Here is a 576,716-nt window from a genome sequence, read left to right as displayed (position 1 = left end):
CGACACTAACTTTAAGACAAAGGTCAGCAGGGACAAAAATGCGACCACAGCTTCTCAGTCTATTCATGTCCGGGATTAAACAGTAGTTTTACAGAAGCTGCTGTATATTTTTTTTAGATGATGAAAAGTTAGAATAAACAGAATGTCTACGCTTCACAGGTTCAGTATAAAAGGGAATTATATCACGCTCAAGATGCACTATTGTTAATAACAATGGAGAATCCTGTTTTAATGGGTGAATGAAAAAACACAATAATATTGTAAGCCAAACAAAAGTTTTATACTTCCTCCATAAAGATATGGAAAAATGTGAAGCATAAAATGAAGCTGAAGCAAAACAAGGCTTGGATATTTCCCACACAAACACACACACACACACACACACACACACACACACACACACACACACACACACACACACACACACACACACACACACACACACACACACACACACACACACACACACACACACACACACACACACACACACACACACACACACACACACACACCTGGACTGGTTTGTTGGCAACAATAAAGGCAGTGATGCGTGTTGTGTGACAGTGACTAAGTGACTGTGACCCTCCAGACCCACAGAGACTCTGCCTGTTAGTATGTGGCATCAGTGCGAGAGCTCATTACTCATTCTGTTCCAATTGAATTTTAACCAGCGTATTTGTTGCGGGTGCAAATTCCGACATTTCAATAACCCATTTGAGGATTCAGCTCATTTGAATATAAGCCCGTGTTTATTGTGCCCCTCAATATTTTTGAAGGAAAGGAAATTTTAAGAAATAAAATTGTAAGAAATAAAATGGCAAATGATGATTTTTGTTCAAAAACCAAAATTGCGAACAAATCTTCAAACCAGGCATTAATACCGCACTCAATCTTCTTATCAAGCAAACTTATCAAGAAGTCAGCGATGTTAGAAAATAGATGAATGAACGGAGAATGAGTCACACTTCCTCCTGTATTGTCCTCCTCGTTATAATGAACTGAATTAAAATCACCTTCACTGAATGAATTATCCACTTGAAATCCAGAATTGAAGGTTGGTTCAGTTTAATATCTATAATTTTCTTATGTGTCTTGTCTTTGGCATATTGTTGCATGAGATAATAATAATCATTATTATATTATTGTTATAATAATAAAAATCATATTTTAGTCATATTATCAATCATATAATAGTGCAGCTGATTATTGTGGCTTTGGTGCAGATTAGTGACAGAAAATCAACGGAAAGGGTTAAATATTTAAGATATATAAGTTTAGTTTTTTTTGCTGAAAGTGACATCTGACCTTTAGTTGTTAACAGGATATTGTTTCCATCGTCTCTCTTCTTCTCACGTGTGCTGTCATATTTACTACATATTTATTATATGTATTTAAGTACGGCATGAAAGCAAAGTGGGCAGCTTTGAAAAAAGTGGAAAAAAAATGTGTGTGTTGCTATGGTAACCCAGAATTTGCTGTACTGCATTGCATATCGATGTCAAAAACTATGAGTGAAATCTAAAATCAGCACAATGTGGTAACGATCGCTCATTTGCTGTTTCTATCATCACTGATATGTAGATGATGTAGTTAACAATTGAAAATCAAAAAAATAATTTTCAAACGAAAAATTTAATTCTGAATGAAGTTACTCGTCTGTATCCGATTTGTATTTGTAAATATTTAAATAAAAAAGAATAAAAGAAGGAACCTCTAGTAAAATAAACTATTAAATGCAAACTCACATCCTCTCACATCTACACATGGTGAAAAAGACAATGTTAGTAGTAACGACAGTGGCTTTGAAGTAAAGACTCATCTATCATCTCAGTCATTTATCCAGCGAAATCTAGACAAACAAGAGAACACTGAGGTCATTGTGTCTATTCCTGGGCATCACTGGTTACCTTAAATAAAAATCTGATTACACAACGATTAAAATAACAGAAACATGCTGGCATTAAACACAATACATGTATTGCACTATAAGCAGAAAATAGGGGAAATCGCTTAAATATGGTTTGATATATAGTTTCATGGTTTTAGGAGTGAACAATTTTGAGAATATAATTGCATTTTTTTTCTGACAAATACTGCGATTGTGTATTTCCCCTTATTTGTTAAGTATAAACTCCTGGTCTGATCAGCCAAACAACACGTACACGACAGCACTTTGTAACACAAGTTAAGGGAGAAAAAAAAAAAGATTTGCTAATGTTGTTGTTTCAAAGTGTGATTTCTAACTGTTCAGCCCCACATGGGATGACTTTAATAATGAATTGCATCGTTTGGTGTCACATCCTCTCACTCGTTTACCGCTTCAGGACACTTTACCACAGCTCATCACAGACGTGTCACACTGCTCGTTTAACCTGTGGCTTTCCAGCCCCTTTATCTTCTTCAGTGATGACATCATCTGACGCGACTTAGCGCGTCATAAAAGTTGCACGGATGTAAATCTGACCAGCAATAAACAACCACAGAGTCTCAATCACGTCATTATTCACCTCTAATTGAAGTAATAATTTACAGTAAAACTTCGGTTATTAATTTTCTGTGTGACAATGATAATAATCTGGGACGTACAACAAAGTTTAGAGACAGTATGGCACAGAAATGTTGTTATTATTCAAATTAAAACATCTTCACAATAGTTTTGTGTGAAAACTCTTGTTCCACTGGCTGAAGTTTGCTCCTGCACACTTGAATAATTGACCTGTATCTTCACAAAAAGATGTTTAAATGATGAGTTTAAGATGAACAAATATGGTGAGAAACATCTTTGTTCATTATCATGTGGTTACCGAATATTGTGAAAGCTAAAATAAAAAAAATCTGATCGAATATTGAAGCAGCTGTGCGTGATGCTGACAACCAGCAGGTGCTGAAGGAACAGTTGCATGTTGTCACTACAAATAGAAAAACTACTCCACGAAAATCTATGAATTTAAGAGAAAGAAGGTGGTGGGTTTTTTTTTTGTTTTTGGGTTTTTTTGCAGTGCAGGAAAAGGTCTCGAGTTAAAAGTTACCAAAGAAAAAGAAGCATCAAATCTATTGTAGCATCGTGTTAAACGATACACGTCCTTATTTTGAGATGCACACACTTCATATATGGTTTAAACCACAAACACTTCAGGAATTTAACGTCATTCAACGTTATCCCATTCAAGCAATTCAGATACCACATGAGCTGTAGAGTAACTGAGGGGAAGATATATAGTATATATACAGAAGTATAAGGTGAGACAAATGTGTAAATGTGATCTACTGTTTTTGATTGAAACAGGTTGTGTGTATAAAATAAATAGTTTTAAAACTCACCTGTCTCGGTGGGGCAGGAAGAAAACTCCAGGAGCCGGTCTGTAGGCCAGACATAAACACACTTGAAATGGAATGCACTTTATAAGGACACGTTGTCAGGGATAATATTCAGATTATTACAATTCTAACAATTTCCCACATCACAGCTGAAGCGAATTTAACTGAACTCTCTGTGCGATACAGCTGTCAATGTCTCAAACACGTGGAACAAACTGTCACTGACTACATCACAGGTGAGGTCAGTAAATCACCTGCCTGGAGGGTGTCCCACTGTGCATGTCAATCATATTCAATGGCTTATTATTATTATTCTCAGAGTCAACAAGTCAGTTTGTTTTGCACAATTAGAAATTAACCCGTTATTCCAGAGGAATCTGACCTGTAATAATCCGCGGCAGCAGTCGGCCCAGGTGTCACTCAGGTAAAAAATCCCTGCAGGTAAAACGGAAAAAGTGTCCTTCAGCAGTCAGGTGATCTCGTCCAAGGCGTTCACGCGGAGAAACGAGGGGGGGATGCAAACAGTCAGATAAAATCCTCTTCATGTGCCTCGTAATCCGTCAGCACAATGTGATCCTTGCAGAGTGCCTCTCCTCCTTCACCACCTCCTCCTCCTCCTCCTCGTCTGCTGCACCTTCATCTCGCCTTCAGACTCATCCGAGAGCAGTTGGACCACCGAGCTAGTGCAAGGCCCGGTCCAGGCGTACCTGCAACGGGACAACAGGTAAACGGGGGATCAGCGGTCTTCCTCCAGTGCAGATGAAACCATTCTTTTGCTCCCTCTTCTCTCCTCCTCCTCACCATCTCACAACTCTGTCTGATGCTTTCGAGTGTCTCTGCCAAAGTAGCCCGGGCACAGCCGTCCTGTTTTGCCGCTCTTTGCCAAACACACAAACATAAACACACACACACACACACGCACATACACAGAAGGAGAGTGTTGTGATTTTTTTTTTTTTTTCTTCTCCTTCTTCTTCTTCTTCTTCAGCAGCCATGCTAACCCTGAGCCGGGGCCCGGTCTGCCTTTGAGATGCTCTCTAGCCCACAAACACAAGACGGCTTTCATTATCTTGCCCATTGCAGCACAAGGCCTAGCTTCTAAAAGCTACTGATTTCTTTCTTCCCTTAGCCCCCTGCACAAAGGGAGGGCATTTTGTAAATTACTTGCTCGTTTCAGACCAACAAAAGGTACTTTCATTGAACCCCCGCCCCCCCCACCCCCCCACCCCCCCCTCCCACTGCTCTGCCTCTATCCTCCCGCCATTTGATTTTGCTCAAATTTGATTACAAGGCTTGAAAAAAGGACGGGAAGAAAGGCGAAGAGGAAATAAGAAAGCCCCACAGATGGCGTGTTCATTCAGCGCCGTGAATGGCTTTATACGGGCTGCCTTTATACATGTGGCAATCCAAAGACGATTCAGCCGCTCCGCTAAAAAAAAGAACTTGACAAAATTATTGGTTTGGCGGCTTTTCTTACACGAGTGACACGGTGAACTCTGAGGAAGAAAAGCCTGCCTCCTCTTTCTCTCTTTTCTTTCACGCTCTTTGTCTCTGCGGCTCACCCTCTCTCTCTCTCTGGGTCGTACACCTTGATCAAAAAAAAATAAATGAGATGTTTGATTGCAAGAGAGAGATTGTTTGCTCGTGTGCATGTGTTTGCATGTATTGGTCATTAATAACCGGGTAACACTTTAGATTAGGGAACACATGTTCACCATTAACTAGGTGCTTACTAACATCCATATAAGTAGCATACAAGCCCCTTATTAGTAAATATGAAGGAAAATCTTAAATCATGTCATAATACAGGTAGAATAAGGTGTTAATGCATGCTTAATAATTACTAATAAAGGGCTATAGTAAGCACCTAGTTAATGGTGAATATGTGTTCCCAATAACTGCCCTGCCCTGGGGTTTACACTGGGTCACATTCCAAGACAACAAAGCAGCATATTCACAGGTGTAAAACTGTTCAGAGAGGGAATTCATAAAAAAAAAAAAAAAAAAACGAGGCACACTACTACAAGCCTTGGGTTTGATAATACACACACACACACACACACCTCTCAAATGAAACAGCTCAGACTGAACTTGAAAACATAACACAAAGCGTAGAGCATTCTGTTCTCTCAAAGGCTATAATCCTGTTTCCACAATGGACCACTCACACTCTGCACTTGTTTTCCTCAGAAGGATAATTATAGGTCTGTACACACACACACGCACGCACGCACACACACACACACACGGGTTTGCATAGCCATTCGTCTTAGGGCACTTGCGCTGACTTCCATTTATTCAGGCAAACTAACCTAAGATTATTCCAAATCTTAACCATAAACACAATCCACAATCCTTAGCCCTAATCTTAACCAGTTCCTCAGGAATTAGATTCTGCATCATTAGGACCAGGTTTTGGTCTCCATGAGGACTACTGGTCCTGACAATGTGTAGTGTAGTGTAGTGTACATCTACAGCTGGAACACACTCGGCACACAAACACAAATATGCAGCAGAGTGAACTGTGACTTCTTATCCCATTACCAGGTCATCACACTGACGGCCACTGTGGTCAGAGACACTAATGGACAGGAGTCAGTTCATTCCCCGGATTCAATGACGGGGTCTCAAACTGTGTCAGTTCCATCAGTGTGACGAAACGTTAGCTGCCGATGAGGTTAATCACACCTGCTCTGGACATCTTCCACAGGCAGAACTGTTATCATTGTACAGCTTCACTTTCTGTCTGATACGAGGTCGGACTCACACATTGTGCAGTGGCTGAACTGTCTGAGAGTGAGGACTGTGAAAGTGGTCCTCATATGGTTAAACTTGTCTAACATACAGGACCAGACAAAGTTAAAGCGGAACTAGACCTGAAGTTCCTATTATCGCTGTTTTTTTTGGTGTGTATCTGCGTCATTACCTTGTTTATGAAGCCCTGACGGTTCGAAACAAACAGTTCAGCCATTGCTGAGAACGTTGTGTTTTATTGTAATCTCGGGGCTCAACGAGATCACTGAAAATCCCGTAATAGTTACGTAAGCAGCGGTTCTCCTGAACAACCGATCGTCGTCCTCCGGGCACTAGTCTGGGCACATCTGGTTACATACATTGAACCGCAGAAGAAGAATAACGTCCGTTGTGGAGGTGTTTCACGAGCAACAGTGTCTTCTGACTCTGGGTCTGACTCCGGTTTAAAGTCATAAAAGGGACTGTGGCGGGGAGTCGTGAAGAAGCTATTTTTAAACACTGTTAAAACAATGTTTTGATAATGAGGAGCAGTGCATCCGCCGTTCCAGAGGGGGGCGCTGCGTTTCTGAGAACGGATGTGCTGGATAGTACTGGCCAATCACAAGACTCTGTCTTCTGGGGGTGAAAGTTCACTCTGAAATATCGCAGCAGAAAAACACTGTCAGAAAAGAGGATTTCTATCGGCTCGTTTACAGCAACTAGGAGGTTTTTGACCATAAAAACAAGTTAATATATGTAAGTAGACCTCCATAACTAACATTTATGTGCAACAGGACCACTCTATGTGACATTTAAGCAAACTGTCTAATGGCAATTTTCCTTATATAGTTCTATCATGACTCAGCTCTACTCGGTTTTGGGTAGCGGACACATCACATTACTTCAAAAGTAAAACATCATATTATATATTTTATATATGCTCGTTGTGACGCTCCAACTAGTTTGATGCTTGTGTCGGACATCACACTCATGACTCTTCCAGTGACGACTCTCTCACTCTGTCAGATGAGTGGCCGGCAGTCTGTTGATCACATTTTGTATCAGTTCAGCTTGCTTGGAATGTCACCAGAGCAGGTACTTTAAAGCTCACATAGAGTGGTCCTGTTGCACATAAATGTTAGTTATGGAGGTCTACTTACATACATTAACTTGTTTTTATGGTCAAAAACCTCCTAGTTGCTGAAAACGAGCCGATTGAAATCCTCTTTTCTGGCGCTGTTCGTCAGCCGCGATGTTTCAGAGTGAACTTTCACCCCCTAGAAGACAGAGTCTTGTGATTGGCCAGTACTATTCAGCACATCTGCTCTCAAAAGCGCAGCTCCCCCCTCTGGAACGGTGGATGCACTGCTACTCATTATCAAAACATTGTTTTAACAGTGTTTAAAAATAGCTTATTCACGACTCCCCGCCACAGTCCCTTTGATGACTTGGACACAGAGTCAGACCCAGAGTCAGAAGACACTGTTGCTCGTGAAACACCTCCACAATGGACGTTATTCTTCTTCTGCGGTTCAATGTACGCAACCGGATGTGCCCGGACTAGTGCCCGGAGCAAGACGATCGGCTGTTCAGGAGAACCACTGCTTACGTAACTATTACGGGATTTTCAGAGATCTCGCTGAGCCCCGAGATTACAATAAAACACAACGTTCTCAGCAGTGGCTGAACTGTTTGTTTAGAACCTTCAGGGCTTCATAAACAAGGTAATGACGCAGATACACACCAAAAAAACATTGTTAATAGGAACTTCCGGTCGAGTTACGCTTTAAAAAAAAAAACAAGTAGAGTTGAGTCAAACCCAGTAGAGAACTGTATAATGAAAAAGTGTCATTAAAGTACAGTAAATCTAGTAGCTATGTGTTTCAGAAAAGCAGCGCTGTGAGTTTAGTTATAATGTCAATATATAATATTCAAAATCTTAATATAGCACCTTAGAATAATGACATTAGCCTTAAATACAAAGTACAGCAGAAGACAATGGACATGACATTTGTCTTGTAGATACTTTGTTACGTTGTCACCCCATAAGAAAATGTGTCACTGACCACTTTTGCCAAATTTGAATGATGAAAAAAGTTGCTGGGTGTTTAAATCTTCGGTTTCAAAGATTCAGCAACAATCTCTGCTCTGAAACACACACCCATAGACAAGGGTCGTTAAAGGTGCATTATGTAATAAATCTAAAGCAACTGGCCATAAAATCCTCCTAATATGTCACAGAGAATCAGAAATAATGTTCATATAACAAACTGAACTCGCCAACAACAGCAGTACAGACAAAATATTCACATTAAAAAAATATTTTTTTGCAGACTGCAAATCATGTTTATGTTTTGAAATCATGCTTTGGCATGTTTGGCATCTACTAGTGATGGGATCCGCAGTTCATTTGAGTCATACTGAATCACTAGAATCCGTTCATTAAAATGATTTGTTCAAAAGATTCGTTCACCGAATCGTTCAGTGCTTAGCAGGAGCCCAGTGCCCTGCTACGTGACTCACATCCTCCCTGAGTGCAGTACGTTCGCGCCGCGGGTCATAGAGTGAGTGACAGCGCGAACGAGATTCACGTCCTCAGCCACAGCTCTCTGTGCGTCAGTTCGTTCCTCAGCCACAGTTCACCAGTTCTCTGTGTGTCAGCAAATCACGACTGAGTCAGTGACTGACAGTGCGAACGAATCAGAGCAGCACGTCAGACACAGTTCTTCTTACGAGTCACTCCCTCCCCGCTCAGCGCACGAGTGAGTGACGGTGTCAGTGAACGAGTGACTCACAGAACATGGCCGCCACGCTCGCTGCTGAGCTCAACTGAGCTAAGAAAGGAACGAATTGGTTCATGAAGTGATCCCAGTCAGTTCGTTCACTCAAATGATTCGTACTTTCGAACAAATCACTCATGACCGACACAACACTAGCACCTACTGCCATCTACCAATCATTGCAGTCAGTAGAGTCTCAGCTGCCAAGCAACCACGGGTTGCAAAAGACCTCGGTATTTTGAATTTGAGTGTAGTAACCGATTTTGATCACATTCTTACATATGTTGCCTTTAAAAGGAATCCCAGCTATGAAGATTTGTAGGCCCTAATAAGCCACAATTGTTCTCTTGTATTAAAATATGTTGTTAGAAACAAATAAAATAGTGCCATGGATTTCAAAATCTATAACATTAAGTGCGTATTTTGTCATACGTGCTTTCCACATGAAATGCACTCTGGGGGCGATGATGTATAATGGTTGATTTAGCGATTGACCTAGTGTTTGTGCGGTAATTATAAAGAAAATTCCACATTGTGCTGCTTTTGGATGCAATTTCCAGTCAAACGGCAACAAGGGGAGTGATGTGGACACTGCCTTCCTACTGACAAGATGAGGAGAAACCATTGGGAAGATGCCTGTGGACGGACACAACTTCCCAAAGTTCCACGGCTGTGTTCTCGACATTATTCTCCTGATGCATTTGAGGCTTTTAGTCGACCACAACTGCTGAAAGAGCTCACAGGAGCGGCTGGGTATAAATGAAGACTAAAACTAAATGCTTTTTCAACAATTTTCCCACATAAGGAGCACAAACGCCGTCGGGTGCGAGCAGAAAACCCACTCCTGTAACGTTAGGCGAACCAATCGGACACACCACTGGTCACAGAGGAAGCTGATAATTCACCAGTCAGTTAAGCAATCAGTAAGTGTAACATTACAGTGTTCTCCAGTCTGTTACTGAATGAGCTGATGATGTGCTAACGCTCAGCTAGTTGCTAAATCATTAGCAGCACAGTCAATACTTCATACACAAAGCTGTGTCATTCACACATGATTCAAGCCCTGAAGCTAGTGAATAACAATGCAGCCACATAACGTTCTGAAAAGCACAGTGAATTATTAACCCATTGACGCCAGGAAAGACTGCCGCACTTCTACCACTAGAGCCGGGAGCATGGCTACGTAATTCTACTATAGACGCCGGTAAAAGCGGATACGTCAATTTTCAGGGGGTATAGGGATTCTTCCAGACATTGTTTTGAAATTTCTCTGAGCAAACATGGAGGACTTTGACAGCGGACAGCAGTGATTTTGAGGAGTTCCTCGTCTTCGATGATGTCATCGCTGATAACTTTGATCGAGCTGAACCACGTATCACATTGTAATCATCTCAGACAACTTCTGTGTCTGTTCCTCAACGTGTCCAGTTATTGTCATGTCCTTTTCGGCCGCTAAATAATCCAACTGTTTGTTGTTTTTGCGACGATGAAGTCTGTTAACATTTATGCTAACGTGTTAGCGTAAAGATTGCTTAAAGTGCTAATGAGTCCACTCACATAGCAGAAGTGAGATCTCTGCCTGTCTCTGTCTTTGTTAAGAAGTACGGCCACAGTTGAGTTCATCTGCGTTTTTTCCTTGTCCATCATCATCCAACGGTGAACACACACACACACAGCAGCAGCAGCAGCAGCTGCAGCCTCGGCTGGAAGCATAAGTATCATGTCTTGTATGTGTGTTCTTCGTGACCGTCAGCTGATTGGCCGTGAAAACAACTAAAGCTCTGGAATGCGATATCACCACACCCTAACTAAGAATCAATATAATATATATATAAGATTTGGCGGGCCACATGTGACCGATGCTGTCACTCAGACAGACTAACCCTGGATTTCCACTGGACGCGGAACGGCCGCGGAACGGCCTCGGAACGGCAGCGGCGCGGTCGCCGTTGCAAATCGCTTCCATTCTAATCAATGAGAGCATTTCCACCAGACGCGCCGCAGCGCTATCGATAGGAATCAGTTAAATTTTTTCCGTTGCCGCTGCTGAACCTCGTAAATTTCAACGAAGCAGATCGCACCAGACAGGAAAAGCGACACAGAATCAAAGTAAAACATTTCCGCCCCCCTTTCAAAATAAAACACAATACGCAGGTAATATCGCCTGTCACAACTTCACATCAACATTACGTCGTGACCGCTGCTGCCAGGTAAACAGTCAATTAATCAGAGCGTCTCTGAGAGTCATAATGTACGACGAGAGACTGATTGTTGAAGTGGAGAAACATAAAATCATTTATGACACCAGATCAACAGTTCTTCCACGTCGGAGAATGAAAGAAGCTGTGTTGTTGTTGTTTACTTTATACACACAGTCTATCGCTGGATCTCGCTAACTCGCGTCCGTTCGAGATTATTGTGCGATTTTCCGTGAATAAAGCTGGCTCCCAAGGCTCCGCACCGCTGCCGTAACGGGCCCGGTGGGGATTGACGCCGGGCAGAGGACGAAGCAGAACCGCGCCGCGGCCGTTCCGCGGCCGTTCCGTGTCCAGTGGAAATCCAGGGTTAGACACGTCAGATGCAGCGGTACAGTGACCAGCTGTTGTGCACCGAGTTGTTACCACGCTTACACAGATCAACGTGAGTTGGATAAACAAGAATTGGAGGACACTCGGCCTTCTCATTATTCGCTGAGGTTCTAACTGAAGGCTGAACAGATGACACGTTTATGTCGCTAAACAGTCACAACAGGGTCCCGAAGCCCGCTACTGCAATTTTATGACGACACAACCCAGAGTGTATTGCGACGTTAATAACAATGGCGACCTAAAAGTTAAACTATTTTTTACAAATTTTATAAAAACTAAGACATCAAGAGGGTTTTTTATGTCACTTTATTATCACTGATACTAACATTCATCTTTTCAGAACTAAAAGTCTTCATAGCCGGGGTTCCTTTTAAATTCTGGGAATTTTCAAAATTGGAAGCTTTCTGTGGGAATGAACAGGAATGAACTGAGAACCAAGAGTGGACAATTATTTTTCAGACAAATTGGTTCAAAATTTGATACCGTGAGATAGGAAGAAACAATGCTGAGGATCTGTGGAGCACTTTACAAAGTTACTGCTAATACAGACCGACCTTCACAGTAAGAGCATTTACAGCACGCTATTCATGTTGCATGTAAAGATGGCGAAAGTGATTATTATGTCTTTAAAGCCTTGTATTTGTGGCCCTTCAAATGTTAAAGTGACCCACAGGAACAAGTTTGCCCATCCCTGATCTACAGTAAACATCAGCTTTTTAAACGTGAATATTGTCTGCTTTTTTTGCTCCATATAGGAAACAAATCCGATTAATGGTTTGCGGACAAAACAAGAAATCCGAGGTCATCATTTCCACCTTTGGTGAACACAGATCATGATTATTCAACATTTTTTTTGACATCTTAAGCTCTTGATTAATCGAGAAAATGATAAACAGATTAATGGATAATGAAATTAATCATTAGCTGCAGCCTGTGAAAATATTGTTTCAGCCTGTGAAAACACACGCGCACGAACGCACACACACACACACACACACACACACAGCTGTAAAACGCTGACATGACAGAATGGCAGCTCTTACAGCCTCCATATCTGGAGATAATTTGTACAAACAGCCATCATCACTTGCCAAACCACATTACATTTTCCAAAAGTCCACACACACACACACACACATAGTTTATTTGTATTTTTTTTAGTCATTTTTATTTTTATTTTTTTTAATGAGGACAATTTCATTCTGTTATTACTGATGAGGCCAGAGATTCCCTCAGTGGTCAGAGAACATTCATGATCAGCAGTTGAGTCTCCGTCTGCCAAAAAAAAAAAACCTGAAGTAATTATTCTCTCAAGATAAGAACGGAAAGTAGGGGTTTTTTTTTTAAGGAGAAAATAAACCAGAGATAAAAATGACCTTAATATTATTTCTCTCACTGGGTGTTTCCAATAAGAGTATTCCATCGAAAGGTTTGATAAAAGGATTATGCAGCCAGCTTTATGCGGCTGGAGTCAAATCTGGATATGGAAGGAGAGGTGTTTGATTGAATAATTCTTGTTTCCTTTCTGCCATGCTGGCAGTCCTCTTTGGGAAAAGTCAAAAATCAGCATTATGCCAGATTTAAACACGTCTGTCTGTCTGTCTGTAGAAGCCAGTCTGTCTATATACTACACTGCATGTCTGTCTGCTCACATGTCAAGTTGTCACACACAAAAAAAGGAATTTCCATTCGTTTTTTTTCTTGGTCCCGACTACATTTTAAACAGGCTTTGTGGCATATTGTAGTCGTAGCAGAGGTAGGACAAGGACAAGTGTTTTGGGATTTTCTTTTGCTTTGCCTACTTTTGCCAAGACAATGAAATAAATAAAATAAAATAAAATGCTGGGCCAAAAAGAATAAACCTCTAAAAAGAGTACACAGAACAAATGCGATCTTTCAAAATAAACGCTTCAGATTTAACTGAATAACAACAACAAAAACCTGCAGAGCTGCAACATAATTATGATCAATTAAACAGTGAGTTAGTTTTAAATCGATAATCGCTTTGAATGTTTTTTTTTATTTTATTATTATTTATTTATTTTATTTTTTTGAAATAATGAAAGCGAGTTCTCAGGTTTTTTAATTAATTAATCAGTTAATCGGGAAAATAATCGACAGATGAATCAATTGTAAAAATAGATTTTTTTTCAGCCATAGTGAACTTCTGTGCTACTTTTAGGTGATTCTATTCACCAAGCAGGTGGACATATCACAATTCTGCAGATATATATATATATATATGTGTATACGTGTTCATACACACATTCCCTACTCCAGGTAATTCAAAATTCAAAAAATGAAATCTAAGCTCTTTGTTCTAACTTATCTAAGAGGAAAACACACCCATAGAAATTGAGCAAAAAAAAGACAGCAGTTCAAAGTTGTGAGCCGTTTTTGGCCGAAACAACAAAAATAACAGCAATATGTGCCTGCTGTTATCAGTGTGTGCTGCCATTTAGCCTCGTGATCTCAGAGTTTAGAGTTACCATAACAGGGTTGTGACCTCACGCCCTGCAGTCATTACTTCAGTCGCCTCCAATCAGCTCCCAACGCCCTGATAAAGCCTCCAGGGAGGAAACGGGCTGCTGAAATAGAGGTGACATTAGAATTATGTGTGCGTGTGTGTGTGTGTGTGTGTGTGTTCTTGTACTTGTGGCATACTGAGGACCAGTGAGGGTTTTTAACCAACAAAGTGAGGTCATTTTTACGGAGTGAGGACATTTTGGCCGGTCCTCACTTTGTTTTCATTGAAATCTCTTCCTTAGGTTGCTATAACATGCTATACTAAATTTGTCAAAAAAAAAAATCTAATTTTGGACGACATAGTATAGTATGATTTTTTTTGTCAAATTTTGGACCAAAATGTTTTTTCAAAATGTTTTTTTCCCAAAATTTTTTTTCAAATTTTGGACGACATAGTATAAGTATGACGTTTTTGTAAAATTTTGGACCAAAAATTTTTGGTCAAAATTTTTTTTACATTTTGGTCGACATAGTATATGACGTTTTTGTAAAATTTTGGACCAAAAATTTTTGGTCAAAATTTTTTTTACATTTTGGTCGACATAGTATAAGTATGACTTTTTTTGTCAAATTTTGGACCAAAATGTTTTTTCAAAATGTTTTTTTCAAAAAAACTTTTTTTTAAATTTTGGACGACATAGTATCGTATTACGTTTTTGTCAAATTTTGGACCAAAGATTTTTGGTCAAAATTTTTTTTACATTTTGGTCGACATAGTATAAGTATGACTTTTTTTGTCAAATTTTGGACCAAAATGTTTTTTCAAAATGTTTTTTTCAAAAAAACTTTTTTAAAAATTTTGGACGACATAGTATCGTATTACGTTTTTGTCAAATTTTGGACCAAAGATTTTTGGTCCAAATTTTTTTTACATTTTGGTCGACATAGTATAAGTATGACTTTTTTTGTCAAATTTTGGACCAAAATGTTTTTTCAAAATGTTTTTTTCAAAAAAACTTTTTTTTAAATTTTGGACGACATAGTATCGTATTACGTTTTTGTCAAATTTTTGGTCAAATTTTTTTTAAAATTTTGGTCGACATAGTATAAGTATGATGTTTTTGTAAAATTTTGGACCAAAAATTTTAAAAATTAAATCAATAAGTTTTCCAGCCCTTTTGGCTCTGGGGCTCCACCTGCAGACATTTTATGGTACTGCAACCAGGCGTTCTTTGGAGATGTCATTCATGAAGTAGATATTTGTAATTGTGTTGATTTATAAAGTGGAAATGCTGGTCCTCACTTTGTCAGCAACCCAGTCCTCAGTATGCAGCAAGTACAAGAGTGTGTGTGTGTGTGTGTGTGTGTGTGTGTGTGTGTGTGTGTGTGTGTGTGTGTGTGTGTGTGTGTGTGTGTGTGTGTGTGTTAGTAATGTACATGCACACCTCTCTGTCACTGTCCTGTACTTATGAGGACCGACCCATCGAAAGTCAGTGGTTGAAGGGCTTAGATAGGATTAGCACTTTTTGGTTGAGGGTTAAGATAAGGATTCAGATTAAACAGTAGGTATCCTTGTTAGGGATGGGGTAAAAAAAAAATGAGGAGAGCTCCGAACTTCAAGGTTCAGGTTAAACATTAAATACAGTGGCAAACATTTGGGATTGACTGAACTGGATTTATAAGAAACCTGTATCTATCTTTTGGTCCAAGCAGGTTCACAAACGTCACTGAAGTTCAATATACATGTCAAGCGCAAAGAGCAGGACATACGACGTCCGGCAACGTCCGGTCAGTAATAATAATGTGTGTATTCTGGTGGGACTGTAGCCAAGATCATCGCAATTAAGATACTCGTTTTCTCAATTTAAAGATGTTAAAAGTGACTATTCCAAATTTGTTTCATATTAAATGTTTTGTTGTGGTTTTCCCTCATACTGACAATGACACAAGTATAACGGAGGCATCTTGGAGGCGCCTTGTGATTAAAATACCAAACTTTACATCTGTTTTCTTAACTGTGTATATGTGTATATATGTATTTGGTCCTTTGGAGGCGAGAGAAAAAAAAAAACATTTCATTCTCTGTGGATGTGGTGCTTTTGTCTTACAGATCATTGTTGTTTTTAATCATATTATTTGAGACAAAAACATTAACTGACACAGAAACACTTGTCAGATAGGTCAGGTGGTTTGTGTTTTGACAAAGAGCATTAAAATAAATGAAAATGAAACATTTTCCACTGTTCATCAACTTTCACATTATTTTGGGTGTTGATTAGGGCAACTGATATCAGAAATGTAAAGTGACAGAAAAACAACTAATAAAAGCAAAATAATTTCCAGTCTACCAACTTATCACATACTCGTGAAATATCACCTGTATAATATTTATCAGTGGAATAAAATAAAAACAGCACGTCTGTGACACTGCTCAACTTATGTAACAAGAGTAAAACGCATCTTCACAATTTCAGGTTACAATTTTAATTGAAAGGGGAATATAACTATAATTCAGAATAATATAATTAGAAAATAAAGGTGGCTCCAGAGGACGTTTTATACATCAAAAGAAAAACAATACAAAAAAATCACACATGTCTCTTCAAATCATGTCCCAAATGCAACAGGAGCTTCATGCCTATTGGTAGACATGAGTAATTCTTATGAAGTCACAGCAGCAAAAATGATTGGTCAGGAAAATAATCCCCTGAGACCAGGCCACAGCACCGACCTTCAAAACCTGACAGCAGCAAAACACTTATCACTAATGAACAGGACAGTGATATAACTCTTCTTCTTGACTTTTAAATTCAAATGGAAAGTTTTTATGTTAAACTGTCTTTAAACTGCAGGAAAAGATTCTCAAAAAACACACATGACAAGAAAACTTTGAGTGATTTAAAAGCAACAGTGGGAAAACGTTCCTGCCTCCTCGGTGCACAGTGTCGATTGCAAAGTCCAAGTGCAACTCACAAAACAGTGAAAAGGAAACTTAATATCGTTCCCCTTCATCTCACCAGGCAGCCTCAGTCTCCACAGTGACCAAAAAACCCTCTCTGTCCCTCAAGCACCGTCATTGTCATTCCCAATCGCTCCTCAGAATCATAAACAAACTCACAACTTTAAAAAAAAAAAAAAAAAAAAAAAAAAAGATTTCATTATATTCAGCCCCTCTCTGTTTATGCATTTCCCAGAAGGCATTGCCTTTTCAGACTCTCCCTCTCTGGCGGCAAAAGATGTCGCAGGAAAACAAACAAACAAACAAACAACAGCAGAAAAACAAAAACCAAACAAAAAGTCTCCTGAAATACCTTGCGGATGCCCAGAGGAAGGCGCTGGACAGACAGATGAGCAGATAGGTGTCCCCGTGTCGTCCTCTCTCACACTGCCTCCTCTCTCGGCGTGCCGTGGAGAGTGACTGCTCACAGCCCGCCTGGCATATCTAATTAGAGACGGGCTGTTGCCACTATCGGGCAGAGGATCTACCTCTCCAATCTCTCCTGACTCAATCTTCCCCATCTCTGATTTTCTTTTATATTTATGCCGGAATATTTAATTGTAGACAAAAGGTTACTCTGGGCTCTATTCATCGCACGCAGGCAGAATAATCTCCTTTAAAAGGCTTGACATTTAATGCTTTTCAAAAGGGGCTGAAAAAATTATATCCCCGCTTTTGTTAATCAATGAAGTAGAACTCCCCCGAACAAAAGAATTAAATTGCTTGGTTGGGTTAATAAAACACACAGAAATAGCTGCTTCCTGTGGGCTTTTGTGCCTGCCACTGGCTCCCCCCATATGCAACCAGCACTGTAATTCCATATGATTTCAAGGGGAAAAAAAAACTCTCATTTCTCCACACAGTTGGCTTTTTAAATCCTATTGAATGAGCAGTCTGTGAGGATGATTGGGACCTCATGCCTGAGCCCGGCTGTCTGGCTGCCCGGCTGTAGCAGAGCCAGGCTCGCTCCATTTAAAATGTGACTTCCGCTAAAGAGAGACAGCGAGTCCACTACAATTTACAATTTCTATACTGCCCGTGCTTTCGGAAAAACAGTGTAATTATGCAAATGATAGGGGCAATAATTAGGCCCTTCACTGTCCTATTGTGTTCGCCGCTGCCGTCGCGTTTCAGTCCTGTGGCACCAAGAGACGCAGCGGGGCATGTTCGGGTTTAAATTACTCCTTACAGACAGCCTGCAGTTGTTCCGAAGCAAACTCGGTCCAAAAACTAGCCATCGCCTGAGATCCATCACGTGTGACCATCATATGACACCAGCTGTGTTTACAGGATCAGAGTCAAAGCCCAGTCCATTCCGACTGAACACAGACCACAATCTGATCATTTAAATTCGTGTCCACGTAAATGACATCAGAACAAATCGGAATGACGAACATTTTCGGCATGTAAACACAGCTACTGTCCAGCAGGCTCTGGTTTATCTGTCTAAAGCCCAATTTATACTTCTGCGTAATGTGCTCTGCGTAGGTTACGCAGAGACTCTGCGTCGACGCAGAGCCTGTCGAAGAGCCTCTACGTCGTCTCCGACTGCACAAAATATTTTTTAAGTGTCCGTCACTCCGTCAAGGGACAACGGAGACGGCAAGAGCTGCGATTGGTCCTCAGGACAGGCCGAGCTAAGCTGCTCTATGCCGGCTCACAGTGAGCACCCGACCGCCCACAGAGGCGGAGCTGATCCCCGCTGATAACGCCGCTGACAAACTATAAATACGTCATATCTTAAAACACAAAACAAATGTTTAGACTCTAAATGGCCAATTTCTCGCCTCAAATGATCTTAAAACTGCGTTCCGTGACACAGAAAAGTGAGAAACGGCCACTGTTTCAACAACAACAGTCTTTCTCCCTCGGACGCCATTGCTCACTGTAGCCAGAAGCACAACAACCTTGCGCAGCGACCCCTACTGATCGGGCGGGAAATTGCAGCGCGTGTCCGTCACCACGACGCAGAAGTATAAAGGCTCAAGGCGTCTCCGTGGTGACGCAGACGGATAACGCATTACGCAGTCGGAGAAGTATAATGTGGCCTTCAGAGGCCATAAAAGCAAACGTTTTATTTTCCACACACGTGTCAAAATTCCTCAGCTCCACTCTGATCACATACCATGGTATATACATTAGAACTTCATTTCTGATTTCCACCAGAGAAAGCTTACATACAATACCGCTGGTGGTACACGCACCACAGTCTGAGAACCATGGATCTTGGTGGTTAGACGAACTGCACTGTATCCTAGTTGTATGTCATGCATGTTACAGTACGAGAGCCGCTGTATCCATCTATAACTGTTACAAAAAAGTGTCACCGGTTGCTTCTCTAATGTGTAATTTGCTTTTTTCCTGTTTTATATGACTGTACGTCGCTTTTTTGACAGTCAGTAAGACAAAAACAAGCATTGGACTACAGCGAAATACTTTTCTGATCAATTCTGACTAAATGTTTAGGAAAATTAAATTAGAGAAATAATATACAGTTTACTGAAACTGCAGATATGTAAAAAACCTGTAGAATGTAAAAAAATAATGTTTCCCAGTAAACTAAAGCATAAATGTTGTCATGTTTTGTCACAGTTGTCCAGGTGGACTCTGAGCAGATGAGTCCTCGACAAACACTTCACATTAAAACCTGTGACAGAAGTGAATTAAATGATTTTTCCTCCATCTTACAAGAAACTCTGACAGAGATTTGTGGTGGAGAGCAAAATGATGCAACTTAATGTTTCCTTAAGATTGTCTGAACATAAAAATCGCAGAGACTTGCCTGTCAATAGATGACTAGAAATGTTGGTTCAATAACAGCATCATTATTTACCTATCCTCTGATATGTCAGCACCACCACCACCCAAGATGGTTTATCTCATTATCATAACTTATATCACTCATTTCTCACTTTGTTCAGAATGCATACAAATAAGTTTAAAGGAATCATATTATACCCTATAACCCTATTTCTGCAAGTTAACCTAGTTCTCTGTATGTTCTAATGAACATGTCTGTGACATGCTTTGGTCAAAATACCTTAAGGATGAAGCTCCACAGCAGTTCAATCACCCTGAACAAAACAGCCCGGTTCAGAACGCTCGGTTTTGAGTGCCCGTCTCAAATGAGACGCAGGAAACTACGTCAGTGTCACTGAGGCTCCGAGAGCTAACTGCAGTTAGCATTTGGAAAAAGCAATCATTTGCCGACTCTATACCAGGCACATTGCCGTCATATATGAAAGGAATCAGTTTCGGCACACCATTGCAGACCAAGAGTTCTCTCAACGGGAAGGTTGTCTCTGTCAAGATCCAGTTCCCTCAGATCCTTAACCCTATGTTCCTCAGGTATGGTTTGCAACATGATGGGACTGTTACTCATCCATTTGGTCAAAGTGAATCCTCCTCTCTGGTATAGAGCAATTAGATTTTTTACCAGTAGAGCAGCTTCTTCTTCAGAGTACATGCTTTTGAAATAGTCAACATAGAAGTTCTCCTTAACGGTTTGAACAACTTCAGGTGGAAAGTCTGACTGGTTGTCATCTGCCGTTTTCCTCAGAGTGAAGCTGGCACAACTGGGGGAGGATACTGCACCAAACAGATGGACAGTCATGCGAAACTCAGTCACCTCTTTGGTCAGATCACCTCCTGGCCACCACAAAAATGAAGGAAATCTATCTCCTCTTCAGCCACTTTAACCTCATGGAACATAGAGTTTATATCACCCATGACTGCTACAGGTTCCTGTGAAGGAATGTTGCTGTTGCATCCTTTCAAAGGTCCATTAATGACCCAACCCAAAGCTGTCCTTATAGCGTATGGACCGTCCCCCTGGCTGTTAATGACCTCCCAAGGTTCCAACATCTTGGGTGCGTTGCTTCCAATCAACAGGTCTACATTTGCCTTGATGCTGTGGATTCGATCCTTTGACAGATATGGCCATTTTGCCAAATCTCCTTCAGTCATGATATTGTGTGAACTTACAGGCATTTTCTCTTGGGTGAGGACTTCTGGTAGATTATAGAAGATGTCGCTCTCCAACCCAGATACTTCCAAATCCGAACACTCATATGCCGGCACAACCTTTTCCTGTCCCATGGTTTGCAGCAGAAAGTGTGTTCTTCTACCAGCCAGATTGAGTCTTTTCATGAGATGCTCTGAACAGAAGGTGGCAGTACTGCCAGGATCCAAAAAGGCGTAGGTATTTATTATCCGGTCTCCTTTAATGGATTTGACTTGGATTGGCAAGATGGAGAGAAGACAATGAACCCTACCGGCCCCTGTATGACCACAGGTTTTATGATGTGCTGTTATGTTGCATGAGACTGTTTCGTTGGAGTATTCGTTGTTTGTCTTAATTTCTCCTGTCAATATGAAGCACACTTGGATGGCTTTGGCCAGATACACACCAAAAAAAACAGCGTTAATAGGAACTTCCGGTCTAGTTCCGCTTTAACTGTAGAGCCATTCTCACCCCTACTTCACTTATAGTTGTTTTTGTTTCAAAGTAACTAAAATGAATGAACTCAGTGGTGGATGTTAAACTGTTGGCTACCAACCGCCAAAAGTAGCTCCTTCTCCACTTCTATATCGTCACCCTGTTAAAAATAATTGTCTAGCTAATTTTTTCAAGCTTTTCAGGATACACAAAAAACTTCACCACTTAAAGGTGAAGTAAGTAGTTTATAGTGCCATCTAGAGGAGAGGCTGAAATTTTACAACAAAGAACTGCTCCTCTGCTCACCCCCCTCCCTTCCCCGAGCGCTACGGTGTCCTCAGCTGGTCAAATGTCGTCCTCGTCGTCTTTCTCCGTGTCAGCAGATGAGGTTCGTGAGGCGAGGGAGAGGGCGGAGCTACCGCGGCCGTAGCAGACGAAGCGGAGAGAGAGGAGGCGGGACTTCCGCTACAAGTAAAGAGACGCTTGATTTGTTCTCTCACGTTTGTCCTTACAGGCTCCGGTAGAAACATGGCGTCTTGGCAATGCAGTAGCGACCCGCGACCATGTTATTTTACATGACTTTTTGAAACACTACGAAAATGAAACAAATAATATTATATAGTTACTAGACAATGCAGGAGCACATAATATGTATACAAAAGTGGATTTTGGGTCATATAAACCCATAAATACTACACAGTGTCACTTTAAGTCACACACTTGACATTATTATTAAAGGGGTAAAATCACATGATCTGATCAACTGAGGATGTAGGCTATTTTTACCACAAGTGGCCGTCGTCATGAGGAGATGATTTAGGCAAAAAAAAAAAAACGTTTGACAAAAAATTACTTAGGCGATTATTTTACAGTGTGACGATATTGACAATTGTCTTCATCTGGAGGAGGCAGGGGCGGGGTCAGAGTCGGTTTATATGAAATAAATAAAATAAAATATTTGTATTATCTATTATGTTATTCTTTTACGGAAGCGTATTGCATTCACTTGAAAAAAAAAAAAACTCCTGTTTTTCTCAGTAATTAATTTTCGGTTTGATTTTTTGAATAATTTTTTTTCTGTTTTTCTGACTAATATTTTTTTCCTGTTTTTCAGAGTAATTTTTTTTTCTGTTTTTCGGAGTAATTTTTTTTCTGTTTTTCGTGCAAATTTTTTTTTCCCCTGTTTTTCGGAGTAATTTTTTTTTCTGTTTTTCGGAGTAATTTTTTTTCTGTTTTTCGTGCAAATTTTTTTTTCCCCTGTTTTTCGGAGTAATTTTTTTTTCTGTTTTTCGGAGTAATTTTTTTTCCCCCTGTTTTTCGGAGTAATTTTTTTTTCAGTTTTTCGGAGTAATTTTTTTTCTGTTTTTCGGAGTAATTTTAGTTTAGTTTAATCAAGTTTTACTTTGATCTGGGTTTAAGACACTGGGAGATAGTCCTGTCTTTAGATGGTATTATCATTAGTTTGTCGACTTAACGCAGGCACCTGAGGACTTTGTGGTTGTTCAGAAGGAAAGCCCATTCAGATCTACTAGACATAGCAATCTTTCTCCAGGATCAGTTGGACAGATATGGCTTCATGGATACAAGATGATGCATTTGAAATGCATTCAGGCTGGCTATGTGGTGACTCAAGAGACGATCAGGAGACTGCTGAAAATATTGGATGCACACGGTGTGCAGCTGAGGCACCGGAATCGCCTTCGGCGGCGTGTACCATAGCAAGAGTTCTCGATAATTCTGAAAAAAATTACTCTGGAAAACAGGGGAATAAAAATTTGCACGAAATACAGAAAAAAAAAATTACTCAGAAAAACAGGGGAAACAAATATTTGCACGAAAAACAGAAAAAAATTACTCTGAAAAACAGAAAAAAAAATTAGACAGAAAAACAGAAAAAAAATTATTCAAAAAATCAAACCGAAAATTAATTACTGAGAAAAACAGGAGTTTTTTTTTTTTTTCAAGTGAATGCAATACGCTTCCGTATTCTTTTACTGAAATTGTTGGACCCAATCTTTTTCTTTCTTTCTTTAAAAAAAAAAAAAAAAAAATTAAATATTGGTGAAAAAGATAAACATGCTAATTATAAGCAGGTTTCTATGCTGCTCTTTTTTTCCACATAAACGGCATAATAGTTTCTTCGGTCTAAATTTGGCGTCGCCTGTTTTTACGACACTTGAATGCAATTTCCGGCATAAACACACGAATGTCCAGATAGGAACGACAGGAGCTTCGTGAGAGGTCAATAGTTATGATCCGAATCTTCTGTGTCGAACACGGAACATAACGCACAGTCATGGTAGGTCGAATAATCCTGTTATTCTATTACTCAGTCGCCTGTCTGCTCAGGAGGCTGACGGAACCTTTAGTCATACATTAATGTTCATTCTGAGTAGCTAAGCTAATGTTAGCTCCCCCTCTATAATGTGCAGGGACGTGAGCAAAACCCAGTTCACATGTGGTTTAGTATTCTACGCCACGCGATAAACAGTTGGAAAGTAGCGGTTTGAAACACATATATATATATAGGCAGTGTTAGTGTTTACTTACAATATGCTGCAGTTTTGATTGTTTGTTGACATTGCAACAGTAGCAGCTAATCGGCACGTCTCCTCTCCTTTCCCCTCTGTCCTCTGTCCACCATGCAGGCCAGTTCCATGGTGGCCGTGGGTCTGGCGCTGGCAGCAGCCGGATTTGCAGGTAAATGCATAAACAATTTATTGACTTGTCCACCCCAATGCTCTCAGTGGTGCACTAACTAACAAGTGCAGTTCTCTGTGTGATTCAACAGCAGCTCAAATTCGTCTCAAAACACACACAACAAATGAGTTTACGTTCAGGTACGTGTACCTATTAAAGTGGCAGAGAGGCAGTCATACAGGTGAATGATTGTCAAACACGTCGGTACAGTCAGGCCGACTTCTACTGACAGCTCAACACTCACCTGTCACTTTATTAGGTACATCTTGCTCGTCCATTTTCAGTTAATTGTGACATGATTCAACTCAGACTCTCTTTTTTTTAAAAACTATTCTTTGTAAACCTTAGAGCACATGTGTCAAACTCAAGGCCCCGGGGGGCCAGATGTGGCCCGCCGCGTCATTTTATGTGGCCCGCGAGTGATTAATTGGTCCTAGAAAATCTGTGTTAAAATACGTCTATGCTGCTTTAAGGCGTGTGTTAACCATAAACTACATTAACTACGTTACCCGCAAAGTGGCGGCATCATTAAAGCGGAACTAGACCGGAAGTTCCTATTATCGCTGTTTTTTTTGGTGTGTATCTGCGTCATTACCTTGTTTATGAAGCCCTGACGGTTCGAAACAAACAGTTCAGCCATTGCTGAGAACGTTGTGTTTTATTGTAATCTCGGGGCTCAACGAGATCACTGAAAATCCCGTAATAGTTACGCAAGCAGCGGTTCTCCTGAACAACCGATCGTCCTGCTCCGGGCACTAGTCCGGGCACATCCGGTTACGTACATTCAACCGCAGATGAAGAATAACGTCCGTTGTGGAGGTGTTTCACGAGCAACAGTGTCTTCTGACTCTGGGTCTGACTCCGGTTTAAAGTCATAAAAGCAACTGAGGTCGGGGAGTTGTGAAGAAGCTATTTTTAAACACTGTTAAAACAATGTTTTGATAATGAGGAGCAGTGCATCCACCGTTCCAGAGGGGGGCGCTGCGCTTCTGAGAACGGATGTGCTGGATAGTACTGGCCAATCACAAGACTCTGTCTTCTGGGGGTGAAAGTTCACTCTGAAATATCGCAGCAGAAAAACACTGTCAGAAAAGAGGATTTCTATCGGCTAGTTTACAGCAACTAGGAGGTTTTTGACCATAAAAACAAGTTAATATATGTAAGTAGACCTCCATAACTAACATATATGTGCAACAGGACCACTCTATGTGACCTTTAAAATAGGTCTATGCTGCTTTAAGGTGTGTGTGTTAACCATAAACTACATTAACTACGTTACCCGCAAAGTGGCGGCATCATTAAGGTGTGTGAGCAGGTCTGCCCTGACCAGATACAGACTTTTAAAACTTTTAGTTTGTCAAGAAACACCGTCGCGGACCGGGTTACATCTATAATGCATCATATTTGTAACTTGAATAAGTAATAAATACAGAAAGTTACCTTTATTTTACATCATATTTAGTTACATTTATTCTGTATGACAATTACATCTGGCCCTTTTAGGGGGAAACCATTATGCTTATATGGCCCTCAGTGAAAACGAGTTTGACACCCCTGCCTTAGAGACACTAGTTAGTGCACCACATCAAAAGTCATGACACTTGTCAGAATGCATTGAGTTCCTTTGGTTTTTCTTGACTTGATTAGATATTTGCCCTTATGCAGTTCAATAAGTGTCCCTTTATAAAGAGGCTGGCGAGTGTAAATGTGGCATCTTATTTATCATATCAAAGAGGACTTGCTATAATACTATGGCTGATGATACAATACAATACAGCTCAATAGCACCACAAACTAACGTAGGAGTTGGTTGAATGAGTTGGATAAAAACACTCCATGTAGGCTAAATCCAGCTGGTTGTCAGTGTTGTATTATCAGCTCTACCTGCTTAAAGGTACAATATGTAGTATTTATGGGTTTATATAAACCAAAATCCACTTTTTTATACATATTATGTGCTCCTGCATTGTCTAGTCGCTGTATAATCGTTTTTGTTTCATTTTCGTAGTGTTTCAAAAAGTCATGTAAAATAACATGGTCGCGGACCGCGGTTGCATAGCCACTGTTAGCAGCGAGACGCCATGTTTCTACCGGAGCCTGTAAGGACAAACGCGAGAGAACAAATCAAGCGTCTCTTTACTTGTAGCAGAAGTCCCGCCTCCACTCTCTCCGCTTCGTCTGCTACGGCCGCGGTAGCTCGCCCTCTCCCTCACCTCACGAACCTCATCTGCTGACACGGAGAAAGACGACGAGGACGACATTTGACCAGCTGAGGATACCGTAGCGCTCAGGGCAGGGAGGGGGTGAGCAGAGCAGCAGGTCTTTGTTGTAAATTTCAGCCTCTCCTCTAGATGGCACTATAAACTACTTATTTCCCCTTTAATATTATGTTTTATATATGTTTCATAACACTGTAACATATTAGGGAAGATTAACAGGTGATGCACAACTCTTTGTTCAGAACCAGATTTGCTCAGCATCAAGTGTTGGCAAATCAGAATGTCATAGGTCGACTTAGGCAGAGTAATAACTTCATGACCACCATTATATTTGTATTATCCAGGTCGCTATGCCATGCAGGCCATGAGGCAGATAGAGCCCCAGATGAAACAGGCTCTCCAGAGCTTCCCCAAGACGGTAAGAAGAAAATCAAGCACACAAGTGAACATCCTGTTCTCCTCTCAACCTCTCACTTTAGAGGAAATAAAAGTTTTTTTTGGAAGTGAGCATCCATTATAGTGAGCTGTATATGTTGTTGTAGACTTTTGGAGGCTACTACAAAGGTGGGTTTGACCCAAAGATGACCAAGCGGGAAGCAGTTCTTGTTTTAGGAGTCAGGTATGTGGACACGGTTTCCCCAACATTGCTTCTCAGTAAAGTCTACCACTTGTTCCGTCTGGCTGCTTGTCCATCTTTGTCTCCATTCTAAAATAAAATGTTAGACTCACTACTACCCCGACTGTTTATTATGAAGATTGTTAACTGGTGTCACCACTATGTTTCAGTCCCACAGCCAACAGAAACAAAATCAGAGAAGCTCATAGAAAACTGATGATCCTGAACCATCCAGACAGAGGTGAGTGGAAGCAATAATGTTTTCCTTTACCGACTGTAGATGTACATTACTATTAGCTGTAGGCTATACAAAACAGCAGATATAGCTGGTTTCTCCGTGAGTGAATTCCCTCATTTGATTCCCCATGTACATGAACTTCAATATTGACAGTATTAAGAGGATAGACCTGGGGCCCGTTTCACAAAGCAGGTTTAGTGAAAACTCTGAGTCTGTTAACCCTGAAATGAGGGAAACTCTGAGTTTTCCGTTTCACAAAGGGAGGTAAGTCAAACCAGAGAAAGAGGAGTAACTCTAGCCTGTTTCACAGAGAGAGGTAACTTAACCTCTCGGTCAGTTACCATGGTAATATGCTCTATGAACCTAACCTCGGGACCAGGTTTTTCTCAACAAACCTTGATTTTCTCTCTGTCTCCGCCCTCTTTCAGACACACACGGTATTTGATTACCTCATTCATTCAGTCAGCAGGCGAGTTTTGGCGTAGTTTAGTTCTGCGTCTGTTCTGCGTCTACATTAGAAGTTATATTATTATTACTGTGCAGAGAATTCAATATTTGTCAGGAAATGATTATCAGACCGCGCACAGATGACGCTTATCTTTTTGAGCGGTACCGTTTCACGTCACAGTCCATTTACATAAACAACCTAATCCGTCCTTTAATTTCCAACTTTACCAACCGGAGTCATGCTCTCACATCCCAGCAGAAAGTGTGTGTGTTGTGCTGCGGTTTTTTTTTGCAAATGGGATTTTTTTTTATACAACGTCGGAGATGCAGAGCACTTGAACATGATATAAATGAGAAGTCATTTATGTGTGAAAACAGCATTATGTTGGGGATAAAACAACTGTACAGTCAAAACAGCCACTTCATATTTACTTTACAATGTAAAACATGATCAAAATGAGGTAATCCCATGAGATTATGCCGAGTGTTACGATGTTTTTATGTTTCATCTTAAGCTGCGCCAAGTGCGCTTCTCCCTGCACCTAAATTAAATAAATGAATTTACTACTCAAGCAGTTTCCCCCTGTAATGTTATTGTGATTGTGTAAAGGACGACATTTAAACTTACGCATTGACCCGAGCAGCAATGTTCTTCCACGCCGTCTCCCTCTCTTTTGCTGCTGCAGTGGTGTTACACTTCCTTCTAAAAACATGCTCAAACTCACCGTATGAGAGCATTAATATTTCCAACTCCACTGGGGTGAAGAACGTCACCCTCCGCTTCCCCGTTGTCATGGTGACTCGGCGAAACGGGGCTCCATTGATGCTGTCTTTTTATACTTGTGGTGCACGCGCTTAACTCCAGGTGAAACTACTCCGAGTCGATCAAACTAACTCAAATCAGCTGTTGTGGAACCGAAAACTCAAGAGTTTCCTTTCTCAGAGTAGATCAACTCAGAGTTCAGGGTTAGACTCAGAGTTTGTTGAACCTGCTTTGTGAAACGGGACCCCTGGTCATGTAAACCTTGTCCATATTTACCCGAGTGAGATCATAATCTGATTAAGCAGCGGTTATGAGACGTGGAGTATTCTGATATTAGTTGCAGCCTGCTTAATCAGATTATTGGAGTTATTGACGGTATGCAAATCACAGGTGTAAACGATCACTAAAAGGCTGAGATCTATTCATCTTCCTCAGTTTCTGGGTGCATGCTGGCTTACTGCCACGCTGTCCTGTCTTACATTAAGTGAACAGAGCCAAGTGACAATTGGATTATTCTAGAAATGAGCAAATCATGTTAATATAATCAAAACTAAGGTCTTTGGAGTAAGGTTGACAGATTATTGGTGTCCATATGAACATGGCTATTGAATGGTTTTTACAGTCGGTCTTAAATTGAGATATGTGGCTTTACACGAGTGCAGTAGTATTTCACAACTGTGTGTGTCTCACAGGTGGATCTCCTTACCTTGCTGCAAAGATAAATGAGGCTAAGGATCTGATGGACGGCCAGACAAAAAAACAGACTTGAAGATGCTGGTGACATGAACCGAGCAAATGCCACCTTTTTATAAACTGATTGTTTGCCAATAAAGTCGTACTGTACAAATCCTCAGTGGCACTCACTATTTATTTATTTATTTATTTTTAATCCTAATGTGTACTTTACAGCTAATTTACTTTGAATTGCATTTTTTAATCTGTAAATGTTCCGACATTATTCCACATTTGTAAATCTGTATATTAATTCTTGAGGTGCATTTAACAGTGTTTTTTTTTTTACAATTAATGTCATGTTAGTTTTCATCAGAGAGTTCGACACAGCTGGGTCTTGGATCTACATGAAAGATCAAGTTTATTTAAGAACTACGTGCATACAAAACATATTGCACATCAACCAACCAGAATATCCTTTAAAAAACATACTGGATGTCACAACACTCGGTAGTCCAAATTGTCATTTGTCTCCAAAGTAACCCCGAGGTGTCATGGTTTAGTGTAAAGAAAAACAGCTTCTTGATAATTTTTGTTTTTATTATTATTATTTTTTAAATACTGTACATTGTTTTAAATAAATAAAACCAAATAAATCATCCTAAAATGGAACAGTCAGGACCAGTTTCTAGCCAGTCAGTCTGTGGAAGAATCAAGAGTGACATTGTCATCAACTTGGCTTGGTTTTCCAGAAACATCTCAGCACCAGCGTTGTTCTGGGTTTTGATTACAATTCTGTAATAGTGGCCATGTTGGAAGAAATACTGATTTCAAAAGACAACAATATGATATTTGATTCAACGATTCTCATCAATTTCCAGGAGGGCCTGACATCACTGTCCCTTTTGTCATACTTGATCAAACTGCCCCATGTTTAGTGCAGAGATGTTTCCAGGAGACCCAGCAATGGTGGCTACATCCCTCTGCAGCACTTAACAGTAACAGGTCAGTCTCCAAACTCAACTAGATTCAATTTTTAGCCAACAAAAAAAAAACAGACAGGGTTACATTTCAGTGCAAAGAAAACAACTCTTCTATAGTTCGTTTCATCTCCAGACACTAATCACATTTCCTCTATGACCCAAGTGGTTGCATATTGAAAAACAAAGCAGCTAATGTCAAACTCCTCAACAGATGTATATATATATGTTACATGTAAAGGATAATTGGGCACAGTTGCCCCACAAACATTAAGAATAGACACACCTGATTTTAAAAATATTATGTCTCTGAAATCCTTTCTGGGACATTCAGTGTTAACCTGCACCTGTCGACAGCTCATCTGGTTCAACTGTGACGGACAAAGGCAACCAAGTTAACACAGAGAGGATCTAGGACGGTGTGCGGAGCCAGGCAACGACATGTTGAATCTACTCTCAAGGCACAACAGCTGATCACACGTATGGTAAACATACTGTACTCGGGGTTTCTCGACAAACCTATCTGCACTGTGGTACTGTTCATGCAGAACACTGAAGTTACAAACTACCTCAGATGGAACTAAAAAAATCCTGACAAAACAGGTTGTGGAAGCATCTTTTTCTGAGTACACCTTGTAAAATGTGGACTTTCATATACGCTAAAACGCTGTGATATTATTTAGACCAATAAAAACAGTACTGCTGCATTTACACCACAGTATTGGTTTGAGTGGAGTCCCAGTCTGCGTTTTTGAAATACTATGTTCAGTCCTAACTCTCAGTGAAGAGCGGGCCGAAAGATACTGTTAAGAGGAGCTGTTCGCGCCTCTGTGTGTGTGTGTGTGTGAATGACTATCTTTGGCAAGCTCATACAGGAAGAACTATTGTATAAAATGTAATAAAGTGGAAGGTTGAACATGTGTTACTGTGAGTTTGGGTTCAGACCACAAAAACTTGAGCAGTGAAAGAGATTTCAAATATTTGTAAAGTAAAAAAAGGACAGTGCTTTGTGTTTAAGATGTTTCCCCAAGCTGCTTCAAAGACGGGGACATTCAGTGCAGCCACAGAATCTCAAATATTTGAAATCATTTCCCTTTGCCGTGGTCTGACTAGGAGACTCCGTTAACCACAAGCTGCGGGTCAGAGTCGTCGTCGTACGACACGTGGGTTGGCCTCTTATTGGAAGACCTGGGAGTTCTGTCTGTACTGTTGCCTTCACCGTTGGGAGCGCCGCAGTCTTCGTTGTTGTTGGAGCCGTTGGTGGCCACGGTGTCCGTGGAAGGCTGCGGGCTGTCCTCAGCGATGGTGTCCACCTGACCCTGAAGAAAAAAGGGAAAACAAATTTAGGATAAGTTTTAAAAGGTCCAGTGTGCAAGGAGTGTTGCCATCTAAAGGTGAGATTTCAACGTGTGACAAACTGAGCGCTCATTTTTAAGTGCAAGTGGGAACTACAGTGGCCTTCATACATCATCTTTTAAAATAACTCTCTCTCTACTATTCCCTCCTCCTCCATTGGTATATGCATCAGGTTTATTTTTTCCCTGTCAACGCATATTCTAAATTTGAATATATATTTGAATATAAAAAAAAAACGGAGGTTCGATTGTGAAAATTAACATTTGACTGTGGGGGAAAAAAAGACATTGGTGGCTGCTTTGATGATGATTATAGTGGGCGCAGTAGATCCCGATCCTCAGTGCGCTCTGAACGCGTCTTTTCCTCCGGCGGGAATATAGTGAATAAAAAGAGATCGGCACTGGCCTCTTCACATGTGGACTCAGGGTAAAAGGTCTTTGTTGTCACATTTCTCAGAATTGTGTACCTTCATTTATTTAAACAACAGGCGGGCGAAGGGGCGAGAGGTCTACGGTCTTAAAAGTGTTACTTTTTACTTACTGTATGTATGTATGTTCTGGGCATGTTAAAACTGTACAGGGGTGTGATTGGCAAAGGGCAAAAAAAAGGAAAATATACGGTGCACCTACCATGAAGCAACTGCATTGTATTGTTTCAAAAATTAAAGTGCAGTAGCCTACATGGAAAAGAGTTAAACCATGTTAAAAAAAAGAAAAGAAAAAAAAAGTTCATGTAAATGCTCTTTCACTACTCACAGAGACTTTCATCTTGGCAGAGATGGCCTCAGTCAGTCCCACAATTTCCATCTTGAAGTGAAAGTGGTTGTCAAAGAAACACTGTTAGAGATTTTTCTTTTCAGTGTTTAATGAAATATACTGTTTAGTTTTAGAATCAATCTGTCATTATTTTCTCCATCCATCCATTATCTACCGCTTTTTCCTCCACCAGAGGGTCGCGGGGGGCGCTGCGCCCATCTCAGCAGACACTGGGCGATAGGCGGGGCACACCCTGGACAGCTCGTCAATTATTTTCTCGATTAATCTAATATTTTTTTGTTCATAAAATATAAAATGTTGATCAGTGTTTATCTGATTATCTTATCTAGCTTTGTGATTTTTTTTTACAAAGCTTGTATTAATTGTAAAAGAAATAAAAATTAAAAAAAATCTAAAATCGATTAATTCATCGTTGCAGCCCTACTGGTTACCTAAATGGTTCACAAATATTACATGATGACAGAAAAATCCTAAAAAATTATTTATAATATATAGTGCTGGGTGCGACGTCAATGGTAGAAGTGCGGCAATGCTTTCCCGGCGTCAATGGGCTAATAAACAGACTGCTCCAGTTCCACTGTAGGTGCGCTCAACGATCCTCTAAATTAGCTAACGGAGCTAACTGGTAAACGGTGCCTGGACTCTGGGGCCACGCCACGAAAAACTCATTTTCGGGAGGCAAGTAAACATGACGTTACGCGCGTCTTTTTCTGGTCAGTCGTCATGCGTTATAACGCCGTTAACGTGCCCAGCACTAATATACTTTTTTAATGAAATTATGACAGCTCCGGACCGGCCCAAAAACATGCGTTGGCCCACCGATGGCCAATCTATGCCTGCACGTCAGCTAAAATAACGGACTATGCTGCGAGTGAAACGAAGACTTGTGGTAGAGGCACTAAAATCTAAAACCGCTGCGCGGTATACCCGACCGCGCACCTGACCTGCGCACCCCCCCCCACCGCTTTATCCTACACATAGGGCCTAAAGGCCACATTATAATTCTCCGACTGCATATCCGTTATCCGTCTGCGTCACCACGGAGACGCCTCGAGCCTTTATACTTCTGCGTCGTGGTGACGGACACGCGCTGCAATTTCCCGCCCAATCAGTAGGGGTCGCTGCGCAAGGTTGTTGTGCTTCTGGCTACAGTGAGCAATGGCGTCGGGAGAGAAAGACTGTTGTTGTTGAAACAGTGGCCGTTTCTCACTTTTCTGTGTCACGGAACGCAGTTTTAAGATCATTTGAGGCCAGAAATTGGCCATTTAGAGTCTAAACATGTGCTGTGTGTGTTAAGATATGACGTATTTATAGTTTGGCAGCGGCGTTATCGGCGGGGATCAGCTCCGCCTCTGTGGGCGGTCGGGTGCTCACTGTGAGCCGGCACAGAGCAGCTTAGCTCGGCCTGTCCTGAGGACCAATCGCAGCTCTTGCCGTCTCCGTTGTCCCTTGACGGAGTGACGGACACTTAAAAAATATTTCGTGCAGTCGGAGACTACGTAGAGGCTCTTCGACAGGCTCTGCATCGACGCAGAGTCTCTGCGTAACCTACGCAGAGCACTTTACGCAGAAGTATAAATTGGGCTTAAGGCTTGGATACACCCTTGACAGATTGCCAGGTCATCACACTACGGTCAATTTCGAATGTCCAATTTGCCTAATCCCCAACTCTGTGGGACTGTGGGAGGAAACCCATGCAAAGACAAGGGAGAACATGCAAACTTCATCCTGACCGGGTCATGGACCTTGCTGCAAAGGCAAGAGTGCTAACCACTACACCTGCATTGCACATCCAGTCAGGCTGCTGTAAAACATGGTGGTGCAAACATACTTATGGGTAGTATATTCAAAGACAAACCTTTCATGGAAGAACACTTGTTTAAGTTTAATGTTGGTCTGCTAACTCATGACATTTGAATACTCACCACATCGTTGTTTTCCTTGGGGTCCGTCTGTCTGCTCTGAGATTCAGCCCTGGATATGTAATCAGCCACAGTCACTGCAAGGACATTGGGACAATAATGTGACAATGTGAGAAGTGCTGCTGAGCGCTGACCAATGCTGCTCTCCATGTTCAGATGTGTGACATAGCTCACTGTAGATTAGTAAAAACACAAACAATGGTAGCAAATGCAATCAGGAATATTCACACCCTGTGCACAAACCTTTTGTTTTGTTTCAGAAAGTTGTACAAGTAAATCATGACTGTCAGAAAGAAGAGTTTCACTCACTTACTGAAGCAGCATAATAAGGTTGTCGTTATGAAGGTTATTGGTGCAAATGACAATATAAATTGTACATTTTAGTAAACAATTATACTGCCTAAATAAGACAAATGCAGCTTGGTTACTCTGCAACATTGTGACCACTCTTATACAGTTAACTTTGTTAGAGTCATGTTATATTTAGGCAGTAAACAGTAGGGATGTAACGATGCATCGTGACACGATTAAAAATCGGTACAAATGACGATTCGCACCGGTTGACAGAAAAAATTAGAGTGCTCTATGTTCCTCTTTTTTTTAGAAATAGGTTACGTTATCTTAAAAAAACGACGGTAGGCAACAACTTTGAGATAGAGGATGCACCGAGCTGTTTAAAATCTCCTGTGTGGCGGCATTTTGGATTCCCTATAAACACAAATACAATCGGTCAGAAATGGACAGACAAAACCAAAACAGCATGTAAATATTGCAAGAGACTGCTAACATATAGCGGCAACATGCAGCAGCATATTAGCCGCCACCACAGTGAGAAGCAAAGTAACGTTACGCCGCCTCGTGAGCGAAAATTGCCGAGGGGGCAAATCACCCTGATGAGAGGCTTTGCATATCCTCTCCCCCGTAACAACGCAAGAGCGCAATAAATTACCAGGGCAATTGGTTATTTTATTGGAAAAGATTTGAGGCCATTTTACCAGGAGGTAAGAGCTCATGTGGTTGAGATTCTAAGGAGATATTTTACATATATTTTGTTGTTCAATATGACCATGTAAGTTGCACTGTCCTAGAGAAAGCACCTCTAAGATTTTTTCCTACAGATAAAAGATAACTTTTTTGGTCATAATTTGTCTGTAGCTCGTATTGATAAAAAAAAAATTGTGAGAAAATCGTATCGTGAACTGTATCGAGTCATGAGTTGAGTGTATCGTTACATCCCTAGTAAACAGCATTTTCTGTTATTTTAAACCAGAAACTCTACAAGCCACATGTAATTATTTAGAGTTAGCCAAAAAGAACAAACAATGACTACCCTGTTACATGATAACAGAGTAAACATTTGATCTGAATGTTTTCGTTTAGTATGTTGGTGACACATAGACAAACAAGCCCTGGAGCACAACATTTTCAGAAAAGCCATTCAGAGTATCAGCCAACACACTGCGGGTTGCCATGGTTACCTGGCTGCCTCTCCTCAGACAGGCGGAGGCGGCGACGCCGGCTACGGTTACGACGCTGAGGTTTAGCTTCTGAATCATCTAGGGGTGTTAGGTCATCACAGAGAGAGTGATTCGGGGCTTAAATTACTTTTCCTTTTTTTTTTTTTTTTACCTACACTGGCTTTTTTCTTTTTCCTTTTGGAAATGATGCACTGCTGCACATTCCAGACAACTCGGGCAGCTAACTGCCAGCTCTAAGAAAAAGAATTCAAAGCATCCTTGGAAAACAGTATCCATTATTCTACTGAAGGTCTGTGTTTCACGACTACATTCTGAAAAATGTGAGGTGCACATTGCTAAATCTGTATTGTATCTATAATGTCTTATAGTTTGTCATATTGTATTTGTTTTCCCCTTGTGTAACCTTGTTAAGTGACATGCTACACAAATAAAGATTCAGAATATCATAATTATAAATCATGTGACCTCCATACCAATTCCATTTTCACTCATTGAAGCGTTGTCTGACTCGCTCATGCCATCCATCAGGGTGGCATCTTCATCTGTCCTGCGCCTCCGAGACCTCCTGCGGCGGTTTGCGGGCAAGTTGGACTCGCTTGCATCTGTATCGGCTGTCTGGTCTGTCTCCGTGTTTGTCTCCAAGACTGCATAGGCATGGTTGTCCTCATGGTCCTGATGCCCTGCTGCAGAGTTATGGTTGGAGACATAAATGGGATACAGACATGTTAAAAAGTTGTCTTTTTTCTATTCTCCATGTCCTCTACAGCCCTGTTTGCAATGGCACACGAACCCCACTAATTATCCAATAATTAATTGGCACATTCAGACGGTCAATGTAGTGTCTGTAGTCTTTGACCCTGTAAGCCAATGAGTATTATCAGTTAATATTAGAAGTATATATTTGTATCTATTGCTGTTAGTAATACGATAATTGAATCATTTTATAATCCTTTTCACCATGAATGGGATACAGACATGTTAAAAAGTTGTCTTTTTTCTATTCTCCATGTCCTCTACAGCCCTGTTTGCAATGGCACACGAACCCCACTAACATCTGGCTTGGTTCTCATAGAGAAAAGGGAAAATCTCCAGGTGAAATGACTCTGCAGTAGTCAGAAATAACTCCAGCTCTGAAGAAAGAAAGTACGATAACCACCAGTATGATGTTAAATCCTGGCATTAAAGTGTTTTTTGCACAACATAACCATGATACAATGACCTCTGACTGTTAAAATATCACTTTACTGCTTTATCCAATAATTATCAGTTAATATTAGAAGTATTTATTTGTATCTATTGCTGTTAGTAATACGATAATTGAATCATTTTATAATCCTTTTCACCATGTTTAAAAATCGGATTTAAACAACCTTTCATATAATTCATCATTCATCATCCTCTGACTTCGAGAAGGAATTTGTTGTGTGGATTGTCACATCTTTGATTTTGACAGGATCCACAGGCAGCAGTGCATGGTAATCCATATCGTCCACAAGAGCAGCAGAGTGTCTTGCCGTTCACTGCGACAGTGAAGTTTAGTAGCAGATTCAGTTGGAGGCAGGCGTTCGGGTGCTACAAATGATGAGGCCGAAGCAACCTTCTTGCTGAAGATAATGTGCCACAATGTTGCAGGAGAGTTGCAGTGTGCTTGAATAAAGGATGGCATCCTTTGCATGCTCACTGATAGCATGAGCTAGTTGAGGCTTATCAGCCTTTCGGAAAATGTTCATGGCCTCAAAGAGGGCAGGAGGAAAAGGAATAAGTTCATAATTCATGATCTCCTGCAATGACAACTCGTCAGATTTGGAGACTACCAGGAGCCTTTGATATAGAAGAGAAGAGTCAGTGTTTCGATCAGGAGCAACCTTGATTGCTGATGTTTCTCCATGGGTTATTGCATTATCCTTTCTGCTGAAGGATATTGTGAGTACAGGCTGTCCAATAAGTTTTTACATAATTTTGCCTGAGTCATATTCATGCACATTCACACCTTCCTAAAATAAAATAAAATAAAATGCTTGTATGAGCTACTTTTCATGGAGAGAGTGGATAATAGTGTATTTTACCAGAGCTGTTGCTGTATCCTCTTCCACCTCTTCCCCTTCCTCCAGGGCCTCCACGGCCTCGGCCGGGTCCTGGCCTGCGCCGACCATCTCTCTGTGGCCGTGAGCCTCTCTCCCTGTCCCTGGAAGTTAGTCAGTTGAATTTTCAATGTCTTACACTGCAGATATGTGGACATCTAATTACTATTTATAAAAAAGTAATTCACCTATCCTGGTCCTCTCCAGCCAGTGACCAGTCACTAAGTTCATCCTTGCGCTCTGAATCAGTCTCAGAGGCATTGGACTGCTCCGAGTTAGTGCCTGATATCAAACAGGACAAACAATAATTAAATGTTCAATTGTTCACAAAGGCCAACATACTGAGGCATGTTGCACCAACTACTCTAACACAGATTCTGGAAACGTATAAGCTGATTTTATATATGATGTTAAAGGTGGGTACCATATCCAGTGTTGTAGCCGTGGCCTCTGCGTCCACGGCCACGACTGTTGTAGGAGCGGTTGGCATGTGAGGTGGATGAAGGAGCATTGGCATTGCTCTCTGTATTATAACCTCCTCCTCTCTCTCTGTCAGCCTGTCGGTGACCCTGGGTGATCTGACGCAACTGTTCATCGATTTGCATTCGCTCCAGACGAAGTTGCTCAACCTCCTGTGTGGGAAAAATAAATAAAAAATACAGAAAAAGGTTAATGTTACAGGGACAGCAAGAAACAATGTGTTAATTATTATAATTAATCACACTTTTGAGAAATAATTTTTATAAAGCTCAACACTGGATACACATCATCATAAACACACATCTACATCACATCGACAGTACCTTCTGTTGCTTATTCTGAATCTTGCTAGGATGGTATAATACACAATCTGTCTCAACTCTTCCTCTAGCTGTTGGCCCACCACCATGTCCAAAACACGCATACACACATACCACCGATTGTGCAAGTTCTCCCACTTGAAATGATGAGAGGTCTGCAATTTTTATCATAGGTACACTTCAACTGTGAGAGACAGAATGTGGAAAAAAAATCCTGGAAATGACATTGTAGGATTTTTTTTTATATACACATATATATATATCTATATATATATATCTATATATATATATATATATAGATATATATATAAATTATGGTGGAAAATAAGTATTTGGTCACCTACAAACAAGCAAGATCTCTGGCTCTCACGGACTTGCAACTTCTTTAAGAAGCTCTTCTGTCCTCCACTCGTTACCTGTATTAATGGCACCTGTTTGAACTCGTTATCTGTATAAAAGACACCTGTCCAAAGCCTCAAACAGTCAGACTCCAATCTCCACCATGGTCTTTTATAAGAGAAGAAAATCTGTAATTTGATTTTCAAAAGCCATTTATAGTTGTCAAACTAAAACATTTTGATATTGTACTTTTTTCTCTCATATACACATATTTATTTCAGAAAAAGATTGGCCTCTTTTATAGGCTAATTTTATTGAAGACTTTTTTGCCCCACTGTATATTGATGCATTAATACTGTATTGATGGCACAAAACGTCACACGTTTTTGTTCTCTCAAATGCAAGTCCACCAAGAGATATTATTAGATATTAGATTATTAGATATTAGATTAGAGATATATTAATATTATTATTATTTTTTATGGTGAATTTCATTAGGAGGAAAGTACCAAGTGCTAATAGGGGTGTTTTAGAGCACCCGCGTTTCACAGGTAACATCGTGTCTTCAGAGAACACCCCTTGTTTTCCACTATTTCGGTTTAGTCCAGCTCAGAGGGTTGTTGTCGCTCCGTGGCTAATGAGAGACGGACAGATTTGCGTTGCCATTAATTAGAAGTGAATTTTGAGCTTTTCATTTGAGGCTACAGTCAGTCCTCCTGTCTCATCCATGTCAAAGACATCAGCAGTGTGGCAGCATTTTTCAAAAGTAGATGACAGTAAAACAGTGGAACGCAAACTTAGCAAGCAATAGTTTGCTTTTCTCAGCTCTACTACAAACATGGCATATCTTTTAAAAACGGTAAGCTAAGGTTGCTCCGTCCGTTTTAAGTATGAACATATCAGAATTATTAGCATATTTCAACGTTTTAGTCTAATTGTTGATTGGTTTTATAACTGCAGGCGCACCCACTCGCAACAGCGGCAGCATCCCGCGGTCTATTTGTGTCTCAGCCGCGAAGCTGCGCTCCTATGTTCAGTCTCGCTATGTATTCCTCAACAGTTATTGTGCCGATATTACTAGTTGACATAGTACATTATTTTCGGATATCACGGGCTATGGTGTTGCGCAGATGAACGTAATGCAAAACTACTTGGATCACCTGCACTTCATCGCGACTGTACTCCATCCTCGTCATAAAGATCATTATTTTAATGTGACCTTATAGAAATTATCCAGTCTGCTTTAGATATGAAATGACCGGTTGGAGACGTAGAAGAGCAGGAGCGACCAACGGCGCAGGAGAGGGAGAAGAGAACAGCGCAGGGGTGGTGCGCAGAATGGCGAGTTTTAAGATTCACTGGCCGATTATTTAATTAATATTTAACTTAATTTCAAGAGTGACTTTTTGTATGACTCTATAGTTGGTGTTTAAGTATTGTTAATAAATGTCTTACAATAACATATATTAGTCATAATTAAACATTTCCTGTGAACTCAGGCCGCTGGTGGGCCTGAGAGGTACCACCGGGCAAGAGGTACCACCGGGCTTAGCAAGTTTTCTGGGGGAAACCCTGCTCTCCCACACATCATACCCACACACCCACACACACCCACACACACACAAACACACACACACACTACTTACATTTAGGTAAGATATGTGGTACTCCAGCAAAACCTGGACATTGCCAATGCTCTCCTTCGTACCAACAAAGGTGAAGGGGACCATTCCCTGTGTCAACAAAACACAAAAACACAGCCCACATGTTAGTACAGGACTGGAAGATAATCAGCTCATTTGTAAAGTGGTATGAAACTGGTGGCACTTGATGCTCTTCAAGTCACTTCATCAGTGGCAGTAAACACTGCAGAAGCAAGCTTACTTCTTGTCGGGGCTGTTTGGTGTCATTGTCTCCCTCTATCCTGACCCTCACCACACCAGACTTGTCCACAAGCTCTTGGATGACTTTACCATTCTTACCGATCACTTTGCCTGGAGACGCAACAGGGAAAAGATGACAAGGGGACTGGTAACAATGCAGTACAGTTAAAAATTCAACAAGCTGATTTACTAGTCAAACTAAAAGAACTTTGTATAACACATTACTGAATTCAAAAATGTCAATATGTCCTGCATAACCGACATGTGGCACCAATCAACACACAGAGAATGAAATTGTTTTCTGCGTCTCGTTAAGAAATTCGACAGGAAGCATGCAATCTACATACCAACAAGGTTCCTTGGCACCTGGACAAAATCCTCTCGAAATTCTAGGAAGTTTCTGGCCTTCTTCACTGCCTCTGCTGTCTACAAGTAAAAACAAAGACACTTCAGCTATTAAACTATAACACATTCAACTCACACACAGGCATAATAAGCCGTGTAAATCTGTATCTTTCATTTATTATTAGAAACATATGCATAGACTCCCACACCCGCTTGCTTTGATACACATGCAAGTTCAAATGTGTCGACACTGTTCCTCCCAAGACTTAGGATTTCCAAAACAATTAAACACTTAACACCACAAACACACCACCGTACCTCCCCATAAATCCTGAAAGTGCCAGTCTCCTCATCCAGCTCAATGGCAGTGACTCCTTGAACTTTCCGAGCTTGTTGAATGTTGCTACCATGGCTGCCGATGGCCAGGCCCATCAGATCCAGTCTCACCGTAAATTCCTCTTGGAAGGACGACACCAGCTGCCTTGAGCTCTAAAAAAAAATAGAATGATTTGTGGTTAGTTTATTTATTTTTTTAAAAGGTCACTCTTTTTGTTTTAAAAAAAAAAAAAAAAAAAAAATCATAGGAAGATATTAGGGATGTGAGTCTTTGGGTGTCTCAATTCAATTCGATTCCGATTCTTAGGGTCACGATTCGATTCAAAATCGATTGTCAATTCAACCAATTGTCGATTCAAAAATGTATACAATGCATAGTGTGTTAAGGCAAATTATGGCATCAAAACAATACAGTTTGTATAAGATAATGTGATTTTCAAATAAACTGATTCCTATGATGTAATCACACAAAGGCAAACTTAAGAAAAAAGTTGAGTTATTCATTCAAAACAAATAAAAACTTACTTACTGAACAAAAAAAACTTGCATAAATAAAAGCTTAGGCTAGCTGTCTTTTTCTCCCAGACGTTACAAAAATAAACTGTACACAAATAAAACAAACTGGTGTTTTGTGTGGTATTTCAAAATAGAAACTTCAATTGATATTAAGTTTATGATGAGTTTATTTATCGATTCCTAATTGTGGATGATAAGTAGGGATGCACCGATTAATCGGCCAGTGATCGGAATCGCGCGATTTTCACGTGATCCACCGAAATCGGTGACCGGCCGATCAGTCAGAATGTTCCGATTTTAATAAGCCGATCAAAATGCACCCGCATCACGCAGCATTGTGCATCGTGCACGCTGAGGGAGAGAGAGGTCATTTACTTATTTGTGTGTAGGTGCCATGTATATATGTTTAGACTTAAATAAACTACACATACAGCTAGTGATTCGTTTTTGTATTTTTAGTTGGATATTGGATGTGAACAACATGGTTCCATAACACTGCACTTTTAAGATGTGTGTGAATATTCCACAGCATTATTTAGTTCTATTTTATAGTGGTAATCTGTTCATAAAGTCACAGGTATTATGTTCCATGGTAGCATGTTCAAATGTATCATGACAATTGTTTTTGTATTTTTATATATACTTCTATTTTATAGTGATTCGTTTTGTATTTTTAGTTGGATATTGGATGTTAACTGATTGTATTTCTATGTTAAAATGTTCTATTAAAGAGAAAAGATGCAAAAATATATATCTTTCTGTATGCTGAAAAGTGGTTTAAAAAATTGGCTAAAATCGGTATCGGCAGGTCAAAAATCGGAATCCGCCCCAAAAATGGCAATCGGTGCATCCCTAATGATAAGAATTGCGATTCTTATGTGAATCGCAATTGAATAATAATAATAATATTGAATTTGAATAAAACAAAAAATAAAAAATAAAAAATATTTAATTTTTAATTTCTCAGAAACAAATCATACAATTACTACCTGCCATTCTTATTAACATGGTGAACAACTGACTTTGAAACTGCCCTGCCACGGTAACTGTCCGACACCCAATGTGATCATCACAGAACCTAAACCATGGTATCACAATCATCAACTGACCTCCAGGTGTTTTGTAGCCTCCTGGTTGCGTGACATCAGCAGCAGCTTTGTCCTGAGGCTGCGCAGATGCATGTCACTCAGCAAAGATACACGTTTCACTGTTGACTCATTGGTGGACTAAAAACACAGAGGCAATCACATTTCGATGATGACGTATAGAGACAGAAAATCACTTTGCATTGACCATACAATGACTATAGTTACCACAATCACTAGGTGGCTGGTCTCAGAGCAGTATGTGATGCGACAGGCTCCCACAGCTTTCTTGAAATCCTTGTGAGCGTTCTCACCCTGGCACCTATGAGACAAGATCCATTCAACAGTTTTTCATCCGACTTACAGCTAATAGAGAAATGTAAAGCTCTCCAAGTACTGGTTATATGCACATTCTGAAATACACTGTACAAGCTATAAAGTGTGTGTCACCAATGAAGCACATATTGTTGGTGTAAATGTACTGTACATACATTTCTTGTAGATCTTGAGGAACAGGGACAGTGCATTTGTGAAAGGTGTTCTTGGTGATGACCTTGTTGGTGTTTACTGGACGCAGGCGCTCAAAGGTCACTATCTCGTTGTAGGTGGCATCACAGGCCGCATACTCAATGACATAGAACTGAAAACACAGACGATTTCAGTGTGTGGGAAAAATATATATATATAATTTTTGCATGTAGAGAAATGCAGAAATGCACCTTAATAATATTATATTATGTATATATATGTATATTCTTGATAACATAAATATTGAGTCTGCAGTCTACAAAGCTGTTATTATATAGAGTACTACTCACATCTCCCTTCATCATGCGAACTTTAGCCAGCCACCAACCACAAGGCTCCTGTTCATTGGCTCTGGACAAAATCTGCCAGGTGATCAAGACAAAGTACGTTAATAGAGCATTGAAACATTAATAGAAAACAATCAGAAAGGAAAGACTAATGAAAACAAGAATGACGCATGTTTGTCCTCCTGACCTCCACGTCCTCGCCCTCTCCAATGTCCTTCTTGGCATCAGGGGGTGGTAACAAGCGGACATCGCTGAAGGGCACCTGGCGTTCTGGCTGCCAACTGAAATAATGAGAGTAGTTTTGGTCATATCGCCCAGCACTAGTTGTTCCAGTATACCAGTATCGGAAAGGCCTCCGATACTGCCGAAAAATGCCAGCATCTGTATCGGCGAGTCCTGGAGTGCAGGTAACGATCCGATACCACATAACTTATTAGAAATAGGAATCCGTTTACTGGTTAGCTCCGACTAGGAGCAAACGTTAGCGCATAATGTCGGCGGTTTGGCAGTATTTCACACTGGATGCTCCCACCAGTAAGACTGCAACATACAACATATCCAAAGAAGCAATTTTGAGGGATGTTGCAAATTTTAACACCAGCAACTTAATCAAACATTTGAAGCCACGTCATGCTAAAGAACATGAAGGAAAAGAAGGACCAACTGCAGCCTCAGTGACGCTGACGTAGTTCCCTGTGTCTCATTTGCATTTAAATAGACAGGCACTCAAAAGCGAGCATTCTGAAAAGATTGAACTGCTGTGGTGCTTCATCCTTAAGGTATTTTGACCAAAGCATGTCACAGACATGTTCATTAGGACACCAGGGAACTAGGTTAACTTGGAGAAATAGGCTATAATATGTCTACTTTAGCAGCAGCACTTAAGTTTTATCAAAGGAATTTATATCTAGATTTATTTCGGGTTTTTTTTCATATTTAAAAACGAAAATTATAACACATTGGAATTGGTATCGAGAGGAAAAAAATGGTATCGGAAAATCTCTACATTACAGCCATGTTTCTGAGCCTAAAAGGAAGTAGTACAATGTAGAATATTTTCCACCCTCTGCATTGCTGCTGTTTAAAATAAATAATAATAATAAAAAGGTAGACAATTCGACAAAAATTCGACACATTGGCCTCGACAATCGACTCAAAAAATGCTGTGCAGTTCTCATCCCTAGTAGCTGGAACAATAAGAAGGAAAACTCACTTGTTCTCAAAGGCAACGGTGAGCGAGTCATCGTGGATGTCTTTGACAAAGCCCTGCAGGACAAAGACAGACAGGTGTGAGGACATACAGAATAACGTGATGCATGACAAATGAAAAGCAACATATTTACTTTAGACTGAAGGAAGACAGACCAAAGACATATTTTACATTATGAACAGAAGAGCTGCATAAATGAGGAGTCAAATCTAAAAAAACTTTTGCATGGCTGTTGGTATAATACATTAGTTTTAATATCAACTGACTGTCAGCTGAACAAAACAAAGGCCTTTTCACACTTAATATGCTGCACAACAAATCTTTTACTCAAGGAGGGAAAAAATATTCAATACTTGCAGCCATGTTACTTTGTTTACTCTGTGCCTTCAGAGGGCTCATAAATCCCATGGTGAACTGGCAAAACACTAAAGAATGTTTTAATATTCTAACATATTCACCGCATCAAGTCAGACATGTTTTAGTACTTTGAAAAGTGCAGAGCAATGTCCTGATGTCTACAGTCAATAAATATGTCTTCTTCACATAGGTTAATATTTGATAGAAAACAGTCGTGACTCAAAAAAACACTGGTAAATGTAATTTCTGATTATCGTCAGAGTAACACATTTGGTTTCCTGTTACAAATATCAAGTATGAATGCTTTGAGCACCAAAAATCAGTCACATCATATTTATGAAGAAAGAGCAATAAATCAAAAGATCGAAAACCGAGAACGTGAACTGAAATCATCTGCCTGGCTAAGCTGACAAAACCGAGGGGCAGGGGAATCTGCAGCGGTATTCCAAGTGTGCTGTCTTGGTTTAAGCCAAATGTAGCATACCAAAAATGACTTGACTGGTATTTGTAATTCTAGAGCACACTGTTCAAGCCTGCAGCACAAGGAAAGCTTAACAGCTCCTCGACTACTCACTTGTACACAGAATTAATTGAATGCTGTTGTTTGATTATGTAAATAAATCAGTTTTCATAATATCTTCTGTAATGTGAAGTTTAAAAGAATCCTGATGTATATATTCCCCTAAAAGAAAGACAAGCAACTTTTTAGAAATGTAAAACTAATCTGTAACTCACTTCACATACAGACCAACAGAACTCAGACATGAGAATAAAGCAGTGTATGCCTGTGCCTGGCTTTTAAGTACATTTTGAGCCTGGGTTATGTCAATTACTTTCAATCACCATAAATACATTACTTTAGAACCAGGTGGATATATGTGTTAATGGTGTGTGAACAGTGTTGCGCTGAGTGCTTTAGCAAGGTTGGGAAAGAGGAGAAGATTTGTGAAATAAAGACATAGACAATGATGAATTTGGTCTTGTACACTTGTCAGCAGCTGGCTGACAAGAAGACAGTGGACAAAGTGACTCATGGCAGTCAGGCTGCAATTATTAATGTGTTGTGTTTTCAATAATAAAGACAGCCTTTCTGAATAATGTCGGGTTTCTTTGCTCCATATATCAAATAAATCATTAAAACTTAATCATTTTGGTTTGTGGACCAAAAAAAGAAATTTCTAGGTTTGTTAAACACTGATCAGCATTTTATGATATTTACAGACCAAACAAGCACTAAAGTTAAAATTATTAATCGATTATGAAACTAATCACTTGTTGCAGCTCTTGACACCACTTCATCTGGTCCAGTGATTCCTTTCTCACTTGACCAGTGTAATTGCAAATAGTCAGTTCAAAGAAATTATTATGTGAAGCAATGTCAGCCAATCTTACAGAAAAACAACAAATATAATGGTCACTGATGGACATGGGAAACCATAAAACAGTCAAATGTATCATTAACATGATACCAGTGGGGAAATCCTTCATCGATTACGAAAGAAAGAAGTAAAAGTGATGAGAGAAAGAGGGGAAGATGGGAGTGGAAGGAAGCAAGGAGACTATGAGCAGCAGGATTTAAAAATAGCATGAAAGTTTACGGTATCAGTGACCCTCTCCTGACGAGCCAGCTGGCCAGAATATCAGGATGGACAGGGAACAGCTGTCTCTCTCTCACACACAAAATAGCTCGGCATGATGTGGTATCAAATAATAGACAGTGACAGGCAGGCAGACATGCGTGCAGAGGGACAAGACACCGCCATTACTACCCTTAAATGTCACATACTTTACTGAGATATACATGTAGTCCCACTCCGGGGTGTTAAAATTGTCTGATGTGATTGAACAGACACCTTATTCGGTTTCTGGTCTTGTATATCACGCCGTTGTTTCACAAATAAACACACTCACTCCAACCCTATCTAGCAAGCTAACTTTTTGCCTCTGCGAAGGGGCGACCAAAACGTCAAAGCAATATAAGCATATATTATATATATGTAATATTCCACCGATCTAATACGACACCGTGTGTGTGTACGTGTGTCTGAGTTTAAATAAATATCGCTAAAACTTGCCACAAGGCTGTCACAAGACTGGCCAAAGAGATGCTAGCTTAGCATGCTAACTCTAGCTAGCATTGCTAGTGCTAGCTAACGGAAGGCTATTGAGAGGTTTCAGAGCGATTCGGAACACACCGCCTTTTCCCGCGAGGCTCAGACCAATATGCTGCATCTCGTGACGGGGGGTTTGATGGCAGAAGCCGAGCACAAACGCCAGTATTACCTTATAAAAAGCCCCGTTGGAGCCACGGACCTCCACCGCCAATTCTTCCATATTGGACACGCAAAGGATGCTGGGACGACAGGTGCTTCTTCGAGCATCAAGGGAAGAGAAGAGTGGGCAGGTGAGACGTGATGTGTGTGAAGCTGCTGCTGCTGCAGGGCCGGTTGTTTACACTTTAGGCTACGTTTACACTAGCACGGGTATTTTTGTTTTGTTTTAAAAAGGAGACTGTGCCATGCGTTTGTGCCTTTCGTTTACACGCAAACGGCGATTTCGCCTCTGAAAACGATTCTTCTGAATAGTGGAGTTTTAGGAGAACTCCTCATATGCTTATGATCATTTTTACATGTTTGCATTTGCAAATACAGCTCATATATTACATAGAGGAGCAGAGACCAGAGGTCAGCAATTTCAGAACTTCTTCTGTCATGAGAACAGACCGCGTCACCGTCAGCATCGCCGGTTTGTGTGTCCGACCTGGGTGGACTGCTCTCTGGTGGGAGAACTTTGAGAATGAGAGATTATTGTCCCAGAGGAGTGTGGTGTGAGAATTTTAGGACGTCACAGTCATTGCTGCTGTCACTCTGTCACTTGAAAAGTTACGCCCATACATCGAGGGTGAGAGGTCAGTCGTTGTTGTTGTTGTTGTTGTTGTTGTCGATGAGGATTCTGATTGGCTTGTATGGCTTTCTCCTCCTTCCCTACACTGCCGCCCACAGGCCTGGCGTAGTTATGACGGCTCTCGACAGCATTTTTATATGCGAATTAATATAAACGGAGACTTTTTTGAAAACGTAGCCTTAGAGTGCAAACATGACCTACTAGCTAATGAGGAAAATAGGGAAATACTGGAGTGTGACGACGACGGAGGTATTAGCTTCAACTGAAGTGAATACATGTAATTAAATGCAAATAATTTGAAGCAAAATCCAGATTTTTTTTCTTAGTAAAGTGTCATAGCACACCATAGTGACAACAGAGCAAATTCAGTAAATCCACTGACGTTTTATATTGTGTATACATTTTAAAAAATATGTTGTAAACATGTTTGTTGTTTCAAACTCATGTGACCTGGGGGCCACTACATTAAGGCCACCAGTTAAGTGGGAGGAAATAAAAACTGAATGAATAAATAATACTAAATAAATAGATAAATAAATACTCTTTGGTATGGATGGGTAATAGGAGTTTAAAATGATACCTCATATTATTTATTTATATATTATACCTCGTTTTCATATGGAACAATATATACAGTTCATGATTTACACACAAAATAGATTGGGGGGGGGGGGCTGCAAGGTTGACACGTCTGCTGGGCTCAAATAAACAATCATCAAAATGAGATAATCGATTAATCGGTTTGAGCCATTGTGTCAATAATTACTACAAGTTTACTGATTTTTCAGCTTCTTAAATGTGAATATGTTCTTAGTTTCCTTGCTCCATATGACAAGGAAAACATTTAAACTGAATAACAAGACATTTGAGAACATCAAAATTTCCAGGTGTGGTAAACACCGATCAACATTTTCTGACACTTTAACAACCAAGCAAGTACTCAATTAATCGATAAAAAGAATCAACAGCTTAATAAATTATGAAAAGAATCTTTATTTGCAGCTCTAGACCTTATATTTAATTTTCTGTGAAGCGTTTTAGTTGCTCTGCTCTATATCTTACAGGTGAGTGGATCTGGTCCAGTGATTCCTGAAACCACCATAAAATGATGCCTAATGCAGCTGAGAAATAATAAGTGATAGTAAGTGATAAACTAATGATAACCTATAAATTATTAATTATTTATTCATGTATTAATAACAACCTATGTTTCTATTTGGCAAACATTGACTGATTAGACTCTACTCTGAGTGTATGTGAGACAGAGTCAGCCTCTGCCTCATGTTTTACAAGCAGCCACTGTGACACCTAGTGGCCAACTGTGACCTATACTGCTTTCTGCTTCACACAGGAAAATAGACACAGATCTGGCTACATGAGACGACACCTAACACACCACACTTGGATGTGTAAATAAACTTGAAAAAAATGTATATCTGTGGATAGATCACACCATGATTTTAAATTATACACAATACAACTGAATTACAAGTTGTATTGTAATTCTGTAAAATCTGTAAAAACTGTAAAATCACTGAACAGATTTTGGATTTGGTCAATCAAAAAGTCCTCGATTGGGCTCAAATAATAATAATAAAAATAATACAAAAAAGCAAATTACTACATAAAGATAAGCCTGCAACATCAGGATTCAAACAGCTGTAAATGTCTCGATTACTTTGATGGGTCCTTAAACATACTATTATTGCATGAATATTAATTACTCTGTATAATATACTCAACAAAAATATAAACGCACAAACTTGAAATGGTGAACAAAAATAGAATGAATGACATTTGCTCAGATTCTTGATGCGTTTGTTTATGGAATTATTTGTTTTGCTCAAACCCAGTAGTCCAGTGTCACTTGGCCACTCCTATTGACTACAGTCTCAGATTGAGTATTTCAACTCACGAGAGTCATGGAGCATGGCAGAGTGGTGGTCAATATGCGTGACCAAAAAAGGGCACACCAAAATGTGGACTTTTATCACTTGTCAATATGCCACAGATGTCACAAATCATGAGGGAGCGTGCCATTGGCATGCTGAGTGCTGGGTTGATCGTTACAGCTTTTGCAACACAACTGAATTCACCAGACATGTCACCTATCGAACACCTTTAGGATGTTCTGGATAGGCGTGTCCACCAGCGGGTTCCAGTTCCAGTTCCCCAGAAAGGCCGCCAACTTCAAGTGGCTCTGCAGGAGGAACGTGATAACATCTCCCAGACCGCGATCGACAACCCGGTGATGTCGATGCGTTGTCCGTGTACCGCTCTGCGTGAGGCTAACGGTGGACAAACGTCATTGAAGTTTGTGAACTTGGATCATCAACCCCCATTGTGTTCTTCCTGCCATTACTCCAGGACTTTTATTTTGAAATTGATCCTAATGCTCGCAAATTAAAGCCACTTGAATGTATATATATATGTATATTCATATATATATTGTATATACTGTGAGTGCGATGCTGTGAAACATTTTCAGCCGGTAGCGTATATATTTTCTGTTTTGGAAAATATTCCTTAGAACCTTAATATGTGGTGATTACAGTAAATCCATTATCGGTAGGGGCCCCGCCTCATCTGGGGGCTGTGCCCATCGGTGGCCCACCCCCGGTTGGGTGGGGGTGGAGCTGCCCCTCTGTTCTGGTGGTGCTCGTGGGGCACCATGGTATGTCCCTGGCCTGGACGGACTGCCCCCTCCTTGGGCAGGGACCTGGCGAGGTCGGGGCACATAGCTCTGCCAGTCAGGAAGCTGGCATCCTACGGGGGATTGCTGTCTACCAGCAGTGGGGCGTCCGTGCCACCCCTTCCCCCTCCATTTTATTTGCACACTAGTTTCCAACATACCTCATATCTCATACCCCATATCACACACACATGCACACACACCACTAAGTCATCCCCTTGTGGGCGGGGGCTGGGGGGTGGGCATGAGTACTCTCCCGGTTACCCGAACCCGGCTCACTCCTTGGCCGAATTGGGGACTGGCTGTTTGGGTTAGGGGGCGGCTACGGTGGCTTGGGGGTATCGCTGGATGTGGGGGGATCGGGTCGCCTTCGCTCGGCTGGGGGGGACTGAAGGGCATTGCTGCTGTCCATCACGGCACACCTCCCTGAACTTGCGGTGGTGGGCGGCTGACTGCTTACCCGGCGGGGGCCGACGCTGGACATTGGCACTCCTGGATGTTTGGTGGGTCTGGCTGGGGCACCGCGAGGTTGGGCATGGCGGTTTCCCGGACCTCTGTCCCCACCTATACTTGGGAGCTCTGCCCTGGACTTTCCTGGTGGGCAGTGTGGGGGGATTCTGCCCTTGCCAGTGGTGGGTCTGGGCCTCTTCGACCTGCCTGGGTGTGGGGTGGCTTGGCCTTCGTCTGTAGCTTTGCCGCTCTGCCCCTGTGGGGGGAGGTGCAGGGCGGATGCGTGGCTATCCTGGGGGTGGTGGCCACGGGCTCCTCCTGCCCTGTGCGGCCGCTGGGTGCCCCGGGCGTCGAGGTCCTTATTGGCTTGCTGCTGGAGGTTGGTCGCACAATAACTCGGTCCCCCACTCAGATTCCAACCACATCTAATGACAACACCTGCAGACCTGCGCTCATGCTGTCTGACACACACACACACACATACAAACACGCACCCCACTACACTATAAGATAAATCTGAACTGATTTAGCTGTTAAGTGGACTCAATAAGTAAATAGATAAATAAAAACTGTTTGGTATGAATGGGTAATAGGAGTTTAAAATGATACCTCATACCTCCTTAACTCATTGGCTGCCAGCCATTTTCAGTGCAGAACTGCTAAATGTTTTACAGCATTTTGACTGATTTTCCAAGACCCGCAAAGGAGTGTGTTCTATGACTATGTAAACTATGTAGGTTATGTAAAAGTACCAAAAGAAAGAGTAGACTCTCTTCTTTCATCGACGTCATTGGAAGTGAAAGGTTGTACTTGAATTGACGTCCATAGAGAATGGCTGCAAAAACCTGTGGGTACTACAAACCTATCTTTGTGAGGACATTTTAACTTTGTGATGACATCTTGAGCTTGTGGAGACATTTTGTCTGGGCCCCACAACTTTGAAGGGCTTTTTTTTTTTAGGGAAATGGCTAGGGAATGCATTATGTCTATCATGTGTCCTCACTAAGGTATAAAAACAAGTTTGTGTGTGCATGTGTGTGTGTGGTGAAAATACGCTGCCCTGCTCTGAAGACATTACCACAGACACTCACAGTCTGCCCTGATAGTCAGTCCTCCACGTTCTGATTCAAACCAGTTTACCAATTCCATTATGCTAAGCCCGAACACTGGTTTGGGGGGAAATGATGAACGATTATGTGAAACACATAATCTCCATGCTGCACCATCACTGCAATATGACAGCCAAATTTCATTCATCCTATCCAATTTCTTTCCTTATTTAAGGGAAGAAAATTACTGGTCCCAGTAATCAGATATGTAGCGAGGCTGTGTGCAAGAGTTAAGCCCACTCCCATTAGGCTTTCTGCACACACACACACACACACACACACACACAGATACACATGTTCCACATGTCTGACCCTCCTCACTTCTCACATCCCCTTTCTCCCGCTTCAAGGACCATTATTTGGCTTTGATATATATTCTTCACAACATCATGCGTTAGCGATGCCAGTTTGAAACACACTGTTCCTTAAGTGGTTTAGAGAGCTGCAGACAGTTCTGTCTCTCACACACACACACACACACTCTTCTTCCTGCACAAATGTCCCGCCTCAAAACATTTTTTTTTATTATTATTATTATTATTATTATTATTTAAAAATTAGGTAAGAATGCAATTTTGTCATCCTAATCGGAGCTAATGGTGAGACATTGTGTGGCGTGGAATTATACTCATTCCGGCTTCTTTCTCTCTGCGTCTCCACAGACGAGCACAAACTGCTGAATTAAACATCGTGTAATTTATTGCTAATACACTCCTGGCATTATAGGCTCTTACAAACACACAGAGGTGTATTGAGCCTATGACTGTTTGTTCTCGTACACACATGTCCAATTTCCCTCCCCAATTGGAAATGCATTATAGATGTAATTGAAAATTAGCAGTACATCTTTTTCTCTTTTTTTTTCTCCCTCTCTCTTCCCCTCAGAGGGTAATTTATGAGTCCTCATTGTTCCCGTGTGACACCTCCAGGACCTGTTTCTAACAAGGAGCTCCTGGAGCACCACGAGGCTTTCTGCACAAACCCAGACCCCCGCAGCACTCTTTCTGCTTTGTCACTAATTGTGGTCTCCTCTCCACTGAATTGTGGTTTAGGTAAAAGAGCTTGTTGGCTGGACGCGATGAGGCTGCTGGTGACGTTCTCACCATTATCCAAGATACTCTTGATCTTTTCAAAAGCAGGAAATAGATTTTTCTCCCCCCCCCCCCCCCCGTTCAATCACACAGGGGGTGTTGGTGTGGCGGGGGGGGGTGAGTAATTTGCAATGCATCCATTAGTTCTTCATTAAAGCGAGATTAAATTGCACCTCAAATCACATCTGCCTTTCTAGAGTAAAGGGTGACAGTTTTAGGGCCAAAACTAATTACTAGTGCCAATGAATGAGAGAGCAAAACAGGGCTGTTTTTACATGAGATAGTGTGGCCTGTCATTATATTCAGACTAATTCCACTCTGCCTGCTCCCTTAATGAGACCAGAACGTCCTCACATCTCTCCCCCCCCTTCTCTTTCTCTCTCTGTATCTGCTTGTGCTCCAAATGTATACTTTTGATAGCACTTGGAGTTCGCATTAATTAATTTTTCTGTGAGACAAGTGCCAAATCTGTGATGTTCTGAATTATCATTTAGAGAGAAAGGAAAGAATGGACGGCGCGGACAGAGAGACAGACGGACGTGTGAACGGACAAACAGACAGATACTTACTGAGGCAGTGAAGGAGACAAGCTACACACATCTTTTTTGTCTATACATCATCCCTTCTTCTTATATGACATGTACGTATACAAAGTCAAACTCAAGAGACTTACCGTCTTTTAAATGAAATTACAAAACAAACTAAAAAATATTAAAATAAATGGGTGTGCTGTCTCTCTCTTTGAAAATGTCCTTTCTTTGGGTTTTACCTGTTGTTTAAAGGTGCATTATGTATTAAATCTAAAGCAACTGGCCATAAAATCCTCCTAATATGTCACAGAGACTCAGGAATAATGTTCATATAACAAACTGAACTCACCAACAACAACAGTACAGACAAAGTATTGGCATAAAAACAAAAATTTTGCAGACTGCAAATCATGTTTATGTTTTGAAATCATGTTTTGGCATGTGGCGCCACCTACCGCCGGCTACCAATCATTGCAGTCAGTAGAGTCTCAGCTGCCGAGCAACCACGGGTTGCCAGTTACGTCAGAAAATGAAACCTAAAAGACCTTGGTATTTTGAATTTGAATGTAGTAACCGTTTTTGGCCACATTCTTACCTATGGCACCTTTAACTCTACGGCCATAGCTCTCAAACTGTGGTATGTGTAGCACCAGTGGTTCACAAATCCTCTAATGGGGGAAAATCAGAAATACTGTTCTACTGAATATACCAGTGTTTTTGACTGGTGAATAAAATTAAAATTATATATAATTAGGTGCTATATACGTGTGTATTATATAAGTGTATTATTAATAATTAGCGTCATCTCATCTCTGGCGCCATCTTCGTGTAATTTCACTATACCAGTGTGTGAAGTATGTGAGGAAGAGGAGGATGATGAGAGAGTAAATTTTCTCATTCGGAATAAATTAGCTTCCTGTGAAAAGTCCATCGCTGACTACACCACTGTATTTAAACGTTGATGATCAGGGTGTTACTCTGAGAGCTGCGGTATTTTCTCAGGTGGTACATGGTATAAAACGTTGGAGAACCACAGCTCTTTCCAGCATGGTCAAGATGACCTGCTGAAGTTCAACCTGCGCATCAGAATGGAGAAAAAAGTGACTTTGTACACCACATGGTTGTTGGCACTAGATGATCTACTGTTTTTTTTCTTGCACAATTATACGGTTTAAAAAAAGATATCCAGTTGTTGATGCCAGAGGTCAGAGAAGAATGGCCCGACTGGTTTGAGATGATAGACAGGCAACAGTAACTTAAATTATCACTCCTTACAACCAAGGTCTGCAAACAAAACCGTCGCAAAACACATTGTCCACTTTATTAGGTACACATAATACCTGTAGTGAAGTGACCGGTGAGTCATTTGAGCCCTAAACATCCAACAGCTACACTCATCTGTTTTTTGTTGTTGTTTTTTTTCACTCATTTTAAGTCACATCACGTTAATGGGACATGATGCTCTGTAGTTTCAAGGGAGACGAATGCAAGCAACACTCCACAACACTATTTGTACAAATGTCATAGCCTCTTAGCTGCAGGACACTCTTGTGGAAAGGTGCTTTTGGTTAGATATGACACAAACAGATTCTTGAACTAAAAGGATCTGAATAATAGAGTTTGGCAGTGCTATTGTTGTGAGCACCTACACTACTATTAGTACTTTGTCTCACTGGACAATCAGCTTCTTGGTCATGTACATGTTTTATTCTTTTGAGTTATTATCAAAAAAAACAACAACCCACTAGTAAATGCACTGCAGCTCCAAGATTGTGTGAATATTTTTCCATTAATCCCGGCAGTTTAAAGCAGCTTAATTTCTAATTAATGTTTTTCACCCATCAGCAGAGCATCACAGAGCATTTTGTCAGCTTTTTTCCTTTTCTATGTTTAAACATACAGTACATACAGAGGGTATAAGAATGTACAATATAGAGTGTCTTATATAATTTTTTTCATCTGATGAAACTATATAAACACACCTGAGCAAAAAGTACTCAAAATGTTTGAAATCGGATTGAATTTGTGAAAATTGGAACTAAAGTAAAGTTCACTTGGCTCATTTTTATGTACGAAAAGAAAAGAATCAGTCTGTTTTGTGACTTCTGCACAAGTATTGCTATACTTTATATCACTATTAAAAATGTGATAGAAAATTAATCATAACTTTGTCTCAACGAAACATGCATTTTTAAAGCCTGAATATGTGACTTATAAACACACACCCCCAGGATGTCCATATAAGGGGTTGTGTATTATTCCCACGGCAAATTACCATGGGTGCACCTGCGGCATTGTTCTGTGCTGCCTGAGCATTAAGTCTTAAAAGCACCATTTGTTTTTCTTTTCGCAAAATTTGAAGGTTATATGCACCCCTCTTCTCTCCTCTGTTTCCGTTTCTGGTGGTGGTGGTGGAAGTGCGAGTGGCGTGAGTTTTTGAAGGGTTTTCTGTCCCTAGTCTTGGATTTTCTGGTGTTTTCTTCATCTGTTTAACTGTGCATGATCAGGTAAGTCCACTTATTTATTCACGTGTGTTTGAGTGTTAAATGTGACCGGGGTTTGTCCCCGTGTTGGCTTTTTGGAGGAATGGCGTCCTGCGAGATGCCGCCTCCGTCAATCCGGCAGGGAGTGAGGATAGTCCCGCCGGACTAAGTGGAGGAGGTTCTGTTGGCTGTTGGAGAGCAGGTAGGACACGACCATTCATCCCAAAACGAGCTGTGGGAGAATGAGCTCCGAAGGTTCGGGGAAATTCGCAAGCGGGTTCAAAATTTTAAGTTTAGGCTGTAATGATGCCAAACTGAAACACGTCCAGTCCCTGCGCCGACAGGCTTTCATGTTCCTGACTTCACCGAATCAAAATCTGTCATTCAGGGTCCGGCATGGTGACATTATGTGATCTACGCAAGTTCAGGGAGCATGAAATGTTTCGAGTGTGGAGATGTGGGGCACAAGCAGGTTGCCTGTCAGCATAAGCAGTGCTCTGACGGCGTGGCGGCAGGTGACTCCGCTGGTCCAGAGACTGCGGCGTACGCCTCTGCTTATCTGAGATTTTTCTTGGTCTGCCACTTGGGGCCTTAACTAGAACTTTGCCTGTGGTCTTCCAATTCCTCACAATGTTCCTCACAGTTGAAACTGAGAGCTTAAATCTCTGAGATAGCTTTGTGTATCCTTCCCCTAAACCATGATGTTGAACAATCATTGTTTTAGGGTCATTTGAGAGTTGTTTTGAGGCTCCCATGTTGCCACTCTTCAGAGAAGATGCAAAGAGGAGAAACACTTACAATTGACCTCCTTAAATACCCTTTCTCATGATTGGATTCACCTGTGTATGGAGGTCAAGGGTCACTGAGGTTACCAAACCATTTTGAGTTTCAATAATTAGTGCTAAAGGTATTGAAATCAACAAAATGATAGGGATGCCTAAATGTATGCACATGCCTAATTTTGTTTAAATAATTCTTGCACACTTTCTGTAAATCATATAAATTTTTAAACTATAAATTATTTCACTTCCCAAATATCACTGTGTTTTTCTCCTATATGATATATTTAACTGAAACGTATTATCCAAACAACCAATGATTTATAAAGGAAAATCATGAAAATTTACAGGGCTGTCCAAACTTTTGCATACCACTGTATCTCTCGGGCTCTGCAAAACTAGCCATCTGGCTAACGCACAAAAACCGAGTCCGAAATGCAGGCCGTGTCGAACCTGTTGCGGTTCTTAAAGGCCTGATAAAAGCCAGACTGCGGGTGGAACACACCTACTATAAAATGATGGCCAACTTAAACATTTTCAGTCAATTTTTTGGCTGTTGGGGGAGTTCTTTGTGTTGTTGGAGAAGATGGTGAGATGGCTGTGAACATTTGATTTCTTTGTTTTCTCTTTGCCCCTCAAAATGTTGAGGGAATGGAAACGTATTTTGTGTTAGTTTAATTGTTTAATAAAGGGATTTTGAAAAACCAAACCTCTCCTCTTCCTCCTCTCAGATCGACACACTCTCCTCTTCCTGTGCCATGAGGTTGAGGGTGTTTTAGATTAGTCTAAGAGCTGAGAGCAGCCGAGTCTCACAAACAGGATTTATCAGGTTGTCTCACAGCGGCAGCAAAAAGCACAGCCTGTTGGATCATCACATGGGGGCTGATGATGAGGCGCACGCTACATAACGCGCTTAGAGCAGATACACTGCGATTTGCAGAGACAGGAGAAGTGCAGAGTACACCCAACTTAACGTGCGCGCGTTTGTTCCCAGCGAGCAAAGTTGAGATGTTGGCATCTTTAAATGAGTCAACAATGTTTGCGAAAGCTTTAACTCGACACTGTGTGTAAATCTTTTAATGCACGTCACAGGCTTTTCAGAGTTGCCGACTGATTAGCCCTCTCAAGGCGATTTTTAGCTGTCCTTAAAAATATTTTTTTTCTTACATACAGTGCATTCCCCCCCCCCCCCACCTCCCCTTTACAAGGTACCAAACCTCCTTTCCTTGCAAAAAAATATATATGCACTAGCACTAATTTTTTTTTTTAAGCTGAAGTGAGATTTGGCTGCAGAGACCACGTTGGTTCCAGAAATTCAAACCTCATACCATTCCAGCCTGGGCTTATCCTAAGCTTGTTAGTATGTGTGATGCTGGCACTGATAGGGACCTTCTACATTACCATAATGCTGCTGAATTAACTATGATCTTCCTCTGCACCGGGGAAGAAAACCTGGTCCACACAAGTTTTGCAATATGCTGTGCAGGATATTATGATAACATGCTATAATAAATGTTTATAATCTACTTAGAATAGGACCCAGGGTTCAAATATGTTTCTATATTAGGCTTATTAATGCTCCCACAGATTTTCTGTTCCACCGCCAGAATGGGCGAGAAGAATATGCACACTTTGGGGAAAAAAATAAATAAAAGGCTTGAGAGTTGATGATTAATTTGAGCGGGGATTGTGCCGAGATGCATCACACAGCAGGGAGACCTGCAGCGGTTTGAAGATGCACCAAAACACAACTATGAGAGACATGTGAGGATGTGGTGACCAAAGTATCTTGTCACTTGTCAAACATGACTCTTAGTGAGTTTTACTTTACAGTTCATTCTCGTATATACAATCTATATTCATACTTTTGTTTAAAGGGGAAATAAGTAGTTTATAGTGCCATCTAGAGGAGAGGCTGAAATTTACAACAAAGACCTGCTGCTCTGCTCACCCCCTCCCTTCCCTGAGCGCTACGGTATCCTCAGCTGGTCAAATGTCGTCCTCGTTGTCTTTCTCCGTGTCAGCAGATGAGGTTCGTGAGGCGAGGGAGAGGGCGGAGCTACCGCGGCCGTAGCAGACGAAGCGGAGAGAGAGGAGGCGGGACTTCCGCTACAAGTAAAGAGACGCTTGTTTTGTTCTCTCGCGTTTGTCCTTACAGGCTCCGGTAGAAACATGGCGTCTCGCTGCTAACAGTGGCTATGCAACCGCGGTCCGCGGTCATGTTATTTAACATGACTTTTTGAAACACTACGAAAATGAAACAAAAACTTTTATACAGCGACTAGACAATGCAGGAGCACATAATATGTATAAAAAAGTGGATTTTGGGTTATATAAACCCATAAATACTACATATTGTACCTTTAAACCAAAAAAAAAGGGGTTTATTTATCATTTGCACATCGCCATTATATTCAGTCAACAGTGAAACATTTGAACTATAATAACAGGGATTAACGACCCTCATTTTCAGTTAATGTTAACAACGGAACCAGGCAGCAGAAAAGAGTGATAAAACCAGACACATAATCATACTAAACAAAAACAACACAATCGTACTGGAATGAGCAATAGTCTTGAAAGCAGGAAAGAGTCATTTATTATTATTATTCAGTTGGTAACACTTTGACATAAAATGTCTCCAAAGTCCCATTAAACTGAATCTAAATCAACATTTATGTGAAATGTTTTGGTTTGTTTAGACTGTACAATCTGCAGAAAATCCCCACAGGGGTCCCAACACAGATGCACAACACAAAACACACTGCTCTACCACCCCCCCCCCCCCCCCCCCAAGTAAAACACAAAAACAGTATCAAAAACATGAACAGCTTGTTCGTAAGTGGGAAACTAAATCTGATCTAAAACAAAAAAGAGGTGATGGACAGAGTGAAACATTCTTCAGTCAGTCCTCCTGTGACCTCCTTTGCTGGGTGAATGTTTCCGTACAAACACCACATAATAACGTAAGGCCTCGAACACAGCGGAGACACATTAGGCGATACACTCCTAAAGGATCCTTAATATAATGCCGGTCTTATTTTTTTTGATAAACAGTAATTTGGTGTCATGGATGACAGTAGGGAGTGAATGGGACTCTCACCCTCGGTCTCCACTCTTTCTCTTGTGTTGACACATATACATATCACACAGCAGGATTAGCATGACGGTGACTGTAACAAACGTCAAAAAAAAAAAATGAAAAGAAAGAATGGCTGTGGTGGTGGGGTGGTGTTGGTGTTGGGGGGGATGCTATTCTATAGTAGAGGTGCCCAGCCAGAAAATAGCATACTTAGACAACAATGGCGTGGTAAGTACCTTAGCAAGGATCAGAGCTGGCAGAGTGAAACACATTACAAAACAATGGCTGACTGCCTGCCTGCTTGGCTGCCTGTCAGGAGCTGCCATGAGCTGCCATGCTGTTATTTGTCAGGGGAGAGAAAAGAAGACAGAGACTCATCATCATCATCATCGTCGTCGGCGTAAAACACGGGTGTGAATGACTGGTCACAGTGAGTCTAAACCCCGGCCTGCAGATGCACCGCAGCTCCCATCATCCCCCTCTGGTAAAAGTATACGTGTGTGTGTGATGTTGTGCCATAAACACATGACACCAACACGGATGTGGATGTGTCTCACTTGTTTTTTCTTTGTCATATGTAATTTAGAGTAGAGCTGAAAATGAATTGTCGACTATTCTGATAATGGATTTATCACGTTTATTCATCAGTTGGTAACACCTCAACGTTAAAGTGTCTTCCTTTAAAGTCCCATTAAACTTCACATCAATCAACATTTATATCACATGTTTTATGGTTTGTTTCAACTATAAAAGTTGTAGAAAACGCTTATTTTAAAATAAAATATTTTTACCTGATTGTCTATCATTCTGGATTATTGGTCGGCACAAAACAAAACAGGAGAGGACTCGCTCCTGTTTTCCTATCATTTTTCTAGATCAAATAATCCAAAAGAATCCAGAAATTAATTTTTAAAAAATCATGAAAAACTAAAACACATGTGATATATATACTTAGAAAAAAAAATTAAAGAAACTAAAGTAGAAACAGCTAAAAAAGATTAACACTCCAAAACAAATTAAAAAAAGCACAATCCCATGTTTAAATAAATGAGCAGTAATCCTGCTGTTGAATTATCATAAAACGACACAGAGAATATCCAGCAATTATAAAAACTGTCCATATCATGCATTCAAAGTTACACATTTACATTCCAATATTTTGATAGGATCTAAATCAGGAAGTCAAATATATTACAGTCTTATTATTGGCCCCGGTAATAAGTAGAGATTGTTTAATGCCAGTTAAAAGAGGAAAAGGGCTTCTGTAAGTAGAGAATGGGGGGGTTCGGAGGGGGAGGGTTGGAGGGCAGGGGCGTTACTAATGATATAAGAGCGAATGTTGAAGCATCTCCTGGAAATCTGGTAGAAATCCTAATGTCTCTCCTGCGCGCGCCAACCCCCCCCCCCCCCCCACCCCCCCCCCCCCCCCCACCACCACACCACACACACACACACACACACTTTTAATGCAAACCAAATGAGCCTGCGCTGTAATAAGAAGCTTCCCCAGAATTAGTTTCCGTTTGCAGAAAATTGCGAGGAAGAAGGAAAAAAAAAAAACCCGAGTACTTTTATCTATGAATTTCACTCCAGCATAAGCAAAAAAAAAAAAAAAAAAAAAAAAGGCAGACCCTCCTCCAACATTATTTGGATGACGTTCCATCAGTGGCAGCAGCAAAGAAATAACATTGTGCAAATTCTATGCATGTTAATGATAAATAGGAATCCACCTGCTCACAGATAAAATGAGTTTAATTTCCCCCCCCTCACATCCACTCCCTCACCCCCCACACACCCGTCCCCATGTGCCTGCTTGGCCTTTCAGAAATTACTTATGCACAGCTATTATTAAAATACGACCAGAGCAAATGAGAAAGAAGTGCTATCTCTGGAGAGAGTGGCTGGGTTTAGACGACGACTGCCGCCGCCGCTGCTGCTGCTGCTGCTGCTGCAGGACTCTCTGCTTCACACAGTCAGCAATTCTTTCTCACACACACACACACACACACGCGTGCACATGTACACACACACACACTTTACTTCACCTCCCCACAGCTCTTGTTGCAGCTCTGACCCTGTGTTTACTAAATTAATCCAAATCTTTCTTTGGAGTGGTGAGTTTTTATATAGTATAATGGAATTTACAAGCTTTGTGAGACATTCGTCTGAGGGTGTGTGTGTGTGTGTGTGTGTGTGTGTGTGTGTGTGTGTGTGCACACTTGTTTTGTATCTGTGTGTAAAGTTGTTGTCAGAGCGGGGAAAATGTGCAGCACAATGTGCTCGTCTGTGCCTCTTCAGAAGGAGCCGCGGACGTGACAAATGGATGCCGAAGGCTGGGGGAAAATAACGGGCACAAACGGTGACTGGAATATTTAATTATATATATATACGTGTGTGTGTGTGTGTGTGTGTGTGTGAGAGTCCTTTCATCGCTCACTTTGGCCATGAGCACTTGTTTTTTCTTTCTCCACAAAAGTTTAAAGGATGTTCAGCTGTGCAGCCTCTCTCTGAACTTGAATGTCTGCCTCATCACCGCTCTGCTTCGGTGAGGGGAAGAGAAAAATGATCAAGAATTCAAAACGAGAACTCATTAGCAGGAGTCTCAAACTCAAATGCCCCCGGAGGCCGCTGAGTAATCTAGCCTGGTCAAGTATGGAAGAGTATTAGGGCCACATGTAAGAAAAAATAAAACAGCATGCATTCTGACTTTTTCCTAAGAATTCATTCATTTCAGGTTTTTTTTTACTTTCTCTCAAAAACATTTTTTTTACAAGTGGCTCTAAAATGATCTCAAAATGATATGAAAGTTTTCCTATCATGATATGGGAATTAATAAATATTTGATATTTCACAGGGGCCCACGGTTGGTGTAGTGGTTAGCACACTTGCCTTTGCAGCAAGAAGACCCGGGTTGCTGGGTTCGAGCCCCGTTTGGAACAACTTCGGAACAAGGGCCTTTCTGCAAGGAGTTTGCATGTTCTCCACGTGTGTGCGTGGGTTTTCTCCGGGTTCTCCGGCTTCCTCCCACAGTCCAAAAACATGCGATATGGGGATTAGGTGAATTGGTCACTCTAAATTGACCGTAGGTGTGAGTGTGTGAGTGAATGGTTGTTTGTAATGGATAATGGATGGATGGATATTTCACAGACTTTCAAAATAAAATCATCGGTGGAATAATGTATAATTTTTTTTACAATAACAATAAAATGTATTTATGACGCAAAATGAATCTCAATAAAAAAGACTCTGCATTTTCCTTCCTTCAATGAATGTCAGTCAAGAGCTATGACACCATTATTTATACTGTCGTTACAAGCTGTTGTTGTTGTAGTAACCAGCCACACACTTCAATGTTAAACAAACAGATTAGATAAGATGATCAACATATTTTAACTTCTTCTCCAGCAGAACTCCTCACACTCATATTAGTTTAGTTGATACACTTGTACTGCAAGTGGGCACTGACTGCATCCTCAATTCAGCTTTGGACCAGCACTGACCTTTACACTTTGACCTTTGAGTGTGCTGATGTCATCATGTTAGATAATGGAAAAATCATAATTCAACATACTTTAAACATGTTTTAATATATTAATCGGACAAGCAAATTATTATTCAACAATTTCTGATTTTTAAAAAAAGGAGAAAAACAACCAAACTATTTACACGCTGTATGTTCCACTACTTGTCAGTAGGGGGTGCTGCAGGAGGGCCACGTGTTTGAGAACTCTGCTCATTAGTGAAAAGAAAAATGTACATTTTGAAGTGAACCAAACACTCAAATTTCATTAAATGGTAAAAAAAAAAACTCTCAGAATCTTTTTTCTTGTAATATTATGACTTTAATCTCATAATATTGACTTTTTCTTATCGTAATATTAACTTCTTTTCTCGTAATATTACAATTTTATTCTCATAATATTATGACTTTATTCTCATCATAGTACAACTTTAATCTGATAATATTATTTACTTTTTTTCTTCGTAATATTTTCATTCTTTTCTTAAATATAATAATAAAAACAGACTATAGCTGTGAGTAAAAACACGACTGGGTTCACACAACAATAACATCGCTGTCAAAACCATTATGTCAACAACAATATTTTTACGTTCTGTAAAAGCAATAATGTTAAACACTGTGTGGAGTGAAAAGAATTAAAAGAAACATTATTAGCCGTTAGGGCTGTGATGAGTAAACTCCGGGGACACGGCGAACAATGACGCACAGACTTGTTTGCATTTTGTCTTGGGGGCCCCCTGCTGTGTGCATGCTCTCTAATGACTGCTTGCTGCGAGGGAAATGGCCCCCGGGGGGGAAGTTAAGACTCTAATAAAGCAGCTCCGCTCCGCAGTCCGTGCACTCACAGGGCAGCAATTATGTCAAAACAGTGTTTATGTTTGTGGCAGTAAAGAATAATGTCTGTCACGTGAAAAGTGGGCACTGTTTTACATGACGGCTCTTTCTGAGGTTGAAATTACTGTGGCGCTTTGTGATGATGTCACTGCCTCGTGTCCCCTACATGACAAATACTACGGTCATTATCATTATTATTATTACAGCATGGCGACTGAACGAGGAACTTGAAGACATACTATTGTGTTGACACTTCACCGTTCCATGTCTACAACATGTATTTTAACCTTTAGAACACAAGCATTAAGTCTGCTTTTTTTTTCCCCATTACTATGTTAAAACATACAGAGGCGATAAGAAAGTGCTATATAGAGTGTCTTATATCCTTTACAGTCTTGTATAAAGTACCTTAAAGGGATACTTGAAAAGTAAAGTACAGTATGTAACCAGAAAATGACTTTGGTAGCAGTTGAAGTCACTTTTTTTTTATAATATTACTTAAGTAAAAGTCTTAAAGTATATGACATTTACTGTACTTAAGTATCAAAAGACATTTTCTGATATATAATGTACTTAAGTTTAAGAAGTAAAAGTATTAAAACAGAGAGGAGTAAATATATATAAATGCAGACCATTGGTCGTAAAAAGTAACAAAGATAGTTAGAGGACATGTAGTGGAGTAAAAGTAAGGTGCGAGAAAATTAAATGACAAATTAAAGTACAGATACGTACAATAAAAAGTATTTATGTTATGTTACATTACAACACTTATCCTTTATTTCCACAAATAACAACCTACAGGCAATCTGATGAAAAAGATTTGTTTTGTGTGTGTGTGTGTGTGTGTGTGTGTGTATTCTGTGTACAACCAATAATAAGACATAATAGATTTTGAATAATAACAATAACAATCTGTTAATACAGAACACAGTCCTCAACACAGACAGGGTATATCTATATACAGCATATGCTGTATTCTATGTATATATTTGGTTCATTTATTATGAACGTGGCAGCAGGCGTGCCCTCTAGAGCGGTAACAACACGAGGAAGTGCTCTTATGAATGAAACAATTTGACAGTTGTTTTACCTTTCACATGTAATGTGTAAAACATTTAACGTGTGAGGTAAAAACGTTTAATGTGTGAGGTAAAATTGTGTATGTGAGAGTTAAAAAAAGGAATTATGGCCTACACGGCCCCTCATATGCTCTGCTGGCTGCCATCCATTATGTGGCCTCTGAAGCATAACATAAATAACAAAAAAATAAAAAATTCTAAAGGAGTGCCTTTCTAGGGGAGAATAGTGATGTATTGCCCTATGAGATACCCCTTGCAACACTGTTTCCTGTATGTGACCACATGAAATGTAGTCCCCAGGGCTGAGGGCAAAAAAAAAAAAAGGATTGGAGTGATTTGCTCTCGTCTAGTTGATATGTTATGTGACAGTGCATTTTCCTCTCAACCCGGACTCCTGTACACCTTTTATCTGGCGCTAAAGCAGGCGAACGTTACTTATTTTTCTCTTTGTTCAACCGGTGCTTTAAAGCGGAACTAGACCGGAAGTTCCTATTAACGCTGTTTTTTTTAGTGTGTATCTGCGTCATTACCTTGTTTATGAAGCCCTGACGGTTCGAAACAAACAGTTCAGCCATTGCTGAGAACGTTGTGTTTTATTGTAATCTCGGGGCTCAACGAGATCACTGAAAATCCCGTAATAGTTACGTAAGCAGCGGTTCTCCTGAACAACCGATCGTCCTCCTCCGGGCGGTAGTCCGGGCACATCCGGTTACGTACATTGAACCGCAGAAGAAGAATAACGTCCGTTGTGGAGGTGTTTCATGAGCAACAGTGTCTTCTGACTCTGGGTCTGACTCTGGTTTAAAGTCATAAAAGGGACTGCGGCGGGGAGTCGTGACGAAGCTATTTTTAAACACTGTTAAAACAATGTTTTGATAATGAGGAGCAGTGCATTTGCCGTTCCAGAGGGGGGCGCTGCGCTTCTGAGAACGGATGTGCTGGATAGTACTGGCCAATCACAAGACTCTGGAGGTGAAAGTTCACTCTGAAACATCGCGGCTGAAAAACACTGTCAGAAAAGAGGATTTCTATCAGCTAGTTTACAGCAACTAGGAGGTTTTTGACCATAAAAACAAGTTAATATATGTAAGTAGACCTCCATAACTAACATTTATGTGCAACAGGACCACTCTATGTGACCTTTAAAATGTTTATATGGTCACACTTATATTCTGTATAAAAGCAAGAGAGAATGTTGCTGAATATTACATGATTTGATTTGAAACCCTAATTTCTACACAGTTTTTTAATTATTCAAATGTGGCAAAGTGGTGACGAACACACATTTTCCCATAATATGGTGACAAAGTCAGGAGAGAGCAGAATGGAAACGCGTGCACCGTGTGTGTCGGATTATACGAAGCCCACAAAAATTGCTCAAGACCAGTTCTGAATGATGACATAAATTATTTTAAGAAGTTTGAGTGCGTGAGGAAGTATTTTGACAGCGCTGAGACAAGGGCTGGTGACAGAACTGAGAGTCTGACGATTGAATGGTAGGGAGGACTCTACATTTTTTTTAAATTCGTCATTACCCATTAACGCACAGGCAACCACGCCTGCTCCTATTCCATTACTTACCCCTCCGTATTGTCATGCTCCGAGAATTCAATGTAGTACCTTTTATTGTAGAAAATGAAAAATGTCATTCCCCCCCTTTTCTCTCTCTCTCTCTCTCTCTCTCTGCCTCTCTCCTAACACTAATTTAAAATGTCTCATCTCCCTCTGCGTGTCTGACAGTCTGATTGCCTCAGTGCTGAAGAAAGAGGCCTAAGAGGAGGAATCCCCTCTCTTTGTCAAAAGGAGACCAGGTGGGAGCGGAGGAGGCGGAGGAGGAAAATGGAGCGGGATGATTCACGAAAAGAGCCAAAAATCTGCAGCTTCATCAGAGTCGGTCAAGCAGGACAGCTGCTGCTGCCGCTGACCTCAGAAAACTATAGTGGAGAGAGACCCACACCTTCAAGGACTCAAAGGTCTTCTTATTTCTTTTCTCTGCGGCAGTCACACCACTTTCCACTCCATCTGTCATATCTTTTTTTTTCTTTTTTATTCTTTCTCGGCCACGTTTCCACTCTCAGCATATTGCAAAAGTGCAGGGTTAGGACTTAACCTCGCTCAGAAATTATAATAATAATAATAATAATAAAAAATAAAAAAACCTTCAGGTCCTCAGAGAAGGACAATAATAAAGGCTCCTGTGAGGCTCAAATACAGTAGAACGTGGACATGTGTTGAAGTGCTCAGTGAGCTGTACACACTTTGTTTTCAAGTAGTTTGGCCAAAAGAATAAACTGTGACCTCCTTTATGAGGCAAAAAAAAAAAGCATCAGGAACAGAACCTGAAATGAGTCTTTGGAAAATCGTTATTTTGTTTTCAGTAAAGACTATATTTTTATATGTAATATATATTATTTATTATATACAAGAATAAGTAGGTGGATATCGGGGGTTATGGAGCGATATGACTATAAATATGGCAGTATGTACAGATTGAAACAGAATGAATTATGGAGTGGTACGAGTATAGATAAACATGGCAATATACACGACCAGTCAGAGGTTTGGACACACTGACTGCAGAGTGGAGGCAAAAGGGCCAACAAGTGCTCAGCATTTCTAGGAACTCCTTCAAGACTGTTATAAAACCTTTCAGGTGACGACCTCAAGCTCATGGAGCGAATGCCGAGAGTGTGCAAAGCAGTTATCAAAGCAAAGGGTGGCTATGAAACATATTTGGAATTATTTCACACTTTTTTTGTTTACTACATGTGTTCAGTGTTCCTTCAGTGAGAATCTACAGTTTAAATTGTTGTGATAATACATTCAAATGAGAAAGTGTGTCCAAACTTTTGACTGGTAGTGCAAATATGTTGGTATGTAATGTACAGAAAACAATGATATGTAAAATAATAACAGTATATACTAGGGATGCAACGGTACACCCTGTTAGGTTCAATACGCAGCGGCAAACAACGCTATTTCGGTACGTTTCAGTTGGTTTGAAGTTGGATATTGGACGGACACTCGCTCTACAGCGCCACCCAGAGCAAGCGTCATCACCGTCTCGTTCACTTGGAGCAGCACGTTGTATTTGTAGCTGTAGTTTCTGTGAGTTGGTTAAAATTGTGTTAATTTTTGTTGGATAGCACTAAACTTTATTTCTATTTTATATGTGTGTGGTTTAATGTTCGCTGTTTCATTTGATCCGATCTGTGCACTATTGTTAAAATAAAGTCTGTGGTGTGATTAAATCTGTGCTTTTAATTATTTTTTACAATGCAATATTGCCTTTGCTAGTCTGAGTCTGTTTTGAAACCGTATCGATACCATAGCCCAAAAAACCGTGATACATACCGTACCGTGGGGAAACTGTACCGCTATACCTAGTATATACAGGTTTGCAGGTGTAAGATGAGATCAGCAGCACAACAGCAATATTATTGATATTGTATACGATAATGAAAATGCACTGATCATTAACCCATGCCTAAAGGATGGATATATACCCAATATTCACTGGTTGTATACAGACTCATTTTTAGAACTAGGTTTGTTTTGTTTTGCAAACAATTTTTTCAGGACAATTTCAGGACTGGTTATGCATACAACTAAATTAATAATACAATGCAGTAAAAAGAAATGCAATCATAACGACTATATATGATATGAAATAATAATAGACAAACATTATAGACTCATAAAGGAGGTTTTATCACAAATCGGTCGTATTGCATTACATTAGTTTTAGCTGGATGTGACGAATAAAGTGTGATACAAACTCAGTGTCACCGGGACTGAGTTGTTTCTGACAATAGTTACATTTGGATTACGTTTGGATTATCATTACATATATACACATATGTATTTTTATATATATGTATATATATATATATACATATATATATACATGAATTATGTTTATTCGATGCAAAATTAAATGATTCACTCAAACACACTGGCTGCTGCAGCATGCATGAGGAGCACACAACCACAGAATTCTGCTCTCTTTCTCTAAACTCCCACATTATGCCCATACCTTCAGACAGTGTTCTACTGCCCTCTCGTGGACCACTACGGCGCTGCAGGTCAAAGTTGCACCATTGTGCCAGTGAGTATTTCTTCTCGTGTCCAATTTAAAGTGTGAGAAGTGTTTGCGATCGCTCACCCCTGACTCACTCCTGAGTTGAGGTTTCTCAAAGTCTTTGGACAAAATGGATGAATGTTACATAATAAATAACCAAATGTGGAGAAAAAGGCTTCAGATGTACAGACGTGACTATGCAGCACCAAACACCATCTGTCTTCTCTGACCAGCTCCACAACAACAACAACAACAAGGAGTTGTGTAACTGATGCAGTGGTGGATCTAGAAAATTCTACATGGGGTGGCAAAGCGGGGGCAAGAGGTCTTGGCAGGGTGGCATGGGAGGACGGTACGCAAGAATCCCCAAATGTAAATGAGAATGAGGGAAACAAATAATGTGATTTACACTCACAGATCTGTCATTGTTCGCTCTGTTGTGATATGTTCAGATTTGCAATTTAATGAGTTACCTCGCAGTATAAGTTGCAATAAGAAGTGTTCACTCAGTGTAAAACCACCTTCATGTTCAGGGACATCCAGTGACCAATCACACGAGAAAAAAACTGTAACACAACTTGTGACTTGTGTGCTATAACAGTTTATAGCCAGCAGAAGGTGCTAAATGGTGTTCTGCATCATTCATAGAGACACGAATTAGTATTTTATAATATATATACATATACAGTATATATATATATATATATATGAACCACCTTTACAACCAATGGCGTCTTTGCATTACTTGCCCTACTGCATGAGCATGCATGCACGTGTGCAGCGCACACTTCAGTTTCGGCAGTGGGGCATGAAGTTCAGGGCCCCAGAGCGCTTCTCATTGGCTGATTTGAAGAAAGCGCGGGCACCATAGACATTATGTCTATGGCGGGCACGGCACAGGTCTCGCTAGCTCGCCTAACGTAGCAACGTAACATGGCAATTTGACGTTCCATTCTGGAGAACTGGAGAAACTGTGGCTGAAGACATGAATCTCGTCCGCGCTGTCACTCACTCACTGACCCGCGGCACGAACGTGCTGCACTCAGGGAGGACGTGAGTCACGTAGCAGAACCAGAAATGTTTCCGCGGGCCGCCATTGGCCCCCGGGCCGCACTTTGAGAACCAATGGTGTACATGGACGAAGAATATTTTTTTCTGCCTTTCTCAGCCAAGAAGGCACTTTCTTCAAATATTATTATATATATATGAAATGTATTATAATAATATACATTTCTACTACATAGAGAACCCAGTTTTAATAGACATTCATCTTTTAAATGGCTTAACTCATCCTGTAACTCAACCCTTAAACCACTTATTTCCAGGTTAAAACTATTGTATATGGTTATCTAGTAATATCATTCACCGATCCAGGTCCAACTCCTGGTAATTTTGTGTAAAGTATTTCGAATTATGTATTTTGTGTTAAAAATGGGTGTACGTACTGCCTTCCCTGGATAAACACCTCCCATTATATTTTAATTTTTGCATTGGCTGGCTCTTAACATAACGTAAAAAGATTGTTGACTATTAAGGCAAAATACAGTTATGAAAACTGTGAATGTGGGCAAAGCTATTCTTTCTGTTTGTGTTGTAAACTTCAGGACAAGACAAAATCTATTTGAGCTGCTGTAAAAACATGTCACTGAAAAACGGCGGCCTCTGTATAACAAGACTCATGGGGGGGCGCTGGTGCCAGACTAAGCTGACATAGGGCACAAGGATGTGTACACACCCTGGACAGGTTGTCAGTCCATCACAGGGCCACAAAGAAACAAACAACCATCCACACTCACACCAACAGTCAATTTAGAGTCTCCAATTTGCCTAATCCCCAAATCGGCAGGTTTTTTGGGACTGTGGGAGGAAACTGGGTAATCTGGAGAAAACTGCACACACAGGGAGAACACGCAAACTCCATGCAGAAAGACCCACGCTCCGACTGCGCCGTGAACCTGGGTCTTCTTTCTGCAAAGGCAATAGTGCTGCTATGAAAATTATATAAATAATTATAATATATATATTATATATATATTAATATAATATTAATAAAGAAAAATCCTTGCATAATCCACTGTCTGGTTTGGAGAAAGAGCTCTCAGGTTTATTACGGTCAGTGACCACCCCGGCTCGGCAGGGGGCAGTGTGGTAAAAAGGAAAAAAATAAATATCTGCATCATGGCGCATCCTGTGACAAGCTATTTACCGCGCATGCGCACGACGCTCTTCCTTTTTCCCGTGCAGCGGAGTCAATCCCCAGTCTTTGGCTCCGGTCTCCTTATCTAGGAGACGAAAAGACTGCAAAATGGTTGGTAATCAATCCCAATACGCGCATGTGTTCACAGCTGAGACGTCCATGTTGTGCGCGCCGTGGTCAGACGGTTGAAAAACATATCGCCGATGTTGAGATTAACTTAGATTCTAACGCTCAAGCCGGGCTCTGCTCAAACGTGGCCTAATGGCTGCTCTCACACACTCACCGCTTCTTGTAGTGTGTGTGTGTGTTTTGGCCGCTTTTGCTGTCGTATGATAAGTGACCGCTGAGTCCACGACTTCACGTCCCATTAAATACATTTTAACTGCATTTCACCAGCCTGGTTAGCTAACGTGATGCCGTTATTTTTCCAGTGGCAGCAGCTAAAGCTAGTAGCTCTGTGTGCAGTGTGTTAGCTCTGTGACAGTGACAGCCCGTCAAACGTGGTTTTCTGCTCAAGTTTCACATTTAACATCGCTGTCGCTCTGAATGTACTAATAAGTGTTCGTCTCCTGTAGGGTTTTGTTAAAGTGGTGAAGAATAAGGCCTACTTCAAGAGGTACCAGGTCAAGTTCAGGCGGAGGAGAGGTGAGAAAGACCGTCCTACAACATGTCAACATGCTTCTTTCATTTGTCTTGTTTGAAACTAAAATATTAAGCGTGTTTCGCCTTCTTCCAGAGGGAAAGACCGACTTCTTTGCTCGTAAGCGCCTGGTTGTTCAGGATAAGAACAAGTACAACACGCCCAAGTACCGGATGATTGTACGCTTTTCAAACAGGGACATCGTTTGCCAGGTGAGTACTGAAGTTACCAAAAACTTTTTTCATTCAATTAGTGATTAGTACAACACACACATTTGGTACACCCTCCTGTTGGGGGAATCAAGCATGATGGCCTGTGACCTGAACACTGGAGTGTCTTAACTGACAAATGGCCATAATTCTGGGCACTGGGAAGATTTTTGGTCCTTACCTGTGGTGCCCTTTATATATTGACACTGATGCACATTGGCATTTTTAAGTTAAATTAATGTGTCAGTTTCTGATTCACAGAGGGCTATCTTATGTGCATACAACAGGACTTATAAATGACAAACAACTGAAAAAGCTCTTAAAGCGGAACTAGACCGGAAGTTCCTATTAACGCTGTTTTTTTGGTGTGTATCTGCGTCATTACCTTGTTTATGAAGCCCTGACTGTTCGAAACAAACAGTTCAGCCATTGCTGAGAACGGTGTGTTTTATTGTAATCTCGGGGCTCAACGAGATCACTGAAAATCCCGTAATAGTTACGTAAGCAGCGGTTCTCCTGAACAACCGATCGTCCTGCTCCGGGCACTAGTCCGGGCACATCCGGTTACGTACATTGAACCGCAGAAGAAGAATAACGTCCATTGTGGAGGTGTTTCACGAGCAACAGTGTCTTCTGACTCTGGGTCTGACTCCGGTTTAAAGTCATAAAAGGGACTGCGGCGTGACAAAGCTATTTTTAAACACTGTTAAAACAATGTTTTGATAATGAGGAGCAGTGCATCCGCCGTTCCAGAGGGGGGCGCTGCGCTTCTGAGAACGGATGTGCTGGATAGTACTGGCCAATCACAAGACTGTCTTCTGGGGGTGAAAGTTCACTCTGAAATATCGCAGCAGAAAAACACTGTCAGAAAAGAGGATTTCTATCGGCTAGTTCTCAGCAACTAGGAGGTTTTTGAAAACAAGTTAATATATGTAAGTAGACCTCCATAACTAACATTTATGTGCAACAGGACCGCTCTATGTGACCTTTAATTAATGTGTCAGTTTCTGATTCACAGAGGGCTATCTTATGTGCATACAACAGGACTTATAAATGACAAACAACTGAAAAAGCTCTTAAACAGACATACTTTTGAGGGGCACATTTTCTTTTCTGTTCAGGTTTGCTGGATGTCATGTTTGTTATCTGCAGGCGCGCACACACACACGGTCTATTTAGTGTTGGATCGGCGTTCAGCACTGTTCTCCCGTGGAAAACGAGAGAGACTATCAACATGGATGGAGAGGGATACAATCGATTTGGTCGCTTACAATTTGGCGGCTCTCCACTGTGTGTGAGGCTGGGATGAAAATGATTGTCATCTTTTTCCAGCAGGCTAAAGTTGCTAAAGTGAGACCCATGAACTGTAGCCTGTGGGCTGCTTCACTGATGGATGTGAACGGATGAAATGAAAGCCGCTATTCCCTTTCCGCTTAGTTTGAAGTTACATATCGTAGTAGCAGTATATAGTTTAATGTCAAAATGCGTATCTGCTAGGTGGCTCTGTTGCTATGAGGCAGTGCAAAAACTTTATGTGAGCTGAAGCAGAGTTTTGAGAGTGGGGACAATAAATGGGTTGGATACAGTGCCATCACATCGACACGATAACGATGAGGTAAATGCGTCCTTTCTGAGTTATCTGCGTCAGGGATGAAGGGCTAACAACGTTACTATTATTGTGATAGAAGTACTGTCAAGTGTAGATGTGTCAGCTTCTGTTGTGATAACTTCATGTACCTGTGATTGTGTTGCAGATTGCCTACGCCAAAATAGAGGGTGATATGATCGTGTGTGCTGCATACTCTCACGAGCTGCCGAAATACGGCATCACCGTGGGCTTGACCAACTACGCCGCAGCCTACTGCACTGGTCTGCTGGTGGCCCGCAGAGTAAGAACAAATTTGGTTGCACATCCAACACCTGTGTAAATCTGAACACGAAGCAGAAATGAGGCTTGTGTTGATTCAAATTGTAAAAAAGTAGTCTGTTCATCTTTCTGTCCTCAGCTGCTGAACAAGTTTGGCCTGGATAAGGTGTACGAGGGCCAGGTGGAGGTGACGGGCGACGAGTTTAACGTGGAGAGCGTTGATGGTCAGCCAGGAGCTTTCTCCTGCTACTTGGACGCTGGGCTGGCAAGAACCACCACAGGCAACAAGGTGTTCGGGGCTCTGAAGGGCGCTGTAGACGGAGGCCTGTCCATCCCACACAGGTAATCCTGTCAAACTTTGCTCACCAACATTTGACTTGTGGCACTTTTCCACCAGCACAATGCAGCTTGGCACAGCAGTGATTTTGCTTTTTCCGATAGTGATAGTACCTCGTACTTTCTTGTATTACTGCGCTGGCGAGGTTCCAAGCGAGCAGAGCCGATACTACGAGTGATGTAATCAGACTGCCGTCCACTGATTGGTCAGAGTGTTGTCACAAGAAATGGCATGAGCATGATGTTCGACACAAGAATCGAAGCCAGCACTTGTACAAGTCTGACTGTGATTGCCTTACCAGGAATTAGCCAGATTATGTTGATGGCCATGCTGTACAATGCGTGTAATCCAGAGTAGGGATGGGAATGACACAGCGTTTTGAGAGTCAGTTGTCGAGGCCGACGTGTTGAATCTGACACTCTCCGCTGGCGGGGATGCGGAGGTAGTCTTTCGTCAGATGGCTCAGGTTTTTGAACCTGTGCTCGTTAGGTGTCCACCAGAGATCTTGACTGGGTGAGATGCAGTATTTATTTGTGTAGCGCTTGCGTTGTGCCCCCGTGCAAAACATAATCGCATGCTCGTTCGCACTGCGCGCACTGCACGCATACACCTGCTTGGATACACACGCACAGCCACTTGAGAACTGCTGTTGTCACCATGTAGGCCCACACACTCATCCTGCAAACCAGCCTTTGAGCGCCACGTACAGCGGTCGAAACTCTGTAGTTACCATAGCGACCTGCCCCCACCTGTTCCATCGTCAAAAACGAGCCAGTGACTCGTCAACGCGCACACCGTCATCTGAGGCTGCAATGAGCCTGGACAGCAGGCTCACCTTGTCGTGAACTTTGAGTTTGTGACATTTCAACTGCGTACATGGCAATTGTCGAAAAAGTCCCTTCCCTAATCAGAGGGTTCAATAAATTTATTGGTAATAAGCTCTTGGTGGGTATGGTCGTCTGGCATAATTTGTAGGAGACATTGGTGTGACTGTGGTCGGACTTTAACCAAAAAACAGTCAAAGATTTTAAGCTCCGCTCTGATCACATACCCTGGTATATTCAGTAGAACAGTATTTCTGTACCGCTGGTGGTACAGTACCACAGTTGGAGAACCACAGGTGTAGGTAGGCCTGGGCGATTAATCGATTTAAAATTGGATTTATTCGTTTGGACGTTTGGATATCAACATGGCAGCGTGCGCAAAGAGTGCCGTCACAGGAAGAGACGTGCAACACAAGGATCAAGCCGAACACTGCCGAACTGTAAATCATTTAAAGACAGGGAAATGTCTAAAATCTCAATATTTAACAGAGGAGTCTGGTCCGCGATTGGCATCACTGCTGTATTTCAGTCCAGAGTCTGTGCTCTGGTCACGGCGGACATACTGAACAAATATTTTGAATTAACTGACACTGAAAACAATTGTTTTACAAGTCACGAGACACTTGTTTGTGTGTGTGTGTAAAACGTCATTAAATTGCATAATTATTATTATTATAATGATAATAATAAATAGGGCTGTCAAAAGATTAAAAATGTTAATCAGATTAATCGGGTAGGGTAGCTGTGGATTAATCAAGATTAATTACCATTCGTAAATATGCCAGAACAATTCAGATTTTCTCCTTATATTGTTGTAGGAACGGAGAGATAAATAAAGTTTGTGAAAATATAAATGTAAAGAACAATAAAATACTGGAAATAACTTTTAAAAAAACCTATACAAACTTAGTAAAAAATAAACATTGCATTTTAAAGAACCCACATTATAAGACAATGTAAATAAATAGAAATAATAAAATACTATAAATAACTTCAAAAAAAAAACTTAAAAAAAAATTATACATTGCACTGTAAATGACTCGCATTATAAAGAAAATATAAAGTATAGAATTTAAATAGTTTTCTTGTGGTACTAAACTCACAGCAGGAAATTCCTCATCAGCATCTTTGAAGCACTGATTCTACTAGTTAGTGTTAGCGTCAGCTAGCATTCTGACGCTAATGTTAGCTGCTGTCTGTGTCCCCGTTAGACAATGACTGTTAATGTTACGATTATATCATTATCTGCGCCAGTAGCTCCACTTACAACTGTGTGTCTTTCTGTCTTTTTTATCCATCCTCTTTTTTTCTTCCTCTTCTAACGACCTGATTGATAACTCCTCTTCATTTTGCTTCAGCTTCATTTACAACTTGCAGAACAATAATTTCACACAGGTGAACGTGAGGTGACGTGGGGCCCCGTTAGAGAGGTTTCCTACTGAGATGTCATTGCAAATCAACCATTGTTGTTTAAGGGGGATGGAGATGCGGCTGCTCACTGATGCATTTAGGCTCTGAGTGTCGGGTGCCCCCCTATCGGCTCGGGCCCCAAGCAGTTGCCTGCCTTGCCTGTTCATAAACTGCACGTCTACCCGTAGCGCAATGAAAGTGCGTTAAAAATGAACGTGTTAATTCCAGAAATTCCACCGATTTAAAAATCGGATCTGGTATTTAAAGATAAATAAGGATTTTATTTTTAGGCCTTATCGCACAGCCCTAGGTGTAGGTAATTTAAATGGCGGCAGTAAACAGGGGATTAGAAACTGTTGAAATGTACCTTCTGTCTATTATGCCAATAATTCTCAGGATTTACCTCCTAATCATACTGCTTTCATCTTCCAGCACCAAGCGCTTCCCTGGGTACGACACCGAGAGCAAAGAGTTCAACGCTGAGGTTCATCGTAAGCACATCTTGGGCATCAACATATCCGAGTACATGAGCTACCTGATGGAGGAGGACGAGGACGCTTACAAGAAACAGTTCTCCCGCTTCATTAAGAACGGCGTTGCCGCTGATGCAGTGAGTCCACCATATGCATTATTCATTCACATTATCTTTCCACTGCAGATTATCTCATGCATTCACTTGGCATGTGTTCTAATTCAGTGGTTCTTGACACTTTTGAATCCCCACCTTGACTCGTGAACCCCACCTTAAAACCGTTTCAACTCGCTTTCAGAACAAATTAATGTTAAGCAACATGATGCATTCACGATTTGTTTTTGTGTTTTTCTCGTTGACTTGGTGTGCAGCCAGAACTCACTCTGACCCACATTGAGAAGAAGCTGACAGTTTTTAGAGTCTTATTGGCCTTGAGCTGGAATAATTTATTTGAGGAGCCACCCTCTAAAAAAATCCTAGCTAAAAGCCTGTGCAGTGCAGTGAAGTTGGTTTGAAGTTGGATATTGGACAGACACTCGCTCTACAGCACCACCCAGAGCAAGGCTCTCATTTACATCGTCATCACCCGTCTCGTTCACTTGGAGCAGCATGGTGCATTTGTAGTTGTCGTTTCTGTGAGTGGGTTAAAATTGTGTTTATTTTTGTTGGATAGCACTAAACTTAATTTATTCTTAATGCGTGTGGTTTCGTGTTTGCCGTTTCATTTGATCCGATGTTTAAATAAAGTTTGTGGTTTGATTATATCTGTGCTTTTAATTGTTTTTACAATGCAATATTGCCTTTGCTAGTCTGAGCAGTTTTATATTAAGATATCGAAACCGTACCGGTACCGTGGCCCCAAAACCGTGAAACATACCGAACCGTGGAGAAACTATACCGTTGCATCCCTAATAGACATTGAAAATAAACAGTCGGTTCTTTGTAAATGGTTTAATTTGCCACTTGTCAAACATTTCCATCAGGGGATGCAGCAGTACTCTTCTCTCACAGTTTATGTGTCACGGTTTTGTGGTAACGGTACGGTTTTGATATCTTAATATAAAACTACAGAGACTAGCAAAGGCAATATTGCATTGTAAAAATAATTAAAAGAACAGATATCGCACCACAAGCAATATTTAAACAATAGTGGACTATCAGAGCAAATTAAACGGCAAAAATAAAACCACACAAATTAAAAATAAATATTGTAGTGCAGTGCTATTCAAAACAAATAAACACAATTTCAACTCACTCACAGGAACTACTTATCACTACAAATACAATCAAATGTGAACATGACACCATGCAGCTCCAAGTGAAAGACGAGTGATGGCGACATAAATGAGAGGCTTGCTCAGAGTCGTGTTCTAAATGAATGTGGAGCCAACTTCAGTGTCGTGACGCGAGGAAGACGTTTACCAGAGCGAATGTCTGTCGAATATCCAACTTAAAACTAACTTCACTGCGGTGCATGACTGATGCTTGCAATGTAATGCTCGCACAGTGTGGTTTGTTTGACAGTCCTTTTCCCGTTCTCATCGTAGTTTGCGCTGAATTCAAAATAATCTCGTACTACAATTTTAGTTTAGTCGCCATTGTTAACACGCTCATCATATTGTGTGGCATGTAACTCGTCCAACGTCTAACTAGTGTTGCTGTTAAACTTAAAAGAGACGCGGGGCAAACGGGGCGTGTTCGTGTACGACGGCATAGAATTAAAGACTGAATAGATCGGCCACTATGGATTGGCCCATGGTTACCGAAAATGTTCTTCATTATCGGGACCGATCGGATCGGTGCATTCCTAGTCTTAAATAAGGAACATCTATCCATTTTTTCCTGAAAATTGGTCGTAGTTATTTGTGATAGTAATTCTAGATCGTTCTGTGGATGTGTCGACGTACCGATATGACCTATGAAAGTTTCTCCTTGGTTGCTCGGTTGACCTTTTTACCAAACGCAGGTAAACGTTAAATGCAAATGCAGGTAAACTTTAAAAGGCAATCTGCTTTTTTCCGTGTACTCCGTGTCGAGTCCCATTCACTGTCGCAAACATGCTGTAAACAATAGGGCTGTTCCAGTTTTTCCAAAACTCAAGTTCGAACAACTTTCTCTCAATAAGAGCCGACACTTGCACTCAACTGCGAAAAAACATGAAAAATTTGGCACACTATTGAAATGCAATTCTAAGTTTACTCTATTTATAGTCTAAGCCAGGGGTGTCTAACTCATTTTCACTGAGGGCCCCATCAGTTTAATTGTTACCCTCAAAAGGGACAGATGTAATTGTGATAGAGAATAAATGTAACCAGATATAATGTAAAATAAAGGTAACTACTCGTAACATATTGCTAAATAACCTTCTGCATTTATCACTTGTTAAAGTTACAAATATGATGCATTATAGATGTAACCCGGTCCGCGATGGTGATGCCGTCACTTTGCAGGTAACACGATCGCCATGCATTGTGGGAAATGTAGTTTATGGTCAACGCGCGCCTTAAAGCAGCATAGACCGATTTTTAAGACCAATTAATCACTCGCGGGCCACATAAAATGACGTGGCGGGCCACATCGGGCCCCCGGGCCTTGATTTTGACATATGTGGTCTAAGCTATTCCATCTCAAATGCCTTGCTACATTTTTGCTACACAGCATGTCATAGGGCTAGTGCGTTGAGAGCCTTAATGCTGTGTCCTGTAGTTGCTATGTGGGCTGGCCTTTGTTAAACTGCTTAAATTAAGTCATGGAAATGGTGCAAAATATTATGGTGAAGTTGTGAAAAGGTTTTGAAAATTAATTCTGTTGGGTTGACTTTTTTTTTCTGCAGATTGAGGAAATGTACAAAAAGGCTCATGCTGGCATTCGTGAGAATCCGGTCCATGAAAAGAAAGCTCCAAAGGAAATCAAAAAGAAGAGGTGAGAAAATACACAGTTCATAGTATTTGTCATTTAGTCTTTTTCTAAACAAAATTTGAAGTAAATATTATTGGGTAGATTTTGATAGGTTATTATCAGTCTAATGCCCTGACTGGTCAGGGTGAATTGTGACAGTTCTAGTATCAGTGTCAGATATCATAAATCTTTGGATATATTTGGGCATGCATTTATCTTATCTTATCTTAAACTTAAATTAAAAAATGTTTTGTGCAACCTAGGTGGAACCGTGCCAAGCTGTCTCTGACTCAGAGGAAAGACCGTGTTGCCCAGAAGAAGGCCAGCTTCCTCCGGGCTCAGGAACAGGAGAATGACGAATAAAATCCACTCTGTTCCTAATGCAAAGTTTGTCGTAATAAATCTTTTGAAAAAAGTGTCATGGTTGTTTTCTCAAAGGCAACTTTAAACACAGGCCGATGTTGGTCATCATGAATGATTGAGTTATTTCTATGAAATGTTTTTTTAATCTACTAATTTGACTCCTGTCCTCTTTATGATGTCCTGCTAGGCTAAAGAATGACTGTCCAAATTAATGTGTTATGGGCCAAAGAAACTTGAAGGCGATAGTTCAATTTTGAGTTATGGGGCTGCAACTAACTTTTTTAAATTATTCGGTTAAAGCGGACCTAGACCGGAAGTTCCAATTAACCAAATAACCAACCAATCCAATTATTGTTTTTTAATGTGTGTATCTGTGTCATTGCCTCGTTTACGAAGCCCTGAAGTTTCAAAACAAACAGTTCGGCCATTGCTGAGAACACTGTGTTTTATTGTAATCTCCGGCTCAGCGAGATCTCCCTTCTGTTTACGTAAACATCATTTCTGCTGGACAGCAGATCCTCCTCGTCCGGGGACATCCGGTACCGCAGAAGAAGAATAACGTCCGTTGTGGAGGTGTTTCACGAGCGACAGTGTCTTCTGACTCCGGGTCAAAGTCATAAAAGGGACTGCGACGGGGAGTCGTGAAGAAGCTATTTTTAAACACTGTTAAAACAATATTTTGATAATGAGGAGCAGTACATCCACCGGGGGCTGCACTTCTGAGAGCTGGTGTGCTGATTATGTCACTTCCGGGTATTGGCCAATCACAACACAGTCTGTCTTCTGAGATTTCAGTCTTAAGGCCACATTATACTTCTCCGACTGCGTAATGCGTTATCCGTCTGCGTCACCACGGAGACGCCTCGAGCCTTTATACTTCTGCGTCGTGGTGACGGTCACTCGCTACAATTTCCCGCCCGATCAGTAGGGGTCGCTGCGCAAGGTTGTTCTGCTTGAGGCTACAGTGAGCAATGGTGTCCGAGAAAGAAAGAGAGAACGACTGTTGTTGAAACAGTGGCCGTTTATCACTTTTCTGTGTCCCGGAACGCAGTTTTAAGATCATTTGAGGCGAGAAATTGGCCATTTAGAGTCTAAACATGTGCTGTGTGTGTATAGATGTGACGTATTTATAGTTCGGCAGCGGCGTTATCGGCGGGGATCAGCTCCGCCTCTGTCAGGACGCCCGGAGCGCACTGAGAGCCGGCACAGAGCAGCTTCGCTCGGCCTGTCCTGAGGACCAATCGCAGCTCTTGGCGTCTCCGTTGTCCCTTGACGGAGTGACGGACACTTAAAAGATATTTCGTGCAGACGGAGACGACGCAGAGGCTCTTCGACAGTCTCTGCGTCGACGCAGAGTCTCTACGTAGCCTACGCAGAGCACTTTACGCAGAAGTATGAATTGAGCTTTAAACACCATGGCTGAGGACAGCGTCAGTAAGGAGAGATTTCTATCGGCTCTTTTACAGCAACTAGGAGGTTTTTGACCATAAAAACAAGTTAATGTTTGGAAGTAGACCTCCATATCTCACATATGTACAACAGGACCACTCTGTGAGCTTTAATATGTAATTGTGAAAATTAACTAAGCCCCCTCAGTGTGCGCTGCCCAATGTCTGATTTGAAAAATGGCAAAAGACGTGGGTTGAAAGAGCGGTAGTGCAGATCAGTACTTCAGAGTCTTGGAGAATGAGTCTAATGCTGATTGGACGAGAATGATCTGAGAGGATCACTGATGCAAAATCACCAATGGCCATTTTGAATGTAGTAGCTGGTGTTAAACCAAAGAGGAAGCAGATCATTTTGTGGTGATGCTTTGCAATTAATCAATCAATAACATTTGTAATAATAATAACAAATGATACATATATGCAGGCTTTCACTTGGGGAAAAAAGGGGGGTTAGGGCTTTAGTTGCATTTAATTTGAAGCAAATAAAAAGACGATGCAACGAAATGTGCTTCCAAAAATCTGACATGTATTTTAATCATTCAAACTGCCTATCAAATAGTTAAGAAATAATTTGTAAATAGTAGTATATACTGGCTATTATTAGTTATGGCTATTATTATTATTACATTAGTTGGTGTGTATAAAAGGTCAATGAGTTACTGGACTCCTGACAGACCCTTGCATCTTTTATCCAGTCATGGGGAAAGCAAAAGAATTGTCAAAGGATCTGCAGGAAAAGGTAGTTGAACTTGTCGTTTAGTCAGGACTCCTTCTTCTTCTGAACGTGATGAGATGATTATGCAGAATAAGACTCAGTGACACAAGACTTTTCACCAAACAACCACATCTTTATTCTGTTACAAGTCAAGTGTCAATTCCAGGCTCTGCGTTCCCAAAAAGCTCTACTTCTCCCTGAGCAAAACCCCACATTTTTTTACCTGCTGCTCCTCCTATACGTCACCCTATGCCCTTATGCCCTTTATTCGACCAGAGCACATCAAAGGACAAATGCCTAACCTAAACATCCACTTTATGGTCAGCTGACGATCCATCTGAGCAGGCAATGCTCAGATAAAATCTACAGGCTTCCGTCGTAAAACTTAAGTACGAGTATGTGAACACAGAATTATAGTGTATAAGATACTTCAAACTCTATAAAACAGGAAACGGATATAATAAAATATCAAAGGAATTGAGAATGCCAATCAGCAGTGCTCAAACTCATTTCAGCCACAACTGCCAGGAAAATGGTTGGGGATGCAAAGAAAAACCCACAAATAATTTCAAAACGACAAAGAAAAAGATTGTTTTACGTTTATGTGTGGATAGGGCCTTAGTGCCGGTCCCAAGCCTGGATAAATGGGAGGGTTTGTTTTTCGGGGAGGGCATCCGGTGTGCTGCCAAATCAAATATGCAGATTGTGCATAAAAATAAACAAATATTGCATTCTGTGTAAATAGTTGAAACCTTGTTCTGTCTATAACCTCTATGTACTGCTGCCTCTCTTGGCTTGGACTGCCTTGCAAAGGAATTCATTGCTAATTGCAAATTTCAAATCAGCTCCAAATGTAGTTTGAATTTGATTTCATGTATGCTTTTCCTGATCAGACTTTCAAAAAAACAGGTTATGCTACAAATCCAATTTTCCCCGGCAGCCCTGGCCACGATTCATTCGTACCTGTTCACAGTTAGGAGTCTTTCGTATGAGAGATTTTCTTCCACAGCAATGTCTTAAGGTTATTCAGAATCAGCGAGTGTTCCATTTCCATTTGTTCTGCCGAGCCTCTCAGTGCGATGCAGGCATACAGCTGCTTCTCTAGCTCCTCGTGCACGTCCGACGGCGCTCCCTTCAGTATATAATCCTTCAGTGCTTTGCATGCTCTGGCTAAGTTTGGTCTGGTGACCTCTGGAGTGCAGCGGTTCTTGGTGAGGTCACAGGAAGTAAGGCAGTCTGCGCCATACAGACAGTCCTCGTCCACTTCGCAGTGCTGTTGCCGGATACCCTCTTGGAAGATGGCTTCGGGTACGATGTACTGCGTGTCCATCACCTTCAGGTCATGGCGGTCGTTGTAACCGAAAGCGGTGGCACTGACGTCACACATGAGGAAGCTGCCGAACGTGCCGTGGAAAAGGTCCTCGACCAGCTCCAGGAGTCCGATGGAGATCTTGGCCTTGTGCGGCCATGAGGGCGTGAACCACTGGTCCATCCTGCGGCGAAGACCTGCAGGGATCCACACCTCCATGATCCAGGGGAGACTGATCCCATAGAGTGGAGCATATGGCACCTTCTCCATCATATACAGGTCTCCACAGAAGCCCAGTAACTTTGGCATGTGTTCTCTGTCTCGCAGGACTAACGCCAACAGGATCTCGTTGAGCTGCAGCAGAGCCCATGCCGAGCGAGCCTCGGGCAGCGAGACACGACCGTCCTTATTGACATCTCCCACAGACAGCAGCTGGGTTGCCAGGTTTGCGAGGTTGGCCTGATCCCCCACTTTAACCTGTGAAGGAATTAAATTCAAAAGAAAAACTAGGGTTTCATTTCCAACGCAGTTTCCCCCCCTAATACAGTGGTATGCAAAAGTTTGGGTACCGCTGTAAATGTTCATGATTTTCCTTTCAGTTAAATATATCATATAGGAGACAAACACAGTGATAGTTGAGAAGTGAAATAAAGCTTATATGATTTACAGAAAGTGTGCAAGAATTATTTAAACAAAATTAGGCATGTGCATAAGTTTAGGCACCACATAAGAAACATTTTGTGCATCCTCCTTTTGCAGAAATAACAGCCTCCGAAAGCTTCCTATAGCTTCCAATTAGAGTCTGGATTCTGGCTGAAGGTATTTTGGACCATTCTTCTTTACAAAACATCTCCAGTTCAGTCAGGTTTGATGGTTTCCGAGCATGGACAGTCCGCTTTAAATCACACAACAAATGTTCAATAATATTCAGGTCTGGGGACTGAGATGGTCATTCCAGAACGTTGTATTTGTTCCTCTGCATGAATGCCTTAGTAGATTTTGAGCAGTGTTTAGGGTCGTTGTCTTGTTGAAAGATCCAGCCCCGACACAACTTCAGCTTTGTCACTGATTCTTGGATATTGTTCTCCAGAATCTGCTGATATTGAGTGGAATCCATGCGACCCTCAACTTTAACAAGATTCCCAGTCCATGCACTGGCCTCACAGCCCCACAGCATGATGGAACCACCACCACATGTTACTTTAGGTAGTAAGTGTTTTTCTTGGAATGCTGTGCTCGTTTTCCACCGTGCATAACGGCCCTTGTTTTTGCCCAAATAACTCTATTTTTAACTCTACTATTTTAGTTTCATCAGTCCACAGCACCTTATTCCAAATGTCCTTTAGCATACCTCAAGCGACTCTGTTTGTGGCGGGTGCACAGAAAAGGCTTTTTCTGCATTACTCTTCCATACAGCATCTCCTTGTGTAAAGTGCTCTGTATAGTTGAACGATGCACAGTGACACCATCTGCAGCAAGATGATGTTGTAGGTCGACTGTGACTGTTCTCACCATCCTTGGCCTCTGCTTATCTGAGATTTTTCTTGGTCTGCCACTTCAGGCCTTAACTAGAACTGTGCCTGTGGTCTTCCATTTCCTCACAATGTTCCTCGCAGTTGAAACTGAGAGCTTAAATCTCTGAGATAGCTTTCTGTATCCTTCCCCTAAACCATGATGTTGAACAATCATTGTTTTCAGGTCATTTGAGAGTTGTTTTGAGGCTCCCATGTTCTCTCTTCAGAGAAGTTACAAAGAGGAGAAACACTTACAATTGACCTTAAATACTCTTTCTCATGATTGGATTCACCTGTGTATGGAGGTCAAGAGTCACTGAGGTTACCAAACCAATTTTGAGTTCCAATAATTAGTGCTAAAGGTATTGAAATCAATAAAATGGGGTGCTTAAATTAATGCCAAATTGTGTTTAAATAATTCTTGCACACTTTCTGTAAATCATATAAGCTTTATTTCACTTCTCAAATATCACTGTGTTTGCCTCCTATATGATATATTTAACAGAAATTTCTTATTCCAACAACCAATGATTTATAAAGGAAAATCATGAAAAATTACAGGGGTGCCCAAACTTTTGCATACCACTGTAACTTGCAAACCCTCAGACTTAATTGGATAGTTGTCTTGCACTGTTCCTCCTGCGTTCCTGCTTTGTACCAAATGGGATACAGGCAGGCACTTGCTGAATGAAAATATATCATTAGGAAAACAAATGTTTGTCAAGAAGTTGCCTGAGAGCTGAGTGGGGAGTTTGTTGCATATTGTAAATACTATTGTATGAAAGCTAGTGAAAGAAGTGTTGGGTTCACAGCTAGAGAGAGACGCATTCAAATACCATTGCAAATGTCATCACTTTTTCAAGATCTACACGAGTTTGGAGGAACAGCTTCAACACGTATTCAAGAAACGTCTTAAATGTCATCACTTCTGCAAACACACCACCAAATAAATGCTTGTTGCTGCTGCCACCTTGTGATAATATTTGTTCCACACATTAGGGAAGTCACGTGCGTAGACATATTTGTTTTTATAGATGCAATCATCAATGAAGCGTTTGTTTTGCATCTTTTTTAATAATTACAAATAGTCACAATAACTGATTGACTTTTTATGATCAAGTGAATAATTGAATACTCATCCGCCATCTTTAGTACAGATTGTGTCAGTACCTCATGCAACCTCACTTAAATCCCCAAGTCTCACAAGTGCTTCTTGGTATGAGAACTTCCTAACCTTCAGGTGGCTGAGGATCATCTCCCTGAACCTCTCCACTGATGTGACCTTGTTAGGCTTGTTGAAGGCTACAGCCTCCTTCCTTGGCTCCATCTCATTTCCAAAATCATAACGAGGAGCCTCCGCCATCTGGCACTTAATGACACCCTCCAGGTCTCCCCAGCTCCCGGAGTAAACCTGAAAATAAGGTAGGTACAGGTGTGCAGCTGATTTAACATTGACCATACTGGAGAGGAGTGTTAAATTAAAAAAAAAAAAAGAGAAGAAAGTCTGACCTGGCTGTTTGGTTTGACAGTGAAGCACTTCCCTAGATAAAGGGTCTCTTTGTCACAAAGGCTGCTGCAGGCTGAGCCGTCTATGACTCCTTTTCTGTATTTGTCACACTAGAACACATAAATGGGTAAAATGATGAACTGTGAAAAAAGAAACTGGATTACTATGTATGATAGCGTACACGGAGAGTTTACATTTATATACATATACATAGATATGTGGGAAAACAAAGCGCTCACTATAGAGTCTTTGCAGTCGTGCCCACGACACAGCTCTGTGTAGGACGAGTACTTCGCGTACACGATCCAGCTGCCCACAAACACCGTCAGCCAGGAGAAGAACAGGTACTTCATGTGAAAGTAGGCGAATCTGGCCTGTTGGATAAACAGTGGACACGTTTTGAAACACAGATATTAACATCAGATATTAACATACACACATTTACTGTAAGATCCCCAACACAATTGGTGCCCCGTGTAATGGTTTTAAAGCGGAACTAGACCGGAAGTTCCTATTATCGCTGTTTTTTTGGTGTGTATCTGCGTCATTACCTTGTTTATGAAGCCCTGACGGTTCGAAACAAACAGTTCAGCCACTGCTGAGAACGTTGTGTTTTATTGTAATCTCGGGGCTCAACGAGATCACTGAAAATCCCGTAATAGTAACGTAAGCAGCGGTTCTCCTGAACAACCGATCGTCCTGCTCCGGGCGGTAGTCCGGGCACATCCGGTTACGTACATTGAACCGCAGAAGAAGAATAACGTCCGTTGTGGAGGTGTTTCACGAGCAACAGTGTCTTCTGACTCTGGGTCTGACTCCGGTTTAAAGTCATAAAAGGGACTGCGGCGGGGAGTCGTGACGAAGCTATTTTTAAACACTGTTAAAACAATGTTTTGATAATGAGGAGCAGTGCATCCGCCGTTCCAGAGGGGGGCGCTGCGCTTCTGAGAACGGATGTGCTGGATAGTACTGGCCAATCACAAGACTCTGTCTTCTGGGGGTGAAAGTTCACTCTGAAATCTCGCAGCAGAAAAACACTGTCAGAAAAGAGGATTTCTATCGGCTAGTTTACAGCAACTAGGAGGTTTTTGACCATAAAAACAAGTTAATATATGTAAGTAGACCTCCATAACTAACATTATGTGCAACAGGACCACTCTATGTGACCTTTAAGAAAATTAATAACATAATGAATTATTAAAAATAATATTCATATTTTCTCACCGATTACAAGGCTGAATCACAACATAATGATGCCTCGTGTGGCGGTGGATCACAACATTGGTATCTAGTATGCAGTTAAAATGGAGGGGAAGGATGTGACCCGCAGACAGCGGTCTACACAGTATAAATGCTTATAACTGCTTGATTACATTAATACAAACAAACGATAGTATAAAAATATGTATTTGTCTTATAAGAATTAGTACTATAAGTACTATTTTATTTCATAAGAATATCTATTAAAGAATGGGGAAAAAAATGGAAAATCCATCCATCCAATTTTCTACCACCCTGGACAGTTAAAATGTAAAATAAATTATTGTATATATTTATTTATTAAACAAAAAAAAAAAAAAAAAATTAATACAATTAAAGAACATGAAAACGTATTTATCCTCTAAGATGTATGTAATGTGATATAACATTTTTTTTTTTTAAATCCCTTAACTGACCAAAGCTTGCTTCATCAGGAAGTAGTCACAGTTTGCACATGTGCAAAACAAATCCGGTTTCCTATACAAATCCGGTAGTGACACTGGCTTCTGATATAAATATTTGAGGCTGGTTCAGGTGTAATGAGGCTGATTTGTGATGCACGATAGGGCCCCCTCTCGGCTTGGGAGCCCCAGACTTGCTTTTGCCTACCTTGTACTGTAGCACCGCCCCTGTCTGTTAGTACAGGAACAGTGAGTTGGCTATAAAATCAGTTTCAAACTATATAACAGATGACATCAATAATACCATTGTTCCCACATCAGCACTTCATCATTAATGGAAATTGCTGTTGACGCTAGAACAGATTCCAGGCTCATTGCTTTGTCCCTTTGATTTTCTTTCTAATTCTCGAGCTGATAAATACAGACTACTTAGATGCATAATGACATTCCCCTAATTAGAGAGCATTAGTGAAAGGTAATATACATTTGAGCACTCTTACTTTTTCCTGTCTATTAATGATTATTGCACTCAGTGCTTGACATTGATGGGCACCCCCCACCTCCACCCTCTGGCCCTTTCACATCCAATCTTTTTTATTGGCTTAAGTGTCTTTGCCTCCCTCTCTCTATATTTTTTTATTCATGTCTCCAACACTCCTTCCCATGGGATCTTTTCAATCAAACTTTATAGTTGAGCAGAAACAGAAGCTTGATTGCCACTCTGTAAAAATGTGGCCTTATTTCCAGTGTTGAAAAGAGAGATTTTCAACAACTGGAAATAAGGTAATATGTCGAAGTGTAATTTCTCTAAATGGATTGGACATCAATTTTCTGTTTTGACAGGACAGATGGTGCAGGAATCAAGATTTCAGACACTCACATGTGTCACACTAATCTTGTTTTAACTCCTTTTTTTTCTGTACACTTTTCACACATTTATTCAAGTAGAGATACTACAAAACGTTTTTGTAAGGGAAGTCTTGTACATAAACAAATGACAAATATGCTAAATAGTAATAGTCAAAGAAATTCTTCACAATTCAGCAATTTCAGATTCAGGATTATTGGATGAAATGACAACTAAATATCGGTCAAATAAAATTTAAATTCAAAACAATTAGGAAAGGCTCTCTGATAAAAGTATTTCCCTACTAGAAAATATGATTTAAAAGAAACTGATATTCTATAATAATGTACTATACCATCAACCTGCCCAGGGACTGCAGGTGGAAAATAGCAATCTGCTAAAACCTGGCACAATGCATATTTTCTTGTTGTGCAAGATTAATGTTTTATTGTGCATCATTGTCCCTGTCCTAAAAATACAATTACAAAACTACAATATAATTGCTGCTAATAACAAAAAGGTAAACCTGGTGTCTAAAAGAAAGCATTCAAGCGAAAGATTAAGCAATTTTTTACAGTTACAGCTTTCTGAAATGTCATCGTGCTTTCTGACCTTTTGACCTTAAGGGCCACCATAGGTATTTGAATTACATTTCTTGAAATGCAGTTAAAATTACATTAGCCAGTAGCTTAAGTGCAATCCCCCGTTTTTATCTTCTTATCAGAAAGTTGGCAGCCGCATATTGACATGGTAATTTCAAGTTCTTTCAGTTAAACATAGAATAGAATATTCAAATTCAAATGCTTCATTGAATTTACAATGTAAACATTTAATATGTGTGTAAAAGTAGCTTCCGCTTAATCTAACTGTATACATTTGTCAGTTCCATGTATTTCACAAATGATGATCATCAATGCAGCAGCCTTTATATCAGGTTCAGTCATCAAAGATACCTTAAAGCGGAACTAGACCGGAAGTTCCTATTATCGCTGTTTTTTTGGTGTGTATCTGCGTCATTACCTTGTTGATGAAGCCTGACGGTTCTAAACAAACAGTTCAGCCATTGCTGAGAACGTTGTGTTTTATTGTAATCTCGGGGCTCAACGAGATCCCTGAAAATTCCGTAATAGTTACGTAAACAGCGGTTCTCCTGAACAACCGATCGTCCTGCTCCGGGCGGTAGTCCGGGCACATCCGGTTACGTACATTGAACCGCAGAAGAAGAATAACGTCCGTTGTGGAGGTGTTTCATGAGCAACAGTGTCTTCTGACTCAGGGTCTGACTCCGGTTTAAAGTCATAAAAGGGACTGCGGCGGGGAGTCGTGACGAAGCTATTTTTAAACACTGTTAAAACAATGTTTTGATAATGACGAGCAGTGCATCCGCTGTTCCAGAGGGGGGCGCCGCGCTTCTGAGAACGGATGTGCTGGATAGTACTGGCCAATCACAAGACTCTGTCTTCTGGGGGTGAAAGTTCACTCTGAAATCTCGCAGCAGAAAAACACCGTCAGAAAAGAGGATTTCTATCGGCTAGTTTACAGCAACTAGGATGTTTTTGACCATAAAAACAAGTTAATATATGTAAGTAGACCTCCATAACTAACATATATGTGCAACAGGACCACTCTATGTGACCTTTAACTCTAAGGAGGTAACTCTAGAATATCCAAACTCTAACATGGTATCTTGTCTCATGTCACAACACAGGTAATATCGATATATTGCCCAGCCTCAATACAAAGTTTTTTGCCTTCAAAAAATGTGTTATGCCATGTCTCCTAATGCGAGTACACACGTGTTACTCATGCGAAAACATGCTTTGTGTTCTTTGTGAGAAAGAAAGAACATGTAAAAAGAAAATTGATCTCTATTGTTTTGTAGCAATTGTTTTTACTAACTAATCCTTACCAAACAGACCCACAGCAGGTTGAACAGCAGTGACCACACAAGGAAACGCTGCCCACACCTTCCATAGATTCATGCATCAACAGCAGAAACATTATGGATATAGTGCACCGTGGAGAGACAAATGTACGATCAGTCTTCCTTTGATCAATACGTTTGTGGCTTTCATTATTGCGCAGAGCAGAATTCCTATCTGTGGGGTTATATTTATTGACCCTTCTGCAAGTGCTCATGAGCCACAAACATGGCTAATGAGCTGATATTGATCGTGGCTGCTGTGACAGCTATTAATTAAAGACTGAGTGGGAACTGTGGCCATACGTACCCACTGAGGTGGGTAGAAAGAATGATCAAAACTGCTTTAAACTACAGTTTTGGTTTTGGTTAGGCTGTCCAAATGAATGAACGTCAGTACTGTGTCCTAATAACAAAGAATATCTGTGAAAACCTATGTGTTTTTGTCTGTGTGTGTGTGTGTGTCTCTATTTGACTGTGAGGACCATGTTTCAATCACTTCTATCATTGTGAGGACATTTCAACTTTAATGGCTTTTTGAGACTAAGGGTGAATTCCAATTCCTTGCTTAACCCTCAATCTCAAAAATGTGCGCTCCCTCTAGTGCAAGTGCTGTCCCGATTCTCAGAAAAATTAAGTTGAGGGGCGAGTTTAAGGGCTGTATCGCCCTCAATATTGAGATTTTCCCGAGACCACCCTTGAGGGCAAGGGCTACCCAGAATGCATTGCGTGTTTTCACATAAGAAAGATGGCGTCGAAAGCAGCGAAGCGAGTGCGATACAAATTAAGTATTTTCTTTGTTATTAGAGATATAAAAATGATGAAAACCATTGTATTATCTTAGTTTAGGCCCATATTATGGATTACTGACGTCATTGTTGCGTAACATTTATTTTTATTTTACGACCTTTTGTCAGTAGCCGGCCGGTGCGGACAAGCGATCGTTTGCTATGGTTTACTTTTCAATAAGCCGTGGTGTGTGGTAACTGTCAGCTGAATATTTGTATGAGTATCATCTTATAACTAACTGACAACCTAATAACTTGACTGAAATATAATAATAAATAAATAATCCTGACGTAAATGTGTTCTTCTTCTTCTTTTTTGGAGTTGACAGACTGGACGCAGCTTTCGCGTTATTCTGCCCCCTACAGTCTGAGGATGTATCTGCATTTAAGGGGTGTCCCATTTAATTTCCAAGTGACAAAATAACCCTCAACACTTGGTTTTGAGGGACAGTTTAGATTAAGGGTTGAGCTTGAGGGTTAAGAATGAGGGTTAAGATAGGAATTGGAATTGGCCCTCGGTTTCAAGGTTAAGTTTAGTGATTTGGTTTTGGTAAGGCTGTACAACATTAATGGAAGTCAACGTCTTGACCTAAGCTGCACAAACCTGTGTGTGTGTGTGTGTGTATGGAGACTTGTCTTCCTTCAAGTCTTTAGACTTCCAAAAAGCCAGTCCCCATAATGTAAATGATGACATTTTAAGGTGAACACATGATGTATGGAGTCATCACTGCACAGCTGCATGTGACTTTGTTTTACACAGGAAACACAGCAGTTGTTCAGCTTGATTCTTGTGTCAAACGTCTTGCTCATGCCTCTTACTGTCACGGTACGCTGACCAATCGGTGGCTGGCTGACGCATAGTATCGCCTCAGCTCACTTGGAACCTCGCCAGAGACAGGTACCAACAAAGTACCTGGTACCAGGCGAGGCCAGAGGCGATTCTATAGAGTCCGTAGGGGCCCTAAGCAAAAATTCCCACGGGGCCCTTCCTTCCAACCAGTGTTCATCACCATTATGTTATAAATAATCTGACACCAACGAAAAAAGGTATGAGTTCAAAATATTATTTTTTTTTCAAAATGAATGAAATAACATGGACAAGCCTTGTAATTAAAAAGTATGTGAACATATAAATGTAAAGAACAATAAACTGTAAATGTAAATATCTATCGATGCTGTCGATATGCATTACACTGTAAATAATCCTCTTCATTTTCCAACTTGCAGAACGATAACTTCACACAGGTTAACATAAGGTGGGGCCCCTTTAAAGGTCACATAGAGTGGTCCTGTTGCACATAAATGTTAGTTATGGAGGTCTACTTACATATATTAACTTGTTTTTATGGTCAAAAACCTCCTAGTTTCTGTAAACTAGTCGATAGAAATCCTCTTTTCTGACAGTGTTTTTCTGCTGCGAGATTTCAGAGTGAACTTTCACCCCCAGAAGACAGAGTCTTGTGATTGGCCAGTACTATCCAGCACATCCGTTCTCAGAAGCGCAGCGCCCCCCTCTTGAACGGCAGATGCACTGCTCCTCATTATCAAAACATTGTTTTAACAGTGTTTAAAAATAGCTTCTTCACGACTCCCCGCCGCAGTCCCTTTTATGACTTTAAACCGGAGTCAGACCCAGAGTCAGAAGACACTGTTGCTCGTGAAACACCTCCACAACGGACGTTATTCTTCTTCTGCGGTTCAATGTACGTAACCGGATGTGCCCGGACTAGTGCCCGGAGCAGGACGATCGGTTGTTCAGGAGAACCGCTGCTTACGTAACTATTACGGGATTTTCAGTGATCTCGTTGAGCCCCGAGATTACAATAAAACACAACGTTCTCAGCAATGGCTGAACTGTTTGTTTAGAACCGTCAGGGCTTCATAAACAAGGTAATGACGCAGATACACACCAAAAAAACAGCGATAATAGGAACTTCCGGTCTAGTTCCGCTTTAAGGAGGTTTGCTACTGAGATGTCATTGCAAATCACCCATTGTTGTTTAAGGGAGACGGGGATGTGCCTGGTCACTGCACATTTCAGTAAAAACAGCCCTCAGGCTCCGAGTGTCGGGGCCCCCCCCCCTATCAGCTCAGGGGGCCCCAAGCAGTTGCCTGCCCTGCCTGTTCACAAGCTGCGCCTCTGGGCTATAGCGAGTTGAGTCCAATCGAGCAGGAGGAAACGCCATTAGTCATCGAAACAAGACCCTCTTATCTCTCTCAACCGCGAACACCACTGTCTCTAATGAACTTTGACAGTTTTACAGTGCACAGCATAGACAGTGTGCATCTGCGGGATGCGGCATCACGGAAGAGGTTGCTGTGGCAACGCGGATGAGGAGGATGGTGTGTTCTCTGCGAGCATCAAGTGTACTTTATGATTCATTCGGTGAACGCTGCAGTGAAATGATCCGCTGCTCGTGCATCGTGGCATTAAAATGAAGGTGAGCTGATGAGAGATTATAAAGGCAGGATGCGTAAATAGACGTATATGTGTATTTGTTGATCTGATCTGAGCTCAGCTGGGTTTCACAGCAGTCAGTGAGTGAGTGGGTGAGTGGGTGGGTGAAATATGCGGGATTTTACCTGGATGCAAGGAGGCTTTCGGAATACGAAGCTCCATGGAAACAGACTTCTGGCCATGGTAAACGCAAAACATCTCCCAACAGAAGCCGCAGAAGAATTCTCAGCTCTTCTTCTTCCTCATCCTCATCCTCTTCTTCTCCTCCAGGCGACGTCTCTGTGCTCAGCCACAGCCCGGAGCAGCGGTTTTGCAGCAGCGAAACATCGGCGATGCTGAAGTGTTTCTGTCTCCGTCAGTGAGCCGCACCTGCGACTGAAGTCAGACTCACACTGGACACGATCGTCACCTTCTGACGGTGTCGAACCAATGACAGCAGGAGGAGGACGAGAACCAATCACGGAGCCGCTTTTATCCTTCTGTTCAATGATTGATTCACATTCTGCCTTAAGTGAAAGCTGCAAAATTTTCATCAATATTTAAAAGGTGCATTATGTAATAAATCTAAAGCAACTGGCCATAAAAATCCTCCTAATATGTCACAGAGACTCAGGAATAATGTTCATGTAACAAACTGAACTCACCAACAACAACAGTACAGACAAAATATTTGCATTAAAAAAACATTTTGCAGACTGAAAATCATGTTTATGTTTTGAAATCATGTTTTGGCATGTGGCGCCACCTGCAGTTGTCGACTAATCATTACAGTCTGTAGAATCTCAGCTGCTGAGCAACCACGCGTTGCCAGTTACATCAGGAAACGAAACGTAAAAGACCTCTGTATTTTGAATTTGAATGTAGTAACCTTTTTTGGCCACATTCTTACATATATTATATATATATATATACATATAACATACTGTTTTTCTCTCTGCAGTTCTCAAACAACCTTCCTTACTGTATACTTTAGACCCATTGTTGTTTATTTTATGGACATTGCTTTTTATTTCTCGAATGTTCTTAAACAACAACAGTTGTTTAAAAACACTGCTTGCAGTTTTTGCCTTAAATACTATACAATGTGTCACGATTATGCAAATATGTCATTTTCAAAATGTCTTAAGGTGATTTTGCAAAGTGTCATGAGCAGATATTAGTTTTAGCACATAATATACAAATGTAAAATAAAACTAAACATTCTTTTTGGGACAATATTGGCATGCATAGCTGCACAGCTGAACTCTCCACAGAGTGAACATTAGATAAAAACACAAAAGGCTGCATCCATGTCTCTGGAATATTAGATTATATCTATAATTCTAATTACCTTTTCAGAGTTTGCAAAGTAAAGAACAGTAACTGAGAGCAGTTGATGATTTTTAGTGGAATTATGTAATGCTGATTACCACCAGGCTCTCTAATGGGCAGATTTAAAACAGGAAAAAATCCTATTTCCATATGAGAACAAACAAATAAAGAAAATGCCAGACAAGGCAAGGGCTACAAATACAATTTTTTTGTTCTTCAGATGAAATGACACTGGAAAACATCTGCATTGATTTCACATTTCCTAAATGTCTAAATGTTATTTAATGTTCAATTAGTATCAATTAACCGACTTGTTCCACACTAACATCTATCACAACTGAATATGTGGACAAAACAAACACAGCGATGATACTGTAAAAAAAAAAAAAAAAAAATCCAAAAAGGAAGAACCTTTTTTTGTTTGTTAAATCTATAAATGACATAAGAAACTTGTGTTGTTAGCTTGTATTACAGGCTATATTCCTGTATTACAGTTTCAGTCATGTTTTTGGAGTCACTTGTGATGTACAAAATATGCAGATATTCAGAATTCCAAACAGGAAGGAAAAAGGTTCAGTACTAATCATGCCCTTATTTTATATCACCTTTAAAAACAAGTTTATTACGTGCTTTGACAGATAAAGCAAATGCAAGGTAAAGAAAAAAAGAAAGTGTTACAGCAGCCGAAAGGTAGAAAATAGAAATAAGGTGAGGAAAATAATAAGAAAAACAGCATAAATAACTATAGCTCCACTTTAAACAGTGTGCGACACCACAAATGTATTCTCACACATGTATTTTTTTTTACATATTAAGAGTACAACAGGCCACGTTTTAGAGCTGTAATTGCTAAGCCACGCCACAAGGAGGAGTGTTCACCCAGGTGAGCACTATGATGCAGCAGCACTGAGTGAGAGTGCTACATGTAACAAACGTCAACTTAGAAACTTGGCTTTCCTGCTTTTCCCAACTAAGATAATGAAGTAAACAGAACTATAGTCTACATGATTAATCTTAAAAAAAAAATTATATGTTCTAATGACTCAGTAAACGGAGTTAAGACAGTCAACACTTTTGACTAGTTTGATTAGACTGACTTACAATTAGGTTAATAATTTATTAATTTAAGTCTTAACAACTTGAAATGATTTCTCATGCGAGAAAATGCAAGTTGCTTTTTTTTTTGTTACAGTGTATAGACCAGTGTTTTTCAACCTTTTTTGAGCCAAGGTACATTTTTTTCATTGAAAAAATCCCGAGGCACACCACCAAACAAAATTTAAAAAAAAATTATACTCTGTAGCCTATATTAAATAACAATTTAGTCATTCTTATCAAAGTGTCTTGAATATTTATATCCATATTATTTGCAGATAATTCATTTTTTGTTTTCAAAAAATGTGTTTTTAGACCAATTAGGTGAAATTGGATAATTTCCCACGGCACACCTGACCATCTCTCACAGCACACTGGTTGAAAAACCACTGGTTTAGATATTGTGTGAACTCTGTGAATATTAAGTGCACAATGAACAACCCTGGCACTGGCACGATTTTTGTGGAAGCTTTTCCTGCCACCATGGTGGAGTTAATAAACTGAATATAACAGTAAATGAATCAGAAACACACTCTATACATTGTTAATGTGGTAAACGACTATTCTAGCTCCAAACGTTTGGTTTTTAATGGAATATGTACATAGGTGTATAGAGGCCCATTTCCAGTGTTCTAATGGTACATTGTGTTTGCTAATGGTGTTAGAAGCTAATTGGATGATTAGAAAACCTTTAAAAAACCCTTGTGCAATGATGTTAGCACAGCTGAAAACAGTTTTACTGGTTCTCTGATGAAAGCAAAGTTTGAAGGGTAAAATTATTATTTTGTATCTTGTCTTAAAGCGTAACTCGACAGGAAGTTCCTATTAACGCTGTTTTTTTAGTGTGTATCTACGTCATTACCTTGTTTATGAAGCCCTGACGGTTCGAAACAAACAGTTCAGCCATTGCTGAGAACGTTGTGTTTATTGTAATCTCGGGGCTCAACGAGATCACTGAAAATCCCGTAATAGTTACGTAAGCAGCGGTTCTCCTGAACAACCGATCGTCCTGCTCCAGGCACTAGTCCGGGCACATCCGGTTACGTACATTGAACCGCAGAAGAAGAATAACGTCCGTTGTGGAGGTGTTTCACGAGCAACAGTGTCTTCTGACTCTGGGTCTGACTCCGGTTTAAAGTCATAAAAGGGACTGTGGCGGGGAGTCGTGAAGAAGCTATTTTTAAACACTGTTAAAACAATGTTTTGATAATGAGGAGCAGTGCATCCGCCGTTCCAGAGGGGGGCGCTGCGCTTCTGAGAACGGATGTGCTGGATAGTACTGGCCAATCACAAGACTCTGTCTTCTGGGGGTGAAAGTTCACTCTGAAATCTTGCAGCAGAAAAACACTGTCAGAAAAGAGGATTTCTATCGGCTAGTTTACAGCAACTAGGAGGTTTTTGACCATAAAAACAAGTTAATATATGTAAGTAGACCTCCATAACTAGCATATATGTGCAACAGGAACACTCTATGTGACCTTTAACTGTATTTTCTATTCATTGTGCAACTCTTGATGAATTGAATAAATGAATAAAAGTGTGACTTTTAGGGGAAAAAAACAAACAAATTGTATAGGTGACCCCAAACCTTTGGACGGCAGTGTAGAGGATTTCAACAAATGAAATAAAACGTGATCCAGAAAAATAAAAGACAGATTCATGCCACAGAGAACACATTCCAGTTAAGTCTGGTCTTACACTGGTTTCTAAGATGAGTGCGATGGCTACAGCGTATGACTTAAATCATTTTGATTCTCATCAAACCATTGCACAACTCCTCGTGACTCCTATTTATAACTGTAATTGGGTCAACGGTACTTAGTAGAATCAATTCATTGTTGTTGTGCTGTTATAATGGGGACAAGTCAGTCAAACAGATGCAGGAACTCCCTCAACAGTCTTTCATAGAACTTGGGAACATGAGTTTCTCTTTTATTTGTATGAACATTATATTTTAGTTAGTTTTATTACTTTTCAGATTACTGTAATAAACTTTTGTATTTGATTTTATTTAATTCATTAATTAATCAGCCATCAAACTGATCAAATGAAACACAAAGTGCTTCACATACAAATAGCATCAAGCCAAACTTCATTAGCTGCAAACACAAGCCAGTATTTCTAATGGTGGCGCTACAATAACTGTCTAAAAAAACAACTGAAAATTGAATTTGGAAAATCCTAATAAATTATTAATATGTGCTTTATTTTTTCAACATGCAACATATACACTACCGGTCAAAAGTTTGGGCTCACTTAGAAACATCCTTATTTTTGAAGGAAAAGCACTTTTTTTTTCAATGAATATAACATTAAATGAATCAGAAACACACTCTATACATTGTTAATGTGGTAAACGACTATTCCAGCTGCAAACGTCTGGTTTTTAATGGAATATGTACATAGGTGTATATAGGCCCATTTCCAGTGTTCTAATTGTACATTGTGTTTGCTCATCGCGTTAGAAGGCTATTGGATGATTAGAAAACCCTTGAAAACCCTTGACTATATTTTCTATTTATTTTGAAATTTTGATGAATAAAAGTCTGACTTTTAATGGAAAAAACACAAAAATTGTATAGGTGACCCCAAACTTTTGACCGGTAGTGTAGGTGCAATCGTGAGGAAAACATACAAAAAAGTAGGCTGTAATCAATTACAGTCAATCAACAATCAACAATCAACCATCAATCAGTGACAATTGGAGACAAGCAATACAAACAAGAAATACAAAGTTCTGATTGGCTGATTGGTTGCTAATTGAAGACAGCTGCAGGAACGAATTATGCAGCGCAGTCTGCCTTCACATCATCAATTCATAATTACTAATTCATCTGCGGTGACTTTTTATCAGTTATCAGCATGAGAAATGTCGTGTGTGTGGCGTGTGCGTGTGTGAACTCGCAACCTGTCATTCTCTCAAGTGATCTTTTCTTGTATTCCTGTTTGGGTTTCAGCCACCGACACCCATTCCTGGCCTCTGATTGGCTGGAGTGGCTCTGTTTGGCGCAGTCTCTGCTTTCCAAAGAGATTGAGATTAAGACGTCGTCTGCTACATGTTACAGGTGTCAGCTTGGGTGGTATCTTTAAAGGGGAAATAAGTAGTTTATAGTGCCATCTAGAGGAGAGGCTGAAATTTACAACAAAGACCTGCTGCTCTGCTCACCCCCTCCCTTCCCTGAGCGCTACGGTATCCGCAGCCGGTCAAATGTCGTCCTCGTCGTCTTTCTCCGTGTCAGCAGATGAGGTTCGTGAGGCGAGGGAGAGGGCGGAGCTACCGCGGCCGTAGCAGACGAAGCGGAGAGAGAGGAGGCGGGACTTCCGCTACAAGTAAAGAGACGCTTGATTTGTTCTCTCGCGTTTGTCCTTACAGGCTCCGGTAGACAAATGGCGTCTCGCTGCTAACGGTGGCTATGCAACCGCGGGCCGCGACCATGTTATTTTACATGACTTTTTGAAACACTACGAAAATGAAACAACAACTATTATACAACGACTAGACAATGCAGGAGCACATAATGTGTATAAAAAAGTGGATTTTGGGTTATATAAACCCATAAATACTACATATTGTACCTTTAAATATCTCACACTGCCGCCTTGCAAAACAGGCTTTAGGCACCAACCCTTCTCCTGGATTCTCCTGTTGTTGTGACTGGGTCAAATCTTGCTGAATGTCTGGACATTTTTCAAAGATTTTGTGTAAAAACGAATACAGATGGTCCCTCGTGGATAACATACAGTGTGATCAGCAGGTCTTCTGTCTCTATACCGCACTAAACACTCTCACACTCTCCCCTCGAGGAGTAAACACAATCCTTATTTCCACACTGTATTTACAGACCGGCTGGAGCAGCTGAATCAAGGATCACTGGTATATGTGTTGTTGTTGTCTGGTCATGTGCATATATGGAGCTTCATGGAACACAGTCAGTTCATTGTAGTGAAATAAATGGGGATCACTCACATTTCTAATACCATAGCCTTATATGAGTTTCTGCTGAAACTGGATCACCCTGAAGTAATAGGCGTGCCTTCCTGTAATAGAGCTCAATAAATATAAATGTTCTTGTTCATCATCATCATCATCATCATCATTATTATTATAAGTAGTAGTATTATTTGTATTATAATTATTATAGAAAGATTATGATGAATTCTTTTTTTTTTTTTTTCTAATCAATGAAATACTAAGGCGATGAACATTCAGATGCTTCTCATAGCTTCCCTTCAAATGAGCATCAGCCATTAAAATCAAATTATTGCAAATAAACAAACACACAGGTGCTAATCCAATCAAATTAAAACATTAAATGTGTTTAGCTCAAAAGCTTTACAGGCAAAAACACAGCTTTGGGCGACGTCTTGCAACAAAGTGCTGCACCCAGCGAGCGAGGCAGAGGAGCAAGAAAAGACAAGTGAGCTTCAAAATATCAAACAGGAAAACCAAACGCAAAATCATTCTTTAAATGTAAATGTTATGACTGTCCATTTAATCCATAAATCAAATAGTATGTGACATGCTATTCCCTCCAAAGATATTGGGATATTCCACCCACCTGCACACACAGAAACAGGATGACATTATTCATTGTTCATGTGTCGGGTGTGTATTTTTTTAAGTACAATTTAAAATCAGGATTTTGTATTTTACTTGAGTACGTATTGACTCAAGTATTGTACTTAGTGACTTTATAAATCCTATACGTTACTGAGTAAAAATAAAAAAGTCAGCACAATGAAGAACTACAGGGGGAGAAAATATACACCAGAACCAGACGAATGATGATGTGATTAACACCAGAACTGGCGCGTGAACATAGAGGGCGTGGCCAAAAGTGACGTAATCCAAAATAGTTCTAAAATAGTTTTGGATTTCTGACCCCTTGTCCTATTTCTACGACCCTCACACCCTACGCAAAGTAACTAAGTACCTTTTACTTAAAGTACATGGACAAATGAACTACGTTTTACTTCTACTTGAGTACATTTTCAGAAGACTACTTTTACTTCTACTTGAGTAATATTTCATCAAAGTATTGCTACTTTTACTTGAGTACAATATTTTAGCACTTTTTCCACCTCTGGCTGCTTTTCAGATTTGTTGGTGTCTGAGCTATAGCCTTGTGTCCATTTTCAGGTTTTTAAGGTTCAAGTTTTAACTCCCCCCCAACAAGTTCTGATGGATAACCAAATGTATGGTATTAAATGACAACAATTACATGTTTTATCTTTAACATCTTTCTTTATATCACTACTATGTCATGAGCACTAATATGTCATATTTCACGATTAGTTGGCGCGTGTTATTTTAAAATCCTTTCCTCGGCATGAATAGAGGCAATTGTTTTATTTGATTTTCAATCCTCAGAGAGAAAATAAAGCCGATAGAAAGCTGACTTCTGTTCTCCCTGAGATCTTCGATGTGAGAGCGTAAAAACGATCAGTTTCGCTTCAAGGCTTTGTCAAAACCAGTCTTGTGACTCTCCTGAGAGGCGCTGTTTTGCAGACGCGTACGGGGGTCAGAGTCTATAAAAGAGACTCAGTACAGTAAGGTTTGTGCGACAGAAGCAGGAACACAATTTTGTTTGTTCTGAGGATTCAAAAGTGGAATGTAACTGGATGTAAATTAATTTGGAGCGACTCCTGTTTAGCGTCTTATCATCTCTAAGGCTGTCAACGCGTCCGTTTGGTGTGGTGCATTTTGCAAGCGTTTTAGACTCTTCGCTATCGATATGAGTCGGTATAACAGCGATCTGACACAGAGGGAACAAGAGCGGCTAAAGATTCGCCGAGACAGCGACACTAAAGCCGCCGAACTGGTCAAAATGCAGAAAATGCTGCAGCAGACCAAAGACCTGTTGGACAAGAAGACAGAGACAAGTTCAGAGAAAATGGACACCCAGGAGAACATGGGTCAGTAAAAACCACGACACTTACTTTAGATGCTTGACTACACCCTCAAATGTAATTGTAAAAAGTTGTGTTATTGTTTTTTCCGCAGTTGAAGATCTGGAGGAAAAAGTGCGCTCCTCCCGGCGACACAGGAGAAACTCCCTCCATCACACGCAGATGCTGGAGAGCCAGATGAAGACGGTGAAAGGCGAGCTGGTGGGAACACTGGACCATCTGCAGGAGCTGAGGAACATCTTGCACCGCTCACAGCAGAAGGCCGAAGAGCGCAAAGCGGTGATGGAGAAGCTGGCAGCAGGACTCAGGTGAATCCTCTGAGCCCTCTGCTGCTGCTGCTGCTGCTGTAGATCGAACGCACCGTGTTTTCTTCTGACCTGACATTGTCTCGCATTCCCAACAAGACCATGAGAAGTGAGAGAAACCTGAGCTGCCAAATACATTTAGCATCTCTAAAGACTATGTTTAAAATCCTTTTCATGGTATTTCAGAATCTGATTCCGACAAACGATTACTAGTATTTACTTTACTTTATTTCCCTTTTGCTTCATGCAATTCGAAAAGGTTTGAATTTGTTTTTGTCCGTCTTTTGTTATTTCCTATTGTGCATGTTTAAGATAAATTGCTGCTGCTTATTTATCTGCAAAAGACACCATTTATTTTAAAGAAGCAACCTACAGTTCTGTGGATTACTATTTATTTTTCAATTGTGATGTTTATTTAGGGCCCACGGTTGGTGTAGTGGTTAGCACTCTTGCCTTTGCAGCAAGAAGACCCGGGTTCCTGGGTTTGAGCCCCGTTTGGAACAACTTCGGAACAATGGTCTTTCTGCAAGGAGTTTGCATGTTCTCCCCGTGTGTGCGTGGGTTTTCTCCGGCTTCCTCCCACAGTCCAAAAACATGCGATATGGGGATTAGGTGAATTGGTCCCTCTAAATTGACCGTAGGTGCGAGTGTGTGAGTGAATGGTTGTTTGTCTCTATATGTGGCCCTGTGATGGACTGGCGAACTGTCCAGGGTGTTCCCCGCCTATCGCCCAATGTCTGCTGAGATAGGCACAGCACCCCCTGGTGGAGGAAAAAGCGGTAGATAATGGATGGATGGATGTTTATTTAATCCTTGTTGAGAGTCAGCAATGGTTAGGATCCGTATCATCGCCCATATATGTTCCCTCTTGGTTTCTCCCTGGTTTAGGATTCAGGCCCATCCATCCTTAGTCCCCTAAAAATGATGTTCCAAAAAAACCTTCCAAAAAACAAAAGTTGCTGATTTATAAAAGATAGTATTAAAATATTAAAGAAAATATTAAAGTATCAAATGTATTTATCCTTCAGGACTGTAGGCTTAATAAAATTAATTATTATTTTTCAAAATTAATCATATTCATGATGTAAAAAAAAAAAAAAGATGTATTATGAGTTTATGAGTTCTGAACACAGATAAACATTTGAAAATGTTTGTCTTTGTGAATGATTTTTTCCTCAGACAACAGAAAAGAAGATGCTTGGGAGATTTTCCATGTTTTCTCACTCCCTGTGGGATCAATAGTCTCATTTTTTTCTTGCAGCGAATCATCTGAAAAGTGTTTGTGCCTTGTTCCCGACGGCTGCAAGTGATCACCATCATTGCATCAATCTATTTTTGTACAATGTGTTTCACACCCTGTCACATGCTGTGAGCCTGAGGGCTGAATTCTTCCTCTCAGCCCATCTTACTGCTTCATGTTTTCTCTGATTTTTCCCGAATGGCCTCAAACCTTTCATCTCATGTAAATGATGAATATGTGTATGACTTTTATTATAACCCTGCAAATAAATTGATACCTCTTACTTCTTACTTACCTCTTACTTGTGTCTGTGGGAACTTTTTTTCTTCATGGCAGTGAAAAAGGAAATATCACCCACTCACATTTAAACTATTTAAAGCGTAACTCGACCGGAAGTTCCTATCAACGCTGTTTTTTAGTGTGTATCTGCGTCATTACCTTGTTTATGAAGCCCTGAAGTTTCGAAACAAACAGTTTAGCCATTGCTGAGAACGCTGTGGGCTCAACGAGATCTCTGAAAAATCCCGTAATAGTTACGTAATCAGCGATTCTCCTGAACAGCAGATCGTCCTGCTCCGGGCACTAGTGCGGGCACATCCGGTTGTATACATTGAACCGCAGAAGAAGAATAACGTCCGTTGTGGAGGTGTTTCAAGAGCGACAGTGTCTTCTGACTCCGGGTCAAAGTCATAAAAGGGACTGCGGCGGGGAGTCGTGAAGAAGCTATTTTTAAACACTGTTAAAACAATGTTTTGATAATGAGTATAGTATGAGTACTATAAATAAATATATTGGGTGTGTGTGGTGGTAACTTTGACTGGGCCAGCCATACATTTGCCCCTCATGCCACAATGTCTCACTCACACACAAGAATACATTCAAAAAATGTCTTATACACATATGTGATCAATTATTGTACAGAAATCATTTGTTCATACATTTTTTTGTAATTCAATCATTCCCAACAGACATAACAGACACAAATTCAATGCATCACACATTACGTGGTTCAGATACAGCTGCCTGTGATTCTACCCTTGGCCAGTAGGTGGTTTCGTGTGCACATGAAGCTTCGAGAAATGAACCCTTTCTCGAACCAATTGGCTCAAGTGGTTCAATGCCTCACGAGGCTTCATCTCACCATCACTCCAGCATGTGCAAGTGAGTACGGCCACGAGCATCATCAGACACTTCAAAGTGTCTAGTGTCTGATGTCATCAGACAGGAATTAGGAAAAAGGAATCAAGCCATTAATTTATTACGAATACTAATTTCTCTAAAACTCCAAAGAGAACTTTACAGATACCAACTGCTGTTACATTATATATATATCTATCTATATACATATAGATATATGCGTCTATATGTACATATATTTGAATCAATGGATACTCTGTTATCACCAGTAAGGAACCAATTCCAATACCTTTATTGATCACGCCGAAGTCGTATCAACGCACTTGTTTGATCTTTATTCTTTTTTTTTCGCAGCAAATTTGGAGTCATAGAGCCATCGGGGCCATCTCCTGGGACAAGGAGTTTCTCAAAGTTTCATGCAAAGAGTCTTTGAAAGCAGATTTGACTTCCAGCATCTCCTCTGCAGAAACTCATACTCCAGATGAACTCAGGGCCATTTCTCTGATACGAACCCCCGAGTATTCACCTGCTCCTCGAACGTTAACTCTGGACAGGAGGGCGTTCCGCTTGCCCGTTTTGATTACGAAACCCACAGACAAAGGTAAGAAGCTCTAGACATATCGCGTCTACAATGACATGACACTTCTATGCTATAGTGAGAGGCGCACGGAGAAACGTTTCAAATCAAATCAATCAGAACCGGAGGCCAAATCAGATGGTGGTCAACGCAGCTGTGGCCAATTAAGGAATCTAGGGGAGGATGTAATTTCCTCCTGCCTTTGATCTGGGTTGCCATGGCTACCATGGTAGCCGATTTCATCAACCTCCATTTATTTTTTATTAACGCATAAAAAACTACAAAAGACGACAAAAGGCCAGAAACAAAGAGATGAGTGTATTAAACGAAATGTTTCCTGGTTTCTGAATGCATGCTCAAGCCACGCCTTCAAACTTATTTTGAATGCTTCTGATTAAATAAATTATAAGTACAAGAAACATATAATCAAAGGCAAAATAACAGACACATTTAAGGTGACATGGCTATGACCACAAACCTGCGCGACCTCAGCTGCTTCCCCCTGTGCTAAACCTTCTCTGAAACAGTGATGATAACACCGTAGAGTATACATTACACTGATTGTTATCATTCTCCACTTGTTCAAAAGTCAAGGAGGTAGCCGGTGGATACAGGCTCCAGACAGCAAAGGACAAATTGGAGGCTCTCCTAGAGATGGTAAAGAGCTTACAAATAAACTTCCACTGTTCATACAATCCCCCTGTGGTTGCAGGTGAGACTATGGCTCCAGCAACTCCAAATGTTCCTCAAACAAAGATGATGAAAGCTATACCCAAGATGTTCAAGCACACTGCAAAGGCTGTTAGTAAGCCAAGTAAATCATTTCTTATAATTAACGCACAACGTTTTACATTTATAATAACGATATAGTCGTGAGTACTTAGACTTTTTCTTTTTTTTTACCAGGCAAGAAGACAGTGACAGGAAGTGTCTACAAACCCAAGACTTCAACTGTCAAAAAAGAGCTTCAGCTAATGTGTAACCCTGTGGAGAGCCTGTCTCACTGCCTGCAGCAGATCTCCTCAGATGACTGGTAAAGACACCGACAGGCTGTTGTACCAGCTGACTATGCTTGATCTTTCAGTCATTCTTTGTTATTATTGTGACTGGTTTAGACTGACACCAGCACAGCCATTAAAAAAAAATCTGTTTCACTGGACTTGACCAACCAGCATGTAAGTCGCTCTTAATTTACGGGGTGAGTCCAGATCGGTTTTGACAGTTAAATCGGAACTAGACCGGAAGTTCCTATTATCGCTGTTTTTTTTGGTGTGTATCTGCGTCATTACCTTGTTTATGAAGCCCTGACGGTTCGAAAACAAACAGTTCAGCCACTGCTGAGAACGTTGTGTTTTATTGTAATCTCGGGGCTCAACGAGATCACTGAAAATCCCGTAATAGTTACGTAAGCAGCGTTTCTCCTGAACAACCGATCGTCCTGCTCCGGGCACTAGTCCGGGCACATCCGGTTACGTACATTGAACCGCAGAAGAAGAATAACGTCCGTTGTGGAGGTGTTTCACGAGCAACAGTGTCTTCTGACTCTGGGTCTGACTCTGGTTTAAAGTCATAAAAGGGACTGTGGCGGGGAGTCGTGAAGAAGCTATTTTTAAACACTGTTAAAACAATGTGTTGATAATGAGGAGCAGTGCATCCACCGTTCCAGAGGGGGGCGCTGCGCTTCTGAGAACGGATGTGCTGGATAGTACTGGCCAATCACAAGACTCTGTCTTCTGGGGGTGAAAGTTCACTCTGAAACATCGCGGCTGAAAAACACTGTCAGAAAAGAGGATTTCTATCGGCTAGTTTACAGCAACTAGGAGGTTTTTGACCATAAAAAACAAGTTAATATATGTAAGTAGACCTCCATAACTAACATATATGTGCAACAGGACCACTCTATGTGACCTTTAACATTCTTAGCGAAAAGTGTCACTTCTGCCTTCTCAAACACCACACGAGCACACAGATATACTGCCATATTCGTTCGGTCACCGCTGCGGCTCGCCAAACACCAACTGTCCTCGTGTTCTATACTTCTGTCGCTTGTATGTTCTACAAGCAATTCAATCAATCAATTATTTATATAGCCCACAGTTTACAAAACACAGTTTGTCTCAGGTTTGACTTCACAGGGTTGGTAACATCCTCTGTCCTTAGACCTTCGACCAGGGTAAGGAAAAACTACCAGGGAAAAAACCCTTATAACAGGGGAAAAAAAGGTAGAAACCTTAGGGAGAACCACAGGTGAGGGATCCACTCCCTGGATGGCAGTAGAAAATATTACCCAAAACATAAAGTACACAATTACAAAACATAGAGTAAAAAGTCTTTAAATGCCAGTATCCATCTGGATCACTGAGTTTGTCACAGCCTGTAGAGAAGGCTGTTGTGGTCAGAGACTTGATTATGACAGGGTCCTTGTTTCCATCCTGACCTCATCCCATACGCTGGTGGCAGCAGAACTGTTAAAGTATGAATATGAGATTTAGATCTTGAGGATGGCACTCCCTTCATTGTTGTTCAAATGCATGTCATGGAGATGACAGCATCATTTTGAAGGAGTTGGGCCAGGGACACTTTACACCAGGTTCTACAGGTAAAACACTTCCTCATTCTACTCGAATGCACACTCCTCACTGTCGTTTCAAGCCGCTCTCATGAAATTACACTGATTACTGTTGCCTCTGCGAAACCTGGAACCAAATAAGCAGATAAAGATGAATGTCTGCTGCAGCAGTTCAATTTTTGTGAGCAAAATGTACAATGCAGTTAATGAAGTGTTTTCCTATAAAATTACAGGAGGAAGAAAATCGCTGGGATGAAAATGATTCAGGCTCTGACGCTGCATCACCCACGGACCTTGAAGACCAAACTCCACCAAGTGTGTTCACTCCTCATTCAGGAGGTATTGACACTTGTCATCGTATTTCTTTTTTTTTTCTCAATTCAATTCAATTCAATTCAATTCACTTCTATTTGTGTAGAGCTGAATCACAAGGCACCGTACACACATTTATACTATTCCGTTTTCATTTACAAAGCGGTGTTTAAAGCAAATCTGAAGCCAGACCAGCATCACAGTGTCCGAGAATAAACCTGCATCATTTAAACCACTGGTTCTCAAATGTTTTATAACAAGTAACTCCAGTGCAAATAGCATTTCTGGTTTTCCTCTGAGTAGCACCAGAGGAAGCTCACGTACCACCGGTAGTACACGTACCACAGTTTGAGAACCATGGGTCTATACTAACACACCTTGAAATTTATATCCTTTGACCATTCAGGTACGCTGAAAAAGCACTTCCCAAAAGCTGATTGTTTGTTTTCTGTCATTAATTATTAACAACCCATGTGGGCCCCATGAGGTTTATATTATATTTGTTGCTATTCAGGTGAAAAACTTGCGCTCTGCAGTGGCCTGTGAAGCCATCTCCACTGTGGGTGGCCTTTACGTGAATCTCCAGAACGCCATGGACCAAGAGGTAGAACGCACGGGCAAAGCCCTGCTGTTGTCGATGGCGCAAAACAGAGCAGCCTTTTGTAAAAAGCAGACCCGTCTGGCCCTGGACGCCATGGTGAAAAACTGCAGCCTCACACAAATCGTGAATGTCCTGATAAACACGGGACTGATGTAAGAGGAGATAAGATGCGGTTTTATTTTCCATCAGCAGAACCGTATGATTTTGTGGATATCGCATCCGTTTAAATGCATGTTCCTCTTTGTCTTTGTCTTCCCCCCAGGCACCCTCACGCTGTGGTACGAGCGAGCATGGCCCAACACTTGCACCAGGTGTTTGAAAGAGTCGGAGCTACTCGCATCTTGACCACAGAAAGGAGCTTCACGGACCCGTTCCTCGGTGCCGTTTCTAAAATGTCTATGGACGCAGCTCCAGACGTGAGGTTGGTTTTCCCTGTTACTTGTGGTCTATGGGTCTTTACGTGTGTCTCTTTTTTTTTCCAACCTTGAACATTATACTGTAAAAAATTTTCCCAGGCACCACGGACAACTAATGCTCCAGGAAATGGCTCGACAAAGGGACTTTATGAGACACTGGGAGAAGATCAGCCCTGAAGACGAGAGGTTACAACTGATTAAAATTATAAATAAGGTTGGAAGAGTCAAAATGGAGACGCTCAGTCCTCACTTGCATGATTAATCGTCTACAAAAGATTAGAAGAAGAACAATTTATTGGACCACGTGAATGGAACTGAAAAAGTAGTAATGTGATTTATTTTTCATTGCAACTGCTGATAACAAAGTTACAATAAAGACACGTTTTCTATATATATTTACAGACTCTAACAGTCACAAAATTAACATCAACTTTATTCAAGTGACAAGTAAACAATCACCCCATTCACACACGCCTGACATCAAATTTTTAGCAGGACACTGAAAAAATTTCTGCTTTTGTCCCACCTGGCAGCCATGTTGTCAGTGAGAATGAGCATGCCTGTGGCCAGCAGGGGGCGTACACAGCTCATTCAGTTAGGGTAGTTTAAAGGTGAAGTAAGTAGTTTATAGTGCCATCTAGAGGAGAGGCTTAAATTTACAACAAAGAACTGCTGCTCTGCTCACCCCCTCCCTTCCCTGAGCGCTACGGTATCCTCAGCTGGTCAAATGTCGTCCTCGTCGTCTTTCTCCGTGTCAGCAGATGAGGTTCGTGAGGCGAGGGAGAGGGCGAGCTAGACGAAGCGGAGAGAGTGGAGGCGGGACTTCCGCTACAAGTTAAGAGACGCTTGATTTGTTCTCTCGCGTTTGTCCTTACAGGCTCCGGTAGAAACATGGCGTCTCGCTGCTAACGGTGGCTATGCAACCGCGGTCCGCGACCATGTTATTTTACATGACTTTTTGAAACACTACGAAAATGAGACAAAAACTATTATACAGCGACTAGACAATGCAGAAGCACATAATATGTATAAACAAGTGGATTTTGGGTTATATAAACCCATAAATACTACACATTGTCCCTTTAAGTTTACTACGATTACTACTGTTTGATTTGTTTTATGTATTTATTTATTTGGGCACAATACCGTTTCATATGGTGCGTATACAGAGCATGAAGCTGATGTGCTGTACAAAGAGTTTATAGCAATTGCTAATTCATTTACTCCAGACCCTAGTTGGGCTTTTGTATACAAAGCTGCAAATACATGACAATTCACACAAAAACGAGCTCAAATTGTTACATAGTGTGAAAAAGAAAATCAAAGAGTGCATAGATAGCAGAGCAGGGCATGTAGAGCCAAACAATACACTTAAAACAACAAACTTTTTTTTCTTTTTTACAGTTGATCAAATTTGAGTTGCTCAATTTTCAGAAATCACAGACCTCCTCATTTCCAAAGAACAATTTGAAAGGTGTTTTATTATTATTATTATTATTGTTGTTGTTGTTGTTATTAATAATGCTAATAGTTATTATAATGAAAAGCTTTTGGGCTAAATGAGTAACATTCAAAAAGGAAAAAATGGATTTGCAGTATTTAATTGATGTCTGTAAACCATGAACACAAATGTTGTCACAGAGGTAAATGTGAACAGAACACAGAGCTCCACCTCATAACATACAACTTATATTATACAACACATACTTTAGCAATTTGAACTCACTGATAGAGGCATCAGTGGATTAACAACTGCTGTGTGCTGTGATGTCAAATCGCTGATTTTCTCTGTGGACACATTATGCTATTACACACTGTTTCAGACACACGCCGAAAAACCTGTAACATCCCTTTAAATGTCCCCTTTTCTATCATAAGCTATTAGAGTTTGAGGTTAGCCAGAAACGCAGCTATTTCTCCGCACATTCGGTTTCTGTTCCTGTCTCTAATCCTCTCCAGGATACTGATGCTGTTCTCCCTAAAGAAAGAGAGCTGGGGAATCGCTGCTGCCCTCATGTGGAATTCTATAGACCTGTAGCTCTCCTTTTGGAAGAAATGTAAATGCTTTGCATAGAAGTTGTAAAGCATTTGAGCAGCTTTGGGATCCATGTCACTTTCGAGCAGTTCTTTATAGATCTGCTCAGCTGCAGTTTGGCTGGGATTTGAATGTGCATATATGGTCGCAAGGGATATTTTAGTCATAAGTGAAGAGTCAGGGTAAAGGGAAATCACCTCCCTGTAGAGGCCGATAGCTCTTTCAACCATGCTTTGTTCCACAGGAGTGTCCCTGTGTAAAAGGATTCTCATTTTGTAGCAGACCGCGGCACACTTTTTCAGGTAACGCTCATTTGGATGCCTTTCCAGGGCCCCCTCTGCCAAATCAATAGCCTCATCCATAGATACATACATGCTGTACAGCCTAAGTAATGGTTTGATACCACTGTAGCTGCTAACGGGCTTAATCAAGACTCTTTGAGCCAAATTACGCGCTTCCTCAACAACGTTTTGTTCATTTGTGGCGCACGCTTCAAGGTAGAGAGCGGCGAGGTACAAGTTCTCTGGATCGTGATCCTTTGCTATTTTCATTTTGTCCAAGATGTCAGGCCTGACTTTTTTGTCGCTATGTTTAAAGGCATTAACTAGTGCCAGCACGTGGCTGGTCTGCCACTCTTTCGTGTCTGGCTGCATCCTGATGGCTCTCTGGAAGTACTCGGCAGCCAGCAGCTTGTGGTCTCTGCTGTACTTCATCAGAGTCCAGGCTTTCTCAGCGTAGATCTCTGGATGCAGCTCGCCCTGCCGTGGAGATGGATATTCTTTCATCAGGGCCTCAACCTTTGACAGACAAGCCTGACTTTCGGCCCTTTCTCCTTCATAGTAGTTCAGCCAAGCCAGATTACTGTAGTTCACCACTAGCCAGGGACCCTCATCCGTGACGGTGTTTCTTATCTGGCGGAAGGCCTCGGCAGCCCTGCTGAAGAAACTCCTGGCACCAATGGTGAAACCCAGCTGGAAGTGGATGTAGCCCTGCAGGTTATAAATGTGGCCCAGCCAGCTGTATCCCTCCTTGGTGCCAATGTCCTGCAACTTATCCCTGATGTGTAAAAGTTGGGAGCTGCTGACGTCCAGATCCCAGGTGAAGTGACACTGCAGGGCCTCCAGTTTGGTCTCCAGCACTCTTTCCCCCTGAGCAGCACTGATGGATCATAACAATGAGTATTAGAGCAGTTCTTACCTTTCTTGCATTTTTCTTTTGTAATCTTAAATTGCTCCTAATAAGCGTATGGCACACTAAAATGAAAAAGAAACCCACCAGGTTTTGAAACTCGTCATTATTTAATTATCATATATTTTTGCCAAAAGTGTGGCGACTTTGTCACTAAATCTGCAGACTTTTTGTGGTGTGATACATGAAAGCACGTATCACTCTGCAGTTACTGAGCTCAACAAGCAGCGTGTTTTGCCGGGATCACCTCCCCAAGCACAGTAGGCTCTGCATCAGTGCCAGCCTACAGTCAGAGCAGAGAGGAGAACCTCACCACTCCGTGTCCAGGCGGAGTTATTCATATTCAAATTTTGCTGTGAGACATGCAAGAAAGGTAAGAATTGCTTTAAATAACACGGATTATAGTGACAGAAGGCCACACAGTTGAATAGTGGCGAGCACTGTCTTACAGCAAAACGACCCGGGTTCATGACCCAGTCTGACTAAGGGCCTTTCTGTATAGTTTGCATGTTCTCCCTGTGTGCATATGGGTTTTATCCAAGTTCTCTGAGAGTGAATGGTTGTTCAACTCTGTGGGTCTGCGATGGGACTGGTGACCTGTCGAGGGTGTGACCCCGCCTTTTGCCTTATATCAGCTGGGAATGGCTCCAGCAGCCCTGCGACCCTTGTGTGTATGATAAAGTGGTAGACAGTGAGTGTGTTTACATGCACACTAGACAAACGATTACTGGGAATGATCGGGTAACTGGAATAAACCGTTTTAAGGTGTATACATGTCTCTAAGAAATCAGAATATTGACAGAAACCTAGGTGTGTTATACAGGTTTTTCAAAAACTGTATAATGGCAATAAACCGATAATGAATATCAGTTTATTCCATTTACATGAGAATGAAGAATGAATGAATGAGCAATCGGGGGTTCTTTATGCAGTTGGCTGGGTTAACATTTTAGTTTCGTGATACAGGTTTACAATGACACTTAACATATTCTGTTCTATTCTAATAGCGACAAGGGCCATATATATTTCTTTTACTTTCTGTTGATATGAGGGTTGCAGAGAGCTGGAGCCAATCTCAGCTGGTATGAGGCAAAAGGAAGGGTCACACCCTGGACAGGTTGCCAGTCCATCACAGGGACACACAGAGACAAACAACCATCCACTCACACTCTCACACCTACGGTCAATGTACTACACCAACTACTACACCGACCGTGGGCCCCCTATAAAAACGATATTCTAAAATATTTTACACATTTATGTATGTAGTGTCTGTAGTAAGTGTAACACTAAACACTAAAAAAGGCCTAAGTCATTATGATCGATGAAGAAGAAGTGTATTCCATTCATCGTAGTGTTTTACATTGATCACATCAGTGTTCAACTGGTTCTTATAAATGTCTATTCATATGATGGTTTGTGTGTGTCATTTGAAAACAAAATACTTATTTTGAGAAGAAATAACATTGTTTTGAATGTAAAGTTTCATTTTGCAGGAGAATTGAGAGGTTTTGCCCATTGTGTGTGTGTTTTTGGATTTTGTGTGAAGAGTTGTGAGAGCATGAGGCAAGCTTTCAGAAAATGTATGTAAACAATCGAGAAAAACTGTAACAAAGTAAAATACTTAATTTGTATCGCACTCGCTTCGCTGCTTTCGACGGCATCTTTCTTATGTAAAAAAACACGCAATGCATTCTGGGTAGCCCTTGCCCTCAAGGGTGGTCTCGGAAACTGAGAGCTTAAATCTCTGAGATAGCTTTCTGTATCCTTCCCCTAAACCATGATGTTGAACAATCACTGTTTTCAGGTCATTTGAGAGTTGTTTTGAGGCTCCCATGTTGCCACTCTTCGGGGAAGATGCAAAGAGGAGAAACGTTTACAATTGGCCTCCTTAAATACCCTTTCTCATGATTGGATTCACCTGTGTATGGAGGTCAAGGGTCACTGAGGGTTACCAAACCAATTTTGAGTTCCAACGATTAGTGCTAAAGGTGTTGAAATCAATAAAATGACAATGGCCTAAACTTATGCACATGCTTAATTTTGTTTAAAGGGACACTGTGTAGTATTTATGGGTTTATATAACCCAAAATCCACTTTTTTATACATATTATGTGCTCCTGCATTGTCTAGTCGCTGTATAATAGTTTTTGTTTCATTTTCGTAGTGTTTCAAAAAGTCATGTAAAATAACATGGTCGCGGGCCGCGGTTGCATAGCCACTGTTAGCAGCGAGACGCCATGTTTCTACCGGAGCCTGTAAGGACAAACGCGAGAGAACAAATCAAGCGTCTCTTTACTTGTAGCGGAAGTCCCGCCTCCTCTCTCTCCGCTTCGTCTGCTACGGCCGCGGTAGCTCGCCCTCTCCCTCACCTCACGAACCTCATCTGCTGACACGGAGAAAGACGACGAGGACGACATTTGACCGGCTGAGGATACCGTAGCGCTCAGGGAAGGGAGGGGGTGAGCAGAGCAGCAGTTCTTTGTTGTAAATTTCAGCCTCTCCTCTAGATGGCACTATAAACTACTTACTTCACCTTTAAATAATTCTTGCACACTTTCTATAAATCATATAAACTTCATTTCACTTATCAAATATCACTGTGTTTGTCTCCTATATGATATATTTACATTGACATTTCTCATCCAAACAATATATACACCAGAGATTTGTAAACTGCTCAACCTGCCACACCATAACCCATTGTGAAAATCAGTGTCTTGATCAAGGAGACACAGGAGCTGCCTCAATTGGTAAGTTTGTGTTACTGAGGTTGATCTGAATGAAGGATTTCAACCACCGTAATCACAAAATAACACATGAATCTGGATATAGGATCAACAGCTTGTGTCTGGCGTCATGTAAAATTAGTGATTTTCGCAATGGACTATGGTGTGGGCCAGAGGTTGACAAAGCGAAAATCATTTCCTGCACAAAAAAAAGACTGGGGTGCAGGGAGCAAGCACACACTGATGTGTCCAAGCAAGAAAAGACAGTATAACTTTGGATCCATGATATTTATTAGACACGACAAAGCAACAACTCACCTCATCATCCGACCGAGTCAGTGTGTGTTCACCACTGCTGTGGGTGCAGCACCATACAGTACATTCATTAATGTTCAACTTTTATGCTGCTGCTGCTGTAAACGGCGTAATGTCAGTGTGGGATTTGGACTTTAGTCTCCATGAACAGAATCCTTCAGCCACAGTTCTGTCAATCTCAGATCATTTTTGTATTTTCAAGACGTTAACCCTTTAAAGAAAATGTGGATCTGTACTGCCTGGACATGTTTTTTTAACGAAGTTACAGTTTCATGTTCAGTTGAACATTTTGCGCATACGAAGTGGGGCGTTTTAGGACCTGAAACAGAGTGGGAAAAGCACAGGCCACGTATTTCTACTCTACTTGAGGAAAAAACGATGACGTCACATTCCCATTCATTGTCTTGCGTTTGGAAATTGTTTGACAGTTTTACATTTAAAGGGACAATATGTAGTATTTATGGGTTTATATAACCCAAAATCCACTTTTTTTATACATATTATGTGCTCCTGCATTGTCTAGTCGCTGTATAATAGTTTTTGTTTCATTTTTGTAGTGTTTCAAAAAGTCATGTAAAATAACATGACCGCGGGCCGCGGTTGCATAGCCACTGTTAGCAGCGAGACGCCATGTTTCTACCGGAGCCTGTAAGGACAAACGCGAGAGAACAAATCAAGCGTCTCTTTACTTGTAGCGGAAGTCCCGCCTCCTCTCTCTCCGCTTCGTCTGCTACGGCCGCGGTAGCTCCGCCCTCTCCCTCACCTCACGAAACCTCATCTGCTGACACGGAGAAAGACGACGAGGACGACATTTGACCAGCTGCGGATACCGTAGCGCTCAGGGAAGGGAGGGGGTGAGCAGAGGAGCAGTTCTTTGTTGCAAATTTCAGCCTCTCCTCTAGATGGCACTATAAACTACTTATTTCCCCTTTAACTACTGTCGATGAAAAGTAACATAAGTCAGTGTGAAAAGACACGAGATATCACTAGAACACGTCATCATGTCTTTAGAGATTTCACATGGGCTGTTGCATTGTAAAATAAAGAGAGGAAAACAAAACATTGATTGTTCCACACACAGGCTGCTGCACTGGACATCTGTGACTGTGTCTGTGCACAGTGTGTGTGTGTGTGTGTCTCCTCTTGCAGTCAAGATAGATGGATCTCACTCGTGCACCTGCATTTCCTGTGCATTTCCTACCAAAGTATTTGTGTATGAAAGAAAATTGGTAGATTTATCGCTTGTTGCTTTTTTTCCTGTGAAATCATTGCATATTTGCAGAGAAAGGGCACTAAATTCACGTTAACTCAAACAAACTTTCCCCTGGCTCGATGAATTCTGTTATTGTATCTCAAATATGTACAACAGGGCCACATGCTTGGTGTAGTGGTTAGCACCAGACAAATGGCCCTGGCATTTATGGCCATGGCGGCGGCCCACCATGATTATGTATACCATTATGTGGAGGCACATGACATATCAGAGGATATATGTGCATATTGTGTTATGTGTTATTTCAAAAATGAGAAAATAAAGCACAGTAGCATACATAAAAAATACTACTGTTTATTTTTAGAATCGATTAATCTGTCACTTATTTTACTCCATTAATTGAGTATTCTTTTGTAAATAAAATGTAGTGAAAATGTTGATCAGTATTTAACAAACCTGGAAATCACGATTTGGGAGGAAACCGGGGAACAGGACACGAACCACCAACCCTTTCTACTTTACAAACCCATTTTATAATACATCTTTGTACACACAGCTCTCTGTGCCCAGGACCTCCTCACCACTTGGTGGCGGCAGTGCACCAACACGTTGTTTGCAAACCGACCAATAAACAGCCAGGAGGGTGACGTCATTCGTGCGACAGGAGTGCAGTGCGTGTGTACTATGTAGCCGCGGCAGCTTCGAACCATTTAGGATGGATTATTTCGCTGCAAAAGAAGAGGTTTAAAAACGCGTGTGCGAGACTCGACGATGGTTATGTGAGTGAACGTGTTTGTGTGGACAGTGTTAAGACACAAAACGTGATTACAAAGCTGCTAGCTAAGTGGCTACATTAGCCAAACATGGTGACATGCTGCTGTTTCGTATTTGTGGTTTTTCAGGTGACCATGTGAAAAGACACTCGTCTGTATATAGGTGCTGTGTTGTGGAGCAGGAGGTGGGGGGAGGAGGGCTCTGCTGAGCTCTGTGTTGGGCGGTGGTCGGTGTCCGGAATGGAGACCTGGACCCCGAACCCCCGAGCCAAGCCCTTCGTCCCGCGTCAACAGAGGAGCCTGTACCTCACCTGGAAATATAAACTGACCAACAAGAGGACTATCCGTCGATTCTGCCAGGTCAGTGGAACCAACCCAATAGGCAAAGACTGGCTGCTGTGTTGTAAGTTGCTTTTTGCACACACACCGGTTAGCAACTGTGAATTTGACCTCTCCATTTAATCCATCACTGAGCCCAGCTTGTGTGTGTGTTCACTACTGGTGGGTGAACAAAATAAATAAATAAATAGGGGAGACTGGGGTAAGATGAGCCATTTTGCACAGTCAGGATCACTTCATCAAGTCAATCATAGTTTTATATCTGCATATATTTCAGAATGTTGTGCACCCCTTCAAACAGACGGAATGAGTGTAAACACAACTGTTTCGATAATATAGCATGTCTGCGGTAAAGTGTGGCAGCACTTTACCACCAGGCAAGGATCGGTGCAACATCTGCAATTCATTGTTTCTATTGTTATATATGTTCTGCATCGTTTGTTGTAACTGGTTTGTTAAGCAAAAGTTTTGTTTTTGGTTAAATTGACACTTGTGTTACATTTGTTATCATTGTGTCATTTTTTCTCTCGATTACCTCTTTTCTTTTCACAGATATATGCTGCTCCTCATGCTCTGTTGTCTTTGAGTGCCTTTTCTCTAAGAAATAAGAGGACGACTCCTTGCTCATGCATGAAAAAAATAATGTTGATCATTTCAAAAATACCTTTTCATTTTTTATATTTTAATTACCCTTTGATTTGAATCAGTTCAGCTTTTTTTGTTAGACACATACAATAATTTTTTCCCTTGATTCCCAGGTTTTCATGACTGTTGTGAAACCACTCAATGTAAGAGTCATCTGTCTTATGCTGGCTCTGAGTGCAGGGGGCATGGACAGTGCAGCTTGTGCTGCCTGAATCATTCCTGAACTAAAGCTAAATGCTGTCTTTTCTTTGTTTCACAGGCTGGTGCTGTGCTGTTTCTGCTGATAACTGTCATAGTCAACATTAAACTCATCTTCGACACAAGAAGGGTAGCTAACGAAGATGCGTCAGCTCAAGAATATGGTAAGGAATATGTCCAGTATTCATTTTGGTAACTTTGTAATTTGTTTGTTTGTGGTGGTGACTTGGGCCGATCAAATATTGATGTTGGGAGGAAGAGGGTTTATAAGGTACTCCAATCCAAATACTTTGTGGACAATTGTGTTCACACAAAGCAACAAAAAATTGTTTCAAAGCAACCACAAAAAAATTAAATACATTTACGGATACAAACTAATTAGTGATGATAATAAAAATCATTGCCCTTTGGTATTATATGTTAATTTTCAGAACCAGTTCCTCCGGTCTAACATAAACTCTTCTTTAAAAGTACCCCGTAGAGCTTGATTGGGTAACAAAATGGTATAAGAATATACAGGTGAACATGTATGCATGTCCACTATACTGGACACAAATTAATGGGCTGGGTCTCATTCACTGGTCGACATTCAAAAGTTCTCATTCCAGCTGAAAGCAGACTCCCAGCCTACTTCCACTCCCCCTTCTCCTGTATGTGTCTGTTTTTTTTTGTTGTACTGTAAAGCCACCCGTTCTTTGAATTACAAAGTATGATCAACAGATAGCGCTTCTCTCACACACAGTAGCACTCAGTCATTCTAATGATTTGAGAAGTGGAATTATAACAGGCCAATGTATTGGAGATACGCCGGCCACTTTGTTATCCGAACTCTGGGGGTTTATATGTGAGTGTTTCTTGTTTTTAATTATGGGTCTATTAGAAAATATGTCCGCAGTCGATCTGCATGGCCAGCATTTTGGGAATGAAAACATCTAACATAAACAATGGTTTAGCCCATAGTCAATGGCCCATAACTATAATTGCAATGCCTTGACTTTAGTGAGATAAGTACACCCAGTCCCAGCCATAACAAAATTAGATAAAAAAAAAACATTGGTACAAAGTTGACATAATAATTTATTTCTGTAAGGGTTAGGGTAACCAAGTGTTTCCAGATTTTCGGTTTCGGCCAACAATTTTAATTTCGGTGCAGACGACATTTAAGCACAGACGGATCGGAAATCTCTACAGTTGGATCGGAAATTTCTGATCCGTGAATTACATCTGTATCAGAACCCGAGTGCGCCATTCAGGAATATTTGTGTAAATATGGTCCATGCAAGTGGCAGAAGTAGTGCTGGGCGGTATGACCACGGTCTCTTTCAAAATTCTAACGGTTTCATGGTATATGACAGTATTTTTTTTACTCATGATTCTAATGAAGTTTGCCAGTGTGCGCTATCTGCGAACGTTGTGTGATCAAATACACCGGTTTGGCAGTATATTAAAAATTCATATTATTACGAAAATATAAACTGGTATTCGGTGAAACACGGCACAGTGAAGCTGAGGCAGATGACGAGCGCAACCAAGGTTTGGGAAGTTATTCTGAGAGCAACCCGGGTTCGGTAGAATGAGTTTTTTTGAACAGTTGTTTTCAGTTTCGGTTCAGAACCGTTACACCCCTATTTTCTGCATAGAATGTAATCCTGGATATCTGTCTCTTTCAGAGGACGCAGTACCCAACATGGAGACACCTCGCAGGCCAGCAAATGGACGAAAGGTGCTCGACATCGAGGTTTACTCCAGCCGCTCCAAGGTCTACGTGGCTGTGGACGGAACCACTGTAAGTTCGATAGATTTGACTTAATCATGTTTTTATAGCAATAATGGTGGTCCAAGTGTTGTTGGGTGAAGAAGTGACACATGGTTGGCATTTACTGGCTGTCATTATTTTTGTGCACACAATGTTTTTTTTTTTTTTAAGACAAAGTAAACAGTGGGCAGCCCACTGTGTTTTTGTAAAAAAAAATTTTTTTAAAAGTTGACAGGAAATTTTAAATAAATAATTGTATTCACTTAAGTTCAATCCCAATGAAGTAATCGGCCAGTGAATCTTAAAACAAACCATGCAATGCTGGTTACATTTAAAAGTAAATAGAGTGGAGAAAATGTTCTCTGGTGAAGTGAATGTCGGTTCCAGCAGTTAATAGGTGCTGTTCCACAGTGTTCTTACATCTTGTCGGAACCATTTTGCTGGTGGTGAATTTTTGGCCAATATGTTTCGGCCGCCAAATTTTTGGTAAATCCCTAAATATAACATCTTTATTGACGAGAACAATATAACCGTAATAATGACGTATTTGTGACCTGGGGTTTAATCGGCACCTGGACAAGGGGGCGCTCACCAAATACATGGGGGCGCAGCTTGTTTATTTAGCCTGGCAGAGGGACAGGTAAAGCCAGAATTTTTGATCCATATCAGATACCGTAATTTCCGGACTATTGAGCGCACCTGAATATAAGCCACACCAACTAAATTTAGGAAGAAAAACTAATGTTTACATACTGTATATAAGGCGCACTTGTCTATAAGCCGAAAGTGTCCAAGCTGTAACATGAGATATTTACACGGAAAGATGTTACACAGAAAGTAATCAAAAATTACGGTAAATAAATGCATTTTTCCAAAAAGTGCCTGTAACACGGGAGTAAAAAAATAACCAGTCTACCAGAAAAGCCATTGATCGCAATTTTCATCTTCCTCCTGCTAAAACCACTGACGTCGTCTTCTTCAGTGTCGGACTTGAACAATGATAATAAAAACTTTGTCAGACGCTTTTACTGCATTGAGGCGAATTTGTGGATTTCTTCACACAGCCCCATGCTGTCAGGATCCACTGGCAGCCTTGAGCAAAAGGTGCTCTTCGCATGCGGCCAGTTTTGGTGAATGATTTCTCTTTATTTGACTTGTCGTCTTCAGGTTCTGGAGGATGATATGCGGGAGCAAGGCCGTGGCATCCATGTAATAGTTCTTAATCAGGCAACGGTAAGCATCTTTTTTAAAAGGTTTTATTTGAGATTGTTTAGATAGTTGTAAATATGATAATAGCAGAATGATATATTGCTCAGAGTATTTGTCTAAATCAGCTGAAAGTGGCACATGTTAACAGCTGACTATTAGCACAAGCATATATGTTTAAATAAATACCTTTATATAATAATAATAGCTTTATTTGTGCAGCACCTTTAAAAACAGCAGTTGTGTTTTTACATACAGATCGAAATACACACATATACAGTATAAATAAAACAAATATTAGTTGAAATATGCATTTATATTTGTCTTGAAAGATGTGTTATGTGTTGTATTATATTTATTTTTTCTTAGTCTAACTTTTCCCTGTCTTTTGCGGTACTTCTAAAACTTTTGTCATCACTGTGAATAGCAAATGGCGTCAACCGTGGTATCAGTTAGGCTTGTCAAATTCAAGATATTCAAATTTTATAAATATCCAACACTGGACAACACTGGTTTTCTCTCTCTACTGGTCTGGATGAGCCACCTACAGTATTTCTATCTTCTGAAAACAAAACCAGGGTTCTCCCTGCCTGGGACCTGCATGGGTGATTTTGTCCATCACCTTGATTGAAAAAGCTATGTTTCCAACAAATTTGACACCATAGAGATATGAGCATTGTCGTGCCTCTATAGTGCGGCACCTCACACACGTCATATGTTGCAAGCATTTGCGTTGTATGAGCGTGTGCCGTGTGAGTTAAACTCCAGTGCGCCAAATGGATCATTACTACATCCAACAACCCCTCAACGTCAGCTGTTTTCACTGGTGGAACTGGGAAAACTGGCTAGAAAGATGGAGAGAAATTGTACAAAAGATCATCCCTCTGTGCATGTTTCTTTTATTGTTTATAATTGCCGTGAATTCCCACCCTGCCGAGGTCCTTGAATGCACCATAGACGTACCGCTCGGCTCAGCAGGTTATGACGACAGACAGTCTGATACAATATAAGTAATAGAAGAAATATATAAAATCAGTAGATTATTTACAGAATAGACTATATATAGAGAATAATATAAAATGGTGAATATGGTGTCTGGATAGAGATAAGAGCCAAGGAGAGATTTTTTATTTGCTTTAATCCCTGTAAAGGTAAGAGATTATTCTTAATTTAACCACATCTGTATTTACCACAACAACCACGTATAAATGAGTTAAATGTTGATGAATGTGTAAAAATTGAGTTATTTATTTATTTTTTGCTCCAACCTTTTCCAGATGAGACTGATGGTGGAGAACGAGTGTTACTAAGTTAGTGAAGATATTGAGCTATAGCCTGATAAGAATAGGTACAGGTGAGGTATAAGCCTGGTTAGGCGTTTTTACCAAGTCAAAAAACTGCGGAGAGTGACATGCAAGGGCAAACATTGCACAATCTGTTTCCAGGTTGATTTCCTGTTTTCCTTTCCAAAATAAATAATGTTATAATGGCATTTTCTATTTTTGATTCATCTTGGTGTAAAATTTAAAAGCTTTTCAGTGGTCAAATCATGATTTTTCACTCAACACACAACACTGTTAAGGTGGGCTCACACACTTTGCGTGTCACCAAAGTTCTGCAGCCTTTGCCACCTTGGTCTAAAAAAAAAAACCCTGAAAACAACTAAAATAAATGATTCAACCACAAATTCATTTAACCACGGAGGCGATGATAGCGCAGTGGTAGATTGAGTTGTCTTTCAACTTAAGGTTGTGAGTTCAATTTCTGACTACGGTAGTCTACATGTCGATATGTCCCAGGCCAAGGCACTGAACCCCACACTCCTGGTGGCAGCATGTGAACGGGTATAAAAGATGAGTGATAGAAAAATGAGTGAATGGGTGAATGGCAACACTATTGAGTGGTCATCAAGAAAATTGCAATATATATATAAATATGTTGCAAAAGAAATTGATAAAAGTAATTTGGCAGGTCACATGTCAGGGTTATGAGTTAAAAAGTATCTAAACCTTTTGCTTCAGTTCAGACTGAAGTCATAACAACCCTTTCTTACTTGGATGGGCTCACATCTGAATTCTCAATTATACAGTTGCTGCTCTCCAATAATCAGTATAACCTGTATGTTGTATTTGTCTCAGGGGCATGTCATGGCCAAGAGGATATTTGACACTTACTCTCCTCACGAAGACGAGGCCATGATCCTCTTCCTCAACATGGTGACTCGGGGCCGAGTTCTCATCTTCACCATAAAGGTCAGTTCGTGCTGATGAATGACCCTGTCGTCGGTACACACACACACACACACACACACACACACACACGCACACATGCACGCGTGTATGATAAGATAAGGATTGAGAGGAAACTTTTCATTGTGCAGGATGAGGGCACGTTCCACTTGAAGGATGCCGCAAAGAACCTGCTGAAGAGTCTCGGCAGCCAGGCATCCATCAACCTCAGCTGGAGAGACATGTGGACACTTGTGGTGAAAAAAGGAGGTAGAGGCTTCAGTCTTCACTTTCAAGTAGTTGCGGGTATCGTGTCATTTTCTGTCTGAATCGTTTGACCTCTCCAGCTTGTCTCTCCACCCCTAGTCACATCATTTGGAATTGTCTTTAACAGCAACATCTTTGCTAAAAGAGAATATTGTTCTCCTTAAAGCGGAACTAGACCGGAAGTTCCTTTTAACGCTGTTTTTTTGGTGTGTATCTGCGTCATTACCTTGTTTATGAAGCCTGACAGTTCGAAACAAACAGTTCAGCCATTGCTGAGAACGTTGTGTTTTATTGTAATCTCGGGGCTCAACGAGATCACTGAAAATCCCGTAATAGTTACGTAAGCAGCGGTTCTCCTGAACAACCGATCGTCCTGCTCCGGGCACTAGTCCGGGCACATCCGGTTACGTACATTGAACCGCAGAAGAAGAATAACGTCCGTTGTGGAGGTGTTTCACGAGCAACAGTGTCTTCTGACTCTGGGTCTGACTCCGGTTTAAAGTCATAAAGGGACTGCGTCGGGGAGTCGTGAAGAAGCTATTTTTAAACACTGTTAAAACAATGTTTTGATAATGAGGAGCAGTGCATCCGCCGTTCCAGAGGGGGGCGCTGCACTTCTGAGAACGGATGTGCTGGATAGTACTGGCCAATCACAAGACTCTGTCTTCTGGGGGTGAAAGTTCACTCTGAAATCTCGCAGCAGAAAATCACTGTCAGAAAAGAGGATTTCTATCGGCTATTTTACAGCAACTAGGAGGTTTTTGACCATAAAAACAAGTTAATATATGTAAGTAGACCTCCATAACTAACATTTATGTGCAACAGGACCACTCTATGTGACCTTTAACTGACCTGTTAAACTTGAGTTGATCCATCTTGACCCACAGGCTCTGACTACGTGACTCTCTCTCTCTCTCTAGGTCAGGTTTATGGAGAAAAGCATTCCAAGTCTCCAGCTCTGTCCACCTGGGGAGACCCAGTGCTGTTAAAGACTGAGGTGCAGCTCACCGCCTCAGAAGGTAATGGATCGATTCTTGTGTTTCCGTAATCCTGTTGTGACCAAAAGCTGTGGTGTGTTTAGTTACAAATGGAATTTAAACACACGTCTAGACAGGCAGACTCTAATACCATATCTCTCTAGTTTAGCGAAAAATATATCATGGTTAATGGTGTCAAATGCTTTTTTCAGATCTATAAAGATTCCTATTGAATGCAGTTTTTGGTCAATTGCATCAGTGATGCTTCTGAATCCCTATTGGCTATTGTATAACAGATTGTGTTTGTTGATGAAGCTGTCTAGCCTGTTGTTAAATAATTTCTCTAGAATTCTTGACAGTTGTGGTAGTATTGAGACTGGTCTGTAATTAGTAAATTCATGTGCATCACCTTTTTTGAACAGTGGCACAACTTTCATTTTGGTTGGAAACATCCCAGTTTGAAATGACAGGTTGCAGATATATGCTAAAGGTGAAACAATTCCATCCAATACTCTCTTAATTATCTTCATATCGAGGTCATTTACATCAGTGGATGTTTTTGCTACGCATTTGTTGACCAGGTGTCTAATCTCTATGTCCTTCACTGGTGTGAGAAACATTGTGCTGGGGTTTCTGCCTCTGTCTTTATCAAAGTGTTCTGCTATGATTTCCATGTTGCTTTCTTTCTTGTAATTATCATTAAAATAGGAAGGGTAACTATGTTTCGCATTTGTATTCTTAATCACGTTGTTTAGAATATCCCATAGTTTTTTGGTACAGTTTCTGTTTTCTGCTAGTATTTTTACTGTAATATTCCTTCTTGTGTTCTTTTAGGATGCTATTTAGTTTGTTTTTATATTGTTTGTATCTCCTTTCTGATTGTTCAGTCCTCTGTTTTATGTACTTTTTGTACAGGGTGTTTTTCTTCTTGCAGGCATTTATCAGTGTTTTTGTCAGCCATGGTTTCCTCTCCTTATTCTGATTCATGTGTTTTTTTTTCTCTGTTATACAACATTGTAAATATTTGCAAAAAAGGATCATATGCACCGTTTACATCTTTTTCATTGTAGACATTGCTCCAGTTTTGCCTCAGTAGTTGACCTGACCCTTCTGTATGAATTTTTCTTTTGTGTCTGTCTCACAGTGTGTTTCCAGTCATAGATGGTGGCAAAAATTGGCAGATGGTCACTTATGTCATTTATCAGTAGTCCCCTTGTCATGTCGTTCCCTATAGTATTAGTGAAAATATTATCAATTAAGGTAGCACATTTGACAGAAGCCGGGCTTTGGCTGTCAAATGTGCACATTTTTTTAACCACTTGGTGGTCATTTCCTATGTTTGAAATAGGGATGCACCGATTGCTATTTTTGGGGTCGATTCCGATTACCGATTTTTCAAGAAGTATGACCTGCCGATACCGATTTTAGCCGATACCCATTTCAATTTTTTAAACCACTTTTCAGGATACTGAAATATATATATTTTTGCATCTTTTCTCCTTAATAGAACATTTTAACATAGAAATACAATCAGTTCACATCCAATATCCAACTAAAAATACAAAACGAATCACTATAAACAGATTACCACTATAAAATTGAACTAAATAATGCTGTGGAATATTCACACACATCTTAAAAGTGCAGTGTTATGGAACCATGTTGTTCACATCCAATATCCAACTAAAAATACAAAAACGAATCACTACCTGTTTGTGTAGTTTATTTAAGTTTAAACATATTTCACAACATATTATCTACACACAAATAAATAAATGACCTCACTCTCTCTCTCTCTCTCTCTCTCTCTCGCTCGCTCGCTCTCTCGCTCCCGCCCCGTGCCAACAATGCCTCGCGCTCTTTGCGCACACAGGTTTAAATGACAAACAGACAAATGCTGATCAAAAGTTTTGTGCAAGTGATTTAAGATCCTGACTCTTGTCTTAAATATGCCAGGCTTCGTTCAGTGATTGAAACAAATATATAAACATGAATGAAACGTTTACATGCAGAGCGCGCGCTCACTCGCAAAGCAGACGGCAGCGGCGCGGCCGCGCGGATATTGTGTAATCAAATACACCGGTATGGCCGTATATTAAAAATTCATATCATAACGGAAAAAAAACGTATTCAGTGTGAACCGGTATAACGCCCAGCCCTACACTCTACTACATGTGCGTGTAGCCGCATGCACGTGTGTTGCTGATGCTGCGCGATGCGGGTGCATTTGATCGGCTTATTAAAATCGGAATATTCTGACTGATCACGTGAAAATCGGCCGATTCCGATTACTGGCCGATTAATCGGTGCATACCTAGTTTGAAACAAACTGAATGTGATCTTTTGTCCTGCAGAGGCAGAGTGTCACTGGGCAGACACTGAGCTGAACAGGAGGAGGAAGCTCTTCTGCAGCAAAGTGGAAGGATACGGCAGCATATGCAGCTGCAAGGACCCAGCACCTATAGAGTTCAACCCTGACCCAGTAAGAAGCACACCCACAGATTTAAGAATCTGGACTTTATACAGACATGATTTCAAAATCCTAAATTGTGGCATGTTAGGGTTAAGCTGTATGTACATTTTAATACTTTATATTCTTTTTTCCCTTCAGCTCCCCATCAATAACGTCTTCAGTGTCCCAGTGGCTGTTATTGCAGGGAACAGACCCAACTATCTCTACAGGTGAGATTCAAACATTCTTATTGTTCCCTCATTCTCTCTCTCTCATAAGGACAAGTGCTTAGAAGATTCTGACATCTTGATGTCTGCAGTGGCTTCGCTAAGGCACGGTTTAGGTTGCATCTTTGCTTTAAAAAAAAAAAAAAAGTACGAAGTCATCGCTGCACGGCTGCGTGACTTCTGTTTTACACACGACTCCCCCACACGAGTGACTTAGTGCCTTGTAAAGCAGTTGTTTTCAGTGTAACTGAATGATTAGAATCAGTTAATTAAACATATTTGTTCAGTGCTTCCTCCACGAGTACAGACTCTGTCCGACACAGTCACTGGACTGAAATACAGCAGCAGGGTTTGTGATGCCGGTCGCGGTCAGCAGTGCTGTCACTAATACACCAGACTCCTTTGTTAAATAATGAGATTTTAGACATTAACCTGCATTTTCTGCAACATTCAAGTACAATACAATTTGCGTATAGTGCAAAAAGTTTACAGTTACAGTATCACCAACATTTGGGTATAACGATCACAATTGGCTCTTACAAAGTTAGAATCAGAATCAGAATACTTTATTAATCCCCGTGGGGAAATTGTTTTTGTTCCAGATGCTCTGTGCAAAGTAAGAAGAAGAAATACAGCATGCGGAAACAAGAGCTAGATATACAGATGTAAATAAAATAAATAAAATATGTAAATAAAATAAAATAAAATAAAATAAGATAAAATAAAATTAGAGGTAACAATATAAACAACATTAAGGTGCGATGGCCACAAAAGGCTATTTTTTGCAGAAATATAAGTAACATTTCCAATAATATTCAGGTACAACTGCTACAGTTGGCTCTTAGTGCAAAATATTCTGGTACATAGGCTGCCTACAATTACAGCTATACTAGTAGTTGCCAAAAAGGGACGCAAAGTGTCACAAAGTGCCAGAAATAGGCAAAGCTACGGTTTTATTGGCTTTTTAAATATTCATTATTTATGGGTTAATGGGCCGTGGGCCAGTCCAAATTGCTTGAAGGGCTGGTTCTGGCCCCCGCTCCTTAAGTTGAATAGCCATGATTTAGGAGAAAATGACCTCAATTTATAAGCAATGGAGGAGCAACAATTAGCTGCTGTTGTTAAAGCAGGATGAAGAAAGATGATGTTTCGAAATGGGTGTAATAATCAGCTGTCATCTGTTTTCAGAATGCTGAGGTCACTTCTTTCAGCTCATGGTGTCAACCCACAGATGATCACTGTCTTTATTGATGGATATTATGAGGTACCATTTTCATTTCCTGTCAGATTTTTACCATGTCAACCAACATGGGGTTTGAGTGTTATTACTTCAGAACAGGTTATAATAATTCCAGAATAATTTGTTTTCATTAGATCATTTGGATATGAGGGACAAACCACTACAGCACACAAAATGTGTGGGTTTGCTATTGGCTCTAAAAATAGTCAACAACCTCAAAATGTATTTCTGTCTTTTTTTATGAATTATGAGCTGGGATTTTTTACTGCTGTCCGAGTCAGAACGATCTGAACAATCGACTTCAGACCGCCTCTGAATCTCTGCTGAAATCTCTCCATCTCTCTGTCGGAGTGGTACGTTTCTTTTTGCCATTGTGGAAAAACTGACGGCGCAGTGTGCTGAATGGCTTTGAAGTCAGCCGCGTAGCGTAGTTAGTTATTTTTTTATATTTTTTAAATTCTGTTCTAAGTTTTACAGTGATCCTCTAATGACAGGATGTTTGTAATATGTGTTATGTTGCACAGGTAGAAGGCTGCCGAATGACAAATCTGGGTCAATAACAACTCCAAGGTTCCTTAAAGTAGAACTGGAGGCCATGGTAATGCAATCCAGGGAGACTAGTTGTTGAGAACTTTAGGATCCAGGACTATAACTTTAGTTTTGTCGGCATTAAGAAGTAGTGTTAAGTAAAGTAACTTCTTTTTGCCGGCAAATATGATTGGCTGTGGTGGGCCACAGATTTTGAAATTGAAAAATCCACCAAGATTTTAGAGAAAACTTTTGTATCTTTTCAATCAAATCCACTAATGGTTGCCCATGTCAAAATGTTTATGAGTGCCGCCTAGAGATCAAAGGTCACTAAAAGTATTCTGCTTCCTCATAATGGCCTCATGAGTTCATGAACTATGATTGGTGTTGATATGTGAAAGTGTTGCTCAGCAGAAAGTGTCAAACTGACATCATAGGGAGCATACAACTTGGCTTAACCCTCTTATGACCATCATGATAATCAGACTGCCTGGATTTATTTAGATTTTATGGCTGTACAATTGTCAAAAATATATAAATTAGTGATTTCTGCCCCTTTTTCCAAGATAAATTCACTTTCTATATCTGGCATTTATTCAACCATTTGGGAATTACAATACTGAGAAGCTGACATCACAAATGTGTGGCGCGCTGGTGACTCTCGTCTGTGATTGGGCAGTCTTTCCACGGAAGTCCTGAAACCTCCACACGAGGGCCATGGGGTGTGCTGTGCCAATCTCAGCTGACATAGGGCGAAAGGCAGGGTACACCCTGGACAGATCCCCAGTCCATAGTCTAGGAGTTATGGTAATTAGAAGTATGCATGCCAAATCCCATTGGCCACAACAGGATGGTACCAGATGGAACATGGATGCATGTCCAAGTTTGACCCTTTGGTGGTGCTACAGAATTTGATGTACACAGTCCTAAATTGGTGTGAGTGATCATGGAAATGTCCTAAAACAGTGTGCCACATTTCACAACTTTTTACCAATCAGTCCCATGGGCTGCCATCAACTTCAATGGCAGGGGAATAATAACAACAATAGGAAAAGGCTTCACTGCTATGGTTCCCCCAAACACTGTATTTTGAGATCGTGTAATACACATCATAACACCTTTTTCAGTAGATTATATTATATAGGTTATTGTCGGTCTCTCTCTCAGTTCAGAGAAACAACCTGTATGCAGCTTTATATCCCGATATATATGTTGTATATCGGGATGTAGCCTAAATAATATAATTAATCACAAATATTATTTATGAGCCATATTGCTCGGCCTTACAGAAACATTGATATTGTGATATACCGTATATCGATATCGAATGATAAAAGTATATTGTAATGAGGTTTTTTCCAATATTACCCAACCCTAGTTATACTGTCAAACCACTCCACACACCATACATGTTGTCTGTAATCATATGTCTTTCATCTAGGAGCCTATGGATGTTGTAGAGCTGTTTGGACTGAAAGGAGTTCAACACACACCCATCAGCATCAAGAATGCCCGAGTGTCTCAGGTGAATAAGAGTTAGTAAACTCATTTAATGACCAATTCAGATCACTCTGAGCTTTTGTGCATGGCCCTGAGCTATCACATGGATCTATAAGCTTGCAATAGAAAGTCAGAAAGAATGATTTTAGCAACTTCTTAGAAGCTTCACCAAATTAAATCTACATCTGCTCAATGCAATAAAAAAGAAAGTATGTTTTAATCTTATGGGGACACAGGAGCTGCTGGTCTACTGCTGCTTTGTTTGCCAAGGTTGTGTCATTTGGGTGAATAGAATAAATATTCCATGATGGAGGCAGCAGTGGATCAACAACTCCGGAAGTGGCTCAGGAAGTGGGATGTTAAAAAGTGACAATCTTTCTGACTACAAAGACTTTTGACTTGAAATGGAATGTACCAATGCAGACCATTTCCTCAACTGATTGTTTTTACTCTAATCAGTGCTCATACATTTATTTTTTTACAGCCACTGTGTCTCTCATCAACACACATCCTCTGTGCAGTCAGACTACTTAAAAACATAATTTGTTTTCTACCGAACAGTGACACACATGACACATTTGAATTAAAGGATGATGTCAGCTGAGATCTGATCATTTGGCATCCAGGAAGCATTTTAAGTGTGATCAGTCCTAATTAGCACGATCTGGCCACGATTGGATCTCAGAGGACGGATGTTAACACCAGGTCTGAGTTGGGCGTAAGTGTGGACATACCCTGAGGCCTCCAACATCGTTTCACTCTCTCTGTTCTCTTTTGCAGCACTATAAAGCGAGTCTGACTGCAACTTTCAACCTTCACCCAGTGAGTACTTTGCTCTGCTTATTCTTAAGTCGCAGCAAATAACTGATATCATTTGTTGCATGTGTTGATCGATAATTCCACAATAACCTCTCAGCATCTTGTAAATCAAATAATCTGAGAGAGGAGGACACTTCTGTGCATCCTCTGGCCTCCAGTTACAGCCTCAACTAAGTCCGTAGTGTCAAAGGAGGATATGACAATCACAGGAGCAGTTCAGAGAGAGAAGAGTCTCCTGCAGCTCGTCTGCATACAGTTCTGTTCCTGTGCTCAATGGACTGACAGAAAGTTGTTGTTTGGCCTCCATGTTTTTAATGTTTGAGTTTTAATGATAAATGACAGCTACCACAGATTGTTCTACATGACTACAAGGGAGCCGTGAGGTGAGGTATATTCGGCTGCAACATGTAACCTTCCCAATAAATGTTGCAAAAATCTTACACACTGTACCTTTTTAAAGGGATTTTCTCAAAACGGAGCGATTGGGTCGTATACGAGTGTGTTTGTCCATACTCGCCTGATGAGAAGAGCTTAGGACACAGACCTGTGATCCCAAAACAACCTGCTAACGAACCTCAATGAACTGTTTTTCCTGCGATCTCGTCCACTGTAGCTTCAAAAAGGGGCCCAGTGTCTCTTTAACTTCATACTTCACCTCGACCTCATATTTAAGAACATCAGATATTAACTTCACTGTATAATGCTTTGTTTTATTATTATTTGTATTTATATCAGGACACCAATTATGCCATTGTCCTGGAAGAAGACCTGGACATCTCTATTGACTTCTTCAGGTATATTTTTCTCCAGTATGCATTATTACTCATGTTTTATAACTTGATCGGCAGGGCATTTTATGGTTCTAAGCTAAGATATTAAATGTGTACATTCAAGCTTTACTGTTTACTGATACACGATAGCAGCTCGAAGGTCTTTTATGTTTTTTTTGACTCTTGTTATATACAATAAGATGCATCATTGAACTTGTAGAGCCACTCAGCTGCCAGAGTCACCACTAGATGGCAATATATGCTCATTGTTTGAAGCTGTTGGAAATCCCATTGTTCTTTTGTTTAACAGCCATATGTCGTCTGTTAAATTTCGCTCCCTCCTGGACTGAGCGGCTGTGTGAAGCTCTCTGAGCATCAGCTTACTCACGTTTAATCCGTTTTTGAAAATCAGCCCCCAAATCTGTTATTAGGAGAGCAGAAATGAACAAAGCATGGCCTCCTAGACACGGATAGGACTTGTTTTTATTCAGTGTTTACTGTTCTGAGATAAGCTTTTTCCATGAAGTCACAGATACAATTTTCCAAACATTCAAGGGTAAAAGTATTGAAATAGTTTGAGGCCACTGAAAAACATGTTCTGGTTTCTTTTATCTTCTTTTAACGATCCCTTTACTATTAAACTATTTACTATTAGATGACAGCTACAAGTTAGTAATAATGAAATAAATAATTGAAAATTGAGCTAACAAATGACCTGGAAAAAAATATATATTTATAGGGCTCCATCCCTCCTACAGCCGTGGCTGAAGCAGTTTTAATGTAATATCTGTAAGTAATGCCTCTTGCAAATCCTTTCAAATTTTGGCACAAATGTTCCCTTGAACACCTAAAACTTTTTCTCCGTTTACACGCAAACACGAAAACGAGTTTTTAGAAAGAATCGTTTTCAGAGGCGAAATCGCCGTTTTTGTGTAAACGAAAGGCACGCAGGGGAAACGCTCCGTTTTAAAATACCCGTGCTAGTGTAAACGTAGCCTAAGAGTTCTGTGGTCACAGTTCAAGGTCACTGTAACTGTGACCTCATTAAACATTTATTTTGCCTTATTGACATGATATCACAGGAACACGACGAGGGAATTTGACACAAATGTCCACCTGAACTCAACTTAAATTATGTTATGGTTGAAGGTCAAGTCAAAGTGACTCCACAATACACATTTTTGGCCTCTGGACAGTCATCCAACCACTGGGAATTCTTTGAAATTAATTAAATTGAGTTCTCAGTATTGTCAGCTTCCTAAATGTGAATATTTTCTCTGCTCCATATAACGAAAGAAAAAAACGAAATAATAATTGTTGGTTTTGGATGAAACAAAACGTTGAAGAAGATCAACATTTTGAGGTTTGGGAAACACAGATTGCCATTTTTCAACATTCTCTGACATTTTATGGACCAAACAACTATTGGATTAATTGAGAGTAATCCCCTTTCAGGTGGTTTAAATGTACATATATACGTTTGTGTTGTAGTCTTAAAAGAGTTATATAATAAACACCTGATTTCTTCAGCATTGATGTCCTTTGTCAGCTTTTTGTTAAACAGTGCTTTAAAGTAGTTTGGTAATGATACTGTTATGAACGCTATTGTTTTCCCCTGCAGTTTTCTGAGTCAGACCATCCACCTGTTGGACGAGGATGACAGTCTGTACTGTATCTCAGCCTGGAATGACCAGGTGAGTGTCCACTGCTTACCCAGCTCATTGTTTGTATGATGATTTTCCTGACCTGTCCACTTTTACTTATACAGCATAGTCTTGTGTGTGTGAAGTATCATTAAATCCCACTTTCTACCTCACCAGACATGACTTTGATAGAAGATAAAGTCATCTATTAGAATACAGCTTGAGTAAAAGTCACTTTTTATTCTAAAGTCGATCGTATTTTAAACACGGGGTGTAAATTTCACGTTCGGTCTGTAATGACCTGTTTGAACACGTCTGCGTTCTACATCTCATAACCCATGTCAACAGGGAAATAAGAAAATAAGTTTAAAGTTGGGTTGCCTTGACTGTAGGTCATATGTTTTGTTAACATAGAAATGATATTACTTTTAATTCTTAAATTTTTTACATTCAGTGATTTCCTGGGAAGTGTTTCTTCCACCCTACTCTATTGAATAGTGTTATGAATACTCTTAAGCCAGCAAAAATGAAGTAACAAGTATTAACATTATCTATAAAGTAATAAACTGACATATGGTGATGGTGTTTCATGCGTTGGATGACACTGATGTCTTGGTTTAGCAATAGAGAAGGGTTGATAGCATTGTAACTGGTCACTAGTACCGTGATATGAAAATTCCATACGACGGTAATGGTGACCAAAATGATCAACATTCTGATCACATTAATAACAGTGATGTGTCCACCATGTATGCATTATACAGACATAAAGACGCAACTATCATAATGGTAATAGACGGCAGTGAATAATGTCAAAGGAAACCTTAGAACCACACATAGGCCAGAGTGGCCAATAACAGATAAACAGTCAAATGTTAGTTGATCAGCAAGTACAAAAGGAGTAAAGAACAAAAAAAACAAACACAGTGAATTCCCGAATAGCAAAGCTAAAATAAGTGTCCACAGACATAGTACCACCAGTACCACGCCCACACCGTCTTTCAAAAACAGGGGCGCAAGCCTTCCTCGCAATAAACTTGGGAGGGAGCACATTATGCTGTGTTCCAATTACATCAGACGTCAGAAATGGGACTGACATGAGTTCACTGTTTAAGCCACTATTGACAATATGGTTGATAACAACACGATACTTGGTGTTTTTGCACGCACAGAGTAGCAGCATGTCTAAAGTTACAAATGAAATGTACTTGTAAGACTGATTTACTGTGAAACAAATATGACAGAAGTGCTATTAACAGTAAAAGTCGCAGTGTTTTCATGGTGGCGGCCATTTTAGAATCCCATGTCGGGGTTGGTGATGCCTTTATTGTCATTATACAAGTTGTACAACGAGATTTACTTGACTTCACCTTGAAAGTGCATACAGCTAAAAACAAAGAACAATAACAACAACAACAACCAGAGTTTGGGTCAAAAAGGACATAAAAAAAAGTGACCCTAGTTAACGTGAGGTGGGTTTTCAGTTGCAGCGTACTACATTAAAAGGATAAACAGCCATCAAATTCTTATTGCACAGTATGAAATAGCAGGTCTATAGCAGGGTTTAAATATAAATAGTGCATTTCTATGGGACGTGACCCATAGCAGGGTATAAAAAATAATAAATAAGACTATTTCCACAGTATGAAATGTAATTTTTTTTTACAGTATATGAAATATAGAAATATAAATATCACAGTGTGAGATGTGATTTTAGCAGCATATAGAATATAAATATCACAGAATGAAATGTAATTTTGCAGTATATAAAAATTGAAATATAAATATTTACACAGTATGAAAGTGATTTTAGCAGGGTACCATTAAAAATATAGATATTGCACAGTTTGGAATGTAATTCTGAGTTCAGGGGACAGTCCTGTTTAAAGAGTGCCCCACAACCTCCTCCCACTACAAATTAAACATTCTATTTTATCTGTGTAAGTATAAATGACTGAGATCCAGTCAGGAAGCAAATTAGGGTAAGCACTCCATCATTACCCTGTCCTTACTTGAACACAACCCTTGTTCAAAAATAAAAACAGATTCAGCTGTTTCCTCCATATCTGTTTTCAGGGCTTGTAAAACACGGTAGTGTGGACAGCTACCCAGTGTTGTTATATTTTTCCTTCCTCAACACGGACACGCTGTCATTTTCAGTGACGACTATGAGGAAACCGTATATATGTCATTGACAGCTGCTGCTGTTGTTTCATACAGGGCTATGAACACACAGCTGAAGACCCGGCCCTTCTCTACAGAGTAGAGAGTATGCCTGGCCTTGGCTGGGTGCTGAAGAAGAGCCTCTACAAGGATGAATTGGAGCCAAAATGGCCGACACCTGAGAAGGTGTGTGGGTTATCCTTTTTCTTTCCTTTCCTTTCCTTTCCTTTCCTTTCCTTTGCCTTATACACTGCTGAGAAATGGAATCATTGATGAAATGTGAATGAGTGTGTTGGGAAAATTATGGAAACTCTATATTTGTGTCTTGCAGCTCTGGGACTGGGATATGTGGATGCGAATGCCAGAGCAGAGGAAGGGAAGAGAGTGCATCATACCTGATGTGTCCCGCTCATACCACTTTGGTATAATCGGCCTCAACATGAACGGATACTTCCATGTAAGAGCTGAAGCTCAAATTAGAGTTGATTTGTATTGCATGTTTAGGCAACATTAAAATATATAAAAAGTAATTATTATTATTAAAAAAAAAAAAAAAATTACAAAATAATAGTTATTATAATAACTGACTTTTTATGCTGCACCATTTGTGTGATACGTGCCACAGGATCATTGCAGGACCATGAGCTGAAAGAAGTGAACACGGATGATCTGTGTGATTGGTTCTAAATCAATCATTACATCACTTTTCATTCATATTAGAATATTTATAAAACGACCATCACCATCATTTTGATGTCTGAGATCATATTTATGGACCAAGGAACTGATCAATTAATTTAGAAAACAACCAACTAATCAACTATGAAAGTAATTGTAAGGCTAATAAATATCAGCAGCCAAGTCACACAGTACAGTAATTATAATATTATATAATGTGGATGATATATTAGATATGTCTTTATCTCATTTTATTTATTTTATCTTAAATTTTAAGGTGCCACTTGAATTAATTTCCAATTTTGTGATCATTCCTTTATCTCGTCCTATCGCTCACCCTCCTGTCTTTTCTGTCACGTAGGAGGTTTATTTCAAGAAACACAAGTTCAACACAGTTCCTAACGTACATCTGAAGAACGTCGACAGGTGTGTAAACACAGCTCTCGGAGGCAGTTTGTTGTTCACGTCATCATTGTGTCTGAACCCTGATCTGACTCTTGTTCCTCACAGCTTGAAGAACGAAGCTTATGAAGTGGAAATCCAAAATCTGTTGAAGTGAGAGAGATTTTAATGGCTCTGAGAATGAAGATGATTTCTTACGATTGTGAAAAATGTGGTAAAGTGTGCATATGGTTGGTGTAATTCCAGAGAAGCAGAGGTACTAGATCACACTAAGAACCCATGTGAAGACTCTTTCCTGCCGGACTCTGAAGGGAAGATCTATGTCATGTTCATTCAAATGGAGTCAGAGATGGACACATCCACGTGGACCGAGCTTGCCAAGGTAGACACACGGTCGTGAGGTCTTTCACTTTACAACTTTGACAGTCGGTGTTTCATAAACCACCTGCTAAACTGTTTGAGGTGCAACTATCTAATGTTCTGCCTCAGAAAATGAGTGCAACAAAGTTGAAGCAAATTCTTCACTAATTCACACTAAAGCCCAATTTATACTCCTGCGTAAAGTGCTCTGCGTAGGCTACGCAGAGTCCTCTGCGTCGACGCAGAACCTGTCGAAGAGCCTCTGCGTCGTCTCCGGCTGCACAGAATATTTTTTAAGTGTCCGTCACTCCGTCAAGGGACAACGGAGACGGCAAGAGCTGCGATTGGTCCTCAGGACAGGCCGAGCGAAGCTGCTCTGTGCCGGCTCACAGTGAGCACCGAGCGTCCACAGGGCGGAGCTGAACACCGCCGATTCGTCGCTGCCGAACTATAAATACGTCATATCTTAACACACACAGCACATGTTTAGACTCTAAATGGCCAATTTCTCGCCTCAAATTATCTTAAAACCGCGTTCCGGGACACAGAAAAGTGACAAACGGCCACTGTTTCAACAACAACAGTCTTTCTCCCTCAGACGCCATTGCTCACTGTAGCCAAAAGCACAACAACCTTGCGCAGCGACCCCTACTGATCGGGCGGGAAATTGCAGCGCCTATCCGTCACCACGACGCAGAAGTATAAAGGCTCGAGTGGTCTACGTGGTGACGCAGACGGATAACGCATTACGCAGTCGGAGAAGTATAATGTGGCCTTAAGGTCCAATCTGAAGCAAACTTCCTAGGATTGATAGTAGCCTCCACCAAGATGTCAGTGTGCAAATCTTCCATTTTAATCAGAACACGCCCTAGTGACAACAGGACGCGTACACATTTTCAGATAAAAGGAAATTGGTCTTGATGGCCAGTGGAAGCCCGAATGCTCATGAAAATTGACAAACTTGTAAACGGTAGCTCAAATTCACGTCTGATGTGAATCACAGGACTAAAAATGGGTGCATAGTGCCCCCTTGAAAATAAGTGGCCCCTGCATATTAGATGTTGGTGGTATAATAATAATAATATAATCTGGTATATAGATCCAGTGTACTGTGTATGCAGTGGTTGTTTGGTTTCACCAACGTAGAGGTCTGGTCACTCTTCACTACATTTCACTACATTTCACTGTATATATTGTGTCAGTCATTAGGATGAACATGTTTCTGCCTTAAAGTGTGGCTGGGTTTGAAATGTACCAGGGTGTGGTGTTTGTTGATGATCCTCCTGACTTGCTCAGAGACTCCAGCTGTCTTCTTCTTCTATTGGAGGTTTTGATGAAGGTGCCGTTTGGGTAACCACAGGTTTTAAGTGCTCCCGTAATGTGTTTCCCTTCCTTGTCGTGGGCATGTTAGTCTTCAACTTAACGCAAGAAGGTGATTATGACCTGGATGACTGAGAATCTTCACAGATGATTATTAATCTTGTAAGATGGGGGAGTTTCTGACATTTTGGTTAATAACTGATAAAAAATAGTAAAAAAAAAAAGTAATTTTTCCTTAGTGGTACCTGACTGTTATTTGGTCAAAATCTCAATCCTGATCTGTAATGACTGTCTTGGTTTCAGTTGAGGTTTGATGAACTGGTTGTCTTTTCCCCTCTTGTAAAAGGTGGTTTCCTAAGTCTTTTCTGTGTCAAAGAGAAAAATATGTGAATTAAGAACACCATTGCCTGTCTGTTCAGTGCCTGCACGTTTGGGATCTGGATGTACGAGGTTACCACAGAGGCCTGTGGCGGCACTTCAGAAAGAGGAACCATGTCCTGGTGGTAGCTGTGCCAATATCTCCATACTCGTGAGTTAAAGCTTAAATCTTACTTTGCACAGCAGCTGGAGTTGTGTTGTGGACTCTCACCTTTACATGGCACTGATGGAATTACGTTGGTACTGGAAAATACCAATAAATGTTTCATCAAACAGAGTTTGGTATATCTACACACCAGATAAAATCGGGGCAATGAAGAGAAAAGCACTTATGAAGGTTCTAAGTTGCATTGATTTAGTGTATATTTATTGCTGGAACTTCCTTAGAATAACAACAATTATTTGGCCTTATCCACACAGAAACAGAACTTTCCCAATTTTTCATTTTAAGATTTCATTCACACAAAACCGCTGTGGTACATATGTACTGTAACGCTGTTAAAAAGATATCCTAAAAATGTGTTGAGCATGCATACTTTTTTTAATCTATAAAGCTTTATTCATTCAAGTATAGACCAAGCCAGGGTGACTAAGAAAGTAAAAGTTATCCTAACCACATAATCTCTAAACACAGCAAGAGGAAGATGACGACGACAAAGATGAAGACAGTGAGTGCAAGAGCAGGGGAGATGTGAGATTATGACATTTTTCCCAAAGTGGCTCAACTATCTGATGACAGTCTATTCTGTAATTGACTAGAAACATTTGTAAAGACTAAAGACTAATGTTCTCTAGCCTTCTTTGTTCTGGTTAACTTTAGCTGCAGCGTTCTGAATGAGTTGCAGCTGTTTAAAGATGTTCAAAGGCCTCCTCCACAGCTTCCACCCAGCTCCCAGAGAACGGTCAGTTTAATAATAAAAAAACGCTGATCTCAGGTGGAAATATCAGTCACTGTTCCGAGGTTGTGTACATCTCCCAGTCCCTGGCTTGATGCAATGGGCTTGACTAAGGCAGCAAGAGGATTGCCACTTGTTTCTCTCCTTCTCATACAAATTTAGAGGTGTTTGTTACCCTCTTGGCTTCAAGCTCTTCAGTACCTGGTTATGCTTCCAGGTGTATCTGCCTTGTGTCAGGCAGGTTTTGCATGCTACCACCAGGATGTGCTTGAAAGACGCTTGGACTAAATTCAATGGACAGGTTGGATCTTCTCCCCAGCCAGAGATGATTTGAATTGGCAGGAAAAGACAAGATGTCATATGTGGCTCTGATGATAAAGCTCAGCATATTAGACTCCATGATAACAACTTGGTCCGTGTGATTTTCTTACTTTCCACTGCATCCCATCTTATGCACCATCCCTGCTGGCCTTGGGATATGGCTATGGTGCACCCTCTCCACAAACAAGTCGCTGTTCTGTTAAAGTGGCCTTTTGATTGGTAGGTCTCATTTTTCCAAGGCCAAATCCTCCTCTGCCCACTATGTCGCTGAGCTGCAGAGCAGATTTTGCATGTGTGTCACTGCAGCTGCTGTTGGCCACCTCGATGAAGAACTTCAATGTCAACACGCTGACCTCCGACCACCGACTTTGATGTTCGGATTATAAATTCTATCGCCGTGGTGACAGCCAGTGGTGAAATGATACAGCTCGCCATTATGCCTTTCTCAAGAAGGTGCCATCCAGTGGTATTGTCATGTGTTGTTATGCAGAACTGGAGGTCCTTTTAAAGGGACAATATGTAGTATTTATGGGTTTATATAACCCAAAATCCACTTTTGTATACATATTATGTGCTCCTGCATTGTCTAGTCGCTGTATAATATTCTTTGTTAATAGCTAAAAGGACAGAAGATGTGTCACCACATAAAGAAAGGGGCAGCATATTAAGTCAAGTTAAGTATTTATTAACTGACCAAGGATCAAGATCTTTCACAACCTTGACCAGATACATACAACAAACATATGACAAGATAGTGCAGTCAAATTATTCATTAAAGGGACAATATGTAGTATTTATGGGTTTATATAACCCAAAATCCACTTTTGTATACATATTATGTGCTCCTGCATTGTCTAGTCGCTGTATAATATTCTTTGTTTCATTTTCGTAGTGTTTCAAAAAGTCATTTAAAATAACATGGTCGCGGGCCGCGGTTCCATAGCCACTGTTAGCAGCGAGACGCCATGTTTCTACCGGAGCCTGTAAGGACAAACGCGAGAGAACAAATCAAGCGTCTCTTTACTTGTAGCGGAAGTCCCGCCTCCTCTCTCTCCGCTTCGTCTGCTACGGCCGCGGTAGCTCGCCCTCTCCCTCGCCTCACAAACCTCATCTGCTGACACGGAGAAAGACGACGAGGACGACATTTGACCAGCTGAGGATACCGTAGCGCTCAGGGAAGGGAGGGGGTGAGCAGAGGAGCAGGTCTTTGTTGTAAATTTCAGCCTCTCCTCTAGATGTCACTATAAACTACTTACTTCACCTTTAAAGTATGCTTTGACCAACTTTGAAATACTATCTGGGACATGGAAGATGCTGGAGGCTGCCCACAGAACTGTGTTAACCACCTCACACGACGTAGGGGGTCTTGTGTCCATCTGATCCATCGGTATATTATATATTCAGTCTGTCTCGTGTTGTCTTACATCAGTCGATCTCCGTGGATTTAAACATTTGCAGTGAACTTTGACATGTTGAATCCAGCACTGGAATGGTTCATTTTTGCTGCATCTTAGGCTGCCAACATGGCAGTTCATAGCTCTTAATCGCAAAATATTTGATAGTCACTATCCCCAGCAACAAACTCAACAAGTATGTCACCATAGCGCAGTGGTAGAGCAAGTCACGTTTTTTTATAAATACAAACCAAATGTACCTTTTCCTGTCTTTCCTCACCGTCTCTGTTCTCCTGTCTGTCCTCATGACCAGTATGAAGAAACCAGCCAGCGTCACTCCTATTCACTTGGAGGCTCCGCCCAAAGAAGAGGGAGCACCGGTGGACCAGATGTAAACCTGAAGTTGAGCACTGAGACACACACACACTCACTCACACACTCACACACACACACACACACTCTCACGCACACCAGGCCTAAAGACCACTAATACTCCAGCCTGGGAGCCACCGCTACACTACTGACTTTTGTTTAATACTTCATGTGTAATGAATTCAGAAGAAACCGATGCTGGATGAGTTTTGTTGAAAACGTTTTTAAACTTTTTAAACCAAAAACTTTATGACTGTTTTTGTGTGGTACCATGGCAACTGTGGGCTGAGGCTCACTCTGTTTAATGGTAGTTTAAACTGTCACTTTAGAAACGGTACAAAACCATACAAATGACACTCACTCACTACTGTCCATCTTGAACAAATGTTTTAACTTATCTCTATTTATTTTACGTCAATCAATCTCTTCTCTCTCTTTTTTTTTTTTTTTTAAGTTTTTCAAAAGGATCAGAGGTTCATCATATTTCAGCATGAGCTATTGCGTGTGAGTGTTTATTTACAACCCTGTGGGTTTTTGCTATTATCGAGTGCTTGGTTTGGTTTTTTTCTCGGATCAGACTTCATCAGGGAAACTCCTTTGGAGGCTCAGAGACCGAAGCGTCACAACAACAACGTATGTTAAAAATGATGCAGTAGAAATAAGAAGTTCTTCATTTGATTATGTGCATAGATGCGGTTAATTGCCATCTATTCTGAGTATCGATGAATCAGTTTGAGTGTTTCTTTAATAGTCGAAATAGGCGCTTGGATATTTCAGTATATATTTATTTTTCTTAAATGTCAATATTTTCTCGTTTCTTTGCTCCAAACAACAAACAAAGTGACAACTGAATCATTTTGCTTTGTGAACCACATTTGAGAACAGCAATATATATATGGATCTAACAACTAATCAGCCCTTCTTTGGGCTTATTAAAGTGAACAGACAGACTGTATGTGTTCAAAGTAGTGAATATCAAAACGCAAGGTTCAGAGTTCAGAGAAGTACATTACTTACATTTGCACCTCAAAATAAAAGTCTTTGTTTTGTGTAAGCTGATGTCACATGACCAAAGCGATGCCATTTTAGCAGGAAAAGACGATTTTACAGTGGAGGAAATAAGTATTTGATCCCTCACTGATTTTGTAAGATCATCCACTAACAAAGAAATGACCGGTCTCTAATTTTAATAGTAGGTTTATTGTAACGGGGAGAGACAGAATATCAAAAAGAAAATCAGTGAAATAAGTATTTGACCAAATTCAAAACATTACTTAGTACTTGGTGGAGAAACCCTTGTTGGCAAGTACAGAGGTCAGACGTTTCTTGTAGTTCATCACCATGTTTGTACGCATCTCAGGAGGAATTTTGGATCAATCCTCTTTGCAGATCTCTCCAAATTCGAGGCTGTCGCTCGGCAACTCAAAGCTTCAGCTCCCTCCACAGATTTTCTCTAGGATTTAGGTCCGGCGCCTGGGTAGACCGCTCCATGATCTTGAGCCCCTCCTTCGTTGCCTTGGCTGTATGTTTTGGGTCATTGTTGTGCTGGAAGACCCTTCCATTTTAAGTTTCCTGGCTGAGAGAAAGCGTTGGTCACCCAGGATTTTAATGATACAAGGCCCCATCCATCTTTCCCCTCGATGTGGAGAAGTTGACCTGTCCCCTTAGCAGAGAGACACACCCCCGAAGCACAATGCTTCAACCTCCGTGCTTGACGGTGGGGATGGTGTTCCTGGGATCATAGTCTGAATTCCTCTTCCTCCAAATACGGCGAGTTGAATTGATTCCAAAGAGCTCGATTTTGGTCTCATCTGAGCACATCACCTTTACATCCACCGTCATTCAGGTGTTCGATGGCAAACTTCAAACACGGGCCTGTACATGTGGCTTCTTGAGGAGGGGGACCTTACAGGCGCTGCTGGATTTTAGTGGATTTTAATCCATTACGGTGTAGTGTGTTACCAATGGTTTTCTTTGTGACTGTGGTCCCAGCTGCCTTGAGATCATTAAGAAGGTACTAACACTCCCGTGTAGTTCTGGGCTGATCTCTCACCTTTCTCATGATCATTGATACGCCCACAAGATGAAATATAAATATTTATTCTGGACTTGTTTTTAAGCAATCACAAAAACATGGCTGCCAGTGGGGACGGCTTAACAGAAGACTTACCTAATAAAGTTCACACCACTTCATGTCTATGGCCATATACTGTACATGCTGCTGCTGCTGCCCCCATCAGTTAGGTTCAAATGTGTTTTAGGTTTTACTTCACAAAACCAAACTGATCCTGAACTGAAATGTGTATTTAGAAGCTAAGAGGGTTTACAAAATATCTCTAATTAGGGATTTTAACAACAACTCGATATCCTTCAAAAGTTTGATTTGAATTGTTGATTGCAGATTATATACATGGAGACAATGTTTCAGGAAAACAACTATTATTTTCTTTAAACTTTAGCATTCAATAATAATAATAATAATTGAACTACAGTGTAGAAATATTGGACTCTACTGTAAAGGTCAAATGTGAAGTGAGAGGTCATGTGATCACGAAGGTCCACTAGTGGTCACGTGACCCTGAATGTTACACACATTCATTTAAATGGTGGATAATGTGACTTGGCTTCTCGTTAAAACTTCCCCCTCCAGGTTGCGTCAGGAAGGGCAGTTGGTGGAAAACAAATCTCTAATATGCAGATCACTAGGGGTCGCTGTGGAGACCCCGAAAAGAAGGAAAACATTATTTAAACCAACTAGTAATTATACAGACGAGTAGGGGTTGGTCACCATTCCTCTGTTGGTCGTGGATGCTTCATCTTGAGTTCTACTTGATAACAATATTCCGGTCCTGTGTTTCATTAATACTCTCTGCGTAAACTAATTATTTAACTTTGTATTCAATCGATTTCAATCGTCATGGCCCTGTTATTTCATCTAGAAGAGAGGAATCACTTCATCTCAGTATATACTGTTACACTGTTATGGAAGTAAATCTGTGCCATCTGAGTTTGAATTCGAATTTCTAACACTGAATTTTTTTGCATCGAAATTAGACTTTGAATTTTAAAAACCATCAAATTTCAAGCACTGTTTTTTTGCCATTGATTTTTTTTCAACGTTGAAATAAATTCAGTGTAAAAAAATTTGATGTCTCAAAAAATTCAGTTGCAAAAAATTCGATGTCTCAAAAAATTCAGTTGCAAAAAATCAATGTCTAAAAAAATTCAGTTGCAGAAAATTCGATGTCTCAAAAAATTCAGTTGCAAAAACGTCAGTTAATATCCAGGTCACCAGAGAGAAGCAATCGATCCCTGTCTCAATTCATCCAACACCAATCAACGTACGCTCCATTGGCCATACATGAATTACAGTTTAATACTAAATCTCATAACTTGATTTGTGGCGCCACCACTGGCTGCTCCTTGTTGTCTATCAGACGAACTGAGTAAATGCAATAAGCGCCTGGCTGACTGCAAATTGTCATCATGCTGACGACCCTGTCATCACAAACAGCACAGAAAAATTAGGATATTACAAACCAGTAGCAAAAAGATGATGTTTTAAACAGATAAAAGTTACTGGACTTTAATTAGGATGACCATATTTAGAAAGGAGACCACTTGGCTCTGCTTCGAGATACTTTAATTATACTTGGATGAATTGAGACAGGGATCGATTGCTTCTCTCTGGTGACCCGGATATTAACTGATGTTTTTGCAAGTGAATTTTTTGAGACATTGACTTTTTTTACACTGAATTTATTTTAACGTTGAAAAAAAAATGAATGGCAAAAAAAACAGTGCTTGAAATTTGATGGTTTTTAAAATTCAAAGTCTAATTTCGATGCAAAAAAATTCAGTGTTAGAAATTTGAATTCAAACTCAGATGGCACAGATTTACTTCCATACACTGTTCTCATACCTGTCTTTGTACATCTTAACATATGCAGTATACATATTTACTTCCTGCTGTCAGGATGGTGAGACACGTTTAGTTTTGAATACCCAAACTGTTAAATCAAGAGGATGAATTGAGAGTCTCCTCAGCAATATGTTTGATTATTGATTAAATGTCAAATACAGGAAAGGACTTTGTGTCTGTTGACATAATTGAAGTTTAAGTTAAGAGGAGTTTGATGTGTATGAGTTCCTGAAATGTCATGGAGATGAATAAAAGTGTTCTTTTTAAAAACAAACAAACAAACCTGAAGTTTTCTATTCAATGCTGTACCACATGTTGTTTAAGTAATCCATGTCAGCAGTTTGTATGATGACTGAATATTATTCATGCTTTTGAATTGTGGCCTCGTGCTGCTGCCTCGTGTTTCCAGAGGAGAATCAGGCAAAGCAACGGTGAGTTGAAACACATGCAGCAAAGGAAATGCATGCAAATTTCTTCAGAGCTGGGTGGATTTCTGCAGCTGCTGTGGTCGACCAAGGACAAATGTGGCTTCCTGTCCTTTTGAGCTCTGACTTTCATAGTCTGGGATGTGCGGGTATCAGAAGTAGAATTTTAGGAGGCGCCTCCACTGCTTAATATGTAAATCTATGAGGAAAAGTAAACACTGGTCAACACAGAGTCAGACTCGGAGTACCTTACAGATTTGCTCTGTGGAGGACGTGATGATGACACTGCTCCAGATGCACAATCTGTTATTTAATTTTGAGAAGAACAAGAGAGGGCATGAACATAGGAGGGTTGGGAGGACAAGATAAACCATGAACAACAGCAATAACAAGAAGATCAGTGCGAGAGCACAGTTTTACAGAACTGGATCTGAGTAAAGCTCAACCTGCTGATAGCAGCACTGAGATAATGGCAGATTTGACTGTAAATGCCTCACAGGATTATAATTGGATGGACGAGTGAACATCTCTGCCTTTCACTTTCTTTTTTCCATTTCAAACAAGGTTCACTGCTGTAATGAGAGGGAGAAACTTTATTTCTAATCTTCCATACTGAGGAAGTTTCAATCATTTCTTGCACATGAAAAATCCGGTTCCCTCCCGCTGTAGCTCTGAAACTGTCTTAGAGAGATTTGATGATGATGATGATCTTTTTTTTAAGGGTTAGGGTTAGAACATGTTTTTATTTGAGAAAATGAGTTTTGATCACAGATATTCAACATGCATCATCTTTTTTTATTTTCAACCCCCCAACCCCCACCCGTCCCCATCATGTTGCCAATGCAGAAATAAATAAATAATGGAATAATGAGAATAAACTCTGGCAGCCATGTAAACAGTCTGAAATAATGTGTTTCCCCCCCATATCTTTGGCTAGAAGAGAAGAAAGCTGTTCATAATACCAGAGGTTATAGAGTATACTATGTGAAGTATACATAAAATAAGTCATTAAACAATTCAATTGTTTTAATTTACTTTGGTGAAAACAAGCGCACCACTGTTTCTCAGCGGCCGCGGAAAGGGAGAACACTTTCTGTCGGGGATACCAACATTGGCACGACACTGGTATGTATACAAGGGGGTACACACACCAAGCTCTGCTGGATTCTGGTTGTGAACAGACCATGATCCATCAGCGCTTGGTTCGACCAGGGAGCTTTGTTAGAGGCATCGTGGCTGAGGGTGAGGTGTGTGCATGGGGATATTTCACGATTATCCATGTGGTGGCTCTGGAAATGTATTTTAAAGGGAAAAAAACATAAAGTAAAGGCTGGAGTAAGTACTCGCCTCACGCACCCTCAAATTTTGGGATCAAATTGTAAACAGTAACCATGAGTGAAAGACAAGTTTTTGTGTTATCATTCATATTCTCTGAAAAATGGCCAAGAAATGGTAAATTCCGTCGGGGTACGTAAACTTATGAGCACAACTGTATTTATTGTTTTCTTTTTGACGTTGCACTGAACAGCATCTGGAAATACTTTTGAAAGTTATGATGAATAAGAATCTGAACAGAAATAACACCAGTGCCTTTCAAAGAAACTATATGAGGCGCAATTCTCTGTTCAATGACAGCATGGATGATTAGGGTTATAAATTATAAATCATCATATAAGTGTATTTCATTAAAAAAGTGCTCTCAGGATTCTTTTTAAAACATTTTATTGATGACTATTAAATATTTACACTTTATAACTGTCATAAAAAGACATAAATCATCTTTTACTTGCTACATTTTCTAAAATGACTAACGTATAGAGTTGCATCATACTTTGGATTGGGGTTATAGTCAAATCAGGCATTTCCATAAAAAAGAAAGAAAGAAAGAAAGAGAGCAAGAGAAGACGCGACGTTGCTAAATCAAAGTTAATATGATGAGTCGTATGATGAAGGTCATGCCTGTCCGTGTTTCCTCTCACGGAGCTTCAGCTCACCGTTTTGTCCAGGTGGCAGTAGAGATACATGGACACTATCATGGCAGCGATCTGCAGAAACAACGATAGTAAAAACTTGTCAAAAACATCTGATCTCTGTGTGACAACTGGTATCTGACAACTGGTTAGGTAGAAACTGTTCTCCGCTTCACAGAAGCTATAGCCAGTCCCTAACCCCTGGGGGTCGTACCTATGTACCCCGGGTCCTATGTTCCCCGTTTTTCCCAAAAAAGGTCCACTTTGTATGTGACAGGGGAACATAGGACCCTTTTTTTGAAAAAGGGTAGGGTTAGGATTAGGGTTAGAGAAAGGGTCCTATGTTCCCCGGTCACATACAAAGCGGGGAACATAGGACCCGGGGTACATAGGTACGGTCCCTCCCCCTGTAGCTGGTGTGGACCACGTAGCGGCAACTCCATTAGCTCCCTCAGCAGCTCACAGGTCAGCTGGGTGACAAACAGGTCAGCTGGGTGACTGTTAATAATAAGAGGTGCACGCTGAACAATAAACCCCCTGTTCACCAACAACTAGTTCACACCTCCAATAAGCTTTCCCCTCTTAGCACCACACACAGACTGAGAAAGCGATTGGTGACTTTATCCTGAGGAACTTGAAAATAGCAACGCCCAGCGCTCACAGCAGTCAGGTGTTTTCCCAGGGCCAGATCGAGTAATATAAAGTCTTACCTGAAACTGCTGGCTAAAGATAATTGTAGATTTAGTAAAGTTACTATTCATGTCTGCAGTAATGACACCCGATTACGCCATCATTTTATCTCTCCCTCAGTCCAATGTGAACCTGCGGAAACACTATGAAAGTTAGAAACACTGTGTCCTTAAAGGACGCTGAAAAACTAATCCATACCTTTGTTACATCTAGACTAGATTAATGTAATGCAGAGCCTTCAGTTACCAGGCTCCTCTCATGTGGAACCAGCTCCCAATGACAGTTCACGAAGGCGGAGCCTCTCTCTGTATTTAAAGTTAGACTTTAAACTTTCCTTTTTGATAAAGCTTATAGTTAGATCTGGCTCAGGGAAACCTGGACCATCTCTTAGTTATGCTGATATACACCTAGACTGCTGGGGGAATTCCTCACTCTCTCACAGGGTATGAATATGAGTTCATTATACGTCATTAACCTTGTTCTTTCTCTTTGAGTCTTTCCTTCCTTTCCTCTCTCTCTCTCTCTCTCTCTCTGTGTCCTCATCTTGCAGGCTGCAGGATCCAGATCCAGTTTCAAGGCTATTATTATTATTATTATTATTAGTAGTAGTATTATTAGTATTATTATCATACATATCATCACCATTATGCTATAATTAAAACTCAATATCAGTATCATTTTTTAATTTTATTACATTTGGGAATAGCTGCTATAGATATCAGACAGGCTCCCCAGAGTAAACAGTCTGTGGATGAGATTTCCTCTTGACTACATGCAACTCATAAAACAAAGATTCCATTGCTTTTGTTCTTTAAAAACCACGTCCATGTAGAGATGTGTAGCCATGAAGTTCAGACTTTGGGATGTTTCAATTGCAGACACAACACCTTCTGTAGTATTTGACAGCAGATATGTTCTCCTTTGCTATTCGTGTCATTTTTACCTCTAAGACTCCTATTCCAGCTGCGATTCCTCCCACAATGTTAGCATGCGTCTTGAGGACCTCCAGGATGTGTTCAAAACAGCCCTGAGGACAGACATGGCAAACATATACTAAATGTCAAGTCTAACCAAGTCTCATCAACAAAAAAGAAAGAAATATCACAACTACTACTATTACTGCTATTCTTTACCAAACACATGCTGCATGTCTGTGTGTGTTGTTTTGCCGTCTCACCTGTACAGCACTGTGCTCTGCCTCAGCGGGGCTGCAGGGGGCGTTGTTGGTCCAGCAGCAGCTGGGCGGCAGACTTCCCCCGTTCTCTTTTACAAAGTTTGAGTCCAAAAAGTCTGTGTAGTTGGTGAAACCGCAGCATCTCAGCTGCGTGGAAATAGTGGATGGTAATGAAAGCTTTTTGTCAAAAGGTTTTACATTGTATAAAATAATCTAGTAAGAGAAGAGAAATCTGCCTTTTTGTTTGCACAATACTTTGGGAATAAATAAGTAATAAGTAACGTTTGGAGAACACAGAACTTTGTCTGAGACATGACTGAATGAGCAGAATAGTTTTATTACTTGAGGTAATTATTATACTCTGTACAAAATAAGTGTGTTATTAAGATATTGAATTGTAATTGGGACTTTGTGATGGAAAATGGACAATTTGGTAGTGACATTTTAGTGCTTTATACACAGCAAAAACAACCCTGCTATAATAATCAGAGAAATATTCCGACATTTATTTAAATCTGTCAATGTGCAGACTATTCAGTGTCATTTTACTTGTATCAAACACAAACTTAATCATCACCAGTTTTGGGATTTCATGCATACTATTGATTAATTCAAGCTTACACCATATTAAGTTCACTTTTTTCTTAAAATCAGATTTTGTTCTCTAGTTTTTTTACTAATTAGCACAATTGTTAGAAAAAATACCAGAAATGTTGCTTATTTTTCTCCATAGAAAATCTATTTTTGCAGCGTATATATATTTGATAAAAGACCAGCACATTTGGTAACCAAAATAAAATAATCCAGTCGTAAGCTAGTGTGTACCTTTACAATACAAACAGATTCAAACCACTGTCAGATGAAACAAACTCCACTTTACCTCTGTCATCGTGGTGTTCCATATCTTAGTGACCACAGGCTCATGGCCATAATCATTCTGCAAAGCAGGGGTCGCCCACGCTTTGAGGATCCCCTCAGCCTGTGGAATACACACACACACACACACACACATTCTTGTACTTGCTGCATACTGAGGTCCGGGTTGCTGACAAAGTGAGGACCAGCATTTCCACTTTATAAATCAACACAATTACAAATATCTACTTCATGAATGACATCTACAAAGAACTAATGATTGCAGTACCATACAATGTCTGCAGGTGGAGCCCCAGAGCAAAAAGGGCTGGAAAACTTTTTTGATTTTTTTTTTTTTGGTCCAAAATTTGACAAAAATGTCATACTATATCGTCCAAAATTTGAAAAAAAAAATGTACCCAAAATTTTTGGTCCAAAATTTGACAAAAACGTCATACTATACTATGTCGACCAAAAAAAAAAAAAAAAAAAATTGGACCAAAAATTTTCGGTCCTAAATTTGACAAAAACGTCATACTATACTATGTCGACCAAAAAAAAAAAAAAAAATTGGACCAAAAATTTTCGGTCCAAAATTTGACAAAAACGTCATACTATACTATGTCGACGAAAAAAAAAAAAAAAAATTGGACCAAAAATTTTCGGTCCAAAATTTGACAAAAACGTCATACTATACTATGTCGACAAAAAAAAAAAAAAAATGTACCCAAAATTTTTGGTCCAAAATATGACAAAAACGTCATACTATACTATGTCGACCAAAAAAAAATAAAAAAATTGGACCAAAAATTTTCGGTCCAAAATTTGACAAAAACCTCATACTATACTATGTCGACAAAAAAAAAAAAAAAATGTACCCAAAATTTTTGGTCCAAAATTTGACAAAAACGTCATACTATGCTATGTTGTCCAAAATTTGATTTTTTTTTTTTTTTTACAAATTGAGTATAGCATGTTATAGCAACCTAAGGAAGTGATTTCAATGAAAACAAAGTGAGGACCGGCCAAAATGTCCTCACTCCGTAAAAATGACCTCACTTTGTTGGTTAAAAACCTTCACTGGTCCTCAGTATGCCGCAAGTACAAGAACACACACACATACACACACACACACACACATGCGAGGCGTTACTCATTCTCTAGCTCAAAATACAAGCCTGACCGAGGGCTTTACCATTCCAAACTGTATCGTACCGTACTATGATGGAAACCAGGCTTAAATGTCGGTGATTTGACTGCAGTCATCACACAAATGTGGACACATTGACAAATGTTCCTAAATGATGTAGATATGTAATGAATGAATAAACACAGAGTGATAGATTTGATTATTATTAGGTTATATAAAGAATATGGACGGTGTTTCAGACTGAGCTCCCCTTCAGTGTCTCAAAGTATAGACTTCCAGGGAGGTTGTGTCCTACAGGGATCAGAGCTTCACTCCCCCCGTAATTCAAACCACGGCTGCTCTGCGGAGCTTTTACCGTCACAGTCCAGCAGCCTCACACACACACACTCACTCACATATTCACACACCCACCACCCTGAAAATTAAACACTGGGCCTCGTTTCCTGAGCAGGAAAGGAAATTCTCTGGGAGTCACCCTATTCATCACAAATTAAATAAATCTTCTCTCACACAAAGCACTTGGGAAATAAACAGCCGTGGCCTGGCACCTGCAAAAAAAATGAAAAATAAATCAAAAAAGTGGTGGAGCCATTATTCACCATTCTACTTCTTCTTCTTCTTTATGGTCATAAATAAGGGAGGGAGCAGCATTTACATATATATGGTTCCTCCTGATGGCTTTGCTCAGGACACATTTTGTGTTATATTCCAGTTTATACGAAATGCAGGTCAACTGTCAGGTCTTTTATTGTGGAAAAAATTCCTTAAGCCCCCTCCTCACAGGCCCTCCAGAGTCTGCTTTTCCCCCAGTTTGATAAATAATCCAGTCGCGTACACTCACACAAAGACAGCGTCTGATGAGGAGCTGAGTGGATGTGTGCTTTACTGCACGTGCACATGTGCAGCAGAGTGTTTATCAGGAGAGTTTTTCTTTCTTCCTTGTGTATGTGTGTGTGTGTGTGTGTGTGTGTGTGTGTGTGTGTGTGTGTGTGTGTGTGTGTGTGTGTGTGTGTGTGTGTGGATATAAAGAACGTGGACAAGATGCCCCAGGGGATGCTGGGATACATGCCACAATTAAAAGTGCCCCCCACAAGAAGCTAAGAGAGCGGCTGAGATCAGAGAGGGTTATTACCAGCAGACTAATTCATCACTGTCACTCAGCCTAGTGCCTCTCGCTACGTACCGTTAAACACACACACACACACACACACACACACACATTCATGTACTTGCTGCATACTGAGGACCAGCATTTCCACTTGTTAAATCAACACAATTACAAATATCTACTTCATGAATGACATCTACAAAGAACTACTGGTTGCAGTACCATAAAATGTCTGCAGGTGGAGCCCCAGAGCAAAAAGGGCTGGAAAACTTTTTCGATTTTTTTTTTGTTGTTGTTGTAATTTTTGGTGCAAAAGTTGACAAAAACGTCATACTACACTGTCGATCAAAATTTGAAAAAAAAATTTGACCAAAAATTTTTGGTCCAAAATTTGACAAAAACGTCATACTATAATATGTCGACCAAAATTAAAAAAAAAATTTGACAAAATAAATTTTGGTCCAAAATTTGGCAAAAACATCATACTATACTATATCGACCAAAATTAAAAAAGAAAAAAAAAAAATTTGGTCCAAAATTTGACATTAAAGTCATATTATACTGTCATCCAAAATTGAAAAAAAAAATTTGACCCAAAAAAATTTGGTCCAAAATTTGACAAAAACATCATACTATACTAAATCGACCAAAAAAAAAAAAAAAATTTGGTCCAAAATTTGACATTAAAGTCATATTATACTATGTCGTCCAACATTTGAAAAAAAAAAAAATTACCCAAAATTTGAAAAAAAGTCATACTATACTATGTCGTCCAAAAATTTTTTTTTGACAAATTGAGTATAGCATGTTATAGCAACCTAAGGAAGTGATTTCAATGAAAACAAAGTGAGGACCGTCCAAAATGTCCTCACTCCGTAAAAATTACCTCACTTTGTTGGTTAAAAACCCTCACTGGTCCTCAGTATGCCGCAAGTACAAGAACACACACACACACACACACACACGCACACACACACACACACACACACACACTTACGGAGGACACTCAAAGACATAATGCATTCTGAAGCCCGTTAACCTTAACCATCACAACTAAATGCCTTACCGCTGGAAAAGCCCTTTATAGTAGTGAGGACCAGACACACATACATGAACACACACACACAGCCTATAGTAACACACAGTAACATGTGAACATCACATTATTGATCACTTGTTTTACAGTGTTTTGTGTGTGTCACAAGTAACTATCACTATACGGTATTTCATGCCAGTGATCGACAGGCTTGTGTTTGAAGGCTATAAATGAAGACTTTGAATGGAATGTTTGGATGTTATATAACAATAAAAGTTGTGTGTTCTGAGTTCAATAACTGTGTTCTCACAGTTGATACAATGAGATGTTGCGACATGTTGCATGACGATATTACATCGTTTTTCTTACTTTGTGATTATACAAATACTCGGTATTAGGCAATATGGTGATAATATCGCTCGATACACCTCGGCTCACCGCTGAGACTGTACCAACTCTTGTGTGAACAGAGGAACTTTATTTTCTTCCAGCAGAGTTACTATTCCTGCTGTTATTCAGGCGTTTCATAGACTGTTGCTAACTCTACACATCACACACATACACTGTGTCTCCTTGTCTTCTCCTCTTTGTAGATGATGAAAATCTGTTTACTGTTTGATGAATGCATGCACACATTATTCTCCTTTTTTTACATGAAAACTGTAAGGAAGCGACTGCACAGCAGGAAAAAAAGGGGCATCTTTGAAAGTGTGGGTGAGTGATTTGACCTTTTTTTTTTTCTTGCTTTAATCACTGGATTAAAATACCTGCCTGCTGCTGGAAACACTGGCAGTGAACCACAACTGTACAATTTAGTTGTTATTTGCTGTAATTGTAAGTGTATTTGTAAGTGTAAAGTGTATTTGTAAGTGTAAAGTGTATTTGTAAGTGTAAAGTGTATTTGTAAGGTGCCAATCTACAATCGGTGGTCAGAATGAGGGTAAGCGTAGGTTTAGGTGCTCTTTGTTTCTGTTCTTTGTGTCTTTTAACGTGTGTTAACTTATACTTGCTTACACTCATGTGCACTATTTTGTGTACTTTATGTATCTGTGAAATATTTGTTGAGCAACACATGACCCAATAAATGTAAAGTAAGTTTAGTCCTGATTATTTTGTGATACTATAGATAGATAAAGTGTCACTTAAAGGGACACTGCGTAGTATTTATGGATTTATATGACCCAAAATCCACTTTTTTTCATACATATTATTATGTGCTCCTGCATAATAGTTTGTGTTTCATTTTCGTAGTGTTTCAAAAAGTCATGTAAAATAACATTTTAGCATTGCCACGACGCCATGTTTCTACGGGAGCCTGTAAGGACAAACCCGAGAGAACAAATCGAGCGCCGAGACGTAGCGCTCGGGGAAGGGAGGGGGTGAGCAGAGGCGCAGTACTTTGTTGCAAATTTCAGCCTCTCCTCTAGATGTCACTATAAACTACTTACTTCACCTTTGAGGGAAACAGATGTTCAACCTTAGACACCACACCTTTAATAAGTGGTAAGGCATTTACAGCTACTTTTCATGTTAACAGTTATTACTGACATTAACAGAACATGAATAAATTACGTCTTTTACTTGAACAACTGTATTTAATGGTTTGTTCAATAGCATGAAATACGTGTTAGTATTAACAGCATAAAGCCATGTTATTGTAAAGTATTACCTAAAACTCAGTGGCAGTACATGAAGAAATAGTGTGATTGAGCACTATCAGCTCAATACATTAGGACTTTATATTGACATCATTAAAGGTCACATAGCGTGGTCCTGTTGCACATATATGTTAGTTATGGAGGTCTACTTACATATATTAACTTGTTTTTATGGTCAAAAACCTCCTAGTTGCTGAGAACTAGCCGATAGAAATCCTCTTTTCTGACAGTGTTTTTCTGCTGCGAGATTTCACAGTGAACTTTCACCCCCAGAAGACAGAGTCTTGTGATTGGCCAGTACTATCCAGCACATCCGTTCTCAGAAGCGCAGCGCCCCCCTCTGGAACGGCGGATGCACTGCTCCTCATTATCAAAACATTGTTTTAACAGTGTTTAAAAATAGCTTCTTCACGACTCCCCACCACAGTCCCTTTGATGACTTTAAACCGGAGTCAGACCCAGAGTCAGAAGACACTGTTGCTCGTGAAACACCTCCACAACGGACGTTATTCTTCTTCTGCGGTTCAATGTACGCAACCGGATGTGCCCGGACTACCGCCCGGAGCAGGACGATCGGTTGTTCAGGAGAACCGCTGCTTACGTAACTATTACGGGATTTTCAGTGATCTCGTTGAGCCCCGAGATTACAATAAAACACAACGTTCTCAGCAGTGGCTGAACTGTTTGTTTAGAACCGTCAGGGCTTCATAAACAAGGTAATGACGCAGATACACACCAAAAAAAACAGCGATAATAGGAACTTCCGGTATAGTTCTGCTTTAATGACTGTTTTCTGATATATTGTGTTTTGCGGTGTTTTGCTGATTGCACCTTTAAAGGGGAGGTCATTTCGAGTGAATGATTTTACATGATTAACTCTATAGCTAATCCCCCCCTCGTTAGTGATGAAAAATGAAATGTAAAAACTGTATTAGAGAACATTCCTTCAGCGTATACACACGGTCTTCGCAGCTTCTTCATTAAGCCACTGTGAAGGTCCATATCTGCCCTTGTAATAAATCTCCACTCTGGTCACTTCCCAATATCACGGAGGAGAAAGAACAACCATGACCACTGACGGCCTCTCGTAACGCCTGCCGGAATTGCTTATTAAATCTCCGTTATTCCCACAAGCTGAACGTTATTGGCTCAGCTCAGATGAGCTGTGGAGGCTTCAGCCGCCCAAAGACAGATTTATGCCGCAGATAAGTAGAACAGCATAGATCAAGGGCGTTATTTATCGCCTCCTTCCATTGTCTACGCCTCTGTCTCTTAGTTATTGACAAAGGCAACTATATATATGCATATTAGATGTATATTAGCCATATTCATTATTCTGATGCCATTGTGTTTACTGTGTCTTATGAGAAGCAGGAGATGGAGGAGATGGACAGCTGCTCTCACACGCTCACGTCCATGATGGAAGCCATGATGTCCTTTGTATTTATAATGAACAGATGAAGCTAAAAGCTAACAAGCAGCTCATTAAAATGACTCTGAACTGTATCTACGATCTCCTTATAGAAGATAAATATACACGCTATGTCTCATATTTTATTGAGCTGTAAACAATGGCTTTTTTCATTCTTTCTCTCTCTCTTTCTCCCTCACCTGACACCAACCTCGCTGGCAATTTGCCTCTCACCAAATGCCATTTCCATCGCTCGCCTCGGTCAGTCTGGCTTTGGTAAATGAAAGGTGAGCGATGGAGAAGATTTATTCCAACAAAACCAGCAGCAGCAGCAGCAGCAGCAGCACACGGCTTCTTTGTGTTAGCACACGTGGGATTGTACATGAGCAGAATTCACATATTTTATTTCACTAAAATTACTTTTTTCTAATCACGTTCAAAATGTGAGATAAAAAAATAAACAAAAGTCAAATGTATTTGACTCTGATAGCAAATGCTTTAAGCAGGGTTAGGTTTAAAAAAAAAAAAAAACAACCCTAGAGGTGACATTTAATTTTGATAGTCCACTGTAATCAGCAGGTTTGGGTTAGGGTTATGTCAACATCATGTCACACTTATTCAAGTGCAATTTAATATGAAGTGGGCCGGACCAGTAAAATAATATAAACAACAAGAACTCAAGATTGTTCCCTTTTGTTTTACATCACATGAAGTATCTTTTTATGATATTATGTCAAAGGGACACTGTGTAGTATTTATGGGTTTATATAACCCAAAATCCACTTTTTTATACATATTATGTGCTCCTGCATTGTCTAGTCGCTGTATAATAGTTTTTGTTTCATTTTACGTAGTGTTTCAAAAAGGCGTGTTAAATAACATGGTCGCGGGCCGCTGTTGCATTGCCACGACGCCATGTTTCTACGGGAGCCTGTAAGGACAAACCCGTGAGAACAAATCAAGGGTCCCACCTCCTCTCTCTCCGCTTCGTCTGCTACGGCCGCGGTAGCTCCGCCCTCTCCCTCGCCTCACGAACCTCATCTGCTGACACGGAGAAAGACGACGAGGACGACATTTGACCGGCTGAGGATGCCGTAGCGCTCGGGGGAAGGGAGGGGGTGAGCAGAGCAGCAGGTCTTTGTTGTAAATGTCAGCCTCTCCTCTAGATGGCACTATAAACTACTTACTTCACCTTTAAGTTGACCGTTTACACGCGTGCATTACGGCTTACAGATCACAGTGGATCTACAAGGGCAAAAACAAAGGTCGTCCAAGGTATCCGGAGCTTATATGATGCCATATGATTTGGCACAACTGGTTTCAGCACTGACGATTAGTTTAGCTCCATTATTGGAAAAAGACATCTTATACCAACCCGACACTGCGTTGCTAACAGCGTTAGCATTGCGTGTATGTGTGTCCTTTCTCACCATCAGTGTCTGAGCTCACTGGACAGCTGTGGATCAGTGGAAGAGCCGGGTTGTCTTACAACTAGAAGGCCTGTGTTTGACCCCCCAGGTGAATGGATATGATAAATGTGTGATATGGAATAAACTCCGCCGTGTGCTTCAACGTGGACGTAAATGGCTGTGAATGGGCGATTGCTGTCGTGTTCAGAGCTTTGAATGAATACATTTACCATTTTTACAGCGCAGTTTACAGACAACAGAAGCACAAACGATATAGTTCTCTCTATAATTGCAGATTCCCTCTCTCGATCCAAAATACTCCACTTCATTTCCTTTATTAGCATCACAGTCTCATCTAACCTCCTTTTACGTAGCTCATTTCATAATTATCATATGAGGGCCTAAATGGAAATGGAGCCTGTGTGCGTGTGTGTGTTCTTGTACTTGCGGCATACTGAGGACCAGTGAGGGTTTTTAACCAACAAAGTGAGGTCATTTTTACGGAGTGATGACATTTTGGCTGGTCCTCACTTTGTTTTCATTGAAATCACTTCCTTAGGTTGTGAACATGCTATACTCAATTTAAAAATAAAAAAATAAAAAATTGGGACGACATAGTGTAGTATGACTTTTTTTGTCAAACTTTGGACTAAATTTTTTTTTCAATTTTTTTTTCAACTTTTGGATGACATAGTATAGTATGACGTGTTTCACAAATTTTGGGCCAAACATTTGTTGTCAAAGATTTTTTCAAATTTTGGACGACATAGTATAGTATGACGTTTTTTTCAAATTTTGGACCAAAAAAATCAAAAAAAAAAATCGAAAAGGTTTTCCAGCCCTTTTTGCTCTGGGGCTCTACCTGCAGGCATTTTATGGTACTGCAACCAGTAGTTCTTAATAGATGTCATTCATGAAGTAGATATTTGTAATTGTGTTGATTTATAAAGTGGAAATGCTGGTCCTCAGTTTGCAGCAAGTACAAGAATGTGTGTGTGTGTGTGTGAGAGAGAGAGAGAGAGAGAGAGAGAGAGAGAGGTGGACACATATGTAAATAGGCTGTTTTGCATATAAAATGCTTTAGCTTCAATATTCCAGAGTAATAAATTGCTCAAAGTGAGAGAGAGAGAGTATACGCACACAGCCCCAGGCCGTCCCTCCCGCAGTCATTAAGTAGCTGAATGTAGTGAGGCGGACGTAAAGCCAGTAATTCAATGACGGTCACAGCTATGATGGAGAATTTACATGGAGATAAAAATCCAGAGAGTGGGATGAGGAGGTGACAGAGGTGAGGAGAGGAACAACAAAGAGAGGCCCAGAAGAATTAGGAGACAAAGGAAAGGAAGAGTGGAGTCGGGTTTTGATTTGTCATGAGGTCGTGAACGGATGAGAGGTGAACTTACAAATGAGGAGTAGGCCAGAGCGACGACTCCTGCTGCCACTTCAGCGATGAAGATGATGAGGATGATGGAGAAGAACTATGTGGACAGAAGAAGAAGAAGAAGAGAGACAGTTTTTCACTCATAAATAATGAAGATAATGCATAAGAAAAATAACAATCTATTTTATTATTTAGACATCGTGGGACTTAGAGTTATGATGAGTCTTTTCTCTTATATGATGGATTCAAGTTGACATCTTTAAATGATTTGTTTTTATCCAAACACAGATATTCGATCAGATAAATCAGAGTTGATCCACTTCTGCCTCCATCAGATGTTTAAATGTCTTTTCCCGTCATATTACTGTTTGAAATTCTTCCTTCAGATTCTCCAAAGTGAAGCAAACTTACAAAATGAGGCAGCAGTCGACCCAAAACTGTCTCTATGTCTTAACAGGTGAATTTGTTCTTTGTACCATGCGTAAACCTCCTGGTTACCCCGGGCAGACGACTGGTCACACAGCACACTCACCACACTTAAAAAAATAAAAATAAAACTGAACTATCCCTTTAAGTTTGGGGAAAAAAACACCAATAACAGCATTCATTCATTCATTCATAGCTCACTGCCTTGCTGCCTAGTAGCAGATGAGCTGCTGATGACTTTAACTTTCTTACCTTGGCGAATAATTTTCATTAAAACACATGAAGCACAATTGCTTATACTTACAGAAGACACAACTCCTGCAAACTCCTGCACATACACACATTTATTCATTTCCTGCGCAGATGTTCATACTGTACATTGCAGATATTCCACTCACTCACTCACTCACTCACTCACTCACTCACTCACTGTCTACCACAGTATCCTCCACATGAGGGTCGCATGTTTTCACGTGAAAACCATTGTAGATGGGTTTCTATAGTAATGTTATGGTAAATTCTGCTTTACACTGCAGTTTTGCAATTCCCCCATTCACAACCATTCACTCACACATCCAGACAGTATATTTCTTACCCATTCACGTGCTCCCAGAGGAACGTGTTGTGGTTCAAGATTCTTACCCAAGGACACATTGGCATACTGTAGACTGGGTATGAAACCCTCGACCCTCCACTTGAAATACGAGTGTCACACTATCACTGATCCACCGATGAAAATCAGTGTATCTACTGCCCTCTCTGCCCTCTCCCCTCACCAGCTACTGCATTTAACCTTTGCCATTGGCTTTCTTAGTACTCTTGATTCCCAAACTCCTCCCCCTTCGCGTCATAGGTAAACCTAAAGTGAGAGATTGAGAGGTCCCACGTCTCACTGAGACTCTGTGACTCTCATCCATACTCTCCCTCCCTCCTTTTTTTTTTAAATCAGACATTGGGCAGCGTTAGCTTAAGAAGAAGAAGAAGAAGAAGAAGAGGGGTTTAGTGACCCTTCAACTTTTAAGAGTTCTGGTTCACGTACCGCGAGCAGCAGACATTTGCTCTCTTTCTGAGCCCCACAGCAGCCCAGAACCCCCAGCATCACCAGCAGAATCCCAATGGCGATGCAGAAGAAGCCCACGTTGACAAACTGCATGTTTTGGCTTGAGAACGGCCCCAGCAGTTCAAGGAAGGAACTTCCGTCCACGGTCACCCAGATCCCCATGGCAAGCAGGGTCAGGCCCCCGAGCTGAAAACATGAGCATTTCATTTCAGTTCAATTCAGTTCAGTTCAATTCAAATCAATTCAATTTATTTGTATAGCACCAAATCATAACTTATATTATTTCAAGCCTCTGTACATTGAAAACATCACAGAGAGCAGAGAAACCCAACAGTTCACACAATGAGAAAACACTCGGCATCAGGGGAGAGAACAGAAGACGAAATCTCTGACAGAAGCATCTGCCTTGACCAGTTGGGGTGAAAGAAAAAATGGTGGATAGGAGAGGTGGGGGACAGACCAGGAGCAGTATATAGAAGTGTCAGAAGATTCAACAAGCAAATCCCTCTTATTTCTAAATGTCAATTGCTTCATTTCCAACTGTAGGTAATCCACACTTCACAATAGCAAGTAAATCAATGTCAATCATCTGTTTGCCAGCAGTCATTCAGACAGGGTCAAGTCAATAGCTCTTGAGGGGCTAATATAGATTTAAGAAATGTAAAGCCGTCTTACATCACTAACTCTCTCCTACTATTACCTCTTAGTGACACCGTGACACTTCCATATCTCCTCTCCCATTCAGCAGGGAGGACTTGTTTTGTGAGAGTGAGAAAAATGCTGCCTCAGGCCTCGTATTATGTGTCTCAGCCAAGCAAAAAACTTGGCCTCTTTTTACATTTGAAATGAAATAACTGCCCTTTTTTCCTGGAACACCTTTATCTCTCCAAACTCATGTCCCACAGGCACAATGAAAAGGAATCCATTTTGTGATCATTGTAGCGATGGAGGGCAAGACCAGCTTTGGAGGCAGAGGTTAGGGGAATTATAGCTTAGACACAAGAAGAAAGAACTGTCCAAGCTGTGGATGAACCATTATTTCACACAAACCCTGTCTCCAAAAAAATACATTTCCACAAAAACTAATGTACATTCTCCATCACAGTATGTTTGGTAATGAAGTTATGTATAAAACATGAGTGATTCTAAGCACTGGTGCTTTTGGCTGAAATGATGGTGATGAATGTGCTTTTATATGCACAAGAAGCACCTGGTTCATGAGGGTTCACCACTACAATGGATTTAAAATGAAACAAACAAGATGTGCTTTAACTGCACACTTTCAGCTTTAATTTGAGGGCATTTACATCCAAATCAGGTGAACGGTGTAGAAATTACAACACTTTCTATATGTGCCTCCCATTTTTTAAGGGACCAAAAGTAATGGGACAGTTGGCTGAAAAGCTATTTCATGATTAGGTGTGGGCTAAGTAGAATCATAGGTTCTTCGTCTTGTCCTCATAGGAGAACCCTTTCTGGTTCCAGGTAGAACCTTTTACCTGGAATCCTTAGTGTTACTAAGAACCCTTTTAAAACCATTTATTCAGGAAAGGGGTTTTAAAGGGTTCTCTGGATCAAAATGGTTCTTACTGGAACCCTTAGTGATACCAAGAACCCTTGAAAAACCTTTTCTTTGGGAAAAGGTTTTTCAGAAGCAAACGGTTCCTGGTAGAACCTCAGCCCTTGGAACCCCTTATTTCTAAGAGTGTATTCCCTCGTTCCGGTGGTGGACGGTGCTTCACAGTGCAGATGGACAATGACCCAAAGCATACTGCAAACGTAACCAAATAGTTTTTTTAAGGCAAATAAGTGGAATGTTATTCAATGTCCAAGTCAATCACCTGACCTGAATCTGATTGAGCAATGCATTTCACTTGCTGAAGAACCAAACTGCAGGGAAAATGCCCCAAGAACAAGCAGGAACTGAAGACTGTTGCAGTAGAGACCTGACAGAGCATCACAAAGGGATGAAACCAAGCATCTGGTGATGTCTATGCCTTCAGACTTCACGCTGTAATCGACAGGTAAAAAAATTCCCTCTTTTATATTGGTATCATGGCTTGGAATAATTTGCCTCCTGCTACATTACTAGCATCAAGAGGGATTTTTAAAAGACAGATAGAGCAGATTTTATGGAATAAGATGTATTGAAAATGTGGACATTTTTTTTTTTTTTTATTTGTTTCTTATTGATCTTTTTATATATATTTTTTTATATTTATATGGTGTGTATAAACTATAAAATATAACATTTTTGTAATCAATGATCACAAATGTTTAGATGATGACAGTGGGTATAGATCACATGTGTCAAACTCAAGGCCCGGGGGCCAGATGTGGCCCGCCATGTCATTTTATGTGGCCCGTGAAATCTGTGTTAAAATAGGTCTGTGCTACCTTAAGTCGTGCGTTGACCATGAACTACATTTCCCACAATGCACGGCAAACGCGATATCCGCAAAGTGACGGCACCGCCGCTAGATGGCAGTGTATCATTGTATGTGCTTCACGCGACGAGTAAAAATTGAATAAGTAATAAATACAGAAAGTTATTTAGCAACATGTTACAGAGTAGTTACCTTTATTTTACATTATATCTGGTTACATTTAGTTACATTTATTCTGTATGACAGTCACATCTGGCCCTTTGAGGGTAACCATGATGCTGATGTGGCCCTCAGTGAGAATGAGTTTGACACCACTGGTATAGATGAATGTGAAAACATTGTCTAGTGGGCAGTGGAATAACTATTGGTTTCCATTTGTGGTGACTGCTGTGCTGAGATGAGGGATGAGATTTGATAACCAAGATATCCTGCCTTAATCCCTTATCCTAGTTTTGTGCAAAAGGTCTCAGCGCATGAAAAATGGGAGCAAAAACAAAAGTGTTGCGTTTGTCAACATTTGAAAGTATAGACCCATGAATAATTCATTTAAACTGAATAGAATTAATAAATGGTTAGTTCTTAGTACTTATCTTATATAATGTTAATTAATGTAAGATTGTAACATTTTTCCAAACGTGTGGTTTCCAAGGTTTCATAGGGAAACCAAAGGGTTTGTTGTGGAGTTCCACAGTGGTGTGTAAATGTATCTGCGTTCATCATAATAGCATAATCTTCAGGCCTAATCTCATGACAGGCTGCAGTGGGCTCAACTTTCACTGTATCCTTCTACTTTTACTGTGTTGTTTCAGGCAGCGTTAAACTGCAGTCTGTAACGCTGTAACATATTATGTTTCACACTAAATACCTCCCAGCAAAGAAGGGCTTTTATTGTGTAATGTCTATGCAGGCAAAATAAAAACACGATAAATATGAATGGGTACGATTAAAATTCGATCACTAATGAGTCTTATCAAGTCGTCTTCTATGAAACGTCTTTCATTAAGTCATCGTCTGCCGGTTCACGAGCGCCGTGGGGGCTAGAGACAATCCCAGGCTGACATTGGGGGGGTAAATTGGGGTACATCCTCACATTCATATACCTTCAGTCAATTAACATGATCCGCATGTTTTGGACTGTGGGAGGAAGCTGGAGTACCCAGAGAGAACCCACGCGCAAGAACATGCAAACTCCACACAGAAAGGCCCAACGGTCCGACTGGGATTCAAATCGGTGACCTTCAACTGAACACAGCACTAGCTCGGGGCGTGATGGTACGCAAAAGTCACTTCACTGACTTCACTGTTCCGTTCATTTTTGGTTACGGAAAGAAATGCAAAGAAGCATAAAATTGTAATTATTGACACGTTTAAATGACTAAACTGACTCATTGCCCAAAACCTCCTGAATGCAGGATGTGCTGTTGTTGTATTTTAAAAATAAATACGAATTATTATAAAATTTAGAGGTGAATGAGAAGCTTCTCAAACAGATAAAAGGTAAGTTTAATGATCAAATAAGATACGATTATATTATATATTATTATCATTATAATTATAGTGCAGCATGTAGAACAATCAGTCCCAGTGTGTACACATTGATTGATTCATTCTATTTTCAATATATTTCTTTGTTCAATGTTTCTTTTTTTTCTTTTTTTTTTATAGTTTTACAGTTTTTTATTGTTTAAACATTGTTATTGTTTTATTGTTTTTATATATATATATATATATATATATATATATATATATATATTTTTTTTTTTTTTTTGTTTTATTGTTTTTATTTTGTCTCCTATGTTTTATGTGCCATGTTTTATTTATTGTACTGTTAAGCACTTTGTACCAGCTATAGCTGCCTAAAGTGCTCTATAAATAAAGTTGAGTTGAGTTTAGTTGAGTTGAGTCAGACATGAAAGGGAAGCCATAAGAGAGGAGATTAACCAAACTCAGCTGTGTCCGATCATTGCATTTTTCCCCTTGTACCGGTGATATCCACATTTGTATGATGCCGATTCTAATGAGTTTATCATGTTTGATGATTTCAGCTGAACAGTGACACGTCACCTTATCGTTACACCGCTAGTACGTACTCGCCACTGCTGAGTTCTCAGGTAAAAATCCAGCTTCTTCTCCTGACTTTGTGAATGGATTAGCTTTACTGATGGTTCCTTTTACTGCTTATCAATACTGATTCTTATCAATTGTTCTTATTGACCCTACTCTAAACAGTGTTGCAATGAATGAACACATGATATCAAAGCGTGAAAATATTTAAACAGGTATTTTATAGCTTTTTTTTTTATAATGTAAATTACAGTTGTCAGACAATTGTTATATGTGCACCATTAATCAATCATGGATGTATCAGCACGATAAAGGCTGACCAATCAGGTAATATAATAATCCTTATTTATAAACATGTCATGTGTGTAAAACTGGTAAAACCTGCTCATAACAATGATATCCAGAAGCGTGTCTTACAGACTGGAAATGACCTGATCCCACTGTCATTATCTCTTTACTCTCTCCACCTGCCTCTCACTGTCTCCAAGTCTTCCTTATCCCCCCCTCCCCACCCCCCCCCCTCCACCCCCGTATTTCATTTTCATCCTCCTTTGCTCCTCGTCCTGAGTAATTTCTTTTTCCTTCCTCCTCCTCTGCAGAAATCATGTTTGAATCATCCTGATATTGTCTGTCAGGCTCCATCACAGTCACCGCCGTCTCCACCTCCATCAGGCTCTGACACTCTGCACACCTCCTGTCAAACGGTGATGTCTCCCATGTGAGAATCTTCTCTCTTCTTCTTTTCTTTGTCTTTTCTTCTCTGCTCTTTCTATTTTTTTTCAGTGCCATCATTGCACCGTGAGCTAAATGTGATAGGACAAGCATATTCTCCCTCTAACTACACCGTCTGCCGTCGTCATCCCTCACCTGCTCTGATCATAGCTGGCACCCTGTGCCTCTTTTCTTTTTCGTACTTTTTTTTTTAGAAGATGGTTAATCCCTGTGATGGTGGTGTGTCAGTCTAACTCGCATGGTTTTTTTAAAAATGTGCGCGTGGGGCAATAAAGTCTTATCTATGGAGATGGGAAATATAGCCTATTAGGGTTGAAAGAAGAGGGAATGAATACCAGGCTGCAGAATGGAGGGCCACGGCCTCCAGAGAGGGGGAAGTGAAAGGGGAGAAGAGATAGAAAGATATTCAGTGAGCGGGACGGGGAAACGGGTCCGCCCCACCCCGATTGAAATGGAATTGGTTCTCTTTCAAAGGTCTGGAATGAGAAAGACGTCAGAAAACCCATCTCACGGGTCATATTATTGCGAGCGGACAATCTGATTAAGTCCATAGATTTGCACGCACAGCACACGCGGAGACTCTTCTAATTTTCCAATGCATTTAGAGCAGTTTCAAAGCAACGTCAAGTATATAATGTCAGAGGAGGAGCTGGAATCACAGGCTATGGTTTTTTTCTGATGATTTTTAGATGAAGTATTTCTGACAGCACCTTAAAACTTACAATCCTCACGGTCATGTGAGTGAATCTCGATTTATTGCTTTGAAGGAATTACAGACAAATAATTAGCGCTCACGGTGCTCTCACTGAAAACATGGCTGCCAAGAGCTGAGCACAAGGAAATCTGATTTCAACTGAACAAAAGACTACGATTGTATCTTTGCCTCCTCTGCATTAGACTGTGCTCACTCTACCACACTAAAGTCCAGAAACAAAATCAGTGCACAGGAGTTGCTGGTTTACTGCTGCCCTTTTTTGTAAAGTTTATGTTTCTTAGGTTAACCTGAATTAAGGATTTCAGACAAAATAATAACACATTCTACTACTGACAGAGGCAGCAGATAGAGAAACAACTCCAGTAAAATCACAGATTTTCTCTACAGTAAGTACCAGGACGGTAGCTCAGTGGTAGAAGCGTGTCATCTTTCAACTCGAAGGTTGTGGTTTTGATTACCGCCAATGTGTCCTTGGACAAAAGTTTCTGTACATGTGACACCTGCTGCATAACTGTCCGTCCTGAAAGATGGATTTTTTTCCCCCCGTACGAGGGTTTTTGTGGACAGAGGCTGTCACTTGCTGTAAAGTAAAGAAAATTGTTGTTTGTGGTGCTATAATTTTTAGTTATATTATAACTGAATTTCACTTGACTTTGGTGTGAGTGAGTGAGTGAGCAGATTACAAACAACACAATCTTCAATTTTCAGTGGAATTTGATGTGGCAGATTGAGTTGGGCTAGAACACTCGTGTGTTAATGTCCTGTCATTAATTAAAGAAAAAATAAATAGCACCTGTGCTGCTTGTATAGGTGCACGTCAACATTTTGTGGGGAATCAAAATAAAGATTGTTTATGTTTCTTCAGACTCATCCTCATTCTCATCCTTCTTCATTGCAGTAGCAGTAGAAGTTCTCAAAAGCAATTCAAAGTTACAATTCCAAAACTAGTGCAGAGCGTCTGTTGTTCTTCCAAAGTTCAACCATAGCATCGATTATTAATCTACAAGATTCAAATGCTGGCTTTTATGACTTTATTATGATTCACAGAGGAAAACTGACCCTTATATGAATATTTCCCCCCCCCCCCTCACCCATTTAAGATATTTATTTCCTCCGCTGACGGATTCTCTAAAAGCAGCTCTTCACGATAAAGATAAAAGTTGCCACGCATGAAACTTAAAATGCCGAAGCCGCGGCCGAGATATTTCAATTGTCGCATTAAAGCATCGTCTTTATGAAGCGAGAGGGTGAGAGTCCATCATTCTGCTCTGCTGGCTAACGTTTCAAAAAAGGACATCATAATCCTTGAAGCTGCTGTGACTTTTTAGAGCTGCCGCACCTGATCTATCAAGCGGCAGCAGCACTCGTGCAGAAACAGGAAATGTGAGGGAAATGATGAGCGAGCTGAGAGCTTCATCTGTGACGGTGGAGGCCCAGGTGGACTGGACTCAGCAGGTGGATGTAGCTTAGCACCTGCTGATGTTTCTTCTCCATTTCACAAAACACATTGGTTTCCAACTATAAAGCCAAAGATGTAATTGGCACAAATTAGAGCTTCTGAAGTTAATGACATGAAAAACTGCATTTTAAGGTCCTCTGGCTCAGTGATGCGACATGTTTATGAATCATCTCTGTTTGCACTAAAATCATTTTTCTTCAAATTGTTTCTTTGTCTTTTACTTCACCAACGGCTTTTCATGTATATTCAAGATTCAAGATTCATGATTCAAGAACTTTATTTGTCACATGTGGATGTACAAGTACACCCCAGTGAAATGACATTGCAAAACAAGCCCCTCTGTGCAACTGTGAAGCACTAATAAAATAAAATGAAATAAGATAAAGTAAAGTAGAGTAAAAATATAATAAAAATAAAATAAAATAAAATAAAATAAAATAAAATAAAATAAAATAAAATAAAATAAAATAAAATAAAATAAAATAAAATAAAATAAAATAAAAATAAAATAAAATAAAATAAAATAAAATAAAAATAAAATAAAATAAAATAAAATAAAATAAAATAAAATAAAATAAAATAAAATAAAATAAAATAAAATAAAATAAAATAAAATACAATACATTTTTATATACACATGTGAATGTGTATATACACATTCACACAGCTCCGCAACCTCCAGGTCACGAATGAGCACGAAATCAAAGCGGAAAAACGTACTTACCGAGATAAGCAAGTTGAACAAGACCATCATCAATTTGACGAATGTGAAGCAGCCCATTTTAATCTGTAATAAAAGGGGGAAGATAAATTATAGCCTTTCTTCTTTCATCGGCACAGAGCTTATATCTCTCTCTATGTCTCACAATGAGTCTTGATGACACACACACACACACATGCACAACACAAAGCTGCGAGTAACAATAAAGATATCTGTTAATGAGAAAGTCTATAGGCACTGAAGGAATGCCAAACTCCAGAGGAAGCAGTCAATCGTTTGCATCATAAAAGACAAATCTTACCTTTAACTGTATTTTTTTCTTTACAAAGTAGAAACAAAGGGGCCAACAAATCAAACCGATGCAGAGGTGATCTCTTCGGTGGCTGCAGCGGTAACTGCCGTCTAAATATATCCGTTGTGGTGATGATGATGATGATGATGATGTCCACGCAGGTAAAAAGCCTGTGGCAGAGATGTGGAAATCTGATGAGTGCTCCTCCTCAGGCTGCTGGTGGAGCAAGCACAGGACTGGGTGTGGTTCCTGTAAACAACAGGTGAGTGTTGTTCAGGTACAGGTATAGTAGACTGGCACCTCTGACCCCCTGCAGGTACACAGTGACACAGATTCATGCTCTGCTGCATGTCTATGTACAATGTCACCACAATGCACCTGTCAGGACAGTGAAAAGACATAATAATCCGGATCATTAGTGGCAGGAGAGTTGTTTACTACTTTTAAAAGTAATATGTTCCACTGAGTTCTAGGGCCTGGATTTTACACCTACTGCAAAGCTGCCAAGCTATGTCGTATACTTATTACAGTACTATGGTGGAAATGGTTGATGAAAGGGGGAAATAAATAGAAACATGTAAATGTTACCCTTTAGATCAACAGCGACTGGCTCTCTTTATTTACTTTATTGACTTCATGAAGACTTCTATCCTTCTTATGTAGACTTTCGCTGTTTATCAACTAATTCTTCACTTGTGGATGGAAATGCAAGTATAATAAATGTGTATTTTCTTTTACTAATGAAGCTTTTGGTAAAAGGTAACTGAAAATAGATATCAAAATAATTATATATGATAATAATCATTTATTTCCCAAACCTCTTGCTAAAAGTAAAATGAGGCAGCTTTCACTAAAAAGACACCACAGCTTAGAAAAAGAAACCACATTTTTTTCCTCCTAACCCTCTTGAAACTATACAATAACCGGACAAAATTGTATGCGGCCAAAGAAAGTGGAGGCTTAACATTGTGTAAAATAGAGTGGTATCAATATGCAATTTTCACTCTCCCAGTTAGCTATAAAAACAATCCACAGCAGCAGATCCCTTCCTGGGTTAAAAATGAAGAGGAACTTGTGGCTCCAACCTCCCTTGAGGCGTTTTTTTACTCAGATGGGAAGACCTGTTCCCTTTAAAGACCCATGAGTATAGCCTTGCACAAGAGGATTTTTGAAAATTTCTGCAAACTGGGCACTGTTTTAAAGCTACTCAGAAGAAAGAACCCTGATCATTCAGGAGTTAGTCCAGAAAAACTAGGCATTAAAAATGTGGAGCCTCTAAATTTGATGAGATTATCCGGGAGGGCTCGACCACCCCCACCTGGAAGGCTTGAGACTTTGCTGGGAGAAGGATGTGGGCAAACACATTTACGCTGATAGATGGATTAAGTTGGTTGCATCGTGGCATAACTGTTCTCGGGATGCACAATCTGAGTTTATCCAGTACAAATTGTTGAACAGAAACCACTGGACCCCCCCAGTAAAATGGCAAAAACTAAAACTCAAGGACAGTCACATGTGTTGGAGGGTGTGAGAAGGAAGTGGGTGCACGCTTGTGCACATGCTGTATTCTTGTGAATAAAATGCACTTTTGTGGGAAAGGGGTTGTGGCCCTCTTAAATGATTTATTCAGATTACAACCCACCAACCAAAACCCCAGCTCTGTGTATTCTGGGTCTGCTGCAAAGACAATAACACTTTGACTGGAAGACAGCGATTATGGGTACGTTTGGCTACTACAACAGGATGTAGAATAATTCTGAGACATTGGAAGTCATCATCATCATCGTGCTGTTTTAAGAAATGACAAGAATGGTTACATATGAGAGTCACCTACAGAGTATTGGGGAGAGAGGATATCTTTAGAATGAGAGGTCAAATGTTAAACATAAGTGTAAGGCACATGTTGATGTTGTATTTTTGTTTGTTGTTTATTTTATTTTTCTGATTTGAAAAAATTCTGAAATGGGACAGTGTGTATGTGTATAGTTGGCATATGTTGTACTGTCTGCCAAAAATGTTAATAAAAATGGAAGAAAGAAAAGCAACCACACTGATATTTTCAATTAATTATTTATATAGGTTTTATATATAAACATGACTTTTGCCACTATAACTTGTGATCACTGATTTGTATCAGTGCACTGTTTTCCAGTGTTATTGTTTTTTACTATGTCCTGTTTATCAGTATATGATACTTTCACTGAAACAATGGGAAAACATTTTTTTAGCCGCTTCACAAAAGGCTAAAACTACTAATAAATGGGCCGTTTATTTTGTCAACTGGAAGTCCAAACAGAAAATCTACAATTTTGACATGAGGTCACACATCACTTGTTCATCTCCTGTCGTTTTCTTCAGCGAGGTCTTATGTGTTATTTTATATCTCATCCCCTCAGCCTCATTCAGTTTTCCTTAAATAATATAAACGTGGCAAATGAGCTACTGTCCGATGTCTCTTAAAGCTAAAATGATTTCCTTGCTTTTAATGCTTTTGTGAAGCAGCAAATCTGTTTATTCTTGTGTTTTCGATACGAGTGAACGTATGTGTTGAGCTGTTTCCTGCCAACAGTGTGTACAGCAAAGTCAGTGCTGACTATGTAACTGATACAACCACACTAAAAAAAGGGAGTTATGCCCCTTAAAATGGAAATATTGACATAACAATTATAAATAGGAGAAAACAACACAGTATCCTATAAATACCATATTTTATTACTTCAATCCTATGATGATAAACCCACTTTCCACCTTATTTGCATCAACTCTCCATTGTTCGTCTCTCCTTCCTTTGTCCTTTGTGGCTCCTGAACCCTGCAGTGACAAAGGATGGCCACTAGAGCGAGGTAGTGAACTTCAGTAGAGGCTGTCATGGACTCTTCTCTTTATTGTTGTCCAGCAACTGCCAATGGTGGTTAGTGTTTAGTGGAGGAATGCCTCATTCATTGTCCTGGAAGGAAAATAAGGTTTTATTATTTTTACTTATTTATTTATTTTTTAAATATGCATTTGTAATGACTATGTCATGTTGCTAGTGTCTCGTTTCTAAATAATCACAATAACAATATTAATGTACTTGTTAGAGCCATATTCATATGTGCATCTGTTTGTTTATTCACAATGTAATTCCTGAGTGCGACAGTAGGTGGCGCTCCGTGCTGCGGTATAGGAAAGTGATAAAGCCAACGGCAGGTAATTACTGGGCAGGTGTGCTGCGGACAAGTGGAGAAGCAAATAGTTTTTGACCGTCAGCGTCAGCGTCAGCGTGATCGTGGTGGTGATATTTGTTTGTTGCGTTGTGACAACAATGAACATTGTTTGATTTGCATGCAAAACGCTCATTTGTTAAGAGCGCAACGAATAATAAATGTTTGGTGACAGCATATGATGCAAGTGATTCATTCATTTGGACCCGGAAGAAGACGGACGCGTCAACTAAGTTTCGTTTTGTTTGTTTTTGGTTTATTGGATACGAACAAGCCACCTACATTAAGTCAAAAACTCCGCTTCAATTAGAAGTAGTTATTCGCGCGGAAAGGACACCGCACGGCGGGAGGAAGACGACGCCGGGGGCCAGCTGGAGCCACGCCGGGGAGGAAGAAGACAGCGCCGGGGGCCAGCTGTAGTCAACGCCGGGTTTCCGAGCTCTGCCGAGCTGCATGGGATATAACAACAGCCGTGTTCCCGGAGTGACAACGATCATCGGCGGGTTCATCCGACGATGCAGTGCTACCACCGGACCATCTTACGGCGCCCGTCGCATGCATTAAGGTATGAGCAGTAGCGCTACCAGCTTTATGGCCATAATAAAACATAAAGTGTGCACACTACTTCGCGAGCATCATCCCAATGCATTGGTCGCTAAAATAACAATACGGATCGTGTCCTAAAGGCCACATTATACTTCTCCGACTGCGTATGCGTTATCCGTCTGCGTCACCACGGAGACGCCTCGAGCATTTATACTTCTGCGTCGTGGTGACGGACACTCGCTGCAATTTCCCGCCCGATCAGTAGGGGTCGCTGCGCAAGGTTGTTGTGCTTCTGGCTACAGTGAGCAATGGCGTCCGAGAAAGAAAGAGAGAGAAAGACTGTTGTTGTTGAAAAAGTGGCCGTTTCTCACTTTTCTGTGTCACGGAACGCAGTTTTAAGATAATTTGAGGCGACAAATTGGCCATTTAGAGTCTAAACATGTGCTGTGTGTGTTAAGATATGACGTATTTATCGTTCGGCAGCGGCGTTATCGGCGGGGATCAGCTCCGCCTCTGTCAGGACGCCCGGAGCGCACTGAGAGCCGGCACAGAGCAGCTTAGCTCGGCCTGTCCTGAGGACCAATCGCAGCTCTTGCCGTCTCCGTAGTCCCTTGACGGAGTGACGGACGCTTAAAAAATATTTCGTGTACCCGGAGACGACGCAGAGGCTCTTCGACAGGTTCTGCGTCGACGCAGAGGACTCTGCGTAGCTACGCAGAGCACTTTACGCAGGAGTATAAATTGGGCTTAAGACTGAACTATTCGCCGCGAGTATTTTGGATTTCATTGTGGAACATTATAATAAAAGGAGGAAATTATGGACGGTAATTCTGATGAGCCGGTCGCGGAAACCGCCGCCGTCACTGCTTCTAGTGAAATGGAAAACTCAAGTGAAACACACTTGGGTAAAAGAATTGTTAAACTAACACATAAGGCTTTGGTTGAAAAGTGGGATAAGTTACAAAATGTAAGAAAAGATAAATTAAGCAAAGTTAAAAATATAAGAACAGTAACTAAAGAGCATATGCATAAAGGCAGTGTTGAAGAGGTAAAATGTGCACTGGAAAAAATTATTTATTTGTGTGAAGAAGCAAAAAATGCTCATGATTCTCTGGTGCCTTTAATGCCCACTGAAGAAAGTGGGAAACAAAATACATGGTTTGCTGCAAAAATGTTGGTTGAAAATTGTTTCATCGATGATGTTAAACAATGGTTGAGAACTAATGAAAATATTTGCGAGGTGGTTGATGATGTTCATCCTGATGACGGTATATCAAATGTTGCCAGCAAACGTTCTTACCAAAAAAGTACAGGCAGTGGTAAAAGCAGCAAAAGTGGTCATACGACAGCGTCAACTCGCATTCGAGCAGAGGCAGAAAAGGCTGCACTTCTGGCTCGATCTGCAGCGTTAAAGGAAAAACATGCTCTTGAGAAGCAAGAAGCAGAGCTGCGAAGGAGAAGAGAGCAACTTGAAATTGATGCTGAAATTGCAGCATCCACAGCCAAACTAGCAGTTTTGCAAACTGCTTCAGAATGTTTAAGTAAATCCAGGGCATCATCGAATGGAATGAATTCATATCTACAAAGGAACACGGAACAAAAATCACTTGGTAAAGGACTCAACCCTGCAGCAAAGGCATATGAACCCTGGACATGGAGTGCAATGCAACAAACCAATTTCCCAGTTTGTCAAAAAGGACTCGAGTGCAGGGAACGCACATACTGTGGAAAAGGGGCTGCAGTGCATCCTTGGATCAGGACAGGAGACACGAATGAAAACAACTGGAGCATATGCAACAACACAATATGGATAAACACACCAACAGACTCTTTATTTGCCAGTAAATACGGAACAGCGTGCATCAGTTGAGCAACCACAACTACATTCTGCACAAATGGGAGATCTATGCACCATAATGCATAAGCAGAATGAAATTACAGCAGCTCTTGTTCAACAACAACGCTTACTGTCCTTACCATCTCGAGACATTCCAGTATACGACGGTGATCCTCTCCAGTACAGAAACTTCATCAGAGCTTTTGAGCATGGAGTCGAATCATAGGCTAGCAAAACGGACTGTCTTTATTTTTTGGAGCAGTTTACAACAGGTGGACCCAGAGAATTGGTGAAAAGCTGTCAACACATGATTCCTGACAGAGGTTATCAACTGGCTAAAGAACGTTTACATGAACACTTTGGAAATGAATACAGGATTGCAGCAGCTTATATAAAAAAGGCTCTGGCTTGGCCTACAGTGAAATCAGAGGATGTGAAGTCATTACATGCCTTTTCTCTGTTTCTGCGTGGTTGTTGCAACGTGATGGAGGAGCTTCACTATATGCAAGAACTAGACATGCCAACCAACATGAGAGCAATCATGACAAAGCTGCCATTCAAATTCAGAGATAAATGGAGGACGAAGGCAAATGAGGTCTTGGGGAGGTATAATCGAAGAGCTTGCTTCAAAGATCTTGTTTCATTTATTGAACGACGTTAAGTTAAAATCATTTCAGATCCACTCTTTGGCGACATCCAGGACGCGACAAGCCATACACCGGCATTCAAGAGTGTTAGCAGATTCAAGTCTCAGTCCAAGTTCAGCAGAATCAAAGGTGACAGTTTTGCCACTGCAGTAGCAGCTGTTGATTCATCCAAAGGTTCATGCTCAAGCCAACAGAGTCAGGACTCAATGGAAAGGACGAAAAATGCATGTGTCTGTTGTTCCCAGTTTCACCCACTGGAGGAGTGTCTAAACCTGAAAGGGAAGAAGCATCGGGAAAAAATTATGTTTCTAAAGGAGAAGAGGATGTGTTTTGGCTGCCTGCGTAGTGGACACAAAAGCAAGGCGCCTAACTTGCAAGGAGTGTGGTCAGAGGCATCCTACGGTGCTCCATATTTACGCCCGCACAGAAGGTGAACACTCTAACAAAACAAGACATGCCATACCACCCTCTTCAGCAACTTGTGGTCATACAGGGGCCGGAAGGGAGGATAGCATTTTGTCCATTCTGCCAATACAAGTTAAATCCATCAAAGGAGACAAAATAGTACAAACCTATGCATTTCTGGATCCCGGCAGTACAGCCACATTCTGTTCGGAGCATCTTATGCAAAAGTTGAACATCAGTGGTAGAAAAACCAAATTCCTTTTACGCACCATGGGGCAAGAGAAGGTTGTTTCCACGCATGCTTTGAGTGGTTTAGAGGTGGCTGGTCTCGACAGTAACCACTTCTACAGTCTTCCAGAGGTTCTCACACAAAGTAAAATGCCTGTGACCACTAACAACATTGTCTCACAGGAAGAGCTGTTACAGTGGCCTTACCTCTCTGATGTACAGATCCCCTGCATAGATGCCGGTGTTGACATGTTGATTGGTACCAACGTCCCTAAGTTATTGGAACCCTGGGAAGTTGTCAACAGCCAAGGGAATGGCCCGTATGCAGTAAGAACTGTGCTTGGTTGGGTAGTTAATGGTCCCCTGCGAGACGAAGAGATCAGCAAACCTAAAACAGGGTTCTCAGTGGCTGCCGTCAATAGGATTTCTGTGTGTAAGCTGGAAGAGATGTTGAACAAACGGTACACTCACGATTTCAATGAAAGAAGTACAGAAGAAAAAGGGATGTCAAGAGAAGACGTCAGTTTCTTAAAGATTATGGATGAGTCAGCACAGCTTCAGGATGGCCATTACAGTGTGAAAATGCCCTTCAGGAAGGAACAGCTTACTCTTCCGAACAACCTTTCCATGGTCAAGCAAAGGCTGTTGGGATTAAAGGCTAAGTTCAAAAAGGATGAACTGTTTCATAAAGAATACACCAGCTTCTTCGCAGATGTTATAAGGAAAGGCTATGCAGAGAAAGTGCCTCAGCATCAACTGGATGGAGAAACTGGAAAAGTTTGGTATATTCCTCATCATGGTGTACGTCATCCCAGGAAAGGTGTTTTGCGTGTTGTGTTTGACTGTTCAGCTGAGTTTAAAGGAGCCTCACTCAACAGCCAGCTTCTTCAAGGCCCAAACCTGACCAGTTCACTACTAGGAGTCATTGTCAGATTCAGACAGGAGCCAGTTGCATTCATGGGAGACATTCAGACTATGTTCTACCAAGTTAAAGTGACTGAAGAGGACAAGGACTTCCTTCGCTTCTTGTGGTGGCCTGATGGTAAAGTGAGCCAAGACTTTGTGAAATATCGGATGACGGTTCATTTGTTTGGTGCCGTCTCATCTCCAAGTTGTGCTTGTTATGCACTCAGGAAGACTGCAGAGGACAATCATTCTCACTTTTCATCAGAGGTGGTGAAAACGGTCAAGAGAAACATTTATGTTGATGACTGCTTGAAGAGCTTGCCCTCAGAGGAGGAGGCGGTCGTGATGGTGAAAGCTCTCAGTGACATCTGCCTAAAGGGAGGCTTCACTCTGACAAAGTGGATCAGTAATAGCCGGACCGTGTTACAAACCATTGAAAAGGAGCATAGAGCTAAAGACTGTAAAGAATTGGATCTGGATCGAGATGAGCTTCCAATCGAGAGAGCACTGGGACTACAGTGGTGTGTGGAGTCGGACACGTTTCAATTCAATATGATGTTGAAAGAGCAAGCACAGAGCAGAAGTCTGTAGTATCTGTAGTATGTTCAGTGTATGATCCATTGGGGTTCCTTGCACCAGTGACTCTGACAGCAAAGGTTATGTTGCAAGAGCTCTGTTGGAGACATTGGGGATGGGACGACAACATACCTACAGACATTAGTCATCAATGGACAAGATGGCTGGAGGATCTGAAAGGTTTAGCTTCATTCAAAGTTGAGAGATGCATTAAGCCCAAACACTTTGGACAGCATATTAAAGCACAGCTGCATAACTTTTCTGATGCTAGTGAAGATGGATTTGGTACTGTTACCTACCTGAGAATTGAAAACAGCAAAAGCCAGGTTCATGTCTCCTTCTTGCTGGGAAAAGCAAGAGTCACCCCCCTGAAACAGATAACTATTCCTCGTCTGGAGCTTACAGCTGCTGTACTAGCCGTTCGAGTAGATCGGATGTTGAGAGCAGAATTGGAGCTGCGACTGGATCAGTCAATATTCTGGACAGACAGTACTTCCGTGCTCAAGTACATAAAAAATGAGGACAGACGTTTCCACACATTTGTGGCGAATCGCGTGTCAACAATTAGAGATGCAACTCATGTCTCTCAATGGAGGTATATCAATACCAAAGACAACCCTGCTGATTATGCCTCTAGAGGTATGAAGGTTGGAGTTCTGTTGACTGGTGGTAGTTGGATTGAAGGCCCAAGGTTTCTCCTTCAACCAGAAAAGGATTGGCCTTCAGATATCACAGAGGCCACAATTGCAGTCGATGATGTAGAGGTCAAAAGGGATGCTACAGTAAGCACGATCATTATTCGGGACTCTCCTAATGCTACAGACCATCTCCTACTATATTTCTCAGACTGGAGGAAACTTAAGGTGGCAGTTGCATGGTTTCTCAAATGGAAGAGGATCCTTCTGCAGTTAAAGCAAAAGAGAAAGGAATTGCATGCACTTGAGTTCAACAGAAAGAATGCAGATGGACCACAAGTGTCACTGGAAATGGAGAGGACCAAAAAAGCAATGAGTCGAACCTTGTCAGCTGAGAATCTTTTGGACGCTGAAATTTCCATCATTCGCTACAGTCAGCAGAAAAGTTTCAAGGAAGAGATTGCTGCTCTATCGGCTGGAAAATGTGTGTCACGAGGCAGTTCTATCTACCAACTAGACCCATGTCTGGAGAATGGACTTGTGAGAGTTGGAGGCCGGTTGAGTAAGGCAGCTTTACCAGAAGAGATAAAGCATCCACTAATCTTGTCAAAAGATCAGCACATCTCCACACTCATATAAAGACATATGCACCAACAAGTTGGTCACAGTGGAAGAAATCACACCCTGTCAAGGTTGCGCAAGAAGTTCTGGATTCCAAGCGCCACTTCAGCTGTGAGAAAAATCATATCACAGTGCAGCTTCTGCAGACGATACAAAGGAAAGTTAGGAGAACAAAAGATGGCGGATCTACCAAAGGAAAGGCTTCTTCCTGATCTCCCTCCCTTCACAAATGTGGGAGTAGATTACTTTGGGCCTTTAGAAGTGAAGAGAGGTCGAGGTTTTGCTAAGCGCTATGGTGTTATCTTTACCTGTTTTGCAAGCAGAGCCGTTCATTTGGAAGTAGCTCCATCGTTGGATACTGACGCATGTATTAATGCATTACGAAGGTTCATCAGCCGAAGAGGACAAGTATGTTCCATGCGCCCGGATAACGGTACAAATTTTGTGGGAGCTGAAAGAGAGCTGAGAGAAGCACTGACATCTTTAAACCATGACAAGATACAGAGAGTGTTATCACAAGATGGCATCCAGTGGTGTTTTAACCCACCTGCAGCATCACACCATGGTGGTGTCTGGGAACGTGCCATTCGTATGGTAAGGAAAGTTCTCACCTCTGTGTTACATCTGCAAACTGTGGATGATGATGGACTCCACACCATTTTGTGCGAGGTTGAGGCAATATTGAACGATCGCCCCCTCACTAAGCTTTCAGATGAGCCCACGGACCTCGAGCCACTCACTCCTAATCACATTCTCCTGATGAAAGGGAAACCAGTCTTACCACCTGGATTGTTTAATAAGGATGACGTGTATGTAAAGAGGAGATGGCGACAGGTCCAGTACATTGCAGATTTGTTTTGGAAAAGATGGGTACAGGAGTACCTCCCTTTGCTCCAAGAACAGCAAAAATGGAATAAAAAAAAGAGAAGTTTTATTCCTGGAGACATTGTTGTCGTAATGGATTCTACTGCTCCACGTGGATCTTGGCTTCTTGGCAGAGTTATGGAAACGTTCCCTGATAAGAAAGGTCTGGTACGTTCTGTGCGTCTCCAGACGAAGACAACCATCTTGGAAAGACCTGTTACTAAACTATGTCTATTACAAGAAGCAGCAAGTTGTTAGTATTGACATTTGGTGACCTCTGAGTGAAACCAAGTCCTATAAAACCATTGGGTATTGTTTTTGTATTTTTGGCTCTGTAATTCAATTTAAAGGGAATTGTAATGTCATCCGCCATTTACAATTAGGGGCCGGTGTGTTAGAGCCATATTCATATGTGTATCTGTTTGTTTATTCACAATGTAATTCCTGAGTGCGACAGTAGGTGGCGCTCCGTGCTGTGGTATAGGAAAGTGATAAAGCCAACGGCAGGTAATTACTGGGCAGGTGTGCTGCGGACAAGTGGAGAAGCAAATAGTTTTTGACCGTCAGCGTCAGCGTGATCGTGGTGGTGATATTTGTTTGTTGCGTTGTGACAACAATGAACATTGTTTGATTTGCATGCAAAACGCTCATTTGTTAAGAGCGCAACGAATAATAAATGTTTGGTGACAGCATATGATGCAAGTGATTAATTCATTTGGACCCGGAAGAAGACGGACGCGTCAACTAATAGTACACAGTGCCGCAGCCCCTCAGTGGCTTAGTTTCGTTTTGTTTGTTTTTGGTTTATTGGATACGAACAAGCCACTACAGTACTATACCAGTGTCTTATGGCTGAACTCAGCAGTAAAAGCTTTCCATGACGACACTTTTTTCTTGCTGTTATTCTTCTTGAGTCAAAACCCATTGTCACAAAGCTGCAGGCTAAAGAGAGAGAGAGAGGGAGAGAGGGGAGGGGGAGTCTGTTTGTGAGGAATGACAGCGGCCCTCCGCCCAATGCCACCTTGTTGGAGAGTTGAGCCCCTATCAGCTGAAGACTCTCTCTGTAATATAACTTTAATGGCCTTATTGTGAGTTATGACAATCTCACCCACACTGTCATTAACCCAGCGGTCCTTAATCTCGGTGAGAGGAGCACCTGTCAGGCTTCGTTAGTCATTAAACCGTTAATAATCTCCACACCGCATCCACGCATGCACATACTCTGCTGCTGCTGCAGCACGTGGTAAAAGAAATGATTAGACGTCTGCTTTTTCATCACCTCTGATGAAGGCAGCGACAGGCTGCGGGGATCTCGGGTGAGATGGAGAAGGTAAAAAAACATGCACCCTTAATGAGGTCGGTTAGATTGAGTATTATCAGTGGCCCCCCAGGGCAGTTATACATCTACCGCTGCCGGGTCTGTTGCCATTACATGTATACTTTGGCTGTCCCGTGTGAGCATTGCTTCATCCTTTAACTTGATTTTAAGTTTGATATAATGTCACGGGGTGTGTGCTCAGCAGGTCTAATGGCCCCTAATGCTCATTAAAAGCTCTCGGACTTTCTGTGACTCATGGTCCTCAGTGTAGAAGCGAGGAATCATTGGAGGTTGTCTCCTAGCAGCTGTAATTCATTGTTGACATGTAACAATCTCATACGGCTTGGAAAGTTTTCATGACAAATTGTCCCTATACACCGTCCGCCCCTGCCTAATACTCAGCTTATTTCTTTCAGTGGCCAAAACCACTTCCTGCTTTGCTCTGTGCAGATGCTTCGTTACGTGATTTACTTTGTGAGTATTAGCAGCACATACCTGCACTATAGTGAAACAACAAGATGCCTCCTTTTTCCACAGATGACTTTTCCACAAAGTCCTTCACAGAATAGCACTACTGGAAACACAACGTCATTGTCTCAACGTGAACTCTAATCCTAACCCACTCCAGAGCAGACTAACTCACAGCTAACTAGCACCAACACCAAGAGGGAGTTGGCGTGTATGGTTGTAAATGGACAAGCGGTCCTCCCTGGAACTCTCTTGGTGTTAAACCAAAGATTTTGATACCACCACACCACACAACCGCCACATCCTTCTCAACAGGCTACAAAACACCGTTGTACTGAGTGGCACTGCCCTAACATGGTTCACTGATCTGAGTATGCAGGGCTGCCAACTTTTTAGAAAGCCTTGGAGTGAGACATTGTGGCATGTGGGCCTAATGTTTGGCTGGTTAACACCACACACCCAATATATGTATTTATAGTAATGTTTTATGCATCCCAAGCTTAATTAATGCTTTATACAATATGATTTATGGGAGCCCACGGTTGACAAAAACGACATACTATACTATGTCGTCCATAATGTGACCATTTTTTGAAAAAAAAAATTGTTCCAAAACTTGACAAAAACGACATACTATACTATGTCGTCCAAAATCTGACCATTTTTTTGAAAAACGTTTTTTTGGTCCAAAACTTGACAAAAACGTCCTACTATACTATGTAGTACATCCTACTATACTATGTCGTCCATAATGTGACCATTTTTTGAAAAAAAAAATTGGTCCAAAATTTGACAAAAACGACATACTATACTATGTCGTCCATAATGTGACCATTTTTTGAAAAAAAAAATTGTTCCAAAACTTGACAAAAACGACATACTATACTATGTTGTCCAAAATCTGACCATTTTTTTGAAAAACGTTTTTTTGGTCCAAAACTTGACAAAAACGTCATTCTATACTATGTAGTACATCCTACTATACTATGTCGTCCATAATGTGACCATTTTTTGAAAAAAAAAATTGGTCCAAAATTTGACAAAAACGACATACTATACTATGTTGTCCAAAATCTGACCATTTTTTTGAAAAACGTTTTTTTGGTCCAAAACTTGACAAAAACGTCCTACTATACTATGTAGTACATCCTACTATACTATGTCGTCCATAATGTGACCATTTTTTGAAAAAAAAAATTGGTCCAAAATTTGACAAAAACGACATACTATACTATGTTGTCCAAAATCTGACCATTTTTTTGAAAAACGTTTTTTTGGTCCAAAACTTGACAAAAACGTCATTCTATACTATGTAGTACGTTATACTATACTATGTCGTCCATAATGTGACCATTTTTTGAAAAAAATAAATTGGTCCAAAATTTGACAAAAACGACATACTATACTATGTCGTCCAAAATCTGACCATTTTTTTGAAAAACGTTTTTTTGGTCCAAAACTTGACAAAAACGTCATACTATACTATGTAGTACATCCTACTATACTATGTCGTCCATAATGTGACAATTTTTTGAAAAAAAAAATTGGTCCAAAATTTGACAAAAACGACATACTATACTATGTAGTACGTCCTACTATACTATGTCGTCCATAATGTGACCATTTTTTGAAAAAAAAAATTGGTCCAAAATTTGACAAAAACGACATACTATACTATGTCGTCCAAAATAGTATATACCACGTGTAAGTTGTGTCATTACCCAACTTGTACCAGAAACTCTCAGACACCTCTCTTGCCGCTCAGTATCGTAACCGAATTGTCTAGGTATCGCTGGTGCAAGCGGTTTCAAACCATTGAGACGATGGATGATATTCGCACCATATGTATTATTCAGAACCGTTTTAAATCGTGATGTGTACTTCAGCGTGAGGTGTGGTGTGAGAGCGTGAAAAGTCTGTCAAATGCGTGAGTCACACGGCCAACGCGTGAGAGTTGGCAGCTATAGTATGTCTCCATAAGTGCAAGGTCCAGGACTCACAATGTCACTTGTGGGGTTCTTCAGGGATCAGTGCTGGGACCATTTACCCTCTATTTGCTCTCCCTTGGACAAGCCATCAGTCACTTTGGAAGTCCATTGCATTGCTATGCTGATGCCCAATAGCTGTATATGAAAATAGACCCATTCCTCTCTCTCCATCATCGACATCACTGTCACACTCACTGCCTGCCTGGAGGAGATAAAGGTGTGGATGAAACACAATTTCCTACAACTTAACAACTTGGTACCCCCACATCAAACCAGTAATCTCCCATAACCAAGCTTTTTTTTTTTTTTCCTCTGGCCAGGACAGAGATGGTTTGAGATTTGATCCTATAACTTAACCTTTGAACACCACATCAAACAAATATCTCCAGACTCTGTCCCACTCTCACCCTCTCGGCAAGTCAGTTTTTCACATTTGCTATATACGTAACCCAGTGGTGGGTCCATTAGGACACACCAACTCTTGTGTAGAGTCGATCACTCTTTTGTTCGCATAGCATTGTCCATATGTATACTTGTCTGTCTGTGGTTTTTTTGCTCTTTCGGATGAATGTTTTAAGTCTGTAATACTTGAATCCAGGCTTGTTTCGGTGTCCGGCACTCGAAAGAGGAGGCAGGGAAAACAAAACGGCAAAAGTGTAACTGGTCTGAGGGTAACCAGTTAGCCAGTCCTTCTTCTCATACCAGCTCCTGGAGAAACAATGAGTGTAACTCCTCCCTCTCTCTTTTGTTTGTTGCTTTATGGCGACGTTCGTCCGGTCGGGTCGGAGTTCTATAAGCGGAGACTTTTTTCCTATGAAACAGCTTATTTTGCAGTGAGAGAAAGGTGTTTGGTGCTTCTTTTTCCAATATGAAACCGGCAAATTAAGCGCTGGTAAAGTTAGCACAACTTGACTATAAGCGAGCGGAGGCATTTCTGTTTTCGGCAGCATCAGGCCATGTCCGAAGACCTCCCCCGCTTGGCCGTGGGAGGTCTTCGGGCGTGAGATTCATCGTCTGAGAGTTTTCTTTTCTTTTGCACTGTGAGGGCATGTCTATGTGTGTGCCTCACACACACAAAAAAACAATTTATGAGACCGACGTATGCGCCCAAAAACCAGAAATATGTCACTTGACCGGCGCTCGCTGTAAAAAGAGCTAGAGTACATCATTTGGAAAAAATGATTTAGGTCAAAGGCAGAAATGAAATGAAAAAATCTGTCTATGAGTTTATGTGTTCATATACGTGTGTGTGTGTGGTGTCCTCTGTCAGACAGTTCCTCATGTGAACCACAGAGTTCATGACCCTGCGAACTATAAACCACCAGCATGAGGCCTCTTGACTTTGGATTGGGCGTAAATAGCCTCTGGTCAGAGCATGTGTTACAAAAGTCAGATGATGATGATGATGATGATGATGATAGTGGTGATGATGATGATGGTGATGTATACTTGCACCTATCATGACCTCTCCTCTCTGTGGTCCCTGAGGCAGAATGTGTCTCTAGTGTACGTGTTGTTCGCCGTCAACAAAGGGAGAGAAAAATAGGAAGTGATGAATCGCTCGTGAGCGACGCTCAATAAGTCTTTTGTTCTCACAATAACAATCGCTGGTCCCAAATCTTTATCAACTGTCTAATTATTTCCACATGGCGATGGACGATGTTGGGAGACTTAATCTGAACAGGCTCGCTGTTATTGTTCACAATCCATTACTTTATGTCGACATTACAAATCGGTCCTTTCTTTCAGACGAAGCCTGGAAATCTGGAGCCAGAATTGTGCCGATTTAACACCGTCACGGTAGAAAAGTGGTTCCTCTGTGTCCTCTGTTGTGTCTCCTGCTTTTTATCACGCACACAAACACACACACACACACACACACACACACACACACACTGCATATTAATTGATTGCAATCCATTAGGCCATAGGAGGTCTGCAGTCCATAAATCAAAACTTAAGGGCCAGTTAATTGACTCAAACACAAAGGAACAAGGGGGCTATGAAGATCAGATCAGAGAGGAGGAGGGGAAGATGAGATGAAGACGGGGCGGGTGAGGAGGAAGGGGTTAATGGGAAATGGGGCTGAAAAAAGAAGAGGAGCAGCAGTAGTGTATCGCTGCTTTGACCCGTTTGCCTCCTTTGTTCTATGACTGATGATTACTCACTGATGACACACTTTGCCTGTGAGCCCCTGTGGTCACACACTGGATTTCACCACCTATAGGCCACTGCATGGCAGCAGCAGCAGCAGCAGCAGCATATAGGGGCCAATTCTCACTGGGCTCTTAGCAGTGCTGCTAATTATCTGAAAGGGTTCATTTGTATGCAGCTTGTCTGTCTCTCTATCTCTGCTCTCATGCTCTTTCTTTTGCCCCTCACTTGGTCTCCATCTTCCTTATCTCCATTTTTTCTAAGCCACTGTAATTGTATCTGGTGTCATAATTAGTGCTACTCCAGTCATGTGGGCTGTTAACTATTTAGAAACTTCAATGTCCACCTCGTCACTTTCTCTGCCTTTACACTGCCTTCTATTAATCTGTTAAGTGGCACTGGTCTTTCAAACCTGGGTAATTTTTAAGGCTTTTTACATGATTCTTGATTCTGTGTTGTTATTTTAAATGAACTGGTTCATAATCATTTCAGAGTATATACAACTAACAGTGATGAATCCACATTTTCAAGTTTTTCAAAAGACAAACTTACAGATAAACATACACAGATGAAAACATAAGCTCGTTGATGGAGGTGAAAATTGGCATTGTGTTAGGAAGTACGTATAATTAGCATTGCTGGAGAAAGGACCAGAGCAAAGTGAGCCCTCCGCATTTATACCTGAGCAAATCCCCTTTTGCATTCCTCCGATAGACAAAGCTTTTGCCATTCAAGGCGGTGTTTTCCCACCTCTTTGTCTACTGGAGGTATCGGGGAGCCGACTCCCTGTGGATGTTGTAGGAAGGTGTCAATTCAGGCTAGACACAATACACAATATTCAATACACTATACACAAAGGACCTGGTATTCTGTACGGGGCAGTTATAGGGTGATGGGCAGTTTAAGCTCTGAGTCAGAGAAATTGAATTTACCATTACAACTGCACACAACAAAATGTCCACACTCCTTACGGTGTATATATTTGGTCCTCACAAGGGAACCTAGACAAGAAAACACACACACACACACACACACACATTCTTGTACTTGCTGCATACTGAGGACCGGGTAAAAGAGCTGACAAAGTGAGGACCAGCAATTCCACTTTATAAATCAACACAATTACAAGTAACTACTTATATATAAAATTTGACCCAAAATGCTTGGTCCAAAATTTGAAAAAAAAATGTGACCCAAAATTTGACGAAAACGTCATACTATACTGTCATCCAAAATTTGAAAAAAAAATTGACCCAAAATGTTGGTCCAAAATTTGAAAAAAAATTGATGCAAAATTTTTGGTCCAAAATTTAAAAAAAAAAATGGACCCAAAATGTTTGGTCCAAAATTTAAAAAAAAATGTATGCAAAATTTTTGGTCCAAAATGTGAAAAAAAAAATTAGATCCAAAATGTTTGGTCCAAAATTTGAATTTTTTTTTCTTTTTAAATTGATGCAAACTTTTTGGTGCAAAATTCGAAAAAAAAAATTGGATCCAAAATGTTTGGTCAAAAATCAGAAAAAAAATTTGACGCAAAATTTTTGGTCGAAAATGTGAAAAAAAAAATTGGACCCAAAATGTTTGGTCCAACATTTGAAAAAAATGTATGCAAAATTTTTGGTCCAAAATGTGAAAAAAAAAATTGGATCCAAAATGTTTGGTCCAAAATTTGAATTTTTTTTAAAAAAAAAAATTGATGCAAACTTTTTGGTGCAAAATTCGAAAAAAAAAATTGGATCCAAAATGTTTGGTCAAAAATCAGAAAAAAAAATTGACGCAAAATTTTTGGTCAAAAATGTGAGAAAAAAAAATTGGATCCAAAATGTTTGGTCCAACATTTGAAAAAAATTTGACGCAAAATGTTTGGTCCAAAATTTGACAAAAAAAGTCATACTATATACTATGTCGTCCAAAATTTGAATTTTTTCTTTTTTTTGACAAATTGAGTATAGCATGTTATAGCAACCTAAGGAAGTGATTTCAATGAAAACAAAGTGAGGACCGACCAAAATGTGCTCACTCCGTAAAAATGTCCTCACTTTGTTGGTAAAAAACCCTCACCGGTCCTCAGTATGGCGCAAGTACAAGAACACACACACACACACCCTCTCAGTTTTCCATCTTGTGTCAGGGATGGATGGATATATGGGATCCTGTCATGCAGTAAATAGTATTGACACAAGATTGGAATCAAGGCTGCTTCTTGTGCTCTCAACATTATCTCCTCTCCTCTCAGCTTCTTCCCTCTTTTCTCTTCCTCCTCCTGTTCACATGGAAAATAATGTTGCATGTGGACTGTGGATGGCCATCACGCTACCCCTCACCCCGATTAACAAAAGGGTTTCTAAAACACATCACTCCTTGTTTCCCTCTGAGCAGATCCACAGCTCCTTCTTGTCTTCTGTTAATCTTCCCCTCTCTTCCTTTTCGACTCCCTTTCTTAGTCCCTCTCCGTTTCTTTGTGTTCGCTGCTGAACGAGTTATTTCCCTGTGTTGTTTCATCAGGCATGCAGAGCGTCTCATCGCAGCATCATGCACAATGAGTCCCTCTGGCTTGCGAAAGGTTAATGCTTTAAATGAATGTAAATTGTTTGGCTATTTCAAGGGGCTGTGAAGGGACAAGTCAACCATAAAATTTGTTCGGCTGCCTCTCTCCTCCTCCACAGTCGCTCATCTGCACCATCCCCTGTCACTTCCCTCACTCCATCTAATTTCCATTCTTTTTATCTTGAGTCCATTCTTTCTCTCCACCTTCACCTGGGCAGCTCACTTTATATTAATTTTCCCATCGTCTTATTTTGTTACCGAAACAAGTTCAGTGGTGATGGGAGTGAACACTCATCCTTGTTATCTGAGAGGAGAATGACTATCATTAGATCCAGCAGAAACACACCATAAACTCTTTGAACAATAAAAGTGTGGGTCCACTTGCCTAACTAGGCCCACCATGTTACTTAGGCATTACATATGTAGCAACGTTTGTAGTTTTACTTTTAGTTGCAATCCATCTATAACCATATTTTTACTGATTACGGCCGGAAGAAAAACACAAAAAGTAGTATTTTCATTTTTTTGGAATATTGTTTGTATTGTCTATGACGTGTTCAAAACAACCCAAAACCTCCGAGTTTCCAGCTGTCCTTGAACCCATAACACATCGTTATGTTGATGCTTCCGCTGCACAAGTTTTCCTATGCTATGCCTCAAGTCAAGTTTTCTCTGTACATCAGTCCCTACATCAAAGAAGTAATTTTACATCACAGCACACAGGAGCCTGGGTGCTGTCCCTCTTCAATTCAAGTATAAGATCATAGAAAACACCCAGAAAGTGGAAAAAAACTAAAGTAATTGCTCCACTGAAACCAAACAAGGTTCCCGACCAACCCAAAGAGTTACAGGCCCATATCACTACTCTATAAACTCTATGAGAGATTAATACTAAACAGATTATCCAACAGACCAAGCTGGGTTCCGACCAGGGCTCTCCTACTGTGGCTAGGTCCTCAACCTAACCCAGTATATAGAGGATGGATTCAAACAGAGACAAAACACCGGAGCAGTGCTCGTAGGCCTATTTCTGGAGCTATCCAAAATATTGAAAAACAAGACCATAGTGGATATAATTCGATGCCCCAAATTTTATGACGAGATGGATAGCACTAAAAGCAGGTGGCGAGCACTAAAAAGTATCTATGTCTGGCCATACAGGCCACCACCTTCCAGGAAGTTGAAACACAACTATTAGCTGCCCTAGAGCAAATGGGACAGTACTATGACAAATGGTCCCTGAACCCAAACCCACTTAAGACTCAAGTAAGTGCATTCCACCTGAGAAACAGAGAAGCCAATTGCAAACTCAAGATCCTCTGGCGTGGTGAAGAGCAAGAACATCATCAGTTTCCAGTGTACCTAAGGGGTAACACTGGATAGAACTCTGTCATTTGCCACCCATATGCAAAAGCTTTGTGGGAAGGTTGGCTCTCGCAACTCCCTGCTAAAAAAACTAGCAGGAACCAAGTGGGGAGCCAATGCACAAACACTTAGAACGACTGCCTTGGCCCTGTGCTATGCACCAACCGCGTACTGTGCAACAGTGTGGAGCAGATCATCGCATGCCAAGAAAATAGATCCCTTGCTCAATGAAGCATGCAGAGTATGGAAGTAAATCTGTGCCATCTGAGTTTGAATTCAAATTTCTAACACTGAATTTTTTTGCATCGAAATTAGACTTTGAATTTAAAAAACCATCAAATTTCAAGCACTGTTTTTTTTCAGTGCTTGAAATTCAGTTGCAAAAAATTTGATGTCTCAAAAAATTCAGTTGCAAAATTTTTTGAAAAAATTTGAATTTTTTGCGACTGAATTTTTGAAAAAAATTGAATTTTTTGCGACTGAATTTTTGCAAGTGACTTTTTTGAGACTGAATTTTTTGAGACATCGAATTTTTTGAGACATCGAATTTTTTGCAAATGAATTTTTTGAGATATCAAATTTTTTGCAACAGAATTTTTTGAGACATCAAATTTTTTTACACTGAATTTATTTCAACGTTGAAAAAAAAAAATTAATGGCAAAAAAAAACAGTGCTTGAAATTTGATGGGTTTTTAAAATTCAAAGTCTTATTTTGATGCAAAAAAATTCAGTGTTAGAAATTTGAATTCAAACTCAGATGGCACAGATTTACTTCCATAGCAGAGTCATCACAGGGACACTACGCCCCACTCCCACCAACACCCTCTACAAACTTGCTGGTAAGAAAATCAGGAGGGCATACAACAACTAAATTTGAAAAGAGTGAAACATCTTGGACTCAAGACACCCTCACGATAACCCAGTTCCAAGTAGACTTAATTCAAGGAAGAGTTTTGCTACCGTGGCGGGACTGCCAGCCCATGTGCCAGCACAGAATGATAGAATGGACCAATGGAGGGAATTGGATAGGAGACTACCCCCAACAACAGCGCAAGTGCAAGACCCCACTGAAGAAATTTGACGATGGAGCACTACTTTCCAGACGTGACTGGTGTCTCCTCAACAGAGCTAGAGCTGGAGTGGCCAGGACAGGTGACAACCTGGTGAAATGCTGCCTTAAGACTGAGCAGTTCTGCGAGTGTGTGTGGAGAAAATCCCCAGACCATCAATCCCATTCTCCATTCATGCCCACTATCACATAACTTGGACAACTCTGATTTAGATATTGTTAGTGAAAGAACGTCTGTTGTGATAAGCGATGATGATGATGATGATGATTATCTGCTCCTGCTAAGATAAGAGCTTAGTAGAATTTAGTAGCTCAAATCACTGCAAGTGAAACATCAGCAGATGTTTGATGTCTACCAGCCAGACATGGAACATTGTTTCCAGCTTCTTGTTATGCTGTATTCAATAATTCAGTTTATTAATAATTCCAAGAGACTGTGTCAGGACCCACAAATGGGTTATTTTGCAATTAAATAACGCAGGTTTGATTTATTTATACCATGACAATGCTTGGTTTACCTATTGAAAATAATGTTTTTTTTTAAAAAAAGAAAAGAAAATAATGTTAAAACAACATTAGCTATTATTCTGTAGCATGTGGGTAACTTACAGACATGGCAGTAAAATAGTAAGAAGTGTGTGTAGTGTCATTTTAATGTATTTTAGTTTAAGTTGGTTTAATAATGGTGTAATGTTTTCTTTGGCATATCCTGCTGGTGATACATGGCTTAATTACATCTGAAATCTGTTGTTATGTAAGGCCACTGATAGTGATTACTGCAATCATGTAATTATGTATAATGTAATAAAATTACAATTTCAGATGTTTTATATATTTTTATCCAATAAGATGTATAATAAGTCATCAAGTATTGCTTATCCTGTGGGGGTTATGGTTTTTCCCCAGTCAGACACTCACTGTTACTGCAGTTAGATGTTAAGCAAACAATCACAGCAAGAGTGTTTAAGCATCCTCAGCAGAACAATGAGCTCATGAATGTTTTATTGCATCAGGACCACATCATTCGATACAAGGATATAGCATTGTGTTTTTATTCTTGTTTACAAACCTTATAAAAACACTCAAACCACCAATAAATAAATTCAACATGCATCTCAACACTGACTTATTAACAGTTCAAATAAGTTCAACCCTGCCCCAAACGTTTATAGTGATCACTGCATGTCAGCTGCTTATCTGTGATGAATATATGATGAATATGTTGAGGAATTCACTTATTAGTTCTGCTCATTTTGTCTAATTTCTCTGTTTAGTTTGTATTATGTCTAAATAAAGTTTGTTTGACACAAATACAATAAAATACAGAAACAAAAAGTGTTTAAAGATGTTGTTGGAAAGGTTGTCACGATCTCACCTGCACCTTCCTCACATTATTATTTATTTTTATTATTATTTGTGTGTGTGCTGCTGTTGCGTGCTCTTCCTCCTTCTCTCTCTGCGGGGGGCGTGGTTGACCTACTTTCCCTCAAGACGCCGGTGATTGACAACACCTGCGCGCCTCCGCCTCACCTGCTTCTGTTCAGCAATCGGGAAGACTTAAAAGCGGAGCCGTTCCCCGTCACCGGCGTCAGATCGTTGTTCATGTTCAGTCGGTAAAGTCATGCCGTTTTTCGTTCGCTTTAAACTTGCCGTCAACTGGATACTCACCCGTCTCTCCTCGCTCCAGGTCGCCACGTCTCCTGCACCTCCGGAACTACTGGTCGTTGTCTGCTTTCCCAACTCTCCTGGGAAACTCCTCCGCTGACTTCTTCACCCAGTGAGTTTGTTTCCGTGCTGGAACGTCGCCAGATCGCCGAGCCAAACTCTCCGCTGCTGCACTCTCACTTCTCTCTCTTCTCTCACTCAATCATTCACTTCCGCTTGTTTTTTGGAAGTCGCTTTTTGTTTATTCGTTTTTGTAAATAAATATATTTGTTTTTACATATACCTACTGTCTCAGTCTGCTTTCGGGTCCACCTCCTGAGCTAATCATAACAAAGGTGGACATTGCAGTTAGGGTGAGCGTCCGTGTTTTTCATGTGACAGCCCCTGGCAGCCGGCTGTCACAGGGGATCCTCTTTGTACTCACAGCCCCAGCGCTGATAATCACCACTGCAGAGGTGTAGGACTCTGAGCGAACACATCTCAGCTTCACTGTCAACAGTGTCTCTCCTGACAACAGAAGAGATATTCATTCCATTTATAGCTTGTTACTTGTAATAATTATATTATAGTCAAACAAGTGGTTTCCAGAATAATCATAGCACACAATATTACAATGGACTAAAACTGTTAAAAACAGCCAAAAGAGTTTACAACATTAAGACAAGAATGATACACCGTGCATACGGCAACCAAGCAATAAAAATGGTCTGCATCTAGTGAAAACGCATTTGTAAAAATATGTAATCAAAAGAGTAGAAGGAGCCAGAGATGCTCATAATTCATTATTAGCAACAGAACAGTATTAAAATAAAAAACAAGTTGTGTAGTCTGCAAAGAGTGAGTTGTAATCATCACAAATCACATGTGAGGAGCCAGCTGAGGTGGCTCGGGCATCTGTATCAGATGCCCCCTGGAAGTCTCCCTCCGGAGGTGTTCCGGACATGTCCCACCGGGAGGAGACCCAGAGGAAGACCCAGGACACGCTGGAGTGAATACGTCGCCCGGCTGGCCTGGGAACGCTTTGGGGTCCCCCCGGAAGAGCTGGAGGAAGTGTCCTGCGAGAGGGAGGTCTGGGCGTCCCTTCTCAGACTGCTGCCCCCGCGAGCCGGCCCCGGATAAGCGGTAGAAGATGGATGGATGGACATATCACATGCTCTTGTTGGAGCACAATAAACAGCCAATGATTCCAGCATCTCAGGAAGCATAAACATCTTAGTGCTGAGTTTTTTTTAAAAGTTGTCAGTAAGATTTCCTCGTCAATGAAATAAGACATACAGAGAGCTACTATGGATTAAGTGAGCAAAGAATTCAGTGAAATATCAAGAAAGTTTTTGTGTTTGTTCCAGTGACAGCACGATCACTCATGGCATGGATGTGTTTAAAGAGTGGGACCATGACCATGAAAATGACCTTACATTATTAATGCTTCAAATCCTATAGTGTGTTGCTTTTAAACTTAATCTTAATTAAAACTGTTGTAACATTTTAAGATGAACAAATCGTTCAAGCCATTGCCACATCTCGTGTTGTTTGGCGACATTCCTGTGCTGCACACAGGAAGTGATTCTTTTAAGTCATGACCGCCAGATCACCATGGCACACATTATGTCGAGATCTCAGCAGTGTTTTGATAATTGCTCAGAATTCCTCAGTTCTGGAGTAAAACAATGAATGACATCTATCAAACCTACAGTACAACGGTTGAGAATGTCTGATTTATTCTTAACAATAGATAAGTCACTGATTGGTATTAGTATTAGGTTTCCCACAGCAAGAGTCTGGCAACACTGCTGGTCTCTGTGTTTTTGTCCCTGTGTTTTTGTCTCTTTGTTTTTGTCTCTGTGATTTTTCTCTGTCTTTTGTCTCTGTGAGTTTTCTGTCTTTTGTCTCTGTGTTTTGTCTCTGTCTCTTGTCTCTGGGATTTGTCTCTGTCTTTTGTCTCAGTGATTTGTCTGTCTTTTGTCTCTGTCTTTTGTCTCTGTGTTTTTGTCTCTGTATCTTTGTCTCTGTCTTTTGTCTCTGTGTTTTTGTCCGTGATTTGTCTGATTTTTGTTTCTCTGTCCGTGATTTGTCTGATTTTTGTCTCTGTCTGTGATTTGTCTCTGTATTTTGTCTCTGTATTTTGTCTCTGTATTTTGTCTCTGTCTTTTGTCTCTGTGATGTGTCTCTGTCTTTTGTCTCTGTGATGTGTCTCTGTCTTTTGTCTCTGTGATGTGTCTCTGTCTTTTGTCTGTCTTTACACTCTGACATCGTTATCAGTGCCTGGTTCAGTCCTGATGTTTTTTCTCTGCGTTGAAAACGGTGTTGGATGAGAGAAAAAGTTGAAGAAACTGCGAAGGTAAATGTGACAAAAGCGAAAAACCTGTAGCAACACACACCTGTCGTAAAAGATGTTCATATCCTTGCACCCGACGAGGATTAATAGCACCACCTAGATACTGGAGCTGCTTTAGCAGACACATGCAACTTCTTACGAGGAGAACGAAAAGCTCAGTTTATTGAAACACATGCACGTGACAACTATACACTTAGAAAGAAATATACACTCGCTCACACATGCACTTTGATTTGTGCCCTCTCCAGAGGCTTTTTTCAAAGGCTTCAGAGACTCTGGATGAAGCCATAACAAAGGGAATTAAGAGGGGGCCCAACAGTCCAGCACTGCGCCACAAAAACATTCAATATGCAGCAGAACAACCATCTCAAATTAAAATGTCATCTCCAGCTTCAATAAGTATGTCTAAAATAAAGTATATGTCTGCATAAAAACAAAAAAAATATATATATATACAGTAGGAATATATACTTGTGATTGAATGGACATACAGACTTGGTTGAGGGCTGTTAATCATATACCATATATACCCGTCGTATATAGAGCCATATAGTTGAAATATGAACACTATAAAAAGGATGCAAGACATATGGGAGAGTGGGAAAAACATCCCTCTGTGGATGTGGGAGCTTTTTCTTTGATTGCAGTCATGGCGGGAGGGGGAAGAGGAAAGGAGTTGGCAGTGAATCTTTTCACTCTTCACAGTCTCTCCTCAGGTTTTTTTATTTTCCTCCAGTATGAGCAGCTCCTTTGTGTGGTGCATCTTCTGCCCTCGGTGCCGTTTGTCCCTTGTGCAGCTTTGTGCTGCTCAACAGATGGTCGATCGGCTCATTAAATTTAATAAATCCATCAATTAGAAGCTAGAGTTAATTGTGATGCTGCTGAGGTGATGCTAAGGTAGCGAGGGGCTGCATACAAAACCTTTTACTCCTTAATGAATGGCCCTCATCACACCCGACATATTATGTGTGTGAGTGCCAAAAGCATGGCATTTAAAGCATGGAGGAATGGACAGATGATTGAAGGATGGATGAGATAGTTCCTCTCTGACATGGTTTATCGCATCAGCTGACCTTGATGGTCCTGAACTCACCATCTGTGCTCAGGTATCTTTCTCTTTGTCCTCCTCTTTGTGCCTCTCTTTCCACCATCTCCCGTCATTTACTCTGTGGAAATCCTTCACATGTCATTCTCTGGGTCTTTCATTCTTTTTCCCCACTTCAACATAATCTGTCCATCTCAGATAACAAGCTTCTCTCTCAGCATATGACAATACATCTCCCTCACTGCCTATTTTCTTCCTCTTGTCATCTTTCTCCTTGAATTTTTTACTTTATTACTCCTTTCCGACCTTTGACAGAGCTTTGTGTTTGTGCATTCACTTACACTCTGTGCTAGTAAATGTGTTGTGTATATGTTGAACTATTCTTTGTAGCTGTGTTTACCGTGCATTCATTTTACTATACGTACAGAACATTTCTATCCTCCTACATACATTTTGTGTGTGTGTCTGTGTAGCCTATATATTAGCAGGTAGAAAGCTATCTATATATCTGTCACAGTGTAGTACTGACTTAAGGCCACATTATACTTCTCCGACTGCGTATGCGTTATCCGTCTGCGTCACCACGTAGACCACTCGAGCCTTTATACTTCTGCGTCGTGGTGACGGACACGCGCTGCAATTTCTCGCCCGATCAGTAGGGGTCGCTGCACAAGGTTGTTCTGCTAACCCTAACCCTAACTCAGGCTACAGTGAGCAATGGCGTCCGAGAAAGAAAGAGAGAGAAAGACTGTTGTTGTTGAAACAGTGACCGTTTCTCACTTTTCTGTGTGACGGAACGCAGTTTTAAGATAATTTGAGGCGAGAAATTGGCCATTTAGAGTCTAAACATGTGCTGTGTGTGTTAAGATATGACGTATTTATAGTTTGGCAGCGACGTTATCGGCGGGGATCAGCTCCGCGTCTGTAGACGCTCGGTGCGACTGTGAGCCTGCACAGAGCAGCGTTAGCTAGGCCTGTCCTGAGGACCAATCGCAGCTCTTGCCGTCTCCGTTGTCCCTTGACGGAGTGACGGACACTTAAAAAATATTTTGTGCACCCGGAGACGACGTAGAGGCTCTTCGACAGGTTCTGCGTCGACACAGAGTCTCTGCGTAACCTACGCAGAGCACTTTACGCTGAAGTATGAATTGGGCTTTAGGCAGTCTTCCACTAGAAGTAGATGTAGAAAGATAGTGTGTTTGCGTGAAAACATACACAACATAAGTGTCAGTGCAGAGCATAACATGTCTTGAAAGGAAGTGCTAACAAACAATACGTCTTAATTAGAACAGTGAACCAGGATCAGGACCTGGTCTCGGTTTGCTGCCGTTCACCCACAGCAAGAGGAAAAACAACAGTGATGTCACCTTATTTCCATAAAAAAACAAAATTACTTCTCAATATGACTTTTATAGCTTACTTGCAGTCTTCCCGTTGATCTAAAACTCACCTTCATATGGAGGACAAGGTGGGAGTAGGTATTCAGCATCATTCGGATCATGTGTTTATTTGACCAACGTTAAAGTTTAGTTAATTTGGTGATGACAAAAAGTGTTGAGGACATGTTTTTAATCAAATATGTAGAACAGACAAAACTTCTACCACCTTCGCAACATTAAGACAATTAGAAATATCATATCTTGACAAGACTCTGAGAAACTAATCCTCGCCTTTATAACCTCTGGCCTGGATTACTGTAACTCCTTAATGTCTGGATGTCCTAGTAAGTCCCTGAGAAGCCTTCAACTTGTCCAGAATGCAGCAGCACGTATACTGACTAGAACCAGAAGACGTGATCATATAACTCCTGTCTTGGCTTCTCTACACTGGCTCCCAGTAAAACAGTAGAATTGATTTTAAAATACTTCTACTCACATACAAGGCTCTAAATAATCAGGCACCTTCTTATATTTGCTATTTGATCACTTTACATCAACCCAACAGACCGCTGCACTCTCCCTGAACAGATCTACTGGTTGTTCCGAAAATAAATAGAAGTAGAATCAGTGGTAGAACATATAGCTACCAGGCTCCTCTCCTGTGGAACCGACTCCCACTTTCTCACAGTTCGACTCCTGCAGTACATCCCAGTATGTAGTTCTAGAGCAGTCTCTCAGAGAGCGCAAAAAGTTGAACGCGTCATAAAATAAGTGCACAAACACAAAACGGGAGCTCAGTAGTAGAGAGTTGTCTTTCAACGCAAAGGACGTGGGTTCGATTCCCCAGTCTCCGCTGGTCTACTGATGTGTCCTTGGGCAAGACCCTTAACGCCTCGTTGCGGCTGTGAAGGTGGCATGTGAATAGGTACGGAGGATGAGAGATAGATGCGCTGTATGAAAGTCTGAGTGAACGGCAAAACTGTAGTGTAAGGCAGCTTTGAGTGCATCAAGACTAGAAAAGTGCTATATAAATACAAACCATTTACAAAAGAGTTCCACATGCGTCACTTCCATGCGAGACTGTCGCCTGAATTAAAGCCTCATATGATACAATCAATATTGTCAGTAGCTCCAAATGAATAATTGTTTTGTTTGAACGAGTGTATAATGTTGATTCAATCATTTTAGCCACTTTTACATGTGAATGTTGGCTCAAATTAATCAAACAATCTCTGTGGTGGAATCTAGAAGTTTGTGAGGCGTTACAATGACTCTGGGTTAAATCATTACACACCCAAGCTTTTTTATCTTTTTCGAATGTCATCCTTTGATCCAAGTCCCCTTTAAAAGTCACGTCATCCTATTTTTCAGTAAAGCCTGTATATTGCACACACAGGGGTGATTTGTGACAATCTCACACAGGATGGTTTTTATGGAGCGAGTCATTTCCACCCTAAGCCTTCCTCTGTGTCCCATAACCCGCTCTAAATATGGTGGCGCAGTAACCTTTCATGCGTCTCACCACTGCTGCACTGCTTTCCTTTTTTTTTTTTTTCTTTTCTTGAGAGTGCAGCTGGTGCAGCAGCGTCGTCTTCTCTTTGTGTAAATATCAGACCTGGTCCCTCTGGGCTGCTGTAGCCTATATATAATAATAATAATAATAATAATGCATTATATTTAAGGCGCCTTTCAAGACACTCAAGGTCGCCGTACAAAAAAAAAACAAAAAAAAACAAAAAAAAAACAAGGTAATAGCAACGGGTAGAGGGTTAAAGAGTCAGACGGAGTAGGCCTGTTTAAAAAGGTGGGTTTTCAGGTGGGATTTGAAGATGGCAAATGAAACAATGTTCCTGATGCCGGGGGGGAGGGAGTTCCAGAGGCGGGGGGCAGATCGGCTGAACGCTCTGGCCCCCATGGTGGTCAGACGGGCAGGAGGCACAATGAGGCTGATAGATGAGCCAGATCTTAGTGACCGAGAAGGGGTGTTGGTCTGAAGGAGGTCAGAGAGGTATGGGGGAGAGAGGTTGTGGATGGCCTTGAAGGTGAGAAGCAGAATTTTGAAATCGATGCGAAATTTAACTGGAAGCCAGTGAAGCTGTTGCAGAACAGGAGTGATGTGATTGATAGAAGGGATCCTGGTGATGATCCGGGCAGCAGAGTTCTGAGCCAATTGGAGTTTATAAATGGACTTGTGGGGAAGACCAATAAGAAGGGAGTTACAATAGTCCAGGCGGGATGTGACCAGGGAGTGGACCAGGATAGCAGTAGAGTTGGGAGTAAGGGATGGGCGGAGACGGTTGATGCTGCGTAGATGGTAATAGGCTGACCGAGTGGTGTTATTGATGTGGGTCTGATGTGGGTTGTCCATCTCATATCTCATATATGAGTATATGAGTATATGAGATGGACAACTGGGGTCATCCCTGATTTTATTGATCAAGGGGAAATGGAATCAAGTGTGGCAGGGTCACTTTCTTTGTTCAGCAAAGTTATATGGCCCCTATGGCGAGCTGGAGCAACACCCCCCAACCACCCATAGCCAGTGTCTGCTCCTGCTCCGTCTCTTACTCTGTGTATTTTGTGTTCATCTTTTGTGTTCATCTCTGAGTAGGCAGATAGTTAAAGGCATTGTTCAGGCTTTTTGAAGTGTGATGGTATGAGGCACTAACATAGACTGAAATGGGGGAGGGAGGGAGTCTCTTTGTAAACAATTTGCTCTCCCACACCAAATTCTATACAGAAAATATGCATTTTTACACAATGGAACGGGACCGTACCTATGTTCCCCGGGTCCTATGTTCCCCGATTTGTATGTGACCGGGGAACATAGGACCCTTTCTCTAAACCTAACCCTAACCCTACCCATTTTCAAAAAAGGGTCCTATGTTCCCCTGTCACATACAAAGTGGGGAACATAGGACCCTTTTTGGAAAAACGGGGAACATAGGACCCGGGGAACATAGGTACGACCCCCAATGGAACACAGGAGTTGTTTATCCACTGCTGCCTCCATCAGTCATTTCAAATGTCTTATTTTGTGACTTGAAATCCTTTGTTAATGTAGTTCAGTGACACAAACTGACCACACGAGGCAGCAGTAGACCAGCAGCTCCCGTCTCCTTGTGAACTAAAAACAATTATATCCTCTGTGGACTTTGTTAAAGTTTGTTAGCATGCTATCATGGCACCAGGGGAACCATTGATTCCAATTGTGAGGTGTTTCTACAGTGGTATGCACAATTTTTGGGCAACCCTGTACATTTTCACGATTTTCCTTTATAAATCACTGGTTGTTTGAATATGAAATGTCTGTCTAATATATCATAGAGGAAACAAACACAGTGATATCTGAGAAGTGAAATAAAGTTTATAACAAAATTAGGCATGTGCATACATTTTGGCACCACAAAAGAAAATATGTTGTGCATCCTCCTAATTTATACTAGCAAAGGTTAGAACATGAAGAAGGTGGGAGTTAGATGGGGAACGCTAGTGAAAAGAGGTGTGTTTTGAGTGAAGATTTGAAAGAAGAGAGGGTTTGGGAGACTGATGTGGGAAGGAAGTGGATTCCAAAGGGTGAGGGGAGCAACTGAGAAGGCCCGATCACCCCAAGTCCGCCGCTTTGTACAGGGGACTTGCAGCAGGTTGGCAGAGACGGACCTGAGGGATCGGGAGGGGGCGTGGTGATGGAGGAGGTCAGCAAGGTTAGGGGGGGCTAAGTTGTTGAAAGGCTTTGTAGGTGGTGAGTAAGATTTTGAAGTTGATTCTGTGTTTGATTGGAAGCCAATGAAGTTCACGGAGGACAGGTGTGATGTGTTCTCTGGAGCGGGTACCGGTGAGGAGGCGTGCAGCAGAGTTCTGGACATGTTGGAGTTTATTGAGGACGTTGGTGGTGGTGCCGTAGAGAAGACTGTTACAATAGTCGAGCCTGGAAGTAATGAAAGCATGGATGAGTGTCTCAGCAGCGGTGGTTGACAAGTTGGGGCGGAGGCGGGCAATGTTTTGGAGGTGGAAAAAGGCGGTTTAGTAATATGGTTGACATGGGGGAGGAAGGAGAAGGTGGGGTCCAGGATAACTTCAAGGTTTCGGACTTTGGTGGAGGGGGTGATGGTGGAGCGTCAATGTTGAGGGAGAAGTTCTGCGTGGAGTGGGTGAGGGAGTCATGACCAATGATGAGGACTTCAAATTTATTGGAGTTGAGTTTGAGAAAGTTATTTTGCATCCAGGTCTTAATGTCAGTCAGGCAGTTGGAGAGGGTTGAGAGGGTGGAAGCAGTGATGGTTTTGGAGGGGAGGTAAAGCCGTGTGTCGTCAGCGTAACAGTGGAACCGGAGATTATGGTGACAAAGGATCTGACTAAGTGGAAGCATGTACAGTACGAAGAGGAGTGGACCAAGTACAGAACCCTGGGGGACACCGTGGATGAGAGGAGCAGTGGCTGATTTACAGTTTTACATTTACAGATAAATTGAAAGATCCGAGGAGGTGATGGTAGCAAATGTGGAGAAAGACTGACCGGTGGTTAGGGGGGACTCAGGTTCGGGAGGTGGAGCGGGGTAGGTGGTCAACTGGCTGTGGATTTCGCTTATTTTGTCATTGAAGAAGGATAGGAAGTTATTGCATTTTTCAACTGAGAAGGAGTGTGAGATGGTGTCCATTGGCTTGAGGAGTGTGTTAATGGTGGTGAAGAGGGTCCTTGGATTGCTGCTGCCAGACTGGATGACACCAGAGCAGTAGGAGGAGCGGGCTGAGTTCAGGGTGTTTTTGTATAGCTGGAAATGTTGTGTGTACTTTCCTGGTGGACAGTAACCTGTTTTTACTTGGCAAGCCGTTCCAGTTGGCGTCGCTCGGATTTGAGATGGTGGAGTTTGTCTGTGTACCATGGGGCAGAGTGGGGGAATGAGACCAGTTCAGACTGAACAGGTGCAAGCTGGTCGAGGCAGGATGAGGAGTGATGAGTTATAGCAGTTGACCAGGTTGTTGGTGGAGTTGCTGTGGGTGATGGTGAGTTTTGAGATGGGCTCAGAAAGACACGTGGAGAGAGGGGATGGGTCGATGGACTTGAGGTTACGGAAAATGATGGTGCATTTTTGCTTCTCGTGGCGGGAGGGAGTGAGAGTTTGAAAAGTAATGGCAAGAAGGTCGGAGATTTGATGGCTGTTACTGGCCAGGTGACTGATGGTGCTGCCAGTGGAACAAACCAGATCCAAGGTGTGGCCTTTGTTATGGGTTGAAAAATTGACGGTGATTTCAGTGTGGGTGATGTTGAATAATGAGAGGATTTCCAGAAGTTTGGTTGCTGGTTTGCAGTCAGATGAGCCTAGTTGCTCCCACAACTCCTCCCACAGCCACTCCCTCCAGCATATGAAGATGAGCAGCCATCTGCAGGAGAGAGCAAGCCTCCATCCCGTATGAGGGGGGGTCAGCCGGTACTGGACCTACCAAGGCCACTTCTGCCTACATTTGATGACCCTCCCACCTCCTCCATCTCCTCCACCTCTTCAGGAAGCTCTGGGGGGGGGAGGCCAAGGGGGTCTCCAACTCCCAATTGTGGCACCTGCCAAACCAGCTGATGGAGGTGCTGCCTTTGCTAAACACTTTCACATGGTCCTCAAAGAGTCATCCTTGACTTGCCTCTGAGCTGTTGTCCAGCTTGACTCTCTCTTTGCAAAAAATAAACAAAGCTTTAACAATCAAATTTGATTCAGCTTTATTTCTTCATCAGACACCTTACGACAATCTTCTTATTTTACAGGAAAATTGTAAAACTAAATTCTGCAAATTTGTTTGGGGACCCCAAAAAAATCTCCACTGACTCACCTGTGGGTCAGTCTTGGGAACTGCTGCTTTGTTGTAATGACAATTGAGATGAATCTGAGCCTTAAAGGTACTTTTTTTTTTTTTTTACACATAATTGAAATACTATTAGAAATATTTGTATGTGAATCAATAAATGGAAATGACTGTTACACAGTTTACCTACATTGTACCTACATGTGAATGTGTAACAGGCTTTGTGTTTCACACAGTGACTTTTGGAATAATGTGTGTCTGAATAAAATAAATAAAATGAACAAAAATCTGTATCTCTTGGCCTGGTTATGTCAAAAACATTGAGGATTAGTGATCTTATACGTCTGAGCAGAATTCTTAATTTCAGAGCAACAGCTGGAACAAAGAAACCAACTGACTTGAATTGGAGGGATTGTAGTTCTTCAAAGCATCACTAGGGGACACTGTATAACATTTTTTCTGACTGAGCACAAAGGATAAGAGGCTCGGGCTGAAAATCCCATAAAGCCCACAAGATAAGAACAAAAGGAAAAAGCAGAGGCGTTCATACTCACCTCCTCTCAGCATTCACAGCACGTTGAAAAACATCCTCTCACAAGTCGAGACAAACTTTTGAAGACAAAAAGAAACCAACCTTTTTGCTGAATGTATGGAAATAGTGCAGACAATAAAGCTGCTTTCCCTTTTCTTCTTACCTTTGTGTTCTCTCTCTTTGTGCACAGGCTGTCAAGTGGCTCACGTTTGTTGTGGTCAAAAAGTGTTCACGTCCCATTTGCCTGTAGAAGTATGTTAGAATGACCATTAAATGCGGCTGGATGTTACAGCGACAAATGATGAACGGCAAAGGTAAGAGGCATCAATTGACATTTTATTCCCAAAAACTCAGCAACGTAGTTCACAGGCAACGAGCTTCGCCCTGACCAGTAACACAGACAGATGGAAAATGGCGCCTTTTATACTGTGTCCCTGATTGTGAGCTCTGGCCCTACCATTTGCAGGTGAACTCTCCACATAATTAACAACAAACAATCAACAAACAATTTCATTTTTTAACTTCATATTTTTAACATGTTTTTAGCAATTTTTAATAATGCTTTTTAACATTTATTTTATTAAAAATAAAATCTGTATCACCGTTAAGAACCCCCCCAACAACCTAACCATTGTCCACCAGTTCCCCTGTCCTATTTTCCCACTTGGTCCATCCCGGAACCATAAATAAGTCCTCGTTTCCTTTGGGACTCTTTTGCCCGAACACCATGCTGCAACACAGAAGAAAAGGTGAGTGTCTTGTCCAACTTTAACACCTGTTTACTGTAGCGCTCTTAACACAATTTCGCGCTTATTAACTAGCACTTAAAGGGACAATATGTAGTATTTATGGGTTTATATGACCCAAAATCCACTTTTTTATACATATTATGTGCTCCTGCATTGTCTAGTCGCTGTATAATATTCTTTGTTTCATTTTCGTAGTGTTTCAAAAAGTAATTAAAAATAACATGGTCGCGGGCTGCGGTCGCATAGCCACTGTTAGCAGCGAGACGCCATGTTTCTACCGGAGCCTGTAAGGACAAACGCGAGAGAACAAATCAAGCGTCTCTTTACTTGTAGCGGAAGTCCCGCCTCCACTCTCTCCGCTTCATCTGCTACGGCCGCGGTAGCTCGCCCTCTCCCTCGCCTCACGAACCTCATCAGCTGACAAAGAGAAAGACGACGAGGACGACATTTGACCAGCTGAGGACACCGTAGCGCTCAGGGAAGGGAGGGGGTGAGCAGAGCAGCAGTTCTTTGTTGTAAATTTCAGCCTCTCCTCTAGATAGCACTGTAAACTACTTACTTCACCTTTAATCTAAAAGTTTAAATGTGCAATATTTTCATTTATTTATTTTTTAATCATGATTCACATTCACTCATCATTCATTCGTGCTAATTAACTAGCACTTAAGCCAACTTCTAATGCTAGTAATGCGAGCATTAACTGAGTGTCACCGGCATGTCTTTAGCTTGCAGGCTGAAGCAGTATGTCTGTACATCCATAAACTGTATATTATTTAAAACAGTACAATTTCATGAAACAAATAACTAAATAAAAATAAATAAATGCTGGATGTGTTATTGGCTTTACCTGTGATGCTTCCCTTGAGTTACAGGTGTCCCAAGGGTGCACTGCCGTCAGCCGTCTTTGGCTTTTGTGCATGCGCATTTGGAGCAATCGGCGTTCGATTACTTTCCTCCGTGACCTGCCTGTGACCTATGTGACGTAATTTCAACACTTTTCTACTCATACCCGTAAACTTGAATTCGTCTTCATAGTAAAGACTTCGTATCAGGGGTGTCAAACTCGTTTTCCCTGAGGGCCACATCAGCATCACGGTTACCCTCAAAGGTCCAGATGTAACTGTCATACAGAATAAATGTAACTAAATGTCACCAAATATAATGTAAAATAAAGGTAACTACTCCGTAACATATTGCTAAATAACTTTCTGTATTTATTACTTATTCAAGTTACAAATATGATGCATTATAGATGTAACCTGGTCCGTGATGGTGTTTCTTGACACACTAGCAGTTTTAAAAGTCTGTATCTGGTCAGGGCAGACCTGCTCACACACCTTCAGCATGCACTGCTTCAAAAACGCACACCCTCAGAAAAAGACTTTGAATCACACCGGTGATTTCTTCGGCCACAATAAAACTAGCTTTCACTGCCTCATCGTTTTTTGGTTGTGGCTTTTGTGAACACGTTCTGCCGCGATCACAGTCTCGATCTCAATTTCACTCGTCGCGTGATACATATGCAACGATACACTTGCCATCTAGTGGCGGGATTCCGTCACTTTGCGGGTAACGCAAGACCAATTAATCACTCGCGGGCCCACATAAAATGACGAGGCGGGGCCACATCTGGCTCCCGGGCCTTGAGTTTGACAGGTGTTTTGGCTTCATACTCACATCAAAACAAACCCTAACCGGAACAATTTCTCACACTCTGGATACGTCTTCATGGGGTTCATAGGATCTACAGGGCCTACGGGGGCCACCATCGTTCAGTCAGTCAGTGAACATACCTTTCATACCAACATACCTCATACGTGTATGATGTATGTAATAATTATGGCTGACGTGGGAGTTCAGAGAACGGTGGCTTTATGAAGCTAACAGATCTACTTTAGCTGTGATCAAAAGCACAACAAGACAACACTACTCATTATTATGATATGAACCGCTGCATACACTGTGTATAAACGTATGCTCACGTGTGTGTGCGCTGCATTCCTCTATGTATTTGTGCCTCTCATTTTGAATAATACATCTATACAGCGAGCGGCAGTAGCCGCTGGTGATTTAGCTGTTGCCGTTAAATATTTGTGTGCACATATCAAAGAGATCTGTCAGAATTCCCATCTGAGGCGTCCACATACATGGCAACACACTGAGCACTCTATGTGTTAATGTATATGTTGATGTACATTGTTCATTTGTCACAAAACACATCTGAGTTTTTCCCCTCATGAGTCTCTGCTCTCATTGTCCTGTCTCGTAAGAGGTTTCTAGAGCACCGATGCCGGTACGTTTAGTGTTTCCTCTATATTATACGGCTAAGACCTTTTTTATTGTACCTTCACTTCACATTGACAAAGCTTTCTGTTTATGAAGTGATGAATTTGATTAATTGTTATTATAAGTTGTCTATATATTAACCAGAACATTTTGTACTCATATTATTTACTTGTTAGTGTTGTTATACCATTATCCATGGCAATTCTACGGAAGCATATTGCATTCACTTGAAAAAAAAAAAAAAATCCTGTTTTTCTCACTAATTAATTTTCGGTTTGATTTTTTTAATATTTTTTTTTTCTGTTTTTCTGACTAATATTTTTTTCCCTGTTTTTCTGTCTAATTTTTTTCTGTTTTTCAGAGTCATTTTTTTTTCTGTTTTTCGTGCAAATCTTTTTTCCCTGTTTTTCAGAGTCATTTTTTTTCTGAATTATCGAGAACTCTCGCGAGAACCTCCAACCTGCAAGTGACTCCCATACACCCATGGATAAACATCCATGCATACACATATGGTGACTCCTTCCCGCACATACATGCCTCATAAATGATCTACCGTAGCGGGTCAATTAAGGTAAGGCGTGTAATTAGTTACACACAGGCTATGATACTCTAGTTAGTTATGTTTTGGACTGTATCCTTCTATCGTAAGCCTATCGCTCAATGTAGCAGGTAAGGTGTTTATGACGAACGTGTTTATGGGCATGATTTCAGTTGTCAGGTAAGCTAGAAAAAAGAAACAGAAAAAAAAATTACTCCGAAAAACAGAAAAAAAATTACTCCGAAAAACAGGAAAATAATTAGACAGAAAAACGGGAAAAAAATATTACTCAGAAAAACTGAAAAAAGATAATTCAAAAAATGAAATTACTGAGAAAAACTGGATTTTTTTTTTTTTTTCAAGTGAATGCAATACGCTTCCGTACAATTCAAATGTGTTGAAGTAATTCAAATTCAAACATTTTTCAATCACTGTGGTGGCTGAATTTTGACCTCAAAAACCACTGTTTTTCCAGACCCATCCTGGCTCAAGACTGATGCAAACAATGACAGAGTTCTGATCAACAAAACAAAAAAAAAGGGTTGACACACTTCAATTGGTAACACCGAAATGAGTGAAGCTAATTTACAATAAATGTACCACATTATAGAAATACAACTTGCTTACTTTAGTTTAAAATTACCTTTATTATTTACGTGTTACCGATGAAGTAATACTTAAATGTCAAATAGTCATTATTTTCTTCATATTTATTTATAAAAAAAAAAAGATAATAATAGTAATAATTAAAAAAAGAATAATGATAATAAAAAAATCATATTTATGCTAAGTTAGTGCTGAAAAATGACCATGAATGATCATGAATGTAAAGGCCAGATCTGATTAAACTAATGTGAGAATGGTCACAAAGACAACACTTCCTGTTCCTGTTTCAAAGTAAAAGCACCCTAATGAGTCTTAGTTCCCTGAATCCACCCCCCTTATTATGTGCAATACAGAGCGAGTACTTCGGGTATATAAAAGTATATTTATATCATTTCCAAAGGCAAAACCCAAATTTAGCAGTAGCTTAGCATAACGACAGACAGCAGCTGTGCCTGGCACTCATTCCTCCAGTGTGGACCTGGCCTATTGAATACAATTGCCAATAAAAAGTCAATTATTTAATAAACAGCTGTAAGGAAAAACACAGTTTCAAAGTAAGAGCTGTAGTATAATCACTAGGAGGCTGTTAATGTGTGAAATGAATTTATTGTATATATGGAATAGGAATTAAGGTATTGCATATTTTCAAGACTGGTCTTTATGAGCAGCTGCCAGCCCACAGGATGTTTTTGTTTAATGAAAAACTGTTGATTGTAGTTGTTTGTTTAACTTAAACCAGTACACGTGAGGCATGCTATGTATTTTGATTACCTTTTGTTTGGCTTCATCATACATGGAACAAAACACATCACAGATGGTTCAGATTGTCCACACTTCACTGTTCTTTCCATATAAGGCAAACGACCCAGAAAATATCTTCAACCTAAAACAAAGGTAATTACTTGTTGGCTACATTTATTAATGTATTAATGTTATTGTTAAAGTGCGGACAAAGGGACAAAAAAAAGACACTAGACAGATCAAATGGTTTTATTCAAAAATGGGTAGAACTCAAATTGGCCAGAAACTCTAGGCACAAATTTAGTTTGATTGCAATTATTTTGAAATGTTGGTACCCGAGGATGCTTCCTGTTTAAAAGCAAATGCCTTTTATTGGAACATTCCTTCAATAGGCTATGATGAAGTAAATGATTCTGTATATCAGTGTGTGCAAGAACATAAGGTGTTACCAGAAAGATCAAGCCAAAACTTTACGCCAACAAAGACAAAGTTAGTTTTGAAATCCATGTGAATAGTGTGAATAATTTATCAGATTTATGAAATACTTGAAATGGGTTTTAAGATCATTGTTGGCTACTTTGAACCTTTGTGGTATTTAAAACAAGTGCCAAATTTCCCCAAGGACTTGCAGAGCCCTCCTGCCTTCAGTGGAACAATTAATAAAAGAACACACTCTTTGGGTGAGATTTTAATTGGTGGTGACGATGGATGGATGGCAACTCTCCAAATTCACGTGCAAATTACTACATTGGTTGGGGAAAAAGTATGTCAAATACAACAAGAAATGTCACCTGTTTGGATACAGCTGAGATATTCCCTCCCCCCCTACGCAGCTCAAGGCGAACATTAAATTTCTTCCTCCACTTCCCTGCCTGAAGCGAGCGACAGCAGCTAACAAGCTGCTGCTCCGTGCACTTGCTGTGTGTACATAGAGGAGCACCTGGGGTCATAGATGAATATTTAAAACCACTTCCATATCAAATTAGATGCGACCTTGGGGTACACAGGCGTATGCCCAATGGAGCTGGAAAAAAGTGTCTAATTTACTTTCAAAGACCTCTGTCATACAAACGACTAAAAGAGATCCCCAATGCATGAGGAAGAATTATGGAGGCATTTCCACCAGCATTACCCAGCAAACCCCCCAAATCACTGCTGGATCCCACTCCCTTCAAATGCAGTGCGCAGTGAAAAAAACACAATGTTTAAGAGAAACAGGACTGGGCCTTAAGGCGTACATTTAATGAGATGAGTCTTTTGTTATGTATGTGGCCCGATACACACTTGTACCTGATCGACACTCCAAGTCTTTATTCCAAGGAGAACTTAAAGGTGACATAGAGTGGTCCTGTTGCACATATATGTTAGTTATGGAGGTCTACTAACATATATTAACTTGTTTTCATGGTCAAAAACCTCCTAGTTACTGTGAACTAGCCGATAGAAATCCTCTTTTCTGACAGTGTTTTTCTGCTGCGAGATTTCAGAGTGAACTTTCACCCCCAGAAGACAGAGTCTTGTGATTGGCCAGTACTATCCAGCACATCCGTCCTCAGAAGCGCAGCGCCCCCCTCTGGAACGGCGGATGCACTGCTCCTCATTATCAAACCATTGTTTTAACAGTGTTTAAAAATAGCTTCTTCACGACTCCCCGCCGCAGTCCCTTTTATGACTTTAAACCTGAGTCAGACCCAGAGTCAGAAGACACTGTCGCTCGTGAAACACCTCCACAACGGACGTTATTCTTCTTCTGTGGTTCAATGTACGCAACCGGATGTGCCCGGACTACCGCCCGGAGCAGGACGATCGGTTGTTCAGGAGAACCGTTGCTTACCTAACGTTAACGGGATTTTCAGTGATCTCGTTGAGCCCCGAGATTACAATAAAACACAAAGTTCTCAGCAATGGCTGAACTGTTTGTTTCGAACCTTCAGGCTTCATAAACAAGGTAATGACGCAGATACACACCAAAAAAACCAGCGATAATAGGAACTTCCGGTCTAGTTCCGCTTTAAGAGATTTTATTAACCTAGATTGTACCTTGAGGTACCCATAATGTAACTCTATGTGTGACAGTGATGTGTCATCTGTGACGTACCGTCCTTTTGCATGACTTCTTATGTTGCTTCCATGGGTGAAGGAACGGCAGCAGTATTTGTAGGATCTGTGAGAAAGTTGAGACGTATGGCTTTGTCTGCCACACGTCCATCACCATCTAGAGAACTCTGGCTGCTACCTGCATCATTTCTACTGCCACCTCATCCTAATCCAACTCCGAGCCTGAAAGGAAGCTGCAGTATTAGGGTCGAGGAGCAGATGAGGGTGGGGGGGGGCGACCTTGATGTATTTCCTGCACCGGGGTTAAAAAGGTTAAAAGTCGACTGGTTCATTTGTGGCAATTCTCGTGAACCACAGAGTAATGGCTCTGCAGGTCGAGCAAAGGCTATTGGACCCTGTGGTGGGAGCAGACTATCGTATGTATGTGTGTGTGTGTGCGTGTGTGTGTGTGTGCATGTGCGTGTGAGTGTGATTAAGAATATGGGTTTTAGAAAGATGGCGGAACAGTGGCTGTTGAGACTCTATTTTCCTCCATTTGTCTCCTTAACGGCTTTGCCTCAGGGAGGCCGTTGCAGTATGGATTGTACATTCTGACAGAACCTATTTCCTGCTGCCCCCCCGTGTGTGTGTCTGGATATGTGTATATATGTGTGTGAGCCCACATAAGCTTAATTTGGGTTTTTATAATTTTCAGTGCAGCAGTGCCCCATGGCAGGGTTTAATTTTCTCTTTGTCTTCTTATAAACCTTTTTAACCATTTTAACCACCACCGTGCTGAGAAAGACAGATCTGATATGGTCACAGTGTGTGTGTGTCTGTGTGGATTTACCCACTGTGTTCCTGCATCTGTATTTACTTTATGGTTTCACTGTCTAAATCAGGGGTGTCCAAACTTGTTCTAACGAGGGCCAAATTTGATAATGTAAAGATTTCTGGGGGCCAATAGTAGTCTTTTTAACAGCCAAATTTACACACAAAGGCCATGTTTTATAATAATGTTATTGTCCTTGAGTGAACAAATGAAACAATTCTGCATTTCTTTCACATCTGGAGTCAGATATCATTATAACATAATAAGGTAACAGGCTGATTTTCTGCCCCAGTCCCTCCTGGGCCATAAATGATACAGTATAGAACTGAAGCTACGGGCCGTACAAAATCTGACCGAGGGCCGTGATTGGCCCCCTGGGCCGGACTTTGGACATGCCTGGTCCAAAAAACCAGGCATGTCCAAAACTTGATAGTAAAGGTTGCTGACCCCTGGTCTAGTCACTAGTTTGCTCCTAAATACTGGCTTTATAAAACACATTTTGTTTTCGTTTGATATCATATATTGTTGATATTTTTCCCCCTGCATGTAGCTACACCTCTTCCACATTATTTTTACCAGTCTGGAAAATTATTTCTGCGCTGTGCGTTGGTGTGTGGAGTAGCCAGACTGGACAGAATGGTTAAGAGCGCAGCAAGCCCAATAATGTCAGCGCAAATCTGTGAATTCTCTGGCTGTCCACAAACGAACGTGGCGGTTACAGGTAAAAATTAGAAAACATGAACAATATTTGTTATATTCTCTATCTATTATTATTATTATTATAATTATTATTATTATTATTAATAAACATTTGGATTCAACATTTATATAATCAGATTGTTCAGAGACGAGAGGAAAACTGTTACTGTCAGCTAAAAATATCCCATTAATTTCTTTGAAAGATGTGTGAGATTGTGCTAAAAATACATTTAAATGTACTTTTAATCAATCCCATTCACGTTTGGCATGTGGCTTTAACCTTGTGGTCAAACCCATAGCTCTTAGCCTTCATCAGCTGATATTGCACTGTGCAACATAAATGCAGATGACAACCCAATAATGGTATCGGGCTGCAGACTATTATGTTTAGCAAAATCGTGTTTTCAAAACTCCGTCATTGGTGTTAGACTGTGACTGACGGCACAACATGCTTTACATGGTACTGGGTGTGTGTGTGTGTGTGTGTGTGTGTGTGTGTGTGTGTGTGTGTGTGTGTGTGTGTGTGTGTGTGTGTGTGTGTGTGTGTGTGTGTGTGTGTGTGTGTGTGTGTGTGTGTGTGTGTGTGTGTGTGTGTGTGTGTGTGTGTTCTTGTACTTGCGGTATACTGAGGACCAGTGAGGGTTTTTAACCAACAAAGTGAGGACATATTTAAGGAGTGAGAACATTTTGCTCGGTCCTCATTTTGTTTTCATTGAAATCACTTCCTTAGGTTGCTATAACATGCTATACTCTGTTTGTCAAAAAAAAAAAAAAATTCAAATTTTGGACGACATAGTATATAGTATGACTTTTTTTGTCAAATTTTGGACCAAACATTTTGCGTCAATTTTTTTTTCAAATTTTGGACCAAACATTTTGGGTCCAATTTTTTTCAAATTTTTGACCAAAATTTTTGCGTCATTTTTTTTCTTCAAATTTTGGACCAAAATTTTTGCGTCATTTTTTTTTTTCAAATTTTGGACCAACAATTTTGTGTACATTTTTTCTTCAAATTTTGGACCAAACATTTTGCGTAAATTTTTCTCTTCAAATTTTGGACCAAAAATTTTGCGGCAAATTTTGCGACAAATTTTGGATGACATTATAGTATGACGTTTTTGTAAAATTTTGGGTCCAATTTTTTTTTCTAATTTTGGACCAAACATTTTGGGTCAATTTTTTTCCTAATTTTGGTCGACATAGTATAGTATGATATTTATAGTAGATGTCATTCATGAAGTAGATATTTGTAATTGTGTTGATTTATAAAGTGGAAATGCTGGTCCTCAGTATGCAGCAAGTACAAATAATGTGTGTGTGTATGTGTGTGTGTGTAAGTGAACTGACTCGGGGGAAACCATAAATCAACAACAGCTCATTAGTGTTGATTCCCCCCCGACAGCGCCGTAGAGATTTGAACACTGTGATATTGGATATCAGTCTGTATTCAACACGAGTGTCATAAAGGTGATGTGGCTGTGGGGGTGTGGGTTTGTGGTGGTGGTGGGGGGTGTCATGAACTAGAGGTAATAGAAAAGAAAAGGAGGAAAGAAATGAAGGAAGAGATGACGAAGAGATATGAAAGGCTCCTTCGAGGGGAAAACAGAAAATTGCTGTGTTGAGAATGATTGAGGCCTGACCTTGGCTGGGGGAAGTAGGAGGGGCATGACCTTGACTTAATTTAGGATGTGTGTGTGTGTGTGTGTGAGTGTGGGTGTGTGTATGTTGTCAGCTACACTACTGCCTGTGCACACTACTGTTGCTCCAGACAAACCTCTTGCTCTATATATTGAGGAAAAGATGATGCAAACTGATTGGTTGGATGCAACCAATCAGACTGACCAACAATCATTTCATAAAACAATAGACAGCGTGATATGTGAGAGATTTCACTGTTCCTGTGGGGACACTTATCTATAGATCCACAACTCTGCTGATCCACCATAATTACAAACTACCATTAAACTTAGAAAAAAAATCAATGGACCAACCAACCATTCAATCAATAGCAATATCCAGCACATTCACACACGCAGGCATGCACACACACACAAACACCTCTAACATTCACTTATCCACTTATTTTCAGGTGAACACACATGGTGAGGTGGACAAAAACACTACAAAGAAAAGTCTGATAAACACACACACGCACACACGCACACCCACACACATCACCAGCACTGTTGCTATGGTTACGAGCAGTTCATTTACAATGATTTTTTAACAGACAACTGAGGACAACTATGGTGTTTTTCGGGGTCAGGGGTGTCCTCACACACAGAAATGCACACTAGTGTTTGTTTACATGTTTTGATGTACAGTATGTGCACACGTTAGGTAGCTGTGAGACTGCTGGATGGTTTCTATGTGTTCACAAACATGATGGTGGCAGTGGTGGAGGAAGGAGAATTGGTCTGTGTTCGACTTGACAGCTAATCTCTCACTCGACGACACCGGGAGATTCAGCAGCCGACGCCGTATCGCATTAGTCTAGCAGCCTGGCCACATCCCCTCCCAAGACACACACACACACCCAAGCCACGCCCTCTTTTCTATACATCTCTCGATGAACACTCAGGACAACAACTGCCTTTGTCCGCCTTTGTCTTTTGTCACTCGAGCCATGTTGACTCCAAAATAAGCATTTTGAAAAGTATAAAATAAAGAAATACATAAACATACAAACATCAGCACCTCTAAGTCCGAGGCCATGGTTCTCGACCGGAAAAAGGTGGGTTGCTCCCTCCGGGTCAGTGGAGAGATCCTGCCTCAGGTGGAGGAGTTTAAGTATCTTGGGGTCTTGTTCACGAGTGAGGGAAGGATGGAGCGTGAGATTGACAGGCGGATCGGTGCAGCGGCCGCAGTAATGCGGTCGTTGTATCGGTCCGTTGTGGTGAAGAAGGAGCTGAGCCGAAAGGCAAAGCTCTCGATTTACCGGTCAATCTACGTTCCTACCCTCACCTATGGTCATGAACTTTGGGTTATGACCGAAAGAACAAGATCCCGGATACAAGCGGCTGAAATGAGTTTTCTCCGCAGGGTGGCAGAGCGCTCCCTTAGAGATAGGGTGAGGAGCTCTGTCACCCGGGAGGAGCTCGGAGTAGAGCCGCTGCTCCTCCACATCGAGAGGAGCCAGCTGAGGTGGCTCGGGCATCTGTATCGGATGCCCCCTGGACGCCTCCCTCGGGATGTGTTCCGGGCATGTCCCATCGGGAGGAGACCCAGAGGAAGACCCAGGACACGCTGGAGTGATTACGTCACCTGGCTGGCCTGGGAACGCCTTGGGGTCCCCCCGGAAGAGCTGAAGGAAGTGTCCTGCGAGAGGGAGGTCTGGGAGTCCCTTCTCAGACTGCTGCCCCCGCGACCCGGCCCCGGATAAGCGGTAGAAAATGGATGGATGGATGGATAAACATAGGGGAACTCACCTGTACGTGTCGATGGTTTGCTCGACTGAATGAGCACGAGGCTTCGTGACTATCGAGCTCCAGACGCCACGTGACTTGGTTTCTATGATCCTAAGTTCATAGAGTCTCTAAGGCAGCCTAAGATGCAGAAAAATCAACAGGACTGGTGCTGGATTCGACCTGAGTTCACTTTTAAATCCACATTGATCTACGAATGTATCGCAAAACTTGACAGGCTGGATATATATGACCCTTATAATGCCCCATTTAGTTTGGAAATAGGTGGGTAGAACATTATTCCAGACCTGCAGTATCCTGACATATTCAACTTCCTGATTAACTTCCCCATCTTACTCAGAGAGTCACTGAAACAGCCTGGAGGGAAACAAATGGACACAATGTGACATTGACAAGTCTGAGTCTACCGGCTAAAGGTGGTGTTTTTTTGGCACTCCCTTATGGCTCAGCTCGATCAGAGCCAGGAACACAGCATTAAGTTTTTTGAAGGAGGACAGTGGTTCAAAGGGCCTGTATATGCCCAGCAGGAGGAGAAGGAGATAAACAAGCTCTCAAAACCGGAAGTGCTACGGGGCCATTGATGAGTTTGAGGTTGCCTGTTTCTCTGCCTCAAGCGAGAAGGGAAAGTCTGGAACACTCAGAGTCCTCAGCTGCTGAACCAAAGAAGTTCCTCAATCCTCTGAAAGAACTATGCAATCTTGCAAATGAAGATAAAATAGTCAATCCCTTCAAAGAAATGGGTACAGAGCTCGTCACCCTAGACACTGGTGAGGTCATTGACTATTTTTATCTCCACGTTGGACCACAAACTTCCCCTCCATGAACGCCTCGTGGACTGCTGGATGGGTATCTGGCAGGTTTGCCATGTCCTTTAGGAATACTGGCATCCAGCGGGCATAATTTGTTACTAGTAGTAGTTCACCAGTGCCATGGAGCTCAAATCAACCAGACTTATCAATATTATTAAAGCGGAACTAGACCGGAAGTTCCTATTATCGCTGTTTTTTTTGGTGTGTATCTGCGTCATTACCTTGTTAACGAAGCCCTGACGGTTCGAAACAAACAGTTCAGCCATTGCTGAGAACGTTGTGTTTTATTGTAATCTCGGGGCTCAACGAGATCACTGAAAATCCCGTAATAGTTACGTAAGCAACGGTTCTCCTGAACAACGATCGTCCTGCTCCGGGCACTAGTCCGGGCACATCCGGTTACGTACATTGAACCGCAGAAGAAGAATAACGTCCGTTTTGGAGGTGTTTCACGAGCAACAGTGTCTTCTGACTCTGGGTCTGACTCCGGTTTAAAGTCATAAAAGGGACTGCGGCAGGGAGTCGTGAAGAAGCTATTTTTAAACATTGTTAAAACAATGTTTTGATAATGAGGAGCAGTGCATCCGCCATTCCAGAGGGGGGCGCTGCGCTTCTGAGAACAGATGTGCTGGATAGTACTGGCCAATCACAAGACTCTGTCTTCTGGGGGTGAAAGTTCACTCTGAAACATCGCGGCTGAAAAACACTGTCAGAAAAGAGGATTTCTATCGGCTAGTTTACAGAAACTAGGAGGTTTTTGACCATAAAAACAAGTTAATATATGTAAGTAGACCTCCATAACTAACATTTATGTACAACAGGACCACTCTATGTGACCTTTAACTCCACCAGTAGTGAAAACTCCCCCTTCATGTTTGATGGAACAACAACTCCATCAACTGCAAACTGCCTTGACATGGCACGGGCAAGGCCCCTCCTGACATCCATGACTCATTCATAAGATACTGACATGCAAGTGCATGGAACTTCTTGATGATGCCTTTATTGCAATCATTTCCATGCAGTTTCAGTGCCACATAGATCGGAAAAGGGTGTCTCTCTCTCTCATTGTCTTTGGTCAGTGAGACGTGCGGGTTGACATTTAGGTGATGGCCTCTCCAGTTCATCCTCTCTCTCTCTCTCTCTCTCGCTCTCTCTCTCCGTAACTGACTGACTCTGATCCCCTTTAAACTACAACACATGCATGAAATCACTTTCAGTCTTTGTCCATTCATGAGTTGCAATTATGTCTCCCTTAGCCTGGCTTCTGCTCGCTCTACTGTATGATGGATTCATCTTCTTCTTCATTTATATGCTCTACACAGAAGTCTCTGCATTAAAAATGCATTAAGTTGAACAAAGTTGTCAAGCTGTCTCTGCCATCATCCTTCATGTCATATATTTATTCATGTGGAAGGAGTTGTTTATTTTAGGTGCGTTGCATGGATATATTTGTTGTATATGAACGATGCAACAAAGACATGAGAAACCTGATGATAGAATCAGTGAAGGACAACACAATTGACTATGTAAAACCAAGCACAATGTTATTAAAACATATAGGAAAAATGTTATAACAAAAATAAAATGGCTTCCAGTGGTTGAGTGTGTCAGCCTATTGAAGCATGTAATCTGCATGATGACAGCAAAAACTCATCCATCATGAGAGGCAAACATATGCATGAATAAACATATATACATTGTGGTGCAAGAACATTCCCCAAGTGGTTTTAAAGAGCACACTATGTAAGTCCACGCAGGGCCTAATTATGTCGGCTTGATGGCTTCATCTCAACTGAGGAACATCTCACCTCACATAAACTCCCAATGCTTGGGACGAGTGTCATTAACATTATACATATCATTTTAATTGTTTATAGTTGTTGAATCAATGTTGTTATTAAAATAAAAAAAATTCAAGTTAATGTGAAAATGATGAGGTTTGTAGGGGACAAACATGACTTATGGTGATAAATCACTTTATTATCCTCCAGGGAGACCTCCATGCAGAAAGACCCACAAACTCAGGTCTTCTTGCTGCAAAGAGTATCAGCAAATATAAAACATCAAAATGTGTAATGTAAATTAACATTGATCTTTTCTTTGCTCTGGGCTTAAGGTGGTCAATAGCATTTAATGTGCATGCTTTCTGATTCTAATACTTTTTGAATCTGATTTGGGTGGAAAAAGACTAGCACCTGAATGCAATGAAAATGGACACTGTGCTGTACCAACAGCCAGCGAATGGGCATGACACACATGCTGTAGAAATCAACCCATCTGTTGCATATGTAATACAACTGAAGAGCCCCTTTAAATAATCTTAATCTTATTTTCAACACACCACACTGCCTATCATATGCATATTATTTATATGGCTTTATTAATAAACTTAAAGCGGAACTAGACCGGAAGTTCCTATTATCGCTGTTTTTTTTGGTGTGCATCTGCGTCATTACCTTGTTTATGAAGCCCTGAAGGTTCGAAACAAACAGTTCAGCCATTGCTGAGAACGTTGTGTTTTATTGTAATCTCGGGGCTCAACGAGATCACTGAAAATCCCGTAATAGTTACGTAAGCAGCGGTTCTCCTGAACAACCGATCGTCCTGCTCCGGGCACTAGTCCGGGCACATCCGGTTACGTACATTGAACTGCAGAAGAAGAATAACGTCCGTTGTGGAGGTGTTTCACGAGCAACAGTGTCTTCTGACTCTGGGTCTGACTCCGGTTTAAAGTCATTAAAGGGACTGCGGCGGGGAGTCGTGAAGAAGCTATTTTTAAACACTGTTAAAACAATGTTTTGATAATGAGGAGCAGTACATCCACCGTTCCAGAGGGGGGCGCTGCGCTTCTGAGAACGGATGTGCTGGATAGTACTGGCCAATCACAAGACTCTGTCTTCTGGGGGTGAAAGTTCACTCTGAAATCTCGCAGCAGAAAAACACTGACAGAAAAGAGGATTTCTATCGGCTAGTTCACAGCAACTAGGAGGTTTTTGACCATAAAAACAAGTTAATATATGTAAGTAGACCTCCATAACTAACATTTATGTGCAACAGGACCACTCTATGTGACCTTTAAACTGGAGCATTTACATAAATCATTTTAAAATAAAGACCCATTTTAATTAGACAAAAAGGTCCAATCTCTGATTGTATTTATTAATTCTAAATGTGCAGGTGGGATGTAGGTCGAGGTCAGTGGTCACTAACAGGCGGACCGTGGTCTGAGTCCGGACCCAGAAACTGTCCTATACGGACTTGGACCAAGAGTGGATAAATTATTTCAGTATTTTAAATGTAGATCTGATTAAACCATTGAAAACATGTTATTATTATGAAACAAATAAAATTGGTCTTGGTGAGCTCGGTTGCAGTTTTCTTCCCTGAAACATTTGTATGACTGCAGATATGGTGAGATTTGGAAACTTGTCATCAACCTTTAAATGTGGCAATAATGACACTTTGACCTTGACTTGACTTTCCACTATAGGGCAGAGAGCTGCTGTTTCATCCATCAATAAGTTTAATGTTATTTTGCTTTGGTGTAATTTTTAATTTTATACAGAAATGTCTAATTCCTAAATGTTTCAACTGAATTTTCTTACAATTAAATAACAATTACATAAAATAGTAATAATGATATTCAGGATTTACTGAGAAAGTCCAACAATCCGTGCAATCCCTGGAGGGCAGGTGGCCACATCTGAACAGCAGGGGGGAATTGATTTTTCTCAGCTAGACGATGACAGACAGCCACAAAGCTTGTTTATCTTTTCAGAACCCCCAAAGGAGACGGGGAGGAGGATGAAGAGGATGAAGACGAGGGGGTGTGGGGGGTGTGGGGGGTCGGGTTACAGGAGGAGAAGGAAAACAGAAATCGAAAATGCACAAAAATCGACTATCGCACAAAGGATGAAATACAGCATTTTGGTGGTATACAGCATCTCTCTGTGTGTGTGTGTGTGTGTGTGTGTGTGTGTGTGTGTGTGTGTGTGTGTGTGTGTGTGTGTGTGTGTGTGTGTGTGTGTGTGTGTGTGTGTGTGTGTGTGTGTGTGTGTGTGTGTGTGTGTGTGTGTGTGTGTGTGTGTGTGTGTTTGTTTGTGTGTAGGTTGAGCAGTCAAATGCTAAACTGGATTAGTGTGTGTAAATAAGTAGAGATAACACATCGTAAAGCTTGTAAAGCTCTAAAATCTCCTGCAAGGTGTGAAATCGACAACAGGCTCCGTCTGCAGCGACCTCTGAGAGAAAATCTCTCTGGATTCCTTTGTGTCGCGTCGTCTGAATGGCAGTAAGCTGAAGACAAATGTACTGAGGTGATATTGCAGGTATGAACATATCAACATAATACATGGCCCAAGAAAAAATTGCAGCATGGTAGGTGCACCGTATATTATCCTTTTTTTTGTCCTTTGCCAATCACACCCCTGTACAGTTTTAACATATCCAGAACATACATAAATACAGTAAGTAAAAAGTAACACTTTTAAGACCGTAGACCTCTCGCCCCCTCGCCCGCCTGTTGTTTAAATAAATTAAGGTACACAATTTTGAGAAATGTGACAACGAAGACCTTTTACCCTGAGTCCACATGTGAAGAGGCCAGTGCAGATCTCTTTTTATTCACTATATTCCCGCCGGAGGAAAAGACGCGTTCAGAGCGCACTGAGGATCGGGAAGATTTCTCTTTCCCATCTGCCATCTACTGCGCCCACTATAATCATCATCAAAGCAGCCGCCAATGTCTTTTTTTTCCCCACAGTCAAATGTTATTATTCACAATCGAACCTCCGTTTTTTTTTATATTCAAATATATATTCAAATTTAGAATATGCGTTGACAGGGAAAAAATAAACCTGATGCATATACCAATGGAGGAGGAGGGAATAGTAGAGAGAGAGTTATTTTAAAAGATGATGTATGAAGGCCACTGTAGTTCCCACTTGCACTTAAAAATGAGCGCTCAGTTTGTTACACGTTGAAATCTCACCTTAAGATGGCAACACTCCTTGCACACTGGACCTTTTTAAAACTTATCCTAAATTTGTTTTCCCTTTTTTCTTCAGGGTCAGGTGGACACCATCGCTGAGGACAGCCCGCAGCCTTCCACGGACACCGTGGCCACCAACGGCTCCAACAACAACGAAGACTGCGGCGCTCCCAACGGTGAAGGCAACAGTACAGACAGAACTCCCAGGTCTTCCAATAAGAGGCCAACCCACGTGTCGTACGACGACGACTCTGACCCGCAGCTTGTGGTTAACGAAGTCTCCTAGTCAGACCACGGCAAAGGATATGATTTCAAATATTTGAGATTCTGTGGCTGCACTGAATGTCCCCGTCTTTGAAGCAGCTTGGGGAAACATCTTAAACACAAAGCACTGTCCTTTTTTTACTTTACAAATATTTGAAATCTCTTTCACTGCTCAAGTTTTTGTGGTCTGAACCCAAACTCACAGTAACACATGTTCAACCTTCCACTTTATTACATTTTATACAATAGTTCTTCCTGTATGAGCTTGCCAAAGATAGTCATTCACACACACACACACACACACACACACACACACACACACACACACACACACACACACACACACATTCTTGTACTTGCTGCATACTGAGGACTGGGTCGCTGACAAAGTGAGGACCAGCATTTCCACTTTATAAATTAACACAATTACAAATATCTACTTCATGAATGACATATGTAAAGAACTACCGGTTGCAGTACCATAAAATGTCGGCAGGTGGAGCCCCATAGCAAAAAGGGCAGGAAAACTTTTATTTATTGATTTATTTTAAATTATTGGTCCAAAATTTGACAAAAACGTCAGACTATACTATGTCGTCCAAAATTTGAAAAAAAAAATTGACCCAAAATGTTTGGTCCAAAATTTGACCCAAAATGTTTGGTCCAAATTTTGAAAAAAAAATGTGACCAAAATTTTTTGGTCCAAAATTTGACCCAATTTTTTTGGTCCCAAATTTTTGGTCCAAAATTTTACAAAAACATCATACTATACTATGTCGTCCAAAAAGTGAGTTGTTTTTTTTTGACAAATTGAGTATAGCATGTTATAGCAACCTAAGGAAGTGATTTCAATGAAAACAAAGTGAGGACCGACCTAAATGTCCTCACTCCGTAAAAATTACCTCACTTTGTTGGTTTAAAACCCTCACTGGTCCTCAGTATGCCGCAAGTACAAGAACACACACACACACACACACACACACAGGCGCGTACTAACAGCTCCTCTTAACAGTATCTTTCGGCCCGCTCTTCACTGAGAGTTAGGACTGAACATAGTATTTCAAAAACGCAGACTGGGACTCCACTCAAACCAATACTGTGGTGTAAATGCAGCAGTACTGTTTTTATTGGTCTAAATAATATCACAGCGTTTTAGCGTATATGAAAGTCCACATTTTACAAGGTGTACTAAAAGATGCTTCCACGACCTGTTTTGTCAGGATTTTTTTAGTTCCATCTGAGGTAGTTTGTAACTTCAGTGTTCTGCATGAACAGTACCACAGTGCAGATAGGTTTGTCGAGAAACCCCGAGTACAGTATGTTTACCATACGTGTGATCAGCTGTTGTGCCTTGAGAGTAGATTCAACATGTCGTTGCCTGGCTCCGCACACCGTCCTAGATCCTCTCTGTGTTAACTTGGTTGCCTTTGTCCGTCACAGTTGAACCAGATGAGCTGTAGACAGGTGCAGGTTAACACTGAATGTCCCAGAAAGGATTTCAGAGACATAATATTTTTAAAATCAGGTGTGTCTATTCTTAATGTTTGTGGGGCAACTGTGCCCAATTATCCTTTACATGTAACATATATATATACATCTGTTGAGGAGTTTGACATTAGCTGCTTTGAATTTCAATATGCAACCACTTGGGTCATAGAGGAAATGTGATTAGTGTCTGGAGATGAAACAAACTATTTAACATCTATGGGTTAAATAGTTACTTCCCTTTCCTGGGGGCTTTACCTGTGGAGGCGTTTCTGTTCCCATAGGGTCAGGTGTCGGCAAAGCAGGAAGTGGTCCTGTTCTGGAGCACATTGAGCCCAATTAGTGTGGTTACAGGTTGGCGCCAGGAAGGATATCCGGCTGTAAAATGGGTGTAAACCCCATCCAATATACTAATATGGAAAGTCAACATACAGTTAAACGTATAGGCGGTGCCGGTAGCAGTCACCGACGAGCAGCCGGTAGTGCCTCGGGCTTGGCCGACTTTCGGGTGCGGAAGGCAGGGTCCGACTGCAAATCATGCGAGCACCCGGTGAAGTTGAAGTTCAGAGTTGGTTCCTTGAATGTGGGCACCTGGAAGGGTCGTAGCAGTGAAGTTGTGGAAACACTCACAAGAAGAAGGGTTGATCTCTGCTCTCTGCAAGAGACCAGGTGGTCCGGAGGCCTCGATGCAAACCAAGCTCGGTATATCAAAGGGAAGGATTCCCGCTACAAGTTTTACTGGTGTGGGAACAAGCAAGGTCAAGGCGGCGTAGGCATCATGCTTGCTGAGAAGTGGGTTGAGAATGTTTTCGAGGTCCATCGCATCTCAGATAGGATTCTCCTGTTGAGACTGGTCATCGGCAAATCCGTCATCACATTCCTCTCCATCTACGCACCTCAGATCGGACTCTCAGATGCCGAAAAAGAGCGCTTCTACGATCAGTTGCAGAGCACCATCGCCAAGGTACCTACCTCAGAGATCCTCTTTCCTTTCGGAGACTGGAACGGTCATGTCGGTGAGGACGCTCAGGGGTTTGAGGAGGTTCACGGCGGCCATGGCTTTGGTGATCGGAACGCTGAAGGGGAGAGAATACTGGAATTTGCCTTGGCAAACGACCTACTCATCGAAAACACTTTGTTCATCAAGAGGGAGTCCCACCTGGTTACCTACACTTCTGGAAACCACAGGACCCCCGATTGACTACATACTCTTCCGCCGGAGTTTCAGAAAGGCTGTCACCAACATAAAGGTCATCCCTGGTGAGGACTTGTGAATAACAACTCTGTCCAGATTAAATCCATCTCCCAGTGTGATTCTCCTTGTCGCAGCATATAGTCCCATGGTAATTTATTTGTCTCATGTCTGAGATGTGGCTGTTTTAAATGCTGCTGGTTCCTCAGAAGCTCTACATCAGTATAGCAGGATCAACAGCAGAGGCAAAACGTGTCATTTCCCACGGCTTTCGGGGAGATTATGCAGTCCTCGTCTTCACAGTCACGTCTCAATTTAGCCCACAGCTTCTCCCTGTGATATGCTGCTTCACTTTGAATTACAGGGAATGTAAAATGACGAGCGGACTTTGGCTGAGAGACAGCAGAGGAGGAGGAGGAGGGTCTGTGTGTAATGGAGGGAATAGAGGATGTGTGTCTTTGTGTGTGTTGTGGAGTAAATAGAGAGAGTAGGTGGCAGGTCGAGAGAGCTGAGCAGAGCAGAGGCTGCAGGGCACAGATGCCTGATGTCAAATCCTATCATTCTTTGTCACGTGAACAGATGCCAACCCCAGGCCCTGCTGTTTGTTTCTATGTGGGTGTTCCAGGTATTACTCATGTTGTGAGGACCTAAAGCCCAATTTATACTCCTGCGTAAAGTGCTCTGCGTAGGCTACGCAGAGTCCTCTGCGTCGACGCAGAACCTGTCGAAGAGCCTCTGCGTCGTCTCCGGGTGCACGGAATATTTTTTAAGTGTCCGTCACTCCGTCAAGGGACAACAGAGACAGCAAGAGCTGCGATTGGTCCTCAGGACAGGCCGAGCGAAGCTGCTCTGTGTCGGCTCACAGTGAGCACCGAGCGTCCACAGAGGGCGGAGCTGAACACCGCCGACTTCGTCGATGCCGAACTATAAATACGTCATATCTTAACACACACAGCACATGTTTAGACTCTAAATGGCCAATTTCTCGCCTCAAATTATCTTAAAACTGCGTTCCGGGACACAGAACAGTGAGAAACGGCCACTGTTTCAACAACAACAGTCTTTCTCCCTCGGACGCCATTGCTCACTGTAGCCAAAAGCACAACAACCTTGCGCAGCGACCCCTACTGATCGGGCGGGAAATTGCAGCGCCTATCCGTCACCACGACGCAGAAGTATAAAGGTTCGGGTGGTCTACGTGGTGACGCAGACGGATAACGCATTATGCAGTCGGAGAAGTATAATGTGGCCTTAACTCTGTTCACATTGTGGAGAATTGTTGAACAAAAGTTAGATACCTACAATGATTTAGTCGAACTGTCACCCCGTAGCCAATCAGCAGGCAGCTTCCTAAGGCCTGCCCATGGTCAGAATCACAAATAAAAAACCACGGTACAAAGAATTCTGATCAGTGCCATCAAAAAGTGTTTTTTCAAACAAATAAAATGCAAACATTTTGAATAGTTAAAGGTGAAGTAAGTAGTTTATAGTGCCATCTAGAGGAGAGGCTGAAATTTACAACAAAGACCTGCTGCTCTGCTCACCCCCACCCAGTATCCGCAGCTGGTCAAATGTCGTCCTCGTCGTCTTTCTCCGTGTCAGCAGATGAGGTTCGTGAGGCGAGGGAGAGGGCGAGCTACCGCGGCCGTAGCAGAAGAAGCGGAGAGAGAGGAGGCGGGACTTCTGCTACAAGTAAAGCGACGCTTGATTTGTTCTCTCGCGTTTGTCCTTACAGGCTCCGGTAGAAACATGGCGTCTCGCTGCTAACAGTGGCTATGCAACCGCGGCCCGCGACCATGTTATTTTACATGACTTTTTGAAACACTACGAAAATGAAACAAAAACTATTATACAGCGACTAGACAATGCAGGAGCACATAATATGTATAAAAAGTGGATTTTGGGTTATATAAACCCATAAATACTACACATTGTCCCTTTAAATGAATTAAATTAAATTATAATTGAATAAAATTAGTTTTAAAATTAACATACTTAAAATTAGTTGTAAGTATATGAAGAAACGACTGCAGATCTCTGTGTGCCTGTAGGCCTGAAAAAACTCACGTCATTTAGTGCTGGAGGGTCTCGTCACCTCTGTGACTCACAGTGATATTTCTGCTCAGCTGTGATGCATTCACTGATGCTCGCTCGCTCACTCTCACTCTCCTCTCACAGCATTCGCACACACATACATGTTGCCCTATGACTAATATTGGTAGGAACAATCTCCAAGACTTTCTCCAAATATTGTTAAGTAGCCTCTAAGACGTCCAGTCTTAAATCCCTGCATTTCTCTGATCAATGCCTCTGAGCTCAACTTTCATCTCATCACATATTTCTTGACCCCCTGCTGTGTTGTCCACTCCCATCCCCGCCTCTCTCCCTCCACCCGGCCGTCCATCCTCTATGTTCCAACACACCCCTCGTGCGTTCATCCCCATCGCAAGCGTCATTAACAAGGTTCCATGCTGAGTCCTCATCTACAAGTCTGCCTTCTGTTCTTTTTTTATCTCCTAAGAGAGAAATACGGAGAAGTAGAACATGAAGATGAGGGCAAATGAGCACTGGCCGGCTGGAGATGGGGATGTACAGTGCAACAAGACATTCAACCATCGCAATGACTCTAGGCTTGACATTAGGGTATAAATCCTTCCACCCTTCCACTTGAACCTGGTCTGAGAAGCTTCAGAAGCTGAAAATAAGCACTGGAACATTGGAATTTCAAAATGAACAAGGTAGTTTTTGAAGAAGAAACCCATCAGAGAAATAGTAAAAACATGAGGTGTGGCCAAATCAACTGTTTGGAACATTCTTAAAAAGAAAGAAGGCACCGGTGAGCTCAGCAACACCAAAAGACCTGGAAGACCACAGAAAACCACTGTCGTGGACGACAGAAGAATTATTTCCCTGGTGAAGAAAAAGCCCTTCACAACAGTTGGCCAGATCAAAAACACTCTCCAGGAGGTAGGTGTATGTGTTTCAAAGTCAACAATCAAAAGAAGACTTCACCAGAGTGAAAACAGAGGGTTCACCACAAGATGTAAACCATTGGTGAGCCTCAAAAACAGGAAGACAAGATTAGAATTTGCCAAACACCTAAAAAAGCTGTTACAATTCTGGAAGAACATCCTCTGGACAGATGAGACCAAGATCAACTTGTACCACAGTGATACATACCACCTCATCAGTGAAGTTATGCAAAGTCCAATTGTAGGAATTGCTGGGTTTATCTGCTTTGCATGATGTTGTCTATGTACAGTGCCTTGAGATAATGTATGTTATGATTTGGCGCTATACAAATCAAACTGAATTGAAATGAATAGAATTGCATACTGTTTCATGTAGCAAAGTCACCTAGTCAGTCAACAAAAAAATCCCTCAAGTTAAGATAAATATTTTTAAGTGCTGAACATATATATAGCTGTTATTGTTATAATCATTGTTATTTTGAACATTTACAAAATTCAGCATCTTGCAGCATATAATTTAACTGTAAGTCTGGGCATCACAGAAATGGCAAGTTTTTTAATGGGCGCAACAGGGATACTCAACTCTGCTACTCAACCCACAAATGAATTTTCCTTACAAATGTGGCACCAGTTAAAAGGAAATACACAGGCTTTCCAAAGGTGTATGATTTATTTCAAAGAAGCATTGTTACAACAAAGAAACAATCCACCAAACACAAACATTATTTTCTCATTAATCTCCACTCAGTACCCCATAATGACAAATTAAAAAATGGAAAATAGAATCTTAGAAATGTTTGTAAATTCAGCAAAAAAAAAAAAATGCATTTAAATCAGTATTCAGACCCTTTACTCAGTAGTTGAACCAGCTTTGGCAGCAAATACTGAGTCTTTTATTGTGTGAAGCCACAAGCTTTGGAAGACTCCTGGTTGTGCCAAACATCTTTCAGAATGATGGAGGTCACTGTGCTCTTGGAACATTTAGTGCAGTAAACAGGTCCTTTGACCTCATGTCTACGTTTTTCTTCTATAGAGAGGTTTGTGCCTTTCCAAATCATGTCCAATCAGTCTTATTAACCACACATGAACTACATTAAAAGGTATGGAAACGTCACAGCAATGATCCAGAGAAATGTCTACAATCATTTCTAAAATTCTGTTTTCACTTTGTCATTATGGGATACTGAGCGTGTGGTTTAATAAGAACAACATCATATAAACAATTGTAGCATCAGTCTGCATCATAAAAAAAATAGTGTATATGAAGTATTTTATATTTTCTCCTCTCTCTTTCCTCTTGGGAGCTGTGGGGGGAAAAGTGATGCAGCAACAGGAAAAGGATACAGGGAATAATTGCTACTTTTGAAAGGCAACCAGTAAACGTGGAAACGTGAGACCTTTTCTCATGTTCCCTGAAGATTTCATTCTTATCTGTGAAGAGTGGACAGAGACTGACAAGGATATGTCTGAGTATAACTTTAAAAGTAAGGATCCAGCAGTGAACCATCACTGAAGGAAAAGCAGCAAACTTTTTTGTTAAAAGTACAAGAAACAGTCTTATAAAACATATTCTGCATGTGTAATGGAATGTTAGTGAGCAATTATGTGGGCAAAATACAGACACGTTGGTTTTGTCAACTAGTGATGAGGTAAATGGCACCAGGAAAGGTCAAACTATTGAGATTTAAAGTCATTACCATGTAGGTCAGTGGATTCCCGTGTGTTTTAGTGGAGATTTAATTTAAACTTGACTCATAATCTAAATGCCAGGCTTACAATCGAAGCTGCTTCATGCGGTTCAATCCGTCCTTCGGTCGATGCCGGTATCGGAAAAAGAGAGCGGGCGTCTCGTTGCAACATAAGAAGTAATGCAAAAGGACGCTACGCCACAGATGACACATCACTGTCACACATAGAGTTACATTATGGGTACGTCAAGGTACAATCTAGGTTAATAAAATCTCTTAAAGCGGAACTAGACCGGAAGTTCCTATTATCGCTGTTTTTTTTGGTGTGTATCTGCGTCATTACCTTTTTTATGAAGCCTGACGGTTCGAAACAAACAGTTCAGCCATTGCTGAGAACGTTGTGTTTTATTGTAATTTTGGGGGCTCAACGAGATCACTGAAAATCCCGTAATAGTTACGTAAGCAGCGGTTCTTCTGAACAACCGATCGTCCTGCTCCGGGCACTATAGTCCGGGCACATCCGGTTGCGTACATTGAACCGCAGAAGAAGAATAACGTCCGTTGTGGAGGTGTTTCACGAGCAACAGTGTCTTCTGACTCTGGGTCTGACTCTGGTTTAAAGTCATAAAAGGGACTGTGGCGGGGAGTCGTGACGAAGCTATTTTTAAACACTGTTAAAACAATGTTTTGATAATGAGGAGCAGTGCATCCACCGTTCCAGAGGGGGGCGCTGCGCTTCTGAGAACGGATGTGCTGGATAGTACTGGCCAATCACAAGACTCTGTCTTCTGGGGGTGAAAGTTCACTCTGAAACATCACGGCTGAAAAACACTGTCAGAAAAGAGGATTTCTATCGGCTAGTTTACAGAAACTAGGAGGTTTTTGACCATAAAAACAAGTTAATATATGTAAGTAGACCTCCATAACTAACATTTATGTGCAACAGGACCACTCTATGTGACCTTTAAAGGCTTCTCCTGTGGGGTGCGACCCCCAAGAATCCCACCAATGGGTGAACGGCTGCATTGCCGTGGACGTCATATGCCGCAATGGCTTGTGGGGAGTGAGTCCATCACCCATGAGACCCCCTGGTGGGGTGGATTCTTTTCTTTGTCCTCAACATGCAGCTCTGAGGCCTTTTACGACCCCAAACCTTTCACCAGGCTTTATGACTTCCCACTAGGCCTCAACAGATTACAATGGCTAGGCCCAACAGAAACCATTAGTTATTCCACTGCCCACTACACAATGTTCAACTATACCCACGGTCAATATCTAAACATTTGTGATCATTGATTACAATAATGAATCAATTATTTAATTTAAAAATAATAATAATGTTATATTTATACACATAATAGAAATATACAAACAAATCAAAGAGCAACATGACGCTGCTTTATTGAATAAGGATGAATCAAAGCAAGTAAATCAGCTCCTTTGAAAACTTAACTATGTCTCTACAGACAGAAAGCACACATTCAAAGCACATTATAGAACTTGGAATAAATGCACATTCAAAGGTCTGTATAAAACACACCCGACGTGTTTGCACCAGTGTTGTTTTCGTCAACGATGACGATGACGAAATCTTTTCGTTGACGCCACTTTTTTTTCATGACGATAACGAGACGGTGACGAGATAAACATGACTCTTTGATGACGAAAACATGACGAGACGTGTGTGAGTTTTCGTTGTTGACGAGACGACAATGGACGAAAATGTCAGTGGGTGGTCTGTCAGACGTTTAAAACGCAGGACATTTCGTTTTTTCGGCCAATCACCTGACGGTCACGGAGAGAGCACATGGCTACTTAATATGCACGTACCCCGCTACTGCTTCTGCAGTGTGTGTGTGTGTGTGTGTGTGTGTGTGTGTGTGTGTGTGTGTGTGTGTGTTCACCGTTGAATGACGATGGATAAGGAATCCCACAGAAGGACTGAACTGCGGCTGTACTTCTTCTAACCCGACACTTATGTAAGTGGAGTCGTTAGCATTTTAAGCTAGCGATCTTTATGCTAACGTGTTAGCAAACAACAGACAGATGGATTATTTAGGTACATGACAATAACTGGACACAGTTGTTAGGAGTAGTGGCTTTTGTTACGCTAACGTCAATTCATTATGTGTGTGTGTTTCTTTAGCAGCATGTTTAGCCATGTTTACATTCAGTGACAGTGTGGTCATCTCTTTGTGTGTAATAATAGCCAATCTGCAAGCTCACAATGTGTTGAACTTATAGATCTGCTGCTATTTTCACAACTTATGTGCGACACTGCCCAACAACAATCTCCAATACTTATTGACCTAAATACATTTGTTAAAAGACTATACTTCTTTTTTCGACTAAAACTACACTAAACCCTTTTTGAGTTTTCGTCGACTAAAACTAGACTAAAACCCTTTTGAGTTTTCGTCGACTAATACTCGACTAAAACTATTACATATAGAAGTGACTAAAATGTGACTAAAACTAATAAGCATTTTTGTCCAAAAGACTAAGACTAAGACTAAATCTAAGATGGTTGTCAAAAACAACACTGGTCTGCACATTGAAATGACTGCAGGACAAATCCATACACAAATGAAAAGACAAATGAATGGATGCCTCCCAGCAAGCTTGAATGCATACAGTTGCTTTTTTACCTCACACGTACACAATTTTGCCTCTCACATACAAAATTTTTGGCTCTCTCATGCAATTTTTTACCTCTTTACCACTGACTTATTAAAACCAAAGTGAACAGTTGAGCAAATTCAAATTCCGCATTTCCAGTTGTCCTTGAAGCCATCACTTGGAGAAGCTGAGGAGAATCTGCTGCGCTTTGGCAGCGGGCACAAGTTTTATTATACTATGCCTCACGTCATCGGCTCAGCTTTACTTTCATAATACTGCTGTAAATCAGAATGAATTACGTAGTGAAACACCAATATGTGGCCTCTGATTTTATTTCCTTGCTCCTCTAATGTGATTTAAGTGCTTCCTGTGGTGCCATAGCTAATGAAAATTTAACAATAAAAACTCAGCAGGCAGAGATTGAGGGAAATATAACAAGTCCTTTAGTGCAATAATGTGCCTCATGCGAGTGAGCAACGTCAGGATAACACTCTACAGCCGTTTAAAACCCATGACGTGTTTATGAGGAAAATGTGTCTTTTCATCTCCGTCTTTGTCAGCAGACTTTGGACCCAAGACATTCACTGTCACGGCACATGTGGGTGTCATTACAGTCCCATTGTTGTGATCACATTAGTGTGGATGTCATCTGTGAGGCTGCATGAATGTGCACAGTCTTCCTCTGGATGTCAGGCAGACTAGCTCTGAGGTTTTTTAAATGGAAGAAGTGCTTTTTAGTGTATTTTATTGCACTGTATGTGTTTCTATTTAGTTACTGTGAAGCACTTTGATGGAAAGCGCTATACAGTTAAAGGGGAAATAAGTAGTTTATAGTGCCATCTAGAGGAGAGGCTGAAATTTACAACAAAGACCTGCTCCTCTGCTCACCCCCTCCCTTCCCTGAGCGCTACGGTATCCGCAGCTGGTCAAATGTCGTCCTCGTCGTCTTTCTCCGTGTCAGCAGATGAGGTTCGTGAGGCGAGGGAGAGGGCGGAGCTACCGCGGCCGTAGCAGACGAAGCGGAGAGAGAGGAGGCGGGACTTCCGCTACAAGTAAAGAGACGCTTGTTTTGTTCTCTCGCGTTTGTCCTTACAGGCTCCGGTAGAAACATGGCGTCTCGCTGCTAGCAGTGGCTATGCAACCGCGGTCCGCGACCATGTTATTTTACATGACTTTTTGAAACACTACGAAAATGAAACAAAACCAATTATACAGCGACTAGACAATGCAGGAGCACATAATATGTATAAAAAAGTGTATTTTGGGTTATATAAACCCATAAATACTACACATTGTACCTTTAAAATGTATTATTATTATGTGCCAACAGAACGGAGAAGACTTTTATCTTTTTTTTGATAGAATGATCATCTTAGAACACATAGATATTTACTAAAAAGCATGGATGTCCACTTTGTTCATGCCTGAAAAGGGAGAGTGAATGTCAAAGTGTTAGTATGAGAAACGCGTGTGAGACAAAGAGGCAGAAATGCAGCAGGAGCAGCAGCAGCAGCACATCTGTGACGTCAGAGCAGCAGAGGACAAAGAGATTCACAACAGCAGCCGGAGAAATACGAGAATGACCTCTGCATCGTACCTGTTACATGTGATAAATCTGCTCCATCTCTCCCAAATGACTTCCTATATGTATCTACTGTCTCACTACTTCCACAGACCCCACAGAGCTAAAACATATACAATTTGGGAGGCAAAAAGAGACCAAGTAGAAAGCGGTGAGATGATGAGACTGCTAATTATGATCAGTCATGTTGTCAACCCATCACAAAGTACATTTAATACCGCAGGGAAATTCAAGTATAGCTTTACTTAGTTTTTCCCAGTTAGTTTCCATAGTAGATTAACAACTCTGACTGGTGTATAAAACGTCTATGATTTTTGTCTATATCAATAATATTGATGTATAATCAGCACATCTCAGGTACGGTGGTAAAAGTTTGGGCACCCCTGTAAATGTTCATGATTTTCCTTTATAAATCATTGGTTGTTTGGATAATAGATTTCAGTTAAATATATCATATAGGAGAAAAACACAGTGATAGTTAAGAAGTGGAATAAAGTTTATATGATTTACAGAAAGTGTGCAAGAATTATTTAAAAAAAATTAATTTTAGGCACCCTTGTCATTTTATTGATTTCAATACCTTTAGCACCAATTATCGGAACTCAAAATTGGTTTGGTAACCTCAGTGACCCTTGACCTCCATACACAGGTGAATCCAATCATGAGAAAGGGTATTTAAGGAGGTCAATTGTAAGTGTTTCTCCTCTTTGCATCTTCTCTGAAGAGTAGCAACATGGGAGCCTCAAAACAACTCTCAAATGACCTGAAAACTGATTGTTCAACATCATGGTTTAGGGGAAGGATACAGAAAGCTATGTCAGAGATTTAAGCTCTCAGTTTCAACTGTGAGGAACATTGTGAGGAAATGGAAGACCACAGGCACAGTTCTAGTTAAGGCCTGAAGTGACAGACCAAGAAAAATCTCAGATAAGCAGAGGCTAAGGATGGTGAGAACAGTCACAGTCAACCCACAGACCATCTCCAAAGACCTACAACATCATCTTGCTGCAGATGGTGTCACTGTGCATCGTTCAACTATTCAGCACACTTTACACAAGGAGATGCTGTATGGAAGAGTAATGCAGAAAAAGCCTTTTCTCTGCACCCGCCACAAACAGAGTCACTTGAGGTATGCTAAAGCACATTTGGACAAGCCAGCTTCAGAGTTATTTGGGCAAAACAAGATTACAAAAATATCGATATATTCCATGCATTTCAATCCTACAAAATATCCATTTGTTCCATTTATACCCATACATTCAGCCATGTTAATACATTACTTTCTAATTCAATCATTATCACCGTTTCTCATTGATGAGCTTGATTGAAAGGGGATGAATGAATGCTTATACCTATTGTGCTTGCACAGAGAAACCCTACAACTCCTGCCTGAATTCAATATATTCAGGGTACAACAGATGGGAGCCTGGTCAACAAGCTCCTGCGGGCTGAGAGGTCTGCGCAAGAATTGGAGGCACTGATGGGTTCTGGCACAAACATCTGCCACATGTGTGCTCCAGCTCAGGTCACTATCTATGTGAACTCCTAGATATTTAAAGGAGGTCACATGTTTAATGTCAGCACCATGGATAGTCACAGTGCTGTGGTCTCCAACTGATCTGGGATCTACCAGTATTTTGTCTTTTTTGTATTGATATGAAGTTGGTGTAGATTGAAGTTGGTGTAGATTGCACCAAACTTGTCCACACCAGTTCTGTAATCGCTTAATTTGGTGTTTTTGGTGAGAAGACTGAGAATGACAGTATCGTCCGAGAATGTTACTATGTGTTGTTTGGGTTCAGAACTGACACAGTCATTAGTGTATATTGTAAACAGGAAAGGTGAGCTGATGCACCCTTGGGGGGCGCCAGTGCTGCAGACTGCTGGATCTGACAGAGCCAAGTTAAAATTTCACCTGTTGTGGCCTGTTTGACAGGAACGAGTAGTACCACCTGATTAAGAAAGGGGTTGACTTTTAACTCCACTAGTTTCCTGAGAAGGATGTCTGGCTGAATCAGATTAAATGCTGAACTAAAATCAACAAAAAGTAGTCTGGCGTATGCATGAGGACTTTCTAAGTGCTTAAGTGTGAGGTGCATTATTGTTGCTATAGTGTCACTTGTGCTCCGGTTTTTGGTGTAATCAAATTGGTGTTTGTCGAGCATATGTTCCACGTCAGTGTGGAGTACCTCAATGATAAGCCTCTCTAATGACTTGAAAAGTAATGGCCAGCGGCCGATAGTCATTGTCCTTCTGGGGACATGCCTTTTTAGGTACTGGGATTTATGATTGATTTTTCCAAAGATTTGGTACCGTGTGCGTGTCTTTGTCCGGGCCTGTTGTTTTGTTAGTCTGTATGCTTTTAAACACCTTTGTCACGGTTCACATTACAAATGACATTATCCAACACTGTCACACATTAATTTGCCTCTTGCCTCTTTGTTCTGGGCAAGTAGGGGCTTCTTTTTTGCGTCCATGTTGGTCATTTGTCTGAGTCCCACAGTTTCTTTGTGTTGGATTCTGACAGATTGTGTTGTTGCCGAGCTGCCTTTATTTGTGCATTGAGATCTTTTAGTGCAGCCTGGACTCCTGATTTTATCACCATATTAAAAAGCTGATCTCTTTCTCTTAATGCATTCCTTAATGCTTTTTGTATGAATGGTTTGCTGTTGGTGTCGTTTAACTGTTTTCAGGGGTATAACAGAATCTGTACAGAAAGATATGTATGCAGTGATTGAGTCTGTGGCACTGTCTATGTCTACATCCTTGAAAAAGATTTCCCAGTCCGTAGAAAGAAAGCATCCCTTCAACTCCTCCATTTTGTCACTGGACCATACCTTGACAGGTTGAGCCACTGATTTTTACTCGATTTGAAAACTGATTTATATGTAGGGAGCAACTGGATTGCATTGTGTTCAGAGTTACTCAGGGGAGGTCTGGCTCTAGCTGTGTATGCCTCTTTAATATTGCCATAGCATTTATCAAGAATGTTGTTATTTCTCGTGCTACATTTAAAGGTACAATATGTAGTATTTATGGGTTTATATAACCCAAAATCCACTTTTTTATACATATTATGTGCTCCTGCATTGTCTAGTCGCTGTATAATAGTTTTTGTTTCATTTTCGTAGTGTTTCAAAAAGTCATGTAAAATAACATGGTCGCGGACCGTGGTTGCATAGCCACTGTTAGCAGCGAGACGCCATGTTTCTACCGGAGCCTGTAAGGACAAACGCGAGAGAACAAATCAAGCGTCTCTTTACTTGTAGCTGAAGTCTCGCCTCCTCTCTCTCTGCTTCGTCTGCTACGGCCGCGGTAGCTCGCCCTCTCCCTCGCCTCACGAACCTCATCTGCTGACACGGGGAAAGACGACGAGGACGACATTTGACCAGCTGAGGATACCGTAGCGCTCAGGGAAGGGAGGGGGTGAGCAGAGCAGCAGGTCTTTGTTGTAAATTTCAGCCTCTCCTCTAGATGGCACTATAAACTACTTATTTCCCCTTTAACATATTGATGAAAGCCAGGAAATGATTTGTTAAGACTACAGTGGTTAAAATCTCCAAGCATAAACATTGGGGCGTCAGGTTTAGTTTGTAGATGGCAACGGACGCAGTCAGCGATTGCATTAGCTGCTCTGCCGGCGTTGCCACTCGGCGGAATATACACAACACACACAAATAAATGAGTGAATTCCCTTGGGAGGTAATGCGGCCGCAGGGTAACACACAGCAGCTCCGGATCAGGATTACAAATTTTGTCTCTTACTGCAAAGTTCCGACGCCAACTATCCTTGATGTACATACACACCCCTACCCCCCGTGTGTCTTGCCTGAGTCAGCATCTCTATCCAGTTCCAATGTCTCTTTATCAGTGGAGCGTTATACAGAGACCTCTCACTCTCACTCTCTCTTTCCCATGAAGTTTTAATGAACTTCATGTGCTTTCACCTGTCAGATGACAACCCTAACCCTGACAGCCGCAAGGGGGAGACTCATACAGAATGAGATTGTATAATCACAGCTACTTTACTATTATTTCAAGTGACAATTGCTGCTATCAGACAACGAGAGCACTGTGAAATATGGATGGTGTGTACATACCAAATTTGTTTTCCCTTCCTTTTAATTACATGGTATGCATGCTTCTCTGCTTCAAGCCCCAAACACTTTTCTAGTTGCCTTGAGCCATTTCTCATCACTATGTGCAGAGATAAGAGCATCAGAGAAGCTGCTTCTCTCAAAGCACGTCCCTGTTATCGTTCTGTTCCATATGTACTGAGTGTTTACTCCACCACACACACACGTGGCATGAATGTGAAATTTCCAACAAATTACCGGAAACATATTCCACACATTAAATGCATTACCCTCACGTTTAATCTTCTCTGAGAAGCCAATATTGTAGGCAACTCTTCTGACAGATCTGTGCAGGGTGAGAAGCACTGAGCACAGAGAGAGTGAGAGAGACATAGAGATATAGACCCAACGAGGATTGCACCATCTTAAATATATCTTCACCACAAAACCAAAACCAGGAGCTAAAAAATTTTTGGGGACAAAATCACCTGGACGTATATATTCTTAACCTGAGGACTCACAAAGGATTATCTCATCACTGGGGACACAAAACTGACACCCAGAACAGTGAACCTGTGTGAATTAGTGATGGGTCGGTCGCGAATGAAACGGCTCTTAGAGCCGGCTCTTAGAGCCGGCTCTTTGAAGTGAACGACGGGAGCCGGCTCTTTCTTGGGAGCCGTGTTTTTTGTTTTTTTTGTCACTCTCTCTCTCTCTCTCTCTCTCTCTCTCACTTTTTTTTATCTTCGCACCGCACGTGATTGGTCAATATGCGTGTGTGCCTTGTGTTTGCACTGAGCAGTGGGGGGAGGGGCGGTAGTTACACTCGCAGCAGTAACACACGAACAGAGCAGGAGGGAGAAAGAAGAGACAACATCGACACATTAGAAAAGGGTTAGTAGATACCTTTACCATAGTAAGAAAATGAGTGACACCAGGAACCATTTGGAAACCATTTTAAAAGGAAAAAGTTGAAAATTGAAATAGTTAAAAGTTGAATTGTAAATAGTTGTTTTTGTATTTTATAATTAATTTTTTAAATTTTATGTGGAGTGTATAAATAAAAGCATATTTATATAATAAACATATATGAATAAAAAGCACGTTTTTTTTTACTTAGTAATTAATTTTGTGCATAATTTTATATTGTTGTAAATAAAATAATGAAAGCAATAAAACGACCTGAAGAGCCGCTTGGGAGCCGAAAGAGCCGGTTCTTTTTAGTGAGCCGAGCCGAAAGAGCCGGTTCTCTGAAAAGAGCCGGAATTTCCATCACTAGTGTGAAACACCAGATTACAACTGAGAAATATCAAACCTGTCCTCAAATATCTTATATGTGCCGCCGCCGGCTCTGGCTGCCGCAGCGGACAGGAGCTGCACGCACTTCGGCCTGGTACTGGCCGGATTTGGAGCAACTTGCTCCAACTCGGCCGGGCAGGCAACGGGGGTATAGCGGGCGCCGGTCCGGTGGATGAAGGAAACGGGATAAACAGCCGCCTCAATATAACGTGAAACAAAATACTCTTTTACACTGAGGCGGCCGTTTATCCCGTTTCCTTCATCCACCAGACCGGCGCCCCTCCCACCATTGCCTGCCACGATACCGCTCGCTCTGGCCGGACCAAGTTGCTCCAGATCCGGCCAGTTCCAGTCCGAAGTGTACGTGCAGCTCCGCTGCGGCAGCCAGAGGGCACCGCCAAAAAGCAGGTCTTCTCCCTCGCAGCCATATCAGTTTGAAAACTACATTCTGTCATTATCTTCTCACTTTACAAGGCCAAATTAAAGAGAACCAGAGCCGCTGGTAACTTTGAGCAAAGATGGCACTTTGTTTACATTCTGGGAATGAAGTCTCGTCCATTCTGAGAACTCGTCCCCCTATGGGTGAGTCCAAAAAGTGCAGAACTAGTGTTGTAGTTCAAATCTCGACGTTGTGCGTCACCTCCGATGACGTAATATGACGTCATCGGAGGTGAGCACAAATACTATTTTTTAGAAATCAGGGGAAAACTGAGGGAGGGAAGCACACTTTCTAAAAAATAATAATGCTACTCTAGCAATACAAAGCCACATGCTAATCAGTGAAGTATTCCTTTAAGCCTCAACTTTTTTTTCCAGGATCTCTTATGGGTCCTTATTTTTTGCATATGCATGTTTCATTGCTTTGCCCTCGGGAGGAGGTTCTCGCAGTTGATTCCATGTTATTTAAGTTTGATCTTCAGCATAGCCGAATTGAATTAATAACAGCAATGATATTAATGTGTTATAACTATAGAAAGGGCAATGAATTAACCCAGTTTTGTGGTGCCGGGTATCCCAGCATGCATGTTGATGTTGGTTTCCAAGCTCTGAACTTAAGCTGTGTTAAAACCAGTAACTAGAGATCTCTCGGTAACAGACCATCCACTGTCTGGACAGAAATGATGGTCTGTCCAAAGTGGAAAATTTTCTCTAAACCTCAGACTGGTGACCTCCATTGGAGGATCTGGCATGATGCAATTGCCTTCCTTTAGTCCAGCCTCTCATCTCCAGAGCACACGTGGTCCTCTGTGCAGGTCATACATGCTGCTGGTACAGACAGTTTGATGAGTGAGGATGTAGGTGGACAGTGCAGAGCTTTACGTAGGGAGGACAACTGAGCATCTTTGCGCATTTCAAACAGCACTTATCTCCCGTTTCTCCACTTCAACACTACTTACATGGCTGACGCTCACTAGAGACAGATGCTCTTCCTCTCAAATTGAGATTGTCCACCAGGTGTGGAGAATGCTTCAAACCTCAGAGAGCAGACTGGAGCTGCTGCATATTTAAATGAAATACATATATTTATATACTCCAGTCTGAGGATGTGAAGTTTCTGTATGACCGTACATCCTGATACTTCAATCAAGTTGTGTAAGTGGGTCACCTGAAGCAGCACTGATATGAAGGTACATTCTCGCTGCCAGTCTTATCTCATGTTACAGACATGAATCACATGGTGATGCAGGGGGTGGAGGTCCCACATCAGAGAAACAGGAGCTGATGTCATTCTGCACCCGCACCTCAGTCCTTGCTCTATATGAATTTATTGAGTGGGCGGAAACACTGACTTGAAAAACGTTCTGGTGTCTGCGGACCAGAGATATTCACAAGTCATTTTTGCAAGTCCAATTTGAGTCCTAAGTCTTTGAGCTTTTGTCCAAGTCAAGTCTCACGTCTCTGGTTGAAATGAGCATTGGCCCCCTGTGAAAATGTGAAATGTTATGAAATCAAAGCATGGTGCTATCGTGATACTCACATCTGCAATTCAATGTGAAGAAACACAATAAAAAGTGAGTTTGTTTCAATTTGACATAATGGCAAAAAAATGGTCATAGCCTTTCCAAACATTTTTTTTTCATTATTTTCAAGTGAGTATACACTTATACAAACACACTTCCAGGTAGTATATTAATGTTATGTTAGGGAAGTGTAGCAATGCTTGGATCCAAAATGCAAGAGACAGGAATCAGGATGAATGAATGACAGTGATGCTTTATTTCTCCTCTAACAAAATGATATAACAATCCATGAAATCAAGAACTGGTTCATAACACAAAATAACAAAACCTATTCTCACTTGAGTTTTCAAAAATATTTGCGATTAGACTTGGAACAATGATTTCTCCGTGTAGCATAAACGACACACTGACACTGACTGAGGGAAATGGTGAAATTATAAAGGGAAGGGAAAATCAAGGGGAGGTGTGTGTGATTACTGAGGATCACCAGGTAGAGTGCATGAGGGAATTAAGGGGAGGTGTGTCAGGGTGGATGCAGTGCCAGCGCGACAGGAAGCGCGAGTGTTTACCAAAATAAAAGGGGAAGTGAACCTAAACCACCACCAAAACATGACATGAACTAAAAACGTGACATGAAACATGAACTCGTCTCCTCGTACATATAGGACATTTAGCTGTTCTATCCTGCACAGTTTTTTATGTTAGTGCAAAGCCAGAACTTTAGCCAGAGGCAGTCGTCTTTGCTTGTGAGGTTTTGTTGGTCAATAAATGCCCCGTCCCCTTGGCAGATGCTTTCATGAGGTCACATAGGGAGGTGGGAGGGGATGCTAATGGCAGCAATGGACAGGAAGTGAGTCCGCTTTACTCAGAAGTGTGTCCATATCATTTGTGTTAATCGGAGAATCAAATTTAAATTCAAATTTGCTCCCAATAAGGAGAACAAATGTTCCCTGTCGTAGAATGGGGAGTAAGTGAATTGACAACATAGCCAAGGTGTAATCTGGTGTGTTTCTCCATGCGTGGCCGAGGAGCGACGAGCCGAGCTAGCTCATGATGGAGGGAAATGCCCCTGGGCCACCAATGAGCTCTTGAACCCTGCTGTTCACTGGAGCACATCCTAACACACAGCCGTACAGAAGGCTTATATACATGAGGTGTGTGTGTGTCCACAGGGTATTGATGTGTCTATGTGAAAACATCTCATTATGGTTGCCAACTACAGTGGCATGGTTTGTGGCATACACTCAGTGTTGTCAGTATCAAACCAGGGGTCAGGATTGGCTGGCAAATGCCACAAACCAGAGCTATTCATACACTCGCACACACATATAACAGACCTGACCTTAAAATGTTGCTGTGGATCAACAGCTTCAGCTTCTCCTTTTGAACAAGCTAATTACAGTAATAGCAAAACAAACCCTGGTGGTTTCTTTGCTATATCTGTAAAATTGAAGGTACAACAACATTTTCTGCCTGTTAAGTGAAATTACACTGCAGTGATGTAATGATGGTTTCAAGGTAATAGATAAAGGAGTGTAATTATTACAAGCTGAAACCTCCACCTCCTCACTTTACTGTAACAAGCAAAGGTACAACTTCTACTAGTATTATCCTCACTTCCACACCTGTGTTTTATCTTGAATATTTGTTAATGGTCTGTATTTATATAGCCCTTTACTAGATTTTCTGGATTATTCACACAGTCATACAGCACATCTACGTGCAACATATTTTTGCCCAAGGACACGTAGAAGCAGAGCCTGGAATCAAACCCACAACAATCCAGTTGAAGGTGACTCTTATCCACCGAGTGTTGGTTGGGTTGACTGATGGGTTGGTGTCATTGTTCTTCGTTTTTGTTTTTATCCTGCACTTTGGGTTGCATTGCTTTGTATGAAAGGTGCTACATAAATAAAGGCTGAAGCCCAATTTATAGTCCTGCGTAAAGTGCTCTGCGTAGGCTACGCAGAGTCCTCTGCGTCGACTCAGAACCTGTTGTAGAGTCTCTGCGTCGTCTCCGGCTGCACGGAATATATTTTAAGTGTCCGTCACTCCGTCAAGGGACAACAGAGACGGCAAGAGCTGCGATTGGTCCTCAGGACAGGCCGAGCGAAGCTGCTCTGTGCCGGCTCACAGTGAGCACCAAGCGTCCACAGAGGGCGGAGCTGATCCCTGCCGATAATGCCGCTGCCGAACTATAAATACGTCATATCTTAACACACACAGCACATGTTTAGACTCTAAATGGCCAATTTCTCGGACACAGAAAAGTGACAAACGGCCACTGTTTCAACAACAACAGTCTTTCTCCCTCGGACGCCATTGCTCACTGTAGCCAAAAGCACAACAACCTTGCGCAGCGACCCCTACTGATCGGGCGGGAAATTGCAGCGCCTATGCGTCACCACGACGCAGAAGTATAAAGGCTCGAGTGGTCTACGTGGTGACGCAGACGGATAACGCATTACGCAGTCGGAGAAGTATAATGTGGCCTTAAGTCGTTGGTTGAGGGATTTTGGTTTCAACTTTACGTTGTCTTTCTTTTTTAACTTGCACATATCTGCACCTCTTGTCACCTTAACTGAGCTGTTGTAAATGTGTGTCCCCGCCCTCCCAATAAAGTAATTCAATTCAAATTCAATTCAACTTCTTGAAGTTGTCATCATGCAATGTGGCGACCCCTAGAGTGGGGGGAGAAGAAAATAAAAAAGAAATGGCTATTCTACTGCTTTTTTGTTCTGTGTTTTATACTTTAACTTTATCCTGTTTTATTTTTGTACTATACGTGCTATAAAAAAAACCACTATATCAAAACAAGCAGCCACCATGAATAGACAACAGTGCTCAGTCTGCCATGATGTGCTGTCAGTTCTAACACGCTGCAACAAACAGTCACTCATTGTTTGCATGTGTGAGTAACTGCACACTCACACAGTGTGATGGAGGCTGCTGCCGTCTGTGTGACCTGACACATTTAATCTCAGACAACTAGCCCCGTCTCCTCGGGGAAGAAGATGCTCTCTCCTCTTGTAAAGACTGTACTCCCTCTGATGGGCACGTGGCTACAAGAGATAAGACAAAGAGAGAAGACGAGCAACAAAAAGGACAATCGTTTTTCTCTGACGCTGAGACAGAAGCTTGACTAAAACTAATATTGATCTCTGCTGCTTTGCATTTGTACGTCACATTTACTGCATGAGATTTACGAGAGATAGCGTGTGTTGTAAAGGCTGAGGGGAGGACAGTGATGTATTGATTATTTGTTATTCTCGTGTGATGCATGAGTTAATTTAGGAGTGACGGTAGCTCAGTGGCAGAGCCAGTCATCTCTAGTTGTGCGTTCCATTCCCGCCTCCACTAGTCTACATTTTGATGTGTCCTGACGGCAACGTAGGAATGTGTATGAATGAATGGCAAAACTGTAGTGCAAAGCAGATTTGAGTGGTCATCAAGAATAGAAAAGAGTGATTTAAATACAAATCATTTACCATTTACCATACTGAAACCTCTTTCTGAAAACAGTCTTCATTAAGCCCAATTTATACTCCTGCGTAAAGTGCTCTGCGTAGGCTACGCAGAGTCCTCTGCGTTGACGCAGACCCTGTCGAAGAGCCTCTGCGTCGTCTCCGGGTGCACGGAATATTATTTAAGTGTCCGTCACTCCCTCAAAGGACAACGGAGACGGCAAGAGCTGCGATTGGTCCTCAGGACAGGCCGAGCTAAGCTGCTCTGTGCCGGCTCACAGTGAGCAGCGAGCGTCCACAGAGGGCGGAGCTGAAGACCGCCGACTTCGTCGCTGCCGAACTATAAATACGTCATATCTTAACACACACAGCACATGTTTAGACTCTAAATGGCCAATTTCTCGCCTCAAATTATCTTAAAACTGCGTTCCAGGACTCCAGGAAAGTGACAAACGGACGATGTTTCAACAACAACAGTCTTTCTCCCTCGGACGCCATTGCTCACTGTAGCCAAAAGCACAACAACCTTGCGCAGCGACCCCTACTGATCGGGCGGGAAATTGCAGCGCCTATCCGTCAACACGACACAGAAGTATAAAGGCTCGAGTGGTCTACGTGGTGACGCAGACGGATAACGCATTATGCAGTCGGAGAAGTATAATGTGGCCTTTACCGACATAAACCTTGGCCAAGCAATTCATCTGGCCTCCACTGTCCTGTTTTCACTGGCTCACCTCACCTCACCTCAGCACAGTTAAGTTGAGTTTCTACTGAAAAATTAGTTCATACCTTTGTTACATCTGGACTAGATTAATGTAATGCCTTATTATCAGGATGTTCCAACATGTCTGTTCTAAACCTTCCGTTCATTCAAAATGCTGCAGCACGAGTTCTGACAGGAACTAGAAAGAGAGACCATAATAACTCCAGTGCTAGCTTCTCTACACTGGCTCCTCGTACAGTTTAGAATTCAATTTAAAATCCTCTTCCTCAAGTACAACGTGCTTAATGGTCAGGCCCCTTCAAACCTGAAAGACCTAGTTTTTGATAAAGCTTATATTAAGAGCTTATAGTCAGGGAAACCTGGACCATCTCTTAGTTATGCTGATATAGACCTAGACTGCTGGGGGAATTCCTCACTCTCTCACAGGGTATGAATATGAGTTAATATGTCATCCCCCCCCCACCCACCCCCAGTGTCCTCACCTTGCAGGTTGCATGATCCACGTCCACCTTCGACGCTACTTCTACGACTATTATAATTATTATCATACATGTCATCACCATTATTATTATGCAATAATTAAAAGTTGAACACAGTAAAATGTTGATCAACAATCTCTGCTGCTGCTTGTATAAATACTGTAGTTCTATAAACATGTCATCACTGACATCAACTGTCCTGTATAAATGTGTAACTTGACACAACTGTTCTATTATCTGCTCCTGGTCTCTTTCTTCTGTCTCTACCTCATCTCCCTCTTGTCCTCTCTCCCCCCCCTTTCTGTCCTCCACCTCGCCTCTGTCCCTCATTTTTATTTCACCCCAATCGGTCGAGGCAGATACTCAGAGAGTTCTTCTTCTGTTAAAAGGGAGTTTTTTTTCTCTCCACTGATGCCTAGTGCTTGCTTTATTTATGTTGTGATTTGTGATACAAATAAAATGTAATTTAATTGAGTTCTGCAGTGACTGTAAATGTGGAAGACCAAAAAGCAGAGCTTTACAAAAGTCAATCCAACAGGTGGGTGATGAAAGCATGAATGAATGTCTCTGCATTGGCTTGGGAGAGAAACAGTCCAATTCTGGAGATATTCTTGGTTCTTGGATGCCCCTTGACCCAGTGAAGGTGGGGGGGGGGGGGGGAGAGGAGGATGATGGCCTCCTGCAGGACACCTTCACATCACTGGGCAGCTCCTTCAGTGTCAGACTGAAACATTTTAAAGGTGACATAGAGTGGTCCTGTTGCACATGTTAGTTATGGAGGTCTACTTACATATATTAACTTGTTGTTATGGTCAAAAACCTCCTAGTTGCTGTAAACTAGCCGATAGAAATCCTCTTTTCTGACAGTGTTTTTCTGCTGCGAGATTTCAGAGTGAACTTTCACCCCCAGAAGACAGAGGCTTGTGATTGGCCAGTACTATCCAGCACATCCGTTCATCAGAAGCGCAGCGCCCCCCTCTGGAACGGCGGATGCACTGCTCCTCATTATCAAAACATTGTTTTAACAGTGTTTAAAAATAGCTTCTTCACGACTCCCCGCCGCAGTCCCTTTTATGACTTTAAAACGGAGTCAGACCCAGAGTCAGAAGACACTGTTGCTCGTGAAACACCTCCACAACGGACGTTATTCTTCTTCTGCGGTTCAATGTACGTAACCGGATGTGCCCGGACTACCGCCCGGAGCAGGACGATCGGTTGTTCAGGAGAACCGCTGCTTACGTAACTATTACGGGATTTTCAGTGATCTCGTTGAGCCCCGAGATTACAATAAAACACAACGTTCTCAGCAATGGCTGAACTGTTTGTTTCGGACCGTCAGGGCTTCATAAACAAGGTAATGACGCAGATACACACCAAAAAAACAGCGATAATAGGAACTTCCGGTCTAGTTCCGCTTTAAATGTGTGAAGGAGTGTGTAGGAGCCACATTGCTTTGCTGAGGATTGTTCGGGTTTCGATTTGTTTGGTCTGGTTGCCACGGTGATATGTGGGGTTTGGGTCACATGGTCACGGGAAGTTACTTAGAAGGGCTGATTCACCTGCAGCGGGAGAGGAGAGAGGAAGGGAGGTAGCCGTAATTTTTGTTGACCGTCAATTCAAAAGATGATTGTCTAAATACACACGCCAACAGTGTACACGTTTGCGAGTGCAATAGGAAGGCCGCTGTAGCTCTTTTCGTTTAATAAATACAAGTGAAAACGTACCTGGACTCAGCGTGCTTCTATGTTAGGCAGCAGCGCGTCATACAAATATACAGGACCTATTCTCTACCTCTCAAGCGACTTTAAGGGATTGGAAAGCCGCAACAATTTGTCAACAAAAAAGGCATTAACGAAAGCGATCGCTCGCAGCGCAAAGGAATCGGGGAGACGTCCAGTAAGTGCAGCGGTGCCACGCAAAAGTAAGACAAGGCGTACGCCATACATCTGTCATGGAGGACAGGTAAGCTTACCTGCTCATGTATGTGTGTGGAGAAGGAATCCGGATTGCATTGTAGAAGTGTCTCCGTTTGGAACATTTGAATAAAGGAATGCTGGTCGGATATGCATTGTCTGTGCTTTATGTTTGCGCTGTGCACTAAATGACGTCTGCACTTTGTCGCTTGTATATGCGAAGCTTTACGGAGGAATGCTGATGCTGCTGTGCTTTGAGGATGGATTTAAATGCCGCGGTTCACTGAAAACTGAATGAAAAGGGGTTAAAATGAGTCAAACAAATGACGCTGCCTCGTGCTCTGACATGGAGTCTGGGAAAAGGGAGAGGAAACTCACTGAAAAGGCTCTGGTGAATAAAATGGAAAAACTGCAAAGTGAACGCAAACATGCTGTTGATAAAATTAAAAGTTTGATACCAAGAATAAAAGAGCTCATGAAACAAAGGGAAAATGTGTCTCAGGTGAAAAAATGTTTGGAGAATTTAAACACATTATGTGAAAATGCCACAAACGCACATAATGAATTATTGCCTCTACTCCCTGTGGATGAACTCAATAAACAAAAGGAATGGTTTTCAAGCGTAATGAACTACAGCAATACATTTCAAAGGGACATTCAAAAATGGATTGTTGAAGCTGGACAAAACATCTCTAAGGAGCAACAAGATTCACCAGAAATCCCATTGCACTCTGTGGAAGTTAATGAAGCAAATCAAATTGAGGACGACATTAACCCAAGTGACAGTGTTTCAAATATTGAAAGCCATAAAACATCTCAGTCACAATGCTCTTCAACTTCTTCTGCACGTTTAAAGGCAGAAGCTGAGCTGGCAGCTTTAGCTATGAGGCACAAATTATTAAAGGAAAAGCATGCTTTGGAAGAAGAGGAGCAACGCCTGCGCAAAAGAAGAGAAGAGCTCCAACTGAACACTGAAATTGCAGAAAAAATGGCAAAACTTGAAATTCTCAAGATAACAAGCACAACAAGTGGAAAAAGGACATCAAAAGCCTCGGATGGAATGAACTCATATTTGGGAAAGGCACAATCTAAACAGGTACTCAATGTCAATGCCAACAAATTCATTCGTAAAATTGAAACCAATATAAATACAACTTCATATGAACAAGACCAAATGCAATTTCATATGAACCAATTTGACACACAAGATTCACATGGACAACAAGGACTTAACACAGTGGATCCTGAAACCAGAAATGACGTTCTTGGCCTCATGAGAAAACAAAACGAAATAACAACATTACTAATGCAACAGCAATGCCTCTCAGCTCTACCTAAGAGAGAGATCCCAATTTATGATGGTGATCCATTGAAATATCACACATTCATGAAAGCGTTTGAGAATGGAGTTGAAAGGAACACAACTAACAGCTGTGATCGTTTATACTTTTTAGAACAATACACAAAAGGTCATGCCAAAGAGCTTGTGAGAAGCTGTCAACACATAAATCCACAACGAGGATATGTAAAAGCAAAAGCTTTATTAAAGGAGCAGTTCGGGAACGAACACAAGATCACCTCTGCTTACATGGACAAAGCCCTCTCATGGCCCCAAATTAAAGCAGAGGATGTAAAGGTTCTGCAAGATTACAGTCTGTTCCTTAGAGCCTGCTGTAACGCCATGGAGGAGGTGCAGTATCTTGGGGATATGGATGTACCTTCCAACATGTGGAGCATCATAAAAAAACTTCCATACAAGCTCAGAGACAAATGGAGAAACCGTGCCTGTGAGTTGCAGGAACGACACAACCGGAGAGCTAAGTTCTCAGATATTGCTGACTTCATTGAAAGGCAAGTGAAAATCATGACAGATCCGGTGTTTGGCAACATACAAGACTCTCAACCAATAACCATAAATAGAGGAACAATTAAACCCAAGCCACAGCTTCGTCCTGGAAATAGAGGGAGCAGCTTTGCTACCACTGTGGGCCCTATGGAGAACAAACATCAGTCTGCAAGGAAAGAAAAGGAAATTAAACAAACGGGAAGGAAATCATGCATCTGCTGTGGAGGAGAACACGCATTAGATGTATGTGTACAGATGGGAAGGATGCCTCATGAGAGGAAAATAGGCTTCTTAAAGGAAAATGGCATCTGTTTTGGCTGCTTGTGTACAGGACACATCAGTAAAGATTGCCGGAAAAGGATTTCCTGCTCAAGGTGTAGCCTTAAACATCCCACTGTACTTCACAAGGAACTCGTTTATGATTCTGAGCAGACGGAGAGGAGGCCAGAGCTACATGTCGACAACACACTGATGTCAAGTGTTCTTACAGGGGCTGGAGACCAGGACTGCAAACTGCCAATTGTTCCGGTCAAAGTTAAATCCAATAAAGGAACCAGAACCATCATCACTTATGCTTTCTTGGATCAAGGGAGTACTGCAGTGTTTTGCACCGATAGTTTGATGCGAAAGCTCCACCTCACAGGGAGGAAGGGGCGCATTCTCCTTCGAACTATGGGCCAGGAGAAAGTAGTAAGCAGTAACATTGTGTCAGGACTGGAGGTTGCAGCACTGGAGGGGGATGATTTCCTCGAGCTGCCAAAAGCTTACACACAAGAGACTATGCCTGTGCACAGAGGAAATATCCCTACTGAAAGAGATATTAAACAATGGTCATATCTGAAACACATTCACTTACCTCAGATTGATGCCGGGATAGAGCTACTTATAGGAACAAATGTTCCTAAAGCACTGGAACCACTGGAGGTGGTGTGTAGTGTGAATGATGGACCATATGCTATCCGAACCTTGCTGGGCTGGACTGTTAATGGTCCACTGACAGGAAACCATGTCAACACTGTTAACTGGGAGCATTCACAAATAACTGTTAACAGAGTTTCAGTCGTGAACCTGGATGACCTCTGGCAGCAACAGTTCAAGAATGACTTCCCCGAAAGCAGCATTGATGAGCAACCAGCGATGTCAAAAGAAGATCAAAGGTTCCTGGAGTTTGTCGCTAGCTCAGTGAAACAGGTGGATGGGCATTACCAAATTGCATTACCTGTGAGGAACATCGACATCAGCATGCCAAATAATAAGAGAATTGTTGAACAGCGCTTGTGTTGTTTGAAAAGAAGATTTCAGAAGGATTCAACTTTTCATACTGAATACAATCTCTTTATAAATGACCTTCTGGCTAAAGGCTATGCTGAGAAGGTGCCACAAGAGGAGCTGGACCGTGGAGATGGAAAAGTGTGGTACATACCACACCATGGAGTCTACCATCCCACCAAAAGGAAGATCAGAGTTGTGTTTGACTGTGGAGCAAGATATCAAGGAACATCACTGAATGCTCAACTTATGCAGGGCCCTGATCTTACCAGCTCTCTGATTGGAGTGGTGACCCGATTTAGAAAGGAACCAATTGTGATCATGGCTGACATCGAATCCATGTTCCACCAGGTACAGGTTCCTCCTGATGACAGAGACCTCCTCAGATTCCTCTGGTGGCCAAAGGGGGATATGAAACAATTACCCACGGAGCATCGGATGAAGGTGCATTTGTTCGGGGCAACATCATCTCCCAGTTGTGCCAATTTCGCCCTCAGGAAGTGTGCAGAGGACTATGGGAACCGCTTCAGTGAGGAAACGGTGGATAAATTATTGCACTGTTTTTATGTGGATGATTGCCTTGTGTCAGTGGCCACGGAGAAGGAAGCAGTGATGCTTTACAGGAATCTGGTCTCTTTGTGTGCCAAGGGAGGATTTTCTCTCACAAAGTGGATGAGTAACAGGCCTGGAGTGCTGGAAGTCATCCCAGAGAATCACAGAGCAAAAGGCATTGAAGGGTTGGATATGGAGCTGGACTCACTATGTGTAGAGAGAGTGCTGGGTGTGGAATGGAGCATTAAATCAGACTCCTTTAAGTTCAGGATTGTGCTTAAGGATAGACCACTTACCAGAAGAGGAATCCTCTCGACTGTCAGTTCCATCTACGATCCCCTTGGAATGCTGAGCCCTGTGGTCTTAACAGCAAAGAAGATGCTGAGAGACCTATGCAGGAGAGGTATAGGCTGGGATGACACTGTGCCTGAGTCAGTCTCTAAAAAATGGCTGGAGTGGCTGCAGCAGCTGCACCTGTTGGACAGATTCGAGGTTAGCAGATGTATGAAGCCACCAGGCTTTGGAGAAGTTACTTCAGCCCAATTACATCACTTCTGTGATGCCAGCGAGCACGGATATGGATCAGTGACTTACCTACTGTTGAAAACCAAGAACTCTGAAGTACATAGTGCATTTGTGATGGGAAAGGCTCGAGTAGCTCCTTTGAAATGTGTTACCATCCCCAGGATGGAGCTCGTCGCTGCAACTATGGCCAGCCGCATTGACATGCTGTGGAGGAAGGAATTACAGATGGATCTTTTGGACTCTGTGTTCTGGACGGACAGCACATCTGTTCTGAAATATCTCAGGAACGAGACTTCACGGTTCAAAGTCTTTGTAGCAAACCGGGTTTCACAAATCCTCAAGGTTTCCCGTTCTGCTCAATGGAGGTATGTGGACACCAGCAGCAATCCAGCAGATATAGCCTCCAGAGGTGTGAAAGTTGAGGTGTTCATCGCGGATGCTACATGGGTGTCAGGGCCTCACTTTCTTTTGCAGCCCGAGAGTGAATGGCTCATTGAGCAGGAAAACCTCAATCACCTTTCGCTGGATGACCTTGAGATCAAAAGAGTTGCAGTGAATGTTGTCCAGATCAGGGAAGAACCTGTAACTCTTCTGATTAAGTACTTTTCCTCCTGGACAAGTCTAAAGAAATCAGTGGCATGGCTCTTGAGGATTAGAAGATGGCTCATGTCCTGTGTAAAGAAAAGAAGACAGCTACATCTGACCTTTGCACAGTCTGACATCAGTAAGGAACAACAGGCATCCTCTGTGAAAAGACAGATGAAGGATTTTAAGAGGACAGCGGTGCATAGGAGTCTAACAGTGAAAGACCTGGACCAGGCTGAGCTAGCTGTCATCAAGTTCTGCCAGGGAAAGAGATTTCCTGAAGAGCTATTCAATTTGGGGAAAGGGCAGCCTGTTAAGAAGTCCAGTCACCTCCATAAGCTCTGTCCACAGCTGCAAGACGGAATCCTGAGAGTTGGTGGTCGGCTCAGTAGATTGTCTATGCCTGTGGAAGAGAAACATCCTATTATCCTAGCAAAAGATCTCCACATCTCAGAGCTCTTACTTAGACATGTACATCAGAAAGTGGGACATGGTGGTCGTAACCATATGTTGTCTAAGTTGAGAGAGAGATACTGGATAGGCGGTGTGGGTTCAGCCATCAGGAGAGTGCTAGCCAGGTGTATCACCTGTCGCCGTCTAAACGCTCTGCCAGTTCACCAGCAGATGGCAGATTTGCCTCGTGAAAGAATTGTTCCAGATGAACCACCTTTCACCCGGGTGGGAGTTGACTTGTTTGGACCTTTTGAGGTAAAGAGTAGAAGGAGCATGGTAAAGAGGTATGGTGTTCTATTTACTTGCCTTGCAGTTAGAGCAGTTCACATCGAAGTTGCATCATCGTTGGACACCGACTCTTTTATTAACGCACTCAGGCGTTTCACTTCCAGAAGAGGACAAGTTCGGGAGCTACGCTCTGACAATGGAACGAACTTTGTAGGAGCAGAACGAGAGTTGAGGAAGGCCATCGATCAGTGGAATCAGGTGCGGATTCACGATGTCATGCTTCAGAAGGGGATCTAATGGAGTTTTAATCCACCTGCTGGCTCACATCATGGGGGAGCTTGGGAACGGTTGATACGGTCTATTCGAAAGGTTCTTAACTCAACCCTAAAGGTACAAAACTTGGATGAGGAAGGTCTTCACACAGTGCTTTGTGAGATTGAAGCTACAATAAACAGCAGACCAATCACTCAAGCCTCCATGGATCCAAACGACCTGGAAGCGTTGACACCAAACCACCTGCTACTGCTGAAGACCTCACCTATATTGTCACCAGGAATATTTGAACCATCAGACATGTATGCACGCAGGAGGTGGAAACAGGTTCAATATATGTCTGACTTGTTTTGGAGGAGATGGGTTAAGGAATACTTACCTCAGCTACAGGAGCGTCAGAAATGGACAGGAGTGAAGAGGAATCTTGTTGTGGGAGACCTTGTCATCATTATGGACAGCACGGCACCTCGAAATTCTTGGCCTGTGGGACGAGTGGTACAAACCTTCCCAGACCGAAGAGGATTTGTTCGTCAGGTGCGGATTAAAACCCGGAGCAACTGCCTGGACCGGCCTATCACAAAGGTTTGCCTGCTGCAGGAGGCTGAAGCAGTTTGAGGACATACTGACTTCAGTTGTGTCTTCTTTGACTTTTATTTCTAGAGTGTTACCAGCCTCACCTTGCTGGATTTTGACTGTTTTTGACCAGTGACACTGTGGACCTTTGAGTCATATTGATATGATTCAAGAAGAAAGAAGAGTTGAGTGTGGATTATTGATGGACATTAATTGTTGAACTTTATTGTTGAAAGTCTTTTCATACATTTATGTGTCCTATTTGGTATGTGAGTAATTATTTAGATGAACTTCATAATTAGGGGCTGGTGTTGTAGGAGCCACATTGCTTTGCTGAGGATTGTTCGGGTTTCGATTTGTTTGGTCTGGTTGCCACGGTGATATGTGGGGTTTGGGTCACATGGTCACGGGAAGTTACTTAGAAGGGCTGATTCACCTGCAGCGGGAGAGGAGAGAGGAAGGGAGGTAGCCGTAATTTTTGTTGACCGTCAATTCAAAAGATGATTGTCTAAATACACACGCCAACAGTGTACACGTTTGCGAGTGCAATAGGAAGGCCGCTGTAGCTCTTTTCGTTTAATAAATACAAGTGAAAACGTACCTGGACTCAGCGTGCTTCTATGTTAGGCAGCAGCGCGTCATACAAATATACAGGACCTATTCTCTACCTCTCAAGCGACTTTAAGGGATTGGAAAGCCGCAACAGAGTGATATCACAAGTTGTTTCTCCTGTTGCTGTTCCATTGTATCGCAAAAACCCTGCTCTCAGTGGACCACTTGTCCCTTTGCAATATAACACTGTCGTTATCTAACACCAGTTGTTGATATAATGTTTGCTTTTATTGCAATTAAGTATTAATCATTGAGCTTGTGCTGCAGAGAGGGGGAAACCTCTCCCCTCTGTCCTGAACACTTTGTACCTGAATGAGCTCCTGCAGCTCCTCAATGAGAATGCGCGCGCAGCCAATGACGCAGCAGTGCGTCTGCTGCTGCTGCTGTTACTGCTGTGTCATGACAGGCCTGTCTGTCTCCCTCTCTTTTTGTCTGTCATTTATCTGTACAGCTGGTGATTTTTGCTCAAATGTCAAGCATGGGTAAATAAAGATTCATTTATAGGGCCACACAGTTATTACATGTCATGCAGTGATTCAGTGCAACACCCGCTGAGAGAACAGAAAAATGAACAGAAGAATAGAAAAGCTTAAGAACATGACAACAGCATCACGATGGGCGTTTTTTTTTTTTCTTCTTTGCTGCAGCGCGCCACACAGACTCTCCTCACGTCACATCCCCGCCACCGCCTGGCATAATTTGCAGACAGTAAGAGGAAGGGGGGGCGGAGGAGGAGGAGGAGGAGGAGGAGGGGTCTACTGACATCAGCACTGCCGCCGTCTACAGCATCGAGCAGGCTGAACTGTCTGCTGGAACTGTACACGCCATCCATCTACCCTGACGCGCCTTTACGGGTGTCTGGGCGCGCGCAGTCCGGTTCGGGAGTGAGTCCAAGCGCGCACGGTGAGTTCAGCTCAGCGGGGCGTCGCGGGGGAGGAGAAGAAGAAGAGCGGCTCGTCCGGTGAGTTCAGCGGGAGAAAACGGTGTGTCTGAAGTTTATATTTGCCTAGTCAGGTTTTTGTAACAGATAGTGTGTGTGTGTGTGTGTGTGTGTGACAGAGGGAGTGTAGTGGATCATGTTTATCATTGTTTTCATTGTTCTTTTTGTGTTTATTAATTGTGATTCCCATGATTCGCTCCAAAATGTATCTCTCATTCATTTATTTTCAGGCCTGAGCTTGATGATGCTTTTTTTTTTTTTTTTGGCTTAAATGATAGTAACTTATTTTTTTCTGTTTGTATGTGATGTTAATATTTGAACTTTATTTTTAAGTTTGCAGGAGGCAGCACAGACCTGGATCAGCAAAGCAGCAGGATGCCTCACATGAGAGTACACGACGAGCGACAAGCCAAATTCTGCACTGCAGTGGATTTCCTCAGGTGTCTCGGGATAGGCAGTGTGTGCTCCATCTCATTGATACCCGAAGAAGCTGCAGAACGTAAACTGTCTGGAGGTTGCCCGTCCTAAAAAGCTGTGCCGCCGACCATTTTCAGTTTCCAGACCAAAGAACTACCCCCCACCACATTGTCAGTCTTCACTGATCGTGTGATCACTAAAGCCAGCAGGCCTCAAGACTGCAGAGATTGTGACAGAAGGTTGACTTCGTACTCTCTCTGGATTTAAAGAGAAAAACTCAACAAAAACTAATTCGATGTTTAACGTAAATCTTCAATCCTGAAACTTTTCAGTTTCATTTCCTTGTACTTGGAGGACTTGGTGGTTTTGGATGAAGAAAGTTGGATCTGCAGTCAATTAAAGACAGCACAACATTGCAAATCTCAGGGACTTTTAATCGACAGTTTTTGTTTTGGTATAGATATTAGGGCAACATTTATTTATGTTTTGCTTGTGGAATGGCCCTATGGGCTCCAATTGCCATGACAGCTGAACGTTTCCAGTACCAGGCATTCTACGAGTACAGGAAGGAGCGCGGGGATGATATCAGTCTCCAGCCGGGCGACTTGCTCACTGTCCCCAACTACAAGGAGGGGGATGAACGGAGCCCCAAAGGCTGGCTGCATGGCACCAACGAGAGGACTAAGGAGAAGGGAAAATTTCCAGGAACCTTTGTGGAGTACGTTGGAGTGGTGAGAGTAGGGCCTCTTGTATCTAAACCCTGACCCAGGCCTGTGCCATGGACTCTGGGGGCACAATAGACCAATGTGGGGCCTCCAGGGAGCGGCTGCAGCTTCAGGTGAGTGTTGATCCAACAGTGTGGAAATACAAGTTGTATATAGATTTTTAACGAGACGGCTCTTTGAACGTGTGGTATCAGTTGCTAGAAAGCTTGTTGTGGGGTTGATTGCTGCAATATCTTATTGGAGTCTGACCATTCATGGGTCATATATAAAGATTCTGTACAAACATCTCAACTGTCTGGCTGACAGTGGTCTTGAGGTGTGATGACCTTGTTCCACCTCATATGCAGCACACGCTACACTTTTTAACAAGAACTTAATGTGTCTCTGGTCAATTTTGAATAATTTCACTGTTCAAAACAAACTGCTACAACTTGATGTCAGTTGCAAGAGCCAGTGCAGGATGGATGCAACAAGTCATTGTGAAAGATGCTGCTGCCATTTACAACCTGTGTGTAATTCCTCAATGGACTCCATGTGTTTCCCATGACAGTTATGTCATTTTTGTCCGGTGCCAGCTTACATTGGAAAAAAGTAATCCAAAGGAGACACGAGGGAACCTAAGGCAGACAGCAGCACTGAACTTTACCTGTTCAAACACAACACACACTGTCACTTTGCTGTATAATACTGACGACGAGGTGGAATTCAATCTTTATTTACAGCTGATCGTTGAATCGCGGTTGATAACAAGTAAACGGCAGCAAATGCTCAGCAGTGTTGCAACTCCTCAGCAAGGAAAGAAGCTATTGGTTATCCTAAAAGTCACCAGAAGGTCACTAACTGCATAATTAGCCATCCCCCAATTTGCATAATTGGCCATGTGTATATAATTGTCATGGACGTTGTAGGAGAGAGGAATCAAATCATATCATGGGAGAGACAAAAATGAAGTAAAAAAAACAAATCACCCTAAATATGGTACAAATAAACTTTCTTCTGTTGGTTCTTGTTTTTTTTTATCACACATATTTTGTCACAATCAGAGTGTTGTTGATGACAAGCTTCAGTGGGACGGTGTGTGTAAATCAAGCTTCAGAATAGTTTTCACCGACATTCCCTGCTGAAAAAAACAGCTTAGACCAGCTTAGGATGGTCGAGGGTTTTAGCTGTTTTTTTGTTTTTTTGACAAAAAAAGTTTCTAGGAGGAGTTGGAAAGTCGTCAGGTTTAGTGACAAAGTCGCCCAGTTAGCAACGCTGCTGCCCCAGCAGCTGCCGCTTCATCTTTCCTCACCGTCTCCTTCCTTCTTGTTACAGACTGAAGGGTGTGACTACACTGTAGACGCTGTACACTAAAGGGACATGAACATACAGCGGTACAGCTTCTGTTAATAAATAAAATTGCCTAAATAAAAGCTTAGGCTGGCTGCCCTTTTTCTCTCTCATAAAAATGTGCCCATTTCAAAATACACAACAATGAAACTGGTGTTTTCTTTGATATTTGAAAAATAACATTATACAAATGTTACAAATTGTACAAAACACTTGCAAACTTTAACTGCTATTTTGTGTGATTTCTTAAAGCGGAACTAGACCGGAAGTTCCTATTATCACTGTTTTTTTTGGTGTGTATCTGCGTCATTACCTTGTTTATGAAGCCCTGACGGTTCGAAACAAACAGTTCAGCCATTGCTGAGAACGTTGTGTTTTATTGTAATCTCGGGGCTCAACGAGATCACTGAAAATCCCGTAATAGTCACGTAAGCAGCGGTTCTCCTGAACAACCGATCGTCCTGCTCCGGGCACTAGTCCGGGCACATCCGGTTACGTACATTGAACCGCAGAAGAAGAATAACGTCCGTTGTGGAGGTGTTTCACGAGCGACAGTGTCTTCTGACTCTGGGTCTGACTCCGGTTTAAAGTCATAACAGGGACTGCGGCGGGGAGTCGTGAAGAAGCTATTTTTAAACACTGTTAAAACAATGTTAACATTGCCTTTAACAAATCACTGGACACATCTTGGGCTTGGTGTGTAGGATTACACAGTCCATAATTGTCCATGTGGGATTACTGTCCATCAGGTTCATCTTGGTTCTTTTGCAGAAAAAGAAGCTGATCTACGTGTTCGGGACTGAGATTGCTTCGCTGGGCTGTCACAATATCTCCAGCAGTGGAAAATACTCTTTCTTGCTGGTTGCGTATTTCATAGGCTTTGAGTGCTTTAGCTACTTCCTCAGCATTTGAAATGTCCGTTTCGCTCAGTGTCAGGCTTTTAGCCAGCAGGGGCGTCCGGTCGTCCACAGCGTGCAGGCAGATGTGGTCTGACCATGGGTCGAAGCTGATCCAGGATGAGTCTCTCCAGGGTCTTCGTGATGTGAGACGTCAGTGCCACAGGTCTGTAATCCTGAGAGCCGTAAATGAAAGGTAAAGGGTAAACGGCTGGCGCGCTCGCGTTTTTGTTGTTCAGCGAGACGCAGAGACTGCTGCTGTCGCACTGCTTGTCGCTGGAGCTGAGATACTGTTGCAGCTCGAGCTCAGCCGAGACGAGACGAGGATACTGTCGCCAAAGATCTGCTGTCACTGTGCTGTGTCGCTTTACTCCAGATACGATGTTGCACTGGCTGAAGAGTGTGAGTGTGAGTGTACTCGTCCATGAGCAGCTCCTGCTGCGAGTGTGGTTTCTCCTGCATGAAACGGGTGAAGTCTGGAGACTGGAGGTCTCGTCTATCCAATGACACTCTTATTAGCCTTAGGGCTGTAAACGAATATATTCGAATAGGTTTTAAAAACAGACATTCGGAGGTGAAAATTAATATCGAATGGGGAAAAACGCATCCGTGCAGCGAGTGGGCGGGGCACCGCATGTAAACGTATCATTAATATTAATATATTTGTTTCATTCACTGAATGAAGCCTGTCATATTTGGCACCTTAAACTCTTGATCAGCATTTGTTTGTTTTTTAAAACAACCAGTGCACAGAGAGAGTGAAGCCATGTTGGCACGGAGAGAGAGAGAGAGAACGAGCCAGAGTGAGTGAGAGAGAGCGAGTGAGGTCTGCGGTCTTGGCCATTAGTTGATTTACTTATTTTTGTGTAGGTAATATGTTGTGAAATATGTTAAAACCTACCCCTAACCCTTCCATCCACTGGGGTATGTAAAACATACATAATTATATATCCATGGAGATCCTTTCCATGTTGGCCAGCATTTGTGATTACATTGCTCATATATAGGGTGGGGAGGATGTTTGTATTCTGTTTAATACAATTTTTAAACTGAAAAGTTGTGAGATTTTGTTTAATTGTAATCAAATTTGGTCGTCGTTAAGCCAGGCGTTACAGTTCAGTTAGAGTAAGGTACCGAAAAAAAGTATTGTTGGATACCGAGACCGAACACCAGGAACCGGCACCGATATCGGTTCAGATGTGAAAGGGAACCCAACCCTAGTTGTGGCGTTTTCCTGTATTTAGTTAGCACGGGAAAAAAAAAGAAACTGTTATGGCTAGCTGCCATTTGCTTGACTTCCTGTGTTCGTTCGGCACCGGTGTACAATGTGTAGCTCTGCTGTTCATAGTGCCGATGGACATTATACTCTTTCATCACAGAAACATCTTCATTGCAAATCAAACAGATGCACTTTCCGTTGATTTCTTTGAAGAAATACTCATTTTCCCATTGTGTTTGAAATCTTCTGCACTCACTTGCTATTTTGCTGTTTCTTTGGTGATGCCATTTCTGGTGACTGGCTGTAAAGGTTTTTCTTTGCTAATTTTTTTTTTTTTTTAAGTGGAGAAGCACCTTTGGCTGGCTCTATCTAGTGTTGAAACTGAGAAGTGCAACAGAGTCGAGCTCAAGCCTCCTGTGCGGGGCATATTCAATTATATTTTGAGAATTTGCTGCGGGCCAATAAAAACTAAACCGCGGGCCGTAGTTTGGACACCCCCGTTTTAGAGGTTTAAAACGAGCCGTCAATCACTCAAATTGGCCAAAGGGAGCATCTATTTACAGCCAGTTTTCATACCTTTTTTTTTTTTTTTCAAAACAAGTTCTTTTTAGACCAATAGTGACATGTAAATAAAATGTTATGGTTTTTAATAATTTGGTACCTAAGAAATCTCAAATGGCACAGATGGTGTCAAACTCCCTCCTGTGGCAAGAGGGACGCCTCACCTGGATGAATTTCATATCGAAGGGAAGAAAGTCATCTACCAGGGGTGTGTGAAGGTTTTGAACATGATCTCTTTGGCAGGGTTACCCTGGATTTCCACTGGACGCGGAACGGCAGCGGCGCGGTCGCCGTTGCAAATCGTTCCATTCTAATCAATGAGAGCCACCGGCCGCGCTGCGGAGCGTCTCAGCAGCGTCCCAGAAGCGGCTCGCCGCGCCGCAGCGCTATCGATAGGAATCAGTTCTATTTTTTCCGTTGCCGCTGCTGAACCTCGTAAATTTCAACGAAGCAGATCGCACAAGACAGGAAGTCCGACACAGAATCAAAGTAAAACATTTCCCCCTTTCAAAATAAAACACAATACGCAGGTCATATAGCCTGTCACAACTTCACATCAACATTACGTCGTGACCAGTGCTGCCAGGTCAACAGTCAATTAATCAGAGCGTCTCAGAGAGTCATAATGTACGACGAGAGACTGATTGTTGAAGTGGAGAAACATAAAATCATCTATGACACCAGATCAACAGTTCCTCCGCGTCCAGTGGAAATCCGGGGTCAAAGAAGTCAAAGTGGACCGATTTTTTGACAGCTGGCAGTCTCTGTGAAAGCTGCCCGTTGAAAAGCCTCCTCCAATGGAGGATTGTGCAGGGTGCAATAGCTACGAACCGATCCAGAGCACATCTGAATCCAGGGCTGGGGGAGGAGTGTGGGTTCTGTCCACAGACCGAAACTCATCCACATTTATTTGTTCAATGCTCCCATTTTAAACCACTTGTTGACGCGTTGAAGATGTGGTTCCACAGACTTGGGTTTTCTCTTCTTCTGCTGCCCATTATTTCCTCTTTTTCCTCAGTTCAGCCAAGCTGATTAATCAGATGCGATACCTGATAACTCTAAAAGAGCTCATGTCGCTAATGAATGCTTAACACTATCTGACACAGTGTGATTGGGAATCCCACATTTTTTCCTTACCTGACATGTACAACCTCCTCCCTGAGGGTGAGATGTTTGCTGATTCAAATTATAACAGTGAGCTGATGATGATTCGTTGCACTGTCTAGCTCACGCGTATGTAGCAGAGACATCGAGGTAATGAGCTCACAGGCCTAATGACATGCAGTGCTCTGTTCCACGGTGATAAAGCAGACAACATGCTTCATATGCACTAGGGATTGGAATTTCACACATTTTTAGAGTCGATTGTCGAGGTCCATGTGTCTAATTTTTTGTCAAGGGGTGTAAACTATTCTACAGTGTACTACTTCATTTTAGGCTCAAACACATGGCTGCAATGTCCATTATTGACCATCAGAACAGTGATAATAAAAATGAGGGGCAAAAAAAAGGAAAAAAAGCGGACTCTCCGCCATACGGCTCAGGTTTTTGAACCTGCAGTGATCCTGACTGGATGAGATGCCGTCTTCATTTTTGTAGCGCTTGTGTTATGTCCCCCACCCCCGTCCTAAACTTAAGCGCAACCTAGTTCGCACTGCATGCACACACACACACACACACACGCTTGGACGCGCACAGCCACTCGAGAGAACGAGCCGGTGACGTGCGCACCATCATCTGAGAGCGCAGGGAGCCTGGACAGCAGGATAATCTTTTCATGCACAGCTTCTTTAACCTCCGTGGTTGTAAACTTTACGTGTTTGTGACACTTCGATTTTTTTTTCAAAAGTCCCACCCTAATATGCACATGCACCCTGTAACTTAGACATGGATTCTTTTTCTGTTTTATTGCTGTAGAGAGATTTAGTGTGACACAAGCACTGACACAGCTGCTGGTTAGGTGGGAGAAATCATCTTGCGATGATCTGATGCATCGTGATTCTCATGAGGAGAAAAATCAGAGTGAAGAAAAATGTGTTTTTATATTGTGTTTTTGGTACAGATGCCATATCATCAAATCTGGGTCTATCTATCTGAGTTTTTTTGTCTTATACTAACCTTTTGTCTTTTCACTTTATCATTCCCTGGTCTTTAACTCCATGGGTACACATTTCAGTTCCGTCGCCGGCCCCCAACCCACAGCCGGGTCAAGATGACCATTAAGGCCACATTATACTTCTCCGACTGCGTAATGCGTTATCCGTCTGCGTCACCACGTAGACCACTCGAGCCTTTATACTTCTGCGTCGTGGTGACGGATAGGCGCTGCAATTTCCCGCCCGATCAGTAGGGGTCGCTGCGCAAGGTTGTTGTGCTTTTGGCTACAGTGAGCAATGGCGTCCGAGGGAGAAAGACTGTTGTTGTTGAAACAGCGGCCGTTTGTCACTTTTCTGTGTCCCGGAACGCAGTTTTAAGATAATTTGAGGCGAGAAATTGGCCATTTAGAGTCTAAACATGTGCTGTGTGTGTTAAGATATGATGTATTTATAGTTCGGCAGCGACGAAGTCGGCGGTGTTCAGCTCCGCCCTATGTGGACGCTCGGTGCTCACTGTGAGCCGGCACAGAGCAGCTTCGCTCGGCCTGTACTGAGGACCAATCGCAGCTCTTGCCGTCTCCGTTGTCCCTTGACGGAGTGACGGACACTTAAAAAATATTCTGTGCACCGGGAGACGACGCAGAGGCTCTTCGACAGGTTCTGCGTCGACGCAGAGGACTCTGCGTAGCCGACGCAGAGGACTCTGCGTAGCCTACGCAGAGCACTTTACGCAGGAGTATAAATTGGGCTTTATACGCGACCCGGCAAAAAGCCATGCCCTCAACCAGGAGTTGTCCGCCCTCCTGGACAAGGGTGCCATTGAGCCCCCTGTCACCCGGGGGGTTCTACTCGACTTACTTTTTTGTGGAAAAGAAAGACGGCAGACTCCGCCCTATCACTCAACTTGAGGGGACTCGACAGGTTCCTGAAGGTCCTGAAGTTCCACATGCTCAGTACTGCAGTGGTTCTGCATACTGTTGTTAAAGTGGAATGGTTTACCTCAATAGACCTGACTGACACATACTCTCATGTCCCCATAGCACCACACCACAAGCAATTTCTGCGGCTTGCTTTCAGGGCCACCATTATCAGTTCAGGGTTCTCCCATTCGGCCTCTCCCTTTCACCACGGGTGACATAGTCCGTCGTACCATACTGAACGCTAAGGCGTTTTCTACCCAAATGCAGTATGTGAACAGGTGTAAACTGTTTCTGCCTGGTGTTTGGACAGGGGCGAGGACCCCGTGCACTATACAACTACAACAAAACTGTAGTTCCTACAGCCAATCCCGAACGGTGGACACCCCCCTGCTATTCTGAGGGCTTATGTGGCAGTCATTTCCTCTCGACACACTCAAGTTGATGACAACACCATGGGGTGCCACAGACTTGTGTCCCTTTTCCTAAAGGGAGCCTCGAGGCTACAAATACCAAGGGCACAGACAATTCCAGCTTGGGGTCTGCCCCTGGTGCTGGAGGCCTTGTGCCTGAGCCCCTGGCGCAGGCAGAGTTGAAGTGGGTGTCTGCTAAGACTGCCTTTCTCCTCGCCATCACTTCAGCAAGGCGTGTTGGGGAGCTACATGCTCATGCTAATTGTGTGTTCCCACCCCAGGAGGAATAAAGTAATTCAATTCAATTAAATTCATGTTACATGCTTTATGAAGCGTAGAGCAAATGATGCACGATCCGTTCAGCAGATGCATTCCACAGTTTTCAGCCAGCTAGCAGGGCGAGCATTATAGGTTACCAGGAGTTCGTCTGCAGCTCCTCTGCAGCCGACATAATCCCAGCCGTCACCGTTTTAAAACGTCTGCTCGCTGAGGAGAACAGTACTGGCAGCAGCATAAAAACAATGAACATCAAACTTCTCCAAGCAAGGGTTTACATTAGCCGGAATATGCCGTGTTTGGCCAGTGGAAATAATGCCAAATAATTAAATCAATGACTGAGCGGCCGTCCACATGAAGACGGTGTTCAAAATGCTAAAAAAAAACGTAGAGATCTTGATATATGAGACCAGAGACCCGTCTTGAACATGTCTGCAAAAGGTGACCTCACTACAGGAAGTGGAACTCCTGAAATACAAAAATAAAAAAAATTATTAATAACCCACTTGTAACCATTTATAAACTGGCATAGTAGTCTTAATTTTTTCAGCAAAGTCCAGTTTTCCTAGATGTTGTTTGCTCACTCACTCTCCCACACTAAAAGTCCAGAGAGAAAATCAGTGATTTTAACGTCACAGCACACAGGAGATTTTGATCCAAGTTCAAATGTCTTATTTTCCAAATATGGCAGTAATAGAGCAGCAGCTCATGTCCCTGTGAGCTTTAATCACTCCAATACCTTTGAAGGGTATTTAAAAGCTTTTTTTTATATATATAAATATATATATATTACAGATATATATGTGTATATATATATATATATATATATATATATATATATATATATTTATTCATTGCCCTGTTTTCATTTATCCCATTTGTTTTCCTTCATTGCTTTCCTACGGATTAGGGTTAGGGTTTTACTTCCTTACTCTGTATTATTTATAAAAGCATCTGAGTGTTGTACTTTCATCCTCTTGCTGCATGTTAATGTCTTTTTTTCTCTGAAGTGTAGGTGTTTGTGGTGCAGCTGAGATTCATCGTCCCTGTTTTGAAAGTCAATTATGGAGGTCTGTTCCACACAGCTCCCGTGTTAAATTGATAAATGGGGTGAAAGGGCCAGTAAGTCTTTCAGTGAAAGGAGAAGGTGATTCAGATAAACAAGGCAAACAGCGATGAATAAAACAGGAGCAGAGTGTCCTGGGGGACGGTCTGCATTGCAGTACTCCTCGCACTTTGATGCCACTCAGCAGTGACCCACGTGGAGGTTCTGCTAAACTGCAGTTTGCGGCTGTGGGAATACATGTGTGAGAGGGGACAGTCACAAGTGGGGAGAAGCTCAGCCAGGTGGACCATCGGGGTGAGATGTTGTCAATTTTTTTTTTCCTGGTTGCCTAATTGGCCTTGGAATCACCACACCGAGCAGTGAGGCTTCTCCTTCTCTGGAGTCGAGCATATAACAGTGTGTGTGTGTTTACTGCCCACAGAAGAAAACAGGCCTCACTGATGTTTATCAGCTTTTTTCCATCCATCCATTATCTGCCACTTTATCCTCCACCGGAGGGTCGTATGGGGTGCTGTGCTTATCTCAGGTGACATATAGGGCGATAGGCGGGGTACACCCTGGACAGTTCGCCAGTCCATCGCAGGGACACACACACAGAGACAAACAACCATTCACTCACAATCTCACGGGAGGAAGCCGGAGAACCCGGAGGAAACCCTCACACACATGCAAACACATGAACATGCAAACTCCATGCAGAAAGGCCATTGTTTCAACTAGGACTCGAACCAGGGTCTTCTTGCTGCAAAGGGAAGAGCATTAACCACCAAACCAACCGTGTGGCCTCAGCTTTTTTCCAATCGCTTTTTTTTTTTTCGGCCCCGGTTTTTCAAAAAGGTTTGAGTCGGTGTTTCAAAGCAACATCAGATTGGATCAATCTGATCCGGAACAGAAACTTTTCAGGATCACCAAATCTGGATAACCAGAGCTCAAATAGGATAGGAAATCAACAATGTAGAACTATAGATGCAACTGAGTGTTTAAATGGAGGTCTTAAAGGTCACATAGAGTGGTCCTGTTGCACATAATGTTAGTTATGGAGGTCTACTTGCATATATTAACTTGTTTTTATGGTCAAAAATCTTCTAGTTGCTGTAAACTAGCCGATAGAAATCCTCTTTTCTGACAGTGTTTCTTTGCTGCGAGATTTCAGAGTGAACTTTCACCCTCAGAAGACAGAGTCTTGTGATTGGCCAGTACTATCCAGCACATCCGTTCTCAGAAGCGCAGCGCCCCCCTCTGGAACAGCGGATGCACTGCTCCTCATTATCAAAACATTGTTTTAACAGTGTTTAAAAATAGCTTCTTCACGACTCCCCGCCGCAGTCCCTTTTATGACTTTAAACCGGAGTCAGACCCAGAGTCAGAAGACACTGTTGCTCGTGAAACACCTCCACAACGGACGTTATTCTTCTTCTGCGGTTCAATGTACGTAACCGGATGTGCCCGGACTACCGCCCGGAGCAGGACGATCGGTTGTTCAGGAGAACCGCTGCTTACGTATCTATTACGGGATTTTCAGTGATCTCGTTGAGCCCTGAGATTACAATAAGACACAACGTTCTCAGCAATGGCTGAACTGTTTGTTTCGAACCGTCACAGCTTCATAAACAAGGTAATGACGCAGATACACACCAAAAAAACAGCGATAATAGGAACTTCCGGTCTAGTTCCGCTTTAAGAGGCGCTTTGCATGCCTTAACTACCTGAGAGCGGAACCACAGAGAGCATGCAACATAACCCTTGCATGTAATGTCCTGCACAACATCGCTACCAAACACAATGTCCCTCTCTCTGCTGACAATGACGAACCTGAGCCCCTTGGAGACCCCGACCAACCTCCTCCATTCGGGCCAGAACGAGCAAACAGGACAGAATGTGCAACAAGGGACACAATAGTTAGACACTATTTCGGATTTGGATTTGTTTTGGATTTCAAAAACCAATGATGCCTTTACCATTGATTTGTTATTCTGTTTTATCATTGCATGTGTCACTTAAAAATAATGAAATAACAAAACAAAAAACATTTTTGATTGTGATGAATATACATTAATAAGGGACATAATTAAATATATTGTTTGTGGTCAATATTGACAGCTGTTTGGGGGATTATTTGATCAGGCTCTAAACTCTAAACACTGTAGCCTGATGGATGAAGAAAACCTTATGAATAAATAGGATATCTTGTAGGCTGTAGGATCTTGTATGATCCAAATATAGTATTATTTTTAAAGTTTCATTACATTTTGGACCCGCAATCCACGCTGAATCCACCATTCTGATGGGACCAGTTTAATCCAGATGTTTTGGATCAAAGTGATCCCAAACCTACTACAAAGTTCTGAAAAACAAAACAAAAACTAAAGGTTTGATTCAGATCAAAACCAAGATTTACGTGATCTACGGGCCCAGGGTCCTAAAATATCAGAAAATATTGATCAGTGTTGATGATGTTTCATCCACAGACCAAAATGTCTTTGTTGTATAGAGCAAATAAACCACAACATATTCACATTTAAGCTCTTTGCGCATGTTGGGTCACTAGCATAAAGACTTCTTAGTTATTATGTCATAGTGGTATTGTGTATATATATATATATATCCATCCATCCATCCATCCATTTTCTACCGCTTATCCGGGCCGGGTTGCGGGGGCAGCAGTCTGAGAAGGGACGCCCAGACCTCCCTCTCGCAGGACACTTCCTCCAGCTCTTCCGGGGGGACCCCAAGGCGTTCCCAGGCCAGCCGGGTGACCAAGGGAGGCGTCCAGGGGGCATCCGATACAGATGCCCGAGCCACCTCAGCTGGCTCCTCTCGATGTGGAGGAGCAGCGGCTCTACTCCGAGCTCCTCCCGGGTGACGGAGCTCCTCACCCTATCTCTAAGGGAGCGCTCCGCCACCCTGCGGAGAAAACTCATTTCAGCCGCTTGTATCCGGGATCTTGTTCTTTCGGTCATAACCCAAAGTTCATGACCATAGGTGAGGGTAGGAACGTAGATTGACCGGTAAATCGAGAGCTTTGCCTTTCGGCTCAGCTCCTTCTTCACCACAACGGACCGATACAACGACCGCATTACTGCGGCCGCTGCACCGATCCGCCTGTCAATCTCACGCTCCATCCTTCCCTCACTCGTGAACAAGACCCCAAGATACTTAAACTCCTCCACCTGAGGCAGGATCTCTCCACTGACCCGGAGGGAGCAACCCACCATTTTTCCGGTCGAGAACCATGGCCTCGGACTTAGAGGTGCTGATTCTCATCCCAGCCGCTTCACACTCGGCTGCAAACTGTACATATATATATGTATATACATATACACATATATATCATATATTATTATTATATATTATATTACTATACATATATATTCCTACAAAAGTAGCTATTGCTTAAGTGTAATATTCCCACTATTCACTCACTTGGACAGTATAACACAGGACTTCACAAGCTGACCTTCCTTCTGTAAATCCTGCTGCTCCCCCCTCTGTGTGCACTGACTCAAGTCCAGGTTTTATGTTTCCAGAGGAAAAGGAGGCATAAGAGAAATCACTGCGTCCAGTAGAGTACCCCCCCCACACTCTCTCTCTCTCTATGTCCTGTTTATAGAGGTCTATAAAACCTCCCGGGTTTTTTACGACCTCCTCTTTCCTCCTCACTGTGTTTTAATGTCCCCTGAAGTCTCTTGATAGACTCGGGTACGAGTCATTTGACCGTTTTAATTCCACCAGCCTGAGCTGTTTGTGGCAGATCATTTTTTTCTTCTTTTTGGCGTTAATGCGTTTTCCTTGTTTAATGTATTGTATTTGTGCAGCCACACTGCTATGCTGCTGTTAACGAGCACTTTATAAGAGCTATTACCGCACATTGAACGTGTAATATCTTAATAAAAATAGGATCTCCATTCGAGAGAGGCCATGAAAATGTATTTATTATTTGTGTGTACAGCTTAATTTTCATTTAATTTTACATTTTAGCAGCAGTAAATTATACTGCACAATAACATGTACTTGTAAGGAAAAGAAAATGATCTATATTTAGAACAGCTGTGGCTGCAGGCATTGCATGTTTTGGTTGGTTCTTTGAATGTGATATCTAAACAAAGCCTACAAAGGGAATCCTTTCTAATTTGGCACAAATGTTGACTTGGACTCACAGATGAAATTATTAGATTTTGGTGGTCAAATATTAAAGGTTGACTTCATTAACTTTTTTTATGCATTATTGGAAGAACTCCAGTGGATCCTCATAAAATTGGTTAAAATGATCACGTTTTTTTTTCATAAATTGCTTAGATTTGGGGCCCAAAGAGCAAACTTCATGGTGGTTCTTCAACAGTAAATAGTGCATTTTATACATGAACACAAATAGAAATTCAGTGGCGTATTTTCTTGTTGTTTAAATCAAACTGGATACAACCAAATGATTGTCGGGCTTGGGTATATATTGTGTCTTGAAATTGCAGTACGCTGTATTGCAATTTAGATAAATTTCGATTAAAGCGGAACTAGACCGGAAGTTCCTATTATCGCTGTTTTTTTTGGTGTGTATCTGCGTCATTACCTTGTTTATGAAGCCCTGACGGTTCAAAACAAACAGTTCAGCCATTGCTGAGAATGTTGTGTTTTATTGTAATCTCGGGGCTCAACGAGATCTCTGAAAATCCCGTAATAGTTACGTAAGCAGCGGTTCTCCTGAACAACCGATCGTCCTGCTCCGGGCACTAGTCCGGACACATCCGGTTACGTACATTGAACCGCAGAAGAAGAATAACGTCCGTTGTGGAGGTGTTTCACGAGCAACAGTGTCTTCTGACTCTGGGTCTGACTCCGGTTTAAAGTCATAAAGGGACTGCGGCGGGGAGTCGTGACGAAGCTATTTTTAAACACTGTTAAAACAATGTTTTGATAATGAGGAGCAGTGCATCCGCCGTTCCAGAGGGGGGCGCTGCGCTTCTGAGAACGGATGTGCTGGATAGTACTGGCCAATCACAAGACTCTGTCTTCTGGGGGTGAAAGTTCACTCTGAAACATCACGGCTGAAAAACACTGTCAGCAAAGAGGATTTCTATCGGCTAGTTTACAGCAACTAGGAGGTTTTTGACCATAAAAACAAGTTAATATATGTAAGTAGACCTCCATAACTAACATTTATGTGCAACAGGACCACTCTATGTCACCTTTAATTGTTTAGCCCTACACTACAGTATGCCATAATATGCAAATAACATTTACACAAAGCAAGTCAATCCCCTTTTCTATGTTGATAAGAGTATAAAAATAATGGTACAAAAATAAATCAAGGGACATTTAGAATAGATAAAAATGCACTAGTGTATATATATTTGTGTGTGTGTGTATGTATGGGTGTGTGTATATATATGTATGTGTGTATATATATATATACTATATGCATATTTTATATGTTATCTTAGACTATATTTTATTTATATCTTATGGTGTCAGGTAACTGGGGTGTTTTTTTCTTTCCTGTCTCCTGTAAATAATTTTAATTTAACAGTGCTGTGTGTGAATGCTGGAATTGTTCATTTCCTAGAGGGAACCTCCCAAAGGGAGTAATACAGTTGACTTAATAGTGACTCACATGTATTTCACAGTTCCCCTCTTCGTCCTGGTGCCTTTTCCGCTAAGCAGAACACAATGCGCCTTCATACGCTGTAAGAAAAAAAGCATGCAAAATTGCACATACGCAAAAACAGCGAGGCCGCGCAATGTTAACCGTGTTATCGTGAGGAAAAACTGTACCATGTATTTCTGAATTCAATATAATACCATTAAGCATTTAGAGGACAGAGGATGAATCCTGTAGACATTTAACGTTCTTCTCATCTTACATTGTTTGGTTTACATATAGTATTATAGCAATGCTGACTCCAGTGGTTGCAAACAGACTCAATTTTAATGGAATACTATGGAACATTTTTTTTTTATTAATTATGTTCCCATTTAGAGGAAATACATGATCAAGTATAACAAATGTGAGTGGGCACCAGTGTGACTGACAGCTGGTATTAGTGTTAATTTGCATCAGTTGCAAATTGTCAACGTAGGCTTCAGAACAGGAGATCAGATTCTTATGGGTTGTATATATTGTATTTATCAACCTATTTCTTCGGGTTTAATTTCTAGCCATATTTATCTGTTTCTATAATTGGCCCCGTAATGTATCATTATGGTATTATGTCTGAATAGCATAATCTCACCCTTCTTCGTAATGTATTTATTTTATTTTTCATTTCTTTTTTAAATGCTTTGTATTGTTTAAAAAAAATAAATAAAAAAAGCATCACTATACCGGTACAAATAAAGTGAGATGAACAAAAGTCTGAGGAATATATTTAATTTTGTCAATAGATGCTTCTAAAATCATACATATGATGGTTCCTTTAATACAAGACCATCAGACAAATGTACGTGTCTGTCTATCTGTCTGTTTGTTTGTTTGTTTGTTTGTTTGTGCTTCCACACTTGCCAATATGACCAACAGAGGCCGACAAAGCCTTCGTGAATGGGGTGAAGTCTGTCATGATTTGTTAATGTGATGAATTCATAAATGCAAACAATCTTATGTCTCATAGTTAATGATATCTGGAGAAATCCTGTGAATTGATTTTTTTTTTCTCAGAAATCCTAGAACATTTCTGTACCTGTACATTTTGACCAACAGAGGGTACAAAGGGAATAAAATCAATAGAAGGAATACATTTGTATTATTTTCACAATTTTCCCTTTATTAGAAAATAGTATTTACATCACCACTGCACGTTATGTACTCTATATGTTTGCAACTCAATACATTTGCTCTTCATTCATGAAAATAAATGGTTCAAATGAAATAATGAATGTCTAAAAAGTCCCAGAGAAACTAACAGAGAAAGTTCTCCCATGGTTACCCTCTCCTCCTCCTCCTCCTCCTCCCCCTGCTCGCTTTCTCTCCGGTCATAATGTCCGTCATTCATCGGTCTGTGTGATCTGAACCCATTTCTCACAGCACCCACTCTCCACCTCCACTCATCTCATTCACCGCCGCCATCACTTCTCCATATCTCTTTATCTCTCGCCTCTGCTAATTATTCCGTCCCACTGGGGCTTCCTCCCCTAACCCATATTCAGCATCTTCTTGCTCAGCAGGGAGCTTCCCTTCTGCTGCTCTGTTTGCTTATTTTCTCTTTACGCAAAAAAAGCAAAAAAAAATAGCGAAAAGTATATGTTTCCTGTGTGCATGTGCATGCATTTGTCTGAATTAAGCGACCCATGCATCTTTTGCACCACACCCACCCACCACGTCCATTAGAGATTCAATTAGATGCTGTTTCAGGACACACAAACATCCATACGCATGCATCTTGAAGTGATCTGGCTCATGTTATCCACTCACGCGCTCCATCACTTACTTTTTTCTAATTTAATAAAACACCACTTCACTACACCATTACCTCTGAAACAATATCTTCCTAATTTATCTTTTTCTCCTCCATTCCTCCCTCACCCTCTTATCTAATCTTACCTCCAGCCCACCTTCACTCTCTGTGGAGAATGTTGTTATACATCTTGCATTCAGCAATTCATTCTTCACATTTATCATTTCATTAGTTGCGCACCCGATTTTTCTTTGCTTCTTTTGTTTGTAATTCTGCTTTTTTTCACTGGTGCCCTGTGCAGTCTATACCCCGCCTTTTGCCCATGTGTCAGCTGGGATTGGCTCCTGCGACACCCTTGCATGGAGGGTAAAGTGGTACAAAATGGAATGGACGAAAAAGCAGCGTTAAAGGGGAAATAAGTAGTTTATAGTGCCATCTAGAGGAGAGGCTGACATTTACAACAAAGAACTGCTCCTCTGCTCACCCCCTCCCTTCCCTGAGCGCTACGGTGTCCTCAGCTGGTCAAATGTCGTCCTCGTCGTTCCTTATCCGTGTCAGCAGATGAGGTTCGTGAGGTGAGGGAGAGGGCGGAGCTACCGCGGCCGTAGCAGACAAGGGCGGAGAGAGAGGAGGCGGGACTTCCGCTACAAGTAAAGAGACGCTTGTTTTTTTCTCTCGCGTTTGTCCTTACAGGCTCCGGTAGAAACATGGCGTCTCGCTGCTAACAGTGGCTATGCAACCGCGGTCCGCGACCATGTTATTTTACATGACTTTTTGAAACACTACGAAAATGAAACAAAAACTATTATACAGCGACTAGACAATGCAGGAGCACATAATATGTACAAAAAAAGTGGATTTTGGGTTATATAAACCCATAAATACTACACAATGTACCTTTAATATCTGACTCAAAGCCATCTTTTTTCACCACACACCGTTTGTTTCTCCTCATCTTTAAAGTCTAAAGGAAAAGAAAACATCAATTTGTCTCCCTAACTTGCACATTCATCATTTTTTTGCCTAAATTGTAAATCCATCTACAAATCCATCTTTCAGAGTTCTCCATCCATGGGTGAGTCTCTTATTAATAGATGCTTGTGTGGTTTTCTTGATGACCCACATGGATCAGGATGGAAATGTGACAACTTCCAGCCCAGTGAGGAGCAGCCTTGATGGGGCTTGATGACAGAATTGGCGACACTGTTTTCGTCTAAACCAGCCAATGTTAAATCCTTTTAAATCCAGAGCCAGTCAAGGTTTTTTTTTTTTCTTTTTTCCCCTCACTCTTTCACTCTCAAAGGAGCTGTGTAAAAAAAGGTGACTATGCTGCTATTAGAGACCGGCAGCAGAGAGGGACGATGAAAATGATTTGGGTATTAGAGAGGATCCAGGTGTGAGGAGCTCATCACAGACTCAAAACACCTGCTCCGTCTCTTCACAAAAGGACCAGTTGGCTGTCAATTACTGCAGTAAGCAAGTGGGAGACGGGAGACGGTCGGAGTGTGAGAACACACAGACATTGAGAGAAGAGAGGTTTCTGAACCACTGCCTGCTGTAATCATCGTCACAGAGAGAGTGATGAAGAGTGCAGTGCCTGAAACAAGCTGGAATTGCTGCCATTAAACAGACCCTGAGTGAGAGAAGGTAGGATCAGCACTGACGTCTTCTTTAAACTTCTTCCAAAGATGCCTTTCTGTCTTCTCTGCCTTACTTTACCACACAGTATGTTATTTCTGCCACTGGGGGTCTCTCTCTAGTTGATCAAGAGCTTTATTTCACTTCCTGATTAAAGGGACAATGTGTAGTATTTATGGGTTTATATAACCCAAAATCCACTTTTTTATCCATATTATGTGCTCCTGCATTGTCTAGTCGCTGTATAATATTCTTTGTTTCATTTTCGTAGTGTTTCAAAAAGTCATGTTAAATAACATGACCGCGGACCGCGGTTGCATAGCCACTGTTAGCAGCGAGACGCCATGTTTCTACCGGAGCCTGTAAGGACAAACGTGAGAGAACAAATCAAGCGTCTCTTTACTTGTAGAGGAAGTCCCGCCTCCACTCTCTCCGCTTCGTCTGCTACGGCCGCGGTAGCTCCGCCCTCTCCCTCACCTCATGAACCTCATCTGCTGACACGGAGAAAGACGACGAGGACGACATTTGACCAGCTGAGGATACCGTAGCGCTCAGGGAAGGGAGGGGGTGAGCAGAGCAGCAGGTCTTTGTTGTAAATGTCAGCCTCTCCTCTAGATGGCACTATAACCTACTTATTTCCCCTTTAAAGCCTACCCCACACTAAAGAATTTTCAAATCTGACGGCAATCAGATGGTCAATTTTAAAAATGACAGACACAACACCCATTTTCAAACCGATTTTCAATGCGTTAATCCCGGGGGGGGATTACTCACTGAAATTGTTAACTTAAATGTAAATGGATTTCTATGTGGATATAAAGGCTGTTGGAAAGATTGTTGCTAATGTAAGTACATAACTGCATATACTTTAATGAAATATCCACAGGACTTTAAGGACTTCATCAACAATTTGATGGGACTGTGAAAGACAAGGATATGCTCTGTTGACCCCTGCTGTTCTGCAGGCCTGACTCCCCTCAGCCAGATCATCACAAAGAGTGGCTTTGAATACCGATTGTGAAGTGGGACAGTAATCAGCCACCTCTTCCACATAAATAATCACAACTATGGGAGTTTCAGACATTTCGAGAGTCGATTGTCGAGGTCCACGTGTCGATGCAGCGCAGCGATGCGGGGGGTGGAAACTATTCTACAGTGTACTACTTAGTTTTAGGCTCAAAAAGAAAAAAAAAAAGTGGAGCCCTTAATCTTAACTGTCCCTCAAAACCAAGTGTTGAGGGTTATTTTGTCACTTAGAAATGGGACACCCCTTAAATGCAGATACGTCTTCAGACTGTAGGGGGCAGAATAACGCGCAAGCTGCCTCCAGTCTGTCAACTCCAAAAAAGAAGAAGAACACATTTATGTCACGATTATATATTAAGATCCGTTTGTCAGTGAAGTTATTAGGTTGTCAGTTAGTTATAAGATGATACTCATACAAATATCACAAATACGGACATATTCAGCTGACAGTTACCACACACCACGGCTTATTGAAAAGTAAACGATCGCTTGTCCGCACCGGCCGGCTATTGACAAAAGATAAATGTTAAGCAACAATGACGTCAGTAATCCATAATATGGGCCTAAACTAAGATAATACAATGGTTTTCATCATTTTTATGTCTCTATTAACAAAGAAAATACTTAATTTGTAGCGCACTCGCTTCGATGCTTTCGACGCCATCTTTCTTATGTGAAAACACGCAATGCATTCTGGGTAGCCCTTGCTCTCAAGGGTGGTCTCGGGTAAAAAAAAGGGCGATACAGCCGTAAAACTTGCCCCTCAACTAAATTTTTCTGAGAATCGGGACAGCACTTGCACAAGCGGGAGCGCGCATTTTTGAGATTGAGGGTTAAGATTGAGGGTTAAGCAAGGAATTGGAATTCACCCTAAGATAGGAATTGGAATTGGCCCATACTCTAGTGTATAAGAATGAGTGACATAGAATGGTGAGACAGAGGAGTCCTCAGATCACCATAATCTCGGGCTGCAGTTTATTAATCCATATGTATGCTTTACTAATCTGTATTATCATTCAAGATGGGAACAAGAGCGATCCAATCTGCTGATGGGATATTTCTGTTTGGTTTGAGTAGGGCAATGTGAGGTAGCAGGGCTAACTTATCAATATTCATAATGTCAACGCTTGTTGTTTTCTTTGTTTTTCAATGTAAGCAGAGCAGCAGTCAGGCCTGGCAGCTTATCATGTGCCTCAGCGTGTACCAGCGTGTGCTTGAGCATTAGCATTCAGGGCATTTATAAGCAGATAAGCAATGGAGTCTCAAGTTATTAGTATTTTATCTCGGGTGAGGAAACCTCTCTCGACACGCGCTCTCTTTCTCACACAAACACACACGCACGCACGCGCACGCACACACACACACGCAAACACACATGCTGAAAAATCAGCAACTGACTCCTGGAACTGACTTAGAGCTGCATGCTGGTACATAACTCAAATGTGTGTGTGTGTGTGTGTGTGTGTGTGTGTGTGTGTGTGTGTGTGTGTGTGTGTGTGTGTGTGTGTGTGTGTGTGTGTGTGTGTGTGTGTGTGTGTGTGTGTGTGTGTGTGTGTGTGTTGCTATGTATATATTTAATATGTATGTAAATAAGATACAGCACTGGCCATGGACACACACATTAATCTTAGAGACGTCCACTAGCAGGCAGTGTCCCTATGGGTTTGATGTCAACAAAGGTGGCGGGTGTGTGTGTGTGTGTGTGTCCATACGAATGTCTTTACCTCCTGCACCTCCTCATATGTCTCCAGTTTTTTCTTCTACCTACTTCCTTTTTAGTCTCCCCTTGTTGTTCTTACGCTTCGCTTTATTCCATCTAAAATTCTCTTTTTAGATTTTCTGCCTGTTTTGGTGAAATGGAGCCAGGCTTTGGATCTCTTTCTCCTCTCCACGAAGCCTTGTTTATACAGTTGTCGTGTTCCTGCCGCTTCCTAGACACACTATCATGTGTACAAGTGATTTACTGTGAAACTAAGATGACAGAAGTGACGTTAATGGTCAAAGAAGCAGTGTTTGTATCAGTTGTTTGGTGGCAGCCATCTTGGTATCCCCATATCAGGGTTCTTTCAATTGGAACAAATACTGTAATATAGCAATACATATATATATAATATAAGATGTTACATAACAATGCAATGTAAATGGTAAATATTCCTTACCTGCATACATGATAATACTGATTTCACACACACACACACACACACACACACACACACACACGCACGCAGTTTCACACCTCCTCATTTACAGCTGACAGCTGCTGCGCTTGCTAATTCCTTACTTTATCTCTGCCACCAAGCAAGACTCTCGCTCTGATCCTCATTTCTCTTTCCTTTGTTTCCCCCTCAGTCACTTAACAGTGACTCTCCTCCAACAACACCTCCTCCCTCACTCCTTACATTTTCCTTCACCTCTGTCTCCTCAGCTCTGACAGTCTCGTCCCCTTAATGCAGTCAGCGCGTTCAGCCTGTGGGACATTTATTAACATGCAGCTTCTCAGCAGATAACAACATTTTACAGCTGGTTGTGGAAATGTGGCAATGCGATAGTGGGATGATTCAGACAGAAAGTGGGGATGTTATGACTCTGCATATAAAATGTTACAACAGTGCTCTCAGTATTACAGTAGCCAGGAGGCCTTTGACACATCTGCAGACAAACAAACATTAGTAGACTGTGTGCTTATCCAGTAACAGAATATTTTTTCGTCCGAAATTTCACAAAACCGTCATACTAAGCTATGTCGTCCAAAATTTGAAAAAAAAAATTTCTCCAACATTTTTGGTCCAATATTTGACAAAAAAAAATTTGACGAAAATTTTTTGGTCCAAAATTTGACAAAACCGTCATACTATACTATGTCGACCAAATAAAAAAAAAAATTTGAACAAAAATTGTTGGTCCAAAATTTGACAAAAACGTCATTCTATACTATGTCATCCGAAATTTGAAAAAAAAAAATCTCCAACATTTTTGGTCCAAAATTTGACAAAAACGTCATAATATGTCGACCAAAATTAAAAAAAAAAAATTTGACCAAAAATGTTTGGTCCAGAATTTGACAAAACCATCATACTATACTATGTCGTCCAAAATTTGAAAAAAAAAATTCTCCAACATTTTTGGTCCAAAATTTGACAAAAACGTCATACTATAATATGTCGACCAAAATTTGAGAAAAAAAAATTTCTCCAACATTTCTGGTCCAAAATTTGACAAAAAAGTCATACTATAATATGTCGACCAAAATTTAAAAAAAAATTTGACGAAAATTTTTTGGTCCAAAATTTGACAAAACCGTCATACTATACTATGTCGACCAAATAAAAAAAAAATTTGAACAAAAATTGTTGGTCCAAAATTTGACAAAAACGTCATTCTATACTATGTCGTCCAAAATTTGAAAAAAAAAAAAAAATTCTCCAACATTTTTGGTCCAAAATTTGACAAAAACGTCATACTATGTCGACCAAAATTTAAAAAAAAATTTGACCAAAAATGTTTGGTCCAGAATTTGACAAAACCATCATACTATACTATGTCGTCCAAAATTTGAAAAAAAAAAATTTCTCCAACATTTTTGGTCCAAAATTTGACAAAAAAGTCATACTATAATATGTCGACCAAAATTTTAAAAAAGATTTGACGAAAATTTTTTGGTCCAAAATTTGACAAAACCATCATACTATACTATGTCGACCAAATAAAAAAAAAATTTGAACAAAAATTGTTGGTCCAAAATTTGACAAAAACGTCATGCTATACTGTCGCCCAAAATTTAAAAAAAAAATTTGATCAAAAATTTTTGGTCCAAAATTTGACAAAACCGTCATACTATACTATGTCGTCCAAAATTTGAAAAAAAAAATTCTCCAACAATTTTGGTCCAAAATTTGACAAAAACGTCATACTATACTTTGTCGACCAAAATTAAAAAAAAAATTTGACCAACAAATTTTGGTCCAAAATTTGACCAAACCGTGATACTATACTATGTCGACCAAATAAAAAAAAAAATTTGAACAAAAATTGTTGGTCCAAAATTTGACAAAAACGTCATACTATACTATGTCGACTAAAATTTTTAAAAAAATTGATAAAAAAAATTTTGGTCCAAAATTTGACCAAACCGTCATACTATACTATGTCGTCCAAAATTTGAAAAAAATCTTCGACAAAAAAATGGTCCAAAATTTGACAAAAACGTCATACTATACTATGTCGTCCAAAATGTGATTTTTTTTTTTTTTTGACAAATTGAGTGTAGCATGTTTACAATCTAAGGAAGTGATTTCAATGAAAACAGAGTGAGGACCGGCCAAAATGTCCTCACTCCGTAAAAATTACCTCACTTTGTTGGTTAAAAACCCTCACTGGTCCTCAGTATGCCGCAAGTACAAGAACACACACACACACACACACCCGTGGCCTCTCTCCTTATCTCTGTCTCAGAATAGATGGTTCCCTTTTCTCTGCTTGTTCATCCATTTTTCATGCTGCTCTGCCTCTTGATGCCTCGCCTGCTGCGCTCACACATGTGGGTCCCTGTGCCGCTGCCAGCCACCATAAATATTTGATGTCCGATGTCCTTTGCTCCCAGAAACTCCAGCAGACCTCTTTATCACACACACACCCACACAGACACACACACTCACTGTCTCTATACCTCTGAGACAAAGAAGTGGTCACACTCTTTTGTGTCAGGACAAGTGTGCAGGTTTTGCCATATACTGTGAATTGATCAATACTGTAAAAAAGGCGACTGAACAGAGCAGTAACAAAGTGCAGTAGCAAAGTTGTCCTAATTGGTCAACAGTGACATTTAGGTCTGTTCTTTTCTTTTTTAATTGTGCAAGTTGAAGTCTCGAAGAATTCCTACTGAAACTGCGGCAGTCCTGGCTCGAGAGCTCAGTACAGAACGAATCACTCATGACCGACACAACACTATTCGGCAGCGGGCACAAGTTTTCTTAGACTATGCCTCACGTCAATGCCCCCGTGAGGAATAGTATAGGGATAGGAAAACCAGAGGGGGGGAAATTCCTAAATGTAACATCTTTATTGACAAGAACAATACAACCGTAATAATGACGTACTTGATAGTGTGACTTGGGTTTCAATGGGCACCTGGATAGGGGGGAGCTCGTCGATTACATGAGGGCACTGAGCCCTTGTTCCCTAGTTAAGGAAAATCTGTGGTGTATTAAAAAAAATCAATTTAAAATGAATAAACAAGCAACGGCATTCACTTGGGGAAGTAATTTGTCTTTAAAAGTACATATATATGTATATATATATATATTTATATGTGCATTTATTAAATGTGGCGATGTATTGAGTCATACTTCCCATTATAAGATTTTTATTACTTGTTTACATCAACTCATCGTTGCAGCCCTGAAGTGAAATATGGCCTAAGATGGTTATTGATTTATTTATTTTTAAATAAAACTAAATTATCTGAAAAGTGTTTTTTCTAACTATAACAAAGACATGAGATTGGCTCAAAGTATTTGGTTTGTGTAACCAATCAAATAACTGAGGAAAAAACTGAGAAATGAATCAAAATGAAAATCTAAATCTGTAAAAGAGACCTGTTAAAAAAAAACACAAACAAAACAAACGTGTTGTTGTTAGGCATGCAGGAGCTGTGATGGGAACAAAGGAGGGAGTCAGTTGATGTGCAGTGTAGAAGGACAAAGACTCAGGAGGAGGAGGAGGAGGAGGAGGAGGAGGAGGAGGAGGAGGAGGAGGCTGCTGTTCACTTCCCTTTAATAAAACCACCATGGTTTTCCATGACCACTACACACACTCCTAACTTATGTTTGAGGTGCAGTGGAAATACAGACAGCTGTTTAGGTTTGAAGGCTTGTTGCTGCTTTTTACTGTTGTTTGTGTTCAATCATAAAAACACAAATACCTGGGACTTGTTCTATATGAAGTAGTACTGGGAAATATATTAATATTATATCTATATTGTGACATGAGACAAGATATTGTCTTAGATTTTGGATATCATCATATTGTGAGAAAGTATCTGTGATGACTTTCCCTGGTTGTAAAGGCTGTTGATTGATATTCATCAGATGTAGTATTTTTTAATACATTAGTGAAATACACTAAATATTATAGATTCAATAATATATTGATCAAAAATAATTAATATTTTAAAATCCAGTTCATAACAGTTTCATGTTAAGCCTAATTATTTGTATTATAGCAGAATTTGACCATATTTAAAGTCAAAGTCATTGTTTGCCACACGCAAATATCCTTCATTTAACATTAAAAAGACAAAGAACTAAAGCAGGTATTAGTGTATTTTAGTATCATGTTATACATATCATATTTTAGAGTGTAAATACAGTCTATTGCCACTCTCCTTTGAGAAGAACACACTGTCCACGAGTCCAGAGAAACAACCTGTGTGCAGCTTCACATCCGCAAACGTTTGTCTAGTTCAGGGGTCACCAACCTTTTTGAGATGAGAGCTACCTTAAGGGTAAAAAATAATATGGAGGGCTACCACGTTAACATTTTTTTGTTTGTTTACCATTTAAATGATTAATATTATGCATTCAACTGCATACACATTCATTCCAGTGCTTACTCCTAACGATTACCAGTTTTTATAAACAATATCAAAGATATTTTACTGAGCGATCATACGGATACATGCAAGTGAGGTGAAGTGAAGTGAGCCCGCGGGCACCGTATTGGCTGCCTGCGGGCTACCAGGTGCCCGCGGGCACCACGTTGGTGACCCCTGGTCTAGTTTAACCTTAAATTGTCTGCTCTTAAGCTCTTAACAAGTGTTTTTTTATTCCAGTGTTTCTCAAACTTTCTGTTTGGACCCACTTTTTAAAGATGGAACATCATTGTGACCCAGATCATGATATCAACCAGTAGTGTAGACAGTAATGGACGTGAGTGGACCAGTGCCTCCCACATGACTCACTAACCCACCCACTCAGATGTTAGAAAGAGATAAATATGAACAAGATTTATTTGGTGGCGTTTTTGAGACTTGGCCTACGGTGATATTTACACATCTGCACCAGTTGAGGGCCACTCTGTTTCCTGTTCACATGGGGGAGGATGTTCTCACCCTCCCTCCTGACCCTCCCCCACGTTAGCAGGTAAAGGCCACATTATACTTCTCCGACTGCGTAATGCGTTATCCGTCTGCGTCACCACGTAGACCACTCGAGCCTTTATACTTCTGCGTCGTGGTGACGGATAGGCGCTGCAATTTCCCGTCCGATCAGTAGGGGTCGCTGCGCAAGGTTGTTGTGCTTTTGGCTACAGTGAGCAATGGCGTCCGAGGGAGAAAGACTGTTGTTGTTGAAACAGCGGCCGTTTGTCACTTTTCTGTGTCCCGGAACGCAGTTTTAAGATAATTTGAGGCGAGAAATTGGCCATTTAGAGTCTAAACATGTGCTGTGTGTGTTAAGATATGACGTGTTTATAGTTCGGCAGCGGCGTTATCGGCGGGGATCGGCTCCGCCCTCTGTGGACGCTCGCTGCTCACTGTGAGCCGGCACAGAGCAGCTTAGCTCGGCCTGTCCTGAGGACCAATCGCAGCTCTTGCCGTCTCCGTTGTCCCTTGACGGAGTGACGGACACTTAAAAAATATTCCGTGCACCCGGAGACGACGCAGAGACTCTACAACAGGTTCTGCGTCGACGCAGAGGACTCTGCGTAGCCTACGCAGAGCACTTTACGCAGGAGTATAAATTGGGCTTAACACATTAGCTGCTTAAGATGCTCCGCTCGCCTGCACAAACATAGACGAGGTGGAAAAACTTACACTGTAACCTAAAATCACTGCTATTATGTCAGGGTAGAATACTTGAGGATATTAGAATATTTGATTCAAATCAATCAGAGTTGAAGTTGTTTACCTTATGTGCATTGGCAACTACACCCACACACTGCTGTGTGTTCTAGTTACAGATATAAAACGAAGTAACATTTAGATAAGTCGGTGAAATGAGCTGAAAACACATGACGTCAGCGTCAGTGTGTAAACCTTTATCCCTCATCACCCTAGCACAATAAATATGACCCCACCCTGGACAACAGGTCTATCGCAGGACCACCATATGGAGACCAACAAACATTTTACTCACACCTATGGGCAATTTAACCTCTGCATGTTTACGGACACACACAAACACATGCACATGCAAATTCCACACAGGAAGGTGAACTAGCACCCTTGTGGCTGTGAGGCAACAGTGCTAGCCATGTTACGCCACTTTAATATCATAAGTATAACTAATGCCTCAATTTCAGCACTGCAACAGCCTTTAAATCCAGGAACATACACCACAGATGCCATTTCACCGTATGTCATTGTCTCATCTCGCACAACTGATATAATGGTTACCTTTAGTAATATGAGATGTACATTAAAATTGTAGCGCTAGTGGCATTTATAGGGACACACTAAAGCCCAATTTATACTCCTGCGTAAAGTGCTCTGCGTAGGCTACGCAGAGTCCTCTGCGTCAATGCAGAACCTGTCGAAGAGCCTCTGTGTCGTCTCCGGGTGCACGGAATATTTTTTAAGTGTCCGTCACTCCGTCAAGGGACAACGGAGACGGCAAGAGCTGCGATTGGTCCTCAGGACAGGCCGAGCGAAGCTGCTCTGTGCCGGCTCACAGTGAGCACCAATCGTCCACAGAGGGCGGAGCTGAACACCGCCGACTTCGTCGCTGCCAAACTATAAATACGTCATATCTTAACACACACAGCACATGTTTAGACTCTAAATGGCCAATTTCTCGCCTCAAATTATCTTAAAACTGCGTTCCGGGACACAGAAAAGTGACAAACGGCCACTGTTTCAACAACAACAGTCTTTCTCCCTCAGACGCCATTGCTCACTGTAGCCAAAAGCACAACAACCTTGCGCAGCGACCCCTACTGATCGGGCGGGAAATTGCAGCGCCTATCCGTCACCACGACGCAGAAGTATAAAGGCTCGAGTGGTCTACGTGGTGACGCAGACGGATAACGCATTATGCAGTCGGAGAAGTTTAATGTGGCCTTTACAGTCTGACATTGACCTCAGTGATGCAGAAGATGTCCTCCATCAGTGCAGGGTATGTTCCACAAGACCTCCTGTGGTCCGGTGTGTGTGTGTGTGTGTGCGTGCGTGCGTGCGTGCGTGCGTGTGTGTATACAGAAGGTTTTCCATGGGCCCAAAAGTGCTCAGGGTTAATGGATGGAGCTTCTTCTCTACCACTGACAGCAGGTTAATAACCAGAGAAACACATGTTGAGGCAGGCAGGCGGGGAGGGTGAAGGAGAGGGAGACAAATCTGTTACTGAGAGGAGAGAGGGAGTTAGGGCATTAAGGTGGACAGTTCACCCTGTCACCTTTTCCCTTCCCTTCTCTTTCCTACTTCATTACTAGGACCGATTCACTTCTTAACAACATGCCACCATAGACCAGGAGGGGGATCCTTTCCACTGCTACGGTAACATATGCATGTCAGAGAGCAATAATGATAGACACTACTTCCTTTACATGGAGTGCAGTTGTATGACACAGTAGTGCCTGAGCTGTGCTCTCCCTGAAACACAGAATCGCCAGTGTGGACACAAGAAAAAAAAAGATTTTACCTATACTTAACAAAAGCCTGACATAAAATCTATGCCAGTTTAAGACTGTTTTCATTGCAGTTAAGCAGACTGGAAACAGACGTTTGTTTAAACCACTCACTCCCATACAAGTCCAGAGAGAACGCGGAGGATTTGACGTCACATTTCACAGAGTTGTTGATCCACTGTTCTGATCTGTGACTTTAACAATGTTATTTTGTGACCTGGGTGTTTTGAAATTTGACTTTCACTAAGTAATACATGTAGAAATAGTGTAGACTTAAGCAGACACAGGTTTGATTAGATACCGTAAGCCCTTTGTGGCTATTGCAGCAGCTCAGACAAAGGACTTTCCACACAGGTAAAGGCCACATTATACTTCTCCGACTGCGTAATGCGTTATCCGTCTGCGTCACCACGTAGACCACTCGAGCCTTTATACTTCTGCGTCGTGGTGACCGATAGGCGCTGCAATTTCCCGCCCGATCAGTAGGGGTCGCTGCGCAAGGTTGTTGTGCTTTTGGCTACAGTGAGCAATGGCGTCCGAGGGAGAAAGACTGTTGTTGTTGAAACAGTGGCCGTTTGTCACTTTTCTGTGTCACGGAACGCAGTTTTAAGATCATTTGAGGCAAGAAATTGGCCATTTAGAGTCTAAACATGTGCTGTGTGTGTTAAGATATGACGTATTTATAGTTTGGCAGCGACGAAGTCGGCGGTCTTCAGCTCCGCCCTCTGTGGACGCTCGCTGCTCACTGTGAGCCGGCACAGAGCAGCTTCGCTCGGCCTGTCCTAACCTACGCAGAGCACTTTACGCAGAAGTAAAAATTGGGCTTTACAGGAAGTGAAGTGACCTGAAGTGAGAGATAGCAGTGAGTACAAAATAAAACAGGAAATAGCAGTATTATCATATTATCACTCAATACATGCACGCACGCACACACACACACACACACACACCTATGACAGGGACAGGCATTTCAAGGTCGTGCTGCAAGCTGTTTCTCCCTCTGCCTCTTTTGCACTGATACGTGTTTTTTCCACGAGGTCAGCATTAAAAATCAGGTCTTAAGGAAAGTGACATTAGCGATGATAAATGAGTTACATGTTTCATTAATCACTCGGCTGAAAGGTGTGTGCAAGAGAGGGAGAGACGGCGAGGGAGATAGCGATGGAAGGCAGAGAGAGAGAGACGCCGCGCTCTCGTGCTCCTCTGGCCTCTCTTTGTTTGCAGAGGCGAGCGGCAGATGATTTACGTGTGCCGGATATAAAACGCGAAGAAGGAGGGGGGAAAAAAAGCCTGCAATCAAGGTGACAGAGTCAAACTGCTGCAGAATAATCAAACGCAATCATAAATTCCATTTTGTGGTGCAGTTCAAGAAGCCCCGACAGTAATTATGTGCGTTGAATACTCTCACCGTGGACAAGTTGAGCCAATTAGTGAGAGGGGGAAACCGTTTTTTCCGTGGCAAATGGCTCCGTTTACATGTCTGGTCTGTGTGAACTCTGTGGAGATAAGAGTGAAAATCCAATCTCAAGACAGATTTGATGAGTTGAGTGTGTATTGTGTTCAGCTTTAATTTCACTGATCCTCCACAAAACTACATTACAGCGTGAACAATAAGAGCTTTATGTCATTTTGATGACAAGTCACAGCTGTGTCTGTATTATAACGTATTTATAATAGTTTAATCGCGATTAATTGCAATTAATCGCACATTTTTATATCTATTCTAAATGTCCCTTGATTTCTTTTTGTACCATTATTTTTCCTCATTTTAATACTCTTATCAACATAGAAAAGTGGATTGGCTTGATTTGTGTAAATGTTATTTGCATATTCTGGCATATACTGTAGTGTAGGGCTGAACAATTAATCGAAATTTATCTAAATTGCAATACAGCTTACTACAATTTCAAAACCCAATATTTATGATATAATATTTGTTCAAGCCTAAATCTAATTTTAGATGAATTATTATTTACACATCTTATTCTACAGACTGAACCAACACACAAACTCATCTATGTTACAGGCTAAAGGCCACATTATACTTCTCCGACTGCGTAATGCGTTATCCGTCTGCGTCACCACGGAGACGCCTCGAGCCTTTATACTTCTGCGTCGTGGTGACGGACACGCGCTGCAATTTCCCGCCCGATCAGTAGGGGTCGCTGCGCAAGGTTGTTCTGCTTCTGGCTACAGTGAGCAATGGCGTCCGAGAAAGAAAGAGAGAGAAAGACTGTTGTTGTTGAAACAGTGGCCGTTTCTCACTTTTCTGTGTCCCGGAACGCAGTTTTAAGATAATTTGAGACGAGAAATTGGCCATTTAGAGTCTAAACATGTGCTGTGTGTGTTAAGATATGACGTATTTATAGTTCGGCAGTGGCGTTATCGGCGGGGATCAGCTCCGTGTCTGTGGACGATCGGTGCTCACTGTGAGCCGGCACAGAGCAGCTTCGCTCGGCCTGTCCTGAGGACCAATCAAACCGATCGTCCTGCTCCGGGCGGTAGTCCGGGCACATCCGGTTGCGTACATTGAACCGCAGAAGAAGAATAACGTCCGTTGTGGAGGTGTTTCACGAGCAACAGTGTCTTCTGACTCTGGGTCTGACTCCGGTTTAAAGTCATAAAAGGGACTGCGGCGGGAGTCGTGATGAAGCTATTTTTAAACACTGTTAAAACAATGTTTTGATAATGACGAGCAGTGCATCCGCCGTTCCAGAGGGGGGCGCTGCGCTTCTGAGAACGGATGTGCTGGATAGTACTGGCCAATCACAAGACTCTGTCTTTTGGGGGTGAAAGTTCACTCTGAAATCTCGCAGCAGAAAAACACTGTCAGAAAAGAGGATTTCTATCGGCTAGTTTACAGCAACTAGGAGGTTTTTGACCATAAAAACAAGTTAATATATGTAAGTAGACCTCCATAACTAACATTTATGTGCAACAAGACCACTCTATGTGACCTTTAAGTTGAAAAGCAACGTTCCTGAATTGTTTAGGCTTGTGCTTAGGAATGGGAGCTGAAAACTTTATAGAAGGCCGAATAATGTTTTTCCCTTACGCAAACAAGTGGACACTTGTGTGAGTGACACTTGATATCTGGTCCGGTCAATTCCTTGAGTTCAGATTCTAATGGATGAGTGTGGACAGGAGGCTCCACCCACCCGGTATGTCACAGGGTTTCAGGTCATTAGGGGTCAAACAGCAAATAGCAGTAAAATGTAAAACATTGAGCCAGAGTGAAGCTAACAGAGTTGTTGTTTCTCAGTGTCCTCAACATTACACTCACATAGACTCATTTCGCATTGCATCGCCATTTTTTATTCCATTTCAGGATCAAAACCGTTGATTTATTCAGGTTAAAGTGGCATCAGTGGCGGGCTTTCAGTATCCGGCTCCGTCTTAGAGCATTTTGAGGAGGCCATTAAGATTACAATTTAGATATAAACCATGGTGGGATCACAGCCTCCTCCTACTCCTCCTCCTCCTCCTGCACCTCAGGATGGAGAAGCATCACAGCACGGCTCACAGTCACTCACTATTCCTTCAGTCCTTTGTTCTCCCACACATCGACTGTAAAAGCCCTCTTTCTTTATTTCTTTGTCAGATTTGTGTCTGCACTGTAGTCTTTGTGATAGTAACTATTAGCATTGACTTTTATTTTCTCTCTCTCTCTGTGGTCAGCTGTTCACAGCGGGATGATCAGACAGTCTGACAGTCTGGGTCAGGTTTTGTCACATTAGCAGTGGAGCTTTTATTAACTGCTAAAAGCAGCATTACAAATCTGCGTGTTTTATGTATAGAATATTTTTTGTATTTTCTCTTTCACGAGTTTCAGTATATTTGTCTATCATCTGTAATTTATCTTCCATCACTTTATGGTGTCCTTGTAATTTTCTGTATTCCTGATGTAGCCTCCCGCTCTCTTTGTTAGGGCCATGCATGTATAAACCGGTCTCTGGTGGAAGTTCTCTGTCTGTTATCTGATGATCAAAACAGGTGCCTGTTACCTGTCTGATGTGTGAGGTCAGCAACCACCAACACCACCAAGCAGGGTCACCACTACTGAGTAGGTGTGTGATAAACACAGGAGACATCGGCGAACTGTGGAGAAAATTGGGGGGGGGGGAAGACAAAGAGGGGAAGGAGAGGGGCAGCGATAACAGCAGCCTTTTAGTCCTATCTTAATTATAAACACGGTGACCCAGCTCTGCTGCTCACCGTGAGGCTCCTGTCTGACAGTGACCACTGACAGACACACACACACACACACACACTTAATAAACCTGTCTGACATGCCTAATCAGCTCATTTTCTCCTGAGTGCACCGCACCTGTGTGTGTGTGTGTGTGTGTGTGTGTGCTCGCTCTGTCCCGTGAGACCAAGAATGAGAGATGATTTAATTGCTTTTTCCTCCTGTATCTCCAGTTCCACTTCATTCCGTCCCTCAGACTTAGTAAAACACACACACACACACACACACACACACATTCTTGTACTTGCTGCATACTGAGGACCGGGTAAAAGTGCTGACAAAGTGAGGACCAGCATTTCCAAAAAAAGAAAATTTCTCCAACATTTTTGGTACAAAATTTTACTATACTATGTCGACCAAAATTAAAAAAAAATGTGAACAAAAATTTTTGGTCCAAAATTTGACAAAAACGTCATACTATACTATGTCGACCAATTACTGTGGATTAGATGGAGCCAGAACAATCAAATAATGGACCGAGCCGGAGGCTTGTGAGGCTATTTAGATTGCTCTAAAACAAGTTTAAGGTTCATATTTAGCTATTCCGATAAAAAATACACAGGATTTAAAGGTGACAATAGCATCATAGTGAAGGATTTATCTGGTATCGTGTGCTGTGTGGAAGTTCGCTGCTGCTTTGAAGCCAACAAGGAGAGGATTATGGTCTGGCTTTATCCATGTATATAAAGTGTGAATGTCATCTGCTGCATCTAACATGTGTAACATGTGCTTGGGTCCTCCTAAGGATTCTCTCTGCCTCCTACATATATCGCTCCCATTTCTGTCATTTCAATGAGCTAATGAGAGACTGACATGGAGACACTGAGCACTGTTCTGATCCTCGAGGTTGGGCAGAAGCAGGAGGTCTAATCTCTGCTGAGAGGGTTAATTACATTCAGCACGAGAGATACAGGAGATACAACTGCAGGAGATACAACTGCAAACGCTTAAGGCCACATTATACTTCTCCGACTGCGTAATGCGTTATCCGTCTGCGTCACCACGTAGACCACTCGAGCCTTTATACTTCTGCGTCGTGGTGACGGATAGGCGCTGCAATTTCCCGCCCGATCAGTAGGGGTCGCTGCGCAAGGTTGTTGTGCTTTTGGCTACAGTGAGCAATGGCGTCCGAGGGAGAAAGACTGTTATTGTTGAAACAGCGGCCGTTTGTCACTTTTCTTGTGTCCCGGAACGCAGTTTTAAGATAATTTGAGGTGAGAAATTGGCCATTTAGAGTCTAAACATGTGCTGTGTGTGTTAAGATATGACGTATTTATAGGTCGGCAGCGACGAAGTCGGCAGTGTTCAGCTCCACCCTCTGTGGACGCTCGGTGCTCACTGTGAGCCGGCACAGAGCAGCTTCGCTTGGCCTGTCCTGAGGACCAATCGCAGCTCTTGCCGTCTCCATTGTCCCTTGACTATTCTGTGCGGTCGGAGACGACGCAGAGGCTCTTCGACAGGTTCTGCGTCGACGCAGAGGACTCTGCGTAGCCTACGCAGAGCACTTTACGCAGAAGTATAAATTGGGCTTTACTCTATATGAACATTAGTGCCCACAAAGCATCTGACTTTGTAAAACCCACAGACAAATACGTTATTAACAACAAATAGTGACTAATTAAAAAAGTCAAGTCAAAGTCAATTTGGTTTAAAATCATGTCCAATTCAGCAGTTATACACATACACATGCTTTATGGGAACCAAAGCAGGTGAAAGTCACTCTTTGTCAGTGTTAGTACAGATTATACATGTAAAAAAAAAAACTGTTGTTTTTACGGTAAAAAACTGGCAGCTGTGGTTGCCAGAATTCTACCGTAATAAACACGGTTGAATGTTACCAATGTTACATTGGTGTTACGGTGTTACTCCCTAATGTTAGGGTAAATACGGTTGTTGATTTTTTCAATATTCTACCATATAAACAACTTTTTTGTGTGTTTTTCCCATATATTTAACGTGAAAATATTGTATAAGTAAAGCTTTTCTCCATGAAATAATGTGTAATGTGAAATAAACAGCCTGTATTAACATAAAATACCACTTTATTCATAAAAAAAAAAATTAAAAAACCTTCTTATTTTTACCATAATACGGTAAAATTGTTTCTTCTCTCACGGTAAAGGTTGGAGAATTTTTCCATATTCTATACTATGCCGTGCCATATATTTACCGTAATAGTACTGTATAAGTAAAGGTTTTGCGTAATTAACACAATGTTTAATAAGTTTAACAGTAATAAAAATTTATTTTTTACAAAAAAAAACCTGCAAAAGATACAGTTTTGGCTCTTAAAAATATTATGGTATATTTCCATAATTACTACAGTGCAAGATTATTTAACAGTTCATAAATGTAATTTTCACAGGAAAAAATATGCAAAAATGACTGTTTTGGGAAATACATATATTTACGGTACTTCACTGTTACAAAAACTGTATTATAGTCTTTGTAAGTTTACGGTCTTTTTCTGTCATGGTTTGGCAGTTTTTAACTGTAAAATCTACGGACACTTCTTACAGTGTACATGTTAAAGCTCTGGTATTAAACAAACACAGCACAGAAGAGACATTTTCACCATTCAGTTGTCTGTTTCACAAACACAGTCCTGCTCTCTGTCTCCCTCTATCATTGTTACCTGCAGCCTACAGCTCACTGACTGATTAACTGTTGTTTTCATCTGACATTCGTGTTCAACTGCAGCCACGAGTGGTGTTCAAGTGTTGCACGTTGGAGCGGCGCAAAAACAAGTGCTACAAATCCAAATGCAGATATGAAAAGGACTGTGTATACGGCACGCGTGTGATTGTTCTGTGTAGTTAAATGATACGATAATGTGGCAGAAAGAAAACAGATGACTCTCAGTGTTAGTGCTGCTTCCCCACTGAGAGGACAATGAAGCTTCTCCTTTCCTCTACATCTTTCTATTAATCTCACTCTCAATTTAATGGCCCATTGGCCAGCAGGAGGATTAATTCACAGCTCAGCCTGGGGGAGATTCAGTCCAACAGTAAACCTGCTGGAGCCCCTTTAACTGTACGAGGTGGGAGGAACAGAACATGTAAATGACTTGAAGCGAGCAGAGGCAGTATTAGTCCCCAGCTGTTGCGAGACAAACTATATGGTTCGAATTTGAGTTTCGCATTCGTTGTCGAGTGGGATTTACACATTGCTCTGCTCAGTGATGTGGGAACAGATGTTCAGGTGAGGAACAATCACCTTTAAAGGGACACTATGTAGTATTTATGGGTTTATATAACCCAAAAATCCACTTTTGTATACATATTATGTGCTCCTGCATTGTCTGGTCGCTGTATAATAGTTTTTGTTTCATTTTCGTAGTGTTTCAAAAAGTCATGTAAAATAATAACTGTGAGCCGGCACAGAGCAGCTTCGCTCGGCCTGTCCTGAGGACCAATCGCAGCTCTTGCCGCCTCCGTTGTCCCTTGACGGAGTGATGGACACTTAAAAAATATTCCGTGCAGCCGGAGACGACGCAGAGACTCTACAACAGGTTCTGCGTCGACGCAGAGGACTCTGCGTAGCCTACGCAGAGCACTTTACGCAGGAGTATAAATTGGGCTTAAAAAAATTCTCCCTAAAGCAGTTTGAGGATTGCCTTCATTCAAAATGCCATATCTTCTTCAAATATTATGATTTACATGTGTGAGATATTGTTGGAAAGCATAGAAATCAAACTTTCAGAATCTCTATATAACTCAACATATCCCTCGACTTACTTGTTCCCGGTTTTGCCATGGATGGCCACATATGAGTAATAATCTTTTAAGCAGGAGCACTGAAAATATTCTGGAGTTCACACAATTTTAATTAGTCCACAATCTGTATTAGCTACCCTGTTGCATTGCTATCGAGCAAGGCACTGAGGTGCTTTAAAGGTGTGTTACTAAAAATGACAATTTCTTTCAAGTATAATTAAAAAATGAGATATGTTCAGGCCTTCAAAAAAGCACATTCTTCGTGGGAAAAATAATAATAATAATAATAATAATAACTCTTTCAATTACAATAGGGTTCTTGCACAGTCGTGCTCGAACCCTAAAAACACACACATCATGATTGTTATTATCATGTTGTGTTTGTTGCCTCTGCCTCCTGCTGCCTGCTGATTTATTCTTTGACTTCATGTCAGGGAAGAAGGCAAATAAACTCAGGCTTAGCAGCTTTCCAGTCCACTGCACCACCCGGATGGCTTATACTGCAAGGATGACGACGTGTGTAGTCTACATGTGGTGTTTTCCTCCTTCATTGCTTGTGCATCACAAAGCAGAGATGCACACGAAAGCTCATGTGGTATAGGCAGCTTCCAAATTGTTATTTTATTATCACCGTTTCACAACTCAGGCGTGTGCTGTATATTCAGAAATGGCTGTCTACATGACTTCACACTTACACTGTGGTTTTTCTTTGCCTATAGCAGCACACTTTAGATTACGGCACATTCTGAATGCTGGGATGCTCATGGTTGTACTTATCTGAGATGCAGTAACACAAGCCTCCTGCACAGCTTCTTTGTTTGCTGCTGCTTTGTTCCCTCTTGGTTTCTCATAGCAGTAGGTAAAAAGCTGCCCTGCAGAAGAAATTCCACAAAGAGAATGTCCTTTATCCTTTAAATGGTTTAATACCAGGATTGGTTTAAGTATTAGATTATTTCAATATTCTCTTATAAATAATTAAGATGATTATATGTCATATATTTAAAACAAATGTTTTCTCTATGATTGCATACATCTGTGCATCATTATGACAAGGTGGGAGTAGCAGCATCCTTAGGTTTATGCACTGTGTTTGTGTGTGTTTGCAGAAGTGATTGAAATTTACTGCAAGTCTGCCTCACATTCAATAGTTGTCGTGTGGACCAATAATACCGTAGAACATTCAAATATAATTTTTGCTGCGAATGCCCATCCCTATTTTATACACAATCTTCACATAAAAGGTCTGCAGATTTGTTATGTTCTCAACTGTAGTATGTTCAAGTTCAATTGTGTACTGTATTTATGCCGTACTACAGTCGGAGGTGTCATTTCTGGAAGACTTTCTTATGGTAACAAATCCTCAGCACAGACAGCAGGAGTTAGAGAAAAACAAAACAGCCTCTACATGAATTAGCAGGTATTTTTTACAGTCAGCAGGATAACCCAAGATAAGATAAGAGGGTCCTTTATTAGTCATTTTCAACCTAATCTTGCAAATGTCATCAAGACTTAGACCATCTCCCATATTGGTCACATAAGAAATGCAACATAAGTGAGGTGACAATCACGCTTTAATTAAATGCTGAATTGAAAAAGTGAGTTTATTCCAAAGGATCAGTGGCACGCTGACTTCTTATCTCTCTTGAGAGAGAACATGGGAATTCATGAGGTCACATAGGCAAGAGGGGGCAAGACTTAAAGCACCGAAAACTCTGAGCTCACATGAACAAGGGAGTCAGTGAAGAGAAGCTGAAACTGGTGTGATTGGTTCAAACCTCTCATTTCTAGTCACAATCTTAGCTGCAGCATTTTGAACCATTAGAAGGATGTTGGTGCTCGTGCGAGGGGAAATCAGGCAATCGAACATTACGATAATCAAGTTTTGATGTAACAAGTGCATACATATGTTTTATTGTGAACTATATACCTGTCTTTTATTCTGTAAAACATTGTCACAGCTCACAGTCATTTTGAGTACAGCTCTTTTCATGAGTGAGTGAACGCATAATGAACCAACATGTTATGCTCACGGCAGGACAGAGACAAAGTGAGTCCAGTCCTAATGTGATGCATGTGAGGCGTAAATATTCAGTGTCAGACTGATTCAGCGGCATAAGCTTCTCTCAGAGTCCCTCTCTCTCTTTCTGTCTCTGTCTCTCTGACTCAAAATACAAAAACTGGCTGTGGTCAAAGAGCTGTGATGGAGGTCAACAGCAATCTGTCACTGTCCCACCCTGCAGAGACACACACAAGAATCAACAAGACAGTGTTGATACGTGGAGAAGGGGAGAGGAAATAAGGCAGTAAGGAAGTCAATAACAAACAAAAAAGGAAAGGAATGCAGAAATCTTTTCGAGAAATCTGGGATGATTATGAACAACTGACATCTGAAAGAATATGTTTGTTTTTTTTTTATTACTGAATAGAAGAACTGTCATTCTTGAGGCCACATTATACTTCTACAAGTGCGTAATGCGTTATCCAACTGCGGAGACCCCTCATAGTTCTCCATCATGGTCAAGTGACTTTAAAGGTCACATAGAGTGGTCCTGTTGCACATAAATGTTAGTTATGGAGGTCTACTTACATATATTAACTTGTTTTTATGGTCAAAAACCTCCTAGTTGCTGTAACCTAGCCGATAGAAATCCTTTTCTGACAGTGTTTTTCTGCTGCGAGATTTCAGAGTGAACTTTCACCCCCAGAAGACAGAGTCTTGTGATTGGCCAGTACTATCCGTTCTCAGAAGCGCAGCGCCCCCCTCTGGAACGGTGGATGCACTGCTCCTCATTATCAAAACATTGTTTTAACAGTGTTTAAAAATAGCTTTGTCACGACTCCCCGCCGCAGTCCCTTTTATGACTTTAAACCGGAGTCAGACCCAGAGTCAGAAGACACTGTTGCTCGTGAAACACCTCCACAACGGACGTTATTCTTCTTCTGCGGTTCAATGTACGTAACCGGATATGCCCGGACTAGTGCCCGGAGCAGGACGATCAGTTGTTCAGGAGAACCGCTGCTTACGTTACCATTACGGGATTTTCAGTGATCTCGTTGAGCCCCGAGATTACAATAAAACACAACGTTCTCAGCAATGGCTGAACTGTTTGTTTTGAACCGTCAGGCTTCATAAACAAGGTAATGACGCAGATACACACCAAAAAAACCAGCGATAATAGGAACTTCCGGTCTAGGTTCGCTTTAACAAACATAGACATGCTGTACAGCTAAAAGCTCATATAAACCATTCTTATGTTCGCGAAACACAGTTAAAACACCGAAGGATCAAACGGGAGCGAGAAAAAAAACCTTTACAGCGCACACATTGAAAAGTGGCACTGGAGCGTCTGCGTGATTATGTAAACAACAAAAAACATGAGAATCCACAGATTCCAGCGGTACCATTTGTATCACTCTACGACCAAGATTCACGGATCCAGCCCCAAAATAAGAGCAAGACAACAACTCACGTTCAAGAAATACATGCAGAAATGTCTTACCATTGCTGTTTATCAAAACAAGTTGTTTCCACTGGTACAAAACCACTTCTAACGAAGAACTACACTTCCCAGCATGCTTTGGTGACTAGTACGGTCTGATTGATCATTAGAAAATCGTTGAATAGAGTAGAGAAGGGCGAATGTCCGCATAAATGCGTCATACGAATTGTCCATCACCTAAATTGACAAAAGTAAGCTAGAGCTATGGCACTGCGTAACTGAAGACGCTGCAGAGTCACAGAGTTGTTATTACGTACCACACAGGTCGCATCAATTTACAGCAAGTTTTCGTTGTTTTTGTTTTTTTCAAAGCAAGTTCTTTTTAGACCAATAGTGACATGTAAATAAAATGCAATGGGTTTAAATAATTTGGTACCTAAGAAAACTCAAATGGCACAGATGGTGCCAAACTGTGCCAAAGGAGAGAACGCCTAGACATCTCTTTACTAAAACCTCTGTCATTTTACTCTGCTTCACTTCAGCAGCATCAGACTTTGCACAGCTCATGTCCACGTTTTTACATTTTATGTCCTCCATGTGTTTTTCAAGCTCCTACTGCAGATTTTAAAGGTGATATTTACTTTAAAATGCATTTTTTTTTAGGCGAGAGACAACAATCCTTCACTGTTGTATTGTGTACAAGCCTTTATATAGCTCTGATGGTAGAGCTTGTGTTATAGGCAGTATTTTGCCGTCATCATTGTTTTTCCAGTTTGTCTACATTTGTAATTTTTCTAGATCTAATTCCTTTTTTGGGGGGGGGGGCAAATATGGCCCACCCACTTTTGTACTGGCCCACCCAAAATATTATTTCTGCCTATGCCACTGTCCACAGGGAGAATCATATCTGTGGATATATATAGTGTGTGTGTGTTTTATGTCTCTGTGTAACTCCATACACTGTAAGTGTGTTCTTTCATTTCTCTCAGAGCTTTTGTCTTGTTTTTTACCTCCATTAATGAGCTTTGTTCCAACATAAAGAACGACAGATTGCCTGCAGTGATGCAGATCTGAGGCTTCCTGTGTGTGTGTGTGTGTGAGACAAGTGAAGGTGCTTGGGGCATGTCAACAGTGCTAGTCAAATATTAATGTGAGTCAGTGCCCACAGCACTGTTCCATACAGTACGATAACAGCCTTCAGCGCTGAACTCATGCCGCTGCTGCTGCTGTTTACCTTTCTATAATTACTGGGACAGTATACACAGAGTAGGACGGCTCACTATAGGGGATTACACACACTTCAGTCTTTGACTGGATGCTCCCTGAGGTTTGCTGCCTGATGTTTTTGTTCATTTCCTTTTGTGTTGATGTCATTTTTATCATTTCACGTATATGTGGATATGTCATTTCAGTTTTTTTTTTTTATTTAAAGGTACAATATGTAGTATTTATGGGTTTATATAACCCAAAATCCACTTTTTTATACATATTATGTGCTCCTGCATTGTCTAGTCGCTGTATAATAGTTTTTATTTCATTTTCGTAGTGTTTCAAAAAGTCATGTTAAATAACATGACGGCGGACCGCGGTTGCATAGCCACTGTTAGCAGCGAGACGCCATGTTTCTACCGGAGCCTGCAAGGACAAACACGAGAGAACAAAACAAGCGTCTCTTTACTTGTAGCGGAAGTCCCGCCTCCTCTCTCTCCGCTTCGCCTGCTACGGCCGTGGTAGCTCCGCCCTCTCCCTCACCTCACGAACCTCATCTGCTGACACGGAGAAAGACGACGAGGACGACATTTGACCAGCTGCGGATACCGTAGCGCTCAGGGAAGGGAGGGGGTGAGCAGAGCAGCAGGTCTTTGTTGTAAATTTCAGCCTCTCCTCTAGATGGCACTATAAACTACTTATTTCCCCTTTAAGAGTTAAATACAAACAGACCTCATCACTCTTTTTCATAGTCATATACAGTTTTGCTCATAAGTTTACATACCCTGGCAGAAGTTAAGATTTCTTAGCCATTTTTCAGAGAATATGAACGATAACACAAACAATTTTTTTCTTTCAGTCATGGTTAGTGGTTGGCTGAAGCCATTTATTGTCAGACCACTGTGTTTACTCTTTTTAAATCATAATTACAACACAAACTATTCAAATGACCCTGATCAAAAGTTGACATACCCTGGTGATTTGGCCTGATAACATGCACACAATTTGACACAAACAGGTTTGAATGGCCATCTGAGAAGATAAAGAGCCTCATTCACAACTACCACAAAAGACTTCAAGCTGTCGAGCATTGATGTTAAAGGGGGCAATACATGCTATTAAGAACTGCGGTATGTAAAGTTTTCATTGTTGTTTCTATTTGAATTTGAAAAGACCTGCAGCCTGGAGTTCACCAGAGTCTGACGGCTCTGACAGCGTTTTGCATTACGTTCATCTGCACAATACCATAGCCTGTGATATCCAAAAATAATGTACTATGTCAACTAGTAATTTCAGCACAATAACTGTTGAGGAATACAGAGCGAGAGTGAACACAGGAGCGCAGCTTCGCGGCTGAGACACAAGCAGGTGCGTCTGCAGTTATAAAACCAACCAACAACGATTATTAGACTAAAACATTGAAATATGCTAATAATTCTGATATGTTCATACTCAAAACGGAGCTGTGAAAAGCAAACTGTTGCTTGCAAAGTTTGCGTTCCACTTTTTTACCGTCATCTACTTTTGAAAAATGCTGCCACACTGCTGATGTCTTTGACATGGATGCGACAGGAGGACTGACTGTAGCCTCAAATAAAAAGCTCAACATTCACGTCTAATTAATGGCAACACTAATCTGTCTGTCGCTCATTAGCCACGGAGTGACGACAACACTGGGCTGGACTAAACCAAAATAGTGGAAAACAAGGGGGGGTGTTCTCTGAAGACAGGCTGTTACCTGTTAACACACGGGTGCTCTAAAACTACTTGGTATTTTCCTCCTAATGACTGATGACTTTACAGCCCTACTTGTTTCAGCTTTCCCTTTCCTTCTCTTATGTCATTTTCCAGTTTATATCATATTCAGACAAATGTACACTTCAGCGTCTTCAAGGTGAGCACGTACAATCAAAACAAGTCTTTTCTGCTGCAATATCGTGTGTGTGTGTGTGTGTGTGTGTGTGTGTGTACGTGTGTGCTGCTTTGTAAGTCTGTCTGCTAATGGTTTATGGTCACGCTGTGCAAATTTGTATTCAGGCAGACAAGAGGAACCTGCAGATGGTGTGTGTTGAGATTTCATTTGACTGTGAATGCATGGTGGTTTCCTGTGCCCTCATTAATGCATAATACTGACAAATCGTGAATCAGACAGAGATGGATGAGGATGTACACACACACACTGCATTCTTTAGCAGGCTGCAGAGGGATGATTTAATGGGAAGGTTGTGGTTTCTGCACTCAAATCCTGAACTGTGGCAATGACTGCATGCACACATTCCACTCAGTCTTTGTCCTTTGTGTCCAAATTGTCATGTTGGAAAAGTTAAAATGCAATTTTTTTGTTTCATATTCTTGATTTCTTATTAACCAACATGCACACCTCGGGTTTTATTACATTTTAAAGGGACAGTTGTGTATACTGAGACAGCTAGTGCTCGGATCATTCGTACCATCGTGCCGCAAGGTCATTGTTCTGCTACTTTTGCATTCATTTGCGCCGACCAGGGACCATGATCTCCTGGTGTGAACACGTAGATGTGACCTACAGTTAATGTTATTTTAAACACCTGATGTCTGCTTGCTAAATGTTATAGGTGACAATATGGAGAGATGTACAGTGGAGGAAATAAGTATTTGATCCCTCACTGATTTTGTAAGATCATCCACTAACAAAGAAATGAACGGTCTATAATTTTAATGGTAGGTTTATTTTAACAGGGAGAGACAGAATATCAAAAAGAAAATCCAGAAAATCACATAAAACAAAAGATTTAAATTATTTTGCAATTCATTGAGTGATATAAGTATTTGACCCCCTATCAAAACATTACTTAGTACTTGGTGGAGAAGGAGACAACAGTTTGGTGCTATAATGTCAATCTCCATCGGTCTGAGGCTCCACGCAATATTTCATCTTGTGGGGTATCAATGATCATGAGAAAGGTCTTGTGTGTAAAATCGCGTTCAGTTACAAATTACTTATTAGCAAAACCTTCTGCTGGATTCAAGGAGGTACTGCTTCTTAGTCTTCGTCTTAGACCAGGGGTTCTCAAAACTGATACCCGAGGGCCAATTTAGGAACCCAACATTGGACTGAGGGCCGCCAAAGGAAAAAAAAAAACAGAAAGAAATCCCGTTAATAATAATTTATTTATTTTAGTAATAATTTTAATGACCAGATCCAGACCAGAACAGCAGTTCTACAGTTTACACTTATTGGTCTGTATCCAGTAATGTTCAATAAACATTTAACAAGCTTAGTAGCTCCTGGATTAAAACTATCAACTGTAATTCATTGCGGAGCCGCCAGAAATGTTTCTGTCACTTTGAGAACCAATGTCTTAGACACATGTGATATTGCAGCAGGCATTTTGAGTGGTCCATTACAGCTCAACATTGTAATAATCTCAATTCAGAAGAAAAAGTGACAGCCAAAGCAAACCTAGTATGTGACAGACCACACCTCGTTTTAAGAACATCATGGCCCAGTTCCTCAGCTTTGTGTCATTGTGAAAGACAGAGTGAAGATTAAGCTATAGGGCCCTATGCCACTTAATCTTCCTTAGTCAGTTTAATTTAGGGTTAGGATAGTTTCACCAGTCACTTAACGTCTAATGGAGTCTGAATCACCACCACTGTTGCCATGGTCACCTGCACTTATATATATATATATGTTTAGCTCTGATGGACATAGTAGTTTAAAGTGTTAATTGGAAATGTAATGGTTGATAGGTCTATATAATTTTTTATTTACAATGCACCAGCTGCCTGATTAAGCACACACATACATTTGTACAGCTTAAGTAAAGTCTTAAGCCCAATTTATACTTCTGCGTAAAGTGCTCTGCGTAGGCTACGCAGAGACTCTGCGTCGACGCAGAGACTGTCGAAGAGCCTCTGCGTCGTCTCCGGGTGCACGGAATATTTTTTAAGTGTCCGTCACTCCGTCAAGGGACAACGGAGACGGCAAGAGCTGCGATTGGTCCTCAGGACAGGCTGAGCGAAAGCTGCTCTGTGCCGGCTCTCAGTGCGCTCCGGGCGTCCTGACAGAGGCGGAGCTGATCCCCGCCGATAACGCCGCTGCCGAACTATAAATACGTCATATCTATACACACACAGCACATGTTTAGACCCTAAATGGCCAATTTCTCGCCTCAAATTATCTTAAAACTGCGTTCCGTCACACAGAAAAGTGACAAACGGCCACTGTTTCAACAACAACAGTCTTTCTCTCTCGACGCCATTGCTCACTGTAGCCAGAAGCACAACAACCTTGCGCAGCGACCCCTACTGATCGGGCGGGAAATTGCAGAGAGTGTCCGTCACCACGACGCAGAAGTATAAATGCTCGAGGCGTCTCCGTGGTGACGCAGACGGATAACGCATTACGCAGTCGGAGAAGTATAATGTGGCCTTTACCCCTAACCTTCTAACCTTAGCCCTGAGGTTCTGCCTCAGTGGGACCAGGTTTTGGGTTCCATGAGAACTACCGGTCCTGACAAGGTTAGTGTTTATTACAGAAAATGTCTGAAAGTAACACATACAAGCAATGGATATATGCATAATGTAAATTGCTCACAAAAGAAAGGTGACACTCACATCAGAGATGCATAAACACACATACACTGATGACTGGGGGGGGGGTCGCTTCAACATTATACCTGATTCACTATTTTCTGGGTACAAGGAGAAAAAGTTCAGTCTTGGTTCGGCTCATTGGTCTTGAAAGTCGTGTTAATTGTTGTTCTGCAAGGACAGAATTTGGCTATAATTATTGTGATGTAGAGATGTTATTTCTGAAGGAATGCAAACATAGTAACCAATCAATAAAGGCCACTCAGACATCTCAGATCAGCAAGAGCTGTTGTGTTATCAGGGAAGTCACACACACACACACAAGCACACACACTATTACCGTGTTGCTTAATAATTCAGTATTAGTGCTCACTACAAAGCTTCTGCTCACATTTTGGTTTAATGTCCCTACATTCATCTCCTAGAACTCAGTACAAGCTTTCACAGAGCAGACAGCAGTTATAGTACAGAACTTAGGCAAGTGTGTTTATTGCTTTCATCATCTAACCTATTGACTTCTCACATAAACATAAACTGCACTCTCTCAGTGGTTAACATGGATGTTAAGTTTAGGAATCACCAAGACACACCATCCCAAACAGTATGTCTTCACGAGAGGTGAAGCACACTCAACCAATGAACAACCATATGTTCCAACAAGTGAGAATATTTTAAAGCGGAACTAGACCGGAAGTTCCTATTATCGCTGTTTTTTTTGGTGTGTATCTGCATCATTACCTTGTTTATGAAGCCCTGACGGTTCGAAACAAACAGTTCAGCCACTGCTGAGAACGTTGTGTTTTATTGTAATCTCGGGGCTCAACGAGATCACTGAAAATCCCGTAATAGTTACGTAAGCAGCGGTTCTCCTGAACAACCGATCGTCCTCCTCCGGGCACTAGTCTGGGCACATCCGGTTACGTACATTGAACCGCAGAAGAAGAATAACGTCCGTTGTGGAGGTGTTTCACGATCAACAGTGTCTTCTGACTCTGGGTCTGACTCCGGTTTAAAGTCATAAAAGGGACTGTGGTGGGGATTCGTGAAGAAGCTATTTTTAAACACTGTTAAAACAATGTTTTGATAATGAGGAGCAGTGCATCCGCCGTTCCAGAGGGGGGCGCTGCGCTTCTGAGAACGGATGTGCTGGATAGTACTGGCCAATCACAAGACTCTGTCTTCTGGGGGTGAAAGTTCACTCTGAAACATCGCGGCTGAAAAACACTGTCAGAAAAGAGGATTTCTATCGGCTAGTTTACAGAAACTAGGAGGTTTTTGACCATAAAAACAAGTTAATATATGTAAGTAGACCTTTATAACTAACATATATGTGCAACAGGACCACTCTGTGTGACCTTTAACTTATTGATGCATACGCACACTCCAGGCAGAGCTCTGAGGAGATGGACTCTTCTGTGTGGAACAGCTGCTGAGACTCTTGAGCAATTTTTAAAAAACATTCTGTAGAATGATCTCTTCTCACTGACAACTTGGCCTCACTTAAATGACAATATATATTGTGAAGCAAAAAAAAATGGATGCTTGATACATTTGCAAAAGTTTTGTTTTTAATAGCACAAAAATACATGGCCAGTACTGACTCAGAAACAAAGAAGAACAGAAGAAGAACAAAGATGAAGGAGAGCGGGAGCAGCAGAGGAGTGAGAGAGGGAGAAACCAGAGAGATTGACAATCAGGAGATGGTGGAGGAAGAGAAGGAAAATATATATATACATATATATATATATATATATATATATATATATATATATATATATATATATTAGCAGCAGCAGTAGAGGAGATTGTCATTTCAAGCCTTCACATTGGTAACAGGATACAGCAGTCACGCTCCAGCAGCCTGGAGGTCACTTCAGCATCTGCACCTCATCTCTCTGTGTCTGTGGATATTTTCTCCCTCCCTTGTCTGTCTGTGTCATATCCACTCATCCGGGTCATTTTAACACCACACCACGAGTGGGAAAAACAACAACAAATCCTGAGTCACTTTTCATTCGACAAATTAAAGCCAAGTTGCTCAGGTAGAGGTTCATCTGCCCTGGAGTGCTAGATTTTAAAATCAATGTTTATGATAGTGTGTCACTCTGGTGGTCTGACTCTTTACATTTTCTGTCATAAACACTGACCTTGTCATGACCCTCAAAGAGACCAAAACCTGGTCCTAATGAGGCATCATTTACATCATTTCGGAAACTGGTTAAGTTAAGTGCTTAACTGGTTATGTTAACTTTAAGTATAAGGCTTTGTTTAGGCTGTCCAAATGAATGGAAGTCAATGCAGTGTCCCATCAAGAATAGCTGCACACATCTGTGTGTGTGTGTGTAGCTCCAAACGTCCTCTATAGGAGCTGGTAGGAGGATCTGGTGCAGAGCTTCTCATCTGTTGTTTTCTTTTGTCGCCTTTGTTCCATTACCTCCATCCTCTGTATTTCCCTTCACCTCCTCCCCTTGCCCTGTTCATATTTCATCCTCATCTCTATTGTCTCCTTCCCTTTTTTCTTTTGTTTTATTCTCTGTGTGCTCTTAAGTTGTGTACATTTCTTTTTTCTTCTAGTTTGTTCTTTTTGTGTCTTTACCCTTTTATTTTGTCCTCATTCTTGCCTTCTTTTGTCCTCTTTGCTGTCCACGTCTTTCACTGTCAAGCTGCTTCTCTCTCCCTTTTTTCATTTACCCTCACATACTGTACTTCTCCTTGTCCTGTAGTTTTCTTTTTCACATTATCCTCTTTTTCTCACTTTCTTTCTTACTTTTTATTTCTCTTTTTACCTCTCTTCTCTCCACACTGTGAGATATTGCCTCTGTGATGTGTTGTGACAGTGATGTTAATGGAAGCACTGTACATTTCACGACCTATATCTCTGAAAATTCCTCTGCTGTTTCTCATTGCTCTCTCTCTCTCTCTCTCTCTCTCTCTCTCTCTCTCTCTCTCTCTCTCTCTCACACACACACACACACACACACACATTCAGAACAACAGATACAGGTCTCTACACCTGTAAACACATCAGATTTGTGTTTTCCTGACAAATGATTAAAGCAATAACTGGAACATGCATGCCTGTGTGTGTGTGTGTGTGTGTGTGTGTGTGTGTGTGTGTGTGTGTGTGTGTGTGTGTGTGTGTGTGTGTGTGTGTGTGTGTGTGTGTGTGTGTGTGTGTGTTCTTGTACTTGCGGCATACTGAGGACCAGTGAGGGTTTTTAATCAACAGTGAGGTAATTTTTACGGAGTGAGGACATTTTGGCCGGTCCTCACTTTGTTTTCATTGAAATCACTTCCTTTGGTAGCTATAACATATTATACTCAATTTGTCATCAAATTTTATTTTTTCAAATTTTGGACGACATAGTGTAGTATGACGTTTTTGTCGAATTTTGGATCAAAAATTTTGGGCCAAATTTTTTTTTTTTTTTTGGTCGACATAGTATAGTGTGACGTTTTTGTAAAATTTTGGACCAAAAATTTTGTGTCAAATTTTATTTTTCAAATTTTGGACGACATACTATATTGTGACGTTTTTGTAAAATTTTGGACCAAACATTTTTGGCCAATTTTTTTTTTAAATATCGGACGACATAGTATAGTATGACGTTTTTGTCAAATTTTGGATCAAAAATTTTGGGCCAAATTTTTTTTCAAATTTTGGTCGACATAGTATAGTATGACGTTTTTCTCAAATTTTGGATCAAAAATTTTGGGCCAAATTTTTTTTTCAAATTTTGGACGACATAGTATAGTTTGATGTTTTTGTAAAATTTTGGACCAACATTTTTGTGTCAAATTTCATTTTTCAAATTTTGGACGACATAGTATAGTGTGACGTTTTTGTAAAATTTGGGGCCAAAAATAAAAAATAAAAAAATAAATAAAAAAAGTTTTCCAGACCTTTTTGCTCTGGGGCTCTACCTGCAGACACTTTATGGTACTGCAACCAGTAGTTCTTCGTAGATGTCATTCATGAAGTAGATATTTGTAATTGTGTTGATTTATAAAGTGGAAATGCTGGTCCTCACTTTGTCAGCAACCCAGTCCTCAGTAAGCAGCAAGTCCAAGAATGTGTGTGTGTGTGTGTGTGTGTGTGTGTGTGTGTGTGTGTGTGTGTGTGTATTTGTTACCTCTTTAAGACATTTTCTGTTATAAACACTGACTGAATTGTCAGGACCAGTAGTCCTCATGGAGACCATAAACCTGGTCCTAATGAGGCAGAACCTGATTTCTGAGGGACTGGGTAAGTGTTTAGGACTAAGATTTGAATTGTGTTTATGGTCAAATTTAGGGTGAGACTGGGTTATGGTAAGTATGGTAGGTATAGTCAACGCAGTCAACGTGTGTGTTGTGATATGACTCAACTGTCAATTGCACAACAAAAGAGAGTGGCAACAGTGTAAGTTTTGTGCATGTATGTTAGAGCTGATGTTCGCGGAGCAGTTATTTGCCCCGCAATCACACGCAATTGTTCACCAGGTCTGATGTGGTTGCAAAAATCTGTGAGTTTTGGGGCATGGGAAAGGCCTCAAAGACGCGATTCATTCCGCAGAATAATAATAAGAATTCCTTCAGTTTCAATAGGGTTAGTTTAATTAGAGTCTAATTAGATGCCACTTTTGGCCAGGACGTCCTAAAAAAAAACCTGCGGCCATGAACGCATCATTTAAAAACCAGGAAGCGTATCGTCATTAGCAACATATGTGTTCATGGAGGCGGATCTCATCGGCTCTGTTATTGTTGTAAATTAGACCCAATTTTTAATTTGATCAGAATCATAAAGAGATACATAATTGTTTTTATAAATATTTTATACTATGCTCTGTCTCCTCTTTTGTCTCACACTCAGGTGTGGAGGCGGAGCTTTTGTCTGACACTGGAGAATAATTGAGGCCGTCGACAAACATGGTGAGAAAACACAAAGTGACTCTTAGTTGTGCAGGAGGGGTTTCCTCAGCAGTATTTGATAGCACGGAAATTCATGCAGAGACAAACACATTTAAGGGTTCTGTGTGTAAGAAATAGTGATATCTAATGAGAATGCAACGTTTGTGTTGCAACAAACAAAGGACTCCTCCTCTTATCCCTCCCCTTTTCAGGGTTCTACGGTGGCCTTCACATACTTGAAAGGATGTTCTTCTCTTATTTGTGTTGCGAGTTTCTGCTTCCAACACAGAACAGCTCCTCATTTCTTCTGTTCTTCTTCCTGCAGGTTTGAGCAGTGAGTCTCTGTATAGAGCCCTTGCAGCGTCTGGTGGACCGGTAGAGCTGCAACAGTCTCTGGACTCAGGTACTGACAGTCTGTGAGACAAGTTTTGAGTGGATGAAAGACAGAAATGGAATGAAATGTGTCCAGCCATGGCACAACCACAAAAAAAGTCACAAGTCTACCGAGGGACATTTTGAGTTATTTAAAGATTCTGAAAGTGTGATTTTTAAGCTTTCCAACAATGTCCAACACATGCAAATCGGATAATATTTGAAGAAGATCTAGTCATTTGAATATAGGCACTCCTCAAACTGCTTTAGGCAGAATTTCAGCCTCAAACATTTGAGCCCAATTTATACTCCTGCGTAAAGTGCTCTGCGTAGGTTACGCAGAGTCCTCTGCGTCGACGCAGAACCTGTCGAAGAGCCTCTACGTCGTCTCCGGCTGCACGGAATATTTTTTAAGTGTCCGTCACTCCGTCAAGGGACAACGGAGACGGCAAGAGTTGCGATTGGTCCTCAGGACAGGCCAAGCGAAGCTGCTCTGTGCCGGCTCACAGTGAGCACCGAGCGTCCACAGAGGGGGCGGAGCTGAACACAGTCGACTTCGTCGCTACCGAACTATAAATACGTCATATCTTAACACACACAGCACATGTTTAGACTCTAAATGGCCAATTTCTCGCCTCAAATTATCTTAAAACTGCGTTCCGTGACACAGAAATGTGACAAACGGCCACTGTTTCAACAACAACGGTCTTTCTCCCTCGGACGCCATTGCTCACTGTAGCCAAAAGCACAACATCCTTTCGCAGCGACCCCTACTGATCGGGCGGGAAATTGCAGCGCCTATCAGTCACCACGACGCAGAAGTATAAAGGCTCGAGTGGTCTACGTGGTGACGCAGAAGGATAACGCATTACGCAGTCGGAGAAGTATAATGTGGCCTTTACACCTTCTGGAGCCAAGAGACAGAATCATCACATTTACATAGAACAACCCCCTCCTGGTCTAATCTGTCAGTGAAACCACACCCTGCTCTGTATGAGCACAGATACTATTGTTGTGAGCTACACTGCGACACAGAACAATACATATACAATAATTTGAAATAAAATAACCTAAAAAACATATGGGGGGAGGCTTATCATGTTCTTCTAATTTCTTGTCCATACACTCGTGTAGTCATACAGTGGTTTGCAAAAGTTTGGGCACCAATGTAAATCTTCATGATCTACCTTTATAAATCATTGGTTGTTTGAAAATGACATTTCAGTTAAATATGTCATATAGGAGACAAACAGTGATAATTTAGACGTGAAATAAGGTTTATATGATTCACAGAAAACGTGCAAGAATTATTTAAACAAAATTAGGCATGTGAGTGCAAGTTTATGGTTTTAAGACCCACAATACTGTGATTTGAAGCATGAAGTGGCTTCTTATAAACTTTAAGTTGAACAATTCTGAAAAAAAACGAAAATCCCTCATTTTGAAAAAATAAAAATTACTTTTTTCATGTTTTACTCGTTTTGCGCTGGACCGACTTGCGCCCCCTTTGTCCGTGGCAGGTGTCACAAATGTGAGGGTTTGCTGCATTTCTCCATTGAAGATTGTTGCAAGCGTTCACTGCCAATGACATCAGATGAAAGAAGAGGGTCTACTCTCTCTTTTGGTAGTTTCGGTGTTGTCGTGGAACACACAGTTTTGTGAATCTTGGAAAATCAGTCAAAATTCTGTAAAGTGCTTGGAAAAAAAACATGCTGAAAATGGCTGGTAGCCAATGAGTTAGGGGACAATTAAAATGTAGGTTAAAATACACAATACAGATAAAATTACGGCAACACAATATGAAGAATAACAAAATAATAATTTGAGACCTAGTTTAAAATGTTGCCCTGCAGCAATCTATCCGAGCTATCTGAGCGTTGTGTTATTGTTTTACTTGATAGAAAACACCAGAGTATAATCATCCGTCATGACTCACTCTGCACATTCAAGAAACACAGGCAACAAAAAGTTTCAAGTGTTGAAGTTCAGCTTTGGCACCACAAGGGAGTGCTCTGACTCTGTGACTCTTTTATTTTTTGGGGAGGAAGGAAGGAGGGAGGGAGGGGGAGGAGTCATAAAATCAGACATGGGATGCTGCAACTTTATCTCGTGTCACCACAGAGAGTAACTTGTGCAAAGGACTGTGTTATAACTGCAGGAGTAATTATTAATTGTAGAATTATTATTATTATCATTATATAAGCTGGAAATGCTGATAAATTGGGGGGAAAACGTCCATTGTAATTTGATGAAATTGATCTGTCTGTTATTATTGTTATTATGATCATCATTATTATTTTAATAATGGATTCATCGTCCATAAAATCTCAGAACATTCTGAAAAAATGTTGATCTTTGTTTTTGGAAACCTTGGAGTGGCGATGTTGTCAAATGTCTGCTTTAGTCCAGAAACAAAAATTATTCACTTTGAATGATTTATTTATTTTATGGAGCAAATAATCCATGAAATATTCACATTGAAGAAGCTGAATGAGAACTTGTTTTAAAATATGTTACACAAAAAACTCATATTTCACAAAAATTAACTGTTGCAGCCCTAAATCTAAAGAATAAATTCATGAATAAATAAAACCTAGAACAGAACGTCTTGGTATGTAATCAATATGTGTTATTGACTGGAGAAAACCCACACATTCAAAGGATGAGCTGCATCCATGTAACAAGTGTCAGCACATGATTTAGCAGCACATATGTTACAGATTGCTCAGTGGATTGTATCATCAATTGTGTAACATCAGAGGTTGGATTGAATAGTGATTAACCTTCACTCTATGATTAAATAGCACATTACTATCATGGAAACACATGCTTGGCCCAGTGAGCTTTGAACGCAACAAACTAAACATATAGTTCTGTACTGTACTGTCAAACCCAGACGGATCAAACATCATTCAAACTAACACTTTATTTTTTCTCTTTTGTGTTTTGTGTTCATAGACTTGTGGTGAAGACGATTCTGGAGGAGCACAGAGAGCTAACAGCTCTAAACCAGGTCTAGTTTTTGATGCTCTGATGATGCATCAGTGCAGGGTGGATGATAACCCACCTTCTGCTGCTGTGTCAGGGGTAAACTGGTGTTCATGTGCCAACTGTAGGGACATGACTACAGACCAGGGGCCTCATGTACAAAGACTTGCGTGGATTTTTCCTACTGAAACTTGGCGTACGGCAAAACCCAGAGACTGTCGTACGCACAAATGAATTCAGATGAATCGAAGTGTGCGTACGCATGGATCAAAGCACTGAGATTCACCATTCATTCAGAAAGATGTAGATGTTGTCCTACATTTCTTCTCAACCAAAGGCTTCCTTTCTGTCGTGTTTCCACGTTCTCTCCTCATATTATTGATCCACACACGTCAGTTGGAGCCGCAGTAACACTGGTGCATTCAAGGTCTTTTTCTAGCATACGAATTTACAATGACAATAGGTGATAAGTGGCGACAGTATGGCACAAAACCGAGCGTTGTGAAAAAGGCTGTTTTGGCAGGGTTATTGAACTGCTATTGTGCTTCATCCTTATGATATTTTGACTAAAGCATGACACAGACATGTTCATTAGGGCACCAGGACCTAGTTTAACTTGGGTTAATAGGGTATAATATGGGACCTTTAAAGCACAGTGTGAAAGATTGAGAGAGAACATTAGAGCGCATGCATCTGTCTGTCAGACTCAGAACTCTGGTTTCAAAGCACATCTGTTTACCACCTGAGCTTATGGGGATGACTTGTCCCAGTCCGTCCCTGGCCAGAAATAATAAATTTTAAAACCAAAGCTGACTGAATCCCATTATTGTCCTGCGGGCCGGACTTTGGACATACCTGTCCTAAGAGAAAACCTGTTTTTAGTTCATGGGGACAGGAGTTGCTGGTCTTCTCCTGCCTGATCTTAGTTTGTCTCAGTAAGGCAAAGCCTAAAGAAGGATTTCAAACACCAAAGTCACAATTTAAAGTTAGTGATGGAGGCAGCAGTGGATCAACAACCCCTGTGTGCTGTGATGTCAAATCATTGTTTTTCCTCAATTGACTGAGCAGGGATGATAAAGGGTCTGATGTATCTGAATAATACATCATTCATTCATTCATTCATTCATTCACAGGATGTATTTTATTATGAAGGCTCAAAACATTTCCTGGTGCAACTATAAATTCATTCCTGACTCAGAAAGTCAACGTATCTTAAAAACTGTAAAATTAAACACAGGTTTTATGGAAAAGGCCATTTCCCTGTTTCCATCAGGAGATCCTATCAGTTTAAGCAATTGTGACACCTGACTCAAGAAAAATGAGAAATCAACCAAAAACTATTCATTTGTTTTATATAGACAGTATATAGTATGCACATACATACACACCTGTCATCCTGGGGCAGTGGTGGGGGGGTCAGCATGGGGCCAAAGCCATGCACACACTCAAAGTAATTAACTGACAGGAGCTGACATGAAGGCACTCAGGAATTTAGCATGCAGTCGTGACACGCAATCCCACATCATATATATATATTTATATATATATTTATATGTTGAGACAGAAAAGGGGGCTGCATGAGAGGAATCCATCGCACGTTATGTTGGAAAACATTGAGAAATGCAGCTGCTGACATCCCCGAGTCACACCGGCCATGCATATACCTACAGGACACTGATAGACACAGACAGATCCTATGGAACATATATTAAAAGCGGTGGCTTGTGCACAGATTCGTGCCGACACACACGACCCACGCGAGGTCACGCGAAAAGCACACAAAGGATAAGTTTGACTTTCTTGAAAGATGGAGGAGGGAGCAGAGCGAGGGTCAGACGACGAGTGTGAGCCCACCGGGAGGCTGAAGAGGAAGGAAGAAAGAAGATGTCAAAGAGCATCATCTTTCTTTTCCATCTTTTTCCAGCCGTTGTCAGTGTGAATCACGCAGTCACATGAGATGGAAGGTGAAGGCGGAAAAACTCAATTATCTTATTTTCATGGTCATGCAGAAACACGGAGGCTATGAGACGATTGTATGACTTAGAGATAAAGAAAGTGAACATGTTGAGGCCTCTTCACTAATAATGATCATAATAATAGACTGACACAATGTTTGTCAATGTTGTTTTTCATTCCTCCATAATGAACCTTTCCTATTTGTATCAGGAGCAGGGTCACCTCGGAGGAGGATGCCATTTTAGACTATCATGTTTTTACAGTAGCCCACAAGGGACAAACTGCACATATTGTGAGTTTTAACTGGAGGCTATACGTCGTTTTAACAACATACTTGAAAGGGAAGAGTGAGGTGAGGGATATTTAGCTGCAACTTCACCTCTTAATGTTGATACAGTCTACACATTTAATATAAACAGACTAATACACTCAATGTGATGCATATTTTTTATTCAAATCCTAATGAAACAATTGATGATGTTTATGTAAAATCACCAATTAATCCAATGTGTTTTGAGTTCAGTCAGATAACTACTTGACTTGAGAAAACAGATTTACTTCAAAAATTGATGTAAACCAATGTCATAGCATGTTTTTTCAAAGCTATATTATTCAAAACATGTTTTCAATGGATTAAAATGGATTTGTTTTCACAATTACATACAATATACACAGATGTAATTTGATGAAATAACATTTTAAAATATGATTATTTACATAATAATGACCATAATTCTTATTCATAATACATACCAATCTCTGTATATGTGTCAATCACCTACATTTGAATGTTCCGGTAGGGAAATGACAGAGAGTGACTTTTGTGTATTTCTCTGCAAATGACGGCACTGTGATGTTGATATGGAACACAGTACGGGGTGAGAGTTGTTGCCTCACAGCTAGAAGGTCACTGGTTCAGATCCTGGTTCGACTGAGGGTCTGTGTGGAGTTTGCTTCGGAGTGTGCATTGAAATCACTTCCTTAGGTTGGTGTAACATGCTATACTCAATTTGTCAAAAAAAAAAATCAAATTTTGTACGACATAGTATACTATGACGTTTTTGTCAAATTTTGGACCAAAAATTTTGGGTCAATTTTTTTTGAAAATTTTGGATGACAGTATAGTATGACGTTTTTGTCAAACTTTGGACCAAAAATTTTGGGTCAAATTTTTTTTTCTAATTTTGGAAGACATAGTATAGTATGACTTTTTCGTCAAATTTTGGACCAAATTTTTTTTTTTAAATTATTTTCAACTTTTGGATGACATAGTTTAGTATGATGTTTTTGTAAAATGTTGGACCAAAAATAAAAAAAAAAAAGTTAAAAGTTTTCCAGCCCTTTTTGCTCTGGGGCTCCACCTGCATACATTTTATGGTACTGCAACCAGTAGTTCTTTGTAGATGTCATTCATGAAGTACATATTTGTAATTGTGTTGATTTATAAAGTGGAAATGCTGGTTCTCACTTTGTCAGCAACCCAGTCCTCAGTATGCAGCAAGTACAAGAATGTGTGTGTGTGTGTGTGTGTGTGTGTGTGTCTGTTTGTGATTGAGAAAGTGTATGATGATGATTGGATGCAGTGTGGACACAGAGTGGGCACTTTCTGTTTTGGAAATGATGAGTCATGCTGGCTCAGACTGCAGCAGAGTACATTAGTGCATTACATAAAACACCTACACATGCTCAGACAAACTGCATCTCAGTCACTTTACAATCAATTATTATGGTGTTTATTATTATTATTATTTGTTTGCAATAACTGCTCAAACTGAGATGTGATAGTTCCGTTTTTTTTGAATGATGGATTTTACGTCACAGCTGCCTCCATCAGTGAGATCAAAAGAGTCATTTTGTGACTTTGGCATTTCATCACTTACCAGATGAGGCAGCAGTAGCTCCTGTGTTCCTGTAAGCCAAAAGTTTTCAGTGTGCACGTCTTAAAGCGGAACTAGACCGGAAAGTTCCTATTATCATTGTTTTTTTTGGTGTGTATCTGCGTCATTACCTTGTTTATGAAGCCCTGACGGTTCGAAACAAACAGTTCAGCCATTGCTGAGAAAGTTGTATTTCATTGTAATCTCGGGGCTCAACGAGATCACTGAAAATCCCGTAATAGTTACGTAAGCAGCGGTTCTCCTGAACAACCGATCGTCCTGCTCCGGGCGGTAGTACGGGCACATCCGGTTGCGTACATTGAACCGCAGAAGAAGAATAACGTCCGTTGTGGAGGTGTTTCACGAGCGACAGTGTCTTCTGACTCTGGGTCTGACTCTGGTTTAAAGTCATAAAGGGACTGTGGCGGGGAGTCGTGAAGAAGCTATTTTTAAACACTGTTAAAACAATGTTTTGATAATGAGGAGCAGTGCATCCGCCGCTCCAGAGAGGGAGCTGCGCTTCTGAGAGCTGACGTGATAGATTACGTCACTTCCAGATACCTGGCCAATCACAACACAGGTGGGAAGGCTCTACGCTGGCTGGCCAATCACAACACACTCTGTCTTCTCGGGCGAGATTTATGGCTGAAATAGCGCGACTGACAAGCGCTTCGAAAAGGACAGATTTCAATCGGCTCGTTTACATCAACTAGGAGGATTTTGACCATAAAAACAACTTAATATATGTAAGTAGACCTCCATAACTCACATATATGTGCAACAGGACCACTCTATGTGACCTTTAAGCAGTTTCTGAGACTGCAGTCACTGCTGACTATGAACCTCATACAAGCACACTTAATAAAAATCTGAAGAACGTCTTCTTCTTCCTCATCCCTCGCTTGTTTCTGTCCATCTCTGGGTTCAGATGGATGAAGTCATCCTGTCTTCTGTCTCCATCTAATCTGTTAACTTCTGTCGCTATAAAACCTCTCAACCAACGATTAAATAATATTTTATTTAATTGCACTCTTCTATCTCTCCCACTCTCACTTTTTATTCACTCATTCATCACGTCCCCTTTCTTCCCCTCACTACCTCGCTGACAGGAGCAGCTGAGTTCAGCAAAAACACAAATTAAAAGTGCTCACTTCCTTTCCTTCTTCCAGCCAGCCTTTCTCTTCCACCTCCATCTCTCCATCCTCTTCGTCTGTCCTCCCGCTCTTCTGTTAGTCGCAGCCTCGTTGCTATTGGTCGATGGTGATGTCAAAATCGACCAATAGCTTCCACTGGTCATGAGTAAGAGGTGGAAACAGATGAGAGTATCAGCCTTTCTTAGTGGAGGGTATTTCATTAAATCCACGAGTAGTCCTTTATCAAATGCAGAAAGTTCCATGTCATGCAGTGAAATGGAAAAAAACATCTTCCCTCTACTCCTGCAGCCTTTTATGCTTTTTCTCTCTGAACGTTTTATTTCACCGGGAGATACACAAGCTGGGGTGATGTGTCTTTGCATTAGTTATTTCTCAGTGGAGCTATTTGAGCAACACAGGCTCCTTAAAACGACATCCCGGCACAACTGAAGTGCATCCTCTTCCAGTCTCGTCTCATGTTTCATAAGCAGAGCTGTTCGACGCTGTCTTAGTGGATGATTCGGCAAATACGTGGAGTTACTTTTTATCATAATACTACATGATTCACTACTCTCTATGACATGGGTGTCAAACTCTGGCCCGCGGGCCAAATTTGGCCCGCCGTGTAATTTCATTTGGCCCTTGAGGCAATATCAAATTAACATTAGAGCTGGCCCGCCGGAATTATTATACACTTATCTATGTGAGCAACTTTTCTCCTCAATGAAGATGACGTAAACGTCTCACAGGATACGTCTGACTGATGAACACCTTCGTTCGATAATGAAGGTTGCCTCAGCTCAAAGCCTGAACCACAACATTAATGAACTAGCATCCAAGAAAAGATGCCAGGTATCTGTCTTGGGCACATCAGATTAGATCAGTGTGTCGCAAACTGAGCAGTAAAAAGGCCTGAATGGTTGATTTATTCATTGTTATTTTATTTTCAAATTTATTAGCTTGTGGAAAAAGTTAATGTTGATATTTACCTCAGAAGGCTGCAAATAGAAAAGAGGCATTACATTTTTTATTTAAATTTTATTTAATATGCCATTGATGTTTTTTCGTTTGTTTTTTGAAAGTTGATTTTGCACTTTTAAGTTATATAAGCGTTGCTTATATAACTTAAAAGTTGCAAACTGAGCAATAATTAACATTTTATTCATGCACTTTCTCTTGCTACTTCAAGGCTTGAATGTTTGATTCATTCATTATTGTTATTTTATTTTCAAATTTATTATTAGCCTGTATTTAGGGTGCATTCAATTTTTATTTAAATTTTATTTGATATGCCATTGATATTTTTTAATTATTATTATTATTATTTGAAACTCGATTTTGCATGTCACTATAAAGTTATATAAGCCTTGCTTGTTCAATATTCAATGCAAAACTTGTTTGGGTCCCTATTAAAAGGTTAATTTGTTCAACCTTGGCCCGCGGCTTTGTTCAGTTTTAAATTTTGGCCCACTCTGTATTTGAGTTTGACACCCCTGCTCTATGATGTCATATGTGATACAATTCAATTCACTGCAATACAATTATTTGTGTATAGGCCAAATTTGTCACTGCTTAATTTTAAATAGATATTTAATAAAAGGCCAAAGGATGTTTTTATGACATGTGAAACAAACAAACTTTCTAGGACTGGGCAATATATGGATATTATATCTATATGTTGTGACATGAGACAAGATTGTGGATATCGTAATATCATGATTAAGTATCTGTGATGACTTTTCCTGCTTTTAAAGGCTGTTGCATTGATAATATAATATGAATATATATATATATATGTATATATATATATGTAGCCGAGATTCATTTTATTTTATTGTATTTTATTTTGGCCATCTATTTCACATAATTTTCTATTGTGAACTCCCCCAAAATTGTTTTTTATTGTAAATAGGTTCCACATTATTTTTTTACATGCCATACCTTTTTTGTTTCCCTGGGGAGTCATTTGGCGTTGCACCTGTGTGTCCAGCTTCAGTGAGCACTGACGCTCTGAGCTGGTAAGTTGTGTTGGCATCTTTCTCCCTTTGATTTTTTTTTAAAAAAAACATCTTTTTGTTGTCACTTTAAAATAGTTTTGTTACAATGCACGCGCATGGGTTAAATCTTCATTGTGTAGGTAAACTCGTACGTTGTTAAATTGTTACAGAAGCGGACTTTTATGTGCTTGAACGAGTGCGTGGGTTAGCTTAATGCTAGTGGCAGTGAGCTAAGGACACCGCTGCGTGTCTGTGTGTGAATGCCGCTGTTTGACCAGTTATGTGGCGGGTAATTCTTTTTTTATCCTGCAGAGTGGAGCGAGATGCATGTTGTGGACTGTGTGTGTGACGCCTGTTTGTTTTCCCTGTTTTCTCCTGAAATGTATGTCTGTTCTGAGTTTTTTTTGTCATAGTTGTTGTGAAAAAATGATATAAAATGAGTTGACGGGAGTGAGTTGCATTGTGGGTTAAAGACTCATTTCTTTTCCTTAATATGTCTATATTTTGTTGCTTAATGATGTATATATTTTAGATGCTGTTTTTTATTTAATTGATCTTTTTGGAGACTGCTTTATTTATGTTTGATAATTTCCTCATGTTTAGGTTTTTATTTAAACGTTTATTTATGGATTTTGAGTGAGCACTGACGCTCTGAGCTGAGTGGAGCGAGATGCATGTTGTGGACTGTGTGTGTGACGCCTGTTTGTTTTCCCTGTTTTCTCCTGAAATGTATGTCTGTTCTGATTTTTTTTGTCATAGTTGTTTATATATAATAAAATTATATAAAATGAGTTGACGGGAGTGAGTTGCATTGTGGGTTAAAGACCCATTTCTTTTCCTTAATATATCTATATTTTGTTGCTTAATGATGTATATATTTTAGATGCTGTTTTTTATTTAATTGATCTTTTTGGAGACTGCTTTATTTATGTTTGATAATTTCCTCACGTTTAGGTTTTTATTTAAATGTTTATTTATGGATTTTGAGTGAGCACTGACGCTCTGAGCTGAGTGGAGCGAGATGCATGTTGTGGACTGTGTGTGACGCCTGTTTGTTTTCCCTGTTTTCTCCTGAAAGGGAATAAATCCTCCTGAAACTCAACTCCTGTGTGTGCCTCACTCAAAACTGAAAAAAAGACACAACGCAGAAACATGCATATATATAATATAGTTGTGAAATACACCAACTATTATCAATGAAGTATTAAACATATATTTAATAAAGCAATAACGTTTATATTTTTAAAAAAATCATACAAACCATATTTATAGTCAATCCTGCATTTAAAGTAATACAGTGTGCATTGTTATAGATTTTCAACTCACAAGTGCCCCCACAGTTGCCAAGTGTAATTGCGCGTATCGTAAATACCACTCAGATACCATGACACGCCTCCTCCTCCTCCACTGCTCCTCAGATCAGAACAACGATGTCATCCGACAAGGAACAGTTCTTTTTTCATGTTTTCAAGAATATTACGTATCTCACACATCCCATACAGTCATTTTGTCACATAAAATAAAGTTAGAACAACATCAGGTTAATACTTCTGCCTTCACGCTCTATCTACAACACGTTTACCACTCACGTGTCATTTATCAGGCCTGTAGCTGTGGAGGCGACACAGAAGTATAATAATATCTGAGAGTCATGGACTCACTGAAAACACGTCACAGAGAAAGTGTTCAGGTTTAGTATTTTAAAGGTCACATAAAGTGTTCCTGTTGCACATGCATGTTAGTTATGGAGGTCTACTTACATATATTAACTTGTTTTTATGGTCAAAAACCTCCTAGTTGCTGTGAACTAGCCGATAGAAATCCTCTTTTCTGACAGTGCTTTTCTGCTGCGAGATTTCAGAGTGAACTTTCACCCCCAGAAGACAGAGTCTTGTGATTGGCCAGTACTATCCAGCACATCCGTTCTCAGAAGCGCAGCGCCCCCCTCTGGAACGGCGGATGCACTGCTCCTCATTATCAAAACATTGTTTTAACAGTGTTTAAAAATAGCTTCTTCACGACTCCCCGCCGCAGTCCCTTTGATGACTTTAAACCGGAGTCAGACCCAGAGTCAGAAGACACTGTTGCTCGTGAAACACCTCCACAACGGACGTTATTCTTCTTCTGCGGTTCAATGTACGTAACCGGATGTGCCCGGACTACCGCCCGGAGCAGGACGATCGGTTGTTCAGGAGAACCGCTGCTTACGTAACTATGACGGGATTTTCAGTGATCTCGTTGAGCCCCGAGATTACAATAAAACACAACGTTCTCAGCAATGGCTGAACTGTTTGTTTTGAACCGTCAGGGCTTCATAAACAAGGTAATGACGCAGATACACACCAAAAAAAACAGCGATAATAGGAACTTCCGGTCTAGTTCCGCTTTAATAATCCATTGTTCTGTGTAGCAGTGTAGCTCACAACAATAGTATCTGTGCTCATACAGAGCAGGGTGTGGTTTCACTGACAGATTAGACCAGGAGGGGTTGTTCTATGTAAATGTGATGATTCTGTCTCTTGGCTCCCAGAAGGTGTAAATGTTTGAGGATAAAATTCTCCCTAAAGCAGTTTGAGGAGTGCCTACATTCAAATGACCACATCTTCTTCAAATATTATCCGATTTACATGTGTTAGACATTGTTGGAAAGCTTAGAAATCACACGTTCAGAATCTGTAAATAATATTTTGCTTCCGGTTTTGCCATGGCTCGCCACATACTGTATGTATTGACATATAGATCCATGCCATATAACCATTAGCATTTGGCCCCAGTGATAGCCTGAGAAATCACATGGTTTTGTTTAGAGGTGGAAGGTGCAGTGTTAAAGGGACACTATGTAGTATTTATGGGTTTATATAACCCAAAATCCAATCGTATTTGTGTCCAGCCATGGCAAAAAGCCTTCACAAGTCTACTTCGGGACATTTGGAGTTATTTACAGATTCCGCAAGTGTGATTATGTAGTTCACGTCAATGTAGTGCCTTAAAGGGACAATGTGTAGTATTTATGGGTTTATATAACCCAAAATCCACTTTTTTATACATATTATGTGCTCCTGCATTGTCTAGTCGATGTATAATAGTTTTTGTTTAATTTTCGTAGTGTTTCAAAAAGTCATGTAAAATAACATGGTCGCGGGCCGCGGTTGCATAGCCACTGTTAGCAGCGAGACGCCATGTTTCTACCGGAGCCTGTAAGGACAAACGCGAGAGAACAAATCAAGCGTCTCTTTACTTGTAGCGGAAGTCCCGCCTCCTCTCTCTCCGCTTCGTCTGCTACGGCCGCGGTAGCTCCGCCCTCTCCCTCGCCTCACGAACCTCATCTGCTGACACGGAGAAAGACGACGAGGACGACATTTGACCGGCTGAGGATACCGTAGCGCTCAGGGAAGGGAGGGGGTGAGCAGAGCAGCAGGTCTTTGTTGTAAATTTCAGCCTCTCCTCTAGATGGCACTATAAACTACTTATTTCCCCTTTAAGAAAGGAAAGTTTATCTTTACTAAAAATGACTTCACTTGACCTTAAAAACAGGAAATAAAAACAAACATCCACCCACGTCTCATCCTTCAATCAACCAACCAACCACCCTTGCAAGGTGATTCTCCTGTAAGATGCAGCAATCCACAAACTGCACTCCACTCTTGACTACTCATCCAGCTCCGCTCCATTCATTCATTTATTTGTTCATCCATCCATCCACCCAACAATCCATTCTTTCATTCATGCATCCATCCATCTGTCAGCAGATCTATAGATACACCTGACACCAGACATTGCCTCGATTAGCTGACAGACTAATCACGTGTGGAGAGGAAATTGAACACACGTTTATCACCCGTGGTAGGAAAGAAGAAAAATATTGAAGGTTCAAGTGACTATTTGAAGCGGTTGCTTTGTGGAGAAGATCAGACAAATCCGCCTGAACCTGTCGATGCATCACAACCCGGACACATACACGGAGTGATAATCAATTATGACTTATTGAACATGTGTGGCTCTGCATTTAGGTCATGTTGAGTTCATGAAGTTGCAGACTTTTTCACTGTGATCTGTCAAAGGGACTAATTTCTCCATCCCCTGTCTCAAGTGAGACAGGGGATGGAGACAGAATCAGAGACAGTGGGATGGAGGATTGAATTGATAGGGATTTTTCACTTCCAATCGTCCAGTGACTAGTGTAATATTGCTGTGTTGGCTGTGGCCCCAGAGCTGGACTCTGCTTTATTGCTGTAGGTGTGATTAAAAGCTGCTCCTCTGCTGACTGGGGCTGTCCTGCTCACATCACTTCTCCTCACCACACGTCTACACATCGCTCAAACCAGCAGAGCCTGACTTTAAACCCCAATTTATACTTCTGCGTAAAGTGCTCTGCGTAGGTTACGCGGAGACTCTGCGTCGACGCAGAGCCTGTCGAAGAGCCTCTACGTAGTCTCCGACTGCGCGAAATATTTTTTAAGTGTCCGTCACTCCGTCAAGGGACAACGGAGACGGCAAGAGCTGCGATTGGTCCTCAGGACAGGCCGAGCTAAGCTGCTCTGTGCCTGCTCACAGTGGGCACCCGACCGCCCACAGAGGGCGGAGCTGATCCCCGCCGATAACGCCGCTGCCAAACTATAAATACGTCATATCTTAACACACACAACACATGTTTAGACTCTAAATGGCCAATTTCTCGCCTCAAATGATCTTAAAACTGCGTTCCGTGACACAGAAAAGTGACAAACGGCCACTGTTTCAACAACAACAGTCTTTCTCTCTCGACGCCATTGCTCACTGTAGCCAGAAGCACAACAACCTTGCGCAGCGACCCCTACTGATCGGGCGGGAAATTGCAGCGCGTGTCCGTCACCACGACGCAGAAGTATAAATGCTCGAGGCGTCTCCGTGGTGACGCAGACGGATAGCGCATTACGCAGTCGGAGAAGTATAATGTGGCCTTTACTCTGTTGAGTTGGGTCGCACCTATGGTTGCCCCCCCCATTCAAAACTGGTATTTACATAATGTCCTAAGGGATCAATCACAGTGGACAGTGTGTTGCATTAAAATGTATCCAGATCCATCTTCTGTGACACATGGGATCACATCTTCGTGTTTGACCGATAGACAGACTGTACAGATTTGTCTGTTGTCAGTGTATACATGTGCGTGTATACTTGTCTGTTGTAGATTTTAAGGATTCATTTTCAGTCAAATCTCACCTCTGTTATAAAATCAATGATATGTGGCCCACCAGCACTGTTGACTTGAGTGCACAAACAGTCTGTTTGCTACATTGTAACATTTTCTGACCGGTGCAGACCAAAGCGATCCAACTATAGGTGTGAAAGCACCCTGAGTGACTCTCACCTGTGTGACGTCTTTGCATTAAAACCACTGTTTTTTGAGCTAGAACTGGACTACATACTGCGGCCAAGATCTCACATTCCCTGTTTCTGCCCAGCTGCAGCTGCAGCTGGGCATAATAGCTTTGTGTTGCCCTCTGTTTAGTTCAATATACAGTCTAGAATTGCAGTGTTTGCGGTAAGAAAGCAGGGTTGTTTTGTGATGTTTTTCGTAGTGAATTTTACTCATGGGAGGTCTGGTTTAGTGGGCCTGGATTGTTGGGGATAGTGATTTTTTTTAAGATGCCTTTATTTTCTCATATTAGGTCGAGACTATTAGTTTCACTTCAGCTCATTTCTTTCAAATACTTGGGGCAACATAAGGCTGTGTGGCAAACATCCCACAACATCCACACAGTTTACCTCAACTTGACTCGATTTGCTCAACTCAAGTGTTACGGCCTCTGCCGTATTGGTTTGTGCTCTGTGTGTTTTCCTTTTTCCCCAGATGCAAAGGTGCATGTGTGGTTGCCAGTCTATGATTGGTCCCCTACCCGGAAGCTTGGAGGCTGTGGATTGGTGCGGCGTCGTCAGGTGCCTGATCTCTTCTATTTAAGGCGCAGCCGTCGGATCAGCTGGGCGGCTTCTCTTTAGCATTACCAAGCCCGCCTCGTTCGCTAATGTTACGCGTCGCTGATTTGATGATGTTATGTGAAGGTGAAGGTACTGTTGTTTGTTGTTGGCACGGGGGCTGGCCATACTTATATTTTTAAATAGTTTACATCATATGCATCATGTTGGATGATGGTGATTTTATCCAGGTTATATCTTTGTCTGGTCATGTTTCAGCCATAAATTAGGCTCTCATCAGCTCACTACTGCAGTGTCATTTTCTACCTGTGAATGAACAGTACTTTGACCTTGGATCTAAACACTACAGCCCTAAATAGACAGAACAGCCTCACACACTGACCCCTGACAGTCACACACCCCCCCCCCCCCCCCCACACACACACACACACACACTACTTGCAGCATACTGAGGACTGGGTTGCTGACAAAGTGAGGACCAGCATTTCCACTTTATAAATCAACACAATTACAAATGTCTACTTCATGAATGACATCTACAAAGAACTACTGGTTGCAGTACCATAAAATGTCTGCAGGTGGAGCCCAAGAGCAAAAAGGGCTGGAAAACTTTTCCAATTATTTTTTTTTTTATTTTTTTTTTGGTCCAAAATTTGACCAAAACGTCATACTATACTATGTCATCCAAAAGTTGAAAACAATTTTGAAAAAAAAAAATTGGTCCAAAATTTGACAAACATTTTTTTACCCAAAATTTGACAAAAAAAACGTCATACTATACTATGTCGTCCAAAAGTTGAAAAAAAAAAAAATTGACCCCAAATTTTTGGTACAAAATTTTACAAAACGTCATATTATACTATTTCATCCAAAAGTTGAAAACAATTTTGAAAAAAAAAATTTGGTCCAAATTTAAAAAAAAAAAATTGGTCCAAATTTAAAAAAAAAAAAACTGGTCCAAAATTTGACAAAAAAAATTGACCCAACATTTGACGAAAACTTCACACTATACTATGTCGTCCAAAATTTGGGAAAAAAATTTGACCCCAAATTTTTGGTCCAAAATTTGACAAAAACAAAGTGAGGACCGGCCAAAATGTCCTCACTCTGTAAAAATGACCTCACTTTGTTGGCTAAAAACCCTCACTGGTCCTCAGTATGCTACAAGTACAAGAACACACACACACACACATAAATGCACTAAACCTGAGATACTGACCTCAACAGACTTGTGTGGCCCTTGCAATCAGGTGCACACCTGCTGTCTGACCTTTCCTTCATCCTTAAAGAGCCACACTGATCTCTTCACAGCATTTTATTCCCACATACATGCACACCCACAAACTGACGTGCAGTTCAAAGCTTCAGAGTGCTTCCCTCTACTGCAGTCTACTGCACAGACCCCGGCATCACTTTGTAGACCATAAATGCAATTTACTCAAGTGTTACTGATATAGTACAACTACACTTCAAAAAAAACCTACACTATCACTTTAACTCTTTCACTTTACTCTTTATTTGGAAGTGAAACTTTAAAGCTACAGATGAAGGTTTTCGTCTTTTAAACCATTTTTTGTTCAGTATAGGCTTTGAATCAATAAAGTTTTGGGTAAAGCTGCTTCACCAAATGGCGAGTCGAAACACAAGTAAATGCTTTGAAGAACTGATGATGAGGTCTTGGACATATCCTAAGTGTACTTAGTGCAATTCCAAATGAGGAAATTGAAATGATGAAGTCACAAAATAACACATTCAATGCTGCCATTCATGGAGGCAGCAGTGGATCAACTACTTCTGTGTGATGTGACATAAAATAGCCTATTTTCTCTATGGAATTTGTCACAGGGAGTGAGCGGTTTACAAGTGTTGTTTTCAGTGCAAGTGAGCGTGGTTCAGAGTCAGTGCCCACTCTGTTTATACTTCATACAATCACTTTTCACCGTACCTGAACTATCCATTTAAGGTTGCATATTAAAATTGTGTGGTACAACTTAAAAGTAAACCCGGCACACGAGACATGAGACAGACCATGAGACTGTTGAGGAAAAGTCCTATCTTTTATATTTGATTTGGTTTTTTCTCAGTTTTGTTCTGAATAATTCAGAAAGGCTTCATTTGCTTGCATCCAAGGATGCACACTGTGTTTTTTTGTGGGCTGCATAATAAACCATGGCCTGTAGCAGTATGGAATTAGATTTGTGTCAATATTACCAACAACATTTTTCACGATTCAAATTTCACGAAGCAAGCAATACTTTTTCAGAAGCAAAAAAAATATTGATTTAATCAATCAAAGATATATTATTTTATTGTTTGAAAATACATTTGTTCTTTGAGCTCCCTGACTTGTTCTTTGCTCTTTGGTTTTTGGTTTGGGGGCGGGCCTTAGGAAGCCGTCTGCTGATTGGCTACTGAGTTTTGAGTGACAGCTCAATGGACCGGAAGTAGTAGCCTTTAAAGGTGCATTCTGTAATAAATCTAAAACAACTGGTCATAAAATCCTCCTAATATGTCACAGAGACTCAGGAATAATGTTCATATAACAAACTGAACTCACCAACAACAACAGTACAGACAAAATATTTGCATTAAAAATATATATTTTGCAGACTGCAAATCATGTTTATGTTTTGAAATCATGTTTTGGCATGTGGCGCCACCTACCGCCGTCTACCAATCATTGCAGTCAGTAGAGCCTCAGCTGCCGAGCAACCACGGGTTGCCAGTTACTGTACGTCAGAAAAAGAAACCTAAAAGACCTCGGTGTGTTGAATTTTATTGTAGTAACCGTTTTGGGCCACATTCTTACATATGGCACCTTTTAATTGTCAAAAAGATGGTCACTGACTTGTGTTGACCTCTTTCATCCTTTACAGTCCAGGTTTGAATGGATAGGAATAACAAGATTCTGAAACATTTGGATTATTATTAATTATTTCACTTTAGCACCTTGCAATGCTGATCTCCACAAACGGAGATTTTTTCGTCACCCAGTTAAGCCCAATTTATACTCCTGCGTAAAGTGCTCTGCGTAGCTACGCAGAGTCCTCTGCGTCGACGCAGAACCTGTCGAAGAGCCTCTGCGTCGTCTCCGGGTGCACGGAATATTTTTTAAGTGTCCGTCACTCCGTCAAGGGACAACGGAGACGGCAAGAGCTGCGATTGGTCCTCAGGACAGGCCGAGCTAAGCTGCTCTGTGCCGGCTCACAGTGAGCACCGAGCGCTACAGAGGGCGGAGCTGATCCCCGCCGACTTCGTCGCTGCCGTACTATAAATACGTCATATCTTAACACACACAGCACATGTTAAGACTCTAAAAGACCAATTTCTCGCCTCAAATTATCTTAAAACTGAGTTCCGGGACACAGAAAAGTGACAAACGGCCGATGTTTCAACAACAACAGTCTTTCTCCCTCGGACGCCATTGCTCACTGTAGCCAAAAGCACAACAACCTTGCGCAGCGACCCCTACTGATCGGGCGGGAAATTGCAGCGCCCATCTGTCACCACGACGCAGAAGTATAAAGGCTCGAGTGGTCTACGTGGTGACGCAGACGGATAACGCATTACGCAGTCGGAGAAGTATAATGTGGCCTTTACGGGTCAAGGTGTGTGTTCATTTGTGTGTGGAGCTCATGTTGCTGTGATGGTGTCAGGCACAGTGACTGCATATCTCACTCTTTGTTTGATGAATGCCTCCAGAGAGGGGGTGGGGGTGGGGGTGGGGGTGGGGGTGGGGTGGCAGAAGAGCCAGGGTGAAACTGAGAGGTCAGGTTCATGTGTGAGCATTTTTCTCACCCATTACCTCCCTCAAGCACCCCCCCCCCACACACACACACACACACACACACACACACAGCATTATTGGAGTGCAAGGGTCACCACAGTGCCTGTTGGCGGTATGTTAACCCCTTAACAAAGGTGTGGGGTGTGTGTGTGTGTGTGTGTGTGTCCTCTCAGGAGAGCTGCTCTCCAAACAGAGTCTGCACATACGATCCGTTCTGCTGCATCTGAGCATCAATGTGAATCTACGTGAAACTCTGTGTGTGTTTGTGTTATATGGTGTTGATAACTGGGATGTTTTAGTATTTTAGGTATCTGATAGGACTTGGGATGGGTTCAGATTTCAGTTCAAACTGTGACATCTGGGTTAAGATCGATGATTTTAGGTATCAGATATTGCAATTACTATTTGATTCGCCATATACTTTGCAATTAAATGTATTGCAAAGTATTGCAAATGATTTAAAAACAATCTAATTGTTTCAGCCCTCGTTGGGGTCAACCCTCATCGTCTTCTTCATTGATGTTTGACAGCAATTGACATCTGTAATGTTGCATAACAGCCTTCTTCTTTTTCCTCACCTCACCTTCCTCATCCCTCTGTGTGCCTTACTTATTACTTGCCTGTGAATGTCTGGACTCGTCCAACCAATCTGTCAGCCAGAACACACAAATCTGAGGAAGGATTGTGAACTCCCAAACACACCCATTCTCATTCTCATTCTCATTCTGGACCTCTGTCTCATTTTCTTTGGTACAAAATTTTACAAAAACATGTCGGCCAAAAATTAAAAAAAATAAAAAAATTGACCAAAAGATTTTGTTCCAAAAATTGACCAAAAGATTTTGGTCCAAAATTTGACAAAAGCATCATACTTATAATATGTTGACCAAAATTTTAACAAATCTTTGACAAAAAAATGTTGGTCCAAAATCTGACAAAAAAAATGTTGGTCCAAAATTGACAAAAAAAAAATTGGTCCAAAATTTGACAAAAAAAAACGTTGGTCCAAAATTTGACCAAAAACATTTTGGTCCAAAATTTGACAAAAAAATGTTGGTCCAAAGTTTGACAAAAAAAAAATTGGTCCAAAATTTGACAAAAAAAAATGTTGGTCCAAAATTTGACCAAAAACATGTTGGTCCAAAATTTGACAAAAAAAAATTTGTCCAACTTTTGACAAAAAAAAAAATGGTCCAAAATTTGACAAAAAAATGGTCCAAAATTTGACAAAAAAATGGTCCAAAATTTGACAAAAAAAATGGTCCAAAATTTGACAAAAAAAAAATGGTCCAAAATTTGACGAAAATGTCATACTATACTATGTTGTCCAAAATGTGGGGAAAAAATATTGAAAAATTGAGTATAGCATGTTATAGCAACCGAGGGAAGTGATTTCAATGAAAACAAAGTGAGGACCGGCCAAAATGTCCTCACATCGTAAAAATGACCTCACTTTGTTGGTTAAAAACCCTCACTGGTCCTCAGTATGCCGCAAGTACAAGAACACACACACACACACACACACACACACACAGTGCTTCTGCTGTATTTTGTGTCCTGTCTTCATATACCCCTCCTTATTGTGTCTTTTGAAGAAAAACATTGGTTCATCACTAGCTGGATGTCAGATGTCATACTTATGTCTTCTTTTTGACTAGTTTAGTCTGAAAGACTACAGGGAGCAACACAGCTTAAGAAAATACACGTTAACAGCTGATTCATCATGAAAAATTTTGATTTGCAGTCCTGGGGACTACAAAATAATAAAAAACTAGACGCCCTATACTTTTAGGCATTACACCCTGAAGACGCCCTATTTTTTCCTCCTGTTTCCCCCAGTAACTTCGCTGAACGTGATCAAAATTTGCAGCAGGGTTTTTTTCTAAGCCACTTGCCGATTGAACCCCAATTCACATTATCAAATATGTCATTATTACTGTTATATTGTTCTTGCCAATAAATATGGGTACACTTCACGTACACATAGAAAGATGAGAGGAGAATAGAAACCCATCAGTTCACACAATGATCAAGCAACTTGGCATCAGTTGAGAGAAAACACTCACAGATCTGTCATCAGCTGATTGGGGCAAAATGTGGGCAATTCTCAAAATAGATGGTCAGAGTATATGTTGAACCAAACAGACATCAGTCTGGCTGTGGGAGAGAAGGTCTGACACATGGTCTGACACAGCAGCATTGTGTTGGCGGTTCAGGGGGAGCTGCCAACATCTTCCTGGATCAGGTGGAAAAGGCAAACTGAGTCATTGTGAAAGGAGAATCGATCATTGTGGAAATCCTATCTATCTATCTATCTATCTATCTATCTATCTATCTATCTATCTATCTATCTATCTATCTATCTATCTATCTATCTATCTATCTATCTATCTATCTATCTATCTATCTATCTATCTATCTATCTATCTATCTATCTATCTTATTCACCATATGACCATAGGTGAAGTCCGAGGTCACAGTACATCAGTGAAGGAAGGTAATGGCCTTTGAAATGACTTTGTCTACCAGAAACTGGGCGACATGTGGTCCAGTCGGTGAGGGTCACGAGAGAGAGAGAGAGAGAAGATTCCGTTTTATTTTTCTCACCTAGCTCCAGCACTGTTTGCAGAACAGAGACACTGCTCCACACAGCTCCTCTAATTTACACTGCTTGTGTCTTACGGCTTTCTTGCAGTACTTCTTGCATGGAAATACACTGTAAATAACAAACAAAGCAGTATTTATACTGCCCCGGAGAAATAGAATGTGGTGTAAACACAGAATGTTTTATTCTGGAAAAGTAACCTGGATTGCGTATCCGCTCCTACTTTCCGCAACTAAGTGGACCTGACACGCAGCCATTACGCAGACATTCGTAACCAGTGTACTTTGAGGCATTGACTAGAATGGATGTGGATACTTTGGGCATTTAACTCCTTCTAGTCGTCTCTATACTTCTCCATCAACACTCTCAGAGCAAAAATCTGTGCAGCTCTTTCTTGGTCATGAAACCATACGGCTGCCTATCTTCACTTCACTTTCAACAACTCTTTCCCACATCTTCATGCTGTGGTTGATCAACTTTATACCTCTGTACTTACTACAGTTCTATACCTCACCCTTGTTCTTGAGGAATAGTACCAATACACTGCTTCTCATTCCTCAGGCACTTTCTCGCTCTCCATGTTTGTGTTAAACAATCCGGTCAAAAGGTTCATTGCTTTCTCTCCTAGACATCACCATTCCTCCACAGGTATGTCTCCTGGACTGGGCTGCCCTCATTAATCCTCTGCACTTCCAGAAACACTATCTCCACTCCTCTCTGTTCTCCTCTCTCTCATTTTTCTCATTTTGATATACATTAGTTTTACATCATATATGACCGGTCAGCTGACAGTCTTGCCTGTGCCTAGATAATCTTAGATTGGCCTCCAAAGCTGTGACATTATGACACTAGTAGGAAATAAATGAATATTTACTATTTAAAAAAATAGGGTTGATGCTGTATTCTGTCTCCTCCTCCCCGTCCCTCTTTTCTCTTAATCTCTTCTTCCCATGCTCTCCTCTCTGTTCCACTAATTTATGATATTTCCTTCTTCCTCCTCTCATAAAGTTTTCGGTATTTTATATAGGATAATTCCATCCCATCTGTGGAATTTAGTGCACTAGTTGACTTTCATGGTAGACAAAATAAGGTATTTTTTGAGTTGCTGTATATTATCCAGTCCCCATCGATCCTGTCCATTTTAGGATGTGGAATATGTCAAATACTTTGGGAGTTTCCTGCACTCTGCATCTACTGGAAGTTCATTTGCCCTCTGTGAGACAGCCGTTTGTTTGGCCGTGAGATTTGTGAGATCACAAACGGAAATAGCAACTTGTGATAACAATTTTTTCGTGACGGCCGATTGCTACGCCCTCGGCTGTTGAAGCCCGACGAAGGGCGTCGCTGTCTGCCGGGGATCGAGTCGTGTGTGTTATTTATTTACTGAAATATAAGTCAAAGGCTGGAAAGAATTCTGCAAATGTATTTGGCAAACCCTCCACAGGGTTCAAATCCAAAATAGTCTGCCTTTGATAAATCACTGTCCCTCATACTACTGTATACACAGCCTTGTCCCACAGTTCAGGCTCTATGAGGATTATCTTATACTACTCATCATCCCTCATACTGCTCTCTGCTTGAGTTGTTTTATGATGCATTGTGGGAAGAAGCTCTCCCTTGCTTAATGTCCAAATCTTACAGTAATGTGCTCATGTAAAGCTTGAATTAACATCAAACAGCCCCTGGCTCCCATGTTGAGACCCTCATATGTAATTTTAAGGATCATAAGGTCACAGAAGCTTCACTTCCTGCCCCTCTCCTCCATCTTTTTGCCTCTTACCTCAATCTCACTTGTTATGCCTTTCTACACTTTAGTGTCAAGTCACATTTTAGATAAAAAAAAATTCCCCTCATGGAGACGACTTACTTTTATGTATTCAGATTGTTTCTAGATCAGTGAGTGGTGAAATCATTTCTAAGAGATACACCTGCTTTTCTGTAGTCATTGCAGTGTAAACAAACGTTAGAAGTAAAGTTGAATGAATGGGTTTTATAACTGGTGCACTTAAAGGGGAAGTAAGTAGTTTATAGTGCCATCTAGAGGAGAGGCTGAAATTTACAACAAAGACCTGCTGCTCTGCTCACCCCCTCCCTTCCCAGAGCGCTACGGTATCCTCAGCTGGTCAAATGTCGTCCTCGTCGTCTTTCTCCGTGTCAGCAGATGAGGTTCGTGAGGCGAGGGAGAGGGCGGAGCTACCGCGGCCGCACCAGACGAAGCGGAGAGAGAGGAGGCGGGACTTCCGCTACAAGTAAAGAGACGCTTGATTTGTTCTCTCGCGTTTGTCCTTACAGGCTCCGGTAGAAACATGGCGTCTCGCTGCTAACAGTGGCTATGCGACCACGGCCCGCGACCATGTTATTTTACATGACTTTTTGAAACACTACGAAAATGAAACAAAGAATATTATACAGCGACTAGACAATGCAGGAGCACATAATATGTATACAAAAGTGGATTTTGGGTCATATAAACCCATAAATACTACACATTGTCCCTTTAAGGATATGTGTTAATGTGTCCCTGATCTGCCTCTCATGCTGCGCTTGATGGTTGTGCTGGTGGCATGTAACTGATATGTGATCGAAAATGTGCTGCTATTACCTTGTTGACAGTACTCTGGCACACCTCCTGTTGGTTCTCTTCCACCACTTCTACTTCTCTGAATACTCTTATCGTGTCCACATTTAAAGGTGGAATCAGTGTTTTTGTTTCTGTTCGGTCCTCTATGAACGCAGGCTCATTTGAAATGGTGTCCTGCTGACATTGCATCAGCTCCCACCCCTAAGAATCCACAGAAGGTTATGGACTTGCTTTTCAGTTAAAAGAGTGTCCAGGGACTATTTTTCTGAGAGGAGAATCTGTTATGGTTAAGAGAATAATAATATGGAAAGGCTCCTAAAAACTTCAAAAGAGTGAGCAGTAATCAACTGCACTGCTTACAAAATAATTAAAAATAATAATTTTTCTATGCAAGCCATCAATAATGAATTGAACCTGTGACCCAACGTTATAGTGATCTACATAACTATGAGGTAAAGTGAAAATTAATCATCTGATTTCCCCATGTATCAATTAAAAAAATCTTGTTTTTGTTGCTTTGTTGCTGTTGTTTGTTTAGGCTGTCAGCAAACATCGACTGTCCTGCTCCCCTGTGAGCAGATGTGTAGTATCCACCCACTGTGTGTGGGATATTTGCTGTGCTGAAGGGCAAATTTGATGTAAAGAGTACGAGGCAGAGATGGATGGGTGAACTGAATCCGGCCGTGAATACCAATGTGCTAACTCCTGTGTATGTCTCTTTTCTGCCACCACCTCTCTCTCTTTCTCTAGTGTCTCTCAAGTCTCTTTGTTCATCTTTTTCTCTGACGTGACCTGATGGGGTCAAAGGCATTGGAGCGGTTATCTTTTCCATAATGTATCGTGTTATGTGAGGCCGTAACATATTTGGGGTCTCCTCCAAACATTTAATTGCAGTATGCTATAGTTCAGTATTTCTCAAAAGTATTTTGTCTCTCCAGGAGAGTTGTTTTCGTCCGATTGACAATCACTGTGATGCTTTTTTTTTTAACTTGCTGTTGCTCCACTGTGTTTAGGCAAAGCTTTGCGCACACGTGTTGGACTCCCATCCATCCATCCATTATCTACCGCTTCATCCTCCACCAGAGGGTCGCGGGGAATATGTCGCGGGGGGTGCTGTGCCTGTCTCAGCAGACATTGGGCGATAGGCGGGGTACACCCTGGACAGTTCGCCAGTCCATCACAGGGCCACATATATAGAGACAAACAACCATTCACTCACACACTCACACCTACGGTCAATTTAGAGTGACCAATTCACCTAATCCCCATATCGCATGTTTTTGGACTGTGGGAGGAAGCCGGAGAACCCGGAGAAAACCCACACGCACACACAGGGAGAACATGCAAACTCCTTGCAGAAAGGCCCTTGTTCCGAAGTTGTTCCAAACGGGGCTCAACCCAGGAACGCGGGTCTTCTTGCTGCAAAGGCAAGAGTGCTAACCACTACACCAACCGTGGGCCCCTGTGTGTTGGACGCCGTTTGGTCATATTTTTGATCGGTCGTTGTTTTTAGTATACGCTCGTTTAATTAAAATAACATTTAGTCTAAAAGACTTTGTGGCTCAACCGAGCCTTGACATATTCCACCGCTGTACTAAAGAGCACCTGCTCCTAATCGCAGATCACTTTGATATTGTTGTCCCTAAAACCGCTGCTAAAAAAGTAATTAAAAAACGACTTGCGGTCGGCCCCTGGCAGATAAAGCTATTTTACCGAGTGATCCAGGGACAGTTAAATTCACTTCACCTGTGGGAAAACCAAAACCCTGATGAAGTGCTTAGATTGAAGGAATTAGAGATCGAAATGCGTCGTTTAGACCTCAAAGAGAAGGAGATTAATAACGAAATTCGAGATGCATAAAATGGAGGAGGTGACAAACGGACAGCTTCGTTTAAAAGAGCTGGAGCGCGGTGCTACTTCTCTTGAGTGGCCCCATGTCGGTTTGGCCTCTGCTACTTCATTCTGTGTTCACTGGTAAAGCCCAGGTTGCATACACCGCGCTGTCAGCAGAGTCGAGCCTTCAATATCCAACTGTTAAAGCTGCTGTATCGAGAGCCTACGAATTAGTGCCAGTGGCATATCCCCAAGAATTCTGCAAATTAAATAAAATCAGACAAACAAACTTATGTTGAATTTGGGCGTGGAAAAGCAGTTTTACACGATCGATGGTGTTATGATTGTTGATTTTGGTGGAGGATTTTAAAAAACACACTGCCTGATAAAATCTGTGTTTCTGTAAATGAACATGGATTCTTTTGATCGCTCTCAACCATCCTCTGAACGCAGTGTGCCGGTGAGTGAACCTCCAATACCTCCTAGGCCTGGCACAACTTTCACTTTAAACTACATTGTAGCCTGTGAACTGGCCAAGAAAAACTTGTCTGTTGCTCAAACAAAAACGAAGCATTGGTTTGACAAAGATGCTAAGCACCGGAGCTTTAAACCAGGTGATAAAGTGTTGATGTTGTGTCCTATTCTTGGCTCAGCACTACAGGCACATTACACTGGCCCTTATGTGATTAAGCAAAAACTGAATGACTGCGACTACATCGTTGACACTCCCAATTGCAAGCGACGAGTTAAGCCCAATTTATACTCCTGCGTAAAGTGCTCTGCGTAGGCTACGCAGAGTCGTCGTCTCCGGGTGCAGGGAATATTTTTTAAGTGTCCGTCATTCCGTCAAGGGACAACGGAGACGGCAAGAGCTGCGATCGGTCCTCAGGACAGGCCGAGCGAAGCTGCTCTGTGCCAGCTCACAGTGAGCACCGAGCGTCCACAGAGGGCGGAGCTGAACACCGCCGACTTCGTCGCTGCCGAACTATAAATACGTCATATCTTAACACACACAGCACATGTTTAGACTCTTAATGGCCAATTTCTCGCCTCAAATTATCTTAAAACTGCGTTCCGGGACACAGAAATGTGACAAACGGCCGCTGTTTCAACAACAACAGTCTTTCTCCCTCGGACGCCATTGCTCACTGTAGCCAAAAGCACAACAACCTTGCACAGCGACACCTACTGATCGGGAGGAAATTGCAGAAGTATAAAGGCTCGAGTGGTCTACGTGGTGACGCAGACGGATAACGCATTACGCAGTCGGAGAAGTATAATGTGGCCTTTAGGCTGTGCCATATTAACATGCTGTAGCCTTATTTGGAGAGGCAGTCTGTTCCTTTGCCTCCTGTCACTGTGGCCCACAGTCAAGCTGATGTGTCGCTGTCCAGTGCTGGAAACATTGAGGAGCCTCGGGGCTGATGCGTTGCTGTCCAGTACTGAAACCACGGGAGGGGCTGCTGTTGCACCTGTAAATGATGACGAATTCTCAGTCTTTTCTGGGTTTGTTCAGGGACGATTTAAAAACTCTGAATTCTTGTCCAAATTTGATGACCAATTTTCATATTTGGAAGATTGTAAGCGTAAGCTAATACAATCTCATTTGTCTCTATTTTCAGATGTGCCCACTCGTACACGTGTGCTGCAACATGATATTGACGTGGGAAATTCATCCCCAATTGAGCAGCTCGCATATAGAGGGAACCCAGACAAACGACGGAGATTGAAAAAGCAGGTTCCGTATGTAATGGCATTGCAGAGCCATGTTATAGCTCTTGGGGCCACTTGTTCAAAGGTAATCTGATCGGATTTTTGGTTATCGGATTGGATCAAATCTGGAAAATGGGTTGTTCATGAGGGAAAGAAGGATTCTGAAATTAGATCAGATCATGTAATCCAATCCAGTTTGGAAATGGAGCACAATCCTTCAGATTGTGTTGTTCAAAACTTTTCAGTAGGTTTTGATAGATAGAAAGCTCTATACAAAAAAATGTATTATTGTTATTATTGTTATACAACACCACTCTGCATTTGACTTTCAGTTGAAATAGTTTCTCCACTGCTTTGTCAGTGAATATTGTATTGTCTGTGTATCCAAAGCCATTGCTCCCAAAAAATGTTGTCCAATTGTTTAGACAAACTGCTCGTAAAGAATTTTCCATTTTTTTCTTCTCAGAATAGTCTGAAATGCTCTGTTCATTCTTATCGAAACAATATTTTAAAGAAATTCCACTGGCCACCACTGACCACAAAAAAATATAGAGATTTTTGTTCAACTCTGTTTAAGGTAGCAACCTTGTCCTTTGACCCTTTTCTTTTTTTTTTTACATCCTCAGAGTCAACAGCAGATTAAATTACTAGATTTTTTTTCTTTTCCTTCTGTCGTCCTGACTTTGTACCTGACCCGCTGTGTTTTATGGGTTTACGGGCTCGACGAGTTATGGCAACAGACTTTAACAGCTAATCTGTAGCAAGCTGCCCTGCTAGCCCGCAGTGCCCTGCTTGCTCAACCACATGGAAAGTTATAGAGCCCCATTATGATGCTCTATCAATCCTCTCATATTGCCTGAAGGTCAAGGGCACTTTATATGAAATATATGAAATCTGCCTGATCTTATAAGGACTGAGATGGATACAAGAACGAGAGGGAGAACCAGTGAAAGAGGAAGATGTTCCTCCGTCCAGGTTCCTATAAAGAAACAATCTCACCTTTCCTTTCATGCTGGAAGGTTTATGGGCGGCCGGGGAGCCGTAATTGGTGGCTGACAGGCCAAGTTTGAGGTAGTAGAATCACAGGTGACGATAATCTGCTGGATCTCTTGGCACACACATCTGCCTGTAGCTACACACAAAGAAAAAACACAGGTGTTGATATGTTTGTGTTGCCTTTGAGGGATCAAGAGTAATGAGTTTTATATTCTCAAAAGAACAATAAAATCTTCACCCCTCTCTTTGTCCCCGCCTCTCACCAAGAGTCATTTTTTATTATACATTTTTTTTAAGTCTTTGGCGAGTTTTATATTCTCTGTTAAATTTTGTGAGCAGAGAGTGATTCATATTTTACTGGTTTCTCTGTGGTGGCAAATATTCACCATAGGGTCACATTTATAAGTTTGATGTGTTCTCATCACAGTGCTCAGCCCAGCCTTGTCTGGAAAGCGCCGCCTCATAGAAGTGACCTTGGGAAGATGCAGTGTTCTGGTACATGGATGATGTAATTCAGTTTGTCTTGATGACAGATGAGCTGAAAACTATGAAAAAGTGTTACTTTAAAATTAATTTTATAACATCTTCAGCCGATTTAGAAGCAAGGCAGAGTTTAAAATGTCATCAGAAACACATTCACACGCTAAAAGAACATTAAATACTACAATCTTAAACCAGAGCACTCAGAGAGCACAGTGTTTATCCGCCACTTTACATATTTGGTAGAATGTTTCGATGTAGCCTGCTTATAAATATTATCATCTTACATAAACATGATCAGATGTCACTGAGACACACATCTGAACAAATACGATTGAGAAGTGTTCTTTTCCCTTCGTTAGAGATTGGTTGGCGATGTTTAGTTGTTTGGGTGTTTGGGTTAGATGCGTCCCGCTATGTTTGATTTGCACAAGTTTTGCGCAGTCTCGTGATCTCACCACGTGCCTCCGATCCCCTGAATTGGCGTCCACCATCCTGATCTTTACAATGTCTGGTGGCTGGCAGCCGTGCACACTTGGAAACTTGATATTTCTCTTCAAATGAGGAAGTTGATATGCTTTCAGGCATACAAGGGAGAAAGGAGGAGGGAAAAAAAAGCCAAAATAGAGGTGTGTGTATGTGTTGCCTGACTGACAACGTTAAAAACAGACGGGAAAGGTGGATTTAGCCTTGGGCAGCAAAATGTATAGGGCCATCCCTGCATACAAAGCAGTGGATTCACCCCTGATGGACAATGAAGAGTATGCAGGTTCCAAGCACTTCTTCATTTGCTTCAATTTGCTACATATTCATTTGTTTAAAATAAATAAAAAAAAATGAGTGACAGGTTGTGATTACTGTAGTGGCTCCTCTCTGTGCTGTGCTTCGTCATGAGGACATGAACGATGAAGCTCATGATAACAGTGATGATGATTATGGCAACATTGTAGATAATGTTGTTTCTGATGGTGAGGAGGAGGAGGAGGAGAGGAACAAAAGTAACGATGAGGGCGATGATAATGACGAATGCCAAACTGAGCTTTCATTATGTGTCATAATAATTGGCAGCAGCTATGATTAATTACTCTAAATGAGGATTAGAAGTCTGCAATTACTCAGCGATAACACAAGGACCGAGTCCTGATTAGGAGGGTTAATTATCGTGACCTGCTTGTACTCTGCTGTGTGTGTGTGTGTGAAAGTGTGTGTGAGTCTTTAATGTAAACTGGGATTTTTTCCTATTAGGGGTCCACTTCCCTCATTCTTTCTCAATGTCAATTAGGCACTCTTTAATTATTTAGAAATGTCATTTGGAAATGCCATATCTTAAAACAATCAAATTCTCATCCAAGTCTCTGCTCTGTTCTTTAGAAATTAAGCCTGATAATCCACGTAATCCTCATAAAACATTGAACTACCAAATATGCATCTAAAAAAAAGAAAATAAATATGACCTCAGTAGCACTGGCCACACAGTCCCACAGCATGATGGAACCGCCACCAAATTTTGCTGTAGGTAGCAAGTGTTTTTCTTGGAATGCTGTTTTCTTTTTCCGCCATGCATAACTTTCCCCCTTGTTTTGCCCAAATAACTCTATTTTAGTTTCATCAGTCCACAGCACCTTGTTCCAAAATGAACCTGGCTTGTCCAAATGTGCTTTAGCATAAATCAAGCGACTCTGTTTGTGGCGGGTGCAGAGAAAAGGCTTTTTCTGCATTACCCTGGATTTCCACTGGACGCGGAACGGCAGGGGCGCGGTCGCAGTTGCAAATCGCTTCCATTCTAATCAATGAGAGCATTTCCACCAGACTCGATACGGCGCGTCCCAGAAGCGGCTCGCCGCGCCGCAGCGCTATCGATAGGAATCAGTTCTATTTTTTTCCGTTTGAATAGATTTCAACTGGCATAGAAAAAAAATATTAAATAAAATATTGAAAATAAAATTCACACTTTGCATTCAAGGACACAATTAAGACACACTTAATATATGCCTCTTCCTCCTTGTGTTGGTATTTTATCAAGGAGAGCTCTGAATGACTCAGACTCCACAGTGGACAGGGCTAGCATGTCTTCAGACCACAGACCTTACAATCAGCGTGTTCAGCTCGGCCGCGAGTGGATCCATTAACGGAGTGGATCCATCTCCTTCTCTGGAGCTCACGCTAACTGCATCTGGGCTTGAGGTGGGATAAGCAGCGGCAGCAGCAACAAGTGCTTCATAAGGCTTGCGCCGCATGAGGCAGACGTGGATAAACTCTTTTTCTCTGGGCATAGGGTGCATGTTGCATACACATTCTTGACCTCAGTAAGCAAGAAGTAGTGTTGGTACTTCCACTTTGGACACTATGTTTTCCCTGGCCTGGTCGCCATTGTCTCTGACTTGGAGCGTACAGTCAGACAGAGTGGGGTCGTACCTATGTTCCCCGGGTCCTATGTTCCCCGTTTTTCCCAAAAAAGGTCCACTTTGTATGTGACAGGGGAACATAGGACCCTTTTTTTGAAAAAGGGTAGGGTTAGGATTAGGGTTAGAGAAAGGGTCCTATGTTCCCCGGTCACATACAAAGCGGGGAACATAGGACCCGGGGAACATAGGACCTGGGGAACATAGGTACGGTCCCGACAGAGTGAGCAGGGCAACCGCCCACGCAGCCAATCATCATCGCTTCGCATCATCATTCAGTTCAGTGACTGTGTCAGATTGAGTCTGTGCCGAATTTTTTTGTTTGTTTTTTTAATTACGTTTTGATTTGATGAATTCCTGAAGATTATTTTAGTACTGAACGATTCTGTGAACAAATACTTTTAATCAACTGATTCTAATTATTCACTTACACCAAAAACAACTGCTTTATTTTTTATTATGGACTGAGAGAAAAAAAGCAAAATGTCAGAAAATAAGCACAACAAGCACAAAAAACACAACTTAATCCATTGGTTTATATAAGGTTTAGGTTAAGGGTTAGTGTTCAATACCTACCCTATACAGTCAATACCATAACCTTAATCATCATAACCAAATTTTGGTTATGATGATTAAGGTTATGGTATATATATAAATATAACCTTCATGGGGCCCCACATGGACATGCTGCTTTTGGGAAAAACCTCTGTACACTGTGTGTGTATTTAATGACATTCTCTCCACATTCACTACCAGTGAATTTGTTCAAAGCTGAATATTTTAGCTCTAAAGCTGCGAAACCACAGTCAAACTCTTGAGTTTGTTCATTTTATGCAAACACTGACTGTCGAGACACGGGCATCATCCTCCAGCATCAACCTGCCTCCTGTTTTTTTTAATCCTTTTTGAGCTGATGCACTGATGACTGATCTCTATTAGATATGCAGCAAGCAGCAGCAGTGTGCTTGGTGTGGCAGCTACAACTTATCTTACCAATTAATTGCAACCAGAAGGGCCAGAATTAATTTACAGCCATCATTTGTATGCAAAAGTTGTGACAGTCTGGATTGTGGCCTCATTACTTGACTTGGGTTCAGGGAAAAAGTTAGAAGTCAGCTCAATAACTCACTTTTCCTTTAAGGGTGGAACTCATCTAACGTTATTTATGAATTTAAAAAGAGTAGAACAATACATTACTGGATTGTTGCACTTTCTCTCCAATGTTAGCAATGATCATCACAATAATATACAGTAATTAGTCATGAATTTTCAGATCAATCGATCAAAATCATATTGGTGTTATATAGGGATAGTTTAGGGTTTGGGTTGCTCTATGACAGGGGTGTCAAACTCAAATACAGAGTGGGCCAAAATGTAAAACTGAACAAAGCCGCGGGCCAAGGTTGAACAAATTAACCTTTTAATAGGGACCCAGACAAGTTTTGCATTGAATATTGAACAAGCAAGGCTTATATAACTTTAAAGTGACATGCAAAATCGAGTTTCAAATAATAATAATAATAATAAAAAAAAAAATATCAATGGCATATCAAATAAAATTTAAATAAAAATTGAATGCACCCTAAATACAGGATAAGTGGTAGATAATGGATGGATAAAAATTGAATGCCTCTTTTCTATTTGCAGCCTTCTGAGGTAAATATCAAAATAAACTTTTTCCACAGGCTATTAATACATTTTAAAATAAAATAACAATAATGAGTGAATCAAACATTCAAGCCTTGAAGTAGCAAGAGAAAGTGCATGAATAAAACGTTAATTATTGCTCAGTTTGCTCCACTGATTTGCTTTAACAATGAATATGGAACAAGCAACGCTTATATAACTTAATAGTGCAAAATCAACTTTCAAAAAACAAACGAAAAAACATCAATGGCATATTAAATAAAATTTAAATAAAAAATTGAATGCCTCTTTTCTATTTCCAGCCTTCTGAGGTAAATATCAACATTAACTTTTTCCACGAGCTAATAAATTTGAAAATAAAATAACAATGAATACAAAACAACAGCAGAGCATTATGGGATTTGTAGTATTAGCGGTGAATGCGGTGTTACAGCGGCGGTGCTGCTGTATAATACCGGCGGGCCAGCTCTAATGTTAATTTGATATTGCCTCAAGGGCCAAATGAAATTACACGGCGGGCCAAATTTGGCCCGCGGGCCAGAGTTTGACACCCATGCTCTATGAGGTAATGGTCAGCTCTAACCGCCATTAGTGTTCCTCCTACTCTGAGAAGGACCTTGATTTTATGATGTATGTTGCACAGTCAAGTAAACAGTCTGGTTCCAAAAGAGCCATAGGCCCTTTTTACAGTCACATGCCCAAGTTTATGTAAATACTTTAACTCACTGAGGAGTATTTTCACACTGTTCAGTTTTCTGACCCAAATACATAAACCAGCTGTGAGGCGTTAATCTCTCTACAGTGTCATCAGCTTATGAAATAAACATGATAAGCATGGAATGTGTGAAAGCCCAGAAGCTTGACTGCAGTCTACTCAAATTTATCTGAAAATATAACACTGAAAACAGCAGATTTTTCATATTCAATATCCAGGACATCTTGAAGTCTATCTTTAGTATGTTATGATCAGAGGTGGGTGGTAACGCACTGCATTTACACTTACAAATGCTTGAGTAGTTTTTTGGACAAACTGTAATTTAGGAGTAGTTTTACTACAACATACCTTTACTTTTACCTGAGTATATATTTGAAGAAGGAACGATACTTTTATGCCGTTCCATTTGGCTAAGTGATGGTCGTTACTTTATTTTTTATATATTTTTTTATCATTATTACATTCAATCTATTTCTCTCCCTGACGCACGTCTTCAGCCAACACCCTATAACGTGACAATTTTAAACAATAAAAACAACGTTGGCTATGCCTGACAAAATCTTGCTAATCAAATGCAGCTAGTTGAGTCACGACTGTTAGCCGCTCAGCTGTTAGCTGCAGATTTTGGCTCCAAGTGGACTTAAAACCTACCAGTGGCTTGTGGTTTACTGTGTCCGACAATGAGGCTCTGGTCTCCGGGTTTCTGGTCTCCTGTCTCCAGGTTTCTGTTGTACACCTCAGACGCCGGGTTTCAGCTAACATAGCTCTCTCAAGTCGCATTGAGCGTGACAGTTAAGCCCAATTTATACTCCTGCGTAAAGTGCTCTGCGTAGGTTTCCGCAGAGTCCTCTGCGTCGACGGAGTGCCTGTCGGGGAGCCTCTGCGTCGTCTCCGACTGCACGAAATGTTTTTTAAGTGTTCGTCACTCCGTTGCAGATGTACAGTAGATGAGCTGCTTTTGCCAATAAAAGGCAAACTCTATTAGGGTCAAGGAAATAGACACACTCTCTCTCTCTCTCTTCTTTTCCCTCCCTTCCTTCCTCTCTCGCTATTGCATGATAGATGGTCTTCAGGGACCTCAGTGGTCTGACAGCTCAGAGACTAACAGGTTGTGTAGGTACTGTACTGTATGTATGGGTGCGTGTGTGTGGTAAAAGGAAATCTTTCATACACAGTTTTATATTTACCTCTGGAGTAACGGACAAACAGACACACAGTGGTGTGGTGGTGGTGATTGCGTGCACAGCCCCTCTTTCTCACGCTAACTCCCCCTCTCATCCCTCTCTCTCTCTCTCTGTGTGTGTGTCAGGTGCAGAAAGCAAAGAGAAAAAAAAATGTTATTCCACCGGCATATTACATATTTAAGGATGTACCAAAAATTTGGCAGCCGAAAGACTTTTATCACCGAAACTGCACGCTCCTGCAGTTCAACACTTGTACACTTCGAACGTATGTGCGCGCACGCATGTGTGTGAGTGAGTCACAGTCTTACTTTGAGCAAATGACTGAAATTGATTTAACACAAATTAATATTTTCTTTATGTAAATGGAAACAGCTGCTGACGTGAAGACATTCACACACGCCAGTCTAAATGTTAATGTTTTAAACCCTCCAAAATAAAGTTACAAACTAATTTGTTGTAAGAAAATGGGACTTGAATGTTGAGTAGAACATTTCCTTATCCCATTTAAATCCATACGATAACAAAATAACAGACACCGGCACACTTCTTCCTCCCTCTTCCTCTCTCCCCAGCATCCACAACACAGTCAGTGACAGTAATGAATCATTAAACAGTAAGTCACTGAGCTCTATCTGCTTATTCTGTGCGTAATGTGTGTGCATGTAACTGGATGATGACGCGTGACACTGACAGATTTATAGATTGTTGAAATGATCTGTAAATTCAGCTCACGTGGATAAGTCATGTCTCAACATACATGTTACATCAGTAAAACAACACCCACAGGATCAACTATCAATGCACAGCCAGTTTTTAATATGAGAGCAGCCGCGGTGACCCTCACATTTAGTTCCTTCGTGTTTATATCTAATTCTAAATAAACAAACAAACAAAAAATATTAATATATTTTTTTCAAATTTATACATCATAAATTGATGCGTCGATCGCACACTTTCCATCTTTTTCTTTTATTTTCCTCCTTTGATGCCGCATTTGTCATTGTTCTTCAGGAAGGAGGCGTCAGAGAGGGCGTTTTAGAGTCATTTGTATGTTAATTTGTGGGTGGAACGAGGCCGTGGTGTGTTACTCATTCACCTCCGCTCAGTTTCACGTTTGATGGGATATACAAAGAGAAGGTGCGGAATCGCCGGAATCGACTTACGCACGGTTTTATAAATCTGAGAATTTCTTTGCGTACGTACTCTTTCAGTATGAAAGCTGCACCCACTTTTATACATGAGGCCCCAGGTGCTTAGGGCAGTTGCTGACAGCATAGCTACAGCCATCAACAACATCAAGGGCCACCACAAGCCAAAGACCATCCGGTCCCACAGAGCTGGAGTGAAGCCCAGCACGCAACCACACGCAAAGTCTGGCCTCCTCACCTCCACCACTGACTGGCAACTGGAAGTGGATCTTGGCAAACAGCTGAAGTTCCTAGCCAGGGTCACATCTACAAGGCTCCGACCAGACATGATCATCCTGTCAGATTCGACCAAGCAGTTGCGCTCACAGTGCCCTGGGAAGATTATATGAATGAGGTCAATGAAAGGAAGCGTGCCAAGTACCAAGAGAGCAGAAAGCAAAGTTGGAAAACTCGCTGTGAACCTCTGGAAGTGGTCTGCCAAGGATTTGCAGGACGGTCCCTCTGTAAAGTTTTCACGGTACTGGGCCTCACCGGGGAGGCAAAGAAGAAGGCCATCAGGTCACAAAGAAAGCCAGAAGGTGGCTATGGATCAAGAGGGCAGATCCGTGGGTCTGATCAACCCCGGTCGGGTCGCCTGGATGAGGGTGTCTGATGTTGAATGACCCAAAACACCCAATGACCCCAGGTCACATCACTGAGGATGTGTCCCTGCGCATCCACAAGATGTATATTTCACCTTGGACTGATTACATGTTTTTGTTGACCCAATAAACTGGCCCGTGAGACACTTTTTACTCCATTGATCTGACAGCAATGTTTATCAACGTAAACAGTTTGCATTGCAATTTATTGCAATTTTATTTAAACACAGCATCCAGGTCAGGATAGGATTGATATTGATTTCCTTAACCTTAAATTCATAGTTCAGCTACCACGCACTCTTTTGCACCAAAGTCCATAGAGAAAATCATACCTTTTAGATTGTGGGGACAGACAGGAGCTGTTGGTATAATGCTGCACACACACACACGCATATGCATGCACACACACTTTGCTTTTAAGTGCACTTTACATTGACTAAATAGGATTGAGCATGTCTGCTGCGTTTTCGGCCCTATAAGCGCCGCCAGCTTTTAGCTGTCATCTGTCTGTATGTGTGTGTGTGGACTTTGGTGTGTCTGGTTCACTACGCCCACAGACACACTAAAAGATTCTGCTGGTGTGTTGTGCATGAGTGTAACCAGAGGGAGAGTGAGAGGCAGAGATCAGTGCGGGACAGTGGGTGTGGCTTAGCATTGCTTTATGGTTTTAGCTCCAGTCGAAGGCTGCGGGGATACTCAGCTAAGCTGATTAAATGTTCACACTCGGGGGTCAAGTCAAGCAGCCACTCATTCCCCCAAATGAACTGCAGCCAGCACTTACTGTGGTATGAGTAGGAGTGTACAAGTCCTATATTTTCTCACCAATAATTTCACTTCAGTGTGTGTACAGGTGACAAAACACAGGTAAAGCAATTAATATAAAGCCCAATTTATACTCCTGCGTAAAGTGCTCTGCGTAGGCTACGCAGAGTCCTCTGCGTCGACGCAGAACCTGTCGAAGAGCCTCTGCGTCGTCTCCGGGTGCACGGAATATTTTTTAAGTGTCCGTCACTCCGTCAAGGGACAACGGAGACGGCAAGAGCTGCGATTGGTCCTCAGGACAGGCCGAGCGAAGCTGCTCTGTGTCGGCTCACAGTGAGCACCGAGCGTCCACAGAGGGCGGAGCTGAACACCGCCGACTTGGTCGCTGCCGAACTATAAATACGTCATATCTTAACACACACAGCACATGTTTAGACTCTAAATGGCCAATTCCTCGCCTCAAATTATCTTAAAACTGCGTTCCGGGACACAGAAAAGTGAGAAACGGCCGCTGTTTCAACAACAACAGTCTTTCTCCCTCGGACGCCATTGCTCACTGTAGCCAAAAGCACAACAACCTTGCGCAGCGACGCCTACTGATCGGGCGGGAAATTGCAGCGCCTATCCGTCAGAAGGATAACGCATTACGCAGTCGGAGAAGTATAATGTGGCCTTAAGGTGTTAGCGTACCTTTGCCTCTTTTCATTCATTCAGGCATTCATTCACTTTATCCTCCTCTTGAGGGTTGTGGGGCCGCTAGCGCCCGATCCCAGCTGACATAGGGCAAGAAGGCGGGGTCGCCAATCCATTGCAGGACCACACAGAGACAAAAAAACTGAAATTTCCAGATGGAAAAGGGTGTCAACAAGTAACAGCAATATTTAGTGATGAACAGGGTATACACACAGTGCAGTCAGTGCACTCACAGGACATGTGGGAGGAAACCAGAGAACCCAGAGAAAACACACACACACACACACATATATGTTTTGAAACTTGTAACCCTTAGCAACTTTTTGAAAATTCAAATGAACTCTTTAGTATCTACCCCGCGACCCTCCGGTGGAGGATGAAGCGGTAGATGATGGATGGATGGAGGTTTAGTAACTAACTATACAGTGGGGTGACAAAGTCATGAGAGATACTTACTCTGACTTTGCATGCACAGTCTCGTGGAGGTTGGTTTGACTCTGTGAACCAATTAAAATTACATGGAACTGAAAACAAGGTGAGGAAAGTCACACAGCCCGAATTATGCCAGCCCAGCATTTCCTATGATGCCACCGAGTAGTGGCATGCTTAAAGGTGTAACCAGTCACCTGTGTAATCACACCACAGTGTCCCTGAGCCACTTCAGGTCCCTTGATTCTTGCCACAATGAGATGAGGAACATATCAGCTTTGCTTTTGTGCAAGGCAGAGGCAAACAGCGGCAGGATCATAGAAAGTGAAGTGTATTAGACACTTTAACACAGAAAATAATATTCACGATAAGTCTGTGTTCACATACTCTGTAACCGGGGTTTACAATGCCCTACAATTAAGTTTTTTACGACGGAAACCTGTAGACTTTATCTGAGCATTGCCTGCTCAGATGGATCATCGGTTGACCATAAAGTGGATGTTTAGGTTAAGCATTTCCTGAATCCTGGAAAGGTCCTGGCATTTGTCCTTTGATGTGCTCCCTAGTGGAGCCTGAAGGTCGAATGGCTAACCAAGGGCATAGGGTGATGTATAGGAGGAGGAGCAGGTAACCTTTATTAAGGTTTAAGGTGGTTTTGCTCAGGGAGAGTTAGAGCTTTTTGGTTCTCCCAGGTGATCTGCAGCGCCTGGAATTGACACTTGACTTGTAACAGAATGAAGATCTCTTTGTTTGGTGAAAAGTCTTGTTTCACGGAGTCTCATTCTACATCATGGGTGTCAAACTCTGGCCCGTGGGCCAAATTTGGCCCGCCGTGTAATTTCATTTGGCCCTTGAGGCAATATCAAATTAACATTAGAGCTGGCCCGCCGGTATTATACAGCGGCACCGCTGCTGTAACACCGCATTCACCGCTAATACTACAAATCCCATAATGCTCTGCTGTTGTTTTGTATTCATTGTTATTTTATTTTCAAATATATTAGCTTGTGGAAAAAGTTAATGTTGATATTTACCTCAGAAGGCTGCAAATAGAAAAGAGGCATTACATTTTTTATTTAAATTTTATTTAATATGCCATTGATGTTTTTTCGTTTGTTTTTTGAAAGTTGATTTTGCACTATTAAGTTATATAAGCGTTGCTTGTTCCATATTCAGTGTTAAAGCAAATCAGTGTAAACTGAGCAATAATTAACGTTTTATTCATGCACTTTCTCTTGCTACTTCAAGGCTTGAATGTTTGATTCATTCATTATTGTTATTTTATTTTCAAATTTATTATTAGCCTGTGGAAAAAGTTTATCCATCCATTATCTACCGCTTATCCTGTATTTAAGGTGCATTACATTTTTATTTAAATTTTATTTGATATGCCATTGATATTTTTTAGTTATTATTATTATTATTTGAAACTCGATTTTGCATGTCACTATAAAGTTATATAAGCCTTGCTTGTTCAATATTCAATGCAAAACTTGTTTGGGTCCCTATTAAAAGGTTAATTTGTTCAACCTTGGCCCGCGGCTTTGTTCAGTTTTAAATTTTGGCCCACTCTGTATTTGAGTTTGACACCCCTGTTCTACATCATCATATCATCATCTGGTGTTCTGAAGAAGAAGCCTAACTAAAATGACAAACGCTCAGAGCTCCTTGGCAGGGCAGTGCTGAACCAGATGGGCTGGTTTCACTTCATCATAACGCAGAAGGTGAACATGTGGAACAATGCAGTCAATTGTGTGGTGCACGCGAGTGACAAAGGTTTTTAATCAAAGCAGGCAAGCAGATAAGGCTCAGCTTTTACAGGATTAAAGTTTATTGATGGATTTTCATCACAACTCATCGATCTGTTTTCCCATCACATGATCTCATCATAACCCCTGGGCATTGACATGGTGTGTGTGTTCCAGGTGTGTGTTATTATTCATGTGGTGAAGACCTACAGTATATCTGTTTACATTATGGTTATATGAATATTACTAGATTTTAACCTGAAGACGTGTTGTATTGTTAATGTGGTCATCTCTCCCCTGCCATAAGTGACAAATCATTCCTTCAATTTAAATGACATGAATATGTAAAATGTATTTATATAGCGATGTTCTAGTCTTGATGACCACTCACTGCTGCTATACACTACAGTTTTGCCATTCACCCATTCACACCCATTCACTCGCACTTTCATGCCGCGTATCTATGTGCCGGGCGCAGCCGTCAGGAGCAACATGGGGTTAAGTGTCTTGCCCAAGGACACATCGGCATGTAGACTAGCAGAGCCTGGAATCGAACCCACCAATCGAAGGTGCGCCGGAATCGACGTACGCACGGTTTTATAAATCTGAGAATTTCTTTGCGTACGCACTTTTCAAATTTTGTGAGTACGCCCTCTTTTATACATGAGGCCCCAGGTGTGTTCTCATCAAGCTTCAGCATGAATGTCTCCTCCAATGAGTGATATATCGGAACTCTTCCTTAATCTCGTAAGTATAAGGACAGAAAAATGACATTTTAAATGACAGAAAAGATCTCAAAGTAATCACATGAATTTTTCTTGGTGGGTAGGCAAAATTTATCGTAGTCCTGGAGGTATGATGGTCTTTCTAAAAGCCCCAGAATGCCCCATTTTTACCTCAAATTTTCAAAAGTTCCAATTTTTTTTATTATTATTATTTATTTTGGGGGGTTGGGTGGTTGGGGGGGTGGATGGGGTGGGGTCGATGCGGCCCAGCCTCATTCCTTGAGGGCGAGAGGTGGGGCTTCCACCCGCTGCTTATCCTCTGAGCAAACAGCTAAGGTGGGGAGAAATGCTCTGCTAAATATCTGTTTAAGCAAGTAGCTGAGAAGCCAAGCGGGCGTGCTCCTTAGCGCCAGCGTGCAGCTCGCAGGGGCACTGCAGTCGACGAATGTAGAAGTATGCGTAATCGCCACCTTCTCTTCTGCAGGTAGTTAGGTTTTTTCATTGCTTTTATTGTCTTGTTTTTATTTTCACTGTCATATGCAACTTTTTTAGCTTTGTTATTTTTAGGTTCTGCAGCCGTGGGCTCTGCAGCATTTACCGGCTGATTCTCTCCATCTCTGCGGACAGGAGCTGATGATATGTCCCTCCTTCCCGCACTTGAAGCACTTCATGCTGTCGCTGTTGTGACGTGTAACTTGATGGCCTACCGGCAAGCCCAGAGCCAACAGACATGTGGCTCCGCTGAGTGGCCCCTATACCCCCAAACAACCCACCAAACTATTGAGTGTATCTGTGATTAAACTGTTTTAACTGAAAAGTGGAAAAAAAGGTGAAAAAAGCACAATCGCTCTGTTTTCCCTCTCGGTTGGATAAAGCATTATGCAGGTGTTGAAGTATAATGTGGCCTTGAGAGTGAGCACAACAAGGTGATGAAAGGAAAGGAAAGAAAAGAGACAGAAAATGAGGAAGCAACATCACTAGGATGATGAGATTGAACCGTAACCTCCGTTAGGGTAAAGACATCACAAGGCCTTGGCTAACGGAGTAGCCACAGTGCTAACTAGGGTGAGTGTGAGCCACAGGGGAGCCATCAAGTCTGCAAACACATGAATCTTGTAAATGTTGAGAGAGAGAGAGAGAGAGAGAGAGAGAGAGAGAGAGAGAGAGAGAGAGAGAGAGAGAGAGAGAGAGAGAGAGAGAGAGAGAGAGAGAGAGAGAGAGAGAGAGAGAGAGAGAGAGAGAGAGAGAGAGAGAGAGAGAGAGAGAGAGAGAGGCATGGGTCTAGGCTGGGGGGGTTGTTGGATTGATGGACCCTTATCTTTGTCATGGTGGCCCGCAGTCCCCTACTCGACTGTCAAGGCCTCGCCCTAATGATCGTGTGTGTGTGTGTGTGTGTGTGTGTGTGTGTGTGTGTGTGTGTGTGTGTCATATGAGGTGTACATTGTGTTTCCTGAAAAATGATCAGCGGCACAGTCGTGTTCTCCCGCAGCCAGAAATCAATGTCCCATTTACATCAGCCCTGCGTGTTCTACCAACTAGCCAGTGTGCAGTTGTTATTATTATTATTCCTGTGCTTTTAACACACATATATATATATATATATATGGAAATCGGTTACAAATGTATATATGTGGTTTGCCATGTATTTAAAATCAGGCATTACAAGTAATCAGGCATTACAAGTAAAAAAAAAAAAATAGTGGGAGTCAATCAGAAGCCCCATAATATGTTACCATGCAGGATGAGTATTACACCAACCACAGCCTGAGAGACACGACTGTACACAAACTGATGTGGGACTTGAGGTGAGGGAGATCATGGCGGTGTGTGGGCAGAGGTGAGATATAAGATGGTGAGTTATATAAATACTAGTGGTGGGCATAGATTTCTTTTTTATTATCTAGATTAATCTCACTGTAATCTTGGAATTAATCTAGATTAATCTAGAAAATCTGACATGATCTTAAAACCTTAAAATTACATATAAATGGTTCACTAAGCACCGGCTCTAAAAAAGAGATGTGTCATGTGACCAGAGTGATCTTGTGAGCAACATGGACTCACGGTGCATTCCATTTGTCGTCGGAACTCAGAATTTCCAAGATGCTGTGTAAGGAACGTCCCCTGAATTTAATAACTAAGAGCTACTTTTACAGTTAATATCACCTCTGTCAAATTTGTTTCACATCAGTCGTTGTTCGGAATTAAATTATTCTCCTTCGAGTTTACATGGAAATAATAATTCCAAATTGACGTTTACATGGAGCATGTTAAATCGCCTTTATTTAATTCCGCTCAATTTTCCGTCCATGGAGACTCCTGTCTAACCTCATCTGTCAGTCTGTCATCTGACACTTTGAACTTCTCTGTCACACCTACAGCACACCTCACCACTGTCTCACAGTTCACAAACATGTCCTGCACCAGTCTAACATACTTCTCTGCCACACCAGTCTTCCTCATACAGTACCATAGTTCCTCTCTCAGCAGTCTGTCGTATGCTTTTTCCAAATCTACAAAGGCACAATGCAGCTCCCTCTGACCTTCTCTGTGTTTCTCTACCAGCATTCTTAAAGCAAAACTCTTTCTAGGCATGAAATCATACTGTTGCTCACTTATGCTGACTTATGCTCTCAGTCTAGTTTCCACTATACTCTTTCCCATAACTTCACTGTATGGCTCGTCAACTTTATTCCTCTATAGTTACTGCAATTCTGAACATTTCCCTTATTCTAAAAAACGGGCTCCGTCACACTTCTTCTCCATTCCTCAGGCATCCTCTCACTCTCTGAGATCCTGTTAAATAGTCTCACCAGAAACTCTACTGCCGGACTCTCCTAGACACTTCACCCTCTTCAATGTCCTCCTCACTTCATGGTCCACAATAGTCACCTCTTCTACCCTTTGCTCTCTTTCATTGTCCTCATTTATTAGCTCTTCAAAATACTCTTTAAATCTTCCATTACTTCTGTGGCATCTGTCAACTCTCTATCCTTAATCGTCTGAACCTGCTGGTCCTCTTTCCCATCTCTGTCGCTCTGATTTGCCAACCTGTATAAATCATTCTCTCCCTCCTTACTTTCCAACCTAGCATTCAAGTCATTGTACACCGTTTGTTTGGCCTTTGCCACCTCTGTCTTTACCTTGTGCTGCATCTCCCTGTACTCCTGTCTGCTCTCTTCAGTCTCCTCAGTGTCCCACTTTTTCTTTGCCAACCTCTTTCTCTTTATATAGTCCTGCACTTCCCCATTCCACCACCAAGTCTCCTTATCTATTTTCCTTCCAGACGACACACCAAGTACTGTCCTACCTGTCTCCCTGTTTAGGGAGCTGTAGTTGTCCAGTCATCTGGAAGCTCTCCCTGACCAGAGAGTTAAGCCCAATTTATACTTCTGCGTAAAGTGCTCTGCGTAGGTTACGCAGAGCCCTCTGCGTCGACGCAGAACCTGTTGTAGAGTCTCTGCGTCGTCTCCGGCTGCACGGAATATTTTGTGTGTATAAGTGTAATAAGTGTCCGTCACTCCGTCAAGGGACAACGGAGACGGCAAGAGCTGCGATTGGTCCTCAGGACAGGCCGAGCGAAGCTGCTCTGTGCCGGCTCACAGTGAGCACCGGGCGTCCTGACAGAGGGCGGAGCTGAACACCGCTGACTTCGTCGCTGCCAAACTATAGATACGTCATATCTTAACACACACAGCACATGTTTAGACTCTAAATGGCCAATTTCTGGCCTCAAATTATCTTAAAACTGCGTTCCGGGACACAGAAAAGTGACAAACGGCCACTGTTTCAACAACAACAGTCTTTCTCCCTCGGACGCCATTGCTCACTGTAGCCAAAAGCACAACAACCTTGCGCAGCGACCCCTACTGATCGGGCGGGAAATTGCAGCGCCTATCCGTCACCACGACGCAGAAGTATAAAGGCTCGAGCGGTCTACGTGGTGACGCAGACGGATAACGCATTACGCAGTCGGAGAAGTATAATGTGGCCTTCATTCTCAACTCCTTCACACAAGGTTCACACAAGACAAAAGACAAAAATCCAGAACCCCCAACTCACTGTCCCTCTGCCCCTCCCTCACTCCCTCGTCTTCTACCTCTAATCGGATTTCCGTCCACTTTTATCGTGACCTCCATGCATGTTAAGGAGGGAGAGATGAGCGGAGGTGTATTGATGCAGGGAGGTGATAGGGAATCGATAGTCCTATAAAATGGACAATCAGGCAGTGAGGCTGCCTGCTGGGGTCCTGAGGGGGGATATTAGCTCCGTCTGTGTGACTGTCTGTCTCACTCGAGTGTCACAAATGAAAATGTACAGCCTGTCTCCTCCTCTTTATGTCTGTCCTCTGATTAAAATGTAAACTCCTCTGTGAGACCACATCATTTCACTCAACTCACACTAGGAATTTCCTTCAAATCTTAAGACACGGAACATTTGTATAAAGGTACGGAAGCGTATTGCATTCACTTGAAAAAAAAAAAAAATCCTGTTTTTCTCACTAATTAATTTTCGGTTTGATTTTTTGAATAATCTTTTTTCTGTTTTTCTGTCTAATTATTTTTCTGTTTTTCGGAGTCATTTTTTTCCTGTTTTTCGGAGTAATTTTTTTTTCTGTTTTTCGTGCAAATCTATTTCCCCTGTTTTTCAGAGTAATTTTTTTCTGAATTATCGAGAACTCTCGCGAGAACCTCCAACCTGCAAGTGACTCCCATACACCCATGGATATACATCCATGCATACACATGGTGACTCCTTCCCGCACATACATGCCTCATAAATGATCTACCGTAGCGGGTCAATAAAAACAACCGCAAAGTCCCCAGGTGCCTGCGTAAAGTCGACAAACTAATGATAATACCATCTATGTGACTTAAAGACAGGACTATCTCCCAGTGTCTTAAACCCAGATCAAAGTAAAACTTGATTAAACTAAACAAGCCATCCATGTTGTTATAAATCGAACGCTCAATAAAGGAGTGAATGTGTTTATTATTTCAAATGCTCTCTAAACTCAGAAAAAAATTACTCCGTAAAACAGAGGAAAAAAATTTGCACGAAAAACAGAAAAAAAAATTACTCCGAAAAACAGGAAAATAATTAGACAGAAAAACAGAAAAAATATCTTTTTTTTTTCAAGTGAATGCAATACGCTTCCGTATAAAGGTGATTAATGAGTAATTATTTTCTCTCTGGCAATCACTACATCATTAAATGTAAAGAAAAATGTTTTTATGAAAAGTGAGATTCAGATAATTACACTTACTGACATTTATCTTAGTACAGGCTGAAAAACGGAAGTAAAGCATCAGACTTGTACACACACACAAACATGGTTTGCTATTACAGGATTCAACAGTTCACATACTGTATAACCTCACTGGCATTCGCTGTCACACTCTACTGCCAAGGTCAAATATGAGTCTACACATCGAATATGTTGAAAATATATTTTTTTAATAAACACGAGCTGTGTGTATCATCTAGTGACACGCACACACACACACACACACACACACACACACACACACACACACACACACGCACACACGCACACACGCACACACACACACACGCGTGCAGATTCACACACATCTCTTCTGAGTGACCTGTGACCTCTCAGACAATAGCTTGGTGATGCTGGTGTCTCCTCGCCTCCTGCTCTGTGACACACTTACTCAGCCCATCTGGACAGTGAACACACACACACACACACATAGACATACACACTCACACAGATATATACAGTATGTATACTCACATACAAACACACACACAGGTATATACACACACATTTAATAGCTTCATTATAGTCATATATTTAGAGTTCTGCAGCGAGGCAAAGCTCTATAGCCAAAGCCTCAGAGAACACTTTGCTACCATCATATTACAATTAACAACAGTGATTTACGTCACACTGACCCTGCTAAGTCTTAACTCTGCCTTTTTCTTCATATGTTGAGCCTTTATCCACAATGTGCTAGAGTTTTACTGCACGGGCCAGTGAGTGTCTCGTCTGGTTAAGAGGGGGGAAAAAAACGACTGTTCAGTCGATGGTGGCCAAAATGACCTTCAAATTATAACACAATATTTCATAAAATGGTAATGGAAATTAAGGAAAGTGGCACTCTCCCCCCAAGTTTAAACATAGCATCTGTCTCCACCTTAAACCAGATAACCCCTTTCATAATTCACCCAGACCAGACAGGATTTATTGTATTGCTGTAACGATACACAAACTCACGATTCGATTTGTATCACGATTTTTGACCCACGGGTCGATACATAACATGATTTTTTTTTTTTAATTTAAACAACATTTTATTTAAACAACATTTACATTTATATTTATTTGAGAGAGTTCTCTCTTTTCTGTAACACAATAATACTGTTGAAAAATACAAAGTAAATGAGGAATCAGACAAATCAGATTTGTCCCCAAAGCATGCTGGGAAGCAGTTTTGTTTCCGCTGGTTTTGATAAACAGCAAAGTTAAGACAACATTTCCGCTTGTATTTCTTGAAAGTCAGCTGTTGTTTTGCTCTTATTTTGGGGCTGGATCCGTGAATCTTGTTCGTAGAGTGATAAAAATGGTACCCCTGGAATCTGTGAATTCTCCGATGTTTACATAATCACGCTGACTATAGTAGACTATTGCACGATCAATAAACTTGAATCAGCAATTACGTCACGGGATGAAGAAAAAGCATTTGATAGAATAAACTGGAAATTTCCGCCTTGCAACAATGGACACATTTGGATTCAAACAAAACTTCATCTCCTGGATCAAAATTCTTTATAGTTCACCCAGTGCCTCGGTCAGGACAAACGATCAAAAATCTCCAAGCTTCAAGCTCCAGAGGGGCACCAGACAAGGTTGTCCACTCTCTCCTTAACTGTTTGCAGCCGCAATTCGAGAAAATGGACATATCAAAGGTATTCAAACAGAAAATCTGCACCACAAGATAAGCCTATATGCATGATGATGTAGTACTCTTCCTTCAAAACTCACAAAACACTCTCTCTGGTACTATCTCACTCATCGATAAATCCTCAGCCGTCACAGATTACTCAATTAGTTGGACAACATCAACTATTCTCCCTAACCCTTTACCGACTCCCTTGAAATCAGGCGACATTAAATACCTGGGAATTAGTTTATCCTCTAGGATCTCAGACCTGACTCAACTAAATTATACACCCCTACAAAGAAAAAAGGACATGAAGAAGCTCGGGTTTTATCCTGTTTGTTTGTTCGTTCATTTATTTATTAATTTATTATAAATGATTTCATAAAAGTATGACTAATGTCTGATTATTATTAAATATTATTTGGTCTTTTTCCTCTTTATGATAACTTTTATTTGAGTTCTTATTCGTCCTGACTTTATTCATCCTATATATAAATGATAAAAGTTTGCACATACTCAATGTCTTCCTCTCTGGTTTAAAGGGACACTGTGTAGTATTTATGGGTTTATATAACCCAAAATCCACTTTTTTATACATATTATGTGCTCCTGCATTGTCTAGTCGCTGTATAATAGTTTTTGTTTCATTTTCGTAGTGTTTCAAAAAGTCATGTAAAATAACATGGTCGCGGGCCGCGGTTGCATAGCCACTGTTAGCAGAGAGACGCCATGTTTCTACCGGAGCCTGTAAGGACAAACGCGAGAGAACAAATCAAGCGTCTCTTTACTTGTAGCGGAAGTCCCGCCTCCTCTCTCTCCGCTTCGTCTGCTACGGCCTCGGTAGCTCCGCCCTCTCCCTCGCCTCACGAACCTCATCTGCTGACACGGAGAAAGACGACGAGGACGACATTTGACCAGCTGCGGATACTGGGTGGGGGTGAGCAGAGCAGCAGGTCTTTGTTGTAAATTTCAGCCTCTCCTCTAGATGGCACTACAAAATACTTACTTCACCTTTAAGTGTAGCGGCGCTACAGCGCCACATGCAGGTATGAACTGCAATGTTTAGAGTCATTTTGGGAGTTTCGTGTGGACGAAGACATTTCCTGAAAACAAAGACAAAGATTGTGTACTTTTTTGTTCCTTTTGTGCGTGAATAGACAAATCTTACCTCAACTGCTCGAAGCTCTGGTTGGGTTCGGAAACAAGATTGTATACTAAAGATGAACGCTGTACTTGAGGAGGAGAGTTATGAATAAAATGACAAAGTAAGCTTAGCTGGGACTATGGTGTAATTCGATTATAGCCTGTATAGACTGTTTTGTAGAGCTTATTTCTGCAATAATTCAAAGGCCACTGAAAAAAAAAATCCTACTGTTTTTTTTTTTTTTTTTTTCAAGTGAACCAGGTGATGCTAACATCCGGTTTGGACTACAGTATATTGTCCATGCAGCGCTCTCTTTACCGAAAACCTGAACTTAAAGGTGAAATAAGTAGTTTATAGTGCCATCTAGAGGAGAGGCTGAAATTTACAACAAAGACCTGCTGCTCTGCTCACCCCCTCCCTTCCCTGAGCGCTACGGTATCCGCAGATGGTCAAATGTCGTCCTCGTCGTCTTTCTCCGTGTCAGCAGCTGAGGTTCGTGAGGCGAGGGAGAGGGCGGAGCTACCGCGGCCGTAGCAGACGAAGCGGAGAGAGAGGAGGCGGGACTTCCGATACAAGTAAAGAGACGCTTGATTTGTTCTCTCGCGTTTGTCCTTACAGGCTCCCGTAGAAACATGGCGTCTCTCTGCTAACAGTGGCTATGCAACCGCGGTCCGCGACCATGTTATTTTACATGACTTTTTGAAACACTACGAAAATGAAACAAAAACTATTATACAGCGACTAGACAATGCAGGAGCACATAATGTGTATAAAAAAAGTGGATTTTGGGTTATATAAACCCATAAATACTACATATTGTCCCTTTAATGCTGAAAAACAAAAACATCATATATAATATATCATAATAAGCCATTTAATCATCAGCTTAATTGACTTGCGGAGAGCAGATGTCAGCGGTGGCTTCACACCTGCCCCGAGGCTGGGTTTTATTGTCACCCGGTGCTCTCAGACACTAAGAAACACTGAGGTCACAACACTAATTGAAAATGCCAAATACTGATCCTCCAATTACTTTGAACATGGACTCTGTCTGCCTGTCTGCCCTACACTCCCCCAACCTTAAACCTCACCTCACCCTCCCACTCAAGCCTCCATATGTGATTTCCAGGCCCCCACCCTCTCTCACTGTCCAGCCGATTGTTAACAGTGGCACTCGTCCGTAGGACAGACCCCCCCCCCCCCCCCCTGCAGCCACCCACTCTCTCCCCCACCCCCGCACACAGACCTGAGGGGGCTTCCCATGGACAACGAGGGCACAAGGTCAGGACACGGGCGGAAATAAATCTGTGGCCTCACTATCCATCCCACGACACATCCACCCCCCCCAAGATCATGCGCTCACCACCCCACCCTGTCTATGAAAGACACACACACACACACACACACACATGCAAACACACACACATGTCTAGCTAACAATAGGCCCTCTCCATCTGGGTGTAAATAATGATGATATTGTGGTGGTGAATGGTGTCCTGTGTCCAGGCGATAAGCCCAATATAGTTATAGCAAAATGGGGAGGGGTATAGGAGACGGGGGGGGCGGTTAGCCTTTATCTGTGTCATGGCTTAGCCACTCTGTAAGCACGTGTATGTGTGTGTGTCACACTCTTAATTATTAATGCCTGATCCCTCACCATTTTTCCTCATTCATCTCTCCTTAGCCAATTCACCAATTCCCCTCCTAAACACACACACACACACACACACCCCAATACGCACACACACACACACACAAACAGCCAATGCCTCACCTCATTCCCTATATGTCGCTTTTGTCCTCTATCTCCTCTGATGCCTGCTGTTGTGTACAATTCAGGACTTTCCATTGTTCTCTTATGCACTCTCTTCTTCCTCTTCTTCTGCTTTTTCTTCCTCGTCGTTACTTAACCCTGTGTCGGCCTAATGGGCAGTTTGGCCTCATTTGCATGTTGCTTTTCATGATCAATTGGCCCGTGACGATAAAGGCCACATTATACTTCTCCGACTGCGTAATGCGTTATCCGTCTGCGTCACCACGTAGACCACGCGAGCCTTTATACTTCTGCTTCGTGGTGACGGATAGGCGCTGCAATTTCCCGCCCGATCAGTAGGGGTCGATGCGCAAGGTTGTTGTGCTTTTGGCTACAGTGAGCAATGGCGTCCGAGGGAGAAAGACTGTTGTTGTTGAAACAGTGGCCGTTTGTCACTTTTCTGTGTCCCAGAACGCAGTTTTAAGATAATTTGAGGCAAGAAATTGGCCATTTAGAGTCTAAACATGTGCTGTGTGTGTTAAGATATGACGTATTTATAGTTCGGCAGCGAGGAAGTCGACGGTGTTCAGCTCCGCCCTCTGTGGACGCTCAGTGCTCACTGTGAGCCGGCACAGAGCAGCTTCGCTCGGCCTGTCCTGAGGACCAATCGCAGCTCTTGCCGTCTCCGTTGTCCCTTGACGGAGTGACGGACACTTAAAAAATATTCCGTGCAGCCGGAGACGACGTAGAGGCTCTACAACAGGTTCTGCGTCGACGCAAAGGACTCTGCATAGCCTACGTAGAGCACTTTACGCAGAAGTATAAATTGGGCTTAAAACCTTGGATGGGACAGGAAGGAAGGAAGGAAGGGAAGTCCCACTGGATTAGATACAGTGTGACATGATTCAATATTTCCGTCACTTCTCTCTTCTCTAGTTCTAGGTTTGCAGAGGTGCCTCACCTAATCAAAATGTACAATGTCTCTCACGTTTGCCACTTTGTATTGCTGTCAGACAGCCTTTTACTGGCGGGAGACTGAAGCTCACTGTCCCGGACCAACTCCCATAGAGAAAATCAGTGTTTTTAGCTCAGAAAGAAACAGGAGCTGCTGGTCTACTGCTGCCTCATTTGGTATCCGGGCACATCCGGTTACGTACATTGAACCGCAGAAGAAGAATAACGTCCGTTGTGGAGGTGTTTCACGAGCGACAGTGTCTTCTGACTCTGGGTCTGACTCCGGTTTAAAGTCATAAAAGGGACTGCGGCGGGGAGTCGTGAAGAAGCTATTTTTAAACACTGTTAAAACAATGTTTTGATAATGAGGAGCAGTGCATCCGCCGTTCCAGAGGGGGGCGCTGCGCTTCTGAGAACGGATGTGCTGGATAGTACTGGCCAATCACAAGACTCTGTCTTCTGGGGGTGAAAGTTCACTCTGAAATCTCGCAGCAGAAAAACACTGTCAGAAAAGAGGATTTCTATTGGCTCGTTTACAGCAACTAGGAGGTTTTTGACCATAAAAACAAGTTAATATATGTAAGTAGACCTCCATAACTAACATTTATGTGCAACAGGACCACTCTATGTGACCTTTAAACTGAAATGCAGAATTGTTATGTACAGTTAGTATGACTACAAAAGAACCACAAAAACATTTTAAACAAGAACACTGTGAGTAGATCAGCGTACAGAGGGGGTTTTTGTGAGCACCTCTGACAGTGGGTTTTTTTAGTATACTGTACTGGGAAGCCACAAAGGAAAACCTAACAGACATGTTCCTTCATGTGTCACATTGGTTTGAAGGGGAGTTGGAGCAGATGTCGCTCTCTCTTTCTTTTGTCAACCCCTTTTCCCCCTTTCTTCTCAGTGGCAAATCTCCATATTATCATTTTCTCCTTGCTGAGGTCCCCATCCATAAACAACCCCATCCTGCAAATCTCTTGCCTCTATCCGTCTCTTCTAGGGCTGCTTCCCTCTCTGTCGTCGGGCACAGTGGGGGATCTGACACACACACACACACACACACACACACACACACATTCTTGTACTTGTTGCATACTGAGGACTGGGTTGCTGACAAAGTGAGGACCAGCATTTCCACTTTATAAATCAACACAATTACAAATATCTACTTCGATAATTGACATCTACGAAGAACTACTGGTTGCAGTACCATAAAGTGTCTGCAGGTGGAGCCCAAGAGCAAAAATGTCTGGAAAACGTTTTCGATTTTTTTTTTTTTTTGGTTCAAAATTTACAAAAACGTCATACTATACTATGTCGTCCAAAATTTGAAAAAAAAATGTGGCCAAAAATTTTTGGTCCAACATTTTACAAAAACGTCACACTATACCATGTCGTCCAAAATTTGAAAAATAAAATTTGACACAAAATTTTTGGTCCAAAATTACACAAAACGTCATACTATACTATGTCGTCCAAAATTTGAAAAAAAAAATTTGTTGACAAATTGAGTATAACATGTTATAGCAACCAAAGGAAGTGATTTCAATGAAAACAAAGTGAGGACCGGCCAAAATGTCCTCACTCCGTAAAAATGACCTCACTTTGTTGGTTAAAAACCCTCACTGGTCCTCAGTATGCCGCAAGTACAAGAACACACACACACACGTGTGCGTGTTTGTCAGTCACTGATGTTGCAGGCATTTGTGCGTCTGGCCAGTGTCAGAGTGAGAGATGTCACTGATGCTTCATTGTCATTAATGTTTGGTTGATGTTCTCACAGTGAAGCTTGTGACACACAAATTCTCTCTCTCTCACACACACACACACACACACACATACACACACACTGTCAGGGGCATTTTATGCCAGCACACTATTCTATTCTAACGTGCGTACGGCGCCTATGCGATGACATCAAACCTCATGTGCGTGTAAATTCCATTCACTTTCAATGGACAGACGGCCGTCACATACGTGTCACATAGACACTGCACACGCGTTGTTGCACATACACCTACGACGTGGCGGCTGAACTACGCCTCAAATACGTGACGTGAAGACCACGCATGACCGTTAAGTACAATTCTACATGAGTGTACAGACACACACTGTGTAGTGTTTGTGCAAATCAACCGGGTGCGGTGTGCAGGTTGAGTGCTGTGGTGCTGTCCGTGGTGCTGGATCCTCAAAACGGGGCCTTGAGTTGCAACAAAGACTCCAGCCCGATGAACATGGAAATGTTCTTTAGCAGAATAATTGAATTTAGTTCAAGGTTATGTCATTATAATGATATATAGAGTAAAACTGTATGGGTCTTCTTGGCAAAGAAGGGTTTGGCAGCTGAATAGCCCATGAGCGGACTCGCCCGTCTCGTTCCGGAAAATATTTCCTGGACTCGTTCTGTTTTCCAGCATTGCAGAGGTTGTAGATGGTCATAAATGAATAACCACGTCATCAATCTTGAAAGGGTTAAGGCCACATTATACTTCTCCGACTGCGTAATGCGTTATCCGTCTGCGTCACCACGTAGACCACTCGAGCCTTTATACTTCTGCGTCATGGTGACGGATAGGCGCTGCAATTTCCCGCCCGATCAGTAGGGATCGCTGCGCAAGGTTGTTGTGCTTCAGGCTACAGTGAGCAATGGCGTCCGAGGGAGAAAGACTGTTGTTGTTGAAACAGTTTGTCACTTTTCTGTGTCCCGGAACGCAGTTTTAAGATAATTTGAGGCGAGAAATTGGCCATTTAGAGTCTAAACATGTGCTGTGTGTGTTAAGATATGACGTATTTATAGTTCGGCAGCGGCGTTATCGGCGGGGATCAGCTCCGCCCTCTGTAGACGCTCGGTGCTCACTGTGAGCCGGCACAGAGCAGCTTCGCTCGGCCTGTCCTGAGGACCAATCGCAGCTCTTGCCGTCTCCGTTGTCCCTTGACGGAGTGACGGACACTTAAAAAATATTCCGTGCACCCGGAGACGACGCAGAGGCTCTTCGACAGGTTCTGCGTCGACGCAGAGGACTCTGCGTAGCCTACGCAGAGCACTTTACGCAGGAGTATAAATTGGGCTTTAGTCAAGGTCGTTGAATTTGAAGCGTAAGCAGATCTTGAAGCCTTTAGTCACAAACTTAGGTTTTATTATGGACAGTGATTTTAGATTGGACCGGCAAATTGGGGCAACAGTAAAGTCCAGCTTTTTTCACCTCAGGCAGCTGGCAAAGGTGAGGCCTTTTCTGTCTCAAAAACACTCTGAAACAGTAATCCATGCCTCTGTTACACCTCGGCTGGATTACTGTAACGCTCTGTATCTTGGAGTCAGCCAGTCCTCCCTCTCACGTCTCCAGTTGGTCCAGAACGCTGCTGCTCGCCTCTTAACTGGAGCACGTAAGAGGGAGCACATTACTCCCATTTTGGCCTCCCTTCACTGGCTGCCTGTGCATTTTAAGAGTCCATTTTAAGATTCTTTTATTTGTTTTTAAATCTTTAAATGGTCTCGCCCCGCCTTACCTCTCTGAGCTTCTCCATCCTTACACTCCTGCTCGGTGCCTCAGGTCAGCTGACCAGCTGCTCCTGGAGGCACCGAGGTCTAAACGGAAGCTCAGAGGGGAAAGAGCTTTCTCCATTGCCAGTCCCAAACTTTTGAACGCCCTCCCGCTTCATATTAGACAGGCCCCCTCACTGTCCATTTTTAAAACTCATCTTAAAACACATTTTTATTCTTCTGCGTTCAACTCAGCATGAGACTCGTTTGTTTTAGTGTTTTATTGTTTTCATTGTTTAAACATTTTTATTGTTTTATAGTTTTATTGTTTTTTATTGTTTAAACATTGTTACTGTTTTATAGTTTTATTGTTTTTATTTTGTCTCCTATGTTGTATGTGCCATGTTTTATTTATTGTACTGTTAAGCACTTTGTACCAGCTATAGCTGCCTAAAGCGCTCTATAAATAAAGTTGAGTTGAGTTAAAGACAATACTCATCTCTCCAACTCTTCCACAGCTGGTTAAGAAGTCTGTCTCGATACTGCCACCGTTTTTATTTCATTATTTTTTTCCAGGACAGTGTGCACGTACAAGAACAAATAATGCAGTGCACAGACATCATTTTGAAAAAATCCCCAAGGTTAAAGGTGACATAGAGTGGTCCTGTTGCACATACTGTATATGTTAGTTATGGAGGTCTACTTACATATGTTAACTTGTTTTTATGGTCAAAAACCTCCTAGTTGCTGTAAACTAGCCGATAGAAATCCTCTTTTCTGACAGTGTTTTTCTGCTGCGAGATTTCAGAGTGAACTTTCACCCCCAGAAGACAGAGTCTTGTGATTGGCCAGTACTATCCAGCACATCCGTTCTCAGAAGCGCAGTGCCCCCCTCTGGAACGGCGGATGCACTGCTCCTCATTATGAAAACATTGTTTTAACAGTGTTTAAAAATAGCTTCGTCACAACTCCCCGCCGCAGTCCCTTTTATGACTTTAAACCGGAGTCTGACCCAGAGTCAGAAGACACTGTCGCTCGTGAAACACCTCCACAACGGACGTTATTCTTCTTCTGCGGTTCAATGTACGCAACCGGATGTGCCCGGACTACCGCCCGGAGCAGGACGATCGGTTGTTCAGGAGAACCGATGCTTACGTAACTATTACGGGATTTAGTTTAGTACAGGTTTTTGTTGACCAATCTTCTGTTGAACACGGTCTTTTGCAGCTTTTAACAACAAGTTAATATTAAAGCGGAACAAGACCGGAAGTTCCTATTATCGCTGTTTTTTTTGGTGTGTATCTGCGTCATTACCTTGTTTATGAAGCCTGACTGTTCGAAACAAACAGTTCAGCCATTGCTGAGAACGTTGTATTTTATTGTAATCTCGGGGCTCAACGAGATCACTGAAAATCTCGTAATAGTTACGTAAGCAGCGGTTCTCCTGAACAACTGATCGTCCTGCTCGGGGCGGTAGTCCGGGCACATCCGGTTACGTACATTGAACCGCAGAAGAAGAATAACGTCCGTTGTGGAGGTGTTTCACGAGCAACAGTGTCTTCTGACTCTGGGTCTGACTCCGGTTTAAAGTCATAAATGGGACTGTGGTGGGGAGTCGTGAAGAAGCTATTTTTAAACACTGTTAAAACAATGTTTTGATAATGAGGAGCAGTGCATCCGCCGTTCCAGAGGGGGGCGCTGCGCTTCTGAGAACGGATGTGCTGGATAGTACTGGCCAATCACAAGACTCTGTCTTCTGGGGGTGAAAGTTCACTCTGAAATCTCGCAGCAGAAAAACACCGTCAGAAAAGAGGATTTCTATCGGCTAGTTTACAGCAACTATGAGGTTTTTGACCATAAAAACAAGTTAATATATGTAAGTAGACCTCCATAACTAACATTTATGTGCAACAGGACCACTCTATGTGACCTTTAATTAGTTAAAATATATTTCACTTGGTTAAAGAGAAAGATATAAAGGTGTAAGTGCTGTGACAGTGATTTCTCCTGCTGTATGTTTGTGATGTAGAACAAAATAGCGTTTGAATAATCTGTAAATAAAATGTTTGGGGTTAAATAAAATGTTATACTGCCAAACGTAAGTGAATGCATCCGTTAATGGATGATTTACGGAAATTATCAAATAAATATAGTTTTCTTTGCTTCTTTCTATCAAAAGATCTTTGTATTGAGTAGCTTGTTTTGTCATTATTTGGGGATTTAGGAAACAAAAATAAACATTTTCTGCCATTTCACATCAGTTAATCAAGAAATTACCCAACAGATGAATCACTTGTTGCAGCCCATGAAAGAATGAAACCTTTATTGCATCATTATGGAGGACATAATGAAATAACCGCTACAAGAACAACAAAATGGAGAATGTAAGGTTCACACTAGCAGCTGTGATCCATTTCAACTTTCCAAAGGACTTTAGTACATTTCACATTGTACATGTTCACTCTACATTCTCCCGCTCCAATCTAATTACACTGAATTTTGAGTGAGTTTGGAGTCGGCTCAGGTCTGATCTCTTCACGGCTGTCTGAACGACAGTACATCACATTCTGTGGGTTTCTAATGGCTTAGACACCCATGACAGAGCAGATACGTGCCTTACTGTCATCTGGCTATGAACCCATGAAGCACGCATGTATCCTCTTTTTATTTGACGGACTCATAATCGTCAGAGAAAAAAAATGACCCCGCTGCTTCTTGTGAGCCACGTGTAGAGACGGGAGTCAAATATTGTTTTGCTTCCTTGGTATTTCTTTATCTATAAAATGTAAATGAAAGGCTTGAATGCACCAGGGATTTACAGAAAGAGTCAGAACGCTTACTTCTCACCTCACAAACACTTCCCAGATTGGATTGTGCTTCAAGCCTGGTTCCAGGCTCCTCTCCTGTGGAACCAACTCCCACATAGTCTATAGTCGAAGCTAGATCAGGTATGTCCTGATTAGAATAGTCTATCTTATGCTGCCATAGGCTTAGACTGCTGGGGGAATTTCCCATCATGCACTTAGAATGAGCACACAGACTTTGCACGAGCGGCACTTTCTCTACCCTCACCACTTACCCTATGTCCCCCCATGAGATGTAGCACATAAATCCATGTGTAGCACATCTCTGACTGATTTCTTATCTCTTACAGTCCTGCTGACACCAGTGAACGACATGAGGTCAGGACAGGAAAGAGGACTCCGTCATCCCTAAAGGCCACATTATACTTCTCCGACTGCGTAATACGTTATCCGTCTAGGATAGGCGCTGCAATTTCCCTCCCGATCAGTAGGGGTCGCTGCGCAAGGTTGTTGTGCTTTTGGCTACAGTGAGCAATGGCGTCCGAGGGAGAAAGACTGTTGTTGTTGAAACAGTGGCCGTTTGTCACTTTTCTGTGTCCCGGAACGCAGTTTTAAGATAATTTGAGGCGAGAAATTAGCCATTTAGAGTCTAAACATGTGCTGTGTGTGTTAAGATATGACGTATTTATAGTTCGGCAGCGACGAAGTCGACGGTGTTCAGCTCCGCCCTCTGTGGACGCTCGCTGCTCACTGTGAGCCGGCACAGAGCAGCTTCGCTCGGCCTGTCCTGAGGACCAATCGCAGCTCTTGCCGTCTCCGTTGTCCCTTGACGGAGTGACTGACACTTAAAAAATATTCCGTGCACCCAGAGACGACGCAGAGACTCTACGACAGGTTCTGCGTCGACGCAGAGGACTCTGCGTAGCCTACGCAGAGCACTTTACGCAGGAGTATAAATTGGGCTTAAGTCTCTGACCACAACAGCCTTCACTACAGGCTGTGACAAACCCAGTGATTCAGATGGATCCTGGCATTTAAAGACTTTTTACTTTCTATTCTTTGTCATTGTGTATTGTATGTTTTGGGTAACATCTACTGCACGTCTGTCCGTCCAGAGAGTGGATCCCTCACCTGTGGTTCTCCCTAAGGTTTCTACCTTTTTTCCCTTTTACAAGGGTTTTTTTCCCTGGTAGTTTTTCCTTACCCTGGTCGAAGGTCTAAGGACAGAGGACGTTGCCAACCCTGTGAAGTCCCGTGAGACAAACTATGTTTTGTAAACTGTGGGCTATATACAAATAAAGATTGATTGATTGATTCAAACAGTTGTCACAGAAATTCATTTTGGTTCTAAACAGTGGTAAAAAGAGAAACATGGCAGTGCAATCAGAGTGATGTTCACAAAACAACATCATATTCTTCAGTGATAATGTTACAGATAAGGTTACTGTTTTGTACATTTCACTCCGGTTTCTTTTTAAATGAATAATTTAGAATACGATCCCATTGATGAAATAAATGATATATTATATATTCAATTCATTTCAAGAAAAAAAGCTAATGGGTGGAAAAGATGAATGCTTGTCATACCGTTGCACCGAAAATGGTGCATCTTTGGCTAGAACAGAGCGGATGAGGACAAAGTTAATGTCTTCATCCAGATGTGGTGTGTGGGTTATGTTAACAATCACATCCATGAATGCTGAAGAGAAAGTGATTAGAAGTGTGAATAAATGTTTTATTTCTTCCCTCATACACATCACACATGCAGATACACTGCTTCTACATGGGCTCTTGAAACCTGCAGCCTGGATGTGACAGAATGCGAGCTGAGAATATAAGACACTGGTTATCATTGACCAGGAGGTATTTTTAAATACCATTAAAAAGTAATTAAAGTGATAGTTGTGTTTATTTGAAGCTGCAAAAATACAAATAGAAAAAAAGAAAAAGACCAAACGTGTGTGCTTTTAAAGGCGCCATATGTAAGAATGTGGCCAAAACAGTTACTGCACTCAAAATTCAAAACATTCAGTGTATTAGTTGTGTAAACAAAAAATTAAGCGTGATGTTTTGAAATTTTCCCACTCTGGGACCCATTGACAAAAACACTGTTTCAATGTGGATGACATGCTGATAAGGTTGAAAAGAATAATGGAAAACTGATTCACCTAAACTTGTTTTCTTGCTTTTCACTTTCCATTCCTGTTGAAACAACAGAAAACATAGCAGTGTAAAGATCATGATGACCCAGACTGGTCCATGGCTACCAGTCATCGTCATGGTAATCTCCTGCTAACGGCCTAATATCAATACAATATCTTCAGTTGGGGGCTGCTGCCACGAGTAATTACAGCTGCTCCTGTCTATCTATCTGTCTGTCAGCTGTCCTACTTCAGGGAGCAACAATAAACGAAAAGGTCTGTTCCCCAGTCTGCTGTCCATCCACTCTGTCTCCCCTCTACACCCACCCACCCACTCATCCATCCATGGATCTGTCCTTGTCCACCCTGAACTCCTCTGTCTCATCTGTCCATCACAGGAGAAGAAGAGGAGTATGGGGCTGGGTTGAATGTCAGTGAATGAAATCTGTTTAATGCAACAGACACACATTTTTGTGTTTGTGTGTGTGTTTGTGTGTGTGGGTGGGTGGTTGTTTCACAGATGGCTCGTGGCGGACATACACAGCCCAAAGCTCCTCTCTGTCAAGTGTGTCGAACAGGTTTAATTGCTGCCGCCGCTCCGTGTGTGTGTGTGTGTGTGTGTGTGTGTGTGTGTGTGTGTGTGTGTGTGTGTGTGTGTGTGTGTGTGTGTGTGTGTGTGTGTGTGTGTGTGTGTGTGTGTGTGTGTGTGTGTGTGTGTGTGTGTGTGTGTGTGTGTGTGTGTGTGTGTGTGTGTGCAGCCAGGCAGATGGAACCCCAACAAAGACACAGGAACTGACACTGCCCCAAAAGAGAAAGAGAGAGAGGAAGGAGGGGCAGACAGAGGGAGGAGAGGATGGGAAAGGCAGCGTTAAACTATACTCAGTCCCCTGCTCCCTATTTAACCTCCTCAACAATAGGGCAGAGTGGCATCAAGTGGTCTATTTGCATAGTATAATCACATATGAAGCATAGATTCTCATATGAACCAGCGATTCCAAATTAAACAACTAAATGTGTTTCCATCCACTGGTGTTAACAATCTGCTTACATGATCACAACATACCAGAAATAAATAGAACATTCTGAATAACCAAAGTTTGGTTGATAGTTCTCAAAAAAAGCAATTATCACTTGTGATTTTTTTTTTGTGTGTGCCATAAATGTTTAATGGTTGTGGAGCCTGGTTCATCTTCATTACTTTGCCAAAAAGATGTAAAGATGATACATACATATACATATATGTATATATATATATATATGGCCCAAGGCCAGGACGTCTCCACCCAGGCGCCCACCTAGCCACAGGCCAGCGAGGGGCTCACAGCAGTGAAGCACTGCCATAGAACCCCCACCGGACATGGCTCGCACCGAGGAAACACACTGAATAAAAACCTAAAACTGATGGATATATGGAATAAAATCATAAAAACTACATAAGCTAAAAATATAAAAAAATAAATGAAATAAATTAAAATACTACTAATAAAATTGATAAAATGCAAAGAAAATACCATTAATAAAAATAGATAAAATAAACTCTCATAAAAGGAAATTAAGAAGCGTGACAGTGTGACAGTGTGTCTGTGTGACTGTGTGTCTGTGTAACTGTGTGTCTGTGTGACAGTGTCAGTGTGCACGTGTGACAGTGTGTCTGTGTGTCAGTGTGCATGTGTGACAGTGTCAGTGTGCACGTGTGACAGTGTGTCTGTGTGTCTGTGTGTCAGTGTGCAGGTGTGACAGTGCATCTCTGTGTGTCAATTGTGTAAAAAATAGATGCTGATAGAATAACGTGCTGTCACCTGTAATACACTACAGGAAGTGCAGGGGGCAGTCAGCCCATTTCTCTCATTGTACATGTAACATGGTGTAAGTGCTGCGTTACTTGGTGACACTGTTATATTCAGAGGATTTAATATTTAAGTTAATTTCTGCGCTTTTTGTCCATTCTCACTGCCCGTAGAATTGACGTGCGTTACGCCAGAGACGCCGTGTTGCGTTCAATGTACGCTGTCTATTCTACAGGTAGGTCACGGCGAATGTTGCTCCTATAAATCATATTGTATTTTGTGTAAAATGTTGTTTAAACTCACTGTGGGAGTTATGTCACGTTCTCTGTGTTGTTAGAGTGCGAGACAGGAGGATATATTTTGTATTACGTTGTCCCGAGTAACTTTTATGCTTTTTGTTGTTGTTTATGGTTGCTAATTGTGTTAGCTCCCTGGCGCTAGCTGCTGCTGTGAATGTGCGCCGTGTACTCTGCAGCTGATGTGTTGAGTTGAATGTACGCTGTCTATTCTACAGTGCCTGCTGTCGAGAACACTGAGATTGTGCAGAGGAGAATAAACGGTCTCATCACCATCAAATATAAACTCTTCTGTCTCCCGTGGTTCTTTCGCGGGACACACTTCCCCCCCCGCCGGCGATATTAACAACTCCTAAACACAACGCAGAGTAGCGGCGGGCGGGGTGGCTGCGGAGAGTGTGGGTTAAGGCCACATTATACTTCTCCGACTGCGTATGCGTTATCCGTCTGCGTCACCACGGAGACGCCTCGAGCATTTATACTTCTGCGTCGTGGTGACGGACACTCGCTGCAATTTCCCGCCCGATCAGTAGGGGTCGCTGCGCAAGGTTGTTGTGCTTCTGGCTACAGTGAGCAATGGCGTCCGAGAAAGAAAGAGAGCGAAAGACTGTTGTTGTTGAAAAAGTGGCCGTTTCTCACTTTTCTGTGTCACGGAACGCAGTTTTAAGATAATTTGAGGCGAGAAATTGGCCATTTAGAGTCTAAACATGTGCTGTGTGTGTTAAGATATGACGTATTTATAGTTCGGCAGCGGCGTTATCGGCGGGGATCAGCTCCGCCTCTGTCAGGACGCCCGGAGCGCACTGAGAGCCGGCACAGAGCAGCTTAGCTCGGCCTGTCCTGAGGACCAATCGCAGCTCTTGCCGTCTCCGTTGTCCCTTGACGGAGTGACAGACACTTAAAAAATATTTCGTGCACCCGGAGACGACGCAGAGGCTCTTCGACAGGTTCTGCGTCGACGCAGAGGACTCTGCGTAGCTACGCAGAGCACTTTACGCAGGAGTATAAATTGGGCTTTACATACACATCAACTGCTTTATGATCCAATGAAGGAGAAGACCGGATAAGAGAAAATAAAAAAAGGGGTTTATATCATGACAGCGACTGCCTCACTGTGTTATTCTGATTATTACAAGACTTAGAGACAAGGAATTGATTTAAAAACTTGTATTGTATTGCTTCCTCGTAGTAGGTAATGCCTGGACTATTGCACATAAATACATATGATGCTCTCATGTGCAATTAATCATATTTGCTTACATGTGAAGAGCAGTGAATAATAAGAGCAGCCGTCTTTTATATTTTTTGTTTAAGATAGGAATGCACTGATGATATAGAAAATGGCCATTCCATTTGTAATGGAACACCACATTTCTAGGTGAGCCAAAGTATTAGTTAATAGTTAATAATATTATTTAATATAGTTAATATTCAGTGTCAAGCAAGAAAACCCGGGTTCGAGCCCTGGTTGGAACAAGGGCCTTTCTGCAAGGATGTTACATGTTGTGTATGTGGGATTTGAATGCAATGAATTGGTTGGTTGAAATGGTTTTGTCTCTACACATGTGTGTATGAATGATGGTCTGAAGCTAAAGTATGTGTTATGCGTTATTTGATCAAAGAGGTGAAACGCAGGGCCTATTTAAATTGATTTGCATATGTAAATGGGGGCGTGGACAGGGAGGAGTTTGGCACCTCTGCATGTGCGCTCAATTCCACGTTGATTTGGGATGTACAAAGGGAACGTGCTTGGATCCACGCGTACGCACACTTTGACACATCTGAATGTATTTGTGCGTACGACAGTTTCTGGGTTTTGGCGTACGCCCAAGATTTAGTAGGAAATCCACGCAAGTCTTTGTACATGAGGCCCCTGGTCTGTAGTCAAGTCCCTACAGTTGGCACAAGAACACCAGTTTACCCCTGACACAGCAGCAGAATGTGGATTATCATCCACCCTGCACTGATGCATCATCAGATTATCAAAAACTAGACCTGGTTTAGAGCTGTTAGCTCTCTGTGCTCCTCATTTTCCATCAATCCAGGTCTGGTCTGCCCTGGTCCGGTCTTGTCTGGTTGTAGTTCTATCACCTATGTTGTGATAACTAAATTACTTGGATTTACAAGAAGAAATGAAATCAAATAATGTTATCGCATAACCTCTCCAGACCTCATCCTGAGTCCAGCAGCTCAAAAAGAGAAATACTGAGATATGAGATGCCAATTCCAGGTGAGGTAATCTCTGGTCAGTACATTTTATCTCACTGAAAATCTTGAGAGGTAAAACTTAGCCCAAACATCATAGAATTGCAGATACTGTACTGTAAGAGTCCAGTTTAAAATAACATGGCTGCCTCTGGTGTATCCTGCAGTCTGGTTCTACATTGGCCTTTTCCCTGTGATTCATGTGCACTCCAGCAGAAGCACGGACAATTAGCTTTGCAGTCTTAAACATTCCAGCTCAGCTAATTCAATCTTCCTTACCTCTCTTGATCTATCCCTCCTGCCCAATGAAGCAGTGGACTCATTATTGTTGAGGGTGGATTTTAGTTCCTCTCCTGGCGTCGACTAATCCCGTCTCACGCAATCGAAACCAGTGAAAACTGCTCAGGCTGTCTCACCGTGCAGACAAATGGTGTATGAATGACACAGGTTGACGCATTGAAAAGCGATGCAATCATAATTTTAAAAAAAAAGAATTTAAAAGAAAAAGAAAGTGATGCAATGTGTACAACCAGTACACATTTTGTGTGCTGTTGAAATGCGAAACAGCATTTATACAAGCAAAATTACAAGGGTACATGAATCAAATCAAATCAAATTTTATTTATATAGCCCACAATTACAGTTTGTCTCACAGGGTTGGTAACATCCCCTGTCATTAGACCCTTGGCCTGGGTACCAGGAAAAAAAACCTTGTAACAGGGAAAAAGAAAGATGTAGAAACCTTGTGGAGAACCACAGGTGAGGGATCCACTCCCTGGACGGACAGACGCGCAGTAGATGTTACCCAAAACATACAATACAAAATCTCTTTTCCAGTTCCAGTTCCTGTCAAATCTCGTGCTGCAGCATTTTGAACTGAAGGTTTCGAACAGACTTGTTGGAACATCCTCATAATCAGGCATTACAATAATCTTCTAGATGTGACAAAGGGATGAACTAGTTTTTCAGTGACATTTAAGGACAGGATATTTCTAATTTTCATACTGTTCCGCAGGTGGAAGAAGGCTGTTCTGGTAACAGCATAACCTGATTTATTTCACCCGGCCTCATTGATAAATATAACTGTGTGTCATCTGCATAACAATGAAAGTTTATAATTATTTAAACATGGAGCTCCATAATTAACTTTTGTTTGTAATGAGTCATGGTGCCACAATGGTGTCAAATGCAGCACTAAGATCTAACAGGACAAAGAGACTAGACCATTATCTGAGGCCAAGAGAAGGTCGTTACTAACTTTAACAAGTGCTGTTTCTGTGCTATGATGTAATCTACACCCCTTGTTTTGCCCAAATAACTATATTTCAGTCCACAGCACATTATTCCAAAATGAAGCTGGCTTGTCCAAATGTGCTTTAGCATACGTCAAGCAGAGAAAAGGCTTTTTCTGCATTCCTCTTCCATACAGCATCTCCTTGTGTAAAGTGCACCGAATAGTTGAACGATGCACAGTGACACCATCTGCAGCTAGATGATGTTGTAGGTCTTTGGAGCTGGTCTGTGGGTTGACTGTAACTGATATCGGGCCTTAACTAGAACTGTGCCTGTGGTCTTCCAATTCCTCACAATGTTCCTCACAGTTGAAACTGAGAGCTTAAATCTCTGAGATAGCTTTCTGTATCCTTCCCCTAAACCATGATGTTGAACAATCATTGTTTTCAGGTCATTTGAGAGTTGTTTTGAGGCTCCCATGTTGCCACTCTTCAGAGAAGATGCAAAGAGGAGAAACACTTACAATTGGCCTCCTTAAATACCTTATTATTTCTGCAAAAGGAGGATGCACACTTTCTGTAAATCATATAAACTTTAGTTCACTTCTCAAATATCACTGTGTTTGTCTCCTATATGATATATTTAACTGAAATTTATTATCCACACAACCAATGATTTATAAAAGAAAATCATGAAAATGTACAGGGGTGCCCAAACTTTTGCATGCACACTGTAATTATAGCAGTGGGACTGAGAGGATTGGGATTGGGTGAGTGCAAGAATACAAATGACAAAAGACATTTAAGGACAGGACAGTGACACGTTATTATTTGCACAATTGAAATTCAGAGCAGCACATTTTTGCTTCACATACCCAGGCTCTAATAGTCACTTGGGAAATATTAGTGTCAGGAGCATCAGTCGAGACTGAGTGAAGGCGAGATTGAAAGCAACACAAAACAAGTTCACATAGACCAGCAAGGACATAAACTTCACTCTTTTGTGCCACTTTCTAGTAAGGCGACAGTTTTAGCACTTTTTGGTGTCAAAGGGACAAAAGCGGGACTTTTGCTGCTGCAAGTCAGATGAGATGAAAATAGTGATGTTTGTCTGTTTTGGGTGCAGGTCACAATCAGAGAGCATGCACACGTTTAGTGTTTATGACAGAAGAAGTAACAAGTACAACCAAGCCCAAGAATGTCTTTTTAGATTGCAGTATTCTGCTGGCACACAGACGTAAACAGACAACAGAGTCCCTCTCTCTCCCCGCTGACAGCAGACAGGCGCTGACTCTCTAACAGGTGATGTCATCCTGCAATGTGAGCTTCCCTGTGGTCCTGATCCCATGATGCAACACTCTGGTGACACTGTGAAACAGGTTGCTGCTGCCACAGGCTGCTCCAAGAGCTGCCTCCCTACTCGCTCTTTTCTCCTCACATATTTAGCACTGCATCTCTTCTCCATCTCATTAGCCTTTATTACGTCCTTCCTCCAAACCAGCTCTCTCTGTCCTACATTTCGACTGATCATATTCTCCTCCTTCTTTTTCTGTCTTCCGTTTTTGCCTTCCTACCACACATATACCCCCACTCGTTCTCCACTGGTTGTCAAGGCAGCCGGACACCATGGCTCAGCATTACTCATGCAATAGCACAGTCAGCCATCCATTCACAGACGGACACTAAAGCCTTGTTTATGCTTGCGCGCGACGCTGTGGCACGGGGGTTCCGCAGACAGCACGTGACCTACAAGCGTGCATGGAGGTGTTCATGCTCAGCGTGTCGTTCTTTGCAGTATTCGCCGCAACGGCAGGGGGGCATACAACCAAAATATTCAACTCGTGCTGCCGGATAAACGTCCACTGCCTAGCAACAGTAGTCAACAATAACTTCCATGAATTTAAAGGTGACATAGTGTGGTCCTGTTGCAAATATATGATAGTTATGGGGGTCTACTTACATATATTAACTTGTTTTTATGGTCAAAAACCTCCTAGTTGCTGTAAACTAGCCGATAGAAATCCTCTTTTCTGACGGTGTTTTTCTGCTGCGCGATTTCAGAGTGAACTTTCACCCCCAGAAGACAGAGTCTTGTGATTGGCCAGTACTATCCAGCACATCCGTTCTCAGAAGCGCAGCGCCCCCCTCTGGAACGGCGGATGCACTGCTCCTCATTATCAAAACATTGTTTTAACAGTGTTTAAAAATAGCTTCATCACGACTCCCCGACCGCAGTCCTTTTTATGACTTTAAACCGGAGTCAGACCCAGAGTCAGAAGACACTGTCGCTCGTGAAACACCTCCACAACGGACGTTATTCTTCTTCTGCGGTTCAATGTACGTAACCGGATGTGCCCGGACTACCGCCCGGAGCAGGACGATCCGTTGTTCAGCAGAACCTCTGTTTAAGTAACCGGACCGGGTTTTTCAGAGATCTCGCTGAGCCCGAGATTACAATAAAACACAACGTTCTCAGCAGTGGCTGAACCGTTTGTTTCGAACCATCAGGGCTTCATAAACAAGGTAATGACGCAGATACACACCAAAAAAACAGCGATAATAGGAACTTCCGGTCTAGTTCCGCTTTAAGGTCATCTGACTGTCTCAGTGCTCTAGCGCAGAAGAATCACACAAATGCTTGAACAAGCGGCTCTGCTTCGGCCAGTTTTCCATTGAAAATGAAGAGTCGGCGTGTGCCGCGCCCGAAGAAAGATTCAGAGGTGCCCGTCTTAATCTCACACGGGCCTGGCGCGACACAGGATATGACGTCAATTTTGGCACGCGCCCGGCACACTACGGCGACCATAAACCTAGCTTGAGACGGGCAGAGAACCAAGTAGGCAGGCTGCAAAGCCTGTAACTTGTCTGACAGAATCTGGCAGAGCAGCCTTTGAAAAACAACTATTTTCTCTCTCTATCCAAGAGGATAATTCCAGTTTTATTACAGCTCCATGCTGATGATTCATTATTTATATAAGTAATGGTGATATTTTTACTTGTTAATTGCAAGATCTGAGAACATGTGGACATTGCTGGATTAAAGACCATGACTAGGAAGATGATGAGGACTAACATGGACGATGTGCTAAGAAATGCAACCTTAAATGTTTCACGACTTTGCACTAGCACCATTCCATGTCTTAATTAATGAATCAAACATGATAGAAATATGTGCAACATGCTGCATGTCTGGGATCATACCAATTCACGCTCTTGGAAATAAAATAAAAGCTAGATATAAAGTTCTACAGCTTGTCCTCATAGGAGAAACCTTTTATAAAGAAACCCTTAGTGTTACCAAGAAAACCTTTTAAAACCCTTTATTCAGAAAAGGGGTTTTAAAGGGTTCTCTGGGGCAAAATGGTTCTTACTGGAACCATTAGTGTTACCAAGGACACTTGATAAACAAATGGTTCCAGGTAGAACCTCTACCCATGCAGAAGAACACTTTTGGAACCCTTATGTCTAAGAGTGCAGGAGGAGAAAGAGATGTTATGATTGTGGACCAGAGTTTGATTCTGGTCCACAATCAGAATCAAAGTCGTTTGAAATGTCAACTTGAAGGTCTAACCTCCATGTTTCAAGTTTGGATACCGCTGATTCGCCAGAACCAGACACGAGCCAGTTGTATATTAATGAGAACGTTGCTTCTACAATTTTTTATCATAATTTCTTCTAACGACGATAAAGTTGGGATTGTTAATGTTAGACGGATTCTGTGAAGAAGAAATAAAGCTCCTTAGTTGTAAGTATTTAAAGAAATGTTTCTTCGGAATATTAAATATTAAGGATAAGTCCTCAAATGATGTTAAACTTCTTCTTTATGAAAGTCCCTTTTTTTGCCCAAATCTGAAATCCAGCATCTAGCGTGCCTGGTTTAAACATATTATTGCCCCATATTGGGCTAAATTGTGACAAAGAATTAGATATTGTCATGTATTTTCTTACTTCATACCATTATGTTAAACCTATTAAGCACTATAGGGTGAGTGGTGCGAGTTCGTAGATGTTTTAAACTGACTTAGTAAAGATACAGGTTTAATGGTAACTGGAAGGAGTATGCCTCTATATCCACCCATGATGGAGAGTTTTCTTTGCAAAAATAAAACATTATGGTCCTCAACTGTGCTGCCAAATAGTACCAGTAAAGGTTAGGACATTTCAACCCCCCAGTATCAAATGGAAGGTATAACAGGGACAGGCGAACTCTAGGACATTTGTTGTTCCATATAAATTGTGTTATTAGTGATGTCATTCTTGCAAATGTTCCTCCAGGTGGCGCCAAAGAAATATTCTGAAATAAGTATAAAAACTTGGGTAAGATGTTCATTTTTAATATATTTATCCTCCCAATAAGGGAGATAGGAAGAGTCAACCATCTTTCTATAGATGTAAGTGTTGAATCCATTATAGTTTCATAGTTTACTGCTACTATATTTTCCAGAATAGAAGCTATTTTGATACCCAAGTATGTAAAGGTATCGGCAATCCTAAAGGCAGATATACATCGACCAGGATCTTGGCTCACATCTTCATTAAGCAACATAAGTGAAGACTTAGATGCATTTATTTTATATCCAGATGCTTTGCCAAATGTTCTAATCAGGTCTAAGAGTGTAGGTATAGAGGTGTCTAAATTTCTAAAGGAATAAAATTACGTAATCTGCAAAGAGAGCTATTTTGTACGGAAGCGTATTGCATTCACTTGAAAAAAAACAAAAACTGTTTTTTTCAGTAATTAATTTTCGGTTTGATTTTTTGAATCTTTTTTTTTCTGTTTTTCGGACAAATTTTTTTTTTCTGTTTTTCAGAGTAAAATGTTTTTTTCTGCTTTTCGTGCACATTTTTTTGCCCCGTTTTTCGGAGTCATTTTTTTCAGAATTCGACGGTGTGTGCTTTGGTACACACGCCGCCGAAGGCGATTCTGGCGCCTCAGCTGCACACCGTGGGCATCCAATATTTTCAGCAGTCTCCTGATCGTCTCTTGAGTCACCACGTAGCCAGCCTGAATGCATTTCAAATGCATCATCTTGTATCCATGGAGCATGTCATATCTGGCCAACTGATCCTGGAGAAAGATTGCTATGTCTAGTAGATCTGAATGGGCTTTTCCTTCTGAACAACCACAAAGTCCTCAGGTGCCTGCGTTAAGTCGACAAACTAATGATAATACCATCTATCTGACTTAAAGACAGGACTATCTCCCAGTGATCCCCAGATCAAAGTAAAACTTGATTAAACTAAACAAGCCGTCCATGTTGTTATAAAAAAAATTACTCCGAAAAAAAGGGGAAAGAAATTTGCACGAAAAACAGAAAAAAAATTACTTCGAAAAACAGAGAAAAAAAATTACTCCGAAAAACAGGGGGAAAAAAAATTTGCACGAAAAACAGAAAAATAATTACTCTGAAAAACAGAAAATAAATTACTCAGAAAAAAAGAAAAAAGAAATTGACAGAAAAACAGAAAAAAAATTATTCAAAAATCAAACCAATAATTAATTACTGAGAACAACAGTTTTTTTATTTTTTTTTCAAGTGAATGCAATACGCTTCCGTAATTTTGTGTTCTTTGTTACCAATTTTAATTCCCTGTATTTGTCTGCAAGTTCTGACTGCTATCGCTAAAGGTTCTATAGCTAGAATAAAAAGAAGTGGAGATAGAGGTGACCCTTGAGGACATCCTCTTCTAATGTTAAAGGATTTAGACACCACTTCATTGGTTAGAGCCTCAGCCATAGGGTTTAGATGTAGTAGTTTAATCCAGTTTTTCCAAATCTGAATCACTCTATAACCTTAAAAAGATAGGGCCATTCGACCCTATCAAAGGCCTTTTCTGCATCCAGTGATAAAAGGCCTGTACCCTTTTCTCCTTTTTGGTTATGCTTTAATTCCACAAATTAATCATCCTGCGTTAACGCGTTAATTTTGACAGCACCTAAAATAAAGTAAAGATACCTGAATTTTGTACATAAGTGCAGTAACGTACATAAATTATTTGTACTTTGTTACATTGAAATGCTTGTACTAAAAAGAACAACTACATCTGTTACAAAGAAAACTAAAACTCAGAAATAGAGCACATGTCAGTAGCAGCAGAGAGTTTGACAGATCATGAGTCTCATGAAAGGAGTTTTCTCACGTGTTGAGAGGAGCTCAGAACAGTCGCCCACACTCCAACAGCAAAACCTTTTGGTTGTCTTGGTTCTTCTTTTGTTTCTTTTGAATGACTATTTTCATGCAGTGTAAAGCCCAATTTATACTCCTGCGTAAGGTGCTCTGCGTAGGCTACGCAGAGTCCTCTGCGTCGACGCAAAACCTGTCGAAGAGCCTCTGCGTCGTCTCCGGGTGCACAGAATATTTTTTAAGTGTCCGTCACTCCGTCAAGGGACAACGGAGACGACAAGAGCTGCGATTGGTCCTCAGGACAGGCCGAGCGAAGCTGCTCTGTGCCGGCTCACAATGAGCATTGAGCGTCCACAGAGGGCGGAGCTGAACACCGCCGACTTTGTCGCTGCCGAACTATAAATACGTCATATCTTAACACACACAGCACATGTTTAGACTCTTAATGGCCAATTTCTCGCCTCAAATTATCTTAAAACTGCGTTCCGGGACACAGAAAAGTGACAAACGGCCGCTGTTTCAACAACAACAGTCTTTCTCCCTCGGACGCCATTGCTCACTGTAGCCAAAAGCACAACAACCTTGCGCAGCGACCCCTACTGATCGGGCGGGAAATTGCAGCACCTATCCGTCACCACGACGCAGAAGTATAAAGGCTCGAGTGGTCTACGTGGTGACGCAGACGGATAACGCATTACGCAGTCGGAGAAGTATAATGTGGCCTTAAGTCTGTTGCAGGCACTGAGCTCCAGCAGCACCATCCTCATCACATGATGATTTAGATCTTAACTAGAATCACTGCCTCGCCTCCATACGCCTCCACCAACAGCCGAGCTGAAGGAAATAAATATGCTCAAAATCTTTTCTTAGCATGTTGCATAATAGTCAGAAAATTGTTTTTTTGCAGAACACAATGATGTCATCGTGAAGTCAACTTTTACCTGTGGGAGAAACACAGTGCCTAATAAAAAAGATTGGGTGAGTCAGTCTTGTACAGTCACACAGTCTGGAATGTGGTTCCACATCCTGCACACTTAGCTAAAGCGTGCCAAACATAGGGTGAACTGAATGTGTAACCGAGCGTCTGAATATCACCGTGACAGCCAAAGACCAAGATGAAACAGCAGCCCGGGTGCTATGTCTCCCAGCCCACATCACCACGTGCTCCCCTCCCAAAAAAGAAAAAAAAATCCCCTGGTTCCTGCTGTGCTAATCTGTAGGTACTGCCTTTTGATGAAAACCCCTTGATCCTTCTTGTTTTTTTCATGTTCAATTTTCCCCACCTCATTACTCTTGCAATGTCACAAGGGGCTCTTTGTGAATCACTGGCATAAACACTGAAGTGACCTGCAACAACTTTTATTCTGACATGAAAAGGACCTTCAGGTGGCAGGCCGCTGAAGTCAAGAGCCGCTCAATGCACAGTGAGTGTGCGTTTTCAGCCGGGGTGTGATCAGCGTTTGATCAGCTACATGTTAAGACGAGAGGTGAGGCGAGACACACAGCCGCTCTCTTATCCCACGCACAGCAGTTCTTATTGGCTGCAGCTTCTTCTGTTAACATGGTATTATTTATAGAAAAAAATAATAACTTAAAGCTCACATAGAGTGGTCCTGTTGCACATATAGGTTAGTTATGGAGGTCTACTTACATATATTAACTTGTTTTTATGGTCAAAAACCTCCTAGTTGCTGTAAACTAGCCGATAGAAATCCTCTTTTCTGACAGTGTTTTTCAGCCGCGATGTTTCAGAGTGAACTTTCACCCCCAGAAGACAGAGTCTTGTGATTGGCCAGTACTATCCAGCACATCCGTTCTCAGAAGCGCAGCGCCCCCCTCTGGAACGGCGGATGCACTGCTCCTCATTATCAAAACATTGTTTTAACAGTGTTTAAAAATAGCTTCTTCACAACTCCCCGGCGCAGTCCCTTTATGACTTTAAACCGGAGTCAGACCCAGAGTCAGAAGACACTGTTGCTCGTGAAACACCTCCACAACGGACGTTATTCTTCTTCTGCGGTTCAATGTACGTAACCGGATGTGCCCGGACTACCGCCCGGAGCAGGACAATCGGTTGTTCAGGAGAACCGCTACTTACGTAACTATTACGGGATTTTCAGTGATCTCGTTGAGCCCCGAGATTACAATAAAACACAACGTTCTCAGCAATGGCTGAACTGTTTGTTTAGAACCGTCAGGGCTTCATAAACAAGGTAATGACGCAGATACACACCAAAAAAAACAGCGTTAATAGGAAGTTCCGGTCTAGTTCCGCTTTAACATTACAATATATACAATCACAGAGACAGATTAAGATGGAGTTATAAATAAAGTCAATCTAATAAAAGTTATCATAAAGCAAAAAGTCCAAACGATCTCCAAACACAAGACTAAAACAGAGAAGATTGAAGAGTGAACGCAAGCACTAGAGAACGGTGGGACATCATTGGTCATGAACATACATGAAAATACAAGTGTGATGAGATCAGAATCTCTTTATTGCAATCAAAGTGTGTCATCCGGACGGTGCAATTTACGACACGTTTCACATATAAAATACAAGCGAACCGCACTATTGAACTCAGTGGAAACACGCCATCACACATTGCTGTCTGCAATTTAGGGCTGTAAAGTCCACTGGTCGATTTATTGGTCGACACGTTCTGGCTCGACCAAAATCGTGATTGGTCGACTCGGTTAAAACGTCATTCTATACTGTCGTCCAAAATTTGAAAAAATCTTTGACAAAAAAATTTTAGTCCAAAATTTTACAAAAACATCATACTTATACTATGTCGTCCAAAATTTGAAAAATATTTGACAAAAAAATTTTAGTCCAAAATTTTACAAAAAACGTCATTCTATACTGTCGTCCAAAATGTGAAAAAATCTTTGACAAAAAAATTTTTGTCCAAAATTTTACAAAAACATCATACTTATACTATGTCGTCCAAAATTTGAAAAAAAAATTTACCCAAAATTTTTTATCCAAAATTTTACAAAAACTTCATACTAAACTATGTCGACCAAAATTTAAAAAAAAATGTGACCAAAAATTTTTGGTCCAAATTTTACAAAAACGTCATATTATCCTATGTCGTCCAAAACTTGAAAAAAAAATTGACCCAAAATTTTTTATTCAAAATTTTACAAAAACTTCATACTATACTATGTCGTCCAAAAATTTTTTTTTTTTTTTGACAAATTGAGTATAGCATGTTATAGCAACCTAAGGAAGTGATTTCAATGAAAACAAAGTGAGGACCGGCCAAAATGTCCTCACTCCATAAAAATAACCTCACTTTGTTGGTTAAAAACAGTCACTGGTCCTCAGTATGCCGCAAGTACAAGAACACACACACACACACACACACACACACGCAGACACACACAGACACACCATCTACACAAATGACTGGACTTGCACTAAGCTGCACTTTGTAGTTTTATATATTTATACATTTTGCACATACTCTAGTCTTATATTTTGTTATTTAGTTATATGTTGTTGTTAGTCATATATTTTGTCGTGTTTTACATTGTTGTGTCTGATTCAAGTGTATAAGTCTTCTGTTGCGTTTACATTTTGTTGTGTCCTTTTAAGTGTTGAGTCTTTCGTCAATCTAGTTATTTTATCGTGTGCTTTTAAGCCGGGAGTCACTGCAAAATTTCGTTATGTCCCCATAATGACAATAAAAATTCTTGATCTTGATCTTGCCAGGAAAGAAGGAAAAGTAAATCAACAAACATGAACACACTCTGCACTCAGATACATTTATTGAAATAATAGGACATTATCTCTTTAATATTCATGTAGTCAGTCACATACAGTGTGACTCATGGCACTGAACTCATTTTCCCATTGGCTTTTGAATCCAGCTCGTGCACACACGATTGCGCGCACTTGGCCGGAAAGAAAATGGCGCCGACCACTGCGAGTACGTGAACGGGGTGAGATGTGGAATAATTCAAGGCAACAACTATAGTCTTTTTTTTATATACAATAATACGTATAGACAGATGTGGATTCACCGTTGTTCACTTTGGCAGGAATGCCCTGTTTAATCGTATTTAATGTTATTATGTCACGTTTGAATACGTTTTTTGTGTCTGTCCCCCCCCCCCCGCGCGAACCGCGGCGGTGGTTTGTCCCAGTCGTCGTCAGCCTCCTCTGGTTTCCTCCTGTCAGTGCTAAAGATGAAGCTACAGCGGCGGAACACAACATGGAGCTGAAATGTAGAGCTGGCATCTACTTTTCCCGCCGTTAAGAGGACGCTTTTGTCATATATATATATGTATATATGTATATATATATCTACATGTCTGTAGATATATATATATAAACAGAGGGCCTTCATGAAGAGCCCCAAGTTACTCGTGCTTTTATTATGTCGGAGGGAGCAGTCGCAGCCCGGTACTCGCTGTACACGGTTCGTTTATTTATTCCCGTCTGAAGCAGGATTTCAGACCGAAGACATACAAGTAGATAGGTAGGCTTATGTAAGACTTTAAAAAAAAAAAAATTACTAACCCTTTATATTATAATTTTTATCCGTTCGCATTTTAAAAACCGTTTTGTTTTTTGTTTTCCTTTTTTTGCGGACAAAGATAGTCAGGTTAAGCAATGTATAACACAGTTTGGACAACGGAGAAAGCCGGAGAGGAAGGAGACTGGAGGGACGTGATGATGCCCTACTCAACAGAGCTGATATTTTACCTGGAAATGGACCAACCACCAGGTAAGGAGGAGGGAGCAGGAGGAGGGGGCCACCGCCAGGGGGACACGGGAGATTTGTGTTGTGTTCAGTGTCTCTTTGAATTGTTGGAAGAGCCACTTCTGCTGCTGCTGCAACACACCCCCGTCGATTCTTGGCAGTATCTAGGTCGTCTTTCTTCAAGTGCTTCACTTCACTTCACCCAAATCTATATTAACTTGGCATAACCCCTTTAATTGCGATTTAGCAACATGTTGTGTACCTTGTGTTAAAATGTCCCAGCTACTTTAAACACATCATTGTTTCTTGTTCTCAGTGAGACATCTCGTTAATGCCCTGACACAAGAGCTCTCTCGCATAGAAATGCTACGTGACGACAGTGCTGTGTTCGCACATCATGCAACCGAAATCCGAGCACTTTGTGTATTTAATATAGAGTCCAGATAATCTTGGAATCAACCGTGGTTTGGTGCCAACCTCGGGAGAAGGGGGATGGGACGCACGCACGCACGCACGCACGCGCACGCACAGTATAACGAGCGAAACCGGTAATAAAACCTCCGGAGCGTTTTATAATCATACCATCCGTCACTGACGCGCAGCTATAACTGTGCGTGCCCCAATCTAACCAACTGTCACACTCAGCTGAATGTGTTTCATTCATTCATTCCCTCATTCATTCATTCATTCATTTGTGCCAGTGTCATCTGACCCCCCTTCTTTCTTTCTTTCTTTCTTTCTCTCTCTCATTGAATGGATCATGGCGCAGATGTGGGACGCTGTGTGTTGTTTCCAGGATATGCAGTTTGCCCGGTAGCTCTGTCCTTTTCCTCCCCATCATGTTCTGTCTTTCTCCGGCTGTAAAGGTCTGCAGACCTCCATCTTTGGCTCTTTTTTCTTCACGGATGAAACGGTATTCATTTACAGGGCTGACATGAGCAGATCAGTTGCAAACCCTACAATCATCACTTAGATTTTTTTAAGAAAACCGGCCTGTGCTCCAATTGTGGTGACTTTCCTCTTATTGTGAGGTTTAGTGAGTGGATGACAGAGGGACAGAGATACATTTATAGCTCTTTCATCCCTTTTATTTGAAGTACTCTGAAGTATTGTGTTCCCGTCATGTCTATAGCCACTTCCTGGTCATTTAAATACACAGTGCATCACACAGGGGACGTCATTGTTGTAACACCATGGCTCTGGACCTTGGCTGTTTGTATCAAACTCATTCATTCATTCATTCACAGATGCTGTCAATGTGGAGGCCATTGTCTTGGATGGAAAAATTGTGATTCACGTGTCATATTTTTGCTCCATGCAGAGAATGAACAGAAGGATGAACACAAAGGGATGCTGTGTGGATGTGATGCAGATTAAATGAAATTGTATAGCAACTGTGCTGAAAGTGATGGAATAAAATTCAGAGGAGGGTTGCACCTGATAATTCCTTTCAGTTTTGATTATTATTACGTTGCTTATTTTCTTGGGTAATTTGACAAGTTATTTTGTCCATTGGTCTAAAGTGTCAACCAGTGTTTTCCCCGATCCTCAAACATGACATACGAGCAAATTCATATTCATAATGAAGAAGCTGGAAAGCAGACAAGTTGGTTTTAGTTCAATGAAAAGGTACATGTCTGTCGTCCATTTTTCTGCACATGCATGTGTGCTTATGCGGACTGATTGTCGGTGTGTTTGGGGTGCTGGGCACAGGTGGAGTGCCACCAACCCCCAGTCCCAGGGGAGGACAAAGCCTGTGTCTCCACTGGCAACTTTATGTTAGAAGGGTGTGTGTGTGGATAAGGGTTTGAACATAGTTTCATCTTTCACTGGAAAATCACCGGCTGTAAGTCCTTAAAGGACTGTGCCACATGTTTATAGTAATTCCCATGTACCTCACATCTTCCTTATATACCTGGAGTGGACGTGGACTGCTCTGACATGGTGTTCGCAGTTGATCACTTGTGATGTAATATTGCCCTGCGTTATCTGCATTGTTATGCAACAGCACACAATGACTTTATCAACAATAGAAGCTGTAGAGCCACTTTTTCTGTTTGTGAGCAATGAACTGATATGATCTGAAGTTCTGCTGTTATGACTTAAACATATAGATTAAGATTAAGATTGAGATTCCCTTATTATTCCCGCAGTGGGGAAATGTCCAATTTCTGCATTTTAACCCATCCGTGAGTTAGTGAACACACACAGCACACAGTGAGGTGAAGTACGTGCTAACCCAGAGCAGTGAGCTGCATTCAGCGGCGCTCGGGGAGCAGTGAGGGGGTCAGGTGCCTTGCTCAAGGGCACTTCAGCTGCGGACAGTTCGGTGTTCGAACCGGCTACCCTCCGGTTTCAAGCTTGAAACCACTAGGCCACAGCTGCCCCACTATATACGTTATACATACATGTACCCTGTACATTTGCCATAGGGTCTTTTCTATTGTCTGGTCTTTTACAACAGATAATATGACAATTATTTCTTTTAGGGCTGCCGTGATTAAATCAAATACTAGATAAATCACCAGCTATCTTGATATATGATTCATCAGTTTGAGTGTCCTAAGCATAATCACTGTTTGGTGTATGACAACTTCTTATTTCTCCTTGATGAAAGTAAACCTAATGTTTATGTTTTTTGAAGATGTCATTTGAGGCTTTGAAAGCATTAACTCATCGTTATCCACAATTGTGTAACTATTTATAGATTGAATAAGAGTCGGTTGAAGGATTGATAGATGATGAAAATCAACTGTACAAAGCGTGCATGATGGGAATAGATGGAGTGATATATTTCAGGTTGAGGGTTCAGTTTTATGTGCACATCAATGCTAAAATAAGGAATAATTTAAGGAAATTAAGCAAAAGCCATTTCTGTGGAAGATTAAAGCACACAATGTATTAAGTTTCTTTAAAGGAAAATGAGCCGGTAACCTGTAGCACATACCTGCTGTCGGGTTCATGCACAGCAGAAGCAAAGTGTTGTCTATTTACATACAGGATGTTAATCATTATCATCTTAGATCATCATTAGATTGCGGGTTATAATCTCAGCATAAATTAAACCTTCTCTGATGGACACGTCACAACAAAATGCTCCCTGAACTCTGAGGCTGCAGTGTGACAAAAGCATCCCAACTCACTGTCCGTTTACTATCATTTACTATTGTTAACTATAATTTACTGTCCGTACTATCATTTACTATCGTTTACATCATTTACTATCGTTTAGTATTGTCTGTCATGACCGTGAGGTGAAGTCTTCCAATGTGGGCGAGAGTTTGCTCCGTTGTCTTGGAGATGGATCTGTTGACATGCAAATTAAGAGCAATGAAGAGTATTGCCTTAAAGGTGAAGTAAGTAGTTTATAGTGCCATCTAGAGGAGAGGCTGAAACTTACAACAAAGACCTGCTGCTCTGCTCACCCCCTCCCTTCCCTGAGCGCTACGGTATCCTCAAATGTCGTCCTCGTCATCTTTCTCCGTGTCAGCAGATGAGGTTCGTGAGGCGAGGGAGAGGGTGATTAACGCGGCCGTAGCAGACGAAGCGGAGAGAGAGGAGGTGGGACTTCTGCTACAAGTAAAGAGACGCTTGATTTGTTCTCTCGCGTTTGTCCTTACAGGCTCCCGTAGAAACATGGCTTCTCGCTGCTAACAGTGGCTATGCAACCGCGGCCCGCGACCATGTTATTTTACACGACTTTTTGAAACACTACGAAAATGAAACAAAAACTATTATACAGCGACAAGACAATGCAGGAGCACATAATATGTATAAAAAAGTGGATTTTGGGTTATATAAACCCATAAATACTACACATTGTCCCTTTAAATTATTTTCATTTTATTTTTTCGGTCTATTATATTAATATTGGACGTTGATAATTATATGGAACAAAAATCAATATGCATCTGGAATACTTGGACTAAAAAGATATTTGAAGGCATCGCTGTTGACTAATGGTTAAAGTCACTTTGTCACACTGAAAACTAAAACGGCAAGTCTTTTACACACATTCAGCTGCTGCCAGTGTGCTCATTGGAAGCAACCTGTTGATTTAGTGCTCCATGCTGCACTGCTGCGAGTGTGTATTATCCAGAAGGAATTGATATACTACTGGGTAACTCCTCCTCCTTCTCCTCCTCCCTTTTTTCTTTCTTTCTTTCCGAACCCCCCCCCCCCCCCACACACACACACACACACACTCCCTACCTCCCGATTGGTCGAGGGGGCGGGCCTCCATGCTACGATTAGTTAGTTTCTTTTAGGATCAGCCTTGCTGGCTCTATGACTTCAGTTACACAGAGCACAAGGCAGGAGGTGGAGGAGGTTGAGGAGGAGAGAGTGAGTGAGTGTGTGAGAGAGAGAGAGAGAGAGAGAGAAAAGGAGGGAGGAGGGAAACAGCTGAGAGACCAGTGGCACCATGCAGCTAATGGAGAGTAGGATGTTGGATGACGGTAAGAAAGAACAGGACTGATGTGTTTCTTTTTACCTGTCTCTCTCTCTCTCTTGCTTTGTCTGTTTCTTTTACTTTCTTTGCATGTCGCTCTTTTTTCTCTTTTCCTTTGTCACCTTTCATCTGTCTCCCTTTTGTTCCTTGTTTCTCAGTTGCCAAATCCATTTCCCCAATCCAATCAGTGCCCCTCTTTCCATGCATTTTTTCTTTACTTTGACACTTCTGTCTTTATTTAATTTTCGCCCCCTCTCTTTGGTCTTTGCAGCCTCCTCCTCCTCTGTTACTCTGTTTGCAGCACGCGAGCTGAAGCTGCAGAGCTTACGTCCGTGCACTCGTGTTCATTGTTTCCCTATTGTGCTTTACTGCTACAACTTATTGCTGAGAAATTTGTCAGTGCATTGACGGCAAGTGGCTTATTTCATCCTCAAAGCTCTTGTCACCACTTTTCAAATGCATAAACGGCTCAGTTTTAATGTGAGAAATCTCATTTTATTGTTGTCATAAGAACAAAAAGTGCCTTTAGTGTGGTATAACGCTGAATCTTGGTTGGAAAATGGAAAGGACTGTTTGCATGTGTGCATGCTTTCACAGCGGTGATGATGAAACACACCCACATACTGTAGATGCTGACACACACACACACACACACACCACCTGCAGCCTCTCACACACTTTGCTCTGATGTAAAGTTGTGGAAATAAGAGAGATTGAGCGGCAGGTGTCTATAGGGCTGTTGATTCATAGTCAATGCTGTGCACTATTTTCACTGTTGTGTGTGTGTGTGTGTGTGTGTGCGTGAGAATCTTTGTTAACAGCATTAAGTCACTGCTGTACCCTCCATCATCTGGAGTGGACACATGATTCTTTTAAAGCTTTCTGCAGGTTAATTTGAGATTGGCACTGATGCTGTGTTTGTGTCAAAGTGTGCTAACTGTCATTGTTCAGGAGAGCTGTGTGTGTGTGTGTGTGTGTGTGTGTGTGTGCGCTCGTGCCTCTGCCCTGTGTTTGTGTGAGGACAAGTGATATAGCTCAGTGTGTGTGGAAGAGCGCTGCTCCTTTGTCTGGTGAGAGGGAGGAGGGGACGGTTTGCACTGACAGTCCCCTTTGTTCATTCTCCCTTGCTTGGAGTGTGCGCTGCGCAGTAGTTGTGGCATTAAATTTCAAGATTTGTGACGCCACATTTGTGCTTTATTTTTTTCACATTTAATGACACTTTGTGTGTCCTCTTTGTTAGGATGGTTGTCATCACTTTCACTTGTTTCAAGCAGGATGCATGTTTTTAAAAAAAAGTATTTATTGATCTGTGGGCACAGATCTGTATACATGCTGCAGAGGTCAGTGGTTGTGATTAATTTAACGCTTTGAGTTTCTAGATGGACCTTTGCAACAAAGGTTGTGTGTGTGTGTGTGTGTTTTCATTGTCCCGTTGTTTCTACAGTGATGCTGAAGAGTTAGATGTTGACAAGTGTGTTTACCACTTTCATGTCATTGTCAGTTATATTTTTCTTAGTTTTTATGCTAAAGCAATTACAGCAAATTAAGCAAATCATTTTTTAGGTTTCATTAATTACAATTTTATGTTTTTTATGTTAGTTGCACATATTATAGATGTGTGTGCAAGTGCGTAAGTCGGTCGCTTCAGAGCAGTTCATATTGATGAACAAAAGTTTTGAAAAGATTTAAATATAGAGTGGAATTGAGTCATTAAAGTGCTGAGCGAGGGTGCAGCTGCAGAGTGACAGCTTCAGCTGCAGTAAATGACTGCCATGGTGGCTAGAGGGAGGAGGGAGGGAGGGAGGAGAGTGGAGAGGGAGTTGAGTGTGAGGAGTTTACAGTGGAACGGCACAGGAGGGTCGAACGAGAACAAAGAGCAGGAGAGGGAAGATAACTGCCACTGTGCAGTGTGCGTGTATATGCACCGTCCGTTCTCTAACGCAAATCTGCTGTGCAAGAAAAGATCCAGGTTGTGGATGTTTATCACTGTTAGATGTAAATTATCACAGTTCTACTGTCACACTTAACGAGTTTAGCAGTTAGAGGTACTTTTGTGGTGAAAGACTGTTTATGAGCTCACGGCAAGAAAATCCGACAATATTCACATTGAAGGAGCCGAGCAATAAGAGAAGTTGTTTCATTTTACAGTAGAAAAATCTGATTAATCAGTCCAATTAACTATTACAATACCTTACTTTGTTATTAATTGTGTAATTGTTGATGCATTATTGTAGCTCCTAAGAAAGAGCTGGGTTGTGTTTTGGAATGAAGTATGAAATGTGCTTTTTTTTCAGTCTATTTTTGGGGGCCCCTGGTGGCTGTGATGGCCACAGGAAAGCTCAAACTCTGTTTATACAAACAGCACATACATACAAGACTGCACATACATTTTTTTATCCAAAAAAAGCAGCACAATTGCTTAAATCTCAAAGGCTACAGTGTGATTCTAATGATTATAGTGACGTTTGTGCTCAATGTGAATAGGCAGCTGTTTGCTGACATGTTTGCCATAACTCTTTTAATAATGTCAGACCATGTCACATGTCCCCCCACATGTTGTTTTTTAAGAACCTGGGACAAATATATCTTTTGAATGCTTACTTACTTACTTATGTGTGCATGTGCAAGCATTAAGTGATTTATTTAGTATGGTGCTGATCCAGATGTGCTTGAATGCATATAAACCCAAATAGGCATTTACTTTATAACATTTATAAACCCATTAGACCCAAAAAGGTTTGGGTCTTATGGGTTATATTCAGGTTGACACCACGGCAATGCTACTATGTGTTAGCCTGTTAGCATTCAGAACCGTTTAATGTTAAATGCGTTATCGATTTTAGAAAGTGGTGGAGCAAGCATGACATTATTAGCAACTATAATCTCATGCAAGAATGAGAATTTAAGATATGAATCTTAAAAGCAATTTGTTTAATTGGCATACATGCTGTCCGAATGTAAACACAGCTTTGTTTGTTTCAATTTACATAATGTGGAGTACACGTGAGAGTTCTGTTGTAATGCCCTGACTGCAGTGCTGGATGGATGGATGGATGGATTGATTGATTGATTGATTGATGGATGCAGAAACAGCCTTGAGCGTGTCACTCGAGGCTCTGTCAGAGGTGACTGTTAAATTCCTCTGTGCAGGAGCACTTTCAGTAAGTCGGCCTGGTCAGTAAGGAGTGCAAATGTGTGGAACTCAGTACCTGAGGAGGTTAAACTGCTCACAACATACAAGGCCTTCACACAAAAAAAGCTACCTACAGCTGCCAACATTAAAAGAGAAGCCTGTTTTGATGTTAGAATACATGTATTGTGTGCATTTTTAAATTATTATTTTATTGCCTTTTTCACATCATGGCCAGGGGACTACAGATGAAAAGTAGCCTTCTGGCTAATTCTGGCTTTTTTTATGTAATCATGTGTTTTATGAAACAGTACTGTCCCCTTTTAAATAAACTACTAAGAAGAAGAAGAAGAATCGTAGAAAAAACCATTGGGAAGGTTGTAGGTTCAATGCTCGGCTCCACTCGTCAACATGCGAGACATTTAACCCCACACATTGCTTCTGACCGGCTGTGCTTGTATGGCTATGAAAGATGAGTGATAGAAACTGTGCTGTGAGTGTGAGTGAATGGGTGTCAATGGGTGAATGGCAAAACTGTTGCGTAAAGCAGCTTTGAGTGGTCGTCAAGACAAAGAAAAGATATCAATGCAGACATTTATAAAACACCCATAATCTGTTCAGTATCTGGTAGGGCTGAACGATATATCGTTATCGTATCGATATCGAGATATGAACATTCAAGATATTAATATCGAAAAAGCAACGATATAAACGATAGATTTTCCCCCGCGCTCGCCCTGCATGTACAGCTCCGGCAGTCGAAATAAACATCTTTTTTACGATTGCCCTTGAATGCACCACTACGGCCAGCCAATCACAAACCTTATTTCATGCTTGCTGGGGATCGACAGCTGAAGCAAACCAATGACAAAAATAGGAGGGCGGTCACGCCGGACAACCGAACCTTACATCAGTTTAACGATCCATTTTATTACAACAAACTCCGAACTCAAGACCCGCTGTCTGCAGACGTCCTTCTTCCCAGGGAAGCATACAGGTGATAATATAGCGCAGGAGACGAGAGGTGCGTTAGCTGCTAACCGTTAGCTGCTAATGGTTAGCAGCTAACGGTTAGCAGCTAACGGTTAGCAGCTAACGGTTAGCAGACTGGGATTTGAAGTAGGACCAACAGGTTTGCGCGATGACTGATAACGCATCGAACATTAAATTGGAGCTGCAGTAAAAATGTGATGATGAAAAATTATTTATTTATTCTTGGGTGACTTTATGTTAATGTTGATGACTGGCAGTGAGTTCTCATCAATAAAACTGCACTTTCCATGTGGAAAGTTTCCACAGTCTTTTGTATAATGTTTTTATTTTTCTGAAAAATGCTTGGTTTTCACCGAACCTGTAGTCATATCGTATCGATATCGAGATATCTGGCATGAATATCGAGATATGAAATTTTGTCCATATCGTTCAGCCCTAGTATCTGGTCAGTCGTAATATGTTCCCTCTTCCTCTCCTTCAGCTCTCCCTCCGAAGCCGGCAAAGACCCAGCAGCCCTCCTCGGTCGTGGTGGGAGGCGGTGGCAGCAACAATGGTTCCAAGGATGGGGGAGCAGGAGGTTCTCTGCAGGAGGCTGAATGGTACTGGGGTGACATATCCAGGTGAGTCACCTGTGCTCTGTGTTGAGATTTAGATCAGACTGTTTGATCATCACGTCTGGGTAATATCTGTGTTTGGAGTTAGTTGATAAACGTGTTGCGCGGGCTGAAATCATCAAGCATCTTGGTTTAATTCCAGTAATTTTTTTACAGTCTTTAAATTCTTTCTCATTCTGCACAGTGCAAGATTATCTGCGTGATCTTTGTTATAATGCTCCAAGTCTCTTAAGAGTCCTTGGATTTGAATTTCAGAATGAAGATACGTAAAAAAATCCTCTTGTAAAATTTTTGTTGAAAATGTCTAGAAGTGATGAATTGTAACTGTTAAGGCCTCAGAGCGACTTAAATGTAGGTTAGTTCTCAGCCATTGTGCACACACACACACAGTCAGATGAGTACCACACCTACAGTGGAGACAGCCAGTCTGCCACCTTTAACATGCACGCGCACACACACACACACACACACACTGTTGGCTGGGACCAGTCCTTCCAGTCTCTCCCAACATCGTTTTACTGATGGACTGTTTACTCTGAGGCATGTGGCTGTGGGGGGGGAAAGTCCTCATTGCCTGATGCTGATAACTGGAGGCAGACTTTTCAAAATGGAACACCATCAGGGCACACGCTCAGCTCAAGCAACTCGACACAAAAACAATGACCCACTTTTTTTTTTGTCTAGGGAGGAGGTGAATGACAAACTGAGAGACATGCCCGACGGCACCTACCTGGTCCGGGATGCTTCCACCAAGATGCAGGGCGACTACACACTCACATTAAGGTAAACTCTTTGTTTGTATCACAAATGGTGTGCTTTTCAAACCGCAGGGTGATTTTTGGAGGATTGGAAGGCGTGGTAGAGGACTTCTCCTGCTCCTTGTTTATACAACCACCCCTCTGCTTAACTACAGTTGCAGGAAAATCATGTGTTGAGGGGCAGTTTACCGACACAGAATCGTGATCATTTGGAGCCAATTACCTACTGCTCTGAAAATAAGGTTTTTCAGGGAGAACTGAGCAACTAGAACCTGAAACCAGCCAAGTTTGAGTTTCCTTTTCTAGCTTGAGACATGGCTGCCAGCAGAGACGCAAGGAAAATTTAGTTTTTGCTACTTAAAGGGGAAATAAGTAGTTTATAGTGCCATCTAGAGGAGAGGCTGAAATTTACAACAAAGACCTGCTGCTCTGCTCACCCCCTCCCTTCCCTGAGCGCTACGGTGTCCTCAGCTGGTCAAATGTCGTCCTCGTCGTCTTTCTCCGTGTCAGCAGATGAGGTTCTTGAGGCGAGGGAGAGGGCGAGCTACCGCGGCCGTAGCAGACGAAGCGGAGAGAGAGGAGGCGGGACTTCCGCTACAAGTAAAGAGACGCTTGTTTTGTTCTCTCGCGTTTGTCCTTACAGGCTGCGGTAGAAACATGGCGTCTCGCTGCTAACAGTGGCTATGCAACCGCGGCCCGCGACCATGTTATTTTACATGACTTTTTGAAACACTACGAAAATGAAACAAAAACTATTATATCGACTAGACAATGCAGGAGCACATAATATGTATAAAAAAGTGGATTTTGGGTTATATAAACCCATAAATACTACATAGCGTCCCTTTAAAGAAAGGCTCATATAATGAACTGCTTTATCTTAATGTTTGACATCTTTTATGACTGGAAAATTTGACTTCTTGTAATCCACTCACCCTCCCTGCACTGTAGTCCTGTACTGTAGATAATCTGCGTTTTTACTTCACAGCACATAGGAGATGTTGTTCCACTGCTGCTTCCATCAGGCAGTAGAGCAGCACCTGTTGTGTTGCCAGTGGGCTAAAAATGCTGACTATCTTAATGGACCTTGATGGATGAACGTGAGCGATTTACAAACTTAGATTTCCAGGTAGAACAGGCTGGTGTAACGATGAACTGATGAAGAAGTTGTTAACTGAAGCAGTCATAGATTTACTCGGGCCTGTTTGCACAGTGGCATAAGCAGGAGCACTTAGTGTGTGTAACGGTTCAGTGGTGAAGCCGCTTAAAAAGGCGATGAAAACCCTTGCATGAATGGTGGCCTCGCAGACGCACCAGAAACACAATGAAAGAGAGGAAGAACAATCTCAACTCTCAGTGATAATGTTATAATGTTACAGTAGCTATGATGTATAATATTATATTACCTTACCACTGATAACTTACGCTGATTTGATCCAAGGTTGATTAATCACATTCCAATTTAAAGTCATTAGTGAGTCTTTTATTTAAAGCGGAACTAGACCGGAAGTTCCTATTATCGCTGTTTTTTTTGGTGTGTATCTGCGTCATTACCTTGTTTATGAAGCCTGACGGTTCGAAACAAACAGTTCAGCCATTGCTGAGAACGTTGTGTTTTATTGTAATCTCGGGGTCTAGAGATCAGTGAAAATCCCGTTATAGTTACGTAAGCAGCGGTTCTCCTGAACAACCGATCGTCCTGCTCCGGGCGGTTGTCCGGGCACATTTGGTTGCGTACATTGAACCGCAGAAGAAGAATAACGTCCGTTGTGGAGGTGTTTCACGAGCAACAGTGTCTTCTGACTCTGGGTCTGACTCCGGTTTAAAGTCATAAAGGGACTGTGGCGGGGAGTCGTGAAGAAGCTATTTTTAAACACTGTTAAAACAATGTTTTGATAATGAGGAGCAATGCATCCACCGCTCCAGAGGGGGGCGCTGCGCTTCTGAGAGCTGACGTGATAGATTACGTCACTTCCAGATACCTGGCCAATCACAAAACAGGTGGGAAGGCTCTACGCTGGCTGGCCAATCACAACACACTCTTTCTTCTCGGGCGAGATTTATGGCTGAAACAGCGCGACTGACAAGCGCTTCGAAAAGGACAGATTTCAATCGGCTCGTTTACATCAACTAGGAGGATTTTGACCATAAAAACAAGTTAATATATGTAAGTAGACCTCCATAACTCGCATATATGTGCAACAGGACCACTCTATGTGACCTTTAATTTGCTGAAATCAGTTTCGTCTGGTGTCCCTGCTGGCACTCGTGCTTTCTTTACTAGTGAGCGTCCGTATCTGAAGCTGGTTCTCGGGCATTGAGGGTGCAGCATAGTCTTTGCTGACCGTTTGTCATTTTCTTATACAACCACACAAAAACTTAACTGGAACTAGTCTTTGGCAGGACTCGTGTTCTTTTTTTTCTGTGTACTGGTTTGAATATGGTGTTAATGTGCCCTTTTCATTTCTGTGCTCAGGAAAGGGGGCAACAACAAGCTGATAAAGATCTACCACCGGGACGGGAAGTATGGATTCTCCGATCCACTGACATTCAGCTCAGTGGTGGAGCTCATCGGCCACTACAGACACGAGTCTTTGGCTCAGTACAACACCAAACTGGATGTCAAGCTCATGTACCCCATCTCTCGCTTCCAACAGGTCTGCATACAATAACAAATTTGCATAAAATAATCTGGTCACCTGTACAAACACATGGAGGATTCCAATGTTTTTTTTTCAGTCTTGGGTGTTATTTAATTCCAACACTTTCACCTCATGACCAGATCTACTATCACAAATAGGTGTTAACATAACATACTATAACATACATATAATAATGTGGAAAAAAAGAAAAAGTTCCGACATTAATCCTTCAAATACGTGGTAGAGAGTATTTAATTTAACTTAATTAGTTTAAATCCTTCTGGTGACCTGTATTGGACTATTGTGAGGTTTAAGTGAAGCTGAGGCTAAAATGCTACATTTCTTAAACCATCTTCTTATGACGATGTACAGTCAGGTCCATAAATATTGGGACATCGACACAATTCTCTTCTTTTTTGCTATATACACCACTACAATGGATTTGAAATGAAACAAACAAGATGTGCTTTTGCAGTATGCTTTGGGTCATTGTCCATCTGCACTGTGAAGCGGCGTCCAATGAGTTCTGAAGCATTTGGCTGAATATGAGCAGATAATATTGCTACTTTTTTCCGTGGTCTTCCAGGTTTTTTGGTGTTGCTGATAGGGATGCACCGATCCACTTTTTTTCACTTCCGATCTGATCTCTGAATTTGGATATCTGCCGATACCGATACTATTCTGATTTGTATATATATGTATATGTATATCATCATTGTTGATTTTGATGATAAGGCTTCAATAAACTCCTTTATACAGGCAAGTATGATATTTACAACGACTTTTACAACGTTTACAGCGACTTAACAGACCCCTGGCGATTTTCTTTAAAAATTTTTACAATTCTGTTGCACAGAGTGAGATCCAGCTAACTTTATTTACTTTGAGCGGAGAGTCTCTCTCTCTCTCTCTCTCTCTCTCTCTCTCTTTCTCTCTCGCTCTCTCTCTCTCTCTCTCTCTCTCTCTCTCTCTCTCTCTCTCACAGACACACACACATATAAGCGCAGTCACAGACGAGTTGTGAATGTTCAATCTCACGTTTTTTGGCCAGTGATATTTTTTTGCCCGCCAAATTCACGTGACAACGGCCAAAAACCGGCATTATACCAGCTAACGTGAACCCTGGCTTGGAGGAGTGTGATTTTCATTGTTTTTATGCCGCCGTCAGTACTGTTCTCCTCAGCGAGCAGGCGTTTTAAAACGGTGACGGCTGGGATTACGTCGGCCGAAGAGAGCAAATTGCGGAGCTGAACTTCCTGGTTAACTCCTGGTCAATCATGCTTGCCTGCTAGCTGGCTGTAAACTGTGGAATGGATTTCCTGAACGGAGTCATGAATCATTACTCCGCGTCTCATTGAGACACGCCTCAGTTCAGGAAACCCATTCCACTTTTTGCAGCCAGCTAACAGAGCACTCAATCACTTGAGGAGACATTTCAGCAGACACACACACACGGACAGATCGGATCGGAAAAATCTCTATAGTTGGATCGGAGATTCCTGATCCGTCAATTATGACTGTATTGGAACCCGATACCGATACTGGATCGGATCAGCCCAAATGTCACTCCTGGAATCAACTCCAGAACTTTTCCCTGCTTAATTGAAGATGACATAACGAGGGAATAGCCCACACCATGAAATAGCGTTTCAGTCAATTGTCCCATTACTTTTGGTCCGCTAAAAAGTGTGCGGCACATATAGAAAGTGTTGTAATTCCTACACCGTTCACCTGATTTGGATGTAAATCGTTTCATTTCAAATCCTTTGTAGTGGTGTATAGAGCCAAGGAGAAGAGAATTGTGTCGATGTTCCAAGCTGCTGGTGATTCAAACTGCACTGTTGTTTACTTTCCAGTAATCTTGGGAGGCAGGGTGAAGCACTTAAAAACTTGGGTTAGCTGATTCACACATCTTACATTTGATTTGATTGACTGATTGATTGATTGATTGATGATGTAAAAATGTAGCTGTGAGTAAAATAGTTAAAGCGGCCATAGAACGGAAGTTCCAATTAACGCTGTTTTTTGGTGTGTATCTGCACCATTACCTCGTTTATGAAGCCCTGGAATTTAGAAACAAACAAAGTTCAGCCACTGCTGAGAACGCTGTGTTGTATTGTAATCTCTGGCTCAGAGAGATCTCTGAAAGGTACCTGGCCAATCACAAGAGAGTTGGGAAAGCTCTTGTTGGCTGACCAATCACAACACAGTCTGTCTTCTGTGGGTGACATTTCAGTCTGAAAGCGCGGCTGACGAGAGCTTCAGTGAGGAGAGATTTCTTTTGGCTCGTTTGCAGCAACTAGGAGGTTTTTGACCATAAAAACAAGTTAATGTATGTGAGTAGACCTCCATAACTCACATATATGTGCTATAGGACTACTCTATGGCTGCTTTAACATATTTAGAGGTACAACAATTGATGTTTCTCCTCGCTACAGCCTCCAGGTCTTCCCTTTTACCCTTTATCTACCAACCTTCCTCTCCACACACTGGTCTGAATGATTCCACTTCAAAATGCAGCAGAAGCAGGATCAATGAAACATTGGCCAAATCCTCTTGTTCTACATGCTGCCCTAAATAACTGCACAATTGCATTTATTATCACTCTACCTCCCTTGCTGGACTTGTTCGCCTCGTCTCCACACTGTCTCTGTTCACCCAGGACATTGTCAGTGGTTCATTAACGAACCTGGTTGCCTGCAGGTTGCCTGCAGCAAGTCAGTCAGGGAATCTATATGTAATCACTCTTAGCGTGTCAATCTTAACCATCTCTCTCGCACCCAGATCAGTAGTTATTGCTGTTTCTTCACCCTGTATTTATTTTCAGCTCACTCTCTAATGCTTACTTTTCTTCTCCTCAATCCCTCAGGACCAGTTGGTGAAGGAGGACAACATTGATGCAGTTGGCAAGAAACTCCAGGAATACCACAATCAGTACCAGGATAAGAGCAAAGAGTACGATAGGCTGTACGAAGAATACACCAAGACATCACAGGTACAAATGTATTTGGGTATTACGATGTTGTGTTTGCTAAATTTTGTGTCAAGTCCACCCGCTCAACACCACCTCTCTCCACCTTCTCTAGGAGATCCAGATGAAGCGTACAGCCATCGAGGCCTTCAACGAGACCATCAAGATCTTTGAGGAGCAGTGTCACACGCAGGAGCGCTACAGCAAGGACTACATCGAGCGCTTCCACCACGAGGGCAACGATAAGGAGATCGAGCGGATCATGGTGAACTACGAGAAGCTCAAGTCTCGGCTGGGAGAGATCCACGACAGCAAGGTACGACTGGAGCAGGACCTGAAGATGCAAGCCATGGACAACCGTGAGACGGACAAAAAGATGAACAGCCTGAAGCCTGACCTCATACAGCTCCGCAAGATCAGGGACCAGCATCTAGTGTGAGTACAGAGGTCTTATAACAAAACACACGCCTGTAATGTGATGATGAGACCAAGGAGATTTTTGTTAGAGTGAGATTGTGTTTGGCACTAAGGCAGATAGAGGACAAGGTCCTGTTAGCACATAGATTTGAGGTCTGAGGAAACTCAAACATATTGATGAACCATTTTTGGAAAGAAAGAAACATTTTGCTGTTTTTCATGCCTGCAGTCATGAAGGCAGTACAATATTTGAAAACGTTTGAAGTAGTATTTGAAGTGTGTACATGAAGGCTTCATTGAAGGGATGGCATGATACCACTTTGTTTGTGTCCAATCGTGATATCACAAGCAATTTCAAATACGCAATTCTCCAACTGTGTAACAAATATTCTTCTCCCTCAAAGAGGAAATATTTTTCCGATCCATAGATTTTTTGTATTGGACCAATACTGAGTATTAGTATCAGCTCATCCCCAGTTCATTATGGTTAGGTTTATTTGTTTTGCAAATAAACTCCCAAAACATGTAAATTGCAAAAATAACCAGTATTCACAGGTAAATAGCAAAATTCTGAAGTTTTCTGTAATTGTATCCTGCTGTGACCTTTCAGGTGGTTTTGAACTTCTGAAAAATCCTCTCAAATTCTTAATTTCTCCAAAAAGATAACCAAACACAGTTCAGACTAACCTGATAAAACAACACAGTTAATCACATTAATGGTGACTTCCCGTTATACCTGTGTCTGTGGTACGGCCCTGAGAAACGGTCGGTCAGTGACTGTGGGTCTGAGAAACAGTCGGACACTTCCTGCCAAATCATTGTGTGAAGACGTGGTCAGATCCATGTTTGTTCTTCGCACCATTAACCCAGCTGGAATTGAAAAGAGCCTTTCATAATGATTCCTAATTGTAGTAATGTTTCTTTCTCTCTCTCCACGTTTCTCTGTAGCTGGCTCAATCACAAAGGGGTGCGTCAGAAACGAATCAACGACTGGCTGGGAATCAAGAATGAGAACACAGATGAGTAAGTCCTCAGCCCACTTTTTTTTTTCCATCGGTTAACTCGTGACTGAGTTCATGACTTATGTGTTTATTTGCACGTGGTTTCTTAAGCTGCAGTGTGTTGACTCTGTTGCTGTACACACACAGTTTGTCAGGTTTCTGTTTATTAAGCATCATTCAGTTTCTCTCACTCGCTGAATGAATCCCGCTCCCCAGTTCACCACGTTTTCTCATCGTGTCCCTGCTACAGAAGCTACTTTGTGAGCGAGGAGGACGTGAACCTGCCTCATTACGACGAGAAGAGCTGGTTCGTCGGTGACCTGAACCGGACCCAGGCAGAGGACCTGCTTCTTGGGAAGCCAGACGGAATGTTCCTCGTCAGAGAGAGCAGCAAAAAGGGCTGCTACGCCTGCTCTGTCGTGTGAGTACACAAGATGTGAAACATTAGTTATACAGAGCAACGGCCACTATTTTAGCTATTACTGGTCATGAGGTATAGGAAAAAATAAAGAATATGAACTGCTATACCTGCACAATTTGAAAAAAAAAAAGTTTTTATTAAACAAATATTAAAATCAGCCAATAATTTACCAAATGAAGCAGCAGTAAACTAGCACCGGAGAGGTGTATCTTAATACACAAACCACATTTTTGAATTCCAAATCACTAATTTCTCGCCTCAAATGATCTTAAAACCGCGTTCTGGGACACAGAAAAATATTTATTTCAGGTTTGTTTTCTCTGCTGCTGTGTTCTGGCGAAATCCAAAGAGATTATCCTGTATCTGCGCTCGATTGCTCTTCCTTCATCCTTGAACTAACCGGATGTATGTCGCAGTAATTTGAATCTGAATTTTGAGAACTGAATACGAAGAGATATGGAGTGTTGAATTTGAATACTTCAATTTCAAATTATACTATTCAGATTCAGTTTTTCAATGCAATAATTCAAATTAAACAATACAAATTCAAATTATGTGATTCAAATTCAGTTTTTTAATGCAATTATTCAAGTTTAGCAATTCAATTTCAAATATAAATGATTCAAATTCAGTTTTTTAATGCAATTATTCAAGTTTAGCGATTCAAATTCAAATATAAACAATTCAAATTCAGTTTCTGGTGGCACATATTTCAGCCCATAGAGGTGGTTCACAGTAGAGCTGAAACGATTAATCGATGAATCGATTATTAATCGATTACTAAATTAATCGACAACTATTTTGATAATCGATAATCGGTTTTAAGCTTTTTTCATGATTAAAACAAGATTTCAGATTGTTTTAACTTCTTAAATTGGAATATTTTCTTAGTCTTTGCTCCACATAAACAAAGAAATCATTAAAACTGAATCATTTTGGTTTGTGGACAAATCAAGACATTCAAGAACATCGTCATTTCCAGGTTTGACAAACACTGATACAATATTTTTTTTTACATTTTCTGACATTTTATGGACCAACCGATTCATCGATTAATCGAGAAACTAATCGACAGATTAATCGATTACGAAAATAATCGTTAGTTGCAGCTCTAGTTCACAGTCAGAGTTTTGCTTTCTGATAAAATAACGTTGCAGACATAATGTGTGTGGTCCACACACACATGGGCACAGGGCTATGTGTCATTAACCTATAACAACCACAATTCAAAAGCCCTGAATTGTCCCTTTAATATAGAAACCGCAGTAATGGTGTCATTCACACATATGATTTTAAGCAAACAGTGTATAAGGACATATCTGTATCATGTGTTTGTTGATAAGTTGATGACACTGGAACTGAGCGTGTGTGTTTTGTGTGTGTCTCAGTGTTGAAGGTGAGGTGAAGCACTGCGTCATCTACAGCACACCTCGCGGCTTCGGCTTCGCTGAGCCCTACAACCTGTACAGCAGCCTGAAGGACCTGGTGCTCCACTACCACCAGGCCTCCCTGGTGCAGCACAACGACTCGCTCAACGTCCGCCTCGCATACCCCGTCTACGCACAGATGCCCTCTGGACACAGATGAAACACCACCGGGCCTGGGTCACACTCCCACACAGACAACAAACCGAACCCCCCCCCTCTTTGAGAATGGGGAGAGTGAAGGAAGGAAGGGAGGTGGAGGTGGGAGGTGGGTTTGGTACAAAGCTAACCCCCAACCCATCACCAGATCCGTTTTTCAAAGATAAATAGAACACACACACGTCAGCCACCTTGGAGTTATATATATTTTTACAAGAACCTTTTCAGAGGGCATTCTTTCTAAAGACTGCTTGATTTGCACAAGGAATTTTTAAATGTTTGTGAATGTGAAAAAAAAAAAACGTGACAGACAAGGAAGGAAGGAAGGAAGGAAGGAAGGAACCGGAGTAGGCAACTTCAGAGTTTCAGGTTGACCCCGCTGCTACCTAAACTCCAGCTCAGACTTTTTACTAGAAACTCAGAGAAAAAAAAACAACAAAAAAGCGAATGATGACAGAAGACGGCATCGAAACATTCCCATTTTACAACTTTTTTTTTCCACTTCAGATGATAAAATTCCAGCTTTTTTTGTTTTGTTTGTAGAGTTGTCTTTACCATGTTTCAGATGGTTCCTTTTTAGTTTTCCCCTAACTTTTGTTTGCGGTGAATGAGGATGAGATGAAGAAGAGAATGATGATGTCAAGTTTCCGTTTGTGTCGCGCTCTGTACGGAAAAAGCAAAAACAATGTAGCATAATATAACAAGACAGTGGACGCTGATTTATTATTATTTTTTCTTTTTTGTGAAGCGTTCCTCCGTGTAGACTGCTGCTGCTGACGGGTTTTAGAGGGAGGGGGGGGGGGGGGGTGGGGGGGGCCGCACTAAACAGTTTTGTAGTCCCGAGAAAGACAAAGGCTTTCTTTTTATACTAACTGTAGACGAGCGCTTTTGTTTTTATTTGTGTTTTTTTTTGCCAATTTGTTAATGGCAACGTCACAGATTAGAACCAGAGACCAAAGGTGGTGCAACGAGTCTTTCTTTCTTTCTTTTCTGTGAACAGAGAAAGGAGTAAAAAGCTAATGAATGGTGTGTTTGAGACCACACATAAAACAAGAGTTTTTGGGCACCAAACATCCTTTTCTTCTTCTTGGGTTGGGGGTTAAAAACCCACATGGTATGCAAACAGAAAGGCCAGAAGCTTCTGTAAATACAGATGTTTGAATAGGAAGTTTCTGAAGCGACTCCCCTCTGTGACCTCAGCACTCTGTACGTTGCTCTTTGGACAAACGAATTTGCAATTCACCACATTATAGCGATTACTATAAGAATGTGCTTTAAACCAGTATTTCCCAAACATTCTTTTTGGGGACCTACTTTTTCTTTTACTAACTACTGTGACTCAAATGGCAACATAAATGTAGCGACTAAAGACTTAAACATGCAATTTGATGACTGCCATGCCAAAGCTGCACTGCAGGTGCTGTTATTCAAAGGTTTGCACAGCTATGAGACCCGAATTACAAACACACAGAGCTCTGAGGTCACACACAACCAGACAGGAAAAAAGGTCAGTTTAAAAAAAGTCTGACATAAAACCTGAAAACCCATTTTTATGTGTGGTTCAAAGAAACCGAGTGAATGGTAACACGGAGTGTGGATTGGAAATTAGGGACTGTTTGTTTTTTTTGTTATGAAAACCTTCAGCGATAAATAAGCTTTGATAATACAATAATGGGCTTTTCTGTGTGTAACACAGATAGAAGCAACTTCCCAGAGCTGTAGACACAGGCTTTAAGGAGCAAATACTGAAAACTTGAAAGAACGTGTGCAATCTAGAATTGTGTTAATGTAGTTCAGCAGTCAGGCAGAAAGATGGCGATGCACTAAGGTCCAAGAGATAATCAAAGTGCACAGTTGTGTTTTGTTTGTCTGATTGCTTAGGTTCCTTTTTTTTAATTTTATTTTGTTCATTTTTTTTTTTTTTTTTTTTATTTGAGAACAGAACTTCAGAACTGCTGGCTACTTGACTTTATAACCAGAGAAAGCTTTTTTTTTTTTTTTTTTCTTTCAAAGACAAAATAAGCATCACACAATAAAATTAATCTTCAAAAACTGAAAAGAAAAATAACACTCTCTAATCTATTCTTCTATTCACTGATTGGCTGTTGATTAAGGAGAGACCTTTTTAATCAATGTTCATCCTCGCTACACTCTTTCATTGGCGTTTCCTTCCAAAATGAAAAACTAAGAAGAAATGAGTGGATTTCTTTCACCAGTTTCACCTCAGTGTCGGTCCAATAAAATACACATTTTCACTTTTGTTTCTTGTCTTAAGTAGTATTTAAAATTAACCGCCAACTGTTTTGTTCTTCTTAAGTGTGAATATTTTCCCCTTTCTTTGCTCCATATAACAAATAATTCATTCTAATGGAATAATTTTATTGTGGACAGAAACACCGATCAATATTTTATGACATGTCAACAACTAGAAAAGTAATTGTCAGTTGCAGCCCTAGAATTAACAGAAACTAAGCAAACAACCGTAGCGGAGAGAATTTGTGTGTCGGATACTTCCTGTTTATCCCGACACACAATTGCCGTTGGATTTTTTTGTTGGGAAAACGCCATTTTCAAGTGAAAAATGTAGTGTGGATATAGTCACAGTTCACTCCACCCCCTCTTAAACTTAACCTCCCTTTTCTTGTGTCAGAAATCAGCTAAAAGCTCAGACAATGCTGGTTACAAAGTCAGACGAAGCACCGCACACTGTCTGCAGGATGTCTTTTTTTATTGTCCGGTGTATAATCGGCCAGCATCTCACACACACGCACACACACACAGTATATACAATATTTATGCACACAAATCTTAGGGACTGTGTCAGGTTTTTTTTAAGGAAGTGGGCCATTTGTTTGAGAAGCGAGGCGTTGTGCATGAATGAGATAACCTTGGTTGTACCCACCGTGTTTTTTTATCTACACCCGCCTCAGTGTCCTCCTCAGTCACTGTCAAAGTCCGGGTGAAGCGATGTTCCGTTCCATTTACATCTGAACTCGGAACCGGGAGCGACGTCGCCCCCTAGTTCACCTTGTTGCAGTCTAGGAGTCAGAAATGCAAAGATATCTGGGCCCGAGTCATACCTGACGAGTAGTGCCCAATCATTTGTGACCACGCAGCAGCAGAATGCTAACATAATTCTTTGTGAACACCAAACGTTGAAATTATGAAATGGCTTTTGATCTCCTTCGTCTGACAGGACACGAGGCGGGATTTGTGGATATAATCTTGAATGTACAAAAGGATCGTTCCGGGGTCCGAAGCAGTTTTTTTTTTTTTAGTTGTTGTTTTCAGTTTTTTTTTGTTGGTTTGTTATCGTGAAAGCACCGCTGTCATGCACGTTTCTCAGCAACTTACATGATCCAAAACTCGAGGTGCTACCGGAAACGCAGGCCCATTTTGATTCCCGGCAGACCTTTTGAGGTCTGCCCATCGCAGAGTCACTAAACCCTCAGGTGTTTTATCAAGTTTACCGTCGAAAACTGACCACACAGCGAAGCCAGCCGTTTAATAAAGAAAGAGAAGTAAATCAGGGTTGTTGTTTTTTTGCATTCACTGTTACATCATCACTCTCAGTACCAAGTTTCATCCCCTTAACACTTTGACTTTTGTAGTGTCCTCACGTCAACAGTCTTGTCCCTCATGGCTTCCCATAGCTTACGGTGTCAAAAAGGATGTCTAATGCTGCTTTCCATTTACATCGGAACTCACAACAGTGAAAAATAGGAATCATATCTCAGACCAGCCATTGTTAGCCACCAGTTGATCAGAACACTCTTTATATATATATATATATTACATTTATATATATATTAGGTCTATTAACTGTATTGGCTGTGTTGATGATGTTGCTCCGAGTTTCGAAGTCAGAAATTCCGAAAAATACAAATGCAAACGCACCAATAGTTTTTCAATCCCCTACAGGTCTTCTTTTTTTTTTTTTTTTTTATCCCTAGGGGACTTATATTAGAAATATCCCTTACTTTATATTACTTGAACAATATCTCATTGCTCACTATTGAATGTCTTTATATGGAAAAAATACGTACATTTATAGAAGCAAAATAACCGGATGTGTTCCCTTAGAGTAAGAGTTTTATGACAGATGCACAGTATTCATTACAGGCTAATGTTAGAGGTACTTTAGAAGGGAAATGAGGCACATTTTGAACCTATTCTCAGAGATTTGTATGTTGACGGTTTTTATTTTCCCTTCACAGAGGGCTCTCGCCTGAACTTGCACACATTCATTCGTTCGTTCACCTACAAGAGACTTGTGATAATATAAACCTGTGATGTCTGCATATACATTACACAGAGATGTCATATCTATCATATATAAATACAGATATATATATACATGAAATATATGAATGAAGGCTAAAATATATTACTGTTTAAGGGGTCGTTTATACGTTTTTTTTTTTCTTTTCAGGTTCTCCCAGACCAAAGATTTCAGTTGTCATTAATCTTTGTGTTGAATTTATTCCGTTACACATCTCCACAACTCAGAAGATGACACGCGTTGTGGGAATGAGTGTCTTGTGCGAGTGAACAGAGAATGTTGACTGTTTGTGCTGAAATGAGTTCAAACAGGTACTTTTGTCAGTAAGTCTTTAAAGAGTTCAGTGGTGAAAAGGAAAAAAAATCAATTGTACTTTATTTGTTCTGTTCAGTTTTCTGTGCAGTTTTTTATGAACCGAGTCGTTGAGTCCCCAGTTTTTCATGTTTTCTGTCCTTTAGAAACCTCAAAGGGCTTTTCTTTCAAATTTATGGCAACACATTTTAAAGAAAGGTATCGATGTCATGGGAACAAGAAACAGAGCCTCGGTCACAATAAAACACATTATTTCTCGCACACACACACACACACACACAATATTACACAACATTCTTGTCTAAAAATAAGAATGTGTAAACTTTGTTTTGGTTGCACTTCAGGGCAAGAAAACCAGATGGATGAGCTTCAGTGTCGTTTGCATTTAGCTTATCTCTGTGTGTTAAATTATCTTTTTTATTATTGTTATTATTTTAAATTCCTGAAATTATGTCAGTTCTCATTCATGATGATTTCAACACTTTCCGATCAGAGGTTTCTACAGGACTGTTTTCCTGCTCCGTATCTCACTCCTTTCACAACATGCAAGGTTCCCCATTAGGTTCAAATAGCAAAGTGAGTTATGAAATGAGGAGTCAACACACTACAGGGGTGTTTCTTAAAGGGGCAGGGGTTTGTTGAAAGAAAAGCAGTGAGAGGGTTCGTGGAACAAACCAAGTTGATTTTTTTACTGACTGTTGAGTTGAGATTTCACTCTTAACTTTCAACTCAAATAACTCTAGGAAACGAAAAAAAGGTGCACATTCTCAGTAACAAGAACCTTTTTTTCTGAGTGATTATACTCACTATCACCATCAGGACTGTTAAAATAGCAACTGCCCTGTTGTTTCATCAGTTGCTACTCTTACTATTCTTACTACAACATCGCACTCAAGCAGTTCTGCAAAGTTTTATTTGCAGCCAGGTTTGAATAATGTCTGCAATTCTCACCGAGGAGTCGTGGTTGTCAGTTCTCTCCACTGCTTGTCTGATCACAGTACCCAGCACAGCTTTCGAGAAGTAACACCTTCTCACATCTAAATGTAAAACTTTAAGAAAAACAAACTTTAAAAAGATAAAAATTAAAAAAAAGTTTTTAAAAACGTGTATATGATCCCCCCCCCCCACACACTCCCCTTTGTTTTAACAAACCTACAGGTCCAGCATGCATATTTGGTACTATTGACTGTTGTTTTTTTGTGTATAAAAGTATTTTTTTTAAATGCCTTTTTGGAAAAAAAACAACTGTTATTTGTCTGTTGATGATGTTTTCAGATCTGATTGAATATATCAAATGTCACATCACTGCTTACAGCTAAAACAAGTTCCAGTCCCTTGTTTATGTCAGTTGTGCGACAACCATGACAACGTAACTCTGAGGAAGTGGACCAGTGACATTTACTTTTCACTATTTACGTTTTTATAGTTGGTGACCCCTGGCCTGTGTGCTATTTAAAAATATGATATAGAACAAGTTTCCAAACATAAATCAATTAAACAAAATATATTTCACAATGACACTTTTACATCATAAGTGTGAATACTTCAGCCTCTTCCTCAGTGTTACCCTCTGTCACTGTCCCTGTCCCTTCTCTCTCTCTCTCTGAAATGCTTTCGGCCCGTCACCACACAGATGCAGTTGTTTGTTGGTTGTAGATTTGTTTCTAAGCTGATCTCATGTATGTTTCTAAGTGGAGCTCCATCATGTTCGGTTCTCTTGCAGAATAAAGACAATATTTTGTTCAAATACAAACTTTCGCTTGTCTGTTATATTTTTGACGTCAAAGTTCATTCATCTGTTAAATTCATTCAACTTGTTAAATGGGACTTCCCATATTACATTTAAATTGCCATCAAATCTCTGGATCAGAGATATGATTTTTTTTTTACACTCAATCCATTTTTTTTCTCCAAAAATTTTTTGGACCAAAAAAACGTTTTTCAAAAAGATGGTCAGATTTTGGAGACATAGTATAGTATGAAGTACTACATATAATAGTATGACGTTTTTGTCAAGTTTTGGACCAAAAAAACGTTTTTCAAAAAAATGGTCAGATTTTGGACGACATAGTATAGTATGTCGTTTTTGTCAAATTTTGGGCCAATTGTTTTTTTCTCCAAAAATGGTCACATTTTGGAGACATAGTATAGTATGACGTACTACATATAATAGTATGACGTTTTTGTCAAGTTTTGGACCAAAAAAACGTTTTTCAAAAAAATTGTCAGATTTTGGACGACATAGTATAGTATGTCGTTTTTGTCAAATTTTGGGGCAAATTTTTTTTTTCTCCAAAAATGGTCACATTTTGGAGACATAGTATAGTATGACGTATTACATATAATAGTATGACGTTTTTGTCAAGTTTTGGACCAAAAAAACGTTTTTCAAAAAAATGGTCAGATTTTGGACGACATAGTATAGTATGTCGTTTTTGTCAAATTTTGGGGCAAATTTTTTTTCTCCAAAAATGGTCACATTTTGGAGACATAGTATAGTATGACGTACTACATATAATAGTATGACGTTTTTGTCAAGTTTTGGACCAAAAAAACGTTTTTCAAAAAAATGGTCAGATTTTGGACGACATAGTATAGTATGACGTTTTTGTCAAATTTTGGGCCAATTGTTTTTTTCTCCAAAAATGGTCACATTTTGGAGACATAGTATAGTATAACGTACTACGTAGTATAGTATGACGTTTTTGTCAAGTTTTGGACCAAAAAAACGTTTTTCAAAAAAATGGTCAGATTTTGGACGACATAGTATAGTATGTCGTTTTTGTCAAATTTTGGGCCAATTGTTTTTTTCTCCAAAAATGGTCACATTTTGGAGACATAGTATAGTATGACGTACTACATATAATAGTATGACATTTTTGTCAAGTTTTGGACCAAAAAAACGTTTTTCAAAAAAATGGTCAGATTTTGGACGACATAGTATAGTATGACGTTTTTGTCAAATTTTGGGCCAATTGTTTTTTTCTCCAAAAATGGTCACATTTTGGAGACATAGTATAGTATAACGTACTACGTAGTATAGTGTGACGTTTTTGTCAAGTTTTGGACCAAAAAAACGTTTTTCAAAAAGATGGTCAGATTTTGGACGACATAGTATAGTATGTCGTTTTTGTCAAATTTTGGGGCAAATTTTTTTTCATAGTATAGTATGACGTACTACATATAATATAATAAGTATAATTCTACTACATATAATAGTATGACGTTTTTGTCAAGTTTTGGACCAAAAAAACGTTTTTCAAAAAGATGGTCAGATTTTGGACGACATAGTATAGTATGTCGTTTTTGTCAAATTTTGGGGCAAATTTTTTTTCATAGTATAGTATGACGTACTACATATAATATAATAAGTATAATTCTACTACATATAATAGTATGACGTTTTTGTCAAGTTTTGGACCAAAAAAACGTTTTTCAAAAAAATGGTCAGATTTTGGACGACATAGTATAGTATGTCGTTTTTGTCAAATTTTGGGCCAATTGTTTTTTTCTCCAAAAATGGTCACATTTTGGAGACATAGTATAGTATGACGTACTACATATAATAGTATGACGTTTTTGTCAAGTTTTGGACCAAAAAAACGTTTTTCAAAAAAATTGTCAGATTTTGGACGACATAGTATAGTATGTCGTTTTGTCAAATTTTGGGGCAAATTTTTTTTTCTCCAAAAATGGTCACATTTTGGAGACATAGTATAGTATGACATATTACATATAATAGTATGACGTTTTTGTCAAGTTTTGGACCAAAAAAACGTTTTTCAAAAAAATGGTCAGATTTTGGACGACATAGTATAGTATGTCGTTTTTGTCAAATTTTGGGCCAATTGTTTTTTTCTCCAAAAATTGTCACATTTTGGAGACATAATATAGTATGACGTATTACATATAATAGTATGACGTTTTTGTCAAGTTTTGGACCAAAAAAACGTTTTTCAAAAAAATGGTCAGATTTTGGACGACATAGTATAGTATGTCGTTTTTGTCAAATTTTGGGCCAATTGTTTTTTTCTCCAAAAATTGTCACATTTTGGAGACATAATATAGTATGACGTATTACATATAATAGTATGACGTTTTTGTCAAGTTTTGGACCAAAAAAACGTTTTTCAAAAAAATGGTCAGATTTTGGACGACATAGTATAGTATGTCCGTTTTTGTCAAATTTTGGGCCAATTGTTTTTTTCTCCAAAAATGGTCACATTTTGGAGACATAGTATAGTATAACGTACTACATAGTATAGTATGACATTTTTGTCAAGTTTTGGACCAAAAAAAAGTTTTTCAAAAAAATGGTCAGATATTGGACGACATAGTATAGTATGTCGTTTTTGTCAAATTTTGGGGCAAATTTTTTTTCTCCAAAAATGGTCACATTTTGGAGACATAGTATAGTATGACGTACTACATATAATAGTATGACGTTTTTGTCAAGTTTTGGACCAAAAAAACGTTTTTCAAAAAAATGGTCAGATTTTGGACGACATAGTATAGTATGTCGTTTTTGTCAAATTTTGGGCCCAATTGTTTTTTTTCTCCAAAAATGGTCACATTTTGTAGACATAATATAGTATGACGTATTACATATAATAGTATGACGTTTTTGTCAAGTTTTGGACCAAAAAAAGGTTTTTCAAAAAAATGGTCAGATTTTGGACGACATAGTATAGTATGTCGTTTTTGTCAAATGTTGGGCCAATTGTTTTTTTCTCCAAAAATGGTCACATTTTGGAGACATAGTATAGTATAAACGTACTACATAGTATAGTATGACGTTTTTGTCAAGTTTTGGACCAAAAAAAGGTTTTCAAAAAAATGGTCCGATTTTGGACGACATAGTATATAGTATGTCGTTTTTGTCAAATTTTGGGGCAAATTTTTTTTTTCTCCAAAAATGGTCACATTTTGGAGACATAGTATAGTATGACGTATTACATATAATAGTATGACGTTTTTGTCAAGTTTTGGACCAAAAAAAAACGTTTTTCAAAAAAATGGTCAGATATTGGACGACATAGTATAGTATGACGTTTTTGTCAAATTTTGGGCCAATTGTTTTTTTCTCCAAAAATGGTCACATTTTGGAGACATAGTATAGTATAACGTACTACGTAGTATAGTGTGACGTTTTTGTCAAGTTTTGGACCAAAAAACGTTTTTCAAAAAGATGGTCAGATTTTGGACGACTTAGTATAGTATGTCGTTTTTGTCAAATTTTGGGGCAAATTTTTTTCATAGTATAGTATGACGTACTACATATAATATAATAAGTATAATTCTATACATATAATAGTATGACGTTTTTGTCAAGTTTTGGACAAAAAAACGTTTTTCAAAAAAATGGTCAGATTTTGGACGACATAGTATAGTATGTCGTTTTTGTCAAATTTTGGGCCAATTGTTTTTTTCTCCAAAAATTGTCACATTTTGGAGACATAGTATAGTATGACGTATTACATATAATAGTATGACGTTTTTTGTCAAGTTTTGGACCAAAAAAACGTTTTTTCAAAAAAATGGTCAGAATTTGGACCGACATAGTATAGTATGTCGTTTTTGTCAAATTTTGGGCCAATTGTTTTTTTCTCCAAAAATGGTCACATTTTGGAGACATAGTATAGTATAACGTACTACATAGTATAGTATGACGTTTTTGTCAAGTTTTGGACCAAAAAAAGTTTTTCAAAAAAATGGTCAGATATTGGACGACATAGTATAGTATGTCGTTTTGTCAAATTTTGGGGCAAATTTTTTTTCTCCAAAAATGGTCACATTTTGGAGACTAGTATAGTATGACGTACTACATATAATAGTATGACGTTTTTGTCAAGTTTTGGACCAAAAAAACGTTTTCAAAAAAATGGTCAGATTTTGGACGACATAGTATAGTATGTCGTTTTTGTCAAATTTTGGGCCCAATTGTTTTTTTCTCCAAAAATGGTCACATTTGGAGACATAATATAGTATGACGTATTACATATAATAGTATGACGTTTTTGTCAAGTTTTGGACCAAAAAAAGGTTTTTCAAAAAAATGGTCAGATTTTGGACGACATAGTATAGTATGTCGTTTTTGTCAAATGTAGGGCCAATTGTTTTTTTCTCCAAAAATGGTCACATTTTGGAGACATAGTATAGTATAACGTACTTCATAGTATAGTATGACGTTTTTGTCAAGTTTTGGACCAAAAAAACGTTTTTCAAAAAAATGGTCCGATTTTGGACGACATAGTATAGTATGTCGTTTTGTCAAATTTTGGGCCAATTGTTTTTTTCTCCAAAAATGGTCACATTTTGGAGACATAGTATAGTATGACGTACTACGTATGACGTTTTTGTCAAGTTTTGGACCAAAAAAAGGTTTTTCCAAAAAATGGTCCGATTTTGGACGACATAGTATAGTATGTCGTTTTTGTCAAATTTTGGGGCAAATTTTTTTCAAAAAAATGGTCAGATTTTGGACGACATAGTATAGTATGTTGTTTTTGTCAAATTTTGGGCCAATTGTTTTTTTCCCCAAAAATGGTCACATTTTGGAGACATAGTATAGTATGACGTACTACATAGTATAGTTTGACGTTTTTGTCAAGTTTTGGACCAAAAAAAGGTTTTTCAAAAAAATGGTCAGATTTTGGACGACATAGTATATAGTATGTTGTTTTTGTCAAATTTTGGGGCAAATTTTTTTTTTCTCCAAAAATGGTCACATTTTGGAGACATAGTATAGTATGACATATTACATATAATAGTATGACGTTTTTGTCAAGTTTTGGACCAAAAAAACGTTTTTCAAAAAAATGGTCAGATTTTGGACGACATAGTATAGTATGTCGTTTTTGTCAAATTTTGGGCCAATTGTTTTTTTCTCCAAAAATGGTCACATTTTGGAGACATAGTATAGTATGACGTACTACATAGTATAGTATGACGTTTTTGTCAAGTTTTGGACCAAAAAAAGGTTTTTCCAAAAAATGGTCCGATTTTGGACGACATAGTATAGTATGTCGTTTTTGTCAAATTTTGGGGCAAATTTTTTTCAAAAAAATGGTCAGATTTTGGACGACATAGTATAGTATGTTGTTTTTGTCAAATTTTGGGCCAATTGTTTTTTTCCCCAAAAATGGTCACATTTTGGAGACATAGTATAGTATGACGTACTACATAGTATAGTTTGACGTTTTTGTCAAGTTTTGGACCAAAAAAAGGTTTTTCAAAAAAATGGTCCGATTTTGGACGACATAGTATATAGTATGTCGTTTTTGTCAAATTTTGGGGCAAATTTTTTTTTTCTCCAAAAATGGTCACATTTTGGAGACATAGTATAGTATGACATATTACATATAATAGTATGACGTTTTTGTCAAGTTTTGGACCAAAAAAACGTTTTTCAAAAAAATGGTCAGATTTTGGACGACATAGTATAGTATGTCGTTTTTGTCAAATTTTGGGCCAATTGTTTTTTTCTCCAAAAATTGTCACATTTTGGAGACATAATATAGTATGACGTATTACATATAATAGTATGACGTTTTTGTCAAGTTTTGGACCAAAAAAACGTTTTTCAAAAAAATGGTCAGATTTTGGACGACATAGTATAGTATGTCGTTTTTGTCAAATTTTGGGCCAATTGTTTTTTTCTCCAAAAATGGTCACATTTTGGAGACATAGTATAGTATAACGTACTACATAGTATAGTATGACATTTTTGTCAAGTTTTGGACCAAAAAAAGTTTTTCAAAAAAATGGTCAGATATTGGACGACATAGTATAGTATGTCGTTTTTGTCAAATTTTGGGGCAAATTTTTTTTCTCCAAAAATGGTCAAATTTTGGAGACATAGTATAGTATGACGTACTACATATAATAGTATGACGTTTTTGTCAAGTTTTGGACCAAAAAAACGTTTTTCAAAAAAATGGTCAGATTTTGGACGACATAGTATAGTATGTCGTTTTTGTCAAATTTTGGGCCAATTGTTTTTTTCTCCAAAAATGGTCACATTTTGTAGACATAATATAGTATGACGTATTACATATAATAGTATGACGTTTTTGTCAAGTTTTGGACCAAAAAAAGGTTTTTCAAAAAAATGGTCAGATTTTGGACGACATAGTATAGTATGTCGTTTTTGTCAAATGTTGGGCCAATTGTTTTTTTCTCCAAAAATGGTCACATTTTGGAGACATAGTATAGTATAACGTACTACATAGTATAGTATGACGTTTTTGTCAAGTTTTGGACCAAAAAAAGGTTTTTCAAAAAAATGGTCCGATTTTGGACGACATAGTATATAGTATGTCGTTTTTGTCAAATTTTGGGGCAAATTTTTTTTTTCTCCAAAAATGGTCACATTTTGGAGACATAGTATAGTATGACGTATTACATATAATAGTATGACGTTTTTGTCAAGTTTTGGACCAAAAAAACGTTTTTCAAAAAAATGGTCAGATATTGGACGACATAGTATAGTATGACGTTTTTGTCAAATTTTGGGCCAATTGTTTTTTTCTCCAAAAATGGTCACATTTTGGAGACATAGTATAGTATAACGTACTACGTAGTATAGTGTGACGTTTTTGTCAAGTTTTGGACCAAAAAAACGTTTTTCAAAAAGATGGTCAGATTTTGGACGACATAGTATAGTATGTCGTTTTTGTCAAATTTTGGGGCAAATTTTTTTTCATAGTATAGTATGACGTACTACATATAATATAATAAGTATAATTCTACTACATATAATAGTATGACGTTTTTGTCAAGTTTTGGACCAAAAAAACGTTTTTCAAAAAAATGGTCAGATTTTGGACGACATAGTATATGTCATAGTATGACATAGTATGTCGTTTTTGTCAAATTTTGGGCCAATTGTTTTTTTCTCCAAAAATTGTCACATTTTGGAGACATAGTATAGTATGACGTATTACATATAATAGTATGACGTTTTTGTCAAGTTTTGGACCAAAAAAACGTTTTTCAAAAAAATGGTCAGAATTTGGACGACATAGTATAGTATGTCGTTTTTGTCAAATTTTGGGCCAATTGTTTTTTTCTCCAAAAATGGTCACATTTTGGAGACATAGTATAGTATAACGTACTACATAGTATAGTATGACGTTTTTGTCAAGTTTTGGACCAAAAAAAGTTTTTCAAAAAAATGGTCAGATATTGGACGACATAGTATAGTATGTCGTTTTGTCAAATTTTGGGGCAAATTTTTTTTCTCCAAAAATGGTCACATTTTGGAGACATAGTATAGTATGACGTACTACATATAATAGTATGACGTTTTTGTCAAGTTTTGGACCAAAAAAACGTTTTTCAAAAAAATGGTCAGATTTTGGACGACATAGTATAGTATGTCGTTTTTGTCAAATTTTGGGCCAATTGTTTTTTTCTCCAAAAATGGTCACATTTTGGAGACATAATATAGTATGACGTATTACATATAATAGTATGACGTTTTTGTCAAGTTTTGGACCAAAAAAAGGTTTTTCAAAAAAATGGTCAGATTTTGGACGACATAGTATAGTATGTCGTTTTTGTCAAATGTTGGGCCAATTGTTTTTTTCTCCAAAAATGGTCACATTTTGGAGACATAGTATAGTATAACGTACTTCATAGTATAGTATGACGTTTTTGTCAAGTTTTGGACCAAAAAAAGGTTTTTCAAAAAAATGGTCAGATTTTGGACGACATAGTATAGTATGTCGTTTTTGTCAAATTTTGGGGCATTTTTTTTTCTCCAAAAATGGTCACATTTTGGAGACATAGTATAGTATGATGTACTACATATAATAGTATGACGTTTTTGTCAAGTTTTGGACCAAAAAAAGGTTTTTCAAAAAAATGGTCCGATTTTGGACGACATAGTATAGTATGTCGTTTTTGTCAAATTTTGGGCCAATTGTTTTTTTCTCCAAAAATGGTCACATTTTGGAGACATAGTATAGTATGACGTACTACATAGTATAGTATGACGTTTTTGTCAAGTTTTGGACCAAAAAAAGGTTTTTCCAAAAAATGGTCCGATTTTGGACGACATAGTATAGTATGTCGTTTTTGTCAAATTTTGGGGCAAATTTTTTTCAAAAAATGGTCAGATTTTGGACGACATAGTATAGTATGTTGTTTTTGTCAAATTTTGGGCCAATTGTTTTTTTCCCCAAAAATGGTCACATTTTGGAGACATAGTATAGTATGACGTACTACATAGTATAGTTTGACGTTTTTGTCAAGTTTTGGACCAAAAAAAGGTTTTTCAAAAAAATGGTCAGATTTTGGACGACATAGTATATAGTATGTCGTTTTTGTCAAATTTTGGGCCAATTGTTTTTTTCTCCAAAAATGGTCACATTTTGGAGACATAGTATAGTATGACGTACTACATAGTATAGTATGACGTTTTTGTCAAGTTTTGGACCAAAAAAAGGTTTTAAAAAAAATGGTCCGATTTTGGACGACATAGTATAGTATGTCGTTTTTGTCAAGTTTTGGACCAAAAAAAGGTTTTTCAAAAAAATGGTCAGATTTTGGACGACATAGTATAGTATGTCGTTTTTGTCAAATTTTGGGGCATTTTTTTTTCTCCAAAAATGGTCACATTTTGGAGACATAGTATAGTATGATGTACTACATATAATAGTATGACGTTTTTGTCAAGTTTTGGACCAAAAAAAGGTTTTTCAAAAAAATGGTCCGATTTTGGACGACATAGTATAGTATGTCGTTTTTGTCAAATTTTGGCCAATTGTTTTTTTCTCCAAAAATGGTCACATTTTGGAGACATAGTATAGTATGACGTACTACATAGTATAGTATGACGTTTTTGTCAAGTTTTGGACCAAAAAAAGGTTTTTCCAAAAAATGGTCCGATTTTGGACGACATAGTATAGTATGTCGTTTTTGTCAAATTTTGGGGCAAATTTTTTTCAAAAAAATGGTCAGATTTTGGACGACATAGTATAGTATGTTGTTTTTGTCAAATTTTGGGCCAATTGTTTTTTTCCCCAAAAATGGTCACATTTTGGAGACATAGTATAGTATGACGTACTACATAGTATAGTTTGACGTTTTTGTCAAGTTTTGGACCAAAAAAAGGTTTTTCAAAAAAATGGTCAGATTTTGGACGACATAGTATATAGTATGTCGTTTTGTCAAATTTTGGGCCAATTGTTTTTTTCTCCAAAAATGGTCACATTTTGGAGACATAGTATAGTATGACGTACTACATAGTATAGTATGACGTTTTTGTCAAGTTTTGGACCAAAAAAAGGTTTTTAAAAAAAATGGTCCGATTTTGGACGACATAGTATAGTATGTCGTTTTTGTCAAATTTTGGGGCAAATTTTTTTTCTCAAAAAATGGTCACATTTTGGAGACATAGTATAGTATGATGTACTACATATAATAGTATGACGTTTTTGTCAAGTTTTGGACCAAAAAAAGGTTTTTCAAAAAAATGGTCAGATTTTGGACGACATAGTATAGTATGTCGTTTTTGTCAAATGTTGGGCCAATTGTTTTTTTCTCCAAAAATGGTCACATTTTGGAGACATAGTATAGTATAACGTACTACATAGTATAGTATGACGTTTTTGTCAAGTTTTGGACCAAAAAAAGGTTTTTCAAAAAAATGGTCCGATTTTGGACGACATAGTATAGTATGTCGTTTTTGTCAAATTTTGGGGCATTTTTTTTTCTCCAAAAATGGTCACATTTTGGAGACATAGTATAGTATGATGTACTACATATAATAGTATGACGTTTTTGTCAAGTTTTGGACCAAAAAAAGGTTTTTCAAAAAAATGGTCCGATTTTGGACGACATAGTATAGTATGTCGTTTTTGTCAAATTTTGGGCCAATTGTTTTTTCTCCAAAAATGGTCACATTTTGGAGACATAGTATAGTATGACGTACTACATAGTATAGTATGACGTTTTTGTCAAGTTTTGGACCAAAAAAAGGTTTTTCCAAAAAATGGTCCGATTTTGGACGACATAGTATAGTATGTCGTTTTTGTCAAATTTTGGGGCAAATTTTTTTCAAAAAAATGGTCAGATTTTGGACGACATAGTATGGTATGTTGTTTTTGTCAAATTTTGGGCCAATTGTTTTTTTCCCCAAAAATGGTCACATTTTGGAGACATAGTATAGTATGACGTACTACATAGTATAGTTTGACGTTTTTGTCAAGTTTTGGACCAAAAAAAGGTTTTTCAAAAAAATGGTCCGATTTTGGACGACATAGTATAGTATGTCGTTTTTGTCAAATTTTGGGGCAAATTTTTTTCTCCAAAAATGGTCACATTTTGGAGACATAGTTTAGTATGACGTACTACATAGTATAGTTTGACGTTTTTGTCAAGTTTTGGACCAAAAAAAGGTTTTTCAAAAAAATGGTCCGATTTTGGACGACATAGTATAGTATGTCGTTTTTGTCAAATTTTGGGGCAAATTTTTTACTCCAAAAATGGTCACATTTTGGAGACATAGTATAGTATGACGTACTACATATAATAGTATGACGTTTTTGTCAAGTTTTGGACCAAAAAAAGGTTTTTCAAAAAAATGGTCAGATTTTGGACGACATAGTATATAGTATGTCGTTTTTGTCAAATGTTGGGCCAATTGTTTTTTTCTCCAAAAATGGTCACATTTTGGAGACATAGTATAGTATAACGTACTACATAGTATAGTATGACGTTTTTGTCAAGTTTTGGACCAAAAAAAGGTTTTTCAAAAAAATGGTCCGATTTTGGACGACATAGTTTTGTATGTCGTTTTTGTCAAATTTTGGGGCAAATTTTTTTTCTCCAAAAATGGTCACGTTTTGGAGACATAGTATAGTATGATGTACTACATATAATAGTATGACGTTTTTGTCAAGTTTTGGACCAAAAAAAGGTTTTTCAAAAAAATGGTCCGATTTTGGACGACATAGTATAGTATGTCGTTTTTGTCAAATTTTGGGCCAATTGTTTTTTTCTCCCAAAATGGTCACATTTTGGAGACATAGTATAGTATGACGTACTACATAGTATAGTATGACGTTTTTGTCAAGTTTTGGACCAAAAAAAGGTTTTTCAAAAAAATGGTCCGATTTTGGACGACATAGTATAGTATGTCGTTTTTGTCAAATTTTGGGGCAATTCTTTCTCAAAAAAATGGTCAGATTTTGGACGACATAGTATAGTATGTTGTTTTTGTCAAATTTTGGGCCAATTGTTTTTTTCCCCAAAAATGGTCACATTTTGGAGACATAGTATAGTATGACGTACTACATAGTATAGTTTGACGTTTTTGTCAAGTTTTGGACCAAAAAAAGGTTTTTCAAAAAAATGGTCCGATTTTGGACGACATAGTATAGTATGTCGTTTTTGTCAAATTTTGGGGCAAATTTTTTTTTTCTCCAAAAATGGTCACATTTTGGAGACATAGTATAGTATGATGTACTACATATAATAGTATGACGTTTTTGTCAAGTTTTGGACCAAAAAAAGGTTTTTCAAAAAAATGGTCTGATTTTGGACGACATAGTATAGTATGTCGTTTTTGTCAAATTTTGGGCCAATTGTTTTTTTCTCCAAAAATGGTCACATTTCTGAGACATAGTATAGTATGACGTACTACATAGTATAGTATGACGTTTTTGTCAAGTTTTGGACCAAAAAAAGGTTTTTCAAAAAAATGGTCCGATTTTGGACGACATAGTATAGTATGTCGTTTTTGTCAAATTTTGGGCCAATTGTTTTTTTCTCCAAAAATGGTCACATTTTGGAGACATAGTATAGTATGATGTACTACATAGTATAGTATGACGTTTTTGTCAAGTTTTGGACCAAAAAAAGGTTTTTCAAAAAAATGGTCCGATTTTGGACGACATAGTATAGTATGTCGTTTTTGTCAAATTTTGGGCCAATTGTTTTTTTCCCCAAAAATGGTCACATTTTGGAGACATAGTATAGTATAACGTACTACATAGTATAGTATGACGTTTTTGTCAAGTTTTGGACCAAAAAAAGGTTTTTCAAAAAAATGGTCCGATTTTGGACGACATAGTATAGTATGTCGTTTTTGTCAAATTTTGGGGCAATTCTTTTTCAAAAAAATGGTCAGATTTTGGACGACATAGTATAGTATATCGTTTTTGTCAAATTTTGGGGCAAAGTTTTTTTTCTCCAAAAATGGTCACGTTTTGGAGACATAGTATAGTATGATGTACTACATATAATAGTATGACGTTTTTGTCAAGTTTTGGACCAAAAAAAGGTTTTTCAAAAAAATGGTCAGATTTTGGACGACATAGTATAGTATGTCGTTTTTGTCAAATTTTGGGCCAATTGTTTTTTTCTCCAAAAATGGTCACATTTTGGAGACATAGTATAGTATGACGTACTACATAGTATAGTATGACGTTTTTGTCAAGTTTTGGACCAAAAAAAGGTTTTTCAAAAAAATGGTCCGATTTTGGACGACATAGTATAGTATGTCGTTTTTGTCAAATTTTGGGCCAATTGTTTTTTTCTCCAAAAATGGTCACATTTCTGAGACATAGTATAGTATGACGTACTACATAGTATAGTATGACGTTTTTGTCAAGTTTTGGACCAAAAAAAGGTTTTTCAAAAAAATGGTCCGATTTTGGACGACATAGTATAGTATGTCGTTTTTGTCAAATTTTGGGCCAATTGTTTTTTTCTCCAAAAATGGTCACATTTTGGAGACATAGTATAGTATGATGTACTACATAGTATAGTATGACGTTTTTGTCAAGTTCTGGACCAAAAAAGTTTTTTCAAAAAAATGGTCCGATTTTGGACGACATAGTATAGTATGTCGTTTTTGTCAAATTTTGGGCCAATTGTTTTTTTCCCCAAAAATGGTCACATTTTGGAGACATAGTATAGTATAACGTACTACATAGTATAGTATGACGTTTTTGTCAAGTACTGGACCAAAAAAGGTTTTTCAAAAAAATGGTCCGATTTTGGACGACATAGTATAGTATGTCGTTTTTGTCAAATTTTGGGGCAATTCTTTTTCAAAAAAATGGTCAGATTTTGGACGACATAGTATAGTATATCGTTTTTGTCAAATTTTGGGGCAAAGTTTTTTTTCTCCAAAAATGGTCACATTTTGGAGACATAGTATAGTATGATGTACTACATATAATAGTATGACGTTTTTGTCAAGTTTTGGACCAAAAAAAGGTTTTTCAAAAAAATGGTCCGATTTTGGACGACATAGTATAGTATGTCGTTTTTGTCAAATTTTGGGCCAATTGTTTTTTTCTCCAAAAATGGTCACATTTTGGAGACATAGTATAGTATGACGTACTACATAGTATAGTATGACGTTTTTGTCAAGTTTTGGACCAATTGTTTTTTTCTCCAAAAATGGTCACATTTTGGAGACATAGTATAGTATAATGTACTACATAGTATAGTATGACGTTTTTGTCAAGTTTTGGACCAAAAAAAGGTTTTTCAAAAAAATGGTCCGATTTTGGACGACAGTATAGTATGTCGTTTTTGTCAATTTTTGGGGCAAATTTTTTTCTCCAAAAATGGTCACATTTCTGAGACATAGTATAGTATGACGTACTACATATAATAGTATGACGTTTTTGTCAAGTTTTGGACCAAAAAAAGGTTTTTCAAAAAAATGGTCCGATTTTGGACGACATAGTATAGTATGTCTTTTTGTCAAATTTTGGGGCAATTCTTTTTCAAAAAAATGGTCAGATTTTGGACGACATAGTATAGTATGTCGTTTTTGTCAAATTTTGGGCCAATTGTTTTTTTCCCCAAAAATGGTCACATTTTGGAGACATAGTATAGTATGACGTACTACATAGTATAGTTTGACGTTTTTGTCAAGTTTTGGACCAAAAAAAGGTTTTTCAAAAAAATGGTCCGATTTTGGACGACATAGTATAGTATGTCGTTTTTGTCAAATTTTGGGGCAAAGTTTTTTTTCTCCAAAAATGGTCACATTTTGGAGACATAGTATAGTATGATGTACTACATATAATAGTATGACGTTTTTGTCAAGTTTTGGACCAAAAAAAGGTTTTTCAAAAAAATGGTCAGATTTTGGACGACATAGTATAGTATGTCGTTTTTGTCAAATTTTGGGCCAATTGTTTTTTTCTCCAAAAATGGTCACATTTTGGAGACATAGTATAGTATGACGTACTACATAGTATAGTATGACGTTTTTGTCAAGTTTTGGACCAAAAAAAGGTTTTTCAAAAAAATGGTCAGATTTTGGACGACATAGTATAGTATGTCGTTTTTGTCAAATTTTGGGCCAATTGTTTTTTTCTCCAAAAATGGTCACATTTTGGAGACATAGTATAGTATGACGTACTACATATAATAGTATGACGTTTTTGTCAAGTTTTGGACCAATTGTTTTTTTCTCCAAAAATGGTCACATTTTGGAGACATAGTATAGTATAATGTACTACATAGTATAGTATGACGTTTTTGTCAAGTTTTGGACCAAAAAAAGGTTTTTCAAAAAAATGGTCCGATTTTGGACGACATAGTATAGTATGTCGTTTTTGTCAATTTTTGGGGCAAATTTTTTTCTCCAAAAATGGTCACATTTCTGAGACATAGTATAGTATGACGTACTACATATAATAGTATGACGTTTTTGTCAAGTTTTGGACCAAAAAAAGGTTTTTCAAAAAAATGGTCCGATTTTGGACGACATAGTATAGTATGTCTTTTTGTCAAATTTTGGGGCAATTCTTTTTCAAAAAAATTGTCAGATTTTGGACGACATAGTATAGTATGTCGTTTTTGTCAAATTTTGGGCCAATTGTTTTTTTCCCCAAAAATGGTCACATTTTGGAGACATAGTATAGTATGACGTACTACATAGTATAGTTTGACGTTTTTGTCAAGTTTTGGACCAAAAAAAGGTTTTTCAAAAAAATGGTCCGTATGTCGTTTTTGTCAAATTTTGGGGCAAAGTTTTTTTTCTCCAAAAATGGTCACATTTTGGAGACATAGTATAGTATGACGTACTACATAGTATAGTATGACGTTTTTGTCAAGTTTTGGACCAAAAAAAGGTTTTTCAAAAAAATGGTCCGATTTTGGACGACATAGTATAGTATGTCGTTTTTGTCAAATTTTGGGCCAATTGTTTTTTTCTCCAAAAATGGTCACATTTTGGAGACATAGCATAGTATGACGTACTACATAGTATAGTATGACGTTTTTGTCAAGTTTTGGACCAAAAAAAGGTTTTTCAAAAAAATGGTCCGATTTTGGACGACATAGTATAGTATGTCGTTTTTGTCAATTTTTGGGGCAAATTTTTTTCTCCAAAAATGGTCACATTTTTGAGACATAGTATAGTATGACGTACTTCATATAATAGTATGACGTTTTTGTCAAGTTTTGGACCAATTGTTTTTTTCTCCAAAAATGGTCACATTTTGGAGACATAGTATAGTATAATGTACTACATAGTATAGTATGACGTTTTTGTCAAGTTTTGGACCAAAAAAAGGTTTTTCAAAAAAATGGTCCGATTTTGGACGACATAGTATAGTATGTCGTTTTTGTCAATTTTTGGGGCAAATTTTTTTCTCCAAAATTGGTCACATTTCTGAGACATAGTATAGTATGACGTACTACATATAATAGTATGACGTTTTTGTCAAGTTTTGGACCAAAAAAAGGTTTTTCAAAAAAATGGTCCGATTTTGGACGACATAGTATAGTATGTCTTTTTGTCAAATTTTGGGGCAATTCTTTTTCAAAAAAATGGTCAGATTTTGGACGACATAGTATAGTATGTCGTTTTTGTCAAATTTTGGGCCAATTGTTTTTTTCCCCAAAAATGGTCACATTTTGGAGACATAGTATAGTATGACGTACTACATAGTATAGTTTGACGTTTTTGTCAAGTTTTCGACCAAAAAAAGGTTTTTCAAAAAAATGGTCCGATTTTGGACGACATAGTATAGTATGTCGTTTTTGTCAAATTTTGGGGCAAAGTTTTTTTTCTCCAAAAATGGTCACATTTTGGAGACATAGTATAGTATGATGTACTACATATAATAGTATGACGTTTTTGTCAAGTTTTGGACCAAAAAAAGGTTTTTCAAAAAAATGGTCCGATTTTGGACGACATAGTATAGTATGTCGTTTTTGTCAAATTTTGGGCCAATTGTTTTTTTCTCCAAAAATGGTCACATTTTGGAGACATAGCATAGTATGACGTACTACATAGTATAGTATGACGTTTTTGTCAAGTTTTGGACCAAAAAAAGGTTTTTCAAAAAAATGGTCCGATTTTGGACGACATAGTATAGTATGTCGTTTTTGTCAATTTTTGGGGCAAATTTTTTTCTCCAAAAATGGTCACATTTTTGAGACATAGTATAGTATGACGTACTACATATAATAGTATGACGTTTTTGTCAAGTTTTGGACCAATTGTTTTTTTCTCCAAAAATGGTCACATTTTGGAGACATAGTATAGTATAATGTACTACATAGTATAGTATGACGTTTTTGTCAAGTTTTGGACCAAAAAAAGGTTTTTCAAAAAAATGGTCCGATTTTGGACGACATAGTATAGTATGTCGTTTTTGTCAATTTTTGGGGCAAATTTTTTTCTCCAAAAATGGTCACATTTCTGAGACATAGTATAGTATGACGTACTACATATAATAGTATGACGTTTTTGTCAAGTTTTGGACCAAAAAAAGGTTTTTCAAAAAAATGGTCCGATTTTGGACGACATAGTATAGTATGTCTTTTTGTCAAATTTTGGGGCAATTCTTTTTCAAAAAAATGGTCAGATTTTGGACGACATAGTATAGTATGTCGTTTTTGTCAAATTTTGGGCCAATTGTTTTTTTCCCCAAAAATGGTCACATTTTGGAGACATAGTATAGTATGACGTACTACATAGTATAGTTTGACGTTTTTGTCAAGTTTTGGACCAAAAAAAGGTTTTTCAAAAAAATGGTCCGATTTTGGACGACATAGTATAGTATGTCGTTTTTGTCAAATTTTGGGGCAAAGTTTTTTTTCTCCAAAAATGGTCACATTTTGGAGACATAGTATAGTATGATGTACTACATATAATAGTATGACGTTTTTGTCAAGTTTTGGACCAAAAAAAGGTTTTTCAAAAAAATGGTCCGATTTTGGACGACATAGTATAGTATGTCGTTTTTGTCAAATTTTGGGCCAATTGTTTTTTTCTCCAAAAATGGTCACATTTTGGAGACATAGTATAGTATGACGTACTACATAGTATAGTATGACGTTTTTGTCAAGTTTTGGACCAAAAAAAGGTTTTTCAAAAAAATGGTCCGATTTTGGACGACATAGTATAGTATGTCGTTTTTGTCAAATTTTGGGCCAATTGTTTTTTTCTCCAAAAATGGTCACATTTTGGAGACATCGTATAGTATGACGTACTACATAGTATAGTATGACGTTTTTGTCAAGTTTTGGACCAAAAAAAGGTTTTTCAAAAAAATGGTCAGATTTTGGACGACATAGTATAGTATGTCGTTTTTGTCAATTTTTGGGGCAAATTTTTTTCTCCAAAAATGGTCACATTTTTGAGACATAGTATAGTATGACGTACTACATATAATAGTATGACGTTTTTGTCAAGTTTTGGACCAATTGTTTTTTTCTCCAAAAATGGTCACATTTTGGAGACATAGTATAGTATAATGTACTACATAGTATAGTATGACGTTTTTGTCAAGTTTTGGACCAAAAAAAGGTTTTTCAAAAAAATGGTCCGATTTTGGACGACATAGTATAGTATGTCGTTTTTGTCAAATTTTGGGGCAATTCTTTTTCAAAAAAATGGTCAGATTTTGGACGACATAGTATAGTATGTCGTTTTTGTCAAATTTTGGGCCAATTGTTTTTTTCCCCAAAAATGGTCACATTTTGGAGACATAGTATAGTATGGCGTACTACATAGTATAGTTTGACGTTTTTGTCAAGTTTTGGACCAAAAAAGGTTTTTCAAAAAAATGGTCCGATTTTGGACGACATAGTATAGTATGTCGTTTTTGTCAAATTTTGGGCCAATTGTTTTTTTCTCCAAAAATGGTCACATTTTGGAGACATAGTATAGTATGACGTACTACATAGTATAGTATGACGTTTTTGTCAAGTTTTGGACCAAAAAAAACGTTTTTCAAAAAAATGGTCAGATTTTGGACGACATAGTATAGTATGTCGTTTTTGTCAATTTTTGGGGCAAATTTTTTTCTCCAAAAATGGTCACATTTTGAGACATAGTATAGTATGACGTACTACATATAATAGTATGACGTTTTTGTCAAATTTTGGGGCAATTCTTTTTCAAAAAAATGGTCAGATTTTGGACGACATAGTATAGTATGTCGTTTTTGTCAAATTTTGGGCCAATTGTTTTTTTCCCCAAAAATGGTCACATTTTGGAGACATAGTATAGTATGACGTACTACATAGTATAGTTTGACGTTTTTGTCAAGTTTTGGACCAAAAAAAGGTTTTTCAAAAAAATGGTCCGATTTTGGACGACATAGTATAGTATGTCGTTTTTGTCAAATTTTGGGGCAAAGTTTTTTTTCTCCAAAAATGGTCACATTTTGGAGACATAGTATAGTATGATGTACTACATATAATAGTATGACGTTTTTGTCAAGTTTTGGACCAAAAAAAGGTTTTTCAAAAAATGGTCCGATTTTGGACGACATAGTATAGTATGTCGTTTTTGTCAAATTTTGGGCCAATTGTTTTTTTCTCCAAAATGGTCACATTTTGGAGACATAGTATAGTATGACGTACTACATAGTATAGTATGACGTTTTTGTCAAGTTTTGGACCAAAAAAAGGTTTTCAAAAAAATGGTCCGATTTTGGACGACATAGTATAGTATGTCGTTTTTGTCAAATTTTGGGCCAATTGTTTTTTTCTCCAAAAATGGTCACATTTTGGAGACATCGTATAGTATGACGTACTACATAGTATAGTATGACGTTTTTGTCAAGTTTTGGACCAAAAAAAGGTTTTCAAAAAAATGGTCAGATTTTGGACGACATAGTATAGTATGTCGTTTTGTCAATTTTTGGGGCAAATTTTTTTCTCCAAAAATGGTCACATTTTTGAGACATAGTATAGTATGACGTACTACATATAATAGTATGACGTTTTTGTCAAGTTTTGGACCAATTGTTTTTTTCTCCAAAAATGGTCACATTTTGGAGACATAGTATAGTATAATGTACTACATAGTATAGTATGACGTTTTTGTCAAGTTTTGGACCAAAAAAAGGTTTTTCAAAAAAATGGTCCGATTTTGGACGACATAGTATAGTATGTCGTTTTTGTCAAATTTTGGGGCAATTCTTTTTCAAAAAAATGGTCAGATTTTGGACGACATAGTATAGTATGTCGTTTTTGTCAAATTTTGGGCCAATTGTTTTTTTCCCCAAAAATGGTCACATTTTGGAGACATAGTATAGTATGGCGTACTACATAGTATAGTTTGACGTTTTTGTCAAGTTTTGGACCAAAAAAGGTTTTTCAAAAAAATGGTCCGATTTTGGACGACATAGTATAGTATGTCGTTTTTGTCAAATTTTGGGCCAATTGTTTTTTTCTCCAAAAATGGTCACATTTTGGAGACATAGTATAGTATGACGTACTACATAGTATAGTATGACGTTTTTGTCAAGTTTTGGACCAAAAAAACGTTTTTCAAAAAAATGGTCAGATTTTGGACGACATAGTATAGTATGTCGTTTTTGTCAATTTTTGGGGCAAATTTTTTTCTCCAAAAATGGTCACATTTTTGAGACATAGTATAGTATGACGTACTACATATAATAGTATGACGTTTTTGTCAAGTTTTGGACCAATTGTTTTTTTCTCCAAAAATGGTCACATTTCTGAGACATAGTATAGTATGACGTACTACATATAATAGTATGACGTTTTTGTCAAGTTTTGGACCAAAAAAACGTTTTTCAAAAAAATGGTCAGATTTTGGACGACATAGTATAGTATGTATACACTGTAAGTATTGCACAGTATATAGTATTGCATAGTGTGGGGTAAATGATTAAATAAATAAGCATTTCAGCATGAAATGTAGAGTATTGCACATGCCAGAATGTGTGAACATGTTCACATGATCCCCTACATGATCACCACTATCTTCACCATGATCACCAACATGATCACCAACATGTTCACCTCCACGATCACCATGTTCACCCACATGATCACCGTCATGATCACCAACATGTTAACCATGAACACCAACGTTCACCAACATGATCGCTGATGATGTTCACCTAAATCAGGGATAATCAACTAAAATTCTAATAGGTCCACTTTGAGAAAATTTCCTCAAGCAAAGGTCTGGAACATCATAATGTCTAACTTGCGTTATTATTTAGTAGTGGGATATACAGTATACTGAAGTAGCCTAGTAGTCTGCATGTAATCAACAACTGACTGTCAGATCAAATACAGAGAGAACAATTCAAAAACATTTCGACAATATTTATTGTCACTTTTATACAAGTATATAGATGTAACACTGAACGTATGTATTATTTTCTTCTCTCTTAAAGGAAAAGAAGCTCTGAGAGTGCTTATTTTCTGTGACCTAGGTTCAGATTTGGGTGTGTTTGGTCAAAAATGGTGTGTTCGGTCTCATAGTGGCGTTTCACGTAGCCACTTGTGCCACTGTCTCTGAACATATGAGACAGACTGGTTTTGTGCTTCCAGGGGAAGATTGAACATGAATGAGTCTGTCCATTCTGGGTTGAAAGCTCTATTTTCGCTGTCCACTTTTTTCTTCTTAGAGAGCGCCATGTTAATTATTTTTCTCTGTCTTCTCTCGCTGTAAACACAATTTTATCTCCGTCTTCTCTCACTGTAAACTCTCTCTGTTCTCTGTCTTCTCTCGCTGTAAATGCACTTTTCTCTGTCTTCTCTCGCCGTAAACTTTGTTTTTTTCTCTGTCATCTCTTGCTGTAAACTCTCTTTTCTCTCCGTCTTCTCTCGCTGTATCGCTCACTAGTCACAAATCCTCCCATGGGTGTATAACAATAATGTCGAAACTGGAAAAAAAGAGAGTTTGCCACCACTCTGATCTTTACAATGAATGTTGAACAGATCAGATTGAATTAAACCAATGTTAAAAAATTGCTGAATCGCTGAATGTTTTTCCAATTTTACAGGAACTTTAATGCATTTGAATCTACAGTACATGCATGCAGCCTCTCCTTGATCCATATGGAAGAGGTACATAAATCACATGGAGACGATGCAGACATATGCAGATATAGTATGGAGATGTTCAGGCTAACCCATGCATGTCAAATACAGATATGCAAACCGGATGCAAATATAAATGCATTAATTCATAGCAAGATGTTTCAGTGTGGGATAGTGTAACAGCAACACACTTGCATACATATACATGATGTATAAATGCATGTGTAACCCATTTGTATGTTGGTTCTGCTTAGTGTGCACATATATAGCACCCACTACCCCCTCTATTTTGTCTTATTCTTCCAGCGATGCCCTCCCTGGCATCACCACTGAAGTCTCAGTCCTCACCATCACATTAGTGGTGGTAAATTTTCACTGGGCTGGGCCCCAGGTTGGCACTACAGCCAGCTGCAAACTCATTATCACTGTATTATTCCCTGTGTCTGTCTCTAATTTATTCCCACGGTGCTCAGGGCCTGCTTGCTGTGCCTTGAGAACCATGTCCAGATCTCCTCTTCCTAACTCTAGCTCTGCTGAAAAACTCAGATGGTGGGAAGATGAGAATATGAGGGAACCATGGAAGAAGAATTCTGGTTATTAGGGAACGATGGAGAGGATGGTGGAGGGATGGATGTGCAGGCAGAGAAGGTGATGCTCATTATGGTGATGCTGATTTGGGAAGAGGGGAGTCAAACTGCTGCAGGAAGTGACCCTGACAGCAGATAAGTCAGCACTCTGTCTCCGTGCTGTAAGACTTCTGCTGATCTTAATGTATAGTTTCCATGCATTTTGACTCTGTAACTTACTCCACAACTGTCAGTCAGCAGGTATAGATCAGTGTCAACAGTGGAGCTCAGGGATGATGAGGCACTCTCCAATAATGACTACAAGGTGTACTGCGGGGAGAGTCAGAGCAAGAGTAGGGTAATTAGTTCAGCTATTAAATTTAAAAAAAATTGTTACCCTGCGATGATCTCTCAGTCAGTTAAAAATTATGCAAATTTGCTTTTGCACACCATTTTCAATGCTCAGGATTTCAGTATTGTATTTTTTTTCCGTGTGACTCAGGACAATTAACAGACAAGATCGGGGAGAAACTATTATATAAATATTAATTAAATAATAAGAAGAAGAAGAAGAAGAAGAAGAAAAACAACATGTGCCTTAACCGTGCTATAAATCTGATTGTTGATCTTCAGTTGATTTTTATCCCACTGTGCTTTGGTGTGGATTAATCTCGATTTAACACATGACAGCGATCACATGCAAACACACACACACACACACACACACACACACACACACACACACACATTCTTGTACTTGCTGCATACTGAGGACTGGGTTGCAGACAAAGTGAGGACCAGCATTTCCACTTTATAAATCAACACAATTACAAATATCTACTTCATGAATGACATCTATAAGGAACTACTGGTTGCAGTACCATAACATGTCTGCTGGTGGCGCCCCAGAGCAAAAACGGCTGGAAAACTTTTTCTTTTGGTAATTTTTGGTCCAAAATTTGACAAAAAAGAATTGACCCAAAATTTTTGGTCCAAAATTTGACAAAAACATCTTACTATACTATGTCGTCCAAAATTTGAAAAAAAAAGGACAAAATGAGTATAGCATGTTAAAGCAACCTAAGGAAGTGAATTCATTGAAAACAAAGTGAGGACCGGCCAAAATGTCCTCACTCCGTAAATATGAACTACTTTTTTTTATTTTTGGTCCAAAATTTTACAAAAACATCATACTATACCATGTCGTCCAAAATTAAAAAAAACATTGACCAAAAATGTTTGGCCCAAAATTTTACAAAAACGTCATACTATACTATGTCGTCCAAAATAAAAAAAAAACCATTTTGACCAAAAATGTTTGGTACAAAATTTTACAAAAACGTCATACTATACGATGTCAACCAAAATAAAAAAAAAACATTTTGACCAAAAAATGTTGGTCCAAAATTTTACAAAAACTTCATACTATACTATGTCGACCAAAATAAAAAAAAAACATTTTGACCAAAAATTTTTGGTCCAAAATTTTACAAAAACGTCATACTATACTATGTCAACCAAAAAAAACAAAAAACATTTTGACCAAAAATTTTTGGTCCAAAATTTTACAAAAACATCATACTATACTATGTCGACCAAAATTTAAAAAAACAATTTTGACCAAAAAATTTTGGTCCAAAATTTGACAAAAACGTCATACTATACTATGTCGTCCAAAAATTGAAAAAATCTTTAACAAAACATTTTTGGTCCAAAATTTGACAAAAACGTCATACTATGTCATCCAAAATTTAAAAAAAATTTGACCCAAAATTTTTGGTCCAAAATTATTATTTTTTTTTGACAAATTCAGTATAGCATGTTATAGCAACCTAAGGAAGTGATTTCAATGAATATAAAAGTGAGGACCGGCCAAAATGTCCTCACTGCGTAAAAATGACCTCACTTTGTTGGTTAAAAACCCTCACTGGTCCTCAGTATGCTGCAAGTACAAGAACACACCCACACACACACACACACACACACACAAACACACAGATAGAGAATGAAGCTAACACCTGCATGTCGATGTCTCGCTCTCTTATAAAGCTCATTAATTTATCTGCCAGCTGTTCTGATCCTGATCTGTAGATTATGGTCATTAATCTTATCAAACAACATTTCATCCTCCAGATGTGGGTGAAGTGTCTACAACAGGCTCTGGATCCTTGTGAATCTCTGATAAAGCTTCTTCATTGACACACTCATTGGATGTGTATCATGAGTTGTGTATGATCAATGCAGGTCCAGGGGGAGCTAATTAACTTGATTGTCTTGATGATGCAGATATGTCTGGCACAAAAGACTGGCTTTACAGAGTGTGTGTGTGTCTTCTGGTCATAGCTTTTTCTGCCATGAGACAACAATCAATATTGGTATTCTATTAGATTAGCAAGAACTGCAACAGGGTGATGTTGGATCAGTGGTAGAGCAAGTTGTCTTTCAACTAGAATGTTGTTGGGTTTGATTTCCAGCTCTGCTGATCTACCTGCTGATACCGACACATCCATCAGGGGGGATTTTTGCCTCAGTCAGTACACATCAGCATGTAGACTAAGAGAGCTGGAATCAAAACCAGCTCTGCATGTGAATGGTAGGAAACGTTGAAACACTTGTGTGTTCAGATGTGTTGTCTGAGTTAAAGCGGAACTCGACCGGAAGTTCCTATTATCGCTGTTTTTTTGGTGTGTATCTGCGTCATTACCTTGTTTACGAAGCCCTGATGGTTCGAAACAAACAGTTCAGCCATTGCTGAGAACGCTGTGTTTTATTGTAATCTCTGGGCTCAACGAGATCACTGAAAATCCCGTAATAGTTACGTAAGCAGCGGTTCTCCTGAACAACCGATCGTCCTGCTCCGGGCACTAGTCCGGGCACATCCGGTTACGTACATTGAACCGCAGAAGAAGAATAACGTCCGTTGTGGAGGTGTTTCACGAGCAACAGTGTCTTCTGACTCTGGGTCTGACTCCGGTTTAAAGTCATAAAGGGACTGCGGCGGGGAGTCGTGAAGAAGCTATTTTTAAACACTGTTAAAACAATGTTTTGATAATGAGGAGCAGTGCATCCGCCGTTCCAGAGGGGGGCGCTGCGCTTCTGAGAACGGATGTGCTGGATAGTACTGGCCAATCACAAGACTCTGTCTCCTGGGGGTGAAAGTTCACTCTGAAATCTCGCAGCAGAAAAACACTGTCAGAAAAGAGGATTTCTATCGGCTAGTTCACAGCAACTAGGAGGTTTTTGACCATAAAAACAAGTTAATATATGTAAGTAGACCTCCATAACTAACATATATGTGCAACAGGACCACTCTATGTCACCTTTAAAGGGTGACACTTAATGAGGCCCTGGGCTGTAGACCATGAAGGCTTGATTTCTTTTTGAACTCCTGTAGGTTAGCTGACAGTCACGCTGAGATTACTCGTCAGTTTTCCTCTGACTCTTTATGACACATGCGGCACCCCAATCGATTACACGCGGCCCTCCACTTAATATCATGTGATAATAAAAACATAGCCCACAACCTCTCCGTCTTTAAAACACAGCGTGTAGCTGAGGTGATATTATATAACATATGTTTGCTAGTAATGTTTTTTTTATAACAGTAATAAGAAAACATTTGGTCATAATTATCCCATTATTGAATGTATCTTACACAACATTCAATTACATATATAAATACACTTGTTAGGGCCCGGTCCACGAATGGCAGTGGCCGTAATGGCTCCTGGTATGAATTTTTTAAATACAGTTCCACACCAGTGTTGTTTTTGACAACCGTCTTAGATTTAGTCTTAGTCTTTTGGACTAAAATGCTTATTAGTTTTAGTCAAATTTTAGTCACTTCTATATGTGATAGTTTTAGTCCAGTTCTATGTGTTTGCATAGAACAATATTCACTTTCTTTTTCAGGGGGGCAATAGAATCTAATGTAGTACGCAGAGAGGCGGCTGTACTATCGACAAGGTTATCTATGAGGGCGGGAGTAAAATCACAATAGGTTACTTCAGATATACTGACATCGAGTTAAATAGAGGTTGCACAGTCTCTTTGAATGTATTAATATTATTATCAGAGAGTCACCAGCTGTAGTGGTATTTATTCTTTATGTTATTGTTATTCATTATTGTACAGTTAAATATGAGTAAATAATGATTGGTTAGGGGAGGGTGTTATGTTTTAACAAGTTAAAACAAGATCAGGGGTGTGACTAAGGCAATGAAATGGTTTATTCACATGTTGAATAAAACCAATTGATTCTAACAGCAAACTAAATGCACAACTAACTATTGTGGAAAACATCTACTCGAATATTCAAATCCCCTATAATTATGATTTTATCTGTCTTTAGTACTAACTCACATAAGAATTCAGAGAACTCTGAATACATACAGAAACATAATGTTAACGAGTGACATTTACAGTTACTTAAAGCTTTTAATGTCAACAGTTATTACTTACATTAACCAGTAGCTTTTAAAGACCCTTAAATGATGCATGGATAACGATAATCCGTATTAAGTATTAAATGCTTAAAACAGCATTAAGTAATGTTAATGTAAATGCTACCATTTATACCACAATTTAGACAAAAGAAGGCAACGTCTGTGAAACATAAATAATTGAAAGACAGTGTATGGTGTGTTTTATTCAGTTAATTACTTTCTGTGTAAATATATACGTTTCTAAGGCTCGGACGGTGGTAACTCTTGGTAGTCAGGTGACCTGCAGCTGCTCTCTCATTGGGTTCCATGCAGATCCTCCCGGCCAATCAAACAACACCGTCAACGCTGTCATTCATGCACGTGAAGTATTGCGGTAACGCTTGCCTGTGACTCACGTAAATAACTTATTCCTAAGCATTATCTGAATAAGCCCTTATTCCTGCACTGAATTACTGTAATAAAATAAATGTGTTATACTAGTATTACCCAGAATGTTCAGACAATTAAACATCTTACTCCGCTAACTACATGCTACCGGACAATGCTCTTGTGCGCAGCTGCAAATCTGACAGCATCAGTGTTGGCACACATCTTTTCCACAGCAGGTGAAGTGTCCATCATCTTTACAGCACACGTGTGCACGTCAAACTGGTTTGAAACAACTCAATAACTCCTACACTCTCCATCTCTCGTCCTCTCTCACAGCTCCGAACAATGATCATCATGTTTGATCTTTAACAGATCACCCACCCTTGACAACGAAACTGCGTCAGCTGTTTTTTTTTCTTTTGTATTGATTGCAGCTGCAAATCAAATTATGTAGGATTACACCACATAACTAACCAACATTTTTTTTAATCACTGATTAGTAATGTAAATTGCAGTAAATAAATAAATAAATAAATAGGTAATCATATCATTACTTACTGCTTATTTTCCACATAGTGGCCTCACAATTGTGCAAGTTGAACAGAAAGTGACAGTTCATACTCAGGTCAGTGTTGACACAAACACACACACAAGTTTACACATCATTCATCATCTTTTTGTAGCTGTCACTGCATAAACCTTTAAAGGTGACATAGAGTGGTCCTGTTGCACATAAATGTTAGTTATGGAGGTCTACTTACATATATTAACTTGTTTTTATGGTCAAAAACCTCATAGTTGCTGTAAACTAGCCGATAGAAATCCTCTTTTCTGACAGTGTTTTTCTGCTGCGAGATTTCAGAGTGAACTTTCACCCCCAGAAGACAGAGTCTTGTGATTAGCCAGTACTATCCAGCACATCCGTTCTCAGAAGCGCAGCGCCCCCCTCTGGAACGGTGGATGCACTGCTCCTCATTATCAAAACATTGTTTTAACAGTGTTTAAAAATAGCTTCGTCACGACTCCCCGCCGCAGTCCCTTTTATGACTTTAAACCGGAGTCAGACCCAGAGTCAGAAGACACTGTTGCTCGTGAAACACCTCCACAACGGACGTTATTCTTCTTCTGCGGTTCAATGTACGTAACCGGATGTGCCCGGACTAGTGCCCGGAGCAGGACGATCGGTTGTTCAGGAGAACCACTGCTTACGTAACTATTACGGGATTTTCCGTGATCTCGTTGAGCCCCGAGATTACAATAAAACACAACGTTCTCAGCAATGGCTGAACTGTTTGTTTCGAACCGTCAGGGCTTCATAAACAAGGTAATGACGCAGATACACACCAAAAAAAACAGCGATAATAGGAACTTCCTGTCTAGTTCCGCTTTAAATATTTTATCTGCTTCCGTGAAAGCTTTTTTTTTTTTTTTAAAAAGCTTCACCCTGAGAGACAGCAACAGGAGAGAAGATCTGATTAGAGCCTCGCACCCTTAACACCCCACAGGAGACTTTTCCTTACAACTGCCTGACTGCAGCCCAGGGTCCTCACACATGGTGTTACAACAACCCCACAGTCACCCTCATTATCCACAAGTCCTGCCACGTAAAAACACTGACAGACAGACGGACAGAGTCACCGCCAGCATCGCCTCCAGCATCACCGCTGCCATGATGTGTTTACAGCTGCTGTCATAATTCTGATGAAAAACAACCCCAAAATCACACCTTTTTTGTACTCAGTGGAAAGTTGTGGAGCATTTTTTTTCATAGTTTTCAATGGATCTGTCACAAATGAGGGACGGGGGTGAATGACGGGTTAGTGAGTCTAGTGTTTTTCCTGCATCCTCACAGCTGTCTTAATCAGTGTCTGGTATATTATGGAGAACGGGTGTTCGGAGAGTTTAAGGAGACACCTGCTTCAGAGAGCCCACATGCTTCAGTGGGGTCGTCTGTCTGAGAACGGCTTCATATCAAAGCATGAGGCCCCTCACGTCTCCATCCTTGCGCACGGCTCTGGCTTCTGCAATCGCTCCAGTTTTAATTATCTCCTGTGAGAGCGGAGCAACCGTGCAGCCAGCTCATTAGGTGTGTCAGCAGGGATGAGCAGTAACCTACAATAACCCCCCCCCCCCCCCCATCTCCTCTCCTCTGTCACTGCTTTCACACTTACTCTTTCCCTTTTCTTTCACTGTCGTCTCACTGCACGTCCTCACACTTATATTTTTTTCATAATACTTTAAAAAAAAAAGTAAACTAATGAATCTTACAGAATACCATCAGTAACCATCTACGGCTGAGTGCTGTTTCTTCTTCTTCTTCTCCATCGTAAATCATGATTAGTATATTGTTTCCATGCTTTTTCTTGCTGCATAAAATGTGAAAAGTGAGAGTGGGAAACATTTTTGTCAAATTTTGGACGAAAAATGTTTGGTCAAATTTTGGACAAAAATTTTTTGGTCAAATTTTGGACAAAACATTTTTGGTCAAATTTTGGACCAAAAATGTTTGGTCAAATTTTGGACGAAAAATGTATGGTCAAATTGTTTTTTCAAATTTTGGATGACAGTATAGTATGACGTTTTTGTCAAACTTTGGACAAAATTTTTTTTGTAAAATTTTTGGTCTAACTTTGGACGAAAATTTTTTGGCCAAATTTTGGACGAGAATAATTTTGGTCAAATTTTGGATGAAACATTTTTGGTCCATTTTTTTTTCAAATTTTGGATGACATAGTATAGTATGAGATTTTTGTCAATTTTGGACAAAAAAATTTTGGTCAAATTTTGGACAAGGAAGGTCCAAAATTTGTGAGGAAGGTCACCAAGTAGCCTTAAGGTTTTTGAAGGTTTAATGACAAACTCCAGCATTTGTTTGAAGACGTTGTCACACACTGACAGCACAGTTATGTGTTTCCATTGCTCGTAGGACATGAAGATGTAAAACTTTCTCTTCTATCAAACATGAGACTATAGTTTGACATAAACCTTAAAGGTGAAGTAAGTAGTTTATAGTGCCATCTAGAGGAGAGGCTGAAATTTACAACAAAGACCTGCTCCTCTGCTCACCCCCTCCCTTCCCTGAGCGATACGGTATCCGCAGCCGGTCAAATGTCGTCCTCGTCGTCTTTCTCCGTGTCAGCAGATGAGGTTCGTGAGGCGAGGGAGAGGGCGGAGCTACCGCGGCCGTAGCAGACGAATCGGAGAGAGTGGAGGCGGGACTTCCGCTACAAGTAAAGCGACGCTTGATTTGTTCTCTCGCGTTTGTCCTTACATGCTCCGGTAGAAACATGGCGTCTCGCTGCTAACAGTGGCTATGCAACCGCGGCCCGCGACCGTGTTATTTTACATGACTTTTTGAAACACTATGAAAATGAAACAAAAACTATTATACATCGACTAGACAATGCAGGAGCACATAATATGTATAAAAAAGTGGATTTTGGGTTATATAAACCCATAAATACTACATAGTGTGCCTTTAAGTTTGTGTCACTTTGCAAGCTGCTCTCTCTATCGCACCAAAATCCATAGAGAAATTTTGTGATTTACATCACATCACATAATGAGTTGTTAAACTGTCGCTTGCTCTCTCAGTAATTTAAAATAGCATTTAATAGTTACCCAGGTAAATGCGTGAAATTCTTTGTTTTGATTTACCTGAGTAACACAAATTGATGACTTTCTCTTTGGACTTTGGTGCATATACTTGACAGACTCACTGAATATATCTGATCGTTAAGATGCCCCCGGGGAGCTTTTTATACGTTTGGAAACAGGTGGGTAGGACATTATTCCAGCCCTGCAGTATCCTGACATCTTCAACTTCCTGATAACGTCCCTCATCTTATTCCAGACAGTCACTGTCATGTGAGCATGACATAGCATTTGCGATGTGTAACGTAAATAACTCCTGTCTTAGCCTTGCTGTGCAGACTAGCTCTTGGTAAATCTATTCTATTCGAGTCCATGATTTTATTTATTTATTTATGTATTTATTTATTTATTTATTACCCTTGTCTTGTCCAGCAGGGAGGCAAGCAGCATGGACATCTGAATGCCTTTTCGTGTCAGACAGATTTTGCTTTGTCAGGATGAGTCTGTTGAACTTATCCTGTATTGTGATGAAATATTAAGAATTTATTTTATAAATGCACGTTGGACCGGACTGCTGGGACACCCACAAACAAACAATGCATACAAAGAAAAATACCAACAAGCAAAAAACAACTATACAAACTATAACAACAAAAAAAAGTGACAACAATCAAATACAATAATGATTGTATGGATGTATGGTGGATGATGATTTGCATTGAGAGTAGATTAAATGCATTTTACCAAAAAAACAATGCTCCCCCCCGCCCCCCCCTTTTTTTTTTTACGAGCATAATCTTTAAGTCAACTATACATTTTAATACCAGGAGATAAAATGTGCTTCTGAAGAAAGAGAGATTTGTGTAACATCTCCTTTTGCTGCTTCGGGAGTGCTGTGAGAGTGAATCTGATCCGTTGCATTTCATTTCATCTCTCCACAGACACACACACGCACGCACACACACAATATTCTGGCACCAAGCAAGAAAGACAATCCTGTTGGATGCTATGAATGCTGGGTTCATGGCGAGGCCACTGAGGTAAAGAGAGGAGAGAGATAGAGGAACTTGCTCACAGCAAACGCTCTCTCTCTCTCTTATTCTCTGTGTCTGGATGACGTCCAGCATAGACAGCCAGAAGTAGCAATTTACCAGCAAACGATTGCTACGTCTTGTTGTCAATGATTCACCATAAAAGTACAATTTCTCTCAGGTTATTAAAAAGGCCTTCCCCTGTGAGATCCCTCTCCATCATTTAATTACGTCCTTGTCAATCAGTGGAATAATACATTTTTAGGAAACCCAATCGATTGAGAGAGGTGACTTAACTGATGAAAGGGATTTTTACCTGACTGAGTGACACACACACACACAGGCACGCACGCGATTTTCCTTTATAAATCATTGGTTGTTTGGATAAGAGTCAGTTAAGTCAGTCAAATACATCATATAGGAGACAAACACAGTGATATTTGAGAAGTGAAATAAAGTTTATATGATTTACAAAATTAGGCATGTGCATACATTTTGATTCCAATACCTTAAGCACTAATTATTGGAACTCAAAATTGGTTTGGTAACCTCAGTGACTCTTGACCTCCACACACAGGTGAATCCAATCATGAGAAAGAGTATTTAAGGAGGTCAATTGTAAGTGTTTCTCCTCTTTGCATCTTCTCTGAAGAGTGACAACATGGGAGCCTCAAAACAACTCTCAAATGACCTGAAAACAATGATTTTTCAACATCATGGTTTAGGGGAAGGATACAGAAAGCTATCTCAGAGATTTAAGCTCTCAGTTTCAACTGTGAGGAACATTGTGAGGAAATGGAAGACCACAGACACAGTTCTAGTTAAGGCCTGAAGAAGAAAAATCTCAAATAAGCAGAGGCCAAGGATGGTGAGAACAGTCACAGTCAATCCACAGACCAGCTCTAAAGACCTACAACATCATCTTGCTGCAGATGGTGTCACTGTGCATCGTTCAACTACTACAATAGTTTTTTTTTTGTGGGCTAACAGATATCAGATGTCACTGACAGCTAGACCAGGAGGGGGTTGGGCTATGTAAATGGTATGCAACGGTACAGTTTTCCCACGGTTCTGTATGTATCACGGTTTTTGGGCCACGGTATCGGTACGGCACAGATATAATCACACCACAAACTTTTTTAAACAATAGTGCACGATCAGATCAAATGAAACTGCAAACAAATAAAACCACAGACATTAAAAAATAAATAAAGTTTAGTGCTGTCCAATAAAAATAAACAACATTTTAATCCACTCAAAGTAGCTCGTCCCAGGAAGTTGGAATCCAGCGTTTTCAAAAGACAGACTTGCGACTTTAAAAGTTCAGACTCGATGACAGGTTTGAGGAGTGACACGTGGAAAGTGGGATGGATGTTCAGAGACTTTGGCAGTTTTAGGCAGACGGAGGTCGAAATGACTAATCTGTATTACCGTATTGCAAGAGCTGAAGACAGCAGCTTACAACTTCAATTATTGATTTATTGATGGCTATCAGGATGTGTAGTCGAGAGCATGAATGAAGATTTAAAAATGTAATTCAGAAGCATTTAGACAGGCTAAGTTTAAGCTTAAAACTGAATCACCTCCTTTTTCAGGCCACAAATGTGTGATTTACTATGGTCCATATTTTCCATTTCAAATAAAGAAAACTGTTAATGTGACAGCTGAACTTAAATTGAATGATTCTCTGAAATTCATCATCTCTGAGGTTATAATGAGAAAGTGGAGATGAATTAATGTGATATTTAAGTTTTGCAATGTATTATATATTCTCTTTTTGCTGCGACTTGATTTTTTTTTTTGTGTGTTGAAGGGAAAAGGTGTTATTATATTTTAGCATTAGGCTGCATCATACGCTTGGAACGTGATGAAACACATTCTCCGCTGCACTGCAGCTGGGAGCTTGTTTTAATGGTGATGCAGTTACAGGTCAGGTCTGAGATCATTAGGTTTGGATATATGAAAGAGATATTAATACATAATTATGGGGAAAGGTTTTGGTTTTCACACCAAGCTATGACTAAAGCAGGAGACACATTACAGTTACACAGTAGATAATTACAGTGGCACCTCCTGCTGTCTAGACTTAAAGGAGGTGAGGAATGAAAAGGGGAAAGGGGAAAAGATAATGAAATGAAATCTCGCTGACATACAAAACCTCCCTGATAATCATCACACACAAACGCATGCACACACACAGCACAGCCCACTCATGGGATCATCTGTCATTGGCTAGAGGTATGAAGATAGTGTAATGATTCTATAACCATTATGAAGGGTGTAGAATAATTGACCTCTACATGACGATTGATCCGATGACGACAGATAGGACGGATCCTGTGACTTCACCATTGTCTGCATGTTTATGTGTGTAGATGAAACCATTATATTGTTTCACTGTGATCAGCAGAAAGGCCATCGATAGCTCACATTTTTTGATATGTGGTTGTATGAGGCACGGACGCATAGTCAGTGCTGACTGCACCACGCACACTCCACGGATGTATTAAAAGAACCGGACAGCGCTCTCCGCCCTTTTGGTGCCGTTCATGCAGCCGCATACGTCAAAAAGGTTTCCGACTTACGGGTTTATTTCCAGGCTTATTTCTAAAGCCCACGCTCCCATAATGCCTCTCGGCTATGTGAACGAGCTGTCCGTGTTCTCTACTCGTTTGGGTCGCTCATGAACAAAGGCATGATGGGAGTAACACAGAGTCACAGCTGCTGTCAGTGTTTACTGTGCTATTAGAGCATTTAAAGCGGAACTAGACCGGAAGTTCCTATTATCGCAGTTTTTTTTGGTGTGTATCTGCGTCATTACCTTGTTTATGAAGCCTGACGGTTCGAAACAAACAGTTCAGCCATTGCTGAGAACGTTGTGTTTTATTGTAATCTCGGGGCTCAACGAGATCACTGAAAATCCCGTAATAGTTACGTAAGCAGCGGTTCTCCTGAACAACCGATCGTCCTGCTCCGGGCGGTAGTCCGGGCACATCCGGTGCAACAGTGTCTTCTGACTCTGGGTCTGACTCCGGTTTAAAGTCATTAAAGGGACTGCGGTGGGGAGTCGTGAAGAAGCTATTTTTAAACACTGTTAAAACAATGTTTTGATAATGAGGAGCAGTGCATCCGCCGTTCCAGAGGGGGGCGCTGCGCTTCTGAGAACGGATGTGCTGGATAGTACTGGCCAATCACAAGACTCTGTCTTCTGGGGGTGAAAGTTCACTCTGAAATCTCGCAGCAGAAAAACACTGTCAGAAAAGAGGATTTCTATCGGCTAGTTTACAGCAACTAGGAGGTTTTTGACCATAAAAACAAGTTAATGTATGTAAGTAGACCTCCATAACTAACATTTATGTGCAACAGGACCACTCTATGTGATCTTTAATATAAAATGTTTTGATTCATGGTATCAAAATATTTACTGTAGTATAGAATTTATTTGTAATGCCTTTTTAAAAGTATCTGCCACAGCTTGTCATTTCAGGGATATATACTGTATGTTATTAATCAAAGTTTAAGCTGAGGATATTCCCGGATGTGAATGTTTGGGGTAAATGCTTCATGGCTACTTGCTACCAATGCAGGTTTGTGACGCTGTCCGACCAAGGGCATTTCTGCGTGGTGTTTGCATTGTTTGTCTTTAATTGGACACTTTAATTGTATGAATGTGAATGTTAGAGTGAATAGTTGTTGGTGTGTTGGCCCCTATGATGGAGTGGTGACTTCTCTAGGGCGTGACAGTACCTTTCGCTCGAATAGGAAAGGAAATTTTCTTTATTGTCATTATACAACCAAAACTGCACAACGAAATTTTGAGGTCACATGATGGCAACAGGCAAGCTACCCTGTATTCTTGCTCAGCACTTCATACTGAATAATACAAAAAAAAAAATGTAAGAATTCAAGATGGAGTCAAGCCATTGAAGAGAGAGAGTTCAGCCAAGAATTCATTGAACAACAATGATACAAACAGAAATTCCAAGCTAAACATGCTAAAGTTATTATAAAAATGACAAGTACTCAAATAAAACAACCAGTGACTCTGAACCTGTTACTCTTTATATAATTTCCTGGGACAAAACAAATAATATTTTATATATATACTATATATATATATATATATATATATATATATATATACATAAATTATTTTTTTATTGAGGATATTGCAGGTATTAAGAACACACACCATACAGTACTTCCCCTCATATACCTGTTCTATAAAAATAAAAACATCTATTTTAAATAATAAAAATAATCTATGTTCCCCGCAATGGTGAAGACTACAAGACGATCAGCAAAGCTTTAGTTATCAGTCAGAATACTATGGAGCCCCTAAAGCAGGGGTCTGCAACCTTTAGGATGAAAAGAGCCATTTTTGTCGTCTCTCCACCCAAAAATTCATTTGGAGCCGCAAAAAAACCCACAAGATGAAGATAATAACACATATAAAGGTTTTTATACAGACAAACTATATACAATAGTAATAGTCTCTTTCATTTATGACATTTAAGAACTACAACATGTTCAGTTTATACCCAACCTCTAGACCCCGTAGACCTGGTTCTTCCATTGTTTCATTGTTTGTGGCAAATTAAAGAAAAATTAACCCACTTTGAAATAAATGAAGCAAATATTTGGATTGTATGTTGTTTGTGCTCAATAAAAACGGTATGTGGAGCCAAAGATGGACAGGACGCATCCAAACATGTACTGAATATTGCATTTTACGTCGACATTGGATGTTGCACAAGATATTAAAACACTTTTATTTGTCGCCTTGATCTCTAAAACTACAAGGAGCCACTGCAGAGTGGCTGAAGAGCCACATGTGGCTCTAGAGCCCCCTGCCCTAAAGGGACATGGAGGAAAAAAAACCAAAAACTTTTCGCATGCTCACCTGGGGCCTCATGTATAAAAGAGTGCACAGCTTTCATACTGAAAGATGGCATACTTACATACAAATTGACGTAATTTAAGTACGTACGCAAAGAAATTCTCACATTTATAAAACCGTGCGTACGCCGAGTCCTGCTCACCTTCTCTTTATACATCTCAATTAAGGTGACATTGATCACAGCTGCATGGGCAGCTTGGCACGCCCAGTCTCCGCCTATAATTTAATATACATGTCCAAAATCAGTCTAACCATGTTTTTGATTGGTTGTAGGTTCTCCTCTGTGACCGATGGTGCACAAATTGGCATCAGTCTGTCTCTGAAAGAGCCAGTCCTTAATTTCACGTCATTAAATAAATATGTGACTCAAATATTCTGACTGATATAAGAGATTAATTACTGATTTGAAAAGCAGAGATAATAAGCCAGAATTTAACCGAATATGATCAGCCCCCAGGAACAAGAAGAATACTGCATGTATTCTCATCTGTTTTTTAGTCACTACAGGTTCAGATACAGACTAGTTTTTCACAGTTGGATACTCGACATGAATAATAACAAGTCTGCTTCAATAAATATTGGTCCTGGGGGCAATATATTTTAAATCTTTTTTCGAACCCTGGCCTCAAAAAAGTTTCTGAACCCATAGCCTTAAATCCCTCATCTACCATTTGTATTTTTTATAGTTGTTTCTCTACACTTGTGCTCTCTACTTCAAAATTAACAAAAGTTGATTCACTCTTTGAAGGTCTCAGAATAAATGAGCAGAATCTACTTGACAGGTTCTCCTACGAGGAACCAATTACTCTGAATTCTTTGCAGAAGCAGAGAATTATATAATATTTTTTAATATTTAACATAATATTTTTCCAACAACTCCAGTTACTGTTACTCAGAGGGACAGAGCTTGAACACAAGCAAGTGGGTTAATAAGAGTGTTTTTACTTTATAGACCAAGTCAGTTATTTTACATTTAGAATTAAACCGTGAGATGTAAATATGTCATCAACATTAAAATTAGGGATGAGCAGATACTGGTCAAGCTAACTGGATCGAATATAAGACTTTACATAGGATATACTCATAAAATCACTTTTACATTTTACTTATATTGTCCTGGAGGTACGGGAAAATGACAGGAGTTTCAGGATGTCTCCTATATAATTAAATTATCAGAATGCATCTCTGATTAAGCGGAACAAAACACTTTTGAACTTGCGAGAACAAACCACCAGTCAGTTTCATAGGAGAGACTGCATTACCAGTCACATTGACTGCACAGACCACAGTCATAAGCAGATCAGCAGATGTGATGGCGCCCCCTTGCTTCTTTCCTATTTCTGCCACTACCTGCATTGGTGTCTTTACTGTTGTTACACCTGTTTGGGGGGGGACTGTATGCATGTAAAACAAAGAAAAGAGCAATGATGATCATCAGAATAGTTAAACCTTAAAGGGGAAGTAAGTAGTTTATAGTGCCATCTAGAGGAGAGGCTGAAATTTACAACAAAGACCTGCTCCTCTGCTCACCCCCTCCCTTCCCTGAGCGCTACGGTATCCTCAGCCGGTCAAATGTCGTCCTCGTCGTCTTTCTCCGTGTCAGCAGATAAGGTTCGTGAGGCGAGGGAGAGGGCGGAGCTACCGCGGCCGTAGCAGACGAAGCTGAGAGAGAGGAGGCGGGACTTCTGCTACAAGTAAAGAGACGCTTGATTTGTTCTCTCGCGTTTGTCCTTACAGGCTCCCGTAGAAACATGGCGTCTCGCTGCTAACAGTGGCTATGCAACCACGGTCCGCGGTCATGTTATTTTACATGACTTTTTGAAACACTACGAAAATTAAACAAAGAATATTATACAGCGACAAGACAATGCAGGAGCACATAATATGTATAAAAAAGTGGACTTTGGGTTATATAAACCCATAAATACTACACATTGTCCCTTTAACGGACTTAGGTTTGCTTATAAAGTAATGAGAGGAGAGGAGACAGAGCAAGTGCAAGTGAGACTCACCTGTGCAGGGCAAGCTACAAGATTTAAAATAATAATAATAAGAAATGTATATATACACATGCATATTATTATTATTACCCGCTCTGTGCCTCTACTACAAATACAATAATAATAATTATTATTAGAATATTATTAGAATATAGACTCCGGGTCAGTGGAGAGATCCTGCCTCAGGTGGAGGAGTTTAAGTATCTTGGGGTCTTGTTCACGAGTGAGGGAAGGATGGAGCGTGAGATTGACAGGCGGATCGGTGCAGCGGCCGCAGTAATGCGGTCGTTGTATCGGTCCGTTGTGGTGAAGAAGGAGCTGAGCCGAAAGGCAAAGCTCTCGATTTACCGGTCAATCTACGTTCCTACCCTCACCTATGGTCATGAACTTTGGGTTATGACCGAAAGAACAAGATCCCGGATACAAGCGGCTGAAATTAGTTTTCTCCGCAGGGTGGCGGAGCGCTCCCTTAGAGATAGGGTGAGGAGCTCTGTCATCCGGGAGGAGCTCGGAGTAGAGCCGCTGCTCCTCCACATCGAGAGGATCCAGCTGAGGTGGCTCGGGCATCTGTATCGGATGCCCCCTGGATGCCTCCCTTGGGAGGTGTTCCGGGCATGTCCCTCCGGAAGGAAACCCAGAGGAAGACACAGGACCCAGGCTGGCCTGGGAACGCCTTGGGGTCCCCCCGGACGAGCTGGAGGAAGTGTCCTGCGAGAGGGAGGTCTGGGCGTCCCTTCTCAGACTGCTGCCCCCTCAACCCGGCCCCGGATAAGCGGTAGAAAATGGATGGATGGATGGAAGAAAGAGGACTGTGTTCATGTTTAGTAAATGTGAAGTGCTGCTGTCGTAGAGAGGGGAGGGGAGTGTCATGGAGGCAGGGGGAGTGATTTCGTTCAACGAACAAACTGCTGATTAATGCTGCTCTGTCACTCACTCGCCTGCACGTGGAAAACTGGGTTGATTTGTTTGCGCTGTCACTCAGGGCACGGGGCTCCTCCTGCTAGTAAGCACTGAACGATTCAGTGAACCGATCTTTTGAACAAATCATTTTAATGAACGTATTCTAGGGATTCAGTGCAGTCAAAAGTGCCTGCCGTTCCCATCACAGGTGATGACCTGGCTGAGTCAGGTCTATGCAGAACAGCAGAGGGGCGAGTACATCTCCTTAGTGTATTCTGCATTTTGATGCTGACTTTGGCCTCTAGAGTCATCTTCCACTGTCCCATTGAGATATTGATGAAAAGATGCTGCACTCCAAGGCCCAGTCAAAATTATCCAATTGTTGATTGGGTACACACACACAGCGCGCAAAATAATCACTTAGCATTTCTATAGACTTGGAAACACACACACTGAGGGGTACTAATATGAGCCTGGCACTGTAAAAGTGGACCATGGTCAAGATTGTTGGTTGGATCTGAGTCCCCAGCTACTCTTAGAATTTCTATCCCTCTATTTCTCTCCTGTGGTCTCTCCCACACACACAGAGACACACACACACACACACACACACATACAATCCCTATATCCTGCAAAAAAAGACAATGAAAACACACACTGAATGCTAATGTGACACTGTGCAATAATTAAGCAATAGCAAAAAGTAATTAAACGCGCACACACATACACTTGAGATCAACTTTGGTGATTTATAATTCTGCACAAACATGGATCTTAATACTAGTTCTCTTGTGTCCACTCTACCCCACACTGTCTCACCTAATAATGATAAATCTCACTGAAAGCCTGGGTGTGCTGAATAATGGATGCTTGTTTCTATTCCTGCAGTTTAAATATATACATATTACCCCATGAATAATTAACACCTTCATTTCACAGCTGTCTCTTATACATAAGATACAAAGGAGATAAGGATTTAGCTCACTATTGTCCTTCCTCTCCTGCCTTAGCAAAAGCCAACAGGCCATAATAATATTTCAACTAGATTTTGCCTGACACACTTTCCTTCACCCACACGCTGTTGTCATCCTCATATGCCAATCTCAAGATTCAAAGAACAGCTTAAAGAGTTAGTTCATTTGTTTTGAAGTGTGATTGAATGAGATACTGACAGCTGATCAGTGTTGGGGAGTAACGAATTACATGTAACAACGTTACATAATTTAATTACAAAATGTACGTTATTGTAATGCAGCTTCGCCCTGCTTGGTTCTGACCCTGGGGATGCTGAGTAAACCTGTCCCTGATGACCTGAGGGGTCTGAATGCTTCATCAACAAGCAGCTCTGACATGTATTTAGGCCTAAGACCATTCAGTGACTTGTAGACTAGTAGCAGGATTTTAAACTCGATCCTTTGACACACAGGGAGCCAGTGTCATGATTTAAGGACAGGTGTGATATGGTCCATTTTCCTTGCTGTTGGTCAGGACTCTGGCAGCAGCATTCTGGATCAGCTGCAGCTGCTTCATTGAATTTTTACTGAGACCTGTAAAGACACCTTTACAATAATCTGACCTACTACAGCCTTAAGCTGTTTTTCAAATGGTGCTGTAATCCTTTGCAAACCTTTGGAAACTGTCAATCTCATTGATATTGAGTATGGAAAGGGTGTAGTCACCTCCACATCCACGAGGCGTAACCAACAGACGAAAATGAAAATGCCTCTGTATGCGGTTGGACTGACCTACAACCAATCAGACCAATGATCTTGTATACAGCTCGACAGAAAACGTAACAGACATGCTTGTTGCAGTAATGAATATGAACCACTTTTGGCTCAAAGAAGCTCCATGGTGCAAATCACTTAAAATGGAAGCAACAAGACAATGTTGGATGTAAACAAAAGCTGCTAGACGTCACTTCTCTGCCATCATTGTGTTAAATCCGCCTTTAACGTACCAGGGGAAAAAAAGACATCTGTGATTGTTCCCTCATTTAGGAGAGTGAAGTTGGCCAAACAGGTGTCCTTGCCAGACGTGTCTGCAGAGTGAAATCAAACTGCTTGGTTCACCCATGACTATGTCAAACTGGTTCCTTCCACAGTGGTGGGGATGAGGTGCTTCGCAATTAGTAACAATACCTGACTATTTCTCAGGACTTTAAACAACCACACTTGAGATTGTTGGATAGTTGGTATGCTGCACAGTGCAGCCCAGACTGATGCCTTTGCTGTGTATGAAGGCCATGGTATTAAATAATAATAAAAGCTTACTTTTCTATATCTGAGGTCTGTTTTCAGTGGAGAGTTTCAGAAAAGTGAAAATCCAAGGACGGTGTATCTCACATCACAGACTGGCTGACCGCAAAGCAAACAAACATCGGTGAACTCACAGATGAGGAGTTCAGCCCATCAACACTGCAGTCTCCATAGCTGCGCACCTACACACACACACACACACACACACACACACACACACACACACACACTGTTAATCTGTAGATTGAAGGCATGCGGAGGAGGCTGGACACCTGCAGTGCAAGTGTGGAGGCAGCGCGATTGAGGTCGTGCTCATCAATACTTGTATACTGTGTGTGTGTGTGTGTGTGTGTGTGTGTGTGTGTGTGTGTGTGTGTGTGTGTGTGTGAGAGAGAGAGAGCGATAGAGAATATTTTTGTCCTCAGAGTGGAGTTTACATAATTTAATTTCTCAACATAAACCAGAAGTGGTATGTGAAGAAACCCAAACATTCCCTACTGTCTAAAACTGAATAGTTTAGGTTTGTGGTAAGCTCTGATAGCAGCACTTGATTCGATAAACACTCAGCAAACACAAAAGTAAATAGCTATGTAGTGCGTTAGACAACAGGCCATGAGCCCCCATTAGCAATGGGCAGTGTGATGTAAATGACTGCTGTGTTAGGCTATTTAACAACTCGACCGACGTAATTTTTATATGCTACATTCTATACACCAAACCTAGGCCTATAACCTAACCTATAAGCATGCAGAAGTGAAAGTATAGCTTTTGTTGTGGATTTGCTGTTCAAACTGACTCGTGGAGAAATAGCCTACTCTCGTCCGCTAGGAAACAGATCCACTCATAGCCGGCTGATTCGCGCGACTCCACTGACTCAAGAGCTCTCTTTCCGGCTCTGCAGGAGGTTCCTATCTCTGACTTGAGATGACTTGTGGAGTTGTGGTTGCCTTCGAAATTGTAAGTTAGACAACTTTTGGCAGCTAAGATGGCTAGGACTAGTAGCTAATGTTGCAAAATGTTTGTGTGTGGCGCTGTTTAAATTAAATTGAAGTATGACAACTGATCCAGGTTAATGATGCTAGAGACTAGCAGCTCATGGGTTAATTTGACACGGCATGAATGAGACATGCTGCTTACTCATCTGGTGTGGCCCAGGCAGTCAGGCTGTCATCCCTGGCCCTGTTCAGACCTGGAGTCTGACATCCTGCAGTTACAAGCTCTATGTGGATTATCTTGGTATCAAAATAAAGATAACACTTGTGAGATTCCACCAGAGGTGTAAGTTTCACTGTAGATGCCACTGTGTCAGAGTAAACGCAACACAGCATAAATGAAGGATTTTTTTTCTTTCGCCTAAAAAAATATTACATTTTAAAGAAAATATCATCTTTAAAATATGCAGTAGGAGCTTAAAAACACATCACGGTCATGTAACAACATGTGGACATGAGCTGTGCAAAGTCTGAGGCTGTTGAAGTGGAGCAGAGTGAAATTACAGAGGTTTTAGTAAAGAGATCCCTCTTTTGGCACAGCTTAGAATAGAATAGAATAGAATAGAATGCCTTTATTCTATTCTAGGCACCATCTGTGCCATTTGAGATTTCTTAGGTACCAAATTATTAAAAACCCATTTAATTTATGTCACTACAGATCTGAAAAGAACTTGTTTTGAAAAAAAAAAGAAAAAAGTATGATAACGCCCTGTAAATCGATGCTCCCTGTGTGGTGCGTAATAACAACTCTGTGACTCTGCAGCGTCTTCAGTTACGCAGCGCCATAGCTCTGGCTTACCTTGGTCAATTAAGGTGATTGACAGCTCGTTTTCAACCTCTAAACCAGTAAAATCAGACCCCGGTCCCCAAATGCCTGTGAATCACTTTGTTAGCGAGTCAAAAGGACTTATATACATATATACTGCTCCATCTACAGTGTTTCTATATTTCTATACTCCAATGCACTGCAGTACGTCCAAAAGCAAAGCATGTGCTATCACGGAGAATCAAAGTGAAAACAGCTGCATGCTGAGAAACTTGGATTCAGCAAGTTCAAGCAGGGTTACAGGATTTTCTCTTGCTTGAAAAAAACCTTCGGGACTTACAGCCTTTTTTTGATATCACATGTTGCAGATGAGGAGTTTGCAGCAGAAAGAGACAAAGAACAGCGTGAGTCAAAAGCAGAGTCTGTGCACGGTGGATAGGAACGTATCGAGCTGTGTATCTGTGTGAGAGGGGAAACCTGGAGGATGATTACGAGTGAAAAACTATAGAGAGAGAGAGAAAGAGACAGAAAGAGAGAGACACCTGTTTCAGGAGAGAGGGCTCTGGTTGCCAAACAACCCACGAGATCTGTTGATCAAAGATTGTCTTTCACATTCTTTCTCTCTCCTGCTATTGCTCACGATCTCTGAACTTCTCCTCACATCTTTTTGACAGTATTAAAAAATTCCCATGTGCACCAGACGCAAATAAATTATTCTGTTTTATCTGATCATGGCATGAATGAAAAAACTGGCATCCCAGAATATACATCTTGATGGTCATTAAAGTGTAAATAACCTCTATACCGCATGTATTTTGGTGTATGTTATTTGTTTATCCAGGTGCAAATATTCACAGTTGAGTGTAAAGTATTAAAATTAAACGTACAAAAATCAGTATATCTAATGGTAAATGGTCTGTATTATATAGTGCTTTTCCAGTGCTATTTTAGTGTTCATTCAGTCACATTCAGCAATTAAAAAATGTTTTTTCATGCTAAGCACTATCTTTTAATAATCAACTGTGCATTTCAGAACGTTATGTGGCTACATTATTAGCTAGCTCAGTATTGTCGTTTATAAAAACTTGTGTTCGATCAGATGATCATGTTATGTTTTCTCCAAACGCAGTATAGTCGCGTTTTGAATGTTTTAGTATAGCGATACCTATAAGCATTGGTCTACCATACATCCTACATTGGACTGTGGAAAATAGCTGGAGGCATGGGGAGAATACACAAACTCCATACTGGTAGGCCCTCAGTAGAACTGGATTTCAAACCGGTGACATTCCTGCTGTGAAGCGACAAACGCTAACCAACACATCACCATGGAACACAGGCTCAACATCACTAGATTTGTATGTGATTACAGTAATATTTATCAAAATGATCTTTAATTGGAGATCTACTCAATATATAAAAAAACACTACATATTAAAAACAACTCATAGAAATATTTTGAGGAATGTTAGTCATTGTGTGTTTTAACTAGGGATGCACCGATATTATTATCATCATCAGTGTTGATTTTATATAAGGCTTTAATAAACTCCAAGTATGATATGTAGGACATTTATTTATTTATTTTCGCGAGGGTTAGAGATGAAGTGCAGGTGATCTGAGTAGATCTGAGTAAAACATGGTGACAGACTCTGAAGAGCAGAGCGCACTTTTCATCGTTTTTTTCTCCGTGGTCTCAATATTTATGTTGAAGACTCTTTAGCGCGGTAATTAAAGGGGAAATAAGTAGTTTATAGTGCCATCTAGAGGAGAGGCTGAAATTTACAACAAAGACCTGCTGCTCTGCTCACCCCCTCCCTTCCCTGAGCGCTACGGTATCCGCAGCTGGTCAAATGTCGTCCTCGTCGTCTTTCTCCGTGTCAGCAGATGAGGTTCGTGAGGCGAGGGAGAGGGCGAGCTACCGCGGCCGTAGCAGACGAAGCGGAGAGAGAGGAGGCGGGACTTCCGCTACAAGTAAAGGTTTTGTTCTCTCGCGTTTGTCCTTACAGGCTCCGGTAGAAACATGGCGTCTTGCTGCTAACAGTGGCTATGCAACCGCGGCCCGTGACCATGTTATTTTACATGACTTTTTGAAACACTACGAAAATGAAACAAAAACTATTATAAAGCGACTAGACAATGCAGGAGCACATAATATGTATAAAAAAGTGGATTTTGGGTTATATAAACCCATAAATACTACACAGTGTCCATTTAAGGGAAAAACGGATGCATCAGATGAGCTGATGTCTTTAGTTAACTGCTCAAAGAGAGAGAGAATGTTTTCTGCCTTGAAGTGAATGTCGCGGGGAGTTCATAATCTGTGCCGCACGCAGCCAAGTTTCGCTTTTGCACAGATACTTTCCAGCGTTTAACAGGTGCTGTTCCACCGTGTCGTAGCTGTGTTTCGACCGCCGAATAATCGGTGCATCTCTAAATATAACGTCTTTATTGACAAGAACGATGTAACCGTAATAATGACGCACTTGATAGTGTGACACTTGTTTAAATCGGCACCTGGACAAGCGTGCGCTGCGCTGATGACATGGGGGCGCATGCTTCCCTTGTTCCCCGGTATAGAAAAAGCTGTGGTGTATAAAAAAAATCTATTTAAAATAAATAAACAGGCAACGCTAAGCCTGGCGGGGGGCAAGTAAAGCCTGGCGGCCCGCTATAATACACTGGGGGAAACCCTGGGCTTGGTAGATCATCATCATCTGATTAGAAAGGATAGTGCCGTAAACCTTATACATCATAGAGCAATCTTCCAGCTTGAAAAGTGAAGAACACAAGGTGAACAGAACTAGCACTTATAGTTTGATCGTAAGCCAATGTGAAAATAAACTTGATTAATATCGTCAGTAAATATTTTCCAGAGGAGATAATTGTCCAATTACCAGTTTCAGCTCTGTTTCAACAGAACATTTAGTAAATTATGTCCCACTTTAGAGGGAAATTAGATTGTGACGGCCCACGAGTGGGCGGTGTTGTGTGGTTGTGTCTCTCTGGTGTTCTCTCTCTCTCTTTGTGCACACAGGTAGGCTCATCAAGCTCATGGCCCTCAGGTGTGTGCAGTCTCCAAGGAGGCGGAGCTGTGCCTTTAAAGCCCTGCAGTTCAGCCCTGCTCTCTCTCTCTCTCTCTCTCACCATTTCCGGCCTGACACTCTGCAGCTCTAATCTTTTTGTCTTACCCCGGATTTCCACTGGACGCGGAACGGCCGCAGAACGGCCGCGGAACGGCAGCGGCGCGGTTCTGCTTCGTCCTCTGCCCGGCGGCAATCCCCACCAGGCGCGTTACGGCAGCGGCGCGGAGCCTTGGGAGCCGGCGGTATTCACGGAAGATCGCGCGATAATCTTGAACGGACGCGAGTTCGCGAGATCCAACGATAGACTGTGTGTATAAAGTAAACAACAACAACACAGCTTCTTTTCATTCTCCGACGTGGAAGAACTGTTGATCTGGTGTCATAAATTATTTTATGTTTCTCCACTTTAACAATCAGTCCGAGACGCTCTGATTAATTGACTGTTGACCTGGCAGCACCGGTCACGACGTAATGTTGATGTGAAGTTGTGACAGGCTATATGACCTGCGTATTGTGTTTTATTTTGAAAGGGAGGCGGAAATGTTTTACTTTGATTCTGTGTCGGACTTCCTGTCTTGTGCGATCTGCTTCGCTGAAATTTATGAGGTTCAGCAGCGGCAACGGAAAAAATAGAACTGATTCCTATTGATAGCGCTGCGGCGCGCCGAGCCGCTTCTGGGACGCTGCTGAGACGCACCGCATCGCGGCCGGTGGGAATGCTCTCATTGATTAGAATGGAAGCGATTTGCCGCGCCGCGGCCGTTCCGCGTCCAGTGGAAATCCAGGGTTAGTTTTACATACAACACACACACACACATCTATGCACCCGCACTTACAGCGGATTCCACTGATTACAGACATAGGATATATTTTGTTAAAGATTATCGTTTTTGGTTAAAATAAATATTCATTTAACCAAATCTCTCTTGAACACGATTGTTTTTTGTCAAGTCATCTGAGCCAGTCTTGACAAGATGATAAAGTTTAACACGAGTGGACACCACTGTGATTGACAGCTGGTATCATTCAATAGGAGCCTGGTTGCAGCTCCTGCCTCTAACTTATGGTTGCAAATTGTCAACATGGCACTAGGGTTGCGCCGATGGACGATGCAATTGTTGTCAACATTTTCTGCCATTTTATGGACCGTTACTTGCAGCTCTAATAATGATAATAATAATAATAATAATACTTAATTATTTTTTCCCCATGGTTCACATAATCAGGACCTACCATCACCACTCTCCTGATCACCATGGGCCTCATGTACAAAGGTTGCGTACGCACAAAAAACGCGACGTACGTCCTTTTCCACGCTCACGTTCAGATGTATGAAACGTGAAATGATCGTGGAAATGTGCGGCGCCAACTTCATGGCTGGGCGTACGCCCGTTTCTCCAGCTATTGTTCCTTTGGCGACACTTAGCGGTGATGCTGGGAAACTGTTAATAATGTGAAAACAAGCAGTCATCAGAGTGATGCGCACATCAGAGACACACCTGTGAACAATTAACACACCCACGTGTTTGCAATTATGTGTGGATATAAAAGCAGGCTCAATGTGATGAAGAAAATTGTATTAACAATGGCAGCGTTAGCCTTGTTAGAGGACCTTGCAAATGGTGCAATCCGACGTGAGCGAGTGTTTAAGGAACGGGAGGATTTACTTGCAAATGACGATTGTTGGCTCATAAGCCGATTTCGCTTACCCAGGCCAGTGTTACTGGAGTTGTGCGCAGAGCTTCGGCCGGCCCTAGAGTGCAACGCGGCGCGGAGCCAGGGGTTGTCAGTGTCCACACAGGTGCTGACCACGCTGGGGTTCCTGGCAACAGGGGCATTCCAGCGGGAGCTAGCTGGCCGACCGGTCAGGAGTGTCCCAGTCAACCCTGAGCTGAGCCATGCCAGCTGTGTGGGACGGAATCATCCGAATGTCACCCAGGTACATCAAATTCCCATACAATGCTGTTGAACAGGCCAACACATTTCCCTAATGTAATCGGAGCTATTGACTGCACGCACATTGCTATAAAAGCGCCATCACAGGATGAATTTGTTTACGTTAATAGGAAACATTTTAATTCCATAAATGTTTAAATCATATGTGATGCGCAAATGCAGCTAACAAACATCGTGGCAAGGTGGCCTGGTTCAACGCATGACTCATTCATTCTGACTAACAGCTTGGTTGGAAACAGGCTGGCGGCTGGAACAGTGCGTGATGGGTGGCTTCTGGGTGAGTAAATGGTTTCTTTTAATTGTCTCATATGTAAACCAGCGCCATGCACATTTGGGCATGTTATCATTCACATATTCTTAATTTTCTGCTGGTGAAATTAGAGCTACAGAGCTTTCTAACAAGCCCCCCGATTGTCTCCCTGTGTTCAGTATTCATGTCAGTAAAAGCGGGCGTAAAGTTGGAAATGTCAGCCGCGGCGCAATTCTTCATTCATTAATTGTGTGGTTAATTTAAGTGGTGTGATGTATTCTGACTTCATGTGACCCCAGGGGACCGTGGCTACCCCCTAAGAACGTGGCCGATGACCCCGCTTACGGACCCCAGCACCGATCAAGAGAGGGCGTATAATGACCTTCATTCCCGCACTCGAGCAGTCATGGAGAGGGCAATCGGGCTGCTGAAGGGACGGTGGCGCTGCCTGGACAGGTCGGGGGGGGGGGGGGGTGCTGCTGTACCGACCTGAGGTGTGCCACATTGTGATGGCCTGTGGCGTCCTCCACCACGTGGCAAACCGCCATTGGAATACCACTGCCAGAGCAAAACATCCCCCCACCGGAGGAACCGGATGCCGGACCCGTCAACTTCAACCCACCCCGTGAAGCCATACGGGCCTGGCAGAATGTTATTTCAAACATGTAAAGAGGCAAGGACAGAAGAATTTACTTGTTCACAAGTGCATTTATTGCTCTGCTCATGTAACTGAGAACATTAATAAGACTATCAAGACGCTCGTTAATGCCACCGATGGCTCTCACGATTTCCTCCTGCGATTCCAGCACAGCTGAATCACAGCTCGGAGTCAAAGTGTTTAATATCCTGGCATATTTTACGCACAAGCGGTGTGTATTGTGAGTAGCTAATTGTATGACCTGTATAATTACAACATTTATGAGTGCAGCATATTTACCTTGAGGATGATCCGTGTCCCCTTCATGTGCTCCCACCATTCCGGTGAGAGCTGTGTCACCCATTAAAAAGGCTACTCTCTTGTCGAATGAGGAGAGTTCCTCCACTCCAGAATCTCTGGGAACTCCTTCAAAACTGTTGGAAAACCTTTCAGGTGACTAACCTCATGAAGCTCATCGAGGGAATGCCAAGAGTGTGCAAAGCAGTAATCCAAGCAGCTTTCCAATTTTGGCCACTTGAAAAGTGTGCAGTCTTTTTTGTTCCATTGTACTACGAGCATTAGCTTAGACACATAAATTGACCAAGAAGTATCTAGTAGCTCTTTAAACTTTTTGCCCTTATTCTCAGTTAAAATATCTCCTCTCATCAAGCAATGGCCTATCCAAGTCTTGGTTGCTCCTTTTTAGAGAAAATCCAATTTTTATTGCTGTTGATGGCTTTCCATATTCAGTCCTGTCTGTGCTGTAGTTCGACACCCTCCTAGCTGCTTTAATAGCCAGCTAAGATTTTGTTGGATCACATATATCTTTAAGACCTGTGACACATTTGTCAAGTTCCTGAGCAGCCAACACAAATCGTCCCAGTTCTCTCATCTTCTGTGCAATGTACCTATGATGCGATTGTTCACTGCCTTTTTCTTTTTGCAAACTAACAAAGACTAAAAATCATTTTTTTATCAGCCCTGATATGAGAGGTCACATGATCTTGCATCATACCATGAATGATCTTCTGAATTTCCTCCATGATTGGAATGAGTTGTGAGGAAGCTTTTTGTACTTGTTTTTTTTACCTTGCACTGTCTCCAAAATTCTATTTCTACACATCTTTTAAATTCAGTCCTCTTGAACATTGCATAACTGTTTGGCATGGTAGGAAGTCCTTTGCAGATGCACCTTCAGGTGGCTGCTTCCATGTTACCATCTCCCTATGGAAATCTTCTAAGACTTTAACATTATGCTGCCAGTTTCCCTTATTGCGAAGGGATTCTAAAAGTGTCCTCCTTTGCAAGGACCCTGGTGGGAAACTAAAGGCATGGGTAACATCATTTTCATCACTGTGTTTTCTTTGTAAATGTCTTGTCATCTTCTTATTGGCCTTTTTACAATAGACTTGTAATGTGCCTTGTCCCAGGCCCTTCCACCATTTTTTTTCTTACTTGTTCTCAATCTCGTAAGATGTCTCACTATGGGAGGCACGCCCCTGCTGCAGCCCTCAGAACCAGTAGCCTTGGATTTATTTGTTTCGTCGGTCACACCAGATCGAATTTACCGAGCATAACGAGACGACAAACTCTCCACGTCTTCCCAGAGCTGCTGGATGAGGTTGCATGCTCGTGGAGAGACCGTCCTTACAGCAGCAGGAGCCCGAATCCTGGCGCCTCCTCCCTAGATTGTGATGCGATGCAAAGCCTGAGTCTGCTCCGTATGCCTCCGATGGAGCCACTCGTTGCAGTGCACCTTCAGAGATTCGCCCTATCCTTGATCTACGTTTTCTGAACAAATATCTCAGGAAGTACAAATTCAGGATGCTGACACACGAGTACCGCATACTTCCTTATGGCCTGTCTTTAAGCCCGAGGGTGTTTGTGCAGTGCACGGAGGCGGCAGTAGCCCCGCTGAGACAGCAGGGCATCCGCCTGGCCACATATCTGGACGATTGGCTGCTTTTGGCACAATCGGAGCAGGAGGCCAGGGCTCATACGCACACATGGGTTTTGGGGGGCAAACTGCGAGCTAGCACCCGCTGGTTTGCCGTTTTATTAAGGTGAGGATGATTTTGAAGCCCAACTCGGCTTTGGTGCCTAAGGTGGTTGGTGCATGTTCTCCTATTGACCTTGTGGCCGATCCTGCCTCACCAAGTGGGCGGTCGCATGTGTTGTGTCCAGTTCGTGCTGTGCGAACTTACATGGATGGTACAAAGGCTTTCAGGAGGAGCGATCAGATGTTCGTCTCCTGGGCTACTCCTCATAAGGGGAAACCTGTCACAAAGCAGCGCCTGTCCCACTGGGCGGTGGAGGCGATAGCTTTGGCCCCACTTTCCCTGTGGGTTGGTGGACGCTTGATAAGCTTGTCTGGCAAAACGGGAGCTGCAACATCCCACAGTGAGACATCTCACGAGATATTATGAAAGAGAACTTTGGGTTATTAACGTAACCCAGGTTCTCTGAGTAATATAAGATTAGATTAGATTAAGAACCCTTTAAGTCCCGCAAGGGGAAATTCAATTCTGCAGTGAGTTAGTGAACACACACAGCACACAGTGAGGTGTAGAACATGTAACCCAGCGCAGTGAGCTGCCATGCCAGTGAGCGGCGCTCGGGGAGCAGTGAGGGGGGTTAGGTGCCTTGCTCAACAGCACTTCAGCTGCGGACTGGTCGGGGATTGAACCGGCTACCTTCCGGTCTCGAGCTCGAACATAAGTGAGATGTCTTACCAGACAACCCTTCTTGCTTGGGCGAGTGAGAAGCGGTGCTTATCGTGAATGACGTGGTCACGTCCGCACACAGTATTTATGGTATGCGGGACTACCTGTGGCAGACAGACACGTTCACCAGCCAATCAGGATTGCTGTAATGAGATTAATGCTGATGAGATTAAAGGCTGCAGCAGGGGCATGCATCCCATAGTGAGACATCTCTGAGGCTGAGAGCCTTAGATCCTTTTAGGGGCATCTCATCCTCCTCACTGGACAATGGCGTTGCAGAGGGGTGGTAGTCTTTGTCAGAATCAGTGAAGTCAGATTCCTCAGTCTCTGGGTTTTTCCCTTTGCCACATCCAGTGTCCATCGCATTAGACACTTCCACCTGGGGGGAGAGTAAAGTTATTAACGCAACAGCTTAAACCTTAAAGACTCATCTGTTGATGAGTGAGGTAGTCTGGCATTATCCTGTGATGGACTGGTGACCTGCCCAGGGTGTGACCCGGCCTTTTGCCCTGTCAGCCCCTGCAATCCTCATGGATGATAAAGTGGTAGACAGTGGATGGAAAGTGACAATAGAGATTGAGCACTAAGATCTCATTTGACAGCTGAGAAGTGTAGAATGAAAATGATTAAACTTCAATAATTCAACAATCAATGTCTTTAATACTGGAATGAACTTCTCCCGCATTACGTGTTGACACTTTTTATTTTAGCTTGTTTATTTATGGATGTTACTACAATAATAATAATGTATATAGTACTTAATGCTCACCTCTCATTAGTCATTGTGTTTATAATGTGCTTAGTTTCACAGAATCAGGCAGTGAGAATGTAACCTTTATCAGACTCAAACACTGACACACATACAATCTGGTTTCCATCTCCTCAGAGACATCAAATTGACTTCCAATCATTTCAGGACTTATACTAACTATAAAAATGTTCTTATGTTATGGAGACTTGTATCTTGTCCCATAATGTGACTGTGTTAACATTGATTTTAAAAAGGTTTTTAAAAGTCTCTAAATCTTTTGTAATTTTATAAAAAGCAAACTCTTACCGTAGTCTTGCTCTAATGTTGCAGCCAAACACAGCATTGACCTCCTGACCTTCCTTGTTTTTGAACCTGTTTTTCCTGGTGACATAAATGGCAAGTCTTGCATCACCTAAGATAAAATTTTAAAAGCTGCCTTTTTGACTGTTTGTTCTGTTAAAAACAGCACCAAGAATAAAAACAGACAGAGAAAATGTTTTATTGAAAAGACTAAAAACTTGAGTCAGCAGATTAAAAACAACAGTGAGCCTGCAACATTCAGTGAAAATATGAAAAAAACGTTTCTTTTAAAGCACAGAAAGGACACTTGTATGCAACAGTCGGGTTAATCTCAGTGATGAAAGCATTGGAGGCTATAGTACCATGTAAAATCCTCCACTTTTTTGAGGGGAGGTTTATAAAAACTTTTCCACTGTGGACAGATGGGGTTTCCGCCCCTCAGTCTCTCTGTCCACACGCAGGATGTTCTGTCACGAAGCTTCTTCTTGTGGATGGCCTTTAAGCAGTTTATGTAGAGGCAGTTTATTGTCTGCTTTCTGGAGGCTCAGTCTCTCTTGGTTGTGTGGAGTCAGTAGGGGGTCACTCAGCTCACCAATATCAGGGCAGAGGTCGAGGTCAGGGAAACAGTCCAGCTTGTCCGGCACAGCAGTCCCTCTACTGTACTCCACGATGAGGCTCTTCTCTTTTCCAGAGAGCCTCTGCCTCCAGAGCTCCAGAACCCTCTGGGCCATCCCAGTTAGAGTGGAGATTTAGTAAAAACGCCAAAGCTTTTGTGTTTTATTTGTGTTTGACTTTTTTAGGGCTGCCGTCAGTCCAGGAGTGGCATCAGTGCAGCTGTCCAGCCTCGCTCCGTGGATCAGTGGTTCCTTCAACAGCCAGTGCAGACTCAAACTTTTTCCAAATAAAATGGAGGTAAAAAAAAACTTAAATTTCAAAATTTAGAGTCAGTTAAAAACAGAGCAGCATCCAGCCCTAGATTATTGACACGTCTGAGAAAGCAGCTCGCCGCTCCTCTCCAAACTAAATCTGTTGTACCTGTTAAAAACCTTTGAATAAACTGGCGCCTGAAGGTGGCTGTTCTACTGGCCAGGTGGATGAGGCCCTGTCCCCCCTGTCCCCCCTGTCCCCCCTGTCCCCCCTCCTCTCTGGGTAAAAACGGCGAGCAGCCATTTCCATCATTTGGCTAGTTTTTCCTCAACCTTTTCTGTGGAACCCTCCCAGTTCTTCCTGACCACAGCGTCATTACCCAGAAACACACCAAGGTATTTTAGGCCGTCTGTTCTCCAGCTCAGATTTTGTGGGAGAACTGGGGGGCAGCAAGTGCTTCACTCTTATTCCAATTTATTTTGGCTTTTGGAATAGTATAAAAAGTTTTGGTGATGCTGTTTAAAATGTCAATGTCAGTTAGTTTTTTTTAAATAAAAACAATGATGTTGTCCGTATAAGCAGATACAACAATGTTTTCGTTAAAACCAGGTAAAACGATGCCATTAAAGCTGGTTCGTATTTTTTGTAGGAGGGGTTCAAGAGAGAGTGTGTAGAGCATGCCAGAGAGTGCACAGCCCTGTCGGACACCTCTACACACTCTGAGAGGCGCACACACACTAGCATTTATCTTTAAGCAAACCCCTTAACCTCACTGTACAGCACCATGATCTTAGCAATGAAGCCAGAGCCGACCCCAAAACTTTCCCATGGTTTTACACAGGAAGTCATGTTCAATGCAGTCAAACGCCTTTTCCTGATCTAGTGAAATTAGACCAGTGTTTGTTTGTGCCAAATGAACTGGAGACCTCCAAAATATCACAAATTAGGTAGATGTTATCTACCATAGACCTGCTGGGTAACACAGTACGTCTTGTCCCGGTGGATGACCTGCTCCATAGCCCTTCCCAGCCTGTTAGCCAAAGCTTTAGACAGAATTTTGTAATCAGTGCAAAGCAGATACACAGGGGCGCCAGTTCTCAATGTCCTGCAAATTCCCTTTTTTTGGCCAGGATAGCAGGACACTGGCAGAGAACCCATGGCCATGCATTCATTAAAAACATCTAAAAGATACCGGAGCAAGAACAGTCCAAAACGCTTTAAAGAACTCAACTGCTAGGCCGTCAATGCCCGGAGCCTTCCGTCCTGCATTAAAGCTCATCCATCTGCAGGGGTGCCTCCAGCTGAGAATTCATCTTTTCCGACACCTGGGGCACCTCACTGCAGAAGCTGTTGAACAGTTGCTTGTTCTCCTCAAATTCAGAGGCGTAAAGGGAAGAATAAAATCGGACTGTTTTTTCACGAATTTGGCCAGGTTCAGTCAGCTCCTGCCCTGTGTCTGAAAGCATGGAGTGGATCCGCCTTCTTCTGTCCAAGCTTCTTCTTCAGGCTGTAGAAGAAGCTAGACGGAGCATCCATCTCAGTGATGTTTTGGACCCGGGACCTGATTAACGCACCGTGCACCTTTATGTCTAGCAGGTTGGCTAAAGCCACCTTTTTTTTGGATTAGAGAACGTCGATATGTCCTCGATTTCCTGTGGAATCACTCAATGACTCAAGTTCCACAGTGTTGACGTCTCTGGTGACATTGACAGTAGAGTTGTTTCAATTCAATTCTGATACCAGTTGAAATGATTGATGTTTTTAGTTTCACTTTGGTTGAAAAGTTTGCCTCGAGATAAGGAATTACTGCTTTTTTGTCTGACTCCCAGCTTCTCACTCCTGCAACACTTGTGTGTCTCGGTTTTTTCTTTCTTTATTCAGCCTCTTCTTTCCCTCTCATCTTTCTCTGGCTCCAGATCAGTCTCATGAGAAACACAGCAGCAGCTCAGCGTCTTTGTTGTGAGCTGGTTTGTGCTGCTCCCTCGGTTCAGATGTGTTTTTTCTCTCTGCAGCTGAGCTAGCAGCTCAATCATTACCTCGCCGATTGCTCGTGTAGTGGCATAAAACCTCTCACCCTCTGTGCTTCATCAATGTCACTCAGTGAGATGGAGAACAAGTACATATTCAATTACCAGCAGGGCTTGTAGGCATTAAAATGTAGATTATACAATTAAGCCATAGGAGGGCACTGTTTGATCAAATTAAGAGTCACAGATCTTTATAAAATATGCTGCTTTTCAGAAATAATGGGGAAAAATTAGTTTAACCAAATTAGTTCAATTTACATCTTTTGTTCACTTCGTATCCTCAACTTCAGGACATAATATTATATTTAAATTTGCTTCAGCACATGTGGAAAATAGTAACATGAGTGTTTTGAAGTCATTGAAGTTTTTGGAGACAATGTTATCACCCAGTGGGTTAGGGTTACCCATCTATCTATCTATCTATCTATCTATCTATCTATCTATCTATCTATCTATCTATCTACAGTGGTATGCAAAAGTTTGGGTACCCCTGTAAATGTTCAGGGTTTTCCTTTATAAATCATTGGTTGTTTGGATAATACATTTCAGTTAAATATATCATATAGGAGACAAACACAGTGATATTTGAGAAGTGAAATAAAGTTTATATGATTTACAGAAAGTGTGCAATAATTATTTAAACAATTTAAACAAAACAAAAAATAAACACTAATTATTGGAAGTCAAAATTGGTTTGGTAACCTCAGTGACCCTTGACCTCCACACACAGGTGAATCCAATCATGAGAAAGAGTATTTAAGGAGGCCAATTGTAAGTGTTTCTCCTCTTTGCATCTTCTCTGAAGAGTGGCAACATGGGAGCCTCAAAACAACTCTCAAATGACCTGAAAACTACGGTGGCCGACGGGGGCAAACGCACTGCAAACCCCAAAACGGCAGCAAATAAGAAAACCAGCAAATAAGAAAACACCAGCAAGTAAGAAAACTGAAGTTTTACGTGTCTGTGGGGGGCGCTGTCGTGCAGGTCTTCGACCAACCTCTTGACTCGCAGTGTTGGGCCAGACTGAAATACCGGTAAGTGATGGATAAAGGTGATGAAAATGTGCCTTTTAAGTAAACGTTGCTTTTGTTTTTCCCGAATGTATAAAATAGGTGATGGTTTTGTAGTGAAAGAGTGTGTTTTCCTGGTATAACATTTAACAGGAACTGTTTTAGGCGACTGTCTAAAAACTATTGAGTCTCCGAGAGGCTAAGTGAAGGAACTTTTGGAAGCTACTTGCCGGATGCACTTCTTCTGGCAATACTACGTATACTAATGGCATACGTAATAGTGTATTACGTACTCAGGGACCCTAACCCTAACCCAAAGTACTTAAGCACGGAACCGCTGTTGACAGGATATTTTTGAAACGCGTAGATTTCAGAAATGTAAATGGTCGAAAGTACAGTTTGTCTTCATGAAACATAAATATAACATAATGAAAGCTATAAGATAGAAACTATATTATTATTATTATATATTAGTATTACGAAGGCTACTAGTTCCATGACACATTTTAGACCCATAATTCTACTGTAATCCATGCATTGAAGCTATGTAAAAGTATCTATTTTTCATTTAGATATACAGAAAATAGTCACTGGGTAATGTTTTGCTAACACTCATATTCCTCTCCTTTTTTCAGAGATGTACTGTCCATTCTGTGGTGGGACTCTGGCTTCTGCCCCTGGCTTTTGTCCACAGTGTAGGAGAAAAATAAAGTTTCTAAAAAGTTGGGTCAAGCAGAGGAGGTGCCAACCACCAGCACAGCCAGTAATGCACAACACAGGTAAAAAAAAATTTGAAAATTGAACTTAGAAAATATGTTGAGCATCTCAACTGTGTTCCTGTATTCAAACACATTACAGTGCTATGTTGTATCCCAGTTTAAAGGTCACATAGAGTGGTCCTGTTGCACATATATGATAGTTATGGAGGTCTACTTACATATATTAACTTGTTTTTATGGTCAAAAACCTCCTAGTTTCTGTAAACTAGCCGATAGAAATCCTCTTTTCTGACAGTGTTTTTCAGCCGCGATGTGCATGTGGTGACTGCAGCAGTGAAAAAACAGAAAGATTTTAACAAAGACAAAGACCTCCGCAAATTTTTGTATCTTTCTGCAAGAGGAGCAGACAGCACAGTGAAGTGTGACTCAAGAATTGTTAACACTTATTAATTGTAAATCAGTCGATAATCAATCCCCTTAATCTACACAGTTCTTTGGATTTCGTCAAACTCAGACATGGTAAAGCAAACTAAGAATGTTGCACTTACCAGTCTGTAGTTCTGTTGAAATCCTGTTCGTGACGCCAATTTGTTGCGGAGATTTAATTATTTAATGAGTCGACCAAAGATGGAGTTTCCTGGAGTCAGAGATGAGTCAAAGGTAAAAAGGTAAAGTAAGTAGTTTATAGTGCCATCTAGAGGAGAGGCTGAAGTTTACAACAAAGACCTGCTGCTCTGCTCACCCCCTCCCTTCCCTGAGCGCTACGGTATCCTCAGCTGGTCAAATGTCGTCCTCGTCGTCTTTCTCCGTGTCAGCAGATGAGGTTCGTGAGGCGAGGGAGAGGGCGGAGCTACCGCGGCCGTAGCAGACGAAGCGGAGAGAGAGGAGGCGGGACTTCCGCTACAAGTAAAGAGACGCTTGATTTGTTCTCTCGCGTTTGTCCTTACAGGCTCCGGTAGAAACATGGCGTCTCGCTGCTAACAGTGGCTATGCAACCGCGGCCCGCGACCATGTTATTTTAAATGACTTTTTGAAACACTACGAAAATGAAACAAAAACTATTATACAGCGACTAGACAATGCAGGAGCACATAATATGTATAAAAAAGTGGATTTTGGATTATATAAACCCATAAATACTACATAGTGTCCCTTTAAGTTGAAAAGCTTTATTGGAAGCAACTCAGATCTGAGGAGAACTGAAACAATGCCGAACATAAAACAAGTATGTTAACAGTTGGGCATCCTCTGTCAGTCCGCCTGTGAGTCCCAGGGTTAGGATATTTATTTCTGTGAATTAAAGGAATTAGTTCCCGTACCTGGTAAACAATTCCCTCCCTCCTCCAATGGTTTTGTTCCATTTGTAGTCAGAACTTCCAAGGTCATGAACTCGTGAGGTCATTTTCAACACGGAAGCTCGGAACAACCTCACCATCCCCGACGTGAGATCCCAAGATGGCTGCCGCCATGAAAACGCTGCACTTTTACCATTTCATATAGTGGATGTTTATTAATATTAAAGCGGAACTAGACCGGAAGTTCCTATTATCACTGTTTTTTTTGGTTCTCAGCCATTGCTGAGAACGTTGTGTTTTATTGTAATCTCGGGGCTCAACGAGATCACTGAAAATCCCGTAATAGTGACGTAAGCAGCGGTTCTCCTGAACAACCGATCGTCCTGCTCCAGGCACTAGTCCGGGCACATCCGGTTACGTACATTGAACCGCAGAAGAAGAATAACGTCCGTTGTGGAGGTGTTTCACGAGCAACAGTGTCTTCTGACTCTGGGTCTGACTCCGGTTTAAAGTCATAAAAGGGACTGCGGTGGGGAGTCGTGACGAAGCTATTTTTAAACACTGTTAAAACAATGTTTTGATAATGAGGAGCAGTGCATCCGCCGTTCCAGAGGGGGGCGCTGCGCTTCTGAGAACGGATGTGCTGGATAGTACTGGCCAATCACAAGACTCTGTCTTCTGGGGGTGAAAGTTCACTCTGAAATATCGCAGCGAAAAATCACTGTCAGAAAAGAGGATTTCTATCGGCTATTTTACAGAAACTAGGAGGTTTTGACCATAAAAACAAGTTAATGTATGTAAGTAGACCTCCATAACTAACATTTATGTGCAACAGGACCACTCTATGTGACCTTTAATCTAATCAGCAAAAGGAAAAGATAAATTAAGATACATTTAGATTCAGGTTTCCAAGCGAACCTGCTATTTTTCATGTTATACCCGAGACTCTTCAGTCCAGTGAGTTTGACGGCTTCAGTTTTCTTCTTTGACTGATGGTACTTGGTGGAGTCCCTCTCCTCTCCTCCCTCCCTCCCTCCCTCCTCTTCCTGCAGCCCAGAATGAATTTACCCGGTCATGTAGAGCCTGTGCCAGACCGATGTGAAGCTGGCAATTCATCACTCCGCCTGTCACTGCTCCACCACTGTGTGCGTGGCTGTTTGCCTGCTGTCAGAGCTCCTCACCACCACCATGTGCACCTCCATCCCCTCAGGACCCTCCAGTAAAAGACTGAGTGCGGCCCTTTCGCTCTCTTCCCCTGCTCTGACAGCTCCCCGTGGTTTTCCTGGATGGATGGAAGGAATTGAGATGGGGAAGGAAAGGTGAGCCAGGAGGAGGAGGGGGGGAGAAGGACCCAATTATACCAGAAAGCAGCAGTGGGTGGTGTTTGAATCAGGGCGATGCGACCCCTGACCTAAGCAGTCGATTGGCGGGAGAGAGCGAGGAGCTTCGGTGAGAGGAAGGAGCGGTCGCTGAAGCTAATAGAGCTCCGTTTTAAAGCCGCTTCTTCTTCTTCGGAGCTGAGCAGAGCCCCTGCGGCGCTGCAGATTAGTCATTACACCCCCCCCACACCCCTGTAAATGCCCTGCAGGTCCCACTGAAGCCGTCTCTCAAGACCATTAAGACTCCTGAAATCTCCTGCAGAGAGCGGCAGAGACAGGGGGACACAACACCCAGCAGCTGCCGGGCCCATTTGAAGCCCCATTAGGGAGCACAGCTCTTCACAACCACTGCTTGACTGAGTGGATGGAGCCACTTTACTGATAATGCACAGAACTGCAGGGGGAAAATGAGTTTACAGAGAGTTTAGTGTCACTTTTCTGCTCAGCCACTCTCTGTGAGGACACCAGGACGTGATGAGAACAAATGAGTGAGAAGCCAAATGTCTGGCATGAACCACAGTGCTTCACAAAAGGAGAGAAGATACAGTCAGTGTTCGGCTCTCAGTTCAGGTGTGAACACACTCTGTGCGTCTGTACTTACAGATATTACTCACCATATTCAGAGGTCGTCTCTCTCTCTATCTGGGACGCATGAGGTCACATTTCTGCACGTGTAAAGCCATCCATTAAAGGTCACATAGAGTGGTCCTGTTACACATAAATGTTAGTTATGGAGGTCTACTTACATATATTAACTTTTGCTGTGAACTAGCCGATAGAAATCCTCTTTTCTGACAGTGTTTTTCTGCTGCGAGATTTCAGAGTGAACTTTCACCCCCAGAATACAGAGTCTTGTGATTGGCCAGTACTATCCAGCATATCCGTTCTCAGAAGCGCAGCGCCCCCCTCTGGAACGGCGGATGCACTGCTCCTCATTATCAAAACATTGTTTTAACAGTGTTTAAAAACAGCTTCGTCACGACTCCCCGCCGCAGTCCCTTTTATGACTTTAAACCGGAGTCAGACCCAGAGTCAGAAGACACTGTTGCTCGTGAAACACCTCCACAACGGACGTTATTCTTCTTCTGCGGTTCAATGTACGCAACCGGATGTGCCCGGACTACCGCCCAGAGCAGGACGATCAGTTGTTCAGGAGAACCGCTGCTTACGTAACTATTACAGGATTTTCAGTGATCTCGTTGAGCCCCGAGATTACAATAAAACACAACGTTCTCAGCAATGGCTGAACTGTTTGTTTCGAACCATCAGGGCTTCATAAACAAGGTAATGACGCAGATACACACCAAAAAAACAGCGATAATAGGAACTTCCGGTCTAGTTCCGCTTAAATCATCATCTTTTTTATGCTGAAATAACAGAGCATCTAAATCAATGTTATTAAATCTAAAATATTCATTTTTTTATTTTTTTTACAATAAACTCTTTGCATATTTTTCAATTAGATAAATAACACCAGTTGTTTTTGTTTGTTTTTGAACCGTGGCTTGATCTCGCCATTCGACGCTTTCCACGTGGAACATGAAGTTTTGCACAGCTGCCTCCATCAGTAAATAACTTATTTTGTGGATTCAGAGTTCGGACGAACCTAAATGACACAAATTCCCACACGAGGCAGCAGTAGACTTGTTGGAAAGGTTTGGCTAAAATAATTTTCTCTGTGTCCTCATAGGCAGCCTTATTTCTGAGAGTGAGAGCCAGTGTCTGTGTCTCACAGCCCAGTCACTGCTGACTATGTATATATATATATATATATATATCATTTAAAGGCATTTTAAAGAATAAGCTGAGCTATGGATTCGATGATGCAGAGATTTGTCTCTGTCTTTCTAAATGCAGCAGTTAACAGCAGCCTGTATCACTCATCAGTTATTGTTTATGCGAGTCCAGCAAACACAGAGGCAAGTTTAAAGCGGAACTAGACGGGAAGTTCCTATTATCGCTGTTTTTTTGGTGTGTATCTGCGTCATTACCTTGTTTATGAAGCCCTGACGGTTCGAAACAAACAGTTCAGCCATTGCTGAGAACGTTGTGTTTTATTGTAATCTCGGGGCTCAACGAGATCACTGAAAATCCCGTAATAGTTACGTAAGCAGCGGTTCTCCTGAACAACCGATCGTCCTCCTCCGGGCACTAGTCCGGGCACATCCGGTTACGTACATTGAACCGCAGAAGAAGAATAACGTCCGTTGTGGAGGTGTTTCACGAGCAACAGTGTCTTCTGACTCTGGGTCTGACTTCGGTTTAAAGTCATAAAAGCAACTGAGGCGGGGAGTCGTGAAAAAGCTATTTTTAAACAATGTTAAAACAATGCTTTGATAATGAGGAGCAGTGCATCTGCCGTTCCAGAGGGGGGCGCTGCGCTTCTGACAACGGATGTGCTGGATAGTACTGGCCAATCACAAGACTCTGTCTTCTGGGGGTGAAAGTTCACTCTGAAATCTCTCAGCAGAAAAACACTGTCAGAAATGAGGATTTCTATCGGCTAGTTCACAGCAACTAGGAGGTTTTTGACCATAAAAACAAGTTAATATATGAAAGTAGACCTCCATAACTAACATATATGTGCAACAGGACCACTCTATGTGACCTTTAACAAACTGAAAACTCCACCACCACGGAACCTCATGTAACACAGTACGTATGTGTGTGTGTGTGTGTGTGTGTGTGTGTGTGTGTGTGTGTGTGTGTGTGTGTGTGTGTGTGTGTGTTCCCACAGCCTCATGTTTAAATCATCCGAGCCTCAGAGACACAACTGTCAGACGCGTACGGAGGCCCGGGATCGACAAACACATAACATTTCAGTATGAGCAGAGATGGACATTGGGCGAAAAAATACCACTGCAGTGTCATTTAATAACAAAGCTGGTACACTGGAACAGATCATCTTTGAAAAATCACATCAAGTGCAATGTGCAACATACTGTATCACAATGTATCAGGAAACTAATGTGAATTCTTACGATTTTTGAGCGAAGAAGTCGCACCGTTTCCTTCAGAGCAGAAGAAGGCGATCACAGGGTTAATAATGGTCTGATGTTTCTATGACGAAGAGCTTCTCTATCAAAGCCTCCAAAAAGACTCACAGGACGCAAAGTCTTGTCCTCCACCACTCATTAGAAACTTCACGCTAACTGTATGTTACATCTGTTAATATTGACTTAGTGCAGTTTATCACAGCAAAGAGCAGAGTTGTATTCATTTGTGAAAAAACCCAAAAACTCCTGCTTTTCTCAGTAATTAATTTTTGGTTTGATTTTTTTTAATAATTTTTTTTCTGTTTTTCTGACTAATATTTTTTTCTGTTTTTCTGAGTAATTTTTTTTCTGTTTTTCTGAGTATTTTCTTTTCTGTTTTTCAGAGTAATTTTTTTTCAGTTTTTCGCGCAAATATTTGTTTCCCCTGTTTTTCAGAGTAACTTTTTTTCAGAATTATCGAGAACTCTTGCTATGGTACACACGCCGCCGAAGGCGATTCCGGCGCCTCAGCTGCACACCGTGTGCATCCAATATTTTCAGCAGTCTCCTGATCGTCTCTTGAGTCACAACGTAGCCAGCCTGAATGCATTTCAAATGCATCATCTTGTATCCATGGAGCATGTCATATCTGTCCAACTGATCCTGGAGAAAGATTGCACGAAAAACAGAAAAAAAAATTACTCTGAAAAACAGAAAAAAAATTACTCAGAAAAACTGAAAAAAAATTAGACAGAAAAACAGAGAAAAAATTATTCAAAAAATCAAACCGAAAATTAATTACTGAGAAAAACAGGAGTTTTTTTTTTTTTTCAAGTGAATGCAATACGCTTCCGTAGTTTTATACTATTATAATAATAATAATAATAAGTACAATTTAATAGTGACTTTGCACATAAACATGTGACAAATCATTTATTGACTCTGGGGAAAACGAGCTTTTCAATCCATGACATGTAACACATGGTTTTCAAGTCGAATGAATGAATCTGTGACGTGCGTGTCTGGTTTAGAAGGCAGAGCGGTGCATGATGGGTAAAACAGGGACAGAGTAGGTTGCTGGGTATAGTGTTGGTTCAGGCTCAGGACTCCACCAGGGGGCGTGGCACTGGCCTGGTTTGAGTGTGTGTGGAGTCAGTCCTCTCTCTCTCTCTCTCTCTCTCTCTCTACAAAACTAAATGTAAGAGATTGAAGCCATCGGTTATCGTCGATGAGAGTCTGGATTATCAAAAACATTCAGTAGTGATTCAACAGCAAAGGTTTAAATTTCAGGCACAAATAACTTGTTTCTTAACATTAAAGCTGTTGTCGGTCAAATCTGTGTTAAATAGCTCGTTTTTTTGCAACAGTTCTCACTGATTTCAAGTGTTAGCTCAGTCTCTGACAGTGAATCTGATCACATTATATCCAATCATGAGCCAGAACTCCACAAAGAGGCAGTCAAGGGGGGATGCGAGAGAATGCTAATGGTAGCACTGTATAGGAAGTTAGCCAAAAGATGACTTTGCTGTGCACAATCCAATTTCCTACACCCTGATGAAAATGGCTTTCACATAGTGTTCTCTTTGGACTGAAACACATGCATGTGGCTCGATTGACTAGCTATTTGACTTTACTGGCCAGTGCTTACTGGGAAAGTTGAGAGTTTGTCAACACTCGGTGTACGTTAAGATAAGAAGAGCAAAGGATCCACATTACAGATCGACATGTGACGAGACAAACCAGCGAGTGTTTCATCAGCACAGAACTGGATCTGATCCTAGATCAGACATTTAAAGAAAACTTACTACCTTACCTCGTGTAAAAACTCAGTGCTCATGAATTTGTCCACGCTCACACTTACTCACATGTGATGTTTTGTGTCGCCTCTTTGTTTGTGAACCACTTATCTAATGTATGTGGTTTGATCTCAGTAAGAGGCATAATGACATCGAATTCAGACTCTGATCTACTACACACAGACACACACAACAACACACACACACAAAAGTGGAGGTGATTATGACACGTGTGCACTCACTGAATGTTCTTCAGTTTTAAATGACCCGACGTAAACACACTGAGCCTGAGTCAGAGGACCACTGACTGCTGCAGGCAACAAGTTCCATTGAGACAATGACACATACAGAACATGTAAACATAGTACAGTCAGTGTTGGCGTCACCTTAACAGTGTCCTTTATATGAAAGTGACCATCACACTGAGGGAGGTGGAGTTCAGCACAGGAAGTGGAACTGCATGGTCCTCAAAAGTTCCCAAGTATGACAGGAGTGGACTAACGGAGGCAACTTTCTGCAGAGCACGACTCAAACCAAGCAAAAGTAACAAACAATCTGAGTAGGAATAAAGGACGTCAGGGGGGACAACAGCACAAACTGACTTAATAACCTCACTGCATTTAGTTTTTACTTCCTAAAGCTACAGTAGAACTCGGCTCCAACCAAAACATGACATCAGTCGGTGATTTCCTTATAGTGATAACTAGCCTTTTTTTGTTGTTGTTTTACCTTAATCAGACAAAATTAAAGACACTCACGCTCTCTCTGTATGAAACAGATGCACAAAACATCTTTAAATATCCTTATATGTATTTACATAACCATGCTCCCCTCACACAAACACATATACAGAGTTGGATAACTTTGCAGGATTAAGCCTGATTTATGCTCCATTTCCCAAGAACCTAATTAAGCCCAATTTATACTCCTGCGTAAAGTGCTCTGCGTCGACGCAGAACCTGTCGAAGAGCCTCTGCGTCGTCTCCGGCTGCACGGAATATTTTTTAAGTGTCCGTCACTCCGTCAAGGGACAACGGAGACGGCAAGAGCTGTGATTGGTCCTCAGGACAGGCCGAGCTAAGCTGCTCTGTGCCGGCTCACAGTGAGCACCGAGCGTCCACAGAGGGCGGAGCTGAACACCGTCGACTTCGTCGCTGCCGAACTATAAATACGTCATATCTTAACACACACAGCACATGTTTAGACTCTAAATGGCCAATTTCTCGCCTCAAATTATCTTAAAACTGCGTTCCGGGACACAGAAAAGTGACAAACGGCCGCTGTTTCAACAACAACAGTCTTTCTCCCTCGGACGCCATTGCTCACTGTAGCCAAAAGCACAACAACCTTGCGCAGCGACCCCTACTGATCGGGCGGGAAATTGCAGCGCCTATCCGTCACCACGACGCAGAAGTATAAAGGCTCGAGTGGTCTACGTGGTGACGCAGACGGATAACGCATTACGCAGTCGGAGAAGTATAATGTGGCCTTTAGTCACACATCCACAATTGATTTTCTGGCAAATGATTTCAGTCATGGTCGTAGTAAGCACACGCCTCCAGCTGACTCCTCTTACGGCGACCTTTCGTATCATCCTTGTGAGGGAAAAACATTATTCAGCCTTCTCTAAAGTTATCAGCTCCCATTCCTAAGCACGAGTCTAAACAATTCAGGACGGCGCCTGCCTGAAACTGTTGTCGTCACAGCGACCTCGGTATAGCACTGTTGTCTACAGAATTCGTCCCTTCATGTTTTCGCTGAGCCTGACCGGATTGGGGCAGATGACTGACGCTACTGGGCAGTGAGCTCCATGTATCAGCAGAGGAAGCACCTTTAAGTATCCTAACTCTGGGACTCACAGGGAGACTGACAGAGGATGACCAACTGTTAACAAAACTTGTTTTATGTTCGGCATTGTCTCAGTTCTCCTCAGATCTGAGCTGCTTCCAATAAAGCTTTTCAACTTAACTCATCTCTGACTCCAGGAAACTCCATCTTTGGTCGACTCACTTAAAGGGGAAATAAGTAGTTTATAGTGCCATCTAGAGGAGAGGCTGAAATTTACAACAAAGACCTGCTGCTCTGCTCACCCCCTCCCTTCCCTGAGCGCTACGGTGTCCTCAGCCGGTCAAATGTCGTCCTCGTCGTCTTTCTCCGTGTCAGCAGATGAGGTTCGTGAGGTGAGGGAGAGGGCGGAGCTACCGCGGCCGTAGCAGACGAAGCGGAGAGAGAGGAGGCGGGACTTCAGCTACAAGTAAAGAGACGCTTGATTTGTTCTCTCGCGTTTGTCCTTACAGGCTCCGGTAGAAACATGGCGTCTCGCTGCTAACAGTGGCTATGCAACCGCGGTCCGAGGTCATGTTATTTTACATGACTTTTTGAAACACTACGAAAATGAAACAAAAACTGTTATAGAGCGACTAGACAATGCAGGAGCACATAATATGTATAAAAAAGTGGATTTTGGGTTATATAAACCCATAAATACTACACAGTGTCCCTATAATGATCAAATCTCCGCAACAATCCTGATCAGTAATTTGCATCAATATCAGTAATTTTGCGACCTCTGCTTTTGATCATTATAGTGATTTTAAAAGTGAGACGACAACAGGAGCCAAACAACGAGGTGGTAGACGCAGCGCTCCGGTCTGACAGTTGCAGATCAAAGACAGTGAGCACAACAGATTCCAACTGGAGCTCAACAAGGGAGGAAAACATGTGGAGTGACACTCATCTGTAAGTATTAATAAAGAAGTATAAATCAGGCTTGATTTGATGATGCTAAAGACACAGAAAGTCAGTCCAGGCAGTGAATAAAAATGAGTGCAGCCTAAGCAGCTGGAGGGGATAGAAATAAAAAAAAGGTGGTGGTCCCACTTTGAATCTTCACAGCTACAGATCCGGTCATTGTAAATGTTTCTGATAAAAACACGTCGAAAAGAGAAACGACCTCACAGCAACGTGTACTCAGGCTAACATGCTGGGTTGCAACTTAATATAAAATGTAGCTAGTTTAGCTTTTAGCATTTGGAGAAAAAACTGCTACGGCGAATAGTAAGAGTTGAATTTTTACACTGCATGGTGAAAGTGACAGAGAAAGTGGAACATTATCTAAAAGCTCAGGAGTTGCAATGTTTTTACTGACGTATTTCAATAAATATATATAATAAGAAGCTGATCGAAGTTCACTTTTTTGGTAATGCTAAGCACAATGTTTTCCTCCGTTTATTTGTTGCATTACATTAACCTTAACAACATCGTCACAAACACAACAAGTCCCTGGTTGAAGACTTTGATGATTTAATACATTGGACACATTTCAGCAAATTGAATGAGGCGGGAGAAGAAGATTACGGTGTTACGAGTGTACATTTAAAAACTTAACGTGTACGTGGACCACTGAGCTCTTTGTTTCTAATTCCTTACATATGTCGAGTTTTGGTAGCATTTAGTGTGAAAGCAGAAATTAAAGTGTAAGGACGCCAAAATAAAAACATGAAGCTGGAATGAAAGTATGGATTAGCATGTGTGTCTCTGCCTCTGACAGCTTCCCTGTCTCTCTCTGCACCTTTTTTTTTTATAAGTTAAAATCTCTTGTTAGTGTGAAGTTGTGATTATGTTGTTTCTTCCCAACATGCAGTTTAAAACCTCAAGCCAGCACCGGGGGGTGGTGTGATCTGTACATTTTTTACAGTTTTGCTGCTACGTCTTTTTGGTGGTCACTTTGTCGTGTTGAGAGGAGGTGGACGTGACGTTGGCGGCGGCAGTCGATGTCTCGGATGTCGCAGAAGTGGCAGAGGTCTCGTTAATGGTGGACTGAGCTGCTGCTGCTGCTGCTGCTGCTGCTGCTGCTGCTGAACCTTTGCAGGTCGGTGGTACTGGAGCTGTGCAGTCTTTTTGGACAGAGGGTTTGGCCGAACCAGAAATCGGTGAGGAAACTCGCTCAGTTTTCAGCCTGACTGGAGAAAGGTGAGGTGACTGAGGGTGTTTGGGGGAGAATGATAGCATTTCATTTGGGGGGACTTCGGCGATGCCACCTCTGGATGCTTTTTGGTCTTTCTGGTTCTTGTCTGCAGCTGTGCTGAGTTTGACAGGACCAAGAACGCTCTTGGCTACTATCGCCAACTGAGACACCACTTTGTCCATGCTACTCTCGGGGGGAGGGACCGGGGAGCTTGAAGCGGAACTGGGGCTGGAGGTGGATGGCAATGACGCGCTCAGACTTGAAGCGGCAGCGGCTGCACATAGTCTGCGGTTGTCTGCCTCCTTCTTCTCTTTGGGGACGCCGGGAGACGAGCAGGAGGCGCCGGGAGTCTCCCGGCTCTCAGTGGTTTGGCAATCTGTCGTGCTTGTGCTCGTTCTGCAGTCCGTGGCATTAGTGGTTGTTCTGTAGTCAGGAGGGCTTGAAGTGACGGTGGTGGTAGGTAGGATCGTGGTCTTTGGGCTGTCCAGGGTTCGGTCTTCAGCCCTGGACTCTGAGGGGCCGGTTTTCATATGGAGAATCTTTGAGTCTTGCGGAGCAGTGGGCTTGAGGAACGTGTCCTTGCCGACTGAGATGAATGCACTGCCTGGAGTGGAGAAGAGAAGGGGGCCCGGAGTGGGTTTTGTGGAGCCACTCAGGTCCAGAACTTTCCTCTCCTGTCTTTCGCCATCTTCTGAAGAAGAAGCAGGGGAGGAGGAGGTGCTCTGACCACACTTGGTCTCTGCGAGGGAGGGGAGGGTGTGCAAGGGAGTGGGCCTACTACCTGTGTGGGTGAATGTAGCATGTGGGGTGCAGGGGGAGAGACAGAGGGACGGTAGTGTACCTCCAGGACCTGTTCTCACAGTGGTGGGCCTCAGGAGGGGAGGAGGAGTAAAGGTTGTCCCCCTGCGCCCATCCTGGCTGTCCTCTGAGCCTTCGTCCGTCTCATCCTCAGAGGAGTCGACCTCGTGTATGGCATCTTGCTTCTGCAGCGATTCCCGCCGTTCGGCCCTGTCCTGCCGTATGGCTGACAGTTTGTCTTTCAATTTGCTCTTCCCGGGGGCCAGGCCCAGCGAGCCGGACACAGAGATCAGAGAGCCGTCTCCCTCCTGACGCCCTAACTTTCTAGACGAGGGGGAGTGCTTCTGCAGGCTGCCCTTCTCCACGCCCCGTCCTGCCGAGGACAGCAGGCCCTCGCTGGCTGACTCCTGAAGACACAGAGCAAATGAGTTTGTTCACATACTGCTGATCAAATAGCTCAAAAAGTCTTCAGTGTTAAGTAACTGATTCATAAAGCACACAATGTTTTTGTGACTGATGCTCACTGTCATTAAAAACATGGCTGAGAGGATCAAAAACGTCTTATACAGTGTTAGTCTTATACAATTACACAAAAAAAAACATGAACCATCCCTCAGTCCCTCATAGACTCAGTCTAAAGGTTACTGAGCGAGTGAAAATGTACAGTAAGAAACTTGAGAATAAATATGTGGAAAAGCAGGTGTATCGACATCACAGTGAAACTGAATATGAAACCAACTGAATGGTGTCGTGTTAATCGAACACACGTTAAACTTCTTTTACATTCTCCTGCACTGAGATCACTGTAACAACCCCTTTCTTGATCCTTTTGTTTCTTAGGCTACATCACACGACTACGTTTTCATTTTAAAATCAACGCTGGGTTAACGATGTGTATCCAGAGCAGAAAACACAGCACTGGTTGTTAAGTCTTATTTTATGTTCTAAATATTAAGTCTTAGACATCAGACTTAATATAGCACTGAATGGACTGAATAAATTCACAATAAAATGAGGCGCTATGTGATTAAACCAGTACCTGCAGGCTCTGTAGACTTGGGTCCCTCTGAAGAATCTCCTTCTTGAACTCTGAATGTGAGATGTCCAGACTGTGTTTGCGACTTCCCACAGCTGCTCCCGCAGCCAGATTTTTCTCCCCCACTGCCGCCACCCCTGAAGGAGATGAGGGGGAATTAGAGAGGGAGGAGGCCAGTTTCTCAGCCGACTGCACCCTCTTGAGTAGCGGAGAGCGCGGAGGCTCGGCACTCTTGGGTCGGGATATCTGCCTAACCAGGGGAGGGGAGGAGTGGAGCTTCACAGGGAAGGACTGGCCCACAGCAGGCTGCCCCAAAGCGTGTCCCGGCAGCGGGGAAGGAGAGCGCTGCGGCGAGCTGCCCTGAGGCGTGGGCGACGGCGTGCGCGCCAGAGGGGAGAGGGGGATGTTGCCGGCAGACTTGCGTCGGGGTGAACGGTATTGGCGCTGGAGCTTGGGGGCAAGGCCGTGCAGAGAGCTGGGCCGGATGTGGCCAGAACTTGCCGGGGAGTTTGGGGCGCTGGAGCTCGGGGAGCTGCTCTGGGACGAATTTCCCGCACCTATATTTATAGAGACGATGCATTAAACATTACATAACCATTTATATTAATTGTGGTTCACCTAATAAAGTGGTTCACCCTTTCATTGTGTCCTTTTTTACATGTTATCATCATTTATTTATTGTTTCTGAACAAACTTGATAGATGTTGCATTTGTTAAAAATAATGACCAAATGAAGGAAAATACATCCTTCACAATTGCAGAAGATTAATTAGTTATCACCTTAACACTGTTGACGTTCTCACCAGTTATACATTAATATAAATGAAAGGATAATTCGAGGTTAAAAATTAGTTTTCTTTCACTTGATCATTTTTAGCTTCGTGATTTTGAGTCGGGATTACATAGGCTGCGACTGCCTGGGTCGCTCACACACCTGAGTGGGCGGAGTCTGGCGTGGACCTGTAGCCCTGCGTCGGGCTTCTTGGCGAAAGGTTGTGCGTCGGTGAGCCGGGGCCGCTCTCCCCAGACGACAGGGAGCGATTGAGAGAAGACAGACTGCGGCTGGTGTGGAGGAGAGATGCCTGCTTGGTGATCTTCCTGAACAGAGAAGTTCTCTTCTTGCTGCTAAAGATAAACAAAAGAAAACACAGAGACGGTTCAGTCCACGAATCCAGATGTGCACGCTTGATATAGAGCACACGAGTCACGTCCGATATTGTGCTTCACCTGTCCTGACCCTCCTTGGTCTTGGTCTTCTTATTGCGCCGGGCCATTTTAGATTTGTGGCTCGTCTTTCGGGCCGGTCCGATTTTGATGGACGTGTTCTCAAACGGAGAGGCACAGATGGACACTTTAGCGCCGCTCTGAGGAACAACAGAAATCACATTGGAGAGGGACAGTATTTCCTAGTTAAAGTGTACATGTAGGGCCAATTCCAATTCCTATCTTAACCCTCAAGCTCAACCCTTAATCTTAACTGGCCCAAGTGTTGAGGGTTATTTTGTCACTTAGAAATGGGACACCCCTTAAATGCAGATACGTCTTCAGACTGTAGGGGGCAGAATAACGCGAAAGCTGCGTCCAGTCTGTCAACTCCAAAAAAGAAGAAGAAGAAGAAGAACACATTTACGTCAGGATTATTTATTACGATCCGTTTGTCAGTCAAGTTATTAGGTTGTCAGTTAGTTATAAGATGATACTCATACAAATATTCAGCTGACAGTTACCACACACCACGACTTATTGAAAAGTAAACCCTAGTAAACGATCGCTTGTCCGCACCGGCCGGCTATTGACAAAAGATCGCAAAATAAAAATAAATGTTACGCAACAATGACGTCAGTAATCCATAATATGGGCCTAAACTAAGATAATACAATGGTTTTCATCATTTTTATATCTCTGTTAACAAAGAAAATACTTAATTTGTAGCGCACTCGCTTCGCTGCTTTTCTTTGTTATATCAAAAACACCAAAAGCATTCTGGGTAGCCCTTGCTCCCAAGGGTGGTCTCGGAAAAATCTTAATATTGAGGGCGATACAGCCCTTAAACTTGACCCTCAACTTAGTTTTTCTGAGAATCGGGACAGCACTTGCACTAGAGGGAGAGCTCATTTTTGAGATTGAGGGTTAAGCAAGGAATTGGAATTCACCCATAGTCAGCGCTGACAGCCTTGTGCTGGGGACCATGAACACATGGCTGATTTTGCACACCTGATGAACTCTATGAACTCTATCTTAGGGAAATGCTCGCCATGGCTTTTTCTGAAAATCTGTGAATTTACATACCACATGCAGGAGTTGTTCATCTACTGATTTACCCAAGTGACACAAACTTACCGAACTAGAAAGGAGTAGACCAGTAGATCTTGTGTCTTGTGTCCCCCAGAGCTAAACATGCTAATTCCATCAATGGACTTTGTAAACCATTCACTCTGCTGCAACCACTTTTTCAGTCGTGGTCAGAAAATGTAGTCTAAATATTTGTAAGATATTGTAGAGACAATCATATTTAGGATTAATCTAACATTTTAATTGAGTCTGTTGAGATGCCTGAGATCTATTGGTATAATAAGAAGGGTCTTCCAGCTTGTTACCACAAATTGTCTCCTTACTCTATATTACACTTGAATTTATCCTTATCTTTAATATTGTAATATAGTTTGGGGCGAGTACTTTTCTTCGTGCTCTCTACAAAATTTTGGACAATTCTTGCGATTGTCGACATAAATATTTTTCAAATATGTCTTTTTATGTATGACATGCGTTCAAGTGAAGTGAATATTCCTGAGCATTTAAAGACTTACTTTAAAGCTAATTCACAGGTCCATTGCTACTCAACTCGTCGGTCTTCAGATCTTCATCCTCCTGAATTTCTTACTTGCAGAGGTCGACTTTCAATAAGATTTATGGGAACCAAACTATGGAATGACTTTTCCAAACTGGCAAAAAGTGTTCCTCTATAGAATTCTACAAAAGATACTTAAAGGTCACATAGAGTGGTCCTGTTGCACATATATGTTAGTTATGGAGGTCTACTTACATATATTAACTTGTTTTTATGGTCAAAAACCTTCTAGTTGCTGTAAACTAGCCGATAGAAATCCTCTTTTCTGACAGTGTTTTTCAGCTGCGATGTTTCAGAGTGAACTTTCACCCCCAGAAGACAGAGTCTTGTGATTGGCCAGTACTATCCAGCACATCCGTTCTCAGAAGCGCAGCGCCCCCCTCTGGAACGGTGGTTGCACTGCTCCACATTTTCAAAACATTGTTTCAACAGTGTTTAAAAATAGCTTCTTCACGACTCCCCGCCACAGTCCCTTTATGACTTTAAACCGGAGTCAGACCCAGAGTCAGAAGACACTGTTGCTCGTGAAACACCTCCACAACGGACGTTATTCTTCTTCTGCGGTTCAATGTACGTAACCGGATGTGCCCGGACTACCGCCTGGAGCAGGACGATCGGTTGTTCAGGAGAACCGCTGTTTACGTAACTATTACGGGATTTTCAGTGATCACGTTGAGCCCCGAGATTACAATAAAACACAACGTTCTCAGCAATGGCTGAACTGTTTGTTTTCGAACCGTCAGGGCTTCATAAACAAGGTAATGACGCAGATACACACCAAAAAAAACAGCGATAATAGGAACTTCCGGTCTAGTTCCGCTTTAAAAGATCATTTAACGGTTGTTTTGTAATATGCTTTTTTTCATGCGTTGTCCATGTCTCCATGTTCTCCACACACACACACACACCATTTTTTTGCTTTTATATTAATGTTTAATAAATAATGTTATTATCATTATTGTTGGTATTTTATATTATTTGTTACTATTACCTTGTTATCACTTTTATATAGATATGTTTTTGTTTGGGTGTTTCGATGTCCTTCAGTATAAAATTCAGATTAATTTATACGATTTGTAGTCGTTTGATTTCACACAGGTGTATGAAAGTAACCTTGGTGAACACAGAGCCTTTGAATCATTCATGTGTACCTTGAGTATGAGCTCTACCACCTCAGTGTGAACCAGACCATGGACTGCCTCTCCATTGACATGGGTGATGAGGTCTCCCTCCCTCAGCCCTGCCTCATGGGCTGGACCCCCCTCCTCCACATGCTGAGAGAGAGAGAGAGAGAGAGAGAGAGAGAGAGAGAGAGAGAGAGAGAGAGAGAGAGAGAGAGAGAGAGAGATGTTTTGTTACTTACTGCCATCTTCTGTCAATAACAAGAATCCCATCTCACAGGAGCCACATAGTCACTATTGTACAATGAGTCTGGATTAAAAATACCCACAATATTACTGTAATAAAACCCTTATTGATGTAGTTATTACAGTAATCCTCCTTTCTGATAAATGTGCAATACCTCCCAGAGCAATACTGCAATATATGTGTGTATGTATGTATGAATATGTGCATGTATGTGTACAGTGTATATGTATGTATGTATATATACATATGTATGTAGGTGTATGTGTGTGTATGTATGTATATGTATATATATATATATATATATATATACTGAATATTTGTATATTTTTTATTTGCATTTACATTTTTCTACATCTCCTTTTACCTTTTTAAAAAACAAAACATTTTTTTATACCATGTATAGATTTGAGTTATATATTTATTTATATATAAAAGTGTGTTCCTTTTTGGAAAAAAGAAAAGAAAAGAAAAAAAACAAAGAAAAACTGACTTGTGGACCCCGCAAAATATTTCCAATGTGCCTGGACTGTTGTTTAAGCATAAATGGCAAATAAAAAACTTGAAACTTGAAACTTCATGGGTTATGATGCTCACTGACGCCCACCACTAATGAGTGCCAGAATCATAAAATTCTAGTCACAGTCAATTTCATTGTTTCTAACTCAATTAAATTGACTACAAATATTTCTGTCTTTTTTAAACAAGAGAGAAATAAAGCAGGTATTATCTCAAATGAAAGGTAATAAGTGTATTTTAGGATCATGTCATATAGATCATAAACAGTAGATCACATTTTAGAGCGTGTATTGTCACTCGCCTTTGAGAAGCACAAACTTTTCATTAGTCCAGAGAATGTGTGCAGCTTTATATCCATTACTTTTCAAAGAACCTTGGAAGGCCAGAGGGAGGAAACCCTTATTCATATAAGTGTTGTAGTTCTTATAATCGCGTGATTATCAATCAATGCTGTAAAATCAATAACTGCCTGGACAAAGTTGTTTGTGTTTGTTAATGCATTAACAGTCATTCAGCACCGTGCGCTTACCCAGACCGTGTGATGCACAGTGTAGATGTCGGTGTCTCCCATGTAGACTCTGATTGCTCTCAAAGTGAAGCCATATTTATTGCCCGCTCTGTGGATGATAATGGCAGGACTGACGCTGCTCACAGCCGGGGACAGGTCCCGGCTCGGAGAGGAGTCTCGCGACGACGGATTGGACGACAGCGAGTGCGGTGACATTGGGCTGGCGAGCGGGGAGGCTCCGTGGTGGTCTGGTAACGAGAGAAATACAGATTTTAGTAGGTGAAACTTCTTACCGGAGTCAAACATAATCAGATCCTTAACTTTTCTTCAATCAAAGATACAAGGATAGTTCAGAGCACAAGTAAAAACTCACCTCATACACTTGTGCTCATACGTTTACATACCCTGACAGATTTTATGATTTCTTGGCCATTTTTCAGAGAAAAAAAACTTTTCTTTCAGTCATGGTTAGTGGTTGGCTGAAGCCATTTATTGTCAGACGACTGTGTTTACTCTTTTTAAATCATAATTACAACACAAACTATCCAAATGACACCTGAACAAAAGTTTACATATCCTGGTGATTTGGCCTGATAACATGCACACAATTTGACACAAACAGGCTTGAATAGCCATTATTACTTATTATTATTATTATTATTATTATTATAAATTAGTGTGTGTATAAAAGGTCAATGAGTTTCTGGACTCCTGACAGACCCTTGTATCTTTCATCCAGTGCTGCACTGACATTTTTTGGATTCTAAGTCATGGGGAAAGCAAAAGAATTGTCAAAGGATCTGCAGGAAAAAAGGGAAGGGATATAATAAAATATCAAAGGAATTGAGAATGCCAATCAGCAGTGTTCAAAATCTAATTAAAGCTCCCACAGAACGGACGTTCCAATTAACGCTGTTTTCTTGGTGTGTATCTGTGCAACTAGGAGGTTTTTGACCATAAAAACAAGTTAATGTATGTAAGTAGACCTCCATGACATACAGTTAGGCCCATAAATATTTGGACATCGGCACAGTTCTCTTTATTTTGGCTCTATGCACCACTACAATGGATTTGAAATGAAATGAACAAGATGTGCTTTAACTGTACACTTTCAGCTTTAATTTGAGGGGATTTACATCCAAATCAAGTGAACGGTGTAGGAATTACAACACTTTCTATATGTGCCTCAACACATTTGAATTTACTGATGGGGGCAGCAGTGGATCAACAACTCATGACTCATGTCAGGATGTATAATCGTTGATTCTCTCTGTGGACTTTGGTTTGGGAGAGTGAGCGACTTACAAAAGCTACACAAACTTCAGCTTCAGTAAGATAAATATATAAATATAATCGTCAATGAATTCACATTCACTGTCTGTGTTTCAGCAGCTCGTACAACAACTCTGTGATCTTTGTGCTTAGTAGTGACACACACTGACCTGCAGGGATCATCAGCGACAGCGTGGTGGCCGACGCAGACTTGATGACCTTGTTGATCGGTCGAGAGCTCGGAGTCGTGGAGTGTTTGTCTGAATCTCCAGACAGCAGTCGATGGCGAGCTCTGCGTGCTGCGAGGTCACTGATGGCTTTCGGGGTGGATGGAGACTCACTGTTTGCTGCACTTTTAACAGCTCTACTGGCAGCACCATTACTGCCATTCCCTCTCTGACCGTGGTCACACGTGTTGGCTGGACTGCCCGCTGCGTTGGCAGAAAAAGGGGAAAAGGCTTTGTTTAGCACATGATACTTCGTCTCAACACAGTGGTGCCGTTATTTAGAACACCTCATTCACCTCAGACTTTAAGACTCTGAGGAGGAATTAATGTATAGCTGTTTTTATTTAGGATACGCTGCTCTTGTGTTCCACTAAAGAACAACATAATAGAGAATAAAAACACAACATCTGACAAAACTTGTTGGAATTTAAATTGTCATAAATGCCATTTTACAGGCAGGTGTAGCCTCTGAAAATGGTTATTATCCCATTCAGGTTTCGGGGTGATTTCAAAACAAATGAGTGGTGTATGGAAGACTGGAAAACATACTCGAGTAAATGCAAACGTTCCTCACCAGGCAGATCAGAATATAAATGCGACTAGGTTACATTAGATTGGATTGGATTTGACTGTATTAATCCCACTACTACTACAATAATATATAAAATGTGAATATTCAAACATAAAACTAGAAATACAATAGTGATTCTATAAACAATGAAAACAAGGATGTACAAGTATGTAAAAAGTGTGTATAAAATGACAAAAAATACATGTTTACATACATTTCAATGTACACCTTGTTATCAAATATACTTAAGTATTACAGATCCCATATTATAGCCTATTTCTCCAAGTGAACCTAGTTCCCTGGTGTCCTAATGAACATGTCTGTGACAGGCTTTGGTCAAAATACCATAGGGATGAAGCACCACAGCAGTTCAATCACCCTGAACAAAACAGCCCCCGTTCAGAACGCTCACTTTAAAAAAGTAAAACGAGACTTAAGGCACAGGAAATGACATCAGCCACAGAGGCTACTGGGAGCTAACAGCAGTTTGCATTTGGAAAAGTATATATTTGCAGGCTCTAGCAGGCACATTGCCATCATATATACCATGAATCCACTGGACAGATAAATCCTCTGAGGCTGGAAGTTTGTGTAGAACTCTGTGCTGCACTGTGGAGTCAAGAATAGAACTTTTCGCAGACTTCATGGACTTCCGTTTTTTTCGGATACCGTTGCCCTCGCCAGCGCTCTCGTGTGTTTCACGGACAAAGCGGAGCTCCGCGCGACAACGATTCCAGGAATTTATCGTCTTGTGACGTCCCAAAGAGTGTGGAAGTCAACATCATGTGTTTTATCTCCTGTATTTAGACTGAGGAGTACCACAAAAACACGAGTGAATCATCTTTTTTCACACTTTGGCGACTGCTAGGGCCTCCAGAGTCCCAAATATAAGTATTCAAATGATTAAAAAGTTGATTTTTGCATAATATGGGACCTTTAAATGTACAAATTAGAGGATGAATTTTGAATATTGTGACGTTTTTCACAAACTAAAACACGGAGCATAAACCTTTGACTGAAACATGAGGTACGGTGATGAAAAAGCATAGATATGTATGACGTCCATCGCTGTGTGAAGTGGATGTTGTTTTTTGCTGTTCTGCAGCTGCTGCTTCAGTAACCGTTGTTTCTCCGGCGAATCCAGGCTTTCAGACGGTGTATAGCTCATGTTGTTGTTTTGTTGATGCTGAGTTTTGTTTCGGTGAAAATGTTTTTATGGACATTTATTTGAGCTTTTTCCCCCTCAGGTGAGCGAGAGGAACCTAATCCACACTGACATAAATCTACAAGCTGGACATATGGTACTCAACGAAGATATCAGAAGAGTACATAACACCACTGAACCAGATTCACTCACTTCATTTATCAGATTTGTCATGTGGTATTTTTGCTGTGGCCTCCCTGTGTCTCTGTAGTGTGTGTGTGTGATTGTACTGACGTGTGAGTGTGCTCTTGCTCAGCTGACTGCAGGTGGAGGTCGGGGTGGTGGGAGACTCGTCCAGCTTCAACTCTCTCTCTAGTGGCAGCTCTGGAATGGTGAGGGGCAGCTCATCGCTCCTTGGACCCCTCACAACACTGGGACCCAGCAGGCTGGAACTCTTATGACTTCCAGCTGCACCTGAGAGGGAAAACACAGGCCGAGTAAGGGTCTACAGTTACAACATCTGAAGTACTATCTGACATGCCATATCTCAAACTGAACATCTTCAGAGTGAAGCCCAATTTATACTCCTGCGTAAAGTGCTCTGCTTAGGCTACGCAGAGTCCTCTGCGTCGACGCAGAACCTGTCGAAGAGCCTGTGCGTCGTCTCCGGCTGCACAGAATATTTTTTAAGTGTCCGTCACTCCGTCAAGGGACAACGGAGACGGCAAGAGCTGCGATTGGTCCTCAGGACAGGCCGAGCGAAGCTGCTCTGTGCCGGCTCACTGTGAGCAGCGAGCGTCCACAGAGGGCGGAACTGATCCCCGCCGACTTCGTCGCTGCCGAACTATAAATATGTCATATCTTAACACACACAGCACATGTTTAGACTCTAAATGGCCAATTTCTCGCCTCAAATTATCTTAAAACTGCGTTCCGGGTCACAGAAAAGTGACAAACGGCCACTGTTTCAACAACAACAGTCTTTCTCCCTCGGACGCCATTGCTCACTGTAGCCAAAAGCACAACAACCTTGCGCAGCGACCCCTACTGATCGGGCGGGAAATTGCAGCGCCTATCCGTCACCACGACGCAGAAGTATAAAGGCTCAAGTGGTCTACGTGGTGACGCAGACGGATAACGCATTACGCAGTCGGAGAAGTATAATGTGGCCTTGGGTCTTTTTTCTCCCTTATTCTGTCCATTGTTACTGGGCTGATGTGGAGGGCAGTGTGACCACAGGTGATTAGTGCCATCCTTCCAGTTGCTTTTACCTTGGCCTCCTTCCCCCTCAGTGGAGATGGCAAAGCGGGGCATCTCAATGATGGCTGAACAGCAGCGCCTCCGGACCGTCAGCGGGGGGCTGGAGTCGCTCTCCGTGTGCGACGACTCCGAAACAGACAGGCGCTTCCTAAGGCTGGGAAGAAGTAAGGGGGGGTGCAAAGATCATACGTTCATGTGAAACTACAAAATATAGACAAGTACAGTGAATTAAAGCATAACTTATTATTCCAAAAGTCCATGGACATCTGTGTGACTTTTCCAAGGTGAAGAACTCACATCTCTGGAGATCCCACCAGCCAGGATCGATCTCTGGACTTGAGTCCACTCAGGCTGTCGACGCGATCTCCTCCCTCTTCGCTGAGGCTGCGTTTGGTGGGAGGAGGAGTCCTCTTCTCCTCATGCAGAGACAGACGCTCCATGCTGCTGTACACCTACACATCATCCACACGTGACACAACCTTTAGTAAAAAAGTGTGTTCGTTTTTGAGATACCTCGACTGTTTGTTTTACATTATGCCCTCTCCCTTGTGTCCTCTTCTGTTACATCACTCATGTCTTCCTTCACAACAGCCGTGAACCTTCTCTGTGGTGTTCTTCTGTTCCTCCTGCCCTGCAGCTCCATCTTCAACCTCCTTTGTCCAATACAATCACTATCCCTCCTCTGCACATGACCAAACCATCTCAACCTCGACTCTCTTATATATTTTCAACCTGAGCGGTCCCTTAAACATGCTCATTTCTAATCCTGTGCATCCTGGTCACTTCCAACAAAAATGTCAGTATCTTCAGCACTAAGCACTATGTAACGAGTAATCCTCTTAAATGATTGGGTTGGGAATTAGATTATTTGGCCACTGAGAAAGTAGTTAAAAGATTCAACCACGTCCTGAATCGATAAATCTTCAAACTACAGGGTGAACAGACAGACCTGACAGTTAAAATTATTATTTTATTATTCTTCATTTCTTTATTATTATGATTATTATTGTTCATTTACATTTATATCGCACTTTTCTGTATCCCCAACATGCAGGTGAGAGTTCTACAGGATTGAATCAGTGTTTGCTGATGGGGTGAGCGGCTGTGTGCACATAAATGAACACTTCCACGTACCTTGCTGAAACGAGGCGTGCAGGAGGAGAACTGTCGAATCTCCACGTGTTCATCGTCGTTGGTGTCGTCTTCTTCCTCCGAGTCGACGTGGTGGTACCGATCAGAACGAGCTGACGGCGACACAGTGATTAGGCGGCGTTTCTAACAGTACGAGTAGCAGCTAACAAAATGTCTGTGAGCCACTCGGATACATACTGTCAAAGTAGCTGGTGTCATCCTCCGACTCCAGCTGGGGGATGAACTCGGCCTTCTGTCTCAAAAGGCTGTTCCAGTCCAGATCTGTGAAGAACAGGTGCTGCTTCACTTCAAAGGCACTTCCTGTGAGATGCAGAGGCGACAGAGAGCGGTGGAGGACAAAAGGTGGGGTTTGAAATGAAGGATCAGAGGGAGAGGAAACAGAAGACGGACGACGATATACAGTCCCTGACAAAAGTCTGATCACGTCTCCATTTTGTAGAAACAACAGCTTATATCCTGACTTTTAATTATTCCACTGGTTTTAGAAATGGCTCATATGAAAGTTAAAACCCTCCAAAATTATGTTAAATTTACTAAAATAAATTTGCTTCACTGAAGAGATTTTGATCATTTAAAGGTGACATAGAGTGGTCCTGTTGTACATATATGTTAGTTATGGAGGTCTACTTACATATATTAACTTGTTTTTATGGTCAAAAACCTCTTAGTTGCTGTAAAATAGCCGATAGAAATCCTCTTTTCTGACAGTGTTTTTCTGCTGCGAGATTTCAGAGTGAACTTTCACCCCCAGAAGACAGAGTCTTGTGATTGGCCGGTACTATCCAGCACATCCGTTCTCAGAAGCGCAGCGCCCCCCTCTGGAACGGCGGATTCACTGCTCCTCATTATCAAAACATTGTTTTAACAGTCTTTAAAAATAGCTTCTTCACGACTCCCCACCGCAGTCCCTTTATGACTTTAAACCGGAGTCAGACCCAGAGTCAGAAGACACTGTTGCTCGTGAAACACCTCCACAACGGACGTTATTCTTCTTCTGCGGTTCAATGTACGTAACCGGATGTGCCCAGGCTACCGCCCGGAGCAGGACAATCGGTCGTTCAGGAGAACCGCTGCTTGCGTAACTATTACGGGATTTTCAGTGATCTCGTTGAGCCCCGAGATTACAATAAAACACAACGTTCTCAGCAGTGGCTGAACTGTTTGTTTCGAACCGTCAGGGCTTCATAAACAAGGTAATGACGCAGATACACACTAAAAAAAACAGCGATAATAGGAACTTCCGGTCTCCGCTTTAATGAACACAGTAAGGTCCGATTTTGGCAAGACAAAAGTGTTGTCGCCTACAGAGAGTAATGTGAAAATTAAACAAATAATTTTCTTCAAACACAAAAATATGTTGCGTAACAGTGAATGAAGTAGCGGTGCTGTGAGATCCATATTCAATATCTTGTATGACTTCCATGAGCTTGAAGGACTGCATCCATGTGGTTCGACAATGATTCAAACAATTTATTGATGAAGTCATCAGGAATAGCAAAGAAAGCAGTCTTCCATGAGTTTATCAAGATTCTTTGATTTCATATTCCATGCTTCCTCTTTCATTCTACACCAGACATGCTCAATGATGTTCATGTCTGGTGACTGGGCTGGTCAGTCCTGGAGCACCTTGATCTTCTTTGCCTTGAGGACTTTTGATGTAGCGATGGAAGTGTGTGATGGAGCACCATCCTGCTGCAAAATATGACCCCTTTTATGGTTGGGAATGTAAGAGGTAGCTAATACTTCTTGATATTTTAGGCTATTGATATTGCCTTCCACCCTGCAAATCTCTCACACACCACCATACTACTGGATGTATCCCCAGACCAGGATTTTTCCACCACCAAACTTAACTGTTTTCTTGCAGGAGACTTACTAGAGCCCGCATGGATCAGATATTCACCCAGAAAACAGCTAAGTTTGTTGGTGAAAAAAATCGGTCTGGGGTTACGTCCAGTATGGTGGTGTGTAAGAGTTTTGCATCAAAATTTCTCAAGCCAAAGAAGATCAAGGTGTCTTTGTCAAAACCAATGGACTAATTAAAACGTCAGGTTATAAGCTGTTGTTTCTACCAAAATGGAGAAGTGACATGACTTTTGTCAGGGACTGTAGAGAAGTGAGATCTGATCATCAAACAGTTAAGACCGTGTGTGTGTGTGTGTGTGTGTGTTCTTGTACTTGCGGCATACTGAGGACCAGTGAGGGTTTTTAACCAACACATTGAGGTCATTTTTACAGAGTGAGGACATTTTGGCAGGTCCTCACTTTGTTTTCATTGAAATCACTTCCTTAGGTTGCTACAACATGCTATACTCTGTTTGTAAAAAAAAAAAAAAAAATCATTTTTTTTCAACTTTTGGATGACAGTAAAGTATGACGTTTTTGTCAAATTTTGGACAAACATTTTTTTGTCAAAGATTTTTTCAAATTTTGGACGACAGTATAGTATGATGGTTTTGTCAAATTTTGGACCAAAAATTTTTGGTCACATTTTTTTTTTAAATTTTGGTCGACATAGTAAAGTATGACTTTTTTGTCAAATTTTGGACCAAACTTTTTTGGTCACATTTTTTTTTTTAAATTTTGGTCGACATAGTATGACTTTTTTGTCAAATTTTGGACAAAATTTTTTTTGTCAAAGATTTTTTCAAATTTTGGACAACAGTATAGTATGATGGTTTTGTCAAATTTTGGACCAAAATTTTTTGGTCACATTTTTTTTTTTAATTTTGGTCGACATAGTAAAGTATGACGTTTTTGTAAAATTTTGGACAAAAATTTTTTTGTCAAAGATTTTTTCAAATTTTGGTCGACATAGTAAAGTATGACTTTTTTGTCAAATTTTGGACACAATTTTTTTTGTCAAAGATTTTTTCTAATTTTGGACAACAGTATAGTATGATGGTTTTGTCAAATTTTGGACCAAAATTTTTTGGTCACATTTTTTTTTAACATAGTATAGTATGACGTTTTTGTCAAATTTTGGACCAAAATTTTTTTGTCAAATTTTTTTTTTAAATGTTGGTCGACATAGTATAGTATGACGTTTTTGTCAAATTTTGGACCAAAAAAATAATTAAAAATCCAGCCCTTTCTGCTCTGGGGCTCCACCTGCAGACATTTTATGGTACTCGAACCAGTAGTTCTTTGTAGATGTCGTTCATGAAGTAGATATTTGTAATTGTGTTGTTTTATAAAGTGGAAATGCTGGTCCTCAGTATGCAGCAAGTACAAGAATATGTGTGTGTGTGTGTGTGTGTGTGTGTGTGCGTGCGTGCGTGCGTGTGTGTGCGTGCGTGCGTGCTTGTTACCTGTGCCCAGTCTCTCCAGTGGATTTTGCCTCAGCAGTTTGGAGATGAGGTCCTGGGCCTCCTGAGGCAGAGCTTCATCTTCCTCTGGCCAGATAATTTCATCTAACACAAACACATGTTTCTGTGTCTCATGTACAGTGTAAATACAAAGCTGCAGTTCTCTTCTGGTACAGTTTTAAAGAGGTAGTTTTTTTCAGCCTAGTTGTATGAGGCACATACATATAGTCGACACTGTTCATGCCGAGTAACGAAGGCTGGCTGCCAGTGGGAATACGAGGCTCAACTAATTAAATATTGTCATTAGAGAACCTTTTGCGTCTGGAAGTTCATGCACCAAAAAAATCCATAGAGAAAAGTTTTGATTTGTGAGGACACAGCGGCTGTTGCTCCCCTGCTGAAATTGGTAGACTGGTGTATCTTAGGGACATCTGAATGAAGAATTACACACACTGAGGTCATTAAGTAAGCAGCAATGGAACTACTGTGTGCTGTGATGTAAAATCAATGCCTTAATCCTAAAAACAAGCGTTCACCAACTTGGGTTTCTAATAAAAATGAAAGGCTACTTGATAATACATGATTTCTTACTGGTATGTGTATAAATTATAACCTATCACCCAAATACTGTCCTCGCTCCACTGGTTACCAGTGCATTTTAAGAGTGATTTTAAAATCCTTTTTAAACCCTTAAATAGGATGGCACCTCAACTGCTCACTCAAGTCAAGTCACTCCTACCAGCTGCTGATAGAAGTCCTGAAGACTAGACTGAAGAAGGTGTGCAGGACTCGGCGTATGCACGGTTTTATAAATCTGAGAATTTTTTTCAAATTCTGAAAAATATGAAAGCTGTGCACTCTTTTATACATGAGGCCCCAGTCGAAACCACACTGTGCCATTCCAAACTGAACCGTACCATGACGGAAACACAGCAAAAGACTGCATGATACAAAAGACTCTTTATTGTTGTGGTGTTTGGAATATTGCACTCGGACATGCGACCAGATGGCACCAAACTGTATTCATAAACAATGGAAAGACTTTGAAAATCGTAATAAAACAAGTAGGGCCAGGCGGCGGAGTAGCACTATTGCCTCACAGCAAAAAAGGCCAGACATACGGCCTTCATCTGATAGAGTTTGCCTCTTTTCTCCTGGTTGTCCAGTTTCCTCTTACAGTCAAAAAACAAGCATGCTACTTTTACATTACATGTCATTTAGCTGACACTTTTATCCAAAGTGACTTACATTGATCAATTCTCATAACTGAGAAAGGCAAGCAGCATTAAGGGCCTTGGCCTAAGGGCCCACACTGGGTATTAGCTGCCCAGAGTGGGCTTTGAACCCCAACCCTCCACACCAAGGTCTGTAGAATATACCACTGAGCTATACCAGCTACAATTGCACACAATGAATTGACCGAATGTGAAAGTGAATGGTTGCTTGTCTCTTGTGTGTTGGTTCTGTTACAGTGTTCATATGTGTTTCTGAGTTAACTTTCTATGCGCCACGGGATCGACTCACCACTGATGACCTGACTGAACAGTTCCTCTGGTGTGTCTCCAAAGAAAGGAGCGCAGCCCACCAGGAACTCATACAGGATGACGCCCATCGCCCACCAGTCCACAGGCTTCCCGTAGCCCTGACGCAGAATCACCTCTGGAGCAATGTATTCCGGAGTACCACACACCTGAAGAGGCAAGTACGCAAGTTCATTAAATACCTTAATTTAAACCCGTGCTGTCTGGCGACTACGTCAATGTCCCTGCAGTCGGCCTATCGGGACCCAGCAGCCCCACGGAGAGGAGAGAACCGAGGCTACCGATTCCAAGGACAGCCATGTGCTCAGCCCACAGGTGCCCAGGAAGACGGATGTGAGGTGGTCATGCATGCTTAAAGGTCACATAGAGTGGTCCTGTTGCACATAAATGTTAGTTATGGAGGTCTACTTACATATATTAACTTGTTTTTATGGTCAAAAACCTCCTAGTTTCTGTAAACTAGCCGATAGAAATCCTCTTTTCTGACGGTGTTTTTCAGCCGCGATGTTTCAGAGTGAACTTTCACCCCCAGGAGACAGAGTCTTGTGATTGGCCAGTACTATCCAGCACATCCGTTCTCAGAAGCGCAGCGCCCCCCTCTGGAACGGCGGATGCACTGCTCCTCATTATCAAAACATTGTTTTAACAGTGTTTAAAAATAGCTTCGTCACGACTCCCCGCCGCAGTCCCTTTATGACTTTAAACCGGAGTCAGACCCAGAGTCAGAAGACACTGTTGCTCGTGAAACACCTCCACAACGGACGTTATTCTTCTTCTGCGGTTCAATGTACGTAACCGGATGTGTCCGGACTACCGCCCGGAGCAGGACGATCGGTTGTTCAGGAGAACCGCTGCTTACGTAACTATTACGGGATTTTCAGTGATCTCGTTGAGCCCCGAGATTACAATAAAACACAACGTTCTCAGCAATGGCTAAACTGTTTGTTTCGAACCGTCAGGGCTTCATAAACAAGGTAATGACGCAGATACACACCAAAAAAAACAGCGATAATAGGAACTTCCGGTCTAGTTCCGCTTTAATAAATATGCTTTAACGTTTTTCAGACATAAACACCAGAACAAAAAAGGGCATCACCTGTTTATCGAGGAATTCCCTGGTGTCTTTCTCTATGTGTCCTTCGTACAAGTTCGTAGTCAAACTCATCAAACCGATCTTTGACAGACCAAAGTCAGTAAGCTTTATGTGTCCCATGGAGGTGATGAGAAGACTGCAGGAGAAGACAGGAAGGTTTAAGACTCAAAATCCTCCAAATGTGCTGAGAATATGAAGAAGAAAATGACTGTATGTGTGTCTTACTTGTCAGGTTTGAGGTCTCTGTGTACAATACCATAGTTGTGCAAATACTCCAATGCTAAAACGGTCTCTGCAAAGTACAAACGAGCCATATCCACCGGCAAGGCTCCAATATTCTTCAGCAGTGTGGCACAGTCTCCACCTATGAACAATATAGCCACAACATTAGACAACACAGGACTTCAAAAAAAACACGACAAATGATTGATGATAAATATCTTACCCTCCACATACTCCATCACCATACAGAGGTGCCTCCTGGTCTCAAAAGAACAGAACATGGAGACAACAAACGGGTTCTCGGCAAACGTCAGGATGTCTCTCTCGACAAAAGCCTGCTGGATTTGGTTCCTCAGGATCAGATTCTGCTTGTTGATCTTCTTCATGGCGAAGCGCTGACGGGTCTTCTTGTGACGCACCAGAAATACGGCACTGCGACACAGACCAAAACACAGGATATGACACATTACTTCATAGATGTAGACAACTTTTTCTACACTTAATTATTCGGAAAATTCTAATTAATAGTACTGAGAGGGTATTGTTTAAAACGGTGGCTGGTATCCATTCATTTAGAGAAAGAGGATAAAGTGTATGTTGTTGTACCCATAGGCTCCTTTACTGATGAGCTTGATGTTTTCAAAGTCTTCCTCTTTGGGTGTTTTGGTTTTAGTCTGTGGTGGAGCTGCTGGGACAGTGGTTCCTCCACTCTGAAACACACACAGCAAAAGAGAGAATGTTCAGTGAGGGAATGGAAAAACTTTTTTTTTTTCTTGCAATTATTGAATTTTACGGAGCCCACGAAGTGACATGAGAAATATTTCCTTTTTTTGGGAAACTCCAAAAAATGATGAAAAATATTTTTTTTTATTATTTTTTCATTTTATTTTTATTTTTTTCACAATTTTTTGGAAACTCGAAAAAACTTTTTTTTTTTTTTTTTTCATATTTCTTTGGGAAAGTCGAGATCTCGACTTTGAAATTTTTTTTTCTCATGTCACTTCGGAGGCTCCGTAGAATTTAATCTTTTATTTGTTTTTAAATTATCTGGTTTCATTGTACTGTTCCCCAGTGCAATGACAATAAGTATTCTATCCTATCCTATTCCATTCTAAAAGACTTTCTGATATTTTAAATAAACTACGAACTGTGAATCAGTTACTTTGTTCTGTCAGACGTTAAGTTACCTTATCACAGTATTACTTGCAGGCACAGTTTGTGTTCATGTACTCACGTCCACAGACTCGTCGGTCTCTGGGGTCTCTGGGTTACCACTATCGTAACTGCTCAGCTGGGCCATTTCTACAAGAACACAAACAAAAAGTCCATCAATCACCAAGCAGCACCAGAAACCGAAACATCACTGCAACTTTAAACAAGCTACAGTGGAGGTGGTGGAAAAGATGTTATACCCTCCAGGGGGTCCCTGGTGAGGCCCAGCTGGCTGATAATGTATCTGGGGATGTCGGACTTGATGCCCTGGCCCTCCTTGGCCTGGCCCTCTGCTGCTTCCAACAAGTGGTAGAACTCCTCAGGATCGAACTCCTGCAGATTTCAGACACAGCAAATGAAATGATGATGGATGGTTTACAGAGAACAGTATACATATATATTTATGTTCAGAATAAGGGTTCATACATGGAGGCTTGAAAATTGGATGCCAGGAACATTTTTTCTTAAAACAAAATCTAGACCTGCTTTAATTCTATGATGTCTTAAGAACAGTGGTGGTTGCTGGTATTTGAAACAGTAGAAGCACATTTCAGACCCAGCTGTTTATATGTATTGTACATACATTCTGCCCTGCACTCTGTGCCGTCTCAAAGACAGCTTTTAATGTACTGTGCTGCAGTGTACGAGAAGAAAATCACATCAGACAATCTGTGATAAACAGCTGATTCTGAACAAACTAGTCATATAGTTGATTGTGAACATTCAGTAATGAAATGTGAATACAACAGTACATATAGTATTCACATAGTATACAACGTCTTGACCAAGGACACATTAGCATGTAGACTAGAGGAGCCAGGAATCGAACCCACAATCTTTAAGTTGCCCAAAATACACCTAGGGCCATACTGAAGAAAAACAGAGGTAAGCTTTTGAAAGAAAATAAAGTCATCATATTCAATCCAAACAAACTCTCAGATCATCAGCTGCAACCTGCCTCAAGATGAGGAACTTTGGTTTGGGCTTCAAAAGTAAAGAAAAACTCTTGTCCCATTAGCACCACATTAGCATAAGTATCAGGTCTTTGAAAAGATTGTGTAAAAAACATGAGTCTCTTCTGAAGAAAGAATCACACAGATTTGCAGGAAATCCTCTTTTTTCAGGAGGAGGAAATAACTTTTGTCTTAAGTTTGCCTTTGTGTGATCATATTATCACATTATCTTATACAAACTGTATTGTTTTGATGCCAAAATTTGCCTTAACACACTATGCATTGTATGAATTTTTGAATCGAGAATCGTTTGAATCGAGAATTGTATGAAACGAATCGGTTGAATCGAGAATCGATTTTGAATCAAATCGTGACTCTAAGAATTGGAATTGAATCGTGAGCCACCCATAGATTCACATCCCTAGTGCAGTACTATAACATGTTTACAGGTGGCGCCCCAGAGCTAAAAGTGTGTGAATCCACTCGGGCTGGAAGATGGGTTTTTGTACCCAATTGAGGATCTCTCTTTAAAACATATATAGTATAGTATATATAGTGTTTACAACCTAAGGAAGTGATTTCAACGAAAACAAAGTGAGGACATCAAAAATGTCCTCACTTCATAAAAATGACCTCACTTTGTGTGTTAAAAACCCTCACTGGTCCTTAGTATGCCACAAGTACAAGTAGGTTGTAAGTTGGGTACCCTACATTTTTACATCACGTAGGTATATTTCTGTTAAACACACATGTATTTTTTGCTAAAGACTCTTTGTAGATAATTAAGTTAGGCCTTTGTTTTTTCGATTTTGTGTGTTGTAAGTTAGGAGTAGTCAGGCCTTGTTGTGTTCTTTTGATTTCAATGATTTGGCACTCTACCACTTCGGCCCATTTCTCCCAGCATTTTCTGTTTCACAAACCTTCGTTGAACCTTTTTGACGAATTGTTGGAAAATAAAGCTTTAATTTAATTCCACACCACGTTGACCTGCATATCTATTGGGTTGTTGTGTTGCTTCCCTGATGCTTTTGGATAGGGGACGTAACAGGCGCGAGACACTTAACCCCCACGTTGCTCCTGACAGCTGCGTCGGCAGCGTGCGAATGGGTATGAAAGATAAAGTGATAGAAAATGTGCTGCACGTAGATGTGTGCTGTATGAAAGCGTGTGTGTGCATGGGTGAGTGACAAAACTGCAGTGTCATCAACACTAGTAAAGCGCTATACGAATACAAACTATTTACTGTAGACTACAGCAAGTGTTGATTCTTTTTGTTAAGTGGCTAAAATGACTGTCCTTGTGTCCCTTCTGACTGTCAGCCATGTTTTCACTGAGCGTGACCATCCATGTCTAAAGCAGAGCGAGCTACTTGTCAGTATAAGAACAAAAAGGAAGCAAAAGGAAAATCCTGTTTGCCTTTTGTGGTGCACAACAACAACAACAACAACAACAACAACAACAGTGGAGACATGGCAGAAAAATGATGGCCTCACACACTCACACACATACATTTAACCCCCTGCCCCTTCTTCTATCTGTGTGCTTCCAATTGTAAAAAACCCATCGTGTGTGCGGTGCCACAGATTCAGCTGCATGTGATCAGTCAAAACTACTGATACAAGTACCCGGGCACCTCCCTCCCCCGTCCTCCACCCTCACCCTCCACTGTTCCTCCAGTTAACCGTGTGTGTGTCTTTTTTACACTCATTTGTTTTTCTAGTTTCTCTTCACTTTCTGCTGCCTGGACTCACTTCTCGCTGCATTGGTTTCACCTGTTTTGACCTCAGATTTTCACCATCTTCACTCAAACTGACAGAACACCATGAGTGCACCGTGGAATAAAACCCTGCCCCCAGCACCCAAGAGCCATTAATGCACTTGTGTGTGTGTCTGCATGTACATTAAGCTGATTATAAATAGTTTATTAACCATGCGTGAAGTCAAGCTGGAGAAAAATGAAAAAGCTATTCCAGTTTCAAGCACATTCTAATTTTCACCAATGTACAGAAGTGTGATTCAAAAGTGCTGCGTAACTAGTAATAACCAGACATTAAGGAAACCAGGACTGGACATTTTCCAAAATACATTTGTTTCATGGCTTGAACAGTATTTTCTTATCCGTTGATTGGTTTTTGGACAGTTTTTTTCCTTTGTAATAATCAGAAGTTATGACCACATGGTTGGTATAGTGGTTAGCACTCTTGCCTTTGTAGCAAGAAGACCTGGGTCAAGCCCTGGTTTGAACACGGGCCTTCCTGCACGGAGTTCATATATGTTCTCTCTCCGTGTGTGCGTGGGTTTTCTCTGGGTTCTCCAGCTTCCTCCCACAGTCCAAAAACATGCGATGTGGAGATTAGGTCAAATGGTCACTCTAGATTGAGTGAAGCGATGGATTTTATGTTACTATATAACATGAGATCCTGGGTTCTCAAACTGTGGTTCACATTACACCAGTGAGAGTTGTATATCACTCACTCACTCACTCACTTGACTTCTGTTACTTTCCAGAAAATACTGAAACTGAATACACAAACTGGTTTTGTCAGTTGTATTCATTTTCTTTTGTTCCACATGACTTATGAGTGCAGAACCCTTTCAGGTTGCTTTAGAAGAATTCCCGTATTTTTGTCGTTTAGGAATTTACGTTTGTTTCTTCATTTTTGATGATCTAGTCCATGGGTGTCAAACTCTGGCCCGCGGGCCAAACTTGGCCCGCCGTGTAATTTCATTTGGCCCTTGAGGCAATATCAAATTAACATTAGAGCTGGCCCGCCGGTATTATACAGCGGCAATCGCGCTGAGTTTAGCCGGCGATTTGGCGACTTTGATGGTCAGTATAGCGGTATTTTCAAATTTATTAGCTTGTGGAAAAAGTTAATGTTGATATTTACCTCAGAAGGCTGCAAATAGAAAAGAGGCATTACATTTTTTATTTAAATTTTATTTGATATGCCATTGATATTTTTTAATTATTATTATTATTATTTGAAACTCGATTTTTGCATGTCACTATAAAGTTATATAAGCCTTGCTTGTTCAATATTCAATGCAAAATTTGTTTGGGTCCCTATTAAAAGGTTAATTTGTTCAACCTTGGCCCGCGGCTTTGTTCAGTTTAAAATTTTGGCCCACTCTGTATTTGAGTTTGACACCCCTGATCTAGTCTTACGTAGTCTTCTAGTACTACGCTTTTTGTTATTTCATTCTGAGAGGATGAAAGGGGGTTAAATAAAGACTCTTAAATCTTCCATCGTGTCTCCGGTCTTGTGCATTTTGGGTCCAGCTGCCTCCTAAGTCACTGACACACAATCATCATTCCTTGCATTTATAGATCCATTAACGATAAAAAAAATAAATTATTATCATCAACATACCTGAATTTACATATGGTGGAGCTCACTTGCTTTACACGCTCTTGCATAATCCACACATTATTTAACAATTTAGTCATTGGTTCCTGAATTCAAATTAAATGTAGACGTACATAATGGGGCAAGATGAAAAGACTTAAACTGCGGTTAAAGGTACAGTAGGTTTTTTTTTTGCATTGATCAATACATCCAAGTGATACAGCCTCTGCAATATCTGTTCATCGTGGGAGACCTTGACCAATCACATGACACTTTACAAAGAGAGCAGGGACTCCTATTGGCTGTTCTCCTGCAGCATACACTCGCTGCTACTCGAGCACCGACAGCAACTTTACATGCTGCAAAGAGACCCTAATGAAAATAAAGGGCTTTAGAGACAAAACAAAGCAGGACTTTCATAGATGGAGAGAGTCTCCCTGACCATCTGTCCTGCATGAAACAAATGCGTCCGTTTGACAAGAGATTGAAAAACGATTCAACGGTAGTTTAAAGGTGCACACACACGTTTGATCATTTGAACACAGGGACATCGTCCAGTTTGTGAATAGAAGATAATAATAAAATTAGTTTTTCTGACCAGACACTCCAGCAGACGTGCAGGTCGGGCGATGATGATCATCAGCTTCTTGACGAGTTGAGTGACGAAGGTAACCTCCATGCTCTCCGAGCGCTCGTGAGCCTGCACAGACAGACAGACAGACAGACAGACAGACAGACAGACAGACAGACAGACAGACAGGAGGAAGGTGAGCTAACACTGTGGATAAATCTGTCCAGACAAAAGTTAACGAGGGTTTACGCTGCTTTAGAGACGACTGAGTCCTTGTATTAATTATAATATGTATTCATTATTCATTTTAATTACATATTAAATAATTCATCGTCCATTGTATGTGACCTTGAAGCTGTGTCGTGAACGTCCCTTCTATTGGAACAAGGGTTAGCACCCCCCCCCCCCCTTAAATAAACCATTTGAGCATTTCAAATTCCACCAGTGAATGTTTTATATTAGTATATCCTACTTTAAATACTTTTACATTTTCAGATTTTAACGTAAGTTTCCATTCCGATCAGACCGAGCTTTCAGTCCTCTTATTTTTTTTCTTTATCACTGTGTTTTTGGCTCCATAACATTGTAAGAAAAGGTCAGCCCCCTCAATATTTTCATGCATATAAAGACTGTATTGCATGTTGTGTTTGTCCTTCACAGACAGCGGGACCAGCGGTTTGAGGACAAAAATGATGGTGGAGTCCTTCGTCCTTCTGCGACACTTGAGTGGTAATTTAAATCTGGACCACCTCCGGGCCTCGCTCCCCCCCCGTGATCCACCGTGAAATATCTGTCAGTGTGGAGGCACGGCAATTTATCCAGAGATCCACTGGAACTGAGTGGAAATGCATCAGGAGCAAACACTGAGCGGCCGGAAAGAATGGGCTAAAGTGAAGTGTGTGTGTGTGTAGTAGTAGAAGTAGTAGTAGAAGAAGCTGGAAACATTACAAACCACCCACTGCAAAACATACTTCATTCTCAGGGGGTTGATGTGTCTCGTGTGTATGTGTTTATGAATGTATGTCCGGTTTCTAATGTTATAAATGTGCGTGCGTTCTTCTCATGTGTGTAACAGAGTGTAGGTGGTACTTCATAAACAAAGCGTGGTTGTACTCCGTGTTGTTTGTCTAACGGAGCTGCGCTGACAGACGCGCGTGTGGGGGCCCTGGGGCCACAACCCCAAACCTGAATTATTTATAACTGTGATGGAAGTCGGAGGGGAGTCGATGTACTGTATGTGCACACTAAATATGTATTAAGGTGTGTATATGTACATGCGTGTGTGTGTGTGTGTGTGTGTGTGTGTGCCGAGTGTACAGGCCAGTGATCGGTGAGTAATGGACAGCTGAAGAATGGGCTCCAACTGTGCAGCAGCTAATTAACCAGTCAGAGTATGTGAGGCAGACTGTATATTCACTCCACACGTCCAGGGTGTGTGTGTGTGTGTGTGTATACAAAGAGATTGTTTCTATGTCAATACTCAACACCACCAACATATTGTAAACATAACATTTGCTTACACATTTAAGCTGATCAAGCACTATATGATTATGATTTTATACTGAGCCTGAGGAAAAATATTGAAAAATATCCCAAATCGTCACAGATTTTGGATATTTTTCAAATCATCATAAAGTCTGAGTGATTTTTTTTTTTTGGCTGTTCTCATGTTGAATAAATGAGTGAAATACACTAAATAGTATTCATTAAATATTCGATTTATCACTTAAAAAGATACTTGAAAATAACTTGTTAATAATTATTTGTGGTATAGCAGAATTTCGACCATATTTAAACACGTAAATATCCTTCATTTAACGTTAAAAAGAAAGAAAGAAAGAAAGAAAGAAAGCATTATCTGAAATGAAAGTAATGTAATGTAATACAGGTCATATTTTGTGTGTATTTACAGTGTACTGAACATAATATTGAGCTATAATGGGTTTAAAACATTTGACTGTGTTGGTAGTTACATAATATATATTATGTTGTGGAATTTGCATTTATCATTATTTAAGTTAGTTTTTCAACTATAAAATATCGGAAGCAATATAAGTGTCATGAATACTTGTATGAATATTAATAATAAGTTGTAAAATGTACAAAAAACTAAATTTGTGTATTTGTTTTCTGTACTTGTGCTAATTCAGATTTACTTGCATTCACTTATTGATGTCTGGGTCATGGTGACCCTGCTAAATAAATCAGGAATTTAGTAGTTTAAAATGAACCACATCAACTTGTGTCTGTATTGTATTAATTCTGAAATTTTTCAGTAAAAAAAAAAAAAAAAAATACAGACAAGATAAATGGGTTGAGCGATGGAGGTGATGTCATCCACTGAGCTCATCATTTTCTCCACTCAGGTGATGTTTCCACCTCAGTCCAGCAGAAAGCCAATTACAAGCAGATGTTTGCCGCTGTGGCTGAACCTTCGTAGGCCCAGTGAGGTGAACGATCAATATCTGATGTCAGATCAGCAGAGCTGAGTTGGCACTCTGTCCTCCACTCTGCCTTCAGGTAACCTCCAGGAGTCTAACCAGGTCTCCCTGGGGTTCCGGCAGAGGAGGGCCTGCATGCAGGTTGCCATAGTGACCACTGGGCAGGTCACTAAGGGCCCGTGACGGGGATGGATGAGAGAGAGGACGCGAGGAAGAGGTGAAATAAGGCACAGGAGAGGGGGGTAAAGGTGGAGGAGAGATAAAAGACAAGAGCGGGAGCAGAGGAGGACAGAAGGAGGTAGAGGTGTGTCGGCCTCCTGCAACTTCTGTAATGGGGTCATGACACGAGGAGAAGAAAGAATGAATAAAAACATGTATAAGAAAGCCGGGCAAAGCCAAGGGACTGCGACGTGTCGAGACCTGAAGGAGTGATGTGATGAAAAATAAAGGTTAAGAGAAAAAAGTAGAGGGAAAAAAGTGAACAACAGACGTAGATGAGCTGACACAGAACAAGGGCGAGTGAAACCTTTTATTAATATCACAAACTTGGAAGCTTCACTATGAAATTGATTCCTTTTCAACTTTGGTTGAAATTACCTTATAATCAACACACAATAGAGCAACGTAGATCACTGTCCGCATGATGAAGAGTTCCCCTAAATGAGTGAAACCGTAACAAGTGCCATCCACTCTCTCAGCAGTAAACACACCGACTACAACCCAAGGACGTGTCATTGTAAAATAATAATAATACAAGTGCAACAGAGGCTAAATACCTGGATAGCTGGAGGAGTGAAGATGACATTTTCAGTGTAACTAAAGCAGGTACAGCTGGCTACAGCTAACTCCTGACAAGAACCTGGGTGACTGAGAACCTTCACAGACAACACATTATTCTACTTGGATTTTTCCATTTCCATCTTCACTAATGGTTCATTTCTGTAATTAGTGAAACTATATTATATATTCATATTCTCATAGTGTTAAGAGAGGTGTCACAAAGTTAAATCATTGCAATATAGGGCTAAGAAGAGCTAGGACTAAAGTAAAGCACCTGAGCATGAGTCACTGTATATTTACAATGACAAACATGTAATAAAAATCATTCTGTAATAAACAAGTATTGGTCTGGAATTAAATGAACTGCCCTCCTAAATACACACACGTTATGAAGTATATTTCAATTTAATCTAAAAAGGTATGTTGTTACTTAAATGATCAGTTGTTTACTCATCAATATGGTGTTCATATCACCATCAATGGCCTTATTGACTTACAAATTCTGAATTATTAACAAGCTACAGACGGGAGAAACCTACAGCGGTGGGCTTAATAATGAATGAATTACTCCGTGAACCCTATAAATACAATGCAATCATAATTGCAAGCCCTTTCTGAGTGTGTCACAGGAAGTTAGCCACCAAGAGCAGAGAGATTTGAGTGAGTTAGTGTGAGCAAAACATCTGTCCTCAAGAAGCTCCGTCGTCATCGTGTCGATAAGACTCAAAACAAAAATGAACTCAACTGCAAAGAACGCGTCAGCCTCTGCCTCCTCCCAGCTGTGAGTGAACACCGTCCACTTGCTCCTCCTCAGCACCTCCTCCACCTCCTCCTCCTCCAGCCTCCTCTGCCACGAGATGCGCGACATGTCTCCTCTGAAACGCCAACGCAGACGGGAAAGAAACGACAAAACGACGTCCGTAAACAACGACGCGTGTGGGGTGTGAGATGCTCTCACGCCTCCATCCACCAGATCATGGCCTCATCTTCCCCCTCTTCCTCTCTCGGTCTGCTCCACCTGCTGCTCACTCAGTTGCCGGCTCCAAAAACAACACTGGCTAACACTAACCCTAACCTAATTGGTGATGTCATCGTCCACGTCTGCATTGCAGCTGCTGCATCTGAAGCTCCTCCACATGTGCTCAAGCCAACTTGCTCATAACACTCCAAAGGCATTTCGAACAGACTTCCCGCATACACACACACCTCCCCTTTCCGCAAGCCCCCCGATCGGCCAATCGGGAGAAAGGAATCCTCTTGAAGTCCCGCCTCGCTCCAAAATACTCCAACTGCACCTCTTTTACCCCTCCTGCTCGTCTGGGAGAGTCATCCGTCAGCCGCTGGTGACTGCTGGAGTGTGAAATTAAAATCCAGGAGGATATGTGTGTGTGTGTGCGCACACGTGTGTGTGTGTGTGTGTGTGTGTGTGTGAGAGAGAGAGCGAGCGAGAGAGGCCCATTTGAACGGAAGGTCAATAAGAGGCCAGTGGGAGCCATCATGTCGGCCCCCAGGCACCACAAAACTGAGCTAATAGAGATGTCACCACTGACACACATACACACACACACACACGTGTAAATACATTCTATATTCACGTGTGTAGAGATACTAACATTGTCCGCAGCGCTACCATCATGCTGAGGTACAACTGGCAAGCGGGAGCCCTTTGTTGGTGACACACATAATATGGCAGCAGTGAGTGAGTGAGTGTGAAGGAGTGTGTGAGCTCTTCTGGAGGTTTTAAATGTATTCATTTTTAGTGACCATGTGGACTTTGTGTGCCTTCTTATATGACATCACGCGGCGCTGACGGTCGTAACGATGACGAGCGGATGACGGAGAGCCACGGAGTCGTGAGTTATTCCTCGGTAAACAAAGCGTGACGGGGGAGGTGCCGTCGTCATGATGTCTTCATCTAAAGTCCAGAATGGATGCCAATGCTTTGTTTCTAGAAAATAACTCTAAATATAAATAAATAATAAAAATATTGGGTTTGGTAATAGCAGGATAAAAAAAAAAATATCTGTGGCAGTGATGTTATTATTTAATTAATAGTTGATCCATACCAATTTAATTCTCTCCTGCTTTGATTATATTACTTATACATATCATTAACTAACTGAACTCCACCTTAATTTTTTCTCATAATTAGCACCAATTTGCATAAACCTCTCCAGCACTCTGTCTAGAAACAGCAGGAGACATGAACGAAATATTGCTTCCATATTATTTGCCTCCTGGTGAAAACCAAGAGTTGATGATGCAACAGATGTGAAAACGTGTTATTATTTGGTCAGCGATGACACAAATCAACTCATATTATGTGTCTGATACATCTATTTACTGTAGTCTATTGCATGATGTGATTACTGTTTATAGAAAATGATGAATAGATTTTGTGACATATGATATGTCAGAACATGAAAAGATGACAAAAACCCTTCAAGTTATTAAGTGAACAGCTCAGGAGCATTTAAATGTTTGACTAAAATAAAAATAAATACTATCTGTATTTGGCATCTACATAAATGACAAAACTGTGCAATATATCAAGTGCAATCCTAGTTTACGCTGTAAATATTAAGCTCAATGTAGAGTCTACTCTATTGTAATATATAGTTTACTTTTACTGTCTGTTGACGTGACACCGTCATCGTCCCCATTGTGGGACTTATCTTTCTTTCTTTAACCTCAATTTTAATGAGAAAAGCTTTTTTCCCCTCATTATTTACAATAAAATAAAGACCATTATAAGGGTCCTTTTAAATCACGTTTACTTTTAAAGTGACAATGACTGTATGCGGGGCAGTGGAGAAACTCTTGCCAGTGAACTTACATCTTGCAGCAGCTTCTCCAGACTCTCCTGGAGCTCGTAGAAGTAGCGGGAGGTGATGAGGCCCTCTCTGCTTTTCTCCAGGCAGTCTCTGGACAGCTCTATCAGCTGATGGTGAATGAAGCTCAGGACCCCATCGGCCAGCGGGCACACCTTATCGGGGGCCGAGGACGAGAGCAGCTCAGCCAGACGCTCCTCCATTTGAGCCGTCGCCTATGAGGGGGGTGGTGGGGGGGGGGGTGAGTCACAGGTACACACATGGGGAGACATAGGTGACCAAATATCTATACATGATGATGAGATGAAGATTCTCTGGGTCTTACATACACAAGCATGATACAATTCACCCTGTTATGTTAAGATTTTGCTGAAATATATACACATGTACACATCTGAACTCGCTCAAAGGGAACGAACCATATTATATTTAAATTGCAGCTGAAAAGGATCGTATTTATTTTCAAATGTTTGCTCATAATTTCTTGAAAATTTGAAAATTGTATTGTGGTCATCAGTGGATAGATTCTTAGAAAAATGGAATGGGAACAACTAAAAGAAGGACACACTATACAGATCAACCCACACAGGAAACAGAAACTCCTTAGTGGAGGAAATTATTAAAAAAAGACTTGTGACAAATGTAGGTGTTTGTATTAATAAATGAAGCACATCCACAGACAATATTATAATGTTAAAGTACAGCAACTGAACAATCTTTTCTGAGCAGAAAAGTGCTGTTCTAACAGTCAAAGGACGGCTCATGCAAACTTAATGGTGCTGCTGGTCAGAGGAGATGAAAAACAGGAAGTAAGAAACGTCAGCTGAACGTTTGTGGGACCACCATGTATAGGATGGATATTAGGGGTTGGATTTTGATCATCCACGATTCTGAATCTATTCATAAACTTCAAAAATCTTCAAAAAGTTAAAAAAAAAAAAGTTTTTATTTTGAAAAACCACACAAAAAAAACTGTTTTTGTTATTTGTCTACAGTTTATTTTGGAACTTCAGGGAGAAAAAGGCAGCTAGCCTAAGCTTTTATTTATGCAAGTTATTTTTTTGTACAGTACGTAAGTTTTTATTTATTTTGAATGAATAAATGTTAACTTTTCTATCTGTAACTCTGTATTGTTTTGATGCCATAATTTGCCTTAGGTGAGGTGAACTCTACACTTCCTGCACTCGCTTGACACTAAAAAGATTAAACAATGTTTTTGAGCAGCAGGATGAAGTGACACAAGTTGGTTTTGGTTATTATGTTTAGTTTCATTTGTTTGGGGTCTACCGTTTTCAAATTTCACTTTTTGAAATGTTCAAAAACTCTCGTTCTATAAATCTGCTTTAGCCATAGTGCACGTGTAGTGCGCAGGAAGGTTTGTGTGTGTGTGTGTGTCTGTGTGTGTGTGTGTGTGTGTGTATGAGAGAGTGAGTACAAACCTTGGGGAACCTTTCCTTGTACACATGGTTCATCATCACAATCTCATGGTCAAAGGAGATAGGCGAGCGCCCGGGGCTGAAACAAGAGAGACAAACAAGCTTGGATGAGTGGAGACGCTACACAAGACCGTAAAATCTCTGAAGAACAGGGATTATTAAAGTTATTATTAAAAGTGTTCTAAAATATCAAATAAATACTTCACTAAGTACGTAATGTAAAAATGTGAATGTAAAAAATGTGAATGAAAAAATGCAACAGCATTGGAACTGTGTCTTGTTGTTGGCTGGTTATTTCGCAGTCCCTTGGCTTTATTTCTTCTATTTCTAACCCTTTTGGAAGCAGAATATTAGTTACACAGGTGAAGCCGCATTTTATGAAGAGATAAAATTAATATTGAACAGAATTAATTGGCCCTCAACAATATTTTATGTTTCTCATGTGGCCCCTTGGGGAAAATAATTGCCCACCCCTGCACTAACATGTACAAGGTAACATGTACACGGTAACATGTACACACTAACTGGACTTTGGGGTCTTCATCATATTTGTGCCTTCTGCAGTGTGAGGTGAAGACTGTGACAACCACTGGACGAGCATGGTTGCTCACACAAAGGTAACTCCTCTGGAGAATAGTGGACCGATGAACCCTGTCTGTGTGTGTGTGTGTGTGTGTGTGTGTGTGTGTGTGTGTGTGTGTGTGTGTGTGTGTGTGTGTGTGTGTGTGTGTTCTTGTACTTGCAGCATACTGAGGACCAGTGAGGGTTTTGTGAGGTCATTTTTACGGAGTGAAGACATTTTGGCCGGTCCTCACTTTGTTTTCATTGAAATCACTTCCTTAGGTTGCAAAAAATGTTGGGTCAATTTATTTTTTTCAAATTTTGGGTCAAATTTTTTTTCAAATTTTGGGTAAAATTTTTTTTTATATATATTTTTTTCAATTTTTTTTCTTCAAATTTTGGGTCTTTTTTTTTTTTTTTTTTTAATTTTGGCTCAATTTTTTTTTTCAAATATTTGCTAAAAAATTATTTTCAAATTTTAGACGACATTGTATAGTATGACATTTTTGTCAAATTTTGGACCAAAAAGTTTGGGTCAAATTTTTTTTTTCAAATTTTGGACGACATAGTATAGTATGATGTTTTTGTTAAATTTTGGACCAAAAATTAAAAAAAAAACGGAAAAGTTTTCCAGCCCTTTTTGCTCTGGGGCTCTACCTGCAGACATTTTATGGTACTGCAACCAGTAGTTCTATATAGATGTCTTTCATGAAGTAGATATTTGTAATTGTGTTGATTTATAAAGTGGAAATGCTGGTCCTCACTTTGTCAGCAACCCAGTCCTCAGTATGCAGCAAGTACAAGAATGTGTGTGTGTGTGTGTGTGTGTGTGTGTGTCCCTAACAAACCGAGTGTCCATCAGCTCTCTGGGGGTTTATCATGACCTGACAGACTGACAGTTGCGTCTGCTTCAGTCCATACCGGCCGCAACAAAACAGAAAAAAATCTTTCACCTCTCTTTCACTCACTGGACTTCATTTTCTCTCCATTTCCCCCTTTTCTCCTGGGACTCATCTCTCTTATTCTAGCATGAACCACCATTCAACCCCAGCCCTCGTCAACCGGGAGACAAAATAGTGACAGCAGCAATATCCTTGACCTTTCTATGTCTCACTTTCAGGAGAATAGGCAGTGATATGTGATAGGCAGAGAGAGAGTGAGTGAGTGAGTGAGTGTGTGTGTGTGTGCGCGCGTGTGTGTGTTTTCCCTCCCCTTTCGATTTCAGGCTTTGTTATCCGACTGTATTATTCATTACATTCTGTAAACATACATCCAAATGTTTCACTGCAATCTTAGTGTTCCATACACATGAAATCACTCTCTATGTTGTTATTATAATAATGATAATCATAATAATCCTAATAATTATAATAATAACAATAGTAGTAGTAGTACTATTAATAATAGTAATGATAATGATAACAATAATACAACGAATAATAATAAAAAATAATAATACAATTACAATTATAGAGTGCCTTTCAAAAAAAACAACAACTCTTTACAGTACAGAAGAAATAACAGGAAGTACAATAGTAGTAGCTTGTGTGATAGACGGCTCACAGGACAACAGCTTCGTAGTGGTCGTAGTAAGAAAGTTCAGTTTCAACTGTGAAGAGAAGACTTGGAGTTGCAGGTTTGAACGGTCGAGTTACAGCAAGAAAGCCATTGCTAAGACGTCAGAATAATAAGAAGAGGCTGTATATATACGTATATATATATATATATATGTGTATATATATATATATGTGTGCGCATATATATAAAAGGATTAGTTTAAGGAACATAATAAATAGCGCTTAAATATGTTTTTCAAAACTGGGGTGGGGGTCTGGGGAAATGAGGCAAAAACATGATTTTGGGGTTCCAGATGGTTATGCAGGTATGAGTCATCGAGTTGCGCGCGCACACGCACACACACACACACACACACACACACACACACACACACACACACACACACACACACACACACACACACACACACACACACACACACACACACACACACACACACACGAGTGTTGCGATGAGGTAATGCTTGAAGTCATCCAAGTCCAATTACCAGCTTAATAGGAATGAGAGCAGCCTGAACGTGACATATGAGCCACACGTCATGGAGGCTGTTTATCATGGAGCCAACACACACAGTGACAGACACGCACACACACACACAGTGACAGACACACACGCATGCACACGCGCACACACACACACACACAGGTCAGCGCAGCTGTACTTTTAAGGACACTGCACTGATGTCCATTCATTAGGACAGCCCAGATGCACAGTTCATACTACATTATACTGTATGTAACTTATGTTTTTAAGTTTGAATCCGTGTGCTCTGTGATTCACATTAACATCATTTACTGTTATATTGTATGAGGTGCTGACACACACAGCTCAGCCAGTGCAGAGAACCAGTCAACACGTGACTCCCCAGTTTACAATATATTATGATTATTTATCTTGCCATTAGATAGCCTTTTCCAACTGTAAACTGAAACTACTGTTGCTCTGTACTGTAAGTAGGCCACGCTCCTTCACCAAAGTCTATCAATTCTTTGCTAATTAGGTGAATTGACCGTTTAAACAAAGCTCTCACTGACTGCACACACACACACACACAGAGAACCAAAGAGATATATGTATGTCAATCATCTGAAGCTCCAACATGCTCGACTTTAAAGGTCACATAGAGTGGTCCTGTTGCACATAAATGTTAGTTATGGAGGTCTACTTACATATATTAACTTGTTTTTATGGTCAAAAACCTCCTAGTTGCTGTAAACTAGCCGATAGCAATCCTCTTTTCTGACAGTGTTTTTCTGCTGCGAGATTTCAGAGTGAACTTTCACCCCCAGAAGACAGAGTCTTGTGATTGGCCAGTACTATCCAGCACATCCGTTCTCAGAAGCGCAGCGCCCCCCTCTGGAACGGCGGATGCACTGCTCCTCATTATCAAAACATTGTTTTAACAGTGTTTAAAAATAGCTTCTTCACGACTCCCCGCCGCAGTCCCTTTATGACTTTAAACCGGAGTCAGACCCAGAGTCAGAAGACACTGTTGCTCGTGAAACACCTCCACAAGGGACGTTATTCTTCTTCTGCAGTTCAATGTACGTAACCGGATGTGCCCAGACTACCGCCCGGAGCAGGACGATCGGTTGTTCAGGAGAACCACTGCTTACGTAACTATTACGGGATTTTCAGTGATCTCGTTGAGCCCCGAGATTACAATAAAACACAACGTTCTCAGCAAAGGCTGAACTGTTTGTTTCGAACCGTCAGGGCTTCATAAACAAGGTAATGACGCAGATACACACCAAAAAAAACAGCGATAATAGGAACTTCTGGTCTAGTTCCGCTTTAAAGTCTTATCTCATGTCGGTGTTTCTCGGTGAACATTGCTACCACTTCACTCCGCCCAGACATGGTGTTAACACATGGAACTCATGGAAATGTCAGTCCTCTGGGAGGAACGGATTGATGAAGCCAATGAGTGTAAGAGGGCCCGAATACTCGGGAGCTCAGAGTGTCGGATCAATGGCTGGAGAGCCCGCTGCCGTCAACCAGTTGAAATGGGGTGCAGAGGTTTTTGCAGGTCACTCACTACGGCGAGTGTTCAAACTCCTAGGAATTAGAGGACTGCAATTAAAGGGACAATGTGTAGTATTTATGGGTTTATTTAACCCAAAATCCACTTTTTTATACATATTATGTGCTCCTGCATTGTCTAGTCGCTGTATAAAAGTTTTTGTTTCATTTTCGTAGTGTTTCAAAAAGTCATGTAAAATAACATGGCCTCGGGCCGTGGTTGCATAGCCATTGTTAGCAGCAAGACGCCATGTTTCTACCGGAGCCTGTAAGGACAAACGTGAGAGAACAAATCAAGCGTGAAGTCCCGCCTCCACTCTCTCCGCTTCGTCTGCTACGGCCGCGGTAGCTCGCCCTCTCCCTCGCCTCACGAACCTCATCTGCTGACACGGAGAAAGACGACGATGACGACATTTGACCAGCTGCGGACACCGTAGCGCTCAGGGAAGGGAGGGGGTGAGCAGAGCAGCAGTTCTTTGTTGTAAATTTCAGCCTCTCCTCTAGATGGCACTATAACCTACTTAATTCACCTTTAAGGAAAGCCACCAAGAACATCCTTGATGCTGCAGAAAAGGCCTCTCGGTGGCTGTGGAGGCCGTGGTTAGCTACTTGGACACAAGCCAGGACCTGATCACCCCTGGCTGGGTCGCCCAAGGTGAGGGTGTCGGATGATTAAAGACCCGAAACACCCTATGGGTTTATCACTGATGACGTGTCCAAGTATCACCGTGAGGTGTATTCAAGTTCTTAAAGGACAAAAATCAATCCACAGCTCAGTCTGCTCAGTGAGTAAAGGTTAGCCTTGACAGAGACGGATTCACTGCCACAGGCTATTATGTACATTCTTTAATTTTCACTGAATATCCTCTTCTCCTCTCTGTATTATTCACCCCATGCACTCGTGGCTCCGAGCAGCCGGAGCCTTTATTAAAATAAAGCTCCTGTTCAGCGTGAGTTCAGACTCAAACTCCCAGGATGAATAACAGTAGGAAGCCAGACAAAGGCTAATTACAACTTGCCCATATTTCTGCTGTAAAGGGAAATAAAAATTGGCTCGTGGCGAAATCCCTGCCAAAAAAAAAATCTTCTAATCGTCATTATTTTGAGAAATGACCAAGGAGATGAGGTTTTGAAGGAAGCAGTGGTAGAATTTCTGTGTTGTAATGTTTAATTGACTAAGACTAAGATTGAAATCATTAACACATTGGCGGGAAATCGTTCTTTCTGTTTTTTTTCTCTCTTTCTCTCTTCAGCTAAGCTGATGATGTCACATATGGGAAAAGGCACTCAAAATGCAAACAAGCTTATTGGGAGCTGGTAATTGAAGTAAATCAGAGGAGACAAGAGAATCTGCAGGGAGGAGACAAGAGTGAGGATGGGGGTATACTGTGTGTGTGTGTGTGTGTGTGCGGCGTGTGTGTGTGTGTGTGTGTGTGTGTGTGTGTGTGTGTGTGTGTGTGTGCGTGGGTGGGTGGGTGTATGTGCATAAGGAAGAGAAAAATAACAGTGATGCTTTCGAACCGAGGTGGGCGTCTCGGGAAATGAGAGATCTAATTGACCATGACAGAGAGTCGGACAGAACAGGGATGAGGTGTAGTGGTGGTGTGTGTGTGTGTGTATTAGGAAATTAATTCAAATCTATGTCCCTGTGACAACAGGCATGCGTGTGTGTGTGTGTGAGTGCGAGTGTGTGTGTGTGTGCACGTTCTTGTATGCCTCTTCTGTCATAAACACTGACCTTGTCAGGACCAGTAGTCCTCATAGCAATGAAGCAGAATATAATTTCTTTGCTTACATTTAGTGCTAAGATTTGAATTCTAGTTAGGTTAAAATTAGGTTCTAGGCATTAACTGGTTATAGTTAAGAATAGGGATAACACTTTGTTTAAAGGGGACATATTATGCACAAACAACTTTTCATTTATTTAATACTCATTTGGGACTCTGGGGGACCTATAAGTAGGCAAAGCTGCTTTCAGATCCCTCATTTTCTGTTGCTTGACATTTTAGTCCCAAGGACATGGAGAAATTCTGCCCTTAGAGAAAAGTCTGTGTGTGTGAGATTTGTTGACAGCATCTTGATACCGACTAAAGAAATGGCAGGTGAAGAGGAGTGGAACAGCTAATGTGATGGAATACTTGAGTGGTTATTATTTTGTTATTGTTGTTTTTAAATACAGAACTATAGTCACTAAGAGTTACCAAGGCAGTTGTGGCTACTGTGATGAACCACTACACCCGTCATGTCACCATCACCATAGATGGAGTCAAACTCACAAACTTTTTTCAGTCACTGATGCTTGCCACAGCCACAGTGTGGATTCATTCAAACTTATGCGAGTGCAAGATGCGTGGGTGCTTATTATGTCCGACCTCAACAATAAACACTGCCTGAATGTGTGCCTGAATTAAAAACGATTCAGCGGATTCTGCTAAATGCAGTTTGCTTGCATCACAATGGGTCAGCGGATTTTGCGACAACATGCCAGCAAACGCAGGTCTGCAGTGGCAATGGCTAAAATTGCAGGAATGTCTGTCTGTTATTCGCACATTGATAAAAGTATTTCTCCTACTCTTAAAATGTTACTGTTACTACACTGCACACATCTGTCTATATTGTTCATATACTCTATATCCATATTTATTCTGCTCTTATAATTTTACCGTTAATGTCACTGCACATAGCCTTACTGTACACCATACCACTTAATTAACCGTGTTCTATGTCTACACGACACTATTCTTTTTATACTGCAATGCCCGTCTATACTGTTCACATTGCACTTCTGGTTAGACACTAGCTGCCCTTCATTGTCTCTATAATTGCACTCTACACAATGACAACAAAGTTGAATCTAATGTAAATCTAATCTAAACTCTACTCTCTTGCTACCTGTACACAGAGAGACAAATACATGTCACCTAATAGCACCATTATAAATTGTTATGCAACCACGTAGTTCCCTGTTCCATATGTATTGTATGCCATTATGTCAGTATCAGTATAAACTTTCTACCATAAACAATGAGCACTCAAACACACCAAACCAACAATTACTAAAAACACACACAAAAACAGATTTTGCACTGGCTACTGCACCAGTTATAATAATTGCATAAATATATAACAGGGCCGTTTAGCAGACTTTTTCTTTGCATGGCAAATATGTTCAACACCACACTGCATGAAGAAAAGAAAAGAAAAAATGTTTTAGAGGAAAATAAACAATTAAGCCGGACACAGTGTCCACTGTGTCCGGCTTAATTGTTTGAAGCTGTGATTGACAGCTGGTATCATCCAACAGGAGTCTAGAGAGGCAAATCCTGATATGATAGACCAAAAGCAAAACAATGATAGTTATTAAAAAATAATTATATCATATTTTTAAGGTCTTAAACTTAAGTTAAATTGACTGTAATACAGTAAATGACTCCTGGTTCTATGGCAGGCTGAAGAGTGAGGTGAAGGCAGAGCAAAATATTAATATATTTATATATTTATATATATATATATATATATATATATATATATATATATATATATATATATTTATATATATATATATGTATAAATATATATATATAAAAATATGTATATCTATATATATATATATATATATATATATATATATGTATATATACATATATATATGTATATATACATATATATATGTATATATGTGTATATACATATATATATGTATATATATATATATATATGTGTATATATATATATATATATATATATATGTTTAATTCTGTAAGCAGAATTTGACCATGTTTATAGTCAATGCCATTGTTCTTAACACATGTAAATATCCTTCATTTAACATGAATAAGACTAATAAATAAAGCAGGTGTTATGTAAAATGAAAGGTAACAAGTGTATTTTAAAAGCATGTAATACAGATTATAAACAGTAGATTATAATTTCTATATCTCATATATCATTTTTAGCCTTAGAATTTAGCCTCAAAATATCCAGATATTAAAGATAAAATCATATAACCCGGCCTTACAGAAGTATCCATTTGATTTATATTGTGATATATATTGACAATGAATGATGTAAAAAACTATATTGCGGTAAGATTTTTTTGCCCAGCCCAAAGTGAGACTTCATCCGATGTTAGAAATCACAGAAGTTCTCCAGCACACAAGGACGGATTTATAACACACGCACACACACGTACGCACACACTCGCGCACACGCACGCACACAGATGCAGACGCATGCGCACGCACACCTCATTGAAGTCAATGAGGTGTCTGTAACAACTATCCATCATTGTCTTTACAACATGTATATGATGGATGGAAGGGGTTTGCACACGTGTGGTAGACAGAATGGTGGACAGGGTGAAGGCAGGGAATCGAGAACACAACAAGCAGACTGGAAAGGAAAACGTGACAAAGGGCAGAACAAAAATGAGAGAGGGATAAAAATGACAGATGAAAAAAAAGAGGCTGTTAAAAGACAAAAAAGTGTGACCGTCATCCCTCACAGAAGAGTCATAAAATTAGCATATCATAGTATGCAGCACCTGATTTTCATTTGTTCACACAGATACGTGTCTTCCCTTGTTCATCCCCCCTCCTTCTGGGTCTGATCGTCTTTGTCCCGCACATCATTTGAAATCAGCACATGTTCATGCACGTCCTCTTTAGAGGGACAGGAGCAGACTAGATAAGCTGGTGAGGAGAGCCAGCTCTGTTCTCTGGACCTTACACAGGAAGTTGGTGAGAGGAGGATTTTGGCAAAGCTAAAATCCATCATGGACAAACCTAAGCCCCCCCCCCCCACACACACACACACACACATTCTTGTACTTGCTGCATACTGAGGACCAGCATTTCCACTTTATAAATCACCACAATTACAAATATCTACTTCATGAATGACATCTACAAAGAACTACTGGTTGCAGTACAATAAAATGTCTGCAGGTGGAGCCGCAGAGCAAAAAGGGCTGGAAAACTTTTTTTATAATTTTTTTTTATTATAATTTTTTTTTTGGTCCAAATTTTGACAAAAATGTCATACTATACTGTCATCCAAAATTTGAAAAAAATCTTTGACAGAAAAATTTTGGTCCAAAATTTGGCCCACAATTTGACAAGACGTCATACTATACTATGTCGTCCAAAATTTGAATGAAAATTTGACCCCAATTTTTGGTCCAAAATTTGAAAAAATCGGACAAAAAAGATGTCGTCCAAAATTTGACAAAAACGTCATACTATACCATGTCGTCCAAAATTTGAGAAAATCTTTGACAAAAAATTTTTGGTCCAAAATTTGAAAAAACGTCGTACAATACTATGTCGTCCAAAATTTGAATTTTTTTTTTTTTTTTAACAAATTGAGGAAGGAAGTGATTTGAATGAAAACAAAGTGAGGACCGGCCAAAATGTCCTCACTCCGTAAAAATGACCTCACTTTGTTGGTTAAAAACCCTCACTGGTCCTCAGTATGCTGCAAGTACAAAAACACACACACACACACGCACACGCACGCACACACACACACGCACGCACACACACGCACACACACGCGCACACACACGCACACACACACACGCACACGACACTGTGGCTGCAATGAGCAGTTCCTTCAGTAGAAGACTGCTGCACCCACGCTGTGGAAAGGAACCATCCACTGCCATCAGGCTCATTAACACCAGCGCTGAACAAAAAAAAAAAAACACTCTCCTTCTCCATCTCTGTTGAACACACACACACACATTCATAGAATGCCCCTGTCCACTTCTTCATGTCTCTAGGTTTTATCAGCGACTGAACCAGCCTGACACGGTCGTTCACTCTCACCGACAACATGGCTGCCAGTATAGGACCACAAGGAAGAACTTTGGTCAAAAGACTGGGAATTCTGGGGGAAACACTGACGGATTGATTTGACTGGAAACAATATGTCAGCTCATAGAAAGACACTAAAACTAAAAAAAAAAACGACTTGGTTCTACCCATGTGAAAACAGTAGAACCAAGTAGTAGCTCATTTCAGGAAAAACAAAGATGGATAATCAGGAAGAGGAAAAAGACAGAGGACATGCGAGCCGGTGATAGACACACAGATCTATCAGTGGACAGGTGTGGATTCACTGCAGTCGGTCAAGAGATTAAGAAAAAAGTCTCTCTGGGATTTTACAAAGACACATTATCTGAACTTATAAAAGGAGTCAGAGCTTGTACCTGAGGCTGCGGGAGCGCGGCCTCATGGCGGGGGAGCGCCGTCCCTCCTCGTCCGTGATGCTCTCAGAGCTGAAGTGTTTGGTGAGGAAGTGCAGCTCATCCGGCGTGGGCTGGAAGGGCAGCTGGTGCAGCTTCTCCTGAGATGAACAGGAGGACTGTGAGAGGAGAAGCACAGAGGGAGCACAGATTACAACCAGCACTGGAGCTACTGGGTGCTTTAAGCTAGGAATAAGGACTGGAACTATTTTGATGGCCAGGTTTGTTTATATGGCAAAAGAGGTTAGATCTGATACTAGGGTTGACGTGTTAGGCTGCAGTTAAAGTGATAGCGATGTGTATCGGGTGCTGACTGCACTAAGAACCAGATTGAGAAACACTGATCTCACCTAAAGGCCACATTATACTTCTCCGACTGCGTAATGCGTTATCCGTCTGCGTCACCACGTAAACCACTCGAGCCTTTATACTTCTGCGTCGTGGTGACGGATAGGCGCTGCAATTTCCCGCCCGATCAGTAGGGGTCGCTGCGCAAGGTTGTTGTGCTTTTGGCTACAGTGAGCAATGGCGTCCGAGGGAGAAAGACTGTTGTTGTCGAAACAGTGGCCGTTTCTCACTTTTCTGTGTCCCGGAACGCAGTTTTAAGATAATTTGAGGCGAGAAATTGGCCATTTAGAGTCTAAACGTGTGCTGTGTGTGTTAAGATATGACGTATTTATAGTTCGGCAGCGACGAAGTCGGCGGTGTTCAGCTCCGCCCTCTGTGGACGCTCGGTGCTCACTGTAAGCCGGCACAGAGCAGCTTCGCTCGGCCTGTCCTGAGGACCAATCGCAGCTCTTGCCGTCTCCGTTGTCCCTTGACGGAGTGACGGACACTTAAAAAATATTCTGTGCACCCGGAGACGACTCAGAGGCTCTTCGACAGGTTCTGGGTCGACGCAGAGGACTCTGCGTAGCCTACGCAGAGCACTTTACGCAGGAGTATAAATTGGGCTTTAGGCTCACCTAATATCACCTGATATCTTAGAAAATGTTAGAAATCCGGGGTTAGACAGCCTTTTCTGACTGTAAACATGTGTTTGTAAAGCACTTACTCTCCTGCACCAAAGTCCATAGAGAAAATCAGATCTGCAAGATGGAAGCATGAGCTGCTGTACACCCCGGTGCCTCTTTTGGTAAGTTTTTATCACTCAGGAAAATCCAAATAAATAATTTCAAACACCAAAGTCATAAAATAACACTGGACTTCAGTGACTGAGGCAACAGTGGATCAAGTCCTTTGAGCTATGGTGTAAAATTGCTCATTTTCTCTACGGACTCTGGTGCAGAGCGACACAAACTTCAGTTTCCGGTCCAGAAAAGGCTGTCTAACCCCGGATTTCCACTGGACGCGGAACGGCCGCGGAACGGCAGCGGCGCGGTTCTGCTTAGTCCTCTGCCCGGCGGCAATCCCCACCGGGCGCGTTACGGCAGCGGCGCGGAGCCTTGGGAGCCAGCGGTATTCACGGAAGATCGCGCGATAATCTCGAACGGACGCGAGTTCGCGAGATCCAGCGATAGACTGTGTGCATAAAGGAAACAACAACACAGCTTCTTTTCATTCTCCGACGTGGAAGAACTGTTGATCTGGTGTCATAAATTATTTAATGTTTCTCCACTTCAACAATCAATCTCTTGTCGTACATTATGACTCTCAGAGACGCTCTGATTAATTGACTGTTTACCTGGCAGCAGCGGTCACGACGTAATGTCGATGTGAAGTTGTGATATATATTGTGCTATATGACCTGCGTATTGTGTTTTATTTTGAAAGGGGGGCGGAAATGTTTTACTTTGATTCTGTGTCGGACTTCCTGTCTTGTGCGATCTGCTTCGTTGAAATTTACGAGGTTCAGGAGCGGCAACGGAAAAAATAGAACTGATTCCTATCGATAGCGCTGCGGCGCGGCGAGCCGCTTCTTGGCCGCTGCTGAGACGCGCCGTGGGAATGCTCTCATTGATTAGAATGGAAGCGATTTGCAACGGCGACCGCGCCGCTGCCGTTCCGAGGCCGTTCCGCGTCCAGTGGAAATCCAGGGTAACAGTGAGATTAAAGCAGCAAACATATTAACATACTGTACATGTATCTGTAACTCATATAAACACACTTCAAATAGTGGGACGTATCGAAAGCACAGACGATTCATTGTGTGGACAACGTACACAAACTGTATGGATGCAGTTTATCAGCCAAATGACTAGTTCTGAGTGGATGATCTGAGGTCTGCGTCTCTGTTAGTTCAGTAAGAGAGCAGTCTGGATATGTGGATGAGCTAACTTTGAGGCACGGCGGGGCCATATTCTATACAGACAGACTGCACAGCGAGGGATTACGATAAAATATGAAGGAACAGCAATGGGAAAAAAAAGGAGAAGGAAGAGAATTAGACCAGAGGGGCTGCTGATATGAAGGGAAGTGGGAGGAACACAACGGGGAGCAGAAGTACACTTGAGGGCATCAGAGTGAAGAGTTTCTATCAGAGGGCTTGTTCCTCTGCAGTGAATTCAGAGGGAGCAGAAAGAGCTAATCTTTAGGTTTCAAACTGGAAAATCTAAAAACTGCACAAACAAACTTGAAGAAAATGAGGGAGATATTCACCGAAACAGTGGAGCTGGGGGTGTTGGTGCCATAGCCGGAAGAAGGCAGTGAAGCCAGAGACCAGCGTCTCCCATCCGTCCTTAAAAAAAAGACAGCAGACAGGGTTCATTAAAAAGAAACAGGCAAACATCACAGCGGCAGCAACAGCAACATCGCACAGAGCCGAAAACACAGGGATATCAAAGTCGAAGGTACAGCCAAAGCCATGATGCAAATTGAATGAGGTGAAGTAAAGCATGAGTAAAGCAAGATAATAACATAATAAATATTTTTTTTATTTCCCCGTTTTATCTTTTAAAACATAGGACATCCCAAGAAACAAATCAAGAAATCCCATATAAAGGCCCACAGCAGTAATAATATTACTGCTGTGGGCCTTTATATGATAATATTATTATCTCTGCCTTTACTCTCGTATTGTGGCTCACCAAACACTGCGGTCTGAAGCAAAGGGTTAAACACTGTTCAAATGTAGGATTTACTCAAAATCAGGTGGAGGACACACAGAGAAACATCTCTCTCTCCTGCTATACAAAAATAAAGAGGTGTTGCTTTTCCTTTCTTTCCCTGGAATATGTTGCTCCATTTATATTTATAAGAGATAAAGGTAAAATATCTGAAATCGTATCATTAATTGTTTGAGAATAATCAAATTGAATCTTGTGAGACATTCCCATTCTTATAAAATATTATTAACTGATCACTAAAATAATAGCCAACTATTTGAATAACTGATTAATCAGTTATCGCTTCTTAATTGTGAATATTTTCTGTCTATTCTTTTTGGGGTTTTTTTAACGAAAGAAATAAAAAAAAAAAACATTAAAAAATGATCATTATTTTGAGGTTTGGGAAACACTGATCAACATTTTTCAGTATTTTGGACCAAACAACACATCGATTGATTGAGAAAATAACTGACAGATTGATCGATGATGAAAATAATTTGTATATGTTGTAAATGTTTAATTTAAAAACAAGTTTAATTTTAAAAAACAGCTCAGTTGGTACAAGTACAAGCGGAGTAAGTTTGTTGGAAACTCTTTTCAGTGGGTGAATGATCCACATTAGTGAAGGTTCATGAGTCAGAAATAAACATTGCATTGGTGGTGATGCAGGGACATCAATGGCTCAGGCCTGAGACTGACAGTCACAGATTCACCTAATACTGGTTCTGAGAATAGATTCACATAGTAAAACACCAGCAGCAACAGCCTTAACACTCTTGGTTCCACAGTGTCTCATGACTACAGAGCTTGCAGGGACCATCGGTGATGTCATTCAGAGTGTGTGCTCAGCCATGCGTGACAGAGAGCAGGAAGGTGGTGGCTTAAAAAAAAAAAGGAGGTCAAAACAGGTTACCTGTCAGCCCTGTGTCCATGACTGTGGGGGAGAGACCAGACTTGAGGCCACACAATACACAAATACAAAGACACAGATGGTTTCTCCCCTTTCTTTTAAAGGGACAATATGTAGTATTTATGGGTTTATATTACCCAAAATCCACTTTTTTATACATATTATGTGCTCCTGCATTGTCTAGTCGCTGTATAATATTCTTTGTTTCATTTTCGTAGTGTTTCAAAAAGTCATTTAAAGTAACATGGTCGCGGGCCGCGGTCGCATAGCAACTGTTAGCAGCGAGACGCCATGTTTCTACCGGAGCCTGTAAGGACAAACGCGAGAGAACAAATCAAGCGTCGCTTTACTTGTAGCGGAAGTCCCGCCTCCACTCTCTCCACTGCGGATACCGTAGCGCTCAAGGAAGGGAGGGGGTGAGCAGAGCAGCAGGTCTTTGTTGTAAATTTCAGCCTCTCCTCTAGATGTCACTATAAACTACTTACTTCCCCTTTAAAGTGATTGTTCAGTTGTATGAGTTAGAGTTAAAGCTAGACTGTGCTGTGACCCTGCAAGAGGACAGTGAACGTTGGTGACACGAGGAAAAACTGATTTAAACCACTTCACAAAAGGCTAACCTACTAAAATCTCACAAGTCAATCAGTGCTAGGGATGCACCGATTAATCGGCCAGTGATCGGAATCGGCCGATTTTCACGTGATCGGCCCGAAATCGGTGACCGGCCGATCAGTCAGAATATTCCGATTTTAATAAGCCGATCAAAATGCACCCGCATCGCGCAGCATCAGCAACACACGTGCACGCGGCTACATGCACATGTAGTAGAGTGTGGGGCTGGGCGGTATACTGGTTCACACCGAATACTGTTTTTTTTCCGTTATGATATGAATTTTTAATATACGGCCATACCGGTGTATTTGATTACACAACATCCGCGGCGCTACGCGCTCTGCATGTAAGCGTTTCATTCATGTTTATATATTTGTTTCAATCACTGAACGAAGCCTGTCATATTTAAGACAAGAGTCAGGACCTTAAATCACTTGCACAAAACTTTTGATCAGCATTTGTTTGTTTGTCATTTAAACCTGTGTGCGCAGAGAGCGCGAGGCATTAATGGCACGGGGCGGGAGAGAGAGAGAGAGAGAGAGAGAGAGAGGTCATTTACTTATTTGTGTGTAGGTTTCTATGTTGTGAAATATGTTTAAACTTAAATAAACTACACATACAGGTAGTGATTCGTTTTTGTATTTTTAGTTGGATATTGGATGAACAACATGGTTCCATAACACTGCACTTTTAAGATGTGTGTGAATATTCCACAGCATTATTTAGTTCTATTTTATAGTGGTAATCTGTTCAAAAAGTCACAGTTATTATGTTCCATGGTAGCATGTTCAAATGTATCATGACAATTGTTTTTGTATTTTTATATATACTTCTATTGTATTCTATTGTATTGTATTTTTAGTTGGATATCGGATGTTAACTGATTGTATTTCTATGTTAAAATGTTCTATTAAAGAGAAAAGATGCAAAAATATATATATTTCTGTATGCTGAAAAGTGGTTTAAAAAATTGAAATCGGAATCGGCTAAAATCGGTATCGGCAGGTCAAACTTCTTGAAAAATTGGAAATCGGAATCGGCCCCAAAAATGGCAATCGGTGCTTCCCTAATCAGTGCTTTATCTTGGTTTAAGACAAACTGACATTTCAAAAGCAATGTAATCCATAGCTTGTGGGGACACAGGAGCTGCTGCTCTACTGTTGCCTCATTTGGTCAGGTCGTGTCATTGTGGCCAATCTGAACAAATGATAGAAAAAAACTCTGATGGAGGCAGCAGTGGATCAACAAGCCCTGTGTCCCTGTGATCACATCGCAGATTTTTATATGAGCTTTTGAGAGGGAACAATTTACAAAGCGGCACAGCCTTTATTTTTCAGTCAGAAAAGGCTGCGTCACGGCGAGAGATAAATCAACTTCAATATTCTGCCGATATTGGACACAGTCTGGTCTCGTCTATTATATTCAAATACGTATCACGTAGCACTTTTGTAACATTTGGCTAAGTCGATTGTTTAAGACAAAATTATCATCTAAAAATGGCTCAATAATGAAGAAAATTACAAACCCCCAGCATTTGTAGAAAATAATTAACATCAGTGAAACAAGAAAAAAAAAAGTCTATACAGGCCACATCTGATGATGATGTTTGCAGTAGATTTATCTGATGGACAACATCATCAACCCACAACAGCAGGCATCTGCTTTACTTCTGCATATTAAATCATTTCTGATATAGTGTCATACCAAACCCTACCACATGGTGTCACTAAAGCTCCAGCTGCTGACAGTGAGGGAATCCCATCACAAATAATCATTAATGCTCTAGTTGGCTGCTGCACAGCTGTCACACACAGTTTGATGATGATGATGTCATGGAAATATCCTTAGTGTGTCGTTAAAAGGTGTGTTTTTGGATTTTATTGAAAAAAAAAAAAAAAATCAGTTTAGTGTGAAACTGATGAAGAATTTTCCCAGAAGCTTACTTTACTTTAACACATTTAAAAAGAAACGACCAAAAATGACATGTTTTTGAATAAACTGTAAGTAAATGTGATTTTTATTGTTAAAGGGCTATTTTTAAATAATTAAAAGCAAATATTTTTTTGAACAATTAGGGGAAAAATGTACTGTTTAGATTACAATAATCAATCTATGCATATTCTGGATTAATTTCTGACAGTATTTTCAAAATAAAATGCAAGGAAATATTATTTTGTGTGTGTGTGTGTTTGAGAGCCATTTTAAGAGTTTAAAACAATGATTATTTAGCATTATGACACAGTCATGGTTATCATAATTGTTCTTTAATTCTGGATCAACTTCTGAAGATATTTTCAAAATAAAATGTGACCATTTTCCGAGTACTTGATGGCCATTTTCAGAGTTTTTTTGTTGTTGTTGTTTTTATTTATTACAGCAACATATATGGGTAAAAAATACAGTTTTAACTGAGTATAATCAATCTCTGTCGATTCTGGACACACGCACGCACACACACACAGAAACAGAAGTAACACACACTCTTTCTGCCTCCTCCTGTCTCAGTGAATATGTGCTCAGAACACAGAGATAAGAGCTTTATTAATCCTGGTTTGAGTGACAGGCTCAGTGCGATCATCTGCCTCCTCATCCGCTCACTCTCTCAGTCATCGGCAGCATGTATTTAAAGACACTCGAATCCCTGAAGCATTTCATAGGATTTTAGGGACATAGACCACTGTGTGACGGGCAAAATAAACTCTTAACCTACCTTACCTATCCTTTTTTTTCATGGTGTAAAAGACATTAAAGTTGCCTTCAGTAAGGTAGAGTGGTACACACTCACTGACTGACTGATCTATTCCTACACACACTTGGAATTGCAATGATATTACTATATACATTATATTTATTCATAGTTCCTGATTCCTGATGTCAGTTGCTTTTTTTCGACAACCGCAGAGGTGCTTTCAGAATCTCAAGGCATCCATTGAAAATCACTTAGGCACAAAAGAACAATAAAAACTTTTTAAGCATTATATATTAATTCATTTAAAAATAATGAGCATAATCATGATCCATCTTCTACTGCTTAAAGGTCACATAGAGTGGTCCTGTTGCACATATATGTTAGTTATGGAGGTCTACTTACATATATTAACTTGTTTTTATGGTCAAAAACCTCCTAGTTGCTGTAAACTAGCCGATAGAAATCCTCTTTTCTGACAGTGTTTTTCAGCCGCGATGTTTCAGAGTGAACTTTCACCCCCAGAAGACAGAGTCTTGTGATTGGCCAGTACTATCCAGCACATCCGTTCTCAGAAGCGCAGCGCCCCCCTCTGGAACGGCGGATGCACTGCTCCTCATTATCAAAACATTGTTTTAACAGTGTTTAAAAATAGCTTCGTCACGACTCCCCGCCGCAGTCCCTTTTATGACTTTAAACCGGAGTCAGACCCAGAGTCAGAAGACACTGTTGCTCGTGAAACACCTCCACAACGGACGTTATTCTTCTTCTGCGGTTCAATGTACGCAACCGGATGTGCCCGGACTAGTGCCCGGAGCAGGACGATCGGTTGTTCAGGAGAACCGCTGTTTACGTAACTATTACGGGATTTTCAGTGATCTCGTTGAGCCCCGAGATTACAATAAAACACAACGTTCTCAGCAATGGCTGAACTGTTTGTTTTGAACCGTCAGGGCTTCATAAACAAGGTAATGACGCAGATACACACCAAAAAAAACAGCCATAATAGGAACTTCCGGTCTAGTTCCGCTTTAATTTGTGTCATCATGTACCTACACACCCCTGTGTGTGTGTGTGTGTGTGTGTGTGTGTGTGTGCCTCACCTGCGTGCAGGAACAAAGGAGAAATGTGCAGCTGTGTTGGGGGAGAAGTTACGAGGACTGTCCAGTGGGCTGGTACCTGAGAGACACAAGAGAAGAGGAAAACAACAACAACAAAAAACTGGTAAATCAATTCAAACAGAAAATGCTGTCTTCACATTTATAAACGTCTGCATCTGTTTATATGATACACTCAAATATGATGTGCCACTGACACAGGACAGCTCTCAGACTGACTTTATGTGGAGTTCTGGCTCCCGACTGTACAGCGATGTGTGACGATGGAAACATGGATTCTATCTTGATTTAAAGAGAACAAACATGTCACCGAGCAACGCTATTTCAGTGAGAGCTTTCACAGTATAAACACAGGATGGAGCTAAAAGACTTCACTGACTATAGCTTATACATGGCTAATACAGGATTTTAGGTTACACTTCACTTTAAGGTGCAACAGGCTTCGAGAATAATGACTGTATGTATGAAGTCAGAATGCATTTGTGAAGTAGCCTACGCTGTCGGGGGGCGACAGCAAGTGGTATATCCGCGAACTTGTCCAATCCTCAACTTTCCAATATACCCAAAGTATACGCACTCGCACCTGCCACTAACGGTTTTAATTAATTATTAATAAATTCAAAAAAATAACTGTTAAATATTATGATATAATGCTGACTTCACTTTATACATGTTCAAAGTATCCATATAAACTCCATATTGAACACAGAATACCTGAACTCCTGAATTTCTCTCTAGTTTTTAATAAAACTAGTTAACCTATTATACCTTGTTAAATATTATGAATATTAAAATGCTAACAACACCTGCCATATCTTCAAAGTGTCCAAATGTCATGAAAAAGCATACACTATGTTTATTAAATTTCATGAAAAAGCTACAATATGTTCAAACTTTCCATTCAATGCATTAATAAAGAAATGGAGAATTAACTATTTTTTATATGATAAGTAATAAATGTATATTATAATGTAATAAATATTATGAATAAGTGCTAAATAAACCCATGATATCCTCAATGTGTCCAAATGAGCTCAATAATAAAGAAAAAATGCACAGATGTGTGTGAATATTCCACAGCATTATTTAGTTCTATTTTATAGTGGTAATCTGTTCAAAAAGTCACACTTTAAGTTATTATGTTCGATGGTAGCATGTTCAAACTGATCATGACAATTGTTTTTGTATTTATATATATACTTCTATTTTATAGTGATTCGTTTTGTATTTTTAGTTGGATATTGGATGTGAACTGATTGTATTTCTATGTTTAAATGTTCTATTAAAGAGAAAAGATGCAAAAATACATATATTTCTGTTTGCTCAAAAGTGGTTTAAAAAATTGAAATCGGAATCGGCAAAAACCAGTATCGGCAGGTCAAACTTCTTGAAAAATTGGAAATCGGAATCGGCCCCAAAAATGGCAATCGGTGCATCCCTATTTAAAACGTCTTCTCTGTTTTTTGGTGTAACGTTACAGCACAACTTTAGAGTCCTGACACATTTACTATTTCCTGAAACAATGCCGTCTTTATAGGGAACTTTTTGATGGCAAAAAAAGAAGATTGTTTACGTCGTGTGCCGTTTCTGTTTGGACTGTACGTCTGGTATTAAATATACATGGCTTGACTTTTGAAATGTTACCGGCCACACGGGTCGTCAAATAATAATATAATTTGTCTTCTAAACTCCGTTTGCAAGATTAGGAAGCTTTTATATCTGGAAAAAGGCAATCTAAACACAAGCAATTCCAGGAAAAATAACATACATTAATTGAAGCTAAACGTGTATCCTGTACGTATACTGCAGTTATGTGAGGGTATTACTTTTGAATGGAATTAAACAAGCCATTTAAAAAAGATATTTGGAGGTTTTGAATCCATTTTTAAATACAGTAAAAACAATTATTATACAAATCTTTTTCACGAAGAAATTAATTTTAGTTTGTAGACAAAACCAGTAATTTGAGGATTTGATCGTTTTGAAGTTTTGGGCAACACTGATCAATATGTTACTACATTTCCTGACATTTGATCGACAAAACAACAATGGATTAATAAAGAAAATAATAGTTAGTTGCAGCTTTAAACACGTCATCATGTCTCATCATTGTGCACAGTTGTTTGCCCTTGTCTTACATTATTAATTGCTCATGCTATGTCTTGATTAATATCTGAAAGTTATGACTGATGATGAGTGTATCACCTCAGCTTTTGTTATAATTCTACTCCTTGTGCTTGGCTCTATATTGTTATATGATATTGTATTTACAAGAAATTAATTTTTGCATACGACAGATAACTGTCTGGAGAAAGCAAAAATAGAACATTAGCACGAACAATGACTTTTAAAATCAGGTCTGAGGCAGAAAAAAAATACCTGGCAAAAGCCCTGCAGACAAAAATGAGCTGTAATTTAAACAAATCTCACATTATTTCATGAACATACTGACACGTCCATGTGTTCATGGCTTTGTGGAAACAAATATTAAAGGAGCAATAATAACAATAGTAACAATTCACCAGAGGAAAGGCTGAGGGAGTGAACATGTACCACACACACACACACACACACAAGACCCTTCACAGCAGTGCGACAGACACTAACAAGCGTGTTTGACGAATGACGTGCCTGTTCTTTCCAGTCTGTCCAGACCTTTTCTACTGTCACAGACGAGAGGCAGAGATTTCATCAGACATTCAGATGTTAATGTGTGATTTGCTGCTCTGTCCAGACGCTGCTGAGGAAAATGTACAATCGATGTGTTCACGTCCGACTACTTAATCTCTGGTGGTCTAGATCCTCCAATTTCTGCTGCTTTGCGCTCAATTCCCTTTCTTCTTTTACCTATAAAAGATTAATCCTGATTAAAAGTAATTTGACTTCTGATTGACAGCTGCAAGCTGACCCGGGAAAGCTGCTGTCATAACATATCATATCACGATACGTCGTGACAACCTGATTCTGGCACGGCCAGTGACTCCTAGGAATAGACTGGGTGACAAACAAGAACAGTTTGGTGACCACTGGAGAGACGGTTGACAGCCCCGGAAAGACGACACCCGGGACAGTTTGGGTTAGCAGCCCAATCTGTGTCTTTTGTGAGGAAGAACCCAATAAAGCTACGGAAAGCCCTGAATGTAAATACCGCCAGGAGATCTCGAGAGGGGGTGGAGGATGAGATTTCCAATCGGACAGATCTAAGGTTAATGACCCACGCAAACGAACCGACGACGAGAACATGCATTTGCGAAAAAACTGTGTAAGAACCAACCTAAGCCTAAGGATCCATCAGGCCAAAATGAAATGAGCCGTAAATGTACACGTACGTCCACCCCACAGCGGGAGCTTGTTGTACCTGCTGCCACAGTCTAATTTACAACAACGCTTCCTGGTTTTTAAAGGGGAAGTAAGTAGTTTATAGTGACATCTAGAGGAGAGGCTGAAATTTACAACAAAGACCTACTCCTCTGCTCACCCCCTCCCTTCCCTGAGCGCTACGGTATCGGCAGCTGGTCAAATGTCGTCCTCGCGGAGAGAGAGGAGGCGGGACTTCTGCTACAAGTAAAGAGACGCTTGATTTGTTCTCTCGCGTTTGTCCTTAAAGGCTCCGGTAGAAACATGGCGTCTCGCTGCTAACAGTGGCTATGCAACCACGGCCCGCGACCATGTTATTTTACATGACTTTTTGAAACACTACGAAAATGAAACAGAGAATATTATACAGCGACTAGACAATGCAGGAGCACATAATATGTATAAAAAAGTAGATTTTGGGTAATATAAACCCATAAATACTACATATTGTCCCTTTAATTAATGCGTTCACGGCCGCAAGGTTTTTACACCTTCACACAACGACGCGCTATAACATACCACGCGAACAAGACGAGGAAGAAAAAACACAAATGCTTGATCAAGGGCTCAGGCAGTGAGTCTCTACAGTCAGAGCAGAGAGGAGACATCTGGCTAACCCCCAGATTTCCACTGGACGCGTTACAGCGGTTCTGCTTCGTCCTCTGCTCGGCGTCAATCCCCACCGGGTGCGTTACGGCAGCGGCGCCGCGGTGCCTTGGGAGCCAGCGGTATTCACGGAAGATCGTGGCGATAATCTCGAACGGACGCGAGTTTGCGAGATCCCGCGATAGACTGTGTGTATAAAGGAAACAACAACAACAACACAGCTTCTTTTCATTCTCCGACCTGGAAGAACTGTTGATCTGGTGTCATAAATGATTTCATGTTTCTCCACTTCAACAATCAGTCTCTCGTCGTACATCATGACTCTCCGAGACGCTCTGATTAATTGACTGTTGACCTGGCAGCAGCGGTCACGACGTAATGTTGATGTGAAGTTGTGACAGGCTATATGACCTGCGTATTGTGTTTTATTTCGAAAGGGGGGCGGGAAATGTTTTACTTTGAGTCTGTGTCGCACTTCCTGTCTGGTACAAACTGCTCTGTTGTAATTTACGTGATTCAGCAGCAGCAATGGCAAAAGTAGAACTGCTACCTATCGATATCGCTGCGGTTTCCAGTGGAAATTCGACCGCGCCGCTGACGTGCAGCGGCTGTAACGCGCCCAGTGGAAATCCAGGGTTACAGAGTGCGGTGTAAATGTTTCTTCACTCAGTCTCACACAAAATAAATCACTGCATTTGATACATATCAGACATAAAACACACACACATATAATATGTGTGTGTGTTTTATGTGTATTTATACATATTATGTATACATATTATGTATATATACACACAGAGCTGGCCAGTAACTGAGTACATTTATTTGAGTACAGTACTTAAGTAGTAGTAGAAGTAGTAGACTTAAAGCTCAAATAGAGTGGTCCTGTTGCACATATATGTTAGTTATGGAGGTCTACTTACATACATTCACTTGTTTTATGGTCAAAAACCTCCTAGTTGCTGTAAACGAGCCGATAGAAATCTCTGTTTACTAATGCTGTTCCTCAGCCACAATATTTCAGACTGAACTCTCACACCCAGAAGACAGAGTGTCTTGTGATTGGCCAATACCCGGAAGTGACATATTCAGCACACGCGCTCTCAGAAGCGCAGCTCCCCCCTCTGGAACGGTGGATGCACTGCTACTCATTATCATATTATATTAAAAATAGTTTTGTCACGACTCCCCGCTGCATGACTTTGACCCGGAGTCAGAGTCAGTCACAGACGAAACCATGGATGAAACAATGGATGCCGGTCCATCCAGGGAATGTGCCAAACCGTGGCCCCACCACGCCAGACCATTTCAATTGTCTTGATATTACACATTTATGTAAGCTGATTACATTTTTATGTTCTTTTTATGGTTTTTTTGTTTTATGTTCAGGGACTGGGAATCTTGTTAAAGTTGAGGGTCACATGGATTCCACTCAATATCAGCAGATTCTGGAGAACAATGTCCAGGAATCAGTGACAAAGGTGAAGTTGTGCCGGGGCTGAATCTTTCAACAAGACAACGACCCTAAACACTGCTCAAAATCTACTAAGGCATTCATGCAGAGGAACAAATACAACGCTCTGGAATGGCCATCTCAGTCCCCAGACCTGAATATTATTGAACATTTGTGGTGTGATTTAAAGCGGACTGTCCATGCTCGGAAACCATCAAACCTGACTGAACTGGAGATGTTTTGTAAAGAAGAATGGTCCAAAATACCTTCATCCAGAATCCAGACTCTAATTGGAAGCTATAGGAAGCGTTTAGAGGCTGTTATTTCTGCAAAAAGGAGGATGCACTAATGTTTTCTTTTGTGGTGCCTACCTATACTTATGCACATGCCTAATTTTGTTTAAATAATTCGTGCACACTTTCTGTAAATCATATAAACTTTATTTCACCTCTCAAATATAAATATGTCTCCTATACGACATATTTAACTGAAATTTCTCATCCAAACAACCAATAATTTATAAACTTACAGGGGTGCGCAAACTTGTGCATACCACTGTATAAATATATATATATATATAGACAAATAATTGTTCTTTAAAACACAGTATTAAAAATGTGTTTACCATGTCAAAAACCGACTTTGTATTTTCAGAAAGAATTGAACGTGAGTGAAATGTAAATTGTACCAGGGAGGCTGTCTCACGGTCTCATCACGTCAAGTAAATACGCTGCTTTGCTGTCACTTTTTTTTTTTTTTTTTTTTTTAAAGGAGATTTCATGCAGCAAACTGGAATGACACTGACCTACTTTAGCAGAAATATGACTGCAGACATAAGATACATGCAAATGTGATATCTGCTTTGTGCCGCTTTAGTCTCCCTACCTCCTCCAGGGAGGAGGAGGGTGTGTGAGTGGGATAACAAAATATGGCTATAATTGGGGAGAAAAGCAGAAAAGAAGGAAAAAACGAAAAAGGGAAAACAACTCTGCGCGACAAGACACTTGAACCAATGAAATTCTTGATCGTTTCTTCCCGTTTGTTTCCTTCACTACAATTCCAAAGATGAGCGGAGCGGTGGTTTGCTTGAAATTATTCATCAACCTTGGCTGACCTTTACCGAATAACAGCCGTGAGGGAAGTTCAGGGTGGACAGAGAGAGGAAGAGAAGACGCAGATAGTGACAAGAGTGGGATGAGATAGTAAGTAGATACACTGCAACACCCTGAAGAATGAGAGAGGGAGACAGCGGTGGTGACTATAATTTAGTATATAGCTCAGATTATGAGCCGAAAAACAAGGAAATTATACATGAAAGTAATTTTTGGGCACGATTGGTCCTCATCAGCCCCTCAGGATATTAGACTTTAAAAAACCTTCATTTGATTAGCACTTAATGTCTGGAGGATTGAAACCGTGATGAAAAACATGATAAGGGGCCAGAGTGAGAGACTGAGAGAATAACGAGTAAGCACAGAAAAACCAATCATGTATGTTATAAAGATGGTCTCTAGGAACGAAAGGACGGGTTTAATGATCCCCAATGGCGCGTGATTAAAACGCCTCCCAACCAGTGAGATATCACAGCTTTTGCCTCAGAGATCAAGGCTTCTGTTTCCGTTCGACTCGGCATACACTGAAACTCAAAACACTTCAGATGTCAACTAACAGCTGATGGTTATTGTTTCGTTCTGAAGCGACATGAGAGAAAATGAAAATGATTAATGATGTTTAATTAGAGGTCTTTGTTTCCTCAGACGGGAGCGGAAAGCTGAGTGCAAGGCTGGTGGCAGTGTTTCCACGGCAACGCGGCGGCCACGGCGGCAGACGGAGACGAAAGAAAAGAGGGGAAAAAGTAAGAGAGTGAAAGAAAGAGTCTGGACTATGCAGTGACTCAGCCCCCTTATGGTGCAGGAGAGTGAGTGGTTTGCATCGGGAACAGGCTTTCTAATGGTGAGATAACGTAGCAAAGATATTTTATTGTTCTTGTGTTATTATTATCAGAGGTGAGCCATTGGTTGTGGTTCTGCTGGCAGCCCATTTTTCAGCCAGCCTCCGAGCCTCAAGCTCATGGGTGTCAAACTCTGGCCCGCGGGCCAAATTTGGCCCGCCATGTAATTTCATTTGGCCCTTGAGGCAATATCAAATTAACATTAGAGCTGGCCCGCCGGTATTATACAGCGGCACCGCCGCTGTAACACCGCATTCACCGCTAATACTACAAATCCCATAATGCTCTGCTGTTGTTTTGTATTCATTGTTATTTTATTTTCAAATTTATTAGCTTGTGGAAAAAGTTAATGTTGATATTTACCTCAGAAGGCTGCAAATAGAAAAGAGGCATTACATTTTTTATTTAAATTTTATTTAATATGCCATTGATGTTTTTTCGTTTGTTTTTTGAAAGTTGATTTTGCACTATTAAGTTATATAAGCGTTGCTTGTTCCATATTTAGTGTTAAAGCAAATCAGTGTAGCAAACTGAGCAATAATTAACGTTTTATTCATGCACTTTCTCTTGCTACTTCAAGGCTTGAATGTTTGATTCATTCATTATTGTTATTTTATTTTCAAATGTATTATTAGCCTGTGGAAAAAGTTTATTTTGATATTTACCTCAGAAGGCTGCAAATAGAAAAGAGGCATTCAATTTTTATCCATCCATTATCTACCGCTTATCCTGTATTTAAGGTGCATTCAATTTTTATTTAAATTTTATTTGATATGCCATTGATATTTTTTAATTATTATTATTATTACTTGAAACTCGATTTTGCATGTCACTATAAAGTTATATAAGCCTTGCTTGTTCAATATTCAATGCAAAACTTGTTTGGGTCCCTATTAAAAGGTTAATTTGTTCAACCTTGGCCCGCGGCTTTGTTCAGTTTTAAATTTTGGCCCACTCTGTATTTGAGTTTGACACCCCTGCTCAAGCTGGTTCTTGGTGCAGGGGGGTCAGTCAGCTCCGACTGTGTGTCAGTACCTCAGACAACTAATCACACTTCCTCAAACTTGAACTATGGCTTCATCGTGGAAAATCTAACAACGTACAAAAGGAAGTGTTCAGTTTACTGGCATGAACAGACAAAGGAGAACTGTGCGAGAGAAAACTATTACGTTGTAAATCAGATGAACAACTGACCATTTAAACAAAAGCTCGCTCTGAGATGAAAGACAATCCAGAGTTGGGTTCTGTGATTCCAATGGTCTGGTCTACTATAACTTTATCAGAAACTGTTGTTGTGTGTGTGATAACTGAAGGCCACATTATACTTCTCCGACTGCGTAATGCGTTATCCGTCTGCGTCACCACGGAGACGCCTCGAGCATTTATACTTCTGCGTCGTGGTGACGGACACTCGCTGCAATTTCCCGCCCGATCAGTAGGGGTCGCTGCGCAAGGTTGTTGTGCTTCTGGCTACAGTGAGCAATGGCGTCCGAGAAAGAAAGAGAGAGAAAGACTGTTGTTGTTGAAAAAGTGGCCGTTTCTCACTTTTCTGTGTCACGGAACGCAGTTTTAAGATAATTTGAGGCGAGAAATTGGCCATTTAGAGCCTAAACATGCGCTGTGTGTGTTAAGATATGACGTATTTATAGTTCGGCAGCGGCGTTATCGGCGGGGATCAGCTCCGCCTCTGTCAGGACGCCCGGAGCGCACTGAGAGCCGGCACAGAGCAGCTGAGCTCAGCCTGTCCTGAGGACCAATCGCAGCTCTTGCCGTCTCCGTAGTCCCTTGACGGAGTGACGGACACTTAAAAAATATTTCGTGCAGACGGAGACTACGCAGAGGCTCTTCGACAGTCTCTGCGTCGACGCAGAGTCTCTACGTAGCCTACGCAGAGCACTTTACGCAGGAGTATAAATTGGGCTTTACAGTTTTGAGACATTTATTATTCACTGCACATGACATGAGATTGTGTGTCTGTCTTTTAGCTGAGAACAAACACTCAATGTTAATGAGGAGGTCTCTCTCTTATTGTCCATCTTTCATATCCATCATGTCATCTCTCTCTCTCTCCTCCCACCCAGTTAGTGTCCAAATCAACTTTTATTCCATCTTTCTAATCCAATATGTCTGGCCTCATCTTCACTGCCCTGCAGTCACCATCAAATTCAAATCTCTGTTGTTCATCATTTTCCACCGCTGTCCCTCTCTCTCCTCTCCTCTGTATGTGCTGAAGAAAACACGTATTGACAGCGTGGAGCTGAAAGAGCGTGGTCTTCAAAAAGAAGGCTCTTAGGGCCTGATTTACTAAAGCTTTGCGCATGCAAAAACGTGCGCAAACTGGATTGCACATGCAAATTTGTGTTGATGCTGATCGACTAACAGGGCGCAGCGAGGATTGCGTCTGGGTAAAATAGCTCTTGCAATCCATGTAGCGGTCTTGTCTTAATGCATATGCAATGTGGGGCGTTTACACGCAATTTTTGCGTGTGATGGGAGGAGAAAATGTAAATATGTTATTTTAGCACGCGCAAAGTGATTTATCAAACCCGAAAATGATTGCAGTGTTTAATTTTGCAGGTCTTTTGAAAGGCAGGTCTTAACTGGCACAGCCGTGCGCACACATGGCCGCGGTTACGCACATACTGCTGCACCGTTGCTGAAGCATAATCCTCTGAAAAATCCATCAACAAAATTCTTTTTGTAAATCAGGAAATTAGGCTTTCCCTTTTTTTTTGTTCTTCACAGTCCATCAGGACTAAATCAAGGCACTGACACAAGTTGATATTACTTTAATTTCTTACTGTCTTTAATGGAAAATAGTTATAAACTTTACTTTTAAATTTTTGTATCTTAATAAAAGGAAAGTAAAGGAAAGCCACAGGTGTAAGCTCTCAAATACTTTTTGAATTGTGCTCCTATATCTGCTACAGAGGCTGAGAAATCCGCTTTTCAATGTGTGCGCTGGAACAGGTTTTTTTCCGCTCCTGCTGTTTGATCCATCGGTGTTTTAACTGTGTCTGGTGAACATAATGATGGTTTATATGAGCTTTTAGCTGAGTTTCTGACCTTTCTGTGGGTATGCAGCACATCTGTGTTTGTTAAAGTTAGACATGGTTTTATGACGTTTTTGTCGCTGCGTCTGACGCTGCCCCCGGTAGCGGGGACATCAGTGAAGAAGAGATTAACGCGATTAAAAAACACAACGCGTTAATGATGACTGTAATTAATTCATCACGATTAACGCGATAATTTGACAGCCCTAATAAAAACAAGTTTGGTCGCACTAACAGCTCATATCATGTGGCTGACTGGAAAAATAACGGGGAGTTAGAAAGGGCGTTTCGCGATTCTGTTTTCTCACGCCACGAGACAGGTTCGTGGCTCTGAGTGTCACGATTTCGATTTCGATACGCATATCGTTACAGCCCTAGTACTCACACAAATGACCCTCTGTTGCTACTACACACAAACACCTCAGTTGACAAAGAACAAATCAGCAGTGCTTCAAATCAAGGCAGGATACTGAGTTTTACTTCACCTCACGGAGTGGGAGTGATGCATTGTTTTTAGTGGCTCTGTGTGCCTGTCTGTCTGTCTGTCTGTTTGTTTGTGCTTCCGCATTTGCATTTGCAGTTGCCAATATGACCAACAGAGGCTTGTTGCGTGAATGGGGTGAAGTCTGCGATCTGTGTTTGCCTTGTTTTTTCCTGTGGTGAAATCAGCTGTTGCTCTATTTGTCCACACAGATTTCAGATTCACACATAAGACACGTCTATCAACACCGCTTACACTTAGATAAACATTTGACTTTGTATGCACTCAATTAATTAAGCAACCGAGTTATACCTTTGTTTTTTTTTACATTTTACATACATTTGACAGTTTCTGTGTGTGACATTTTTACTTTTTTTTTCTTGGTTTTAACTTATTTCAAAAAATAATTATATAATAATTATAAAAAAAATGAATAGCAACTGATTTGTATCTGTTTACACAGTGTGCACTGCACACTGTTTTCTTGCAGTGACCTGGAAATAAAAACAGATGCTGGGGCCAGAGGACACTTACAAAATGACTTTGTTCCTGAAAATCCTGTTATAATATTGACTATTAAAATGCACAATATGAGTGTTACCTGTGTGTCCATGCAGAGGCGAGTGTGGTCTTGGCAGAGTGGGGGAGGTACTGGACGTCACAATCAGGCTCTTCCTGTTGCTCGTCCGGCAGCTGAGGACAAAAGCCAGAGTCAGTTTATGAAACGTGAATCTCAGTCCGCGATAAGATTTCATGTTAATAAAATCCACATCGCATCTATCTTCTGCGGCTGCTGGGAGTCAAGGGAGCTTTGCAAGGAACCACACACAGGTCTCCAGTCATTTATTTATACACAATCACTACACACAGACCCACAACAGGTAAACGCACCTCACTCTGTGTCATGAATGTGAAAGTCAGTCATTTGTACAGCAGGTGTTCAGCCTGTGACACGTGTGTGCCACCTGCTGGCAAAGCTCACAGATGTTACAGGGTCACTCGGGCAATAAGTAACACGCACGCACGCACGCACGCACGCACGCACGCACGCACGCACGCACGCACGCACGCACGCACGCACGCACGCACGCACACACTCTGCTGCCTATCCTACAGCACACTCATACATTTTGCATTTATTTTGAAGTGCCACAATGAGGGGGTTCATGATTATTGTTATTTTATTAGTATTAACATTCAATATTCAATATTAATCGCTTTATATTCCAAGATAAAAATGTACAAATGTGTGTGTGCTGCAGGCAGATCTGTAATAAGAATAGAAAAAAAAAAAACTGTAGTTCAGTTAGTTTGTATTCTGTCTCGGGTGCAATGGGGTTTTTTATTCTTTAGTTATGAAGTAAACAAATTTAATTTCAGCTTAAATAATTGAAGGCTTTATACATTGTTTGACTCAAACTATATATCTTTTTTTTCTTTTTCAAGTAATTTAGTTTTCTGTTGTTTTTCTCCCTGTACAACACATCTATCCATCCCTAATGAAAGAAACAGTCATTATGAGTTGCATCCTGCAGTGAAACGGTTTGACTTCAGCTTCCCAATGGGCTTGGTTACTGATTTGTTTTTGCCTGTGTATTCTGTTTAATGCGTGTAGGTGAGTGAGTGAGTGAGTGTGTTTGTTTGTGTATTTGCACATGCTGCTACACAGCAGATGCTCACAGAGAAAAGAGCAGTGTGTCTATGTGACACCCGTCCCCAGACAGGAGGCAGCGAGGAGGAAATGACAGTCTCTTTAACTACCAGCTCTAACACATCTACAGGTCGAGCTCACAGATTTCTTTTCCCACTTGGTTGTTTTCTCTGAAGCTCAGATACTGGCCTGGTCTGTAATTACAGGAGGCGAGGTGAGGAGGAAATTATAGATGTGAGGAAAGGCTGTGATGAGGTGTCTCCGGGTACACAATGATGATACCTTTCTAAACTAACACATCTGCAGAGCTACAAGTGCAAAACAAAACTGGTGGAGTATGATGTTAAAGTTAAAGTTAAAGTTAAAGACGCGATCATTTACTCTATTAAAGGGGAAATAAGTAGTTTATAGTGCCATCTAGAGGAGAGGCTGAAATTTACAACAAAGACCTGCTGCTCTGCTCACCCCCTCCCTTCCCTGAGCGCTACGGTATCTGCAGCTGGTCAAATGTCGTCCTCGTCGTCTTTCTCCGTGTCAGCAGATGAGGTTCGTGAGGCGAGGGAGAGGGCGGAGCTACCGCGGCCGTAGCAGACGAAGCGGAGAGAGAGGAGGCGGGACTTCAGCTACAAGTAAAGAGACGCTTGATTTGTTCTCTCGCGTTTGTCCTTACAGGCTCCGGTAGAAACATGGCGTCTCGCTGCTAACAGTGGCTATGCGACCGCGGTCCGCGGTCATGTTATTTTACATGACTTTTTGAAACACTACGAAAATGAAACAAAAACTATTTTACAGCGACTAGACAATGCAGGAGCACATAATATGTATAGAAAAGTGGATTTTGGGTTATATAAACCCATAAATACCACACATTGTACCTTTAATAAATCTGTCAATGTAAGGCCTAGTACTGACCTTTAGGCTCAATGTCTAATGTGATAATTCCAGTTGTAATCCATGGCTCCAGGAAGCACAGATTTGAAATCTAAGCCTAAACTATCATGACAAATTTCTTCACCACGGCCTGTGTGTGTGAGATCGGGTGCAGACAGTGGTGGTGGAAATTAGGTGTCAGGTATTCAGGTAATGTCTAATTAACATAAATGAAGAATAATTAGAGCATGGTAAGTAGATGTGGCGTGCTGTGTGTTTGTATCTCCTGCCATCTGTTGTGATGTGGCACGCACGCACACACACACACACGCACACCTGCGAAGGACGAAGGATGAAGGACTAACTGCCATACTAAAGGTTGTGCAGCAAATGTATTCATATTCCTCTTACACACCAATGTGCACTTTGTGGGAACTCTTCAGGAACTGCTCCCCCTTGGGAGCAAGGACTACCCAGAAGGCATTTCGTGTTTTCACGTAACAAAGATGGCGCCTAAAGCGGCGAAATGAGTACGCTACGGTGCGGACAAGCGATCGTTTGCTATCGTTTACTTTTCAATAAGCCGTGGTGTGCGGTAACTGTCAGCTGAATATGTCCGTGGTTGTGGTATTTGTATGAGTATCATCTTATAACTAACTGACAACCTAATAACTTGACTGACAAACGGATCGTAATAAATAATCCTGGGGTGAATGCGTTCTTCTTCTTTTTTGGAGTTGACAGACGCAGACGCAGCTTTCGCATTATTCTGCCCCCCGCAGTCTGAAGACGTATCTGCATTTAAGGGGTGTCCCATTTCTAAGTGACAAAATAACCCTCAACACTTGGTTTTGAGGGCCAGTTAAGATTAAGGGTTGAGCTTGAGGGTTGAGATTGAGGGTTAAGATAGGAATTGGAATTGGCCCATAATTATAGTTGCAGAGGGCGCTAGCATGGAAGTCAAGGAGATAGCAGCTTATTCAGCTCCTGTTTTAGTCATGTATCAGCAATACATGTCGATAATATTGTGAATCCCCAGTTTTGAACTAATGCATCTAATACTCCTGAGAAACGTTTCCAAAATTTTTCATAACACTTCAAATTAATCTTCTGAGAAAAAAGTTACCAGACGTCTACTCAGTAAAGCAAATCAAACAGATTAACAGAAAGAGGGAAGGAGTCAGTCATGCATTCAAAAGAAGAAAAGCAGGAGACATAAATACCAAACATACCACTCCCACTGGGAATAATGGTTGAGTTTTACGCAGATTAATTTGCAGCGACTGTCGCTCACTCTGTCGCTCACTGGGTAATAAATGAAGCACAGCGGTCACCTCATGAATATGGATTTACATTGAAGAAATGCACCTGTGTGTGATTGTGTAGTAACAGAAACGAGAAGCAGGAGACTTGCAGGACGGTGATGTGAGGACAGAATTCACAGAGTGAAGATAAAAAGCAACCATCACAGTGGAGGGACAGGAAGCATGAATACACCTCAAATTTGCTGTCATAAGAGAAATGTTTCAATCAAAATATATATTTTCAATCAAAAAATCCCTTTTCAATCAAAGAAAAAAAGTGTTTGAATGCAAAAAAATATTTGAGACTCAAAACATTGCATTTGAACACTGTTTTTCTTTGATTGAAGTTAAGTTTTTTTTGTTTGAAGCAACTTTTTTGATTGAAGTAATGTTGTTTTGTGTTTGGACCATATAATGGGTAGGACATTTGTGTCTTTAGAATTCAATCAAAAAAATAATTAAAATGTTTTTTTTATTTGAAGAGATTTTCTTTTTTGAATGATGCGAAAAAGTCTTTTTATTTTTTTGATTCAATCATTTTGACACAAACATCCCCCAGTGGGCGGGTGCTTCCCCATTGGTCAGACATGTTTGAGTGACAAGTGTCTACACCAACGACGTCTTTCTGACAAGCAAGTCATGGTCGCCAGCAAGTCAGGGAGCAGGGGTGGAGGTTTTTTTAAGCACTGTTGTGTCGTGATAACGACAGCGAGTGAAACAAGTGCGTGTGCCATTTTGTCGTTATGTTGGAAAGCCTCGGCGAGAGTGTGTTATGCTGCGTGATGTAAAAAAAAAATGCTGAAAAAAAAAAAAAAAGTGTTCAAATGCAATTAAATTTTTTGAGTCTCAAATATTTTTTCGCATTCAAACACTTTTTCTTTGATTGAAAAGGGTTTTTTTTGGATTGAAGTGAATGTTTTTTTGATTGAATAATAAAGACACCAATCTACCTCCATAATACTCCAGACCGGACGACATCTATGTGAAAATATTCTAATATTGTGCGATCACCTTCAAAGTTGGTGAGGTCACCGTGGAGCAGTTGAGGATCGAAAGTTAACAAAGGTTTGTCGCATGGTGTACAAGATAGGGGGCGCCAAAGTTGGCAAACATTCAGATGTTGAAGGAAACTCTTATAACTTTGCGATGGAAGGTCCAAACCAAACTTGCTATGGTTCATGATCAATAGTTGCTAAAGACGACTATGAAAAAACAGCACCTCCTGGTGGTGACAGAATTATAAACAAAAACAAAGTACATTTATGATGATAACTTTGTGAATCCTGTTCCGATTTGAACCTAACTACCTTGGATTGATGATAGCCCGACACTGAAGACGTCTACATGTAATTATTCAATTTAGAAAACAGCGCCCCCTGGTGACAGCAGACAGAACTACATTTGGTATTTGAACAAACTTGTCGTAGAGCTTTTGTGCTATAACCTTCAAACTTGGTGAGGTCATTGTGGACCAGTTGAGGATCAAAAGTTGTTGAAGGTTTTTTTTTTTTTTAAATGTCGCATGGCGTACGAGATAGGGGGCGCCAAAGTTGGCAAACATTCTGATTTGTAAAAACAGACGAAACGAAACTCTTATAACTTTGCGATGGAAGGTCCAATGTTGTTCCTATGCCCTGAAGAAGTCAATATGAAAATATTAAATCTATAAAACAGCGCCCCTTGGTTCCTGGAGATAGCATTACATTTCACACTTTTTATGCTGCTATAACAGGGATTGTTGTATCCACCTAATACGTGATATCTGACGAGCTCAAGGTCAAACCCGCGAATACCACTTGTGGTACAAGTTATTATTGGAATATGAACATATAAACCTGAGGTCAAAATACCTAGTCTAGAAACACAAAAAAACATGTGAGCAGATTGTCCACAGATGACAGGGTGTCGCTTGGTTTTAATTTCACTTTGCATGGCCTCTACTAAACCAAAATATTGGAAAACAAGGGGGTGTTCTCTGAAGACACGATGTTACCTGTGAAATACGGGTGCTCTAAAACACCCCTATTAGACTTGGTACTTTCCTCCTAATGTAATTCACCATAAAAAAAAAGTAATAATAAAAAAAATAATAATTAGTCGACCAATCACAATTTTGGTCGATCCAGAGCGTGTCGACCAGTCGACTTTGACTTTACAGCCCTGTTTACTTGCCTTTTAACTTCAACGTGAGCAACTGCATATACCTGAGAATGCAATAACTTTGCTACAGTAAATCTCATAAGAAGCTGAGATAAAGGAGGCCAAACCAAAAACTGTCTGGGCAGAGACAGCAGGTGAGTGGATGATAAGATCTACAGCTGAACTCATTTCCCACTGTCCACTCAATAATGTTGCTCTGATGTTCAAACCTCCACAGGAAATCAGCTGTGTGAGTGTGAGTGTGTGTGTGTGTGTGTGTGTGTGTGTGTGTGTGTTCTTGTACTTGCACCATACTGAGGACCAGTGAGGGTTTATAACATGCTATACTGTTTGTCAAAAAAAAGAAAAATTCAAATTTTGGACGACATAGTATGACTTTTTTTGTCAGATTTTGGACCAAACATTTTGGGTCCAATTTTTTTTCAAATTTTGGACCAAAAATTGTGTGTCAAATTTTTTTTCAAATTTTTGACCAAACATTCTGGGTCCAATTTTTTTTCAAATTTTGGACCAAAAATTTTGCATCAATTTTTTTGTCAATTTTTTTTCAAATTTTGGACCAAACATTTTGGGTCCAATTTTTTTTTTCAAATTTTGGACCAAAAATTTTGCGTCAAATTTTTTTTTTCAAATTTTGGACCAAAAAATTTGGGTCAATTTTTTTTTCAAATTTTGGATGACAGTATAGTATGACGTTTTTGTCAAATTTTGGGACAAATTTTTTTTTCAAATTTTGGACCAAACATTTTGGGTCAAATTTTATATATAAGTAGATATTTGTAATTGTGTTGATTTATAAAGTGGAAATGCTGGTCCTCACTTTGTCAGCTCTTTTACCCGGTCCTCAGTATGCAGCAAGTACAAGAATGTGTGTGTGTGTGTGTGTGTGTGTGTGTGTGTGTGTGTGTGTGTGTGTGTGTGTGTGTGTGTGTCCTCAGGCTAGAGTGAACACCCTTCATTTATTGGAGGAAAACACGGTGCATTTTTTGTAAATTAAATCTATCTTTTCTATAAACAGGCAACCGTCAGGCAAATTTGATATGGAGTGTAAATATTGGTCTTAGTGACTCACCATCATGGAGAGTCAGATTAGGCAATATCACTCCTTACTAATATATTTTTTATTTAAAGATTCTTACTAGATAATTATTTAATTTATTCATTCATGTTGGTCCTCTGCTCAGCCAGGAACCCGTGTAAACTGGGACAGTGTAAATTGTACTTTTTTTTTAATCACCAGGTTCTTCTTCTGACACTATGGTGGCACTGCAGTAATGGTGTCTTGATTACTTCCAGTACTTAACGTGGATTCTAATATAGATGCTGCCAAATGTTTGGCTTGGTTTTGGATCTGGATTGGTTTGATTATTTGTCTTTAACCTGTAAATTACTGAGCAACTTTGTTTTGCTATTTACTAACACCAATTATTTGCTCATTTGAGATTTAGTATGATTCTGAAAAGAGTGCAGCCACATCCAGTGAGATAATAAGTGAGATTATTATTAACATAGCACAGTTTTTTTTGTGTCTTTTTAAAAGGTATATATATATTTTGGAGTTTGAGTCATTTAGCCTCTTCTAGACAAGAGTAAAGAGTAAATCTCTGCTATTTCAAGCTCTATGTGGACTATTTTGGTATCAAAATAAAGATAAGAGATTCCACCAGAGGTGTAAGCATCAATATAGATACCACTGTGTCATCATATTTAAAAATATGCAATAGGAGTTTAAAACTAATGGAAGTCACGTGACAACATGTGGAGATCAGCTGTGCAAAGTCTGATGCTGTTGAAGTGAAGCAGAGTAAAATAACAGGGGTTTTAGAAAAGAGATGCCTTGGCGTTCTCCAGTTTGGCACCATCTGTACCATTTGAGATTTCTTAGCAAATTATTAAACGCATCAAACTTTATTTACATGTTACGACTGATCTAAAAGAACAAAACACTTTTTTTTTAATAATGGAAATAGTCCCTCAAGCATGCTGGGAAGTGTAGTTCTTCATTCAAAGCGGTTTTGTTCCAGTGGAAATAAGTTGTTTTGATAAACAGCAAAGGTAAGAAAACACTTCTGGATGTATTTCTTGAAAGTGAGTTGTTGTTATTTGGCTCTTATTTTGCAGCTGGATCCGTGAATCTTTGTTGTAAAATGATACAAATGGTACCGTTGGAAACTATGGAGTCTCCACTATCCAGCAGACTCTGTGCCACTTTTAAATGTTTACACTATCATGGTGTATTCGGCTACTGCTGGTTTGATCGATCGGTGTTTTAGCTGTGTTTGGTGAACATAAGAATGTTTTTTTATGAGCTTTTGGTCGCATGTCTGTGTTTATTAAAGTTAGACATGGCTTTACAATGTTTTTGTCGCTGTGTGCGACAAGGCCCCCAGTATCAGGGGCGTAAGGGAAGATGAGGTCAAATGTATAATCTATTTAAGCATACATCTTCGTGAAATGATTTCACTTTATTAGTGTATCAGTGTTTTTCAACATTTTCATATTTTAACAATACCAACGATACCACCTTAATATTTTCATACCATTACATCCCTAATATACCTCAATATGTAAAGTGCCTTGAGTTGATATATGTTGGCCATTGTAATACAAAAACACCTTTCTCTTTACATATTTATAAGGAGGTTCAGATTCAGACAAACTTTCAACTGTTTAAAAGGTACCGAAATGTCTCAGGTAACTCAGGTAAACAAGCTTTACTGTCAGAGGCACAGACATGTCTGTTGTCAATGTGTGTGTGAGAGGAAGAGACACACGTGAAAAAACAGTAAGTTCAGTCATTTCAACGTGTGAAAATGTGAATATACTCTGGCCTCTTTGCTCCTTTATACGAGTAAACAGAATATCTTTGATTTGCTCAAGGTTTTAGAAACACTGACTGCTATCAAACAGTAAAACACCACTGTGTCTCCAGCCCTGGAGACACAGTAAACTGCACTGAGCCAACAGAGGCACACTGACCTTGTCTTTCACAATACATTCCGTCTGGTACGACTCAGGATAGAAAAACACACGCACGCACGCACACACACGTCAAGTCAACATTAAAATATCGAAACCTTTTTTTCAAGAAATGAAAAGTGGAGAAGTGCCAAGGATAAGAAAAAACGACTTATGTGTGTGTTTGTTTGTTATGAATGATGAAGCCTTCCATGTGAGTGGAGTAAACAGCAATGTCAAAAACTGAGGGTGAAACTCTTCAAATCAGCCTGATGTGAGCCTATATGTGCGGGAGGATCAATCAGTTATGGCTCAATTACCACAGATTCTGTCCACACCAATCCAAAATACTGCCAGAGCCTGTTGCTTTTGCGGGAGTCAACAATCCTCTCTCACTTCACAAGCTCCCTCTCTCTCCTTCTTTCACTCTTTAAAAAACACACTCCTGACAATCGCACACAAGAGGGTTAAAGAGGCAAAAAGCGAGAAGGAGAAGAAATCCATTCATGTGTGTGTGTGGCAGCAGTGGCTGTTATTACAGGGAGGAGGAGGAGGAGGAGGAAGAAAATTGCTGCTTTGGAGTGATAAGTACAGCTCTGCCTGTGCCTCCCTTCACTGGTGGAGAGTGAGATGCCACCTCAGGCTTTCATAGGCACAGAAGAGAGTGAGTAGGAAAGAGAGGAGAGGAGAGGTTAATTCAGGGAAACGACAGGAAAGACGAGCAATTGCGACGACGAATGGCAGCGGATGTGCACGCAAACCAGCACCTGCGTCGTTAAAACACGCAAACAGTGCCCAGTTGACGGCCTTTCATGTTGGAAGACACACAAGTGAGGGATACGTGTCACAGGGAAAGAAGGAAATCGGGACAAATAAGAAGGAAAGATGTAGAGGAGAGGGAGCAAGAAGCAGACAGACACGGGTGAAGGATGCACGTATATACCTCTTGGAGCGCCGCAGCATGCTTCTCTCGGGCAGCGAGAAATTTGAGAGCACCGTCCAGAAGGAGTCAGACATGCTAATAACGTTTAACACTCGACCATCGCTCTGATGCGGCAGATCTCGGTAGCAAGAGGACGCGCTTCGCGGAAAAACAGACGCGGGCTTCGCACCTGTCAACGACGGCGACGCAGGAGTGTGTGCGAGAGAAAGACACAGAGCTGCCGGTGCATCGACCCTCTCTCCCCGTCCTCTGATCCTCTCTTCTTCTCTCACTCTGCTCAGCAGTGTTCCCCTCCTCTCCCCCCTCTCTCTCTCTCGCTCTGATGTTCATTTCTTTCTCTCACTGACTCAGACTGGATGAGAGTTTCCAGATGTTTTATCCCTAGAAAAAATCTGACTAAATCCTATTTTTTTCCCTGACACTCACACACTCAGAACTGCTTATATTCATCAGATACGTATTTTTCCCTATCTTTAGGAAACAACACAGTTTTTTCAAGAACACAGGGACATTAAATTATAACATTATAACTCCTAATTCTGCCAGAACAACAACATAACACTAACTGCTACAAAGCATCAGGTGATCAGTGGGTCTGCTGTTCTATAGGCCACATTATACTTCTCCGACTGCGTATGCGTTATCCGTCTGCGTCGTGGTGACGGACACGCGCTGCAATTTCCCGCCCGATCAGTAGGGGTCGCTGCGCAAGGTTGTTCTGCTTCTGGCTACAGTGAGCAATGGCGTCCGAGAAAGAAAGAGAGAGAAATACTGTTGTTGTTGAAACAGTAGCCGTTTCTCACTTTTCTGTGTGACGGAACGCAGTTTGAAGATAATTTGAGGCGAGAAATTGGCCATTTAGAGTCTAAACATGTGCTGTGTATGTTAAGATATGACCTATTTATAGTTTGGCAGCGGCGTTATCGGCGGGGATCAGCCCCGCGTCTGTGGACGCTCGGTGCGACTGTGAGCCGGCACAGAGCAGCTTAGCTCGGCCTGTCCTGAGGACCAATCGTAGCTCTTGCCGTCTCCGTTGTCCCTTGACGGAGTGACGGACACTTAAAAAATATTTCGTGCAGTCGGAGACGACGCAGAGGCTCTTAGACAGGCTCTGCGTCGAAGCAGAGTCTCTGCGTAACCTACGCAGAGCACTTTACGCAGAAGTATAAATTGGGCTTAAGTGTGTGTGTTGTACGTCATGCCATTTCGTAAAAACATATGAGCTTATGTCACTTGATTGTTTCAACTGGCTCCTTTAAGTTTTTCTCTTATTAAAGTGTCGTGCTCACAGGGACACCGCTGCTCTACTACTGCCTTTGTTGTTACTCATGCGTAATGAAAGAGTGTACTTATACATGCATAAACCCACCCTACATTACATGTGCATTATTTCAAACTGGAAATAATGTCAATATCACATGGATGCGTCATAACATCCATGTTAGCTAAAGTCATCTGTGTTTGGCTTCAGCTCTGCCCTCAACAACTCTCAAAAGATGGTAAGTAAGTAAAAAAGAACGAACAAATGCAGGTAGGTAGATAGATCGATAGATACTATAAGGGTGAATTCCAATTCCTTGCTTAACCCTCAATCTCCAAAATGCGGTCTCCCGCTAGTTCAAGTGCTGTCCTGATTCTTAGAAAAATTAAGTTGAGGGGCGAGTTTAAGGGCTGTATCGCCCTCAATATTGAGATTTTCCGAGACCACCCTTGGGAGCGAGGGCTACCCAGAATGCATTGCGGGTTTTCACATAACAAAGATGGCGTCAAAAGCAGCGAAGCGAATGCGCTACAAATGAAGTATTTTCTTTGTTAATGGAGATATAAAAATGATGAAAACCATTGTATTATCTTAGTGTAGGCCTATATTATGGATTACTGACGTCATTGTTGCGTAACATTTATTTTTTATTTTGCGACCTTATGTCAATAGCCGGCCGGTGCGGACAAGCGATCGTTTGCTATGGTTTACTTTTCAATAAGCCGTGGTGTGTGGTAACTGTCAGCTGAATATGTCCGTGGTTGTGGTATTTGTATGAGTATCATCTTATAACGAACTGACAACCTAATAACTTGACTGACAAACGGATCTTAATATATAATCCTGACGTAAATGTGTTCTTCTTCTTCTTTTTTGGAGTTGACAGACTGGAGGCAGCTATTGCGTTATTCTGCCCCCTACAGTCTGAGGATGTATCTGCATTTAAAGGGACACTGTGTAGTATTTATGGGTTTATATAACCCAAAATCCACTTTTTTATACATATTTTGTGCTCCTGCATTGTCTAGTTGATGTATAATAGTTTTTGTTTCATTTTCGTAGTGTTTCAAAAAGTCATGTAAAATAACACGGTTGCGGGCCGCGGTTGCATAGCCACTGTTAGCAGCGAGACGCCATGTTTCTACCGGAGCCTGTAAGGACAAACGCGAGAGAACAAATCAATCGTCTCTTTACTTGTAGCAGGAAGTCCCGCCTCCTCTCTCTCCGCTTCGTCTGCTACGGCCGCGGTAGCTCCGCCCTCTCCCTCGCCTCACGAACCTCATCTGCTGACACGGAGAAAGACGACGAGGACGACATTTGACCGGCTGCGGAAACCGTAGCGCTCAGGGAAGGGAGGGGGTGAGCAGAGGAGCAGTTCTTTGTTGTAAATTTCAGCCTCTCCTCTAGATGGCACTATAAACTACTTACTTCACCTTTAAGGGGTGTCCCATTTCTAAGTGACAAAATAACCCTCAACACTTGGTTTTGAGGGACAGTCGAGATTAAGGGGTTGAGCTTGAGGGTTAAGATTTTAGTGGCGGATGTGGCACACAGCACAGTCTTACCTCCAGAGGAAGGGGTTTCCTCGCTGGTGAACGGGGGCTGAGAGAGGGCCGTCAGAGCAACAGAGGGAGGGAGAGGAGGAGGGCAAGAGGGTGATGACAGGAGCCTGAGTGGCAGAGGGGTGAAAGGAAGTGGGGGACAGCAGGTGCTGGAGGAGGCTGCTGTTGCCATGGCAACGCAGCTGAGCCGGCGACCAGATTCTGCCAACAGAGGGAGGAAGAAAGGATGGAGAGAGAGAGAGAAAAAAGGGGGTGAGGATAGAGAGTGGGATATGTGATGAAGACTGCTCAACCGGACCGGACCACTGTGTGTGTTCTTGTACTGTATGGGTATCTTTGTGAGCACCCACACACTTGTATACCTAAGGAAGGGAGGACATTTTTTGGGCTGGCTTTCACATCCTGACAACCCTAAAAATAGACTTTTCATGGTTAGAATAAGGTTAAAGTTAGAGTTAGGCACTGATGGTTAAAGTTAGGGCAAGAGGCTAGGGAATGCATTGTGCCAATGAATGTCCTGACTATGGATGCTATACAAACGTGTGTGTGTGTGTGCGTGCGTGCGTGTGTGTGTGTGAGTGAGAGAGTGTGTGTTTTTCCTCCAGGATTTTCCTGCTGAACCTCAAGTTGGACATGGGCCTTCAGATGAATGACATTACATCCTGTAATATTTTTTTATTCAGTATATTTAGGAACTTGAGCAAAGTTAGTTTAGTTAGTTAGTTAGTTAGTTATTAGTAAAATCTTTGTATTAGTATTAGTAATATTAGGTCATGTGCTTAAAGCATTCGTCGAATAGAAGTTGTTTTTAGAAAGAAATGTTTTTTTGGTTCCAGCTTTTAAAGCGGAACTAGACCGGAAGTTCCTATTATCGCTGTTTTTTTTGGTGTATCTGCGTCATTACCTTGTTTATGAAGCCCTGACGGTTCGAAACAAACAGTTCAGCCATTGCTGAGAACGTTGTGTTTTATTGTAATCTCGGGGCTCAACGAGATCACTGAAAATCCCGTAATAGTTACGTAAGCAGCGGTTCTCCTGAACAACCGATCGTCCTGCTCCGGGCGGTAGTCCGGACACATCCGGTTACGTACATTGAACCGCAGAAGAAGAATAACGTCCGTTGTGGAGCGGTTTCACGAGCGACAGTGTCTTCTGACTCTGGGTCTGACTCCGGTTTAAAGTCATAAAGGGACTGCGTCGGGGAGTCGTGACGAAGCTATTTTTAAACACTGTTAAAACAATGTTTTAATAATGAGTAGCAGTGCATCCACCGCTCCAGAGAGGGAGCTGCGCTTCTGAGAACTGACGTGATAGATTACGTCACTTCCAGATACCTGGCCAATCACAACACAGGTGGGAAGGCTCTACGCTGGCTGGCCAATCACAACACACTCTGTCTTCTCGGGCGAGATTTATGGCTGAAATAGCGCGACTGACAAGCGCTTCGAAAAGGACAGATTTCAATCGACTCGTTTACATCAACTAGGAGGATTTTGACCATTAAAACAACTTAATATATGTAAGTAGACCTCCATAACTCACATATATGTGCAACAGGACCACTCTATGTGACCTTTAAAATGTGATTGTGACCCCAGGGGCCAATGTGGTGCCAACTTCAGCGTCGTCACGCTGGCTATCCTCCTGTACGCGTTGACGTCAGATCCATGTGCAGTAACAGACAAACAACAACAAACATGTCGGATTCGATCCATCAGTCGCACATTCAAGTCGCCTTAGCTGCTCTGATACCTACGCAGGTACGAGTCATTTCAGCAATTACGCCGAGTTATTGTTGTGGTTTTTCGACTGTGGGCTACTCAGCGCTACTAGAGAGAAGTAGAAGGACGTTTCAGGGCATTAGCGCGCGCTCCTGGTGTGGTTGTATGACAGTGCTTCACAGCGCCACCTAGCCACCCGGCATGCATACTACATCAAATTTCACACACTTTTTTAGCGTCACCGTGTGCATGCAGATTTCCACCCAAAGACGGTCGTCTAAACGTGAAATAAAAAGTGGGAACGCAACGCCACTTTTGCGGGTTTGTGTTCAGATCGTTGTCGTGTAAAGCCAGCCTAAAGCCCGACCTCGCCTCGGTAGGCTACTTTTGTGTTTCCACTAGCATAGCACAGGTACATGGTACTTTTTTTCCATCTGGCAAGGTTCCAAGCGAGCTGAGCTGATACTATGCGTGACGTCGCCTGACTGCTGTATCTGTCGATGCATCTAGGGGTTACACTGGAACAGATAACTGAACCCTTTTTTTGCCCATATTGTGAGCTCTAATTTACTAATTTACTTCTGAGTTTTGGAGTTCACAGCTAATAAGGTGCATAAACAGCAACCTAGTTGATGTGTTGGACACGGTTGCAACATCTTCCTTGAGTTCCTTTGCATTTTCAATTTAGTTCATTTCAGACCTTTTGCCTATTTTTCACGTGTGACACATGTTGACACCTCTCACTGTAGTTTAGTGTCTAGGACAGGGGTCTGCAACCTGCGGCTCTAGAGCCTCATGTGGCACTTCAGCCCCCTCGGAAGTGGCTCCTTCTCGCTTTGAAGAAAAAAAACTTTTCATGTTTTTCCACACTTTTTTGTCAAGTTAAAGGCGTAAATAATAGTGTTTTGGATATTTTGTCCATCACATCCAATTGGAAAACCTCCCCTGAAAGCCATTAAAGTAATGCATACATGAAGAAATTCACATTTGGAGTCCTGTCCATGCTTAGATCCATATACTTAGGCCAGGTATATTTACTCATACATAAACTACATAAAATTGTACATAAAATTTCATCTCAAAGTCATTTTTCTACACTTTCGAGGTTTGGTTTCAACATGCGACAAACTGTAGTCCTTTGAATATAGTACATGTGTAAAAACAACAACTTTACATGTTATTTTATCTTCATTTTAAGGATGAAATAGGTATTTTGCGGCACCAGAATAATTTTATTTGGGTGGAGAGGGGACAAAAAGGGCTCTTTTCATTCTAAAGGTTGCAGACCCCTGGTCTAGGCTGAATCGAAATTCATGAAAATAATCCCTATTATATATTTTTCAAAGTTGCACAGTTTCTCTCTCTCTCTCCATCCGAGTAAACAAAGGTCACGTTTTCTGTCAGAGATGAAGTCTCGCTCGTCTCCCCACACCGCAAGTGACATGCAGCCAGTAAACACACACCACAGCAGAGGTAGAGGCAGCACAGCCGCGACACACACACACACATACAACCAGTGTGAGCTGGGCCATACGGAGGTGTTTATAAAGACACTGGACATACTCTGCCCATCTTCAACCACTGCTCACACAGTGCTCACTTAGTTGCAAATGTTCAGAAGAGGGCTACGTATCACCGTGACGACATTTGTGTACGCTCCTGTCCACACACAAGCAGAGATGACACATGTCTCAGACTTTGTAATAACAACTGTCCTGAAAGAGACAATCACAGTACTGAGCATGATTGCTAACTTGTGATATGTTCCGACTTCCACACGTTGTGTCTGATGTCAATGGGTTTGTGTGCATGTGTATCAGCACGAGACAAGTAAAGACAAGCCAATCAGTGAGTAAGAATCTAATGAATAGCCACAAGGGGGAGACTCTGCTGTTTGAATTGAAGTCTACGGGAAAATGATTTGATTTATAACGTCAATCAAATCAAATTGAGTTGAATATATTATTTCGTGGCACTTCAAAAATGATTCCAACAATAATCAGAAGAGGAGTTTGAAGGTGGATCTGCTCTCGACAATCAACGCTCCAGTCCCAGCAGAGGACTGTGAGCTCACCATTGTAGCTGCGACATTTACATGCCTTAAAAAAAAGCTATCAATGGACTATTTTTGTCATGATAATTCCTACAGCACAAATGTGTTGCAGTTAATATACGTAGTGCTGACTTGTACATGCGTCACTGTGCCTGTCCTCTGATTAAAGGCATGTCAAGTGTATACATGGATATCAAATTAGAAATGCATGCAACATATTGTGTCAGAACCAGAGATAAAAATGATAATTATCTTATCGGTCGGACATCATGTCCCAGAGTCTGACTGGTTGGTGATTTGGAGGTTTGAGAACCACTGCTTTAAATAATCATGTGTCAGTATGGATGAAGAGCTCTGGATGAGTTCTGAGGGAAAATGACTGCAAGTGGGGAGACAAATGGAAAGCAGATTTTAGCCACTTAACAAAAGGTTCAACTAATAAAATCTATGCCAGCTTTATCTCACACCCCTTCACCATTTTTCTTTTCCAATAAAAACAATGATTTGTGTAGCATAAACTCAGCAAACAAGGCAGAAAGAAACAGCAGCTCCTTTGTCCCCAGTTTGCACACAGAAAAGGTCCAACAGCTGGACTTTTATTTTATCAGGCTATCATTTTGTTAATGGGCCAAATCTGTTTTTGCTGTGTCTATTTTTTTAGAAGTTCACATTCACACAAACCAAATTGTATACGCTCAGAAAAAAAACTGCCTCTGTGCTACAGTGACAGTTGGCACAGAGCTGCAGGGCATGAATGGTGGTGATCTCTGTGTCCCCGACCCAGAAGCGAGGGAGGACAGAATGGGTTAAGACCACCTGCTGGGAGGAGCAAGGCCATGCATAGCATATTAGCATGTGAAGTGTTTCCAGGGCATGTGGCACAAACGGCCATCTGTGGCCTCAGTGTGCGCTTGCCCACAACAAATAAATCCATAATTGAATAAATAATACACCAATAAGGAAAAACAAATGTTTCTGAAGCACATATGATCGGAGAGATGAAGTAAGTACGTATGTATGGTAAACAACTTTAATTATACCTTATTAATTATGCATAGAATTATTACTATTATTATAATTTTTATTTTTTTAAGATTTATGACTGAGGAGGGTGGGTGTGTGTGGGGTGTGGGCGAGTGTGTGGTATACGATGAGCAACGTTTATGGGTACTCTACTAGGGGTAGATAGGGGTTGAAAACCACTTAAGGCCACATTATACTTCTCCAACTGCGTAATGCGTTATCCGTCTGGATAGGCGCTGCAATTTCCCGCCCGATCAGTAGGGGTCGCTGCGCAAGGTCGTTGTGCTTCTGGCTACAGTGAGCAATGGCGTCCGAGGGAGAAAGACTGTTGTTTTTGAAACAGTGGCCGTTTGTCACTTTTCTGTGTCCCGGAACGCAGTTTTAAGATAATTTGAGGCGAGAAATTGGCCATTTAGAGTCTAAACATGTGCTGTGTGTGTTAAGATATGACGTATTTATAGTTCGGCAGCGACAAAGTCGGCGGGGATCAGCTCCGCCCTCTGTGGACGCTCGGTGCTCACTGTGAGCCGGCACAGAGCAGCTTCGCTCGGCCTGTCCTGAGGACCAATCGCAGCTCTTGCCGTCTCCGTTGTACCTTGACGGAGTGACGGACACTTAAAAAATATTCCGTGCACCCGGAGACGACGCAGAGACTCTACAACAGGTTCTGCGTCGACGCAGAGGACTCTGCGTAGCCTACGCAGAGCACTTTACGCAGGAGTATAAATTGGGCTTTAGTAGAAATTATTTCTCAAATGTTAACAACCCTATAGTGACATGTTAACGCCATAGTTGAGCCTGGGAGCTGACACAAATGCATCCATCAGGAAACTCTCACCTTCCAACAGGCCACTGGTCCTATCTAGTGTTCTTGTCCAGACTTCTTCTATGTACCCTATTCATAGCATTGGATGAGAATGTAATCTAAAATGCGCTTAAATGTAACTTATCTTGCTAAAATGTTCATCTTGTCTTCATCTTTAGTGAGAGAGGAAGGAGCATCCACATGGTGTGTATGTGAATGAGTAAGATGAGGCTTTTGAAACACAATTCAAACTATTTAAATGGAGGGAAAGGAAGGTTTTGGCAAACACCATCCCATTGTGATGTTTCAGATAAACAGTGTTTGACTACATGATTGGAACGTTGCTTTAAAAATATTTTTTACTGACTTTTGTATCTACTGATATCCTATGTAGAGACTAATGTCTATTTACCAATATTCTTACATCTTAAAGGTGCCATATGTAAGAATGTGGCCAAAAACAGTTACTACATTCAAATAATAATAAAAAAGAGGTCTTTTAGGTTTCGTATTTCTGACAAAACTGGCTAGCTGTGGCTGCTCAGCAGCTGAGACTCTGCTGACTGCAATGATTGGTAAACGGCGGTAGGTGGCGCCACATGCCAAAACATGATTTCAAAACATAAACATGATTTGCAGTCTGCAAAATATTTATTTTAATGTGAATATTTTGGCTGTACCGTTGTTGTTGGTGAGTTCAGTTTGTTATATGAATTTTAACTCCTGAATTACAAAGGGATTTACAGTAAAAAGCCTGCAGTCAAGCTGATTTTTAAAGACTTGGTCTTGGAAAATCAGTCAAAATGCTGTAAATCACTTGGCAGTTCTGCACTGAAAATGGCTGGCAGCCAATGAGTTAATAAAAGTCTTTTAATAAAGTAAGAATGAAGTATTCCCCGAGTATAACAGCTGATCGTAGAGCTGCAAGACAACGAGTGCTCCCACAGACCCACTTCCATTATTGAATATTGCGGTTATGTGTTGTTTTGTTTTTGCAGTGTGTTTCTGTTTGGTTTCTTTCTGCAGATCATTTTTCTTTTGTCTCTCACATTGCATTTGTTCTTGTTTTCGTTTGTTTCTTTTCGATTTGCGGCTTTGTGAATATACTGCCGGTTTTGCATGTATTTTGGGTCGTTGCAGTACGTTTGCCCCTGCCGGGCCACCATAGAATAGAGCTTTTGCCTATATTTCCCCACATGCTGTGTGTGATTCACCACAAAAAAAGATGATAAAACAACCTTCGACTACAGCGATTATAGCCTATATCGGCTGAATCTGTCACAAACGCAACACTTTCTGTTCCAAACATGCTCCCTGTGTGAACAACAGACGTGCATTGGAAGCAGCACCATCAACGCATCATACAGTGAAGATGTATACGGAGATGGAGAGACTGACCCAGGTCAACTATCTTTGCAGTAATGCTGCCTACTGTCTCCAGCTCCAACTACAGACCTGGGTTCAGGTTGTGGTTAGCCAAATTTGGCACACAGGATAAATCTAAAAATGATTGTGTCTGTGCAGAAAACTAAATCAAAATCAAGGCTCAAGGACCGCAGGCTGAAAATATACTGTATGTTTGACGACACCTAGTTCAAAAAACCTTTTTTTTTTCAACTGTTTGTGCGACATTAGTTGATATTTATTTAACTTACAACAGCAGGTGGCAGCAACAGCCCACTATTCTGCATCTAAGGGGGCAATGCTGCACCTTTTGAAGACACTCTAGTTTGACACAGTTTTAAACTGTAGCTACAGAGGAAATAGAAACTATAAGAGGTGAAGGACTGTTTATCATGATATAAATCTGCATGCATACACACACACACGCGCGCGCTGTCTTACTGGAGGCGGAGGTGTGAGGCTCCTGCTCTCTCCTTCCTTCTCTTCATGGTTTGTCTTGGGACAAAAGGCTCAGCTGTAATCTTGAATAATCCACCGGATTGCATTGACTCATCTGTCCATCAAACACACACCGACAACTGCAGCTCTTCAGAAGGACCGAAACAACAGTTAGACCCACTGACAACACTTTTATATATATAAATTGACCACAGTCAGTGTGTGTGTGTGTGTGTGTGTGTGTGTGTGAGGTCAACACCTCTTATCGCCACACAGCAACACGCTCAGTTATGCGAGCTATTTGGGGTAGAGTGTTCCTTCAGGAGCGAGCACAGACTTGCCGAGTCTGCGTCAACACAGACACGCAGACGGACTGTAGAGATACAAACCACACACACAGCAACTCTGGACAGGTTTCCTCTTTCTCATTACGTCTCCAAAAACCTCCTCTCGCGGGAAAAAATAAGTCAAGTTCTGACCGAGCTGTTCCATTGTGTCCGACGATAACGTGGAGAATGATCCGTTTAAGTTAAGGTGAGCAGCAGACTGAGCTCCTGCTGCTGCTGCTGCTGCTATGCACCCACCATCCACAATACAGAGGCTCAGAGGGACACTCCCACCTTCCTGTGCCCCATCGGAGAGTGCCTTCTCTGGGTACACGCTGCTCAGTAATTCCCTGCCACCAGCTATGGTCACACTGTCCACTCTCAGACAAGAGAATGCACACACTGGATCCTCCACAAACAGGGGAGGGAGGAGAGGGAGGAGAGGGAGACGCCTGGGATAATCTTTTTACTATTTCATACACACAACAGGTTTTCTTTCATTTCATTTGTTTTAGTGTGTCATTGTCTAAACAAATGCATGCATTAGTATTTGTATAAGTCCTTGCACTTCTCAAGGAAGGGTTGCGCATCAAAGTCGGTACTTTTTAATTGTGCCGAGTGAAACTAACGTGAACTCCGAGTGAACCGATTCACCTCTAATCCGTGAGCTAGAGCACAGCTCCGAGAGAGAGCAAACAAAAAAGTCCAGAGTCTCTTTGTGTATCACGTGTATAAAATAAAAAGCCCAGTCCACATGACATATAACACATAACTCCAACTATTACTGATTACTCTTTTGAAACTAACTCTTGTCTACTGTCCTGAGCAGGGAGAGACAGACTGAATCATGTGAGAAAACAAGTTTCATCTCACATTTCAGCTTCAGAATAAAAAAAAAAAAAAATCCAATGTATTGGTGTTGATTTAATGTGAAAAACACTATATACTTCATGAGATATTGATGTATCACCACATAAATCACATCAATACATCTGGAAGGCTGCTTCACATGGCTTTTAAATAATATCTGGATATTTTTAGTCCGTATCGTCACACAAGAGATATGTGGATATAAAGCTGCTCTCTGTACTCAACATGCTCTACTGTTTGAAATGAACTGTAAATGTGGTCAAATGGTCAAAAATACCCACAAACAATTAGGCTTAGATATAAAGAAGTTGAAAAAATATATCATTTTGGTCAGTCCATGTATTTTTTTTAAATCAATAATGTAAAAAAACCTAATTGGTGTATTTCACACATGTATTTAATACAATAAATATGATGCTTATCAATGCAACAGCCTTTAAAACCAGGGACAGTCACAGCACAATTACCACAATATGAACAAATATATTATGTTGTATATGTCCATATATTACAAAGCCCTACTACCAAACTGGGATGTGTTTAAATGACCAGTATTTATCAATATAAGGAAAATATGAGATTTTATTTCACGTTGAATTTTTTTTACACATTAAATGTTAAAGAACGTAAGGATTTATATGTATTGTACTTTGAGCACATTGTTTATCGAGTATATTCTAACGACTCGACAAATTATTTGTAATATTACGCTTCCAGTTAACGACTCGTACTGTTGATGAAGCAGGAGAAACATGAGACCTTTCTGAATGACTGAAACTAAAAATACATGTGACAAACTCCCAACAATCACTCCTCATTTGAGCATTGATCAAACATGGAAAGCTCTCTCTGCCTCTCTGTGACACACACACACTGACACAGGATCATTGTCCTCATATTACCACACCATGTTGTACCAAGTGCAGCTGTCCTCTCTCTGGTTTTCCCAGAAACCCATGGGGACGCCACACACTCACTGATGAGCTAAATTCAGCTCAGATGCGAGATTGCTAATTCGTAACCAATGTACTGGGACACACACACACACACACACACACACACACACACACATTCTTGCACTTGCTGCATACTGAGGACTGGGTCGCTGACAAAGTGAGGACCAGCTTTTCCACTTTATAAATCAACACAATTACAAATATCTACTTCATGAATGACATCTACAAAGAACTATTGGTTGCAGTACCACAAAATGTCTGCAGGTGGAGCCCCAGAGCAAAAAGGGCTGGAAAACTTCTTCGATTTTTTTTTTTTTGGTCCAAAATTTGACAAAAACGTCATACAATACTACGTCGTCCAAAATTTGAAAAAAATCTTTGACAAAAAAAAATTGGGGTTCAAAATTTGACAAAAACGTCATACTATACTATGTTTCAAAGTTATTTCAAAGTTTGACAAAAACGTCATACTATACTATATCGTCCAAAATTAGAAAGAAAAATTGACAAAAAATTTTGCTCCAAAATTTGACAAAAACATCATACTATACTATGACGTCCAAAATGTGAAAAAATCTTTGACAAAAAAATTTGGGTTCAAAATTTGACAAAAACGTCAAACTATATTGTGGTCCAAAATTAGAAAAAAATCTTTGACAAAAAAAATTTGACCCGAAATTTTTGGTTCACAAATTTGATAAAAACTTCATACTATACTATGTCGTCCAAAATGTAATTTTTTTTTTTTTTTACAAATTGAGTTTAGCATGTTATAGCAACCAAAGGAAGTGATTTCAATGAAAACAAAGTGAGGACCGGCCAAAATGTCCTCACTCCGTAAAAATAACCTCACTTTGTTGGTTAAAAACCCTCACTGGTCCTCAGTATGCCGCAAGTACAAGAACACACACACACACTCGCACACACATTTTTGTGCCTAATGAAATCTTCTGTCCTGGCTGCTTCTGCGTCAGTCCAATAATCACTCTACTTTAACTGTGTGTGTGTGTGTGTGTGTGTGTGTGTGTCCCACTGACCCCTCTCATAAAATAAACGACTAATAGTTGAAGGATGGATGAGAAGTCCTGGAGCTCTGAGAACTCACGTCACACAAAGACTTAAAGGGAAATCTCCTTTTTTAGGTGTATGAAATACAAACACATGGTTGCTTTTCTGGGTCTAGAAAAGCTTGAGACATGGGAAACACCTAATGATCTACACAAGCTTTTACTTTACTTATGATGTCTTAAGAACATGTCTGTTGCTTTATCTTGCTGTTGCTGACATACAGACATTCAACAGAGAAAAGAAGTTAGTTGATCCACCGCTGCCTCCATCGGTACGCAATGAGTCGATGGTGGGCAGCCAGGCGGAGGGATTTTCACGTCATTAATCGGGAAATTGTTTAAATAAAATGAAAAGTTTGGCGTCGGTACATTGAGACGAGCGCGAGCACAGACGTCCGCTGCGTTTGCATGCGACATGACACTTATCACCCGTCACCCTTCTATATTTGGTGTAACTCACAATGCGCATGTCTGTATGCACGTATATCACACGCTTGTTTATCAGTCTTTATGCAGCCGTAGGTGACGCGGTTAAGGTGTTTTAGTATAGTGTGCTGGCATAAAATGCCCCTGATACACACACACACACACGCACACGCACACGCACACATGCACACACACATTCTTGTACTTGCTACATACTGAGGACTGGGTCGCTGACAAAGTGAGGACCAGCATTTCCACTTTATAAATCAACACAATTACAAATATCTACTTCATGAATGACATTATTATCTACAAAGAACTACCGGGTGCAGTACCATAAAATGTCTGCAGGTGGAGCCCCAGAGCAAAAAGAGCTGGAAAACTTTTTTGATTTTGTTTTTTTTTTTTGTCCAAAATTTGACAAAAACGTCATACTACACTATGTCGTCTAAAATTTGGCAAAAAAAAAAGTCATACTATACTATACTAAGTTTTTTTCAACTTCATCCAAAAGTTGAAAAAAAAATTGAAGAAAAAAATGTTGGTCCAACATTTGACAAAAAAAGTCATACTATACTATGTCGTCCAACACACACACACACACACACACACACACACACACACCAACAAACAAGTAATTAGTGACTTGTAAAGTTGTTTTCACTGTCAGTTAATTTTGACTGGTAGTTGTTGGCGATTAATCCACGTTTTTATGATTGTATATTAGTTTTAACTGATCTACAGTTTGGCTGCGTTCGCCTTGATCCTTGCGTCTCTTCCTGTGACGGTGCCGTGTTGATATTGTCAGATTTTTTTTGAATTTTGATTTAAAAGCGATTAATCGCCCAGCCTCATCTACCACTTCACATCGTCCCAAAGTAATTGGATTTGTGTTTTGATTGGATTCCATTTGAAATCTATTTATGTAAACCTAGATATTTCAAATTCCATACCAATTTTGCGAGATTTTCACAGAGTGCCGTTTTTTTATTTAAGATGGCCACACACAGTGCAACACAACAGTACAGTTGCATGTGATAATTCACTCTATGTTCAGAGTGCTTGTTCATGGTTAGAATTAAATAAGAATGTGATGCCCACACAAAGATTGGAGAGGAGACAGCGAGTGTCTCTATAGTGAGCAGTGACAGGGGAAAAAGGAGAAGACTTTCTATCTTTGACTCGACAATCAGAGACAGAAGAAAAGAGCAGCAGCAGCAGCGGCAAAAACAAAGGACGCCGCTGCTCCTGCTGCCACTTCAGCGAACTCACGCCATCTACCCCCTGTGGCTCAGAGATGATACCAATATCTTCATAGAAGAAAGTGCAGACAAGCTTGACACTTTTAACAATGTTTACAAAAAATGACAGAAAGCTGGAGTATAACGGAGTATTTCTGAGTTTTTTGGCTTCAATGTTGTTGTTTTTCTCTCGGTGAACAACAACAACAAAAAAGTCAACACGATGCAACCCGGCGAGAACTGTGTATTGGGGAGGGGAGCGCATGACAAATGTGAAGAAAATGGCAAAACGGAGATCAACATTTGCATGGTTCCTTTGAATAATAAGGTGGATAAATAGAGGTTTTTAGTGGAGAACAGTGTGCTTCATTCCCACTATTGACATTTACAGTTGATAATGTCCTTAATAAAATTATGAAGGCTATAAAAATAAGGACTTTTTTTTTTTTTTTACTTTAAGATACTAAGTTACTAAGTTTTGTGTGAATGTTCAAAAGTGTGAAAAGTCAGAGAACCATCACAAACACAATAGCTAATACAACTGTATGCTAAGTGTCTTGCATAAATATGAATAAATATAAATGTTATTATTCATTATTATTACTAATAATAAAGATTAACAAAATTGGATAGTAGACAATAGGAAATAAAACCTTTATAAACTGTAAAAAAACTATTTTTCATTACCCACAGTTTCGTGAAGGAGTTAACAAACACAAATGGACACCCTCTAAAAAATCCTAGCTAAAAGCCTGGGGTTCATGAGACTGATAATCATGCACAACTTTAGTCTTTGTGATTTGAGTCGTGATAGTTTGCCATCTTTAAAATGGGGGGTGCTCATAAAGAAAGTTTGGGAAACTAACATATTCTCATTTACAAACACAATCTCTATTAAAGGGAGAATCGTTTAGAGCAGTTTAGAGGTAGAACTAAAACAATCGAATAATAAAAAGCAATCAACCCGTGTGTGTGCAGTGCAGTCTGTCTGACCACTGCTCTTCTGGTGATTTGACTTAGATTAGTTCAGAGAAACGACCTCAGAGTAATAGTGAGGGACGGCCACAGTGACCACACTGTAATAACAAAAACAGAACAGTGAAACCGGCTCCCACTTTTGGTTCCAAACATCCCGAACATGTTTCACGAGGACAATAAATCAGCAGCCGGGAACACACAGGTCTTTATAAATAGGTCTGTATCCTTCAACAGTGAGCTGCTCAGCTGTTCTCGCACGCACGCACGCACACACACACACACACACACAATTCATTGTATGGCTCCTTGCATTGCAGCCTTTCCTCACAGCTTTGCAACACTTGAGGTGACACTCACGGTCCATTACAGAGAAAGCAGGAGAATGATGGATACTCACAAACTGCCTCTCCTGGGAAGGCTCAGCTCCTTCTGAAAGAAAAGAGAGAAAAGACAGACATTACTATTTGTTCCTTCACTGGTGTCACTACTGACATGTAGTGACGTTTGACTTCAGCGATATGAAATTGTCAAGTAAGAATGCTCAGCTCCTTCAGGACCTGTATGCGACTCTTTAGATGCGTTTGTTTTGTATACTTTTTGAATTATTTGAAGTATTCTGGAAATTAATCGAGTGGGTAGATTAAAGGCAGGCAAGGTCGATCAACCACACCTCTTGTCTCCCACATCCTACACACATCACACATCCAAGTTTGAGGATACACAACACACTACTCCATCGGGAGTGCATATGTTTTGTTTCAGTGCAAATTAGTATTATAAGGTACCTTTTTGGATTTTCTCTGTCTTTTCACACTGGAAGTGAAGTAACAGGTGTGGGACTTTTTTATAAACAAACACACACACACGGAATCCAACTATTCTGATAATCACTTCAGCTTCTTATTTGATCATCTTTTTTTCCCCGAGACATCAGTTTGAACACAATGATTCTGTGTAAAGCAAGTGAGGTTTTTCTTTGTGCGTCTGCTACAAGTGACCACAAGGTGGTAGTGGAGTGTCATGTCAAGGTTTGAAGCTAGACAACGCTGGGCTGCCGGGGCTCACAGATTCAGACCTCCTTTGGTAAGCGACCAGTCAGTAGATTCAAATGTGTTCTTGCACACAAACAAGCCCGGGACCACTCGCTGCTTTCAAACTGATGTCACTCTATACATTGTAAAAGTGTGCAAGCTCTGTAACAGTGACCTGATCGCTCTGTGAAACCGACCATGCACATTACAGCCAACCTGGAGAGCTCCATCCAGCCAAGAGTATGTGTGTGCCAGGTACACAAAGTAGGTCAACACCTGGTTCTACTTGGAAATGCACCTTTATTAGTGTCCTTTGGAAATAAACATGCAAGCATGCACACACGCACGCACACACACACACACACACACACACACACAGACTCTCCTATGTGGCTGAGGAGAAGAACAAAATCACACAACTACATATGTACTCGAGTGCATTATAGTCTCATCATCCATCCACCCACACAGAGCTCTCTGATGTAAAATGATGCTCGTCTGAAACCCTCATCTGACACTTTATCTCATTACACTGTGTATTTGTGTGTGTGTGTGTGTGTGTGTGTGTGTGTGTGTTCTTATACTTGCGGCATACTGAGGACCAGTGAGGGTTTTTAACCAACAAAGTGAGGTCATTTTTACGAAGTGAGGACATTTTGGCCGGTCCTCACTTTGTTTTCATTGAAATCACTTCCTTAGGTTGCTATAACATGCTATACTCAATTTGTCCAAAACAAAAAATCTAATTTTGGACGACATAGTATAGTATGACTTTTTTGTCAAATTTTGGACCACATTTTTATTTTAAAATTTTGGACCAAATTTTTTTTTTCAAATTTTGGACCAAATTTTTTTTTTACATTTTGGACGACATAGTATAGTATGACGTTTTTGTCAAATTTGGGACCAAAAATAACAAAACAAAAAAAAACATCGAAAAAGTTTTCCAGCCCTTTTTGCTCTGGGGCTCCACCTGCAGACATGTTATGGTACTGCAACCAGTAGTTCTTTGTAGACGTCATTCATGAAGTAGATATCTGTAATTGTGTTGATTTATAAAGTGGAAATGCTGGTCCTCAGTATGCAGCAAGTACAAGAATGTGTGTGTGTGTGTGCGTGCGTGTGTGTGTGTGTGTGTGTGTGTGTGTGTGTGTATGTGTGTGTGTGTTGGAGCTGCTGCTATCAGAGCCGTCAGGGAGGAGGATGCTTACCCTAAAACGACCTTACAAAAAGTAATGGCCAATATAAAAACACAGGCATATGTGTTCCTGTCTGTGTTGTGACGTGCCAAACAGGCACAAAGCAAGTAGTGATGAAATTATCCCCAATGGTGAGGATGAGCGGAGCAGAACACAAAAGCCTTGAAGCAATCTGCCGATGGAATACAGAGATCTATAATACGCTTTATGGCTAAGTGTGGCAAGGAGGGGGGGGGGGGGGGGGTAATGTAATTAGAGCGATAGAGAGAGAGAGAGAGGAACGAGGTAAATAAATGTAGGTTCAGATGTGATGTCAGTGTCTGGGCTACACTTACAGTAATGATCATGTTTGTCAGTGCCAGATTCCAATGTGGTTTCTTCTAATGTAGTTCACAATGCTAATTTGTTGTGCAGTAAGATCACCTACAAAAACTGTATTTTTTATACAGTTAATATGTATACTGCATGAAATAGTTATTTTCCATTCATTCATAGCCTGCCACTTAGCAGGGACACAGGAGACATTGGTTTACTGATGCCTTATTTGATAAGTTCGTGTCAAGGCCACATTATACTTCTCCGACTGCGTAATGCGTTATCCGTCTGCGTCACCACGTAGACCACTCGAGCCTTTGTACTTCTGCGTCGTGGTGACGGATAGGCGCTGCAATTTCCCGCCCGATCAGTAGGGGTCGCTGCGCAAGGTTGTTGTGCTTTTGGCTACAGTGAGCAATGGCGTCCGAGGGAGAAAGACTGTTGTTGTTGAAACAGCGGCCGTTTGTCACTTTTCTGTGTCCCGGAACGCAGTTTTAAGATAATTTGAGGCGAGAAATTGGCCATTTAGAGTCTAAACATGTGCTGTGTGTGTTAAGATATGACGTATTTATAGTTCGGCAGCGACGAAGTCGGCGGTGATCAGCTCCGCCCTCTGTGGACGCTTGCTGCTCACTGTGAGCCGGCACAGAGCAGCTTCGCTCGGCCTGTCCTGAGGACCAATCGCAGCTCTTGCCGTCTCCGTTGTTCCTTGACGGAGTGACAGACACTTAAAAAATATTCCCTGCAGCCGGAAACGACGTAGAGGCTCTACAACAGGTTCTGCGTTGACGCAGAGGACTCTGCATAACCTATGCAGAGCACTTTACGTAGGAGTATAAATTGGGCTTCACTGAGGTATCTTCAATCTAACACCAAATTAAAAAAAACAATGCATTTGAACTTTCCTGCAGAGCTCAACATGAACCTTTTCCAAAAGATTCTCAAAGCAAATGCTGTTCATTTTACACATTTTAAAGTAAGATGCTGTTAACAACACAACAGACCTGATGCTTTTACCACCTACAGCCATTTCAAAGACATCATTCTCCAACTGTGAAGCAAATGCTCCCTTAAAGAAGAACAACACAATGACTCAGCTAAAATGCTGTTGCTTATTTTTTATTTACTGTCTGTGCATAGCAGAGCATGATATTTAAAGGATGTTTGGACTGAATCAGATTGACCAGTCAGCTCATCCCTCATCCTATGTGGGTATAAAACCAGATTAAACACAATAAAAAAAAAAACAATACTATCCCTTTGAAACACTATTTTACAGCAGACACAACCACCAGCAGGATTTAGAAAAAGAAACAGGCCTTCAGGACTCGACAGGAACATGAGAGTAGTGTTTTCTTACTAATGTCTACACCGTGCCTGTGTTTTAGTCGAGCTAAAAACACGTAATTAAAAGGACGATGTGAGGAAGCCGAGCTCCACCGGAGACAATTAGAGGTTAGAGGTTCAGCAAGAATTTGCTATCAACACTGTGAATACTGATGACAGACGGTGACAACAAAGCCACTTTACAATGACTGATGCACCCGCGCACACGCACACACGAGAGAGTGTGTGGTATCCATGTCTTTAGAGGGCATTACATCGAGACCAACTGTAAACCTAACCATAGGTACTGCTGGCCTAACCCTAGCTTCAGACACACAGACAGACAGACAGACAGACAGACAGACAGACAGTGATGTTCACTTTACTGCTGCTTTAATCTAATCTGAATCATCAGCATCATTAAGTGTGTAAACTCTGTGTCCGTCTCACAATGACAGTAATCACTCAGTGTGTTTACATGACATTAGAAAAAAGGAGGAACGACTGTGATAGTCCAATTACAACTGTGCTAAATCAAATTTCTCAAAGTGAGACTAACACACCCAGAGCGCAGGGCGACTCCATCAAAGGAGAGTGACAATACACTGTAAATACACTCTAAAATATCTACTGTTTCTGATCTATATTACATGAGCTTAAAATACAATTATTATTATTATAATTATATTTCTTTTCACATAATATCTGCTTTCTTTTTTTGGCTTTTTAATGTTAAATCAAAGATATTTATGTGTTAGAAACACTGAAATTGACTATAATCATGGTCAAATACTGCAATAACAAATAATAAGTGTTATTTTTTTAAATGTATTTTTGTCAATTCCATGTTTTACAAATTTATTCAACATAATAATATGACGACGATCACTGCAACAGCCTTTAAAAATGAAGGAAAAGTCATCACAGATACTGATCTAAGATCGTGTCTTGTCAATGTAGAAGCTCTGCTCATGTGACTCATGAGGAGACCACTTTTATGCTTTATCAGCTAAACAAATTGGATATTTTTAAGATTATGGATAACGGAAAGAATCTCATTGGCCATTGGCATGCTATAATTCATACAATTAGCCACAATCTAAACCAGACACCGCGTAATACTGAAAGAGGACGTTTGATCACCTAGTGGCGTGAAGGAAGACGGACTTCTTTCAATAGACTGATTCCTCACTTGTGCTTATGTACCGTCGTCCAATAATTGAACATGACTTTGCATGGAAACCTACCGAATGTGGAAAAAAATCCTGGTGATGACTGACTGACCAGTTTGGCCTCATATTTCAAAAAAGACAGTCAAAGGAACAATGAGCCTCATGCCCGCCTTAAAGGCCACATTATACTTCTCCGACTGCGTAATGCGTTATCCGTCTGCGTCACCACGTAGACCACTCGAGCCTTTATACTTCTGCGTCGTGGTGACGGATAGGCGCTGCAATTTCCCGCCCGATCAGTAGGGGTTGCTGCGCAAGGTTGTTGTGCTTTTGGCTACAGTGAGCAATGGCGTCCGAGGGAGAAAGACTGTTGTTGTTGAAACAGTGGCCGTTTGTCACTTTTCTGTGTCCCGGAACGCAGTTTTAAGATAATTTGAGGCTAGAAATTGGCCATTTAGAGTCTAAACATGTGCTGTGTGTGTTAAGATATGACGTATTTATAGTTCGGCAGCGACGAAGTCGGCGGTGTTCAGCTCCGCCCTCTGTGGACGCTCGGTGCTCACTGTGAGCCGGCACAGAGCAGCTTCGCTCGGCCTGTCCTGAGGACCAATCGCAGCTCTTGCCGTCTCCGTTATTATATAATATTCTGTGCAGCCGGAGACGACGCAGAGGCTCTACAACAGGTTCTGCGTCGACGCAGAGGACTCTGCGTAGCCTACGCAGAGCACTTTATGCAGGAGTATAAATTGGGCTTGATGTTACAAACACAGGTTTTCATGCCATTGCCTTAAAACTCCCACTCCTATTGTACTTTTAATTAAGCCGTCACATTTTTGCCCGTGATACATGAAATCACATTTGTGCAGAAATGTTTGGTGTTAATGAAAAATGAAGGAGAAGAAAAAAAAAGACCCTGCCAAGTAGAAGTGACTGCAATTAATTAAACCTGGTGCAGCACAGTGGTGAGTCCAAGGGAAGAAAAAAAGAGAAAATAATTCCATTAACAACACAATTAACATTGTCCATGTCCAATAAAACACACACATAAGACCAATAATGTGACACAACAACTGAAACAGACCCCGTCCCCCTATCCTCCCCCCCGCCCCGAATCAGGGAGACAGAAAAACCTTGACCTACACCATCAGCAGCTGCAACATGATGAACAGCAGTAATAATGTTGGAGATTCATGCGGCAGCAGCACAGAATGAAAACACAGCACTGGAGTGAAATACAGCCTTGAAGAGCCACATTAAGCTGCATTAAGTGAATGCGCTAATTGCCTGGTGGCTTTCTGTGGACACGAGTGGCATCCTGTGAAAGCTCGGCTGATGTTTAATAGCTGTCAGGAGAGACTCTGAGCCACATAGAGAGGACCACAGGGACCAGTAAGGCTCTAATGGTGTGTGTGTGTGTGTGTGTGTGTGTGCGCGTGTTCTTGTACTTGCAGCATACTGAGGACTAGTGAGGGTTTTTAACCAACAAAGTGAGGTAATTTTTACGGAGTGAGGACATTTTGGCCGGTCCTCACTTTGTTTTCATTGAAATCACTTCATTAGGTTGCTATAACATGCTATACTCAATTTGTCAAAAATGTGAATTTTGGACGACTTTTTCTCAAATTTTGGACCACATTTTTTTTTTCAAATTTTGGACCAAATTTTTTTTTCAAATTTTGGACCAAATTTTTTTTTCAAATTTTGGACCAAATTTTTTTTTCAAATTTTGGACCAAATATTTTTTTTTCAAATTTTGGACCAACATTTTTTGGTAAATTTTCTGACGACATAGTATAAGAATGACGTTTTTGTCAAATTTTGGACCAAAAATTTTGTGTCAAATTTTTTTTTCAAATTTTGGGTCAAATTTTTTTCAAAACTTGGGTCAACATTTTTGTTCAAATTTTGGGACAATTTTTTTTTTTTAATTTTGGGACAAATTTTTTTTCTTAATTTTGGGACAAATTTTTTTTTTTAATTTTGGGACAATTTTTTTTTTTACATTTTGGGACAAATTTTTTTTTTT

The 576,716-nt window shown here is 41.0% G+C and overlaps 10 protein-coding genes across 14 annotated transcripts; 5 read left to right on the top strand and 5 right to left on the bottom strand.

Moving 5' to 3' along the window:
• The first annotated feature begins 23,511 nt into the window (after positions 1-23,511).
• dnajc19 (DnaJ (Hsp40) homolog, subfamily C, member 19) lies at positions 23,512-29,152 on the top strand. The gene is made up of 6 exons (XM_083888588.1): positions 23,512-23,623; positions 23,973-24,024; positions 26,588-26,661; positions 26,786-26,862; positions 27,030-27,100; positions 29,000-29,152. Exons 1-6 carry the CDS (start codon positions 23,621-23,623, stop codon positions 29,074-29,076), a joined length of 354 nt encoding a protein of 117 aa, XP_083744714.1. The 5' UTR covers positions 23,512-23,620; the 3' UTR covers positions 29,077-29,152.
• A 229-nt stretch (positions 29,153-29,381) lies between these two features.
• Positions 29,382-47,640, bottom strand: fxr1 (FMR1 autosomal homolog 1). Of its 2 annotated transcripts, none has more exons than XM_083888779.1 (19): positions 47,542-47,640; positions 44,905-44,957; positions 43,879-43,972; positions 43,695-43,766; positions 43,368-43,516; positions 43,105-43,198; positions 42,901-43,017; positions 41,258-41,428; positions 40,942-41,020; positions 40,596-40,705; positions 40,358-40,450; positions 37,997-38,204; positions 37,761-37,854; positions 37,558-37,676; positions 35,965-36,174; positions 35,492-35,569; positions 34,017-34,090; positions 32,071-32,121; positions 29,382-31,278 (listed from the first exon to the last, which is right to left on the bottom strand). In XM_083888779.1, exons 1-19 carry the CDS (start codon positions 47,590-47,592, stop codon positions 31,069-31,071), a joined length of 2,127 nt encoding a protein of 708 aa, XP_083744905.1. In that variant the 5' UTR covers positions 47,593-47,640; the 3' UTR covers positions 29,382-31,068. The 2 variants fall into 2 exon arrangements, with proteins under 2 accessions (XP_083744905.1, XP_083744906.1); XM_083888780.1 differs by having other exon boundaries at positions 40,358-40,444.
• Positions 47,641-72,107: 24,467 nt separating this feature from the next.
• Positions 72,108-81,159, top strand: LOC310925507 (large ribosomal subunit protein uL18B). The gene is made up of 8 exons (XM_083887476.1): positions 72,108-72,203; positions 72,668-72,737; positions 72,829-72,944; positions 74,696-74,830; positions 74,948-75,150; positions 77,812-77,989; positions 80,685-80,773; positions 81,013-81,159. Exons 1-8 carry the CDS (start codon positions 72,201-72,203, stop codon positions 81,110-81,112), a joined length of 894 nt encoding a protein of 297 aa, XP_083743602.1. The 5' UTR covers positions 72,108-72,200; the 3' UTR covers positions 81,113-81,159.
• Positions 81,160-84,248: 3,089 nt separating this feature from the next.
• Positions 84,249-95,462, bottom strand: LOC310926572 (divergent protein kinase domain 1A-like; the record flags this gene model as incomplete). The annotated part of the gene is made up of 5 exons (XM_083888735.1): positions 84,249-85,061; positions 87,333-87,509; positions 87,608-87,715; positions 87,845-87,979; positions 95,406-95,462. 5 exons carry the CDS (start codon positions 95,460-95,462, stop codon positions 84,249-84,251), a joined length of 1,290 nt encoding a protein of 429 aa, XP_083744861.1.
• A 7,959-nt stretch (positions 95,463-103,421) lies between these two features.
• On the top strand, positions 103,422-103,908 carry LOC310925723 (uncharacterized protein; the record flags this gene model as incomplete). The annotated part of the gene is made up of 2 exons (XM_083887737.1): positions 103,422-103,602; positions 103,691-103,908. 2 exons carry the CDS (start codon positions 103,422-103,424, stop codon positions 103,906-103,908), a joined length of 399 nt encoding a protein of 132 aa, XP_083743863.1.
• An 8,726-nt stretch (positions 103,909-112,634) lies between these two features.
• On the bottom strand, positions 112,635-117,028 carry LOC310925721 (interferon-induced protein with tetratricopeptide repeats 1-like; the record flags this gene model as incomplete). Its single annotated transcript, XM_083887735.1, has 2 exons — positions 112,635-113,946; positions 117,024-117,028. The coding sequence occupies 2 exons, from the start codon at positions 117,026-117,028 to the stop codon at positions 112,635-112,637; spliced, it is 1,317 nt and encodes a 438-aa protein (XP_083743861.1).
• A 2,158-nt stretch (positions 117,029-119,186) lies between these two features.
• Positions 119,187-144,432, top strand: pomgnt1 (protein O-linked mannose N-acetylglucosaminyltransferase 1 (beta 1,2-)). The gene is made up of 21 exons (XM_083888693.1): positions 119,187-119,366; positions 120,250-120,352; positions 121,859-121,974; positions 123,112-123,177; positions 125,289-125,402; positions 125,531-125,648; positions 126,566-126,664; positions 128,977-129,104; positions 129,234-129,304; positions 130,490-130,565; positions 132,511-132,594; positions 133,350-133,391; positions 134,124-134,182; positions 135,780-135,852; positions 138,022-138,150; positions 138,296-138,421; positions 139,004-139,068; positions 139,153-139,197; positions 139,291-139,426; positions 141,144-141,253; positions 144,027-144,432. The coding sequence occupies exons 1-21, from the start codon at positions 119,247-119,249 to the stop codon at positions 144,106-144,108; spliced, it is 1,962 nt and encodes a 653-aa protein (XP_083744819.1). The 5' UTR covers positions 119,187-119,246; the 3' UTR covers positions 144,109-144,432.
• A 5,913-nt stretch (positions 144,433-150,345) lies between these two features.
• tspan1 (tetraspanin 1) lies at positions 150,346-171,901 on the bottom strand. The gene is made up of 7 exons (XM_083887683.1): positions 171,842-171,901; positions 163,740-163,946; positions 162,297-162,371; positions 153,147-153,245; positions 152,270-152,413; positions 152,036-152,119; positions 150,346-150,477 (listed from the first exon to the last, which is right to left on the bottom strand). Exons 1-7 carry the CDS (start codon positions 171,896-171,898, stop codon positions 150,418-150,420), a joined length of 726 nt encoding a protein of 241 aa, XP_083743809.1. The 5' UTR covers positions 171,899-171,901; the 3' UTR covers positions 150,346-150,417.
• A 128,479-nt stretch (positions 171,902-300,380) lies between these two features.
• Positions 300,381-564,450, bottom strand: mast2 (microtubule associated serine/threonine kinase 2). 2 transcript variants are annotated; one of them, XM_083887688.1, is made up of 32 exons: positions 564,043-564,450; positions 563,787-563,931; positions 556,343-556,540; positions 544,232-544,323; positions 532,715-532,790; positions 528,320-528,340; positions 526,958-527,036; positions 524,324-524,478; positions 513,955-514,030; positions 512,521-512,730; positions 506,491-506,592; positions 501,790-501,922; positions 501,612-501,679; positions 500,984-501,087; positions 500,601-500,809; positions 500,381-500,519; positions 500,159-500,291; positions 499,046-499,211; positions 497,525-497,626; positions 494,391-494,513; positions 494,196-494,305; positions 493,359-493,513; positions 493,073-493,215; positions 492,096-492,275; positions 490,030-490,290; positions 488,609-488,835; positions 487,347-487,469; positions 484,575-484,711; positions 484,282-484,472; positions 483,351-483,904; positions 480,071-482,718; positions 300,381-300,467 (listed from the first exon to the last, which is right to left on the bottom strand). In XM_083887688.1, the coding sequence occupies exons 2-31, from the start codon at positions 563,888-563,890 to the stop codon at positions 481,252-481,254; spliced, it is 5,838 nt and encodes a 1,945-aa protein (XP_083743814.1). In that variant the 5' UTR covers positions 563,891-563,931; positions 564,043-564,450; the 3' UTR covers positions 300,381-300,467; positions 480,071-481,251. The 2 variants fall into 2 exon arrangements, with proteins under 2 accessions (XP_083743814.1, XP_083743815.1); XM_083887689.1 differs by lacking the exon at positions 556,343-556,540 and having other exon boundaries at positions 563,787-564,450.
• Positions 396,241-406,066, top strand: pik3r3b (phosphoinositide-3-kinase, regulatory subunit 3b (gamma); the record flags this gene model as incomplete). Of its 3 annotated transcripts, none has more annotated exons than XM_083887692.1 (7): positions 396,241-396,275; positions 396,954-397,052; positions 399,504-399,684; positions 402,539-402,664; positions 402,756-403,075; positions 404,006-404,080; positions 405,868-406,066. In XM_083887692.1, exons 2-7 carry the CDS (start codon positions 396,982-396,984, stop codon positions 406,064-406,066), a joined length of 972 nt encoding a protein of 323 aa, XP_083743818.1. In that variant the 5' UTR covers positions 396,241-396,275; positions 396,954-396,981. The 3 variants fall into 3 exon arrangements, with proteins under 3 accessions (XP_083743818.1, XP_083743817.1, XP_083743816.1); XM_083887691.1 differs by lacking the exon at positions 396,241-396,275 and adding an exon at positions 404,309-404,479 and having other exon boundaries at positions 396,967-397,052; positions 402,756-402,925; XM_083887690.1 differs by lacking the exon at positions 396,241-396,275 and adding an exon at positions 404,309-404,479 and having other exon boundaries at positions 396,967-397,052.
• Positions 564,451-576,716: the final 12,266 nt, after the last annotated feature.

Source organism: Microchirus variegatus, assembly GCF_963457635.1.
Source record: "Microchirus variegatus genome assembly, chromosome: 4".
Lineage (NCBI taxonomy): Eukaryota > Metazoa > Chordata > Actinopteri > Pleuronectiformes > Soleidae > Microchirus > Microchirus variegatus.
The sequence above is the reverse complement of the archived record's forward strand: the minus strand, read 5'-3'. Positions and strand labels throughout refer to the sequence as shown.

Excerpts from the sequence above, each read along its gene's own strand:
- dnajc19 (XM_083888588.1), top strand. Across the intron at positions 26,863-27,029 it reads GTTCTTGTTTTAGGAGTCAG|TCCCACAGCCAACAGAAACA; the intron begins GTATGTGGACAC and ends ACTATGTTTCAG. Across the intron at positions 27,101-28,999 it reads CCTGAACCATCCAGACAGAG|GTGGATCTCCTTACCTTGCT; the intron begins GTGAGTGGAAGC and ends TGTGTCTCACAG.
- fxr1 (XM_083888779.1), bottom strand. The coding sequence starts at position 47,592 with ATGGAAGAATTGGCGGTGGAGGTCCGTGGCTCCAACGGGGCTTTTTAT. Across the intron at positions 40,706-40,941 it reads GGTGCCAAGGAACCTTGTTG|GCAAAGTGATCGGTAAGAAT; the intron begins GTATGTAGATTG and ends TTGCGTCTCCAG. Across the intron at positions 31,279-32,070 it reads CTGCCAAGATGAAAGTCTCT|GGTCAGGTGGACACCATCGC; the intron begins GTGAGTAGTGAA and ends TTTTTTCTTCAG.
- LOC310925507 (XM_083887476.1), top strand. Across the intron at positions 72,945-74,695 it reads ACAGGGACATCGTTTGCCAG|ATTGCCTACGCCAAAATAGA; the intron begins GTGAGTACTGAA and ends ATTGTGTTGCAG. Across the intron at positions 74,831-74,947 it reads GTCTGCTGGTGGCCCGCAGA|CTGCTGAACAAGTTTGGCCT; the intron begins GTAAGAACAAAT and ends TTCTGTCCTCAG.
- pomgnt1 (XM_083888693.1), top strand. The coding sequence starts at position 119,247 with ATGGAGACCTGGACCCCGAACCCCCGAGCCAAGCCCTTCGTCCCGCGT. Across the intron at positions 121,975-123,111 it reads TGGCTGTGGACGGAACCACT|GTTCTGGAGGATGATATGCG; the intron begins GTAAGTTCGATA and ends TGTCGTCTTCAG. Across the intron at positions 139,069-139,152 it reads CATCTGAAGAACGTCGACAG|CTTGAAGAACGAAGCTTATG; the intron begins GTGTGTAAACAC and ends TGTTCCTCACAG.
- tspan1 (XM_083887683.1), bottom strand. The coding sequence starts at position 171,898 with ATGGGCTGCTTCACATTCGTCAAATTGATGATGGTCTTGTTCAACTTG. Across the intron at positions 163,947-171,841 it reads TGTTCAACTTGCTTATCTCG|CTCGGGGGCCTGACCCTGCT; the intron begins GTAAGTACGTTT and ends TCATGTTTTCAG. Across the intron at positions 153,246-162,296 it reads CTCTGGCCTACTCCTCATTT|GCTGAGGGGATCCTCAAAGC; the intron begins GTAAGTTCACCT and ends TGTATTCCACAG.
- mast2 (XM_083887688.1), bottom strand. The coding sequence starts at position 563,890 with ATGCAATCCGGTGGATTATTCAAGATTACAGCTGAGCCTTTTGTCCCA. Across the intron at positions 532,791-544,231 it reads GCCTCTGCATGGACACACAG|GTACCAGCCCACTGGACAGT; the intron begins GTAACACTCATA and ends TGTGTCTCTCAG. Across the intron at positions 484,473-484,574 it reads ACCAAGGAGGGTCAGGACAG|CAGCAAGAAGAGAACTTCTC; the intron begins GTGAAGCACAAT and ends GTTTATCTTTAG.